Source organism: Ambystoma mexicanum, chromosome 1p (genome assembly GCF_040938575.1).
Source record: "Ambystoma mexicanum isolate Mex_15411 chromosome 1p, UKY_AmexF1_1, whole genome shotgun sequence".
In the NCBI taxonomy this organism is placed as follows: Eukaryota; Metazoa; Chordata; class Amphibia; order Caudata; family Ambystomatidae; genus Ambystoma; species Ambystoma mexicanum.
This window is the reverse complement of record NC_090921.1, coordinates 448,195,568-448,772,283: the sequence shown is the minus strand read 5'-3', so window position 1 is coordinate 448,772,283 and position 576,716 is coordinate 448,195,568. Positions and strand designations below refer to the sequence as shown.

The following is a 576,716-nucleotide window of genomic DNA, read 5'->3' as shown; positions in this document are numbered from 1 at the left end:
ATATCCACTGCTTCTCCCTTTCCCTCGCACCCTTTCGAGCCTACTCCCTTGCATGTTCTATTTCTGCGTCTTGTAATAGGGATTCCTCTTCCATGGTTTCCGTTGGGTCGCGCATTAGCCCAAATAACTCTGCTATTAGTTGTTTCCAAGCTATCAGGGTCTCAGCCTCCTCCTCCCCCCCGACATTACTTGCTTCTTGCCATACCGTAGTTTCTGCTTCAGCCCATTTCTGTAAGTCTTTCCACCATACTACTATTCGTGGTTTATAGCATGCCTTAGACCCCATAGCAATTCTCCTCTTTGCAAGTGCATACGCTAGGTCTTTTAGTATACTTACATGCTGGAATTTACGTGGTCTAGGGAACCCTCCTACCAAGCATGCCCAAACTGTGTCCACCACAATTTTGATTCCTTTTTCCACTAGCCTGTGTGCCACTTCACCCCAAAATCGCTCAATGACTGGGCATGACCAAAACATATGCACCATTCCAGCATTTTCTTCATCACATTTGGGACATGCTTGTCGTCCCGCATTTTTGAATTTGGCTATCCTCTGGGGCGTCATATATGCCCTATGTGTTATATATAATTGTATATGTTGTAGTCTAGCATTCCTTGACACTTTTTTGTGGTACCCTTGGGCTCGTTCCCACATCCCATCACTCATTGGGTCTCGCACTTCCTCTTCCTAGTCCTGTCTCAGTTGTGCCACTTCCTTCCCCACTTTGGACATCATCAGCTCATATATTCTATATATCTCATGTCCTCCCTCTGCTATGTCATATATTGTATCTATGGTGGTGTCTGGTTGTTCTTCTAGTACTACTTCGGACCATGTCTCCTTGATTCTCCGCACCACTCTACGGTATGTGATATACTGGCCCGCGTGTAACCCGGTTTCCTCCCCCAACACTTCAAAGTCCCTTATATTACCCTCCTGCCATATATCGCCCATTGTTGCTATCCCCACCGGTTCCCAGTGTCTCCTAATCATCATCCTTAGTTGCTTTTCTCTACCCGCCAGCGCCACTAGTGGTACCTGCGGGGAACACAGGAATGGATTCTCCATCAACTGGCAGCCCTGCGCCACATCCTCCACCCAAGTATCATCATCTTTGGACACCCTTCCATGTCTGGCTTAGGCAGCCACATCATTTCCTTTAGGAAGAATGGGGCACAGTCCTGTCGGAACAGCCTGGACTCCGAGGTTGACTCTTCAGAGAGCCATTTATCTACATATTGTAGCTGGCTTGCTATTTAATAAATTTCATAGTATGGCAGTTTTATACCCCCTTTCTCATGTGAGTTTTGTAATTTCCAAAGGGCCACTCTTGTCCTCGTCCCATGTCAATGGAATTCCCTTATCAGGTATGGGATGTTCCCAAAATAATGCAAGAGTCTTGGTAGGACCACCATTTTCAACATTTCCCCTCGCCCCATCATTGCGAAGGGTAGCTTCACCCAGAACTTTATGCAATGTTCAATTTTCTCGATCGCTTCCTCTGTATTATACTGGTGTTCCTCTTCCACCGTATGGTATATATCTATCCAAAATATCGAAACGTGCTAACCTCCCATGGTATCTGCAACACCGGAAGCTGTTCTAACGGGATCCCTTTGTACCTGCCCAGTTGAAATATACTGGATTTTTTGGGGGTTAACGGCTATACCAGACAGACTTGCATATCTCTGCATCACTTCCAGAATATATTGGAGGTTCTCTTCCGGGTATCGTAAATACAACATGTCATCCACATACAAAGAGATTAAGGGGGTAATTCATAGAATTCAGCGCACAAGTGGCGCACACGGCTGGCGCACAGTGTGCGCGTGCGAATCCCTGCGCCAGCCGCGTGCGCTAAAATCCATTTCCGCGCACAGCGTATTCATGGATTCCAGCCACCAAAACCAGCCGTGGCGCACAGTGGCGCAGCGACCCTGCAGCAGCGCCAGTTACGCCCCCAAGAACGCCTCTCGCGCAGGGAAAAGCCATCAATATACCCAATCCAGCGCAAAGGGCTGCGCTAACCCTGTACCAGCACGGCAAGCGGGCTATGTGTATCACTGGGGTGCGCGGGAAGTACCTCACGCGATTGGCCCCGTGCGAGCAGGTTACGCGTATTTCAGGGGTGCGCGGGAAGTTCCACATGCGATTTCCGCAGGGTACGCGTATCTCAGGGGTGCGCGGGAATTTCCACACGCGATTGGGCCCGTGCGAGCAGGGTACGTGTATCTCAGGGGTGCGCAGGAAGTGCCACACGCGATTTCAGCAGGGTATGTGTATTTCAGGGGTGCGCGGGAATTTCCACACGCGATTGGGGGTACGCGTATCTCAGGGGTGCGCGGGAAGTGCCACACGCGATTTCAGCAGGGCACGTGTATTTCAGGGGTGCGCGGGAAATTCCACACGCGATTTCATCATGGTACGTGTATTTTGGGGTGCGGGGGAAGTTTCACACGCGACATCAGCAGGGCACGTGTATTCCAGGGGTGCGGGAAGTTACACATGCGATTCCATCAGGGTACGTGTATTACAGGGGTGCACAGGGAGCAACACACGTGAATTGCACGTGTGGGTCCTCCCAGGTGTTCCCTCTACACCCTCCACGGCCCCTGCAGGTGGCTCACACCACAGGGGCCTACCCTGCACATGTCCTGCAGGCACACCATCTACCATGGCCATGACCCCCAGCCAACCCACATGTCAACTTGCACTACTGCCCACCAACGCATGTCCCCCTGCACCCCCAGTCAGCAGGGGCACCCTCCACCAGGCCCCCACCCATGTCTCCCACCACCCCCACCCCCCAGCAGTGCAGGGGCACCCACCACCAGGCCCCCACCCATGTCTCCCACCACCCCCACCCCCCAGCAGTGCAGGGGCAGCCTCCACCAGGCCCCCACCCATGTCTCCCACCACCCCCACCCCCCAGCCACCAGGGGCACCCACCACCAGGCCCCCACCCATGTCTCCCAGCACCCCCACCCCCCAGCAGTGCAGGGGCAGCCTCCACCAGGCCCCCACCCATGTCTCACACCACCCCCACCCCCCAGCCACCAGGGGCAGCCTCCACCAGGCCCCCACCCATGTCTCCCAGCACCCCCACCCCCCGCCACCAGGGGCAGCCTCCACCAGGCCCCCACCCATGTCTCCCACCACCCCCACCCCCCCAGCACTGTGGGGCACCCGCCACCAGGACCCCACCCACGTCTCCCAGCACCCCCACCCCCCAGCCACCAGGGGCAGCCTCCACCAGGCCCCCACCCATGTCTCCCACCACCCCCATCCCCCCAGCACTGTGGGGCACCCGCCACCAGGCCCCCACCCACGTCTCCCAGCACCCCCACCCCCAGCCACCAGGGGCAGCACCACCAGGCCCCCACCCATGTCTCCCACCACCCCCACCCCCACCCCCCAGCCACCAGGGGCAGCCTCCACCAGGCCCCCACCCATGTCTCCCAGCACCCACACCCCCCCACCACCAGGGGCAGCCTCCACCAGACCCCCACCCATGTCCAACTCATGTTCCCCACCACCCACACCCCCCAGCACTGTGGGGCACCTGTCAGCAGGCCCCCACCCATGTCTCCCAGCACCCCCACCCCCTAGCCACCAGGGGCAGCACCACCAGGCCCCCACCCATGTCTCCCACCACCCCCACCCCCCAGCCACCAGGGGCAGCCTCCACCAGGCCCCCACCCATGTCGGCCACCACCCCCACCCCCCCAGCACTGTGGGGCACCCGCCACCAGGCCCCCACCCACGTCTCCCAGCACCCCCACCACCCCAGCCACCAGGGGCAGCCTCCACCAGGCCCCCACCCATGTCTCCCACCACCCCCATCCCCCCAGCACTGTGGGGCACCCGCCACCAGGCCCCCACCCATGTCTCCCAGCACCCCCACCCCCCAGCCACCAGGGGCAGCACCACCAGGCCCCCACCCATGTCTCCCACCACCCCCACCCCCCAGCCACCAGGGGCAGCCTCCACCAGGCCCCCACCCATGTCTCCCAGCACCCCCGCCCCCCTGCCACCAGGGGCAGCCTCCACCAGACCCCCACCCATATCCAACTCATGTTCCCCACCACCCACACCCCCCAGCACTGTGGGGCACCTGCCAGCAGGCCCCCACCCATGTCTCCCAGCACCCCCACCCCCCAGCCACCAGGGGCAGCACCACCAGGCCCCCACCCATGTCTCCCACCACCCCCACCCCCCAGCCACCAGGGGCAGCCTCCACCAGGCCCCCACCCATGTCTCCCAGCACCCCCGCCACCAGGGGCAGCCTCCAACAGGCCCCCACCCATGTCTCCCACCACCCCCACCCCCCCAGTCACTAGGGGCAGCCTCCACCAGGCCCCCACCCATGTCTCCCACCACCCCCACCCCCCCAGCACTGTGGGGCACCCGCCACCAGGCCCCCACCCACGTCTCCCAGCACCCCCAGCCACCAGGGGCAGCCTCCACCAGGCCCCCACCCATGTCTCCCACCACCCCCATCCCCCCAGCACTGTGGGGCACCCGCCACCTGGCCCCCACCCACGTCTACCAGCACCCCCACCCCCAGCAGTGCAGGGGCAGCCTCCACCAGGCCCCCACCCATGTCTCCCAGAACCCCCACCCCCCAGCACTGTGGGGCACCTGCCAGCAGGCCCCCACCCATGTCCAACTCATGTTGCCCACCACCCCCACCCCCCAGCACTGTGGGGCACCTGCCAGCAGGCCCCCACCCATGTCCAACTCATGTCTCGCACCACCCCCACCCCCAGCACTGTGGGGCACCTGCCAGCAGGCCCCCACCCATGTCCAACTCATGTTCCCCACCACCCCCACCCCCCAGCACTGCGGGGCACCTGCCAGCAATCCCCCACCCATGTCCAACTCATGTTCCCCACCACCCCCACCCCCCAGCACTGTGGGGCACCTGCCAGCAGGCCCCCACCCATGTCCAACTCATGTCTCCCACCACCCCCACCCCCCAGCACTGTGGGGCACCTGCCAGCAGGCCCCCACCCATGTCCAACTCATGTTCGCCACCACCCCCACCCCCTAGCAGTGCAGGGGCACCCACCACCAGGCCCCCACCCATGTCTCCCAGCACCCCCACCCCCAGCACTGTGGGGCACCTGCCAGCAGGCCCCCACCCATGTCCAACTCATGTTCCCCACCACCCTCACCCCCCAGCACTGTGGGGCACCTCCCAGCAGGCCCCCACCCATGTCTCCCTGCACCCCCACCACCCAGCCACCAGGGGCAGCCTCCACCAGGCCCCCACCCATGTCTCCCACCACCCCCACCCCCCAGCAGTGCAGGGGCAGCCTCCACCAGGCCCCCACCCATGTCGACCATAACCCCCACCCCCAGCCACCAGGGGCAGCCTCCACCAGGCCCCCACCCATGTCTCCCACCACCCCCACACCCCAGCAGTGCAGGGGCACCCACCACCAGGCCCCCACCCATGTCTCCCACCACCCCCACCCCCCAGCCACTAGGGGAAGCCTCCACCAGGCCCCCACCCATGTCTCCCAGCACCCCCACCCCCCCCGCCACCAGGGGCAGCCTCCACCAGGCCCCCACCCATGTCTCCCACCACCCCCACCCCCCAGCAGTGCAGGGGCAGCCTCCACCAGGCCCCCACCCATGTCGACCACCACCCCCACCCCCCAGCCACCAGGGGCAGCCTCCACCAGGCCCCCACCCATGTCTCCCACCACCCCACCCATCCCAGTCACCAGGGGCAGCCTCCACCAGGCCCCCACCCATGTCTCCCACCACCCCCACCCCCCAGCAGTGCAGGGGCAGCCTCCACCAGGCCCCCACGCATGTCGACCACCACCCCCACCCCCCCAGCCACCAGGGGCAGCCTCCACCAGGCCCCCACCCATGTCTCCCACCACCCCCACCCCCCAGCAGTGTGGGGCACCTGCCAGCAGGCCCCCACCCATGTCCAACTTATGTCTCCCACCACCCCCATGCCCCAGCACTGTGGGGCACCTGCCAGCAGGCCCCCACCCATGTCCAACTCATGTTCCCCAACACCCCCACCCCCCAGCAGTGCAGGGGCACCCACCACGAGGCCCACACCCATGTCTCCCAGCACCCCCACCCCCAGCACTGTGGGGCACTTGCCAGCAGGCCCCCACCCATGTCCAACTCATGTTCCCCACCACCCCCACCCACCAGCACTGTGGGGCACCTCCCAGCAGGCCCCCACCCATGTCTCCCAGCACCCCCACCACCGAGCCACCAGGGGCAGCCTCCACCAGGCCCCCACCCATGTCTCCCACCACCCCCACCCCCCAGCAGTGCAGGGGCAGCCTCCACCAGGCCCCCACCCATGTCGACCATCACCCCCACCCCCAGCCACCAGGGGCAGCCTCTACCAGGCCCCCACCCATGTCTCCCACCACCCCCACCCCCCAGCAGTGCAGGGGCACCCACCACCAGGCCCCCACCCATGTCTCCCACCACCCCCACCCCCCAGCCACTAGGGGCAGCCTCCACCAGGCCCCCACCCATGTCTCCCAGCACCCCCACCCCCCGCCACCAGGGGCTGCCTCCACCAGGCCCCCACCCATGTCTCCCACCACCCCCACCCCCCAGCAGTGCAGGGGCAGCCTCCACCAGGCCCCCACCCATGTCGACCACCACCCCCACCCCCCAGCCACCAGGGGCAGCCTCCACCAGGCCCCCACCCATGTCTCCCACCACCCCCACCATCCCAGTCACCAGGGGCAGCCTCCACCAGGCCCCCACCCATGTCTCCCACCACCCCCACCCCCCAGCAGTGCAGGGGCAGCCTCCACCAGGCCCCCACCCATGTCTCCCACCACCCCCACCCCCCAGCACTGTGGGGCACCTGCCAGCAGGCCCCCACCCATGTCCAACTCATGTTCCCCACCACCCCCACCCCCCAGCACTGTGGGGCACCTGCCAGCAGGCCCCCACCCATGTCCAACTCATGTTCCCCACCACCCCCACCCCCCAACACTGTGGGGCACCTGCCAGCAGGCCCCCATCCATGTCCAACTCATGTTCCCCACCACCCCCGCCCCTCAGCACTGTGGGGCACCTCCCAGCAGGCCCCCACCCATGTCTCCCAGCACCCCCACCCCCAAGCCACCAGGGGCAGCCTCCACCAGGCCCCCACCCATGTCTCCCAGCACCCCCACCCCCCAGCAGTGCAGGGGCAGCCTCCACCAGGCCCCCACCCATGTCGACCACCACCCCACCCCCCAGCCACCAGGGGCAGCCTCCACCAGGCCCCCACCCATGTCTCCCACCACCCCACCCTCCAGCAGTGCAGGGGCACCCACCACCAGGCCCCCACCCATGTCTCCCAGCACCCCCACCCCCCAGCCACCAGGGGCAGCCTCCACCAGGCCCCCACCCATGTCTCCCACCACCCCCACCCCCCAGCAGTGCAGGGGCAGCCTCCACCAGGCCCCCACCCATGTCGACCACCACCCCCACCCCCCAGCCACCAGGGGCAGCCTCCACCAGGCCCCCACCCATGTCTCCCACCACCCCCACCCCCCAGCAGTGCAGGGGCAGCCTCCACCAGGCCCCCACCCATGTCGACCACCACCCCCACCCCCCAGCCACCAGGGGCAGCCTCCACCAGGCCCCCACCCATGTCTCCCACCACCCCCACCCCCCAGTAGTGCAGGGGCACCCACCACCAGGCCCCCACCCATGTCTCCCAGCACCCCCACCCCCCAACCACCAGGGGCAGCCTCCACCAGGCCCCCACCCATGTCTCCCAGCACCCCCACCCCCCCGCCACCAGGGGCAGCCTCCACCAGGCCCCCACCCATGTCTCCCACCACCCCCACCCCCCAGCCACTAGGGGCAGCCTCCACCAGGCCCCCACCCATGTCTCCCAGCACCCCCACCCCCCCGCCACAATGGGCTGCCTCCACCAGGCCCCCACCCATGTCTCCCACCACCCCCACCCCCCAGCAGTGCAGAGGCAGCCTCCACCAGGCCCCCACCCATGTCGACCACCACCCCCACCCCCCAGCCACCAGGGGCAGCCTCCACCAGGCCCCCACCCATGTCTCCCACCACCCCCACCATCCCAGTCACCAGGGGCAGCCTCCACCAGGCCACCACCCATGTCTCTCACCACCCCCACCCCCCAGCAGTGCAGGGGCAGCCTCCACCAGGCCCCCACCCATGTCTCCCACCACCCCCACCCCCCAGCACTGTGGGGCACCTGCCAGCAGGCCCCCACCCATGTCCAACTCATGTTCCCCACCACCCCCAGCCCCCAGCACTGTGGGTCACCTGCCAGCAGGCCCCCACCCATGTCCAACTCATGTTCCCCACCACCCCCACCCCCCAACACTGTGGGGCACCTGCCAGCAGGCCCCCACCCATGTCCAACTCATGTTCCCCACCGCCCCCACCCCTCAGCACTGTGGGGCACCTCCCAGCAGGCCCCCACCCATGTCTCCCAGCACCCCCACCCCCAAGCCACCAGGGGCAGCCTCCACCAGGCCCCCACCCATGTCTCCCAGCACCCCCACCCCCCAGCAGTGCAGGGGCAGTCTCCACCAGGCCCCCACCCATGTCGATCACCACCCACCCCCCAGCCACCAGGGGCAGCCTCCACCAGGCCCCCACCCATGTCTCCCACCACCCCACCCTCCAGCAGTGCAGGGGCACCCACCACCAGGCCCCCACCCATGTCTCCCAGCACCCCCACCCCCCAGCCACCAGGGGCAGCCTCCACCAGGCCCCCACCCATGTCTCCCACCACCCCCACCCCCCAGCAGTGCAGGGGCAGCCTCCACCAGGCCCCCACCCATGTCGACCACCACCCCCACCCCCCAGCCACCAGGGGCAGCCTCCACCAGGCCCCCACCCATGTCTCCCACCACCCCCACCCCTCAGCAGTGCAGGGGCAGCCTCCACCAGGCCCCCACCCATGTCGACCACCACCCCCACCCCCCAGCCACCAGGGGCAGCCTCCACCAGGCCCCCACCCATGTCTCCCACCACCCCCACCCCCCAGTAGTGCAGGGGCACCCACCACCAGGCCCCCACCCATGTCTCCCAGCACCCCCACCCCCCAACCACCAGGGGCAGCCTCCACCAGGCCCCCACCCATGTCTCCCAGCACCCCCACCCCCCCCCGGCACCAGGGGCAGCCTCCACCAGGTCCCCACCCATGTCTCCCACCACCCCCACCCCCCAGCAGTGCAGGGGCAGCCTCCACCAGGCCCCCACCCATGTCGACCACCACCCCCACCCCCCAGCCACCAGGGGCAGCCTCCACCAGGCCCCCACCCATGTCTCCCACCACCCCCACACCCCCAGTCACCAGGGTCAGCCTCCACCAGGCCCCCACCCATGTCTCCCACCACCCCCACCCCCCAGCACTGTGGGGCACCTGCCAGAAGGCCCCCACCCATGTCCAACTCACGTCTCCCACCACCCCCACCCCCCAGCACTGTGGGGCACCTGCCAGCAGGCCCCCACCCATGTCCAACTCATGTTCCCCACCACCCCCACACCCCAGCACTGTGGGGCACCTGCCAGCAGGCCCCCACCCATGTGCAATTTATGTTCCCCAGCCAACATGTCATCACAATCTAGATCCCTGGTCCCTATGGTCAGCCTCCAAATGCAAAACACCCACCCGAGTATTGCATCCACCCACTCATAATTTGCAATTACATCACAGAACACCAATTGCAAGTTCCGAAACAAACACATTTCCCTCACATACACCCAATTGGTGTCAGTGAATCTCAAAACACATATCATGAAATGCATGAAACCAATGAGATACCACACATTGATGTTCACCAAAAAAAATATGTATTAAAGGAAACATAAATAGAATAAAAAATGAAGAAACAGAAACGTGAATGTACAAAAATGAAAAGAAGCATGTCCGTTAAAAAAAGCAAAACCAAAAATAAAATTCCACAAAATAAAAAAGAAAGCCATTGCTAAATGGTTAAAAAGTGAAAAAAAAATACACTCCAACTGTGAACTATGTACATGGGAACAAGCCAGGGTCCATTATCCCAACAAAATAAAGGAAACCTATCTAACTACACTAACTAATAAAAAAAACTATATACAAAAATGTGGCCAATGTCCGAAAGGTCCAAATGAAATAAAAACAAAAATGAAACCTAACACTACCTACATAACTATGTACAAGGGCAGCGGGCTAGTTTCACGGCTCACTTGTGGATGTCCCGGGCCAGGGAATCATCGAACTCCTCCTCAATGTCCCGGAGGCGGTCCTCCTCCATGGCCCCGAGGGTCCGCAGGGCCGTCGACGTCTCCACCTCCAAACCCCTGCGGATTGCCTCGAGGCACTCGGCCCGCCTCAGGGCCCTCCGCATGGAGTTCTCCGCCCTGACCATTGTGAGCCGTGCCTCTTCCGCCCGCTGCTGCTCCACATCTATGGCGTGGCCCAACTGCTGCCACACGGAAGACACTCTCTGTCCTGGGTCCTCCTGCCCTCCGGCCGATGCCTGCCCCTCCGATGTTGAAGGCCCCGAGCCTTCATGGCTCCCACCACGTTGCTGCTGCTGCTGTGCCTCTGCCCGTGCACTGCCTCCTGCTGCCTGCACATCCTCCGCCGGCTGGTGTGCTGTCATAGATGTGGCCACCCCTGCTGGACGTCCGACTCCCGACTGTGGCAGGGATGCCTCCTCCACCAGCCTGGCCGCACCGTCAGAGGCAGCTCCACAGGGCACCCAGGTGACTGATGGGTGGGAAGATGGCACAGAGGACGACTGGCACGTAGGGGGTCCAGTTGAGGAGGGGGTCATAGCAAGCCCCATCAGACGGAGGAATCCGGCCTGGGTGACCTGTCCTAGCAGGCTGACGTGGTCAACGGGCCATTCGAGATGACGTGCAGTCTCTTCATGAAAAGACTGCAGGTCACCTCGCATGGCCCGTTGACGCAACGCCACACCAGCCAGGACAGCCTCAACCCGGACCTGGATAGCCACGTCTGCAGGCAGAGGAAGGCCAGTTGACGTGAGCTCATCCCCTGCCTGAAAACGGGTCTGGACGTAGGCATCCCTGCTGGTGCAAGATGATGCAGGGACAGGATCAGGGACAGGAATGCACACAGGCACCTCCGCGGCGGCCTGTGCTGCCTCCTGTCCCTGGTCCTGCACTGCACCACTAGCACCAGTGGGATCCCCACCTCCAGACCCCGTCTCTGGTGCTTGCACGGCCTCCTCCTCCACCAAACCCCCCACCAACCTGGATGACTCCGTGCCATCTTCCCCTGTTGGGCCCTGTGGGGTCCCAGCTGCCCCTTCTGCTGCTGAGGAGTCCAACTCCAACCTCCGCCTCTTGGACCTCCCCCCGGCAGCTGCGGCCTGGGACGCGGCACCGGACTCCTCACTCCCCGACGAGATGACAACATGGGAGGGGAGCCGGGCCTTGCGTCTCCGGCTGGCGGTGGGATCCCCGCCGCTGTGCTCCACAGCACCTTCTCCGCCCTCTTCATCAGTTGACGCTGCAGACAGGGAGAAACAAAACACAGGCATCAGGGCACTGTACAATGGACACATACACACATGACAGTTGTACATGAGTGGCATTGGCAAACCTCAGACATGTCATCACAATCTCCAACGCACATGTCATTACAACTCGCAGAGATGAGCCATACCACAGCCATATCACAACTGCCACCACCATCCATACACATACAACAGCATGAGCAGCCAAAGGTGAGCCAGACATCACATGCAACACAGGAAGTGCACCACACATGTACACACACCACCACACTTGCATGTATGTGTACACCTCTGCTAAGTGTCGCAGTATTCAGACGGGCATCCATGTCACATCTGCCAATCAGGCTTCCACATACCGCTGTCACATGCATCCATGTTGCATCACTGTTGCACACTTGTCAAATACACACACATGTAAACAGTGCTGATACATGCAGCCAAAAACAACATACATGCGTGACATCACGGACATGTCTACTCACATACACATTCATCCAAACATGTGTGCCCACACAACTGCATTTGGCATGCAAGCCTACACACACAAGCACCATCCATGTCTCACACATTACAGCCCTCGCATGTGTCAGCCCCACGGCCCTGTACACCCCCACCCATACTCTACCCCATACAAACAGATGTGCAACCTGCATACTACTGAATAATCACCACACGCACTGCTCACAATCAGGATGCATGTACACTCACCGCTCGACTCCAGACGGGTCTGCTTCTCAAGGACCTGGACGTGGAGCGCTGGGGATATGCGTTCCAGGACCCTCATCTGTTCTTCCGACAAGTGGCCCCGGTGCCCCTTGGCATCCGCTGCCTTTAAGAGGCGCCGGGCCTTGTTCAGGGTCCTGAACCTGAAGTCCTCCCAGCGCTTCTTGACATGTTGTAAGTCGCGGACTGCCACCCCCTCCGCGTTGATGGCAGTCACGATGTCAGTCCAGATCCGAGTCCGTCCTTCCTTGTCGGCGCGGGAACTTCCGAAGAGGGCATCATACTGCCCCAGGACTTGCTCCACCAGGACACCACTTCGTTGGCACTGAAGCTGGTGCACCTCTGCCTTTCTGGCCGGGGGTTGTCAGTGGTCACAGATGGTGTTTGCCCCGACATGACAACCCCAGAGGCAGGAGTGGGTGGGCAACTGGCTCCTGGGGCTGGGCTGTGGAGCGATGGAATCCCAGTCGGGAGTCTTTGGTTCCAGCAGGGGTGGTCACAGCAACAGCACCCCTGGCTGATGTGCAGGCAGCAAATGGCAGGGCACGTGGGCAGCAGGCAGTCAGGCAGCAGCAGATGGCAGGTGGGAGCGTGCTCGGGGCTCTGGGGGGCAGTAGTTCGGCCTTCTGGGCAGGAGCGTGGTCTTCCGTGTGCTTACGCGTGGCCAGCTTGATACGGAGTGATTTGGCACATGAAAAATCTGCACGCCAGCGTGTAATTCGAGGAAAGGCCCTTAGCGCGTAAGCGCGTCTGCACGCATACGCATTTTCATTGGACAGAAGGCCCCTCAAGCGCAAGCGCCCCTGTGACATGACAGACGTGCATGGGCATTTCAGCGCGCGTGAAAAACTGCACGTCCGCGTGTAATACGAGGAAAGGCCCTTAGCGCGTATGCACGGCAGCACGCATATGCGATTTCATTGGACCAAAGGCCCTTAGCGCGTGAGCGCGCGTGAAAAACTGCACGTCCGCATGTAATACGAGGAAAGGGCCCATGCGCGTAAGTGACGTGACGCGCGCGTGCGTTTCCCTCAGCACGGCTTAAAGGTGAGCGGGCCCAGCAGTTCGCTGTATGTGCCTTTCGTGGAGACCGACGTGTGTTGCTGCTTCCTGTTGTTTCGCGCGCCATCACAACTTCACAGCTATCAAGGACGTATCTCTTCTTTTGGCGGGGGTATTGGCTACGCGTGTTTTTCTGCATCGCGCTAGTCAGACGGTGAGTCGCACACGCTCTTTTTCCCACTGCGGGTGCCCCTGTGTATCGCACCCATTTTCGATGTCATAGTAGCCTGCGTGTCCCACGTGTACGTGTTGTTCGTATTACTGGGTGCCACCGCGTACTGTGGGAGGTTGAATCCACGCACGTAGGCTGCAGGGTTGCGTGCACGGTTTTACTGCAGTTTTGGGGTGCCTGAGCGTTGCGTGACCCGTCACCACATCACCGGGGTCACATACAGCCTTGCAGGTGCAGGGGGGCTGTTAACATCTTGCTTCCCACCACCTTCACCCCAATTGCCCAGGTCAATTGTGGTGTACACCTCCCATTGGCACCACTCCATCTGTGCCAGCACTACTACATCTGTGCCATGGTTGGGAGGCCACCAAAGGTGAGGGGCGCCTCAGCTGGGCGTACTCCTCGTGGCGGGCGTGGTCGGGGACGTGGCCGTGGTGACCAGGGAGTAGGGGGACTCCAGGGTGACCAGGGCAGCCAGAGAGGGGGAAGAGGCAGGGGTGCGCCACTTGAGCACAATGTTGTGCCATGTGTCGGTGCAGCCATGCCACCACCCCCTGTGGTTCCGGGGAATGCAGCTCCTGCATCTGGCACTGGCACCCATATGACCCGGCAGTCCGTTCCATCGACTGCCACGGGCCCAAGGGTAGTGGTAGCTGCAGGTGCAGCTGTGGACACCGCCACCCAGGCTCAGGGTCTGCCAGCGCAGGCTGCGTTGGCACTTGAAGAGCCCTTGGTAGATCTCCAACAGGCCAGGGGGGAAACCATAGGGGCAGGCCGGGCTGCTCAGACCAAGACACGTGTCCCTGGGGCAGTCATGTCATCTGCTGCCCCGAACAGCCGGGTGTTGGCAAGTGCAGGGGCAGATGCACCCAACAGCACCCCGGTTGTGAGTCTGCCAACCAGGACCGTTGCGGTCAATGACCCTGCCACAGCTGATGTTGCTGCGCAGGGTCCATTAGTGGGCACCCAGCTGCCACTGACACAAGTCAGGCCTTTGGTCATCCCTCCACCTGCCACTCCCTTGGCTCAATCCACCGAACCCACTGGCCATACTGGTCAGGGCGGCATTAGCCAGCCAGGGTCTGCGCCACAGTCCAAGAGGAGGAAGGTTGCACCTGCAGCACAGGCTGGGACCTCACACACAGCCATGACCTCCTGCACGTCGAGGAAGAAGCCTTTCTGTAAGCAGGAACTGGACTTCCTCGTGGACTACGTGCGGGGCCACAGCCGTGACATGCTAGTGGATGCCAATAGTCAGACTACGGCTGCCCAACGTGACACCCACTGGAAGCATGTTGCGGAACATGTCAGTTCATTCGGCCATGAGGTGCGCACGGCGCAGCAGTGCAAAAAGCGTTGGAATGACATCAAGCGCAGCACTAAGGCCAAGCGTGCCTCAAATTACAACTTGACTCTGGTGACTGGCGGTGGGCCTGCACCAGAGGAGGAAGAACTCACTCCGCATGAGGCTCTCGTTGCGGAGTTCATACCACCTGAATTGGTCGAAGGAGTGGGAGAGATGCTGGACTTTGATGCCCAGTCCAGTGAGTGTTGATGCGTGTTTGTTGAGTACGTGTGTGTTTCACTTGTGGGATGTGTTGTGCATGATTGCTGCTACATGTGACGTGTACATGGTTCTGATGTGTAAGTAATGCAATGCTACCGTCATGCATGTCTCCTCTGCCTGCATGCGGGACTCCATGTAGGCATGCTCCCTTGCCCCTCCTCCGCCACTCTGCACCCCAGTTCCAACTTTGCACTGGTCTGCTTCAATCTTGCCAATGTGTACTTTCTTGTTCATGTGACCTGTGTAGATGCTAACTTCCAGCGTAGAATCTGCCAGATATATGCCGTGTGGTACAGCCTTAGTACTCGATGCAGGGTATCTCACTTGTACTGTGCATGGGTCAGATGTCCCGCAGGGACATGAGTGCCCATTCATGCTCCATGTGCATTGCACGCATGCCCCTATGTGTCCTTGACTGGATGATCACTGTAATATAAGTCCTTGGTTACATACATTGCCTGCCATCTCATCAGCCTTCCCATGTCAACTGTGGCTCAGTCCTGCGTTGCACACATGTTTAGGCTCTGACAATCTGTGTGGCTCACAGGCCTCAGCCTGTTCAATGGCCAATGACTCTGTCCAACTCTTGTTGTGTCTTCTTCATACGTGGGCGGCCTCCGGAGTTTCCATCATGTGTCCTGCCCACTGTCCCAGCATCATTTGCAGTGTTGAAATTTGAATCACATTAAGCTGTTGATGCCAGTCAACACTGCCTGTTAATAACCAGGTGTATGGTCAGCCTTTTGATACCATGCTAGGCATCCCTGCTTTGGTACTGGGGTGGAGGGGTGCTTGGCTTCTAGACATGGTACACATTGAATGCACAATGCACGTGATGTCTGAATTTGACATTGCACTGCCTTCACATTTCCTGGCACACACCATGTAGTGCTTGCACATGTAGGTAGTGAGTGGCGTACACATTTTCTGCACTGCATAGACCCACTTCCATGGAAACTGCCACCTTTCAACAGGTCTGATCACAGAAGCTATTCAAAGTAGACCCAGCATGCATGCCAGGTCATATGTTGTGTGTCACATGTCTGCCGGATGCCTTTGCTGTCGGTGTGTGTGTGTGTCGTGTGCTTCTGACATGTGTATTGACCTTTTTCTCTCTATTTTTCAGGTGATGACGCAATGGAGGCGGAGGATGGTGTTGTCATGCCAGACACAGGGTTGGTAACACCACATCAACCCGGCACTAGTGGGGGTCGTGGGGTGGTAGGCCACGAAAACCCCCAAGTGCTGCAGTCCATCTTGTCTCTGGCTGCCTATGAGTCCAGCCTTGATGACGACTCTGACGTCCATGTTGAGTTGGATGAGCATCAAGTCCATGTGTCAGGGGTGAGTGATTCTGATGTGGACACTCCTCTGTCTGCGACACCTGCACTGAGGGATCAGACAGTCTTGGTTCCTCCGCCCGTGGTGGATCGGGACACAGGGTCACCCTCCACACCAGTCACTGATGTGCCTGGGACATCACGTCGACGGGGGCATGTAGTCGTGCAGCCGCAGGCGGTGCTAACACAGCGAGGACCCCTGGTCCTTGGGTCCCGCAGGGGTCAAGCCCAGCAACGCGGTTGCCGCGCGCAACCGCTGTATACTGAGTGGGAGCAAGACATGACTGCCAATTCTGAACGGCAGGGGGCAGCAATGGAGAACATCGCTGAGAGCATGGAGCGTGTGGCCCGATCTGTGCTCCCCCCTGCTAGGCAGGTGCTTCTCCAGCAGCAGGCGGCACGGTCCACGGCCCGCTCGCTCAGGCTGGGCATGGCGGCCTCAGACAGGGCACGCCAGGCTGAAATGTCGTCTCTGCGTCAAGCAATTGCTGCTCACGCAGAGGCGCACATGGATGCCCTGAGGGAGGAGTATGCTTCCCTCAGATCCACTCTGGGTGTCCTTATGATGTCCCAGAGGCAGCAGGCAGAGGAGAGGTTTGCACAGCTTGAGTGTATCATCTCGGCTGAGCTACAGGCTTGCCGGGAGGTGCAGCGGTTGTCCAGCCAGGCCTTGCAGGAGGAACTCCGTGTTACACATGCTACCTTGCAAGAGGAAGCACGTGTATCACGTGAGGTTCTGCATGCAGACCTACGTCACATCGCCACACAGAACCAGGCTCACCCATCCGGCAGACTTGCTGCCGACGAGGGGCAAGCTGCGGCTAGGCGTGGCCAGGCTACTGTGCCACGTCCTCCTTTCCAGGATGAGCCAGACTCGGACGACCATCTATCTCCCACATAGGTCGTGCTGTGCAGGCGTTGAGCCCATGGAGGATTTTTTTTTTGGCTCAGCATCATCGCATGTGGATGTTGAGCAGCACCCTGTACCTCCCCCCTCCTGGGTGCCTCCCCTCCCCCCCGGGTCGTATGTGGCCATTTTTGATTTTTCTTTTAGTTTAGTTAGTTAAGTTTATGTTTGATAGTTAGTTTAAATAGGTAATGTAGGTTTTCCATAGTTAGTGTAATTAGTTAATAGTTGAGTTAGTTTAAAATTGCTGGTCTATTGTGCTTTCATGTGATGGTGCGGTGCTTTGTGGCTTTTGAAGGCATCCACTGTCTGTTCCAGCTGGGCCCTTCATGGTTGTCTTGTGTATGTGTTTGCTGCTTCGGGTCCTTGACTCACATATGCCACTCCTGCCTCCCTTATCCATGGGCTCGCAAGGATGGTTCGGTGTTACAGCATTTTACACAAGGGCTTTGGACTGTCATATCTGTGGCATGTCTGGTGCTGTGTGACTTGTGTTGACACCCCTAATGGGGATGATTTAGGTGTCATTGTCCACTGTTCAGCTTTTGCTAGATGGGGTGTGTCATGATTAATGTGGACATTGATTGCTATGCATTGTGTAGTATGTTTCATATCTTTCCTGTACATGTGCTTGTTGCAATTCATGCTGTAGATAGTGTTCCACACTTTGGAGGTGAAAGACGGACTGATGGTGTGATTTGTGATGTGACTCTCTGACATGGTCAAGTAATGAGATGCCTGATGAGACACACACAGATGACTTTGAAGCATTAATCATGTGTTTCATGCCCTTTCTGCAGGTGGATGAGCCTCCAGAGCACCTTTGCCAGCAGACAAGGCCCATTGGACGACGGAATTCTGGACCTGTTTGTTGGTGCCCACATGCACATGTGTGCACAAGCAGATGCACAGTGATTGCAGACCCACATCCTAGAACTGCTGACATGTTCCAAGGAACTCCAGGCAAGGTGAGCATCACAGGGGGGCCACGACACAGCAAAGCTTGCACCAGGCGAGTTGCACATGCAGGCTTAGTCACAGCACTGAGGGTGAGCTTAGACGAATATTGGTGTTGAAGCACACAATGCAGCTCAGATGTGTTTGTGGACTGATGGCTGTTGATAGTAGGGTTGTCTGGGACACATGCAGGGGCAGTGGCACATATCCTCCGGTACACCAAGGTCCATTGAGGCACTTGTATCAACCATGTAGCCTTCCGAGACATGGAAAGGGGCAGCTCACAGGGACATACAGCAAGGGACATACTCGGGTGCAGTGCATGTCTTTTCCACGTACTTCATGATAAATGCACTGCCAACTTTGTTTCGGTCATGGTGGTACGCAACTTGCTCTGTACTCATGGCTTGCTATATGGGTCTGTCTGCTTACCCAGGGAACATTGCATGTTGTGTGAATTGTGACACATTGGTGTTCCATTTGCCACGCACCCACCAGCGGCTGACTTACTGCATTGACTGTGTATGACCCGTCACAGGGGTGATGTTATATATGGGTACGAAGCATCGACCACAGATTGTCTGTTTGTAGAGTAGTTTGTTGCTATGGGGCATGTTTGGTGTTGTGTTTTTGTGTAATTGGCACGTACAGCTTGTTGACTGTGGCTCTCTTTGCAGCATTGCAGTGCTCCTGTAACCGGACCTGAGAGTGCGCAGGCAGGAGGCCAGCACTCAAAACCAGAGCTAAGTGTCTTGTTGTTTTTCTTACGAACTGCTCTGCATAGGCTTGCTGGGGAGTGTACTGATGCATGGATGTATGTCTGGTTCAATTTGGTATGTTTTTTTCTCCCTAATCACCCGTGATCCTATGCAATTTTGAAACCTGTACCCTCTACCCGGTGTTCCTGCTTCCCGTGCCTATCCAAGCAACGTTCCCTGACCCTCTTTCCCCACTGGGGTTGCGGATGCCTGTGTAAGCCCCGAACTTGCAGGCGCCAAAACCCTAGAGGGGGTGGTTGGTTCGTACCACTCCTGAGCCTGGACTACAGAAGGCCATGACAATGATGTCCAAGTTTGTTTGGGTTGTGTATGTGTTCATGCAGGTTGTACATTTTCGTGCATTCCCTACTTTCATGTGTCATTCCTCCTCCCCTCTCCTGCCACTCATTCCAGTCATCCAGTGTGTCAACACCTGTCCCGACTGCATATCCCTGAACCTCATTCCCCACCAGGGTCTCAGGGGCCTGTGTGAGTTTGACCTTGCAGGCACCCGGGACATGGTGGGGGTGGTTGTTTTGTGACACTCCCTCGCCTGTACAGTGGACCTGTGACAGTACACATCCATTCATGGTGCATCATCCTATGTCATGTACCACACATGTCTCACATCCTGTCGTGACATTGTTTTGCTGTGCTACCTTGGTTGTTGCATCATTGTGGTAGTGCTTGGCCTTTGTGAGGTACGTTCTACGTCAAGTCATCTACTGGAGGGTGTTCGGGTTCGTTTTTATGCCTTGGATTTTGTGATTTTGGAAATGAGTGTGGATTCTGAGGGTTCAGGCATCTTTTTACACACAAGGTGGGAGATGGTGACGAAGGGTAAAGGTGATCCTGTGGCCAGGTGGAATTGGGGTTTGGAGGCTCCATGACCCAGGTGCAGTTGTTCAGTGGGTCATGGTCATTTGTGAGGGGGGGTTGTTGTTGATAGTTGCCTTGCCCTGCAGTGTGATGGGAACTCTGACATAGTAATGGTGGTATCCTATGTACATGTTGTGTTCTGCTGATCAATGCCTGTTCATGTGTTGTGTTTTCCTTTCAGGTGTGAGGGGATAGTTGTGGTTTGACATGCTGGGGTGTACACATGGTGGATGTTCACATGTGATGTGTAGGGAACACTGATGGTCACTTCAGTGCACATGCATATGTGGAGTGCATGTCCTTGCAGAACCACACACTTGCACTCTGATGCACTACATGTACTCCCACCCTTGCATATCCACGTGTACACTGTTTGCCTTCTGGTGCCCACTGTGTCCCGGCAGCACATGTTCTGTGACCGATCATGGATCCAGTACATGCCTAATTTGATGTTTGACGTGGTCTGTCACTTAGATGTGATGCTCAGGGTGTGCATCACACACAATGGCTGTTCACTGTGCTGTGCGCTGAGCAGTGTGATGCAGGAGTAGGACACTGCACACATGAGCTGCAGTGTTGATTTTGCAATGCATAATGTGCATGTAGACAGGCATTCATTGTGATGTTACGTCTACGACTGTTGTAATGCATTTGGAAATTACTTATTTTGGGTGGGAGATTTTGTTGGTCTGTCATTTCATCTGATTCTGAGTCAGGCAGCAGTGTCCGATGCCACTGTACATTTAGGACATGGCAATGTGTACCTTATCGTTACTGCATTGGTGTATGGGTATTGCTTGCCATGTCATGTTGATGTTTGGGAGGGTTTGAGTGACATGACAGTGATGGCCATGGCCTGTTTTGCAGGTGTGTGTGATGCACACCTTGCATGTCCGGGTCATCCGCTTCTCAGAGCAACTAGCTGGGGGTAGATTTCTCTCCGCAGCAGGGCCCTCCCCCTGGAACAGACTTCCGGCCTGACTTGAACTTGAGGGGAACCATCTCCAGTTCTCTAAGCACCTCAAGACCTTCCTCTTTGCTTCTGCTTACTCTCTGCCTCTCCCTTGCAGAATTGTCCACTGGAACTGCACAGGAGCTGCAACTGGGCCACTCTCACAGACTTCGGACCCTGTCCCAGCCACTCTCCACTTGCACTGCCTCCCTGGCAACCCCTGCACTGCAGTACTGTCTCTCTATCCCTACAGCCCTCCCTTCCCAGCACTTGTCTGCACTTACCTTTGTAGTTGCCACCAGGCGACCTATGTATTATTTTTTTGGGCTACTTCCCCTGTACTGGACTCCCCCCCACCCTTCCCCTTGCACTTTTCCAATTCCCCCTACCCCTGCACTTGCACGATCTCAATGACACCTGGCCTAGTAGTACCGTTCTCTGTGTTCCCTTGTTCCCCCCTCCCTGCCTCATTGCGCCTTGGAATACTTGTGTATGGCCCATATCATGTCATATGTCATATGTGTGCCTTTTGGTCACACAGGATAGCTTGTGTTTAAGTAGCTAGGGATGCAGACGATGTGGCACTTCCATGGCAACTATCTCAGGGTGGTAGGGTTGTGACAGTTGACTGTCTCTTTGTCATCATCGATTGTCACCTGGTATGTGCCAGGCCTGTGTGCACTCTGCAGGGGTGGGAGTTTAGGTGAAAAATGTGGCCACAAGCTGGGTCCGGGCTTCCTCGCCACATGCCCTGTCCCCTCCCATGGGCAGCGCCTGTGCCTGTGGTTGGGGATGTGGGGGCACCACCATGTCCACCGGGACGCCCTGCCGTGTTGCAACATTGTGCAGGACACATGCTGCCACAATGATCCTGCACACTACTGGTGGTGCATAGAGTAGTTGCCCACCAGAGCGGTCAAGGGAGCGGAAACGTGACTTGAGCACTCCGAATGTGCGCTCCACTATGCCCCTGGTTGCAATATGGGCGGCGTTGTATCTTACCTGGGGTGGTGTGGTGGGGTTCCGGATTGGCGTCATCATGTGGTTGCTCAGAGGGTAGGCATTGTCCCCTGGGGAGGTGATAATAGTTGAGATTATTAGGGTTTGGATATTTGTCTGTGTGTGACTTGCATGCATGTGCAAGGGCATTTGTACTGACCTAGGAGCCATGTGTTGCCATGCTGCCCAGCTTCCAGGGCCCGGCTCAGGGCGGACATTCTGTATATGAAACTGTCATGGGTGGAGCCAGGGTAGTTTGCATAGACAGAGGTGATGATTCCCTTTTCATCACATACCACCTGTACATTGATGGAATGCCAGTGCATGCGGTTTCGGTAGATGTGCTCAATGGCCCTTGGTGGACGTAGGGCCACATGGGTGCAATCTATGGCACCGAGCACTTTGGGGAAGTGTGCCACCCTGAAAAAATCCAGGACAACGGCCTGCCTTTCTGCGGGTGTTCTGGGCATGTATATGTGCCTGCAGACTGAGGGGCGCGCTGTCTTGATTGCCAGTACCTGGTGTAGGCAGCGTGACTGCGTGGCCTGTGAGACCCCCCCACTATGACAGTGGTCCGCTGAAATGACCCAGTGGACAAAAAATGCAGGACATTGAGCAGCTTCTCCAAGGGGCTCAATGCTTGGGAGCAAAGGGTGGGGGATGTGAGGTCATCTTCCCACTCCCTGACCAGGTCTAGGATGATATGGGGTGGAAACCTATACCTGCCGTAGACCTGGTCATCAGGCATCCCAAGAAGGCTTGTCCGTGGTGCGAAAATGCGTGCCCTGGCTATTCTCCTCCTCCTGCAGTGTCCCACGATCAGTGCAGCGACAAATGGGGCATTCATCGTAGCTGTATATACGTGTTTGTTGTTTGCGCGCACTTTTATGCTGTGCGCGGGGACGGCTCCGCCTGCCTTCGTGTGGGCGGACACGTTGACGCCTGTGCACGTCTTTTGCCGTGCGCGGGTTTCCCGTATTCGGATACGGTCCGAGTGTCATCGCGTGTGGCCTGGGTACGTGTGTTTCGGGGTGCGCGGGAAGTTCCACACGCGATTAGCCTGGGTACGTGTGTTCCGGGGTGCTGGGAACTTTCACACGCGATTGGTGGAAATCCACGTATGTTCTGTCATCACGTGCAATGAGGGAAACACCTGCGCGCATCACGTCACAGACGCGCTCACGCGCTAAGGGCCTTTGGTCCAATGAAATCGCATATGCGTGCAGCCGTGCATATGCGCTAAGGGCCTTTCCTCGTATTACACGCGGACGTGCAGTTTTCCACGCGCACTTACACGCATGGGCCCTTTCCTCGTATTACACGCGGACGTGCAGTTTTTCACGCGCGCTGAAATGCCCATGCACGTCTGTCACGTCACAGGGGCGCTTGCGCTTGAGGGGCCTTCTGTCCAATGAAAATGCGTATGCGTGCAGACGCGCTTACGCGCTAAGGGCTTTTCCTCGAATTACACGCTGACGTGCAGATTTTTCACATGCCAAATCACTCCGTATCAAGCTGGCCACGCGTAAGCACACGGAAGACCATGCTCCTGCCCAGAAGGCCGAACTACTGCCCCCCAGAGCCCCGAACACGCTCCCACCTGCCATCTGCTGCTGCCTGACTGCCTGCTGCCCACGTGCCCTGCCATTTGCTGCCTGCACATCAGCCAGGGGTGCTGTTGCTGTGACCACCCCTGCTGGAACCGAAGACTCCCGACTGGGATTCCATCGCTCCACAGCCCAGCCCCAGGACCCAGTTGCCCACCCACTCCTGCCTCTGGGGTTGTCATGTCGAGGCAAACACCATCTGTGACCACTGACAACCCCCGGCCAGAGAGGCAGAGGGGCACCAGCTTCAGTGCCACCGAAGTTGGTGTCCTGGTGGAGCAAGTCCTGGGGCAGTATGATGCCCTCTTCGGAAGTTCCCACGCCGACAAGGAAGGACGGACTCGGATCTGGACTGACATCGTGACTGCCATCAACGCGGAGGGGGTGGCAGTCCGCGATTTACAACATGTCAAGAAGCGCTGGGAGGACTTCAGGTCCAGGACCCTGAACAAGGCCCGGCGCCTCTTGAAGGCAGCGGATGCCAAGGGGCGCCGGGGCCACTTGTCAGAAGAACAGATGAGGGTCCTGGAACGCACATCCCCAGCGCTCCACGTCCAGGTCCTTGAGAAGCAGACCCGTCTGGAGTCGAGTGGTGAGTGTACATGCATCCTGATTGTGAGCAGTGCGTGTGGTGATTATTCAGTAGTGTGCAGGTTGCACATCTGTTTGTATGGGGTCGAGTATGGGTTGGGGTGTACAGGGCCGTTGGGCTGACACATGCGAGGGCTGTAATGTGTGAGACATGGATGGTGCTTGTGTGTGTAGGCTTGCATGCCAAATGCAGTTGTGTGGGCACACATGTTTGGATAAATGTGTATGTGAGTAGACATGTCCGTGATGTCACGCATGTATGTTGTTTTTGGCTGCATGTATCAGCACTGTGTACATGTGCATGTGTGTGTATTTGACAAGGGTGCAACAGTGATGCAACATGGATGCATGTGACAGCGGTATGTGGAAGCCTGATTGGCAGATGTGACATGGATGCCCGTCTGAACACTGCGACACTTGGCAGAGGTGTACACATGCATGCAATTGTGGTGGTGTGTGTACATGTGTGGTGCACTTCCTGTGTTGCATGTGATGTCTGGCTCACCTTTGGCTGCTCATGCTGTTGTATGTGTATGGATGGTGGTGGCAGTTGCGATATGGCTGTGGTATGGCTCATGTGTGCGAGTTGTAATGACATGTATGTTGGGGATTGTGATGACATGTCTGAGGTTTGCCAATGCCACTCATGTACAACTGTCATGTGTGTATGTGTCCATTGTACAGTGCCCTGATGCCTGTGTTTTGTTTCTCCCTGTCTGCAGTGTCAACTGATGAAGAGGGCGGAGAAGGTGCTGTGGAGCACAGCGGCGGGGATCCCACCGCCAGCCGGAGACGCAAGGCCCGGCTCCCCTCCCATGTTGTCATCTCGTCGGGGAGTGAGGAGTCCGGTGCCGCGTCCCAGGCCGCAGCTGCCGGGGGGAGGTCCAAGAGGCGGAGGTTGGAGTTGGACTCCTCGGCAGCAGAAGGGGCAGCTGGGACCCCACAGGGCTCAACAGGGGAAGATGGCACGGAGTCATCCAGGTTGGTGGGGGGTTTGGTGGAGGAGGAGGCCGTGCAAGCACCAGAGACGGGGTCTGGAGGTGGGGATCCCACTGGTGCTAGTGGTGCAGTGCAGGACCAGGGACAGGAGGCAGCACAGGCCTCCGCGGAGGTTCCGGTGTGCAATCCTGTCCCTGATCCTGTCCCTGCATCATCTTGCACCAGCAGGGATGCCTACGTCCAGACCCGTTTTCAGACAGGGGATGAGCTCACGTCAACTGGCCTTCCTCTGCCTGCGGACGTGGCTATCCAGGTCCGGGTTGAGCCTGTCCTGGCTGGTGTGGCGTTGCGTCAACGGGCCATGCGAGGTGACCTGCAGTCTTTTCATGAAGAGACTGCACGTCATCTCGAATGGCTCGTTGACCACGTCAGCCTGCTGGGACAGGCCACCCAGGCCGGATTCCTCCGTCTGATGGGGCTTGCTATGACCTCCTCCTCAACTGGACCCCCTACGCGCCAGTCGTCCTCTGTGCCATCCTCCCGCCCATCAGTCACCTGGGTGCCCTGTGGAGCTGCCTCTGACGGTGCGGCCAGGCTGGTGGAGGAGGCATCCCTGCCACAGTCGGGAGTCGGACGTCCAGCAGGGGTGGCCACATCTACGACAGCACCCCAGCCGGCAGAGGATGTGCAGGCAGCAGGAGGCAGTGCACAGGCAGAGGCACAGCAGCAGCAGCAACGTGGTGGGAGCCATGAAGGCTCAGGGCCTTCAACATCGGAGGGGCAGGCATCGGCCGGAGGGCAGGAGGACCCAGGACAGAGAGTGTCTTCCGTGTGGCAGCGGTTGGGCCACGCCATAGATGCGGAGCGGCAGCGGGCGGAAGAGGCACGGCTCACAATGGTCAGGGCGGAGAACTCCATGCGGAGGGCCCTGAGGCGGGCCGAGTGCCTCGAGGCAATCCGCAGGGGTTTGGAGGTGGAGACGTCGACGGCCCTGCGGACCCTCGGGGCCATGGAGGAGGACCGCCTCCGGGACATTGAGGAGGAGTTCGATGATGCCCTGGCCCGGGACATCCACAAGTGAGCCGTGAAACTAGCCCGCTGCCCTTGTACATAGTTATGTAGGTAGTGTTAGGTTTCATTTTTGTTTTTATTTTATTTGGACCTTTCGGACATTGGCCACATTTTTGTATATAGTTTTTTTTATTAGTTAGTGTAGTTAGATAGGTTTCCTTTATTTTGTTGGGATAATGGACCCTGGCTTGTTCCCATGTACATAGTTCACAGTTGGATTGTATTTTTTTTTCACTTTTTAACCATGGAGCAATGGCTTTCTTTTTTATTTCCCATTGGATTTTGTTTTGTGGACATTGACTTTGGACAACATTACTTTGGAATTTTATTTTTGGTTTTGCTTTTTTTAACGGACATGATTCTTTTCATTTTTGTACATTCACATTTCTGTTTCTTCATTTTTTATTCTATTTATGTTTCCTTTAATACATATTTTTTTTGGTGAACTTCAATGTGTGGTATCTCATTGGTTTCATGCATTTCATGATATGTGTTTTGAGATTCACTGACACCCATTGGGTGTGTCGGGGGGAAATTCTGCCGGGGTCGGCCGGGCCGTCCGTAGACCTCCGGGCAGGGAGGCCCCAACTCCTCCCGTATATCCCAAAAGAGATAGAGTATGAGACACACGCAAGAAGCAAGGTGATTCTGCTGTTTATTAGACAAAACTGCAGGGATGGGTCAAGGATCGTACGCGTCCGTCCTGACACACACACAATCGTGGGGCTCGCAGGCCCTTTTTACCTTAGTATGACGCGCTACTTGCGTCACCTTAGAAAGTTTAGCAAGAAACCTATTTCCACTCTGGATTGGTTACTCGAGTGGTAGGGTTAGTATAGCATACATATAGAGAACGGTGTTAGTGGTTGAGGGTTAGTCAGGTGATATACTTGGGCTGTCCCTTCAATTTGATACATGAAAATTGTTACATGAAGACCTCTGAGGATTGGTCAATGTTAATGGCGTCAGTGATAAGAGCCCCATGTTCTGATTGGTCCGCTCGCAAGCCTCCCAGTCTGGGACTATCACTGTTCCCAGCTCGCGGTGCACCTGTCATTTGCAACAATGTTTTACTATGGGTAGGTGTAAACAATGTGAGGATTTATTCATATGTTGGGAGGTCGACTACTCCCACTGCTGCAGATGTCCATTGAGTCTTTTAATTGTATCTGCCTGTGTCTTGAAACGTGGGATTCAGGCGTCTCCTTCCTCCTGGGCTTGGCATCCTGTCAGGTTTGGCTTTGTCACGTGAGGTGGGACCGCGTTTGAGGCAGAATTCAGCACAATTAATATTGTTTTTCCCACTGTGTGCCTGGTTTATCTTGCAGGTGCGAACTTGGCGTCGGCTTGCGGCGTGCGAGATAGCAACATCGTGCCCTTGGCTGTGTGCTTTCGCCGGGCTCATTCTGCAGGGTCAGCAACCAAGCTCTTGCTCATTCAATGTTCATGGAAGCTTTTGCTTGCGGCCTACTTGGGCCTGGTGCATAGGTGGGACCGTTTGATGCAGAGCGCTTTAGGTTACGGTATCATATTGCTCTATCCCCAGTATCGTGTCTCCGTTATATTCTTCATTATGGTACATGGTTCTTAGAAGAAGCGTGACCAAGCCTTTTTAGATAAGTTCATTATGCGTCTTGCGTTTCTGCATTTTGAGAGCCTATGTGGAAAATAATAAAGATGCACGTCCGTGGGTATGTCTGTCGACTACGTCATAGCACTGAGTATGTTCTTCGTGTGGATTGGTGTGGGAGTGTCCGGTGTGCATGTTTGCACAGGTGTGCTGACCGTTGGCTAGGTCGTCATGGCATCTCTAACGACATGTAGGTTTAGTCGAGTTGATCCATGACGCAGGTGTCGGCATGGGCAGGGCGGGCTGCTGGGCAGGTAGGTGGGCACATCCGTATGTTCCTGTACCAGGGTATTTGTTCGTCTGGTAGATAGGCAAACTCCTCTCATGGCGGGTGTCTAGGCCGTGATCCTCTAGGCCAAGCGCGAGAGGGGAAGGGCGGGAGCCTGTTCTTCCATTCTCTCACTTCAGGTGGATGTGAGGGAAATGTGTTTGTTTCGGAACTTGCAATTGGTGTTCTGTGATGTAATTGCAAATTATGAGTGGGTGGATGCAATACTCGGGTGGGTGTTTTGCATTTGGAGGCTGACCATAGGGACCAGGGATCTAGATTGTGATGACATGTTGGCTGGGGAACATGAGTTGCACATGGGTGGGGGCCTGCTGGCAGGTGCCCCACAGTGCTGGGAGGTGGGGGTGGTGGGGAACATGAGTTGGACATGGGTGGGGGCCTGCTGGCAGGTGCCCCACAGTGCTGGGGGGTGGGGGTGGTGGGAGACATGAGTTGGACATGGGTGGGGGCCTGCTGGCAGGTGCCCCACAGTGCTGGGGGGTGGGGGTGGTGGTCGACATGGGTGGGGGCCTGGTGGAGGCTGCCCCTGCACTGCTGGGGGGTGAGGGTGGTGGGAGACATGGGTGGGGGCCTGGTGGAGGCTGCCCCTGGTGGCTGGGTGGTGGGGGTGGTGGTCGACATGGGTGGGGGCCTGGTGGAGGCTGCCCCTGGTGGCTGGGGGTGGGGGTGGTGGGAGACATGGGTGGGGGCCTGGTGGAGGCTGCCCCTGGTGCCTGGGGGGTTGGGGGTGGTGGGAGACATGGGTGGGGGCCTGGTGGAGGCTGCCCCTGGTGGCTGGGGGGTGGGGGTAGTGGTCGACATGGGTGGGGGCCTGGTGGAGGCTGCCCCTGCACTGCTGGGGGTGGGGGTGGTGGGAGACATGGGTGGGGGCCTGGCGGAGGCTGCCCCTGGTGGTGGGAGTGTGGGGGTGCTGGGAGACATGAGTGGGGGCCTGGTGGTGGGTGCCCCTGCACTGCTGGGGGGTGGGGGTGGTGGGAGACATGGGTGGGGGCCTGGTGGAGGCTGCCCCTGGTGGCTGGGGGGTGGGGGTGTTGGTCGACATGGGTGGGGGCCTGGTGGAGGCTGCCCCTGCACTGCTGGGGTGTGGGGGTGGTGGGAGACATGGGTGGGGGCCTGGCGGAGGCTGCCCCTGGTGGTGGGGGTGTGGGGGTGCTGGGAGACATGGGTGGGGGCCTGGTGGTGGGTGCCCCTGCACTGCTGGGGGGTGGGGGTGGTGGGAGACATGGGTGGGGGCCTGGTGGAGGCTGCCCCTGGTGGCTGGGGGGTGGGGGTGTTGGTCGACATGGGTGCGGGCCTGGTGGAGGCTGCCCCTGCACTGCTGGGGGGTGGGGGTGGTGGGAGACATGGGTGGGGGCCTGGTGGAGGCTGCCCCTGGTGGCTGGGGGGTGGGGGTGGTGGTCGACATGGGTTGGGGCCTGGTGGAGGCTGCCCCTGCACTGCTGGGGGGTGGGGGTGGTGGGAGACATGGGTGGGGGCCTGGTGGAGGCTGTCCCTGGTGGCTGGGGGGTGGGGGTGCTGGGAGACATGGGTGGGGGCCTGCTGGGAGGTGCCCCACAGTGCTGGGGGGTGGGGTGGTGGGGAACATGAGTTGGACATGGGTGGGGGCCTGCTGGCAGGTGCCCCACAGTGCTGGGGGGTGGGGGTGGTGGGGAACATGAGTTGGACATGGGTGGGGGCCTGCTGGCAGGTGCCCCACAGTGCTGGGGGGTAGGGGTGGTGGGAGACATGAGTTGGACATGGGTGGGGGCCTGCTGGCAGGTGCCCCACAGTGTTGGGGGGTGGGGGTGGTGGGAGACATGGGTGGGGGCCTGGTGGAGGTTGCCCCTGGTGTCTGGGGGGGTGGGGTGGTGGGAGACATGGGTGGGGGCCTGGTGGAGGCTGCCCCTGGTGGCTGGGGGTGGAGTTGGTGGCCGACATGGGTGAGGGCCTGGTGGAGGCATCCCCTGCACTGCTGGGGGGTGGGGGTGGTGGGAGACATGGGTGGGGGCCTGGTGGAGGCTGCCCCTGGTGGCAGGGTGTGGGGGTGCTGGGAGACATGGGTGAGGGCCTGGTGGAGGCTGCCCCTGGTGTCTGGGGGGGTGGGGGTGGTGGGAGACATGGGTGGGGCCTGGTGGAGGCTGACCCTGGTGGCTGGGGGGTGGAGTTGGTGGTCGACATGGGTGAGGGCCTGGTGGAGGCATCCCCTGCACTGCTGGGGGGTGGGGGTGGTGGGAGACATGGGTGGGGGCCTGGTGGAGGCTGCCCCTGGTGGCAGGGGGGTGGGGGTGCTGGGAGACATGGGTGGGGGCCTGGTGGAGGCTGCCCCTGGTGGCTGGGGGGTGGGGTGCTGGGAGACATGGGTGGGGGCCTGGTGGTGGGTGCCCCTGCACTGCTGGGGGGTGGGGGTGGTGGGAGACATGGGTGGGGGCCTGGTGGAGGCTGCCCCTGGTGGCTGGGGGGTGGGGGTGGTGATCGACATGGGTGGGGGCCTGGTGGAGGCTGCCCCTGCACTGCTGGGGGGTGGGGGTGGTGGGAGACATGGGTGGGGCCTGGTGGAGGCTGCACCTGGTGGCTGGGGGGTGGGGGTGGTGGTTGACATGGGTGGGGGCCTGGTGGAGGCTGCCCCTGCACTGCTGGGGGGTGGGGGTGGTGGGAGACATGGGTGGGGGCCTGGTGGAGGCTGCCCCTGGTGGCTGGGGGGTGGGGGTGCTGGGAGACATGGGTGTGGGCCTGCTGGGAGGTGCCCCACAGTGCTGGGGGGTGGGGGTGGTGGGGAACATGAGTTGGACATGGGTGGGGGCCTGCTGGCAGGTGCCCCACAGTGCTGGGGGATGGGGGTGGTGGGGAACATGAGTTGGACATGGGTGGGGGCCTGCTGGCAGGTGCCCCACAGTGCTGGGGGGTGGGGTGGTGGGAGACATGGGTGGGGGCCTGGTGGAGGCTGCCCTTGCACTGCTGGGGGGTGGGGGTGGTGGGAGACATGGGTGGGGGCCTGGTGGAGGCTGCCCCTGGTGGCTGGGGGGTGGGGGTGGTGGGAGACATGGGGGGGGCCTGGTTGAGGCTGCCCTGGTGGCAGGGGGGTGGGGGTGCTGGGAGACATGGGTGAGGGCCTGGTGGAGGCTGCCCCTGGTGGCTGGACGATGGGGGTGCTGGGAGACATGGGTGCGGGCCTGGTGGTGGGTGCCCCTGCACTGCTGAGGGGTGGGGGTGGTGGGAGACATGGGTGGGGGCCTGGTGGAGGCTGCCCCTGGTGGCTGGGGGGTGGGGGTGCTGGGAGACATGGGTGGGGGCCTGGTGGAGGCTGCCCCTGCACTGCTGGGGGGTGGGGGTGGTGGGAGACATGGGTGGGGGCCTGGTGGAGACTGCCCCTGGTGACTGGGGGGTGGGGGTGCTGGGAGACATGGGTGGGGGCTTGCTGGGAGGTGCCCCACAGTGCTGGGGGGTGGGGCTGGTGGGGAACATGAGTTGGACATGGGTGGGGGCCTGCTGGCAGGTGCCCCACAGTGCTCGGGTGGGGGTGCTGGGAGACATGGGTGGGGGTCTGGTGGTGGGTGCCCCTGCACTGCTGGGGGGTGGGGGTGGTGGGGAACATGAGTTGGACATGGGTGGGGGCCTGCTGGCCGGTGCCCCACAGTGCTGGGGGGTGGGGTGGTGGGAGACATGGGTGGGGGCCTGGTGGTGGGTGCCCCTGCACTGCTGGGGGGTGGGGTGGTGGGAGACATGGGTGGGGGCCTGGTGGAGGCTGCCCCTGGTGGCTGGGGCACGGGGGTGGTGGTCGACATGGGTGGGGGCCTGGTGGAGGGTGCCCCTGCACTGCTGGGGGGTGTGGGTGGTGGGAGACATGGGTGGGGGCCTGGTGGAGGCTGCCCCTGGTGGCTGGGGGGTGGGGGTGGTGGTCGACATGGGTGGGGGCCTGGTGGAGGCTGCCCCTGCACTGCTGGGGGGTGGGGGTGGTGGGAGACATGGGTGGGGGCCTGGTGGAGGCTGCCCCTGGTGGCTGGGTGGTGGGGGTGGTGGTCGACATGGATGGGGGCCTGGTGGAGGCTGCCCCTGGTGGCTGGGGGGTGGGGGTGCTGGGATACATGGGTGGGGGCCTGGTGGAGGCTGCCCCTGGTGGCTGGGGGGTGGGGGTGGTGGTCGACATGGGTGGGGGCCTGGTGGAGGCTGCCCCTGCACTGCTGGGGGGTGGGGGTGGTGGGCGACATCGGTGGGGGCCTGGTGGAGGCTGTCCCTGGTGGCTGGGGGGTGGGGGTGCTGGGAGACATGGGTGGGGGCCTGCTGGGAGGTGCCCCACAGTGCTGGGGGGTGGGGTGGTGGGGAACATGAGTTGGACATGGGTGGGGGCCTGCTGGCAGGTGCCCCACAGTGCTGGGGGGTGGGGGTGGTGGGGAACATGAGTTGGACATGGGTGGGGGCCTGCTGGCAGGTGCCCCACAGTGCTGGGGGGTAGGGGTGGTGGGAGACATGAGTTGGACATGGGTGGGGGCCTGCTGGCAGGTGCCCCACAGTGTTGGGGGGTGGGGGTGGTGGGAGACATGGGTGGGGGCCTGGTGGAGGTTGCCCCTGGTGTCTGGGGGGGTGGGGTGGTGGGAGACATGGGTGGGGGCCTGGTGGAGGCTGCCCCTGGTGGCTGGGGGTGGAGTTGGTGGCCGACATGGGTGAGGGCCTGGTGGAGGCATCCCCTGCACTGCTGGGGGGTGGGGGTGGTGGGAGACATGGGTGGGGGCCTGGTGGAGGCTGCCCCTGGTGGCAGGGTGTGGGGGTGCTGGGAGACATGGGTGAGGGCCTGGTGGAGGCTGCCCCTGGTGTCTGGGGGGGTGGGGGTGGTGGGAGACATGGGTGGGGCCTGGTGGAGGCTGACCCTGGTGGCTGGGGGGTGGAGTTGGTGGTCGACATGGGTGAGGGCCTGGTGGAGGCATCCCCTGCACTGCTGGGGGGTGGGGGTGGTGGGAGACATGGGTGGGGGCCTGGTGGAGGCTGCCCCTGGTGGCAGGGGGGTGGGGGTGCTGGGAGACATGGGTGGGGGCCTGGTGGAGGCTGCCCCTGGTGGCTGGGGGGTGGGGTGCTGGGAGACATGGGTGGGGGCCTGGTGGTGGGTGCCCCTGCACTGCTGGGGGGTGGGGGTGGTGGGAGACATGGGTGGGGGCCTGGTGGAGGCTGCCCCTGGTGGCTGGGGGGTGGGGGTGGTGATCGACATGGGTGGGGGCCTGGTGGAGGCTGCCCCTGCACTGCTGGGGGGTGGGGGTGGTGGGAGACATGGGTGGGGCCTGGTGGAGGCTGCACCTGGTGGCTGGGGGGTGGGGGTGGTGGTTGACATGGGTGGGGGCCTGGTGGAGGCTGCCCCTGCACTGCTGGGGGGTGGGGGTGGTGGGAGACATGGGTGGGGGCCTGGTGGAGGCTGCCCCTGGTGGCTGGGGGGTGGGGGTGCTGGGAGACATGGGTGTGGGCCTGCTGGGAGGTGCCCCACAGTGCTGGGGGGTGGGGGTGGTGGGGAACATGAGTTGGACATGGGTGGGGGCCTGCTGGCAGGTGCCCCACAGTGCTGGGGGATGGGGGTGGTGGGGAACATGAGTTGGACATGGGTGGGGGCCTGCTGGCAGGTGCCCCACAGTGCTGGGGGGTGGGGTGGTGGGAGACATGGGTGGGGGCCTGGTGGAGGCTGCCCTTGCACTGCTGGGGGGTGGGGGTGGTGGGAGACATGGGTGGGGGCCTGGTGGAGGCTGCCCCTGGTGGCTGGGGGGTGGGGGTGGTGGGAGACATGGGGGGGGCCTGGTTGAGGCTGCCCTGGTGGCAGGGGGGTGGGGGTGCTGGGAGACATGGGTGAGGGCCTGGTGGAGGCTGCCCCTGGTGGCTGGACGATGGGGGTGCTGGGAGACATGGGTGCGGGCCTGGTGGTGGGTGCCCCTGCACTGCTGAGGGGTGGGGGTGGTGGGAGACATGGGTGGGGGCCTGGTGGAGGCTGCCCCTGGTGGCTGGGGGGTGGGGGTGCTGGGAGACATGGGTGGGGGCCTGGTGGAGGCTGCCCCTGCACTGCTGGGGGGTGGGGGTGGTGGGAGACATGGGTGGGGGCCTGGTGGAGACTGCCCCTGGTGACTGGGGGGTGGGGGTGCTGGGAGACATGGGTGGGGGCTTGCTGGGAGGTGCCCCACAGTGCTGGGGGGTGGGGCTGGTGGGGAACATGAGTTGGACATGGGTGGGGGCCTGCTGGCAGGTGCCCCACAGTGCTGGGGGTGGGGGTGCTGGGAGACATGGGTGGGGGTCTGGTGGTGGGTGCCCCTGCACTGCTGGGGGGTGGGGGTGGTGGGGAACATGAGTTGGACATGGGTGGGGGCCTGCTGGCCGGTGCCCCACAGTGCTGGGGGGTGGGGTGGTGGGAGACATGGGTGGGGGCCTGGTGGTGGGTGCCCCTGCACTGCTGGGGGGTGGGGTGGTGGGAGACATGGGTGGGGGCCTGGTGGAGGCTGCCCCTGGTGGCTGGGGCACGGGGGTGGTGGTCGACATGGGTGGGGGCCTGGTGGAGGGTGCCCCTGCACTGCTGGGGGGTGTGGGTGGTGGGAGACATGGGTGGGGGCCTGGTGGAGGCTGCCCCTGGTGGCTGGGGGGTGGGGGTGGTGGTCGACATGGGTGGGGGCCTGGTGGAGGCTGCCCCTGCACTGCTGGGGGGTGGGGGTGGTGGGAGACATGGGTGGGGGCCTGGTGGAGGCTGCCCCTGGTGGCTGGGTGGTGGGGGTGGTGGTCGACATGGATGGGGGCCTGGTGGAGGCTGCCCCTGGTGGCTGGGGGGTGGGGGTGCTGGGATACATGGGTGGGGGCCTGGTGGAGGCTGCCCCTGGTGGCTGGGGGGTGGGGGTGGTGGTCGACATGGGTGGGGGCCTGGTGGAGGCTGCCCCTGCACTGCTGGGGGGTGGGGGTGGTGGGCGACATCGGTGGGGGCCTGGTGGAGGCTGTCCCTGGTGGCTGGGGGGTGGGGGTGCTGGGAGACATGGGTGGGGGCCTGGTGGAGGCTGCCCCTGCACTGCTGGGGGGTGGGGGTGGTGGGAGACATGGGTGGGGGCCTGGTGGAGGCTGCCCCTGGTGGCTGGGTGGTGAGGGTGCTGGGAGACATGGGTGGGGGCCTGCTGGGAGGTGCCCCACAGTGCTGGGGGGTGGGGGTGGTGGGGAACATGAGTTGGACATGGGTGGGGGCCTGGTGGAGGCTGCCCCTGGTGGCTGGGGGGTGGGGGTGGTGGTCGACATGGGTGGGGGCCTGGTGGAGGCTGCCCCTGGGGGGCGGGGGGCGGGGGTGCTGGGAGACATGGGTGGGGGCCTGGTGGAGGCTGCCCCTGGTGGCTGGGGGGTGGGGGTGCTGGGAGACATGGGTGGGGGCCTGGTGGTGGGTGCCCCTGCACTGCTGGGGGTTGGGGGTGGTGGGAGACATGGGTGGGGGCCTGGTGGAGGCTGCCCCTGGTGGCTGGGGGGTGGGGGTGGTGGTCGACATGGGTGGGGGCCTGGTGGAGGCTGACCCTGCACTGCTGGGGGGTGGGGGTGGTGGGAGACATGGGTGGGGGCCTGGTGGAGGCTGCCCCTGGTGGCTGGGGGGTGGGGGTGCTGGGAGACATGGGTGGGGGCCTGCTGGGAGGTGCCCCACAGTGCTGGGGGGTGGGGGGGGGTGGGGAACATGAGTTGGACATGGGTGGGGGCCTGCTGGCAGGTGCCCCACAGTGCTGGGGGTGGGGGTGCTGGGAGACATGGGTGGGGGCCTGGTGGTGGGTGCCCCTGCACTGCTGGGGGGTGGGGGTGGTGGGGAACATGAGTTCGACATGGGTGGGGGCCTGCTGGCCAGTGCCCCACAGTGCCTGGGGGTGGGGGTGGTGGGGAACATGAGTTGGACATGGGTGGGGGCCTGCTGGCAGGTGCCCCACAGTGCTGGGGGGTGGGGGTGGTGGGGAACATGAGTTGGACATGGGTGGGGGCCTGCTGGCAGGTGCCCCACAGTGCTGGGGGTGGGGGTGGTGGGAGACATGAGTTGGATATGGGTGGGGGCCTGCTGGCAGGTGCCCCACAGTGCTGGGGGGTGGGGGTGGTGGGGAACATGAGTTGGACATGGGTGGGGGCCTGCTGGCAGGTACCCCACAGTGCTGGGGGGTGGGGGCGCTGGGGAACATGAGTTGGACATGGGTGGGGGCCTGCTGGCAGGTGCCCCACAGTGCTGGGGGTGGGGGTGGTGGGAGACATGAGTTGGACATGGGTGGGGGCCTGCTGGCAGGTGCCCCACAGTGCTGGGGGGTGGGTGTGGTGGGGAACATGAGTTGGACATGGGTGGGGGCCTGCTGGCAGGTACCCCACAGTGCTGGGGGGTGGGGGCGCTGGGAGACATGGGTGGGGGCCTGGTGGAGGCTGCCCCTGCACTGCCTGGGGGTGGGGGTGCTGGGAGACGTGGGTGGGGGCCTGGTGGCGGGTGCCCCAAAGTGCTGGGGGGGTGGGGGTGGTTGGAGACATGGGTGGGGGCCTGGTGGAGGCTGCCCCTGGTGGCTGGGGGGTGGGGGTGCTGGGAGACATCGGTGGGGGCCTGGTGGTGGGTGCCCCTGCACTGCTGGGGGGTGGGGGTGGTGGGAGACATGGGTGGGGGCCTGGTGGAGGCTGCCCCTGGTGGCTGGGGGGTGGGGGTGCTGGGAGACATGGGTGGGGGCCTGCTGGGAGGTGCCCCACAGTGCTAGGGGGTAGGGGTGGTGGGAGACATGGGTGGGGGCCTGGTGGAGGCTGCCCCTGGTGGTTGGAGGGTGGGGGTGGTGGGAGACATGGGTGGGGGCCTGGTGGAGGCTGCCAGTGGTGGCGTGGGGGTGGGGGTGCTGGGAGACATGGGTGGGGGCCTGGTGGAGGCTGCCACTGGTGGCTGGGGGGTGGGGGTGCTGGGAGACATGGGTGGGGGCCTGGTGGTGGGTGCCCCTGCACTGCTGGGGGGGACATGGGAGACATGGGTGGGGGCCTGGTGGAGGCTGCCCCTGGTGGCTGGGGGTGGGGGTGGTGGTCGACATGGGTGGGGGCCTGGTGGAGGCTGCCCCTGCACTGCTGGGGGTTGGGGGTGGTGGGAGACATGGGTGGGTGCCTGGTGGAGGCTGCCCCTGGTGGCTGGGGGGTGGGGGTGCTGGGAGACATGGGTGGGGGCCTGCTGGGAGGTGCCCCACAGTGCTGGGGGGTGGGGGTGGTGGGGAACATGAGTTGGACATGGGTGGAGGCCTGCTGGCAGGTGCCCCACAGTGCTGGGGGTGCTGGGAGACAGGGGTGGGGGCCTGGTGGTGGGTGCCCCTGCACTGCTGGGGGGTGGGGGTGGTGGGGAACATGAGTTGGACATGGGTGGGGGCCTGCTGGCAGGTGCCCCACAGTGCTGGGGGGTGGGGGTGGTGGGAGACATGAGTTGGACATGGGTGGGGGCCTGCTGGCAGGTGCCCCACAGTGCTTGGGGGTGGGGGTGGTGGGGAACATGAGTTGGACATGGGTGGGGGCCTGCTGGCAGGTGCCCCACAGTGCTGGGGGGTGGGGGTGGTGGGGAACATGAGTTGGACATGGGTGGGGGCCTGCTGGCAGGTGCCCCACAGTGCTGGGGGTGGGGGTGGTGGGAGACATGAGTTGGACATGGGTGGGGGCCTGCTGGCAGGTGCCCCACAGTGCTGGGGGGTGGGGGTGGTGGGGAACATGAGTTGGACATGGGTGGGGGCCTGCTGGCAGGTGCCCCACAGTGCTGGGGGGTGGGGGTGCTGGGAGACATGGGTGGGGGCCTGGTGGAGGCTGCCCCTGCACTTCTGGGGGGTGGGGGTGCTGGGAGACGTGGGTGGGGGCCTGGTGGCGGGTGCCCCACAGTGCTTGGGGGGGTGGGGGTGGTGGGAGACATGGGTGGGGGCCTGGTGGAGGCTGCCCCTGGTGGCTGGGGGGTGGGGGTGGTGGGAGACATGGGTGGGGGCCTGGTGGTGGGTGCCCCTGCACTGCTGGGGGTGGGGGTGGTGGGAGACATGGGTGGGGGCCTGGTGGAGGTTGCCCCTGGTGGCTGGGGGGTGGGGGTGGTGGTCGACATGGGTGGGGGCCTGGTGGAGGCTGCCCCTGCACTGCTGGGGGGTGAGGGTGGTGGGAGACATGGGTGGGGGCCTGGTGGAGGCTGCCACCAGGGTGGGGGCCTGGTGGGGGTGGGGGACATGGGTGGGGGCCTGCCGGGAGGTGCCCCACAGTGCTGGGGGGTGGGGGTGGTGGGGAACATGAGTTGGACATGGGTGGGGGCCTGCTGGCAGGTGCCCCACAGTGCTGGGGTGTGGGGGTGGTGGGGAACATGAGTTGGACATGGGTGGGGGCCTGCTGGCAGGTGCCCCACAGTGCTGGGGGTGGGGGTGGTGGGAGACATGAGTTGGACATGGGTGGGGGCCTGCTGGCAGGTGCCCCACAGTGCTGGGGGGTGGGGGTGGTGGGGAGCATGAGTTGGACATGGGTGGGGGCCTGCTGGCAAGTACCCCACAGTGCTGGGGGGTGGGGGCGCTGGGGAACATGAGTTGGACATGGGTGGGGGCCTGCTGGCAGGTGCCCCACAGTGCTGGGGGTGGGGGTGGTGGGAGACATGAGTTGGACATGGGTGGGGGCCTGCTGGCAGGTGCCCCACAGTGCTGGGGGGTGGTGGTGGTGGGGAACATGAGTTGGACATGGGTGGGGGCCTGCTGGCAGGTACCCCACAGTGCTGGGGGGTGGGGGCGCTGGGAGACATGGGTGGGGGCCTGGTGGAGGCTGCCCCTGCACTGCTGGGGGGTGGGGGTGCTGGGAGACGTGGGTGGGGGCCTGGTGGCGGGTGCCCCACAGTGCTTGGGGGGGTGGGGGTGGTGGGAGACACGGGCGGGGGCCTGGTGGAGGCTGCCCCTGGTGGCTGGGGGGTGGGGGTGCTGGGAGACATGGGTGGGGGCCTGGTGGTGGGTGCCCCACAGTGCTTGGGGGGGTGGGGGTGGTGGGAGACACGGGCGGGGGCCTGGTGGAGGCTGCCCCTGGTGGCTGGGGGGTGGGGGTGCTGGGAGACATGGGTGGGGGCCTGGTGGAGGATGCCCCTGCACTTCTGGGGGGTGGGGGTGCTGGGAGACGTGGGTGGGGGCCTGGTGGCGGGTGCCCCACAGTGCTTGGGGGGGTGGGGGTGGTGGGAGACACGGGCGGGGGCCTGGTGGAGGCTGCCCCTGGTGGCTGGGGGGTGGGGGTGCTGGGAGACATGGGTGGGGGCCTGGTGGTGGGTGCCCCTGCACTGCTGGGGGTGGGGGTGGTGGGAGACATGGGTGGGGGCCTGGTGGAGGCTGCCCCTGGTGGCTGGGGGGTGGGGGTGCTGGGAGACATGGGTGGGGGCCTGCTGGGAGGTGCCCCACAGTGCTAGGGGGTAGGGGTGGTGGGGAACATGAGTTGGACATGGGTGGGGGCCTGCTGGCAAGTGCCCCACAGTGCTGGGGGGTGGGGTGGTGGGGAACATGATTTGGACATGGGTGGGGGCCTGCTGGCAGGTGCCCCACAGTGCTGGGGGGTGGGGGTGGTGGTAGACATGGGTGGGGGCCTGGTGGAGGCTGCCCCTGCACAGCTGGGGGGTGGGGGTGGTGGGAGACATGGCTGGGGGCCTGGTGGAGGCTGCCCCTGGTGGTTGGAGGGTGGGGGTGGTGGGAGACATGGGTGGGGGCCTGGTGGAGGCTGCCCGTGGTGGCGGGGGGGTGGGGGTGCTTGGAGACATGGGTGGGGGCCTGGTGGAGGCTGCCCCTGGTGGCTGGGGGGTGGGGGTGCTGGGAGACATGGGTGGGGGCCTGGTGGTGGGTGCCCCTGCACTGCTGGGGAGTGGGGGTGGTGGGAGACATGGGTGGGGGCCTGGTGGAGGCTGCCCCTGGTGGCTGGGGGTGGGGGTGGTGGTCGACATGGGTGGGGGCCTGGTGGAGGCTGCCCCTGCACTGCTGGGGGTTGGGGGTGGTGGGAGACATGGGTGGGGGCCTGGTGGAGGCTGCCCCTGGTGGCTGGGGGGTGGGGGTGCTGGGAGACATGGGTGGGGGCCTGCTGGGAGGTGCCCCACAGTGCTGGGGGGTGGGGGAGGTGGGGAACATGAGTTGGACATGGGTGGGGGCCTGCTGGCAGGTGCCCCACAGTGCTGGGGGTGGTGGTGCTGGGAGACAAGGGTGGGGGCCTGGTGGTGGGTGCCCCTGCACTGCTGGGGGGTGGGGGTGGTGGGGAACATGAGTTGGACATGGGTGGGGGCCTGCTGGCAGGTGCCCCACAGTGCTGGGGGGTGGGGGTGGTGGGAGACATGAGTTGGACATGGGTGGGGGCCTGCTGGCAGGTGCCCCACAGTGCTTGGGGGTGGGGGTGGTGGGGAACATGAGTTGGACATGGGTGGGGGCCTGCTGGCAGGTGCCCCACAGTGCTGGGGGGTGGGGGTGGTGGGGAACATGAGTTGGACATGGGTGGGGGCCTGCTGGCAGGTGCCCCACAGTGCTGGGGGTGGGGGTGGTGGGAGGCATGAGTTGGACATGGGTGGGGGCCTGCTGGCAGGTGCCCCACAGTGCTGGGGGGTGGGGGTGGTGGGGAACATGAGTTGGACATGGGTGGGGGCCTGCTGGCAGGTGCCCCACAGTGCTGGGGGGTGGGGGTGCTGGGAGACATGGCTGTGGGCCTGGTAGAGGCTGCCCCTGCACTTCTGGGGGGTGGGGGTGCTGGGAGACGTGGGTGGGGGCCTGGTGGCGGGTGCCCCACAGTGCTTGGGGCGGTGGGGGTGGTGGGAGACACGGGTGGGGGCCTGGTGGAGGCTGCCCCTGGTGGCTGGGGGGTGGGGGTGCTGGGAGACATGGGTGGGGGCCTGGTGGTGGGTGCCCCTGCACTGCTGGGGGTGGGGGTGGTGGGAGACATGGGTGGGGGCCTGGTGGAGGCTGCCCCTGGTGGCTGGGGGGTGGGGGTGGTGGTCGACATGGGTGGGGGCCTGGTGGAGGCTGCCCCTGCACTGCTGGGGGGTGAGGGTGGTGGGAGACATGGGTGGGGGCCTGGTGGAGGCTGCCACCAGGGTGGGGGCCTGGTGGGGGTGGGGGACATGGGTGGGGGCCTGCCGGGAGGTGCCCCACAGTGCTGGGGGTGGGGGTGGTGGGGAACATGAGTTGGACATGGGTGGGGGCCTGCTGGCAGGTGCCCCACAGTGCTGGGGTGTGGGGGTGGTGGGGAACATGAGTTGGACATGGGTGGGGGCCTGGGTGGGGGCCTGGTGGGGGTGGGGGACATGGGTGGGGGCCTGGTGGAGGCTGCCCCTGCACTGCTGGGGGGTGAGGGTGGTGGGAGACATGGGTGGGGGCCTGGTGGAGGCTGCCCCTGGTGGCTGGGGGGTGGGGGTGCTGGGAGACATGGGTGGGGGCCTGCCGGGAGGTGCCCCACAGTGCTGGGGGGTGGGGGTGGTGGGGAACATGAGTTGGACATGGGTGGGCAGGTGACCCACAGTGCTGGGGGGTGGGGGTGGTGGGAGACATGGGTGGGGGCCTGGTGGAGGCTGCCCCTGCACTGCTGGGGCGTGGGGGTGGTGGGAGACATGGGTGGGGGCCTTGTGGAGGCTGCCCCTGGTGGCTGGGGGGGGTGGGGGTGGTGGGAGACATGGGTGGGGGCCTGGTGAAGGCTGCCCCTGGTGGCGGGGGGATGGGGGTGCTGGGAGACATGGGTGGGGGCCTGGTGGAGGCTGCCCCTGGTGGCTGGGGGGTGGGGGTGGTGGTCGACATGGGTGGGGGCCTGGTGGTGGGTGCCCCTGCACTGCTGGGGGGTGGGGGTGGTGGGAGACATGGGTGGGGGCCTGTTGGAGGCTGCCCCTGGTGGCTGGGGGGTGGGGGTGGTGGTCGACATGGGTGGGGGCCTGGTGGAGGCTGCCCCTGCACTGCTGGGGGGTGGGGGTGGTGGAGACATGGGTGGGGGCCTGGTGGCGGCTGCCCCTGCACTGCTGGGGGGTGGGGGTGGTCGGAGACATGGGTGGGGGCCTGGTGGATGCTGCCCCTGCACTGCTGGGGGGTGGGGGTGGTGGGAGACATGGGTGGGGGCCTGGTGGAGGCTGCCCCTGCACTGCTGGGGGTGGGGTGGTGGGAGACATGGGTGGGGGCCTGGTGGTGGGTGCCCTTGTTGGCTGGGGGTGCAGGGGGACATGCGTTGGTGGGCAGTAGTGCAAGTTGACATGTGGGTTGGCTGGTGGGCATGGCCATGGTGGATGGGGTGCCTGCAGGACATGTGCTGGGTAGGCCCCTGTGGGTGAGCCACCTGCAGGGGCCGTGGAGGGTGTAGAGGGAACACCTGGGAGGACCCACACGTGCAATTCACGTGTGCTGTTCCTGGCGCACCCCTGTAATACATGTACCCTGATGAGATCGCGTGTGGAACTTCCCGCGCACCCCTGGAATACACGTACCCCGCTCAATCGCGTGTGTAACTTCCCGCGCGCCCCCGAAATACACGTACCCCGCTCAATCACGTGTGTAACTTCCCACGCGCCCCCGAAATACACGTACCCCGCTCAATCGCGTGTGTGACTTCCCGCGCACCCCCAAAATACATGTACCCCGCTCAATCGCGTGTGTAACTTCCTCCGCGCCCCCGAAATACACGTACCCCGCTCAATCGCTTGTGTAACTTCCCGCGCACCCCCGAAATACACGTACCCCGCTCAATCGCGTGTGTAACTTCCCGCATGCCCCCAAAGTACACTACCCCGCTCGCACAGGCCCAATTGCTGTATGTTGCCACTTTTGTGATGCGCTGGGACTCTACCGCCTGCCTTCGTGTGGCGGATGTGTTTCAGCTTGTGCGTGTCTTTGGCTGTGCGTGGCTTTGCCCTATTCGATTCCATGAATACGTGTGGTTCGAGTGCGTGTGGGCGTTCCGTCTGCTTCCCTGCAGTACATCCCCAGTTACGTCCTTATTTTCGCGCGTTGTTCCTCACTCCGCGCGTTACGCCCTGTGTCCCGCCCACTTTCTGGTGTATGCGCCGAGGTTGTGCGCTTTCACTGTGCGCGTTGCGCCTGCCTTTCGGGATGTTGCAGTGACTTGTGCGCCATGCACGGGTTTGGCGCACATCCCGAGGTGTACACGCGCAGGGACTTCCATGAATCGTACGCGTGCGCGTGCGCCTGTTTTTTTCCGCTTGCGCCTGCTTGCGCCTGCTTGCGTGGAGATTTTCGGCGCACGTTTGTTCCATGAATCAGCCCCTAAATGCGGTTCCCCTCCTACGGCAATGCCTATCATGTCATACTGTTGCCTCAGGTATATTGCCAGGGGTTCTAGGGCTAGAATATACAGCATAGGAGACCACGGGAATCCCTGACTAGTGCCTCTACGAAGTTGCCACCTCTCTGATATCACTGCTCCTGTTTTAACTTTGGCCAGTGGCGCGCTATATAACATTTTAGCCCACTGAAGGTACCCGGGCCCTATCCCATAGCCAGCCAGGGCCGCCATCAGCCACGGCCATTTGACTGAGTCAAAGGCCTTTATTGCCTCTAACGATGCAATTGCCAATTCACCTTCGTCCTCATTTGCGTGCTCAACGACTCGATGGAGTCGCCTAAGATTATTGGATATGTTCCTGTTTGGGACATAGCCAGTCTGGTCGGGATGTATTAGTTTACCAATAACCCTCCTCATTCTGTTTTCCAAGGCAGCTGTCAATATTTTATTGTCCTGATTTAGCATTGATAGGGGTCTGTATGAGCCGCAGTTGTGACCAGGCTTCTTAGATTTGGGAAGCGGTATAATTATATATAATTATAATATAGGGACTCTGGTAGCCTTCCCACTTCATATACTTCATTCAGGATCTCTAAAAGCGGGGGGAGCACGTCGTCCTTATATGTTTTATAAAATTTGCTTGGGAGTCCGTCGGTGCCCGGTGTCTTGCTGGTGGGCAACTTCCTCACTACCTCTTCCAATTCCTCTAAAGTAATCGGGGCATCCAGCACCTCTCATTCCTCAGCGCTGATCTGCGGCAGTCCTATGTCCTCCAGTGTTTCTACTATTTCTTTACGATCCCTTTCCTCATCATCTCCATACAGGAGTCTGTAATACTCTGTGAATTCCTGGTTAACTCCTTCTTGGGTATCCACTATGCTCCCATCATCCCTCGTTATTGTTCTGATTGTGGGCCTGGGGGTCTCACTCTTGTATAACCATGCCAAGACCCTCCCTCCAACCTAATATGTAGATTTTGTGGAGCTGAATAGTGCGAATATTGTCTCTCCCGGGGGAGATTTGACCTCCATACATCCTCGAACCCGAAATCCTCCAGCAGTGTCTGCAGTGCTCTAGCAGCTGGGGTGGGTCTATCCATTTTTACCATCAGATCTATCTACCTTGGGGTTTAACATGCAATTAAAGTCTCCTCCCCAGATCACCGCCCCTCCCAGGCACGTGCTAAGTAGGTTACATAAGGTTCTAAAATATGCTGCCGTGTTTTGGTTCGGGGCGTACATGTTTATGATGCTTATCTCCCTGTTTTCCACCAGCCCTCTCATTATAATCATCCTCCCGTCTGCCTCAACTGTAGACTGTAGCAGCTGAAAGGGGACATGCAGCGCCACCCAGATGATCACCCCCCTAGCATAGGCCGAATATGATGCACCCACTACGGTCCCCCTCCATTTCTTCCGGATCATCTCCATCTTATCTTTCGTAAGGTGAGTCTCCTGCAGCAGGGCTATATCTATTTTCTGTCTGCGTAGATACAGCATGACCTTATTCCTCTTCAGATAGCTATTGAGCCCTCCGACGTTCCAAGTAATTATTTTAAGATCCCCCATGTCGTGTTTAGGGTCCCGCTCCTCCCACCACAAGTGCAGTCCATGACCAAATATATTTCCATTCTGTGTAGGCTCGTTTCCCAACTTGAACTTCCCCAAACTAAAAACACTTCAAATTTCCCAACCTCCCTCCCTCTATAAAACCCACCCGTCCCGAACTCCACTCTCAACACCCCTCCTACCACCTTGCCCCCCAACTGTTGCCCAGCTCCATCCCTGGATCTCAGGCTCCCCCACATCTAGCCCCTTTCTTGGCACTGCCTATACTCGGGTCTCAGTGGGGCGATGTCGCCCTATCGGCACACCTACTACTTCCACTAGTGGGGGTACAGCGCGTATGTCCTGTAGCTCCAATATATCTATAAAGTGCAGCGCTATGCTTCACATATCCAGATTCCTTATTACTATATTCCAGTCCACAGTGTTCACTTAGCACGCATATATATGGCAGGTGGCCTGTGCCCTGCTACCGTTCAACTCTAACTATCCATGCCCTTTGACTCTTGTACAATGTCACTCCCCCGCTTTGGCCCCCATGTCGCCGGATCACTTAGCCTCTCCATCCTGGTCCTGGACCCCCTCTGACTCCGGGTATCCGTGCATGTCCATCCAGCATGTCACTTCCTCCGGAGTCTCAAAGAAGTGGGCTGCTGTGCGTAATCTCCTCTTAACTGCCACATAGCTATATCGTTGCCTCTGCACCAGCATAGTATAGTCCGGGTAGGCCGTGATCGTTGCTGGCGCTCGGGTTATAGTACCACCTTTCCGGAATAATTCCAGGATCTTTTCTTGATCCCTGTAGTTTAGGATTTTTGCAATTATAGCTCTGGACAGCGCTCCTGGTTGTGGTCTTCTCGTTTGGGCCCGATGCGCTCGCTGCACTGCAAATCCTTGGGAGAATTTGCCAGTGTCTACTGCCTGGAGTAGCATATTCTCGTCATAGTCCGTGGGGTCCGTACCTTCTTCTCCTTCTGCGCTCTCAGCCTCCTGCACCGAACTGTGCTGGGGGGGTTGTGGGTTGCGGTCGGCTGCTTCCCTTTTCTTTTGAATCCCTTTTGGGCCATTTTGTCCAACGTTATGGGTGCTGTGGGTTGTGCAGGTTTCCGGCCTCCGCTTTGGTACATTTTACTTGCAATTTACGCTGTGCTCTCCACGTGTTGCACCGTGTGGGTCCCGCCGCCTGGGGCTGCCTTGCTTGCCTGGGCTGCTTGTTTGTGGGGGCTTCCAGATTCAGTTGTGTCGTAGAGGCACTGTCAACCCCACTGCAACTCCATGCATGGGGTTGTTTCTCCCCCCTCAGTGTGGCCGGTTTATGTCTGGCTACCTTTTTTCCCCTTTCGCCTCTATTTGCGCTTCCCGTATTCTGTGGCGGTGCACCACTTCACTCCGCTCACCAGATCCAGCACCTTGTGGCAGTGTGTGGGGGTGCCTGCAGCCCGCCGCTATACTGTCCACAATTTCCTCCACCATGCATCCTCTGTTCTGTGCATCTGCTCACTTGGAGTAGTCCTGCCTGCCCTTTTAATACAGTCTCAATTTTGCCAACTACTTGCCACGTGCTTCAGTGAATGTATATGCTGTGCACCCTTATGATGTCACGTATTATGATTGCTGAGGGTGTTTTGCACGGTTATCCCAGACAGCAGGCTTCCATTATTTGTCTCTGGTCAAAGCACATTAATAACAACGTGCTTCGCGCACCTTCCTCTTCTGGGCTCGCAGCCCGGATCATTTTGCCTGGATCTTGCTGCTAGTCCTGCTTCTGCCTGCCCCACGCAGCAGTACTCTCACACGGCCGCAGTCTGGTTTCCAATTACTGCGGGCTCCTGGTCATCTCGTCGCCACAGCCTCCCGCTCCATGTTGTGTGTGTGCCAGCAGCCTGCACTTCATATGTTGCTGCTTGCGGTGTCGGTTTCCGATGTGTTCCTCAAGGGCTCTTCTGCCCACTCGGAGCACTGGTAGAGATGCAGTCCGCGCTGCATATGGTAGCCGCGTCTACAGCAGCCCTCCGATTCGCTCCTTGGGGGCCCCCAGCCATTTCGAAAAGGCCGGGCCGTGCGCTCTGCGTTCTTTGCACAACCGTGGCTTCTTAGTGTGAACACTGGCCGCTGCTGAGCTGTCGGCAGTGCTTATTTTGATTATTATCCCAGGGTCCATCGGCTGCTCCCTCTTCAACGGCGGGGCTCCCAGCAGTTTCAAGGGTCTCCGAGGGTTCCTTTGTTCCCAGCCGCTGCCATCTTTATATTTGTTCCTCTCTCCGGGTATGAGATACAAAGTAGCTCAGCTATCACTACAATGCTCTGAGCGTTCCATCAGCAGGCTCCTTCGTTCTCCAGCATATTCATGTGCTTTTAGTGTGCTTTTGGGACTGGAATCAGCTGTAAAAAGACACGCGCTGCACGGATCAGGATTACGGATCTCGGAGCTCACAGGAACTGCAGCCTACTCCATGGCTGCCTAGCCACTCCCCCAACAACAAAATAAAACAATATGTTTTAATGTTTCTGTATTTTCATGCCCATTGCAGAATCTACATTCGGAATCAGGGGCTTATCCATATGATTTCAGAATTTGCCTTGTCGGCATGATGTTTAAACGGAATCTCATGAATTGAGATCTATACCATTCAGAAGGAAAATGTCATATGGCTTCATTTAATTTATCATGTGACTTTGACGATGATGAAACCCCCTTACCCTCTGAGTTTCGATCCAATCATCTTCCTTCAAAAGTTTCTTGACTTTCCCTGGGTTTAGTCTGAGAGTATCCAAACATGTACCCAAAAAATCAATCTTGGCTAAGGATATTTTCACCCATTGGCCTAACTGCTTATTGTTCCTCCATTTCTTGTCGTGTATTAGGATTGAATAAGGCACAGGTCTGGAGACCAGTATACATTTCTTGTATAGAGATATAGTCTTCCAGACCGTGTTGGCATACATAAATGTCAGCCCCAGCTTGTATCTAATCACTGCTATCGTGACACTTTGAGGCAATCTCAGAATATTCCTCGAATAGAAAGCTTCTAGATTGCCCCAAATCCTCCACAGAGTAAATGTATAACCACAACCGTGGATTTGTAAAAGGCCATGATCGGGAGGATGGAAAATCTACAGTATTTCTTGTTGGCCCTGGGCCGTTAGGGCTTTAACTTTTGTCTTTAACTCCAGCTGGTGAGGCATATCTACCCAACTCGAGTTTATCCGAATATACTACTGAGGCAACCTGGCTTTCTGCTTGCCCTTACTAGAGGAAAAGACTACAATGTTGATTTTGGCAACATTTATCTCTAAGCCATTCTTCTGCATGTATTTTTCGCAGATCTATAAGTGCTCTCTGAAGACCTATGGACCTGAGGACCTATGGGCTTTTGATCCAGGAGGACTACATCATCCGTCTATACAATGCATGATATTTTTTGCCCGTTGATCTTCTTCTTTAACTTGCGACATTAAATGTGGGCTTTGCGGCATGCATGTTACAGGCTGTCTTTGCCGGTGCCCTCGCCTGTGCCCACAGACCATCACTTCCCTTGGCCCTTGCTGTTTCGAGCAGCGCTCTCATCATCTTGTTGCCTTTTTACTCTGGTTTCCATTACATTAGCACCTTGCTGACAGAGAGAGCTTAATAGCTTTTCAGTGAACATTTGGTGCTGGCTGCGCCTCCCGTGATAATCTGCAGCTAATATCAGCCTCACTGCATTCCAATATCCCGCCATTCTAATCTATGCACCCCACAAGTACCTCAGACTGCTTATTCCTGTTGTAGGCAAGGAAGTCTCCAAACATCATTTTCAAATGGACCCACACTACCGCCAAAACATCTTCAGCCAGCCCTTCTCCCCCACAAAGTGCACTTTAAATAATAGCACAAAAGGACTAGAGCAGGAATGGTGTATCATTGATGAAAAATGCAGAATTCATGTGGCAAAGACAGGAAGGTGCTCCTCACCAAAACTGAAGGTTAAACTTGCACATGACTAACAGGTGGTTCTTTTAATCTGGCTTGTCTGAAACTCCAGTTTAAATAATGGCAAACATGGAGCAGCACAGTGATGCTAAAATAGATAATCAAAGCCATTGTGCAATGGTGGAAATGGGAACAATTTACTCTGGGAATTCCCTGCCCCGCCTTTGCTGGGGGGCTGAGGGGATTATGTGGACAGGGCACGGTGAGAAGCACCCTATGGGAACCACCAAAATGCGCCAAAACCAAAAAAGACTATCAACAGTAGAAGCCAGGCAGAACTGAGCCAAAAGTCGGTTCTAATCATTTCTATCTGCTTGCTAAGGAAGATTACATTTGTCCAACACTTTTTAGGCTTTACCACAACCACCCTATGGCATCATATGTGTTTCCCTTCTCCACAACATGATTCATTTGTCATATTCTTTGAGTTGTTGAGAATAGGGCAGCCAATGGGATAGCTTTGGATTCAGTCCACAACTTAAAGCGCAGGCTCCCATCTGCCTAAACGCCCAATTTAGTGCTGAAGGGACATGAGGGAAGAAGGGTGTGCCTTATATATTCTGCTAATATAATTGTTGATCTTGGAAGCACTCAACAACACTGCAGCATTCACATCAACTCCTTCCTAACTTATGTTATGAAAAACAAAATACTCCTCCTAAATGCACAGTCGACTCCCCTTACTCCAGGCTTACAACAACCCCAATGCAAGACGGTCTCCAAATCTAACTATAATCAGAAACACTTTACAGAACCTTGCTGTTATGAAGCAATGGACCCAATTCACTGCAGTTCCAGCACATCCAGCTGAGCCCATTGCTAGTGCACTTGTCACTAGATTTCCAACCAATGAAATGTTCTAATCAAGTTTGGTGATTGCCCCTCCATGAGACTCAGTAAAGAGCTACGTAAGTCTTTTTTTCTCATTGTTGGTGATGTGAGAGGGGATTTAACCAGGGGTGGGAGGACTACTAGGATTTTCACCAGAGCCAGTCCTGTCCCAAAAGTGGGATGTGTGATTTGGGAGGACCCATAACCCTGTCTTTTCTAGGTGTCTGATTGAATCAGTCAAGTACCAGGCTTTCTTGCCCTATACCTGTTATGCACAATGCTCGCCAGTTTCTTTTTGTTTGTCCCTTATGACATCACCCAGGAGGCCTAGTGGTGAGTACCCTAACCCAACCTAACTGGGAGAGAGCTAGCGAGGAACTGTAGGACGGACGTGCAAGCTACACCACAAACCGCCAATCTCGATGCTACACCCGACATGGGTATGCACTGGGGAATTAATACCATCTTCAGCAGAACCGAGGAACTCACACTGCATTCTTGATGCTCGGCGGGGTCATTTTGCGAAAGCTGAAGTGAACTGCGCATTTGACGAGCCAAAGGTAGGATACAACAACGGACTACGATCTCTGAAATGACCATATATTCAGCGGGCGCCATTACAAAAAGGCCAGCAGACCTGCATATTAAAAGGTGCTGTTCTAAAAGACCATTATGCTTTTTAATGCTCTAACCTGGCCCTTGTGGAAAGGAAGCCAGTGGTTGGCCCAGGAACCAGCAGATGAAGTGGGAGTACAAAGGGGCAGAAGCTTCATGGCAGTGCGGTTGTTCAGGTGAGGTCAAGGGAGAAGAAGGAGTACCAAAAGACCAAGTGGAGGAGGGACGGTGTAGAGAAGCGTGGAGACGGATTACTGAAAGAGTGTACAACGTGAGGTATTGGTTAGTGAGAGAAAGTAGTTAGTCCATACGTGTAAAAGTGGATAGGTGTTTTTTGTAAATGCATCACTGTCAGTGTGCAAACGTTTTTGGAAAATACATTTTCTGATTTGTTCTTTCCAGAATTGAGTAAAAGGTTGTTTTCCTTGCACTAAAAGTGCCCTTCCCTAATTGTGCGAGCATATATATTATTTTTGGTTGGTTATGTATGCCCTGTTCTGCTCTATCACTGATTCCTGCGGTTGCTCGTGCTTCTCTCAGTCGTGTATAATGCACACTGGCCGGTATACTTTGTACGTGATTTCATTTTAAGCGATACTGATTGCGTGCGTATACAGGGAAGGGGGAGCCCAGGTATTATATGAACCTATGTTCTTGATGCTGTGTGCTCCTACACAAGCAGAACACTGAAGCGATGCGTTCATATCTGTTAACTGAAATCAGAAGATGAGGCTCAATTATTCAAGCTGGAGCTCCACACACTGTTGCCATTCACAAAAGAAATAAACACGTAGTGGTGCTCTTCTACATTTATTTGCCTCTGTTTGTGTCCTGGTTAGGAGACTATATGAAAGTCAAGTCAACGTATTTTTTGAAGATTGATTAAAAAGTTAATGGTGTTTTTTCTTATTTCATTGAGATACACACAAGTATTGATTTTCCATAAAGTATTTGATTGGCCAAGTGCTTTAAAAAATGTCTGTTTTTCTGTAAACTGTTAACATTTCGCTTGAGACCTCAGCAAAGCAGTGACACAAGGACACTATATGCTTTGTACCTGCTTTAAAGACTAAATCCAAAAGATGCACGGGACGCAACTCACAGTACTGTGCTTCTGTTAAAATATGCCAGACAAAAGGCTGACTGCCCAAACCTTGTACAGTGCGAGCTAGGCCTGTGCTTCAAGCAATACAATAATAAATAAAATAGTGTCTGAAAGGCACCTATTCGTATTTGGTAACCTAGGTTAGGAAACACCTAGACTGCTAACTTAGGCAAATATTTATATAGGGGGTTTGCCCTTAGGCCATCTCTAGATAGTAGGGGTTACTTATTTCTAGAGACCATATTGGATTTGTGGGAAGCCTGGGCTAAGGGTGAGAACTGCCTGCTCTAGAGGTGAGGGCAGGACAGCCCTTAGCAGGCTTCTTTATGATTCTTCTATCAAGATCCCTTGAAGTGTCTTCGACAATTGGTGTGCTCTTGGGCCCATTTATGACAGAGATTACATTGCTTGATTGGTACAAGAGACAGAGACCTCCCCATCATCTGTCAAAACAGAGATTGATAAATTACACTGAATGTGGTGAAAACACCTCAAGCATTTTGGGAAACACATTGCTGGGCTACGCTGCATGCTGGACACAGGAATCAGAAAATCTAATGCATCCTGGGAAAGATATATTCGGCCTCATTATGAGAGTGGTGGTATCTCGCCAGTAAATCCACCGAGATACCACCAACATGTGTTACCATTACCGCCCACTTGGTCTGGCGGTGATAGCATTGGATTACAAGTGGCAGTAGGTGGTGTTATTTCCCATTAATTGAAGTCCATTGGACTCCACCGGGAATTTTGGTGGCATTACCACTGGTAGTAATTCTGCTGGCAGTAATACCTCCAAATTGGCCAATTGTGCGCAGTCAGGGGGAGGAAATACCTCCAGCTTCTTGCTGGAGGTTTCTCCTCCACCTTACAAACTCGTGTTAATGCAGCGGGGCATTTTACTGCACCACCCAACTTATAAGGAGGCCCATTGTTGGGTTACACTTAATGCTGTATACAGGAGTCAGAACTCCTCAAGCAGTTTGAAAAAGGGTCATTGAGACATTGAGAGATTATATTATCTGCTGGAAACAGATGTCAAATCCTCAAGCATCTTGGAAAAGAGACTTTGGGAGACAACATTCCATGATTGGGGCGGGGGCCAGGCAACTCCTCAGTCATCTGCAGAAAGCAAACAATGATCAATTAGAGGAGTCAGAACTCATCCAGCTTCTTACGAAAGAGACAGTGACACAAAAGGTCAGAATTCTGGAAACCAAATTCTAAAGAGACACATTTCCAGCCTGACAACCACATATACCCGATTTCTATTGGACTTTTACTTCACTGCTACGGTCTTTAATGTACCAGTGGCACAATCTAATTCTGATCGAAAATCGCTTTGCTCCATTCAATTTTCATGAAGCAGAAAATTGAAAAAAACCTAACATTTCTGTCAGGTAGTTTAATGAGTTAAGTGCTTTTGCCAGCATGTATGCTGCAGGTTACAAGCTTGAATAAAGGCAGGGCTGTTTCGCTGCTTGCAGGAAACTAAAACTACTTTTGAAATGCCCAAGTAAACAGAAAAAATAATACTTTAATTTGCCAATAGGATAGTCAGCTTCTGGCGTGAGCTGTGTAAACACCTATACCACAATACAGTAAAATGATTTTAATTGTTACAATATTTTAGTGAATCAACCGCCAGTTGCACCATAACACTTTTGCCCCCGTGCTGAGCCAGTGCATGTGAGGCCAGTTGAATAAAAGAAACCTAGCATTAACTTTGTGGTCAGTGTTTCTTAGCGAACTGGCTTTGTAGAGCAGTTCTTTTTAAAATGCTTCTACCTTAAGGGGCATTTTAAATACTTGCTCAATAGCATGGTACACGATCACTTTCCTGCAGTTTATCTCACCATGGAAAAATGAATAGCAGGAGCTTCATAGTAGCATTGATCCATTGTATCATGAATAATATAACATTCTCATGGGAACCACACGTGTGAAACGGCATGACGTGCCTGCCAATGTTGTGCATCAGCTCTGATAATGTTTCAATTCAGGTTGCATTTTCTTTGTGACATCTTTGAGCCACAACATGTATTAATACATTATAAGTAAATCATTGCCTTATATTCTATCAAAAATAATTGAGCTGTGACTTTTAAAGATACATTAAAGTGGATGAATCTTTGCCTTCCATTATAATGGCCACTGTGCCTTTTCCTTGTTTGTTACAAACCTAAGCTTCTGAATGTAATGAGCAGGTAACACATGCAGCTCTGCATTATTACACTGCATTTTACCTTACTGAACAACGTACCTACAAGATAATATAAGTATTTGAATTAAGACTCACAACCCTTTTGGATTAGTGGGCTGAGGCTACTGTCAATGCACCATAGTAAACGCTTTCCCACAGCACCACAAATTAATATTTATAGTACTATTTCAAAAATATTTCAATAGTAAGGTGTCCATGTGCATTCTCACACAACTGCGCAGCAGCTAAACTCTTTCCACTCAACCGTTTGTAGTTAATCCCGTTTATAAATAAATATAACATGAGGATTGACAGGAAGAAAGAAGCAATGTATAATGCAAACCACGGGGCTTTATGGGTATGCAAAAGAGGCCTGGTTGATTTCTGGAGCAGGGATCATAAATTCTGGTAATGTCAGTAATATAGATTAAGTACAAATTACACTGCAGAGCAGCCAGCAAGCTTGGAAATCTGACAGACATCATGAAGTGGAGTCATTGCAAATTCTTTCCACTGTCAAATCTATAATAACAGGCATTGACAAAAAAAACATTATGCCTGACTTTCCAAATGTAGCGGGAACATATATTTTCCTATGGAGTCTTCACAAATAAATCTTGCACTCTACATTTACAAAGCTTGACCGATTGGTATTGCAAATACTTGTTTTTTAGTAAGAAAATGGCAATTTTCCAGCTACAACGCTTCAGGGCGTTTATGCATTCGAATGAGGGCAGGAACCCCCTTGGTAAGTGGCCAAGGCTGGGGAGATAATGGAAGGGCGTCTGAGTCATGCAGGTTCGGAGGAGTATGAAGCATACATAGAGGCCGTGTATGATGAGTAGGTATTTAAGGCTGGGTGGGTGCAGAGGAATGGGGGCATTGCAGGGCTGCAGGGACATCTGAGTGCTGCTGTCACTCATCGCAAGAGAACTATTGAGGCTGAGTCTATATGAGGTTTGTGTTCTTCATCTTGATGGGAATGCCTGGCTTTGGGTCATCTTCGACTGAAGGTGGTATCTGCAAATAAGTGACAGGCAGGGCTGGGGTGCCTTCAGGTTGAGGGTGGATGCAGTGTTGGACATTTGAGGATGGCAGGCTCTTGAGGATTGCAGCCGTTAAGGGCCAGATGGCACCTAGGGATGGGGGCATCTGAAAAGTGGAGTTAATTATGACTGGTGGGCACCAGAGTATTGACTGCATGCATTTCCTGGAGGTCATGTAAGGTGAGAGGCAAGTTGGGCTGGACAGAATGTGAGCGAGTGAGTATCTGCACCCTTTTGTTATATGTGAGTTATAGTAGTTACAGACCAAAGTAAAAAGTGAAAATAAAGAGTCATTCCCTACATATAAAAAGTAAATGATCCTGAAAGGGTGGTGGCAAAACAAAAGCTGGGGACCCATTACGTATTTTGCCCCAGGCCTGCCAAATACCCTGGCAGAGCGGAGATATGTCGGCTCGCCCTTGCACAGTTAAGAGGAGAACGCTAGAGTGTGGGCGGGCACAGAGGCAATGTGAAAGGGAGGATGCGAATGGCTTTCATTGGGATCTTTCTCTCATATCACAGTCAATAAATGACGCTACATTGAGTCTCACCGGACTGTTGAGTTTGGGTACTTTTCATCAGATTGGAGATGTGCCAGTAATGAGGGCAGGACTATACCAGCACATTTAAAGCACTGGCTGGCCAACACACTAGTGGCACGGCAATAGTTTCAGCTGCTCCCGTCAACACCTGCCACCAGGGCCGTTTATGGGGGCAGATAAACTGGGCAATGGTCGGGACGTGGTTGAGGGAAGGGGCGGAGCAGGGACACTGTTAACGCTTCTTTATGTGGAGATACTAACACCGAAGACCTGTTTCTTCACATAACCCATTTTGAAACTCATCTCATATCAGAGGACAAGGCGAGACTATCCTAATGATAGCTCCAGCTGATCACAGAGTCTACCCTAAGGATGGACGCTAGGTCTGAAAAGCATCATCCTTAGATGCTGCCACCTAAGAAATCATTATGAAGATATGAAGAAGATATATATCAATAAAAGACGATGTCTATGAACATGAAGCATTCTGAATAGCTTATTACACCTGTTACCATAATTACCACAAGGGTGTTACCAATACCGGTGTGTATACCCTAGTTTATCATTACTGTTTGATTTCCTGAATACTGCAATTACGGCTTTAGTACTCACTACATACGTTTGAATACACTTTGTAAAATTGAAGTAAATTCTTTAAGTAATTGGTGGTGCCCACTTCAGCACTAGGTTGCTTGTAAAACAAATATAATCTCTTTGTGAAACTAAATATCCTTAAACTGCCCCACAACCCTGAAGAGTGTGATAATTGCTATATAGGGTTATTGACTATTTTGCAAGGTTTGGGGTGTATGGTGGACTAAAACGGCCTTTTGCTTTTTTTGCTGGCTTAATTAAAAGGGCCAGATATTTCCTGCAGGTGTAGGAGGTTAGGGAGGCTTGGCTGGAAGAATGGAAGAACTGGCATCCATTTTGGTCTTGTGGAAGGTGAGTAGGTGCTTTTTATTGTTTGTGCAATATTTTAAATTCATCAGATGAGTGACTCCATGGACAATCACTGCGGTTTCTTTTGAAAATCAATTGTTTTTCTTGTGGTAATCCAATTGAAACCAAAAAAGACGAACACTTCCAGAGTGCATTGATCACATGAAAGCCCCGGACTTGCGAACACGTGGTCACGTGACATGGAGTCACCTTGCCCAACTATGCTTTTTACTTGGAGGCAAAATAAATGTTCGAGTAAGCAGGAAAAAAGCAATATTGTTACACATTATATTTTTTGCTGACCTTTAAGTTTTAGGCAAAGGGGTGAGCAGTTGGAAAAATAGAAGGGTAATGATTTAAGGCAGAGAAAGGTTTGGAGTCTGAGTGGATTGCACTTAGAGGGACACATGCCTTTGTTTGAGGTTGTAACTGTTGCGGTGGTCCGGAAAGTTCCCAATGATGAATAGGTGTTCATGTTGCGTGCACCATATTTGTGATCGGGGGTGCGGCGAAGTTGGCACGATGTTGCGATTTTATATGTCATGAAGAACCCACTGTAAAGAAGAGACAGTTATTAAACATGTGCACAATGATATACAAATATAGGGAGTTTATAAATCGAAAATGAAGTGTGCTCTCATTATAAATCTATTAAAACTCTGCCGCCAGGAGTTCGCAGGGTGAATTCTGAGCTCTAGGAACAACTGGTTTTGTTGGGTTGGAGGGAAGGAGAAGTGACGATTAACCAATCAGATGGCGTTTATGACCTGGTAGTTTCGTAGAAGGCAGATGTAATCTTTTCTAAGTGCGTGGGAGCTTGTAAAGGGGTCAGGTCATTTGATTTGACCAACAATAAACGTGGGGTGAAGGGACCCTCAAGGCCAGAGTGACCGATACTCAGGGGTTTTTATTGTTTTCTCAGGATGTGCAGTGCATGTTGAAATTGTTGTTATTTAGCTTAGAATGTTCTGGAGACACCAGTAAAGCAGGGGTGGGTACGATGGTTATCGTCAGTTCAAAGGAAACCTGTTTGTTCTCCTTCTCTTCATGTCGCTTGAAGTATCTGTACAATCCATGTGCAATTACGTGAGGGTTAGAAGCTCTCAGGCCAGCTGTGACCTGTAATGAATTATGTTTGTATATGAATGTGTAACCATGTATTCATGTCACGTCCTACCGTGGATGAATCCGAAAAAGGGGCGTGTTGTGAATATGATCTGAAGATAGTAGTTAAGATAAATGCGACCAATGAGAATGGGAGAATTGGAGAAAGATTGGATTTCTTTTGTATTGGTCTTGTCCAATCACATGTGGGTAGTGGATTGTAATAAAATATATGGGAGTGTTTTAACTGTTGCAATAATGTATATAATGTGTCAATTTATGTGGTTCTGAGAGACTCGGGTTAGTTTGACTCTACAGCGCCACCTAGCTCTTCCCTCAACGATTGTTCAATAAACTTTACGTACAAAACATGCACTTGCTTCTTAAGTGGCGAGTCTGCTTGGATTAAGGTGATTGAAGGCCCATCTACACATCTGGAGTCCCTTGGTGGGCCCTAGGTTTTCTGGGACATTGGGGTCTCCTCTCCGCACAACTCAGCTGTGGGCTGCTCTGTGGGGACCAGTCTTCTGTGCACAGTGAAAAAGAGAGGTTTACAGGTGCCTTATTGGTAAAAGTCCTGTCTGTTCCCTGGATGTGTGGTACTGTGGTCTAGTTGTGCACAACGAATTGAAGGAGCACCTCTCCGGAGTGCTTTGGGTTCATGTGAGTGCACTTTTGGGGGGTAAAGCAAGAGGGTAAATAGGGGTAAATAGGGTTGTTTCTTTGAATGAAGGGGCTTGGCAAGGCTAGATTCAGAGTGCGTGTGTGAAGTCAGCCGATGTTTACAGTGAATGAGAGGGTGAAGGTTTTGCAGGAGTGAGTGAACTGCTTGACATTTTAAGTCTTTTTATATATTTTTACCTAATTTGTTATTTTGGAGGTGTGAGGTGGTATCCCATCCAGCAGGTCCATTGTGAGGTTTGTCCTGATACCCTTCAGTTTACTTTTGCGGTTGGCAGGAGCTTTCACCTATTATGGTAAGTCCACCCATAGATACCTTCCTAAAGTTTACCCTGTGCACCCTTTATTCTATATTACTGCGTGGGCAGAGTCCACGCCTCGCTTTTCTTGGTTGGTCAAAGTCGTGAAGAGTATCTTCCTGTGGTCAGGAAAAGTCAGTGTTGTAGAATATACAGTACTAGTGATGAAGAGAGTGAGCAGCAGTGTTGTAGTGGACAACATTGTCCTCCTTCTATGCTCGAGTGAAGGAGATATCTCAGAGATATTGGCTGGCGTGTGTTTTTTTTATAAAGGTGCTGTCCTTTGTGTAAGAGTGAGAAATAATTAAGGTAAATAGCTAAATGAGGTGATTGCAGTGAAAGCGAGTAAGGCGAATGAGTGTGGGGAACGACTAAGAAACTGTGAATGGGAAAGCAGGGGTTTCCTTGGGTGGAAGTTGTGTGCTGCAGGTTCGGCTCTGATGTTATTTTTTGTGGAATTGTTTTGGGTAAATTGGTTTGGAGTATGTAGACTCTGGTGAATTATTTTAGTCAAGTACTTCCTAGCTATAAGATAAAGATTCTAAAATATCATTGGGAATGGCTGCGGGAAACTAATGGTAAAATGCTCAATTCTTGTCCTACTGAGGGGACCTATGATAAACAGATATTGGAAAACGTGCATACATTTCCAACTACAAGGCACAAGGGCTCAAAGTTAGGGACGCAGGTGAACATCTTAGAGCTATGGAGGATGTATGAACAAGGTGGAAAGTCCCATAATGTTAAAGTCTCTGAGGAGGGGCAAAAAAAGGAGGGTGTGGGAATTCCTTCTGCACCGCCCCATATGGGTGCTATCCTTTATCGCCCACAAAAAGGGATACATACCCTGAGTTCAAAACCTCAATTTTCCCCAGCGACGACGCCAGTGTTTGCGAGACAGACACAGGTCACTTCTCCGCCAGCTACAATTCCTAGAAAATGGGATAGTGAGGAAAATGAAAGGATAACTCCTTCAATGGTTAGGGTTGTAGAAAAGTTGAGATCGGAGAGCGGGGTGGGAATACCTACTCCGACTGCTAGGTAAACTGAGAGATTAAGGGTGGAGGAACAAAAGACAGTGAGACTGGCAGCTAGGAGAGCAGATGAAGGGTTGAGACTGAGGGACAAAGAGAAGATTATGTTTTTTTTACTACGATAGAGGATAGGTTGCAAATGGCAGTAGAGGTACAGGAGTGGAAAACATTGAAAGAAGCACTGTGGCTAGCGGCACAAGAGGTAGTGCCGTTATGCAGCAGAGAAATGAAGAGCGGGAAGAAGTGAATAGACAGGCAAAGGACGTAGAGGAAGGAAGGTGGAGGCATGCACAAGTTCTTGTAAATTGGATACATCGATTATCAAAGAGGTCAATGTGGATCTGGAGACCAGAAGTATTGCTACATGTACAGAATTTGAGCAGGGCGAACGGGAGCCGGCACCCTATGGTAGTGCTGAGTATGCTGCCTGTAGAAGTGCCAGAGGAAGTGATAACAGAAGTAGGAAACAAGGATGAATGGGAGTCAGTTGTTGAGTAGGGCGAGCAGGGTGCAGCAGCCCCACCTCCTGCTCCAGGATTAGCTACGGAAAATACACCATGGAGACTTAGAATGTGCTGTGGTACTCACATGGTCACACTAAGTAGTAGGGCAAAGATGGGTGAAGCCCCAGTAAAAATGGGTACAACTCAGTTTATTGCTCCTGAAGGGTCTGAGAAAGGCATATTATGTCCCGTGGTCACACATGGACCAGATAAATTTGATGAAGACACTCCCTTATATCACTGCAGGGGTGGGGAAATTGATTTATGAATTGGAGAAACACACTGCCGATGTCATGTTGGCTATAGGGGATATGAAAAGCTTATTTAAGGCTCTAATGGGGGAACGGTCAGCCGAGCTTTGGAAGAGGATGGGAAAGCAGGAGATCAGTGGGATACAGATGCCCACAATGGAGCAGCTTTTAATAATTGCAGGGCACATGTATCCGGGGCCCTGCAAATATTTATCCCGATACGCTGGATATCAATTCTATTTTAGCAAAACCAATGAAGTTGAATGATGATCCTGCCTCACACATCCAGTCAGTTCAAGAGATGTGAAGGGCAGAGATAGAAGAAGCATAGGATAAGAATGTGGTGATTTTTTACCACATGCTAAAGAAGGAACGTCCAGAGGAAGTCCAGCACAATTTAGATAAAGTGGTAGGGATGAGGCCAAGAGTTGGCTGGAAATTCAGGCACACATTGTGCATTTTTGTTAAAGGAGGCAAGAGAAGGAAACGGAGAGTATGGAACAGACACAAAAGCCGAGGCCACGCTTGTTCAGAAAAAGCTAGCAAAAATCAGTTTTGAAGGGTCAGCGATTACCTGCTCCATAGAGGGCCAGCAGGGACAATTGGGACAACAGGGACATGGTGGATCACGTATGACACAAGGTTGAGTGGATGGGTATGCTCACCGTACAAGGCAAATGAGAGGGTTTCTGAGGTGTAGAGGAGGATTTTCACGAGTAAGTGGGTCATTTGGCAGGTTCGGAGGAATGGGGGCCTGCTTTAACGGGCCAATGGGAAATAACTATGGAGGGTTGTATGCGATTTGGTGTTGGTCGTGCAAAAGATGGGACATGTATCATGAGATTGTTGAGACTCGTCACAATATTTTCACATGGGAGTTCATCAAATGCAATCTCCATCCATGCCATATGCCCCAGGCTCTGTGCAATCACAGCAGGTATGGGTTGAGCAGAACCCAGTGACTGGGGCTACACAGACCTATGGGATTCCACTGACCATGCCACCACAGGCACTGGTACAGACATGGGTGAATAATCCTTTAACCCAAGGAACAGTCATTCATTACACTGGAGCAAGTGTTTTTGGAGGGTATCATTTTTTACTCCCTGGTGCTAATATGTACCAAGAGTAGGACAGCCCACAGGGATCTCTGATGTGGCCAGTCCTATCCATTACCATGGATCTGGAAGAGGAACCCTGGATAGGTGTGCAGGTAAGTGACCAAATATTTTCCTTTATAGTGGATATAGGAGCTACAAAGTCTTACTGCTTTATAGTGGATACAGAAGCTACAAAGTCTTACATCAAGGAAGGTGAGTTCCCTTTGTCAGGCAAAATGATGGACACACAGGAATTCTCTGGGGCTATCCCGTCAGTTCCTTATACTGAAGATCTATGTATTAAGGTAGGTACACAAAATGTATCTGCTCCTTAATTGTGTTGTACAGATACCCTGGTGAATCTGTTGGTCAGAGATCACTTAAGCAAGCTTGGTATGTCGATTGCTTTCACAGAGGAAGGTATAGTATTCTTGACTCCAGGTTTGGATCTGGTAAGAGAAGCAATGCGTTTACATGCCTACTGTAGTGACAAATCCATAAGGGGAGTGCCTGTATATTCAACTTAGTTTCGTTATGGGGTAATGGTTTTGTTGAGTTGAGTCCCAGGAATTAGAGATCATACATGGTCAGTACAGATTGAGTTCTTGTTTTGGCCTGCTGTGCTGCAGGAGGTAACACTAGGCACCATTGTTATGATTTTCCTAGAGGCAATAGGTATAAAGAAGAACAGGATGGTTCTCTCCATACCGATGATGAAGGCGGAGAATGGCTCACAGTTCTGTGCATCGATTCGACCTTGTTCATAAGGGACATGTCCGATGAGCAATTGATCGAAGACACTGAAGACACAGGAGAGATTGTTCAGGAGATTCAATAACGCTTGTCACCCTGCTTATGGAGAAGGGGTAGAAAGTGGATAAAGAAACACTGCAGTACTGCCAGACAGAGTATGTATATTTGAGGCAAGTGATATCATCCGGAGGAACAAAGGTGATGCCAGAGAGAGCCACCTCAGTTCAGAATATGCCTCAGCCAGTCAGAGTCAATCAAATGCAGCAGTTTATGGGACCCTGTAACTATTGTAGATCTTGGATCTTTGACTACTCTAGTTACATGATACCCTTACTTCAGGGACTTAAGGATTCACAGAAGGTGAAGTGTCCAATAGAATGGTCTGAAGAAAGGGTGACTTTCCTTCCGGGAACTCAAGGCTGTGATCAGCAATGCTCCAGTCTTGGCAAAACCGAATTACAAGAAACCACTTTATTTGTTTTCTCACTCAAACGGGCAGGTGATGACAGCGGTCCTGACTGAGCAAACATTGCAGGGCCATAAACCTTTACCATACTATAGTGGATTCCTAGACCCAGTGATGCAGGGACAGTTCCCTTGTGAGCAAGCTTTAGCGGCCACATTTTTTGCAATTCAAAAGTCTTCAAGCATTACCAGAGGTTGCCCGGTGACATTGAACATAGACCATGCAGTCTTTGCAATCTTGGAAAAGTCCAAGTCGACTTTGACGATTCAAAGAGTTTCGGGGTATGTGGTTATTTTATTGTATGCATCCGTATGGTGTCACCTAGCCAATATTGTGACATTTGTAGCTGAGCCAATGAAACCTGATGACATTGTCTATGATTGTATGACATAGGAGGGAGAAGAGGACGAGAGAACGAGTGTTAAGAAGGATACTTTGGGGGAGGGGAGGTGCTTTTTGTTGATGGGTCCGTGACAATGAATCAGCCTCTCGGCCACTTCGGGAACTCCATATAGATTTTGTTGATATGCTTGTGAAATTAAACGCCTTGAAGCACCTTTTGCTGTATAGGCACATTATAAACACCCAATAAATAAAATAGATAAAAATACTTACTGGTACCTTATTGTCATAGTTTGTCCATTCTCCCCGTGGCTTGAGGTTAGTCCCTGCGTACACCCTGATGCTATATCTACAGCAAAACATCTGGTGAGGCAAGTATTTCCACAGTGGGGAATTTTTGAGGTTTCGAAGTCTGACAATGGAACCCATTTTTAATGCCTGGTTCTCAGAAATTGCTTCACTCTTGGGAATCAAGCACAAGTTGTGTTCAGTGTACCACCGCAGGCTAACTGGATTGTGTAACATCTACATGGGGTTCTTAAGTTCCGTTTGGCTAAGATGTGTAACAATTTAAGGGAATCATGGTGCCACTGTCTGTCCTTAGTGCTATTTTATTTGAGGAATCAGCCAGGGGAAGAGCACCTCCTCAGCTCTCATGAGATTGTGATGGGGGTAGATTACATACACTGCTGTCACCTGCATGCACTGCATCAGATGTACATAAAACCGCAGAGGACCTGGGTGAGGAGTTTATGGAGTACCTTAGAGCTTTAACCAAAAAGGTCAGAATGATATCTTCACCGGTTGTGTCTACACAGGTTGTGTTTTCTCACCAACAACCTTCAGGAGAAGGCAGCAAGGAAACCAACGATCAGCACAAGCAACTAATACTCCCCGTAGACTGGATTTATAGCCAAACCTTCGTACAACTCTGGAATGAGCAGCATTTCATGGGCCATGTGATTTACGCAACTCTGACTGCTGTGAAGGTGGAGGTCATGAAGAGCTGGGTACACATCAGTGACATTCAAAGGATTACCACTCCGCCAGCACAGGAGCAGGAGCAGGCTTAAAGTTAAGTATGCCCTAAGGATTCGCAGTTCATTCCAGTGGAAAAGGGGGGTGGGGATAGAAAACCAGGAACTAAAAATGTTTTGAGAAGAAGAAGAAAACTTTGACTGTATAATGTATATTAGGATAATTGTTTATTTGTGTTTTTTGTTTCTCTTGTCATCATGTTCAAAGATGGCAACGGGTATGGATGTGAATTATTTAAATGTGCCTAGGTCTATGGAATTCAAGGACATATTGTTAATATCAAGAAGAAAAGTTGATACTGACTTTCTGAACAATGAGGATGATGAAAATGTTGACCCAATATGAGGTGCACATGGTTTTGCAACAGATAATGTATGGTATATCTATATGAGGAGAATTGGGAGAGCAAAATATGTCGGATTTTGCCACATTTGCTCTCTCATCCTGCATGCTTCTGGTGTACCTAGGATGGTTATCCTGGACGAATTAGAGTTAGCAGGGTCTGAGGTTCAGTTCCAAGGGCAATCAGTCACAGCATCCATGTTCCCTGTTGACAAACAATGTTCAGCTACATATCAGAAAGAACATAAGAAAGTTTTGTGTACTTAAAGAGTCCAAGTGATTGGAAAAGGGGCGATTATCATCAATAACCGATGGGAGCAAGGGGTGAAGAGTTGGAGAGCTGGATGGATGAAGGGATTCTCAGAAGAAGGGGTGGCTAGTGGGAATCAAGAATGTGGAAATGAGTGGCAGAATTCTTTACAAAACCTGGCATGGCACAAGGAACCAAAACATGTTAAAATACAGACACCAATTTATCTCTATGTTTTAAGGGTGATGGCAGGGTGCCTATTGGCACAAATGGGAACTGCAGCTGCACGCTACACATCGCTGACCGGGCTGGAGGTACAGTGTAGAGACAATTAGGTTAAGTACTGTGCTGGGAATATAGATGATATAAACACCAAATGTTCATATAAATCGATGCATTCAGTGCCCATCTAAGGTCATTTGTTATTGTATAACAATTTCTGAGTAGCATTTGAGCCTTATTAGCATCCTATTTCTGAGCCAACATTAAACCTGATGGTGGCACGAGCAAATGTTTCTCCCTATCTCAGACTTTATCTAGGCATTTACACAATTAGGAAGTTATTGTTAACATGCAAAGTCTGTGGTATTTGTTGCAGTTACTTTGACATTAATGTATAATTTACAACCTGTTTATTCACAATCTGTAACCATATTTCAAAGTATTTTCACGTTTTGCGCAGATTTTTATTTTATTTATACATTTTTTAAGCTTTCCTGAAATCACTTTATAGTCTCAGCAATTGTCTCAAGTATAGTTGCATCTGTTGAATGAACAAAGTCATTTTTATGTTGTAGTTATGCATTTTTTAGTGATCTGGTCAGATTTCAAAGGTAAAGTCCTTCATTTGAATGTCTCCCAAAGTATCTGGTTAGTAGACAAATTAGTATGTTCATCGTTGTTATGAATTTCGTAGAAGTCTGGTTAAATTTCATACACAGTTCTTAGACGTGGTAGTTGATTTTGTGGAAGATTGCAGTGCTCCACGAGTGTCTGGTTGGAGTTACAGCTGCAATTCTGGAAATGTATTAGACTTGCAGATCATACGCTTACAGGCAGTTTCCTCCAGCCTTGCGAGGTGTGTGCAGTTTTACCACGTTTCATGTTCCTGTCCTTGCCATTCCGGAGGAACACTTGATCCTTGCCCACCCAATGCTCCAAGCCACATCGGTGCCCCCTTTGTCCCCTGTGACACTTGTGTCCCCTTTATCATCACATTGGACATATCAATGACTCTAACTGACTATGGAAAGGAGAGATTATTATGGCTGACCAAGCGGTCAAATTATTTGTCAGCATAATCATCAAAAGCTGTAATGAACATTCCTGAACACTATCAGCTGTTTAGTCGCACAGAGACTTTTTTCTCGTCCCTCCTGGCCGCCGGCATCCGAGCCATGGCAAAGGCCAAGTGGCTCCAGGTGACCCAGTATGAACTTTTTCTGTTTGTCAATTGGTCTGAATGAGCTTTCAGTACCATCAAGCAACAGATGTGCGCCATGAGGCTTACAACCTTACAAATAGGTATTTCCGCAACCTCCTAACAGCTTTGGATGGAGGGACTGCCAGAAGATAGAGAGCATGTGCTGTGCGTTTGTGCTTTCCAATGATTAGGAGAATGGGGCTCTGACTCAGTCTGTTGCCGCCTTACATAAGCTCAGAGTGATCATGGAGAACGAGGCAGGAATTACAAATGTGGTCGGGTTCCTGGATGAGCCTAGCAGTGAGAATTCTGGTGCCTATTTTTGTCTTTTTTCTTACCATTTTTCTGCTCTTGTCAAATGCTCTTATAATGGTGTTCTGCCCAGGTACCAAAAACAGCTGGCATGATGACTGTGGCCCTGTCAAAAGCTATAATCACTACCATTTCATCTCACATGGGTATTCAGACTGAAGCTGTCTTGTGACCTCCACCAAGTTGGGATGATTGTGTGGAGAACCGGGTAGATTGTGGACAAGATGGGGAATGAGTTGGGTTTGTTAAAGAACAGGTATATGATTTATTAGTTAAAGTATTAACTAAAGGGGGGAATGTTGGGGAGGCCCATCATGTCCCCAATGATGAAGAGGGGTTCATGTTGCGCATGCCATATTTGTGACTGGGGGTGCATTGAGGTTGGCGCGATGTTGCAATTGTATATGTATCCAGTGTAGTTAAATGTGAATGGGATGTGTTCTTTGTGTTCAAGTTTAGATTTGTAAGGATTAGGGGTGATATAGTTATTGTTAGTTCAAAGGGAACCGGTTTATTCTCCTTCTCTTCATTATAATTGTAATTGGTTATTTATAACATGCTTAATACCCAGAGGTTTCCAAGCATGGGCCCGGGGATCAAACCTGTATTGCTCAATGTCGTCTTGCTTCCAAGGCAAGCACATTGTTCCTGAGCTATCCTCCTGAGACAGTCAATTTATTGTAATTGGTTAAATTTGCTTTCATGACATATGAGCTATCCGTGCAATCCATATGCAATTACGTGAGGGTTAGAAGGTCTCAGGACAGCTGTGACCTGTAATTAATTATATTTGTTTGTATATGAATGTGTAACCATGTGATGATGTTGCGACCTACTGTGGACGAATCCCGAAAAAAGGTGTGCTATTAATATGATCTGAAGATGGTAGTTAAGAATACTGTGAAGAATGAGAACGGGAGCATTTGAGAAAGATTGGATTTCAGACTTGAGCCGGATCTTCTTAAATTCTGGAAACCTCTCAAGTCTTTCCTGTTCTCCTCCTCCTTCCCTCTCCCCTCCCTTGTTAATATCCCCCTGTTGTTGTGACTGACACCTGGTCCCTTTGGTGCCTTACAGGGGCCAGGCCCTCCTCATCCAATCCTCCCCACTACCCCTTAACCAACACTTGCCCTTGGAAACCCTTCCCTGACTAGCCTGATCCTGGTCCCCCTGCCCTCGCACCCACTGACCCTTATCCCTATCTACCCTAGCACTCACCCTGCCCCTGTGCCCCATCCCTCCTGTACTTCTCCCCTCCCCTTTCACTTAGCCCAGCCCTTCTGCCCTGTCCATCCCCCATATCACGTTTTCACTGCACTTGTATTGCCACAATGACACAAGGCCTAGTAGGGCCATTTATTGTTTTTTCTCCCCCTGCCCTCCCCCTCCCCCCTTTTGCCTTGTGGTGCCTTGAAACACTTGTGTCTAGATGCCTTACAAAAGTACAATAAAATATAAGATAAACAAATACATTTCTTTTGTATAGGTCTTGTCCAATAACATGTGGGGGGTGGATTGTAATAAAATATATAGGAGCGTTTAAATTGTTGAAAAATGTATCAAATGTGTCAACTTGTGTGGTTCAGGGAGATTCTGGTTAGTTTGACTCTACAGTGTCATCTTGCTCCTACCGGGACGATTATACAATAAACTTGCTTTACGTACAAAACGTGCACTTGCTTCTTATGTGGTGGGCCTGCTTGGGTTAAGGTGATTAAAGGCACATAGGAATCAGCTTTCAGTGTGTGTTATTTACTGTGAAACAGTTGTATGTACAAATGTAGAAAACTAGTGTGGGGTGTAATAAAAGGCCCAAAACCAATGAAACTGAAAGGCCCACTGGGGAAATGACCTGCCAGCATTCAGAAACCTGCATGTTGAAAAGGGGTTTATATAGGCGTACTTAGTGGGTCTCTCTCTGCAGATGAGTAATCCAAGTGCAGATTTTCACTGAAACTGCCACTCATCAATAGGTGGTGCACTGTGTGATTCTGACCCACTTTTCAGCAGACAAATGAACAGCAGATAATTAAAAGTGAATTTTATTAATGACTGTAAGAAACCGCCCTGTACTTTCAGTGAAAAAGCAAAGTGAACCCTGATCAGTAAAACAAACCATGTCAATGAATCAAGGCTGATGTTAGAAAATGCAATATGTGAGCTCCTTTCGGCATGGACAACGGTGAGTCTGAGGGCAGCTCTGTGCAGGCTAAATGTTTTGGCCAGTGCGTAACTGGAATGTGGGGAGGGGGATCTGTGTGTTGGCGGATGCATCCCAGGTATTTGTGATCTGCAGCCTACACTTCAAACAACAAAGAAACTAATAAAAGAAAACTCTGGTCACAGGCTGGCTCAGAGTGGCAAATGACCAGAGAGCTACATTTTTCATAACATGATGATTTGCTATTAATTTAAAAGGAATATTATCATTGAGGCATTTTTCATCAGCACCCATAAGTTGTACTGCCTTCATTTTCATGTCATTTATCAGATAATTTTTTTGCGATTTTGCTGAAATACAATTCATCCTCCTGCTACTTAGGGAATTGTAATGGCCAGCTAAAAGGAGTTCATGGCTGCGCTGAACATGTCCAGAATTTGAGAACTGGCATGCTGGTGGAGGGCAAAATTAGGATTGTTGGTAGTAAATGACAAGTTCCTAACTGTCATGTTTCTTGTAAACATGGTGGAAAATTGCCAAACGCCGTGCAACATGTCCCATGACCAGCTGAAGGGGAATATATTTAATGACAGTTACTAGTAAATCATAATGTTTTTGACACATGACTAGATTTTTTCCAAACGTTGGCATGGCAACAAAAGGGGATTGCAAATGGGAATTGCCATATATCTGCTCTAGACTCCTAATCCAATCCTTAGAGAGAGGATGATATTAGGGAGAGAGAGAAGGGTAACTGCCAAATCCTTTTTGTAAGATCTCTTGCAGGGCACTGGCAAAGATTGTAAACTTGGTGGTGTGATCACTGGTATATAGCGTGGATGCCCTAGATGAGAGGAGAGAGCTGCTAAACTCAACATTGAGGACAGCTGCTGAAAATGTCCATTTTACAGTCACAAGGAAACACCAAAGCAGATTTCTGCTGAAATTGTATCTGGGTGGAGCTGTCTATTGCTGGGAAGGCCTAAAAGCTGACTGGCTTCTATGGTGGAGAGCTGGGGGCCATCCCTGAGAGTGGAGAAACCAGACCCCTGCCTTGTTGAACTGAATAACATCAGCCCTTTAAAATGAGGAGCAATTACCCTGGAGATGGATAGGGATGCAGATTTTATTCATACATCAATAATCAAAATGACTCAGTTAGTTGGTAAAAAGGAAAACTGTTTTATTTTCAATTGTCTAAAACAGGGAGCACAATGAGCATCAACAAATTCGCTCGATCCTCTTACTCAACGAGTTTCATAAAAAACTGAGCTTATATGTCAAAAATGTGTCATCCCTCATTACGATACTGGTGCTAAACCATGGCGCTATTAGCACCATGGTTGGTGCCGGTATCGTAACGAGTCTGCCAATGTTCAATGGGGAATTACCACCCCATTCCAAGGTTGGCGGGGGTGGTAATTCCCCATTGAAGATTGGCCCTTCCCCATTCCCATTTTTGCCCCATGGGGCTCAATGGGACTGGGGAAGGCGCTAAGTACGGTACCGCAAATTGCGGTACCGTACTTAGCACCAAGGTCCCTTTTGCGGGTCCCTACTTTAACGGCTGGTCTAGACCAGCCGTTCAGGTTGGGTCCCGCAAAGGGACCTCGTAGTAAGGCGCTAAGTGTTTAACGGCTCTGCAGCCTTTTACAGCGCCGTTAAACACTTAGCGCCAGGGTCCTAATGAGGGCCATAGGCTCTAAGTGAACCTCTAAGTATATGTTCTATACTGGTATGGGACAGTGAAGAAAAGTGATAGGTTTCTTAACATCAGGTGAGGCAACTAAGCCCTCCCCTCAAAATGGCCACTATGAATGTCACTAAATACACAACGTCTCATTGGCTACACAAACTATAGGACCCTTAATTACGCGGTCCCCTACAATTGGTTGGCACTCTAACCTTCGTCAGTACTTTTCCACTTAAGTCTAGAAGCACGCAGATTGGACCTCCAGGTGCTGGTGAGCTCGTCTTAACCCCAGCTTCCCACCAATTAGCAGATCAATCTATCATCACCTCAGTGGTCAGCGTAAACAATTAGCCTTTGAAGCTCGGCCTTGAGTTTGTTCTGTACTGTGGAGAATCAGGGGAGTAAAGGCACGCTCTGCCCTCATGCCCAGGTGTGATTATCTTGCTCGTTCAAATTCATCCTTCCACGTGAGTGACGACCATGATTTTAAGCTTTCACTGTCTTTAAAAATACTTTTTTTTAATAGACCTCTGAAGTCTTCCTTGCTTGTTCGTGTCTTTTGAACAGGAGTATTTTTCTGTCCCACGATTTACATCCAATGCTAGTTGACTTCAGCCTGATAAGACCTTGTCTTGCTTCATGGTTCATCCAACCTTGCCTTTTTGAGACTCACTTTTAATTCATGTGTTTTCTTACTGCGAGACACTGGGAAGAGGCCTTTCTTTTTTAGTCCAATTCTGCTATGACATGTAGTGGAAACATCCATCCTTTACTCTTTATGCATATATGTATATATTGGTGCATGCCGCAATCTATTCACTATTAAGCTAGCGTCAAGAATACTTCATCTGCTTGCGTTTCTTTTGCATCTGTACATGTGTAAACTAACTTGATATCTTCATCCATTTTATGGCATAAGATTCTTCACCTTGATCCCAAGTTTCCCTTATCCTTGATACGTTCTTGATGCCTTATAGAATATCTGCATTCTTTAGTCTGTGCATCATTTCTAGGCACGTCAGCTCTGCGTGATGTCACCATTCATCATGACCATTCATTTGCTCTGCTTCTTCCGGAATTTTATTCAAATGACCATCATATTTCCTTGTATGCAGGTATGGTTTTCTCAATGGGAACCTTGCCTCCAGGATTCTCCTAGATATCAGTATTTTCACTGGTACCACACGATTTTCACATCCGGGCTCCCAACATATAGGTAATATAGGTGAGGTGGTTAAGGTGGGGGTATTTGGCTCCTCCCATACACTCCCCCATTTGGGCAATTTATTGACCACTCTCTCATCATCCTTCATATCCAGACATCTTGGTCTAAAGAACAACTTCTTTGGGATCCATATCTATATGACTCCCTTCAGGCATCCTGCTGACTTCACATGCTCATCTTTGTTCCATGTCATGAGGCTGCACTGTCCATTGGGACTACAATAGATCCACCTTCCCACGTACTTCTTATGATTCTTTGGATACAGGAACTGTGTCCCCTCAGGTGCATGGATACTGGCTTTCACAAAGTCTCTGATTTCTACATCTGTCAAGTCTTTGGCCTTCCATCCTGGTTCAACATTGATCATGATCTTCATCCCTATGGATTTCTTGGCTGTTTTCTTGCATTGGGAGATTATTATCTTGATCACATAACATCCAAGCAATATCATTAGTATCAGAGCTCCAAGGAACTTAAAAATGCCTGCCATCCATTGTGGAATCCAAGAGAAGAGGGATCCAAACCAGCTGTCATCAGTAATGTCATCTACTTCATCGAGCATCTGGACATGGATTTTTGTCAGCATACCTATGGCCTCCGTCAAAGTTCCATTCTCCTCATCATGAGAAGGTATGAATGTGCAACATGATTCTCAATTTTTGCACAAACACCTTCATCCATAGCTGTGATCATGTCATCAGTCGTATGGCTCTCAACTCTTCTCTGATAGCATTGGATCACTTTATGGTAGTGTTGAGTGTCTGTAGCAACTCCCATCTGGTAATCTGCAGCCATTTGGTATTTGCTCCAACCTGGACACTTGGCAATGAAAACACGGAAGCTGTCTGGCTAAATAGTCTGTGCTCATAGGGAATAGCATCAAATGCCTCTATGGATTTTGCTGAGAGATAGTTCTCCCTCTTTATTCTTATCAGCTCCACGGATCTCTTCTTTCACAGGTGAACATCTGCTTTTGGAAAACTGTCAAGATTTAAGTCACTTTTCAGAATCATAAATGCCGGAACATGAATATTCACTAGTGAGCATCGTCCTCCCTAATCCTTGGGTAGCCTCATATAAATGCGTTGGATCCACAAGCCCAATAGTGATCCATGATTACTGCTGTTTCAAGTATCATTCCTGGTACATCAAAGATTCAACCACAATTCTGATTCTCTCCAACTTTTCTTGTGCCATTATTTCTGAAGCACAGCTCTGCACTCTACAAAGGCACTATCTGTAAGGCTCCTCCCGTGTCTTCAACCCAGGTAAGTAGTTTAGCAAGTCTTGGCCATAGTGGCTTACAACAATTCTGCACTATGTCAATGGCTGGTTTGTAGAAACCAATGACCACCCAGGCTCTGCAGATGAACCCTCCCTCTTCCCATCCATCTGGTGACAGCACTGATCCCCAGATCTGCATTTGACCTCTATTCTTCCATCCATGAATTTCTTCTGCAGGTTTTCCTGGGCTTTCCAAGCTTTTTGTTTACTTCCCATCTGATTCCAGCTCTTTTTACTCCAGGCTACTCGTATCTAATCACATGATCCATAGTGTGAGCTCTGTTTCTTGTCGTTTTGTTCTGGACATAGTCATCTTCATCTGGATCTGTCCATTCAGTTGCCCTTTTGAGATAAGCATCTCGGCCCATAAACTGGCCTCTTGTTCGGCAAAGTGCTAAGTGAGAAAGACAATGTGCTGTCTGGATGTCTATTTGAATATCTATGAAGATCTTAGACTTCCTCATACTATAAGGTAGGAGTGCACATACAAAGCATTCCTCCTTTGAGGTTCTTCTTCCCACTTCCCTCATATGTTGATACCTTATGTTGTTTCCCAAATGTGCTGTACTATCCTGGTAATCATTTAACTCAAAGTCATCTTCCCCAATATGCCTTTTAGGTCTAATTCTTCTCTTATGATCTGCCATGATTATCTCATACAACATTTCAGCATAACTCCTTCTAGCTGGACCAATCATAGCAATATGTCATTGGACTGGGTGTCTTTACATGAATTTTCTGTGTAGGTTCACCTTTCAACACCCATTTCTTTTGTTTCCCTTGTAAAGCCTGTCTCTGGTGTCCAAAAATAATCTTAAAGACACCTTTAGCATGTGACTGACTATTAGTGACATTTACCTGAGACTTAGGTGATCCCTCATCATTCTTTGGAACAGGGATAACTACATAGGGTCTTGTCTGCCTAGTAGTTGCTACGTTTCCACCTTCCTTCTGCTTAGGAAGATTCTCAGGAGTTTTCGCTCCATTTACATCTATCTAATAGGTTGTTCGCCCAGTGAGTGAAAGCAGTATTATTATAAACAGGATGCAAGCATAAATAACACAGAGATACGAAAGTGTACAGCATCGATTTTGTTACACAACATGGACATCTCTCTGCATCTGGCGTGATGATATTGCTACTAATGCTGCCCATTTTTATTGCCTAAGGAAGGAAAAATAAACCTTTAATATGGCACCATTATGTACTGCTTCTGAAAAATGCTGATCTCACTTGAAAAACCTTTTTGATCCACTGATTGCTTATTGGACAATGAACACGAATTCCCAGTGGACCCCTCGAATTGGCCTTTCACTAGACAACATGACCATTTTCATTCAGCATGAAACAAAGGTTCACTTTTTAGCCAGCAATCCCTCAATCTATCCATCGAAGTTAAGTCTCTCTCTGATCACAGAGTTCTCTCGGTATAAGCATTTACTTGTATTATAATGTCTTTCAAAATCTCATTCAATGATGGATTATTTCTCGGATCCCTTAGGAATGTACGGACATCTGTGTGTCTATTAACAAGCTGTGAACACTCTTCAATCAAGTAGTAAAATACCAAACTGACCAGTCTGTGTGCATTATCAGCTAATAGGGGCATTTGTACTTTCCCGACTGTACTCAGGAAGCTGCAAAACTTGCTCAATAATCGCTGTGAGCAATCTCCTTACGATTGAACCATTCTTAGGATCTTGCAGGAAAACGTGAAAGCTAGTAGTTCTCCTCACAATTGCAGGATATGTGTACAACACAAAAAGAAAAACTTCAAATATGATCCGTGAAACGTTGTCATTGGGTACCACCACGAGCAAATCCAAACAGGAACTCAGAGAGAAATGAATCAAGGTACTATGAGCTCTTCCAATTGTTGAAAACGAAGTCAAGATCTGGCATATTTTTCTTCTTATGAAGGCTTGAACATGCCTCAGTCCAATAGTTTTCAAGTGTTGAGCAAAGATTTATCCTCTTCTTTTTCAGTGACTAGGGTTATTGAGGAGATAAATGTATATAGAAACAATTTCACCACTAGCTTCCCACCTTCCCAACACATTGGCCATGGAATGACTACTCCATGAATGACAGTAACTTTCACTCAGCTGTGTATATCAACATCAATTCAGGTATCAGGAAACACATTTTAATAGGTTTACAGAATATTAAAAGCATGTATTGTAGCAAAACATGAACAAATCACAAAAAAGGGGGGCCTGCTAAAGGCCATTCATGCAATCAGCATTTTTGAAGAAACATAAGAGGAATATATTGCATAAATCACATGGAGATGGTTATGTCAGCCCCCATCAGTGGAGTAAATCAACATACAACCTTCTGCATTCAAAAGTGTGTGATGTTAGTAAGACTGGTGATTTAGGCAATCATGAATCAATTTCTATTTATCATGACACATCTACACTTAGTAGAGAAACAACTAGACGGATTTATTCTTGATGTTAGTGTGTTATCAGCCCCCGTATTCAGGACGCTATCAAATGTTAATACTAGGAACGATTTGGCGATCTGCACTGGATCAGGTGCACTGCCATTTCTACCTAGAAATAAAAATAAAAAAACAAATTTTAAAACCTGGATACCTGTATATTACTCATAGAAATTGTTACTATGGCACACAGCAAGGGAAGTAATCGTCAAACTGACCTGTACTCTTGCAGTTTCTTTCAATTGTGGGAGTGAGCAAAAACATTGCTATGCATAGAACCTATGCGTCCGAATAAATCCAGAGCTGAAAATCAAAGAGAAACTTATCTCTTCTAGTCTTCGTTTCAAAATGATCTATTTCATCGATAATTTTCATTTACACACGTCTTAACTGTCGGGTTTACCTTTTCAACTGGGTAAGGTGTCACTTTCTTGTTAGTATTTGTTCACCATTCATTGTTTGTAAACATCACATGCGGGACTGTGTTGCCCATAATCCCTCAGCATGTCATCTGCAATTAACAGCACATATGTAGGGGATATTTCAGTCTCTTGGGGAGATGGAATCACATTGTAAATTATTATTCAGGCGGGCCTCACTTACTTTATCAATCTGTTGTCTGTAAATGAATGTCTAAGTTACGGGTAATCCATCATACACTGAGGCGTGGAAAAACGGCTCAACGTGCAGAGTCCTAAAATGATTATTGCTTGTCTGTCCTCAGGATTAGCCCAGAGTCCTATGAAAGTTAATATGCACGAGTCTGTTAATGTGCATCTATTCTTTGCCGGTCCCAAGTGACCCATTATCCCAAAACGAGTTGACACTTACTTCTGTAGGTTCTAGGTTGCTTATCATGGAAAAGCTTCGTTCTGGTCGCTCTGTACGATTCACTGAATGTTCTAATCTCTCATGGATAAACTCACTTAGCGCTAGCTAGTGTGATCTAGGCGCTGACCTGATGCTCGCGTTTACCTATGTTTACGCGTAACCGCCCTCTTGTGTGAGTATATTTATCGCCATTCATTTTATATATATCAGAGTGCCTAGGTAAAGAATGAGTAACCTGGGCTCAGCTGTGGGTTAAAACTTTTTTTCACACGGAACAACTAGAAGAACCTTTATCATGTTTGGCCTTACTTTATATTGGGTGCCTGATCATTCAATGCCTTCTACAGGAGATTGCCAATTCATGTGTGCTTAATACAGTTCCATTTATAGTGTGTTCAGCTGTCAGATCGTGGATGTGTGACACTAAGTGCACCAGAGGTATAGAGATGAAGGATGGTATACTCAAAGCTTCTACCAGCTTGCATCCACTGATAGCTGGAGCATAAGGGCAGTTTGCAGCACTGCAGTTCAGTGGAAAAACAGATTCCACTCCACAGCGATGTTCAAACCTGCTTTCACGGTATTAGATCGTAAATCCATTTTTGCTCCAGCTTTTATAGAGCTAGGTCTCTGTCACCACTGTGAGCGTGTGCCCTTGATGTTTGGAGCACAAACCAATATAAGTCATTGTATGAAGGCTTTGCTTCCTGAAAGTGAGCAACCAAGGGTTTATCTGCAGTTTGATTTCTAATGGCAGAACAATGTTCACATATTCGTGTTTTCAATGATGATTTGGTTTTCCCAATATATAAGAGGCCACACGGGCATCTAATGCCATAAATCACCCATTTGGTCAGGCAGTTGGAAAAGGTGTTCAATTTCCATATACGTCCATTTAAGTCAATTTATTTAATGTTACTTGTTAAGTGACATACAGAACACTGGCCACATTTAAAGTGATCGCAGATGGATGGTAGGTGCCATAACTGGTTCTGATCAGATGTTGGATTTATATCAACTGGATATGTGTGCAACAACTTATCCCAGAGATTATGCATTCTCTTGAATGCAAATCTCAGGGTTTTAGGTTTAAAATCATGTGATGAATAATTTTTAGTATGATCTTTCTTAGGTTATTGCTCAGAGGAGAAAACGTGGAAATGCATGTCATTCAAACCTCCTGTGATTTCCTTTGTTTAGTTAGGCATATTTCTCGATTAGTGTTCCGTGCTCGTTTCATGGACCGTTTAATAATCTTGGAGGGATATTGATGATTTTGCAGTTTTTTACTAAGTTCATTAATATTGGTTTTGAAATAGTCTATCTCGCTGCAGTTGCAGCGGATCCTCAGGAACTGCCCATAGGGAAGATTTTCCCAGAGACTCAAAGTGTGAAAACTACCAAACAGTAGTAGTGTGTTTTTATCAGTGGGCTTCTTATATAGTGTGGTGCCCAAAAGATTATTAGATTTTTTAAAGATGACTAAATCCAAAAATGCCACTTTTTCCTTGTCAAATGACATTGTAAACTTAATAGTAGGGGCTTGTTGATTCAACCACATTAAGAAAGTCACCAGATCATCTTCCGATCCATTCCATAGCATAGAAATGTCATTGATATATCGATGCCAAGACATAATATGCCTCTGAAAGGGGTTGGTCACCGCATAAATGACACATTCCTCATAGTTGTCCATAAAGAGATTGGCCAGCTTGGGGGCAAATGTTGCCCCCATGCTTGTCCCATGGGTTTGTTGGTAGTAGGTCTTTTCACACAGGAAAACATTTTTTGTAAGAGCCAATCTAATACATTCCGTAATAAAGTCAGATGGCACTATATGGTCTTCTCCTTTTTCAAGTTATTGATGCATCACTTCTATACATTTAGTTTGTGGAATATTAGGATATAAAGATTCAACAACTACTGTTACGAGAATGTCATTTGGTCCCAGTGGCAGTTGGTCGGTGATATGGCTCATATCAGTGGTGTCTTGGATGTATGACCGCAAAGTGGCCACAAAAGGTCTCAGAAAGGAGTCAGCATAGGTGAAACACTGATTGCCTGAATGGCCTTCAGCAGGCCCCCCCTTTTTTGTGATTTGTTTATGTTTTGCTAGAGTACATGCTTTTTATATTCTGTATACCTATTAAAATATGTTTCCTGCCTCAGTCCAATGCCGCAAATCCCTGTGGCTCAAGAACAGATATCTTCCATTAACTCTTCCCCAAATGACTGAAAAGAGTATTGAAATAAGCCCCAGTCCAAATGAACTCTTTGTCTTTGCTCAACAGCTTCTGTGTCCTTCCTTGTCATAGACCTATTCTTCACGTGCTGAGATTCTTCCCCGATACTTGTTTACGAAGGGTGCAGGAGTGATCGGCTCTCTCCAACATAGATATTAACATCTCCTAGAAAAGTCCAATCATGCCTGCCCTGCACTCTGACTGTGTGACGTCTTCCATGATAGAAGGAACGTTGAAGCGGGGCTCATCCCACTTCTTTCTCGTATGGTTGCGGATTAGGATCGCATCTCTGGGGAACACTTTAGGAACACATCATTTTTGAAATCCACTTGTTGAAGCATCTCCTTCTGTGTTTTGTACTGCCCACACACTTTTTGCTGTAGCTGATTTGAAATGACAGAGATACTTTAGGTCATACAGGTAAAATAGTCATGTAACTCCATTCCTAACAGTTCTGATGGTGGCTGGGCATCACTTCTAACTCTGGATGGAGGTGCGAGGGGTGTCCTCATTTGCCTCCCTGTCACTATTTCTTGGGGGTAAGATGGTGGTCCAAACCTAGTTGGTTCCACAATGCATATAATGCTAGTGGCAGGCAATGCAACCACCCTTTCTTTAAGGTAAGCTTCAACTTGGCTATTCTTTCTTTAAGCAAGCCATTGAGCCAGTCATAGATCCCATTTCCTTGTGGATGATAAGCCGAAGAAACCTTGTGCTTTATATCAAGCAACAAGCTTATCTGCTCAAATACTGTGTTAACAAAATTGCGGGCCATCAATCTGATCTTAATACTTCACATATTCCCCATTGAGGAAATACTTCTTGCATTAAGAATTTTGCTGCACAGGTGGAATCTGTGTGTGTACAAAGACCAGTTTCAATCCATTGTGAAAAGGGACACACTACTACAATCATGTATCTATATCCATTACATACTTGCAGCATATCGAGATAGTCGATGTGCAAATGCTGAAAGGGGCCATTAGGTCTCGGGATAACTCCTCTAAATGTGCGCAGTGTGTGACCAGTGGTGAACTTTTGACACATCTTTCAATTCTCTACATAGAATGCAACCTTTTATAACAAATTTGGTACAAACCAATCTTCTACAATAGTTGCAGCGAGGTTTTCTCTAGTTGTGTGCTCAGGGTAGTATAGCTGTTCCAGCACCACCCTTAATAAGGCTACAGGCATTACTGGTTTACCAGTGCTGTCTTGTCACCACAATGCCTCAGAGGGGTTTAAAGACCAACCTCTTTGTGTCCATAGATCCTTCTCATGTTGAGGTGCTTCTCCCTGTACCCCTATTAATTGTGTCTTTGAAAGATTACTATAGGATTCAAACACACTCATCATCACCACCATTTTTTCATTTACATCAGGCGTATCAAATGACATGATATTTTCTGAACATGCAGCGCGTTTGGCTTCATTGTCTGCTGCTCGATTTCCATGCGAGTTAAATCTGCCTTTTTAGTATGCGCTGCACATTTAATAACTGAGATGACTACTGGCAGTTGTAGTGCCTTAATAAGCCTGTCCAATAAGGCAGCATGTTGCACTGGAGTGCCATCCACTCAGAGGTAGCACCTCCTTTTCCAACATACTAATCCTGCGTGCATAGTCGACGTGACATAGGTGGAGTCACTGTACACTGTTACTTCCTTGTCTGCATGATTCTTGACAGTGACTACCAGCACCACTAACTCTGCAGCCTGTGCTGAATAGTGAGATGGGAGTCATGCACTTACCAATGTTTGAAATTCCCCAATTGCTGTGTGTTTTACCACAGCAGCACCTGTATATCTCTGCCCATCATTTTGTTCAATCCTTGAAGAACCGTCAATAAAACCAATTTCTCCCCTGTCAAAGCATTTTCTTTTATCCTAGGGATTTTATCATAGAACTCTTCATAGTTCGAACAATCAAGGGCATGCACATCCTCTGCCAGTGGTTCACCTACAAACATGGCAGGATTCGCTAATTTGCATCAAACTATTTCAATCATCGGATTTTATATGATAACTTCATAGGCAGAAGCCCTTTGAGACATCAATGTTCCTTTTGGTTTCTCCAAGATGGCAAATAATGCATTCTTAACAAACAACGTCATAGAGCATCCCATCAATATACTTGCAGCCTTCTCAATGCTGAACGCGGCGGCTGCCAAAGATTGTTTGCACGGAAAATGACCCCTCATTGCTGGGTCTAAAATCCCACTGTGATATGCAAGGGGCTTGTACCCCAATGTGGTTCTCTGTGTAAGGACTGCTGTCATAACAGTACCATCTGTATGCAAAAACAAAAATAATTCCTCAGCATAATTGGGAATCCCCAAAACTGGAGTTGTACATATTGCCTGTTTCAATTCCTCCAACCCTTCTTCCATCTCCTCAGTCCAAACAATGTTCTCTTGCCTTGCCTGTTCTTTATTCAGAGCTTGTAATAAAGGCCTTGTATATGAACTGTAATCAAAGACCCATGCTTTGTCATAATTACATAATCAAAGAAATCTCTGCATGTGCTTTATCGTGTGTGGCTTCGCGTTTTTCAGGATAGCTTCAGCTCTCTCAGGAGTAACCTTTTTACCTTAATGCGAAATCAACTGACCGATGTACAACACTTCCTGTTGACAATACTGTAACTTCTCTTTGTCAACCTTCTATCCTTTTTCAGCGAGTGTAATCATCAACTGAATAGAATCACGTCTGCACCCTTCCTCTGAAGTGCTGCAAACTAAAATGTCATCTACGTATTGCAACACAACACTTTCCAGATCAATATTGCTTAAATCCATCTGGAGTACTCTATTGAAAATCAATGGAGACTCACAATACCCTTGAGGTAATCTCTTGCTTTTTAACTTAGTCTGTCTGAATGTAAATGACGTCAGATCCTGCAAGTCTTTGTGTAAGGGGATTGAGAAAACATATTTTTCAAATCAATCACAGTAATATATCGTGCTTCAAAGGGTATGTTACATAAGATTGTAGCAGCATTAGGAACTGGAGGGAACTCAGCCTCTACAATCTGGTTAATTGGGCATAAATCTTGAATTATGCTCCATGACCCCCACATAGATTTCTTGATAGGGTACACTGACGTATTACACAGTGACTCTGACATCACCAAGATGCCTTGATCCATCATGGAGGAAATCGTCTTAAAACTACTTTCATCTGCCTCTCGAGACATAGGATACTGTTGTGCTCGAGGCAAAATTGCTCCTGGCTTCAAGTTGATCTTTGCTTCTCCAACCCCCTTCAATAGGCCTACGTCATAAGGGCCTGTAGTCAATAATGAGACTTGCACATTTGCAATGTCTTCATCAAAATAATTGGGACGCTTTTGTGCTATCATCATTTTATGAGGAACCTCTTGTTTGATTGCCTTCACCCAATAAGTAATACTTGTCTCAAATATTACTTCATCATCTGATGGATGATCTCCAAACATGTCCTCATCAGTGACATCAGTCAATCTGTAACCCACACCAATGGCAATCACTGTGCACCATCATCTGTCATCATGTTCATTCCCATCAAGCAAAGCCATTTCCCCTCGCACTATGGCTGCTTGTAAATCTAAAGTAAAGATTCACCCTTCCTCTTCATCCATAGGTATCTTTGGTCTGAATAGAAACTCATCAGGTATTCCCATAGTTCTGCCTACTAGGTCTGGTAGCCATGTCAACAGAATGCGTACCCCATAATAAAAAATGTCAGGTTCCAACGTAACTGCTCTCACGGTAGCTTGTCCTGCAAACACCATAATGAATTTGCTCACGTTTAAATAATGCATTCCTGGTGTTCAACACACTATACCTTTATCAGTAAACAAAATTGTCATATTCAACTTAGTCGTTAGATCTCGACCTAATATATTGACAGGTGTCTGCCTTGAATACAGCAGTGGCACCGACATTTCACATTCTCCTATAGAGACTGCCAATTCTTCAGTAAAAGGAACTCTGCTTGTAGCTCCTGTGAACCCTTGAGTATTCATGGCATTGCCAGACATTGAACATTTTCCCTCTTTTAAACATGAGCATGTTGCACACAGTTCAACTAAAAATGAAAATCTTTTGCCTCCTATACTGACGTCTACATTCGGGTCCTCGTGAGGATTTGGCATCACGGATAGTATTGAACACACAAAGTCTCCCAGTGAGCTGTCCTATTGTGGGTGCAGCCTCATTCCTGTACTTGTAAAAGGATTCCCTCCCTTTACAGTGACACCTCCTACCTTAGGAGTCATTAACTGCCCCATACTTGTCCCCTTGCGGCGGATTCACTGCTGCTTGCTACGCTTGAAAATCTTGCAGCATTCTCAGTGCTTGTGCCTGTTGCACTGTTTGATTCATGCAAACCCATCTCCACTCTGCTGAGAATACGCAGGCGGGTTTAAAGTCCCCCCTCTTGAGAATTGACCATTCTGCACAAACCCTTGACTTCTACACATGCGAGCCAAAAGTACCTGTCATACCACATGTCCAACATATAGGTGGAGGTCACCCCATCTGTCCCCCCTACATGCCTTGATTATCATTCTGCATGTTCTGAAACCCACCTTGATTTTTCTGAAAGTACCCCTGATTATTCAGAAAACCTCTTCCTCTAAAACCTCCCCTTCCTCTTGGTATAAACCCATTATTACCTTGGTATAACTGCCTTTGATTATTCACCTGTGGCATGTTTGTTACCTGCTGTGTATTCGATCCGTCTCCACTAGTTATCATCGCCCCTTCAATAGCGTACTTCGATAACTTCTTTTTCACTAACTTGGCCTCTTCGCCTCTCCTGATATCATCTTTTTTGAGATTCTTTTCTTGCAAGAGTCTGCAATAATGTGCGAGGGTCAGCTGAATTTCTGACCATGGTCTTGCCTCCATACCCACTAACGTCTTGAGCTGCTTCTGTACCGAATCTGGCAGCCCTTGGCACAGTATATGATAGAACACAGGTATAGACTTTCCCCATGCTTCACGTGTCTCCAAGCTCCACTGCTCTTGAAAATTCTGAATGTAAACAAGCGGGTCTTCCCCTTCGTGTATCTTTTTCATCATTATAGCTCCCATATCGGACGTGTCTGGATACAGTACTCTAAGCGCATTCCAGACTGCCGATCTGCTGTTATTGAACGATGCTCCATCATGAGCCGTGTTCACAGTCAGTGTATTTCCTCCTGTCATCTTTTCTAATTCATGTATCCATTTCCCAGCACCAGAAGTTAAACTCTGGAGTTCACAACTTAAATTATCCTTGTCCCTCTGGGGACAAGGTATATACTGTAGTCTAGCGCCCCCTTTCTCTAGCAAGGGAAACTGTGAACCCAAAATACACTCTCATCTCCCATCATCTGTCTAGTCACTGCAGGGACAATATTTCTGCACCGCCTTCTTCCTGGCAATGACCTTAATCTGCTTACATAAGGTGGTGACTCCCCCCCCCCCTTGTCACCATGGGGTTGCCCTTTAGGTTGATCTGACTGCATCAATGATTTTGACGCCAGAGGTAGAAGCACATCTATATCTGACCATCTCACGTCCTTATCCATTGTAGAATAACCCTGAGGACCACATACGTGATCTCTCTCTTCTCCACAAAAGGTGTTTCTGTCTTCGCCTGACATTTCCTGTGCCCAACTCGTATAACTTCTCTCCTCCTCATCTCTGTCTAGAGTTAGTCTATCTAAAGACAACTCCTTGGGTCTCGTACTACATGAGGTCCCTCTATATCGTATAACGGTGTACTCTCAAGTCGATAAAGTTTTCTTATCTGTTTTAACTCTTTCAGGGCTCTCATGTCATGATAAACTTTATCAATCGCTTCCCCAATGATTCTAGAGTCAAACTCGTCCTCTAGATTTACTCTAGACGGGCCGGGTAGTGACTTGTATTCTGGGAATAACTCCTCTATGTCCTCCCGTGCTACTTCTGGATCGGGATTCCTTACCTACTTCTCCAGGCAATCGAGATTGCGAGTTCTTTGCCTTCTTTTTCATTCTATTTCATCATCAAGCTCTCTATGCTTTCTGCCTTCTTGCCTCCTCCCTCACCCTGTCTTCCTCCTTTTTCTTCATATCCCTTCTTTAGTTTGCTCTCCGTATCTCCTAATCCTTTTGTCTTTGCATTCTCTTCTGTTCCTCCTCTTCTATTCTTTTCCTTTCTAATCTTTTCCTCTCATCGATTGTCCTGTGTCTGTTATCTTGTTTTCTTTGTTCCTCTTTCCTGCTTCTTCAACTATTCATCTTGATATCACTGCTTGCCTATATTTCCTTTTCGTCTCTTCTTCTTTCGATCTTTCTTCCCTTTCTCTATCTGTTTTATCTTGCCCATCTAGATCTTCCCTTTGTCTTACATCCTCGATGCCTTTACCATCGAGTTTAAGCAAAATCTGAACACCCATCCATTTTTTCTGTAGAACTGCTAACACATTAGCTTTATCTCTTTCTCCCTTTCATCTCTTTTTTTCTCTTCCTTTATCTGAAGATGTGCTTGCTCGATCACTTCTCTCCTTGTCACATCTCTCCTTGTCCCTCGGGACCTTAGGAATCACATCTTTCTCTGTATTTCTCTCCGAGCCTTCGTCACTGCTATGCGCAGGCGACTCATAGGTCGGGTTACTATACCCTGTTGCTGCCTTAAGTTCCCTCAATGGGTATAACCCATCGTCTTTATTGTTTTGCTGTCTATTTACGGCAGGGCGAGGTGAGCAGAAGGCTCCTCACCCCCCTCTTTGCATATATTAAAGATCGAATCTATAGGAGGCAGCTCTTCTCTTCCTCCTGGTACATTTTCCAAAGTTCTAAGCTCGCTAGTGGCTTGTCTAACTTTTTTCCCGTACATGTTGGATGCAAATATGTCCTGATATGCTGCAGGATTACCTTCGATAGTGACCCTCCTTGTGGCCACGGCATAAACATTTTATCCGCGGTTCCCTTAACCCATTCCACACTATACTGTCTAAGCTTGGGTGCATGTTTCAGCAATTGCTTGCAGAGGTGCACAAGTGGAGTAACATCCTCCATTTTTGACTCGTCACTCTTGACTAGCAATACTCATTTGTCTTTGTCACAGATTTGAAAAAACAAAACGTTTCAGAAACATAATATAATATGAGCGTGCACCAATCGTCGCAGGCTCCAATCCCTTTAACCTTACTAAAAAAACACCATCAACATAAATTCAAACAACCAATTAAATTTTCCAACCTTGTGTTTCTCCTTTTTTCAACACTCCAACTATTACGTCATCACCAACACATAAATACATAAAACGAACAGACAAACAGACACACTCGACCATCACATATATCTCTTATCTCTTACAATCTTTTCTCTAAGACTCGTCTTGCCCTCTAAATCAATACTCCTACGAAGTTTAAATCAAGCTCTTCAAGTTACGTCTTTAACCAAACTTGTCGTCTAATGCTTCCGCTATGGGATTTTAGGTTAAGATTTCTTCTATATATTCTTTAAAATGCAGGCACAGGGCGTATTCTATTATCGTGGCACTCTCCTCACAATACCTCTTAATTGCTTGGCCTCACACAAGTCAATATCTATTCAATATTTAACACTCTTGTGCTCGAGTTATATTTATCCCGCCTCCCTCCGTTACACTTCTTTCCCTTATCACTTCTCATCACTTATTACCTATACACAGTTTTGCCAACTTGCTCAGTTTTTACTCACCATTCGCATGTTCGTATAACAACTCTCGGGATCGTATGCCTCTTTTACCGCCTCTCCAACTTCCCGTTCGCTCAGCTTCTCGTAGACCGTGGGAGGGGATTCCGTCTGAAACTGGAGGGACCCGTCACACCCTACTTGCATGATTTTAGCAATTTAACCTAAACCACTATCTACGGGGTGCTTCACGTCCTGTTAGCGGAATGGCAGAGGTCGTGCGATATTGCCAGGACTCCAAAGTTTACTTATGTCGATGGATTTTTAAACCATCCTCTGCTACCAAGTGAACTGAATAACCTCAGCCCTTAAGGATGAATAGCAATTACCCTGGAGATGGATGGGGATGCAGATTTTATTCATACATCAATAATCAAAATGACTCAATTAGTTGGTAAAAAGGAAAACTGTTTTATTTTCAATTATCTAAAACAGGGAGCACAACGAACATCAACGAATTCGCTCAATGCTCTTACTCAATGAGTTTCGTAAATAACTGAGCTTATATATCAAAAGCTCGTTATCATTGACGTTGACGTTGACCTACGTCATTACCAACGTCATCCTACGTGGCAAACTACAAAAACCTAATGGCAACTGTGATAGGCTCTTAGTGAACCTCTAGGTATATGTTCTATACTGGTTGGGGACAGTGAAGAAAAGTAATAGGTTTCATAACATCAGGTGAGGCAACTAAGCCCTCCCCTCAAAATGGCCACTATAAACGTCACTAAATACACAATGTCTCATTGGCTACACATACTATAGTACCCTTAATAATGTGGTCCCCTACAATTGGTTGGCACTCTAACCTTCATCAATACTTTTCCACCTACGTCTAGCAGTACGCAGAATGGACTTCCAGGTGCTAGTGAGCTCGTCTTAACCCCAGCTTCCCACCAATTAGCATATCAATCTATCATCAACTCAGTGGTCAGCGTAGTCAATTAGGCTTTGAAGCTCAGCCTTGAGTTTGTTCTGTACTGTGGAGAATCAGGGGAGTGAAGACATGCTCTGCCCTCATGCGTAGTTGTGAGCATCTTGCTCGTCCAACTTCATCCTTCCACGTGACTGCAGACCATGATTTTAAGATTTCGCTGTCTTTTAAAATACTATTTTTTAATACACCTCTGACGTCTTCCGTGCTTGTTCATGTCTTTTGAACAGGAGTTTTGTTCTTTCCCACAAATTGTATCCAATGCTAGTTGACTTCAGCCTGATAAGACCTTGGCTTCTTGGCTTTGCTACATGGTTCATCCAGCATCGCCTTTTTGAGATTCACTTTTAATTCCTGTGTTTTCTTACTGCGACACACTGGGAAGAGTCCTTTCTTTTTTAGTCCAATTCTGCTACGTAGTGGAAACATCTATCCTTTACTCTTAATACATATATGTATATATTGGCGCATGCGGCAATCTATTCGCTATTAAGCTAGCCTCAACAATACCTTGTCTGCTTGCTTTGCTTTTGCATCAGGGACATCATTTGGGGGTCGCCAGAGGTTGCAAGAGCGACCGCTGGCGATTGGCCAGCGACCCCTGACAATCTCTTGCGAACTCTGGCACGCTTGTCCAGGACCTCCATTTTGGCTGCATGCTTCTCCTCGAGTCGTGAAGCCTGCTCCTCGCAGTTTGTGTCCAGGCACTGCAGGCATCCACCACGGCAGGCGGCAGGCCAGTGACTACTTCGACCGTCGAGGTCGAGTCGAGTCGAGGCTCAGCTTAGGCAGGTGAGTGAGTTGACCGCCGCACCGTGGTCGAGGCCGGTCACGGCCGCTGCAGCGCCAAATTCATTTTTACTAAAGAAGTTACAAATGTGTGCCGCCGCCGGCAGCTTAACCATTTGCAAGCCGCTGGCGGCACATATTTGCAACGTCGTTAGTAAAATGAATTCGGTGCCACAGCCGACGGCAGCTACAGCACCAAATTCATTTTACTAACGTTGCAAATATGTGCCGGGCCGGCGGCAGCTTGTTAAGCTGGCGCCGGCGGCACATATTTGCAATGTTAGTAAAATTAATTTTATGCAGCAGCCGACGGCAGCTGCGCAGCACCAAATTCATTTTACTAACGTCGTTGCATTGAGTAATTCCACTCAAGCAGTGAAGTGGGATGGAGCAAACCCAATGTATGTAACATGGTGGAATCACTGTCACACCATTCGGCTACCTGGAGTACAAAGCTGGGTGCACTGGTTGGTAGAGTGGCCTACATATATGTCTGCAACTGTCCCCGTGGGCCTCTGCACAGTGACCCTCTATTGTGTGGCTACTCTTGACCTTTTATATTGATGCACAACACACACAATGATGATGTGGAAAAAGACAAAGGCCCTCATTACGACCCTGGCGGAAAGTGACTGACCGGACCGCCACAGCGTAAATAGCGTTTCCGCCATTACACGATGGAGCAAAGTGCGGCCCATTCCGACCCATCGGGCACGAGCACCACGGCATGGCGGAAGTGCAAAGTCCGCGATGGCGGAAATGACCCCAAAACGGCCCACACCGCCGCCGTACGGCGCCCTAGGTGCAATACCGCCACCCATCTTAGCGGACACCGCAGTGAGCGCCAACCGGAAAGTACGGTGACCGTAAATATACGGAAACGGAAGTAAAAACATGGGCCCGGAACGGGAAACATCCCGCCGTACACCTATAAAACCACAAAATCCACACAACCACTAAAAACACTACCCTGAAACACACCCCAACCCGTCATCCACCCTAGCGAAACCAAGAAAAATGGGAAAAGTAGCGAAGAAAGCGTGCGACCGCAAGCGGCAGGTCCACTTCTCCCGTGAGGAACTCACCGTGCTAACAGAGACCCTCCAGGAGAATGCTGCCGTCGTCTTCTCCACGCAAATGACCAGGACGGCACTTGCGAACAAGAAGGCCATATGGGCTCTGGTGGCACAGCGGGTAAGTGCGGTGGGGACCGCACCCCGCAACCCACAGCAATGCAGAAAGCGATGGGACGACCTGCGGATACGCGTCCGTAGCATACTTTCTGCCAACCGCAACATTGCCACAGCCACCGGGGGAGGATCGGAATCACCCATCAAGTTGACCCCCTGGGAAGAAATCTGTGCCTCCACCATTGGAATGGAGAGCATAGAGGGAGTCTGAGGGATGGAGAAAGGAGTGCAGACATCCGAAGAATCAGGTAGGTGGCCCAAATGAAACAAAGCTAAATCCACAATGTCCAATCATGTGAAGTACCATGTGTCCACATAGTGCAACAGAAACACATGTCCAGGAGAACGTCCACACACATTGGCCTGATAGCGCACTTTAAAACTCACAATAAATACATAAATAATTAAAAACCCCTAAAACACCCACTACACGTGCAGCAGGCACACCCTAACTGCAGGCTGCCAAACAACTGCACCCTCACTCCACACACAAATGAAAGCACCTCCAAGGCCCCGACCCAAATCACCCTCAGGTACCACCCCAATGCATGTGATACAATGCCATTCCAATTCCCACAGACCCATTAATAACCCTCGCCCTCCTTTACTCCACCACAGGGTCCGATCCAAACGACGAGCATCAGGACACCCCTACCAGCACACCTGCAAAGAGGGCCAAGACCAACGGCCAAAGACCCTCCACCTCAGCTGCACGCATCAAGACACGGCAGCAGCACAAATCAGGTGGCAGCACAGAGGAGGGAACATCAACAGGCACCCCAGCAGCCAGCATGCCCACAACACCACCACCACAGGTCCCCCCAATGGATGCCACAGAAGGCACTTCCTCTGGTGGCAGCAGCACCATAGGTGACACCCCATTGATGGCAGCATGCTCCGACACAGAAGACGGGGATGTCGAAGTCAGATCCATCCATGACCTGTCCCAATCCCCCTGTCTGTCCCATCCCGTACAACATGAGGATACCACGCAGGGGCACCCACAAGACGACGACTGGCCATCCCCCACAAGCCCTGTGGCAAGGCAACATGAGGTCACCAGCCCCTCTGTGACACCACCGCAAATGGCCATGGCCCAGCAGAGGCAACAGTCCCTCGACCAGTTAATCGTGCAACAGCAGCAACTGGCCACGCTCCTCAAGGACCATGCCGATGAATGTGGGGGCACTAAGGCAGACATAGAAACATCAACTGAGACACTTAGGGCAGAAATGGAGAGAAGTACAGAGACACTAAGGGCACAAATGGAGAGTAGCACCGAGTGCCTGAGAGTCCAAATGGAGAGTAGCACCGAGTGCCTGAGAGTCCAAATGGAGAGTAGCACCGAGAGCCTGAGAGTCCAAATGGAGAGAAGCACCGAGAGCCTGAGGGGGGAACTGCATGCGACGTCCAAAGACGTATGTGCCGAACTTGCCGCAGTGCGCCGTGTGCTCACTGAGCTCTCACAAACCCTTAGGGACATGCATGGACGTGAGCAGGCAGAGACATCATCCGTTGCAAGTTCCGTCCAGGGCAGCCCCCAACGTAGATCTGGGAGGAACCTGCGCTCCACAGGCAGGGGTGCCCCTGATACCCGCAGAGGGGGCTTGCAATAGCGACTGCCCACTGACAATGAGCATCTTTGGACACTGGTGTTCGGGGGGGAGGTAGGAGGGTGGAGGGGGTGTGTTGGGCTCACTTGGGTGGCGGGTCGATAGGGTGTTCAACATGATATCACATATGCCATAAACAATGCACGATCAACCAATGAGATGTGTGGACATTGATCTTTGTGTACTAGGCCATCATAGGCGTACAGTCCATATTGTGCATGTACCAGACACACACAGTGCCACGAGTACTGTGTCCATGTATCAGCCACCAGGCGTGAGTGCTAGAAGCATGCATCAATGAGATGCTGACGAATGTCACGGCCCTCCGGTGCCTCGCAGACTCCTTGAGGTGCTGCCACATCCCCACCCTCATCATGACCATCTTCAGGTGCTTGCAGTTCTGCGTCAGGGGGCATGGGCACATTTCTACGTACGCACATGTTGTGGAGCATGACACATGCCATGACCATCTTTGCAACCTTCTCATGGCGGTACAGGAGTGCCCCGCCAGACCTGCTGAGGCAGCGGAAACGAGTCTTCAGTAGGCCGAATGCCTGTTCAATGACTACACGGGTACGTGAGTGGGCATGGTTGTAGTCCTCCTCATGCTGGTCCCGTGGGTTCCGGACTGGTGTGAGGAGCCATCTCTTCAGTGGATATCCAGCATCACCTGTATGTGGACGATAAACGTATGATGTGGAATGCCATTGCTACGTACGCACACCCCCCCCCCTTCCTGCCAGGTCATTGCCGAATCACATACCCCACATCATCATGCATGAAATGAGACTCACCGAGTAGCCAGGATCTGTTCCCTGCGTGTCGCTCCATGTAGCGTGGTATTGTAGAGTTCCTCAAGACCATAGAATCATGGGTTGATCCAGGGAATCGACAATGTGTAATGATCCTGTTGGAGTCACACACCATTTGTACATTCAGGGAATGAAATTGTTTTCGGTTGCGGTACTGGGCCTCCATGGCATGTGGGACGACCAATTCCACATGGGTGCAGTCGATGGCACCAATGCAACCCGGTATGCCGGCAAGTGCATGGAATCCCACTTTGTGTTGGTAATTTCCTGCTCCGAGCGTGGTAGAGAGATGTAGTCGTCTGCGTGCTGCAGGAGGGCATCGAGCACTTGCAATAGTGTCCGTGAGAACAGTGGCTTAGAAATGCCATGCAACTGTCCGACTGTGTGCTGGTAGGTGCCTGTGGCCAGGAAGTGGAGTACAGACACCACCTTCAGTAGGGGTGGGATGGCGGTTGGGCTATCTATCATGCTGACAAGGTCAGCCTGTGTCATGTCCACAATGGCGGCTATGGTGTCCCGGTCCAAACGGTAGAGGGTGTGGATCTGCTCATCAGTGAGGTTGAACGGATGTGCTCGGAGGCGTGGGATTGCGGGCTGCCTGCGTGGTGGTAGTGGCTGTGCTGGCGGCCCTTGCTGGCCCTGCCTTGGCCTCCTCCTCCTCCTGCGTCTCCTCCGTGCGGCCGGTTGTAGTTGGTGTTCGTCTTCTTCTTGGAGTTGGAGTACTTGCAGTGCTATCAGGTCCCCCAGGGCCAACATCACGAGTCCTGCCGGTAGCATTTCGGAGTGGGTGTGGTTGTGGGAGGAGACTGGGTGTGCAATTTATGTGTTTTCAGGCTGTATGGCCTCCACCTGTGGTGATTCATTCCACCTGTGCAAGCTGCTCTCCCCTTTGGCCGAGCACGTCCCGCACACAACGCTGCAATTCGAGGAATGGCATCTTGCTATTGCAATCATGTATTTGTACCCGATGGCCGTGTAACATTGGTTGATATGTACATTCGGCTATGGTCCCATTGTTTCACATACAATCTTTGCAGTCGCGAACAGACTTGTGAAGGGTCAGTGGAACGTAGTACTCGAGTAACGGTGGGCCCTCATGCATCACTGTACCGAGTTGCACCGACGGGCGGGGCGTCCCATTTGTGGGTGAAGGCAGTTGCCATTTTCACACACAGCCGCACTAGATGGATTAATTTGTGATTTCAAACGGCCACAGATGCCTTTTCGACGTGATGTTGCAAATGAGGAATTCGAAGGGCGGCGCTTTCGGTTTTCAGCTAGCGGCGAGGAGATGCCCACAGGTCTGACTGCAAATATAACGTTCTATTGTTCAATGTCCTTGAGACAGGGGCCATGGCGAGGATGCAATGATTGATATGAATAGTTTGGGATGCGCAATAGCGACGTGGGCGATGAGGCCGGACGTTCCCAAATACATGTTACTTCACAACACTGGAATTACGGGCTGGGGCACTGTGGATTTTGCAGGCTGCATAACGCACAGACTCAATGGATATTTCTAATGTTATGTGAGTAAATATTCAGGTGTTTTTATACCGGGATGAGGGAATGATGAATGGATGCATGGGCAGATGATTTGATACAGAGTTTGCCATGTACAGGGCTTCTTGGAATCTGTCCGCCTCCCCTGCGCTATGTGATGCAGGGCTGCCATAGTGGGACCATCGTCTATCTGGCCTTGTTGAGCCCTCCCTGTCTCGACGCGCCTTCAGACACTTGTGTCCATGCACGTTAACATTCCCATCAGATGGATTCTGTTTTCACAGACGCATGCACAGGTACACTCGTTTGTGATGGTGTTTACACCTCGATATAGATGGTTATGAGTCGCAAGTGGTTTTGGGGTGGTGATGATCCTTTGGAGTGGGCTAGCATGCATATGGCTGTGGATTTAGTGTGATCATTGAAGTGAGTTGTTCGAATGTAGTTCTGATGGCCATTCTGTTCTTTTTCTTTTCTTTTGGTTGACAGGTATCTCCTCCCCTTTTGCCACTGCCATCTGTATGCCACTCCTGCAGATGGCTTTTACTCCCGACACCTGCTGCTTCGTGTTAATCAGTGGAGCAGCATTACGATCTTATGGGACGATCGCCAATGGGCCACATGCCCTTACGCAGTACTAGTGGCTCGGAGCAACATTTCGGCCTTTCAGCTGGACTAGTGCCTCCCCATTGGGACGGCCCTGCGGTTCTGTGCGCTTCCATGTTGCCTTTTCGTACGTGAATGTGGCTCTGTGTACCATGATGGAACAGGGCGTCACACAAGTAGTAGCTGGTCATTTCTTGCGGATGCAGCCCACAATGGTGAAATGTGTTTTGGAGTTCATGGCCTAATGGCTGTATGGGCTTGGTGATTTTGTTGTGCATTAAATTTCTATTCTGATATGGGCCGTGTAGCGTTCTTCTTTGCAAGTGATGTGGCATATTCCTATTTGGGGAGCGATGTATTGTGAGGAGATCTGCATTGGGTTCCAGCTTCGGAGTTTAGTTGCGTGGTACTGTGCTGGGCGCGTTTGCCTACGAAGCCCAGTGAGGTCAGGGATGGGGGCTGCCAATATGACTGTTTGAATGTTGTCATGCTCAGGGGCGGGGGATTGGGTTTTGTGTAACAGATGCCGGTCAGCCAGGTGGACTGGTGGAATGATGTGATTTTCAGAATATTGCTGGTCACAGGTGCCTGTGTTTGCGTGCGTTTCTTGGTGGGGGACTGTGGTCATGTCCATTGGAATGGCTTCTGTATTCGTGCCATCTGTGCCCTGCAGCTCCCATTGGCCCCTCTTGTGATTCTTTTGTTCGTTGGCATGCATGGGTGACTTGTACATTTCACTGGTTGCATTGTGACTTCATTGCACCTACGGGGAGTTGTACTTTGTGGGCAGGGAGCGGTGTACAGGCACTCAGTGGGGCCGTTTACGGTTGATTCGCGATGCCGTACTTCTCACCATGGCGGAATGGTACTTTCCGCCGTGCTTGATGGCGTTAGGTACATGTCCGCTAGGGTCGGAATTCGCGTACCCTTGTGCCATGGTGGTATTTACGGTTTGGCATGGCGCGCGCGCGCGTACTTGGTGCAGTTAGCGTTGGCGTTCACTACGGTGTCGCTAATGGCATCGTACTTTGCGGTGACGGGTCATAGTCGCACCGAGCGCTATTCGATGGCGGTATTGCATTTCCGCCATCGTTTTTCGATTTCCGCCAGGGTCGTAATGAGGCCCAAAATCATGTGCACCCTAAAGAGGCTGGAACGTGTATCCCTTTGTTTCTTGAAAATGGGAGATCGGAGGTGCTGACGTTACCTCTGAATGTGCACGCACAGCTGCTGGCATGCAGTGCATCCCACATGGGTGGGCAGAAGGAGTTGGCCACTCACCGACCACAGGGGCACGAACAGGAACTCCCTTTAAGGGCAGCCTTAGTAAGCCAATCCTGGGACAGGTCCAGGTCCAAAAGAGCCCATTCCTATCTCATCTGCCCTGTGGGTAGAGGGACACTTGGCAGGAAAGCTAGTGAAGGGCCTGCATGGAGGTTTCTATGAGGAGGGAGAAAAGGGTTTCATGATGTAATAATAATAATGTATCATGTATATAGCGCTACGAACCCTCAGGCATCTGAGCGCTGCTTGTTATTACCCAAAGGATGTGGTACTCATTTATCGACCTCGGATTGGGTCAGCAGGGTCTGCACAGATGTCTAAGCGAGCCCTCTACTCGCTGTGCTATGGGACCATCTGATGTAGGTTATCCACAGCTTTCAGAGGAAATGGGAACACGAATGCTAGCATGCAAGATAATCGTATGGCCTAAAGCAGTTATTGCTATTATATTATTTGAGCTCTTTCTGCAGTGCTAGTTTATTATGTGTGTGTACATACATGGGGGTCCCATCCGTTAAGGATTACATGAGCACATTGCTTAGGTAGCAAAAGCTTGCTAACTTATGCTACGTAATATGTCTATAAGGCAGCCTCTAGGCACAATAAAAGCTATCCACAAGAAAGTATACATTAAAATAGCTTTTTTAGAAAGCCAACAATATATTAACATGGACGCCAAACCTTTCATTGTTGGGTTTTGTTGGGTATGTCAGAGAGAAAGTACACTACAAACTAATTTGTAACATATGGGCAATGCTCTGGTGTGGTTGCCAGCCTAACCACTGGATCCAGAATATATGATCAGTGCACTGCACACATAACAGAACTTTAGTGGGTACTTCTTGAAGCCTGGATTACGTTTAACATTGCCCGTCTAAATGATAGCTCTCCATCTGAACCAGAGTTCCTGTAAAACCTGTTGACCATCTTTGGGTGCTACTGAGACCACACAAGTCAAGTCAATTTATCACAAAGTGTACTGTAAAATTCCCTATTTTAACCCCTCATTTACACACTTTTCTCAGGGGCTGAGGGGGGCAATCCCAGCTCGGTGGGTTTGCTCTTTCTCGCTACGCTCAGTAGCCCCTACGGATTCGGCAGTGGGCAGAACAAGCCCAGTTCCCTCTTCGGGCTGCCCTTAGGGTGAGCCCTACTACATTAGCCACAGGCCCCACTTGTTACACAATTTTGGATGGGCCCATGCCGAGTTGGGGTTAAAGTGAAAGATGCACCTAATGGGACAAAGCAAGGCATAAGAGCTATTCATCCTCCTGGGCACAATGGGTTTAATGACCCCACCACGAACAGCTTTCAAAACTGCTCTCCGGTCCCCCTAAAATGTTGTGGCTGACGCCGCCCCTGCTGCTCCCGTCCCTCTAAAATGTTGTGGCTGGCTCTGCCCCTGCCGCTCCAGTCCCCCTAAAATGTTGTGCTGGCAGTTTTTATGGGAGGGCAAAAGGGGCACTTGCCCCGGGGCCCCACTTGGAGGGGGACCCAGGAGGCTGCATGATCTAAAGAAGTAAGATTCCATTCTTGACCTAACTTAAATATCACACGTCAGGATATTTTATGATGTGCTGCTGAGGCTCTAAACCTATTGCCTGTCTGTACATTCTGCTTTGATCAATTCATTGTGTAATGCTTTCTGTGTTCACTGTCATTGTGTAATGCTTTGTGTTCACTGTGGTATCCATAGTTTGTGTATTCCTTATGGCACAACTCTTGTAACATGCTTTCCTTCCTGTGGGAATTATGTTGATCATGTGCAATAGCCAAAGTTGAAATGCATATTGATAACACCCTTCTATAATCTATTGCTTTTAAAAATGGTCATGTTTGGTAATGTGATTTGTGTACTTTCCAAGTCAGTTTTATAAAATTAGATTATTTAAGTTCATGGTAAGAACTGGAAAAGAAAGTGTTCAAATGCAGAGGTTTCAGAGTTGGCACACATCCCAGCTTCACCCCGTAACACATGTGCGATCCTGGGCATCTCATTTAATCTTGTATTGCCTAACCTCTCGAAATTGCCAGTCCGTAAACCTTTCAAAATTAGGGGGAGGAATGGGGCACAGCCAGATATTCTTGATCACTTAATTCCTTTGGTTTGGTGGAGGGGGGCCACAAAGATGTCTTTGCCGAGGGCTCCAAAAGTGCTTAAAATGCCCCTGGGTTTCACAGATACAGCTGCACGGGCCCCAGCTAAAAGGAAGGGTTGGGGTCATTGCTGTCTTCTGTTATGCTGGGGTCATGCACATGTCAGCACGGCAGGCATGTGTTTCATGAACGCCCTCGTTCTCCCTGGTTCAAGCCATCGGGCCCCACTCAGTGCACCACCCCCGAATGGCTCACTTCAGGGGCCTGGTGCGTCATCTCTGGGTCAGGAAGACAGCCCTGTCACGCCGGCCCCCTCCCCCAATCAAATCTGTAGGGTTGGCAAGTATGTTAGTATAATGAATTCAGTGCTGGCACGGTAGCGGCTTAACATTAGGGAAAGTAAGCAAGCCGCTGATGCCGGCAGCACCAAATTCGTTTTACTAACATTACATTTTGTCTTTTATAGATCATGTGGGTGAGGGATTGAAGGCATTTATATTTCCTGCTGTAAGATAAGTCCTCGCCGGTTCCATGTGCCCCCGACCCCAGCCAGTGTGTCCATATGCCCCTTGTAACTGTGTCCATGAGCACAGTGGCGAGGGGCAAGGGGCACATGTGCCCTCCTGAACCCAGCGTACAGCAACAGCTTATGCGAATTAAACTGCTTAAATTAACCACAGGCAGATGAAATCCAAGTCATTTGTGGCCTGCAGCCTGTACATTTTGCAATGCATTTAACTAGGATTTTACATTGTGACACATTATGTAAACTGCTCCTTGCCCGAGCCACACACTCAGCCTGGGCCTGCTGCGGCCTACAGAGCTAGTTCCTCGGGCAATGGTGCATAACATGCGTCCCTCTGAGTCACAGAAGGTTAATGATGAATTGTTGCCGGGCCTGAAGTCAGTCTCTAGGTCTGTCATGTGCAAAGCCTCTGTGGTCCAGTTTGTCTTTGCATGATGCGTGCACCCCAGAACTCTAAAACTCTATCTGGTGTTGCACAAATTAATTTTTCTGATATTTTGTTATTATTTTCAGACCTGCATCTTCGTGTGGGAGTTCCTTCCTTTCTGTGTTCTCAACGCCAGCAAACAGTACCACCATTGAGCAGCTGACATCCAGCCTCATCTGTGACCCATGTGAGAGGTAAATGAACGTGAAGCAACATATTGAAAATGTACAGCATATGTTAATTATCTGATCTGTTAGTCCTTATCTATTTATGCATTGCAGCCTTGTCCTAGTTGTTTCAACACTAAAGATGGCTGTTTCTATTCCATTTAATCAGAGAATACCACAAAATTAACTTCAAACTGTATGACACTGAACGTATGCTTCACAGTTTTTTTTGGGACCCACGGGTTTCCTTTTTTCTTAGGGGCAGAGTTTGAACAGTTTGTAACTGTTAATCTCTCAAATGTTAAGTATTACCCTGACAGATAAATACTTGAAATCACTGCTTAGGTATGTACTCAGTGCTCCAGATAAGATTTTGAAGTGGGACTATTGTATTCCCTATTTTGTAAACTTGGAAGTAAAATGATTTTTAGGGAGTAAAAGTGTAAATCTAGTTCCCCACGGCAGTATTTTGTAAGCAAGTAAAAATGTTTTAACTGAAAAACTGAAAGGTTTTTCTAATAATTATGTTGCACCTAGTTACTCATACACATTAAAAGATCATGTGCATGTCTACAGATCGGGCAGTAATAATAGTACTTTCTTCCTTTGGAACTACGTGCGCTACCTCATCAAACATCCATGGAGCTGTGTGCGTGAAAGCAGGGGCTCAGGGTCCACAGTGTTTGTTTCCTATTTTTTGTTGGGAGTATTTGTAATCTGTTTTTCTTTTTGGGGAGTACTCGCTTATTTTCAGGGAGTACAGTGATAAACTTGTAAGCCAAAGCAATACATTTCAGATTTGTCTCCTCTTTGGTATTCAGCGGAAGTGGTCCTCAAGCACAAAAGAAGTGGGGAGGACACTGAGGAATCCATCATTTGCTTGAATAATAGCTTCTGATTTAGCAGTACTAAAAGAATGAACATGTCTACACCTCCAGGAAAACCCAAGGATCCAAACCAGAGGTCAATCGTTGATATGTTTTCTACAAAAGCAAGAGGAGCTGGCCCTACTCCAGGCTCTGATTCAAGCAAGCGCAAGAGGTCTGATGATACCTCAAGTGGCAGTTCAAACACAGCTGCACATGTTGTCCAACCATCGGCCAGCACATCAGGTGCAGACAGTGCATCTACATGTGCTGCATGCAGACATTTTGGTTCTAATTCTGGAGAAGGGGGGCGTGCATGTGGCAATGTTCCATTTGTTGACATTGGCTTTGCTAAATGGGAAAAGACTCGTCGTTCTTTAAAGATGCACTCAGATTCTGATAAGCATAAGTCTTCGGTTGTAGCTTGGGCAGACTTTAAGCGTGTACAACAGACTACAGGCCCTCAACACTCAATTGTTTCAATGCTAGAGAAGGTTGGGGACCAAGAGATTGAAGAGAATCGTCAACATGTGCTGCAGTTACTAAAGGTTGTATATCTTTTGGGTCGTCAAGGACTTGCTTTCCGAGCCACAGTCGAAACGCAAGACTCCCACAATAAGGGAAACTTCATAGCAATATTGCGTTTGCTGTCTGATAATAATGAACTTCTTAAAGTAAAAATGGCTAGAAGATATGGGCACTACACATCTCCTGAGTATCAAAATGACATGATCTCAGTTGTGGCAAATCTTATACGTCAGAATATCGTTAGGAAAGTGAGAAAACACTTTGCAGTGTTGGTTGATGAAACCAAAGACATTTCACAGAAAGAACAGATGAGCTTTGTGATCCGGTTTGTAGATCAAGATGGGAACATTCAGGAAAAAGCCATGGGATGTTACCACATGGAGAAGTTGGATGCCTCCAGTTTAGCTGCAGCCATTGACAAATCTGTACGCAATGCTGGCGTTGACTGGAAGAACTGTGTGGCACAATGCTATGATGGGGCATCAGTTATGAGTGGCTGTTTCAATGGAGTGCAAGCGAAAATAAAAGAAATTGCTCCACAGGCAGTTTACATTCACTGTCATGCACATCGTCTAAACCTTGCGTTAGTGCAAACTATCACTAACATACAAACAGTGAAAGATTTTTTCTCAACTTTGCAGGCTGTGTATGTGTTCCTTTCACAAAGTTCTCCTCGACACAAACTCTTTGTAAAAGCTCAAACAGAAAGCGGTCTAGCAGTACAAGAATTAGAAAGACTTTGTGGCACTAGATGGTTTTATTGGTACACTTGTGTTAAAAAAAACAGGCTCGATTTGAAACCATTATAGTTGTTCTCAGTGTAATAAAATCATCGCAACAACGTGACAAGCAGGCTTGTTCAGAAGCCAGAGGACTTCTCAGAAATATGCAGTGCTTTGAGATTTTGCTAACTTTGTTAAGTATGGAATCAATTCTGAAAAAGATTAGTGTGTTATCTGATGAACTTCAGAGAAATAATCTTGATTTGCCAGATGCGAGTAACCTAATTCAAGTGACAAGAACTGCCCTTGTCAACCTTCGACAAGAATGTCATTGGGTGAAAATCGTCAATGATGCAACGGAATTGGCAGAAAAATGTGGTATTGAAACAGTTGAAGACCACGACCGCAGAGCTTTACCAGTAAGGAAGCACCAACTGAGCAGCAAACTAAAAGAATACCTTGTTGGTACTACTGTAGGGAAGAGGCCTGGACATTATGAGCACTCTGATGATCGAATGCCACAGACCGAACGGATAAAGCAAGAGGTGTTTTTCTCCACCTTGGATAGGTTTGAAAGAGAGTTGGATGCTCGTTTTATAGATAACATGGGGCTTATCAAGGCTGTCGGCATGTTCAATCCAAGGGCTAAACATTTGTTGGAGGACTCATCTGCAGATGTTCTTGCTCGCCACTACCTAGGGCCCCAAGCAAATTATGCTGGATTGCATTCAGGCCTTGACATTGCAATGAGCTATTTATCTGACAAGACTTTAGCAGGTATTCACTCTGTCAGGTACTATCTCAATGAATATTCAACAGGCTTTTCTGAGGTCCTAAACCTGTTGGATCTGGTTCTTGCATTGCCGATTACAACTGCAACAAATGAGAGGTTCTTCTCCTGTTTGAAAAGAGTCAAAAACTATTTGCGAAATAGATGTGGAGACAACAGACTTAGTGATTTGTTGGTAATGGCATGTGAACCTATGGAGGTTGAAGAGGTAAATTCAAGTGATGCCATTGACCGACTTGCTGACATGCGACACAGGAGGTATCCTCTGAAAAGATGAACCATTATATTCTTTGACACTGTTAGATTATAGCTCAATTTTCCAGTTAGGTCTTTTCAAGTCACGCAGACCTAATCAGCACCACATAGTCTTCAAAACCATCTGCTACTCTCCTACACTACCAGCCTCTTCATGAAGTCAGCCATGATACATCGCTCATGCACTACAACCAGTTTGTCTTATCTTCAAAACACTGCATGGTATGCTGTTGAATTTTGTCAACATCCTATTATTTACCAGTGAGCTAAGCAACAATGGACCATTACATCAGAAACAACATGTGTGTCTTTAAAATGGCAGCATCCGCCACACTGCCAGCATCCTACAGCTTTTCAGTCTAAGCAACAGCAAGACATTCAATTAGCATTTTCCTGTGAAGCCAGACAGGCACTACTAGTAGCACAGCCACAAGCATCTGTCAACCACCAGTCTCTTAGAATTTGAGTAGCCTCCATCAGCATCTTCTTGACAAGTCAGCCAGAAGCTGCAGCACAGCTGGAGTTTTGTGTCATGAAAACATTTGCTATCCAATTCCCGCCTGGCTCTTCTTTATTTCCAGTCAATGAAGCAATGATGAGCCATCTAAGCAGCAACTTCCTTTAAGCCAGTCACCAGCTGCCCCACAGCTACAGTTCTGTCTTCACAATGCCAGCACCGTATCCTTGATTTGTAGTCAACCAAGCAATGATGAGACACACCCAGTCAGAGTCCTCTGTTAAAACCAGCCCGGCACCATCGGCATCACAGCCAGTATTCTGTGACCTCAAAACAGCATCTGCCATACTTGCAGCCTCTTCTCTGCCAAACACCTGCAGCTCCACTACCAGAGTTCTGTCTTCTTGATCTGTTGCCATTCAACACTCACAGACCTCTCCTCTGGTTTCCGGTCACCTAAGCAACAACCTGCCTTCGAGTCAGAATCTTCACCTCACATGCCATTGAAACAACAGCACCGGCACGTCTGTCAAGCCACTGTTCTGCTCAATCTGGTAAGAAACTACATTTTAAGTCTTATGATCAGAGTGAAGGAAGAGCAACTGTCGGGCATTATCCCAAAATCTATATAATAGTACTAATTGTTGGAATGTGTACCATTGTGGAGAGGTGCGGGGTGTGGAGGACAATGAACATGTAGGAACAGAAACCTAGGCATATAAAGAGTGTTGGTGAGTGTGGGAGTAATGCAAAATGCAGCCAGGATTTTTTACCCCATAAAATATGGGAACAGGACTGATGAGGCTTTTGGTACTGAAGTTTGTATCACTCAGTAATGCACTGTATGCCTTGAACACATTTTGAATGCATCTTTTGGCAGCCAAAATAACACAAGGAGAAGAATCATTAAAAACTGAGGATGCCATACATGTTTTCTGGTGAAATATTTTCCCTCTCCCCTTTTAGCCTGGCTTTCCCCTATCCCCGTGCCCGCCTATCCATCCATGTCCCCCCAGAATGTGATTTCGCTCTGTAGTCTTTTTGAAATAACAGAGCAGATCCACATAAAGAAGGGATTGGGGTTCATACACTTCACGTGGCAACATGGACCTTGACACTGCTACATATGATGATTAATTCTTGTATGAAATGTCACAATACACTGATATCGTAACCATTTCTTTCTTAGTGCACTGAGGGATAATGCTTTATGAGGCCACTTCTGTGATGTCATGGTGGGGGCGTGGTCAAATGACATCACTTCCCATGGGGTGTGGTCTAATGACATCACTTCCTGTGTGGGTGTGGTCAAATGACATCACTTCATGTGATGTCACTCTTGGGGGCATGGCACTGTGATGTCACTTTCGCTACCCCTGGCATTTTGGTGAAATGACGTCCCTGTTTTGCATCTGTACATGTGTAAACTAACTTTATATCTTCATTCATCTTGTGGCATAAGCTTCTTCACCTTGATGCAAAGATGTCACTTATCCTTGATACTTTCTTGATGCCTTATAGAATATCTGCATTCTCTCTGCTCTGTGTGACGTCACCATTCGTCCTGACCATTCACTTGCTCTGCTTCTAACAGAATTTCATTGAAACGACCATCATATTTCCATGTATGCAGGTATGGTTTTCTCAATGGGAACCTTGCCTCCAGGATTGTCCTAGGTATCGGTATTTTCACTGGTACCACACGATTTTCACATCCGTGCTCCCAACATATAGGCAATATAGGTGAGGTGGTTTAGGTGGGGGTACTTGGTTCCTGCTCTACACTGTCCTTCCAGATGGTCCTTATATGCAGCTGTCTTTCCTGAACTTTAAACAGAGGGTTTTAATTTAATTGTGTGAAGGATTCCAATCGGGTGTCATACACCGGACCAGGACCCTTGGTTTTAGCCTAGGATGTATCGCTCAATGAGAATACTTTTTCTTTATTTTCTACGAAATCGAATTGAGCCGATACCCAACCCATCTCACACCCCCTTTTACAAATACCCCGGGTCACAATGGACCATGAACCAGGCCGGTGGGTGGTAACACAATATTTATTTATTTATTTTAAATTCAAAGAAAATCACACAATCTTTATATTGGGTGCACATTTGTGGAAGAGCAGTTCTGTAAGAGCAGTTGCAGCAGAAACGACTGACCTGAGGACTGCCTGCCTGCCGTTCATTACGAGGATTTATCTACCGTATGAACGCCACAAAAAGAGACAGGGACAGGAAAACAATTGGAGCTTTGAATTGCTTATCGCAGTAATAACAAACGCGACTGTTGATATTGTAAATCATCCAGCTTTTAACACTCACCCGAACGTAGAAAACATCAGAGCTGCACAGACATCTTACAAAAATGCCGGGGCTTTATACTCTGGTATCTGGAATGCCGCTCTCAAAAGATTTGTTTCAAGTGTTTACATCAGAGGTTACAACGCCATTACGCACAAGTCATAAAATTAAGTTGACTTGCAGCCTAAGCACCCCGCAACGTGATCATAAAACTGGGGGTGCTGCGGCTACCTCTGATATACAGTGATTTTATCCCCTTGAACCCATTGTATCAATGGCAACCCGACTCCCGAAGTAACTGCTGTGACTTCAACTCAAGATTCTATTCTTGAAGCAGGTTTTAATCTGAGTACAAGTGGTGCGGAAGGTCATTGGGAGAACAATGATATACCAGAGGGGCACAAGGGAGTCGTGGACTTAGCTGATGCTTTGACTTCTCAGCAGCCGCTAAGATTCTCCGCTTCTCACCATGATTTGTCACAATCACTGGTAATGTTTTCTGCCTCAGGGCAAAACTCCCCTGATCTCGCTCTTTCCTTTTCTGCCCCGACCCCATGAAGGGGAAATCTTCCTTCTCTTCAAGAACCTCCAGTCCAGCCATCAATAGAATGTATAGGTACAGAAAACATTTCACAGGCAATTAATACCTCACTATTCTCCCTAGCCAAATTCTATGAGAGCCTAGACTCTCGTCTCGCATTACAAGCGAATATGCGAAGTTCCTTGTTGAATCAGCAGAAGGTTTGGTATGGAAAGTCTGGGGAGAAGGAACATTTAAGTGATGCAGGGATACACTCTGGCATTTACAATACAGAATTGGCTAATAAGGACAATGATGTGATTTGTTTGGGTACCCAAGTGAAATCCAAGTTTGACCAGTCTTCAGGGGTGGGGGAAATATGTTCAAGCGCGAGAACTGATGAAAAAGAGACAAGGAAGGATGTTTCACTCTCTCCCAAGAACACAAATCAATTGAGATCCGAAATTGTGGGAGTGCCTAAAGTGGCGGAAACTAGTCATTCAACGGGTGATAAAGTGATTAATTCTGACGGAGCAGGTAGCTCATATGAGATGTTTAGCAAAGCTAAAGGGAAAAAAAGAATCTTATTGCACAATCTAAAAAAATATAAAAACAAGACAGCACCCCCAATCAGAAATCGAGCAAACATCCACCAATTTGTGAAAAAACTTAAGTCACAGAATTGGTGGCGAGAAGCTCGATAATTAACAAATATAACAAAATGACCAAGAAAAAAAAATGATGAGCAGAATGGCATTGCAAAACACATGCATGGGCAGATGGGGCAGACAACCTAACCTATCCACCCCTGGATAACTTAATTAGCAGCATGGAAAGGCCACTCAGATTTTGAAAAATAATTAATTATATGTGTGGTTAAATAATGAGGTACATCTGTTTCATCACAGTATCAGCGATGTAATATCACTAGCAACTCTAAAGCAATGTATCACAAAAGGCATACAGTTCAAAAGCAACTTGAAAGTGAGAACACAGTGCAGTGAAATCACACATGGAAAATTTGCAATTTACCCTTTTTTCAGCTTTAAATGTCAAAACGTTTTTTTTTTAAATGGGTAAAATAAACAGAATCGGAATGCGGTTTTTAGGCTGGGGAATAGATGCACATCACAGGGACCATATAGAAGTGAAAGAGTGACTCTAGCTAAATAATTGGATGAGATGTTCAAGGGGAAAGAAATTTGGTTTTGGTGAAATAAAGCAGTTACAAAGTGAAAATCGGTTTGGAAAGAAAGGGCAAGTTTTACTTAAAGTAGATTATCAAAAAGATAGCGCTGCCCATGAAAACAGGTTAAGCGGCCACATTAATCCCCTTCATGCCGCGTGTCTCTTTATGTGGAAATTAATTCCATTTTTCAAAATATTTCGAAGGATTTATTCAAGACAGAAATGAATGGAAGAATTGCGCTAACACTAGAAAATCAAGGACAGGGTGCACAGAGAGTTCTGACAGTTTTAAACAAGTTACCAAGGCATGTATAGGATTACTTAGAGAGTAGAACAAATACAAAGTATCAAGATGGGGTAGGCTACGTGTGGCTATGGGATGGGAAATACTCACAAACCGCACTTGAGTTTGCGATTTGGGTCAGCCAACCGGGTTCTGGATTCAAAGGGCTCTGGTCACAGGAGGGCGACTCTCCTAACAGCAAGCAGCTGGGCAAGTCTGGTCACTGGATGGCAAGGGTACAGCAGGCATGCAGGTAGCGGGCAAAAAGCCAGTCTGGTCACAGGATACTCCCAAATGGTACTGCAGCTTTCACCCCTTCTTAGTGGGATTTTAGTGGAGTTTCTGGATCAATGGCCTTGCTGGGATAGGGTCAGCTATGTTTTGACCTGGCAGTAGAGTCTGGAATCTTGAAAAGGTGGATCTGGAATGTCTGGATATGCAGGCGCTGGAAATTCAGGAGAGAGTGTCTTGTCCCAGTGAGCTCCCACCCCTTATATAACAGCATGTGACATTACCAGGTCTGTTGGTGGGCAGAACTAAGCTAGACCTACCCCCAAGAACCAGATAGGTCAGCCCATGGTGGTCGCCTCCTCCAGGAGGGGACTCAGTTTAGGGGGTTGTGTTTTATGAGGTGAAAAGCCATCCCATCGTCCTTTTTGCCAAATATCCATCTTAACATAAATCACACATTTATACAGTTGCAGCATTTTTGCAAATTACATAAGCAGATTACATATTTCATGCAGAGCATGACAGTCCAACTCTCCAGTTTGTTGGACTTTGTTTTGTCCATTTAATAGTTTTCCATCATTGTCAATGAAATTATTTTACCTAACATTCTATGACTTTATACATGTGTATAGATTATCATAGGGCATGCAAATATTAAATTTCAAAGTTGCATCATGTACACTTTCCTCAGAATATCCAATATGCTGCCATTTCTGTACCCAATATGTCAGTGAAGGCTACCACGTCTTAAATTAAAGCCACCAAAATTGCATCTAGATTGTGAACCTTTCACATTGCTGCATTGTCGAATTGCGGAGATAAAAAGTCTTGCAATTTATTAATAAAAATGCTTTTTTAGCCACATAGCCAGCATTGTCTTCCAGATAAGTGCATAGCTTACAAGGCTGCTGTGGAATTGAGTTTGAAGCGCCGCAGTAGAAGTTGAAGGGAGGTGATTTTCTAAAAGTCACACGTAAGTGTCACAGAATCTTTTGTCTAAACCTGGAGCACAGACAAAAGTCTGACGAGTGTGTGATATGTTGCCTCCTCGTCCATTCAAAGTTTCAAAGGCATAAGTAAAATGTAGGCATCCCAGAAATCCCTTGTGGCTTCTCTTAGGGGTAGAGCATTCCTGTTGTAAGCCCCCACATGTCCCTTTAGCCATAGTAGAAACCTTGTTTGGGATGATTTGCCAGTACATACACAACTTTTATTTCATTATTTTATTTTATTTTGTTCTGAATCAGAAGCAAGCCTGTTGAAATAAAACATCCCATATATGTTTCCCAGCAAACCCCCCTTTACATTGCTAGGCCAAGACAGGGCCTTATTCAACATTCCACTTTTAAAACAGGTATTTTTCCTTATTTACAAAAGCACATTTTAACACGTGGGGAAGTCTGCTGGTGTGTCCCTTTCAAAAGGTTTTCTCTTCCATCTGACTTCCCAACATTATTTTGCAGACCTAGTCAGTTATACAGCAATCTGTTTAAGACACAGGTCCACTGAAATTGACATATGCCCTTAGAGTTAGGGTTTCTTTTGAAGCATTGATTTTTGACATGTTGTAGCCCAAAAGCCAAGCGTTTTTCCGTGCGGCTGAAAGTAAAGCTTCTGTGGATTTCCCAGATCTGGCCTGACACAGCCTGTTATTCAGGGATAATGCTCTCTTCTGCTGGAGCACAATCTGAAAATGGATGGGCATGGCAGGGCCTCACTGATAAAAGCAGTGTGATGTTGAACAGTTGAACAAAGCATCAGAGCGGCATCATTTTAAATGTGAAATATATCCCTTTATCAATGGGAAACTTTGGGCTAGCAGCAAAGCAGCACTGCTTTTCACTTTGCTTCTTTAGCCAATACAAGCACACACCCTGGCAGCCTTTCTCTGTGTACTCCCTTCTCCAAATTGCCCCATAGGTGCTTGGCAAGACAGTGCAGCCATCGTTTTGTAGGTGCAAAATGCAGTTTTGATGCGGAGCACTGGTGCTCCAAGGAGCCAGCACAGCCATTTTGCTGTCAACTGCAGAAGTGCAGCTTGGTTATGGATGGTAATTCTGCTGAGTGGGTCAATGCATCCCACAATTGGAACTGAACACTTGGAAATCAAAAGGTGCGGAATCTGGGGCCCTTAAATCCTTTCCCTTTATAGCGGGCTGGTGGGGGTGCAAAACAGTGTAGATCGTTAGCTTATTGAACTAAAAATATTCATTTAATTCATTCCCCTTTGGTTGAACACCACAGGTTGATTTTTGTTCAAATTCTAAATTAACAAAGGTCATCCCCAATGTGCACTGAAAACTAAAGACTGTAATTTTATTGGGTAATCCTATGGGCCCAGCTTCCCCAACACAGCGTCCAGATACCTCTGGGTCAGGTGCGCTATGTAAATAAAATAAACAAACAAACAAACAGGCATTTAAGTGGAATGGGGTCTAAAATTCAAATTCACAATTCATCCCAATTTTTCCTCTCCAGCTTCCCCAACAGAGGCCTTCAAGTAGAGGGGGGTCTGAAATCCAAAATTCTTAAAATATCCCAATTTTTCTGTCTGACTTCCCCAACACAGTACAAAGTAGGGGGGGTCTGAAAAACCCACTGCTAAATAACCGTGCATTTATTTTAAGCAAAGGTGTGGGTGAAATAATAATTGCCATATGCATTTGTACAAATCCCATAACAAACTGCTAGACTTTTAAGCGCGTAGGAAAATTTTAATTGCCCAGCACCGCAAATGTAAAGCACTTTTATTCATTGACCAGTGTCAATGATTCCTTTGATTGAAATTTGTAGAAAGTAAAAGAATTTGATTTGTGTTATTCCCAACCAACTTGTGTAATTTATTTATGTAGAGATGCTTATTGTGCTCTGCCACGGATAAAGTGATCTGTGACATTTTAGTGCGATTTTCTTAACATCTGATTCAAATAAATATAAATCTATTTTCTGTACACAGGCCTGGGTCTTCTTTCATTGGTAAGATTATTAACCACCATGCACACCTGATTCACATTTGTATTTAAGTATATCGAAATAGAATTCAAAGTAATTAATTTGAAAAGGTAAATGTAATTAGAGGTGCAGGGGAGAAGTGCTCAGCCTTGGTATCTAGGCTGGTCAAATATACATAGAACAAATGGTTTCCTAATTTAGGAAACCCGCGTCCCCTGCACACAATCAACAAAGGCCTAGGCCTGTATGTAATTATAAGGTACTAAAAGTAACCTTTTCACAAGGGGTAATTATGAATTTAGTGATTGTGTTTGCCTTGCAATGGCAGGGATTTTTTTCTGAAATAATCCAATGAATGTTTAGCAATACATTTGTTTATCTAAAACAGATATTTATTCAAATTTTGACCAAAAAAACATTCAATTTATGGTCTGGCCCAACACGTTTCGAGCATTACTTTCACTCTTCATCAGGGACAAAGTGTTCTTTTTTTCTTATACAAAAGTTTTCTCTAAAGAGAAAGATTCAATATTAATAATACATTCCAATACATATTATTATTCATATGTGCATTTAAGGCAAAACATAACATCTTTATGACTAGGAACAAACACAAAATATTGTTTCTGTGTAGATCATTGCTACAATCTTTAAATTCAAGATCATTGATCATTGCTTAACAAAGAAAAAAGCATTGTAGCTATTGACTAATGCTAGGTGCCTACATAGGTAAATGACAAACATATATTTTTATGGATAGAACATGTTACAGTATATTGATTTGTAATCTGACAAGCTCAGTAGTTCTTACTGTTAGCAAATCTTTTGTGGTAGCTGTAGGAGTACTTACGTATAAAGAAATTACAAAAAGTGATTTCCACGGGTGGGAAGCCCCACTTCGAACTGGATAGCAGAGTTATGGGGGAATCCTAGTTCATCCTAACCTATGATAAATGATAGGATTAAGATAGTGCATAAGGTGGCCCGAATGTGAAGGACTACTAGGTGATCATACACTTACTTGTTAAAGTGATTTAAAGGCTCCACAGACAGGCATCAACTGCATCTCTGTACTTAAATACTAGGGATTCTCCCTCAGTCCTAATGGTTGGTTGCCCAGCACTAAAAATGAAACAATTTATTAAAATATTTCACCAGAGGAAAGGAGTGTGATCATTGGCTCTAAAGGCTAAAGGGCGCAATGTCTCTTAGTGGCAGGACAGAGTTATAGCGGCATAGCAGCTCTACTTAGAAGAAAAAGGTGGGGTCTTCCAGGAGGTATTAGTTGAGGCTGAGACAGGAAACACTCCATCCGCTTCCATTAGAAAAAGGAAATGGACCGATTTTATATGGTCGCAAGTGATGTCATCCGCGCGTACGCATGATGAGGTCACATCGCTGCCATTTAGTTTGTTTTTAGTCATTCGCGCATGCGTGAAAATGACTGAATGATGAGTAATGCGTCAGAATGATGCGGAATTCTTTATAGTCATTCGCGCATGCGTGAAAAAGGACTGAATGACGAGTAATGCGTCAGAATGATGTGGAATTCTTTAATAACTATATAGTGGGAGCAGGTGGGCAAAACAAGATTAAATATAATGCTTAATACCAGATATATGATTCTAAAAAAGTGTTGGCAAATGAATTGCGCACTCAGTGGAAATTATTCTGGGGAAGGGGTGAAGAAATAAATTGGATACAAAGTGGATAAATATCCAAATGGTAAAACACAGGTAAAAAATGAAAGGCGAATTAATAGATGAATAGATAGGTGGAATGGATAAAATGAATGAATAAGGCCATAATACTGTAATTTGTGTTATTTTTTGTAAAAATGCACGTAGGAAGCATAGGTAAAATACATAAAACGCTGTTTGTCATTAAGCCATAAGGCACCTGTACATTTAAAACAACATAGAATGCTGTATATATACAAACTGTACATAAACTGTATAGTTGAACCCTTAGCTGACCCACTAAGGGGTGTACATTCTTATCACCTGATCATGAGATAATTTTAATTTTTAGTTTTCGTCTACCCTCTTAAGTATAAAATGCAAGGGGTTATTTTTTGGGTTTAAATATTATCAATTTGAAGGAAAAAGTGTGATCTATTAACAAATCAGGTTTTACAAAAAGCATCGGGTTAACATTAGAAAAAGGGCATTCATAGACTATGCTCTGAGGTATGTCTACAGAAATGGACCAAAGTAGTACTCCTCATTCATCCCAAGAGGGAACATTGCATCCAGTTTTTGAAACCAGTAAAGTTCTCTTTGTGCTAAGAGCTTTGGTAGATCACCTCCTCTTGATAGGGGATGGACTACTTCTAAGAACACCATTCTCATTTGTGAGATGTTGTGTTTTTGGTCTCGGTAGTGTCTGTAGACAGGTGACTTGACATTCTTTGTTCTTATGCTGGACTTGTGTACTGTCCATCTTTCTTTCGCTTTCCGGTTGTTTTTTCCTACGTAGTACATCCCACAGGGACAGCGGATAGCATAAATAACATTTTTTGTATCGCGTGTAGCGTATTGTCTCAGAGATATTTTTTTGCCTGTGTTGGGATGTCTCACATGATCTCCTTTTATGATGTTATTGTAATGTTGGCAATGTTATTTTTGGTTTTTCCGCTCTAATAAGTTGATCTCTGATGTTTCTTCCCTGTTTGTATGCCATCATGGAGGGTCTGGAAAGAGTTATTTTAGGGTGTTGTCTGTTCTTATGAGGTCCCTGTTTTTGTAGATGATCCGTTTTACTTGGAATCTCTGACTTGAGTACTTTAACGTGTGCATAAAATTTGTAGTTTCTTTCTTAGTGTTCGCTCGGAGGAGCTCTTCTATTTCTTGTAAATTAGTCCTTACAATTGCTTTGTCCAGTGTTTCTGTTGGGTATCCTCTTTATAAGAATCTCTGTTTCATGATGTCATATTCATTCTGTAGTGTAGCTTGGTCTGATGTTATCCTCTTGAGTCTTAGTAATTGGCTATAAGGCAAGTTTTCTTTTAGCTGTTTTGGGTGAAAGCTGCTGTGATGAAGGCAACTATTTACATATGTTGGTTTTCTGTAGATCTTAGTTTTAAGTGCTGTCCCTGATCGTTCGATTGTTACATCCAGGAAATTGACATTCTGTCTACCAATCTCTATTGTAAAACCGATCCTATCGTTGTAACTGTTCAGGGTTTCCCAAAATTCCAGTAATTCACTTTCAGTGCCATACCAGATCCCGAAGATGTCATCTATGTAACGTCGCCAGCATTTCACTTTGTCTCTCCATTGTGGGTTTTCTAGTACAAATGTAGTCTGAAATTGGTGCATAAAAATATTTGCATAAGATGGGGCCACTGATGAGCCCATCGATGTTCCAGAGATTTTCAAATAGTATTGGCCATTGAATCTAAAATAGTTGTTATAGAGGATGATGTTGATTATTTCTATCTTGAAATGTATTTGTATCTGTACTTCTTGATTCAAGAGTAAAAACCATTCCATAGCTTCTATGCCTTCTTGGTGAGGTATTGAAGTGTACAGACTATTGACGTCCATGGTAAATAAAATGAGTTCTTCCTCTGTCAAGATTAGTGTGTTAATTGTGCTCAAAAAATGGGTTGTGTCCTTCAGGTAAGTATTGTTTTTTTTGCACAAAAGGCTGTAGCGCAGTATCAAGATAAATTGCTAGTGGTTGAAACACACTATCTGTTTCTGCAACAATTGGTCGAAAGGGAGGATCTTCTTTGTTTTTATGGATTTTGGGTAGTCTGTAAAAAACAGGGGTGACATGATGTTTGAGTGAGGAAATCTGCTGTTTTCTCACTGATCCAGTTCATATCTGTGGCTTTGTCTACTATGTTTTTGATTAGATTCTTGAGCCTAAAAATCGGGTCTCCATCTAGGGGTAGGTAAGTCCTGGTGTCGTTAAGGAGTTTCAAGCATCCCGTGTTGTATAGAGTGGTATCCATTAGTACCAGAGCTCCCCCTTTGTCTGCTTGTTTTAGGGTTAGGGTGTTGTCTTGATTGGTGAGGAAAGGAACTCCCTGTGTTGATGGTGGCCTCTCAATAAAGTGTTACAATAGCATTAACAAATAACCCTGCAGTAAGGATACTCCTGAGAATAAACAGAAGAGACATCATCAAGTCAACTTAACATAACTTAACAAATACAACCATTTTTAATTTTGTTTAATGGAAATGTTTTCTATATGTCTGCTGTAGGCATGCCCATGTACCTTCACTATGTGCGTAGTGTTGCAATTACGTGTCCATTGTGATTTGCCTACTGTGACAATCATGTTTCAAAATTACCCTCTTTTAATAGGTTTTGCCAGCATATGTTCACATACTCTCAAGATATAACAGGAATTGACATCATACATTAAGGTGATCACATAATTGCAAGATACCCCCACAAATTGTCAACCTTTACTTTCAGATAACAGCAACTCGCACCCGGGCTCCCACCATTTACTAGACATTTCATTCAATATGTTGACCTTATACAGGCATCAAATAATAATTTGATGATTTTTATAGCGCTTCATATAGATGGACCGCTTCTAAGCTATGTAATAATTAAGCAATATGACCCGAGCGGCGGGGGCATTACTAACTCAGGTAATGCCCCAGCCGCGAGGGTCATATTGCTATTAGTACCCCGGCCCGCATTATGTGTGTGACCGGGGCACTAAAAGCACGGCGTTTTGGGACAGAAAAAAAAAAAAAGAGCAAGAAAATGGCCGCCATGCAAAGGGAAAACGGAGTCCGTTTTCTCTTTCCATACCGGCCATCGGGAGCGGATGCGCTGGGAACAAGTGTTCCCAGCGCGTCCGCTCCCGCAAAAAAAAAGAAGCAGAAGGTAAGTAGGGTTGGGAGGGCGGTCGGCAGGGGAAGGTTGAAAAAAAAGAAAACACGTAACTGCGTCCCTGCTAGGGGACGATGTAAGCCTCCAGCCGTGTGTCTCCACACTGCTGAAGCCTGCAATCGTTCCCCAGCGGGGACGCAGCAACAAAAAGGTAAGTGGGGTGGGGAGAGCAGGGAGGAGGGAGAAAGGGAGGGTAGAAAAAAAAAAAAGCTTACCAGCGTCACCGGCGGGCGTGAAGGCAGCCTCTCAGCCGTGGGAAGGCTCCGAGTGGGGATGGCCCCGCTTCGAGCCTCCTCATTGGCTGAGAGGCTGCCACGCCCCCCCCGCCGGGGACAGAGGCCGTGGAATCCCGACAGATGGATTCCCCGCCTGGTAATGACTTGGCGAGGGCCAATCAGAATGGCTCTTGCATTCGGATTGCGCCCTCGCTGGGTACTAATAATGAATATAAACCTGGACTAATGGAAACGATTTTCTGTTTGTAATCTTGTTGTATAAGTTTTTTCCTAATTTTAAGTACAAGTCAATACAACGTTATTTAAGTTGCAATGATTTAATGATGTGGGCCAGGTAGTGCAACGTGCGGTAGCAGTGGAAGAGCAACGTGGGTGGGAGGCGTATCCTGGTGTTTCGCCTGCACCCAATGTTGTTTAGAAACTACCCTGCCTGCCACTCTACATAACTGCCAAACAGACCCATTTCCTCTGGTGGGCCAATAGGCAACTTCCCGGGGAGCACATCTAATAGCTCAGGGGGTTAGGGGGAAGCACCAGAAGGGGCCCACCCAGACTACTGTCTCTGAGCTCGCCTCTGGTAAAAAGTTAAGGATTCCTTTATTACAAACCTACGCATTCTTCCAAGAGAATTAACGTGCCTCACAGAAAAAGATTTAAACTATGTTCTTTATTTTCATGTATTTTTATTTGACACACCAAAACCTTTTATTTTGTCATATTACTTTTTAGTTACATATGGCGCAGACCTGGGAAGGTTAACTGTAATTTACTTGCTTAAGTATTCTAGTGGCTGCTTTGGGACATGGGCTAAATTCATCCGTTCAGCATTTTCATTTTCTCGATAAGAAAAATAGGGTACATTGTGTATCACCAATCAGACAACAGTCCATGGCAAATCAATGTAGTGATGTGGGCAGCAATGATTTGTGTGCTGCACAAGTCACCAACCTGTTGGTTAATGGTGCCTATGTGGTGCTCTTCTATGTAACAGTACATATGCCTGTTTTTGTCTGATGTGTCCCATGTTCATACAATAGCACACTGGAACGTTATGTGTATGTGGCTCTGATGAGTATGCCATACTGTGCCAACACCTAAAAACATAAGCCAATCAAAAAAGTTGCTTCAAATTGTACATCCACTAGGGCAAACACCCTTTCTACACTGCCACCCCATGATTTTTACTAGCTGCAGGCCAGCACTAATAAGAGATGCTAATGCCAGCTCTGTTAGATAAAGCTCAGACCTGCTCTTTTGCAGATATAACCCATGAGGCCTGCGTAATTGTAGTTGCTAAGGAACTGTGGACCATTTACCGTGCAGTGGAATCTGGTTTTGTTTAAAACGCGTCATCAGCTTATTATTGGTCAGGCTAATGTTTGTAAGAGGTACAATCCTTTCTGTGTGTACTTTCTGTGCATTGTTTTATTGGGTGTATCTTGTAGAGTATCCTTTCCTGTCTATAGATATAGTTCCCTAAAGATGTTTCTGAGTTGGGGGCTCAGCTAAAAACGTAAGCTGTTCGAATTGGTATGTATGATTCATGGTTACAACATTTTAATGTTAGAGTGTGTGTTGTGAATGGTGATGTGAGCACCAAGCCCTGTATCTGTTAGGCATTTAGAGATTCACACATACAGCCTGTTTATCACAGACTTGTTTATCGAATTTAGAGATCTCTGATCGCTGTTATATTCCTGAAGTGCTCTGTGATTTAATGCAAAGCAGACAGGACTGCTCATTGGTGCTATTTGTCCCCTTTCCCACTCTCATAGAGGTATTTTGAAAGAGTTCAATAGGAGTGTACCAGAATGTCCATCTTGGAATGATAACCTTCTATCGGAAAATAATATGGTTAGTCTAGTATTGCCCCTTACGAAATACAAGTGAGATGGAAGGAACAGATCACCTACAACACAGGGGCAGTGGTCATTGGGCCCTCAGACCAAGGCAGACTGGTTACACCTCATTGTGCCAGTATGGACAGATTGAAACTGCATTCAGGCAAGGCATTCCCTAAGAGCAGCTGACAGAAGAACGATTTACTTGGGCAGCAACAGCTGTGTTTTCATATTATAATTATAGTATTATTAATTAGATTTTTTCTGTAAAGTACATGAAGTTTTGTAAAGCACTTGAATTATAAGGTAATGAAACCAGCTTCATTTGTATAGCAATGATTTATTGGTACTGTGAAGGGGTTTTGTCAGGCGACACAGGTGTAGTTTGGGAGTGATGTGTGCCAGTCAGGGTGTTGGGGGGCGGGGAAGGGCACATTCTAGTATTTGGCCCTGGAAACCAAGTTGGTTAGAAACTGCCCTGCTGCCAAAAAACCTGAGGGAGAAAGTTGAACTTCTCTGCCCCTCCCCTGAACTGCTGCTCTGGCATATGCAAGCCTGCCCTGTCTAGTTCCTAAGTAGGGTTTCTTTTGGTCGCAAAAGAGAAGTAGCGCCGGTGCAACGCTTTTTTGGCTTCCTATTTGTTGCTACATCGCGGATGGGGGAGGAGGCCATGGGACGGGAAGTGCTGCGCTGCCTTCACCGCGTAGGCGCTTGTTAGAAGTTTGACAGCCACTCTGCTGCGGTCCCGAGAAGTGCGGCGTCTCCTGGGCAGCCCGCAGTGCCACGCATACATACACGAGGTAAGAACAGCCCACGACGTTGCCCTTCTTACTCTGTAGCTTCACTGTCTTTGAATGCATTCGGGAGACGGGCGCTGGGGTCTGAACATTGACTGCAGGGTTTGAGTGTTGGGGGCACGAGGCGGAGGAGGGGGCGCTCTTCTGAGACACCGATTTTCAGTAGTGGGGGGAGCACACTTGTAGGGACGGTGTCTGAGGGAAGACGAGCGAGGAAAACGTGTCTGGCGATTATGTCAGGGATGAGGGGGGGACAAGTAGAAGAGGAGGAAAGGGCAAGAAAGGAAAAAGGACAGGGAGGCGCAGAGAAAGGAGAGAGGAATAGAGGTGGGGCAAAAGGGTAGACGAAGACAGAAGAAAGCGGAGAAGAAGCCGCGTTCTGACTTGTGGGCGAAATCCCCAAACAGTATGGGCACAGACGAGTAACCCACCAGTGAGGTAGGCAAGACCAGTGATATTTTGAAATGCTCACCTGTGCCAACTGAAAAGGGCTAGCGCAAAATAAGCCACGAGACCGTGCTAACGTTTGTAGTTTACTCCGAAATATTTCTGGCGCAAATTATCGATTTAGAATGTTCCCGCATGACACCTTTGTGTAATTGTGCATTTTTTGAGCGAATCTCTAAATATGCGGGCATAAGGGGCGCAGGCTTTGGTGTTCCTGGGCAGGGGGGTGGGGGACCGGCGGCAGCAACAAAATCCCATTGTAAGCATAGGTGACTTTCACACAGATGGGCTTTCCCCTGGCTGGTACGTATTGTCAAAGAAAACGTGAGTTTTTACTGGTAACGAACTCAGAATGAGGACACGTTTGAAAAGTGGTGAACTGCGACTGCATACGGGCAAGAGAAATACACGAGAATAGAAAAAAAACAGGGGATTTACATTCCAATCGCAGCGTTTCTGCTGCACCATACTGTGTGACCCTGGGCAAGTCGCATTATATTATCTCCATTTGCCTCAAACGCCTTTTCTTAAATCACATGGACAATTTAACGATCTAGTTAAGGTATATCAGTGCATTTGAATATACTTCCAGTTCCGGCATGACATGCCTTCAAAACGGCCTTTGCTTTGAAAATGAAAGAGTGTAGGACTTCTGAAACAGGCCAAGCTGAAATGCGCGCTATTTTTTTGCTAAATGTGCAAAGGGAAAAGGGATGCTGTTGCACATCAGTGATTTCTTTTCCGATAGTCGCTTCGGGATAATAAAGTCATCCACCGGCCCCTTGCCCAGTGATGAACTCTTCCGTAGGGCTACTGGAGTGTATTTATCTCATAATCTCCAACGTTGTAACATTTGTGGGTTCTCCAGTGTTGATACTATTTCTAAAGATGTTATATATGTTTATAAAAATGTCGCTGCGTGTTACATTTTATGATAACTTTACACGTTTTCTGAACCTTAACTTCCCATTTCCAAACCTCTTACTTTCACGGGGTGCCGCTCCCTCCTCGTCACTGACCTCATGTACCTCCATTGCAACATCACTGGCCTGACACGCGTCGCAGGCCTCTCACTCATTCCTATGCCACTGCCTCATGTTTCGCATTGGGAGGGTGGTCTAGACATCCCCGTCACTGGCACAGCAGTCTGTAAAGAGGTCTACATTATATTCCCACATCACTGTACCCAGCCACTCTAATAGAGTCTCACACGCACCCAAATGACAGACTTCAAACATTTCAGTGGAGTCTCACTCAATGGTGTCTTACTCATTCCTGCATTCCTGACCTCATACACTGCAGTGGAGTCTCACTCAGTCCTACAGAACTGGCCATAAGAGTGTCACACATGCCTCTATCACTGACCATACACGCTTCAGTAGAGTGCCATTCATGCCCCATACTTCACAGTGAGTCTCGCGCGTGCCAAAATAAATGGTCTTCTGCAATAAAGTGGTGACACATTGATTTCCCATCTGTAACCTCACACACTGCCGCGGTGGCGCACTCATTTTCCATTGCAGGTCTCATGTAGTACAATGGGGTCCCACCCATTGCCGCAACGCTGGCCTCACACTCTGCAATGGAGTCTCCCCTTCATACATTACTACCCCAATGCACTTCAGTGGAAGCAACTTCGCCACCACTCCATTGGCCCCATATATTTCAATGAAGTCTCCCTCATCCCTCCATTACAAACCTCATGCACTGTCCTATATCTCTCTCTGAACTCGGAGCATTTAATGTAGCCTCTCGCTCTTCTACATGAAAGACCTCACACACTTCAGCGGGCACTGCCACCCATGAGGCGGCATCAATACCAGGGGGCGACTGGGGGGAGGGTGTTAGCCCCGGTTATTTTGGACTTAGCCCCGGATAGAAGTTAAGGGGCTACAACCAAAAGGCTAGCTAGCCCCGAGTCCCTACAGTCCCGGCGTTGGCCTGGCCCCAGATCTTTCGCAGACCTAGCACCCCCGCATCACGCTCTAGAACTTGCGCAGCGCCCGTTCTGTGTATGGGAGGACTCCGCACTGCTGCTCCCCGCGATGTTCTGCTTCGGGGCACGAGTGAAGAGTGCGCTGCCGCTGCAGTTCCTCCCCTGCATAAGTGGGAGCAGGCTGTCTGGCTGCTTGGCCTGCTTGACCTGCTTGCACATGAAGCTCTGTCGCTGACTGCTGGTGCATCTCTTCTGTGAGCGTGAGGGAGAATGCACTGCAGCCACTAGGTGGCCACTCTCTACAGGTGAGGCTGGGGGAGGGCGCCCGCCTGTTACTCCCCCCTGGTGCCCATCGCATGCCTGGTGCAACCCCCCCTCTCCCCCTAGCCTCCCTCTGGTCCATTATTATACCCCGTCCCCCCGCACCAAAAGATGCCTCTGCTACAGTTTTTGGCAGAGGCGTGCTTGGTGTCTCTGTGTCAGCGATGGGAGAGTAAGAGAGGTATAGCGCTGAACCTCTGTGCGAGGGGCAGGTGGGTTGCATGAGTTTGGAGTCTTTGTGCAGGGGTGGGAGAGCATTCATGTGGACAAGCCAAACATGGTGAGGGTTGGTGCTCCCTCCAAGGGAAGGAGCGTGCACTTACCTGAGCAACTTCACGTAACATGCTTCCCCCCATCCCCACTAGAAGACCGTTTGAATGTCCATTGTGGAGGCACTGATGTGAAGCAGTCTTGTTTTGTGGTGCTGGTGTTAGGGGCAGCAGGGAGCTGGCATTGGCATTTTCCCTGTTAGTATCTACATTAAGGACTCCATTGTTTACCTTCCCCAAGCTCTACGAGAAGGCCCACACTTAGGACATGATATGATATGATATGATTGTTTATTTATATAGCGCCTATACACAGAAGTGTTTCAAAGCGCTTCAAGGAGGGAGGGAACATGGGAAATACAGTACATTCAGTAAAGTCCTTGAGCAATATAGAATGTGGAAAAATAACTACCATAATAGGCCTGACGACATTTCTGATAGTGCAAGTGCCAAAAAACACGTAGGGTATGAGGGAATGGAGAAGGAGAACAAAGCAAGCAGTAACATTACTATGTCTGACGACAATTTACGCAGTGCAGGAGGAATACAAGAGGAGGAGGGTTGGGAGGGGGGGGCAGGGATAGAGGCGGTGAGGAGGAACGAGACAACTGCTGAGCCAAATTCATCAGGTAAATTTAGAAGCAGGGGGGGGAAGGAGTACAAAGGGTAGGAGGGGGGGGACAGACAAGCTGATAACATCGGTCAAGAACAGATGATAGGAGTAAGTGCAAGGAGGAAAGAACTCGAGGAAGAGTTTAAGTCCCAAGAGGAGGGGGGGAGATGCAAGCAAGTGAGAGTAGGAAGTAGAGGAGGGTGGAAGGGTCAGAGCAGGTGTACAGGGCACAGGTATGCAGAAGTAGGCAATCAAGGTGGGTTTAAACAGTTAAAAACAGTGAATGCAACACAGGAACATGCATAGATGATGGAGCAAGCAAATGCAGTGCGTTTGTTTAGAGGAAGGGGGAAACATGAATGAGGTTAGGGTAAGTCCCCTAAAGCAATGGACGGCAGATGTGTGGTAACAGAATTAGTGCAAAGATCACTACATGCAGTATGAACAGTGTTAAGATACAATATTCCACTGCGGTGGAATTAGAAAATGTAGAAGATGGCATGCAGATAAGATATCCCCACAACGCGAGTGATTGTAGTGGCACTGAGGGTAAGGGTCCACTGACAGGTAGAGAGGCCGAAACAAGAGTCAACTGGTGATGGAGGGCAGTGAAGAGTCACGTTCGTGCTGCAAAAGTCAAGATCACAGCGGTGCTGGGTTATTCGGTAGGTTCTGAGGAGGGAGGCGGAACAGGAACAGGAGGGGTAAGCGGAGGTGCTTGCACACCTTACCTTTGTGCCGAGACTCTGCAATATGGTGTTGCCAAGAACGCTGGGTGACCAGGGGGGTAGGTTGCAGGCAAGTCCATGGAAAGGACAGGGAAAAGACAGGAAGGAGCCCTTAAGCGCTGCCCTTAAATGCGCGGACCCGGCTTCGCCACACGGCTAGGTCGGGTCTCAGCATTTGAGGAGGGCAGGGGCCAATCAGGAGGCAGTAGAAGGGGACGTGCCTCCAGCACCGTCCTCGGTGCAGAAACGAACAAGGAAGCACGGCGGCCATCTTGGCATGGCCTCGTCGGATGCTGCCGAGAAGGTGAAAGCAGCATACCGGGTCCCACGGTGGTCGAGGGGGCCATCCTTCCAGGTGGAGGGCACAGGGAAAAAGACAGGAAGGAGCCCTTAAGCGCTGCCCTTAAATGCGCGGACCCGGCTTCGCCTCACGGCTAGGTCGGGTCTCAGCATTTGAGGAGGGCAGGGGCCAATCAGGAGGCAGTAGAAGGGGACGTGCCTCCAGCACCGTCCTCGGTGCAGAAACGAACAAGGAAGCACGGCGGCCATCTTGGCATGGCCTCGTCGGATGCTGCCGAGAAGGTGAAAGCAGCATACCGGGTCCCACGGTGGTCGAGGGGGCCATCCTTCCAGGTGGAGGGCACAGGGAAAAGACAGGAAGGAGCCCATCATGTTACAGAGCACCTGGCATGTAGTTGCTGAGAAGCGCTGGTATTATGGCCTAACTTAATGGTTGTCTTAACAACGTCAGAAGCAAATTGCATTAAACCCCTACAGGCGACCTGAGTCACAAAATATATTCGCACAGATGAGACGTATTTTGAGATAATGGCCTTTGCTGTCAAATGTGTAGTTTACCACTTTCAGAAAAGTGACATGTGCATCAATGTGGGCGGGTGCAGGTCACCCCCATGGTGATCTGGGCAGGTGCTGGTAAAGGTGGTGGCTTACACCCAGAAAATGTAATCATGTCACGGAGGAGGGGCCTGAGGCACTGCTCTATGGCCCAGTGTAAGAGTACATTTTATACAACTTGCTTGGTGGTGGAAATGCCACGCCTCCCCTGTCTACCTCTGCTGGACGCCTCTATTCCCTGCCCAGCCAACACAATGGAATATTACTACAAAAGTTAAGGTCTTTCAAAAAGTAAGCCTTTTCTATGAGTGCATATGCATGTGTGAGTTTTAAAATGCGTGCATGGGAATGTATGAATGTGAGTGAGTGTGTGTGTTTGTGTGGTAGCATGATGTGTGCATGCGTCTGACTGTGTGTTTGGTAGGAGTTGGTGCTGCATGCATGTGTGTGCAAGAGCGTTGGAATGAGTGCTATGCACACCGCACTGTGTGCATGTGTTAGGGAGAATTCTCATAAATATGCTAAACCCTCCCGCCTCAGAGCCCTCCAGATTTTTTGCTAAACTTTGGGACTTTGAACTTTTCAAATCAATGTGTTTTGTGTGTTTGTTTCTTTTTGAATTATGGAGTCTAAACAACTCCATAGGCATCATCTTTTCATTTGTGTCACACAGCACCCTCAGTGCAGTGGCACAGGGAATCCTTTCAGGCTTTCCCAAGGTTTGAATACCTTCTCTGGGATAAACTACTGTTGCCCAGAGTAAGTAAAGTGAAATTGACATTAATAGTCTTTTAAATTCCTAGACCCAGCACACCCTATCTTATAATAGAGTGCTGGAGGGGTTACTTAGTATCCTCTGTGTCTAGATACTCATGTAGCAGTCGAATGCTTCCCTTTCCTCTCAGAATGGCTGGTGGCAGTGGTTTTACTACCATGATTTTTCCCGACCGTGAACACCGGTAGCGTTAAATCGCAGGAGCCATGTTTTTCAAGATGGCGTCTGAGCCCCTCTGTAAAAACAGGTCCTTGACTTCTTTTTTCGCCATTTCTTTGTGGAAAGGTCCTTCTAGAGTTTTGCTATGCGCGCCAAACCCAGGTTTGGTCTCTTTGTTCATTCGCTTTTGGCAGGCTTCAGGAGGGAAGACCTAGGAGACCCAAATGCACTCTGTGGTGATTGGCTGGCTGACTGTCCGGCAGGGCACCCACCCTGCTGGGTGATTGACAGCTAGGCTGGAATGAATGGGGGAGAAATGAATAAAAGGCGAGTCTCTTGGCTTGGAAGGAAGAGTCGACCACTGGAACGAAAGAACCGAAGACGAGCTTGAAGAGGACGGCTGCTGCAACTCCTGGACCGTTGGTTTGCCGGTGAAGCCCTGCTGCAGGTCTGAATCGCCAAGTTCACCTCGACAGAGAAGCCCCTGCAAAGACGACTTCTCCCTTTGAGTTGATGGGACCAATCAACTCGACAGTAAGCCACCTGGATACCAATCTCGGAGCTGGTTGTATTTTCCTCAGAGTGCTGCAGGAATCCGTATAACCAGGGAGAGGGACACCAGTTTGTGTGCTTTACTCACAGCCACCGGAATTGAAGATTTGCCAGTGCCAGCTTTTTGACCAGTCCCAGTGCAGTGCAGGAGTCCCCCGATGCCTTCCCTCTTGTCCCCACGACCGAGGCCCAGGAACAGCGAGATCTGCAGGAACTGCCAGGAACAGAAGTCACCAGTTGCATCTTTTTCTTCATTGCAAGGTACTGTGGAAATAAGACTGAGAGTATTTACCTCTCGCGGTGAAAGTGCTTGAAACATTTGCAACTCGCAGGCCTAATCAGCTTGTGACCCAACATATGATTCTTATTTTTACAAACTACTTCTGAGAACTTTGGCAGAAACTTTACCATTTACCTACCAGGACCACTTTATCCTATCCAAGACTTTAGTCCATTGACTTTGGCCTAGCCTATTGAATTGAATTGACTCTTCTGGTGAACTCAAAGTATTTGCACTGTCTAAGAATAATTGTAACCTTTCATGTTCTAATAATCTTTGCCTTTTACTCCTCTTAAAAAGTATTCTGAAATAGTATTGAAGTATATTTGTGTGTGATTATATTGCCTCCTTCTTATGAATGTTTTACAACTGAAAGATACATAAATTAATAAGTATTTATCAAAGAAACCTTGAGTGTAAGAGTTTACTTGAGCACTTGTGATTGTAGACCTCCGTGTAACATCATTACTGCTCACATTTCGCTCTTGAGATAAGCCTGGCTGCTGAGCTCCGCTACCAAAACTGTGCAGTACAGACTTATACCAAAGGTTGGTTTTGCTTACACCTGTAGTGCTTGTTGTGTGTGGTCCCAAAGGGTACTGCATACAAACTTTTCCTAACAGCATGTATCTATTTATGTGTGTGCAATAATGTGTACTTTCAGTGATATGTGATAATATTGTGGACTGAGGACTCATGAGTATATGCTTCACAGTGTAATTCTAGCACAGATTGTGGGCACCATCAAAGTGTTTTACATTGGCAAACTGTCATATATTTACACAAAACCAGAATGCACAATTGTTCTATGGGGCTATGATGGCATGTATTGTGAACTGAGGTCTCATGAGCATGTGCTCCGCAGTGGAATGCTGGCATATATTTTGTGCTCCATCAAAGTGTTTTATAGTGGCAAACTGGCATATATTTTGGCACCGCCAGCATTATCAATTGTTCCACAGGATCATGCTGGAATGTATTGCAGACCGAGGCACCACACTGAATGTATTTTACAGTTGCAAACAGGCATATATTGGTTCACTGCCTGCAATGAAAAAGCATCGTTGGTGTCGTTGATCTGGCACCATCTATTGTTTTATTCAATTGTTACCTTATAGTACCGTTACAAATTGTAGGGCATTTTATCCCGTTTTTCTAAAAGGTGTGCTGTAAAACCCACCATTTCAACCCTTGATGTTAAAATTGTTCTTGATTGAATCCTCTGCCGAACCCTATGAAGGGGCTTTGGGATCACTCACACTAATTAGGGTCAATAACTCTGATGAGAAAATTCACCAGCTGGCACTGACCACAATAACACCCATTTATTCACCGTTCATCACACTCATTGATCCATCACTGCCTACTTATTCAATCAACCATTCATCCCTATATGTTTAATGCATGCATTCGTCCATGCATCATATGCCCTTAACTTTCATTCATTCATCTTCTGACTCTTTAATCCCTACAGCACCAGACCCTTACTCATTTATATTCATTCATGCGCCTCAACGCCAACCTCTGCCACTCTTGTCTACTTCCCCTGGACATATTCGCCATCTGCCTAAGTGTGTCTGTGTGCATGAACAGTAATAGCTATTGGCTTTGTCGATGCGTGTTTACTTTTTGCTTGGTGACATGGGATAGCATGCTACTGCAGTAGTATGTGTTTGCGTCGGGGTAATGTCTGGACTATGCATGACAATGAGAGAACTTGGTTATTTTCTCTGCTTTTCTTTTGTTCCTCTATTTCCTACATGCTAGAATTCATGGCTGACAATTGTTTTACAAAAGTGTGGGTCCCCTTCTACTGCAAACCTACATGGTTCAAATAACCTGTTGTTTGTGATATACACAATTTAGGAGGATCTACAGCTGCAAGGGTTTTCCTGATCTGACATGCTAGGCAATTCTCCTCTGAAGAAGAGTGTCATCGGCAAGCCCAGGTGTGTTTCGCCCTTATCGGGCCTTAACAATGAGGTGAAGCTGAGCCCCTCTAAGGCACAGTGAGCAAAGGGTCCACATTTGGATTGCCTTTAGTGACTTAGGGTAAAGTCCCAAGTTATCGCTGCGCAGCTTTTCAGAGTGCTCAAGATGGCACCCAGTCTTTCTGGCAGGATGTAGGCAGAGGGATTGGTGTTGTCCGCCCAGAGAGCTCTGTGTTTGAGAAAAGATCCTCAGAAGTTGCTCAGGATCCTCTGGAATAGCATGATGTGGCAATACATTGATTCAAAATGAAATTCCAGTCACATGGTGTGGTCACATGATCTTGTGAGAGCCAATTGAACACTCTCAAGCTGTCTTCCTGGCAGGTTGTAGGTCTCTCAGTCACTGCGACCCAATGGCTGCATCCGTCCTCTTGCACTTGCAAAAGCAGCGCATGAAGCAACAGTGACAGGCTGATGGTAAAATCACGTTGGCACTAAATATTGCAACACACTCCACAGAAATGTCACATTACTTGCACAGGTTTTGTTGGCAGTGCAAGGATTTCTGCTGCTCTCAAGCAACGAGAAATGTCAATTCAAGTCATTTGAGCTTTATTCAGCACAGCGGTTATCAGCTTATAATTTTAACATTATATTCCAAAACATAGCTAAAAGAACATGTTCAATCAAGTTACAAAAAAGTCAAAACTAAACATGTTTATCATCACAGTATAGCTAGAATGCACAGGTAAAGTGCCATGCTGCTTCAAAACAACCAAGGGGGGGGGGGGGGGTGATACTGAAATCAGCAATCCACATTCAAGCGTCTGACCAAATGGTTTCCTCGATTCCATGCTCGATAGGCGAATCTTGACACCTTAAATACAGTATTGCAATCAGTGGTTGTCTGGCACAGCTTTTAATGCTTCTGCTACTCTCCAGACACAGGCCTTCTTGAACAGAGGGATCAAATACATTGCCCTCAGATCCTAAAATGCGTCACAAAATAGCATAACATGCACGCTCGGTTCTGTGTCGATGCCACACAGCGGGCAAATATCAGAGTTGGTGCTCTCCATTTGCTCTTAAATTTGGCAACCTTGATGGAGTCTGTCCCGAACTCCATATAAAGTGCTCGGGCATATGTCATTTCATTCTCCCCTCCCTTTTCAGACTCGGAGTGGTGTGCCCTTGTGCTGATGCCCCCGTAAGTAGCTGTTTGTAATTGCCCTATGGTACCATCAGCGTGGCATGTTGGCTACCTTTCTGGAAGTCTGGCTAAATCACAGGTCATACAATAATGAATAGGACATTCCCTATATGTATATATACATATATATACGTGATCAAGCGGTTTGCATACCGCGAAAGGCTTCGTTTTTTATGGTTCCTTTTCCTGACGCATTTATACTAATAAAATAAACTGTGTTTCAAGAAATACAGAGGTGTTTTGTTTCCTCTTTATCGCCACAGGGATATTCCTCCCGTCGCAGCTGCTCCCTGGAGTGCATTCCACAAGTTGCCTTTCTCTCGAAAAGCTTCATTTTGCTATATACATATATATATATATATATATATATATACATGAATATTTGCTTAATGTAGCCCACGTGATATGTTGTGAGGTCAGTAGGCCCTACGATCACATTTATTAAACTGCTAAATTGCTTGGGCAGAGCCTCCATGCATCTGCCAAGTGCAAGACGTGACATGCAATGCTATTTTATGCATGATTGGGAAAGGTACTGGATTCTGAGTGGCCCGTGTCGACGTGCAGCCTCAGTCACACACACACACACACTGAGGAAAATGCATTTGAAATGACTTTTGCAGAACTGACAGCATTTGCTGCCGGCTGTTTTACTTCTTCTTCCTGTAGCAGGTTTCGCTCATGTTATGAGAGTGACTTTCCCCATTGTTCGTAATGGGGAATAACTCAGCAGGCAGAAAGTGGCACACGTTGACTCTTTTCAGGCAGGGCTGAACCTTCGGAATCAGGCGCCCCCCTCTAACCTGTATAAACCTGGCACCTGCCTTTGCTCATGCTGACTGAGGTCAGAAAGGAGCTCCCTGCCCCGTGCTGACTTTCTGTTGCAGCTTCTTGCTGGTCAGTTTCTACTAGCAAAGCACATCTCTCCAGGCACACTGTTATGCTATGTTATATTAAATGAATTTGAGTGCATATACGCCTGGAGGCATCTTGGCGCTGATTGCATACAGGGATTACCGTGTCTAAATGTAGCTAGAATAATAGTTTTCAATCGCCGATGGAAGGTAAGATGGTCCACCGTTCCGCAGAGGGCAAGAGGCAAATCATTCCAGGCTTTGGCAGCAGCCACAGAGAAAGCCCGTCCACCTGTTCATGAGAGCCTGGCCTGCAGTACTACCTTCAATTTTCTTTCTTTGCTCTGGCCTATCCGCTGTGAGCAGAAAAAAACGACTCATCAGCAGTGTCGTGGAGGGCCATTAATACATAAGTGTGGTATTCCCTTCTGCTGTCTCAAGGAGTTACCTCAAGCAGAGCAGATGCATAAGGTAATACTATCTAATGCCCCCTTTTTTTTGTTAAAACACAGTATTCCAAATTCTCTCAGGGAGTAGACACTTTTTAAAGTAGTTATTGCTTGAATTCGCTTTCCTTCAAGGTATTTCTTTTTGCAGCGATGGGACAGAGAGGGGGAGTTACTGCATGAAGACTACTGTGTGAAACCTGTTGATTTAGGGGGTGGAATCTTGCAGGACATATTCAGTGTGACATGCAACACTTAGAGCATTGACAGGATTACAACTTTTCCTAGATTGAACTAAAACCTTGTTTTGTGACATGACACATATTTGGGATTACATCTCTGCCCTTTGTAATGTTTTGTGGGTTTAAGGGACCTTTTTTGACAGGTTTATGGAGAAATGACAACAGCGTCAATTATTGGTTCAGTCTGACACATATGTGCAAAATATAAATGGGTGCAATTCCAACTTCTCTGAAGAAATAGACTAACTTACAAAATAAAACCTTTTTTCCAAAACGGAAAACTATCAGTTGCTGTAACTTACAGTAGATTTCTCTTTGGTGGGAATGCAATTTATATTCACATCATTCATATTAATTAGAGGCATTGCTGTTTGAAATACTAACCAAGAGCAGATGGTTTTGTTACACATACATGTGCAAAGCATATCATTTTGGTCCGTGTGATGTGCTCTGCGAGTCCTTCTTGTATGCTCTCATCAGATTGCATTCTGATACATATAAAACTACAAATACTGGACTAGAATACTTCACCATGTTACTCAAAAAGCAAGAGTTAGCTAAATATACATAGTCACGTGATCACAACACTATCAGGCGACGTGAGACGGGAGGCTGCTTGTTGCTGCCTCGTCCGCCCGCGATTCGTCTGCTGAATCTCTGAGAAATTGACATGCCATTTGAGCTGAGTGGAAGCGCGCAGGTTAGCGCATTGATCTAGGAAATGTTACACAGGCAAATTAGATTTTAAACCCATATGATATAGATGGAGTGACCTGCACCACTTTACATTTGCAGGGAACGAATTTAGTTTCTTTACTTGAGCGCCTTATACCAGCGCCCGGCAGCACAGCGAGACACATGTGAGTGCACCTTCTTTTTTTTAAATTAGCAGCTGCTTAATTCTCACGTTAAACATCAGTGTGATGATGCTTAAAACAATGCAATATCTCTTACGCCTTTAGGGAAATGACGAGAGAGTTGTCCTGAGAATTGATCCGTGATGTGATCAAATTCAGACGTTTACTGTAACATTCCAAACAGCACATCAAGCAAGTTAAGTTTGGTGGGTCCTCCCATTTTTATCAATCAAGCTAATGTTCACTACTACACAACCGTGAGGTCGCTAATGACATTAATTAGAATGATTAAACATAAGAACTATGTTCTTTTTATTTACAGATAATCACTGAGTCTATTGCACCTGAAGAAGAGTTTGTAACTCGAAACGTGTAGTGTTAGTTCTCCGCTCAACCTAATCACTCACCAGATTCCGATTAGGATTAACCAGTGAGGAGAATTTTAGATTGGACTCATATGAATGGAACACGCTTATTTGAATATGTTTAATCGAAAGACATGATAAAATGTCCATTTAACAAATTATGTGTGATTAACATACTTTGGATTATCGCTGAATGTGGTCTTCAAATACATTGGGCCTCATTACGGCTTTGGCGGTAGCCATGCCACTATTGGCGGCATGGCTGCCTCCAAAACCGGGTCCGGGTTCCCTGAATGGGGAATTACCAGGCCATTCCGAGTTAGGAGGGCCCGGTAATTCCTCCCTCAGGGAACCCGGGCCCGGACCTTCCCCATTCCCATTCGAGCCCCCATAGGGCTCCATGGGAATGGGTGCGGGAGCTAACAACGGGCTGATTACGGCCGGCCCGTTGTTAGCTCCCAGGTCCCCTCGCGGGACCCGGTAAGGACGCCTGGTTTTACCAGGCGTCCTTACCGGGCCCCGCGAGGGGACCTCGTATTCAGGCGGAATGGGAATAACAAGTCCGCATCCATTAGTGGACCCCGTTAACCCATTCCGCCTGACTCGTAATGAGGCCCATTGTGTTTAAAGTGAATATTACATTGTTATCTAAATGAATGTTGAATGTGGATTGAAATACCAATGCTTTTTGTTTACATGAAGTAAATTGATTTTAGGAGTACCATTTTTGAAAAAAGTGCTAAATTTGTACTAAGTCATTCCATGAGAGATTCTTTCTCCTTTATTGAGTGCACTGTTATTGATCTGATTAATTTCAGACACACAATTGTTTTTCTTGTTACTTTGTATCCCTTTGGCCAGGGATATCTTTAACATATGCACCTTGAAAGTAACTTAAACAACTAAACTAGCTGAACTATATATACTATTTTAGTGCACCCTTCAAAACATAATTTCATGTTCACCCTGTTTGAAGTTTACTCTATTAGTATGCTGAGTATGTTAATCATGGCCACAATTCTGCAGGGCTCAAAAAAAGGACAGGGCAGACCCATGGAGCCTTCAATAGTTAATTAGGCTGGCCATGGCCATGGCAGGAGGTAGGTTTTTCCCTCCCGCTTCTGAGAGGACATGGTGTACTCTTGGTTGTCATATCCCAACTAAATATGACAAAGGGGATGGCGTCTGTAACATGTGCCCACCCAGAGTAAACGGGTCTATGTGGATGTCGTGCAGTGAGCATAGGAAAATGTGTGCAGATTAGCCCCACACATTTTCTGGAAGCTGATCTAGCATCATTCAATTTCATATACAATTTTTAAAAAGCCAGGCGAGCACACACCCACCCTGCGGATGGTCTAATTCCACACACACACACACACACACACACACACACACACACACACACACACACACACTGCTAACTGTGCAAACAGAAAACATGTGCTCAGAGCAACACTTCCGTGTTTGACCAATCTATAAGATCCTGGGCAAATCGCTTAACATATCTTTTCTTTGGCTGCCACAATTGTGACCGCCTTCAAGGGATTCCTTGAAGTGTGAACTACACAAAAAGCATCACTCATGGTTTAATAGACTACAACGTTGCGCCATATATAATAATACTAATTATGATTTATATAGAGCACATCACATACAGAAATGTGTGTTAGCCTGATCATTGCTCGTGGCACCATCGCCTCTGAGCCATGGTACACTCCTAACAAAAAAGTAAAGTAATTTAGTACTACAATGTTGCTTGTGGATAGGGCTTGCCTGGGCCTTGACTCTGTGAGGAGTCTCCAAGCCGAAATTAATTTTAGAACTGCCCCCCATCAACATAGGAACAGTGGTCATGAGGTGTCCATGTGCTACTCAGTTTGTGAGTGGGGTGGTGGAAGAGAGACTCATTTTAGGCACAGGGGCTTCTTTGCTAATCCTGAGGCTTTCTATCTTCCACACTTTTCTTGACTTTTTCTTCCCTCTCTCCTGCCATCCAAGACATGTGGGTGCCATCTGCTGCTCGGCCGTTTATCTGCTTTGTGACTAGGAAAGCTCCCTTTTCTGTCCCCTCCCGGACAAGAGGGTATGAGCCGACTCAATGGTACTCATATCAGCCTAAAAACAATTAAATGATTTGATGATACATCTAGGATACAAACATGTTGCACACAGATTGCTGCAACAGGTGCATCAACCAACTGAGGTTGCTTACAAATTGAATTCAAATGATCGATACTTTGTGTTTAACATTTTGAGGCTAGGTGAACAGTAAGGTTGATGTGTGAGAAATGTAATTCTGGAGAAGAAAGTGGAGTAAAATCAAAAATTAATGCAATGTAAAGTAACTAGATTTTGTAGAATGACAGCTTCTATTTTGGAGGACATTTTGCACTGCAAAAGTGATGCGTGCATGGATTTGAATAAATCCTGACTACTATTATTGCTCTGGGTAGCCTTCCATGCCATCGTTTGTTATCCCATCTGCCTCATCACAGAAGAGGGGGCAGTCAATTGCAAACCAGTCCGGACCCTGCCACCAATGTGTGGCATGAATGGCTTTCCAGAGGAATGTTGTGGTAATGATTTATTTAAAACCTTCTAGCCATCACTTTTACGTTTGGATGGAAAGAAAACGGTCATTAAAAAACAAGGCCTAGCACGTGCTTTATCCACAGGCATGACCCTGTGATGTCACTTCCCATCACATCACCCGGGTCAAAGTTTGTGCCATAAGGTCAAGCCTCCCCGATAACTTTTAAAGTTGGCATCGTTTTCCCATGCATTGAACTATTTCCCCTTATCACAAGCTGTTGCTCTGTGTTTATCATTTCTTTCCCCTTTCACGTGATACCCACCCACTTAAGGACCTTACTGTTCTGGCACGTGCCCATGTACATCCATTCACCACACCTAAAGAGCTGCACCAGAGAGACATGTGGACTGGTGGAACAGTGCAGGCTAAACTCAGAAGTGTAGCAGGGGCTGTGGGCGTGGAAGCGAGCCAGGGACATCGTTTCACCATAATGCCAGGTGTAGTGGAGGTGACATCACATGACCCTTGACCTCTGATGGCATCACAGGACGTGATGTCATTTGACCCCACCCCAAAGTGACATCATGGGAAGCGATGGAACACAACCTTGCACCCCTTGACAAAACAGGACGTGGCATCACATAGCATTGTTCCTAAGTACACTACGATAAATATGGTTATGATATCACTGTAATGTGATATACATTTCATATAATAATGAACCATCGCATGCATTGTTAATATCAGTGTGTATAGGCTCATATCAATAAATTACTGTAAATGCAAGCAGAGGTCCAAGGCCAAATGATAATGATGTGTTATTATATAGCACTTATGCTTAAGCGCTTTATATAGAACAAATATACATACAATATCACCCAACTTGTGTTGGTACTCATTTATAGTTCAAAGGATGAAAGGCTGAGATGGCCTTGCTGGGATTTGAACCTGCAGATCACTCACACATCACAGCAGCAAGCACTCAACCCATTGAACTATCTTACAAGCTATAACTATCTGACCGTCTATAGTAAAATAAGAAATTACGTGTCTGAATGTTCTCAAAGTCAGAAAGCAAATTAAAGTCTGTAGTGTATACCAATAAACTGGTAACTGAGATTTAACAGTCGGCTAGTTCATCTGCAGGTCTGGTGCAAAGTTGGCCACATGTCAAGCCTGCGTGGATCTACTTTTCAGACTTCAGAGGTTGGCAAAATATATATCGTTGGAAGGGTTCTTAACTGTGTATTAAAGAATTTAGAGTAGCGCAGGGAAAGCAGCGCTCCCACACGGCATCCTGTACTCTGGGCACTCGTTACCTCATACATGCAAACAAACATCCTGAACAGCATGCCATGGATAAAGGAAAGATAGACACATTACAACAAAGCATTCATTGTGGCACAATGAAATCAAGGGCAACTTTATGTGCTATTCTCAAACATATCTGCACTGTACACACGCTTTTAGGCACAAGGATTTTGTCAAGTGTCCGAGGACACCGAGATGGAATGTCTTGTAATTATCGCAACAGAGACAACGGCAGAGGCAAAAAAAAAATGCTATAACGGCAACTTGGGAAAAGCAAAAGACATACAGGCCGATTCATGGAATTAATGTGCGCTGAATTTTTCAGCGCAAGCGTGCGACAGCGTGCGAATCGCAGTGCCAGTGCGAAAATCGCAGCAAAACCCACGCACAGCGATTCATGGAAGTCCGTGCGCGTGGAAATTCCAGGATGTGCGCCAAAATTCTGCGTGGCGCACGCTGGCGCACACGTCTACAAACAGCGTGCGCTACGCGCACAGCGAAATCGCACATAGCGCGGCGCACACAACAAAAGTAGGAGGAACAGGGGGTGTGACATGCGGAATGGGGAACAACTCGTGAAAATGTGGGCGTCATGGGGGAAGTACAGGAGGCAAGTGCACGGAACGCCCACACGCACGTTCAAAACACGTATTCATGGATTCGAACGGGGCTAAGGGAATCATCACCTCAGTATATGCCAACTATCCAGGGTCCACCCACGACAGTTTTATTTACAGAATGTCAACCCTAAACCGGGACCTAGAAGCTGGGCGGCATGGCGATACATGGCTGCTCGGTGAGTATAAATGCCACAGCACATGCATGCATGTCACTTACTGAGTAATTCACAACCCCACTAATGATACCCATCATCACCTCCCCAGGGGACAGTGCCTACCCTCTGAGCACCCACATGATGACGCCAATTCGGAACCCCACCACGCCACCCGAGGTAAGATACAACACAGCCCACATTGCAACCCGGGGCATAGTGGAGCGCACATTCGGAGTGCTCAAGTCACACTTTCGCTCCCTTGACCGTTCTGGCGGGCAGCTGTTATACGCTCCCCCAGTAGTGTGCAGGATCATAGTGGTAGCATGTGTCCTGCACAACGTTGCAACACTCCGGGGTCTGCCCGTGGACATGGTGGTGTCCCCACATCCCCAACCACATGCACGGCCGCTGCGCATGGGAGGGGAAAGGGCACGGGGTGAGGCAGCCCATATGCAGCTGGTGGCTAATTACTTTACCTAAAATCACACCCCTGTGGAGTGCACACAGCCCTGGCACATACCAGCTGACAATCAATGATGATGACATAAGGGACAGTCAACTGTCACAACCATACCAGCCTGAGATAGGTCACCTGGAAGTGTTACATTGTGTGCATCCCTACCTACACAAACACCACCAATGCTGTGCCATCAAAAGACACACTTCTGTGCTGCTAAAATCATTACCCCCTTGCAAAATACAACATGACAACAGTGACATGTCACCCAACCCCTCCCCAGCACCGCCACCCAACACACCATGGCATGTCATGCTATGTGAGAGCAAACAAAGAAATCCCCAAAACATGACACAAGTGTCAAAGTACAGTGTCCCTAATGGAAGCTGCCCACACACAATATGCTCCCAGTAATGTCGAACTAACAACAGACATGACCAAATACTTACCAACAATACAATGCAGCTACACAACCTCAAACATAGCATAGACATGACAGTACTAAGTTAAAGTAGTGGTAGTTTTACAACCTGATTATGCCAGCACATCGACCAACTCCAACTGTACAGTGCTGCTGCCACGCAAATGTCTAAGTGCACTGCTTACAACATGAACTCCATCTCCAAAGTAGACGGCCTTGTGAAGACATGAGGAATTAACCTGCAAATTAGGAGAAAGACATAGATGCACAAGCACATAGCAATACACCATGCAGTGTACAATTCAACAGCAATATCCACTAGGAATGGATACACAGTACTGACTACAGACTGCCCACACAGCTCATGGGAGTTCTACGTCACCGTGTAAGTCACTGTCACTTGGGCACACCCTTTGCAAGCCCATGGAAACGGGAAGCAGGAGGTGTGTGTGTCTCATGAACCCAAGCATCTAACCAAACTCAGGACAAGCCTGCATGTGCCCAGCCGGAATACAGTGGATGCCCACGGGAGCCACACAAGGCAACACACTGTAAAAAAAAAAATCAAAAATCAAAAATGGCCATGTGGGGGCCGGGGGGGGAGGCCACCCAGGAGGTCTGAGGACAGGGTGCGCACCAACAGCCACCTGTATGGATTTTGGGGAAAAAAAACACCTCCATGGGCTCATGGCCTGCACGGCTATGCCATTGTGGGAGAACTGCTGCTGTCGCTCTCATCACCCTCTGCTGCTGCCACAGGAGGTGGTGCTGCCATGCTGCCACAGGAGGAGGTGGTGCTATGGGAGGCAGCCCACGCAAAGCCATGGTATGGTCCTCCATGGCAGCAAGCATGCAGGTGTGGAAGGTCTCGTTCTGTAGGATTATAGTGCGGAGATCCCCATGCAGCACCTGACGTAATGCCCGGATCTCCTCCCGAGTTGCCTGCATCTCAGCTGAGAGCAAACGTGTGAGCCGCTCCAGCTGCTGTTCTATCCTCAAGTTAGTGGAAGCCTCAAGGGCAACAAGAGTCTCCCTGAGGTGATGGAGGTCTACCCTCAGGGCTTCCCTGTGGCCCTGGGACTCTATTGATATCGATTGGTGTAGAGTCTCCAGTGCCGCCCGTCTGTCCCTGTTGGACGCCAACATGTCCTCCCTGTGTGATTGGCAAATGGAGTCTGTTGCCTGCTGTAGTTGCTCCATCTGCCTTTCAGGGGGGACAATGGAAGTGGCCACCCTCTCCATTGCTTGAGCCATCATCTCAACAGATGCTGCCTGTTGGCTTGCCATACCATACATGGATTGTTCCCATACGGTATTGCCTGGTGGCGTACGGCCACCGTGTCGGCGGGCACCACACCTGTTTGGGGCAAGGCAATCTGCGCCTTGTGCTGCTGGCACTGCCTGAGGCTGCAGGACTGCATTCCCCCTCTGATCTGCTGGCCCAGGAACAGGATCAGATGTTGTGGAGTGTGATCCTGCATCCGTAACCGCCAAAGGCGGACTTACCAACACTGACATCCCCATAGAGGGTTCTACCCATGGTGCAGGTGGGTTGGACAGAACAGAATCCCTGCCAGAAACACTTATCTGCGACGGCACATAGGTCTCATCATCCGAATCAGCACCTAAATAGAGGCCTGGGGAGGTGCACCCAGAGGCACCCCTCGACAGAATGGTCTGCAGCAAGATTGGGTTCTCAGCCACCACCACACCACGTCCCCCACTGATGCCTGGTCGTGCCTGAGATTCCTCCTGGGTCTGCACCATCTCCTAAACCTCAACAACATCAAGTGCGTCATCCCCTGCAAAAACATGAAAGACAAAAAATGGAAACAGGCATTAGCACCATATCACACAAATAGGCCTGACAAGCTACAGAACCAGTACATGATTTACACATGTCCCAAATGACTATAACCCTCCCATGCATGCACTGTCACAGAGTTGGAAGGGGAGGCAAAATGCAGACACTGATGACACCAAGATGGAAGAGCAACACATTTGCTGCATGCTGGGTAGCACTGCCATCACACATTGGCCTGTGAGTGGCATGTCCAATACACATACATGACACATGCCATCACACAGATGGCATGTACCATAGCCAAGGTACATTCCACAAGTACATCCATATGTCAGTGAATGAATACTGTCAGCCATCCATGTGAGATGGACATGATGAAATGAAAAATGCTACATAGTGTGACAAAATAGGCATGTGCCACACAATGCAACACATCCAGTGTACAAAAATACAGTGATTGCAGGCTGATGTACACATCAATGGTTGTGCACTTCAACATGACAGGAAACAACTATCATGTTACACATTCAAACAGGCCCCAAAAATTCCTGTGAGCAGGCCAATACTCAATTAGCCTGAATGGTCAAATCATACAACTAACAAGGTAACACATGTGGGCCAATGTGGGGTTTTTCAATGACAGAAGCATGTCACAAATGTGACAATAGGGCTGAGGAATGCGTAGCAAAAGTGGGAGAATTGAAACAATCAGCCTGAACGAACACTGAAAAAGACAAAAAATGTTGTTGCAAGATGCCACTTCAAGGGCAACTGCCGTAATGTTGCGCTAAATTACTAATATGGGCAGTAGGGATACTGTCACACCCAAATCCAAGGCCGCTGAATGTTTTGGATGAAGCACATGGGTGACCCATACCACTCAGGCACACACACCCTCACCTGGCACTCAATCATAACCTGTCACCCAAACAACATACACATGCATTACACACACATGCATGGGCACTCACCGGTCAATGCATCATAATCAGGTAGTCCTCCCACACCTTGGATCTGTTCCTCTGTGACGAAGACCCCAGCAACAGACTCATGTTCAGTGAGTTTGTTGTCCTCTTGTGGAGACCCACCGCCAGTCACCAGAGTAGCGGCATGATTTGAGGCCAGCTTGTTCTTTGCTCTGCGTTTCAGGTCATTCGACCGCTTGTAGCAATCATCAGCTGTGCGCCTCACAAATCCAAGGGCACTTATGTGGTCGGCGATGGTCCGCCAGTGTGCCTTACGTTGACCAGGTGTCATCTTGCACCCTGCAGTCACCAGCATTTCGTGGCTATGTGCCGACACATAGCCCACAAGTGCATCAAGTTCCGGATCATTGAAGCAAGGCTTCCTTGAGGTGCCAGAGTGTGTATCCATGTCTGGGGACCCAGCCTGTCGTGCCAGAGCACCCTTCTTCCTCTTCTTTAAAGGTGGAGCAGAGCCAGAGTGGCTTACGCCGCTCTGGTCAGTAGGGGCAGAATCACCGGTGGACTGGGTTGTAGGAGTGTGGGAATGCACAATGACCATAGGTATTGATGCAGGCATTGGTTGCAGGGTAATGTTGGCAGGGGGAACGTCAGTTTGATGGACCGGGACTGACACTGTCCTGGCTGGGAGAGTCAGAGCTGGGGCGGATGGAGCTGCAGCTGCCCCTGCAGCCTTCCCACCCTGCATACTTGGGGCAGCAGATGACATAGCTGCCTCAGATCCACGTGGATTGGTGACAACAACTTGCACCGCCACACGTGGCCTAGACTTGCTGACCTGGAAGTCAGCCAGGGAGTCATCCTGTGCCAGGTCAGGTGCCACAATGAGCTGGTCCAACAGGGGCTGAGCTTGGATGGTGTCAGCCACGTTTCCCTCAACCATGGTGGGGGCATGGGTGTCCCTGATTGTTCCTCCACACATGGGGGCATAGGGGCACCCTACAAATCCCAGCCATGTCCCCTACCGCGCTCACCATGCCCACCTCTTAAGGGTCGGCCACCTTTGCCTCCCTTACCGCTTGGTCACCTCCCAACCATGGCACTGATGTTGTTGAGCGTATGGGAGTTGCAGTAAACTATTGTCGTGGTCAATTGGTGGTCAAAGGGGTAGGATACCAGATGGAATTCGTACCCTAGTGCTTTAACAAGGCTGTCTGTGACCCCTGGGGGAAGATGACGGGTCACACAACGCACAGGCAGCCCAAAATCAAAAATAAACATGCACGCAACCCCTCGTAGACCACATGCGTGAAAAAATGAACCCGCACTACGCTGTGGCACCCAGAAACACAAAAATAAGCGTACGCGCAATACACGCAGCCTACAATGACCTCGGAAGGGGAACGCGACACAGGGGGCAAGCACAGTTGCTAAGTACGTGCGGAACTCACCGTCTGCCTGGAAAAAGAACGTGAAAAATACGCACGTGTTCGCGTTGGCAACTCCCCCGCCAAAAGAACTGTATGCTGTCTGAGGAGACAGGACAAAAGGAGAAGTGAACTCTGTTTGAGGAAACAGGCCCAACAAAAAATCAGAAAAGAGCTATCAGAGGTAACAGGGAGTACGAACTAGAAACGCTGTGAAGTAATCGCGTGTGAACCGACAAGAAGTACAGATTTCACCCACTCGCTCTCCACGAAAACCACATACAAGGAAATGGCGTCCTACACATAGCTTTTAAACCGGCCCACACGTACACATCAGATACGCGTGTACGCGGGCGCTTTCCTCCAATTACACGCGATGACACTCGGACACGCAGTTTTTCCACGTGTGCTCTGTCGTCACGTGCTATGAGGGAAAAGCCCACGCTTGTAATGTAACTTATGCGCTAAGGGACTTTGGTCCAATGGAATCGCGTGCGTGTGCTGACGCACTTACGCGCTAAGGCCCTTTCCTCGAATTACACGCTGACGTGCAAGATTTTCACGTGCCAAATCACTCCGTATCAAGCTGGCCACGCGAAAACACACGGAAGACCACGCTCCTGCCCAGAAGGTCGAATTACTGCCCCCAGAGCCCCGAGCACGCTCCCGCCTGCCATCTGCTGATGCCTGACTGCTTGCTGCCCACGTGCCCTGCCATTTGCTTCCTGCACGCCAGCCAGGTGTGTAGTTGCTGTGACCACCCCTGCTAGAACCGAAGACTCCCGAATGGGATTCCATTGCTCCACAGCCCAGCCCCAGGACCCAGATGCCAGGATGAATGGCAGATGTGACATGCATGGCAATCTCTTCACTGAAACAGTTGCAGGAGATGTAGACATGCATGTAAGTGTGGTGGCGTGTGTGCATGTCTAGTCTGTGTTTCATGTGATGTCTGGCTCACCTTTGGCTGCTCATGCTGTTGTATGTGTATGGATGTTGCTGGCTGTTGTGATATGGCTGTGGAATAGCTTATGTGTGTGAGTTGAAATGACATGTGTGTTGGGGATTGCGATGCCATGTCTGAAGTTTGACACTGCCACTCATGTGGAACTGTCATGTGTGTATCAGTCCATTGTACAGTGCCCTGATGCCTGTCTCCTATCTCTCCCTGTCTGCAGCGTCAACTGATGAAGAGGGCGGAGAGTGTGCTGTGGAGCACAGCGGCAGGATCGCACCGCCAGCCGAGACGCAAGGCCCGACTCTCCTCCCAGGTTGGGATCTCGTCGGGGAGTGAGGAGTCCGGTGCCGCGTCCCAGGCCGCAGCTGCCGAGGGTAGGTCCAAGAGGCAGAGGTCGGAATTGGACTCCTCGGCAGCAGAAGGGGCAGCTGAGACCCCACAGGGTCAGACGGAGGAAGATGGCACAGAGTCATCCAGGTTGGTGGGGGCGTTTGGTGGAGGAGGAGGCCATGCAAGGGACCGACACGGGGTCTGGAGGTGGGGATTCCACTGGTGCTAGTGGTGCAGTGCAGGGACAGGAGGCAGCACAGGCCACCACGGAGGTGCCTGTGTGTAATCCTGTCCCCGATCCTGTGACTGCATCATCCCGCACCAGCAGGGATGCCTACGTCCAGACCCGTTTTCAGGGAGGGGATCCGCTTACAACAACTGGCCTTCCTCTCCCTGCAGACGTGGCCATCCGGGACCGGGTTGACCCTGTCCTGGGTGGGGTGGCTTTGCGTCAACGGGCCATGTGAGCTGACCTGCAGTCTTTTCATGAGGAGACTGCATGTCTTGTCGGATGGCTCGTTGACCGCGTTGACCTACTGGGACAGCTCACCAGGGCTGGATTCCTCCATTTTCTGGACCTTGTTCTGACCCCCTCCTCAACTGAACCCCCTATGCTCCAGTCGTCCTCCATGCAATCTTCCCACCCATGTATCACCTGGGTACCCTGTGGAGCTGCCTCTGACCCTGCGGCCAGGCTGGTGGAGGACACATCCCTGCCACAGTCGGGAATCGGACGTCCAGCAGGGGTGACCACCTCAACAACTGCACCCCAGCCGGAGGAGGATGTGCAGGCAGCAAGAGCCAGGGCACAGGCAGAGGCACAGCAGCAGCAGCAACAAGGCGGGAGCCATCAGGGCTCGGGGCCTTCGACATCGGAGGGGCAGGCATCGGCCAGAGGGCAGGAGGACCCAGGACTGAAGTGTCTTCCGTGTGGCAACGGTTAGGCCATGCTATAGATGCTGAGTGGCAGCGGGCAGAAGAGGCACGGCTCACGATGGTCAGGGCAGAGAACTCCATGCGGAGGGCCCTGAGGCGGGTCGAGTGCCTCGAGGCAATTCGCAGGGAGTTGGAGGAGAACATGTCGTCGTCCCTGCGAACCCTCGGGGCCATGGAAGAGGACCGCCTCCAGGACATTGAGCAGGAGTTCGATGATGCCCTGGCCCGGGACATCCAAAAGTGAGCCATCGGACTAGCCCGCTGCCCTTGTAAATAGTTTTTAGAGTTAGGTTTCCTTTATGTTTTCCTATTATTTGTGGTCAATGGACAATGCCACCCAAATTTGTATATAGTTATATTTTTAGGTAGTTAGGTAGGTAGGTTTCATTTGTTTGGTTGGGATCATGGACCCTTTACATCCTTGGACAATGGATTGTATATAGTTTAATCATGTAAAAAAAAAAGAATCCATTGCTTCATGTTCATAAAAAAAATAAAATAATAATCAATCCATAGTCCAACTATTTACAATCCATTGTCTGGGGAAAAAAATCCATTGCTCCATGTCCATAATGCAAAAAAAAAATAAGGAATACATGATGAAACTATATACAATCCATTGTCCAAGGATGTAAAGGGTCCATGATCCCAACCAAAAAAATGAAACCTGCCTACCAAACTACCTAAAAATATAACTATATACAAATTTGGGTGGCATTGTCCATTGACCACAAATAAAAGGAAAACGAAAAGGAAACCTAACTCTAAAAACTATTCACAAGGGCAGCGGGTTAGTCCGACGGCTCACTTTTGGATGTCCCGGGCCAGGGCATCATCGAACTCCTGCTCGATGTCCTGGAGGCGGTCCTCTTCCATGGCCCCGAGTGTTCGCAGGGACGACGACATGTTCTCCTCCAACTCCCTGCGAATTGCCTCGAGGCACTCGGCCCGCCTCAGGGCCCTCCACATGGAGTTCTCTGCCCTGACCATCGTGAGCCGTGCCTCTTCTGCCCGCTGCCGCTCTGCATCTATAGCATGGCCTAACCGCTGCCACACGGAAGACACTTCCAGTCCTGGGTCCTCCTGCCCTCTGGCCGATGCCTGCCCCTCCGATGTTGATGGTCCCGGGCCATCATTGCTCCCACCTAGAGCCTGCTCCTGCTGTCCATGTGCCATGTCTGATGGTGCCTGCACATCCTCCATCAGCTGGTCTCCAGTTGTGGTGTCCACCCCTGCTGGGCCGCCGACTCCCGACTGTGGCAGGGATGTGAGCTCCACCAAGCTGGCTGTGCTGGTCGGGCCAGGTCCACAGGGGGCCCTGGTGGAATCTGGGCCGGAAGACGGTGTGGAGAACGACTGGCGCATAGTCTCCACAGAGGAGCAGAGGTCTGCCAGAGTGCGCGACACATGTAGGGACCCACCAACCAGGACGGAGCCCATAGGTTCGTGGGACTCCTCGTCCGCTGGTAGTGGAGAGGCAGATGACATGGCACTCTCCCCTACCTGCAGACGGGCCTGGGACGGGGCCTCCCTGCTGGTGCATGGTGGTGCTGTCACAGGGTCAGGGACAGCGACATGCACAGGCCCCTCCGCGGTGACCTGTGCTGCCTCCTGACCCTGGCCCTGGACTGCACCACTTGCACCAGTGGTACTACCCCCACCAGACCCCATGTACGGCTCAGTAGCGGGCTCCTCCTCCTCTGTGGAGACCACCAACCTGGATTTCTCCACACCGTCTTCCGCCATCGGAAGCTCCTGTGGGGCCCACCCAGCCCTTCCGCCACAGCCGTTGTGGCAGACACAGCACCAGCCCCCTCGGTCCCCGATGATGGTAATTCCTGGGAGGGTGGCTGGGCCTTGCGTCGCCACCCAGTGGAGGCATCCCCGCCGCTTGGCTCCACAGCGTCGTCTCCGCCCTCTTCTTCACTTGACGCTTCGTAGAGAGAGACATAGAACACAAGCATCAGGGTACAGTACAAAATACCCTAAAGAGGAAGCAATAACACGAGTGGCCACAATGAGTGGCACTGTCAAATGTCACTTCCATCCTGTCATTCCACAACACATGGGTGAATGCACATAACACACATTCAGAAACAGTCCTGGTGCCTGCAATCAACATCAACATCCATGTAAAAGGGCCCCTCTAAACCAAGATGTTGCCTTCAAAGTCACATGAAGCCATGGCACTTCAAAGTCACACACACACACTTCTCTGGCACACACAAACACATGTGCACCATACAAGTACATGACATCAGCACCCATTCCTCACCCCTCCTTCATGTCCAGGAACAGAGACAGCCATGCTTTCATGTGTGCATTCCGCATATAGCTCCCCATGTTGCATTAAAACACATGCACCAACCATGTGGTTCACACATAACTGGTCTCACATGCATGACCATAATGTCCCTGCACACACACATCCATACATGGCCTGTGTCACACATACAGGCAAGCATCAGACTAGCAGCACACTGCAACATGCTCTGTCTCACACAGCAATGCTTGGCCACTTACCGCTCAACTCCGGACGGGTCTGCCTCCGAAGGATCTGGGCGTGGAGCGCTGGGCCCACGCGTTCCAGGACCCTCATCTGGATGTTACTCATGCGTGCCCGGCCCCCCTCCGCAAGGCGCCGGGCCTTGTGGAGGGTCCTGGACCTGAAGTCCTCCCAGCGCTTCTTGACGTGCTTGATGTCGCGGGTTGCCACCCCCTCCACGTTGATGGCAACCACTACGTCATCCCAGATCCTCTCCCGTCCTTCCTTGTTGGCGCGTGATGTTCCAAAGAGGGCATCATAATGCCCCAGGACATGCTCCACCAGGACACCAACTTCGGTGGTAGTGAAGCTGGTGGCCCTCTGCCTCTCTGGCTAGGGGTTGCCAGTGGTGCCAGATGGAGATGTGCCCGACATGGCAACCCTAGAGGCAGGAGTGGGTGGGCAACTGGGTCCTGGGGCTGGGCTGTGGAGCGATGGTATCCCAGTCGGGAGTCTTCTGTTCCAGCAGGTGTCGACACAGCAACTGGACCCCTGCAGATGGTTGATGTGCAGGCACCAAATAGCAGGGCACGTGGGCAGCAGAAAGTCAGGCAGCAGCAGATGGCAGGTGGGAGCGTGCTCGGGGCTCTGGGGGGCAGGAAAATGGCCTTCAGGGCAGGAGCGTGGTCTTCCGTGTGTGTATGCGTGGCCAGCTTGATACAGTGTGATTTGGCACGTGAAAAAATTTGCACGTCAGCGTGTTATTCGAGGAAAGGCCCTTAGCGCATAAGCTGGTCACCACATGTACGCAATTTCATTGGACCAAAGGCCCTTAGCGCGTAAGCGCGTCTGTGACGTATCACACATGGGTGTTGCCCTTTCGCATGTCAAAGTTCACATGAACCCCAGGAAAACACATACCCCACTCGCACAGGGCCCTTTCGCATGTCAAACTTCACGCGAACCCCAGGAATACACGTACCCCATTCGCACAGGGCCCTTTCGCATGTAAAACTTCACGCGAACCCCAGGAATACACGTACCCCACTCGCACAGGGCCCTTTCACATGTAAAACTTCACGCGAACACCAGTAATACACATACCCCACTAGCAAAGGCCCTTTCGCTTGTGAAACTTCCCACGCACCCCCGAAATACACGTACCCGGATCCAATCGCGTGTGTGACTTCCCGCGAACCCCCGTAATACACGTATCCTGCTGAAATCGCGTGTGAAACTTCCTGCGAACCCCAGTTATAAACGTACTCCACTCGCACAGGCCCTTTCGCGTGTGAAACTTCCAGTGAACCCCGTAATACACGTACCCTGCTGAAATCGCGTGTGAAACTTCCCGCAAACCCCAGTTATACACGTACCCCACTCGCACAGGCCCTTTCGCGTGTGAAACTTCCTGCGCACCCCTGAAATACACGTACCCGGATCCAATCGCGTGTGTGACTTCCAGCGAACCCCCGTAATACACATAAGCTGCTGAAATCGCGTGTGAAACTTCCCGCGAACCCCAGTTATACACTTACCCCACTCGCACAGGCCCTTTTGCGTGTGAAACTTCCCGCGAACCCCGTAATGCATGTACCCTGCTCCAATCGCGTGTGAATCTTCACACGAACCCCAGTTATACACATACCCCACTCGCACAGGCCCTTTCGCGTGTGAAACTTCCTGCAAACCCCGTAATACACGTACCCTGCTGAAATCGCGTGTGGAACTTCCCGCGAACCCCAGTTATGCACATACCCCACTTGCACAGGCCCTTTCGCATGTGAAACTTCCCGCAAACCCCCCCGAAATACACGTACCCGGATCCAATCGTGTGTGTGACTTCCTGCGAACCACCGTAATACACGTACCCTGCTGAAATCACGTGTGAAACTTCCGCGAACCCCAGTTATACACTTACCCCACTCGCACAGGCCCTTTTGCGTGTGAAACTTCCCGCGAACCCCGTAATGCATGTACCCTGCTCCAATCGCGTGTGAAACTTCACGGGAACCCCAGTTATACACGTACCCCACTCGCACAGGCCCTTTCGCGTGTGAAACTTCACGCGAACCCCAGTTATACACATACCCCACTCGCACAGGCCCTTTCGCGTGTGAAACTTCCTGCAAACCCCGTAATACACGTACCCTGCTGAAATCGCGTGTGGAACTTCCCGCGAACCCCAGTTATGCACATACCCCACTTGCACAGGCCCTTTCGCATGTGAAACTTCCCGCAAACCCCCCCGAAATACACGTACCCGGATCCAATCGTGTGTGTGACTTCCTGCGAACCACCGTAATACACGTACCCTGCTGAAATCACGTGTGAAACTTCCCGCGAACCCCAGTTATACACTTACCCCACTCGCACAGGCCCTTTTGCGTGTGAAACTTCCCGCGAACCCCGTAATGCATGTACCCTGCTCCAATCGCGTGTGAAACTTCACGGGAACCCCAGTTATACACGTACCCCACTCGCACAGGCCCTTTCGCGTGTGAAAATTCACGCGAACCCCAGTAATACACGTTCCCCGCTTGGCTTTGCTGTTTGGCAGCCCTGTAAACTGGTCCAGGGTTAGCCCAGCCTTTTGCACTGGATTGGGGATTTTGATGGCTTTTCCTTGCGCGGGCCATTCTTGGGGGCATAACTGGCGCTGCTGCAGGGTCGCTGCGCCACTCTGCGCCACGGCTGGTTTTGGAGGCTAAAATCCATGAATACGCTGAGCGCGGAAATCGATTTTAGCGCACGCGGCTGGCGCAGACATTCCCACGCGCACACTGTGAGCCAGCCGCGTGCGCCACTTTTGTGCGAAATTCTATGAATTACCCTTTAGTTTTTGTCTGCATTGTGAATTTGAGGTGTTTAAGAACAGATTAAGTCAGACTAAACTGGCGACTCACGCCCTAAAGTGTGCCTAAAATAAACCTTTAATGAGTCTAGCAATTATTGTATAGAATTCCAGAAAGGCTATCACTATTCTTTCTTATTTAGGATTCCTGCTCAAAGTGTTACACTTGTGCAACCCCCACTGTCTTTTTGTAAGTGGCCTGAACAAGAAAGCCCACCTCTGCAGAAATAAAGAGCCACATGGCACAATCCACAGACCAGGAGCTTCCATTAAAAATCTTTTTTGTAAACTTTTTCTTCTTTTTTATTTAATGGGTAGCAAGGGAGACCATAGGGGAAAGCAAGGGAGACCTCAGGGATAAGCGTTGCGACCCCCAAATTGGATTTGTCGATCGGTAGCCACAGTGCCTTATGTTTTCTTATGAGTTTTCTGTTCATTACATGCACCCGCCTGGGTGATTAACAGGTGTTCTTAACTGTTTTACAGACTCATAGCAATTTATTATGGGGTATTCGATGTGTGTAAACTACAGCAAAGATAACATTCAATGCTGGGATTCCATTGACATGTTTCCTGTAAAGGGAGGGGGTCCACCTTTTGTCTCTTTCCAAATTGTTGGTGGAGGAAAACCACGACTTCCTGTTAGAGAGCTATGCCCAAAGCCCTATGCCATACACCAAGTGTGGATATGCGACTCCAGTTACTGTTGCTAATCAGGTTCCACACCAAAATAATTGTTTCCGCGCACATCCTAGGAACAAAAGGGAGTACAGAAAAAAAACGTGTATTTTTATTTTGAGGCATTAAGCCTTTTTTTTTGCCATTTCTGTTGTCACAGATTTAAATAAATAATACATTTACGATACATAAGGCATCTATCCATTGGTTCTAAATATCGTACAGCATGTCGATCACTGAAGAAATATTTAACTACAATACAGTGAAATAATTTTACATTCAAAATCTAGCAAATTATTGAGTTGGTTATTTGGCCGCTCTGCTACTCTGCCCACTAGTCTTTTTAATGCCATTTGACAAAGACGATGTGCCACATTGCATGCACTGCACCACTTTGCCATACCATTTTTAGTTAGTGAAATGCTATCCTTATTTTTTTATTTTTTGCACAGCATAGTCTCTGATTTATTGTATTTTATGTGCTCAATATTTATGGATAATTTTCTTGTACTTTATTTATGGATATGGAATTGAAAGATGCATCAACATTAAATGGGAACATCCTAAATTAACTTTTATTTGTAGAATAAACCCATGTTAGCACTAGCTTGCATGGTCTGTTTGAAAGTATATTCATATAATAACTTTTGTTTTTACATGGTGCAAATAACTGAAGCTTTCCTGTTTTGCCAAGCAATAAAATAATGGGCGTTAACAGTATCAAAACCAATGTTAGTCATTTTATCAGTCTTAGATGAAATGTTGAGTTGGCACTGTTGTTGTACTTCCTAATTTAGTGCTTAACCTGTTGCCAGAGTTGCAACAGTTTGGCGACCCATCTGATCAGTCACACCTTTCTATCCACCTGCAATTTGCCTACTTTGCAAATAGCACTTTTAATATTCCTAATTATTATTATGGTATTTATTGAGCACAGACCTAGCTTTGAGAAGAAACAGAGCGCTTTACAGAGGTATACAACAATACAGATACATAACGGAGCACTTTTCAGAGGTAACAGAACAGATGAACAGCGGGGGGTAGGATACAGAGGGATACAGAGGAGGAGCACAGCTGTACCAGGTGGCGGGGAGGAGAGGGGCGGGTGGCGTCTAGCGAAACAGGTGGAGCGAGGGGTGACAAGATGGCCAAGGGGTTGAGGAGGAGAGAGTCCTTTAAGAGGTGGGCCTTGAGTTCTTTTCTGAATTGTAGGAGTGTGGGGGAAAGTCAGATGCTGACGGGCAGGAGATTCCATAGTCTTGGGGAGTAGGCAGAGAATGCTTGTTTTCTGCTACTTCCGTTTTTGCAGGAGCAAATTTCAAGTCTGCGTGTATCCTGGCTTCTGGTAGAGATGCTGAGTTTTGGTCGCGAGGTAGCTGGTTGACTTTAGGGCGACTGCCTTATAGATCATGCAGCAAGACTTGAAAGTGATTTGTGCATGCAGTGGGAGCCAGTAAAGGTCGAAAAGGGCTGGGGTGATGTGGTTGTATCTGCGTAGACCCTTGATGAAGCATGCAGCGGCCTGTAGGAAATTTCTCTGGGGCACAAGGGAGGACGATGGGAGGCCTTTGAGGAGTGCATTGGCCACAGCCAGGTGGGATAATACCAGTGCTTGATAGGACTAATGGACTACAAAGACATTCCACCCAACCTGCAAACCCTACCCTCCTAATGTTCTCCAGTAGGGAAATGCTGCTGCACACATGAGGTATTATCATAACATGGTAAATTATGTTATGCCTGGTGGAAACCACAATTGCAATGTCCATCTTGGCAACAGGATGATGCCCCCATGCCATTGGTGTGATACATATGTCGGCTGACTCAGCCCCTTTTGTGAATATTGTAAACGGGTAATAAGGTGTCACTGATGATTACAGTGCTATGAAACTGAAACATTATGTAATTAAGTGCTATTTAAACCACCAAATTGTTATCGCATCCCTTTGAACTATCATGTATTGACAATGCCAATATCTTTGCTATTGCCTTATTAATTAAATGTTTGTGTACCTTGAGCACACACATGCATTTGTGCTTATCTGTCTACGATTCTAATTGTTCAAGGTACTTATTAGAAAAGAATATAACACATACAGACACATGTATGCATGCACACATGCAGTTATGCACCCATATGCACACATGACATGAATTAGCCTTTTTTGCAGTTAAAACATGTCTTGAAGTTCCAACATTCTGCATTTGACCAGAAAGAAGTATACAGAATACCTGGGATGTTAGAATTGAGTAAAGCATATATATTGTATATTTTTGCATATATGTGTCATCTTACATGCATTTCAAATTAATGGATTAACAAGGCCCATTTTGAACACTAGGGTTAATATAGGTAGCACTTTGATGGTGCTGAGGAGTATTTAGAGCCTCGATGATTCATGCCGTATCTGCCAACATGTATAATTCAGGGTCCGAAATTTAGGGTATCTGAGAGCTGTTTAGCTCCAGCTTCTAGCACAGTAGAACCAGGAGCTACTTTTGGCTCTTAGGGCGAACTGGTGCCTTTAAAACATCTAAATATGACATTAACTTTGAGTAATTGAGAATAGTAATAAAGAATTAGAACACATCTAATATACATTTCAACTCAATGGTTCATACAAAATCTATAAAAAGTTAAAGGCACATCTCTGGTAGCTCCCGGTTCCCCTGCCGTAGCTCCTGCCTACGGGGTGATGCCCGACACCCAGGAACTGATTATAACCCGTGTCAGGGATCCTTCAAGGCAAGTAATGACGAACACCAAAGTAATCCAAAAAGTAGCATACACCAAGCTGGAAGTAACAACATTTATTGAGGCCCACAACTCAGCTGTGAAAGCACGGTTAAAACAACCATGTGGAACGGAACTGAAGTGAGCTGTCAACGCTACCAGAGTGGGCACCATTTATATAGACAAACGAAAAAATGTGCATACACACATTTGAAACGTTTTTTGAAACATCTTACAAAAGCTGATTGGTGGGACTACGTCAGTCCCCTATAGCCAAGCATACATTAAATGATCGTAATTGGCTCATCCCATCCTGGCCCCCATTGTCCAACACCACCCATCGTGATGTCTCAAACCTTTCCACACCACCCCACAATTACATTTCAATGCATTATGTGATTGTGCTGACCACCGGAACTTTGTTCATCTGCACAACCTTGCACAACCACAAGCTTGGCAAAAGGGAAACATTCACACGGCATCTGCCAAATGAGGGGCCATATGGACATCAGCAAGGACGCACAACACTGCTGCACCCTAGTGACACCGAAACCTCTCCTGGTGATTGGTTGCCCATCGCTTCTTCCCTCGCCCCAGAGCCCTCTTCCCAGGATCGTCTGTCCAGGGGCGATTTGAAATCGCATACCCCACCATGGTTAGATTTTATTTGACTGCATTTAATTTCTAATTCCCTACAAATTCCCAGCGAGCAGCCAGGTGGCCAGCTCACTGGCCTTGAAAGTATCTACTGGTCCCATTATACTGCAGCTTCATTCTCCTGGGAACTGTCAGCTTGCAACATTTCTCCAGCACACCAACTGAGGCTGATTCCTCGAGAAATCCCTGTCCACCGTATACATGGGGCCTTCAGCTTTGAAAAGAAAAGTGTTTTACTTGCTTGAGGTCTGTGCTAAATATGGCTATTGTATAGTTCACATCGTGCTACACTACCCCCTTATCCAGCACCCCTGTGTGTGCCCCTGTCCCCATGCCCCACTCCGTACTCCCAATACCACTCATCCCCACACACTTCTCCAGCTGCGCATAAGTTACACAGCACAGTGGTCAATGATGTCCTCACCCCTAGGAGCGCCCTCGACCCTTCCCCGCTGCGTGCTCCCATCAGTTAAGTAATTGATAGGTGCACCCCCTTGGTAAGCTCCTGCTCATTGAATCTTAATTTCGAACCCTGATAACTTCACTATAGCACTTAGAAGCAGAGTGCTTATTTTAATGTAATATATATATATATATATATATATATATATATATATATATATATATATATATATATATATATATATATATATATATATATTGGACTTATTATTTAGCCATTATCATTGTACAGTGAAAAGTCTAGGTTTGTATTACACTGCATGTATGATTGAATTCGGAAAGTCCCTTTTGGTGTATATTTCTCAGATCTCAGCTCGAAAGCAATGAGAACGAGCCAGAAAGAATAGACAACTTCAGCAAGTTGGACATGATGAAGATAAGTACACATGGATACAGTGAGACTGTGCATTACGTAAATCGGAATTAGGATACATTAATACAGGCCACACCAGAAAGCAGTGGCCTGTATCACACACTAGAATAAAGCGATGCCTGGTCTGTTAATATGTTTTAATAAACAATTGCAGCAAATTGTACATTGATAAGATAAAGAAGTGTATGTAAAGCGCACAAAATCTGTTTGAAAGAGCGGTTTAGAAAAAGCATAATCCTGCGGCATCTTGGTAGACGACGAGTTGTGCAGATAATGGAAGCAGGTTGGTGAAGAGAATCCAGGCAAAGATGATCGCAGAAAACTGAGTACCAGTCAGCCAAAGGATGGGTGCCAGCCACAATTGAATCAGTTTGCAATTATTTAAAGTGCCAACGTGCTAAGTAATGACCTTTACATTATTTAAAGAGACAACGAAGTGGCCTACATGTTTTATTTGATTATCCTGTAAACTGAATTAGAGCAGAGAATAAAGTTGAGGAGTTTTGAATATCATGGATTCGGGTTTTATCTGTGAGTTTAATTAGAATCGCTTGTGCAATATCGACAAACTGAAAGATTACAGGATGGTGTGCATATGTTGTGGTAAAAAGTTATTTTCCTGAACCAGGGGTTTACACAGGTCATTTGAAAGGACCATGGAACAACACAGCACATACTATTCTACACCCTTAATTAAATTATAGACAACCAACAAGGAGTAATATTTCCAAAATGAATTCAAGCAATAAAAAGTATAATTGCAAACATTTAACAGCCATTTTCTGTAAAGCATGTTTTTTTTGAAGGGTTGAGATCTGTGTTGAAGTATTCTGGACGCATTGTTTTATTCTGATGGTTGAAGAATACATGCATAAATGAATAAATAAAACACTTAGACATTCACACCAATTTCTTATTCTTACAATCTATTAAAAAGACCAGTAGCTGATTCAAAAAGTAAAATTAATATTCTCTTAGGCTATCAATAAATTGATACTTCCTACTTTCACAAAGAAGGAAGTGCCTCTAGATGTGGCATGATTAGACAATCACAGATTAATCACTGACTCACTGTGATATTTTGACAAATGGATTAGCAAAAAATGATGCTTAACCCTCGATGGACGTTTCATTGAGAAATGCTCTCAAGATGGACAAGATAGGATGAATGGTGGAATAGGAAGCCCTTGGTAAATGAGTATTTTTTGTAAACTTCGCTCTGAAGAACGTCCTTTCCTTCATAGCAAAAGGTCACATGGTCACCATGGTTAAAATACATGTCACACCCCCCCTCCTCTCTACATCCCATCCTCCCATCTCCCAGATTGCAGTGCTGTCTTTTTTTTGCTGACTCCTAACAAGACTGGAAAGTTCAGACCTGAGCATGGGTTTTCGTGCTGCCCTGTGGGAGTGGTAGGGGGGTTGAAACCCGGCAGGTCCACTTCGCTTTTCTTCATTCCAAGGGTGAAAAAGGGAGTACCATTGAGTTGGGTAACAATAAACATCTGTTATCTCTCCATAGTATAAATATGTACTTGTCAAATACAGCTGTTACATTATGGGGACACATTGGTGCGGTAGATGGAAATTTGCACGATCACCTGAGTTTTATACAGGGAGGAATGGCTGGAAATACATGTGCTGGTTTGTCATTCAATATAGCAGGATAGACTTGTACTGTAGAGACTTGGGTTGGCAGGGGTGCTGAATCAAGGGTGCATCACTCTCACCTGATCAGTAAAAGGCCAACCTTCTAACTGTTACGATGTACCCACCTCGCTGAACATTGTTTCAAACTCCCTGACCCCTTGAAAAACCCTACTAGCAATCTCGCTGACCCTATTGCACAATCATTGTGCTAACCTCTCAGTCTTTTTTTATGGTATCGATCTTACCAATCTCCATTGATCAGTCATTGCAAATGCAGAATATGTGTGTCCCAACTTCAAGCTTTCCATTTGTATAATCAGTGTGTGTATCACTTATTGTCCAGACAGTGTGTCCACCTAAAGGGCCCCTGCCCCACTTTTAATGTGTCTATTGACAACCATCCTGTAACTAAAGTGAGGAGGTGGCTAACACCAAAAATAGTGTATATGGGGTTTGGGCCAAAGCTACTTGTGGGGCCCTTACACATTCTCTCTCAGTAGATGTGGAAGAACTAGGTATACATATTCTACTGTACAGAACTTGAGGCCAGTAACATTGTTATCGACATAATGAGATTTACAAGCTGCTTAGTGGTTTTATGCCAATGAGTTTAGGACTCATTTGTGGGAAAGTGTACTTTCTTTGTGTCCGTTCATTCTGTACGCTATTTGTAATGTTCCTATACATGAAATAGTGTTTCAAGGTGCAACAAGGCAAAAGAGGGAGGGGTTGCAGCGAGGGGTACAGAGATGGGGGAAACAAAAAACGGCCCTACTAGTCCATGAGCCATTCAGATTGTGCAAGTTCTGTTACAAGAAGTACACAAATGGAGGAGAGGAGTAACAACAGAATATTAAAAAGGGTCCTACTAGTCAATGAGACATTCGGATCGTGCAAGTGCAATGCAACATTATGTCGGGTGCATACATGGGAATGCATCACCCACATGAACGGGGGGCTACATCAAATATGCAAGGTGACATAGGCAAAATTGAATGTTATGATGGGTGCATGAATGAGAAAGCCTCACCCACATGCACAAGGGGGGCTACATCAAATATACAAGGTGACAGAGGTAAGATTAATCAATATGTTGCACACGTGGGAAAGCAACACCACATGTGATTGTGGCAACAATAAATAGACGGGCGCAAATATGTGGTCCAGCGAAGGCTGATAGAGTTAATACGGCGGCAAAAGAGTTAAGCTAAGCAGGAAAAAGAATGACTGAAGTGACAATTCAGAGTTAAGAGGTGGCAAATGCTGCTCGGTCCCATCCCGGAAGGTGATTTACTGGATAGCAGGAGAACAAGTCAGGGGTTGCTGCTACCACATGAAGTGGGGCGAGTTCACGGTGTAAGAACAAGGCATGATAGCTTCACTGGGAGGGGCAGTGGTTCGAGGTAGGAGAGTGAGCACAAGGCATCTAGGTGCAGAGGGGAGAGAGAAGATTTGATATGAACGAGGCAATAGACTGGTAAGAGCAATCATGTGAAAGGAGGGTGGGCACCTTACCTGATGCCACGGAGATAGCAGAGAAAAACTTCGGGTGGGACAGGGATCTCGAGGAGCAAAAATTGTGATGTAGCTGACAAACGGGCACAAATGAGGAAGCACTGTGGCACCGGCCAGGCACGGACAGGGAGGGCAATGGCCCTTAAAGGTGGCCCTTTTACGGGGCTGGCATTGCCTACAGGCTCCTTGGCCCAGAGACAGGATATAGGAACCCCCAGCTGATCTGCAGTAAGCAGAGGCGGGCCCATTGCAAACAAAGGTGCTGGAGGTTCTCATGGTCGTGCGATAGCCATGATGCAGAGGCATTCTAATATAGAGATGAATGGAGCCCAGCACAGGCTCATGGGCTGAAGGTGATCTTCCTCCTTCCTTGGCAGTTGGATTGAACATGCCCATACAGGGAGGGCAATGGCCCTTAAAGGTGGTGATTGTTTAGGGACCAGTGCTTGAACATAGTGTGTGCCTCATCATCTGGGGTAGCTCTTTATACACTGATTGACCCCTAAATCAACTGTGTCCCAGGTTTGGATCCACTCCACCATTACTTTTAATGAGCTCAATAAATAGTATATTTGACTTATGTGGTATCTAACACCTGCAAGGCTTATTTCTTTATTGTTCTGATAAATCACCTACTTGTATTGAATCTGTTTTTATGTACTGACATTTTTCCTTGGTTGGCTTTTACAATACACAGCAGCAGTGCAAAGTTTATTATTAGTAATATATATATGTATTTTTTTATATAGCGCTGAAAATCCACAGTCATCAGGGCACACAATTACACAGGTTTACAGACACAGAATAACGGGACAAGGAGGAGAAGAAGGATAGAAGGCCCCAGCAGGTCCTGTTAGTAATAGGTTCACTTAAAAAGTAAAGTTTTTAGCGACCGACGAAACACCCTTTTGTTTGCTTTCTGTCGTAGGTTCAGAGGGAGCAAATTCCAGATCTTGGCTGAGCAGATGGAAAAAGGACCTGCCTAGACCGTTAGTATGTTTGAAACTAGGGCAGCTAACCTGCGCCAAATTTGATGAGCGAAGATTTCTGGTGGGCTTATAGAAGGACACCAGTGTTTTCAAGTATACTGGGGCTTTCCCATGAAGGCATCTGTGGACAAGTGTGACTACCTTGAACTGTATGCACACTGCACAGGAAGCCAGTGCAGAGCTGGTCTGATGGAGATATGTTCTCTCCTGGATATTCCTTTTATGATACTTATAGCATCATTCTGGATGATTTGAAGTTTCTGGACACGTGTTTTATTTGCACCAATCAGGAGGGCATTGCAGTAGTCCAGCCTCGACAATATAGTGACTCATGCTATAGTCACACAATTTGTCTTCGAGAGGAAAGGTCGGTTTACTGTTATGTGTTTATTCTTACTGTTTTTATTTTTTTATTTACCTTCTATTTTTTCAGTGCATATTGTTACTAGAGTCCTTATTTTTTGTTGTTTTTATGAGATGCAGATACCCTAAGATTTATTTCTGTTTTTACCATTGGAAAAATACATATCCCAGAATGCATATGGCACATTGGTGTGTAGTACATACAAGAAACACATCCTGAACTTGCTCGCATCATTTCTTGATGAACTCCCTCCGACAACACCAGTTATTCAGTGGAGCCTTCCTTCCGGCACCTCACCTCCCCGAACCCGTTCACACATGACTCAATGCTGAAAAACACATCATACAGTACCATTCTCTGTCCACCAGTTGCTTCATGTGGCCATCGTGGGGACTTGGCACCACAAGGGTAGCATAAATCACCGCCCTAAAAGGGTGAACCTCTTAAAACAGAAAATAGCATGCTACTATGAATGTGGCCCTTGAACCACCTATGTGCAAGAGGGAGAGTACCAAGAGATCTTCACCTGCTGAAAACGATATTTGTCAAGAACTGATCTGATTCAATGACACAGATCTCTAAATTGAAAGTATTACTTTCTACATTAAGCAGTTGGCCATACCATGAAAAAACGGTGCCTTCATTGATAAGCCAACGTTGAGGAGTCCTAACTCTGCCATGAACTGGAAAAAAACTCAGGAGTAATGAAATTGTAACGGTCCATGTACCAAACACCTAAAGCAGCCCGAGTTAGTTGCAGCAATTTGTAATTGCAAGCTTACTTTGTCCACTACTATTGCCATATGAAGGCTTTGAAACTGGGTAGGCATACTGTACAGCTCACCCCATTACAAGTGTCTCATTCAGTCCCTGTCGGCAATCTGACCTGTAACGATAAGCACTGTAACCAAATTCTTAAGAATAAGCGCCTAGATACCTCTGGGTTTAGTGCACTATATAAATAAAATATATAAAAGAAGAGTTTGATGCCACATGAGTGTACAGCACTGGCTGTTGCATTTTTCCCATTACAGGAACAGACCTTGTTGTTAAAGGTGTCTTGTTCCTTCTCGAGAATTGGAAGGGTTCAATACTCAACTGTTGTGGTTTTCGCATTTCTGAGATCTGAAGACATTAACACACAGTATGGTTCTTTTCTTTAGTGCAACACTTCTACAGGTGTTGGGCATCTCCCTGGATTGTCCATTGCCAATGAACGACACATTTGACTGAGAGAAAATGCAGGTGCCCGACCAACCAGCCTACAACTACAACACAGTGGAGCGGGGAAGAAAGCAGGGTTCAGGACGTACCATCAATCATGGCATTGGGGTGGTAGTGCAAAGAATGGGTTATGCCGGTGAAGTTCATAACACCCACAAAATCCCTCGCAGTTGAAGGACTGTTCACACAATCTGCACTCCTGGATGCATACCATTTAATCATAATTTAGCATTTGTGTCTATTAACTAACAATATGTGCCTGCTAAATAGGGCGCACATCCTGCATGTGTCAATGATAGAATAGATAAATATCTGCAATATCTGTTATGAATCAATACATACAAATAAAGAACACAAAAACTAAATGTTCAAATCTCTCTTCATACAGTGAATAATTGTAGTGCTTTGGAGACCTGTTGGGAAATGCAAAAAAAGTCACTTCCATTGACATTTATGCACTGGGTTTGATGAAGGCTATAGAATATATTGTTAGGGAACAGCACAGCCTCAGCAGGAAGAAGCCACACCCATCACCCCCAACCTTCCAAACTTGAGATCCAGCAAAGCCAACAACCTCGAATGGCACTGCCAGCTATGTTGGGGCTGCCACCCCCTAAACTCCTTTACCAAACATCATAGAATCCCCCCTCCCCCAGGCCTCCATTATCATCAATATCTTGCCCACCCGACCAGACTGTTGCCCCCTTGTTACACCACACAGTGCCAGCATCACAACATCTATGATATTGACAGCATTGCCCATTGCTGCTTGAGCCACTCAAACACAATCCTGTGTACTGGACGTATGCACTCCACTAGCTCCCTTCATGCTTGCAACGTTATAAATGCCATATCTTATAATATCAAAAGAGGATGGCGAGGCACGCACTCCAGTTCCCAGTCAATTGGTCCTGATACAAAAATTAACTAGGTTAAATCCCCAAAACAATTAAAAAAGTATTAACAGGGATGAATCCCAAAACATTGAAAAAGTATTAACTGGGTTGGATAACATCTGCTGTTTAAGTGCTCTGTTTTTGTTCTCCTCCTAGCGCTTTCCTGTCACAAACATTCATCAGGGAGTCTGTGCTGGTATGCTGTTGATTCCAATTAGAAGCTTTAATAGTCTCTAGGGAGCAATGTTGGAGTTCTAGTCTCTAGAGGCTGCAGCACCGGGGTTACTGTGCCCCACTTCAGAGAACCATATTAATGGTTTTCTCCCCTCTCCCAAATTTGGGAAAGACTTGTGTATTAGGAGGGGTGTCAGTTCCTGGTCACCTGATTGGCAACATGAGGCAACTACAGCTACCAGAATCCCTAGAGACTATTAGAGCTACTAATTGGAACCACCTACAATACAAATACAAATACACCTGCATACCAGCACAGCCTCCCTGATGAATGTTTGTGACAGGAACGCGCTAGGAGGAGAACAAAAACAGAACAACAGAATAGCAGAAGGGATCCAACCTTGTTAATACTTTTTCATTGTTTTGGGATTCAACCCTGTTAATACCTACTAAGTTGTTTTTGGGAACTAACCCAGTTATTACTTATCAGGTATAATTTGACTGGCAACTGGAGTGCGCGCATCGCCATCCTCATATAAAATCAACCTCTTGCCACGGTTTCTCCCTGTGGCGGCATAGATCACGAACCCTGACCCACACCCTGGTTCCGAGGCAAAAGCACACTGGTGCCCCTGCGTATGACCATGCATTGCCTGCCATTACTCTGAAGGATAAGCAGGTCATCATTAGTATTTGTTATTATTCCCCTAGGGAATGGCACACAGACAGTTCAAACACTCGAGGTCATTTGAACGGTATCAGTAATTGTGTAAATAAAAATCATCTTTGACAGCTCAGACAACAAGGCATCCTTGTTGCTTTTCATTCTCAGGACCACCATACTGATCTTTGTGTACACACTCTTTATGGTGGATCACACCAAGCTCACAAAGGTCACTATTAACACATGTCTGAAGATGCCGCTCTGTTGACATCCCGAAATATCTTTGTGCCCCTACTCATGCTCCCATTCTCCTGCTTCTCACCTTCTCCTTTAGCTAAGTGTCATTCACATCCAACTTGGACCAACTCACAACTGCCACCCCATACACACCAAAAATACCCCTACCAGGCAGAACCCCTCCTGATGAATGCAGATCCATTTCAGTATGTACGGTATGTCCTTATGTACTTGGCTCATTTATTTATTAAAATCTACAACTAATCAATATCCGCAAATAAAGAACACAAAAGCAAATGCATCCATTTCTGTCTGTACATGGTGATAAACGGCAATGGGGTAGAGACCTGTGAACAAATAAATACAAGCCACAACCATGGACTACATTAAATAGGGTTTAAGGTCCATCACCCTGGCATTCCATGACTTGTGACCCAGCACCCCACAACCGTCAAATGGCACAACTATTAGGGCTGCCCTCCTCCCACTCATTTGCCAATCACCACAGTACCCCTTTTCCGGTTGCCATTCTACCAACCTAACATGACTGTTGGACTCCCCTTGTGACAGCACTGAATGTCATTGGCAGCCTCAACCGTTTCTGCTTCATCTACAGCACTGCACAGTTCCCTACTGGATATAAGTAGTTCAACAACCACCATTCCTGCTTGCAACTCCCTGCGATGGCTGCACTCTGTGGTACCTCTGTGGAAGCATAGGTCCTGCAACCTTTTCTGTGGTTCAAAGGAAGGAGCGCTCTCGTGCCTCTTGGCTGAAAAACCCATCCCATGCCATTACTTCAGATGATGAGCATATCCTTTTTAGTATTTTCCGTCATTTCCCTAGTGAAATCGAATGCATACTGCAGATACACCTGTGGTTGGATATTTGAACAGTATTAAGAATGGAGTAAGAAAATTGAATGATGGCTCAGACAAAAAAGACATCCGTGCCTCTCATTCTGGGGGCCACCATATAGACCTTTCTGCATGCACCCTGCATGGTGGGTCCCACCCAGTTTATAAAGGACAAGACTATCACATTCTTGCGCATGGTCTGTGACCATTCCTACCAGGCTTTCCACCCCCAATCATGACCTCACTCACCCGCTTTTTACCTTCCCCTTAGTAAAGCAAGTGTCACTCATATCAACCTCAGACTAACACACAGCTACTCTCCCAGATACACCACAAAGGCCCCCAGATGAATGCAGACTCATTTCAGTATGTACTCTATGCCTTTATTTAGTTTATTTAATTACCAATCTCTGCAATATCTGCAATTAATCAATATCTGCAAATAAAATCTACATTTAAAAGAAAAAGAAACTCCCCATTTCTATCTGTGCATGTGGACAAACTGCAGTGGGGTAAGGTCAGTCACGGAAATGACAAATATGTCACAGTAACTGACTTATTAGACACAAACACATAAGCACAGCATTCTGAAACCTGGTGACCAACTACTGGCATTAGAGGCCAACACAATGACTCTTTCATGTGTCACTTCCACAATCCCCATGCCTCTGCTGTTGAAGACGCTCCGGTACAGATCCGGCGACATTGGTGAGCCAAACTATCTTCAAGAACCCTCCCTTTTCTGACCCTACCACCTGATATTAACCCCTCTGACGCTCTCAAATGCCCATGAAATGGCATGTGTGCTCTGTAAAAACCCATAACCATTACATTCCAAGAATGAAATCTAGTCCCTAGTATTATAAGAACAGCAGTGTATGAGATGTGCAACCTACACCAAACTTCAGGGAGTACCATAGTTTCCCTTGAACTGTTGCCCCCGTGCCCCCCATTTGCAGATGGCACGTATATCTCTGAATTATTTCTTTCAGGTGAAACAGCATCATTGGCTGCTTCTTATTCTTTGTTACTGGATAGCTACTCACTGATTGTTGCTCAACCCTCCCACAGCTACCACCCCCAAAATCATTTTGTCTTCCTTCTCCTTTGACCCGGGGACCATGCTCACCTGATCATCTTTCTCCCTGCATTTAAAACCTAGACATCCATTGTACTGGTGAAATACGACTCTTGTCTTTATCACCTCCCTAACCATGTCCGCATACCATAACATCCTGCATATCCGCAACATCCATCCTCATTCTCTGCTCAGCCAAAGTACTGTAAATAATATAGTTATTAGCCGACTACGTTTTTCTAATAGCTTTCTCATTGGACTTCCATTCAGCCTGACTCCGTGGCTCACACCCTGTTTAATCTCCAAAACTTCACTTCTACTACTGGTTCCAGTCCGTGGCTCTTTATCACTGGTACCAGTCTCGTCACAACCACACTACCACCGCTACCCTGCCCACCTGCATATGGCAATCTGTTTTGTTCTACTCTACTCTTTGATCCAACCTCTGCGTTCCTCAATTGTCAAATGCCAGCCATCCCTAATTTATCGCAATCAACTTTCAGAATCCAGTAATTCTCCCCAGTTTCTCTTCATCACAGCCCCACACCGTTCATTTGTGAGTGGAAGCCTTCCTTAACACCTTGTCAGAAGGGAAAGGTGGAAGGCTAGTGCTCCTGCCGATGAAGACGTTGCAGAGCACTGCACCAAACCTGGGATGCATGCGCAAATAACTCAGGATGCGGATTCCTCTTGTCTTGTGAAGTTGAATTCTCTGTCCCTCTCTAATGGCATCCCCTGGCTGATATAATGGTTCTGTGGATTACTTCCCAATGCTTTTATCTTTACAAATCAAATTACATTTTTTGTTTCTAAAGTACTCCTTGCTATTCCTGTCCTTCGGACTACTATGATCTATACCCTCCCAGCTGTACCCACCCTTGTAGCCACTCTCTGTGGTTTATCATTTTGGTTTTGTTTTTTAAAACAAAAATACATGTTTGATTTCAATGGAGATTTGCTCGGTATTTTTCATTTGTTTTAAGACATACCAGATATAAACACCTGTCTTCCCTCTTCCTTGGCACCATGGGGCAGGCTCAGACTGGGCCATTGGGCAACAGGGCAATGCTAAATGGCTGGCCAGCAGGCTAGTGCGGCCAGTGTGGACCGGTTTGATAAATGTGTGCACTGTGCAGTGAGACAAGAAGTTATTTCAGACTTTAGCTCCAACGAGAGGGTGTGCCGGTTGTTAGAGTGCAACTCCAAAGAGACTGCATGCCCCCACGGCCTGCCAGGCCACACACCATCCAGAATATTTAAGTTGGATTAAAAATCGAAAGTATTCTATGTTATATGTGTGTTATATATGTGATACACTTACAAACATGCGTTTACTTAGATTATTCTGATCATGAATTTCACTAACATTATTTGTAAAATCCTATTTCGCATGTATAAATCTTTCCCTTGCTCTCGGAGTGCCATCACATGTTCCACGACCTGGCACTCTTTTTACTCAGTCTCTTTTCCCCTTTCCCCCACCTCGCCCCCTTCGTTTTGATCTCTGAGCTCTCAAGAGTCTTTGCCAAGTCAACACTACAGTTCGTATGATGATGTCAAAATCAAATTATTATCTTTGTATGTAACTATGAAACTGCATTTTCTTATAATCCGCCCAGATACCTAAGGGTGAGGTGCGTACTATAAATAAATAAACTAAACTAAAACACACATTTGCTCATAGTATAATGTATCTGTTACTCTGATGAAAGCAACCAAGACCCTGCGAGTATTTCCATAAAGTGGGCAAACCAAGAACCCACATCTTCTAACACTGTACATTGAGGTCACCATAGGCTTCTTCACAGATTCAATCCCAACCAGCTGGATGTTTCGTTAACCATGTTTCTGCTTGGTCAAGGTACCTGAACTGGTGTGCACAGAGGCTGAATGACAACCCAATACTGCCCTAAACCAACTATGGGCGTGGTGGGTGTCCTGTTACAGGGAGACTTTCCTCCTGAGAGCACAGCTTGTGGACACAATAGTAAACCACCAGGCCGGGTGCTCAGATGAAAAGGCAGGAGAACAACAGACAGGGCTATAGTGGGAAGAAAAGAAAACAGGACACTGAATCAGTACAACAGAAGACAACACATAAATGACTCAATCAACTACTCTTATATGCCCAATTCTCATCCAGCCTGTGGGTTGCTATTGGAATGCAGGTGACATATATCAATTACACTTGGTCCTACACAAGATGTAGAATGTCCATAGGTTAGAAATACTGACAGACGCTGGTTGCAAACGAACACACAAGACACAGGGGGCGCATGTACCTTAACCCGTGCTGCACAATAACGCAAACTAAGGGATAGCTAATAGTAGTGGGATCCAAGAGTCAATTCCTTCCATACACAGATCTCAATTTTAGCACATCAGGCGAACAAACAAAGCAGGTGAGGGAGAATCCATGAGCCGTCCAGTATGAAATGCAAGGATCAAATACCAGTCTTTGCATTTCTAGTCCGAGAGGACAAAGCAAACAGGGGCTAATCCAATAGTCAATCCATACGGCAGTACGAGGTCAGCAAGAAACGAGATCTAGAACCAGAAATCCGTTTTATTCTGAAATGAGAAAATGCTGGAGCTACTCACAAGGATTCAAGAGCACAGTTGAGGAGCATGTGTCTCTTTTCCCCATTTATTTATGTTGTCGGCAAACAAGGGACACCTTTTCTGCGATGCATAGATAGATGTATGTGTGATGATGTCATACACTTGTGTACAGGGAACTATGGGGATTGCGGTGCCCTGCAAATGCTGCAGATCAGTCGGTGGGCCAGAGGACATGTATTGCAGATGCGGGACCTGGCAGCCTGCTGTGCCAATTGCCAAGGCAGCCATGTGCAGCACCAGGAAGTGATCAGTGGCCTGAGAAAGGAGGACCATGGAAGGGAGTCCTGACATCATTCAAGCTATCCATTCCTGGCATTATGACTGAACAAATGTGGACCCTACAATGGTACCAACCATTGGTCATTCAGACAAAGAATGAGTGAGGGTAAGACTCAAATTCAGAACTAGGCCTGGACCAATTGTCCAGCCAGAAGCTCCAAGGACTGACATTTTAAAAATGTTCTCCATAATTCTACGCAAAACAAAAGATCTCATGGCTGGAAGGTTTCCTCTGCCATTGGTAAACTCTGCAAGGTAACCTCTGCGATTGCTCTGGGCAACCCTCTAGACCATTGTTCTTTAGCCTGCCAAGCCATTACAGTAGGGGAAAGATCATATGCAAATCAGGATTGGTCCCACCCCAAAAGGGAAGTGCAGCCCAAACTGGTAGGTCAAATCCCTTCTGCACAAGACCACAAGCATCCCCAGACATGTACCAGCCTCGCCGGGCATCCAGAATTCTACAACATGGCTTAAAGGGGGACATGTGGGTTGAACTCCTTTTCAGTCTCAGGCAGGTTTAAGCAAAGCAGAAAGTTGTTTCTGGAGGCAGGCTTCAGAAATGTATGGAAACCACTTCTTCCTCAGCATCCCTCAGCATCCCTAAATCAGACAGGAGCTGTCTCACAATCCCTTTACAGGGTACTTTGTCGCATCTGCCCCCTCCTTCCACATGATGAGCATGCCCTGTTGCCCCTCCACTAGCCCTGCCTCTGTAAGGGATATCAGTTAGAGGTCCTGCCTCTACTGCACTTGTTGAGATTTCCACAAGAGGCCCTGCCTCACCTACATCCATGCTACTTGTTGGGCCCTCATCAGATGACCCTGCTTCCTCTTCCACTTCTTCACCTGAGACATCCTCAATGACCTAGGCTGCCCCATTTAATGAGAAGTTTCGTAAAGCTGTGTGGAACGGGGTCACATACCAGCACCAAAAAACACCACAAGGCCCCCCTGTTAATCTATCATGGGGGTATCCGGCTCTTCCTGTGAGGAGAAAGTCAGCCCCCATCCCACTTTCAAACACCTTCTTCCTCTCTCCCTCCCAGTGTCACCGGCATTGGATGACTAGAGAACCACAAATGTCAAAGATGAGAACCATATGAAATTGAGCACACCCTATAAACCCAAAAGTGTGAAACTAACCAACAAGCACACCCATTTCGTAAGAATAAGTGAATACAATCTTGATACTAATATGACTGCGACAATATACTACTACAAACGACACTACACAACAAACCAAAAGAGCAGACAGAGGGAAATGAAACAACAAACATGCATGAAGAAAGTAGAAAAAAAAATGTACATTTTTGGGGATAGGTTTAGGGACAGAAAACACTTTTTTCGCTTGTATCACTTTTTTAAAGGCGACACAAAAAATGGAAAAAGCATGAGAGCGAAAGGGAAATATTGTTTTCTCTTTGTATATGTAGGAAACTAACCACTGAAGAAACACGAAAACAAAAAGGTCAGAGAAAGGTTATACAAAAATCACATTAGAGCCTAATACATAGTAAAAAAATAACACAAAAGCCCTCAAAACACTGCTCAAATGCGCCCAAAACCTTCACTGACTGGACGAACTTAACAAATAACCTCAGGATAGTACCTATGATGTGAGACGTCACCTATATTATACCTGCAGTAACCAATACATTTTATGTACATTATTTGAGAGGAATGTTTTTTCCAAATGTATCCAGGTCTCCAGAAGGATTGGTCTCTAGTCGTTTCTGTATTATTTAACCGTTTTTCCATTCTACTGATTTGCAGACAGGTTTTCTGTTCCCACCTTTGCTGTACTTCGTATGATAATATTCCAGCATTGGAGTGCACGAGCGAGTGCTGTTCATGCTGGGAATCCCTCTTGCTTTGTGCTGACTGTTTATCTACGTGAGCAATTACATACTGTCAACCAGCCTTATACGCTGTTCTGATCCCTCTGCTGGATACAAGCTGGTATGAAAACTTGTAATCACCCTTTCCAGTATAGTGGCTTTCTAAGCCACGCCTACCTTTTCCTGACAACATAAATTGGAGACTAAGCGCGCAATGCCCGCGCGCAATGTGGGAGTGCACGAGCGAGTGCTGTTCGGCTGTTCATCTGTACAGCTGATCAACCGATCGGACTCGCCGCCACTCCCACGTACTTCCCTCGATACAAATATTCGTATAACGCTTGCTATTCTCCACCTCAATCACTCAGGCGAAGTTGCCCTACTATCAAAACATCAACGACTGTGGCAGGATGACACTTTATACTTTAAAAACTGCAATGCCAATAATCACACTTGTGTTATCTGAAAACATAAAACCTCTGCTGACTGAAAAAAGCACAGCGACATTGGTGCCCCTTTTACACAAAGACTGCACAGAGCCAAAACATGCAATAAAATGTGCAAAATCAATAACCATTGATATAAGAACCTTTTGTCAACCGAAGCTATCAAGCGTGACTGCCTCTCTGAACACCAAGGAATTTTCGAAGATTTCACTAACTCAATAACAATTGAAATCATTAGATTGCACTAAGCAAACTTAAATTTCTATTACAGATGCAGAACTCCTTGCCCAACCGACTGAGCTCGTTGCTGCCACTATTGAAGCCCTCCCCTTCCAGCAAAATGTATTTGTGGCCCCACCGCTCGAATCGCAATTTGTCTGCGAAGCACAAATAAACAACAATGCAAGTGCTAATTATCCCACCATATACACACAAATAGTACAAAAAAATGTGATGATAAGCATAGCTACACAAAAAAGCCAAGAACATATACTAATACCCAACTCTGATGAAAAGTGTCTAATACAAGATAACATGCATTCGAATGAAGTTTTGCTGAGACCAAACAAACGCCCCGAACTGGTTCCAGAAACTCAGTTACACCTAATTGATCAATGTGTAACCAACTTATCAAATTTGCCAACTCTATACCTGAACTCTCCAAATGTCTCCTCAGTTTCTTCAAATACCACTGGGGAGTCCTTTGCCAAACCAACAGCAAGACCATCCGTTGGCTTCAATCCACACCATCCAATATCCTTGGAAACGACCATACAAACTATGAGCAATTCCTTGCATATATTAACAAAGGTTTAAACAAAATTACAGCCAAAGAAAGCACACTTGGGCTACTGAATGACAAAATAGACTGGATCACAAATCAATTAATCACACTAACCAATAATAATACTAAAATTCCTATGATGAATAATCTGGCAAATATTGATGTTATAAATCACAAAGCAATGGAAGAAATTGAGATTGATCAAATAAATCACAACATGATAAATCCAAACCCAGACAATGATGTGATTTCCACCAATATATCTGAAGATGCTGACTCCCAATAATCAACATTGACTCCTTTCTATACCAGGAGCAAGTTTTCAAAGTATTTAAAACAACTAAACGAAAGGGGAAGAAACACAAAGGAACCCCATCTCTAAATAACTAAAAAAAAAAAAAAACGAATAGGAGGAAGAAAAAAAAAAGAGTAAATCAAAAAAGTTTATAGAAGCTTTAACAACTCCACTGCCACCAAATCAATCTTCTAACCGAATTACCTCGAAACAGAAAGTACGCAAGCCAGACCTGAATATTAGTGTATCGAACAAACTGAACACCACCATAGTTCAAGAGGAAAACTATAGCCCCAATGAAAGAAATGACTATCGGGGCATGGAAGACGCAGAACTTGTAAACCTAACAACCTACTCATATGCGTCTCCAACTATAAACCAGCAACTATTGGATGAAATTATATCCCTCTCCGTGCACTCACAATTCTCTTGAAAAGCCAATGACAATTTTGAAATAATGGAACATAAAAGAGACACACTTTTGAAATACTTGCAATCTGAAATAAGAATACCCAAACCCATTAATAGCACTCACCCAAATCGAGAATCAAGCGAAAGATGGCAAAAGACAAAACTCAAGTTCAAACCACAAACTGGGACTTACAGGAGCACGAACAAAAACATGAGAGAAATTAACCTACCACAAATTCGGACTTGACATTACCACAAGAAGCTTTGAAAAGCAATAAGATAATAGATGAACATCAGGTTTACATCCGTCGAGACGACACAATAACTATAGAAATGGAAAACAAAAAAAGACATGATCCTTATCCCAACAGGAGGAATTTTCTAACTATGCTCGCAAATATACCTAATCTAAAGCAAATTGATTCAAATGATATTCAATGTGTGTACATGGAAAGATCCAGAAACATGAACACATCGCATTTAATGATACAGTCACAATTGGTCAAGCAAGCAATATGGGCTGAGAAACAAAAGTTCACACTTTTTGAAAACCACAAACTCAAGAACCACAAGAAGAAAATATGACTGACCAATGACAAACATCAAAGAGAACACTAGAAATCGCCATCAAAGTGACAGTTATATCTCTACTAAAAATTCAGATGCTCTAATAATAAATTGCAAAGGCTCAACAGGGAAAATTACGAGATCTGTATATTTTGATAAATCAAACTCGCCGCCCCAGAAAACTACCTGGACTTGGCTTAAAGAAGCAATAAAACAAACCACTCATACTTCATATTATTAATGCCAGAGAGGAAACTTGACAAAATCAATAATTATCGCTACATGGAATACTAGAGGATTTAAACATTTATTACATCCTTCGACTAACTCTCATATCAACTTGTATGACATAATCATTTTACAAGAAACATGGATACTAAATCAACCTGTTTGGCAAAATTACAACCCCATAACTGTCCCTGTAATCAGACATTCCAAAGGTCGTCCTAGTGCACGTCTCTTACTCGGAATCAAAATTGAACTAAATGCTAGTCTAACCTCTTGGACAACACCAAATCCTTGCATCCAACTTGACCGACTAATATTACCTGACACCCTAGATTCAAAAACCTCCCATATTGCTATTTTAAATATCTATTGGAATTCTGCCTTAATAGAAACTGACCAATTTTTCAATCACATAATTAATATGTTAGATCTGGTCGCGAGCAAGCCAATACCCTACAAAGTTTTACTTGTAGGCGACCTCAATTTTGCATGTTTCAAGTGAAAAAATAAACAATTACAATACAGAGCCAAGAGATGGCTTGAATTAATGTAAGAAAGAAATGTAACCATTCTTAATGGGACCTTTGCAACAGACTGCCCACCTAAACCAACATGCAAGCAAAATGTATGTGTTTATCCTTTCTCTTTCTTCACCTCTCAATTCTCTAATGCTATAAAAAAAAAGCTCATTTTCAAAGTAAAAGTGAATTTGTAAAGTTGTATGTCAACTAAACCAAATAATAAAAAAATAAAAAATATACTTTTCTAATGCTATAACTAAGCATTGCTTCTCTTTGTGTCTATATGTGCATGTATGTATGTATGCAGGCAGGCATGCATGTATGCACATACAGGATTTATATAGCGGAGACCTAGCTAGAAAGCAACACAGTAAGTTTCAGAAAGGGTGAGAATACAGAGCATGAAGGACAGGTAGAGCTGGGGAGAAAGCAGGGAAATATGCTTTTCAGTGTGTAGAGGAGGTCCCAAATCCAGCCCGCACTCCAACCACCCTTTTCGAAGTACCAGGAATGTTCACACCGAAATATGTGACATATGATGAGCAGTATGGCTCTGTCCAGTACCTATCAGAAGAACAGCACCTATTGAAGTACCAGTACCAAGGAAACCATGGACAGTAAGGTATCCATTGAGGAAAGCTTATCAACAGATGAAACGAAGATAGTCTGAGTACAGTCCCTGAAGAAACTAAAAAGGTCTTAATGGAAGACGAATGGTGATGTCACGAGCACCCAGACTGACTCACATATAGAAGAAATGATGACTGGAGAATGACGCATTGAGACGAAACGTCATGAACAAAGACACCATGAACCTAAATTGAAAGGACGATGTCAAATGGAAGAAGCTTAAACTGTAAACATGGAAAAGATATTTGACCCGTTTACACCTGCACATATGCATGGAACTGCAAGAAAGCTAAGAAAATCATGCGCCTTGCTATGCTTAGTAGAAAGATATTGCGGCAAGCGCCACTATACATAATCTACCTCAAACAAAGTACGTTATATAAGTATAGGTCCACCTTGCACAAGAAGCAGAATAAATCCAAGGGTTACAAAAGGCCTCACGAAAGAAAGCTTTATGACACTGAGGATGTCTCCTGAAGTAGTGGGAATAGAGAACTATCCCTACATAGATTGGAAATAAGCAGGAACAAAGAGGATGCAAGAAGTTGCATGAGTTGGGGGCAGACAATGTCTGACACCGAAACAGAGGAGCAGTAGGAAAAGGAGGAAGTGAGGAGATACGAAAAATTATTCTCAAGGGGAAAAGGAATAAGATGGGTAGACCCTAGTGAATCTGCACCAAGGGCATCAGAGTCAGCCACACAGTCAGACCGACGCGAAGAAGTATCTCACAGTCAGAGGGGGTTGACTCCACCACCCTATGTTAGCCGGTTAATGACATTGCCAGGTAGGCGGCGATGCAGGAATATTATCCCTGCAATAGACAGAAGAACAATGAGAGAAGAGAGAGAGGGCTATGCATCCCAATTTCCGTTGCTCGAGAAAGGAGGGGCGAGACCACAGTATATTCCATGGCCACACATGGATCGAGAAAATTTGAAAAATAAGCTTACAATGTTGACATCGGGAGCTGGAAAATGGATACACGAGCTAGAATAAAATGATGGGAGGAAACACATTAGCGATCGGGGATATCAAAGGTCTCTTAATCGCCATACTTGGTGATAGAGCAGATGATGTGTGGACACGGGCGGGTTACCCTGGTGTGACCACAGTTAATACCGCACATGACGGAGCTCCATTTAACAATTGCAGAGCTGCAGTTGAAAGCACTACGAGTGCTATACCCAGATACTTCCGATATGGGATCTATAATGACACGAAAAATGAAGGAGTCGGAAGATCCGTTACTTTACATACAGAATTTTCAAGACGCTTGTGTACTCGAGACTCATGAATCTTGGGGGAAATCTATACCAATGTTCTACCATATATTGTGCCAAGAGCTGCCAGAACTGGTACAGAAACAGCTAAAAAAATTGGTAGGAATCGAGGCCAAGCCATGGTCAGAGATACAGTTGACCATCACACACTATTGCATGCTGCTGCAAGAAAAGAATAGCAAAAAAGAAGCTGCACGAAAGGGTGAGGAGGCAAAATTTGTGCAGAAGAAATTGTCAAAATATGCTCTTGAAGGAGTAATGATAACTAGCACAGCTGAATCGAGCACTCACAAATTAATAAACCACAGCAGAATAATCAGGGTAGCATGGGGATTTACCCAGGGGAAGAGGATTTAGAGGAAGAGGATGGCAGAGTAATCAGAGAGGTTTTCAAAATATGCAAAATGGCAATCAAGATATGTCAAATTGGCGAGTGATCCGACCACCGCAAGTATGTTGGTTGTGTGCGATGACAGGGCATTTAGCGCGCACGTGCACAAATCAAGGCATGATGCAAAACAGCCATGGAATAGGAGCAAGCATGGTGAATCCACCTGCTTTTTTACAGCAGGGAATTGCACAGAATCACACAGGGCAACAGCAAACAACAGGAGTACAGCAAAACTCCCAACCTCAGAATTTGATGAGTTTTCCACAAGGACAATCTCAACAGTCGCCTATGCAAGTATCACAGACAGTGAATGCAGGACAGGCTGCAAACCCTGGAATAAAGAATAATACTGGTGATGGGGGAAGTCCATTTGCACAAGGTGGGACAAAACTATATATGGACTAGGACAACTCACTGGGAACCCTGATGGGTTCTATCCTATCAGTGACACCAGACCCTCACCGGGAACCAAGGGTGGATGTCATTATAGGGAATAAAGAATATTTCTTCCTCATTGATACGGGTGCAACACGTTCGTGTATATGTGAAGGCAAGTTTTCCTTGTCCGGCGATGCCATAAATACTCAGAGTTTCACAGGAGCTACAAGTCGTGTTCCCTTTACAAACACACTTCCAGTCTCCATAGGAGAATGTGAAATGAATGTGCCTCTATTATAGTCATGACAAACCCCAGTAAATATTTTGGGTTGAGATCTAATGACAAAGTTAAATATGACAATCTCGTTCACAGAGGAAGGTATGGTATGTTCAACTCCAGGAATGCACTATTCAAACGTATGCGAAATGATTGGAGCATACGCAGGACACGCAGCTATGAGGGCTGTACCATTAGAGCCCGAAATATTCATGTATGGAATACGTGTGCTCATGGCAGGGCTGTCAGGCCTTGCAGATAAGATCATGAGGACTCCAGATGAATTTCTGTTCAGGCCAAGAATACCTATGCACAAGGAAAGGGGACACATATTTCCCTTGGTGATACACACAGCTGCAGTACGAGGGAAAATGGCTTTGATTGATGGTTATGATGATGAAGGCCGACAATGGTGCACAGTAATCGCTCATCGAAGAAGGATACCGATTGACTGATGTCACTGATGACGATCTGTTTGATAAACAAGCAGATATGGAACAGACAGTAGTTGAGGTGAAACTCACCTTTTGGGTGAGGATGATCAAAAGAGAAGTGCCTCAGAGAATGATGTTAGCACAGAAGTGTCTCGAATATTTTGATGACGACACGGCCCAGGTGCCTCTCTCAGTATGGACTACAGGCCCCTATGACGTAGGCTTATTGAAAGGAGTCGGAGAAGTGAAAATCAAACTGAAGCCAGGAGCAAATTCGACCAAAAGCATGGCAATATCCCATGTCCAGGGAGGCCGATGAAGGAATTTTTAAGACAATTTTGGCTATGATGGAGCAGGGCATCTTAGTGACGTCAGAGTCTTCATGCAATACTGCAGTTTACCCTATCAAAAAATCAAAGGGAGGGTCTTGGCTTTTAATTCAGGATTTACACCCAATAAATGATATTGTTGAAGATGAGTTCCCTTTAGTCCCTAACCCGGCTACAATTCTACGTAATATACCTGTTGAGGCAAAATATTTCACGGTGATTGATATGAAAAATGCATTTTTCTCAATCCGCTTGCACTGTGACTCACAAGATCTGACGTCATTCACGTTCAGACAGATGCGTCTGAAAAGAATGAGGCTACCCCAAGGGTACTGTGAGTCTCCTATCTTTAACAGAGTCCTGCAGATGGACCTAAGCAATATTGCATTAGAAAGCGTTGTCTTGCAATATGTGGATGACATCTTAATCTGAAGCAATACAGACACGATTCTGTTCAGCTATTGACTAGTTTGGCTGAGAAAGGATATAAGGTCGACAAAAAGAAGTTACAGTATTGTCAACAAGAAGTGCTCTACATAGGTCAGCTGATCTCACACGACGGGAAAATATTTACCCCAGAAAGAGCTGAAACCATACTAAACAAAGCCAAGCCACACACGGTAAAGCAGATGCAAAGTTTATTAGCCCTGTACAATTATGTCATGGCATGGGTCTTCGACTACAGCTCTTACACCAAGCCATTGCTTCAGGCCCTAAAGAAGGCACAAGTGACGAAAGAAAAGATTGAATGGTCTGAGGCCATGGAGGAAGGATTTGCTGAGCTAAAAAAAAAGCTATTTTCACAGCACCAGTTTTAGGAATCCCCAATTATGCAGGGGAATTTTTCCTGTTCTCACCCGAATGGCAGCATTATGACGGCAGTGCTCACACAGAGAACCACATTGGGGTACAAGCCCCTGGCATACTATAGTGGGAATTTGGACCAAGTGATGAGAGGCCATTTCCCGTGTGAACAAAGTTTAGCTGCCATAGCATTCGTCATTGAGAAGGCTACTACCATTGTAATGGGATGCTCCATGACATTATACATCAAGCACTCACTCTTTGCTATCCTAGAGAAACCGAAGGGCACACTAACATCTCAGAGAGCTTCTGCTTATGAAGTGATCATATCGAATCCCTCGATCAAAATAGTCTGATGCAAGATAGTGAACCCAGCTATGTTTATAGCCGAGCCAGTCACTGAAAGAGAGCCAATACATGACTGTGCAAATTATGAAGAATTGTATGATGAAATCCCCAAAGTGAAAGAAAATGCATTGGCTGAAGGAGAAATTGTCTTCATTGACGATTCTTCGAGAATCGATCAAAACGATGGGCAAAAATATACAGGCATGCTGTGATGAAACACACAACAAATGGAGAATTTCGAGTACTTATTAGTGCACGAATACCATCTCATTATTCAGCACAGGCTGCATAATTAGTGGTGCTAATACTCACCATTGAGAATCATGCAGACCAGGTAGTAACTGTGTACAGTGATCCACCTATGTGACGTCAACAGTGCATGCAGGTCTAGTGCGCTGGAAAAGGAGGGGCTACCTCCGAGCGGATGGCATGCCAGTGCAGCACGCAGCCTTATTAGACAGGCTGATCAAGGCACTACAGCTCTCGGTGGGCATAGCGGTCATGAAATGCGCCGCCCACACAAAGGGGACAGATTTTATCTCGAGGAAATCAAGCAGCAGACACAGAAGCCAAGCGTATGGCATCCAAGAGTGAGACGATCATAGAAGTGGAAGTCGCTCACACAAATGAGAAAATGATGGTTGCATGGATTGCACCTGAAAGCTACAATAATTTGGGGCAAATACAGTTGATGGAACTCCAAGGAGAGGCACCACAGGAGGAAAAAAACTAATGGAAACAGCAAGGGAGTTTTTTAAACCCCTCTGAAAGCTTGTGGCGACAAGACAGCACTGGTAAACCAGTAATGCCTATAGCCCTGTTAAAAATAACGCTGGAGCAGTTACACTATTCGACACACATAACAAAATAGAATCTAGCGGCAACGGTCGCGGAAGACTGGTTCATACTGAACTGTATAATCTGCCAACAATTCACAGCTGGGCACACATTAAAAGTAATGAGAGGAGCCATCCCAAGGCCAAATGGTCCTTTCCAGCAGTTGCATGTCGATTACGTCGGCATGATTCAAGTTTGTAACGGGTACAGATACCTAATTGTTGTGGTGGGTCCATTCTCTAGGAGGATAGAGGCAGGACCATGTACATACCCAGACACTACCTGTGCAGCCACATTTTTTGTGAGGGAGTCGTTTCCCAGGTGGGGGGTATGTGAAGTCATGAGATCAGATAACGGGACCCATTTTGAAAATGAAGTTTTGAAGCAGATTAGCTTGTTGCTTGTATAAAGCACAAGTTCTCACCGGCGTATCATCCGCAAGGTAACGGATTATGTGAGAAGCTCAAAGGCCTACTAAAGGAGAAGATAGCCAAGTTGAAGCTTACTCTAAGAAAGGGATGGTTGCACTGCCTTCCTTTGGCACTGTATGCACTCGGGAAAAACCCAGTTCCGACTATCATCTTACGCTGCACTAAAAAGCCACAGCAAGAAGAATGCACACTCCCCTGACACCCAGAGACAGAGCTAGATATGATGCCCAGTCGACAGAAGAAATCTTAGGGTCTGAAATCCAAAACTACTTGAATTGCATGACATCTTGCCTTACTGTAATTTCAGACCAGCTGCAGCGACAACGAAAAGGGTGCAGGGCAGCATAGAACACAGAAGGAGATACTACTACAGGTACAGCTCAAGGATTTTGTGTTCCATCCATTGTTCCTGGAGACACCATCCTGGTAAAGACCCATACGAGAAAAAAGGTGGGATGAACCAAGGTTTAACAGTCCCTTTATAGTGGAAGACTGCACTCCATCTGCAGTGAAACTACAAGGAAGGAGAGCTTTGATCTTTTTGGGTCACATCAAACCATACATCAGAGAAGGCCCCCTGCACCCCAGCACGAGGAGACTACAGATGACGGGGGAAGAACCACAGCACGTGCAGACGAGATCCATGACGAGGAAGAAGGACACATGAGCAGCAGCAAAGTAAAGAACAAGAATTTTTGCAAGATAGTTGTGGTTTCACTTTGGACATTCCTCTGAGCAAAAAGAGGATAAGGACATATAAAACAGACACTGTGCATCATAGTTGCAGGGTGAAGAAGAAAACTGCGTTTATAAACCATAACATAATCTGTTGACTTTGAACCTTCGACTGAGGCACACTGAAGCCTTGACTAGAAAATAATATGCCAAATTTTGATCGAGGACACATAAATTGGAAGAAAATACAGTACCCAGATTCCTTTCACACAGAGACTTTGTTCAGAATCACTTATGGTGTCCCACAGTAGTGACATCACCAAAGATGTGGTGACATACTTCGATCTAGTGCTAAGATCTTACCGTCATTAGTGGGGAGGCTCACCAGTGTCACTGACTTTCTTTAAGTTCCTGAAAACGAAAAGACTATGAAGAGATTGCTTACTGTGATTGCCAAGAAGTTCCTCCTACTTCCGGAGTACAGCGAGGAAAAACCAAATGTCCCAAACAGAGAAAGTAAATGAGCTTGTGAACGTAGTGTTCTTCCGTCTAATCGAAGACTGTCCAGAACTTGTCGGGAAAACAACAGACGTATTAACTTTTCTTCGAGATCCAGCAAACACAGAACGTCTGAGCATAATTCTAAACAGCATAGTGATTCAAGTTGCTCTCCACGCAAATGGAAAGTGCAGACTCTGTTCACAGTAAAGTGAAAGCCTACAGTCCTTAACCTCAGCAAGACAGGACAAATGTCCCTGTCACCAGAAGACAGTAGGTTGGCCAGCAATGTTTTCTTCGGTCTAATCACGGATTTTCCAGAGCTAGTGGGGAGACCTATAGATGTTGACATCCTCGCATTCATCAGAGAACCAGCTAATTCTACACAGATGGGCATGCTCTTGCATGGAATCCTGATGCAAGTGGAACTTTCTAACTATCAACAGAACTATTTGAGAAGATTCTAAACTTTCCGCCGAAGGACAGATCAAGAGAGCAGTGTCGGAGATCTTATGTCTTATTTTTCATATTGACAGAGACACAACATATCTTCGGGAATGAAGCAGATCAGGGGCACAGACTGGGAGTTAGTATATTTTGAACATGCACAATAGAGAGATTTGTTGGATTATTGCATGTTTTTGACACACACATAAATAAATAGAACTGTATACAGAAATAATAGGCAATCCAGTGTTCAGACAAGGAGAGACAATCTTTTAAGTTTGTGCAGTTCACAAACTGCACCAACAGAATCCAGAGACATAATCCTTTAGGCAATATTATTAAAAGTTAAACATTTCAACACATGATCGAGATGAGGATCCAGAGCAGCAACCTCGTCCTTCTGCAGGAGGAAAGACCTCCACACTTCTCTGGAAGTAAATGCTACCTCCTGACCTACAGGAGCATAATGTATTTATGTATTATATTCATCATTGTTTTTCTATCATTGACGATCTGAACTGCATTTTTTATTGGTGCACAAAGCGCTCGAATTCCAGTGCACCCATCTAATGATGCACACATGAAGCCTACGAAGGCACCCAGACCTTACATAATCACTCCAGTCCCTAGAAGATCTGATGGTGGAATGAATGAACTTGAGATGGATGTGATTAGCAATGATACACACACACACACACACTTGTGGTAACAAGCAAATCGAAAAGCCAGAGACAGGGTCGGCAGAGTATGAATGTGAAAAGGTTACTGACAACCACACGCATGCAAACATTGAATGCAGATATACCAGGCCTAGTGTCAACAACTGCAGAACCACAATCCAAAGCATGGGAAAAGAAAAGACTGTCTACTATGAGAAATCCCACTATAAATAAAGTAGAGACCCAAATGAAGAAAGCAGATGTCATGGAGAGATGAGAAGAGTCGGAAAGAAAGCCAACAGAAACCACAGAATTAGAAACTCTTGATCCAACACCAAGAAAGGCAAGAGCAAACCCGGAGAAGATCTCTGTACGAGCACAACTGATTGCAGATTCATTATGGCCGTTTATAGCCAGAGCAAGGAAAAGACAAGAGAAGTTGAAGAATAAACCCACAGAGACAACATTCCTGAGCATATATGTTCCAGTAAAAGGGACAAATACAAGTTCTACAATGCAGCCATATACTGGACCAATGCCAAAGTGTATGATAGGAGCATCTCTAACCAGAAGAAAAAAGATGCAAGAGGATAGAGACAGAATCACCAGAATTTTGTCCACCCAAATGGTACAGATGAGAAGACCTGCCCCATGGACCGGGATACCTTAGAAACCTTCAGCAAGAAGGAGCCATACAGATGCATTCAGGGATGTAGTTATAGCGAACTACATGAAAACCTTAAGAATCAAGAGAAGCATGCATGGGGACGACAGTGAACTAAACAATTACTTGGACAGCACAGCACATTTGGGAAACAACATTTGGTACCAGCATATGAAAGAAGTTGGAAGACGGAGTTCAGAAGGGGAATACTTTGTTCGTGCACTCCTACCATACAGCATGGGGACGTCCAAGATCTTCGTAGCTGTCGCAATTGATGTCCAGACAGCACACTGTCTTTCACATGTAGCCATGTGCAAAGCCAGAGGCCAGTTCATGGGTAGTGATGCCTCACTAAAATGGGCAACTGAAGCAACTGATCCGGATGAAGACGATTATGTCCAGGACATGAAGACAAGAAACAGTGGAAAGATAAAACACATTGTGATCAGATATGAGAAACCTGGAGTTAAAGGAGCAGAGATTAAAAGAGAAGCAAATCAGAAAATGAATGTCCAAGGAAAAACTCCAGAAGAGGCTCAAAATTGGAAAAATAGAGGCCAGATGCAGATTTGGAGAACAGTGCTTTCACTAGACGAATGGGAGAAAGGAGTAATGATTTGCAGGGCATGGATGGTCCTTGACGCCTGTAAGGAAGCAATTGAGAATCCGTAGAGGATATGCAAACCATTATGACCAAAGCTTGCAAAGCTGCTGACATGGGTCGAAGACAGAGGAGGACCCTTACAGATAGTACCACTGCAAAACTCAAAATTTTGCTTCAGGAATAATGGCACAAGAAAGATGGGAGAGAACCAGAACTGTGGCTGCATCTTTGACGCATCAGAAATTATGCATGTAACTGCAGTAATTATGGATCATTACTGGGCATGTGGATCCAAAGCATATATCAGACCGCCGAGAAACTGGGGATGTATATGCACAATAGTGAATGTCCACGTTCCACTGTTAGTGATCCCGAAAAGTGACTTGAATATTGACAGTTTCCTAAAAGCAGATTCTCACCTGGGAAAGAAGAGATCTGTGGAACTGCTGACTCGACTGAAGAGGGAGAATCACTTTTCTGCCAAATCTGAAGAAGCTTTTCACGCAATCCCATATGAACACAGGCTGTTCAGCCTCACTTCATCAGTGTTCACGACAATCTTTATGCCAAGATTCCAAGTTGGAGCAAATACTAAATGGTTGCAGATAACCAGATGGGATTTACTGCAGACCATCAACACAACCATAAAGGGATTCAAAGCAATCAAAGAAGAGTTGAGAGCCACCCGACTGGTGACTCTCCAGAACAGATATGTACTTGACATGATCACAGCTATGGATGGAGGAGTTTGTGCAAAAAATCGGAGAATCATGTTGCACATTTATACCTTCTGACAATGAGGAAAATGGAACTCTAACAGAAGCAATATGTATGTTGACAAAGCTGCAGAACTAGATGATTGATTAAACTGACGAAGTTGATGATGACATCTGGTTTGGATCACTATTCTCATGGGTGCCACAATGGATGGCAGACGCATTCAAGTTGCTGGGAGCCCTGCTAGTGATGTTAATGCTAGGATTCTGTGTTATCAAGATAATAATCTCCCAGTGCCAGAAAACTGCGAAGAAAGCCATAGGGATGAAGATCATGACTGATGTCAAGCCAGGATGGAAGCCCAAAGACCTGACTGACGAGAAGATAAGAGGTTTTGTAAAGGCCAGCATTCACGCACCAGAAGGAACACAGTTTCTCTATCCCAGGAAGCACAGAAATTATGTGGGAAGATGGGTTTACTGCAGCCCAAATGGACAATGAACAGCAGGAAGTTTGAAAGGAGTAATAAAGATATGGACCCCAAAGAGAAACTTCTTCAGATCATCATGTATAGATCCAGAAGATGAAGAAAGAATGAACCCAGTCGATGACATGAAGGTGAATACAGAGGAACCAAGGAAGACAGATCCAAACAAGGAGGAGAAAGTGGTCAATGAATCGCCCAGAGGGGGGAGTGTAGAGGTGGTCCCAAATCTAGCCCGTACTCCAACCGCCCTTTTCGAAGTACCAGGAACGTTCACACCGAAATATGTGCCGTATGATGAGCAAATAAACCAGAAGAGAGCTGCAGTAGAGCTCTGTCCAGTACCTATCACAAGAACAGCACCTATTGAAGTACCAATACCAAGGAAACCATGGACAGTAAGGTATCCATTGAGGAAACCCTACCAACAGATGAAACGAAATGAAGATCGTCTGAGTACAGTCCCTGAAGAAACTAAAAAGGTCTTAATGGAAGATGAATGGTGATGTCACGAGAACCCGGACTGACTCACATAAAGAAGAAATGACAACCAGAGAATGACGCAAAGAGACAAAACGCCATGAACAAAGACACCATGAACCTAAAGTCAAAGGATGATGTCAAATGGAAGAAGCTTAAACTGTAAGCATGGAAAAGATATTTGACCAGTTTTACACCAGTAGATATGCTTGGAACCGCAAGAAAGCTAAGAAAATAATGTGGCTTACTATGCTTAGTAGAAAGATAGTGCGGCAAGTGCCACTATACATAATCTACCTCAAACGATGTACGTTATATAAGTATATGTCCACCCTGCACAATAAGCAGAATGTATACAAGGGTTACTAAAGGCCACACAAAAGAAAGCTTCATATTCAGCAAAATCAAGAAGAGACGGCTGAAACGAAACTCAGCAGAGGCAACTCGTGCCAGAGAAGCCAAGGTCATATCAGTAGAAGAGACGAACAGTAGCTACATTTAATTGAAACTAAGAACAGAATATCCTGCCTCTGACAGTTCAAGATAGGAAGAGGAAGGCAGGTGGTGGGTGAAATTAGAATCAATTACACAAATTGATGGAAAAGAGTCAAATTCACGGTGTCTGAATCACGTGACCAGCCGAGCAAGAAGAAGCGAGAGATCACACCCACGCATGGCACCAGGCCAGACGAAGATATCAGAACTCTTTCCAGACAGAAGATGCAGTCTCGAGGCCAACAACAGTGAAATAATTGACACATGGCTACTAAAGTGATGATTGATTGTAACAATAATTGGAGGAAGGCCGGGTAACTGAGGGGCACCCCACACCTGGCCGACCATTCTGCGTGCTGCTAAGCAAAGTGGAAAAGTATGCATGGGGTTGGTGCCAGCCCAATCACAATGGACCAAATAATCTAGGGTCCTATACTTAGTAGAACCAATAGGACATCGTACTTTTAGTGACGTCTGCAGTAGTCATTTTTGAAGGAAGGGCTTAGATGCCCACCTGACGGTGTTTACCCAATCCCCTTACACCATTATCATATACAGATATAGTACCTATATTAATGTTACCTTTCCCTAACCAATAGAATTGCATGTCAACTTTTGAGTGTTACACGTCAATGATGACGAGTTTTTAGTATAAAAGTTGTGATTTTTATCAAGTTCGTTGGAGTTGAAACGAGAAGGAAGATCACGCCATTGATGATATTCATAACTCCAAGTTTTTTGTACTTGTCATTAAACGGACTCCCTTTACCAAACTGTTTAGTTGTCCTTATTAATTGGTGTTGAAGTATAAATCTGCACCCCCATCCATCTAACGGGTGCTGCTATCTTGTCTTAAAGTGCTCTGAGCAAACCCGACTCTATGGGCCGGTTGGGGGTCTCAGAGCACAAGTGTATTCTTGAATGGAAAAATGTCCTGCTCATTGCGCTGTTTTGAATGCTTCAGAAACATGCATATTACATTCATCGTGTGCCATTGCCATTCTTCTGGTCTACACGTACTGAGATTTTGGTATTTCTCATGGAGGATTCCTGATTTATTGCATTGTTTTGGTTACCTATCCTCCCTGGCCGGTCTTCAATCACTTAAAATCCCTCTGGGGAATGTGGGGTGCAGGAGCAAATGGCCTTTCCTCTGCCACAATACTCAAGATGTGGGGTTTCTTTTTATGATACAGTGCAATCTGGTACATTGGTCTTATCGATTTGTAGTGATGGGAATAAAAGAGACTTTTACATTATGAAGGCCTGCCACTTGTACCTGGAATCATCTGACATGATTTTATCATGTAAGTCTCACCCGGGAAGTGTGCAGGCATTTCCACCAGTGAAATGTATCTGGGTGCTAGTTTAAGGAAGCTGGAGACACTTATCTGTTTGGCACTTCTTCGAAGATTCATTTCCCTTTTAGTAATGGGTCTTTGAAAATTCCATATATGGACTCACGTTCACACTTCATCACTTCGCAGTCTTTACTGCTTATGTTGAAGGGTTGTCCCTCCCATTTTTTATTATATTTATAAAGTGAAACCGCCACCTGAAAGGCAACCTTGCTGTGAGAGAGAAAATTAATTAGTTATAACGGTCAATTAATTGTAGAGCGTTTCATTACAACCTCTGCCCGGTCATCATTACTTCACTAACATTTTTCTAACAATGTCTCACCATTAGACTCTACCTGACCATTAAGGGTTCAAATATTTTATTATTTTTTCAGAACGAAACAAGATACCATGCATATTCAAAAACGACATTTACTTTAAAAGTACGCTTTGTGCTCGGACATCGATTTACACAGCTGACAGAAGCAGTGCCCCCTCTGCTGCTTCCTGCTAGGTTAAGGATATGATATATTATACGTTATTTATAACACGCTTAATACCCAGAGGTTTGTAAGTGCGGACCCGGGGATCGAACTTGTGTTGCTCTGTGTCGTCTTGCTTCCAAGGCAAGCACGTTGACCTTTATTTATCCTCCCGAGACAAAAGGAGGAGTGGGAGAACCCACTGCAAAAGCAGCTCAAAGGCAAAATTATGCCCTCCCGAGACAAAAGGAGGGGTGGGAGAACCCACTGCAAAAGCAGCTCAAAGGCAAAATTATGCCAGGCTGAAGCAGTTGTCTGTCAGGTTTGCGGCACCACTGCAGTCAGGACTGAGGAAAGCCAGCTCATGAATGTCACGTGCAACCCCCAGAGGGCTACTTCCAGAGGGCGGTGGTGGTTCTACAGGTACTGGCACAAACCAGTTTCCTACACCCACCTCTAATTTGGGGCGGTAGAGCTTTCTGAAGCACATATGGTGCAATAGTCTGCAACCTGTGCCTCTCCAGATTTTTGAGACTACCATTCCCTTGATCCCTCAACATTAAATATGCTTGCTGAGGTTCTTTAGAGTTATAGTCCAAAAGTGGATGTTCCCACGAGTGTGGAAATCTGTACACAATCTCTGAAAACAGTACATTAAATTGTATGATGGTAGGCGGCCCCTCTAAAAATAATTCCCTTCAAATGAGAGTCTCAGAGCACACAGAGAGGGCCATGATTTTGCGCTCTCCCGCTATATATATATATATATATATATTCAATGAAAAAACTTTGTTAAGGGGTCGTTATGGTTAAGTTGCACTAATAAAATCCTTTGAAATTCACTGAAAAAACTTTGTTAAAGGGCCATTATGGTTATGTTGGACTAATAAAAAACAATGAAATTCAAAGAAAAATCTTTGTTAAAGGGACGTTATGGTTTCAAGTAAAATCGAAAACCCCCAGAAATTTGCCATTTATGGTAAGCTAAACAACCATAACTCGCGCCACCACCGTGCACTGCTAAGACTTACACCCAGGACATCACTGATGACATCACATGTGAAATACATTTTGATGAAAAGTCCCTACAAGGAGATGTGTTTATATTGTTGGTAACAAGATGTCAGGGGTGAACGGGATATCTATCACAAACTACTTAATCTATTAAAGATTGTACACATGTAATATCATTGTATTGGAGTGTTGTCATTAATACAGAAACCTAATCATATATGAACATAGGCAATGACTGCAGCATGCACTATAGAAGTACACTATTTATAATCTTGTAATTTTGGATAGTACAATAATGAATGCTACCGTATCAGAAATTTGAGTAATGCTAAACATGTAATAACTAGCTAACAATTCAAGACTTACAGCACTTGTGCTGGTAAAACAATACATATGAAGATGAATGGGGAAAAAACTTTGCTCACGCCTACAGCCCAAACTGCTGGACGGATTTTCACCAAATTTGTGGCAGGAGCAGCGGCTTGGTCCCAAAAGCGTGCTTTTGTAAATTTGTTGAAAAACCGTCCTGTAGTTATTTTTTTTTAAATCACCAAAATGTAGGTCACAAAATTAGTGATATCTATGTCTGCTCCGTGGACACACTTCCCTATTCGCTCCGTGGACAGGACACCGATTGGTTAATCGGTTTGCGTCATGTCCGCGGACATGCGATGGGTTCACTGATTGGATGGTGAAGAGCGTGGAGTGCGTCAGATTTTTGGAAACGCTGTCCGCGGACATCACAGTAAAAACATATTAAAAAACAAAATATTGCACTTGTCAAACTTATCAAATCATCTCTGGGGAGGTGAGGGGTGATGAGGGTGGGATGGGATATGGCTGCAAGAAGCAAAAAAACAGGTGTTTTTTGTCGCTCAAGTCCGCGAACAGTTCGGATGTTCGCAAACAGTCCTGTAAAGTTCGCTGACACCTCAGCATTACAGGGTTGGTAAAATGCAGTTCTTGGATGGCTTATAACTTTGGCACCACTTAATGGAACTGCATGGCATTTTGCATGTATATTTCTGAGCTGATTCTGAGAGAGTATGCAACGTTTGGAGGGTTTCTGTCATGAAGGGGCAAAATTAGAGGGGAGGGTCCCAAAATAATGTAAAGGCTTATACAAGAGGTGCCATTTGATGAATCTACACTTCATTTGGCAAACTGATAATAGATCTATATATACATGTTTTTGCGAAGTTTGGTCGGATTCTGTCAAGAGGTAGCAAAATTAGAGGGCGGGTCCCAAAATATTGTAAAGGCTTATAAATGTGGTGCCATTTGACAAATCTACACAAAGGTTTGCAAAAAGATTATAGATCTAGATATAGATGTTTTCGTAAAGTCTGAATGGATTTTGTAAAGTGGGGGCTAGGTTATATGATGATTGTATGTGCATACATTTGACACTTTTGAAAAAATAAAACATGGGTGGATTTCCAGCAAACTTGCTGTAACGCTCACCTGATTCCCGTAGAGGCGCCGGTCTTGACTGGGCGTATACCGTATCTTCAAAGGTGATGTGTAACACACGGCTGGCTCTTTGGGCTGGACCTCTGTGCACTGTATGTCTGACTCGAAGGGTAAGATGTCTGCAGATAGAAAATATGGGATTAATGAACTGGGTTATTGAATGTCTCTCTCTTCTTCCCTTTCTCTTCTCCTGTAGAACCCCAAAGGTTAACGCTCTCACCTTAGGTAAGTGAACGCCGTGCTCTCCATCTGCCTCGGGGCAGGGTGCTGTAACCAGTTTCTTCACTGGATAAGGGGAGCAGGCCTCTTGACTTCAGAGGACTGCTGTCTGTCGTTTACTGCACGAACGGTAAGTTTCGAGTAATTCTAATGTCTTTAAAAGTCTTTAGTAATGATGTCTCTTGTTTTGCAGGGTTCCGGCGATGGCGGATGACGGGCTGAAGTGAGTTGAAGATGGAGCCCGTTTGATGAATAGAAGCGCCTGGAAGCACGTAAGTAAGCGCTTGTTACCTGCTTCACGATGCGCTCTGACTGTCTTTTTATTTTGCAGGTACAAGTTCGGAGCGGCTGCAGGGTGCCGGAATACCCACTGGGTTAGATGTGGAAAGGAGTAATGGCACGTGAGTATTAAAGTTCCCCAATGTCTTTAAACGCACCTTGTTTTGTCTTTCAGATGCGGGATGCAGCGCCGAAGGCCTCCGGAGCGTGCGCAGAGTTGGTAAGCTTTTGTCTTTCAGATGCCGGAATGCAGTGCGAAGACCTCCGGAGCGCACGAAGAGTAGGTAAGCCTTTGTCTTTCAGATGCCGGAATGCAGCGCGAGGCGTTGGTGACAGCCGATGGACCAGGTAAGTGAAGCGCTGTCACTGAAGACCGTAATGCTAACCTGTTCTTTCTTGTCTTTATAGGTGTTGCTGAAGACTGGATTCAGGATGGTAAGCCTTTTTCCTTAGGCCCAGGATCAGATGCAGAAGACACGATGAGCGTTCTGCTGCAGAGGATGCAGAATAACGCAAAGCAAGATTCATCCATCGGGTGTGGTTTAAATAGCCTCCTGTAGTGCTTAGGTGTCTCCTTCCACAGCCACGCCTAGGTAAGAAAAGAGTTCCTGCTTTCCAGAAGAGTTCCAGTGTTCTGAACCTAGGGAGTGGCTCCTGCCCCACCCAACAGGAAAAGTAGTTCCAAACAGAAGAGGATCAGAGGCTCAACTGGCAGGCAAGTAAGCAGCATGGTCTGCTGCAGGTAAGTCCACCCAAGCATTATGAGCCCGGCGCTTCCAGCGCTGGGACTGGGCATATTTATGAGCCTTGTGCCACTGGCGCCAGGACTGGGTCCAAAAGGTCCCAATTGGGACTGGTTGGCACTCGGAACCTGGGTTATGGATCTGCTTCCAAGGGAGTTGGGAAAACCCTGACCTTTTGGAAGCAGAGATCATGACACTTGCGTAAGGAGCAATGGCAAGGACCTACAAGCATGGTTTTGCAAATGTGCCAGTGTTTTATTATTTGTCAAGTGTCATAATGTAGCTACAAAAAATAGCGGTATACCTTTAGTGACTGAGGGGTAGCCTGTGGCCATGGGCAGGGGCCAGATTGTCCGGGTCATGGAATAAAGTCATGATCCGGACAATCTGGCTACTGGCCATGACCACAAGGGACAAAACATAGGATTAAAGTGGCCATGTCCACCTGGGATTGGCTTTGTGGTAAAGTTATTCGAAATTAGGATAGATCAGAAAGGGAAGAAAAATGTGCTCATGGTAACATGGTCATAGGGTTCGCTTTTTGCCTTCTGCAGGCTGCCATAGACAGCAAAGAGAAGCCCTGTATGGAACGCTCGCCTTCCCTTTCCATGGTGGCCGTCTTGGAAAAGGATTTTCCTTCCTACACCGGGACGCTGTAGGCGTCCCGGTGTAGCAACACAAATCCTCTTTTTTAGCACCCCGGGTTCCCTCTTTGGGAACCTAAGTTGCTAATGGCCTTCATCCCCCATTTCAGGGGCTGGAATGGGGGGATAATGGTCCAGAGACCTCGTTATCCACCCTCGCTTTTCTTGGGCTGATAACTTGGGCTGCTGGGATGGTATCCACCATTCCAGTCCCTGAAAAGGAGGATGAACGCCACAGTATTTCCATTAGCATAACACAAAATGCAAATGGAAATGTTGGAAAATCTTATTGAGTCTATGTACTTTACAGAGAAATATAAAGTAGATGGAGTATATACATGTTTTTTTTAGTTCTATTTTTTAACTGTGAAAGGTGGTTCCTAAAGGAATATGTCTTTTGTTGTTTTTGGATGTATTTCTTTTGGCATTAGAGCTGAGAACGAAGGGTGGAGAGGGAAATGAGGGAAGAGGAACCAAACACTAATATGGAGGGGTAGGTGGTCAAGGGAAAATGTTGCGCGTGTGTTATTTCTAAGGTAGGGGGCAGTGTTTCTCATGCTCCTTGATTACAGCAGTGGTGGTGGCTATTGGGGAGGAGGCATGGCATTAGCTGATGCCATTTTAAGATAAATAGCAGTTTTGCTAAAAGTATGTACTGCGTACTAGATTGTTAATGGATAATGAGCAGGAATAGGTGTTGGAGGTGTCCAAGGGAAATTTTGAAGTTGAAAGTTCCTAGATCAGTAGAAAATGCAGTTCTGAACTGTCCGCAAAGCATAGATCTTATCGTGAAGTGAGGACGGGTTCTCGGACACGTCATCATGCCACGCGCCAGCGTATGGTCATGTGACACTGTCCTGAAGGTCCGCTATGAAGTCAGATGTTCGTAGACATCTACGGATGCAAAACCAGTTAAAATAGTTGCAAAAAGTGTATGGAAGTGTTAAAAATGATTCCAGAAGGTGGGAAATGGCAGAGTTTTAAGGTGACACTTTGTAAATGGCACACAAATATTGCTATATTGGGTAAGTATTATACTAGTAAGTTGTAGGAAAATAGCATGCACTGGTAAAAAAACTATGAAAATCACTGAAGAAATCTTGTGAAAGGGGCCTTATGGTTCAGTTGGACTAATAAAAACCTATGAAATTCAATGAAAAAACGTTGTAAAGGGGACATTATGGTTATGTTGGACTAATAAAAACCCATGAAATTCAAAGAACAAACGTTGTAAAGGGGACGTTATGGTTATGTTGGCTAATAGAAACCTATGAAATTCAAAGAAAAAACTTTGGTAAAGGGTCGTTATGGTTTCAAGTAAAATCGAAAAACCCAGAAATTCGCCAGTTATGGTAAGATAAACAATAATAACTCGCACCACCACCGTGCACTGCTAAGACTAACACCCAGGACATCAAAGCTGACATCACAAATGTCATTGATGACATCACTGATAACATCACATATCTGGGCCACTTGTTTTTGTTTATTGACATATATAGGCCAGGTGGTTTTGTTCACTGGCAGTCAGAATAATAAAATTGAAAAAGGTACTATATATGTAGACGTTAACCTTGTCATATGTTCTTTGAGTACTTTCCTTAGGGTTTGGTCTCAGCTCATGGTGCACATAAGTGGGGAAATGAGTAGGACTCAAACACACAATTCATTTGTATACATGAAGATAAACTTTAATGTCATTAACATTTTCTGATGATGCAGTTTCTTTCTTCTTTACTTTATTTTCCCTGTATGTGCCTCTGACTTGTATGCATTGTGGTTCTTCATTTGTATGGTTTGTACCAGCACAAGTGCTGTAAGTCTTGAATTGTTAGCTAGTTATTACATGTTTAACATTACTCAAAACTCTGATACGGTAGCATTCATTATTGTACTATGCAAAATTACAAGATTATAAATAGTGTACTTCTATGGTGCATGCTGCAGTCATTGCCTATGTTTATATATGATTAGGTTTCTGTATTAACAGCAACACTCCAATACAATGATATTAGATGAGTACAAAGTAGTTTGTGATAGATATCCCGATCACCCCTGACATCTTGTTACCAACAATATAAACACATCTCCTTGTAGGGACTTTTCATCAAAATGTATTTCACATGTGATGTCATCTGTGATGTCATCAATGACATTTGTGATGTCATCCTTGATGTCCTGGATGTTAGTCTTAGCAGTGCACGGTGGTGGCGCGAGTTATGGTTGTTTACCTTACCATAACTGGTGAATTTCTGGGGGTTTTCGATTTTCTTGAATATATATATACATATATTCAAGGAAAAACAACTTTACAGTGCAGTTACGTTGACTCAACATAACTCAACAAAACCCTTGAAATTCAGCCCATTGGGAAACTCAGGACCAGCTTAACTCAGCGCGTTCCTGTTGATATCCCCCATAATGCCAGAACCCCACTAATGTCATTTGTATAGCATTGTGAATCCATTCTCCTGTGATATGTATGTGCTCTTCGGCTTTGCAACGGGAACACGCTGTCTTAAGCTGATCCTGAGTTTCGCAATTGGCTGAATTTCAAGGATTGTGTTGCGTTATGTTTAGTCAACTGAACTGCATTTTAACTAAAGTGTTTTCCTTAAATTTCATTTTTTTTTGTTATACCATGGTATTTTTTGGCGCCACTGCACAGACTTCGCCCATGGCCACTGTATATTATTTTGATCCATTGGCCATGGATTTTTTTGTATTTGTTTTATTTGTAACATGCACCATTAGGCCCGTAGGCATCAGGGCGCAACTTGTGTGGAGTTACATACAGAGCATATAATATACAGCATTATGAACACAGGTCGAATGTACAAACATAGTAATCAACGAGTATATCAAAATACATAATTTACAGATCAAATATTTTACATGATGCATAGAGACAAAGTGTACCGCAGGCGATAAGTAGGCTGATGCTCAGTGGTGTGCAGAGCATGTTTCAATGCTGATTGAAAAGCCATGATTTCGTTTTAGACTTCAATACGTTGAAAGAGTCTTCAGATCTGATGTAGATGGGGAGGGCATTCCATAGTTTGGAGGCAAGGACAGGGAAGCTTGTGCCACCTGCTTTTTGAAGTTTGAACCTAGGGATCGATAAACAGTAGGTCTGGGTGGTTCTTTGAGGCCGGGTAGGTGCATGGCGGGATAGCCGACTGCAGAGATACGAGGGGGCCTTGTTGGCCAAACATTTGTGCGTGAGGGCTAGAGATTTCAGCGAGATTCTCTGTTTGACGGGTAGCGACTGTAGGTTGGTTTTAGATTCAGAGATGTGGTGGCCGCGAGGGATGTTTAAGGCAGCTCTGATAGCGTTATTCTGGGTGATTTGTAATTTATTCAGGTTCTCTTGGCTAGTTCCTAAGTAGAGGGCGCTGCCATAGTCAATTTTGAACATAATGAGGGTTCTGGCTAGTGTGACACTATTCGGGGTGGTCAGAAAAGGCCTACAGGCTGCGATGAGTTTGCAGGTGTATGCTGAAGCAGATCTGACTGCATTTGTTTTTCGGTTTAAGGATAGAGTGGGGTCAAGGTAAAAACCTAAGGTTTTTGTGTCTTTTGAAACGTGGATGGTATTACCATCAATGATGAACGACTGGTAGGACGGCTCAAGTTTGCTGAGGCGTTGTGTAGTGCCAGGATGAGGAGCTCCGTCTTGTCGTCATTGAGGCAAAGCTGGTGTTGTGCCATACAGGCTTGGATGACCAGGTAAACGTCATTCAAGGCCTTGCTGTCAGCTGAGTAGTCTCCAGTAATGGGAATGAGTATCTGGGTGTCATCGGCATAATTTGTGCCATTGCCTTTGGCCATGCTCACTGTATTATTTAAAACACTAACTGGCCACTGGCTATAAGAGGCTATATGTCTTCCCACTGCTCTGTGTCTGTTGCCGCATGTGTGACGACCACCCAGCGCCGCCTCATCGAAGAGCTGGAGCTCGGTGCGAAGTACAAGGGCAGGGGCTGATCCGGGTGCACTCTTGGTGTGGTAGCACAGCAGCCGACTGAGGTACGCTTCCTCCTTCACCAGAATGACCAAGATGGTTGTTGGATCCTGGCATCTCTCAAAATTTCCATGATCTCTTTGCCATTTTCTGCTACTTTTCTAATTGGTGAAAGCTCTTATAGGGTCTCACTTGACCTTCTGTGGTCTCGAACAGGGACATTACTTTTGCCAACCTCCTCCTCGTACACTGCTCATTGGCCTACGTTTGTCTTCTTCCTCAATTCCTTTTGTGTAACCTCATTCCACCACACTAGGTCCTCTCTGTGTTCTGACAGCATGGCAAATATCTCAGACCAATATTTGATGCCAAATACTTATATAATCTAGCTGTTATTGTCTCCACACAGTCGCTCCACTCCTCTCTCCCTAAACTCGGGATTGCCTCCATCAGTAATAAGGTAGATCGCCCCAACTGTGTCTTGTGTCAAGGTTTCATTATTGATTACATGAATAAGAGTTTCCTACTGCTTCATTCAGGCCCCGCTCATCAGCTGATAAGCTTCATGTAGGACCATTAGTAACTAATGTGGATTTTTTTTTTCATTAGGCATTTAGTTTATTTAAACTTTTGCCAAATTCTTTCATACAGTCCAACAACAGATCCAGTCGGTTCCATGTGATAATTCCGCTGCAAAAATATCGCCATACAAAAATATTGCCATATTTTTGCGGCGAAACTCACAATGGACACCCCCGCAACCCCTGCTCCCACATGATATCCCCAATAAAAATATCGCCTATGGCGAACCAAACGGCCATATCTACGGCGATATTTTTGTTGGGGATATTATTACCTGATACCGTCCAATCTAGCCGGTAAAAACATGAAAGTGCACAGTGTCCAATTTACAGCAAAATGGGAGGTTTAGAAAGAAGGAGTAAAAGAGAAGAAATACGATACATGGGAGAAGTCCAAAGAGGTAAACAGGGCGTGGGACCAAGTCACAATGCGGGAGCAAAAAACGAATATGTAGTAACGTATAGTGAAGGCAACTGATGCATCAAACTTCTGATTCGATCAATCTTTTCAGGGTGATTTCCATAAAAGGGCAAAATTAAGTTTGGTGTCCATCCCCTTGTACAAAACCTCCCATCAAGCCTCTGCATTCATCCCATATTGTCGTTTCTTTTGTTCAAACAGAATGACTGTTCTTGGAGTCCTCAATTTAGGACAAAAGAGGAGAAAATGTTTTAGGCTTTCCTGGCCAGTCTTCCACAGGTGACATCAATCGTCCTGCTCCATGTTACCGTATCTATGAACGGTTTCCTTCATACGCAAGATGTTTAGGCAACAGCTAAGAAGTAAGTCTCTGTTTCACGTTAGGAAATCTCTACAAGTACGGCAGTGTCACATACAGGGGAGCTACTAGTAATTCTGAAAGCATGTGTACTTTTGACTTTGATTTTCGTAGCTCGATTTCTCGCCAACCATCTCCCTTTTAGTATCTTTCTTACCACTAGAGGATTTCTGCACAACGCTTCTGTAGACCCTCACAAGTTTAATAAGATCGTTTGACATTGGTTCTGCCATGCGTTCAGTATTGGGTCTTGTCTTCCAGGTTGTTTTACAGTAGGTACTCCAAATTGTGGTGGGTAAGTTGGTAAATTCACCTCTCTGAATAATAGCCAGAGCACAATTCACCCTCACGTCCTCACCCGAGCATTCATCCTGCGCCCCTCCCAGGAGATTTGTAGGGACTATGGCTCTGGTAGGCACGTCACTTAAAGAGGCTGAGCTGTGAAGGGGCAGGGGTTCACACAATCAGGATGACCCTTTAGGGTCTGAGACTTGGGGCTGGAAGTTACCTTTAGACATTGGGAGCTCCACCTCCAGTTAACGTGAGGTAAAAACAGGTGCAGCCTCTGGCAATGCCAATGGTTATGATTTAGTCTAAACCTTCCAGCCATCACCTCTTTGTTTTTGCTTTGTAACCCCGAGTGGAACGGGTATGCCAAGACGTGGGTCCCGTGCCTGCTGGGCCTAGAGACCCAAGCTACTCCTCACTAATGAGGCCCAACAAGGCCGAGACATGTTTGGGGATGCTTGTGGTCTCGTGCAGAAGGGATGTGACCTAGCAGTTCTGGCGGGACTGCCCCTTTTGGGGTGTGGACCAAGCCTGATTTGCATATGGTCTTTCACCTTCTGTAATGGCTTGGCAGGCGAAGAATGATGGCCTGGAGGGTTGCCCAGAGCAATGCCAGAGGTTAACATTAATTCTAAACCTTCCAGCCATCACCTCTTTGTTTTTGCTTTGTCACCCCGAGTGGGTCGGGTATGGCCAGACGTGGGTCCCGTGCCTGCTAGGCCTAGAGACCCAAGCTACTCCTCACTGATGAGGCCTAACAAGTCCAAAACATGTTTGGGGATGCTTGTGGTCGCTTTCAGAAGGGATGTGACCTAGTAGTTCGGGCTGGACTGCCCCTTTTGGGGTGGGACCAAGACTGATTTGCATATGGTCTTTCCCATTCTGTAATGGCTTGGCAGGCGAAGAACGATGACCAATGCCCAGAGCAATGCCAGTAGTTAAGATTCAGTCTAAACCTTCCAAGCAATGCCAGTGGTTAAGATTCGGTCTAAACCTTCCAGCCATCACCTCTTTGTTTTTGCCTCTGATACCCAACCATCTGTAGCCGAGCTCGTAAGCGGGTCCCCTGCAGGCGTCCAGGATATGTAAGAGGCTCCATCAGCGAACACTCAGCCTACGCTCTGTGTATGGGTGGCTCTTATGAGTGTTTTCTTTCTTCAGAGAGCTCCACCATTAAGGTCACAATGGAGAGCAGACTGCACCCGGAGGACAGCAGGGATCAGAAGGCAAGCAAATAGATTCAGCCACACTCAGCCAACACTCTTGTGGATTGTCCCTGATATGTGGTTGAGTTTCCTTCCAAAATATTATCCTTTTTAGTGCAGTTGCATTTTCTGTTCCTCACGCTATTTTTTGGTAGCATCCTAATATATCACTCGTACTTACAGGGCTTTCGCCTCTAATGTCTTCAACACTCTAACCAATTTATCAAGCTCCTCCTTAATTCCTTCTTCCTCTTTCACTGTCAATTTCCCCCGTACTTTGTCATATCTTTCCACCAAAGAGTAACCTTTTTTCTTTTTCTTCAATAAGTCCTCTGCTATATCTACTTCATAATGTGTGCTTTCGTGACTAATTATGACTGGGGCTGCTACCACTTGCCCTTTTGCAGAGTTGGTGGCAGTTCCTTGCCCTTTTTCAAAATGAATTTGTTATCCCTCCTTCAGTGCCCGATGGGACACAACACTGACACATTTTTATTAGTATATTGTTCCGGGCTTTCCTACCAGAATCTCTCTAAATTGTTCTGCAACTCTGACATGTGTGCCTGTAACTCCTTGACATTCTCCGTCTATTCTGTATATGCTAGACTGCTCTGGCGAGTTTGGTAGTTTATAGCTGCAAGAACGTGGTGCATGCAGCCGGAATCTGTTTGTTGAGCTGAACTCAAAACCAATCCATGTGATAGAGCAGCCTTCGGTGAAATTTCGAAGGCTTCCCGCAGACTGGTCGTCAATCGTGCAGTTTTATTCTATTTTTGATACTTGGGTATCCCCAAGTGGAAGAGGTAATCCAAAATATTGTACAAAACATGGTATCTCTCTAAATGTTCCTATTTGAGTAAGCGCTATACCCCCCTCCTTGTCATTCTCCATCTTGCTCTACTCTTCCCCTAATGTACTTCGCACATTGCCTTAATTCCTCTACTCCTGAATTCACCTTTTTCTTATTGTGTCTTTTGCATATTGAGTCTTTCACTCAAGGCACCATGCCTTACAGGCGCACATTCCTTGTGAACAGAAGGGTGGCGCTACAATTAGAAGGTTCTTAATCATTCCCTGTCTACCACAGGGGCCTCTGGTACTAGGGGGCTGAAGCCATGAAGATTGTTATTCAGGATATAATGATATGATATGATGTGATGTGATAGGTTATTTATAACGCTCTTACTACCCAGAGGTTTATAAGCACGGACCTGGGGATCGAACCTGTGTCATATTGCTTCCAAGGTGAGCATGTTGCCCCTGAGCTATCCTGCCGAGACAAAATAAGGTATAGTTAAAGCTCAACTTTTGTCCTTTCAAAGTTGGGACCTCCGAATCATGGTTTGGGACATCCAAGTCAAGAACTTTAATTCACAAAGGGATGGAATATCCGAGTCGTAGCACCAGAGGTCAAGCTGGTTTTTCTGATTCACATAGCCCGCCAGAGGAAATCCTGGCTGCTCTTCCCTGAGGAGCGACAGACGCTGGAGATGGCGTAAAACAGCTGTAACGGAGGACACTGTCCCCTGAAACAGGAATCATCTACCCACTTGTACTCTGTCGCCTTTCTCCCAGCAACATCTAATGTGCAGATGGTGGCAGGATCGCCCCAATCCACCCTGAGCTCAGCCAATAATCATATATCCGGTAAAACAGCTCAGCGGGTTGAGCGCTCGCTGATACGATCTGTGTGTTATCTGCAGTTCGCAACTTTTATTCAGAAAACATAAAATACAAAACACAAAACAAGTTTTTTCAAACAAACATAAAAGTAGTGTGTAAAGCATGGCACAAATAATTTTGGGCAAACATGATGCCCAGAGCATCATTGCGGAATTTAAGTCCAGGGATGATGTGAATTGTTAGAGTGACTGAGATGAGTTACAGTGACAACACAATCACACCTGTAAAAGTATCAGATTATTTCCTTAATGGATCTCAAAATTGGCAAATGTTGAATCGTTGCTCTTTGTAAACCACAGTTCTCCTGTGTAACTGTTTAAAAGAACATCCATGCCCAGTTTAGAGCTATTAGTTAGGCCCTTGGTTCCCCTGTGGGTGGGAAGACACACATTTTTTTTTAACTCTTTATTGTTTTTCACAACACATAACAACCAAAAACACCAAAAAAACATCACACTACAACTGGCACTACATGTTGGATTCTGCACTGTGTCATCATGGCTTCTATGTGTTTGTCCTCAATGTTGTCTACCTCTTATTGTTCATATCCCTTGGATCAAGTCTCATCCGACTTGCCCACTGCCACTGTTTTCCATCCCCGCTGAGAGCCCCTCTCCCGCTATGCCGCCAGTTATTCAGTCTTCCTCTGGCCCACTGGGATCTGTTGTGCCGTGCCCTTCAGTGCTTTCGAACAGATCTTGTATGAGGGAGTTCCATGCAAGTATCTTGGTCCCACTTTCTCCCTCACCCCTCTGCAACGCTCTGGTCCACATTGACATTTCAGCTATCGTCCATTTCTTCAGATCAACCCACCACATTTCTATTGACGGCCCGGTACTGGTGTTCCATGCCATTTCTATGCAGCGCTTCACCAGTAGAGAAATTAAGTCTTTCATTTTTGCGGTATGTGTCCTCTGTTTACCGCCCCTCTGGAACAGCCCTAGTAGTTAAGGCTCCGGTGACCATGCCTACATTTGGATTCCTCCTGCTGCCGCCCTGTCTTTAACAGTGTCCCAGAAGTTAGTTATCACGGGCAGGACCAGAACATGTGTAGCATATCCGCCTTCTCTGCCGCACAGTGTGGGCAGTTACGGATTTGCTTGGTTCCCGTGATAGACATTCTCTTGGGTGTGAGGTATGCCCTGTGTATGAGATAGAGTTGCATTTACTTAAATCTCGCGTTCCTGGAGACTTTCTTTGCATATCGGAGTGTCCTGCACGATTCCTCATTAGTGAAGGTTTTTTGGAGTTCCTCCTCCCATCTGGCTCTCGCTTGCAACTCCCTCCTATTGTTGCTGCCCAGGAGCTGTTCATAGAGTCTGGATACTGTGTGTCCTCCTTTCGACACATCATACCACGCGTCCAACTCCCCTTCGTTATCTTACCCCTCAGGTAATGTCTTCCACCTCTTCTTGATCCTACGGACCATGCTGTTTTACAACAAAACTTGTCCTCTATGTATGTTCTGCTCTTCCGTTAGGGTCTGGCAGTCCACCCATTGTCCATCTTTCCATAAATCCCCAGTCTGGGCCACTCCCTTATCATCCCACTGTGCAGGATATGTATCTAGGGACTCCTTGCGGGTATCGACTAATCCCGCGAGGGGAATTGGCCTGGAGCAGGGGTCTTCTGTCCCTTGTGTTTTCCATGCCCTCCTCCATAGGTTCAGGCCCAGTTTGACCATGTTGGGGAGCACTTTGATTGAAGCTTCATCTATCCATAAGAACTCCCCCAGGTAATATTGTCGTATTGCCGGCTGAAAAAGCAATGTGTCTATGGATGTGTCATCTCCCAGCCACAGTACCACAAATTTGAGTTGTCCTGCCAGGTAGTAACATTCAAAGTCCGGCAGCCTGACCCCTACCCATTCATAATCCCTCTGTAAAGTGTTCAGTGCTATTCTGTTCCTCCCCCCACCCCACAGTAATTCCCTTGCCATTGTGTGGAGTTGTTTAAAGAAGGACCCAGGAATGTTGTATGGGATATTAGTGAAGTAATATAGTAGGTGGGGCAGCACTGTCATCTTCAGTAAGGTCGCTCTCCTTATCATCCCCAGTGGGAGCTTCTTCCAGAACTTCATTACTTTCCCTATTTTGTCTAGAGCCACCTGTGTGTTAGCTGTATGCATCGCTGTGGTGTTGTGGTATATGTCCACTCCTTAATAGCGGAAGGTGCCTGGCATCCATGTGAGTCCTAAGTTAGGCAACAGGTCAGGTGTAACCCTTCTCAAGTCCGCTAGGGTGAACAAAGAACATTTCTCCTTATTAATAGTGATTCCTGACAGTCTGGCAAATGCACCCAAGGCTTCTAGCAGGTCTGGCAAGTGTTCCCTCAGGCTCCCGAGATAAAGGAGCTTGTCATCTGCATATATCGAGATTTGGTGTACCACTCCGTCTGTCTCTTTTCCAGCATCCTTGTACTCTGCTTTGAGGAAAACCACGAATGGTTCCAGGGCCAATATGTATAGCATCAGGGATAGTGGGAATCCCTGCTTTGTGCCCCAATCAATTTTCCAAACCTCTGAAATGTGTCTACCCATTTTCACCCTTGCTCTAGGATCCCTGTAAAGGAGCTTTATCCAGCGGAGGTATCCCTCCCCTATCCCAAAATGGGCAGGTGCACTCAGGAGCCAGTTCCAATGAACTGAATCAAATGCCCTTATAGCATCAAGTAACACCACCGCGCATTCTCCCTGTCACTGATTCGTAGTCTACTACATGGTGGAGTCTACGCAGATTCCATGTTGTGTTCCTCCCCGGTACATATCCCATTTGATCTAGGTGCACCAGCGTAGGTATGACTCACTTGAGTCGATTCGCTAAGTCTGCAGTCAGGATTTTGGAGTCCTGGTTTATCATGGAGTTCGGTCTGTAGGAGCCACACTCAATAGGTTTTAATATGGGTATTATAACAGATTGCTACAGGCTCTGCGGTAACCGTCCTCTCTCATATGCCTCCTCATACATCTCTTATAAATCGTGGGGCCAGGGTGTCTTTGTATTTCTCATAAAATTCCCCAGGTAACCCATCAGGTCCCTGGGCGTTGCCTGTTGGGAGATCGGCTATTACGGCCGTCAGTTCCTCTACCGGGAGGGGTGCTTGCAGTATCTGCGCCTGCTCCTCCGTTAGCTTGGGAAGGTTAATCTCCTCCAGGTCATCGGCTATGTCTCCTGCCTCTGCCTCCTGGTTCCGGAAGTACAACCTTTCATAGAACCATGAAAATACCTCATTTATCTCTTCCTGGGTCCTCACTTCCTCCCCCTGCTCATCTTTAATAGTGTTTATTGGGTCATGTCTGCTCTACTGCCTGGTGAGCCAGGCTAAGAGCCTACTGGGTTTATCCCCTTCAATGTAGTCTCTGTATGTACTTCCCATAGTCCAGTCTCCCCAATTTCCCCCAAATTGCACTGCACTGCAGCCGCAGCGTGGTGAATTCCCCCGGTTCTTCCTCCATTCGTGCCCGCTCGTGCCTCTACTCATTCTATCTCCCTTTCTATTTCCCCCAGCTCTGCCAAGATGCTTTCCCTCAGTCCTCCTGCCTTCCCTATCGCCGCTCCCCTGACCACCAACTTGAAGGCTTTCCAGAACATTCTGGTGCTGTCCACGCTCCCCACATTATGGTCAAAATAGTCGTCTATTGTCTCTCTGATGTGCTCTTGGAAATCCCCATCCATTAGCACCTCCGCCCTCAGTCGCCATGTGGGTATGGGGGCCCCCCTGTATGTGTATGCCCATGCTGCAACCAGCAGGGCGTGGTCAGATAGCGTTCGTGTCTTGATATCTATCCCTGTGAATTCCTCCGAGAGATTCCCTGCCAGTGAGTAAGTAGTCTATTCAGGTGTATGTTCCGTGTGGAGCACTATAGTGTGTGTATCCCCTGGTGTCGGCATGTACCTTCCTCCAGATGTCGTCCAGTTCCAGCTGGTCTAGAATCTTCTGCAGAGCCCTGGCCGGTGGTGCTGGCTTTCTTTGCTTGGTGTCAGATCTGTCCACCTGCGGGTTCAATGTGCAGTTGAAGTCTCCTGCCCAGATGAATGCCGCTTCCCTGTATGGGGCCAGACGAGGTGTAATTGTCCCGAAGAACTCTGCTGCATCTTGATTCGGAGCGTACGTGTTTATCAGGCACACCTCTTTGTTCTCCAACATTCCGTGTACAATTATTATTTTTTTTTTTGGTATTCATATTAATAGGGAACCTTAAAAAACATTTATACAAAACAGTAGAAACATATGTCAATATACAGAATAAAACAAGAACGCATTAACAAGATCCTATTTTCCAATATCCCAAATTTCTATGAAATGAAAACAGCAACCAAATGCAATAATTAAAAAAAACAGTGTTGCTTCTCAAAATTCTTTGGAGAATAATTCATCAAAATAGAATTTAAGTCAAATTACATACTAAAATCATAATCAGCAAAATCCTTTTCTAGAAAAAATGTGTTTCCTTTATGCAAAAGTTTCAGTGGAGCATTCATAATCAGCGAGAAACATATCCAAAACAAAATCATTAGGTTAGTAACATTGCTGGTTGTGTCCCTTTTTCAGGGGGATATTCATAAGACCACATACATTATCTAAAAATGTAACAATTGCTCATTTTAGTGCAACATATTTTCCATGTAACATTTTCCACCAGATAAATTCAGAATAGAAACATTTGGGATTTGAAACAAATGAACCAAAAGCACTCAGCCGCTGTGGCTTAATTACCTCACAGTCCAGTAGTAAATGTCTCAGAGTTTCCCTCACAGAAGGACTTCTACAGAAACGACAAGGGATGTGTTTACCCCCCCTCTCTAATTTCCATGATATCACCTGTTAACAGAACATTAAAGCGAAACCTCAGATAGGCAATTTGATAACGATGATCCGGAAAGCTCAGCAGATAGGATTCTGGGTTTCCCATGAGTTTCCCATTAAGGACTACATGATAGTAGATAGGAGACTCACACGCCCTGACCATCGTTTTTGCTCAATTGTCATTTTGTAAGAGAGGTTTTACTCTGACAGGATTGACCATGAGGGCAGCATGAGACAAACCAATATTATCTAGTGCTTTTAAGCAGTCTGTTTGCAAAAGCAATAGCCATACAGACTCAGAGCAACCCAATTTTAGCTTGGCACCTATATCTGAGTATAAAGTATTTTCTTTAGCCAGTATCAGATTTCTGTACAGTCATTCTTTTCCATTGTACCATGCATTCCAATGATAGCAGGCCCAATTTGTAATGCAAGGCAGAAAATAGAACAGATTTCGGAAGATGAAACAGCACTTTTCACCATATTTTAGCTTCAATCTTCTGCAGACAAGCTGACGAATGGAATGGCAGTATTTGCAAGCCCTAGCTTAATTTTGGGATTACTTTTAGTTCGTTAAACCGAAGCAGAGGAGTCAATGAGTATTTACAGTATTTTTGGCCAATCTTTTTCATTTGTGATATCAAATAGACTGAACGCTCTACAATACAGTTCCAGTACAGATATTTCTTGCATGTGTCAAACACAGGAAAGCCTAGATACTGCATTGATCTTATTTTCACCAGTTTGTGATTATTTAAAATCCATCTAATGGAAGGGAGATTTTTACGGTTAGTAAAGCACATAGTAACAGTTTTCTTCTCATTTGTAAGTAGGCCATTTCCCTTAACATACACAGAGAATGCATTAATCTTATGCTGACGACCTATAGAAGTCCCGGCAATCAGTAAAAAGTTGTCGGCGTACGCACATCAAATTATTTTTTTTCCCTCCATTTTTGGCGAAATCAAGGACACAATATAGAGACACATTCCTGCGTCCGGCACGTACAAATTAAAAAGTGTAAGTGCAAATATGCAGCCCTGACGTAGTCTGTTCATGGTTTTGATTGGGCAAGATAGCTTGCCCTCAGTATTAAGCCTAACCTGGACAACAGAACCCTCATGTAAATGCATTAGAATAGTCAATAAGGAGTGAGGTATCCCTAAATATAGAAGTTTCATCCACAGTAAAACAGTAAAACTCTATCGACCTTGTCGAATGCTAAGGACAAGTCAATTGCAGCAATATAAATTGGGGTCACTTCCCTCCTACATGCCTTTTCTTGAAGTAACGTAATCACAAGTCCCCATATTGTCGTCCCCATAATCTTGCGAAATCCAAACTGTCTATTCGAGAGAATGCTATTCTGATCTGCTCATTCTACCAGCTGCTTCAGGACTAAACCTGCAAATATCTTTGATTCAGCGTCCATAAGTGCTATGGGGCAGTAATTTGTCGGCAGGCACCGATCCCCTTTTTTATATATGGGAATAATATTGGATATATTTCATGAATCAGGTATGATCCTCTTTGCCTGTATATCAGAAAACAGGAGTGAAAGGGCTTTGGCCCATACCTCCGGATTAGCCTTCAGACTAACATTAGCTGGTCCATTAGGACCACTGGCCCTTGACGAGCTTGAGGATTTAGCTTGAGGATTTAATTTGCCTCTCGATATCTGAAATCTCAAATTTGTATTTCCAGGGATGATTTCTAAGGTCCTCAAGTGCTTCAGGGTTAGCAAATTTACCAGCATATACAGTACTAAAGTAAGCAACCCATGTCTCCTCTATGATGCAGTTTGATTGAGCTGGTACCTGAGAGGACTCGATTTGACTTATCAGACACCAGAACTGGCGAACCAAGCCCTGTTTTAGAGCCTTCAGCATAGCCTCATTGTCACTTTGGAGCATATATGCCTTATGTCTCTTAAGCCAATTCTTCAATGCCTGCTTTGCTGAGTGGATTCTTCTCTTCAGTTCATAATCTAATATACTATTCATTATTTTTCTAATCAGTTTTCTGCACCAGTTTTTCTGTTGTCTCACTAAAGATTCATGGACATGCAGACAAGGAGGTATGCCCATTCTCACTCCCATGGGTTTGACAGAGCCGCGGATCAAAGAGTTTAGGTAGTCGGGAAAATTGGCAGTTGAAAATAATAGGCGTTTTTCATCACAGGAGTGCTTCTGATGGTCAGACACAAAGGTCACATTTAATTTTGCTACATTCCCATCATGCAATTTAATCTGGTTCCCTGCTGAATTCACCTCTAATCCTATCTTAAGCCTACACCGAACAGGCGCCAAAGAATTCACAGCCATATCTCCAGAATCTTATGATCGCTCAAATCGGAATTAGTGATCAGGAACTTTTCGCAAGCTCCAAACAAATGTGGTACATAGATGACATTCTGGTTCCACTAGACCATGTATATGCATTATTAATTGGATTTAATAGGGCATTAGCATGCGAAAGGCTCCAATTTTCAAATAGTTCATGCCATACGTGACCATGTATTATTTTTCTACGCATTCTCCAGGGGGCCCCTATAATTTGCAAATTCATGCCAGTATTGTGTGATATAATTGAGCCCACATTTTTGGACAAACCTGACCCATATTTTATCTCTGCCTTCAAGTCACTTACAATCCCCTCATGCAGCCCACTATATTTGATCATCATGGCGGCCAAACAATCATTTACTCTAGTAATAACGTCAGCTAAATCATGGAGCGGATTCCAATACATATTTATAACAAGTACATGTGAGGGAAGATAGTCAACACATAGCTCTAAGACCATAGCCATTGCCCCGGTTCCAATATCATTGGATTCTAAGATCTTAATACCCGCCTCATTTTTTACTGCAATAAAGAGACCGTCAAATGGCCTCCCTCTAGCGCCTCTTTTTGCCAGTTGGTGCTTATGCTCAAAAACATCAATTTGGAACTCTGAAGTCTTCCACGACTCTTGAATGCAGACAATCTTGCACCTATTAAACTTCTCACACAGAACATCAGAAGAGAGGAGATTTGAATGGCCGCTCGAATTCCAAGACATAATTACCCATTGTGATTGCTGATTATTTCGGATAAAGAACTTGACGCAAGGATTTTATTTGGAATATAGACTCCCTCAGGGATAGGGCCAGCCATCTCCAACCTTGTTCATCCTCTCTAGGTGGCAAAGATCTTTCACCGGGCATGCCAGTGTTATCCGTTTGGGTCACCCAAGACCGAGGTAACCCACCATCACCCTCCCTTTCATGGCCAGAACCTGTGCTGAATATCAGCATATCATTCGGTTGAACTGCTCGGCCTCCAAAAGGATAGCCTCAGAAATCTGTCTACTATAGAGGCACACCCTCACGTGACCATAGCGTGTCGGGTGAATGAAATCTACAATCTTTATATCAGCCGACGAGATCAGTCTAAGTGCTGGTATTTCATTAAGAAAAGCCAGAACTCGTGAGCGATGTAAAGATGTCGGCCCTCGTTCATCAAATAAATCATAGAGTAAGATGCTCTGGAACTCAGAGAATCTTGGTTTCCGCCATTGTACTCTTCTGAGATCTCTGTCGTTAATGTGATTTGGAAACGTCCCCCTCTTTTCAGAATCTGGTTGCCCCCCCCGAATGATTTCTCCAGTCTCTCATTTCCACCCGCATGTGTTTCCATTTTGGATTGTTCTGGACCTTTTATTAAACCTTCCCCGGTATTTATCATGGTAGTCACTATGTTCTCTGATTTGGTGATAGGAGCAGGTCATGCTACCACATGCTCTGAAGTTTCCTTCTTCCCTGGAGGGCCTATTATTGATTTCATAGCACTTGACATTGGCCATGACGGTAGGAGTTCCAGCACTGTTGTCTTTATCAAGCTCACCGGGGCTTTATTGTTTGGTGTATTTCCCTCATTTTGGAGCACTTCTTCTGTTGTTTTTGCCGTATTTCCCAAGGCACCTACTTGTAATCCTGGCGATACTTCCATATGTGAATCTTTCACACGCTGACACTCTTTATGAGCATATCCCTCCTCCAATGGCTCGTTAACTTCTACATTGCTCGTGCTAGACCCAGTCTGCAAGGCTCTTCCCTGAATCTTTTGCACGATTCGGGGGGTAAGAACAGTAGTAACACCTAGTGGTGTTCCCCTGCATAGACTCTGAGCTAGATTTTTTGTAGGTTTTTCTACTACTAGGTAGAAGGCTGATAATTGAGACTGTTTAAGTTCTTTGAATTCATTCGTACTCTTGTCATCTAGTAGGTTGGGTTCCATGTGTTAAAATCGTGCCAAAAATGGCTGTTTACACAAAAAATCGAGGCAAAACGGCTGTGGTTTTGCCGCTGCAATCCATGTAAAGGATGCAGGGGACACCCCACACAATGCCCAGGACCATTATACCATTTAAGGGGAGTAGGGGACACCCCCGCAATCCCCGCTCCCCTTAAGTGGTGTAATGGGGTACACTTTTACCGTGTCAAACCACAGCATTTTTGCAGCGATTTTTTGTAAAGGCGACATTTTTTCCATGATTTTATTACTGCATTCGGTAGGTTGGTAGACTCAATATTACCACAAGGTTCTTCAACCAGCTTATTTCCCAATTGGAAATCTTTGTTTACTTCGCTACAATCAGTTTTCCTTTCATTGTTTTTTATTATTTTTTGTTTATTATTCTTATTTATTTTTTATCTGCAATACCCGGAGAATCAGAAATAGTCTCGTGTAACTGTAAAGCCTTGTGACTCTCTTCATCCAACTGCTCAAGGTCAGATATATCAAGCGCTTTGGATGACAGCGCTAGATAAACATAATAAATACAAATAAATATAAATATAAAATATAACATCTTCATTTGAAGGATTTGATATATTTGATGTGTGCAGTTTATGACTGTTTAGGTTCTGAACAGGGATATTTTCCAGTTTTGTAATAATTTTTTTCTGTTGGTTTTTCTTCAGGGCCCTTTTTTTCCGGGCTCTTAAATTCAACCGTTTTTGTCTTTTACGTGGAAAGCGCCCAGAGGGGTCCCCCATCATTTGATCTGTTTCAGATTCAGAATGCATTTCAACTTCCCCCGCTTCTCTTTGCTTCTGATCTATCAAGTTCGTTAGAGGTGTTGGACTGTCGGGAGTTTCATTCAAAAGAATTTCCGGTCCCTCGACAGACTGATTAGCCTGGTAGTTAAGGGATATAGATATATTAGTGGTAAGTTCAGAGATACACTTTTCAAGTTTCATTATTTTTTCGGATATGCTCTCGATGTGTTTTAATAATTTGGAGAGCTCAATTTCTTTTGTCGGAGCATCTCTTGTTGAAGGTTCACTTACTACTTGTGCATATGATCACTTGTTCTGCAAATCCTGTTTTGGAAAAGAGTTCAATAGTACGTTGTTAGAACTTGGTAAGTGATCATTCGTTTGGGAACCTTGGGTTCTCAAAGATGTTGCAGGTCTTAGAGGTACCTTCAGAACTGTCCTAGCATAAACAGATGCCTCTCCACATATACATCCTTCTAGTTTATGTACCTTAGCAAAAATATCCGAGATGGGTATTTCTAGATGGGTTAACTCATACCCCTTGTCTAATATATTTGGAATTCGAGTACTTATAGGGTATGAGAGCACAATATTTTCATTGTCGGAAATCAGAGGCGAATTACTCGGAAATGGAATGTTTGAGGCGTCATGTGTGTTCAGAGGCGGCTGCTTTAATGGAACAGTGTTCGAGCAAGTTTTGGGGGGGACTGTGCTATCTTCAAGATCAGCATTCAGAGCTTTAGGCTCCTCAACGAAGGTACATTTAAACAGGGGTGCAAATGGAAATGGAATACTACTAGATCATGAATAAAAAATAGGAGAACTTTGTAGAAAACAAATGTAATGCTCTCGGGACAAAGAAGAACATGGAAAAACAATCTGCATAATAAGTGCAATACAAATGACCTTCCTCTGGCATAATGTATCATACATTGAACTACATAGAGATGACCATTAGAATGATTAATAAAACAATAAAACATTGTACGCATGTTAACTAACCCACGATGGAAATTGTTTAATTGCCCCAATGATAGCTTTGGTAGCACTCGCAAAACAAAACTGCTAATAAGGAGAATCACAACAATTACATGTTCTTCAACATTTCCATTGGACTCTCATGTTGTAGGTTGGGATGGAATTTATTGGCAAAAGATGTGCAACATTGGTTAACTTTCATGAACACAAGCAGACATCTGTAGTAGGGGCTTGTGTAGTCTAGAATTCTGAAGTGCTAGGTGCATAGGTAGTCTTTTAGCTGTTCCAGTAAAAGTTACCTCAACATACTTAATTCATTTTTGGCCTTACAGCATGACAATTACCCTATGTAATTGGAGACAACAGAATGAAAATGCAAAAGCATTTTAGTCAATCTATTTTAATAAGCAGGGAAAGTGTACAAATTACCTAACAAAATCGGATGTTGACACTATAAGAGTGTAAATGTATTGATTTCTTTTTACTCCAAAAGAATAGCTCCCCAGTTGGGGACACTGGTGTTCTCCATAAAGGGAATAGGGATTTATTTATAGGTGCTGTCAGAACATAACTTAACTCCTCAAGAAAACCCTCTTTGTTCACCCCCACCCAAGAGGGTCTGCTGTCCTGTGACTTGGGAAAGGTGCTAAATGTACTCTGCTCTGAGATGTATAACACAATAATGGAGTTGTTTGTAATGATAAATGCAGACGTGTCCCAGTTCAGACAAATGAAGCATATCTGACCACGTAGACATTGACATGAAGCTGTTGCCACTCTGGAGACCAGCTGCCACCAATGTGACGTTGTACTAGATGAATAATGCAACCATGGTAAGCAAAGACTAGCACCAGAATTAGTGACTGTTAACTCTTTCCTGCAGATAAGAGGGGTATTCACCATACATTCCGTGAAGGGTCAATGTGAGAAAATACGTGTTTGGGTTTAAAAACTGGACCAAAGCTTCCAGATTCCTGCCACACATGCGTCATCCACTTTCTTTTAGTAGGTGCTTGTTGAAGTAGGAGCCTCGCTTCACGAAGCAGAGGAGTGCTATACATAGTGGGGAATGAGGGTACAGTAAATGTGGGGGGGTCATTGTCAGGAATGCCAAATGTTACTGAAAGTGTGCGGTTAGGGGTTGTTCAAGGCTTTCAATGGATATTTAGAAAGGCAGAATTTCAAGGTAATCATTGCATAATTAAGAATGTATGCAAGTTATCATTAATGTAATTACCATAGCATGGTTGGCGTTGGTGAAATGTTTCATTCATTACAAGGAAGCTGGCTTGCCCAGTAGATGCTGCCTACAACAGCATGAATTTTACCTGTTTGAGGATTAGAGGGGTGTTGACGTCTGCTCTAATGTAGCCCTACGGTCCAGATTGGCAGAACTGGCAGAACTATAACATCATTCTTTTTTCCCCTATCTCAACGCAAATTACCACAGAGATGCCTAACCCATAGAACAACAGCAACTCCTGTTGCCATAAGCAAGACACTCCTTCTGTCCATGCAAGGATTCATCATGTCATCTCCTTTCCTTTCTCCTTTAGTCCTTATTGAACCCTTCCAACTTATCTTACCCTTTAATCCACTCTCAATGTGAAAACCCATAATTTATGACTTTCTCATCCTCTCCTCCTACGTTGTGCCACTGGAGAGCAGGCGCTGCAGATCAGGATACTGATTCAGCAGGCAACCAGTGTACACTATACTTTTGGCACGCAGCTTATTAAAGAGATACCTGCTTGGCAGATCAGCCTTTCTCCGATATAATTACCTGCATGAATTTATTAATTAATCAAAATAAAAAAGACCAGGGCTTCTACACCCTTGCCAGAAGCAAACGCTGGAACTGAAATGAAGAAAACACAGTAAGCAAGATAGCAGAATTACTTTCTTCCTCCACAGTAGAGGCTACCGCGTGGTAATCAGAAAAACCAAAGACTTTCATTTACTCTTTCATGCTAGCAAAGGCCCAAGATCCCTATTAGAATGTTTTCAATATCCTTCAGAATTCAGAAACTCCCTAGCCTGTTCAACATCCTCCCTGCACGATCTCCATGTGACATACTTTGAATGCATCCATATAGAACATATCATTCTAGATCAATGCGTTTTAGGCAACCTGGTCTTAACAACAAGCCACCCGTCCCACTCCCATCTTCCCCTACCTTCCTTCCCTCTAATCGTGTCCCCTTAAATTCCTTTCCACTTTCACAGACTTTCACTCCCTAATCTTAACCAGCTTCATTGTAGGTGAACCTTCAGGCTCGTGCCCTGCTCCTCAAATCTCTCTTGTGTTTCCCACAGTCTGTTTCTTATCAATGCATGCCTATCTTCAGGAATTTTCCCATAGTAGTTTAAGGAACATTAAGGCAACACTTTGCTAAATAAAACAGGACTAAACCATACCAATATGGAGAACTTCACAGCATTAGCAAAGTACAGATTCCTAGCAGAACTCATGGATAAAGCCACTACAAGCAACTCCTCAATTTCACTGAAGACAACAACCACTTTGACTTGAGGCAACTTGGTTTCAGACCATACTACAGCAGGGAATCAGATCTGCTCTCAATCTGGGGTGAGCTTTCAATCAACACAGTCTCTCTTCTCACGGGGCCCATCCTCAGAAGACCTTCAAAAGTGATAACATGCTCCACTTAGCTACCCTCAACTCTCGCTCTGCCGTCAAACACTACTCTAACATCTGCCACCTCCTTGAAAACCTCGACCTTGACATCCTCGCTCTCACCGAGACGTGGTTTGTTGCCAGCTCTGCCACGAGTTTTCACACTCTCCTCCCTGAGGGGTACAAAATCCTCTAAGCCCAAGCCTAACCAGCACGGGGGTGGAGTTGTTCTGATCTTCCGAAAGTGTATCCCTGCTACTACTCTACCCACTCAGGCCTACTTCTCTTTTGAATGCCTTGTCTGCAGGATTTGTGTCTGTACTGGCCTTTCTCTGACCCTGGCCACCATATACAGGCACCCTGACCAGGTCTCCTACTTCCTCTCAGAATGGGCTCTCTTTCTTCTCTGCATCTCTCCTGGCCTCCTCCTCCAAGCTCCTCCTTTGCAGACACTTCAATATTCTCCTCGACTCCTCTGATGCAGCCTCTGGGCTCTTCCACAACCTTTATGACTTTCCCTCACCATTCTTCCCTCTGGTCTGACAAACTCAGCTGGATACACCTTGGATGCTCTCATCTCTTCAGACATTCTCATCTCCAACCTTCTCATTACTCCTCTCACCTGGACCACCTAGCTCCCCCGGCTAAGCACCCGCCCACATGTCCAGCCTCCTTCTCCATCATTCGACCTATGAAGCGAGTGTCAGTGGCTGCTTTTGCTGCCACCTTAACTTGCCCTCCTACTCCTCCCACTGACACTCACTCTGACACTGTCCTTACTAACCTTCAAGTCTCCATCTCCAACACTCTGGACATCCTAGCCCCCGTCATGAGGAAACCTGCCTCCAAGTGCAACTCCTGGTATGACTTTGATTTGGCAGCTCTGAAATGCAAGTGCAGAGCAGCTGAGTGGAAGTTGCAGGCTTCCAGCACATCCTCTGACAAACTGGCCTGATGCCTGCTCCAAAGGCAATACAGACTCTCCATATGCTCTAAGAAGGGGCCTATATCCACGCCTGCATCTCTCACTAACAACACAGCTGAACTTTTAAAAACCTGCAAGGTTGCACAACAATACTGCAGTCTCCACTTCTCCCCTGCCTTCCCTGGCCCTCTGTACTTCCCTGGCCTCTCACTTCATTTTCAAAACTCAGGACATCTTGTCCTCACTCTCTTCTACTCCTCACCCTTCTCCCTCACCTGCTCTCAGGTCTCTCTTGGCCCCCCTCTCAGCTCCTCTCCTATTCTCCTCTTCTTCTTGTACCTGATGAGGTTTCTAGACAAGTCCGCTCTATGAAAATCTCATCCAAACAGGTGCTCCCTGCTCCAGAACTATCAAGGACAATATTGCCTCCCTTGCTCCAGCCTTGGGCGATTTCTGTAATCACTCCTTTGCCACTGGATCCTTCCCCTCACTCCTCAAGCACTCCGTTGGGCACCCTCTCCTCAAAAAGCCTTCTGCCGACCCTTCCTGTCCAGCAAACTACCGCCCCATCTCCATTACCCACTTCCTGGGCAAACTCTTGGAGAACCTGCCCATCTCCCAGCTTATCCACACACTGAATCTGTTGGTTGTCTTCACGACCACCAGTCTGGCTTCAGAGCTGCCAGAGGCACAGAAACTGCTCTCCTGAACACTCATGAAGACTTTCTCTCTAATCTTGACTCCAGCTCTCCTTCCGTTTTCATCCTTCTTGACCTTTTTTCTGCCTTTGATATGGTCCATCAGGCCACCCTGATTAATCGGCTCTGTGATACCCTTCGCATCACAGACCTGACTGCGGACTGGTTGAGCTCCTTCCTCTCTGACCGACCTTCCCAAGGTCAACTGGGCCCTTTTCTCTCCACCATCTAACTCTCCACCTGCGGTGTCCCTCAGGGCTCTATCCTCTCACCATAGCTTTTCAACATCTACCAGGTCCCTCTAGCCCACTTGTTCTCCACCTTCTCTCCTAACTTCCAGTGTTATGCGGATGACACACAGCTCTCCTTCAAGCTTCCCTCCTCTGCCTCCTCCTCTTCCTCTCTCAGTCATGACTGCCTGTCTTCTATGCAGGCATGGTGAACTGCTAATGATGTCTGCCTTAATGCCAGTAAGACAGAAATCCTTCTCATTGGGACCCCTGCTCCTTGCTTTCCTCCCACACTCTGGACCCGCTCCATGGGCCCCCTCCCCTCAACCTCTTGTGAGGCAAAAAACCCTGGTGTCATCTTCGACTCCTCTCTCTCCTTTTCTCCTCATATCATAGACCTTGCCAAGAAGGCCCACTTTCAGCTGCACCTCCTCAGAGGCATTCCTCACCTTCTCCCAGAAACTTAATGTTTCCAGAGCTCTGGTCTTCTCCAGGATGGTCTCTACAGCAGCCTTTTACTCAATCTGTTTGATTTCTCCCTTCGCCCCCTTCAACTATTCCAGAACAGGACTACAAGTCTTACCCTTGGCCTCAAGCCAGGGCCCGCATCTCTCCAGCCTTATAATGGCTCCACTGGCTCCTGGTTGCTGCGAGGATAAAGTTCAAGACTCTCTCAGGGTCGGATTGGCCCCTCGGCCTTTCGGCCCGTAGCCGGGCCAACACCGTCCCTGGGGAGTGGGGGCAGGGCTCTGGCCATGCCTGGGCCGGTTTTTCTTCAAAAAGCCTTTCATCCTTCTTAGGTCGATAAATGAGTACCAACACAGGTTGGGTGATATTGTATGCATATTTGTTCTATAAAAAAGTGCTATACAATAACATATTATCATTTGGCCTTGGAAGGCTGCTTGGATTCACAGGAATGTAGTGTACTTAGGAACAATGCTATTTGATGCCTGTTGTAATGTGGTTTCTCGGGGTGAATGTCATGGGCTGAGTATGGGTTTATGCTACATGGAATTATTCTCTGACCAAAGTTTCAGTGAGGTCAGAGCGTTTTTGTTTACTTATGTGTTCATGATATTCTAAAGTTGCCTGTTGATGTTGTATGCTGTTGCTTGTGGATCCCTGCCTGTGCTGGGGGGTCTTTATATCAAATAACTTAATGAAGAACCAAGAAACATTCACTGGAGTGCTTCACATCTTTTTAACAATGCCACTTCCCCGTTTTGTCAAGGTGTGAAAGGCCATGTTTCATCGCTTCCCGGGATGTCATTTTGGAGTGGGGTCAAATGACATCACTTCCGGTGATGTCATCAGAGGTCAAGGGTCATGAGGCGTGGGGTGGGCCACTTTTTTGAGGCGAAGGGTGGGCCACTTTTTTTGGGTGACCGGGCCTATTTCATGTCCCAGTCCGGCCCTCGACTCTCTGCATCATGCACAAGGACCTCTGGGTCCTGGGACCCCTCTACATCCAACTCTCTCTCCCTAAATCCCTCCCTGCTATTGCCCTTCAGTTGTCGAGCTCTAACTCTCTGCAGATCAGACGCTTTTCGAAGCAGAGAGTTGGGGGTAGATCTCTCGACTCCTCAGATGCCTCCCTCTGGAATGGCCTCCGTTCCCCTCTCAGACTTGAACCAGTTCTTTTTAAGTTCCGGAAGTTTCTCAAGACCTTCCTTTTCTCTTCTTCTTTCCCTCCCGCCCTCCCCTGCTAATGTTCCTGCCTGTCTCTTGACTGGCTACCTAGTTCCTTCAGAGTTTTACAGGGCAACAGGTCCCCCTAATTCCAGTTTGCCGCTGCACTTAGTCTGCCATTAACACCCCGCCCCACCATCTGCACTTGCCCGTCCGGGCCCCATGCCCCGCACTAGCCTGGATGGCATGCATCCAACCCCTTACCTCACACTTAGCTTGTGGACCTTACTTCCCCTGCACTTCGTGCTGTCCCCTGGCTGTGTCCACCTGGCCTCCCCTAGAACTAACTCTTTTATCTCTTGAGCCCTTCCTCCCTGACCAGCAATCCCCCCTTCCACTCTCCCCTGCACTTTTCTGCATTGCACTTGCACAATCTGAATGTCACAAGACCTAGTAGGATCGTTTTTGTTTTCGTTCTCCCCACCCTCTTGTCTTACTGCCCCTCGAATCACTTGTGTGTAGGCGCATTATAAATACCCAATAAATAAATAACAAATAAATACATCACTGCCCCTAATCCTGCGGCTATGGTCAAAACCTTAGCATCTGTATGGGGACTGACCTTTCAATGCGGCCCCAAAATAAAATAATTCACAAAATAAACTTCTGGCAACTCAGATCTCTAAAAATGATCCTGCCTTTTCTGCTAATATACAGGTCTATCCTGGCTATGACGCTATTCAGATGGGACTATTCAAACAATCTCAACATAGGGGCACCATTTATCAAGTTTCTTGACTTCGAAGGGTGCAAAATGGGCAGCCTGCATACTCACCAGAGTGGGTCGCAGAGAACACATCACTGCTGCACTTAATTCTGTCCATTAGCTAGAAGGGTGGTCCTAGAGTGGACTTGAAGTCTCTGCGTGTCGCATTTAAAGCGATTCAAGTAATTGGTCTCAAAATCTAAACCTAAGCTTCCACCAGGAAATGTTACATCACTGTCCCATCTGGCATAGAGCATTCCTCTCTATTAGAAAGGTCAAGTGAATGGAGTCAAGTGAATGGACCATCCGTCCCAGGACTATCCCCTCACTTTTTAAATAGGCCATCAAATCACGCCTCTTTCCATGCTCTACTCCCATCCCGAAATACTTTCATTGATGACCCACGGAAGTATGACTCCCTAGCGGCTCCCTACCCTTCTTCAGTACCCCTTGCTAATCAATCGTATCTAGCTACACACCTCCCCTCACGCCCTTATTCCCACCCATGCACCTTAAAATCAAGAATTCCCTGAGCCCTGCAGTTCATGGTTCAGAACAGCTTGCTTTTCGTACTCTCCATCCTAATCCGTCCCACAGGCCTTCCCAACATGCCTGCTGTGGTTACTATCCAGCTGTACCACTGCTCTTCACTTTGAGAGGGCACTTACCCGACATGCACCGTTTATGAGTTCTCCGTCACTCTCTCCCAGCTCACCCCATATTATAGCCACTAGTTGGGGCCTAGTTGGGGCCTCAAATCCCTAAACATTGATACGCGCCACCCCGTGCGTGCTGCCAAACACCAATCCAATTTAAAACCTGCTAAACACAAAGACGTACGTATTGTATATGGTGCCTGCAATGCTATTTATGTAATTGCTTTATAAACACGCATCATTTGTCATTTGTCTGGTATGTAGTTGAGATAAATGTTTTCAATGAATGTATTTATCATATTTTCGTTATATGTTCTCCGTTCTCTCGGCCAACATGAGTGCTCATATAAAAGTGTGACTGGCTAGTTAAGCAACATGCATGGAAAAGTTCACTAGTCACGTTAGTACAGTGACCTGTTTGCATGTCTTGTATCCCGAGCCTGCAGATGGCTTGAACGTTCACACAATTTGATTGGGGGTGGAGGGTTACAGTCACCCCGGCACTGAACTCAGCCATGGTTATGAGTCCGGCCACGTCTCTATATGTTGAAACGGGAAGGATGGTAGGCACTGGGCTACTGGGTGGCACCTGTTGTCTGCCTGTTTCTTTCCCCCAGGTCCTGATGCAACCCCCGTAATTGGAGACACGGAACATGTAGGTGCACTGATCAACCAACACTGCACCAGGCTGGTTTGGCACTCGTTTGTGGCAATAAAGATTACCCCTGCTAGCTGCGCAGGGAGTATTAATTCTATTAAAGAATAGGAGGCGAGCATTATGCTTCAACTTCTTTAATTTACCACTATTCAGCAGTTTCAACAAACTTAAAAACCAATACAAAACACTGAAAAACAGTCTGAACAGACTTCCCTTCTTCTTGAACTACAATCCCCATAGTCTCTGTAGTCCATCTCACTCCTTGCTCAGATATGACCACATCCTGTCCCTGAGCTCCTCCTCTCTTTTTCTCGCTCTGAAAGTCACACTGAGAACTCCACACTAAGTCCTGCAACCGGCAATGACTTGACCCACTCCAAACGAATGTCGAACTTCCTTGACCGAGGCGACTACCTCTGCTAGTCTCCTACTTCAATTATTCTTCTGCTCCTCTCCTAGGAATAACAGAAAGCAGAAAAATCAGGGTGGTGTCCATGTATTGACGACATCATCATATTATTATCACATACGATCATCCAATATTATGCTCAATACATCACTCGGGTGGGAATTTAATGCTCGGCTCCTAGTCTTTAATAGAATTAATACTCCCTGCGCAGCAGGCAGGGGTAATCTTTATTCTATGACAAGACTGGAGGCGAGCATTATGCTTGTTCAAAGCTTCCCAACACAGTGACCGCTAATCCTGCGGTCGGCTTGAAATAGAATTCCTTAAAAGTTCGATCATTCGACCAATCCGCTGCTAGCATAATCTCTCTAAGAGAAACTCCTGTCCTAAAAGCTTTAGACGCTATAGCTCCGCGCACTGAATGCGCTCCGTACTTCCCCATATCTATGCCTGCAGCCTGCATGATTTCTTTAACCCATCTGGTGATGGTCGCCGTGGATACCTCCTTGTAAGGCTTCCTGCGCGCTATAAGCAATTGCCTAGCATTCGCTGCTCTATATTCTGCCGTCCTACTCTCGTACTCCTTCACGCAGCTTGCCACACACCACTTAGGCCTACTCAGAAAATAAGGGTAGTGGACTAAGGGTGTCCCTGTCTTAGTTCTCCCCACTATTGTAAAGGTTACGCCCTCTGGTCCAAAATCCTTCCGATCTACCTCTAGGGCTCTCACGTCTGATACACGTTTACAAGAAACTAGACACAGTAGCATTGCTAACTTCCCCGACAGTTGCTTCAGCGATAAATATCTGTTGCTTGGCCAACTCTCCAACAGCTTAAGAACCGACATCACACCCCAGATCGTCTTATATCGAGGCTCGGGGGGTACTGTAAACTTGGCTCCCCTAATAAGCCGAACCACTTCCGGGTGCTCCCCGCCGGAACACCCTCGATGGGGAGATGCCCCGCGGATATGGCAGACCTGTACACTCCTATGGTGCGGAACGCTTTACCACCTTGCAGCAACTGAGCTAAAAAGTTCAAAATCATCACTACAGGTGCCGAAACGGGATGAACACCTCTCCCTCTGCACCAGGTAGTCCACTTGGCCCAAGCTGCGTCGTAGCTCCTTCTTGTAGACGGGGCTCAGGATTCAGCGATAAGCTGCGCAGCCTGAGCCGAAATGCCTGGCAACGCCCAGCGCCTCCTGATATCCTGCATGCAATGAGCGGGAGTGTCCCCTTCACTCTCAGAGGATGATACAACCCAGCTGGGTCAGTGAGCAGGTGCTCTCCTTCTGGGAGAATCCTCGGGTAATCCACTGCTAGCTCCATCAGCGTCGGGAACCACACTTGCGACTTCCAGCATGGTGCTACTAACAGCAACTCCGCTGCCTCCCTCCGACACTTCGCTAGCACTCTGCTCAGCATCATGAACGGAGGAAACGCGTAGTGCGGGCCTCCGCTCCACTCTTGCAAGAACGCATCTGTCCCTTGAGCCCCCGGGTCTAGCCTCCAGCTGAAATAGTCCGCTGTTTGGGCGTTCAACCGGGCAGCAAACAGGTCTATGTGCACTGGCCCCCATCTCTCGGTCATCCTCTGAAACACCGTGGATCTAGCCTCCAATCGCTGGAATCCGTGAGGTAACGCGAGTTCCAGTCTGCTATTACGTTCAGTGTCCCGGGGAGGTACTCCGCTGTGACCAACGTTCTGACTGTAGACAGAGGTGCCAAAAGTCCTTTGCTAGCTCCGCTAGCATTCTGGATTTGGTGCTGCCTAGGTGGTTTATGTATTGCACTGCCGAAATGTTGTCCATCTTCAGCAGGACACATGACCTCATCTTCCCTTTCGTGAAGGCTCTGATCGCAAAGGATCCTGCTAACAGCTCTAGACAATTTATGTGCAACTGGAGCTCCTCCTCGCTCCACTTCCCCCCTGTCTGCAGGTCTCCGCACCGAGCGCCCCAGCCCAGGCGGCTCACGTCGGATTCTATAATGAGATCTGGCTTGTCTCCAAAAATGGCACAGCCATTCCAGGCGTCCATATTCTTCAACCACCATTCCAGTTCTGTCTTGGATTCCTAACGGTACTAATTGATGGTATCTCAGGCCTTGCTGCAGATGTCTTATCTTCAACCTCTGCAGGGCTCGGTAATGTAACGGCCCTGGAAATATGGCCTGAATAGAAGCTGCTAACAGCCCCACAATCCTCGCTAGAGTTTGGAGGGACACGACCTGCTTTTGCAGGCATATTCTCAATTCTCTTTTGATGTCTCGGATCTTCCGGGTTGGAGCTCGAGCGTCGCTTTCCTGGTATCCAGTATAAAGCCTAGAAAATCCAGTCTCTGAGCTGGCTCGGTATTTGACTTTTCTATGTTCACCAGGATTCCTAGGGAAGCTAGTAATTCCTGGACCCAACGCGTCTGGTACTTGAGGGACTCTCGATCCTCGGCCAGGAGCAGAAGGTCGTCTAGATAGATGATCAGTCTTATTCCCTTCTCTCTTATCACTGCCGCTACCGGCTTCATTACCTTGGTAAAAGGCCCAGGGTGCCGAGGCAAGCCCGAAGGGCATAGTTCTGAACTGCCAAAGCTGTCCTTTCCAGCGAAAAGCTAGGAAAGGTCTGAATTCTTCTGCTATCGGTACCGTTAGGTAGGCATCCTTCAGATCCAGTCTCGTCAGCCAATCCTTTTCTCTGGGCGTCATTTCTCCATCTTGAAATGACGGTAAACTATCCAACCGTTCAGTTCTTTCAAGTTTATGACTGGGCGCACCTTCTCTTTTCTGTGTACCAGGAACATATTGCTTATAAATACGGGGTCCCCCCAGCACCTCTCTATGGCGTTCTTCGCTGCTAGTAGGCCTAGCTCCTGGTCTAGAAGCTTCTGCTCTGCGCGTCCCAGACGCTGCTGGTGAGGCCTGCGCCCTTGCAGGGGCGGGTGTATGAAATCTAAGCTCATACCCGTAACCGTTTGTAACACCCAGGCATCGCTGGAAAGCTTGCGCCATTTCCTCAAAAACATGCCAGTTCTCCCCCTACTGGAGGATAATATGCTGCTCTCACCTTGCATGAAACCTTGTCCACGACCGGATCCTCTCCCTCTGCGGCCCCTTGGGAAGCGTCCCCTGGACGGGAAGAAGGAGTCCTGCTGTCTATTCTCCCAGTATTGTGCTCTGGGATTCTGGAATCTTCTTCCTCCTCGATTGCGACCAGTCGAACGACCCCTGAAGAGACTGGTCCCTCCAAAAACTCGGTTGGGAAAGATCTTTCGGATGGAAGCTTGCGCCTTCTCTAGAGACGTGTAGGTGCCCACGAAGCGACCCATCTCCTTACCGAAGGTCTCACCAAAGAGGAGTCCTTGAGCTGCCTCTCTGGCCTCGTAAGAGGCTAAATCACTGAGCTTCTCGTCTATTTTCAATAGCAAGCCTCTCCGGCGCTTGGAAGCAATGGCACAATTTGCATTCCCCAAAAGGCATACGGCTCTCTGAGCCCAGCCTGCCAGGGCGTCAGGGTCAACCTCTTCTCCCGTATCCCTGGCTCTCTCTGCCAGGTCCATGATCTTTGCGAGTGGCCTGGCCAGGTCCAGCACCTTCTCCTGGCAGCTCCTCCAAGATCTATCAATACCCTTACGGGGGTCCTTGCTCGTCTTCGAAACAAAAGTCAGCATTTTGGGGTCTAACTCCGGCGTCTCGGCCACTTTCCCTGGGAGGTCTGGCCTCGGGCACTCCGCTTGAAGTCTCTGGCGGACCTCCTTGTCCAGCGCCTTTCTTAATCTCTTGGTCATATACTGCGCCACTCTCGGCGAGGGCTGCCAGTCTGACAACCTCGGATTCCGGATGCTGTCCGGATCAAACATCCCTTCCTCCTCTTCTTCGAGGTGTTTCTCCTTGCGGAGTCTCTTTCCTCCGCTGGGTTTGCACTCCTCTTCTTCTCTCAATTCATCCTCCTCTTGAGAAGGAGGCTCCCCATCTTCCGGCTCCTCTTCCGAGCCTGGGTCATCATCTCCATCATACTCTTCCCCTGGAGAGGGGGTCGTGAGGTCCGGCACTGTCTGGCGCCACAAATATGCTTCACGGAGCTTTGCGAAGGCGTCGACAACCTCCGGGGCCTTGTCTTTTGCCCCTTTCAAAGGGCCCCGGGGGTCGAGAGGTGCTCTCCTCTTACGGGCCTTGATACTCCACTGTGACCCTTTCTCTGAGGTCTCTGCGGGCGTACCATCAGTCCGTATGGTGCTGTCTATTGGCTGTTGCAGTCTCGCCTCTAAGGACTCCAGCCTATCTTTTAGAGGTTTAACCCCTATAGCCACTGCATCTATCAGTGAGTTTCCTAGCACCTCCTTGAAGCTGGCAGCTAGGTCTGAAGGCTGCTCCTCTTCACTCCACTCGAACTCCGACATCTTCGAGGATGCTGTGAGTGCCTGGAAAAGGTGTCGCAGCACGCCCCTTTCATTATAGATGCCCCTGATGGGACAGAGATAGTGTTACCTCTTTCTTCTTCCTCCCGTCTATTTTATAAAATTATTATTGATATTGTGGCTGCACCGGACTATAACGTTTCCTTGGTTGCCTGGGATGGGCGTGTGTCACTCAGCAGGCCCCCTGTGCTGGGCCCCGTGAATTAGGCAGCAGATCGCCTGCTCTAGTTCCCAGCTGCTCTCCTGCACTTCGCGTGCTGCAGCTGCTCTCGAGCGGACAGCGCGTGTATACGAGCGCTCCGCTAACGTTCTGCAATGGAGAAAACTCCTGAATTCCCCTGAACGTAGCACGTTCGCTTTCACCGCCGGGCCCGGCTCTCAAAACATGGACCGCTCCGTTCCGCGTCGCAAAGAAACAGCGACGCGGAAACGAGCGGAGATAAGGCCCTTCCTACCCAAAGGAGGGGGCCGGGAGACTCCTCTGCTCCCGAGAGCGGTAGGACACACCTCCGCAAGGGAGGGGGCCTGCTACTTTGTAGCAGCTCCGGCTGCTCCTACACTGCCGCCTCGGCGACCTCGAAGGGGGACGGCGGCTCCCTGCCAACGCAACTCGACGCGCTGCTGGCCCTCACAGCGGCAGCTCACAACCCCTGCGGTGCCGGTCATATGGCACGGGGTGTCTGCGCCGTGAGCAGTACTCGCCGCTAAGGCGATAGTAAAGACAATTCGCTCGAAAATGAAACGAAGTACGTTAGAATACCTACGCGCTCTGTAAACCTAAACTTCGCGATCTAAGCCAGCATTAATTTCACAATTGTAACACAAACTCCCTGCCCGCATTTGCGGTATCCTTCCTCAATCAAGAGCTTAATCCCTAATCAATATGTCTAATTACTACATTACAGTAGGGAGCTGAATAAAATGGTACTTATCTGCTTGAAGAGCAGTAAAAGAAGAGGAGGAGCTCAGGGACAGGATGTGGTCATATCTGAGCAAGGAGTGAGATGGACTACAGAGACTATGGCGATTGTAGTTCAAGAAGAAGGGAAGTCTGTTCAGACTGTTTTTCAGTGTTTTGTATTGTTTTTTAAGTTTGTTGTAACTGCTGAAGAGTGGTAAATTAAAGAAGTTGAAGCATAATGCTCGCCTCCAGTCTTGTCATAGAATTCCACACTCTCTTCTGTACATTTACCTTCCTTACACAGTCACTTTTCACTCAGAAGCAGCCTCAGCACAAAATGCTTGTGTGGGCCAGTTTTTTCTGGGTCAAAGTGGGGCCAGTTTTATGAATTACTTCACTATGCGGCTAATAGTTTTGACCCGTGTTGGTTGCTGGATAAATATTGTTTAAAATGTACGCTTTGAATCACATTTTTATTAAAAAACTCCCCCTTCAGTACTATTCAAACAGTGCCACAAAATAATGAATAGCCATTTGCCACTGTGGGCCACTTTTTCGTTGGTGTCAGCCCAGAGACAATATTATGCCCCAGTCCGACCCTGCTCAGAAGCCTTAAGAAGGCCAGGACCCTGCTCTGGGGATGTTTTTGAAGTCTTAAGCACATCAAAAGGAATCGGTCTTCAGATTATAGGTCTACTATGAGCACATTTTGAGCCCACCATGCAACCATACACAGAACCTTCTTTGTTCTAGAAACACCAACGAGGACAAGGTCTAAGGCAATAGGCACCGCTTCTGCTACCTCCAGTTTCTGCTCAAGCCAAGGAGCATGAAATGACACATGCTCATGTTGAAGGAACCACTATCTCCCGCGCCGCTCTACCCTTCATACCTAGCCCCACGCGCTGTGTCCTCTATTCCAAGCGCCCTCTCTATTCACCCACTCACTTTCTTACCACAGACCAAGGTTTGGAAGCCAAGGCATGAGCACCACATGCCAATGCTGGCTGGTCCATAATGGCCTTTGGGGCGAAGCCCGTTGTTATGATATAAAATAATCTCTGAAAAATAAATATGTGCTAAACAAGAACAGTGAATGCATGCTATGCGATATGGTGCAACTTTTACGCCTGCTCCAATTTCTCACCCCCCAACAAAAGCACAGTACCAAAAATAGTTGATGCGAACCAGCTATGGATTTTTCCTTCATGCTCTTTTGACGAACCACTTCTCTTGCACACTTTGCTTCCTGCACTTACTCTAGGATAGTCAGTGTCTCTGCAAAGCCATCAAGATGAGAAGCCCAATGGCTCATTAGTCATTGATGTGATAAAGTCTCCTGTCTGATTCTGGGGACTGGCAAGGTGGTGACTCAGGTGGTGTAAATGTCGGACGTGCGGTTGGTATGGGTAGGATGCCCTGGTTACCCCACCACAGTCCACATCACATGGCAGGGAAGAATCACAATGCCACGTCAGAAGCCGATTTTGGGATTCTAGATTCTCTCCACCCCACGAGCCCAGGAGGTCAGGCCAGCCATGACAGTGTTGGTCCTTTCTAATTGCCTACCTACCGCATCCCACGGAAGACACATTGGGGAAGGGGAAAGTCTCTGAGGAGGAAGAGAACCAATCCCATTTGGAGGAGAACCATCCTATTGTTTGTGTTTAAAAAGATCCCATTTTTGTTTGAGTTGCCCATTCTTGTGATATTCCCTCGGATAAAATGAGTGAACTAGACAACTAGACAACATATGGTCTTGGCATCCTTTTTGATCCCAGGTAGAAAAACCGTGTGACATTAAAGAGAGCTGTGAAGGAGGTTGTGAGGAGTGCGAGTGTCAAACAATCTTAATGTACTCTTCAGCTATTTTCCAGGGCAAAGAGAAAGGGCCTCATTACACGGACGGTGGTGGACCAAGGTGCTATTAGCACCTTGGTCCATGCCGGTAAAATACCAGCGCCGCCTTGGTGGAAAGGGGAATTACCGCCCTATTCCAAGGTTGGTGGGGCGGTAATTCTCCCTTCCCCCATTGCCCTTCCCCTTTCCCGTTTTTTCCCCATAGGGCATAATGGGAATGGGGATGGTGCTAATTACGGCACTGCAAATTGCGGTACCGTAATTAGCTCCCTGGTCCCTTTGCGAGTTGGTTTTTAACGCCTGCAAAAAGCAAAATACCTTACCGCCTACCGTGTAATGAGTCCCAAAGACTGTTAATCTATGTATTCTTAGAATAAAAGAAGAGCTGACTTCTCTATTGTTTTACTTCGATTGAGCACAAAAAAGCTAATGAGTCCTTGTTCTCACTCCCACCGGTCCATTATAATTCACAATTAAGTCCATAGGACTGTAGCGTTCACTGTAATTACCATATCGCCATATCATATCCTGAAAGAGTGCCAGGCGACCACTCCGGTGGTGATAGTGCACGGTACAAATATCCTTTAACATTAACATTAACAAGTAGAGGTGTGAAAGCAGAGTCACTGACTGTTCACTATTTAAACATTCATCGGAACCACAGAAATACCGGATTGAATGCGGTTACCGAGACGTGCCCGGGCGGCATTTGACTCAAGACTTTGTTGGTGTGATTATCTAAAAAGTTAGCATTTCTGCATAGACTCCAACAGTCCCTTTATTCATATATACTTCGGTGAACAAAAGAGGCTATGGAATTTTCCCATAATCATTTGAACAATGAGCCTTTGAAAGTGAGGCCGAGAAGTTGCAGCAATCAGGGAATCTCTCGGGAGGAAGCTGAGTCACAGGGGATTTTTAAAGCAGATTTAGGTGTACAGTCGTTGTCAGACCCAAGTAATCCGCAGGCCCATACAACCAGAAGGAGGAACTCTGACCTGTAGGGGTGCACAGGAGACAAGCCAAATTGCTGACAGGTTCTCTATGCTGCCCAGTGGACCACCACCTTATGAATACAATTGGCAGATCCAAGCAAGATCTATAGACGACAGTGCTTCCAGGTTCTGACAACCGTGGAAGTCCAGAGTGCGCCCACCTCCCCGGAAAGGCATTATTGTGGCAGAGTGCCACAAAGAACAAGCTGCCTATGCTGTCACAGTGCCATAGATGTGCAGGGAGTTAGGACCCCTGTCATAGATAGGCAAAGAGTAAGGCCTGCTGCTATAGATGGGCATGGAGTTAGGTCCGCTGCCATAAATGTGCTGTGACTTAGGCCTGCTGTCATAGAAGTACAGGGAGTTAGGACCCATGTCATAGATGTGCAGGGAGTTAGGCCAGCTGTCATAGATGGGCAGGGAGTTAGGCCTGCTTGCATAGATGGGCAGGGAGTGAGGTCCGCTGCCATGAAATGGGCAGGGAGTTAGGCCCGCTGCCATAGATGGGCAGAGAGTAAGGCATGCTGCTATAGTTGGTCAGAGAGTAAGGCATGCTGCTATAGATAGGCATGGAGTTAGGCCCGCTGCCATTGATGTGCATTGAGTTAGGTCCGCTGCCATAGGTGTTCAGGGAGTTAGTTCCGCTGCCATAGATGGCCAGGGAGTTAGGCCCACAGCCATGGATGTGCAGAGAGTTAGGTCCGCTGCCATAGATGTGCAGGGAGTTAGGCCCGCTGCCATAGATGGGCAGGGAGTTAGGCCAGCTGCCATAGATAGGCAGGGAGTTAGGCCCGCTACCATAGATGTGCAGGGAGTAAAGCCCGCTGCCATAGATGTGCAGGGAGTTAGGCCTGCTGCCATAGATGGGCAGGGAGTTAGGCCTGCTGCCATAGATGGACAGGGATATGTGTGCAGAGAGTTAGGCCCGCTGCCATAGATGGGCAGGGAGTTAGGCCCACTGCCATAGATGTGCAGGGGTTAGGTCCACTGCCATAGATGGGCAGTGATAGATGTGCAGGGAGTTAGGTCTGCTGTAATAGATGGGCACTGAGTTAGGCCTGCTGCCATAGATGGACAGGGATATGTGTGCAGAGAGTTAGGCCCGCTGCCATAGATGGGCAGGGAGTTAGGCCCGCTGCCATAGATGTGCAGGGAGTTAAGCCCGCTGCCATAGATAGGCAGGGAGTTGGGTCTGCTGCTATAGATGTGCAGGGAGTTAGGCCGACTGCCATACTGCTCTCTTACTGTTGCTACTCTCTACCAGCCCCCGGGTCAAATCACCTCTTTTTCTCTCTGAGTGGGCTGACCTCTCCTCCTCCCTCCTGGCCTGAACCACTCAACTCATCCTATTTGGTGACCTCAATATCCACCTCAATTCTCCCTGTCACTCATCTCTGCTCTTTCACAACCTCTGCGATTCCCACTCCCTCTCTATCCTCCCCTCTGGGCCGAAGCACTCAGCAGGTCACACACTTGATGTCTTGATCTCCTCTGGCCTCCCCCTGTCTATCCCTCTGACCACTCCTCTCTCCTGGAGTGATCACTGCCTTCTCTCCTCTCTCCCTCTCTTCCCCCCAAGACAAGCCCATCCCCACACTGCCACCTACCTTCTCAGACATCCGACCTATGAAGCGTGTGTCAGTTGAGGCTTTCGCTGCAACCTTCTCCCCCCCCCCCTCCTCTGCCTCTGGCTGAATCCCACTCAGACACAACCCTGTCCCTTCTCTATTTCCGATACTCTTGATGCTCTTGCCCCTGTCATGAGGATCCGCTTGGGGTCCAAAGCCAAGTGCAATTCCTGGTATGACTCTGACCTATCTACACTTAAACGTAAGTGTAGGGCGACTGAGAGGAAATGGAGGACCTCTTGTTCATCCTCTGACAAACTGGCCTGTCGCCTTCTCCAAAGGCAATACGACTCTCTGTCCGCACCAAGAAGCATCTAACAACTTGGCCAGACTCTTTAAAATTGTTTTTTATTGGGTTTTTAACATTAACAATTCTCGCAATACAGCAGAACAGAAAAAGGTTACATATGTAAGCACAAGAAAAACATATTAGTAACACGCTTTTTCACATCTCATGTCAACATCAGCAAATTGTGCTTACTACTAATAATGCCCAGACATTAAGCAGAACCTTTCTCATTCCTCACATATTTAAACATTACTCCCCCTCCCCTCACCCTCCCCCCCGGGAATGAGAGTCGTGTCGCGTAAAGGTCGAGGTGTCATGGTAAGGCGCTTATCTTCAGGGGCTGAGATTTATGTAGTAAGATGCATTCAAGGGGTCGTCATGGGGGGGACATATTTCGATCCCGTGAGTGGCGTCCCTGGCAATGAAGCGGAAAAAGGCCTGAGCCAGGTGGAGGGAGACCGAACACGGGAAACAGGGGGTCAAGTACGTCTCCCTCAAGGTGGGGGCACCTCATAGTCCAGTGGTGTGTGTTTGTTAGATGTGTGTGTATTTAAGAATTACGACCATAGGAGCTCACATTGTGTCGCCCTGCCATGTAGGGATGCAGTGATTTTCTCCATGGTGCATATATTCAGTACCACGTTAACCCACTCCTTCTTAGTCGGGGTCGTGGACGATTTCCATTTAGTCGCAATTAGAGCTCATGCTGCCAATAACAGATGGGGGGTTATGCTGCGGACCCTCGTCCATTCATCGTCTATTCTCTCGAGGCTAAACAGGACCAGATGTGGGTCGGCAGTTCTGTGTATCCCGTCCATGTGTCTGATCCACCCCAGGACCTCATCCCAGAAAATCTTAATCTTGGGGCATCCCCACCACATGTGCCAGTAGTCAGCTACCTGCCCACAGTCGCACCAACAGGTAGGGGCTGAGGATTGGTACATCTTAGATAATTTATACGGGTCATATTGCCAGCGGTGCAAAAGTTTGATGGAGTGAAGCTTATATTGGCATGATATGGAGGTACGTGTAGCCATAATACAGATTTTGTCCCACTCGTCATCCTCTATTTCTGTCCCCATATCGGTCTCCCAACGCCTTCTGAGTTTCTGCGTGGACCCACTACCTCCTTCGAGAATGAGTTTGTACATGAGGGAAATTAGGCCCTTCCTATCAGTCTTGGAGTCTAGCATTTTCTCGAAAGGGGTGAGCTCTCGACTCAATTTTTCAGTCCATGCTGTCTGTGTCAGTACCCCTTTGATTTGTAAGTAGTGGAAAGTGGACAGTACTCTGATGTTCAGAGCTTCGGTCAGTTCTGGGAGAGAAATAAAAGAGTCACTGCGGAGAAGCTGGCCCACCCTCTCCAGGCCCGCCTCATACCATGCCTGGAATCTGTCAACATTAGGGATGTGGGTGTTGATACCCGTGGACCATAGGTGACTCAACGGGGATGGCCATGTTGTGATTCCCTTCATTCCTGGACCCTCCCTCCATATATCCCATATAGTGGCAAAGAGTGGATGTTCCCTCATTTTCTTTAGCACTGTCTTCCTCGGAGCCCATATCCATTCCCCCAGTGTCGCTGGGTCTAAGTATTGATTGTCCATTGCTATCCACTGTGGCTCTTCGTGGCTGCGTAGGTGAGGGACAAACACTCGCAGCTGGGCTGCGGCATAGTATCCTTTGATGTCAGGGAGGCCCACCCCACCTTTATCTTTGGGCAGGGTCAACGTGGTATAGGCGATCCTGGCCTTTTTCCCTTGCCACAGGAATTTCAGAATCTCCCTCTTAACCTGTGTAAAGTATTGTTCAGGTATTTTGATAGGGAGCATCTGAAAGGGATAGAGAAACCTCGGGAGGCAGGTCATTTTTATCGCATTCAGCCTGCCAAGCCATGAGATTGTCAGTTTATCCCATCTGGCCAGATCCGCTCGAAGTCTGATGAGAAGCTGAGGGAAATTCGCTTCGTATAGGGAGTCTAATCGTTTTGTGATATGTATCCCCAGGTATTGCATAGTGTTATGCTCAATCGTCAGACCCAGAGAGGAGTATTTTGCGATATTTGCTTCTGCATCCCCCTGCAGGGGGAAGAGCGTGGATTTGGCGCGATTGATCTTAAACCCCGATAGTCGACCGTAGTTTTCTAAGAGGGAGATCGCTCGGGGGACAGATCTCTCAGGGTTGACCATGTGTAAGAGTATGTCGTCGGCATACAAGGCCAGCTTGTATTCTGTGGGTCCTAGGTGGATCCCTTCTATGCCAGCGTCCCTTCTGATATTGTGTGCCAACGGTTCAAGCAATAGGGCAAAGAGAATGGCTGACAGGGGGCATCCCTGTCTGGTGCCCCGTGCCAGTCGAAACCACCTCGAGTATTCCCCATTCACAAATACTGAGGCTGTAGGTGACGAGTAAATTGCTTAAATTCCTTTCCGAAGGTTTGGGCCCAATCCAAATTTCTGAAGAACCTCCAGTAGGAAGTCCCACTCTACCCTGTCGAACGCTTTTTCTGCGTCGATAGAAAACAGTGCAGGGGCAGTGTTTAGGCTGTGAGAGGCATGCACTAAGTGTAATGTTTTACGCATTGTGTCTGCACCCTGACGGCCAAGTATGAAGCACACTTGGTCGGGGTGGATAAGGCGGGGCAAAAAGGATTCAATCCTAGCCGCCAGGACCCCACAGTATATTTTGGCGTCTATGTTAATCAAAGAAATGGGGCGGTACGATCCACATTTTTTAGGGTCTTTTCCCTCTTTCGGAATGACCGCTATGAGTGCCTTGGCAAACGAGTCCAGGGGGTTCCCTGTTTCTAGAATTTGATTAAATAGATCGACAAGAAAGGGCGTGAGTTGTGGGGCGAATGTCTTGTAGAAACCTGCCGTATACCCATCTTCTCCCGGGGATTTGCCTACCGTGAGTCTCTTAATGGCTTCCAGGATCTCTTCCCCTGATCTAGGGGCATCTATGGTTTCTGATTCAGTGCGTGTCAGTGTGGGCATATCGATATCATCTAGATAGGATCGAATACCAGATATATCTGGGTCCTTCTCTGGAGTGTACAGAGCTTCATAATAGTCTGCAAAGACTTCCGGGATAGAAGATCGATTCGCTTCCGAGCCGGATCCTCTGCCGCATATTTCCTGCACCCTGCGTTCCGCCTGTTGGGCACGTAGTCTGGCCGCCAACAGCGCGTCCGCTTTGTCCCCCTTCTCGTAATATTTTTGCTTCAAGAGGAGGAGTTTGCGGGCTACTTGTTCATGCTCTAGAAGGCGCAACTCTTCCCTCTTTTTCTTGGCTTCCACAACTTTGTCGGGGTCAATAACATCCCCCTCCCTCACGCCTCTCTCCAGTTGGGTAATTTCCTTGCGGAGTTTGTTTTCAATTAAGGACCTCTCTCTTTTATTGTTGGCACCCTCTCTCATGAGAATTCCCCTCCACGTTGCCTTACCAGCTTCCCATACTCCCTGTTTGGAAACCTCCCCAGTGTCATTTAAACGAAAAAATTCCTCAATTTCAGTCTCCATCTCTAGCTTCAATGCGGGATCCTTCCATAAGGACTCATTACACCTCCACTGTCCGCATCTAACGGGCAGGGATCCCCAGTCTAAATCAACGATCACCATATCGTGGTCCGACCATGAGATCGTCGTGATCTCAGAATGTGAGGCTGTGTCATATAGGTCTCTTGAGGAATAGAGGTAATCAATGCAAGTGAGCGTGTTGTGCAGTGCCGAGTGAAAGGTGTACTCCCTCCCCATAGGGTGCATACATCGCATACATGTCAACCAGGCCATACAATTCCATCAGTGTTTTGAATTGGGCGTGATCTCCACCAAATTTGTCTCGCGTTTCAGGGTTACCAGGATGCCAATCTACCTCAGGGTTGGCCCACAAGTTGAAGTCTCCACCAAGGACGACATGCCCCGTCGCCTCTAGCATGATTTTGGGGATCGTCTTGGAAAGGAACCTGAGCTGCCCCACATTGGGGGAGTAAATCGTAGCTATGGTAATAGACACTTTCCCAATGGTCCCTGCAACCAGGAGGGCTCGCCCCTCCGCATCTGACCAGACCTTCGAGGCCTTAAAGTCTATCCCCTTTTTGATGAGTATTCCTACCCCTCCCTTCTTCAGTGGCCCAGAACCCCAGAACTCCAACCCGGATCGCTTTCCCAGAATTACTTTTTCCTCTCCTCTCATGTACTTGGTCTCTTGCAAAAAAAGTATATCCATTTTCGACCTCCGGAATTCTCTAAAGACAAGTGATCTCTTTGTGGGTGAATTAAGACCTTTAACATTCAACGTTCCCACCCTCATGGCACCCCTGCAGCATGAATCAGCGGTCATGGCAAAAGCTGTCTGTGTGCCCGTATGAACTCATTGACCATTTCAATCATTCCCCTTGATATTTAAACGACCATGCAACCACTTCCCCTCGTATGACTTTAAATTGTAACGTTAGTATGACACGTATCCCTGTCTCTCCTCCCCGCCCACCCCCTCCCCTCCCTCCCTGAGTTCGGTGGCGTCCGATTAGGCCCAGTTGAAAGCACTGGCCCGAAACCGAACCACCAATGGAGACCGTTACCTCACGGTCCCCTTACACATTAAACATCAATGAGTTACTAATGAGCCCCCTACAACCCCCCCCAGAGTGTGCGTATTGGTGCATTGTAAGCGGGAGAGATAAACACAATCCCCCAACATTCTCCCTATAACCCATCATATTAGCGTTCAATTCAATTGGATTATACCATTTCTATCCAGTGTAAACTGCCCCCTTCCGGGGAGCCATTTCCCCTACGGTATTTTCTCGAGCCCTTCACCTTCCTTCTTTTCAGGCCCTGTGTCTGCCACTCCCCTTCTTTCCTGGGGGGCTGGTCACGAGAACCCTCCTGGTCGTGCGAGCCTAGTAGATCTGCTATGCAAGCCTTTATGTCCTGTTCAGAGTTTAGTCTAATTTTCGTGCCTTCATGCTCAAAGGAAAGAGAGAAGGGATATCCACATCTGTAGCACGTGTCGCAAGATTTGAGCCATGTGGTAAGTGGTTTGCACATCTTTCTCAAGGCCAAGGTCAGGGAGGAAAGGTCCTGATAGATGGTTATTTGAGCTCCACACAAAGTGATGGTGCCTCCGCTCCTCGCCTTTTCCAACACTCTCATCCTGTCCTGATAACGGTGGAATCGTGCCAGGACAGACCGCGGGCCTCCAGGCGGTCCCCCCGCTCTGTGAATGCGCTCTGTCTTGGGTTCGTCAATATTGTCGTCGGCAACAAGGAGCTTGATAATGTCATGTAAGGTTGATTTCAGATCCTCTTCCGTTTCCCCGTCTTTCTCCAGGATCCCAAAAAAGCGCAAGTTGTTTCTCCTTTCCCGATTTTCCAAATCGTCCATCTTGAGTTTACACTCCTGCTCTCTCCGTTCCAGCTCAGTTATCCTGAGATTCAGCTGCGTTTCGAGAACGTCAATGGAAGCCTGGTTGTTCTCAACTCCCTCGACCCTGTCCTCTATACTGTCGAGGCGCTGCGTGAGTTTGTCAATTTTCCCCCCAATGTTGGCCCCCATGTCCCTTATTTCTGCAAGCAGTCCTGCAATGTCTCCTTTGGTAGCAGCTATATCGGTGTCGGTGGCAGGAGTTGGTGGGGTCGCCATGTTGGGGTTATCGCTGGGTCGGGGCGGGGAACCGTAAGCGTAGATGGCCAATTTCTGTTGGAGGTTAATCCGCTTTTTACCTTCTGCGCTAGGCCTTGACTACGGAGATATTCGTTGCCACAGAGGAGGCACACGCCCCTTCTCTTTATGATGCCTCTGTTCTGGTTTTCAAAGCGGGTGAAACCGCCTCAGGGGGCCCTACCCTCTGTTGTATAAGGCAGTCTTTTAATGGGGCCTAGTCGAGGTAGTCCAATCGGGCTGGCAGCTATGGGCCGTATAAGGGGCAGCTCCGGGCAGCTCTGGGCTATTACACGCCCATCTCTCCGTGGTGGCTCGCAGTTTGTGCGGAGAAAGTCACTTTTAGTGGAACCGGTGCTGTGAGGTTGTTATGGGGGAGATCAGAGTCCCCGTACACTTCCGGGGAACCAGGGCAGACTTCCAGACCTTTCGCGCAGCCCACACGTGGAACCGCTGATACTAGAAAATCCGGGAGGAGAGTATACTGTCACAAAGTTTGTACAGTGGGGGGGGGGCACACGCGTAACTGGGCTCGTGATTTTCGTGCGCTCTACCCAGGGGACCGCCGTAAGAGTGCAAGCAGCGGGAAGAGGGTCAATGGGAGGCACTTACTTCTACTAGTGTCTCTCAGGGGGGCGGTAGGGCCTCATCCATCGGCCACCAGGCCACATCTCTCCCCGGAACCGAGCCGCCAATTCCAAAGGGAACGTGTGGAAGGCTGCTTCCGGATCACGTTTCACGGAGCGCGGGCGCACCACCGATTCCGTTGAAGCCCGGGCAGGGCCGAGGCCAGCTCAGACTTTGATGATGGATATCTAGGGGAAGCCACGTCCGTTTTTCCTCGGGTTTTCTGCCACAGGTGGGGGCGACCTTCCCACGCCTCCTCCACACATTTCAACTCCGGGGGGGGTCCAAAAGCGGGGGCTCATTTCGCCTTTGGGGTCCTCGGGACGGGAGCTCACGCAGGAGAGGTCTTCATCTGCGCGCCCCCTGGTGGCCGGCCAAACTCTTTAAAATCTGCAAGGAACTGGCCAACCCTGCTGCAGTTTCTACCCCTCCTCTTGCCTCCCAGGCTCTGTGCAATGCCCTTGCCTATCATTTTATCTCAAAACCCCAGGATATCCTGCCCACTCTCTCTGCCCCTCCCCCTCCTATTCCCTTTCAGTCTGTGCTTGCTGACCCCCCTTTTACTACCTTCCCACCCTCCTTCTCTTTTCCTCTGTTCTGCCCTGATGAGGCCGCTAGACAAGTCCGATCTATGAAAGCCTTGTCAAAACAGGTTCATCCCTGTTCCTCTAAAACCATCAAGGACCACATTGACACCCTCTCTCCGGCCCTTGCCAATTTCTGCAACTACTCCTTTGCCTCAGGATCGTTCCCCTCCCCTCTGAAGCACTCCCTTGTGCATCCTCTCCTCAAGAAAACCACAGCTGATCCCTCCTGTCCGGCGAACTATCGCCCTATTTCCATTACTCCCTTCCTGGGCAAACTCCTGGAAAAGCTGGCCATCTCTCAGCTTAACCTTCATTCCGATTCTGTTGGCTGTCTCCATGACCACCAGTCTGACTTCAGCGTGGCCAGAAGCACGGAAACTGCTCTCCTGAACATCCGTGAAGATCTGCTCTCCAACCTTGACTCTAACATTCCCTCTGTCCTCCTCCTACTCGATCTCTCCTCTGCCTTCGACACGGTCAACCACTCCATCCTGCTCAACCGTCTCTGTGATAACCTGGGTATCACTGATCAGGCTCTGGCCTGGCTGACCTCTTTCCTCTCTGATCGATCCTCCCAGGTCCAACTTGGGTCCTTCCTATCATCTATCTTCCTCTCTACCTGTGGCGTTCCCCAGGGGTCTAACCTCTCACCCTGGCTTTTCAACCAATACCTGGCAACCCTCGCTCACTGCATTGCCACTTTCTGCTCCAATTTCCAGTGCTACACTGATGACACTCAACTCATTTTCAGGCTGCCCTCGGCCACCTCCTCTTCTTCTCTCATCTCTGAGTGTCTAACTGCCATTCAAGATTGGTGTGCCGCAAATGACCTCTGTCTGAATGCCAGCAAGATGGAGATCCTCCTCATAGACACACCTCCACCAACCTTTCCCCTCACTCACTGGCCGGCCTCTCTTGGCCCTCCGTCTACCCCCAGGTGCGAGGCTAAGAACCTTGGGGTCATCTTTGACTCCGCACTTTCCTTCTCCTCCCACATCTCTGAGGTCACTAAAAAGTCAAACTTCCCACTGCACCTCCTAGAGGTACTCTGCCTTTCCTCTCCTTTTCCCAGAAGCTCACTGTCTCCCAAGCTCTGGTTCTCTCTACGTTGGACTATTGTAACAGCCTCTTCCTAAATCTACCTGCCTCTACTCTCCGCCCTCTGCAACTAGTCCAGAACAGGACTGCGAGACTTGTCCTTGGCCTCAAGCCCTGGGATCGTATCTCTCCAGCTCTGAAATCTCTCCATTGGCTCCCAGTGGATGCAAGGATTAAATTAAAAAAACTCTGCATTGTCCACAAGGCTTTCTGGGGCCTGGGTCCAAAATACCTTCAGCTATCCCTCCGTAAACACCTCCCCTCTCGAGCTCTTCATTCCTCCACCTCTAACTCCCTCAGGGTCAGTCGTTTTTCAAAGAAACGAGCTGGGGGCTTCCTCTGGAATAGCCTCCCTGCCACTCTAAAACATAAGGAGAACCATTTCCGGTTTCGGATGCACCTCAAGACCTTACTCTTTGGTTCTGCCTTCGCTCTCCCTCTCCCCTGCTGATCTGCTCTCTCTTGGCACTGTGCACCTGGCCACCCTCTGTCCCCTGGACCCAGGTATCTGCTCACCCTGCCACCGTCCTGCACTGGCACCGGGCTACCCCTTGAAATGGGGACTGTATCTGTACCCATACAGTCCCCCACCTCCCCCCCTTTTCTGCACTTATTTAGACTTACCCAGTCTGCTGCCGTAAACACTGCACTTGTCACTTGCTGGCTGCACTACCACTGTTTATGGCCTCTATTATCTATTTATTTGTATTTATTATTATTTATCTTTTCTCTTCTGCTCCGCACTCTCCTCTCTCCCCCGTCCATGCACTTTCTCCCCTTTCCCTTTTCCCATGCACTGGCGCGTTCTCAATGTCACTGGACCTAGTAAGATCGTTGATGCGTTCCCCCCTGCTCCCCTCCCTTGCCTTGTCACGCTCTGAAACACTTGTGTATGAGCGCGATACAAATAAAATATATCATAGATGGGCAGGGATTTAAGCCTGCTGCCATAGATGGGCAGGGAGTTAGGCCCGCTACCATAGATGTGCAGGGAGTAAGGCCCGCTACCATAGATGGGCAGGGAGTTAGGCCAGCTGCCATAGATGGGCAGGGAGTTAGGCCCGCTACCATAGATGTGCAGGGAGTAAGGCCCGCTACCATAGATGGGCAGGGAGTTAGGCCAGCTGCCATAGATGGGCAGGGAGTTAGGCCCGCTGCCGTAGATGTGCAGGGAGTTAGGCCCGCTACCATAGATGTGCAGGGAGTAAGGCCCGCTACCATAGATGGGCAGGGAGTTAGGCCAGCTGCCATAGATGGGCAGGGAGTTAGGCCCGCTACCATAGATGTGCAGGGAGTAAGGCCCGCTACCATAGATGGGCAGGGAGTTAGGCCAGCTGCCATAGATGGGCAGGGAGTTAGGCCCGCTACCATAGATGTGCAGGGAGTAAGGCCCGCTGCCATAGATGTGCAGGGAGTTTGGTCCGCTGCCATAGATGTGCAGGGAGTTAGGTCCGCTGCCATAGATGTGCATAGATGCATCATGTTGGAAGAAATACGTCTACATTTTGCAATTCCTCGAGACACAGGAAATTTGACACTACAGATTGGGGAAGTGCAACTTGAATGTCTTGGTGTGCTCACATCATCACACCATTTGGGAAAGTCCAACTTTAGAAATTGTATTTACATTTGCGAAATTGCTTGCTTTTTAACTCGGGTACTTAAAACAAACTTTTCTTGATATCCCAATACTGTATAGATGATAAACTCTGGAAACGTGTGACCTAATGTAAGTTACAGCATAGTGTCATGAAACAGGGGACGTAGAATGTATAAGAAGCCGTACATGAATCATATTCGATACACACAAAATGACTAGCACTGAGCATGGTTCCCTAGCGCCATTAAGAAAGAGGGAGGGTGGGTGGGCACGCCTTTGCAATGATAACATTTGCTGGGAGTCAGGAGCTTTTATTTCATTTTATTTTATTTGGTGGGCTTTGTAGAACGCCCCAGTGCGAGGAATGTAAACATGCAACCTCTGGCCACCATTGTTCATGAAGGTCTCCCAAGATTCTACAGCCCCAGCACCAACGCGGGGGGGTGGGGGGGGGGTAATGGTTCGAAATTAAGCAATAGTATTTCAGCTGGCAGATGTTCCCGGGTAATAACGTCGTGTGGACCAAGGTAAGTATCCCGAGTTAAGCAATGGCTTTCAATGAGGTCCTATGTGCTATTGCAGCTTGAGAAAGATCGCGATTTAGGGGAGTATAACTAGAAGCACATTGGCTTAACATCTGGGGCGCTAATAGGGGCAGTTATTCTTTACTCGAGAAATGGTATGCAGAGAGGGCACAGGCTGTTTCTCCAGTAAAAAAAAAACCTCAATATGGCCACCATGAAAGACAATGTTAATGTTAAAGATCTTTTGTACCGTGCACTATCACCACCGGAGTGGTCCCCTGGCTCTCTGGTGTATCTGAAAGGTAAGAGTGTGGGGGTGGATTAGTAGGACATAGCGGGAAGAGGTAGAGTTAGAGTTGCGAAGTCCTGTCGACAGCTTCAGTTCAGTTTGCACCATTCACTGAGCTTTGGTGCGATTTACGGCTCAGTGGACTTCCATGTACTGTTGCGAAGGATGATGTGTGGTTGGTTTGTTGTTGCAGTGTCGTGAAGTGCATGTGGACTACTGTGCAGAGAGGAGGTTGCGTTTGTGCTGGAAAGATGTATGTAGAGCTTGACGTTTTAGGATTGGGCAAGTGGGGCTTTTTCTTACCTCATTGACTTGGACTTCTGTGCTCAGCGTCTCTGCCCGTGCTGTCTGATGGGCGTTTTGTAGTGGTTCATTCGGCGGTTCTGTGCAGGGTGGTGGTGTTTCTCTGTAATTATCTAGTGGTACATGGGGTGTGTGAGGCATGTGGTTGTGATGGCCTCCCCACACCCTTCTGTGGTGAAGGCTAGGTTGACGGCTGGGGTGGCCGTTATTGCATAGTGCTCCCTCCATCTGCAGCTAGGGTTCTTGTCCTTGGGTGATGTCTAGAGTGGGGTAGTGTAGGGAGTGGGTCTTTCCTGGTTCCCTCCCTGGTCTGATCCTTCCCTAGGGTGATGTTTAGAGTGGGGGTCTTGTTATAGTTGTAGTCATTTGAAGCGGAACAATTGTTAGGTAATTATGAGTACTGGTTCTTACGTACGACTGGTCTACTAAGACTGTAACTCAATGTTTGAACTTTACAATTCCTGTCATGTGCCACTAGAAACTACTGTCTGTAACCAGAACCTTGATGCCTTTGGGTTTAGTGGGCATGATAAATGCATAAATAAATGAACACACCTTCACCCAGGCAAAGGGTTGGGCATTTCTTGTGATATCATCTTTACACCCCTGAACACATCAGGAAGAGTGAACAGCCCCCAATGTAACAGCAAGTCAACAGAAAATCACCCTGGGTGAGGGGGTCTCTAGAGCCACCCTTTGAGAGCATGGCGGGTGGGCAGGGGGTGCTCTTTCACAGGACACGATAAGTGCTGTTTCTAGGTACTAGGACTGAAGTGCATGTTTATTCCCCCTGTGTGGAATGTACCGAGTCCCTTTTTCCTTTTCCATTGGCTGTTCCTCAGGCGGGAGTGGTGAGGGAGATGCCTGTTGAGCTGACGACTCTGGCTCCAGATATTAAAGTGTTGATGGTGAGGAAGATGGAGGTGGTGATGGGGGCTTGTGGGCGAACCACAGAGAGAAAGAGAGAGAATCGGGGGCCGGGTGGTGCGCCAAGGTGACCCATTGGCTGGGAATGTGGTCCATTACTAGTGGGCAATGCTCGCCTTTTCGAGGCCTCTGATTGACTGATGCACGCCACCTCCCAGATGATAATGCCTTTGACATTTTCTTCTATTTTCATGTAACCTCCCCTTTCCCCCCTTTCCCTTTACCACCCCTCCTCACCCTGTCCAATAAACGCCCTGATGCCTATGGGTTTGGCATGCTCTACAAATACAAACATACATTCATAAATAAATAAATGTCTCCTTGGCAACTAAAGAAAAATAGCAATCATTAATACCTTTAGTGTCATTGAGAATCGTTACCACCGCAGTGACTCCTGCAGCTGATGGAGCTTGGAGGTCTGGACCTGTGCCAATCTTGTAAGTGTTAGATTCTCCGCTGGTTACAGAGTTATGGTGTCACATCCAAAGGAAAATGTTGAGGTAATGGAAAGAGAGCCAGGAACGTTTAGTAGATAAAGATAAGCAATAGAATCAGGGAAAGGACAGCATCTCCGATACACGCATGAAATGTGTCTCTTTAGTCCTGATGTATAACTGTAGCTGGTGGGTGATCTTTGGAGGTTTTGCATGTTAGACTGCCACAAACAGGAGGAACCAGCAAGAGAGTTTTCAAGGCGCAAGCCGATCAATTAACCCAGGAGGTGTGCGAGGGGAAGAAGGCACTTTTGACAGAAAAGTCAGGTGTGGACTGGGGTGTGCGCAATCAACAAAAGTAGAAACCAGCAGGACAAGCAACACTGCAAGGCACTTTACAGGCTCTTCATTAAGATTTGGTAGCTGTGCTGATCCTATTACCCCCTAAATGTTTAGCATTTGAGCACTGAGACCATCTGCAATGGGATATAAACCGTTCATGTGTTTTGGTGGCCATCTTGCGATGGCGAATGTTCACGTTTAGGAACGTTACCTAGACTCTGTGGAAGAGGTTGGGACTGGGAATCAAAGGTACACTTATTGGGGTTACTGTGTGTACTGTTGATTAGACACTCTAAACTAAAGTATGGAGAGAAGCTGAAGTGTGAGTGTGATAAGGGCAAGTTGGAGTTGTTTCAGGGCGTTTGTGATCCAATAAATAGTAACTCCGTCTCATCGTCGTTTAGACATAGAGAATGTAGAGCCATCCGGGCCTGGATGGTTTGATAGATTTTGCCCAGTGAATCAGAGTCAGAGTTAGAAGTACCTGCTATGGGAGGGAGGATTTGAGTATCATCCACGGATTAAATTATAGGAGGTGCCTAAAGTGTCAAGGTGGTCAAAGATAGGCTTTGTGAAATTATTGTAAAGCATGTGAGAGACGCAGGAGCCTTGGGGAACTCCACAGTTGACTGGGGGTGGGGGGAGGGCTAATGCAGAAGTAGAGAAGACCCTCATTGTTCTATTTAATATAGGAAGAACAGGATCCAGGCTGTTGCTTTAGTGAAAAAATGGGCTGCAGAGGAAACAGGACAACATTGTGCAGTGCAGGCTTGGGGCGATCAACAGTGGTACGTATTGCAAGCATGAAGGCACATGAAGAAGGGACAGGGAATGGGGCACTCTCAACTCCTGCACCCGAACTATGGCACAGTACTGGCTCTGGGAATCTGGAGTAGGACTCCCAGCACAGGCTGGTACGGCTTTCCATCTCCTCTTGATAGGTTCAGGTCTCTAACCCTGTCCCAGTCCACCCTGACACTGGTAGCCAAAGTTTGGCAACTTGCGTTTTTCGTTCAGTTCACACAACCCAGATCACCTGGGACACAAACCCAAGGGATAGACAAAACCATAGGACGAATATTTGGCTCTGAAACAAGGAGGATCAGTATCAATCAAAAGAAGCTAAAGATCCTTCTCTGAACTTGCTCCATTCCCGCCTATTTACTTTAGTTCATCTTGTTTCATTGGAAATCCTTTTGATTCCCAGTGGCGTTCATCCAACCCAACCTTATGCTACAAAAAAAGTGATGGAATATTGAAATATACACTGCTCTCTTGCTCCCAGGCTCCGTCCCCATGAGTCGTGAATGTAAATCCAGCTGGCCAACATCCATTTCTGCATGGTCGAAAGCAAGCTGAGTAGTAATTGATTCGTGTGAGAACCATTGATCGTTATTGCTATCTTTGAATTGTCCAATTATTGGATGATAGAAATCAGCTGGATCTGATCACAAACACAGTCTTCTGATTCATGCATTGACGTGCCACCTCAGATTGTTATATGCCATGCGTTTTTTAAATCAAATTCACTGAGCATGTGTTATAGGCATCTTAGTCTGCTTCTGCTTTCTCTCCTCCTCTCCCCTGCAGAATCTTGGGCCAAGGTCCCTTCCCCCACCAGTTACACACCTGCACTTCCTCCCTGGCAACCCCCGCACTTGGGGACTGTTTTCTGTATCCCTACAGTCTCCCACCAGCTCTTGACACCTCCTGATGTCTGCACTTACCCTTGCACTTACCACCAACTGGCACTACTTCTCTTATTTATTCTATTACCCCATGTACTGCACTGTCCCTTTCCCACCTCCCACTCTGCACTTTTCCTCTTCCCCTTTCCCCTGCACTTGTGCGATCTGAATGACGCTGAGCCTAGTAGGATCGCTGTCTCTGTCTTCCCTCTGTTCCCCCTCCCTTGCCTCGTCGCGCCTTGAAACACTTGTGTATAGGCACGTTATAAATGCCCTATCATATTATATCATATCATATCACATCATATCATAATAAGTTATCCCCAAAGATCCCACATACCACCTTAACTTGGTTTTTTAATTTAGCCAAGGGTTTTGTGATGAATGCAATGACTCACAAATGATGACACAATCAGCCAAGATTCTGACATACACTGCATTCTCCTGCAGTTGCACTAGTGCAGATGTAAATTGATGAAATTGGGCTAACAGGTGATTCACAAAAGGCACATTTAAGGTGCACCTACATAGGTGCACCCACACATTAATAGAAATGCCAGCGCTGCCCAAATAGTCTTCTTGCCATCTGGCTCATGCTCTTTCAGTTCATTCACCCAAATGCCAGCTCACACCCCCAAGACACTATCTTCCTGTGTGACACAAAAATGCAGTCTTTTAAACACATATTGCCTTGCGTTGGCGAAATCTACTGACAGTCTGTGACGCCTAGCATCATGGCAGTCATCCCTGCCCGTTGTGCCGGGTGCAAATATCCCTGTATGGAAGTTAATGGACTGAACTGTACTGGCCGTTTTGACTGGATACTCGGGGAACCACTTACATACTTTTAATGATGCTGCTGGTCGTTTAGTAATATGCTACCTGCATTGTTCCTTTCCCTACCCACTAGATACCTGCTAGCCCTAGGCCCCTCTCTTACTCCATTAGCAAGGTATCGAAAAGCAGCCTATGGACTCACCCATCCAAGGCCTTGTCCACTCAGCTGTTTGCTTCTCCATGTTCCCTTTGTCTCTCTATCCTCCCTTGCTCAGGAACCAGAAAGCAGCTTCTAGGCTCTGGTATGAACACCCCTGTCCACCCACCTGTTTCCATCCCTTAATTCCCACTCTCTTTCATCCTTTAAAACGCAAACCAGAAAGTGGCCTCCTGGCTCTGCATGGATTGTAGCTTCCACCTACCCCAACCTCTTATAAAGCAAATGCATATTTGCAATTGTAGACTGTGAGAAAATGTTGAAGAATGAATGAATAATGACAACACACACCTTATTGTCATGTGCTTTAATTGCCACTCTATTGGCACTTTTATTTGTGCTGAGTCAGACTTGCAGTACATAAGAGTGCAAGCCACACATGGATCAACATACATGTGGATAATTACATCTACACAATTCAGAGTAATGTCAGAGCTTCATAGGGTGAGATAATATGTTTTTAAAGGCGCGGGCCTGAAAGAGTGGGAACATGACGAGGCCTATTTGAGATATATATGCTAAGGGACCACTAAATTAGGTTTTTGAATTCCATTACATCAGCGGGGGAGGAGTATGCTAGAGTAACATGTGTGGATACATGTCTGAGGTACCTATTCGCGCTTTACACATTAAAGAGATATGCATATTAGTTGCGGTAACAGTGGCACTACTAACTGCTAATATTATTGAAACAATAGAATCTGAGCAAAAGGGCCTTACCGGTCCCTTTGCCCTTTGTCTCTTTCCGGGTAATGCCCCAAGGGGCATTACCCGACCGCTATTGCCCCACAAGGATTCTATTGCTATTGGAACCCCGGCACGTTGTACCAGGGTATTAATAGCATTTTTACTGAAGTTGACAAACGACATGTAAACCGTTTGTCAACTAGAGCAAAAAAAGCAAACAAAATGTCCACCAGGTATCGGAGAGAAGGGACTACATGTAGTCCCTTCTCCCTTTCTATGTCAGCCATTAAAACGTATTAAAAAACAAGTAAACAAAGAACATGCCTTAGATCGGGGAGGAGAAGGCATGTAGTCTATGTATCCTCTGCTACGCACTTTCCACTCTCCCCCTTCCATGCACTTTTCCCCTTTCCCTTGAACTTGCGCGTTCTCAATATCAGTGCGCCTAGTAAGATCGTTGATTTTGTTCTCCCCTGTTCCCCTCCCTTGCCTTGTCGCGCTCTAAAACACTTGTGTAAGAGCGCGATATAAATAAATTATCATATCATATCATACACGTAACTGGTGCGTGGTAGGCGAAAACCCCATGACACCGCGTGTTTATCACAGTTGAAAAATAATCCACTCTCTTTTTCATGTTCACCCCTACCTGTACTTAAAGGTTCCGATCTGGAATAATGATAACCTGTAAATTGCAAACACTACGGTGCATTGGATGGAATGGGAGGCTTTGGGAATAAATAACATTCAGGATGTGTAGAATATCTCTACAAATTTGTGGAGTCCTTACAGGATCTTTTTAAAATGTATCGTCTTTCTGTGCATCATAATTGATCATATTAACAATATATACAATTGAAATGCTGACCTCAGATCTCTTTAAAGTAGTCAAAATACCCCCTTTCTCGCTTACCATTAATGGGGTTATTCACATAGCAAAAGAAAGGAAACAATTTTGTGGTTGCTTGTTATAATCTGTTTGTGCAGGAACTTCATGATAGCTCTATTTTGTTTGTGCTGAACAAATCATGGGAAAAAGGACTGTCCTGCAGTTTTACTGATGAACAATGTAAACAGATTCTGGTTAGGCATAACACGGGCACCATACTGTCTTCCCTAAAATGAAAACAAAAACCCAAGACATCTGCTGGAGGTGCAAACGAAAAGAAGCACCTATCATTCATGTAGTATGGTCAATGCAAAATATGAGCCATTTTTGGATGAGGTATGTTACAAAATGTTGAAAAATAAGGAATATTTTGGGCGTAAGTACTTCGGACCTGGTTCGAGCAAATATATTCCTAGGTGTCTGATATTGTAGGCATTGATGTAGGGGGTTGTGACAGCACTTATGGTTATTTGGGGCAGATCAACAATACTAACAATACATAAATGGCTAACTGCACCATCAAACATAGCCACATTCCACTTAATAAATTTCAGGCTACGAGATGAAGAAACTTTTCAGAGATATGGGATAATTGTATATGTAACTCGACATCATAAAATATATTAATTTTCAATTAGTATGTTTTATCACTTCTCTGACATGAATGCACCCTTGAATGGCAGAAAAGCAGCTATTTAATTGTGTAGTGACATTGCAGTTGTTTTTATATTTTGAGCACATTTTGTTTATTTCAAATATGTTTGTTATGTGATTTGAGTACCCTGTTACAAGACTTGTCAATCCATTGATAACATATGTTTTTATTTTCTCTCCCTTATCTACATAACACCTTGAAAAGCTAATAGTAAACTATGAAGATAAGCAACTGTAGATGTAGAATTAGTATTTACTATACCTATTTTGGTTGATTAGTAAGAGATGGACACTCATAGTAAAAGGAATAAGGTGGATTTTGATAGACATCAAAGTGATTGCACTTTGATTGAGTTTCTTATTGTTACATTGTATGTCATTTAATAAAAATAAAATACACATTTAAAAAAATGCAGGATCGTTTTAGAAATTCACTTATATACAAAATATGTTTGAGGATGAAACTAAGGGGATTTAGCAATTTGGGGATTTGCATTGGGGAGAAATGGCTAATTTGTTGGTTGTTAGGGAAAGAAAAGTGCACCACAGAAGCAAGAGTTGTGCTGATGCGTATTTTCATTAGCCCTTATTTTATTTGGACAAGCGTTGTTGCACCTCATTTAACTAGAAAGTTTGCGATCTTAATGGCTCGTCAACAATGAATATCATGATCACCTTGTAACAACCATATTCTGAGCTACATGTATAAAACAGCAATTTAAAATATATTGGATTAAGAGAATGGTAAGTAGTGGTTTGGGTCAAGCCATTTTGGAAACTGATACAACTGATACATAAAGGTGGAAAAAATACACACTGTTTTTCAAAGATCTCGATCCTCTTCTTGGTTCTTGGAACAGGCCAGTGAAGGTTGAGCTGCATGAGATCGGAATCCCAATCTTCATGTAAAATCCATACAGTGGAGGCAACAAGATGGCTGCCTGAGTCAACGGCTTCGTCCCCATCCATGGCCTTTGGCTGTGATATTGTGAAAAGCAGGCTTGTCTCTGCTCCTGAATTGATTTTGAATGCGTGGGAACCCGGGGCAGACCAGGGGGTCATGAAGCTAGGACCCAAAAATCGTTGGATTGCTCATAAAGGTGCTGGCTGGTGCCTCTCCCCCCCCTGCCGTGCCCCTGGCACAAGAACGAAAGTGAAGCCGCCGCACCGACAGCTCTGTGGGGGTGCCTGCATATTGGGGCTCACAGAGGAGATCCAGGTACATCACGGCACCCAGCAGCACCCAATGGAGTAGACACATAGCAAAGCACACCCCAAGAAGGGGAGAAGGCGAATACAACGGAGGCCAGGTGCTGACGCCCGTGGGGGGAGAATCAGGCTTACAACAGTTGCCAGGAACCCTTGCCGGACGACCAGGTGTCTGAGCTGTGGGTGTGATCAGGCCTTGCGGCAACAGAATGAGGTGCGTTTCATGGAAATGGAGCGTCGAGAGGAGGAGCTGCGCCTCAAGTTGGACGACACTGAGAACCGTGAGAGAAGGAACAACCTTCGCTTCTTCAGATTGGTGGAGGCAGAAGCCGAGACCCCGTTCAGCTTGGGAAACAAGGTGCGGGACATAAGAATGATTGTGAATGGTGCTGCCGCCGGGGAAGGGGTCATGATCGATAGAGTCCACCACACGGGCGGAAGAGTACTGGGGCCCTGAACAGTGCTGGCACGCATGCACTATTACGGCAACAAGGCGAGGATTCTTGAAAAGGCCAAAAGCCTAAGGGAGATGCAGTATGGAGACTCAAAAGTGGCCATCTTCCAGGACCTCTCGACCCACACACTGCTGAGAAGCAAAAAATGTGGGGGCCTCACCAGGGGGCTGCAGAAGAAGGGGATCCGGTAATGTTGGGGAAACCCGTTCGCACTGGTTTTTGAATGGGAGGGTGAGAGGCACCATCTGGTGGCTGAGGAGGACATCCAGAGGATCACGGAGGACTTGGCTGGCTCGGCCCTTCAACAGAGCATGGTGGGGGGTGGCTGGACCCCGCTCGGGGGCCCAGAGGCCCAGATTCGGCTATAGGAAGGCGGAGGGGAAAGGGGACTAGAAAGCTCCAGAAGCTGAACACTCCCCCGCCGCGGATGGGGGACACCTGAAGTGCAGAAGGGAGGAGTGTTAACGGAGCAGCGATTCCGCACTATATCAGAGTTGCCTCAGGCATGTTTGCAGACCCGGTGGGTCGAAGATGCCTATGAGATTCCCACTGTGGGACCGCTGGTCATTGGTATACAGGGGCCCAGAGCCACAGTGTTTGTGTGGTTTTCCTTTTTCTACAGTGCGCAATGTTCTGTGGTTTTCCTAGTTCAACTATATACAATGTTCTGAGGATTTGTTACATGTGGTGGAGCAGGGAGATAAGGGGTACCGGGGAGGGAGGATTTCAGGTCCTTCCTTGGTCGTGTCAGGGCTCTCTTGACCCTCCGTAATGACTCTGGGGCGCAGAAGCAACAGACTCACTTGTTAAGGGTGCCCGGGACAGTGGACAAATCCCTGGTGGTTCATTGACCATGCGCAGCCATGCTGGGAGTTGGAGACGGATGCCTCAACCTGGGGAAAGGGTGGATGGGAAGGGGGGAATGGGATTGGGCAGGGGGGATGAGTGGTGGGAAAGGGTGGGGGAGGACAGGGAATGCCATGGATTCTTGACGCAGGTAAGGCCGCGGGCCCAGAGGGCCGTAGGCGATGTCTTGGGCGAGGGGTGACTAGAGAATAGGGTTGAGATCCAAGTTGGTACGCTGAACATCAAGGGCTTGAATTCACTGAATAAATGATCCCTTACTAGCAATTTGTTCCGCAAACAGAAACTGGCACTTCTTTTTTTATAGGAGACAACAATCGACAAGGAGCAGAGTCACCAATAAAGGGCAATGGGATAGGAAGACATTTCTGGGCCTCCCACAAATCCTCAAAAAAAGAAGACGTGTGTATCCTCCTGGGCAAATCGCTTCACCTGATGGAGATTGAGACCAAGAGAGGCTTCTGGCATAGATTCCTGTGAATAAAAGGCACATGTGAGGGAATGCGGGTCACACTGACCATCCTTTATGCCCCCACCGTGGGTCAGGTGGGGTTTCTGCACCAGGTGTTCAGGGTGATGGATGGGTGGCGCTGAGGGCGCTATGATGCTGGGTAGAGACTTCAACTTGATTATGGACCCCACGCTGGACTGGTTGTCAGCGAAGACTGTGGGGACAAAAGGGGCTATGAAGGATAACCTGGCTCTGGGAGATCTCTTGCGGTAACACTTCTGGGTGGATGTTTAGTGCAGGTCATGGCCCGGTCCGGGGTGGTATACTTTCTTTTTTCTCCCACATCAATCGTATATGAGAATAGACCTCATGCTGGCATCTGAGGAGGGTGAGTGGGAGGTAGGGGCCCTGAGAGTCAAAGCCATCACATGGTCAGACAATGAACTTTGGTAACTGAGTGGAGGATTCCGAAGGACCCGCAAAGTTATAGATGGAGGTGCACATTCTGCTGAGGGATCAAGTGTTCAAGGAATCTTTGGGGAAGGAGATAAAAGCCTACTTAGAAACTAATGATAATGGAGAGACGGTATGGCAATGGTGTGGGATGGGGCCAAGGCCACTTTTCACGGCCTGCTTATTGCAGAGAGCTCCCATAGGAAGCATGAGAGAACATTGATTGAGAGTAAACTGCGTGAGGAATTGAAAGCCACGTGGGTGCAGCTAAACCAGAGAGGGGTAGACAGGGATAGGCTGCTGGGGGAAATGAGAGACAAAAGACAGGCACTCTACATGGTCCTAATAGGAGAGGTTGTCAAAAGGATGAGAAACACCAGGCAAAGGTACTACGAGAGGGAAAATAAGGTGGGGCCCCTCCTGGTGAGTAGCATGAGTGGTTGTAGGGTTTATAGGAGGGTAGATGGTATCCGAGACATAGGGAGATGGATGTGGAAGGGTGGCACGGACATAGTGGAACGCTTTGCAGATTTTGATAAAATACTATACACCAAGCAGAAGGAGGAGTCCGTGGAGGATATACAGACCTACCTGGCCAGGCAGAGCTTGCCTAAACTTTCACACGCAGAGAGAGAGGCCTTGGAGGGAGAGATAACCGGGGAAGAGGTTGTGGAAGCAATCAAGAGGTTGAAGATAGGGAAGGCCCTGGGGGGTGATGGCTTTATAGCCGACCGACTTCTATAAGTAATACCAAAGCCTGTTGGTGAAGCCCCTGGCCAAGCTGTTTAATCGGATAATGGGGCAGGAAACAATACCGCCCATGTTCCTTTAGGCCCTGATCATGGTGGTTCCGAAACCAGGGAAAGGCCCTGCAGAATGCGCCTTATACAGGCCCATTTCCCTTCTAAATGTGGACGCGAAGGTCTTTGCTAGGGTTCTAGCATCACGTTTGGAGATCTATCTCCCTAGACTGGTTCACCCGGACAAAGTGGGGTCGTATTAAACAGACAGGGTGCAGACAGTATGCGGAAGACTCTCCACATGCTGAACACACAGGCAGTCCGGGAAGAGGGTGCACTCCTACTGTCCCTAGATGCTGAGAAGGCGTTTGATCGGGTGAGTTGGGCCTTTATGAAGGAGGCTTTCTTGACACTGAGGATGGGCTCGAGGTGGATGGGATGGATATCAGGCCACCCCAATCGATTCCCGATGCCTGGAGTGCTATGGGAAATTATCAGGCTTCAAGGTTAACATTGGGGAAGTCTGTAGCGTTCATAGCAGGGGGATTATCAGCCGGAGAAGGCACATTTGTGGCTGGTCTCCCTTTTAAGGTACTGAGGGATGGTTTCGCTATTTGGGGAGTCAGATGACACAAAACCCAAGGGATCTCTTTGCGACCAATTTTCTCCCACTATGGACAGAAGTGAAGCGAGACATGGAGAGGTGGACAGGTGCTGGGCTGTCGTTGATGGCCTGCTTGAACTCCATAAAGATGGTGGTTCTCCCTAGGTCTTTGTTCCTATTCCAGATGCTACTGATGACAATCCCCAGCTCATTCTTAAAGGAGGTGAAGTGCTCTGTTCTGCGGTTGGGCGGCGAAGAAACACAGGATCTCCTATGAGACATCAACGAGACTGAAAGAGGAGGGGTGTATGGGACTCCCAGACCTAGCAACGTATTATAAGGCTTCCCAGTTGAGAGTCTTGGTGGATCACTTGAATCCAGGACCAGAGAAGCAATGGGTGGCAATAGACAATGAGGTGCTGGCCCCGGTAAAGTTGGACAAATGGTTTTGGGTTCCTCAAACCTGCATTCTAAGCATAGTTTGTACGCACCCGGTACTGGAAGTCTTGTGGACGATCTGGAGGCGGGAAAAGGTGGCTAACAACATGGCAGTCACCCTAGAGCTGTTTCTGGGTACCATCACTCTGGGACGGGATTGAGGAGCCTTTGGCGTTCCAACCCTGGTATGAAGCAGGGCTCAGCAGGGCGGGTCAGATGTTGGAAGGGGAAGCCTTTATATCGCTGAAGGGAATGGAGGGGGGCCTGGGTCTGAGTAAGTTGTTGCCCTTTTGATACTAGCAATTGAAGGGAGCCCTGACTGAGGAGAGATAGGCGGAAAACCTCACGAGGGGGTTAACCGATTTTTTGAGGTTTTTGATCACGCAGAGGGGATCCAAGGGATTGACAGCCGGGTTGTACAAATTGCTCCTTCTGGCGGCTCCCAGTGAACTCGCCCTGCCAGAGTGAGGTGGGAACAAGACCTAGGTAGGGATATTGAGGACATGATGTGGACACGCATGTGAAGGCAGGCTAATCGCTCAACTATATTGCTTCAGTATAGACATCAAGTCCTGAAACTACTACATAGGTGGCGCTACCCCCCAGTGAGGATAGCTCGGATGCAGCAGGGATATGACCCACACTGATGGAAGTGTCATAGAGAGAAGGGGGATTATATACACATGTGGTGGAAGTGCTCTGAGTTCCAGGCATATTGGAAAGAGGTCTTATCTTGGATAAAGGGAGTAGACGGGATCCAGAGGCACCTCTCACCGTGGCTTGTTCTTTTTGGGGTGAGTGTGGAGGGGGACAGGGAAGTGGCAGGGGCCACATGTTTGAAATTATGTTGGTGGCAGCAAGGTGTTGCTTGGTCCAGCGGTGGAAGAGCCCGCGAATGCCAGGGGAGAAAGAGTGGATCTCCAAAACTCATGCGATATATGAAATGGACCCCTCCTAGACCGAGTCCAGGTCCAACATAGAGGGAATGTGTCTTCCGTTCTTTGAGAAGTATGGATGCCTGGCTCAGTGAGGACAGGAGATGGTGGGAGGAGGATGTGAACGGAGAACTTTTCTGCATGGGATGCTGTGATTGATGGGCATATTGTTTAAAGTCGGGGATGCGGGTGGGGAGGAGTTCATGAGCCTGTAGTTGTAGCATATCCAGAAGGAATGCCCTTTTTTGGTGAAGAGATTTCCACGTGTGCCAAATTTCTGACAGTGATAAATGGAAAGGATCCACGGCTGGGGATGGTGGGGGGTTCAATGTTGGTGTTAAAGAGAACTGCATAACTGCTGTCTTATGTTGTTACAATTTAAACGGGAATAACATTTAATTTTCAAAAGAAAAATCCATATATCACATTCACATAATAAACGGCAATGTAAAGTTTGCTGCGGTAAATGGAATATGTAAGGAGGGTGAAAATGATATGAGAGGTATATTTTTGCAGGTAATGGTACTATAATTAGTGGGAAAAAAATCAGTATTTTATTTAACATCTTTATTGACATCAAGAGGACATGAATCTTTATATATATATATTACACAGCCACTGTAGTGAGCGTTTAGTTATGGTTAAGTTGCTGTTTCCATAGGCAGAGCACTTTTTGGGCGGCTTATAACTCCGCTCCCCCTCGACGAATCCTCACCAAACTTTGCAAAAAATGTATATGGGCCACTCTGAATTTTTCTGCAAAGTGTGGTGATGTTTGGTCCAGGGGGGAAAAGTTATAGGGGGGGTCCCAAAACGTCTTTTTTCCCATAGACTGAATGAGGGAAAAACTTTGCGCACGCTGTTAGGAAAGATTTCATAATTGAATGTCATTTTCCCTCCATGTGGCAACCCCCAAACTTTTTGCTGCTGTTTTACACCCTGATCTAAACTTTGCCAGAGAAGCGCAGCCCTCCGCCGCACTCTCCTGAGCTTTTGCTCAATTCTTATGGGGAAACTGACAAGCCCTTAAGACAGTCAGTACTGGGAGACTTAGTTTCCCTTAGTCCTTTCCTCATGTTGCAGCTTTTGGGCAACATGTAACAAGAGTGCAATGTAACTTCCTTTACCGCACTCTTTGATCTCTAGTCATTCAAAAGGCCCTAGAAACTCTCGCTGGACTTATCATGAACGGTGCAGGTGTGTCACGGACAGGACTGGTGGCAGCTATTGTTTATCTTATGTTTTGAACCCTTTTTTGCCATGTTATCTGCGCTTACCGCGTTTGGCACGAATAGGTGGCCTGGCTCCAAAATGGCCATGCCACGAGGTTCTTTGTCCTGTCCTTTGGCCATCTTGGCTCTTCACCTTCCCCACATCGAACCGACCCGGGTCAGTCCTTATTTGGTCATGCACTTTCCCGCGAAACCCAATGCTTTCGCGGGCTTCTGCATGCCTTGTGTGTGTGCCTCCAGGATGTGGGCAGGGATGTCTGTTCCCAATACACATCCTGGGTGCCAGAGAGTCTGGAGTGTCCTGAATGCCTGGGACCACCGTGGTCCGTGATTAGTCCACGTGTGGAGTGAGTGTTTGTGAGCAGATCTTCCATTGGGTCCTCTCCGTTTTGGCGCAAAGGGAACTTTGGATAAGAGGAGGCCGAAACACCACTGCCATGTTGATCTCCTGAGTTCACACCGAACAAGGGATAAGGAGCCAAGTATCCTGCAACAAGAAGCTGAGTCGAGGAACCGCTGGTGACCCGCTGGAAGGTTTGGCACCCTGAGCCCGCTGTCGTCCTGCGAGAACCCATTTGCATCTGATCGTCCTAGAAGGTCTGCGAAGGCGCTCCGACCCATTGGAATAGTGGGACCAACTATTCTCGGCACCTTCATCAAACACTGCAAGTAAGCCTCTTCGGAAGTGTCTCTGGGCCAACCAGTGGGCTGACCAGCTTACCCAGGACGTTTGCTCTGTCACCGCCGCCGTTTTGGGGAAGACCTCGAAACTTGGCCTACTGCTAACTCTGTGTCCACAGCAACCTCACACCGAATTTCGTACACTTGGCATTCCCAGGTCTGAAGTGAGACGAGTGCACCCGGACCAGAGTAAACGCTGTTGCCATGTAGCCCTGCTGTGGTAACGACCTGTGCACGTTTGCTGCAATTGTGACCCCCTCAACCCTGAATCCTGCTACCATGGAATCTATACGGTGTCGATACGTCCTGCTTGTCGCATCCGAACATGCCAGCAACGTGAACTGAACTGGTGAATCTGGGTCTGCCTGCATCGGGGAACGGTGAGTAGTCCATACCCCAACTGTTGGCAACTAGCGCAGGAACTGATTCCTTTTCTACCGCTGTTGCGAAATAGTGGATCCATCCCGCACTCTCACCTTGCCTCTGTCCGCAAGTGGAGGTCTTGCTTGAGTATTGGGGCTTTGCTCGTCATCGCTTCATCCACCTTCCCGAACTGTCAGAGACCCTTGAAGAGACCCTATTTTTTCCATTGGCACAGGCACGTGCATGTACTTTTGAGCACAAGGCTCCTCTCTTCGTAGGGCTTGGACTGCCTCCTAGTTAGGTGTATTTCTAATGTTGAACTGGGTCTAACGATTACTTGCACTGCCTGTTTTCCTCCCCATCTAGGTAGTCTACATATTTCGTGCTTCTAACTCCTTAGACCCCTCGGTCTTGTATATATATTGTATTGATTGTGATGTGTTGGTTTACTTTAATATTATTGTGGTTCTTTTGCTATGGTCGATGTTACAAAGGCTGTGTAATAACTGTGTCTATATTTTTAATATAACACCTGTCTGGAGTAATTTGTAAGTGTCCTTGCTTTGTGTGCTCATTGAGGTCTTTCAGTCACCCTCACCCCTCTTGAGACTTAGTCTTGACCGCCGCCATCGCTACCCTGATTGGTCTGGCTTGTCCAAAGGTTACCCTGTTCCAAGAAACTAGGCTGGCCTTCTGAACCTCTGTACCTCCAGGTCAGAGTTCATAAATCCATCTTAACACACCCCTACAGGCCAAACCGCTGGATGGATTTTCACCAAATTTGCGGCAGGGGCAAGGGCTTGGTACCAAAAGTGTGCTTTTGTAAATTTGGTGCCAATCCGTTCAGTAGTTTTCTTTAAAACGACCAAAAAGCAGGTCTAAAAAAATCAGTGATATCTATGTCCGCTCTGCGGTCACACTTCCCTGTTCGCTCCGCGGACAAGAAATCGATTGGCTAATCTGTAGCGTCATGTCCGCGGACATGTGGCGCTTTAACTGATTGGTTGTGGAACAGCGTGAAGTGCGTCAGATTTCTTTGCTGCCCCGCCATCTTTTGTTCATGTTTTGGTGTATGCGGACATCGGCGGTAACACATACAAAACAAAACACCAATGCACTTGTTATACTTATGAAATACTGTTTCCGAAGGTGAGCTTTAATTAGGCTGGGATGGAATGTGGCAGCGGAAACTAAGGGGTGGTTTTGTGTCGCCAAATTCATACGGTAAAGTGGAAGTTGGTGCTCAATGTACAGCGACCAATTACTGAGTCTGTGGTACAATGTATTTAGATTGATATTGTAGTCAGACTGGCGTCCGACGTTTTGAAATCTGAGGCCGCCACCTGGACTGTCTGATGGAAACAGCGGCCCTGGAGGTGTATGGGAGTCGCGGTTCTCATGATTGGATTCTCATATGTTGTTGCAAAGTGAGAATGTATTTGCCTTCTGAGTGAAGGTCACTTGCTTTGCTTTTTTGGTTGCGAGCTCAGTAGGCCCATGCATCCAAGTGAGTCCATAAGGGGCAATTGTTTTTTAACCATGAATGAAAGGGAAACTACAAACGCAATGCAAGGAATGAAAGCTTGGAATAAATACCATTTGATAAGGTTATGTTTTAAAAACGCTTGTAAGAAACATGAAACATCAGTTCACAAAGATTCTTTGGTCTGCACACATTGCTGTCTGACTTGGCCAAAAACAATGGAGGCAGTAAACATCATGTAAGTTTAATTTTGACGACTCTACACCGAAGCGTGTTTTAATTTTATATTACCGAAACACTAATTGTGACAATATAACTGAAGTATTATCTTTCTGCGCAGTTGTAATTTTCCTCCAATAACGTAGAGTGCTGATTCTCCACTTTTGGAGTCACCCTTGTTGACCGTTATTATTTCTTCTTTGAAATGTTATGCTTGCCCACATAGCTTGCCCACATAGCTTTGTGTATCACTTAGCACATTCTTTTGGTCTTGTTTAAAAAGAAGAGATGTAATTTTTTCTTGCTTGCCCATTCATTTTGGCTTCATAACTGAGTTAACATCTAACTGTGTACTTGCCCTTTTTTTTAAACCTCACGGCGAGTGCTGATTCTTGGCATTTGTAGGCTGTCTCTATATTTAGCCATGGTCAATGCTAATAATTCCTTAAAATGTCATGTTTGACCGCTTCCATTTGTGTTCTACTTTGCACAATCTTTGTGTCTTTTTTGAAATTTTTTGCTAAAGGTTGGGTATTGACACATATTTTCTCTTACGTTTTCCGCCTAGTTACATCTTGCCGTACTGTGCGTGCCATGGTTTCCAGATGCCGAGTGACGGCTTCTTGGGACGCCAGATGCAACTGCTCATGACCGTCCAATATAGTGTTGTGTTGTTATACATGCCTGTCCATTATAGTGTTGTGGGATAACCGGCCAGGCCCCCTTTGTCCCTATGCTGAACTAGCCATTAGGAGTAACCTAACATCATTTATGGTGGTGTAGGGCAAAGGTCATGGCGCCGTCTTGGAAATCACTGTGCAAACAAAGCGGGTGCTTTAACAGAAACGCATACTTTGTGTATGGGAAAATAACTATGACGTCCTTAGAACCATTGTTACAATTTCATTAAAAATGGGATTAGTCCGATGTTCTCTGACTGTTGTTTGTTAAATAAAACTACTTTACAAATTCTAAAATGTTAACGTTTTCTTTTAAAATCCAGTTTATCATTTGAAAATGTAAAGTACCACGTTGTACGTCGCTGTATGTTTGTTTACAGGTTCTGCGTCACGGCACGTACTTTGGCTTTTTGCAGGGTGTCATTGAAAGTGAAGTGTGGACATGTATGGAACAACCGCCTTCCCTTTCTATGGTGGCCATCTTGAAAAAGGATTTTATTTTGTAATCGCTGTATGTTTATTTACAGGTGCTGCATCACGGCACATACTTTTGCTTTTTGCAGGCTGCCATGGAAAGCGAAGAGGGGCCATGTATGGAACAACCGCCTTCCCTTTCTATGGTGGCCATCTTAAAAAAGGATTTTATTTTGTAATCCAGCCCGCCATTGGCGGGCCCGATTATAACCAGAAATCCTATTTTTCACTAACACACTTTATTGCTTTACAAATCTATACAATTACTGGCAAATCTTATTGCGTCTATGTCCTTTACTGAGAAATATAAAGTACATGGAGTGTATGCGATTATACTTACACTGTGAAAGGTGGTTCTTAACGGAACATTTACTTTGTTAACGGATGGCTTTCTTTTTCGGTAGGACAGCTAATAAGGTAATTTGCGAATGGAAATGAGGAAAGAGGCACCAAACAGTAATATGGGGGGGTAGGTGGACGGCGCAAAAATATTGTGCATTTGCAATTTGTAAGGTTGGAGTAGTGTTTGTCATGTTCCTTCATTACAGCAGTGCTGCTGTTTCTTGGGGAGGAGGGATGGCCTTAGCTGATGTCATTTTCAGATAACTAGAACTTTTGCTAAAAGTATGTAATGTGTACTACATTGTTAATGGCTCACTACCAATACGTGTTGGCGCTGTGCAAGGGAAATGTTGCAAGTGGACGTTCCTACATCAATATGAAATCTGTTTCCACACTGTCCACGAGGCATACATCTTACTGTTAAGTGTTTACGGATTCTAGGACACGTCACCGTGCTGTACACCAGCATATTGTCATGTGGTATTCTCCGCAAGGTGTGTAAATAAGTCAGAAGTTACTTTACGTTATGGTTACGTGCCACTACTATAAACCGATTATCTTTACCAAAAAAACTTTGTAAAAGGGACAGTATGGTTAAATTGCCCTACTAAAAACCCGTAAAATTCTCTAAAAAAAAATGTGTTAAGGGGGTGTTATGGTTAAGTTGCACTACTAAAAACCTATGAAATTCACTAAAAAAAAACTTTGCTAACGGAACATTATGGTTCAAAGTAATACCGAAAACCCCCTGAAATTCCCCAGTTATGGTAAGCTAAGCAACCATAACTCGCGCCACCACCATGCGTTGCTAAGACTAACACCCGTGACATCAAACATGACATCACAGAGGACATCACATGTCTGACTCGCTCTCTTTTCCTTTAGTGATATATCTTGGCCAGTAATAGTTAGGAACAAAAAAATCAAAAACTACTATATTTGTACACTTATACTTCAAATATTTTCTTACAATAATTCACTTAGGGTCCACTCACAGCATATGACACATATACATAAGGAAAATACACACTTGAAATGCAGTAATGCTTTCTGTGTATGAAGACAATCAGTAACGTTATCAACACTTTCTTTTTTTTAATTTGTTTATTTATAAAGATTTACACATAGGTAATCAATCAAACAAACAGAACAGTTAATACTCAGCAAAAATACACAGATTAACAGAATATTATATATATATCAGTAAATACTCAAAAAGTCATCCCACACCTTTCCGTATAAATTCAATTTCCCTTGCCTCTTGAACACCATCCTTTCCATGGATGCAAGGGCAGACATCCCCTCAACCCAATCATCAAGAGTAGGCGCATTCCGTGACTTCCAGCCCCTCAGGACCAACTTTTTGCCCAGACAAGCTCCACAGAGTAAAAACTTTTTCCGTGACACAGAGAGATCCTCCAGCAATTCTCCACCTCCCAAAATCATTGTCACAAAATCCAAATCAACATCCAAATGCAAAACACGCAGACAGGCACCACAAACATCATGCCAAAAACCCCGTACACGCACACATTCCCACAGTAGATGTTCTAGACTTCCCAGTCCATTCCCACAACACCAGCAATCATCCGAATCCATCAACCCCCTCTTAAACATTCGCTCCGGGCTCCAAAACACTCTATTGAGGATCTTTATCTGTCTAGATCGTTCCACCAGATCAATTGCACAAAGTTTAATGTTCACACACATATCCAACCACATCTCGGGTGAAATCTCACACCCCAATCTCCTTCCCCATTCATCTCTCAAATCAGAATTCTCCTTATAAGCAGACACAATACAATTGTATATCCTGCTAGCAATCGAGCCACCACCTGGCTCCCTTTCTCTAAGAAAGAGATTAACCATTGAGCTTCCCTGGTCCACCACATCACCTATGCATCTTTTTAATTTTCTGAAGTCTTCAGATCGGAAATTATCAATGTGAAATTTCGCTCGCAACTCACGCTCACCAATCCACTCACCATCCACCAACACATAATCAATCCAATGGACTCCACCTAGAAACCAATCAGGCCAGAATAAAGATTTACCTCCAACAGAAATCTGCGGGTTCAACCAAATGGAGGCATGAATAGTCTTAGAAGCGACCGATCCCAATAATTCATGAACCTGTCTCCACGTATCTCTCAGAAAGACTGTCAGAGATGATCTCTTACATAACTTGTTTGTTGCCGTGAGAATCGCCCTTGGGGGGAGTGGGCCCAACAAACTTGCCCCTGCAATTACCCAAGTATCAGCCTGTTCCATCAGAAAGGACACAATGAAATGACTTGAAAAAGCTAGATGATATGCCCTGAAATTCGGCACACCCAAACCTCCCTTTTCCACTGGCAGTTGAAGTTTCCATAACTTTAACCGCGGCGGCTTGTCATCCCATAAAAACGACTGCAACAAACCATCAATTTTCTTCCAAAAATGATTGCCAATTTTCATCGGAAGCATACCTATTACATAGTTAATTTTCGGGGCTGCATTCATTTTTATAGCATTCACTTTGCCCCATAGGGACAAGTCAAGTAAAGACCACCTCAAAATACTCATTTTCAGTTCTCTACAAGTCTCAGTCATGTTTACCACAACCATCTCATCCACCAATGGGGTCAACCATATACCCAGATATTTTAATTTTCTGTCACACCACCGAAACCCAAATCCAGAAACCAAGTTCCTATCATAACATCCAGAAACAGGTAAAACCTCAGCCTTAGTCCAGTTGACTTTAAATCCAGCCACCGCATGAAATCTGTCCAGAACACCCAACAAGGCCGGCAGGGACACCGTTAAATTCCGTAACAACAATAACAGATCATCCGCATAAAACCACAGCTTTTGATTGGCCCCATGAAAACTCAGACCCCGTATCCCTACATCACACCTCAATGTAATCGCCAGTGGTTCCATGGCCAAAACAAATATCAGGGGGGATAAAGGGCATCCCTGCCTTGTACCCCTGTGCAGTACAAAAGAGTCTGATAACTGCCCATTAGTTCTGACGGCAGCAGTCGGACAAGCATAAAGCAAGGCAGTCCATGAAATAAATTCCTCACCTAAATTCATAGCACGCAATACTGAAAAAGATAGTTCCAATCAACGCAATCAAACGCTTTCTCCGCGTCTAAGGAAAGCACCGCAATATCATCTTTCATATCCTGTGCATGTGTCATCAATAACAATAGATTCCTAATATTGCTAGATGTTCTCTGACCATGAACAAAGCCTGACTGATCGGTGTCACTAACTTCACAAGAAGATTCTGCAAACGAAGGGCCAATCATTTCGCAAGAATCTTATTATCAGTATTAATCAAACTGATCGGGCGGTAGTTTGAAGTCAAGCAGCCATCCTTATCCTTTTTTAGAAATACTGATATCATGGCATGACTAGTAGAAGCAGGAAGCAAACCTCCCACCCTGGATTCCATGAACATATCCTGCATAAGTTCTACCACCGAATCAGGTAAGATTTTATAAAATTCATCAGGCAGACCATCCGGACCCGGAGACTTGCCCGAGTTCAACTTCCCAATCGCAGTTTTCATTTCATCCACAGTCAAAGCCTCACCCAGCATAGCTTTCTCCAAATCATTCACTCTAGGTATCTCTAGTCCATTAAAAAAGGAATCATCTAATCCATTGACACCCAACTCACTTTGATAGAGCTTTGTATAATATTCCTTAAAAGTCTCATTAATCAGTTTCGGATCACAAGTCACCTGACCATTCTCATTTTTGATAGAAGTGATAGATCTTTCTGATTGTTGTTGTCTCAATCTATAGGCAAGCCAATGGTCGCATTTTTCACCATATTCAAAATATGAACATTTCAATTTGAACAAATCCTTCTCAGACCTTATTTTCAAAGTCTCATTCAATTCTCTCTGTAGCTCCCTCAATCTTCTCTTTTTCTCCATGTTCACAGAGTCATTTATCAATTCCTTTGAAAGTTGCTTAATACTTTGTTCCAAATCCATACTTTTGTTCACCATACATTTCCTCCTGCTGCTGGACAAACCCAGAATTAAGCCCCGCATTGTACATTTAAATGCCTCCCATACTGTCCCAACAGCAATACCATCTGTCCTGTTTTCCACAACAAAATGATCAGCCTCAGATCTGATTTTTTCCACAATCTTTTCATCTTGAAGAATTGAGGTGTTCATTCTCCAACAAAACGATCTGGAGTACTAAACTGTAAATCTACGTTCATAAACACAGGTGCATGGTCAGTGACAGCAATACAACCAATCTCACAGCTTTTCAAATTCCGGGTTGCTGAACCAGCAGTGAAAAACATATCTATACGAGAATGTGAACCATGAGAGCTAGAATAAAATGTATATTCCCTCAAATCATCATGAAGCAATCTCCAACAGTCTTCTAGTGCAAATTCAGAAATAAGTGAGTTAAAGGAACAAAAAGTCGGGTCTCTCCTGAAAGCAGTATTAGGTCCACTGCGATCTTTGACATTATCAATAACCAAATTAAAGTCACCTCCCAGAATAACATTCTGACATGCCAAATCCTGTAACAATTGAGCAACTGTTCCAAAAAATGTGCCGTCATCCACTGAAGGGGCATAAACATTGCAAAACATATACTGAACTCCCTGAACTTCCACCAAGAGCGCGATGACCCTACCCTCTTTATCAGTGCGAGATTTCAAGACCTTAATCGGGGAATTCTTCCGAATCAAAATAGCAACCCCCCTACTCCTGGATGAATAGCACGAGACAAAAAATTCCCCAATCCAACCTTTGCGCAGCATATTAGCATCCTCTAACAGTAAATGGGTCTCTTGGAGAAAATATACATCACTGTGCATATCTTTCAATTGATATTTAGACCATTGATATTCCACGAGGAAACAGACAACTGGTCACTAGCCTCAGATGGCATTGCAAGGAAAAAGAGAAGACAACAAAAAACCAAACAAAAAAATCTGTACTTATAAAAATCAAAAACCCACCCCCACCCCCACCTGCAGAAATATGAATCCAACGTCAACAGGAACTAACAAACCCCAAGCCACCCCCCGACACCCCTCCCAATCATATATAGATTTCCCCAACCAGAAAACACCAAAATTGAAAAGAGCCACATAGTCTCTAAGGAACCTAACAGCAACACAAAACCTGAATCCCAATTAACAGCATCCCAAACATCAAAGCAACAGGTAAAAAAGGATTACCAGCCCCCACTAAAATAAAAATCAATAAAAATCAAGAAAAAGAAAACATGTACGAAAACAGTGGCCTAATAAAATAGTAAAACAAGGTATAATGCAGCTAAACTTTTAATTTAAAATCATCTTACAATCTAGATACCAATCAAAGTCTAGCTTAATAGTATATTAGAAATCCATCCTGTCACTACAGCATGAATTGCGAACCACCAGGATGGACTAAACATTGATTACAAGGACATCCATATGACGCTGTCTCAAATTCTTTAACGTGTCCAATACCTTGTCCGGGATGCATAAGAATGCTGATGACAGTGCGCAGAGAATGTCAGTATCAACTTTAGGCCATAGCACAGTACCATAGTACAGCTCACCAGTATACATCCCAAAATCACATTACTGCAGAATCAGGAACACACGCTAGTCACTTAAAGAACCTTTTGCAAATTTTACATATGTATTTGCAAAAAGAGACGTTCTTTAGTGATTAAGTTTACCATAAGTTAGATAGTAGAACATTGAATCTTATTTGCATCTCCCCACAGAAATGTGTAATTGTCCTTTAATCCATGTAGTAAAGCGGTGAGATTACATTGATGTGTCTTATGAACACACTCTTCCGAGCACCTGTGTGTAAGCCTCTAATGCCTGGAACGGGAAGTGGCAACAGAGACCCAGTAGCCTTCCATCCCCCATTCAGAGGTGGGAGGTATGGGAGACTGGCTGTAAAGCCTGGCAAGTTTGAAAGGCTGTCCATATGACGGGAGAAAGGCCCACAACTGTTGCAGCACACATCCCAAAGTCGAGGCAGACCACAACCGCCATCTCCGGAGACACTGGGCTCTCTGACCATTTCATTGGCCATAATACTCATCCTTACAACAAAATGTTTTTGCAATGTAAGACACAAATAGCCATTATGATGAGAGGCCAGGCTGTTTCTGCACAGATAAATACCCAAACCAAGTTCCCGAACTCCCCGCAAAGCAAAAAAAACGCCATCCCTCTTATTAGCGTTATATTCTGTGCCCATGTTTATAAAGACAGAGAAAAGTCACCAACATGTAACAATGTCAAATCAATCAGCAATTGTGGCAGATTTATCCCTAAGAGCCTCCAGCCAAGACAAAGCTTCTTTTGGGTCAGAAGTTACCTTCTCACCTTCCGGCAACATCAAAGTCAAAGCACTATATTTGTTCAAAAAGGTTTTCACCTTCAGGGCTTTTGCCAAGTCTTTCACCCCCTTAAAGCTCTTCCTGACCACCATGACTTCTTTAGGGTGGTCCGGAAACACAAAAATAGGTTTTTCTCTGTAGTAGGCAGATCCTTTAGATCTAGCAGCAAGCAGCAGACCCTCTTTCTTCCTGGCCAAAACAAAAACCACCATTATGTGTCTAGGCCTAGACCCCGGCTGTTTACCAATCCTATAAATATGATCTATATCCTCTTCTTTCATTGATAGCAGGCCAAAGCAATCCTTGAAGATCCCAGTAACTACTGAAATCAGGGGCTCAGCTCCAGGATCTTCCTCCACTCCAACCAGCCTGACATTTCTCTCCCGCAGTTTAAAGTCCATTTCCAACCTCTGGTCTTTTTCAACATGAAGGTCCTTCTTCATATTGTTATAAGCCCTGTAGCTTCCTGCCATCTCCGAGGTCATTGAGTGTGATTTTCTTTCCAACTCCTCCACTCTGCCATCCAAATGACACACCTTAGAGTTCAATTCAGCCAAGGTAGTCTTCACTTCCACCATATCCAGGGACACTTGCTTCAGGAGTTTATAGATGTCCTGGCTGCTAGGATTATCCTCTTCCATCTCTATCAATTGTTTCTGTTTCTTGGAAGTAGGGTTTTCTGGTTCATGAATTTTCTTTTTAGAATTCATTATCAATCATGAAATAGCTTCAGGGAGGGGATCAGGAGCTGCAGGTTCAAGCTGCTGTCACCTTGGCCAACATTCCGGAATCCCTCTATCAACACTTTCTTATTGTTGTGCTGTTTTTTTATTACTGTACTTTCTCTAGATAGGCTCATATTTGTATGTGGATTACTTTCTTTAGGGTGCAGTCACATCATGTGATAGTTATACATAGGGAAGTAGTAGGTTTGAAGCAGAACAATCATTTCTGTGCATAAAGATAATCAGGTAAGTTATAAACACTTTCTGGTTCTACTGCTGCTTTTTTGCGTAGCTCACTTTCCCTTTATATACTCATATTTCTATGTTTTGTTTTGTCTTTGTGTTTTGTATGTAACAATGACATTATGTAGTACGTGGGTTTTATTAGCTACTTATTACATGCTGCACAGTACGAAAAACTGTTATAAGAAAGCATTTATTATTTCACTATTGAATATGGGAAGATTATGATTATTGAACTTCCATCATGTATGCTGCACACAATGCTTATGCTTATATATGAGTAGCTTACTATACTGTAAAGAACTTCATAATAGAATGCTATTTATATCAATGCTTTGCTTAATGCACTAATTAGCTTATGATATTTATTCCAATGATCCTTGACACTTTTTTGTCAAGATTATAATAAGAATCCCTTGTACAGACTTTTCATGAAAAGTAAATGCACATGTGATGTCATCAGTGATGGCATCAATGACATTTGTGATGTCATGTTTGATGTCCTGGGTGTTAGTCTTAGCAATGTACGGTTGTGGCGCGAGTTATTGTTGCTTAGCTTACCATAACGGGCGAATTTCAGGGGGTTTTCGGTTTTACTTTGAACCATAATGTTCCGTTAGCAAAGTTTTTTTTTAGTGAATTTCATAGGTTTTTAGTAGTGCAACTTAACCACTTTAGCAATTTCTTTTCGATAAGATAAAACCTCCCTTGTGCGACATAAGTTCAATCGAAATCGGAGAAATGAATTACTATATAACTGGCACGGAAATTCTACAAGAAAAGGATCTGGTTCGAATAAGCTTTTCATCTTGTAGTTTCCGAATTCAAAGTGTTGATGGCACATGCACTGTTGCCGAGTCAGAATCCAGTCATAGCGCCATAGTTTCTGTTTGGCGCGAACCGGGTTGGTTGTGAGGAGCAGGATTGAGATGTTCGCCACCTCCAATATTTCAACAAGATGTTGTTTCCAAAGTCTCATGAAGTGATCCTTGGTGGTGTTTACATAATACACCAGGGTGAACAGCAGTGAATCAGGGTCACGAGCCAGTAAACACTTTCTTAACAGACTACAAACTTTCAAAACATAGGAAATGCAACCCCAGCTCATGTCTGACTGTAGACATAGGTTGGCTAGCATGCAGGCAAAGCACCTCCTTCCAAAAAAGGCCTCCTAGTCTTAGCCAAGAGTCCATCTTTTTCCAAGCTCTGGTCTCAGCAGCATAGATGATAATTTGCACAACTTTCTGTCTGTAACATGAAATCAAAGGTAGAGAAGAATATTTACCGTACTTCCTGTGGAATATGCGAGCCTGAGCAACAGATGTCTGAACTTTCCTCCTTAACTCCAAACATTAATGTAAATCAGAATGATGGTGGTTAGTGTTAAGACCCAAATGTCGATATTCACTTACCACTTCTAGGCAAGTGCCATGCAGATGCCATTTATAGGAGCAGTGTCTAATCTGATGGGCGGTTGCACAAATCATAATCTTTTTTTTTTGGCAAGTTTATTGTTAACTGATTTACGTCAGCATATTCTCGTAGGGTTGTTAGTAATTTTTGGAGACCGTTCAGCGTCTTGGAAAGAAGCAAGTTTTGGGGGATCATAGACAATCTCAGTGAAATGGCGGTTCATGTCAGATTTGAAAAAGCTAAATAAAGCAGAGGCCAAAATGCACCCTTGCTTGAGACCTCTGAAGGTAGGAATCGGCACTGATAATCTTCTGTCCAAAGATAGACGGATTTGAACAGATGTATTGGAATGCAACTGCGAGACCAGAGTCTGGATATGAATAGGGCAAGCTGCTCTAGCCAGTGACCCCTGACCCACTTAACACAGTGCCCCATTTAGACCTTGAAGATTGCAATGTATGGGTAGTTCAACCTCGAATGCATGCCTTAGAAGCAGGGGTATAGTACCCACTGTTAATCATTAAAGGGACATATGGAGAGAGTAAAGAAATGAAAGTCCAACAAGATTTCCTGGAACCAAGAATCCCATCTCCTTCTTGTACTTCTATTTCCCTCCCATTGTTCCCTGTATGCTATAGCTAAAACATTATCTCTCACTCTCATCTTGCATTCCAAACATTCTTACTCACTAATGATATATAGTTACCCATCCTTTAAATTGTCAGAACTGTCTCATTAACGTATGTACATACCTGTAAAAGTAATTGGTTTCCATATCTTTCGTCTGACTATCATTGTCCTGGAAACCCACCTACTATCATTGCCCCTGAAACCCACCTACTTAGCTGCACAATGGGCCGCATTATGAGGTTGGCGGTATGGTGTGAACGGTGCCGGTAATGTACCGACACCATTCACACCATACCGCCAAATTAAGAGTTTTGCTCGCAGGTGCCTGACAGCCTGCCAGGTCTGACCTGGCGGGCTGTGCGGCACCCACGAGCAAAACTCGTAATTGCACCGGCACCGTTATCAACAGTGCCGGTGCACCCATGCTCCCCACCCCACTTCTGCCCTATGGGGCAGAATGGGGATGGGGAGCCCGGTAATACCGCCACCCGCGAGTGGGCAATTACCGGCCCATTCAACTCATAATGGGCCGGTAATTGCCCATTTGCGGGTGGCGGTGCCGGTAGCGAGTTTGTCGATAGCCGTGCCTGTAAAACAGGCATGGCTACTGCCAAACTCGTAATGCGCCCCAATGTGTAGTATCCTTCACTTCATTGTGGTTTTTTCCTTCTTATACGTTTTCCTGAAATTAATCCTCCATCTCTTGAATTCCAGATTGTTGATGACTTGGTTTCATTTTATTTACATTTACAAACTGTTAAGATATTTTATCAATGATTTTAAATGGGCCATTCCAGGTCATCATGACTTTTGCCTGTTTTGATATGTTCTTGACAAAATGTAATCGAAATATGTAGTCACCAGTCTTTTACAAATGCTTTCTTATCATAAAATGTCTTGGCACTGCCTTCTTGTCATGATCTCTGCTTCCAAAAGATCAGGACTTGCCCGACTCCCTTGGAAGCAGACCCATAACCCCGGTTCCGAGTGCCAGCCAGTCCCAATTGGGACCTTTTGGACCCTGTCCTGGCGCCAGTGGCACCAGGCTCATAAAGATGTCCAGTCCCAGCGCTGGAAGCGCCGGGCTCATAATGCTTGGGTGGACTTACCTGCAGCAGACCATGCTGCTTACTTACCTGCCAGTTGAACCCCTGATCCTCTTCTGTTTGGGACTACTTTTCCTGTTGGGTGGGGCAGGAGCCACTCCCTAGGTTCAGAACACTGGAACTCTTCTGGAAAGCAGGAACTCTTTTCTTAGGCGTGGCTGTGGAAGGAGACACCTAAGCACTACAGGAGGCTATTTAAACCACACCCGATGGATGAATCTTGCTTTGCGTTATTCTGCATTCTCTGCAGCAGAACGCTCATCGTGTCTTCTGCTTCTGATCCTGGGCCTAAGGGAACAAAGGCTTACCATCCTGGAATCCAGTCTTCAGCAGCACCTGTAAAGACAAAGAAAGAACAGGTTAGCACTACGGTCTTCAGTGGCAGCGCATCTCTTACCTGGTCCATCGGCTGTCACCAACGCCTCGCGCTGCATTCTGGCATCTGAAAGACAAAGGCTTACCTACTCTTCGCATGCTCCGGAGGTCTTCGCACTGCATTCCGGCATCTGAAAGACAAAAGCTTACCAGCTCTTCGCACGCTCCGGAGGCCTTCGGCGCTGCATCCTGCATCTGAAAGACAAAAGAAGGTGCGTTTAAAGACATTGGGCAACTTTATTACTCACGTGCCATTACTCCTTCCCACGCCGAATCCAGTGGGTATTCCAGCACCCTTCAGCTTCTCTAAAGCTCCGAACTTGTACCTGCAAGATAAAAGGGACAGTTAGTGCGCATCGTGAAGCAGGCTACAAGCGCTTACTTACGTGCTTCCAGGCGCTTCTATTCCTCACGCGAGTTCGATCCTCAACTCTCATCAGCCCACCATCCGCCATCGCCGGAACCCTGCAAAACAAGAGATTTCATTACAAAAGACTTTTAAGACATTTGAAGTGCCCAGAACTTACCGTTCGTGCAGTTAACGACGGACAGCAGTCCTTTGAGGTCAAGAGGCCTGCACCCTTATCCAGTGAAGAAACTGGTTACGGCACCCTGCCCCGAGGCAGATGGAGAGCTCGGCGTTCACTTACCTAAGGTGAGGGTGTTAACCTTTGGGGTTCTACAGGAGAAGAGAAAGGGAAGAGGAGAGAGGCACCCAATAACCCCAGTTCATTAATCCCATATTTTCTATCTGCAGACATCTTACTCTTCGAGTCAGACATACAGTGCACAGAGGTCCAGCCCAAAGAGCCAACCGTGTGTTACACATCACCTTTGAAGATACAGCATTCACCCAGTCAAGACCGGCGCCTCTGCGGGAATCAGGTGAGCGTTACACTTCTCCATATACCTTTGTGTAAATGCAAAAGCATGTAGGAGATGTGTCCTCAAATTATTCACATACTAATGAATAGTGGTGCGTTGATTAGGTTTTGTTCATGTGGTTTATATAATAAATGTTGTAGTGATACCATTTTCCTTCCAGGCATCAATTTGTGTGTACTTAGTTAGATTAGCAGCATTGGAAGGTTTTGCTCTGATAGGCAAGAGAACAAGTGGAAGTCACCAAAGCCCTCTAGGTCCTGCTCCAGCCACACATTTCTTCAAAATGCTGACAATGGTTTGATTTGTTCTTTTGATGTCCCCACTAGATGATGGTATGTAGGAAATGTGTAGTTTTCGCTTTACACCCCAGATTCCTGACATCTTTGTCATCACTGCACTAGTGAAATGGCTGCCTCAGTATGATTCAATCCTTTGGAGTAAACCAAATCTAGAGAAAATGTGATTTACCATCAGTATTGTGTCTCTTTCTGAGGAATAACCAGGAGCTGGCATGCATTCAACCCACCTGGCCATCATGCATACTACTGTTAGCATATATTTATTCCCACATGCAGATTTTTTCACAGGACCAAAAAAGTCGACTTGGAGGTCAATTCATGGCAATGGCAATCCTCTTTTTAGTGAAAGTGCTCTATGTGTCAGGTTGGAATTGGGCACATACTGAACATTCTCTAGTATACAAGGTGATATCTTGTGACATGGGTTGCTAATATGCAAATTCATTAAAATTCTCAAACATCTTTTGTGCCCCTGTATGTCCTACAGTAATAGTCTAATGTTCATGATGCATCACCAATTCTCTGAAAGATATGGGTACAACCCTCATGACTAAATCCTGATATGGACTCCGTACTAACAACCCATCTTGTAAATGAAATAATGTCTTTGTCTTCATTAATGCTCACAGTTCTTCTTTACCGGCACAATCTTCTTCCACAATTGGATTCCTCTCAGGATCTCCAACATAATCATAGAATATCCCTAATGTTGGAAACTCTCTTTGGGCCATTATTAAGTCTTTGGCTGGAGTTTCACAACTCCATTGAGCCACTGGGAGTTCCTTTTGGTTTTTAGTCTGTGCCGTTTAACATTTGATAACTGTCCTCTAAATGATAGGCAATTTCCATGTATTATTCTTTTAGAGCTTCTTCTTTTGCTAATTTATCAGCTAAATAATTCCCTTATTTGACAATGCCTAGTACTTTTGAATGTCTGTGAATATTCCTCCAAAATACAGTCATGCCATTCTCAGTGACCAACACATCAACTGCTTTAATTACTTTTCTTGTTGTATGTCAACATTGCCCAGGCCTGCCATGTTGGGAGATAATCTACAAAGCTCTTACTGGCACAGTCCGAATCAGTAATTATTACCAATTCTTTTAACTAATTCTTTGCTGCTGTATCTATGGCCTTCTAGATAGCGCCCAATTCAGCCACTTGACTACTTCGAGGACCAATTTTGTATCCGGCAGATCGACTCTGATCATTACTGACCCAGACGTTTATGATGGCTGCAACATATTTCTTTCTTGAGTCTTCATTTGTATGAAATGTGCAGCCATCTACCTAAATGACGGTTATGTTCTTGCAAATTTCTCCACCAAAGGATTTGTGGTTGGATCTCAGATAGTCCAATGTTATCATTGCATTCAGATTCTTCACAATCCCCATTTGTATACAATCATGCACTTCCGCCAATTCTTGATTGATTGGACTCTTTTTATTCTGCCCATAATTAAACTGTACTAGAAAGCCCTGCATTGATAAAAACCCAAGCCGTAGTCCTAGAATTGGACAGATTTCTTACTTTGATGATATTGTAATGGTTGGTGTGAAGTCTCAGTTATTACCCTTTCATCTTGAATAATTGGACGAAAGTGTAGGTAACGCCCATATGGTCGTCAAAAATGCATGTTCACATTCATTGAACTGGCACTCTATTTAGGATAGTGACTTACTGGCATATGCTATCACCTTCTTCTTTTTCTCATGTTCCTGATACAAGAGTGCAGTCATACATGTCTTAGAAAAACCAGCTTCCATGAAGAGTTCCTGTCTATTTTCTGGGTAAGTGAGGCATGGGTCTAGTGCTATGCCTTGCTTCAATTTAAGGACTGCCTCGTGTTGTCCACTTCCCCATTTCCAAGGAATGCTCTTTTTCAACAGTTTGCTGAGAGGTTCTCTCATTTTGGAATACTCAAGTATACATTTCCTGCTGTAATTGGTCATGCCCAACAGGCCCGTCAATTCTTTAAAGTTAATAAGATCCTTTAACCTCGGTCATGCTTCCATCTTCTTCTTTTGAGGACTAAGGGCCTCATTACGACCCTGGCGGTAAGTTACCGCCAGGGCCGTGACTTTACCGCCATGGTGCTAACTACGTTAACGCCATGGCGGTAAGGGGATTTACCGCCCCATTCCGACCTTGGCGGGGCGGTAAATCCCCAATCCCCATTTACCCTTCCCCATTCCCATTTTTGCCCCATAGGGCATAATGGGAGTGGGGAAGGCGTTAATTACGCCACCGTAAATTACGGTGGCGTAATTAACACCAAGTTCCCTTACCGCCATGGTTTTTTACACCCGCTAAAAGCAGGTGTAAAAACCGCCATGGCGGAAAGGGAACTCGTAATTGGCGGTAAGGGGTCGGCGCAGCTAACGCTGGCGCTAACCCCTTACCGCCAGGGTCGTAATGAGGCCCTAAGACATTTTTCATTAGCTTCATATAAATGCACCCTCTTCCTGCACCACTGGGCGTTCTGCAACAGAATCTTGGTTCCCGCAGTCTTTATTTGGTTCAGCACATGTTTTCTTCCTGAAAATGTTTGTTTAGTCCTTTACTCTTTAATTAGATATCATTAACATAAATTAGATTTCCTCGCTTCTCAGCATCCAGAATTGCCTTATGCAGGAAGATATCAATTTCACTCCTGTTCTTAATGTTTATTTGTTTATTTGGTAATGCGCACCAAACCAGTAGGTAACTGGGCGGAGCAGATAAGAATATTTAAGACTTAGTTACAACATGGCATCAATACAGTGCAAACTGGACAGATACAGCCGGATTGCATAGGGATACAGTAGGTTACATAGATTCATGTAGGAGTGGTACAGTAGAATAAGTACATTCATAGTCAGGTATAAGGCTAAGTACTACAAGGGGTCATATATGATTAGACCGCAGCCAGTTTATGCAGTTACGTCTGAGGCTAAAATAGGACTGATCAGTTCTGAGGCTTAGAGGGAGTGCATTCCAGTGTTGAGCAGCTTTCACTAGGAAACTAGGAAACTACCTTAAGATTTGGTTAACTTGAACCTAGGAATCTTTAGGCAGTGGGTGTTGGCTGCTCTGGACGTGCGAGTCAAGGTTTTTCTGGTCATTTCTCCATGAAGTATGGGGGAGCTGTGTTATTGAGGCATTTGAAGGTGAGTGATACGGTTTTAAGTAAGATACGGTTTTAAGTAAGATCCTATCACTTATTTTCAGCCAGTGGTGGCTTCTTCTGAGGTTAGAGATGTGTTCTCTGTTGGTAAGATTTAGGGCAGTTCTCAGGGCATTATTTTGAAGTGTTTGTAATTGGTTGAGGATATGTTTGCTGGCTCCTAGGTATAGGGCATTGCAATAATCCAGTTCAGACAATATTAGCGCATTGGTGAGGGTGATACAACTAGCTTCTGTTAGATATGGTCGGCAGGCCCTGATACGTTTGCCTGTGTAGGCAGTGGAGGAAGCCAACCTGTTTTCTTAATGATAAGGTGGAATCGAGATACAAACCTAGTGTTTTTACCTCGTTTACTACTTTGATTTTGTTCCCATCTAGGTTGAATGAAGCATAGTTGGGACTTAGTTTTTTTAGGTTGGCTTTGGAGCCAAGGATCAGGAGCTCTGTTTTATTGTCATTCAGGCAGAGGCCATGGGATGCCATCCAAACCTGAAAGGGGAGGTATATTTCATTCACCAAGGCCACATCCTGATCAAAATTGACCGAAAGGGGAATAAGGATCTGGGTATCATCTGCATAGTTAGTGCAGGTGATACCCAGTCTGTCTAATTTATTGAATAGGGGCTTGGTGAATATATTATACATAGTGGGCGAGACACAAGATCCTTGTGGGACAACGCAAGTGGTTTGAATCGGGTCAGTCGAGGCCGATGGAGAGAAGACTCTCATTGTTCTGTTTGCTAAAAAGGACTTGACCCAAGCTATTGCGTCGCTCGAGAAGTGGGACGCCGACGCTAGGTGTTTGCACAAGACTGCATGGTCCACCAGGTCGAAAGCCACCGACAGGTCGAGGAGGAGAAACATGGCAGTTTTGCCTTTGTCCTTCAGCTCGACTATTTGGGTCTTTAGGTCAATTAACGCTGTTTCAGTACCATGTTGTGGTCTGAATCCGGATTGGCGAGATCCTAGAAGGTGGTTGGTTTTAAGGTAGCCCTGAATTTGTAGGTATGCTACTCTGTCAATTATTTTAAGGAGAAAGGGTACTGTGGTGATGGGTCTGTAGTTGGTAGGGATAGATGGGTCAAGAGTCTGTTTCTTGAGGTGCGGTCTAACCCAAGACTCTTTTAGGTTAATTGGGACAGTGTTGGTTTTGAAGGAGGCATTGATTAGTTTTGAAATAAAAGGCGCTAGATCTCTCGCTGCATTTTTGACTTAGATGGTTTTAGTGATAGGATGATTTTTTCTGTTTCCTGTATGGAGATTTTGGTGAGGCTGAAGGGTGCTGGCATATTAGGGACTTCAGTGGGAGTGGAGACGTGTGGCTCAGTAGGCGGCAATGAGGCTTTTTTATAAGCAATTTTAGTTTGGGGGGAAGTTATTTTGCTAGATAGGGCATTCTGGATGCTCGTGCACCATTGTTTGTCCTTCGGTGTGTTGTCTAGAGGGGGTATGGGGTTTCTAGTTCGTGGAGGATCACAAAGAGCTCCTTGGTGTTGGAACTAGCTTTGGAGATTTTTTTGTTGAATGTGTCTTTTTTGGTACGGATTGTTTCTTTCTTGTATTTGTTTGCCAACTAGGTCAGCTGCAATTTGGTTTCCTCTGAGGGGGAATGACGCCAGAGGGATTGTAGTTTTCTTTTCTGAATTCTTATCTCTTTAAGATGGGGTCTGAACCAGGCGTTGAGGTGAGCCTTCTGTTTACTTCTGAGAAGTTTGGCTGGTGCAATGATATCTAAGACATTAGTCATTGTGTTGTTAAAGACCTCTACTAAGAGGTTTGGGTCGGAGTTGCTTGCTAGCGAGTTAAGAGATGGAAGGAGATGAGGTAATAGTTTGTCAGTTGTCATATTTTTTTTACATCTAGTGGGCAGAGGTGGTGCCATAGCAGTGGCTTTTGACATTTGTTTATCTATTGTCAGTGAAAAGTCTATCGGATGATGATCTGTCCAAGGTTGTGGGGTTATATTCATAATGGAGGTGGTGCAGTTCAGGTCAGCTACCCAGTCAAGGGTTCTACCTTTGTTGTGGGTGGGGGCGTGGACTCTTTGGGTAAGTCCATTCTCGTATAGGATGGGTGCTATAGATTGTGCCTGTTTATCCTCAGGGTCATTAAAGCCTAGGTTGAAGTCACCCAACATTAGTATCTGTGATGACTCTTTGGTGTTATTGGCCAGCAGGCTGGGTAGGTCGTCCTCGAAGGTGCTGATAGGTCCAGGGGTCTATGTAGCAGGTAAATGATATGATATGATATGATATGGCATTTGTAACGCGCCTATACACAAGTGTTTCAATGTCCAGTTGTTTCAACATGGTTAATGTCCAGTTGCTAGATATAGATAATTTGGCCGTAACATGTTTGCAAGATTTAAGTGATACTGTGTGCCAAGTCTTAGGGCAAGGCTAGTTTTGGCTATAATAGCTATGCCGCCCCTTCTGGCATTGGGTCTATCCATTCTGAGTATCTGGTGGTTGTTTGGGATAGCTAGCATAAGGGCAGGACCAGCTGCGTCATGTAGCCATGATTCAGTGACCGCCAGGAAGTCCAGGTTATCAGAAGATAGGAGGTCGGCTATTTCAGTGGCATGTGCCACTAGGGATCTTGTGTTGATCAGGTCTCCAGAGATGGTAGTCATATTTTTAGGTTCATGGGAACCGGTTCGGTAAAGGCTAGGTTGATTGGTTCTTAATTAATGTATGCAAAAGGAGTTCTTGTCCAACACAATTGTCTTAATTTAAACGAGAAGGCAAACATATGCTGAATAGTGGGGTGTAACTTCACTGTCCAATATCCAGCAGTTAAGTCCAAAGTGGTAAATAACATAGAGCCCTGGACCTGTGCAACTCTTTGTCAAAGAATAGTAGCAGCCATTTTGAAACTGGACCTCACTTGTTCAATTCTTGTAGATCTGCACACAATCTCCACTGACCATTAAGTTTGAGTACTCCTAGAATCAGGGTGTTATGCAGGTCGCACAACTCCTTTGGATTGAAATAGGACAAGAAAAGATCTGCGGGTACGATCTCAGATGGAGGGCACTGGCACCCTTAAAAGTATTTAGAGTGGGAGGCCGCATGTACCAAGAATCCCGTAGACCACCCGTAAAGGTCTACAGTATGTAACAGAAAATATGAAGGAAAAGGGGGTCTTAGTTGTCAGCGCTCAACCCTAATGAGTATTCTCAGAATCCAATTCTGAAAAGTTAAGTGTGATGTAAAATTGGTTTCAAATGAAATGCAGCTGTCCATACCTTTTCATACAATCAATGAATTTTAATAGTCCCATTAGTAGAGTTCTTCAACCGACATGTGTTTCGATCATGTCTGGGTCGTTCTCAAGGCGATTTGGTCAGTGGTCCATAACCTTGTCCTAACTACGCATGGAGCGAGTTAAGGTGCCTCAGGAATATGATTCTTAGCGAATACGCCAAACTGTTGGTCAAGGTTAGTAAAGGTCCGATCCAATAGCGTGTGTCTTTTACACTTGAGTTGGTAACATGGCTGTAGTAATGGAAAAACTTCAAGTCCGGGTTAAATCCCTGAGCAAGACACGTGTTTCGACCCTCTCTGGGTCATTCTCAAGGCTGTTAAACATGTATATTTAAAACCAAGATCACCATAAACATATTGTGTATATACAATGCACAGATATAACGACAAGGTCCAGAGGTTATGTAACAGATCCCACAGAATCATAAAATGTAATATTTGATATGCAAAAGAAAAATGATCAAAGTGCATACCCAATTACAAGTGATGGGAGAAGGGTACATGAGGAAGCGGGCCAAGGCAAAAAACAAGGGAAATAAATGTTGATTTTGTGCAGGCAACACTATAGTTGAAACATCACAAGGCAGTAAATCAACATAACACCACAGATCAAGGAAAGCAGTGTGGTTGTGATGTTTAAAAGTCAATGACACGATTATCTAGAAGGCTAGGTATAGTGTGCATCCGCCTCAAAAGCCAAACACTGTCCATAGCCCAAATGGTGAAAAACAATTTGGGTGTTGTATCTATGTTGCCGTAAATGAAGTAAAGCACAAGTGCAAGGGAAGTATTCATGCTGAAAAATGATGATAGTTACACCCTAATGTGGTGAGAGAATTGTAAGAATTATGTATTATTCAAGATACAGAGCCATAAACGTTCACCGATTTGGTCAGCGGTCCATCACCTAAAGCGGAGAATGGAATGCCTTTAATATGTTTCTGACTGTATTCTTAAAAATGCACAGCCAAATGAAATATGTATGGCGTACCTTGCCCCAACTATTCATGGAGCGAGTTAAGGTGCGTCAGGAATATGATTCTTAGCGAATGCCCCAAAGTGTTGGTCAAGGTCAGTAAAGGTCCGATCTGTATGAAAAATATAGATGGAGAACTGGATCATGATATGATCTTCACGAATGTCATGCTGTACCTGAATCTATTTAATTGAAGCACTCAGTGCAAAACATGCAATAATCTTACCCAATAGCGTGTGTCTTTTACACTTGAGTTGGTAACCTCGCTGTCTTGATGGAAAAACTCCAGGTCCGGGTTAAATGCCTACAGTAGTATTGAAGAACAGATCCGTAATTAAAAGTGTTTGTGTCACCTAACCTGCAGATCAGAATCTGTCATTTAAGAAATGTAAAACACTGCTCTGTTACAATCGCATACATGAGCGACCTGTCAGTATATTCTGTGTAGTATGGCGTTCCACGCGTAGACTACAGCACGAATGCCAGTGTTATCGAGATGATGTGCTGCGTCACGAACCCGCAACATCACACACACCACGTAATGGTGCGCGCGGCCTCACATGCCTCAACCATGACATCCACTATTGTCAAATAGTCGCGACGGTTTTTGTGTGTCCAATGAGGTCGATGAGATGCTAATAAGCGGATCGACACGTGTGTCCAAAAGCAAAGGAATGCACAGCCTTTAAATATAGAAATCTGAATGTAATTACCAAAAGAAAAAAAGGAAGTCTATTGCTGGGGTCATTAAACATGCAATGGCCATAATCTTTATACCTCGGTAATGAGAGTGCACAATAATGATAATCAAAATGGTGTCATAGGACAGATCAAACGTTACCAGAATTGCGGACGCCTATAGCATCCAAGTGTGGGCAATCAAATATTATTGGACAATTCTTAAATACCAATTATTAGTGCATCTAAGTATGGGCGATCAAATATTCTTGGAGATGCTTAAATACCAATTATTAGTGTGTTGGATTGAAGTGTATTCATAATTTCAGATATTGATGAACAAAAATGGGCCCAACATTGTCATCGTTGGGTAATGTAGTCATATGCAGATTTGCAGGCCCACAGTCACATGCATTTGGAGAGAAAACGTTTTTGAAAGACATAAATATCCATCTTAGTCGCTCTCTTTCTTCAGCATTAGAACACATATATGCCAGTTGAACCTGGTTTTCTACCAGTTTCTCAAATTGGAAAATCTTCTAATGGAGGGATTTCTGTGTTCTCGTCTAATCGAGTAGCAGTATCTTGTTGTGCAACACATATCTTTTTCTTTTCTTCAACACAGCATGCATTTTCATTATTCTATTGTCCTTGGTCATCACTGTCTAATTGGAAAAGTATAAACTCATCATTATTAATATATAATTGTTCTTTTATAATGTGCTTAATACCAGAGACCAGCTTCTAAGACCAGAGACCAGCTTCTAAGCACGAAACCAGGATTCAAACCTGTGTTGCTATGCCCTGTCTTGCTTCTAACACAAACGCGTTGCCCCTGATATATCCTACCGGTGAAGCATATTATCTCCTCAGCTTCATGTGGATATACTAACGTAACTGGAAATATTCCTTCTCGTTTTGTGTGAACCACTCCAGGTCTTTCTCCATTTCATTGGCACACACTTCAAATACATGTACAAGTATTGAATTGTTCAGTTCTGCGGTTTAGTAATCCTTGCTGATGGCAATTCCAATGAAACCCCCTTTCTAAAATCCAACCCCAGACACTCTTTGCTGTACCTGGGCTGCATTTTTGTGCAGTCCTCTTTGCTTGTCAATTAGTGGCTGTAAAGTGACACCGAAAACTATTCTACGAGCAAGGCATTTGAAACGCTTTAAACTTTAATTAAGTGCCACAGTAACACCTGGAATTCTCGCTTCTGGCTCAAGCAGAAGGCATTGTGACATCACAAGTAAAGAGTAGTAACTGATTATAGAGCATTTGTGATGTCATTTCTTTAATACAGGTCATTTATGATGTCATAACTAGCCTGTAATAAGACCATTATTTCCAAGCTTTTATACAGATATTGCAAGAAGTGCTGGGCACAATTGTGAAATTCCTTTTCGCCGTCTGCAGATGCCAAATCTGAAAGATTTGGAGTCGTTTTGCCGAAATGTGCTATTCCGCCACCCTTGTGAATTGAAAAGATTGGCACATGGTTTCTTGTGCTGTCTTGCAACCAGAAACAAGCCACATTTCTCATGCTGCTGCGCGTACCTACCACAAATCGAAAAAAGTGACATGATGTTTCTTGTGCCGCTGCACCAACCTAATGTGAATCTAACAAAAAGCTCTGCAAAGTTCCTTGTGCTGCTGCGTGAACCTACAGTAAATCGAAATGAGCGATACAAAGTTTCTAGTAGTGTTGTGTGAACGTACCACGATTTAAAATAAAAAAGCTGGGGGGACGATTTTCGTGCCGCTGGGCGATCTCAGCATGGATTAAAAAAAAATATGTAAAGTGTTGTGTGCTGCTGCGTGAACCTAGCATAGTTTGGAAAAAAACATGCAAAGATTCTTGTGCCGCCCGTGAACCTACCACAAATTGATCAAAGAAGCTGCGCAAAGTTTCTCATGCCACTGGACGGAACTAGCACGGATTGTGGAAAAGTGTGCAAAGTTTCTCGTGCTGCTGTGCGAACCTACCACGAATTGTACAAAAAAGATGTTCCAAGTTTCTCGTGCTAATGAACGAAACAATTACGGATTGAATAAAAGAGCCACACAAAGTTTCTTGTGTCACAAACCTAGCATAGATTGGTAAAACACGCTCACAAAGTTTCTTGTGTCGCTGCGTGCACCGATCATGAATACAAAATCTGGCAGACGTTTCTCAGGCTACTGCACAAAACTAGTACAGATAAAAAAAGACCTATCCACATTTATTTGTTGCGCAGCACAAAACTAACATGTGAAAAAAACACCACACAGACCATGCGAAACCGCAGGAAACTTGGTGGAATTTCGGTGCCGGCGGAAAAGTAATGCTGAGTACACGGATTAGGCGGAAGCAGAATCCAGTGCTCATTCTGCACTATTCACTTCACCAGCAAAAATGTTACTCACTGCTAATTGCAGGCTGCTATGTTTTATAATAATAAAACAAGAATACTTTAGTGAAGTCATCCGCTGCACATTTGTGTTCATTCTGTCTCCAGGACATTCTACATTTGTTTATATATTGTGTCTCTCCTGTTGACAGGCTGAAGACAAATGGTGCGCTTTCTCTGCTGCATCATGTGCTTCTCTAATTGATAAGACAGTTTCTTGCCACCTCCTCTCCTCTTCAAAGTCTTCATTTACCTTGCATACAGTGTGACATTGAGTTCCTGATTGTCTCTCAGTTTCCACCTCTCACACTGCTTGCAGATTCGCGCTTCTCTGGGTATCAAGCTTTATCTGTGACAAACTGTTCCCATTTCCAATTTTGGAGTAGCTCAGTTTATATTCGATGACCATTGATTTGTAGTTTACGTTTCTGAAAAGAATGTGGTATTCTGAAAATCGGAAATGTTGCAAATGTGATCTGCAACATTCAACATTCTAGTTCGTTGTATTGCCATGCTGATGCCTCATAGTATGCTGTGAAGTGATCTTCTAGGCACTGTCTTAGTTTTTCTGAGGCAATCCTTTTCTTGGTTTTATTCCGGCAGCTGTTGATTATGGGTAGACGCAGTGCTGCGCCATAGGCGTCTAATCAATCTTTGGTCGTCTTGGTTGTTTGGACCTGCAGCGTCTATCAGTTTAGGCAATTTAGTTCACTTTCCCTGCCAGACTTACTTTTCTCAAAATAAGTGTATTGGCTGTTCAAAGGACATGTCAAGGTTACATAAAATTCAATTGTATAAACTACAGAGGAACATTTACTTCAATACACCACACCCCTCCCACATCCCGCCTCCCACGGGATCTGCTGCTGGAGATGCCAATCCAAGGATACTCTGTGGTACAGTCTAATGCAAAGGTCTTCAATGTGTGGGGCGCGCCCTGCTTGGGGGGCGCGTCAACATGCCTGTGGGGCGCGTGATGTCTTCCAAAAGAAGAAAAGGAGTAACACTTCCTGCTGCAGTGAACTGAGCATGTGCAATGGGGAGCCACTGGCTCCCATGCACATGCTCAGCCAGTGCGATGTGGTGGGGGCGTGGCCATGAAACAGGAAATAAATGCAGCCTGGACGGGTACTTTCCTGCATTTGGATCACGCGTCCAGGCTGCGTTGTGGTTTCCTGTGTTCCCTGATGCTGCCGCCGACGCGTGTGAGAGTTAAGTCACCCCTGTATTTTTAACGCGGCTCCCCCGTGGCAATCTGCCATGGGGGAGACATGTTATTAATGCAGCACCAGTCCCCCCTGCGCCCCTCTCTCTCTGCAACCCCCACATTAGGGGGCATGGAGGAGAGGAGGCGAGCGGGGGACCGAAACTGCTCTGCCGATGTTGTTTACACGCGGCTCCCCCATGGCAGATTGCTGGAGCCCAGCAATCTGCCATCGGGGAGCTGGGTAATTAATGCTGCACCGGTCCTCCCTGCGCCCCTCTCCCTCTGCAACCCCCACATTAGAGGGCATGGAGGAGAGGAGGCGAGCGGGGGACCGAAACTGCTCTGCTGGTGTTGTTTACAACGCAGCTCCCCCATGGCAGATTGCTGGGCTCCAGCAATCTGCCATGGGGGAGCTGCGTTAATAATGCAGCACCGGTCCCCCCTGCACCCCTCTCCCTCTGCAACCCCCACATTAGGGGGCATGGAGGAGAGGAGGCGAGCAGGGGACCGAAACTGCTCTGCCGGTGTTGTGTTCACAATGCGGCTCCCCCATGGCAGATTTCTGGGCTCCAGCAATCTGCCATGGGGGACCTGCGTTATTAATACAGCACCGGTCCCCCCTGCGCCCCTCTCCATCTGCGACCCCCACATTAGGGGCCATGGAGAAGAGGAGTCAAGCAGTGGAGTAACTTTGCTGAAAATGTTGGGGGGGACATGACATCTGATGAAAAGTTGCCCCAGCTAAATGAATGTGGATAAAATGGTGTGCCATGAAAGTTGGGGGGGACAAACACCCCTGTCCCCCCTAAAATTATGCCCATGGACGCAAGCAGGGGTCTGAAACTGCTTTGCCGGTGTTGTGTTTACAACAGGGCTCCCCCATGGCAGATTGTGGGGCTCCAGCAATCTGCCATGGGGGAGCTGCATTATTAATATTGCACCGGTCCCCCTGCGCCCCTCTCCCTCTGCAACCCCCACATTAGGGGGCATGAAGGAGAGGAGGCAAGCAGTGGAGTAACTTTGCTGAAAATGTTGGGGGGTACATGACATCTGATGAAAAGGTGCCCCAGCTAAATGAATGGGGATAAAATGGTGTGCCATGAAAGTTGGGGGGACAAACACCCCTATCCCCCCTAAAATTACCTCCATGGAGGCAAGCGGGGGTCTGAAATTGCTCTGCCAGTGTTGTCCTTACAACGTGGCTCCCCCATGGCAGATTGCTGGGCTCCAGCAATCTGCCATGGGGAGCTGCGTTATTAATACAGCACCGGTCCCCCTGCGCCCCTCTCCCTCTGCGACCCCCACATTAGGGGGCATGGAGGAGAGGAGGAGAGCGGGGGACAGAACTGCTCTGCCGGTGTTGTTTACAACGCGGCTCTCCCATGGCAGATTGCTGGAGCCCAGCAATCTGCCATTGGGGAGCTGGGTAATTAATGCAGCACCGGTCCCCCCTGCGCCCCTTTCCCTCTGCAACCCCCACATTAGGGGGCATGGAGGAGAGGAGGCGAGCAGGGGACCGAAACTGCTCTGCCGGTGTTGTGTTCACAAAGCGGCTCCCCCATGGCAGATTGCTGGGCTCCAGCAATCTGCCATGGGGGAGCTGCGCTATTAATACAGCACCGGTCCCCCCTGCGCCCCTCTCCCTCTGCGACCCCCATATTAGGGGGCAGGGAGGAGAGGAGGCAAGCAGTGGAGTAACTTTGCTGAAAATGTTGGGGGGGACATGACATCTGATGAAGTTGCCCCAGCTAAATGAATGGGGATAAAATGGTGTGCCATGAAAGTTGGGGGGGACAAACACCCCTGTCCCCCCTAAGATTACGCCCATGGAGGCAAGCGGGGGTCTGAAACTGCTCTGCTGGTGTTGTGTTTACAACGCGGCTCCCCGATGGCAGATTGCTGGGCTCCAGCAATCTGCCATGGGGGAGCTGCATTATTAATACAGCACCGGTCCCCCTGCGCCCCTCTCCCTCTTCGACCCCCACATTAGGGGGAATGGAGGAGAGGAGGCAAGCAGTGGAGTAACTTTGCTGAAAATGTTGGGGGGTACATGACAAATCTGATGAAAAGGTGCCCCAGCTAAATGAATGGGGATAAAATGGTGTGCCATGAAAGTTGGGGGGGGACAAACACCCCTGTCCCCCCTAAAATTACCCTCATGGAGGCAAGCGGGGGTCTGAAACTGCTCTGCTGGTGTTGTCTTTACAATGCGGCTCCCCCATGGCAGATTGCTGGGCTCCAGCAATCAGCCATGGGGGAGCTGCATTATTAATACAGCACCGGTCCCCCTGCGCCCCTCTCTCTCTGCGACCCCCACATTAGGGGGCAGGGAGGAGAGGAGGCAAGCAGTGGAGTAACTTTGCTGAAAATGTTGGGGGGTACGTGACAAATGTGATGAAAAGGTGCCCAAGCTAAATGAATGGGGATAAAATGGTGTGCCATGAAAGTTGGGGGGGACAAACACCCCTGTCCCCCCTAAAATTACCCCCATGGAGGCAAGCAGGGGTCTGAAACTGCTCTGCCAGTGTTGTCTTTACAATGTGGCTCCTCCATGGCAGATTGCTGGGCTCCAGCAATCTGCCATGGGGGAGCTGCGTTATTAATACAGCACCGGTCCCCCTGCGCCCATCTCCCTCTGCGACCCCCACATTAGGGGGCATGGAGGAGAGGAGGCAAGCAGTGGAGTAACTTTGCTGAAAATGTTGGGGGGTACATGACATCAGATGAAAAGGTGACCCAGCTAAATGAATGGGGATAAAATGGTGTGCCATGAAAGTTGAGGGGGACAAACACCCCTGCCCCTCCAAAATTACACCAATGGAGGCAAGCGGGGGACTGAAACTGCTCTGCTCTCGCCTCTGCCTGTGTTACCCTCGCCTCTGCCTGTGTTACCCTCGCCTCTGCCTCAGTTACGAGCTGTATGTGACAGCCATTTAATTTTTAATATGTTGATGGCACGAGCCTGCGCTATAACCAGGGACCTTTTCATGTATTGCTCTGAGCTGAAATACTATTCCCAACTGGCCATTGCCCCTCTCTGCACAGCTGTCAATGGAAGCAGCACAGTGCTAGGTCTGCTTCTCACAGAAGCACCTTCACTGTCTTGCTACCAACATATACTGTTTACTAGTCACTCCTCGGATCTGCCAGTGTTGTGTTTGCATGTTGAAAGCCTGTCTTTAACAGTGATGCCTCCCCATCTCTGCTCTAACACCTTCTATCCTCCCCCCAGACCTGCAGCACTTGCGCCAGAAGACCTTCGCCTTCCCATACTTTGACGGATCTTTCCTGCTCGTCATCCGATCTTCGTATTTCCCTGGTAGTTGCCAGTGCCGTTTTAGAGTAGGTAGTCTGGGGGACAGGGGTGGCAGCGCCATGCGGGTAATATATTTGAATCAGGGATTTCAACCCTATCTATTTCTGGGGCTGTACCTATCTCTGATGCATTTTACCCAAGAGCTGGGTTTAGCTCCTGCTCATCTAATCCTAATTTGAAGTCTCAGGAAGACCCATATATCCGTGTCTAACTGTTCTGTTTTCATCACAGCAGCATTGCTCCATGTAACCTTGACTAACTGTTCTGTTTTCGTTTGTGTGAAAGAAATATCCAACACTATTTTTAGTCAAGTCCTCTGTATTATAGCAAAATAATCGAAATGCTTTGTTCACAAATATTTGTCCTCTTATCTGATTTGAATCATTGCAAGCGAGGATTTTGAAACAACGTGGTGTTTGGCATTCACTCCTTCGTTAGGGGCACCATTCTACTTCAGCGCGCGATAACCGTTCGCAACCGAGTACCATTTTGGAGTCCATGTGTATAGGGGGTGGGGGGCCTGGGCCAGAGAAATTTTTCTTACGGGGGCTCAGGGTCAAAAAGTTTGAAGACCACTGGTCTAATGTCAAAGAAATGGTTATCCCCTCCCAACCTTGCATCCATGGTCCTGAAAAAGGTTAAGTAATACTTACACCAAAAAATGAAGACACTTATTTGGCTTAATAAATCAGCCCCCTATATATGTCATATCTGGGCCATTACAAAAAGGGGGATATATCCCCAGTCCTCTGTGAGGTCCCCTTGTGCCTGATCTAATTGCACGACGTGGCATTCTATTTATATAGTGGGGGTGTCCAATGTTTTCTGAACATCTCCTTCATCCCACTCACTCATCTCATCTTTTGGATTATTTTTAAATCTGAATGTGGGCTATTTCTTTGATGTTTAACATCGAAAAAATTACTTTAAATGTAGGCTGGCAGCCACTTCGCATTTCTTACTCCCATAATTGATGACACAATCCCATCTGCCTGAGTTTAGTTTGACTGAATGGTGAGACATCAGTGTTGCTTAACAACCTAAAATAAAACAACCTCATCTCCGTGACTTGCGTAAGGAGAAAAGAAAAGCTGAGGCGCAGTGGAAAAGCTCACCTTCACTCGCCAATAAAAAATAACCTAACCACTGCCTCTTCTACATACAAACATGCCATACTTGAAGCCAAAAAAGATGTGTATAACAAGTGGATACTGCTTGCTCAATCCAATACCAAGGAACTCTTTAAAATCCTTAAAGAACTAGAGACTTCTATAGCACCATTAGACACCTGCATTCATGACACTGCCTAGTGCGCCAATATCCAAAAGGCGCTCCTAGACAAAATTGCTAAGCTCCAAGCTAAAATCAATTAAAAAAGAAACCTCCTCTCAGATTCAGTAGGCAACCTCCCTTCTTACAACATCCCCACACCCAAATTATCCTGCAAACCTTTCAGCTTCACACCTCTATCCATTGAGGAGGTTGAAAATGTTATAAAGAGACTCAAGCCATCTAACTGGCAAGGGGACGCTTGCCCCGCCAATATTATTAAGGAAGCTGCCTCTGACCTAGCACCTTTTATTACCACATCCATAAATGCCTCGTTTGAATCAGGTATGGTCCCAGACAACCTTAAGGATGCTTGGGTCATACCCTTAATTAGAAAACCTACACTTGACCCGAGTAACCCGGAAAATTATAGGCCCATTACCACAGTGCCTTATTTACTCAAAATTCTGGACAGGGCGGCTTACCTACAAATCCAGGACTACCTTGAAACCAACAACCTATTAGGCCTTAGACAATCAGGTTTCCTTCCAAGACACGGGACAGAGACAGCATTGATTGACCTGAAAACACAAATTGAGGATTTGAAAGACAAGGGCAAGCAAGCTCTCTTGCTTCTCCGTGATCTTTCAGCTGCATTTGACTTAGTTGACCACCAAATCCTTTGTCACCATCTCAAAATAGCGGCCCACTTTTCTGACGCAGCCACTTCCTGGATCAGATCCTTTCTCGCTAACAGAACCATGAAGATCTTTTCCCCGTCGCATCAGCTGAACCTGCGCATGTACCATGTGGAATCCCACAAGGCTCTTGTGTCTCTTCCATGCTGTACAATGTGTTTACCAAACCTCTCTTAGATATACTTGACTATCTGGGTGTCTACTACACTAACTATGCTGACGACACCCAGAAACTCATCCCTATCACTGGTGACTATGGCACTGATGCCAAAGCACTCAATACAGTCTATTCGGTCATCCAGGCTTGGATGGCACATCACGGATTCTGTCTCAATGATGAGAAAACAGAGTTGCTCATTTTAGGCTCCCCATCCAAACTGACCAAACTTGACCAGGATTACAAATCCTTTATGATTGATGGCAACAATATTAATGTGTCTAAAGTCACAAATACACTTGGCATCTACCTAGACTCTACACTGTCCCTCAACAGACAAACCAATGCAGTTGTATCGGCATCGGCTTACACCTGCAAACTCATCCAGCTTGCAGACCATTCCTGACAACTGACAACTGTATCATTCTCGCAAGAACTCTGATCATGTCACAAATCGACTACTGTAATGCCCCCTACCTAGGGACGAGCCAAATAAATCTTGACAAGCTACAGGTCTCCCAGAACAACGTCCCTAGGAGATCACACATCTTGGACACGAGACGCAATTTACACTGGCTCCCAGTCTCACAGCGAATATCTTTGAAAACCCTATCCCTAACTCACAAGGCCCTGAATAACTTGGCTCTTGACTACCTTTCCAACCACTTCATGGTCCACACCGCATCAAGACCCCTGAGATCTTCCCAAGTATACACAGTGAGCATCCCTCGCTTTAAGCTACAGACAGCGGAGGGTTCGAATTTCCAGGTCCTCGCAGCTTATATGTGGGACACACTCACCAACTCCCTTAGCGCATAACAGTCTGCCCAGACCTTCAAAAACAAAATCAAACTCTGGCTCAATGAACTTGATGCTGCCTCAGCTATCGCCTAATCTGAGTGGGACTACTCTTAGGAAGTAGCCTGTGTGTTACCTCTTCATGCATATCCTTATCGTCTTATGCAGGCAGTTTGCCTATGATGTACCCTTTTCCTGTGGAAAGTGATTCTGTATTAATGTTTAACTCTTGTAACTACGTGCTTCTAATCCAATCTGTAACCTGTAACCCTTGTAACCATTTGCTTGAAATGTATGCGCCCAGCTGCCCCAGGGCAAGGTGCGCAATACAAATAAACAAATACAAATACAAATACAAAAAACATTATATGATACAATTAAATTCCATACAATTAATCTATAAGTGACAGTGATTTAGCATGGCCCATTCCATGGTTTCATCTGCTGTGACTTACCTAAAAACTGCTACAGAAATATCTGAAATGTTGTTTTTTAAACAAATTCAATTTTATATTCGGTAGATTTTTTCAAATGCTTCTTTGTTAATTATTTGGTTTTCTCTTTCTTTGCTACTTTTCCCAATCTCGCTGTCGATTCGTTTTGATTGTTCATAAAACAGTTATCTTTTTTAAATGAATGTTATATTCTTTGACCTTGTGGACCCTGTTAACGTAATTGCAATGTTGCTGTGAAACCTGCATTGTACACTTTCTAAAATATATGGCCCCACATGGTGCTGCAGCATGTAATTTGATGGCAGGACCTGGTACGTTTGCACTCTGGTGTAGCCAGGTCGTGCTGTCAAATATTTGTCATTTGCACAGTGGAGTGCAAATTTGCAGGGCAAAAGGCAGTGTAAGCACGTGTTTGGCACTTTTTGCCCTGCATTTTTGCAGTCTGCCCTGCAAAGTGACTATTTACTTTTAATGGCAGGCAGCGTGCACAATTACAATTAAACGCTGCCTGACATGCTCTCATGTGAACACTGTTTTAAGCATTTAATTGTAATTGTACACGCTGCCTACCATGCAAGCATGACAGGCAGCATGTACAATGGATCCCCATGGGGTCCACATGCTTTATGCTGTAGCATAAAGCCGGCAGAACCCATGGTGAACTCCAGCATCTGCACCAACATACTCTGGAGCATCTGTATGGTGGAAAGGAAGGAAGGCAGCGGAAACGCTATTGCTCCACCATACAAATGATTGAAAATATGTTGTGGCGTGAATGAAAGCCTCACGCAAAACTTTTCCCCCTTTCATTCGCGCTACGTTACTTTAGAAAATGAGCTGCATGTTGAGCATTCAAATAAGGGAGCCTTAATTTAAGGCTGTCAGGGCTATACTGCCCGATCTCCAATAAGGGTGAAACCAGGTATGTAATTGTCCTGACAGCCTTGCAAATGTCTATCTTTGGTTGATTAAGCTGTGTGTAAAATATCACTGCTTTCTTAAACTAGCACAATTTCCTGGAGAAAAGGTTTGCATTCGGGATAATTTACATACCCACAATGCCCTGCTGTTGTGGCTCAGAAATGGAGGTGAACTTCCAGCGATGGCTGCTAGGGGATCTGTGGAGTGTGTGACTTGACCAAAATGGATTTTCCTACTTAGTTTAAATATGGTTCACAAATAAATTAGGTAGCCCACCTAAATATTTACCACTATTGACTTTATGCCTATGATGGAAAATTAAGCGTTTGAGCAGAATGTGTCTACGTGATTGTCGATTTGCATGGTAGCCATGGTTTCCTTCCCATGTATAAAACGTGTTGATACATTTTTTTTCTTGTTGATATCTTTCCAGGTAACATGAAGGCGATAGTAGCTCTGGTGTTTATTCTGTGCAACATACCATTGACAAGTGGGAATTGTTTCAATGACAATTTTAGTTGTCAGACTTCGAACTTAAGCAACATTCGAAATAACTGCAGTATATTGCACTGGTCAGAGTTTGACACTTGTAAAACAATCTCGAAACTGATTCTTAGCCATAATAACATCAAACAAATTGAAGAACATCCTGGATCTGGCAACACAAAGCTTTCGTATCTAGATTTGTCTTTTAATGAACTGCAACGTCTGCCGAAAGGATTTCTCTCGCAGGCTGGAGAACTGGAGGTACTCAACCTCGCGAACAACAAGCTCATCGAACTGCCAGGAGATTTTTTAGGTGCCTCAAACAAACTACAAATCTTAAATTTGGAAGACAATCCAATAACAAACGTCCCTTCTACGGTCATGAAGAGAAGCTTGGTGAAACTGACAGTAGATTGCAGGTGTGACATAGCATGGAACATTATGGACAAATATTCACAGGCACAGCTGAATGGTACATCTCATGAATACAGCAATAGTAGCTTCCGTTGTAAACATGAAAACAATTGGTTCGATATAAAGGACTTCTACAGTCAGAAATGTCAAAACTCTGCCCTTCTTGCAGTTTACATCTGTGTACCACTTGTTGTGGGGATAATTGCCGGGATAGCCATCTATTTTGGCGTAAGGAGGAATAGAATGGCAACAGATTTTCAGATGAAACCAGATTCCGACAAGTCTCCTACTCACACACAGCCAAGGTACACCAGCAGAAATATGGAAAGTCTTTCAAAGGAAGGCTCGAGTCAGTTTCAAAACCAGGCCATGCCATATGAGAATGTGTTTGTGGGCCCTCTGCATGCTTCGCCCGTAGGGCAATACGAATGCCTAGACAGAGCCCAAGATTTGAGAAGGTAAGAGACACGTATTATCATTACTATTATATTATTGTAAACCAACCCTTGGTGGGAACTGGCATTATTGTTAGTGTGCAGTTGAGTACTGAAACCCATCACATGCTTTGTGCCATGTGTGCACAGAAGTCAGTACTTTCTGTTATTAGGAATTGCAATGGTGTCCATTTTCTGTGATCAATTGGTCTTTGTCATACCATTTTTGATCCGTTGAAATGTGCTTTCTGAAGAAGCAACACACCTAAAACTAAGTAAGACAGGCCAAGATCTCTGCTCACTAAATCACTAAATATTAAAATAATTTCATGTTTTCAGGATGGTATAAATGAACATTTATGATGATGAATGCCAGTGGTGATTATTTTCGTATTTGCTGACCATTCTGAAAACCTAACACTTGTTGCTCCAAGGAGATGCGCTCTCACATCTGTTTAGTTAAAGAAACAGGTACAAAATTCAAATTATACAGTCTGTGTTTTAATCACAGTTGTTTAGCAATTTTGACCAAACTTTGCCAACACGTGTTTCGACCTCCTTAGGTCTTTTTCTAGGCAAGGCTTAGTAGATTAACAGTATTATGAATATGCATCACGCATTGGTGACAACAAAAAATATATATAAACAACCAATCATACAGTGGTATTGTATTACAGCGAAAAATGGGAGAGGTAATAAGAACCCATATCCCAAACAACATGACATTCATATCAATAATGGTGATACAAGTTGTAAAAAAGAGAGAAGAAATAATGAAAATGGAAGAAGAGAGAAAACAAAATAGAGACATACATAAAGGTTCCAATGAGCAAAAAAAGAGAAAAGGGAAAAAGGGGAAAAAAGGAAATCTGATTAATGATACATGTACCAATACTCGTAACATTCTCATTACAAAAAGAATAGCAAGTACCAAATCGCCAACGATAAAGTGCTCAGTTCCCATAACGATCCATGTGCGGAGAAAAATACTTATTTGAGAGGCATCAAATAGAATTCTGATTGGCACAAGTCGTAGAAAGTTCCAAAAGACGCAGAGGCATTTTGAACCATATTATCACAGACACTAATCATATCTCATGAGTTATTGGGGGTCATTAAGACCCAGGCGGTAACCATGGCGCTACTAGCGCCATGGTTGCCGCTGGTATTTTACCGATTGCGCCATGGTGAATGGCGGAATTACCGCCCCATTCCAAGGTTGGCGGGCGGTAATTCCCCATTCACCATTGGCCCTTCCCCATTCCCATTTTTGCCCCATAGAGCTCAATGGGAATGGGGAAGGCGGTAATTACGGTACCGCAAATTGCGGTACCGTAATTACCTCCAAGGTCCCTTTGCTGGTAAAAACCAGCCGTTAAGGTAGGGACCCGCAAAGGGACCTCGTAATTAGGCGGTAAGGGGTTAACGGAGCCGCCACCTTTTACGGCACAGTTAGCCCCTTACCGCCTGGATCGTAATGAGGCCCATTGTCTGTCTTCACTGCAAACGATGCCCTCTGCCAAATGTGACTGTTAATAGCAGTAAGGTCACTTGGTAGCACAAACAGAGGCCCCCTTATAGTGTGCGTGTTCTAAAGTTCTACTACGGATCACCATTTTGGCATGCATTGCATTGATTCATGTGACCCACCCTGGTGTGATAGGTATAGAAGAAATGGACTCAAACATACCTATCACGTTGGAGACGGTCATCTGATTGGGAAAAGTTGGAACCCAATTGATAAATAGCAATGAAGGGTGCTTTTTGTCATGCTTTGTACAGGATCATGTGATTTACGAAAGGTACCTTGATATAAATAAAACAGTATCCTCATAAACGGAGTTGCTGCGCTGGTTAGACTTCATGTGGAGTTAATGCTCTGAATGCAGTTGCCAAAGTTCTGCCACGTCAGCATTGGATGATTCTGTAAATAGAAGCCATCAAAAAGAATGTGTTCTATAGGTGTCCAAATAGAAGGACATTTCTATGGTATATTTGTAAGTACTTGGTCAGATTACTCATTTAATGAGTTACCGTATATATCATGGGATGCTGCATACAGTTCCGACCGTCGTATTCCCCAATGGAAATGAATGCTTCTACGTTCTTGTGTACAAAAGGTAAGTGTAGTTCGACGTCCTTTCTAGCTTATCGTGCATGGAAATGTCCTAAAAAGAACAAAGTAGGATTGGTGCTCCAAGTCAAATGGGTATACAAAGCTCGATCGTACGGAGCTAAATTTGAATATATTACCTGTAGTCCACCTCAATCCTATCACAGTTGCCAAGTCACATCTTCGGACAGGATACTAAACACGCGTTTCCACTGTTGTGATCAGACTCTCAAACCTCCTACCCGGGTTGCAAAATACAGTGCCGGGCCTCGTCATGTGATATGTGTCGGTCACATGACTTACACCTGTATGATGATTGGGTCCTAATGCGATGGTTCCTCTAGTTAATCAGGTGTGATCCACCTGATAGATGACATACTGGTATTGGTTCCCTTAAAGGGGCAGCGGCAATTGCATGTTATAAAATTTAGATTAGACAGAAATGAATTATTGCAGTAGTATATGTATATGTGTGGTACGGAAATGGTAAAAACAAGATTAAATTTGTATTTGTATTTTATTTATTTATAGCGCGCGTCAGGCCCAGAGGCATCAGGGCGCGAAAACATACAGAACACAGTTGCAGATACATACAGTAGAAAGTAAGCTTGGGTTAAACTGTTACACAGTTACAGGCACATACAGTAGGGAGTGAACTTGAATCAAAGAGTTACATTATCATACAAACTTGAGCCAATTATCATTAAGACATCATAAGTTAAATACAAGGCACAATTTACAATAAGACGGTAAGGCTGGTGATCTCTAGCTGGAAGCTGAGAACCCTAGGTCGTAGCAGAGATAGCAGGAAAGTAAATTAAGTTTGAGCAAAAAGCCATGATTTTATTTTGTGCTTGAAAGAGTGGAAGGAAGGCTCAGATCTGATGGCAGTGGGGAGAGAGTTCCAGAGCTTAGAAGCTAAGACAGGGAAGCTCACCCCCCCACTTTTTGAAGTTTGAATCTGGGCAAAGATAAGCTGTGTGTTTGGGCTGTTATCTGAGGCCGGGTAGATGTGTGGAGAGAAAGGCGGTTGGATAGGTAAAGGGGGGCCTTGTTGGCCAGGCACTTGTGTGTCAAGGCGAGAGTTTTCAATGAAATTCTCTGCTTGACAGGGAGCCAATGTAGATTGGTTCTGAAGTCAGAAATATGTTGGTTTCTGGGAATATTTAATGCCGCTCTGATGGCATTGTTCTGAGTAATTTGCATTTTGTTGAGGTTGGACTGACTAGTCCCCAAGTAAAGGGCACTACAACAATCTATCTTAGACATGATGAGAGTTCTGGCCAGAGTGATACTATTGGGGGTGGTCAGAAATGGTCTGCAAGCTGAAATAAGTTCACAGGTGTATGCCGACACTGACCTGACTGCGTTAGTTTGTCTCATCAAGGAAAGTGTAGAGTCGAGATAGATACCTAGTGTTTTAGTATCCTTGGAGACCTTAATGACATTGCCGTCAATGATGAAGAACTGATAGGAGTGGTCTAGTTTATTGAGGCATTGAGTGGAACCAAGGATAAGGAGCTCCGTCTTGTCATCATTGAGGCAAAGTTCATGTTGGGCCATCCAGGCCTGAATGACCAGATAGACGCTGTTCACTGCTTTGGTGTCAACTGTGTGGTCACCCGTGTTGGGGATGAGTATCTGGGTTTCATCCGCATAGTTAGTGTATGAGCCACCCAGATAGCCAAGAACGTCAAAGAGTGGTTTAGTAAACACATTGTAAAGTATAGGCGACACACAGGAGCCTTGAGGGACGCCACAGTCAATCGGAGCAGGGTCCGCAGCGGCTGAAGGCGAGAAAACCCTCATGGATCTATTACTTAGAAAGGAACTGATCCAAGCAGTGGCTGCGTCAGAGAAGTGTGCGGCAGATAAGAGTTGCTTGCACAGGATTTGGTGATTGACCAAATCAAAGGCAGCGGATAGGTGTAGAAGTAATACCAAGGCTAATTTCCCTTTATCTTTCAAGACTTCAATTTGTGTTTTAAGATCTATCATCAGATGGATGGCTTTCCACCAAGTTTCAGCACAACGCTTTGCTTTACGGAGCACTCTTAGCTGAGGTGTAAACCAGGAGTTAAGATACACGTGTGGTTTCGGCTTCCTGAGTTTAATAGGGGAGATTAAGTTTAAAGCTGAGAGCATGGCGTGATTATATGTGTCCGTTAGGATTGTAGGATCAGAGCAAGAGTGTGTAACTTTATTGATGGTGGGGAGGATAAGAGGGAGTATTTTCTCTCTAGTTATGTCCCTTTTATTTCTAGTGGGGAGGGCCGGTGCAATAGTTAGAGGAGGGCGAAGGGCTGCTTCAATGTTAAAGGTGATAATATGGTGGTCCGACCATCAGCAAGGTGCGTTAGAGAGTAAGCTAATGTTACAATTAGCGTCAGCTAACCAATCAAGTGTCCTCCTTTAAAATGGCTGGGTTCTTGGATGTGATGGGGAATCCTAGGTCTGTTAAAGTATTAGCAAGGTCAATTGCAGTGCGGTCATTTGGGTCTAGGTGTCCCAGGTTGAGGACCCCTAGGAGAATGATTTGCAAATTAGTTTTAGATTTATCTAGTAATAAGGAAGAGATCTCATCAGCAAAGGATGATGCCGGGCCGGGTGGTCTATAGATAAGGTGTAATGTGGCTGTTTGGTTGGGCGATAGTGGTAACTTGACCGAGAGTAATTCAGCAGACTCAATATTGACATTGGGTAAAGCTCTCAAGCCAAGTGAATTTTTATGAATGAAGGCAACTCAACCCTCATGTGCGGTGTTGCGATTGCATCGAGTGATGGAGTAATCTGGAGGTATAGCCAAGGACAGTGAGGGTCCAGAGCCTGCATGTAGCCATGTCTCAGATGTTGCAATGAAGTCAAGCTCTTGAGTCGTGATAAGGTCAGCAATGTCTAGTGCATGGGCAGAAAGAGATCTGGCGTTGATAAGAGCGCCCTTGATCCATGTAACTTTGCCTTTTGAGGCTGAGGTGTTGAGATTAGTGTTAGGAGTGGAAGTGCAAGGTACTTGGGGGCTAAGGCTAGGAGAGGGAGGTTTGGACATAGTGCGATAGTTATTATTAGTGTGACCGCTAAAGCAATACAATCTTGATCCTAATCTCTTGTGTCTGATGTGAAGGGAACAAGGTTGATTAGGTGTAGGTTTCTTTGCGAAATGTTCCAACCATAGGGCAGGAGCGTTAAGGTACCGGTAAGTTAACACCTAGCAGAGGGAGTCCCATGGTGTAGTCGTATGGATGCAGTAACTGATAGGGTGGAGGATTCGCAACAGAACTATAGGTAGGATGTGTCAGCATGAGAAGAGGCGTAATCGGTAGGAGTGAATAAGCAAATTGTGCTTGGGATGCATAGATAAGCAGCCAAGCAGTGATGGTGAGGAATGGGAGCATCGGTTGAAAATAGTGCAGTAGGTTCCACAAAAGCATGTTAAACAGTGATTGTGGAGTGTTAAGAGCCGGCTGGTGAGCCAATTGGAAGTGTACACAAGTAAGGAAGGCGAGCCGCTAGTTGGGTAGACACATGCAGATCAGCGAACTTAAAGGTGCTGTTAGGCACAATCAACCAGGAGAGCAAATTAGGCACACATAGTGTCCACTAACGTGCCGTTGGTGCAGTAAGTACCGGTGAGCAGGATGCAGTGAGATACAGTCTAGTAGAGGTGACTAAGTATACTGATATGCATCTATACATGTAGCATTCAACCAAATCAGAGCAGCTGAGGTTACTGTAGGTGCAAGCAGGATAATTACCACAGAAGCCGTTGGCCCCAGACAGATAGTGGTACTAGTGATGCTATTATATTAAAAGTGCGAACGAGACAGTGGGGGATTGGCACATTGAACAACATAGTGCCGGTACATCAGTGAAGGTACGGCGGCACGCAGAACTAGAAGGAGGGGGCAGTTTACTGCATATGGCTCAAAGCTTACAACTAGCTGATTTGCATGGGAGGTGCACTCCTATGAGGCGAGTAGCTAAGGTCGGACCAAAGGCAAGGTACAAATCGTAAACCACAGTCACACCAAACAGATGGAAGCACAACTTGCCAGCTGAGGTAGGGGCACCATTAACACTATGGGCTTCGGTACAAACAAAGTAAACAATATGCTAAGCAGTCCTGGGCCGAGAGTTAAGCACAGTGGGATTGATAAATAAAAAACTGCAGAGCAGGCGTAGTACAATAAGGAGGGCACAATAGGAGGTGATCACAAAACTACAATTAGAACACAAAAGAGTCCGTACACAAATGAAGATGGCAGTAACCAGACATGTGCAATGTTATGAACATTAAAGTGATCAAAGCACAATCAAGTCATTGGTGAAGTAGCAAGATAGTGCTGACCAGGCAGCTAAGTTTCTGGCATCAGAAGGTTACAAAGCCAAATGTTCACGACGCAAAATGCACAGAGTTCCTGGCCCTGGCCTCTGTCAGAAGGCTGCCTTGTTGGGTAGGCTTAATGGGTGGGCCACGTTCGCCTGCCGGTGAAGGGGATTGGTAGATGAAGATTCTGTGGGCCAATCACGGCTAGTCCAACCTGATGGGGGCAGTGAATTCAGAAATAAAATTACGGGCGGCCATCTTTAAGTTGCATCTGCCTCGTGGAGCCTAATGGAGGCAAAGATGCAAATGCGATTTCCACGGCAGCAGTTGTAATCTTTTTAAGAACTGTGTCTCATTGCAGCCTGTAGCGAATTAACGTGCACAAAGCAGAATTCAAATCTGCTTGTGGCGGAAAGCGTCCCAAAAAGGTGCGGCGGCCTGGGCATAGAGGGAATACATCCCTGTATTAAAGTTTCGGTTAGCGTTGCCCTGCCCTCCCTTGAAGGGGCAGCGGAAATTGCGTGTTATAAAAGTTAGGTTAAACAGGAGTGTATTATTGCAGTAGTATATGTATATGCCTGTTATAGAATTGGTAAAAACAAAATTAAAGTTTTGGTTAGAGTTGAAATCGCATATGCATGACAGATACCGTTCGGACCTAGCACATGTCTTTGTGTGCTTGGTTTGAGAAATGAAGCCAGGTGCGCTTATTGAGTGGGTAAACAACATGATATAGTATTTTTTTAAAAAATAAGTTCAATTGATCCATTTGTAACGAATACCTCACATTGCTGTCAGTGCATGTAATGTTGGGAAAAGGTTATAGTTAGCGTTAATGTAATAGAGAGTGAGCCTAAATCGCAAAGAGGGCATTGAATGTATTGAAGGCCAACATAAGCCTTCCCTCACTAAGATGCAAGTGTTAACACAGAATATTACCAACAAAGAAACTTGGTGATGAAGTTAACCTCTTCAGAAGGCTGAGTTGTTTTATGGCTGGTATGATCCAAGATGGATTCCCTCGTAAGCAGATTGGTCTTGTGTAGGGCCTTGTTAATAAAGTGGGAAGTGTAACTTCGTTTCTTAAACCTTTGCTTGATCAATTCACACTCCTCCTCATATGCTGCCTGCGTACTGCAGTTCCTTCGTGCACAGTGAAATTCCCTTGCTGGGATGTTTTGAACACCGGCTCTCTTGTGACAAATGCTAGCATGTAGCGTGGCGTTGACAGCTGTGATTTTCCTGAAGGTGTTGGTGTGTATAATGCTGTTAATAATATCAATCCTGAGATCAAGGAATTCAAGCATCTTATTGCTAGTATGGCCAGAAAATTCAATACTAAATGTATTGCTATTAAAATATTGAGTTAATGAGTTAAAACACTCAGAGGTTCCATTCCATATAATTAGAACATCATCTATATATCTCTTCCAAATCACAATCTCAGTCTCCTATTCATGTTGCCCAAAGATATAGGTGTGTTCAAACAAACCCATAAACAAAATTGCCAGGGATGGCGCATATTTAGCACCCATGACCACTCCCTTTGTTTGGAGATAATACTGTTAGTTGAAGCGAAATTGGTTATGGTTGAGAGTAAAAGCAAGAAAATCCTTGATCATGTTAATGTGTTTGCCAAAGGATGCAGAATGTTCCTGGAATGCAAAATCAATCATATCCAACGCCAGACTATGCTGTATGGATGTATACAGTGCTTTAACATCCAAGCTTGCTAACTGATACTGGGGTTGCCACTCAATGGATGGAAGAATTAACAATGTCTGGGTTCAATACTTTAAATACGCAGGAAGCAACGGGACAAGTTATTTTATTGTGGCGTCGATATACTGCGACAGGCCTTCGGTTGCCCATTCCAGTCCACTCATAATTGGATGTACATCTGGTAATGTCAAATAGGTTTTATAGATCTTAGAAAGAAAATACATGGTCAGAAAGACCGGGTGTAGTCTGGTCAAGATACTCTTTTTCATCGTCCGAGAGCATGCCCTGTGAGAACCAATCTAGAATAAGTGTTTTGAGATCTAGGACCATCTGTGTGGTAGGATCACCGGGGAGTCATTCATAGCATCCTGGAGTATTAAGATGATCATTGGCCATATGCAAATAGTCCAGTGTGTTGAGGAGGACAATGTTCCTGCTCTTGTCGGCCTCTTTAATGACAATGTTTTTGTCATTGGCTAAGTCAGATAGTGCAGCTCTCTCGGCTTCTGTCAAATTGTATTTATGACTAGAGTAACCTAGTTTGGAATGTTCAATATGCTAGTGAATCTCTTTAGTAACAGCCTGATACAATGTATCAATAACATTCTCATTAGTTGATGGTAGAACACATTTAGACCTATTCTTATGTTCTTGGATCTCCAAATTGCGTTGGTGTATTCCTAGCCCTTGCTGAATAGATATCGAAGTAGGTTGTGTATCTGTGGTCAAAGGCAAAAGTAATTGTGTGTTCTCAATGTCTGACATGGTCAAGGTACTCACAGGTTCATGTCTTTCCACTGGGTGGTAAGTATTAACCTGAATCTGAATCAATGTTTTGAGTTTAAGTTTCCTTACAAATGTATACAAATCTATCTGAAATTTAATTAAGTCAGACTGAGTACTGGGTGCAAATGAAAGACCTTTATTTAGAAGAGATAACTCAGACACAGAAAGTTTTCTATTAGACAAGTTACATTCTATGTTTTGAGAATTGGCATGGTCCTGCAATTCTTGGTTCTTGATCTTGTTAATCTTGTGTTTGTATTCCTGCCTATGTCTGGCCCTCGATCCTCTTCCTCTTCTTCCTCTGAAGATGTGGCTGTTGTTACAGTACTCCGTCCTAAAGGAACCTGAAAACTGACCTGTTTTGTGTATGGAATATTATAGTTGGATTGGTTACCCTTCTTATAGCGCTTTATTCCGCTAAAAATACCCTTCTCAGATGTGTTAAATTAGACGCTGCACTGCCTTCCCCCTTTTACATTTCAGTGGGATTTTCTTCCTTTGATTCAATCTCAAAGGATACTGGGGTAAGAGTCAGAGTTTTAACATCAGAGGTTATGTTATCATGGTCAAATTTTCCTTGAAAGATGTAGACCGTAGACCCTGTCATTGTTATAATCTTTCTCGACTCTAAAAAAATGTTTGAATTTTATGCTATTTAATTTCATCTTGGTATTCCTTCAGAATTTGGTACATTTTGGCATAGTTTTTATCCTTGGTGGTGGGCGGGTTACTCATGGAATCTATTTCCTTTTTAACTACCTCAATCTGTGAAATGGCTCGGTTATGCTCACGTTCTGCATGTTCTACAAGGAGTTTCAACATCAGAACTCAGTGTGAGATTTTCTTTCCATTGTTGGGCAAGGTCCTGGTCAACATTATGTGTAAAGTTGGGAAGAATCACAATTCTAAGGCTCCTTTGGACAATACTGTATTCCATATAGTTAAGTAATGAGGCTTTTTCCCAGTACTTATTGATTTCGCATTTCGAAAGATGCTCCAGTTTCAAAAATGTATTGGCTAGATTTTCAGTTTGGAGATTTCTGCTTGCAAAAGCATTACTAGTTCTGCCTTTAGGGGAAAATAGCACTGCTCTGTCTTCTTCTCTATTTAAGAGATATTCTGCCATTTTTAGAGAGGTTATGTACATTTCAGTTACCGGTTAATGGTTTCCCATTGAGTAGCTTCACACACTGAAATCTAAACATTGACGCTCCAAACATCCATTGCAAAACGAGGCAACTTGAGTGTGTGTCTTACTCTATGTGTACATGTTAATTCTCTTTTGTTCAGATTGTTTTGTTTGATTTCCCATTACAGCAGAACAATTGCTATGCTGATAGCTTCAAAGTGCTTGTACAATAACACAGCGGAACACCTAATTCATACAATAAGAACAGACTAAAACCATAAATGACAACCAGACTCAAATATATCCCCTCTGCACTCTGCTGTCCTCTTTTCACTGTGGAATCAAACTGATCAAAACTGCAGAACCAATTTGGGAGTATTACTGTTTTCACCTTAGAAGGCAGGCCTTACACCGCCTCTTAAAATTATTAACAAAGAAAGATTGCGATTAATGCTTGGCAAGGTATTCCTGAAATTAGTTCTGGTGGACCTTCAAAGATTGCCAACTTTCATGTTGGCTCGGATAGCTTGGAGATTCAAGTTTGGGATCAGTGCTGAAATATCCCTGTCATACAGCTATTGACAGATAACCGGGAGATAGTGTTTGTATCCAGTGGCTTAATGTTTGCCTTTCCTCATATAGGCACTGCTGTCACCTGCACACATTACAGATTCAGAGACCTAAATAAAATTCAATCATTAGAAAATTATACTGCATTGAGTGTGAAGGTCCATAAATACTAACATACTGCACCAGATGATCGTACATAGGTTCCCTAAATAATCATGATAAATGCACTTTATTGTGAATCTAGAACTTAATCGTACTCAATTGTGTTGGTATATTTCACATAGAATACATAATCCTTATATACAACTCATTGAGGTCATGAGCCACATTGTCACATGATGCCTCCTATATGATTCTGTCCCTATGCCCAATCACTGTTGTAATTCATCGTGGTCGATTTATTATATTGGAAACCTAGAGTTCCATTGAAATGAATCTTCATATACTGAAGATTATATTCTAAATTATGAGGACAATAAATATTTATATACATCTAACAAGATTTAATTTTTCTCCTTGAGTTATGCTAGATTTGCAATCCATATGTGTTACTGTATGCTGCACAATGCGACTCTGAACTGACCACAAATTGGGATATTGCAATGTTATTGAAACAAACAATGATTTGCTGTCCAATATAAGTCTCAGACACTTCCACATTGAAATCATGCAGTATATTTGAAAGTAATCGATCTTTGAACCATTTCAAAGCATTGAATAAATGTAGTATTCTAGAATTCTCAATATGTTGTTTTATCAATAATCATTGTTTCTGTAAAACCATGTAACATCTACAAAGGAATTGAAAAACAAAGGTTCCTTAACTAAAATGCGTTCTTTGCTATTCTGTGTAAGCATTTGCATTCTGGCAAGGTCTAATTACAAAATACAAAAGTGTCAACAACTTTACTAACTTGTTGAAATCACTGAAGAAAAACACATCCTCTGACTTACCAACTAGAAAATAAGAATCCAACAACTTCATCTTTCATTCTGAAACAAATAATTATGTGTTCACTCAATTAATTTCTTATGATGTTATACCCAATCATATACTAAATATATATCGATCTTCCTCCTATATTATCCCAGACACGCTGCCATTGGCAAGATGGGAAAACTGTTAAACATATGTTGTCTCATTACCCTGCCACAACTTTGCATTGCTGAAACTGGATTCTCCGCTTCAAGTGCCCAAAGATAATTTGATGTCCACCACCACTATTGCTGGAAACGATCTTACTTAAATTAAACAACTTAATTTCAATTGTTGCTTCACCTTTATATGCTTCAGTATTGGAAAATGATATCCAAAATAGATTTTCATTGGTATAAGTTAGTTTCAAAATCACCTTTTTGTTTTAGTTGTAACACTACTTCAAACATTTGAAAATAGCATGGCTTCCTTTAACAATATTTTATAGGTCGTCGGGCTCAATTGTATATCCCACAGCATGTATGCATTGGACCACATACTTTTCCTGACAATCTGTAAAGAGTTTTCACATGATTTGTACCCCTTTAGAAATGGCACTCATATTTTAAAACATGAAGAAAGACACACAGTTGTCACCTTCCATGTCCACCCACACCGATCTTTCCTCTCCTTCACCTTGTTTTGTCTTGGTTAGACAAGCCAAGACAAAATGTGCTGCGCATGACTTGCAATGAAGGCTCTTCACTTTGCGTATAGGAATGCTCACCTTCTCATCCCTCGCTTCTGACGTGTTTCCATTTTGGCATATGTAATCGTGTTTTAGGCTCCCGCTTTCTTTGGAAAAACAGCATTACTAGACAGATGTTATCATATTGCAAGCATTCTTGCCTGCCTCAGAGTATGTGTGAATCTTTAAGGAGTATATAACCTGCTTACCAGTGACACCCTCACACATTTGAAGACCACAGTACACAGTTCAATACCACTACTGAACTCTTCAAATGCCAGTGGAAAAGGTAGTAGTGTAATATAGGGAAAGAAACAGGAAAAAGACACACAAGACAATAGAGCAACTGTACGTAGGCTATGAGCATTGTACTTGTCTTGGCCCTTACATGCTCATAAGAAGTTCTATCATGCACATTTCTTCTTCTGTTTGACGTGCTGCCATGCTATGGGAGGGGGTCCCCATAAGAGCCTTGTTTCATACTCTCCAGGTAATGCATTGCTGTGTGCTTAGACACGTGTGCAGTACAGAGTACCCTTAATGACTGATGGCCAGAAAACTGTAACTCTCAGCACTCTTTCTCAGCAGTCTCCCTTGTGTGAACAAATACGGAAAGGGAGCTTAAGATGAGCAGCAATTTGGAAGCAGTTGTTCCCATCACCTTTCCGGCTTTGGGGGACGGGGGTTCACAGAGAAGGGCTTCTTTCCAGGCTTCCATTTTTCTCCAAAACTAGAACTATCCATGCATTGCTAAAAAATAAATAAGCTGGGATCCTGCAGATGGGCAATACTATACAGCGATATTTGGAATATACTGTAAGCTGAATGACATTCATACTACGATTAATATGAGATTTGCTACCAACAGAAAATGTATAGGCATTATACTGTATTTTAACAAACTCTTTAAACCATGTACCACACTAGCTTAGGCCTGAGCCAGTTCCACTCAGCTACTGATGCCCGGGCCTATTCAGTAGTTCAGCTTTTTTTCATAGCTACTGAATACGCATTCACTGGAATGGACACCATGTTTGTATTTGCATTTAAAGACGTGTTGGCCATGGCTTAATGCCACCCGAAAAACAGGTTTCAACGCTGACCCCAAGTGATTAAGGGTTTCACTGTTATATGGCCTATTTGTGAGATAACCAGTGCAGTGGGAAAGTGGGTGCCTAAATGCTTATGAGTCTGAATGGACCTTGTTATCATACCCTGTGCAGTATACTACCTGAACTGGGCCCTTAGACCCTCTAGGTAAAAGAGCTTAACTGCTTTCACCTTTAAGGTCTCCAGCGGACTGTGTAGTGACATTTCCACTGGAGTGGAACCACATGTTCATATAATGTTTACTTGCAGGGGTTAGTGGACGTAACGGTTACAGCGGATGGAACAGACGAAGTGAATGGAGTGCATGGAACGGAGACAGATGGAGCGCATGGAACTGATGGAGCGCATGGAACAGATGGAGTGCATGGAACAGATAGAGTGCATGGAACGGATAAAGTGCATGAAATGATAGGAACAAATGGAGTGGATGGAACAAATGGAGTGGATGGAACGGATGGAGTGGATGGAACGGATAGAGTGGATGGAACGGATGGAGTGGATGTTACGGCTAGAACGGATGGAGTGCATAAAATGAAGGGAGTTCATGGAACAGATGGAGTGCATGGAACAGACAAAGTACATAGAACAAATAAAGTGCATGGAATGGATGGAGTGCATAGAACCGACGGAGTGCATGGGGCAGATGGAGTGTATGGGACGGATGGGGTGCATGCGACGGATGAAGTAGATGGGACGTATAGAATGGATGAAAAGAGTGGAGTGCAGGAAACGGATAGAATGGATGGAGTGCATGGTACAGATAACGTGCATGAACTAATGGAGTTCATAGAACCGATGTAGTGCATGGGATAGATGGAGTGCATGGGACGGATGGGGTGCATGGGATGGATGGACGAGATGGAACGTATAGAATTAATGTAACAGGTGGAGTGGATGGAACAGATGAAGTCGATGGAACGAATGGAGTGAAGGAACAAATGGAGTGGAAGGAACAGATGGAGTGGATGGAACGAATCGAGATGGCTGAACGAATGGAGTGGATGGAACGGACGGAGTGGGCAGAATGGATAGAGTCTGCAGAATCGGATGGAGATGACGGAACAGTTTATATAGATGAACGATTGAATGATGGAATGAATGGAATGACTAGTAAACCAAATTAAGAACCAGACGAAATGTATGAACGGACAGAGTGAATAAAACGGATAGAATAAATGGTTCAGATGTGCGCTCGATCGCAAGCACCATACTGAAAACCACCATATCACATCACCATGCTCACTCTCTCCTATACACCACCACTCAACTAGAACATAGCGATATTATGACACATTCGGTATAGCTGTTCTCATACTAACACCCACCACATACTCCTCATCATCCTAATTAAACACAGCTGGCTCAGCACACCCGCTAGCCTATGCGTCTCTTCAGGCCTAACGCAGGCAGAAATCAGTCTGGGTATCACCCCACCAGAATGAACACATACTCCTGATCTCCCAACCACCACACCTACCGCTAAGAAGCAGCTATCATACAAGTGCCACACCAGCTGCACACATATCCGGTGCTCCCACGCACCTTATGACTCTCTCCCTCTCTCTCTCTACTGACTTGACCTACGGTTCCCAAGGGCCTTCAACCTACCAGCGCCTTGATATCATACCAATGATACATAAGGCGCTATATAAATGCAAAGTAACATAACATAACATAAAAGAAGTCTGTGTTTAGTTTTAGAAAACATAGTGCAAAACTGTTTGACATGTCTTTCTGTGGACAGGACCGGTACATTCACATTGGTTCATCCAATTGATATGGTTCACCAGGATAGAACCCTGATTCCTAGTTGATTGGAGGGTTTACCAGGCAAGCACTCTGGCTTCAGGTCCAGCAGCACATTGGGGTATAATGCACGCCAGAATGCTGCTGTGCTTGAACAACCCCTCCCCAGTGAATGTCAAAGTGTGTGGTGAAATGATAGACAGAATCTTGCAGCTGTCGCTGCCATGCATCACAGATAAATTCGGTCCTAAATAGTGGTGATATGCATTAGTGAGATGGCCGTTTTGAATGATAAAAAAGAGCGACGTGTACACATGTGCTTTCAAGTACAATACCACAGATAAAAACAAACGGTGGGGTGTAGAAGTAATCAGGCCCTCCCAGTAAAGAGAACTCTCCCCAAAAACAGGGTACAACCTGTTTTTATGACAGTGTTTTTACAAAGAGTTTTTGCCCACAAAAAAAACTCTTCTAAATCTTTTGGGGTGGGAAAGTGCAAATAAAGTGTTGGGGATGGGAGGGGGGTCAGGATTAAAAATAGGTAGGGGTGGTGGGTGTGGGGGAAAACCCAGCCAAAAATAATTACAACAAAATTCTTGTGAGTTTTTTTCGGCAAGAACTCTTTGTAAAACACCTGATGTAAAAATGGGGGTCAATGAAATGACATAGAACCAAAAACAGAAGGCTGAGTAAAAAATGCACAATTGACAGGGAGAAGATACAACAGCAGGCAGATGTGTAAACCACAAAAGGAATTATTTAGTACATTACCTTAGTCCACCTCCAATGTATACTAGCTACCTCTACAGAGGAGGCCCCCAACAGTCTTTAAAACCTGCTGGTGCTGGGTGGAAATGAGCATCCGGTCTCAAGCTCCAGCTGTTTGGCTTCAGGTAGTGAGAGAAGCATCCAGTATTAACATATGTTTAAAGGGACAGCCACCACATTTGATTGCTATTGGCTGGATTTATTAATTGTGTATTGGAGATTTGTAACATCACACTTAACAGTCCCTTCAGAGTGCCAGAAACAAAAGGAGGATGATGGAAAGTGACTGACAGCATAAGTGACCCGTCAAGTGAAAGAAAGCCAATTGGAACATTTCCCAGCTAAATATTGGGGCGGTATGCTAAGCCACACTTTTTTACTAGCAGCAGCTGGTGTCATTGCATTTATCTGTGGAAGGAACCATAGGGTAGCGTCATTAAAAAAAACGTAATGTCTATCTTTCAACCTACTGGCACTGAAGGGTTGACTAGTGAACAAGGCCAACTGAAAAGGAATGTGGTTGGTTAGGTTTTTGCCAGGCATCAGTAAGTCTTTCTTGGAACCATTCAGGCATAAACTGGTTCATCTATCAATTCTTGGATCTGGATGATGCAAGACAAGTAGTAAATCAATGTTGTCGCTTTCAAGGAATAATGACTGACTGCATGGGGCCAGGTCTTAAATTCCTGAAAGGCAGTAACCTAAGTGGCCACCGACAGACCTTCAGGCAAGTCAACATAATCCGCAATCCTTTCATGGAGGACAGAGTCAGTAGAGCAGGAGTGCCCCCACGCCACTGCTCATACCACTGTCCTAATGTCAATCAATGGGCACTTGAAAGATGGCATCAAGCTCCAAAGGAATGTTCGCTCTTGTGTTTTATGGCTGGGTCTCTGTATTCTCATCATATAAGTTAATTGACTCATCAATAAGCCCAATATAAAAATCCAATTCAAAAGTCTCCCTCATCTAAATCGGTCACATGTCTGTATTGTCCATTGGAATAAACAGGCTCATCGAGGAACTAGCAGTCAAGCAGCAAGTGAAAGGGTTCGCTGTTGCAGTGTTAACATATTTGTTTTTCCCATATAGCTTAATAGGCCCTGAAAGGAGCCAGGGATCAAGCTCCTCCGTACAGGTCTGGACCATGCCAAGTGGTCACATCTCTGTATTTCTCCTATGTGTATTTATTTACTTTCAAGGAGCAGGGGGTTCAACTACTAACTATAAATCTCTCTTGTGCAAAATGGAAATATTTCTGTATTGCTCTTATTTTAATTGGACACATCGCTGCAATCCGCTAATATAAATCAATGGCCGCAGCAAAGAGAATTCGATCCTGTGCCAAGTCAAAGGCCTCCCTTGAATAAATGAATACATTGTAAAGTCTCTGTACGTCTATTATAATGTTTGGGTTGCTTATGCCCACAAATAACCACCTCCACAATTCCCCCAGCTAAACAAATTATTTACAAAAAGAAATTCAGAACAATGAAGAGGGAATGAGATCCAACAAAAAAGAAAGAAAATCCCTCTACTTGTTTTACTGCAGGCAGGTAGCAGAAGAGGTCAATTCGAGCCTCAGTCTGGCTGTGATTTCTCTCTCAGTAGAGAACAATTAGTTCAATAGGAAAACTAAATACAAAACTAAATGCCTAAAACAAGCAAATCAGGAAAGAAAGGCAAAAGGATAATAAAAGCTGCACCGGAAAAAAGAAAGAAATCCCCAAAAATTCCACAACTAAACTGTAAAAGAAAATTCATCAAAAGGAACACAGTTCGCAAAGAAAATAACCTGTATTATAATTTCTTATTATCTTTCTCTTGGCAGGCACAGTCTTTTTCTCTCTTCCTCTGTGTCTTTCTCTCTTTTTCTCCCAACAAGTGTGTATCCGCAGTTTCTCACATTGGCGCAGCCCCGCTAGTCCCACACGAAAACTGAGTGCTTTTTTTAGAAGCCCAAACTCTCACCTGAACTTTCAAATCCTGGGATAGACTTTTCCACAGAGTTTGAGTGGCCTGATTGCTTCGCATATCAACTTTGCAGACACAGGCTCCCAAATAGTTGGCTCAAGTTCGGGCGTGGGGGAGTCTTGCAAATTTCCATTGGAGAAGCCGGCTATCTTGATTAGCTCACAGGCTTGCCAATTGTGCTTGAACCTTAAAAGGGCCTCATGGATCACCTGCAATCCAATTTTTGATAATTTAACACCTCCACTAAAAAAATCACCCCTAGGGTACAACAGATAATTTTTCACCTCTTTGGTTTCAAGTCTCTGTGACTCATGTAGATTTTTTCCAATGTCACTCATTACAACAGCAAGAGGTTGAGCAGACTTTCTCTGAGGCTCTTACTGCACGCACATGTGCATGTTATGATTTTTTTCAGCCTTCGCTAACTCATTAATGTATTTTGCAAATGATCAGCCTCCTTATGACTACGGCGGTGCAGTAAAAAAATACCGCTCCATTACCTCTGCATTACCGAAACGGCATACTACGAGTTTAGCAGCGAGTTGGATGATTCCCCTCAGCTAAGAGCTGGAGGCAATAACTCTGCCAAAATCCGCATGTAGTCTCCAATTAAAGGGGATTAACACCGCCTACCACCACTTTTAATCCAGCAGTAATTCCGCCAGACCAAGTGACGGTAACAGTAATTCAGTTTGGTAGTATCTTGGCGGATTTGCCACTGAGATACCACCAAACTAATAATCAGGCCTAATGGCTGATATCCTGATAAGATCACAGGATTTTCCTCAGTGTTTTGGCCTTTTTAGTACTGGATTAACAATATTCTGTTCAGATATGAATTAGAAAAATGTTAGGGCTATGAAAGTGCTGTGAAATTTGCTTTAGGAACAAGCACCCACCATTATGAGCAGATGCTTCCTGTTGGGCTGAATTATATGCAGTACCCTTTGGGAACACCACACACAATTAAGACTACAAGTGACAGTACAAATTCACCTTTGGTACAAGCCTGTACTACACAGTAAAGTGGTAGCGATGGCTGAGCAGCCAGACTTATCTCAAGAGTAAGTGAGCAGTATCAATAGTTACACAAAGGACAGCAATTACTATGATTCAAACAAACACTGACTCAGGTTTCTGAGTAAAAGAATATACATTTATTTACACAACAGTTGTAAAACATTTCACTAAAGTAAAGCAGTTTAAAAATCACACTCTTAATACACTACACCACACCCAATAGATTCTGGACAAGTTAGGCTCAAAATGAAGTGTGAGCAAAATGGCACTCCAGCAATTTAAAAGGGAGGGAAATACAAAGTTAGACAAGAATTGAGCAGCACCAACAAGTAAGTAAGCAGGGCAATCTAGAAAAAGGAACTACAGTGAGGAAATCAGATTCAAGGGGCCTGGCCCAAAGTTAATGGACCAAAATCTTTGCTCAAGACCACACAGTTCAGGGTAGTTCGCGGTTAAGTCTTTGCCAAGAGGTCAGGACGAAGTTTGTTGGCAGAAAAGTTAGTTTAAAGAATGGAGAAGGACAAGCCCTCGGATTGGCAAAAGGTTTCACACGCTTTCACCGCGGCTGGACGAAACGAACAAACAGATTTGAACAGTACCTTAAATGGAGAAGAAGGCTGTATCTGAAGCAGACGTTCCTGGCAGGTCCTGCAGGCTCACGGGTCCTGAAGCGACTGTCGGAATGACATGAAGAAGGAAGACTGGAGGGTCCTGCACTGCCCAGGGAAGAAACCAGCAGCAGAGCAAAGCAACAAATAAAAGGTGCGTTCCTTAAAACGCAAGCAGGGTCCGTTCCTCCTTGCTATCCGGTTCACTGTAGCTCTGTACAGCAAATTCGACCAGAGAAGGGAGGCCTGGCGAGCAGTTTGGTAAACTGGTTGTTCCCACCAGCTCAAGGGGAGAGGATTCCTTGCAGATCTTCCCTGTTGTTGGAGTATGACGATTCGGACCTGCAGCAGGGCTTCACCGGGCGGTTCAGTCGTGGTAGGGGTCCTCTTCTGTCAGCTCCTCGTCGGTTCTCTCGTTCCAGTGGCGACTCTGCCTTTCCAACCCCAGAGACCTGCTTTCTATGCAGTTTTCCCCCATTCACACAGCCTGGCTGTCAATCACACAGCAGGGTTGCTGTTCCGCCGGGACAGTCACCACAGCCAATCAGATCAGAGTGCGACATGGGTCTCCAAGGAGACCCTGTGCAGGGAGTCATAAATCCCTCCCTCACATCCTGTCCCACCCAGACATACAGGCGTCTAAGGAGGGCTTCTGTGCAGAAGCCCACGAAAGGATGGCAAACAAAGGAACCAAACCTTGTTTGGCGCACAGAGTAAAACACGAGAAAGACTTTTACAAAAAGAAATGGAGAATAAACCCAGCCTGAACCGTATAAAAACGTATATGGGCTAGCAGGTTTAAGTTCGAGGCTACCAAGATAGCCTAAAACAATACCAGGGCAATTTAAGATAACTGCGGTAGGAAAAATAGGGTAGTTACCACGGCCACCAGCCAAGTCTTAATGAAAAAGGAAGTGAAAAAATGCTCCAAGAGAAACAGACAAAAAGGGATAAGTATTAACGCTTTCCAGAACTCTATTTAAGATAGTTTGTACTGGGTCTGTGAGTTGTAAAAGAGACTAATAAAGTCAATGGCAACTTTACATGTTCTGGGAGACAGTAGTCAGCCCCAGAAAATGGAGTCGGAGTTGGGAAGTCGAAAAGACAACCCTGTATCACTGCACTGAAGGTGCTGTGTAACACACAGTAAAAAGATGATGCCTATGGAGTAGGTGAGGCTCCACCGTCTATGAACACAATAAAATGTTAAACACACACAGCAAAACACATGTAAGAGTGGGAAAAAAGGCTCACGCTCTTACCAGGTGAAAAAAATAAATCCCAGAAATCCTGCAAAGCTGCTGAGGGACTCAATAGGTAAGGGACATTAGCCATTCTGGGGAATTCTCCCTAACACACCCTCCACCCCCAGACTAAGGGACAGGAGGATTTAATCCACTCCTGGGTGAATCTCTACCTCTAGTCGGTTAGAAAACATCCTAGAGAAACCATCAGCATTTTGGTGGTGACATCCTCCTATGTGCTCAATGGTGAAATCAAACCCTTGCAGGCAGATTGACCATGTCAGAGGTTTTGGGTTCTCCCCTTTCATTTGCATTAACCATCTCAAGGGTTGGTGGTCTGTCTGAATCACAAAAGTAGATCCATACAAGTATGGCCTAAACTTCTTCAGAGACCAGACAATGGCAAAACATTCACACTCTATGGTTGCCCACCTTGCTTCTGGTTCATTCAGTTTCCTATTGATGAAGAAAATGGGGTGCTCCCTACCTTTCTCATCCAGTTGACTAAGGACTGCACCTATAAATGTATTGGATGCATCTGTCTGCACAATGAAGGGTTGGTGATAATCAGGAGCTCTTAGGACTGGAGCTTGACAAAGGGCTTTCTTCAGGTTCTCAAAGGCTTGAGTGCACTCCTCATTCCATCTAACCTTTTTAGGGAATGTTGGAGAGGAGATCACTTTCAAGGGAGAAGCTTTTGTCCCATAGTTCGTTATGAAATTCCTGTAGTAACCAGTGAGACCTAGGAAAGCTCTCACTTGGGTTTGAGTAGTGGGGGTGGCCCAGTTTTATACAGCTTGTACTTTGCTAGGCAATGGCCTTATTTCACCTCCTCCTACCTCATGACCAAGGCAGACCACTTTGCTCTGACCAATTTGACATTTGCTTGCCTTTATGGACAGATGGCTCGGCTCAAGAGCCTGCAAAACATATACTAAGTGATCAATATGTTCTTTCCATGTAGGGCTGAACACTGCAATGTCATCCAAGTATGCCATGCAGAAGTCCTCCATCTCATTCAGAACTTGATTGACCATCCTTTGGAATGCAGCAGGTGCATTCTTTAGTCCAAAAGGCATACCCTTAAAGTGGTAGAGGCCTGCTGGGGTTGGGAACGCACTTTTCTCCTTGGCATGGTCTGTCAGCGCTATTTGCCAATAGCCTGATGTCAGATCAAATGTAATTAGGTACTTGGCTGAACCAAGTCTATCCACCAGTTCATCTGTCCTTGGCAAAGGATGGGCATCAGTCATTTAGAGAACTATAGTCCACACATAATCTCAACTCCTTGGATCCTGACTTTGGTACTAGAACAACTGGACTAGACCATGGACTTGTAGAGGGCTCTATAACCCCGAGATCAAGCATCTTATTGACCTCTCCTTTGATGTGGGATCTCACATGTTCTGAAATTCTATAACCTCTGCTTTTCACAGGTAGACAGTCACCAGTGAGAATATCATGCTGGCCCCAAGGGGTCAGGCCTTGTGAAAGTGAAAACAGGGAGGAAAATTGATTTACCAGAACTTTGCACTCTTCCTGTTGTTCAGATGTCAGTTGAGAAAAGAGATTGACTCCTTTTATTTTCTCTTCCAAAGGTTGGCCTCTGAGGAGGTCAGGTAGAGGTTCACTCTCCTCCTCCTCTTGAGCTGAAGCTAGAAGCAAATCTCCCACTTCTGGTCTTGAGACATATGCCTTCAAACGGTTGGTGTGAAAGACTCTAGGAGCCTCCTTAGGTCTGCCTAAGTCCACCAAATAGTTCACCTCTCCAAGTTTGCCCACAACCTTGATGGGTCCTATCCATTTGTCCTGCAAGACCCTCTGCCTTGTTGGCACCATAACTAATACAAGCTGGTCTTGAGTAAACTCAACCTTGCTGGCCTTCTGGTCATGCCAATGTTTGACCAGAGCCTAACCTGCTTTTAAGTTATCACTAGCTTCTGCCATCATGTGTGACATTCTCCTCCGGAGACCTATCACATAGTCAGTCACTCTGACTGGCTTGGGGGAAGGAGCACTCTCCAACCCCTCCTTAATCATGGCCAATGGACCTCTGACTGTATGGCCATAAAGAAGTTCAAAGGGACTGTATCCAACTCCCTCCTGAGGGACTTCTCTATAAGCAAAGAGAAGGCATGGCAGTAGAAGGTCCCACTTTCTTTTAAGGGGTTCCTCTAAAGCACCTATCATGCTCTTCAAAGTTCGATTAAACCTCTCTACCAATCCATTTGTCTGTGGATGGTAGGCTGTAGAGAACCTGTAAGTGACACCACAGTTTTTCCACATGGCTTGCATGTAGTGGGACATAAAATTGGATCCCCTGTCGGATATCATTTCCTTAGGAAACCCTACTCTGGTAGAAAAAGCAAGTAGAGCCTTAGCCACAGCCTGAGCCATAACAGTCCTCATAGCTATTGTTCTGGGTATCTTGTAGCATGGTCTACTACAACCAGGATAAACATGTTCCCTGAAGATGTGGGGGGGTCAAAGGGACCAACAAAGTCAATGCTCACCCTCTCAAAAGGAACTCCCACCACTGGGAGAGGCACCAGGGGTGCCACATTCTCGGCTACACTCTTGCCAGAGGTTTGGCAAGTGTGATAGCTCCTGCAAAATTTGTCAACTTCTGAACCCATCTTCGGCCAGTAGAAGTATAAAGAGAGCCTTTCCTTGGTCTTTTTGAAACTCAAATGACCAGCCAAAGGTATCTCATGGGCCAACTGTAGGAACTGGAGCCTGTCTGTTGGCAAGGGGCACTACAATTATTTTGCAGTCCCCTGGGATAGACTCAGTCGGTTCACTGTAGAAAAGGCCATCTTCCTAGCTTAACCTATGCTTTCCAACTTCTTGCCCATCAAGTTGGTTAGCAGACTGTTGTCGAAGACCTTCGAGAGTAGGACACTCGCTTTGTCCTCTACTGAAGTCTGCCCTGTTGGGTCTACCTTCTGCCAGTAAAGACTGCAGCTCAGGATGTTCAACAGGGTCAAGATCTCCAACTAAACAGTGTCTTCCTCCAGATCTGACTCTTCAGAAACTGGATCAACCACACATGGTTGTACCTCACACTCTGCCTTAGCAGGTGGAGGAGTCCCACATGTGACCTTGGACAATCTTGGGGATGTCCTTGTTGGTAGCACAGGGGTGCGGTCTGACTTTTTCCTTGAGGTCTTGGGTTTCCCCTTTGCCTCTTTCTTTCCAGAAATATCAGTCAGCAACTCCTGTGGAGTGGGAGTGATAGTTTCCTCTATCAACTCCTCTGGAGAGCCTCTTAAGGTCCTCTCTCTTGCAGGCCTAGTGAGCTCCTGTCTTCTCTTACTGGGAGGCCCGGGGGTACTGGACACAACTCCAAAGGTTTTCTAGTCATTACCCAACAGAACGCATCCTGGTACCTCACTCTGTATGCTGACAGGTATCTTCACAGTCATGTCGTTACACTGGATGAGAACTGGTAATTGGGGAAGCATCTGCACAGGCCCTCCAGCTAACTTGGTGAGGCGTTTGGGTGCCTTAGCAACATCCTCAGCCTGAAAAAACGATTTATCCACCACAGTTATGCTGGCCCCAGTGTCCCTAATGGCAGGAGTCTCCTGACCATTCACCTGGACACTGTCCTTATAATACTCTTTAGTATTATCGGGGATAGAATTATAGACATCTAAATTCTGTTGTTCCCACAACCCCAGAGATACTAAAGAAACGCTGGCTGAGACTCCAATGGGTTCATCAGCTAGCAGTAGAAAGTTTCCACTTGCCATTTGGACTTCCTCCTCTGGAGTGAAGGCTAAGGAGACAAGCTGGACCCCAGAAGGTTTACCCTTACATCTGGGATCTCCTTTCACGTGGTCAGTCCAGCCACAAACAAAGCATTTACCGAATGCTTTCTGGAATGGTGGCTTGTTCTGGCCTCCTTCCGGTTTGGCACCAGAAGACACACTATTCTGCTGTGGTTTTCCCGGTGGCTTACCCTTCTGGTTTTGTTTGGGGCCCTCTTTGGAATTTGAGTTATTTGAATTCTCTTTTGAGTCTTTCTTAGGCTGTTTTCCCTCATCCTTTTTCTGAGTTGCCCCAGAATCCTTATGAGTAGCCCTGTTGGCAACCCACAAGTCAGCAGCCTTAGCTAGGTTCCTGGAATCCAATTCCTTCTAATCAGCCAAGTGCTGTCTGAGCTCGGGAGAACAGGCATCAAAAATCGACTCCAACATAAAAAGATTCTTCATACCCTCATAAGTGTTCACTTTGTAACCCTTAATCCATCCCTCTAAGTTTTCCAACCCTTCACTCACCCAGGTAGCCCAAGGGGTACCATCATGCTTTTTGAGGGTTCTAAACCTCTTAAGATACTGGGAAGGGGTTTTCCCGAATCTAGCTATCAAAGCCAGTTTCACACTTTCGTAATCCTTCTTATCCGCCTCCCCCAACTCCATTACCACATCAGTCGCAACAGGGGGTAGCCTAGAGAACAACCAGGGAAGCAAATCATTCCCGGTGATGTCCTGGAGCCCATGATTGTACTCAAACAGTTTTAACCAATCCAACACATCCAATCTCGGTTCATACATACCCACTAATTCCTTCGGCATCCGGGGTCTTTTGGGACTGGAGCTTCTAGAGGAACCAGAGGAGAGAGAAGCATTTTCCACAGACAACTTTTTCATCTCTAACTCGTGATTAAGTTCTATTTCTCTGAGTCTTAACTCAGCTTGCTTCTGCTCAGCCTGGGCATTCATCCCTCTGAACTCGAGCTCTTGGTTTCTTTCAGATTGAGCCAAGAACGTTTGTATTCTAATTCGAGCTTCATTTTTTCAAGTTCAAAATAAGCAGGGTTACATGTGGGACCTGGTATGGGCCCTGCAGGTACAGTAGGTAAGGCAGACAGAGGCTCAGAGTGGCTAACTTCATTAGGTTCACTTTCCTCTTCTGACTCATTATCAAGACTTTGATTCAGATCAATACCATTACTGTTTTCTACATTCGCTGGAGAAGTTGGTTCCTCTGAACCAGTACCCAGACTTTGGTGTTCCAGCAATCTTGCTATCAGTTCCACTTTCTTGCCTTTTACAGAAAGATTCTCTTGTCTACAGAGGGCTCGTAAGCTCTCAGTATTTTCACCTGACAAGGATTCTTGACTGTAAACTTCCATAGTAGACATGTTTTTTTAGAAGTTTGCTTTTTAGTGGTAAGCTTTGTGGTGAGTTATCCTAAAGTGTTGAAAAGCACTCTAAACTGTATACTCGATACAAATCCCACCGCTGTACACCAGTGTTAGGTGGAAACCTGTGCAGTTCCCTCTGGGACCACTGCAAAAGATTTAGGACTACAGGTGTTTGGCAGTAAACCCACTTGGTAGCAGTCTGTACCACACAGATTCACTTGGTAGCTGTGGCTGAGCAGTCAGACTTCCCTCAAGAAGAGTTAGGAGTATGTGGAGTATACAACCTAGGGCAATTTACACAGTAGAACAAGCAAACACGGAACAAGGCTCCGGTGTAAAGATATAAAGGTATTTATTTATAACAACACATCTATGGAAAACACTCTGGCACTAATACGGCAAACAACTTCAATCACAATTACTATATAAGAAGAAAAAGATCAATCCCCCTAACAATAGTTCGACAAGTCTAGGTTCAACGGCATCACTTATTTGCAGACAGAGGTGTATGCTTTAACCTAGATGGCACTCTAGTATTCGTTAGGTCGGGAGAGAAAAATAAGGCTGGTTATGAAATCAACTCGGTACCAATACTTTACGGACAAATGCAAGGCAAGTAAGGCAGGGTCTACTGCAGATCACAAAGTTCAGAGGCCAGGCCCACTTGGAGAGAGGCAAGGCGATATGTCCCAAAAAGTGTCTCAGTGGAAATGCGCTTCGAGTCTTTTTCGCAAATTGTTATAGAAAGATTGGACCAGTTCAGAACAGAAAGTTAAGAAAGCTTGGAGGCGACCCAATGGAAAGGCGAGGATTAAGACACCTCACTCTATCCGGCAGAAAGGGAAGCCAGGCGGACACGGTACCTTGTTTGTGGAAAGACAGCTCCGGCGGGGGCAGTTGTTCCTGGTGGTGGATGCACGTCGGGTCTTTGCCAAGAGAAGAGATGATCTTGTCGTCGAAGGAAAGTTGAAGATCGTTGCACCACCAGGGAAGAGACCAGCCGCGGAGTGCTCCGTCACAAGGCACCACCTTTTGGTCGCGGTACAGGGGTAGTGGCTATCCGGTTGCCAAGGTGCTCTGCACGGGCAATTCGACCACTGCGTCCTGGAGCGAAGAAAAAGCAAAGGCGACTGGTTGTTCCCACCAGTCAGGGGAAGAGACTCTCCGGCGGGGAGATCTCCTCTGTCATCGGGAAGTGGTGAGTCGGTTCAGCAGGGCTCCACCGGCGGTGTCGTCGTTGCAGATCGGCTCAGCTTTACCCTCGTTGGATTCTTAGGTCCTGTGGCGACTTCTGAAGATCCAGTCCCAAAAGCCCTGCTTTTATGCAGAAAACCCCCATTCATTCAGCCTAGCTGTCACTCAAAACATGCTAAGTGGTGAGCGGGGAGGCTCACCACTTGGGCCAATCACACCAGAGTGCGACAGGAGTTGGCAAGGCAACTCAGTCCAGGGTGCCTAAACCCCCTCCCACACCCCTGTGGTAACCCAGACAGAATGGCACCACTTTGGAGGGCCTCTGTACAGAACCCCGCCAAAAGTGGAACAAAGGGCTCAACCTTTGGTTTAGGAGTCACAGAGACGAACACAGACGCCATTTTAAAAACCGAGTTCTGGCTGAAAATACCATCTCATAGACTTATTTAAAATAAGTAAACCGTTGGTATGTTAGAGATTAACGAGAAAAAGTATCAATCTCCAACAATGGGAAGAATCCCATAGGGTTATATTCGGGGTCGAATATAACAAGTAGTTTCCACTGCCACCAGCCAAAACTCGACGAGGGGGGACGGGACAGTGCCCCCTCGAATAACAGACCCAGGAGTAATCGAATTACCCCTACTAGTATGTCCACAATAGGATGGTTTGTACTAGTTCTGTTAGTAAATTTAGGTCTAGTAAAGCCAATGGTGACTTTACATGCCCGGGGAGACAGTAGTCAGTCCCCGGGTATGGAGTCTATGATGGAGGTCCACTAGGACGCCCCAGTGCTACGGCACGGAGGGTGCGGTGTAACACACATAGAAAAACATATGAGACCCTATGGAGTAAAAGACCCCATAGCCCATAGAACACATTGACATTCAAAGGAATTACACACATTCATGTCCAAGAGTGGGAGAAAAAGAGTCTCACTCTTGGCAGGATGGAAAAAAATAAACTCCAGAAATCCAGCAAAGCTGCTTGGGGACTCACTAGGTTAGACAATTCAGCCTAAACAGAGAATTCTCCCTAACACACGCCTGCAGGGCCTGGCCACACCTGGCACAAGGCCGCTTGCGGTCTGTGCACTGTTGGAACACTTTATCTGCAAAGGCAAACTCTGTTTGTGTGGAATGATCAACTAGAAACCACTAAAACTGGTGTGGCAGCTCTCTGGGTTAATGCACTCCCTGCAAAGACCTGAGTATATTTTACATGCTGATCCTTGTAAGGCTCATTGATAGAGTGCTGTTGGGGGGGCGGGGTGTCAAGAACCAGGCACCTCTATCATTACAGGAACTGCACATCAATGAGGTTAAGGGCTATGCCAAAAACAAAGAATTAAGCCTCCACCACAGGAACACCCGAGGGAGGGGCTCATGCAGCCTTCGAGCCCCTCTCCCAGCAGGCAGCAGTCAGGACCCATTCAGAGACAACCCCCCCCTCCAACAAAGGGGCTCAGGGGAGGGGATCAGTAAAGGTAGGTTAGATGCCAAGTGCCTGACATTGTAAACACACTGGAGAAGCGCTCGCTGAATCTTGAATTGCAGCACAGATAGCGTGCAAGCAAGGCAGGCCAGTAATTGAACGTAAATACACACACTAAATTGCAAATTATGGTGTATATTCTGCAGCACCTCACAGCTGTACATGCAACCTCCCATCATCACAGAGAGATACATTGAATTTTATTAGAGCACCAACACCTCACCTTCTGACTATGTGTCACAGTCGCTGGGCCTGCCTTTGGACAAAGAAGAAGAAGTTAACTCTGCAGGCAGCCGATTGCAGCATTCGCATTTGACTCAGCCAGAGTCAGGACAGTCTAGGGGCAGTGGCACGTGCAGGGCTCCGTTCATGTTACGCATTGCCAATGCGCCAGTGCCATCGCTTGAGCGAGTGCTGCCATACCCATGCCCACACTCATGACCCTCAACCGACCCCAATCATTTCACGATGTCCTTGGTGCCATACTCCCTTGCCTGCTGCTACTGCAGCCAGCGTCAGCCTGCATAGAGTGAGGGGTGGTGCTATCACAGGCAAGGCAGTTTGTATTATACAATTAGAGTGGAGTCGTTAAAGCAGCATTTTGCCGCTCTAATATTTCCACATTTAGGCAAGCGCCTAACCTTGCCTTGTCATAGCACCGGCCCTGGCCAAGTGCTGTCTGAGCTCAGAAGAGCAGGCATCATGAATTGACTCCAACATAACAAGATTTCTCACACCTTCATAAGTGTTTAACCCTTAACCCTCTGTAACCCTTAACCCAGCCATCTAAGTTTTTCAAACTTAACCCAGGTAGCGCCAAAGGGGAACCATCATGCTTTTTGAGGGTTCTAATTCTCTTAAGGTACTGGAAAGAGGTCTTCCCAAATCTAGCAATTGAAGCTAGCTTCACACACTCATAATCCATCCTATCCACCTCCCCCAACTCCATCACAACACCAGATGCAACAGTGGGTAGCCTAGAGAAGAGACAGGGAAGCAACTGATTCCCTGTAAAACCTTGAATCCCATGGTTATATTCAAACATTGCCAACCAATCTAAAATATCTAGCTTAACGTCATACATACCCACAATTTCTTTTGGTATACGGGGTCTCTTAGGACTGGAAGACCTAGGAGACTCTGGGAGAGAAGCATTTTCAATAGACAACCTTTTCATTTCTAAGGCATGGTTCATCTCCATTTCTCTGGGCTTAAGTTCTTGATGCTTTTGTTCAGTTTGAGCATTTAAACGTTTAAATTCCAATGCAAGCCTCATCTTTTCTAGTGCAATGAATTCAGGACTGAGTGTAGGACCTGTAGGGGTCCCAGTGAACAAAGGTTGAGGTTGCTGAGCAGGTAAGGGAGCAGTGAGGCCCACATTATGAGACACATCTACTTCCTCTAACTCATCGATAACAGACACATTATCATCCTCATTATTTTCCACATTTGCTGAGGGGTAAGGTATTTCAGACCTACCCTCCAGACTTTGTTTCTCTAACAACCTTTCAATCAATTCAGACCTTTCCTCCTGGCCTTTGGCAGAGAGATTCCTGTCTCTACACAGATTTGTCATATAATCCACAGTGTAACTAAAGAGGGTCTCATGACTGTAGCTTTCCATATCAGACATGATTAATATTGCTTTTTAGTGATGTTTAGCCTTGTGGTTAGTTGATCCAAGGTAATAGCAGCACTCTAAGTGTAATCACTATACTTGATCCTCACCGCTGAACACCAGTGTTAGGCAGAATTATATGCAGTACCCTTTGGGAACACCACACACAATTAAGACTACAAGTGGCAGTATAAATTCACCTTTGGTACAAGCCTGTACTACACAGTAAAGTGGTAGCGATGGCTGAGCAGCCAGACTTATCTCAAGAGTAAGTGAGCAGTATCAATAGTCACACAAAGGACAGCAATTACTATGATTTAAACAAACACTGACTCAAGGTTTCTGAGTAAAAGAATATACATTTATTTACACATCATTTGTAAAACATTTCACTAAAGTAAAGCAGTTTAAAAATCATACTCTTAATACACTACACCACACCCAATAGATTCTGGACAAGTTAGGCTCAAAATGAAGTGTGAGCAAAATGGCACTCCAGCAATTTAAAAGGGAGGGAAAGACAAAGTTAGACACGAATTGAGCAGCACCAACAAGTAAGTAATCAGGGCAATCTAGAAAAGGAACTACAGTGAGGAAATCAGATTCAAGGGGCCTGGCCCAAAGTCAATGGACCAAAGTCTTTGCTCAAGATCACACAGGTCAGGGTAGTTCGCGGTTAAGTCTTTGCCAAGAATTCAGGACGAAGTTGGTTGGCAGAAAGGTTAGTTTAAAGAATGGAGAAGGGCAAGCCCTCGGATTGGCATAAGGTTTCACACGCTTTCACGGCGGCTGAACGAAACGAACAACCGGATTTGAACAGTACCTTAAATGGAGAAGAAGGCTGTAGATGAGGCGGACGTTCCTGGAGGTCCTTCAGGCTCACGGTTCCTGAAGCGCCTGTCGGACTTACACGAAGTACGAAGACTGGAGGGTCCTGCACTTCCCAGGGAAGAAACCAGCAGCAGAGCAAAGCAACGAATAAAAGGTGCGCTCCTTAAAACGCAAGCAGGGTCTGTTCCTCCTGGCTATCCGGTTCACTGTAGCTCTGTACAGCAAAACTCGACCAGGGAAGGGAGGCCTGGCGAGCAGTTTGGTAAACTGGTTGTTCCCACCAGCTCAAGGGGAGAAGATTCCTTGCAGATCTTTCCTGTTGTTGGAGTATGAAGATTCAGACCTGCAGCAGGGCTTCACTGGGTGGTTCAGTCATGGTAGGGTCCTCTTCTGTCAGCTCCTCGTCAGTTCTCTCGTTCCAGTGGTGACTCTGCCTTTCCAGCCCCAGAGACCTGTTTTTTATGCAGTTTTCCCCCATTCACACAGCCTGGCTTTCAATCATACAGCAGGGTGGCTGTCCCGCCGGGACAGTCACCACAGCCAATCAGATCAGAGTGCGACATGGGTCTCCTAGGAGACCCTGTGCAGAGAGTCCTAAACCCCTCCCTCACATCCTGTCCCCTCCAGACATACAGGTACCTAAGGAGGGCTTCTGTGCAGAAGCCTGCGAAAGAACGACGAACAAAGGAACCAAACCTGGTTTAGCACGCAGAGTAAAACACGAGAAAGACTTTCAGAAATGTAAATGGCGAATAAACCCAGCCTGAACTGTATAAAAACGTATATGGTCTAGCGGGTTTAAGTTTGAGGCTACCAAGATAGCCTAAAACAATACCAGGGCTATTTTAAGATAACCTCGGTAGGAAAAATGGGGTAGTTACCACTGCCACCAGCCAAGTCTTAATGAAAAGGGAGCAAAATAATGCTCCAAGAGAAACAGACAAGGGATAAGTATTAACCCTTTCCAGAACTCTATTTAAGATAGTTTGTACTGGGTCTGTGAGTTTTAAAAGAGACTAATAAAGTCAATGGCAACTTTACATGTTCTGGGAGACAGTAGTCAGCCCCAGAAAATGGAGTCGGAGTTGGGAAGTCGAAAAGACAACCCTGTGTCACTGCACTGAAGGTGCTGTGTAACACACAGTAAAAAGATGATGGCTATAGAGTAGGTGAGGCTCCACAGTCTATGAACACAAGAAAATGTTGAACACACACAACAAAACAAATGTAAGAATGGGAAAAAAAGGCTCACACTCTTACCAGGTGAAAAATAAAATTCCAGGAATCCAGCAAAGCTGCTAAGGGACTCTATAGGTAAGGGAAATGAGCCATTCTGGAGAATTCTCCCTAACACTTCGAAACCTCGCCGGGGCATTTTTTGGTGTGTAGGATTTCCCTGCAGATAAATTAGGAAGTAATCATAAAGGCAACCTTTCCCTGCTGCTCTGAAAGTTGTCAGCTTTGAAAGTTAATTCATGATGTTTCCCAGGCTAACATAAAGACCGGGATGATTTATTTTTTTTCCATGAAACTGCGATCTGGTGGATTTGCACAGTGCACATACTGGATGTCCCTTTACTTGTTGAAAAGCACAGTGAATAGGCCAAACACTTGATTCTTAGGTCTGTTTACATCACCTTTAAAGGTAATCTATGCAGAGGGCATCATTATGAGTATGGTGTATGGTGATAACGGTAAAACATTATTTGTCTGCCTATTTACAAATTACCACTTGAATATGAGTTTTTATAGCAAGACATATCTATGGTCCTGGGCATATAGAAAGTAATGCACATATTAAATATGGTGTGCTCGATGCAATCGTTTTTATGTATCCCATACTGTAAATATCCCATATGGTAAACGCTTTCCCATATTTATTCCACGCATTGGTTTTTATGTACCTCATATCATAAATATCCTATATGATTCCAAAACGTAACTAGGTTGTTGAGTAATTGAAAACGCCACATGTTATGCCATAGTGAAGACCTATATGGATGATACACCCCACACAGTACTTTTAATTTATTTAATGCTCTAAGTATCACAGGTGATACAAACTCATAATAAGGTGGTAATTTAAAAATAGGATTTACTATACCAATGCTTTTACTGTTACCCCACACTCAAGAAGATGCCCTTCCATTTTCTCGCTTCCATCATTTTTTTTTTCAGGTTTTTCTCAATGGCAGAGATTTCAAATCAGCACATTGTCTGCTTACAATCCCAATGTCGATATGCTTTTTTGAATTTATCTTATTACTGTGATCTGTTAAGGGATCCCTTAAATCTGACCATCCTCTGAAGTATAGCCTTTTATATGCCACTTTTTCAGGTACTCCTAATACATTTGATCCTAATTTCCTACTAAATTAGGCACCTATTATCAGGTTTATCATGCTCTATTGTATTTGTGTTTATTAGGACACAGGTCCCTTCTTGATATTTATGCAAAAAAATGTTCTCGCATTTACAAGTAAAACCACTAAACTGCATATTGGTAAATTTGCTTCAGCAGAGTCGTGGTAAAAGGTACTGCAGTTACGGTAGGAGTTGGTGGATTAAGAATGTTTTTCAATCATAGGTGTATTTATGTGTCAATGGTTTCCCACCAGCATCGTGAGCAGTTCTCTAGGGGGTGTAGCCCTGATCTTCCCCAATTGGATTCCTGCCTCTATCATTCCTACTCCGGCCTACTCCTCTTTTGAATGCCTCGTCTGCAGGCTTTCTCTCTCTCCTAGCCATTCCCTTGCTGGGGCTACTATCTATCGGCCACCTGGTCAGATCTCCTCTTTCCACTCTGAGTGGGCGGACCTTTCCTCTTACCTCCTAGTCTCGACCACTCAACTCCTCCTTCTTGGAGACTTCAACATCCACCTGTATGCTTCCTGTCCTTCCTCTGGACTCTTTCCCGACCTTTGTGAATCTCTCTCACTCTCTATTCCCCCCTCTGGCCCGACGGGCACACTCTGGATGTTTTGATCTCCTCAGACCTTCCCCTTTCCATCCCTCTCACCACTCCTCTCTCCTGGAGTGATCACTTTCTCCTTTCCTCCCAGCTCACCCTCTCTACCCCTCAGGCCAAGAAAACTCCATCACTGCCTCCCATCTTCTCGGTCATCCGACCCATGAAGGACGTGTCAGTTGAGGCTTTAGCCTCCACCTTCTCTCATCCCCTTACCCCTTTGGCACTCTCACACCCTAACACAGCCCTCTCCTTGCTGCACTCTGCTATATCTGATACTCTCAATGTTCTTGCCCCTGTCATGAGGATCTGCCTGAAGCCCAAAGCTAAGTGCAACTCCTGGTACGACTCAGACCTCGTCAACCTTAAATGCAAGTGCAGGGTGGCTGAGAGGAAATGGTGTGCTTCATGTACATCCTCTGATAAACTGGCCTGCCGCCTGCTCCAAAGGCAATACCGGCTCTCTGTCTTCACCAACAAGAGAGCTCACATCCAAGCCCGCATCACTGCGGCATCTAACAACCCACCCAAACTCTTTAAAAACTGCAAGAAATTGGCCAATCCTGCCGCAGTCTCTACCACTTCTATCCCTTCCCAGGCCCTCTGCACGGCATTGGCTTCTCATTTCATCTCTCAAACTCAGAACATCCTGTCCTCTCTCTCCTCCTCTCCCCTTCCTCCCTCTACTCCCTGCTCCTTCCTCTGGTCCTTCTGCGGCCACCTCTCCTCCCTCCTTCTCTGCCGTTCCCCTGTTCTCCCCTGATGAGGAAGTCCGATCTATGAAAGTCTCGTCAAAGCAGGTTCATCCCTGTTCCTCCAAAACCATCAAGGACCACATTGACTCCCTGGCTCCTGCCCTGGCTGACTTCTGCAACCACTCCTTCGCCACTGGGGTCTTCCCTTCTCCCCTGAAGTACTCCCTTGTCCACCCTCTTTTTAGGAAACCCTCTGCCGACCCGTCCTGCCTGGCTAACTATCACCCAATCTCTATCACTCCTTTCCTGGGCAAACTCTTGAAAAAGCTGGCCATCTCCCAGCTCAATCTTCACACTGAATCTGTTGGTTGTCTCCATGATCATCAGTCTGGCTTCAAAGCTGCCACGAGCACGGAAACTGCTCTCCTGAACATCTGTGAAGACCTGCTCTCCAACCTTGATTCCAACACTCCTTGTGTCCTTATCTTACTGGATCTCTCTTCTGCCTTTGACACGGTCAACCATGCCATCTTGCTCAACCATCTCTGTGATAACCTGGGGATCACCGGTCAGGCCCTGGTGTGGCTGTCTTCTTTCCTCTCTGAACGACCCTCCGAGGCTCAACTTGGGTCCTTCCTCTCCTCTATTTTTATCTCTACTTGTGGTGTCCCCCAGGGGTCTAACTTCTCTACCTGGCTGTTCAACCAATACCTGGCACTTCTCGCCCACTGCACTGCCACACTCTGTCCCAACTTCCAGTGCTATGCGGATGACACTCAGCTCATTTTCAGGCTACCCTCAGCCACCTCCTCTCCCTCTCGCATCTCTGTCGGTCTGTTATCCAGGAGTGGTGTGCCGCCAATGATCTTTACCTTAATTCCAGTAAGACCGAGATTCTCCTCATCGGCACACTTGCTCCCTCCTTTCATGTCACTCTCTGGCCGGCCTCTCTTGGCCCTCTCCCTGCTCCAACCTGTGAGGCTAAAAACCTTGGGGTCATCTTCGACTCCACACTCTCCTTCTCTCCTCATATCACTGAGGTCTCTAAGAAATCACACTACCAGCTGCACCGCCTCAGAGGTATTCTTCCCTTCCTCTCCTTCCCCCAGAAGCTCACTGTCTTCAGAGCTCAGGTTCTTTCTAGGCTGGAGTATTGCAACAGCCTCTTTCTAAATATGCCTGCTTCTACTCTCCGCCCTCTGCAACTCATCCGGAACAGGACTGCGAGACTTGTCCTTGGCCTCAAGCCCAGGGATCGAATCTCTCCTGGACTGAAATCTCTGCATTGGCACCCAGTGGCTGCGAGGATTAAATTCAAAACCCTCTGCATTGTCCACAAGGTCTTATGGGGCCTGGGGCCTCAATACCTGCAACTTTCTCTTCCCAAATATCTTCCTTCTCGAGCTCTTCGTTCATCCACCTCCAACTCTCTCAGGCGCAGTCGCTTCACCAAGCAACGAGTTGGTGGTAGATCTCTTTCTTCAGCTGGGGCATTCCCCTGGAACAGCCTCACTGAAACTTGAGGAGAATCATCTCTGGTTCCGGAAACACCTCAAAATCTTTCTCTGTGCTTCTGCTTTTTCTCCTCCTCTCCCCTGTTGACCTCCTGGCTGAAACTGAAACTGGACTGTTTACCTGGCCACCCTCTGATCCCGGGCCCAGGTCCCCTCCCCCACCAGTAACACACCTGCACTGCCTTCCTGGCAACCCCCTCTCTTGGGGACTGTTTTCTGCATCCCTACAGTCCCACTACCAGCACTTACACTGATGTCTGCACTTACCTTTGCACTTGCCACCTGCTGGTCGTACTTCTATTTATTGTTATTTATTCTTTTTTCCCATGTACTGCACTGTCTGCCCTCCCCCAACCACCCCCACTTCTCCTTTCCCTCTTCCGATGCACTTGCGCGATCTGAATGATACCTGGCCTAGTAGGATTGTTGTCTGTCCTCTCCCTGCGCCCCCTCCCTTGCCTCGTCACGCCTTGAAACACTTGTGTATAGGCGCGTTATAAATGCCATATCATATCATATCATATTCTACAGCACTTTGAGACCAGCTAAAGAGACACCATCCTCAGAACTATGATACACCAACCAAGCATGTTTAAGTTAATCTCCCCTGCACTGTATACAACTATTCTATGCTCTGATTCATATCTGTAAGCACTCCAAATAAACAGTACCATCAACCCACCATTTCCCAGCCATGCTTTATTCTGGTTCGTATTTGCCCTGGCTTTACCTGCCAGACCTGTGAGTAGGCTACAATGCATACATAAATATGTGTGAATACTTCTGTGTAACACAGCGACGATGGTACTGTGGTATAGAGTATCTTTCTAAAAATGAATCGATTAATACATGAAATGAAGATCTGCTTGGCAGTGGCAAAATCAGTCTGTATGGCACTGATCGCTTTATGAGGACCTCAATTGCTTCCAAGCAATCCTGGCTTTAGACACATGATGCATCCGGCAGTTGCTAACCCCCCTTGGAGTCTCAACCCCACTTGTGGCCAACATTCCTTTGTACCCCAAGACCATTTAATGGATGGTTTAGTTCTTGATGAGGCTTGGACACCATAATCCTCGCGTATCCAGTGATTATACCGAATAACAAATAGACAATGAAATGTAAACAAATAAAAAATAAATAAAAAATACCGAATTATTTAAAAACAATATATGGGGTGCGGGGTAAGGGTTGAAATATGGTGGGGAGGGGTTTGGGGTGGGTTTTTTAAACATGGGGAAACGGGGGGGCTTGGCGAGGGCCCCCCAAAAAAACAAAATAAACTGATATGTTTTCTTTGTTCATGTTTCATTAAAATGTCATTCTCCATGGCTGTATTGGAGACCTGCAATGTGTCTCTCAAATTTAGATATTGCTATTCCCATGATGAGTGGTGGGGCACCTTTGCTGTAAATGATTGATTACCATACTCGGCACCCCCTAAAAATTGCACTCATAGCATAGAGCCTTCAGGCATTACCTCAGTGATTCGACACAAACAACACAATAATTTGTCGTTACTATTTATAGTGGTTTATGTATGTATTAACAGCACATCTCTTGAACATTTAACCATCTGTCTGTTTCCCCCCTTTGTACAATAGATCACAAAATGGGGAGGAAGACTATTATATGCAGAGCGATAACAACGATGGAGAGCACCCCATTTACGGCAATACCGATCAAATGTATTACAATTACAGTCAGGCGGCAAACAGGGAAGATGACGATGTCTACATCATGCCCGACACCTAATCACATCAAATCTCTTGCACTCATGCTCCGAAAGATTGGACACTCCTGTTGGTCTTTGATCTTCCCTCACCTGCTGTATGCCAAAAGCATGGGAGAACTCCAATGGATAGCGTCCTGTTCTTTTATCTTACAATGGACATAAGATCAAAGAGTATTTCAATAGCTAGGATCTCTTTATTAGTTTGTTACCAGCTGGTGATGCAACCATCATGCTGCCCTCATAATGCAGGTAATTTAATTCAACCACTTTTGTGATAACGCAAATTATAAAAAAAGAAGACAGAGAACTTGGAATTAATTTTTTTGATTGGAGAAGATGAATCTTGGTAGGGCCGGGCAGTCAGATGGTAGCAGCGGGCACTGCGATGGACCAGTGTTTTAAGACTAGAGCTCATATTGAGGCCCGCTGTCCCTACACTTAGTGTGTGTGTGCATGTGATCTTGCCAGAACCAATTCTCCTCTGTACACATGAGTGTCTCATTGTTTGGGAACAGTCTGCGATCAAGTAAAGTTAGTTCTTGTAATGTATTATTATTGAACAAACTATATTTATACATATAGAACCATTTCTCAATAAATAACATGCTTGACATCCAAAGCTAAAAGTTCATATAAAACACGTTCACTCTCTCTATGTAACAAAGCGCGGCTGGACGACAAGTCTGCATTTGGTTAAGACTCTTATAGTTTTTAGTATCTTGTGACACAGCTGTGACTTGTTTCAGTACCTCAGTGGAAAACTGATCTAGCGCAAAACAATCCCCTGCGCCGATGCTCAGAGGGCCCTCTGCCTCAGGAAATTACAGGGGCACTCCAGTGTTGCATAGTGGTGCACTCCACAGGCTGCATACATCCACCTGCATATGAGGACATGGAGGCTTTTAATGGTTTCATAGAACTGTCAATCAGAGTGTTCATCATGAGTATCAATGCAGCCATGTAGACCATCTACTCTGACATTTTGCTATCTGGTTAAGTTATCGGATATCTAAACCTTTGTTTTCTGGCATCACCGCATCACCACACTTTGTGATCTGGCATAATCACTGTATCTGCCACAGGTCGCTGATCTGCCAAAATTGCCAGTCCTTCAAACCATTGCAAAGAACTTGGTATTTTCATTGAGCAACATGCTGCCTATTCTGGGTCAGAAAATATGTTTGTAGAAAAGTTGTTCTGTCTAGAGACTTAAGCCATGCCCCAGGCGGCCCTGTAATCTAACCGTTAAGGTTTTGACTTACATCTCAAAAGCAGTGGATGTCTATTCTGCTGTAATTGTTTTGATGTATTTTAGAGATAAACCCAGCGTAAAACTTAACTCTTTACTTTCTCTATAAAATCCTTCAGGGTGTCCCGGAGATCTCAGGTGATCCCATGCCAGGTGCCAGGTGGGGGCAGCTTATTTAGTGCTATTTTTCCCTTAGATTCTGCTACAGGAATTATAATGAAACAATAAAAAAAAACTGAAGGTATCAGATTAAAAGAAAGGCAGGACTGAACGATCTATTCATCCGGGACCAGAGACAACTTGACTGTGTCCTGGATGCTATGATGACCTGTTATAAACACCCCACAACCTGCACCGCTTTTGACAGCATTATCTGCTGCAACTTTGAAGGCGAACATCTTCCTTTTATGTAGTTTATGTACTTGGTGGGGACATTTCGGGGGACATTTCCTTTCCCGCTCTTGCAGCTCCTTGATGTTTCAAATTTTGTCTGTTGCTTAATGATTCTCTGAAGAGAGCTTACCATTCAAGTTCAAACCCTTATGGCTGGGAGAAATCCTGTGTAGTTATGGGGCCGTAGATGAAATCTAAACAGTTGTGGCGATGCTGGGCAGTTGGGTCTGGGGGCGACAGTCCTTGTCCAATGAGACCCCCTGCAGATCACAACGTAGTGAAATAGTATTGGCCAGTCCATGCTTGATTTGTTTTTATGTTTTATTTTGAAAATTTGAATTTGTCTTTTGATGCCTAAAGCCCTGATGAAGACAAGTGATAATTAGATTTAAACACGTGTTGGCAATGGCTAAAATGAATGACGAGTAATCATCAAAGAACGTCTACTGAGACTAAGAAAAATTATTGTACCTGACTTATTGTTCAGATTTTGTAAAATTGGTTATATGTTATAGTTTAATAGATGCATTGCACGCAATGTAGATACTTTATGTCTTCTAGTCCTATAGACATCCGGTTTGGCACTACTGTTTTGAGGTTGGAAGTGTTTTTGTGCATTGAGACATCTCAATATCTTCAAGTCTAATGTGCAGCAGCACTGTTGCCATGTGTTCTCTGTCACATACAGTAGCTCAAATTCTGACTATTAAAGCACAGAAAGGTCAGAACATAAACAGGATACAGGCAAATGTAATGACTTTCTGAGAATTCACCCCACAAATGATTTGTAGATCTCTTCTTAGTTGACTTATTCAAATGTGTTGTTGTGAACTATCCCAAGCAGCGGGACTACACATGAAGAGGAGATGTTTAAATATAAAAGTGGGCAAATGGACAGGCTAGCAGACTAGCTTTCTCTTAATGTGCTTTAACCCATAATGTTTTCTTTGAGTTCTGTTACATTTACTCTTGGATGTATAATGGGGAAAAGTAAAGCTACTGGAATTGATGAGCACACATACTACCTTCAGTACTTTGGGACCGGGTGGCAGAGTTAGGAGACAATTTGCCATCTACCAACTCATTCTATTGAATGGAATTCATTGTGGAAGCCATAGACACTTATTTAATTGGGTAGAAGCCACCCAATCAAAAAGCAGAGGTCGTCCAGTGAAGAAGGATTTCACCCAATTAGGAAGCAGAAATGATCGACATGCTCCAATGGGCTAGCACTCCATCCAATGAGAGTCTGCGACCTGCATGATCACTGGTCATTAGAGAAAAAAACACAAGTCCTCAAACCTTAGATACATCTATTGACTTCCAGTATAATACCAAATCTACTTGAGAGTAAGGGACCTAAACCACAGAGTCATTTGGAACTCTGATCCCAAATGCCTGAACTGCGTATCCTCTTTAAAAGTTCCAGCAAGAAAACTGTGTTCAACCAGCAAGAGTCTCATCCAAAGGGAAATCTCCAAGAAGACCTGGACTGGCAGCAGACTATTGTCATCAATAGCACACACGTTAGGGAACAAACTTCCAGAGAGCAAAACCTGAAATTGAGACGACTATTCAAGACCAGCTTGTTTATTCAGCACCTCCAGCATTTCCTAAACTAATAACCCCCAGCCCCCTGGTGCTGCCTACTTCCTGGTTGGCAACCCCATCTGCCTCTGGCTGGGTACCACCTTTACATCCCACTTATCTGAAGGGACTATGACCATTCTTAGAGACAGGGATGGTTGCTCTCCACGTAGGGCCACTCGAACGTCCATATTTCCTGCTTAATGTTGTGTTTAAATGTGTTACCGTCCCATGCACTATGAACTAAGGTCTCCATGAATGAGATTACTGTTTAGCTATGATTGTTAACCCTTTCCATGCTACCCTCTTGTCCTCTCTGTGCTCTCAAGTGTTCTTGCATGTGACACATCATAAACAACCAGTTGCTCCCGCCAAAACAATAGAATCCCCACCCCCCTGATTGGCTCAAATGTTCTCCGACCATGCAGGCTTATGTGATAGGAGAGTACAGGAAGTGCTTCAACTAGGGCTGATTTTGGGCATACTACTGCAGATACTCACAACTGAAATGCCGCAATTCGGGATCTCTATTTTGATTTGTTGTCACTGTTATATTTTTCATTTCCAATCTCCCAGGTAGTGGGACATTTGCAACCACAAAAGTAATTTCAAAACAGTTCCTTTGGAAAATGTCACTCTTCACTTATTGCTTGCGGAACACTCTTCCCCATGCAAAACCAAGTCCTTCGTATCTTAGGTCTCCCCTGGTCGTGGTGCAGTTGGCGGACTGCGCGGTTCACCCACTAGAGGTTGCACTATTCAGGTGTCTAACTTTACTCTTAATTTATACACAGTTGTTAGGGGGGATCTCTTCTGGCCTCCTGTATCAGCCTCCTGCCTAGGGGCCACCCTTATGCTTCTCAACACTCTTGGTTCACGCGCAATGTCTTTTACTATTAATGTTTCACAGTTTTGCTCTTAATGTAATTTTCATGTTTTCATAGTTTTGCAATTGCTTCCATTTTCTTCCACCTCACCTTCTGACGAGGAACTCTATTTAGCTCAGTTTTCAGTTGTGCACAGCTCCCCTGCCGTCACAGCGTTTTCCTTTACTTTCACAGAGACTTTCAAATGCGTATATTCTAATATGTGACCATTCTGTGATACTGTTTCCTTCCAAAAAGCTTTTACCACTGTCCCCTTGTTAGCAGTATCTTTTTTCACATTGCTCATTTGTTAAACTGGCTACTGGTGACGTTCAGTAACGAGTGTTTTCACTCCCAGTCACTCCGATGCAATGTATACTGTTTTGTGTTTACCGGCAAATAAATTAACAGCCTCCTTCAGATTTCCTTCCTTAACCGTCCTTATATTTGAGATCAGGGTCTCCGCACCTGCCCCTCAGACCATCCTGGGTTCTTATTCTTACCCTGGTGAACAAGCATGGACTTGGAAGCATGCAACACGGGATAAGCACTCCCCTCGGCTTCCTCCTGCAGACACCTCTGGCTCCCTGGAGACATGCTTCCTCCCATGCTTTCCTCGGCTTCACATGACAGCCCCTCAGCGTTTCAGCATCCTGTTCTCCTTTGCTTGGTTCCTGGTTCTGCTGTGATCTGCCCTCCAGTTCGCTCTCCAAATCGTGTTCCAACTGGTTCTCCAACCTGTACTCTAACTTGCTCTCCTTGCCAAGTATATGTGTTCCTTTTATATTCATCTAAATAGTTAACAGGCTGCAGGTGGGCATAGTTGAAGTCAATTGCCTGACCCTGCCTGGCCTTGTTAGTGGGACATGTCTATTGGGGAAGTTGGTGTGCTTTGATCTGCATCTTCCCCATCCCAGTATCATAGTGGTAGTGGTGTTTCTCATGGGAAATCTGTACTGTCCTTGATGTCCTCTTCTTCGTCTCAGTATTTGAATAGTGTTTAGGGAAAGGAGGAATGTGTTCTTGAATGTACCTCATACAGGCTGAGGGGGCTTGGAAAGGACACTACCAGGAAGGGGGGGTACCATATCTCACCGTCAGGTATTCCCTCCCTAATCAATCCCTAAGGACCCTCTACCCAGACGATCCTCCCCCGCTTGTCCATCCACAGGGTCGGGATACAAATCCAATGGCCTGCCCCTGGCCATCTGCGTAGATCACCAGGGAGTGGTTGGGAAAGACCTTTAGGTTTTTCACACCACTTAAGCCACACTTTGTTCTTTTGTGAAGTGTTTTGATCAGGAAGGAGCAAGGATGGCAAGTTGTTGATGTAGAAGGTCTGGCATGATGGTAGGTGATACACGTGCTGAAGTGTTGCTCTAACAAAGGCAACTATGGTAAATGTGACATTGAAAGAATAATTATGTAAACCTGCTTTGGAGGGGTTACATTTCTTCAGAAATCAAAGTTTGTGGCAAATCATCCCGACAAGGAAAATTGTTGTTGTATTCCTGGAGAAAACAAAATGTGAAACTTGTTCTTACTCCTTTTGGTACATTATTGAGACAACAGAACTTTTTGTTATCAAGTTTGAATCCACAAGAACTGTGTTGGAACTTTGTGGCAAGCAGGATTCCCTTATTTCTTTTGACCTGTGGAGCATTACCTTGCTCAGACCTGGGAAATGGGAATTCACTCAGGTCATGAGCAGAGGCAGTGGTCATATTGTGAATGTGATTATATCTTTATATATATGAAATTGAAAGGTAAACACAGACCACGAGGTCGAGTTCCTTTGGAAGCTGCACTCCCTTTAATTAACAAAATCCATCAATATTCAGCAACAAGTGCACGCCGAAAAATAAATCACTGCACTGCCAAAAATGTGCTTTTAAAAGGTTTCAAGTTTTAATAAAAACAATATATAATTTGCAGTAGAAAAACGGCTTCCCAGTAGCATATATATAAAAATATATATATTTGTTGAATTGAACTGCCATGCGTTTCTTATTGCTTTATTGAATGTACAAGTGTGAGGGACAGACATCCTTTTATTACAGAGTTTCATTTAGTTTATTTTAGGCAGGGAAATCCTCATCAAGGTAGGGATAGTGAGGCGTTTATCCAACCTTTTGATTTAATAAAATGGCTAATCTTGAAAAATCTTTACAAAGTTGTCTGTGTCATATTTCTAGACCCTCACACATCTCAGACCCAAAGCCTGTTGATCACTCACATCTAAAAGGCACAGGACAACGAAATGCTACAGCATTGGCTGCATCTTTCCCTGCATTTTCAATGTCTGATATCTTAATGGGCTTGCTCTGCTGTCAACTGAGCACATGAGATTCAACAGGGGGGCGTGCAGGCTCATGAGGAACATCCAATCTTTGCTTCCTCAGTTTATGGTCGTGGGGCTGCTGACACTGTCTTTAATCCAAATTGTCTTTTTCTTTAAAATGAGGGATCCCATCCTCGTCACCAATGTAATGTGGATTGTGTTCCCTTCACGACCCATTGAACAGAGAATGAAACACACAGAGCCAGGAGGTGTAGAAAACTGATTTTTATTCAATCCGTGCCGGGAACTGCCTGTGCATAGGGACACATACAGTGTGCATGCGCACCACTAGAGGAGCCAGTTGGCTGCCTTGCCATGACACGGCAGCTGCTTGGGATGTGCTCACACCAACATTAACTATGCCATGCTTGAGACATGAAGACATGAATGAAGACCATGGCATCAAAGAGCTAGTTACATGACAAAAGGCTGCCTACCACTAGGGAGTTTTACAACAGAAAGTCTTTGAAATAACAGGCTGAGTAGGGAACAGAGTAAGTAGAGCCAGATAGCACAGGTCAGTTGGAAGAAGGGTTCTTCCATTTTACATTCTGTGTGCTTTTCTCTCCTTCATTCCCCCTCTATTACGGGACTCTGGGTATGACCTCAGAAGGCAAGGGGCATCTGCCTCAAAGATGGATAGGGATTGAACTCCTTAAAGAAGTCTTGCTTTCCACCAATCCCCTTTGGTCCTTTACATATAAAGGAGGCAGTCTTTTACTCCATTGTTGATTCATTTTCGGACCATCCAGGACATGAGAAAGAATTAATTTGTCCCACTTTTGATAGAGTATAATTTCTCCAAACTCCTCGGCCATTGACATGAATAAGGATTGCTTCAAGACAGAGGAAAGCTCCGCTCCCTGCCCAATCCCAGGGCACATTGGGTGTGACTCCTGATGAGGATCAGGCTATGCCACTCTGCTTCTAAACCTCCCTAGACTAGAAGAGCAAAACTTGAAGGTCTCACCCTGTCCTAGAGTCTCTGCACCAAGTCTCAGAACATCTTAGGGTCCAGAAAAGGTAGGATCCCTGTTCTACTGAGTCAAACCGGTCAAACCACACTCAAGCCGTGTTCATATCGCTCAAACCAGAGGTAACCAACCGCCAGTACTGCATTTGACACTCAATCAAATTTTGAACCACCATTGTTTTGTATTTGCTTATCAATGCTACATCATGCCAAGCAGAGCACATCACCTGGTTGGTTCAAGTAACAGGCTCTCCACTGCGGGCAAACTCATACTGCCATCACTTCCAACCTTGCATCAGATCATCAAGGTCAACACTTCTAACTGCTGGAACTTAACTCAAACCGCTGGAGCATCATGTGACTCGTCAAAATGAACCAGCAGTTAAAACAGGCTTGACACTTGAGCCAAACCTGCTGACCCAACCAAACTGCACATTCTTAATGCCACACATGAACCACACTGATCCGCTGCTTCACACAGCGATCCCGCTTGAACCAACTAGATGCCAGCTCACAGCTTTTACCCTCACTGCATTACAGTACAGCTTGAAGCCTGCTTCAATGCCGTCAAACCTGCAAACATTTGAATAAGGTACTTTTAGAGGTCTTGTCTCTGTGGTCCTCATTTAGAACCCTTGAGACTAATAATCCACATTTGTCTTACTGTTTCTTCAACAACATATCCTTTTTCAACCACTGATGTATTTCTTGCGTGCACGCCACTGAACAAAGTATTCAGAGTGTGTCTACAGTCTTGTTCGGCATTTCTTTGTCTTCTTTTGCAGGGCTGGGTTTTTATAGTGTTTTTAATTGTAATTTGTAAAATTAATTTGTTTATTCAAGTATATATTTTTGTAGAACCGTGACTAGAAATTCTTTCATTTTTGAACTGTGTATTGTATCTATTTGGGTTGCTCTTGGATCACATTCACACTCCTTCTGAGACCATAGCCTTCCCTCTGCCCTTTTTTACCCACCCATTTTGGTTTGTAGAAGTGTAACGGCTTAGTAGGCGCTTTAGCCACTATTCATCCTTATGCTTCTGTAGAGCTGAAGTCATTTGGTCACACTGATACCCTTCTGTCCAGGTGTTCCTGAGAATAGGTTTTCCCTGTTCTTTTTTTCATTGGGGGCAGACTCCATGCTTCTTTGAGGGCGTGACCAGGATTATTTCCCGGGTGACCTACTTTGTATGCTTGTACTTTACTTAGAGTGAGACCATAACCTATTCTGAACTCAACCGATTCAATTGTAGATGAAACAACGTGCTGCTGAACCCAAAACCAGCTGTACTATTAGGTTCTACACTTGGATTTGAGAATACTTGGGCTTGTGAAACAGATCCCATCCCCCACCTATGACCTTGTGATGGCATTACCTGGATTGAACTGTGGAATGGATAGACCTACAACCTTTTCATAAGTATTTCAATCCGGCGATACACCCTGGTTTCAGCCTAGTTTGCAGCGCACAACTGAAATGCTTATTTTGTCATATTTGTAGGTTCAATATTTGGGAGATACACTACTCATATCACACCCCTATTTCAAATACCCTGGGTCACGGTGGACCAGGAACCAGGCTGGTTGGTAAAGGTAATATTTATTTATTTATTTATTTAAAATTCAAGAAAATCATACAATTTTTAATACATAGGGCAGCAATAACCAATGTGGTGACAATAACAATAGGAATGCAGGCAATGCACTTAAATTAACCCTTTAGCAACACAGATAGATAACACCAGAGAATAGAGACACTTTCAAATTTTTTTTAAATATAGCACTCAAGTTAGGATTTCCCGCTGCAATATTCCTCAACCCACAAATAATCAATTCTAAATAGATATAAGGAAGCAGCAGGTCATCAGGAATGAGGACTAAGAAACACAATTCGAATTCAAACTTCCCTTCCCAAACAAGAGAGAAAAACCTATTTGAAACTCTTGCAATGTTAAAATGACACTCGGAAATAGCTGAATAAAACTATGAATGTGTGCAAAAATCCTTAAATAAGTACAATTGCCTACGGGAGCAACACTGGAAAGTTACAAGCAATCATAAGCAATAGATTGAGCAAAAGCATACAATTCGAAAATGAATGGAAGGTTCAAAACAATTGATAGTAAAAATAACACGTGTAAAACTTTGCAAAAATGCTCTTTCCCGCCTGAAATTAACCAAACGTTTTTTGATAAAAACGGGTGAAATTGATTTGAGTGTGGTTTTCTGGTTGCTGTGTAGCTATGGTACACTCAGGAGGTGAAATGAAGTCTCTAGCTATTAACTTGAGGGAGATATGCAATGTAGAATAAGAGGCATTTTTAGAAAAATCGGGTAGTGAAAACAGAAAATAAATTCAGTTTGGACAAGAATAGTTTTACTCGATACTAGAGCGTTCAGGCTAGAATACCACAGAGAGACACAGTAAGCTCCAGGGTTGATTCATGAGTTCAACCCTAGTTCCCCAGCACCCGCCCTGGTGGAACCAGTCCGATCACTCGAAATAGGATTGAGAGCTTAGGATTTAAATAACAAGAATGACTAAATAGATATCGCTTGCACTAGTAATCAATGACAGGGTTGCAATAAGGATTCTGACAATGTTACAAGTTATTAAGGTAAGGATAGGATGGTTTAGAGATTGGGATAGGACAAAGAAAGGCAAGGTATGCTATGGTTTTCTATGGTTCCTATTGATACCCGCAGTCAACTTTTGGTTTGGATTTTGGACAGCCAGCGCTCAGTCACCACACGGATCTGGTCTAACAAAGGACAGCTGGGCAAACACAGCGGGACAGATCAGCTGGGCAATTCTGGTCACTGGACTGCACTGGACTGGCACTTCTGGTTACTGAATACTACAGATCAGCGGGATGGCAGGTTTGCAGCAGGCATACATGTAGTGGCAGCAAGCCAAGCTAGTTTAGGAAGCTTCCCACAATTTGGGTAATGGGATTTTAGAATGGAGGTTTCAGATTGAGGCCTTGCTGGGAATGGGGTCAGCAATGCATAGGCCTTGGCTTTGCAAAGAAAATATGGAATCAGGATCAAAACAGGATGAAGGAAACAGGAACTGTATGCCACGCAGAAATTCAGGAAGAGAGTCAGGAATCAGTGTGTCCTCAGTGCTAGTCAGGGGCCCTTATTTATTATGCCAGATGATATCATTACCGGATGGATTTACCAGCTCGAAACCCTGGATAAGAACAAGGGGCTTAATGAGGAGACACCAACTCAATACTTTTAGGGTTAGACCTTACAACTGTTCAGTAATACCCTGTTAAGCAGTACCAGTTGCAATTTCACATCACGCCACTATTCATCTCTAGCGCCAGAGAGCATACCTGGGACTATACTTGCCTGCTCTCTAATGCCGTTCTAAGTTTCTATGACTAAGGCTTACTCCTCGCGGCTGCTACACCCGCGGCTCTGCAGGTCAAGAAGCTACTCAACGTACGGTGCTTTACTGGTAAGGCAACATGAGCTTTTACAAACTGCTCATGTCTACATGCCAGTTTCTGTTATGACACTGAGGCTGTGCCACACACTGTGCAATATTTACATGCTACGATGTACATCTTTATTCAGATGGGAGCATTTTCGCACCTGCAGCGCCACGCCACCATCTAAGCTGCAAAACAGACATGCTGCATTTTGACCAGGCTAACTGTGAACATAGATCTCCAACACCAGCTGCAGCGTCATTCCTTGACACTTTTCTTTACCAGATGTGAAAGGTAGGCTTCCAGTCCTTCTGGCGCTTTTACCTTTTACCTTACTTGCATACATGCACACGCTATTTTATTTTGGTGCCATTTTCGCTAGCTTTACACTCGCACCCCTAATACTCTGTTTATTTTATACAGAGGTGCACTTGTGCACACGAGTACAGAGCAGTACTCCCTCTATTTAATAGCGTGTGTCCCCAAGACTGTAGTCAGCTCCAGAGATGATCTCTGCATCTATCTGACCTGCTTCTGTAAGTGTTTTTTAAGCCACGCATGGGGTTGATACAACTGCATGACACATGTCTTGGTCTCCCCGGTTGGGGCTAACCGCACGGGCCTTAAGGGATAAGGGCTTGTCCCTGGCTATAATGCATTTCGCTTTAGCTCTCCATGTATTCCCCTAAGGGGGTAGTGATTTATTCACATATCATGGCTGACACCTTGGTTTTGTTTTGTGCACATTTTCAAAAATTCTTCTTTGAAAATGTTCCCCCTGAACTGTCTTTTTGTTTGTTTCATGGTCTATTTCTTATTGACACTCCACTATCAGCACAATCACCTGTGATGTTTTTGCTTGGCCACAGGGTTTGTTTTACTCTAGAGATAGGGCGGACATTTTGACTTAACATCCCTACGCATGCCCTACCGGTCACTATGGCTTTCCCTCTTCTTGTAAACTAAGTATGTGCTACATTAGTGTGTCTGTGTATCACATAAGTCTTTTTCCTTTTACCCCAGAGGTCACATCCATTCCCGGTCCTGAGGAAGGTGGGAAATATTTTCTCTCTGCCGAAACGTAGATCAGCCGTACGTTTTGATCTAGTCCTGTACGTCTGCAGAACTGAACAGGATTTTTCCCGGTGCTACACGTAGACCCCTAATCCAGATTCTTTTTGGACTCTAAATCTGAACCTATCGAAACTGGAATATAGATGCATTTCAACAACACTACCTAGCCATTATTAAAGTGACGACAAATCCAGGTCCTCTGTGTATCTTGTGACATCAATTTTCATGAGTTACTATTATAAGAACGGTTTAGAAATCATTGGGATACATTAAATCTCTTTTTTGTCATTTTCATTTTGTATTTTGATTGTATGATGTAAAACATTTGTAGGATTTGTATATGTGAACTATTTGCGAGATCTTTTTCATTTCTGTTTTCAAATTGTATATAGCATGTTTGTTGCACTTTATTTAATGTTTACACTATATGTATGGTTAATTTGAACTTTACAAACCTTATTTATTAATAATTTTATTCCAAGGGACTTACATCAAGATATAGAGAGATGTGTTATTGCAACACACATATTTAGAAGCTCCTTATTTTCTTTAATAGGGAGTTACTGTTAGGACACCCCACTAGTTGTGAAATACACACTCCTCCTGGGACTTGTTCGCATCACTACACTGCAGAGACAACCGAAACTAACGTGAATAGGGATCGCACAGTGTAGCTTTTTGCCTATCCGGACACACCCCCTTTATGTATATGGTTACCTTGATATCCCAGTCCTGGGTAGAGTAGGGATTCACCCTTCAGTATATTATCATTACACTATATGACAGGGGCAGGATTCACTATGCCCGCCTCTAATAACCGGATTGGGCAAGGGTGGAAGTCTCCGCCTAGCTCTTCGATGATTGGATTTCAGGAAAAGGATGTCATGTTTATGAGGTGATTTTTTTTACTGTATCTAGAAACTCCCATATTTACTTTACCGAAAATCTGATTTTGCCAAAAACAGATATTTATGCAGTTGCCACCTCTTAGTAAATCAGATACACCGGTTACATATTTTTTGCAGCACAGATTAGTCCAAACCTCCAGTCTGTGCGACTGTGTTTCACCTTTCTGATACATTTTGGTAATTTTACAAATTAAAGATTTGGCCCACAATTCACCAATTTTACACATATATGTGAATTGTCCCCAGGGATGTATGTACAACATTTGACATTTGCAACATGGATGCTTTTCTGGTAATACAACATATATCACCATTTCTGTCCAGAGTGTGTCAAGACATTCTACCAAGTTTTCAAACACAGCCCACAATTCCACTTTTACGCTGTGAAAATTCCACATTTTTACCAATTGTGACAGCTGAGATATAAGTATTTTTAAAGTTCTTTATGAGATAGTCTTAATACAAATGGAAGTCATTGTCTGTCATTGTTTTCTTCCCTGCTAAAACCAACCAGCAGTTTCTTCCAAGCAGGATGGGGGGGGCCTCTCTCTTAATTGAAGGTTTTATTGCCCTTCACACTTGACAGGTGAGTGTCCCAAGACTGCTCTTGCCCCATCCTGGAGCACAGATGAATGTCTGATGAGCTTGTGAACTCCCATTGTCCTGTCCCATACAAAGTGTTTCAAGCTGGCAATTAGTACTTTTGGTGTCCTGGAAGTTTATGGTGTACCTCAATTCCTAAAGGAAGTTACAGGGCTGGAACATGAACAACTGAAAGACCAGTTTATTTTGTAGAGCTTGTTAACTCAGCTCAGTTGATTTAAAAGTCTTTATTTCCTGGTTTCTGAGTCTTGATTTAACAAAACAGTGGAATAAAAATAGCCTATGCATGTATTATCACCAGCCACATAATCCCGTTACATTGCTGAGTAAGCACGCCTTCACTCCACAATTTACTTTGAAATAGGCCATTTTTCTTCAGTCAGCAAAGTCCATTTTACCACATGTGTTTAAAAACTGCTAACATATCTTTCTTCTAATTTCGATTTTCATCTCCAGCAAACTCACACACTGCCATGCAGCTATGGTTATTCTCTTGAATGCTGGAGTTGTTCTGCAGCATGGATACATTTAAACAGGCATAGCTCAGCTATTTAGAGTCTTTCTCTGAACAGCTGATTTGTAGATACTTTTGCAAAGCAAATAGAGGCGTTTCCCGTGCAAACTGAAAACAAAGCCCTTGGTTGATTTCTTTCCAAGCTAAGATGACTGGGCCTATCATTTAGGAACTAGACATGGTTTTGCCAATGCACAATGACTTCTCCTGGGCATGGCCGGGCCTTTTCAATCACAGCAGTTTCATAGTACATGGATGGATTTAGCCTTAAAAAGCATTTCTAAAGGGTGCAAAAGGTGTCATTTTAAAGAGAGATTTGGGGTTTTCAGCAAGGCAATTTTGCCTATTTCACTTAATTCAATGTTAAACATTGCAGAGCACACTAGCACACTCCTGCGTTGTATACTCTGTTCCTCCCCGGCTGAAATGTATGTGGCAGGGTGATGCAGCCATTTTCTTGGTGGGTGTAAAAACACAATTTTGAGATCCTGGCGCACACAGGAGTTAGCACAGTCATTTTGCTGTTTCTTGCACCAATGCAGCAAAGTGATATGGTAAAGCACATCAGAGTGGGTCAATATATCCCACACATCCCCCCCACCGACTTCTTCTAGACTTCCAGTTGTGGGGGAGTCCGGCAAGTGGGATTAATTTATTGAAGAAGCAGGTTCAGTCGGGTATGAGTCCTTCTTCCATCAGCGAACGATGTGGCAAGCTCCCCTCGCTGCCTCTGGTTGGAACGTGGAACGATACCCCCAGCCTTCTCTCAGGTCTTTCTTTTCTGGTTTGGAGTGATGTCCCAGATTTCCTTGGGTTTCTCCTTCCGGGTCCCTGAGGAGGTCCTCCTTGGTAATGACGGTGCAATCAGTGCAAATCCATAAATGAAGCACAAACAGGTTATTGCAATTTTCCCACTAACTGACCCAATCGGGGTGACAGCAGTGGGGGACGCATGCATTCTATGACAATTGAAATATTCCAATGTTTTAGATGTATCCCCCATTGGGTTTTCAGTAGGCTTCTCTATTTGTCGCAAATTGTTCCTGGGGGGCAACTCTTTAACTGATTGATGTGAACCCAATTCTCATCTGTCAAGTCACCTTTGGGGATGCAGATTCTGTAGACGAGGCCTGGGATGGTGACCTCTCCTCCATTTCTGAACTTCAATTTCCTACCGTAGCACTGGGGCTGACCGGAAGGCTTTCTTTAGGATTGCCAGGGCCCTGAGATTTACTCTCCAGTTGGGACCGGGCTTGGCAATAACTGGGATCCAAATTAATCTCAAGCCAGTTGAGGATGTGACTGCCCATATAAAAGGTGGAAGGAACACCTCGCATGACCCAACAATTGTGCTCTATGCTTTTGTCACCTCTAGAAGTTTTGATCATACAACTGCTAAGCAGAAGATGTTTGGAACACGGAATTTCCAGGCCCCATACTCATTGATAAACTGACTCTACAGCGGGTGGGGTCTGGTCTTTTGGGAGTTTCTCGAATAATACTTCGCTGATGAAGCTTTCTTTGTTATTCAAGTCAATTCGGTCGAGGACAGACTCCTTCCTGTCATTTAACTGAATCGGAAAGAAGAGCTGTTCGCCCTTCTTCTGAATGCCAGCTACACTTTGTGCTGTTGGTTTTCAGTTTTGGCTATAGAATTGGGATTTTCAGATGGTGGATTGGGATAAAATGTCAAGGTATTTTCTCCCAGTGTAGAATGACACTTGAGACTGGAAGGAAGGTTGATTTTCAGAAATGGAGAGGAGTTCCCATCACCAGTTTGTTGTCCCACAGCAATTATTGTAACGTCTGGTATTTCATTATTCTGAAGATGAAACTTAATTTGATCTGGTTTTTGTTCAAACATGTGGCATGTGCCATTTAGACTAACATGGTTGACACTCTGTTTTAATTTGATTGGCCTGTGAGTCTGGGTCCAGAGTACCTTATTCTCATAGTCTATTAGGGGAGAAATCCTATGGAAGATGTTATTCCCTAATAGACATGGGGTTCCTCTGGAGCCACAACTATGACCGGGTGCTTCATCTTGTGTCCACCTATTTTCATTTCCAGCTCTGCAGACCCCTCGACAGGAATTTACTTCCTGTCGAAGTTCTGGAGTTGTCCAGGAAGAATTGTGAGATGGATCTGGTATTTCTCCCCCTTCCTGAATTTAGCTGCTCAAAGGCCCTCTTTGACAGAAGAGTGGCTTGGGATCCAGTGTCCACCAGTGCTGGAATTGCACATTGCCATTGCACTTGGACGGAGGATTAGAATCTACCTTCTTTCTCCTCCAATGGACAAAGGTAATGGGCATTCTGGGCAAGTTGTGTAGTCAATTTCCTTATTTTTGACTCTGATGCAGGGATAGTTTGGTCATGATTCGGTGTTGGAGTTGGGGAATCCGACAGAACATTTTGACACAGTGCTTTTGGGGAGTTTGGGGCTCCCTTCTTTCTGATTCTGGGCTGCCACCCCTTTTTGGAGGCAGTCGACAGAAGTGGTTGGTGAAGTTTGGGGTTTCTCTTGTGCTGGTTCTGGCCTGTCCCCCCACCCCCCTTCTAGGAGGCAGTCCCCAGACTGGAGTGGGAAGAAAAGAAGATTTCACACTCAGGGATTCAAGGAGTCTCTAGCTCCTCCTTTTCTGATTCTGGGCTGCCACCCCCCCCCCTTTTGGAGACAGTCACCATAATGGCTTTAGAGAGCTGGGGAATCCCCTTTTTCTGATTCTGGGCAGCCCCCTTTTTTGGAGGCAATCCCCAGACTTGGTTTGGACAATTTGGTTTCCTTAATTATCATTCTGGGGTGTAATGATGAACGGTTCTAACTCAGTCCCCACCTTCACCCAGTCTATATTTGGATCTCTTGGGACCCATTTTTCTTTGGGAGGAGTTCCCCCGTCCCTGAAGGAGAAGATTTTTTCCCCAGAATGCTCTGAGGATTCCTCTCCTTCAAATTGGAGGACACTAACCTCCTGCACAAAATTGGTCTTTTGGGGTTCTTTATTTGTCCTACCTGCCCTCTGTTCCTTGGGTGGCAGGTTAAACTGGCATGGCTCAGCTATTTAGAGTCTTTCTCTGAACAGCTGATTTTTAGATACTTTTGCAAACTGAAAACAAAGCCCCTGGTTATTTCTTTCCAAGCTAAGATGACTGGGCCTGTCATTCAGGAGCCAGACATGGTTTTGCTAATGCACAATGACTTCTCCTGGGCACGGCCAGGCCTTTTCAATCACAGCAGTTTCATAGTACATAGATGGAATTAGCCTCAAAACAGCATTTTTAAAGGTTGGGAAAGGTGTTATTTTAAAGGGAATTTTGGGGTTTTCAGCAAGGCAACGTTGCCTATTTCACTTTATTCAATTTTAAGCGTTGCAGTGTACACTGGCACACTTCTGCGGTGTGTACTCTGTTCCTCCCCGGCTGAAATGTGTGTGTCAGGGTGATGCAGCCATTTTCTTTGGTGGTTGTAAAAATGCAATTTTGAGATCCTGGCTCTCAGAGAAGTTAGCACAGCTGTTTGCTGTTTCTTGCACCAATGCAGAAAAGTGATGTGGAAAAAGCACATCTGAGTGGGTCCATATATCCCACACTTTTTTAGGAGATTCACAACAGTGAGGAGATTTAGTAAACTGTTGAGGCTGACCCGCGGGGGGCCTTAAAGCCAAGATCTGCTTGTGAAGCTAGTCTACAATCACTAACCACCTTCTGGTATGACTGAGGACCTAATTTGTTGGAGGGGGTTCATGTGTAAGAGGTTACAACACAAAGGCCAAACCAAAATGTCTTTATGAATCCCCACTTTTGAGGCATCCTCTCCAGTGGGGTCCACGAAATTCTCAGTAACCACTATCTGTACAACCACTGGAAGTTCAGGAACTCTGTAAAATATTCACTGTAGACAGCTTCCTTTCAGATAATCTGCTTTTCTTTCCAGAGGTAGCGTGGATGATCCATTGCTGGACATCTCTAGCTGGAAAGTTAAAAACCTGGGGCATCCAGTGTAGCAGTTGGAGATCCATTAGTACGCTCCTCGAACAGGGAAGAGTGATGGCTGGAAGGCCATAATGATTAATAAGATTGGCTGTACAGGGGACCTGGCCTAGCAGTTCTGGCTAGGCTGCTACCATTGGTGGCAACACCTGACTGATTTGCACATGGCTGGACCCCTTTTGCAATGGCGCAGACAGGCTAAAAAACGGTGGTGTAGAAAGTTGCCTAGAGCAACGCCAGTGGTTCAGATTTAGTCAAAACCTTCCACCCATCTATTTTTTGGTTGTAGGATATAGGTAGCACTACTGCACATATTTCAATAGGACGTAAAATGTCTGAAGTATGCATGAGGTAACTCTTTTCCCTGAAGCCAAAGCAAAAATGCAACATTTTATCTTGGACCTTGGTGCCTCCATTGTATTCCTAAATCAATCCCACATGCATGGCATGTGCAAAGCTCTCAAGGTGCTCCATATCAGATGCAGGCAACTCATCCTTTCTTGATTCTCTGTTTTAACACTGGGTAAATTATGAATAAATCACTAAAAGTCCCTGCATGCAAAGATTAAAACAGGACTAAATGAGGTAACTCATTCTGCAACGAACAATTTGGGAACTCTGCTTAAGAACAATCTGCTCATTCAACCCTTTCAACTGCACCTCCTCTAACCAAATACCCCACCATATGCCTTATCATGCCTTTAGGGTAAACATAAAAATACCAAAATACCAAAAAGCCACATAGGATGGCTACATAGCAATATCTGGCAAAACTAAAAAGGAGCAAAGAGTGAACTACAAAGCAATCATATCACATGAAAAAGTTTTCAATGTTTTCAAAGATTGTTCTTCTCATATCTCCAAATTCAGGCTGCACGCATTAGCCAGGGTCAAGTAATTATCAAGAAGTAGCTTTCTCACTGTTGCTCAGGGCTTCTTCCCCATAGTAATTGGTTGCAATGTAGGCCCATTCCCGTTCCATTCCTAACATCTGCCTTGGTAGCCAGATGCCACAGACTGAGGCTCATGGGTTTACATTGAATGTCTTATTATCTTCCCTATCTCTTCCCTGTCACCCTTCACACTACAGCCTTTGATATCTTGACCCAAAGGACACGGTCGTCAGGCTTGCGCTAAACCTGGTTTCTCCCTATGCACTCACTGCCTCACAATCTCCACTTACTCCCTTGCAACTCTCCTCCGCCTTTTCCTCCCTTGTGCTAAAAAGCCGTTCTCTGTGCATGTTTTACTTGTAGAAATCACTCGAATAAATAACTAAATAAATAAATAACATCACCTTAACAATCTCCCCAAAATCTTCTAACTTATAGCATTAGTCCAATTCGGCATTCGAATATCACAGCTGCATTAGCAAGGCATGATTGGAATATGAGTGAAGCAGTCACTCAGCACATTCATTGGAGCGTAGTATCTGTTCACCAAAGTAGGCGCAGTGCTGCACAGCCTTCTGGGAAATTGACAGATTAGTTGCGCCAGATAGTTCTACTTTGGCTGCAATGTCATTATTTCTTACATAACTGAGAACTCCGCACACTTTTACCAACCTACATCATTTACTTTATCAAAGATGACCGAAATAGCCAACAGCTAAGACAGATCAAGACGCATAGTTCGAGTGATGAGATCATTAGAGATGCGGTGGTTTATAATTGCTCTTTCATAAGCGAGTTGCTGGATCGGCATTCGAACCTGTGCTGCACTGCGTTGTCTTGATTCCAAGACAAACGCGTTGCCACTGAGCTATCCTTCCTCACTGATATGTGCTTGACATTGGACTAAACAAAGTGGATGCAAAACGATAGCTGGGCAATTTTCTGATGTTAGTAAGACATCATTTAGCTTTGAACATGTGACTATATACCTTTAAACGGTTTATAGTGATGGCATCGAATGACAAAGCATCTAAGTCAAAGCAATGAAAAAAAAGCATCAAATGTATTTTGTTTTCATTTTTTTTCAATGGGGGTCCCCCCCCAACCCCTGTATTTGTACCCCTTAAAACCCATTACAAATAAAATGAAACCTTTACCCTTGAAAAAAATGCATTTAATGCTTTTTTTCTATGCTTTTGTCATTCAATGCTTTGTATTCGAGGCATTGGGGGTCATTATGACCCGGGCGCAAAGGGATGCCGGGCACCGGTAAGGACACCGGTGCCGGTAATCCCTTTGCGCCCTATTCCGAGGTCCCTTTGCGGGTCCTTCCCTTAACACCTGGTTTTAGCAGGCGATAAGGATGGGACCCGCAAAGGGATACCGGGGTCAATAACGGTACCGTAATTTACAGTACCGTTATTGTCGCCTTCCCCCTTCCCATTGAGCCCTATGGGGGCTCAAATGGGAATGGGGATTGACATTTTAAATGGGGACTTACCGGTCCCGCAAATGTCGGACTAGACCGGTAATTTCCCATTGAACAAGGGCGGATACGGTACCGGCAATGGTGCTAGTCATGGCGCTACTAGCACCAGCCTCGGAATGAGGCCCATTGACTGGATACGTTGAAACATGTGTCCAATACAGCAGAGTGTGCTTTGAAAACAACATTCGATAATCAAAAATCAATCTTCTAATCAGCCTCTGCCGCTTATGTGTCCTCTGCGCAGTGTGCACTGAACTCCAGGAGGTGCCAGGAAAGTGTGCATGGAACTGCAAAAGTTGGGGGTGGGGAGCTGACACGTGACACTTCTCCCATGGACTGCCTGAAACTTACTTCTCTTTCTTACCAAACAGAAACTGGGCTCAACTGCAGACCGAACACAGGGAGCCATTTCCCTATTGGTCTGAAAGATGCGTGAGCACAAATATCATCAGAGGGAAATGGCCAACTCCAAAAGTGGTATTTCTGGAAACCTGGTCAAATGTGAGATTACACCTGGCATGACGGTAATGGCAGTGATACTGCTGGAATAGCACCAGTGGTATTCCAGCAAAACCATAACATTTTGAAATCCATTTCCATCATGATATGATATGATATGGCATTTGTAACACGCCTATAAACAAGTGTTTCAAGGCGCAAGGCAAGGGAGGGGTAACAAAGGGAAGACAGACAGCGATCCTACTAGGCCAGTTGTCATTCAGATCACGCAATGTTGATGGTGAATATGGATGATGTACAGTGGTGACACATACTGCACATTTAATTTAATGCAGAAAAGGGCAACTTCTGACCCTTTTTTGCATTACCTGGGTAAAGGGTGACAGGGTGGAAGACTCTGAGGTGAAGGTATAAATTGGTGGATTTTAATCTTAAAAATGCGACTCCTAAGACATCCGTCCATGTTATATTGGAAAACAGACAGAGGTACTTCCATACTCATCTCGAATGGTCGTGCAGTAAAATGTAAAAATAGCGGTAGCACGGCAGGAACATTACCAGCAAAAACATTTTCATTGAACTATCAGCAGCGGGCAGTGGTGGGATCCGATGTGGGGACGAAACAATGCCAACGTCTGGCATAATTGTCTTCGAAGGGTGGTTTGGGGGTTGTTTTACTGAAGCAGGAGAAGCATGGGGTGGGGCAAGGGAACTAGGTTGCTGCAGGGCGGCTGGGGCTTCTGAAGAAGGGGGGCACAGTGTGTTACCTAAAGTTGCTGGTGGTGGAAATGAAAGTGCCTGGCAAAGTGCGCGCTACGGTACCTGGTGCACGTAGGGGGCAGCAGTCGGTTGGGGTATCGCAATGGGCGGGAGTGGTCGGGAGCAGTGCTCCTCTACTTCTTTTAATTACGTTTTACCATTCCTATACATTTATTTTAAAAAGAAACCGTCCCGAAATGGTTTCGTTTTAAAATAAAAGTGTAGGAAGCAGTTGAAACTTGCACTTTCAGTGCACTGCACTGAACATTCCCTTAAACTGCAGGCACATGCGTTTGGGGGTTTATATTGTGCATGGGAGTGGGTGTGGCGATGGGGTTTGCAAGGAGTAGTGCAGACCAGTAGGGAACTTAGCTCTGCTACTTCTTTTCATACACATCGACCACTGATCGCTGAGTGAGCACTGGGCAGGAATGGCATAGGGGTGAAAATATACATGGGTAAGGGGCAGGGACGTCATTTCACCAAAATGCCAGGGGTAGCGGAAGTGACATCACACGACCCTTGATCCCTGGTGACATCACAGGAAGTGATGTCATTTGACCCCATCCCCGAAGTGATATCGCGTGAAGCGATGGAACACAGCCTTTCACCCGTTGACAAAACAGAAAGTGGCATTACATAGCATTGTACACTACGAAAAATATGGTTACAATATCACTATAATGTGATGTACATTTCATACTACAATGGATCACCATACGTATCATTAAATCAGTGTGTATACCCCCATATTACCAAATGACTGTGAATGCAAGCAGACGTCCATGATCAAATGATGATGTTTTATTATAGAGCACGTATCCTTAAGCGCTTCATATCGAAAAAAATATACACCCAATATCACCCAAACTGTGTTAGTACTCATTTATCGACCTCAGAAGGATGAAAGGCTGAGTTGAGGCATTTAAAACAGACTAAATCAGTCACTCACCCCCGGAAGGGTGCCTGAAATAAACCTTTAATGAGTCTAGCAATTATTGTATAGAATTCCAGAAAGAAACATTTGGTATCCCTATTCTTTCTTATTTAAAGTCAGTGCTGAACGTGTTACACTTGTGGCGCTCCTGTTCTTATTTTATTTTTATTTTTCTAAGGGGCCTGAACAAGAAAGTCAGCCACTCCAGAGGTAAAGAGCCACATGGTGCTGGCCACAGCCCAGGAGTTTGCATTATAAAAAAAAAAAAGTTAAAAAAATTGGGTTTTTTTTGCTATTTTTTTTAGAGGTCGCATGGGAGACCTCAGAGGTCGCAGTTGCGACCTCTGGTGACCCCTAAATGACGTCCCTGGTAAGGGGAATTGGGGAGCTGGCCACAGTGGCTCAGGTAAGTGAATTTGTGGAGGGGCGATTCGGAGCCCCGTTCATTACCAGAATGCAAATTGTCAAGGAAGAGGGACGAAAAGGATGTTGCAGGGAAGTCAACAAAACATAATTTTGGGGGCTTAGTGATCTTTAATGAGGTTTAGAGATCTTTAATGAGGGTGCCCGTGGATAAGGTTCAGATGGGGGTGATGCAGAAGGTGCGTGGGATGGCACCAGGGTACAGAAGGGGCAAGAGCAGCGGCACCCCAGTTGGTATGCAAGAGGAGCATTGGTGGGGTGCGCCGAAAGCAGGGTACCAGGTTGGACGATGCACAGTCGACATCCTGTAAAGAGGAGGGATGTGGAGGGCTGCTTGAGTTAGCGGAATGTGCACATTTAAGTGTATGAGCAGAGTGTGCACGGATCCATCCTTTCTTGCTTCTCTGCTTTAACACTGGGTCAATTGTAAATAAATCACTAAAAGTCCCAGAATGCAAAGAATAAAACAGGACTGAATGAGATAACTCATCCTACACCGAACAATTTGGGAACTCTGCACGTGCACAAGACTCTATGAAAATAAGCATGCAAGGCTAGAATTGTTAGCATGCTTACAATGGATGTCTGTGGTTTCACCGAATTTACTGCACCTAAAGGGGAAATCTTTGAATTTATTTTTCTTCCAATTATTTGTTATTATGCGGGTGGGAGCCCCGGCTCCCACCCCCTATCTTATCCTATACCCTTAACCCACCCCCATCAATGTTTTAAAATGTACCCAATTACCCAACCAAATGCAAAGAATTCTTGTTTCGAAGATTTCACTTTAGGTGAAAATGGATTAGGTGAATTGGACGGATACTGCTTATAATACCTTATTCAAACTTTGTGAAAAGAGCACATGTATATTTATCCATTAATTGACAAATTTTCCTCCTCACACACACCGCTGTGAATGCCTATCCATTAAAGAGGTACGTGGCAAATAATGTTACTGTCTAACTCTGACTCAACCCTCAAATCAGGGTCTTTCAATATCTATATCTTTGTTTTTGCCTCATGTTAACATTTTGTTTGGGTAAGATTCTTTTTTACAATCATAAATACAGTTAACACTTTTTTATCTGTTAGCCTTATTTGATCAAAGGTGCTGGATAGCAAAATATTCTGGATAACAGAGTGGCTGTTTTCTGGATGGCGGGGAATCAGGAAATAGTGCTTTTGCCCTATTTCTAAAAACATTGGGACATATTAGAAAACCATTGCACCATGACAAGTGAAGTTTGGCATAGTATAAGCACATGTTCCCTGCATTTGTGCACCTGGGCAACGTTTACCCTAGTGCTAATCAGGATTGTTATCAGCACTAGGGCAAACTGCACTCCTGTAAAGAATCATACAAAATGTATCTTTTTTTGCACTATGGCAATTTTTGCCCTGGTGTCTTATAACATGGCAAACTTTGTCATGGTGCAATGCTTTTCTTAAATGTCCGAGTTGTCGGGGGGAAATTCTGCCGGGGTCGGCCGGGCCGTCCGTAGACCTCCGGGCAGGGAGGCCGCAACTCCTCCCATATATCCCAAAAGAGATAGAGTATGAGACACACGCAAGAAGCAAGGTGACTCTGCTGTTTATTAGACAAACGGCAGGGATGGGTCAAGGATCGTACGCGTCCGTCCTGACACACACACAATCGTGGGGCTCGCAGGCCCTTTTTACCTTAGTATGACGCGCTACTTGCGTCACCTTAGAAAGTTTAGCAAAAAACCTTTTTCCACTCTGGATTGGTTACTCGAGTGGTAGGGTTAGTATAGCATACATATAGAGAACGGTGTTAGTGGTTGAGGGTTAGTCAGGTGATATACTTGGGCTGTCCCTTCAATTTGATACATAAAAATTGTTACATGAAGACCTCTGAGGATTGGTCAATGTTAATGGCGTCAGTGATAAGAGCCCCATGTTCTGATTGGTCCGCTCGCGAGCCTCCCAGTCTGGGACTATCGCTGTTCCCAGCTCGCGGTGCACCTGTCATTTGCAACAATGTTTTACTATGGGTAGGTGTAAACAATGTGAGGATTTATTCATATGTTGGGAGGTCGACTACTCCCACTGCTGCAGATGTCCAATGAGTCTTTTAATTGTATCTGCCTGTGTCTTGAAACGTGGGATTCAGGCGTCTCCTTCCTCCTGGGCTTGGCCTCCTGTCAGGTTTGGCTTTGTCACGTGAGGTGGGACCGTGTTTGAGGCAGAATTCAGCACAATTAATATTGTTTTTTCCCACTGTGTGCCTGGTTTATCTTGCAGGTGCGACCTTGGCGTTGGCTTGCGGCGTGCAAGATTGCAACATCGTGCCCTTGGCTGTGTGCTTTCGCCGGGCTCATTCTGCAGGGTCAGCAACCGAGCTCTTGCTCATTCAATGTTCATGGAAGCTTTTGCTTGCGGCCTACTTGGGCCTGGTGCATAGGTGGAACCGTTTGATGCAGAGCGCTTTAGGTTACGGTATCATATTGCTCTATCCTCAGTATCGTGTCTCCGTTATATTCTTCATTATGGTACATGGTTCTTAGAAGAAGCGTGAGCAAGCCTTTTTAGATAAGTTCATTATGCGTCTTGCGTTTCTGCATTTTGAGAGCCTATGTGGAAAATAATAAAGATGCACGTCCGTGGGTATGTCTGTCGCCTACGTCATAGCACTGAGTATGTTCTTCGTGTGGATTGGTGTGGGAGTGTCCGGTGTGCATGTTTGCACAGGTGTGCTGACCGTTGGCTAGGTCGTCATGGCATCTCTAACGACGTGTAGGTTTAGTCGAGTTGATCCATGCCGCAGGTGTCGGCATGGGCAGGGCGGGCTGCTGGGCAGGTAGGTGGGCACATCCGTATGTTCCTGTACCAGGGTATTTGGTCGTCTGGTAGATAGGCAAAGTCCTCTCGTGGCGGGTGTCTAGGCCGTGATCCTCTAGGCCAAGCGCGAGAGTGGAAGGGCGGGAGCCTGTTCTTCCATTCTCCCACTTCAGTCCCCCCTCTGGTCGACTTGTCGACCACAAACATATCCTTTTCTTTATCTCCTCTTACTCTCCATATTTTAGTTATTCCTCCCAAATGTCCATAGTGGTTAACATGGTCTTCAAATGACCAATACATATATGCACAGGTTCCTCCAGGAGTGCAGTATAGCCATTTCCCTATGTAGCTCCTTGGGTTTCTTGGGTTTTCGAGCTTCACAGATGGTGGGTCCAGGTGGTTGGTGATGATCTGGTTGCACAACTTCTCTCTCTCTTTTATGATTGTGCCTGTGTGTTGGCCGTCATCTGTTGGCATCAAGACGTGCATGCCAACCATTTCGATCATCTCGTCTGTGGTGCGTGCCTTCCGGGCCTTCCAAAATCTTATTATGATCAGTGTAGCTCCAGCCAAAATAGTACATCCAACTATAATCTTCAGTCCATCTGACAGCCAAGATGGCATCCATGACCAGAATATTGAAAACCAGCTCTCATCCTTTTTCACACCTTTACTTTCATCCATCATTTTTGAGTGCATCTGGGCCAATTGTAAAACTGCTTCTGTCAGTGTACCATTGTCAGCATCATTGGCAGGAATGAATGTGCAGCATGATTGTCCTATCTTAGCGCAAACTCCTCCTTCCATTGCTGTGAGGAGGTCCAGTACATATCTGTTCTGAAGTGCTACCATCCTCACAGCTCGCAGTTCCTCTTTTATTGCGTTGAATCCATTTACTGTAGAATTAATAGTCATCATTAGTTCCCATCGAGTTATCTGGAGCCATTTTGCATTTGCATAAGCCTGTAGTCCTGGATGTATTATTGAGGAGAAGAACATTGCTGCTCTGCTGAATAGTCTGTGTTCTGGTGGGATTGAAGTGAGTGCTGTTTCCGAACTTCCCCATAGGTAATTTCCTGTCAGAGGTTCTCCTTGTCTTTTCTTTCTATTCAGGACAGTATTATTGCCGTCGGTTTTGCTCTCTGGCCCCTTCTGAGGTTGTACAGATCTCTTCTTCCTCTTGTTCCCTTCATCCATTTTGGGGAAGTTCGCCATCTTGACATGTTTCTGGGGTACCACTAGTGATGGTACATTAACGTGCACCATTGTGCATATACCATTCCACAGAGGGGGCAGTGTGTGGTATGCTTTTTCTCCACAGGCCCAGTAATGGTCCATTACTACTGCTGTTCCGGCTCCCCCCTCAGGTAACTCCATCACACTTTCACAGTTGGTGTTGTATCCTACGTCCAGCTCCCCTTTATGTTGGTAGCATACCTTAGGCGCAGTTAGCAACAGTATTGTTATTGGGTCTTCATCCTTCTCCATCCACGTGAGCATGGGTACGTATTTGACCCAAGTCGTCCAACATCTATGGTTGTGTCCATCAATAGTTGAAATATTTTCTCTTGTCACCATGTTGCTGCCAACCACTCCTATGTCCCATTTGTTGTTCACCGGCCCACACCCCCCCTTTATGATGTTAATTCATAGCATAAATAGAGACAGCTCACCACACATAAGGACAGACAGATTCAATCACTATCCTGATGCTGGTGGAGCACCCTGCTGCTGAACTCTACATCTTCCTTGCTCCAGACTCCAGAAGCTTGGCAAAAGCAAAAGGCCACTGCATAGCTGAACCATTCTCAGCTAAGCCTCAAATCCTAGAACAGAACCCCACAAGCCTAAGGGGAAGCATCATAATACAGCCGGGCTGTGCTGTACTGCTTGCCTGAATTGAAACATCCTCAGAACCAAGAAGGGCAGATCATGTCCAGTCCTATGCGTGCTGTGACCAGAGCACCTTGTAGATCCTGTCCAGTCCGATGTGCCAAGCCATCTTTCCTAAATCAGATCCAATTCCCTGACCAGAACTGACGGCCCCATTTAAAAATGTATCCAGTGAGTATAAATAGGAAGAATTGTGTCACTAGCATATGTACTTTGCATAGATCCACCTTAGATCCATCATATCTTGTATTCAGAACCTGTATTGTTAGGAGTATTTTTGCATTGTCTGAACCCTCTTCCCAACCCATCCTATCTTTCCTCCAGAACTGGTATTGTTAAAACTATCTCTGCGCTGATCCTTTTCTCAACTGAATAAGGTGAGTTTCCTTAGCAGGCAGTCACCCTAATCAAGTGACTGTGTTCGTGTTTGGTATTCGTTTTGTTCATAGTCATCCTATAGTGTAAGCAACCCATTTGTCATTTTAAAAACGCTGCTGTTTTCCATTCTTGCACCTAACCCGACAAAACGACCTCTACTAAAACGTCTGTAACATCCATATCTATCCATCGCACCTAAAACCGCATTCCAAATGAATGTGATTGTCCTGTTATCGCGAATATCGCGAGTGAAAGGTTTGCTGCGGATTTTCGTTTTGGGACATTTTTACACGTGTAAAACAGCTTTTAATTGCGTCCGACTTGAATTTTAGGATTTCAAATTGTTTTCTTTGGATTAAATCATTGCTTGTGTTTGTGTGCAAGTATCCAAAGCGGCTCTCATAAGAATGTATAACAATTTCAGCAATTTTGACCATATTTGGTGTTTTTGGACAGTCCATCCTAAAAATAACTTTAAAAGCCATTCTGACAGCTTGACAGTCAATTCTGTTTTCTCTTGTGTTTGAAAGGGGAAAGTGGGAATGATTTCTGTGTAAATTCTGCCATTCCTGAATTCCTGCTCTCTCCTCCTATCTTTTTACATTGCCTATTGGTGGTTGAGGTGTGTGCAGTGGGAACTTCCAACCACAGTGCTATCTGATCTGAACCTACACAAAAGTATTTCTGTGCTGAATTTTTTGCTCACTACTAACTCCTCGTGTATTAAAGAGATTGCTCAGTGTTACCTCACCCCATTGGTGATTGTTGTGTATCGCTTAAGACATATTGTGATTCATTTTTAAATACATAAATAAATATTTACCTTTGCAAACCAGCCTGATTCTGGTTCAGTGTGATCTGGGGGGTTCCAGGAGAAGGGCGTGATATGAGTGGTATATCGTTCAGAATAAAGAACCTTTAGAAAAAAATAAATACGATTTCAGTTGTGCACTACATGCTAGGCGTTGACTTGGGTGTGTGCCCGATTGAAATCACTTACACTGTCATGCACACATGTTGTTGTTTTTTTGTGTTATTCGGGATTAATTTCTGAAAAACCCTTTAAATGTCTGGTTTCAAACAACTGTTGCATAGGCTGAAAACGTCTTTTGTACAAGTTTCATTGAACTGAGCCTTCTTTGTGTGCTGCAGTATTGTCATTTGAATGTATTTATTGTGTATTATTCAGCATCCATACCATTCATGTGATTTTTGGATGTACACATGTACTTTTCCAGACAAGATTAAATGATGTTATATTGATCTGTGCACTTTTTGCAGTTTTTTACACATGTTGCCTAGTATTTTAAAACCTTTCTATATATGATTTTTGTCTTTTGAGTTAGCCTTGATACTGCTTTCTGAAGCAGAGGCCCTCTATCCTTTCCTTACACATTTAAAATATGGCGGCAAGGGGAAGAGTTTCCTGCGGCAGTTTCTTCCTAAACGACGACAACAGACACCCTCCTACGGTTCAAAGACAAATGGCCTCTTCATTTGTGAAGTTGTGAAACTCCCAATGAGCTACCAGCTTGCACAAACGAGTCGCAAAGGCATCCATGGATTCCCCTGTTACTTGGCAGACACTGTTGCAGGGGTGTCGCTAATTATCATTGTTATGTTGTGGGTCAAAATATACATTTAGGCCTTCTTTTAGCCCTGTGTAGGAGTCAATTTGATCCAGTGAGAAAGTGGGAATAGGATCCTCCACTTCTTCTTCTAGTAAGTTAATCAGAAGCCTTTTTATGAAGTTCTCGGACACATTCTCATTGTAGGCTGCCAGATAGTTCTCACAGACAAATGGATAGATTTGGGAATACCTTTGTTTTTTAGTGGCCAGGATGGAAAAATACATATCTTGCCACAACTCCAGAGTGGGTAAGCTCCCTAATGAAGATAACCCCATGCTTGCCCTCACTTCTACAAAGTGATAGGGTGTGTGCCATTTGGGCAACTTAACAGTTTTCAAAGCAAAGTCAATGTGAACATGGAGCTCTTGCACAGATCCATCCACAAGTTCAAGACAGAAAGGTCCACAGGTTCCTAGGATTGGCAACATTCACAAGGGTACCTTTCCCTATCTGGATTCACTTCTTCACAGGGTCCCACAGGCTCCCCTTGTCTTGAGCTTAGACCCTCCTGCTTATCCTTCAAAGTGCCAATGTTCAAGGTTACTTTGTTTTCAAACACAAAATTATAATTCACAACAGTTCCTTCAGAAAATATCACTGTTCACTTATTGCTTGTGGACCTCCCTTTGCCTATACAAAACCAAGTCGTCTGTCCTTCAACTTCATTATCTCAAACACGTCCTTCTTAACATTGTTTTCAAACACAAAAGTAATTTCACAACAGTTCCTTTGGAAAATGTCACTCTTCACTTATTGCTTGCGGAACACTCTTCCCCATGCAAAACCAAGTCCTTCGTATCTTAGGTCTCCCCTGGTCGTGGTGCAGTTGGCGGACTGCGCGGTTCACCCACTAGAGGTTGCACTATTCAGGTGTCTAACTTTACTCTTAATTTACACACAGTTGTTAGGGGGGATCTCTTCTGGCCTCCTGTATCAGCCTCCTGCCTAGGGGCCACCCTTATGCTTCTCAACACTCTTGGTTCACGCGTAATGTATTTTACTATTAATGTTTCACAGTTTTGCTCTTAATGCAATTTTCATGTTTTCATAGTTTTGCAATTGCTTCCATTTTCTTCCACCTCACCTTCTGACGAGGAACTCTATTTAGCTCAGTTTTCAGTTGTGCACAGCTCCCCTGCCGTCACAGCGTTTTCCTTTACTTTCACAGAGACTTTCAAATGCGTGTATTCTAATATGTGACCATTCTGTGATACTGTTTCCTTCCAAAAAGCTTTTACCACTGTCCCCTTGTTAGCAGTATCTTTTTTCACATTGCTCATTTGTTAAACTGGCTACTGGTGACGTTCAGTAACAAGTGTTTTCACTCCCAGTCACTCCGATGCAATGTATACTGTTTTGTGTTTACCGGCAAACAAATTAACAGCCTCCTTCAGATTTCCTTCCTTAACCGTCCTTATATTTGAGATCAGGGTCTCCGCACCTGCCCCTCAGACCATCCTGGGTTCTTATTGTTACCCTGGTGAACAAGCATGGACTGGGAAGCATGCAACACGGGATAAGCACTCCCCTCGGCTTCCTCCTGCAGACACCTCTGGCTCCATGGAGACATGCTTCCTCCCATGCTTTCCTCGGCTTCACATGACAGCCCCTCAGCGTTTCAGCATCCTGTTCTCCTTTGCTTGGTTCCTGGTTCTGCTGTGATCTGCCCTCCAGTTCGCTCTCCAAATCGTGTTCCAACTGGTTCTCCAACCTGTACTCTAACTTGCTCTCCTTGCCAAGTATATGTGTTCCTTTTATATTCATCTACATAGTTAACAGGATGCAGGTGGGCATAGTTGAAGTCAATTGCCTGACCCTGCCTGGCCTTGTTAGTGGGACATGTCTATTGGGGAAGTTGGTGTGCTTTGATCTGCATCTTCCCCATCCCAGTATCATAGTGGTAGTGGTGTTTCTCATGGGAAATCTGTACTGTCCTTGATGTCCTCTTCTTCGTCTCAGTATTTGAATAGTGTTTAGGGAAAGGAGGAATGTGTTCTTGAATGTACCTTATACAGGCTGAGGGGGGTTGGAAAGGACACTACCAGGAAGGGGGGGTACCATATCTCACCGTCAGGTATTCCCTCCCTAATCAATCCCTAAGGACCCTCTACCCAGACGATCCTCTCCCGCTTGTCCATCCACAGGGTCGGGATACAAATCCAATGGCCTGCCCCTGGCCATCTGCGTAGATTACCGGGGAGTGGTTGGGAAAGACCTTTAGGTTTTTCACACCACTTAAGCCACACTTTGTTCTTTTGTGAAGTGTTTTGATCAGGAAGGAGCAAGGATGGCAAGTTGTTGATGTAGAAGGTCTGGCATGATGGTAGGTGATACACGTGCTGAAGTGTTGCTCTAACAAAGGCAACTATGGTAAATGTGACATTGAAAGAATAATTATGTAAACCTGCTGTGGAGGAGTTACATTTCTTAAGAAATCAAAGTTTGTGGCAAATCATCCCGACAAGGAAAATTGTGAAGAAAACAAAATGTGAAACTTGTTCTTACTCCTTTTGGTACATTATTGAGACAACAGAACTTTTTGTTATCAAGTTTGAATCCACAAGAACTGTGTTGGAACTTTGTGGCAAGCAGGATTCCCTTATTTCTTTTGACCTGTGGAGCATTACCTTGCTCAGACCTGAGCAGAGGCAGTGGTCATATTGTGAATGTGATTATATCTTTATATATATGAAATTGAAAGGTAAACACAGACCACGAGGTTGAGTTCCTTTGGAAGCTGCACTCCCTTTAATTAACGAAATCCATCAATATTCAGCAACAAGTGCACGTCAAAAAATAAATCACTGCACTGCCAAAAATTTGCTTTTAAAAGGTTTCAAGTTTTAATAAAAAAAATATATAATTTGCAGTAGAAAAACGGCTTCCCAGTAGCATATATATATAAATATATATATATATATTTGTTGAATTGAACTGCCATGCGTTTCTTATTGCTTTATTGAATGTACAAGTGTGAGGGACAGACATCCTTTTATTACAGAGTTTCATTTAGTTTATTTTAGGCAGGGAAATCCTCATCAAGGTAGGGATAGTGAGGCGTTTATCCAACCTTTTGATTTAATAAAATGGCTAATCTTGAAAAATCTTTACAAAGTTGTCTGTGTCATATTTCTAGACCCTCACACATCTCAGACCCAAAGCCTGTTGATCACTCACATCAAAAGGCACAGGACAACGAAATGCTACAGCATTGGCTGCATCTTTCCCTGCATTTTCAATGTCTGATATCTTAATGGGCTTGCTCTGCTGTCAACTGAGCACATGAGATTCAACAGGGGGGTGTGCAGGCTCATGAGGAACATCCAATCTTTGCTTCCTCAGTTTATGGTCGTGGGGCTGCTGACACTGTCTTTAATCCAAATTGTCTTTTTCTTTAAAATGAGGGATCCCATCCTCGTCACTAATGTAATGTGGATTGTGTTCCCTTCACGACCCAGTGAACAGAGATTGAAACACACAGAGCCAGGAGGTGTAGAAAACTGATTTTTATTCAATCCGTGCCGGGAACTGCCTGTGCATGGGGACACATACAGTGTGCATGCGCACCACTAGAGGAGCCAGTTGGCTGCCTTGCCATGACACGGCAGCTGCTTGGGATGTGCTCACACCAACATTAACTATGCCATGCTTGAGACATGAAGACATGAATGAAGACCATGGCATCAAAGAGCTAGTTACATGACAAAAGGCTGCCTACCACTAGGGAGTTTTACAACAGAAAGTCTTTGAAATAACAGGCTGAGTAGGGAACAGAGTAAGTAGAGCCAGATAGCACAGGTCAGTTGGAAGAAGGGTTCTTCCATTTTACATTCTGTGTGCTTTTCTCTCCTTCATGCCCCCTCTATTACGGGACTCTGGGTATGACCTCAGAAGGCAAGGGGCATCTGCCTCAAAGATGGATAGGGATTGAACTCCTTAAAGAAGTCTTGCTTTCCACCAATCTCCTTTGGTCCTTTACATATAAAGGAGGCAGTCTTTTACTCCTTTGTTGATTCATTTTTGGACCATCCAGGACATGAGAAAGAATTCATTTGTCCCACTTTTGATAGAGTATAATTTCTCCAAACTCCTCGGCCATTGACATGAATAAGGATTGCTTCAAGACAGAGGAAAGCTCCGCTCCCTGCCCAATCCCAGGGCACATTGGGTGTGACTCCTGATGAGGATCAGGCTATGCCACTCTGCTTCTAAACCTCCCTAGACTAGAAGAGCAAAACTTGAAGGTCTCACCCTGTCCTAGAGTCTCTGCACCAAGTCTCAGAACATTTTAGGGTCCAGAAAAGGTAGGATCCCTGTTCTACTGAGTCAAACCGGTCAAACCACACTCAAGCCGTGTTCATATCGCTCAAACCAGAGGTAACCAACCGCCAGTACTGCATTTGACACTCAATCAAATTTTGAACCACCATTGTTTTGGATTTGCTTGTCAATGCTACATCATGCCAAGCAGAGCACATCACCTGGTTGGTTCAAGTAACAGGCTCTCCACTGCGGGCAAACTCATACTGCCATCACTTCCAACCTTGCATCAGATCATCAAGGTCAACACTTCTAACTGCTGGAACTTAACTCAAACCGCTGGAGCATCATGTGACTCGTCAAAATGAACCAGCAGTTAAAACAGGCTTGACACTTGAGCCAAACCTGCTGACCCAACCAAACTGCACATTCTTAATGCCACACATGAACCACACTGATCCGCTGCTTCACACAGCGATCCCGCTTGAACCAACTAGATGCCAGCTCACAGCTTTTACCCTCACTGCATTACAGTACAGCTTGAAGCCTGCTTCAATGCCGTCAAACCTGCAAACATTTGAATAAGGTACTTTTAGAGGTCTTGTCTCTGTGGTCCGCATTTAGAACCCTTGAGACTAATAATCCACATTTGTCTTACTGTTTCTTCAACAACATATCCTTTTTCAACAACTGATGTATTTCTTGCGTGAACGCCACTGAACTGTAAGAGGATTCATTTCAACACTACAGCTAAGTCAACGCCTAGTCTATAATACTGAATGAAAACCCTTATTGATATATCTTTATGTCCAGTTCATGCGTTCTGGATGACTACCCCTATATAACACCCCTCTCTTGGAATCCCCCTGACCCCACTGAGCCAAGAAGTAGTTCTGTTTTGCAAATTAAAAGGTTTATTTGATAATTTAAACAATATATATTATATCACGCTTTATAATAAATTAATAATTGAATATCACACTTAATCTGATATGATAAAGATTAACAACGGAGAATCTGGCACTAACACGCTTCTCTATAATCAATAAGGAGTTGACATGAAATGGATAAGGTAGCACAGTGGTAAATAGGTACAGAAGTATAATGTGGTAGAGAATGCTTTACAGGGTTCAAGGAAATGCAAGGTTGAATGAATGAAATGCAGTATAGAAAATACTCAATATGATTTCAACAAAACAATGTAATCACTTTTCTCTGGCAATCCCCTCCCCCCCTTGATACAATGCAAGGAAATGGAAGGAAGCACACAGTTCTCAGTTCACTGTAATTCAGTTCACCCCAGCAAGCTTAGACTACAGAAGTTTGAAAACACAGGCCCAAATTGCTTTGATATGTGCTGGCAATGAATTAAAAAAATATGCTAAAATGCTTTTAATTCCCTTTCAGAGGTTCAGGGTGAATGGTATCTAGTTAATATTAGCTCAGGCTCACTCTTGCAATGATTCAGAATGATTAGCAGGTTAAACGAATTTCTGGCAAATGGAAGGCAAGCAGCAGCTGTTTTTACACGAGGAGAAATTTGCAAATCGTGATAAAATTCGCGGATGCGTGTTCCGCGATTGCGGTAAAACTATAGGGGGTAGGAATGCGGTTCTAGGAAAGCCATGATTCTAGGCTTTCAGATGAAAGTTATTGCAAGTCTCTAAGACAAACGGTCGCGGAGATATGAGCGATTTTGTGAAGGTCGTTTTTCAGATTTGAAATTTTAAAAGCTCAAAATGACAAGTGACAGATTTTACTAGAAATGACAGGTGACAGATTTGGAGCTATCAGGCAGTTCTACTTAGGTTAAATAGATTGAATTAGATGAATTTAAACTAAGAGCTTGGTTCTGCACAGTTTTCTAGGTACTCACACTATATTCTTGAGTGAAATGGGCCACGCCACGGATCTGGTCAGGTTTTAGACTCGCCTCTGGTCTCTGCACTTCACAGTGATCTGGGTCTGCTCTCTCTCTGGATTCTGAAGATTGAGGGATTTAAAGTCTGGATCTTTCTGCACAGCTTTCTCTGGAGATTGATGGAGGTAAAGTATGGATTTTCCCGGCAGAGCTTCCAGCTGCAAATGGATTTGAAGGTCCCTATCTGTCCTGTCTGTCTGCTTTTATGTGTTTAGAATGTGGGTGTGTTCTAGCATCACTGACCCTACCTCTCTCTCAGCTTCTAATTGGTCAAACTTCCATTTCTCATTTGATTGGGGGAGCTAAGTTGTGTCAGAGTGATGTCAGCCATTTATGATCTCTTGAAAAACCTCCCCTGTCATCTGTGCACCCAAATCTATATATGATCAAAATCCATATTTCACAGTTACACAGTTGTTTGAAATTACATATACATGGTGTGGCTGAATTTAGCCATGTCTCTGTCCAAATCTGCTGTTTCTAAGAGCTTGCATTCAGAAATGGCAGATAATTGACTTTTTAACTGATTTTTCAATTTCTGACATTGACCCAACTTTACATACATGTGCGCAGGGAGTATGGACATTAACTGATGAAGTTTCAGATTTTTAACATGCATACATTTAGAGTAATATCCACTTTTCCGCTAACACCCCCCTGAACATACCACCGGTTCTAAAAACCTCTTAAACTGTGGGCAGAAAAATCACAAGAATTATGGTATCATTTATAAAATTTTCACATGTCCGCACCATGAGTTATTCATCTTTTTCTAAACAATATTCTGGCTACAAAGGGGTGTGGTTTCCCAGGTCACATGGTGGAAATACTGGTTTATCCAGTTCTGCCAAGCCAGCTTGCTCTCACAGGCAGTGCCCCTCTCAGCTTCTGCCAAGAGGAAGCTACATTTTACGACCGCTGTAATAAAACCTTTGCCTGAGTCAAGACAGGCTTTGTTCAGAGCTCCTGTAGAGCACAGGTAATTCAATTATCAGATAGATGGCATATCCTTAGTGTGGCCAGCAAAAGGCAGATAGGCCTGGGAACACAGTTGTGACTCAAGTTTCACTCCTGATGGGGGTAGCTGTCAAGCAAAATCAAGTTCCTTAAGCCAGACTTTCAGCTAACTGTCATGTTTTTTTGTTGCTTTTTAAATTAACTTGCAATTTTACACATGCAGCTAGAATGCTGATTCTAAGTGTAAACTATGACATTTAAACAATTGCAAAGGCATGTGACACCAAACATAGGTCACTCATTTAATCTAAACATTTTCGATTTTAGTGTCTTTAAATCCAGTGCAACTTAAACTGCTGACTCCATAGCAGTTTTGTTATAAGCATTGTTTTGGGCTCTTCATTTCCCAGATTTTGTAAGCACACAAAACTCCATTCTGCCAAATGTCTGCTGGTGTTCAGTGAATATTTTGCACATGTTGCAATGTTTGAAAATAGGCATTTTGAGCCTGCCTTCAGAGAAACACAGGGTGATTTTAAAACGCCGGCTTTTGGATAGTGGTGAGTACTGGTACTGCACCCATTTTTGGGATTTAAGAAATGAATTCCCCACAATTCTAGGTTGCATTTGGCAATCAGCATTGCCATTCCCAATGGTTTCAGACTACTGTGCGGGTAGTCCAATGGTGGTTTTAAAGCGCTTTGAAGCTAACCGGCGCTACTGTTTTTCCTTTGGCAACCCATTTCCCTCATGGCAACCCGGCCTTTCATTCTCGCACTGGTGGGTGGCAAGTGAGGCAACCATTTTGGTGTGCGCACAAACTGCGCAGCTTTCCTGGATTTCGGCGCACATGTGGGTTTTCCGCCATCTTGAATTTTCTAAGCCCACAGCACCAATTGTTGTAGCATGATAGCTTAAACGTGGGTCAGGACACCCAACAGAACAAAGTATTCAGAGTGTGTCTACAGTCTTGTTCGGCATTTCTTTGTCTTCTTTTGCAGGGCTGGGTTTTTATAGTGTTTTTAATTGTAATTTGTAAAATTAATTTGTTTATTCAAGTATATATTTTTGTAGACCCGTGACTAGAAATTCTTTCATTTTTGAACTGTGTATTGTATCTATTTGGGTTGCTCTTGGATCACATTCACACTCCTTCTGAGACCATAGCCTTCCCTCTGCCCTTTTTTACCCACCCATTTTGGTTTGTAGAAGTGTAACGGCTTAGTAGGCGCTTTAGCCACTATTCATCCTTATGCTTCTGTAGGGCTGAAGTCATTTGGTCACACTGATATCCTTCTGTCCAGGTGTTCCTGAGAATAGGTTTTCCCTGTTCTTTTTTTCATTGGGGGCAGACTCCATGCTTCCTTGAGGGCGTGACCAGGATTATTTCCCGGGTGACCTACTCTGTATGCTTGTACTTTACTTAGAGTGAGACCATAACCTATTCTGAACTCAACTGATTCAATTGTAGATGAAACAACGTGCTGCTGAACCCAAAACCAGCTGTACTATTAGGTTCTACACTTGGATTTGAGAATACTTGGGCTTGTGAAACAGATCCCATCCCCCACCTATGACCTTGTGATGGCATTACCTGGATTGAACTGTGGAATGGATAGACCTACAACCTTTTCATAAGTATTTCAATCCGGCGATACACCCTGGTCTCAGCCTAGTTTGCAGCGCACAACTGAAATGCTTATTTTGTTATATTTGTAGGTTCAATATTTGGGAGATACACTACTCATATCACACCCCTATTTCAAATACCCTGGGTCACGGTGGACCAGGAACCAGGCTGGTTGGTAAAGGTAATATTTATTTATTTATTTATTTATTTAAAATTCAAGAAAATCATACAATTTTTAATACATAGGGCAGCAATAACCAATGTGGTGACAATAACAATAGGAATGCAGGCAATGCACTTAAATTAACCCTTTAGCAACACAGATAGATAACACCAGAGAATAGAGACACTTTCGATTTTTTTTTTAAATATAGCACTCAAGTTAGGATTTCCCGCTGCAATATTCCTCAACCCACAAATAATCAATTCTAAATAGATATAAGGAAGCAGCAGGTCATCAGGAATGAGGACTAAGAAACACAATTCGAATTCAAACTTCCCTTCCCAAACAAGAGAGAAAAACCTATTTGAAACTCTTGCAATGTTAAAATGACACTCGGAAATAGCTGAATAAAACTATGAATGTGTGCAAAAATCCTTAAATAAGTACAATTGCCTACGGGAGCAACACTGGAAAGTTACAGGCAATCATAAGCAATAGATTAAGCAAAAGCATACAATTCGAAAATGAATGGAAGGTTCAAAACAATTGATAGTAAAAATAACACGCGTAAAACTTTGCAAAAATGCTCTTTCCCGCCTGAAATTAACCAAACGTTTTTTGATAAAAACGGGTGAAATTGATTTGAGTGCGGTTTTTTGGTTGCTGTGTAGCTATAGATCTTAGGTACAATCAGGAGGTGAAATGAAGTCTCTAGCTATTAACTTGAGGGAGATATGCAATGTAGAATAAGAGGCATTTTTAGAAAAATCGGGTAGTGAAAACAGAAAATAAATTCAGTTTGGACAAGAATAGTTTTACTCGATACTAGAGCATTCAGGCTAGAATACCACAGAGAGACACAGTAAGCTCCAGGGTTGATTCATGAGTTCAACCCTAGTTCCCCAGCACCCGCCCTGGTGGAACCAGTCCGATCACTCGAAATAGGATTGAGAGCTTAGGATTTAAATAACAAGAATGACTAAATAGATATCGCTTGCACTAGTAATCAATGACAGGGTTGCAATAAGGATTCTGACAATGTTACAAGTTATTAAGGTAAGGATAGGATGGTTTAGAGATTGGGATAGGACAAAGCAAGGCAAGGTATGCTATGGTTTTCTATGGTTCCTATTGATACCCGCAGTCAACTTTTGGTTTGGATTTTGGACAGCCAGCGCTCAGTCACCACACGGATCTGGTCTAACAAAGGACAGCTGGGCAAACACAGCGGGACAGATCAGCTGGGCAATTCTGGTCACTGGACTGCACTGGACTGGCACTTCTGGTTACTGAATACTACAGATCAGCGGGATGGCAGGTTTGCAGCAGGCATACATGTAGTGGCAGCAAGCCAAGCTAGTTTAGGAAGCTTCCCACAATTTGGGTAATGGGATTTTAGAATGGAGGTTTCAGATTGAGGCCTTGCTGGGAATGGGGTCAGCAATGCATAGGCCTTGGCTTTGCAAAGAAAATATGGAATCAGGATCAAAACAGGATGAAGGAAACAGGAACCGTATGCCACGCAGAAATTCAGGAAGAGAGTCAGGAATCAGTGTGTCCTCAGTGCTAGTCAGGGGCCCTTATTTATTATGCCAGATGATATCATTACCGGATGGATTTACCAGCTCGAAACCCTGGATAAGAACAAGGGGCTTAATGAGGAGACACCAACTCAATACTTTTAGGGTTAGACCTTACAACTTTTCAGTAATACCCTGTTAAGCAGTACCAGTTGCAATTTCACATCACGCCACTATTCATCTCTAGCGCCAGAGAGCATACCTGGGACTATACTTGCCTGCTCTCTAATGCCGTTCTAAGTTTCTATGACTAAGGCTTACTCCTCGCGGCTGCTACACCCGCGGCTCTGCAGGTCAAGAAGCTACTCAACGTACGGTGCTTTACTGGTAAGGCAACATGAGCTTTTACAAACTGCTCATGTCTACATGCCAGTTTCTGTTATGACACTGAGGCTGTGCCACACACTGTGCAATATTTACATGCTACGATGTACATCTTTATTCAGATGGGAGCATTTTCGCACCCGCAGCGCCACGCCACCATATAAGCTGCAAAACAGACATGCTGCATTTTGACCAGGCTAACTGTGAACATAGATCTCCAACACCAGCTGCAGTGTCATTCCTTGACACTTTTCTTTACCAGATGTGAAAGGTAGGCTTCCAGTCCTTCTGGCGCTTTTACCTTTTACCTTACTTGCATACATGCACACGCTATTTTATTTTGGTGCCATTTTCGCTAGCTTTACACTCGCACCCCTAATACTCTGTTTATTTTATACAGAGGTGCACTTGTGCACACGAGTACAGAGCAGTACTCCCTCTATTTAATAGCGTGTGTCCCCGAGACTGTAGTCAGCTCCAGAGATGATCTCTGCATCTATCTGACCTGCTTCTGTAAGTGTTTTTTAAGCCACGCATGGGGTTGATACAACTGCATGACACATGTCTTGGTCTCCCCGGTTGGGGCTAACCGCACGGGCCTTAAGGGATAAGGGCTTGTCCCTGGCTATAATGCATTTCGCTTTAGCTCTCCATGTATTCCCCTAAGGGGGTAGTGATTTATTCACATATCATGGCTGACACCTTGGTTTTGTTTTGTGCACATTTTCAAAAATTCTTCTTTGAAAATGTTCCCCCTGAACTGTCTTTTTGTTTGTTTCATGGTCTATTTCTTATTGACACTCCACTATCAGCACAATCACCTGTGATGTTTTTGCTTGGCCACAGGGTTTGTTTTACTCTAGAGATAGGGCGGACATTTTGACTTAACATCCCTACGCATGCCCTACCGGTCACTATGGCTTTCCCTCTTCTTGTAAACTAATTATGTGCTACATTAGTGTGTCTGTGTATCACATAAGTCTTTTTCCTTTTACCCCAGAGGTCACATCCATTCCCGGTCCTGAGGAAGGTGGGAAATATTTTCTCTCTGCCGAAACGTAGATCAGCCGTACGTTTTGATCTAGTCCTGTACGTCTGCAGAACTGAACAGGATTTTTCCCGGTGCTACACGTAGACCCCTAATCCAGATTCTTTTTGGACTCTAAATCTGAACCTATCGAAACTGGAATATAGATGCATTTCAACAACACTACCTAGCCATTATTAAAGTGACGACAAATCCAGGTCCTCTGTGTATCTTGTGACATCAATTTTCATGAGTTACTATTATAAGAACGGTTTAGAAATCATTGGGATACATTAAATCTCTTTTTTGTCATTTTCATTTTGTATTTTGATTGTATGATGTAAAACATTTGTAGGATTTGTATATGTGAACTATTTGCGAGATCTTTTTCATTTCTGTTTTCAAATTGTATATAGCATGTTTGTTGCACTTTATTTAATGTTTACACTATATGTATGGTTAATTTGAACTTTACAAACCTTATTTATTAATAATTTTATTCCAAGGGACTTACATCAAGATATAGAGAGATGTGTTATTGCAACACACATATTTAGAAGCTCCTTATTTTCTTTAATAGGGAGCTACTGTTAGGACACCCCACTAGTTGTGAAATACACACTCCTCCTGGGACTTGTTCGCATCACTACACTGCAGAGACAACCGAAACTAACGTGAATAGGGATCGCACAGTGTAGTTTTTTGCCTATCAGGACACACCCCCTTTATGTATATGGTTACCTTGATATCCCAGTCCTGGGTAGAGTAGGGATTCACCCTTCAGTATATTATCATTACACTATATGACAGGGGCAGGATTCACTATGCCCGCCTCTAATAACCGGATTGGGCAAGGGTGGAAGTCTCCGCCTAGCTCTTCGATGGTTGGATTTCAGGAAAAGGATGTCATGTTTATGAGGTGATTTTTTTTACTGTATCTAGAAACTCCCATATTTACTTTACCGAAAATCTGATTTTGCCAAAAACAGATATTTATGCAGTTGCCACCTCTTAGTAAATCAGATACACCGGTTACATATTTTTTGCAGCACAGATTAGTCCAAACCTCCAGTCTGTGCGACTGTGTTTCACCTTTCTGATACATTTTGGTAATTTTACAAATTAAAGATTTGGCCCACAATTCACCAATTTTATACATATATGTGAATTGTCCCCAGGGATGTATATACAACATTTGACATTTGCAACATGGATGCTTTTCTGGTAATACAACATATATCACCATTTCTGTCCAGAGTGTGTCAAGACATTCTACCAAGTTTTCAAACACAGCCCACAATTCCACTTTTACGCTGTGAAAATTCCACATTTTTACCAATTGTGACAGCTGAGATATAAGTATTTTTAAAGTTCTTTATGAGATAGTCTTAATACAAATGGAAGTCATTGTCTGTCATTGTTTTCTTCCCAGCTAAAACCAACCAGCAGTTTCTTCCAAGCAGGATGGGGGGGCCTCTTTCTTAATTGAAGGTTTTATTGCCCTTCACACTTGACAGGTGAGTGTCCCAAGACTGCTCTTGCCCCATCCTGGAGCACAGATGAATGTCTGATGAGCTTGTGAACTCCCATTGTCCTGTCCCATACAAAGTGTTTCAAGCTGGCAATTAGTACTTTTGGTGTCCTGGAAGTTTATGGTGTACCTCAATTCCTAAAGGAAGTTACAGGGCTGGAACATGAACAACTGAAAGACCAGTTTTTTTTGTAGAGCTTGTTAACTCAGCTCAGTTGATTTAAAAGTCTTTATTTCCTGGTTTCTGAGTCTTGATTTAACAAAACAGTGGAATAAAAATAGCCTATGCATGTATTATCACCAGCCACATAATCCCGTTACATTGCTGAGTAAGCACGCCTTCACTCCACAATTTACTTTGAAATAGGCCATTTTTCTTCAGTCAGCAAAGTCCATTTTACCACATGTGTTTAAAAACTGCTAACATATCTTTCTTCTAATTTCGATTTTCATCTCCAGCAAACTCACACACTGCCATGCAGCTATGGTTATTCTCTTGAATGCTGGAGTTGTTCTGCAGCATGGATACATTTAAACAGGCATAGCTCAGCTATTTAGAGTCTTTCTCTGAACAGCTGATTTGTAGATACTTTTGCAAAGCAAATAGAGGCGTTTCCCGTGCAAACTGAAAACAAAGCCCTTGGTTGATTTCTTTCCAAGCTAAGATGACTGGGCCTATCATTTAGGAACTAGACATGGTTTTGCCAATGCACAATGACTTCTCCTGGGCATGGCCGGGCCTTTTCAATCACAGCAGTTTCATAGTACATGGATGGATTTAGCCTTAAAAAGCATTTCTAAAGGGTGCAAAAGGTGTCATTTTAAAGAGAGATTTGGGGTTTTCAGCAAGGCAATTTAGCCTATTTCACTTAATTCAATGTTAAACATTGCAGAGCACACTAGCACACTCCTGTGTTGTATACTCTGTTCCTCCCCGGCTGAAATGTATGTGGCAGGGTGATGCAGCCATTTTCTTGGTGGGTGTAAAAACACAATTTTGAGATCCTGGCGCACACAGGAGTTAGCACAGTCATTTTGCTGTTTCTTGCACCAATGCAGCAAAGTGATATGGTAAAGCACATCAGAGTGGGTCAATATATCCCACACATCCCCCCCACCGACTTCTTCTAGACTTCCAGTTGTGGGGGAGTCCGGCAAGTGGGATTCATTTATTGAAGAAGCAGGTTCAGTCGGGTATGAGTCCTTCTTCCATCAGCGAACGATGTGGCACGCTCCCCTCGCTGCCTCTGGTTGGAACGTGGAACGATACCCCCAGCCTTCTCTCAGGTCTTTCTTTTCTGGTTTGGAGTGATGTCCCAGATTTCCTTGGGTTTCTCCTTCCGGGTCCCTGAGGAGGTCCTCTTTGGTAATGACGGTGCAATCAGTGCAAATCCATAAATGAAGCACAAACAGGTTATTGCAATTTTCCTACTAACTGACCCAATCGGGGTGACAGCAGTGGGGGACGCATGCATTCTATGACAATTGAAATATTCCAATGTTTTAGATGTATCCCCCATTGGGTTTTCAGTAGGCTTCTCTATTTGTCGCAAATTGTTCCTGGGGGGCAACTCTTTAACTGATTGATGTGAACCCAATTCTCATCTGTCAAGTCACCTTTGGGGATGCAGATTCTGTAGACGAGGCCTGGGATGGTGACCTCTCCTCCATTTCTGAACTTCAATTTCCTACCGTAGCACTGGGGCTGACCGGAAGGCTTTCTTTAGGATTGCCAGGGCCCTGAGATTTACTCTCCAGTTGGGACCGGGCTTGGCAATAACTGGGATCCAAATTAATCTCAAGCCAGTTGAGGATGTGACTGCCCATATAAAAGGTGGAAGGAACACCTCGCATGACCCAACAATTGTGCTCTATGCTTTTGTCACCTCTAGAAGTTTTGATCATACAACTGCTAAGCAGAAGATGTTTGGAACAGGGAATTTCCAGGCCCCATACTCATTGATAAACTGACTCTACAGCGGGTGGGGTCTGGTCTTTTGGGAGTTTCTCGAATAATACTTTGCTGATGAAGCTTTCTTTGTTATTCAAGTCAATTCGGTCGAGGACAGACTCCTTCCTGTCATTTAACTGAATCGGAAAGAAGAGCTGTTCGCCCTTCTTCTGAATGCCAGCTACACTTTGTGCTGTTGGTTTTCAGTTTTGGCTATAGAATTGGGATTTTCAGATGGTGGATTGGGATAAAATGTCAAGGTATTTTCTCCCAGTGTAGAATGACACTTGAGACTGGAAGGAAGGTTGATTTTCAGAAATGGAGAGGAGTTCCCATCACCAGTTTGTTGTCCCACAGCAATTATTGTAACGTCTGGTATTTCATTATTCTGAAGATGAAACTTAATTTGATCTGGTTTTTGTTCAAACATGTGGCATGTGCCATTTAGACTAACATGGTTGACACTCTGTTTTAATTTGATTGGCCTGTGAGTCTGGGTCCAGAGTACCTTATTCTCATAGTCTATTAGGGGAGAAATCCTATGGAAGATGTTATTCCCTAATAGACATGGGGTTCCTCTGGAGCCACAACTATGACCGGGTGCTTCATCTTGTGTCCACCTATTTTCATTTCCAGCTCTGCAGACCCCTCGACAGGAATTTACTTCCTGTCGAAGTTCTGGAGTTGTCCAGGAAGAATTGTGAGATGGATCTGGTATTTCTCCCCCTTCCTGAATTTAGCTGCTCAAAGGCCCTCTTTGACAGAAGAGTGGCTTGGGATCCAGTGTCACATTGCCATTGCACTTGGACGGAGGATTAGAATCTACCTTCTTTCTCCTCCAATGGACAAAGGTAATGGGCATTCTGGGCAAGTTGTGTAGTCAATTTCCTTATTTTGACTCTGATGCAGGGATAGTTTGGTCATGATTCGGTGTTGGAGTTGGGGAATCCGACAGAACATTTTGACACAGTGCTTTTGGGGAGTTTGGGGCTCCCTTCTTTCTGATTCTGGGCTGCCCCCCCTTTTTGGAGGCAGTCGACAGAAGTGGTTGGTGAAGTTTGGGGTTTCTCTTGTGCTGGTTATGGCCTGTCCCCCCCCACCCCCCTTCTAGGAGGCAGTCCCCAGACTGGAGTGGGAACAAAAGAAGATTTCACACTCAGGGATTCGAGGAGTCTCTGGCTCCTCCTTTTCTGATTCTGGGCTGCCACCCCCCCCTTTTGGAGACAGTCACCATAATGGCTTTAGAGAGCTGGGGAATCCCCTTTTTCTGATTCTGGGCAGCCCCCTTTTTTGGAGGCAATCCCCAGACTTGGTTTGGACAATTTGGTTTCCTTAATTATCATTCTGGGGTGCAATGATGAACGGTTCTAACTCAGTCCCCACCTTCACCCAGTCTATATTTGGATCTCTTGGGACCCATTTTTCTTTGCGAGGAGTTCCCCCGTCCCTGAAGGAGAAGATTTTTTCCCCAGAATGCTCTGAGGATTCCTCTCCTTCAAATTGGAGGACACTAACCTCCTGCACAAAATTGGTCTTTTGGGGTTCTTTATTTGTCCTACCTGCCCTCTGTTCCTTGGGTGGCAGGTTAAACTGGCATGGCTCAGCTATTTAGAGTCTTTCTCTGAACAGCTGATTTTTAGATACTTTTGCAAACTGAAAACAAAGCCCCTGGTTATTTCTTTCCAAGCTAAGATGACTGGGCCTGTCATTCAGGAACCAGACATGGTTTTGCTAATGCACAATGACTTCTCCTGGGCACGGCCAGGCCTTTTCAATCACAGCAGTTTCATAGTACATAGATGGATTTAGCCTCAAAACAGCATTTTTAAAGGTTGGGAAAGGTGTTATTTTAAAGGGAATTTTTGGGGTTTTCAGCAAGGCAACGTTGCCTATTTCACTTTATTCAATTTTAAGCGTTGCAGTGTACACTGGCACACTACTGCGGTGTGTACTCTGTTCCTCCCCGGCTGAAATGTGTGTGTCAGGGTGATGCAGCCATTTTCTTTGGTGGTTGTAAAAATGCAATTTTGAGATCCTGGCTCTCAGAGAAGTTAGCACAGCTGTTTGCTGTTTCTTGCACCAATGCAGAAAAGTGATGTGGAAAAAGCACATCTGAGTGGGTCCATATATCCCACACTTTTTTAGGAGATTCACAACAGTGAGGAGATTTAGTAAACTGTTGAGGCTGACCCGCGGGGGGCCTTAAAGCCAAGATCTGCTTGTGAAGCTAGTCTACAATCACTAACCACCTTCTCGTATGACTGAGGACCTAATTTGTTGGAGGGGGTTCATGTGTAAGAGGTTACAACACAAAGGCCAAACCAAAATGTCTTTATGAATCCCCACTTTTGAGGCATCCTCTCCAGTGGGGTCCACGAAATTCTCAGTAACCACTATCTGTACAACCACTGGAAGTTCAGGAACTCTGTAAAATATTCACTGTAGACAGCTTCCTTTCAGATAATCTGCTATTCTTTCCAGAGGTAGCGTGGATGATCCATTGCTGGACATCTCTAGCTGGAAAGTTAAAAACCTGGGGCATCCAGTGTAGCAGTTGGAGATCCATTAGTACGCTCCTCGAACAGGGAAGAGTGATGGCTGGAAGGCCATAATGATTAATAAGATTGGCTGTACAGGGGACCTGGCCTAGCAGTTCTGGCTAGGCTGCTACCATTGGTGGCAACACCTGACTGATTTGCACATGGCTGGACCCCTTTTGCAATGGCGCAGACAGGCTAAAAACCGGTGGTGTAGAAAGTTGCCTAGAGCAACGCCAGTGGTTCAGATTTAGTCAAAACCTTCCACCCATCTATTTTTTGGTTGTAGGATATAGGTAGCACTACTGCACATATTTCAATAGGACGTAAAATGTCTGAAGTATGCATGAGGTAACTCTTTTCCCTGAAGCCAAAGCAAAAATGCAACATTTTATCTTGGACCTTGGTGCCTCCATTGTATTCCTAAATCAATCCCACATGCATGGCATGTGCAAAGCTCTCAAGGTGCTCCATATCAGATGCAGGCAACTCATCCTTTCTTGATTCTCTGTTTTAACACTGGGTAAATTATGAATAAATCACTGAAAGTCCCTGCATGCAAAGATTAAAACAGGACTAAATGAGGTAACTCATTCTGCAACGAACAATTTGGGAACTCTGCACTTGCACAACTTGCTATGAAAATAAGCATGCAAGGCTAGAAGTGTTTGCATGTTTACAATACCTTTTTCAATCTTTGTCAAAAGAGCATAATCCAGTTTCACATGCATTTGTATTTATAAGTAAACACATTTTCTTCCATCCACACCACTGTGAATGTTTATCTACTGAAGTCCTACCCAAGAAAAAGAAAGCCACCCCACCGATTGCTCACATGCCTGTTCCACAGGGTAATGGAAAATGACCTGATGCAGCCAGGCAGCCCTTAATCAGCAGGAGTCAGCCCCGGAAGCATTGATGCTTCAGGACAGTCCACTCAGCTTAAAGAACAATCTGCTCATTCAACCCTTTCAACTGCACCTCCTCTAACCAAATACCCCACCATATGCCTTATCATGCCTTTAGGGTAAACATAAAAATACCAAAATACCAAAAAGCCACATAGGATGGCTACATAGCAATATCTGGCAAAACTAAAAAGGAGCAAAGAGTGAACTACAAAGCAATCATATCACATGAAAAAGTTTTCAATGTTTTCAAAGATTGTTCTTCTCATATCTCCAAATTCAGGCTGCACGCATTAGCCAGGGTCAAGTAATTATCAAGAAGTAGCTTTCTCACTGTTGCTCAGGGCTTCTTCCCCATAGTAATTGGTTGCAATGTAGGCCCATTCCCGTTCCATTCCTAACGTCTGCCTTGGTAGCCAGATGCCACAGACTGAGGCTCATGGGTTTACATTGAATGTCTTATTATCTTCCCTATCTCTTCCCTGTCACCCTTCAGACTACAGCCTTTGATATCTTGACCCAAAGGACACGGTCGTCAGGCTTGCGCTAAACCTGGTTTCTCCCTATGCACTCACTGCCTCACAATCTCCACTTACTCCCTTGCAACTCTCCTCCGCCTTTTCCTCCCTTGTGCTAAAAAGCCGTTCTCTGTGCATGTTTTAATTGTAGAAATCACTCGAATAAATAACTAAATAAATAAATAACATCACCTTAACAATCTCCCCAAAATCTTCTAACTTATAGCATTAGTCCAATTCGGCATTCGAATATCACAGCTGCATTAGCAAGGCATGATTGGAATATGAGTGAAGCAGTCACTCAGCACATTCATTGGAGCGTAGTATCTGTTCACCAAAGTAGGCGCAGTGCTGCACAGCCTTCTGGGAAATTGACAGATTAGATGCGCCAGATAGTTCTACTTTGGCTGCAATGTCATTATTTCTTACATAACTGAGAACTCCGCACACTTTGACCAACCTACATCATTTACTTTATCAAAGATGACCGAAATAGCCAGCAGCTAAAACAGATCAAGGCGCATAGTTCGAGTGATGAGGTCATTAGAGATGCGGTGGTTTATAATTGCTCTTTCATAAGCGAGTTGCTGGATCGGCATTCGAACCTGTGCTGCACTGCGTTGTCTTGATTCCAAGACAAACGCGTTGCCACTGAGCTATCCTTCCTCACTGATATGTGCTTGACATTGCACTAAACAAAGTGGATGCAAAACGATAGCTGGGCAATTTTCTGATGTTAGTAAGACATCATTTAGCTTTGAACATGTGACTATATACCTTTAAACGGTTTATAGTGATGGCATCGAATGACAAAGCATCTAAGTCAAAGCAATGAAAAAAAAGCATCAAATGTATTTTGTTTTCATTTTTTTTCAATGGGGGTCCCCCCCCAACCCCTGTATTTGTACCCCTTAAAACCCATTACAAATAAAATGAAACCTTTACCCTTGAAAAAAATGCATTTAATGCTTTTTTTCTATGCTTTTGTCATTCAATGCTTTGTATTCGAGGCATTGGGGGTCATTATGACCCGGGCGCAAAGGGATGCCGGGCACCGGTAAGGACACTGGTGCCGGTAATCCCTTTGCGCCCTATTCCGAGGTCCCTTTGCGGGTCCTTCCCTTAACGCCTGGTTTTAGCAGGCGATAAGGATGGGACCCGCAAAGGGATACCGGGGTCAATAACGGTACCGTAATTTACCGTACCGTTATTGTCGCCTTCCCCCTTCCCATTGAGCCCTATGGGGGCTCAAATGGGAATGGGGATTGACATTTTAAATGGGGACTTACCGGTCCCGCAAATGTCGGACTAGACCGGTAATTCCCCATTGAACAAGGGCGGACAGGGTACCGGCAATGGTGCTAGTCATGGCGCTACTAGCACCAACCTCGGAATGAGGCCCATTGACTGGATACGTTGAAACATGTGTCCAATACAGCAGAGTGTGCTTTGAAAACAACATTCGATAATCAAAAATCAATCTTCTAATCAGCCTCTGCCGCTTATGTGTCCTCTGCGCAGTGTGCACTGAACTCCAGGAGGTGCCAGGAAAGTGTGCATGGAACTGCAAAAGCTGGGGGTGGGGAGCTGACACGTGACACTTCTCCCATGGACTGCCTGAAACTTACTTCTCTTTCTTACCAAACAGAAATTGGGCTCAACTGCAGACCGAACACAGGGAGCCATTTCCCTATTGGTCTGAAAGATGCGTGAGCACAAATATCATCAGAGGGAAATGGCCAACTCCAAAAGTGGTATTTCTGGAAACCTGGTCAAATGTGAGATTACACCTGGCATGACGGTAATGGCAGTGATACTGCTGGAATAGCACCAGTGGTATTCCAGCAAAACCATAACATTTTGAAATCCATTTCCATCATGATATGATATGATATGGCATTTGTAACACGCCTATAAACAAGTGTTTCAAGGCGCAAGGCAAGGGAGGGGTAACAAAGGGAAGACAGACAGCGATCCGACTAGGCCAGTTGTCATTCAGATCACGCAATGTTGATGGTGAATATGGATGATGTACAGTGGTGACACATACTGCACATTTAATTTAATGCAGAAAAGGGCAACTTCTGACCCTTTTTTGCATTACCTGGGTAAAGGGTGACAGGGTGGAAGACTCTGAGGTGAAGGTATAAATTGGTGGATTTTAATCTTAAAAATGCGACTCCTAAGACATCCGTCCATGTTATATTGGAAAACAGACGGAGGTACTTCCATACTCATCTCGAATGGTCGTGCAGTAAAATGTAAAAATAGCGGTAGCACGGCAGGAACATTACCAGCAAAAACATTTTCATTGAACTATCAGCAGCGGGCAGTGGTGGGATCCGATGTGGGGACGAAACAATGCCAACGTCTGGCATAATTGTCTTCGAAGGGTGGTTTGGGGGTTGTTTTACTGAAGCAGGAGAAGCATGGGGTGGGGCAAGGGAACTAGGTTGCTGCAGGGCGGCTGGGGCTTCTGAAGAAGGGGGGCACAGTGTGTTACCTGAAGTTGCTGGTGGTGGAAATGAAAGTGCCTGGCAAAGTGCGCGCTACGGTACCTGGTGCACGTAGGGGGCAGCAGTCGGTTGGGGTATCGCAATGGGCGGGAGCGGTCGGGAGCAGTGCTCCTCTACTTCTTTTAATTACGTTTTACCATTCCTATACATTTATTTTAAAAAGAAATGGTTTCGTTTTAAAATAAAAGTGTAGGAAGCAGTTGAAACTTGCACTTTCAGTGCACTGCACTGAACATTCCCTTAAACTGCAGGCACATGCGTTTGGGGGTTTATATTGTGCATGGGAGTGGGTGTGGCGATGGGGTTTGCAAGGAGTAGTGCAGACCAGTAGGGAACTTAGCTCTGCTACTTCTTTTCATACACATCGACCACTGATCGCTGAGTGAGCACTGGGCAGGAATGGCATAGGGGTGAAAATATACATGGGTAAGGGGCAGGGACGTCATTTCACCAAAATGCCAGGGGTAGCGGAAGTGACATCACACGACCCTTGATCCCTGGTGACATCACAGGAAGTGATGTCATTTGACCCCATCCCCGAAGTGATATCGCGTGAAGCGATGGAACACAGCCTTTCACCCGTTGACAAAACAGAAAGTGGCATCACATAGCATTGTACACTACGAAAAATATGGTTACAATATCACTATAATGTGATGTACATTTCATACTACAATGGATCACCATACGTATCATTAAATCAGTGTGTATACCCCCATATTACCAAATGACTGTGAATGCAAGCAGACGTCCATGATCAAATGATGATGTTTTATTATAGAGCACTTATCCTTAAGCGCTTCATATCGAAAAAAATATACACCCAATATCACCCAAACTGTGTTAGTACTCATTTATCGACCTCAGAAGGATGAAAGGCTGAGTTGAGGCATTTAAAACAGACTAAATCAGTCACTCACCCCCGGAAGGGTGCCTGAAATAAACCTTTAATGAGTCTAGCAATTATTGTATAGAATTCCAGAAAGAAACATTTGGTATCCCTATTCTTTCTTATTTAAAGTCAGTGCTGAACGTGTTACACTTGTGGCGCTCCTGTTCTTATTTTATTTTTATTTTTTCTAAGGGGCCTGAACAAGAAAGTCAGCCACTCCAGAGGTAAAGAGCCACATGGTGCTGGCCACAGCCCAGGAGTTTGCATTATAAAAAAAAAAAAGTTAAAAAAATTGGGTTTATTTTGCTATTTTTTTTAGAGGTCGCATGGGAGACCTCAGAGGTCGCAGTTGCGACCTCTGGTGACCCCTAAATGACGTCCCTGGTAAGGGGAATTGGGGAGCTGGCCACAGTGGCTCAGGTAAGTGAATTTGTGGAGGGGCGATTCGGAGCCCCGTTCATTACCAGAATGCAAATTGTCAAGGAAGAGGGACGAAAAGGATGTTGCAGGGAAGTCAACAAAACATAATTTTGGGGGCTTAGTGATCTTTAATGAGGTTTAGAGATCTTTAATGAGGGTGCCCGTGGATAAGGTTCAGATGGGGGTGATGCAGAAGGTGCGCGGGATGGCACCAGGGTACAGAAGGGGCAAGAGCAGCGGCACCCCAGTTGGTATGCAAGAGGAGCATTGGTGGGGTGCGCCGAAAGCAGGGTACCAGGTTGGACGATGCACAGTCGACATCCTGTGAAGAGGAGGGATGTGGAGGGCTGCTTGAGTTAGCGGAATGTGCACATTTAAGTGTATGAGCAGAGTGTGCACGGATCCATCCTTTCTTGCTTCTCTGCTTTAACACTGGGCCAATTGTAAATAAATCACTAAAAGTCCCAGAATGCAAAGAATAAAACAGGACTGAATGAGATAACTCATCCTACACCGAACAATTTGGGAACTCTGCACGTGCACAAGACTCTATGAAAATAAGCATGCAAGGCTAGAATTGTTAGCATGCTTACAATGGATGTCTGTGGTTTCACCGAATTTACTGCACCTAAAGGGGAAATCTTTGAATTTATTTTGCTTCCAATTTTTTGTTATTATGCGGAGGGGGGGGGGGGGTGGCGGAGGGGGGGGCTCCCACCCCCTATCTTATCCTATACCCTTAACCCACCCCCATCAATGTTTTAAAATGTACCCAATTACCCAACCAAATGCAAAGAATTCTTGTTTCGAAGATTTCACTTTAGGTGAAAATGGATTAGGTGAATTGGACGGATACTGCTTATAATACCTTATTCAAACTTTGTGAAAAGAGCACATGTATATTTATCCATTAATTGACAAATTTTCCTCCTCACACACACCGCTGTGAATGCCTATCCATTAAAGAGGTACGTGGCAAATAATGTTACTGTCTAACTCTGACTCAACCCTCAAATCAGGGTCTTTCAATATCTATATCTTTGTTTTTGCCTCATGTTAACATTTTGTTTGGGTAAGATTCTTTTTTACAATCATAAATACAGTTAACACTTTTTTATCTGTTAGCCTTATTTGATCAAAGGTGCTGGATAGCAAAATATTCTGGATAACAGAGTGGCTGTTTTCTGGATGGCGGGGAGCCAGGAAATAGTTCTTTTGCCCTATTTCTAAAAACATTGGGACATATTAGAAAACCATTGCACCATGACAAATGAAGTTTGGCATAGTATAAGCACATGTTCCCTGCATTTGTGCACCTGGGCAATGTTTACCCTAGTGCTAATCAGGATTGTTATCAGCACTAGGGCAAACTGCACTCCTGTAAAGAATCATACAAAATGTATCTTTTTTTGCACTATGGCAATTTTTGCCCTGGTGTCTTATAACATGGCAAACTTTGTCATGGTGCAATGCTTTTCTTAAATGTCCGAGTTGTCGAGGGGAAATTCTGCCGGGGTCGGCCGGGCCGTCCGTAGACCTCCGGGCAGGGAGGCCCCAACTCCTCCCGTATATCCCAAAAGAGATAGAGTATGAGACACACGCAAGAAGCAAGGTGACTCTGCTGTTTATTAGACAAACGGCAGGGATGGGTCAAGGATCGTACGCGTCCGTCCTGACACACACACAATCGTGGGGCTCGCAGGCCCTTTTTACCTTAGTATGACGCGCTACTTGCGTCACCTTAGAAAGTTTAGCAAAAAACCTATTTCCACTCTGGATTGGTTACTCGAGTGGTAGGGTTAGTATAGCATACATATAGAGAACGGTGTTAGTGGTTGAGGGTTAGTCAGGTGATATACTTGGGCTGTCCCTTCAATTTGATACATAAAAATTGTTACATGAAGACCTCTGAGGATTGGTCAATGTTAATGGCGTCAGTGATAAGAGCCCCATGTTCTGATTGGTCCGCTCGCGAGCCTCCCAGTCTGGGACTATCGCTGTTCCCAGCTCGCGGTGCACCTGTCATTTGCAACAATGTTTTACTATGGGTAGGTGTAAACAATGTGAGGATTTATTCATATGTTGGGAGGTCGACTACTCCCACTGCTGCAGATGTCCAATGAGTCTTTTAATTGTATCTGCCTGTGTCTTGAAACGTGGGATTCAGGCGTCTCCTTCCTCCTGGGCTTGGCATCCTGTCAGGTTTGGCTTTGTCACGTGAGGTGGGACCGTGTTTGAGGCAGAATTCAGCACAATTAATATTGTTTTTTCCCACTGTGTGCCTGGTTTATCTTGCAGGTGCGACCTTGGCGTTGGCTTGCGGCGTGCGAGATTGCAACATCGTGCCCTTGGCTGTGTGCTTTCGCCGGGCTCATTCTGCAGGGTCAGCAACCGAGCTCTTGCTCATTCAATGTTCATGGAAGCTTTTGCTTGCGGCCTACTTGGGCCTGGTGCATAGGTGGAACCGTTTGATGCAGAGCGCTTTAGGTTACGGTATCATATTGCTCTATCCTCAGTATCGTGTCTACGTTATATTCTTCATTATGGTACATGGTTCTTAGAAGAAGCGTGAGCAAGCCTTTTTAGATAAGTTCATTATGCGTCTTGCGTTTCTGCATTTTGAGAGCCTATGTGGAAAATAATAAAGATGCACGTCCGTGGGTATGTCTGTCGCCTACGTCATAGCACTGAGTATGTTCTTCTCTTCGTGTGGATTGGTGTGGGAGTGTCCGGTGTGCATGTTTGCACAGGTGTGCTGACCGTTGGCTAGGTCGTCATGGCATCTCTAACGACGTGTAGGTTTAGTCGAGTTGATCCATGCCGCAGGTGTCGGCATGGGCAGGGCGGGCTGCTGGGCAGGTAGGTGGGCACATCCGTATGTTCCTGTACCAGGGTATTTGGTCGTCTGGTAGATAGGCAAAGTCCTCTCGTGGCGGGTGTCTAGGCCGTGATCCTCTAGGCCAAGCGCGAGAGGGGAAGGGCGGGAGCCTGTTCTTCCATTCTCCCACTTCAGTCCCCCCTCTGGTCGACTTGTCGACCACAAACATATCCTTTTCTTTATCTCCTCTTACTCTCCATATTTTAGTTATTCCTCCCAAATGTCCATAGTGGTTAACATGGTCTTCAAATGACCAATACATATATGCACAGGTTCCTCCAGGAGTGCAGTATACCCATTTCCCTATGTAGCTCCTTGGGTTTCTTGGGTTTTCGAGCTTCACAGATGGTGGGTCCAGGTGGTTGGTGATGATCTGGTTGCGCAACTTCTCTCTCTCTTTTATGATTGTGCCTGTGTGTTGGCCGTCATCTGTTGGCATCAAGACGTGCATGCCAACCATTTCGATCATCTCGTCTGTGGTGCGTGCCTTCCGGGCCTTCCAAAATCTTATTATGATCAGTGTAGCTCCAGCCAAAATAGTACATCCAACTATAATCTTCAGTCCATCTGACAGCCAAGATGGGATCCATGACCAGAATATTGAAAACCAGCTCTCATCCTTTTTCACACCTTTACTTTCATCCATCATTTTTGAGTGCATCTGAGCCAATTGTAAAACTGCTTCTGTCAGTGTACCATTGTCAGCATCGTTGGCAGGAATGAATGTGCAGCATGATTGTCCTATCTTAGCGCAAACTCCTCCTTCCATTGCTGTGAGGAGTTCCAGTACATATCTGTTCTGAAGTGCTACCATCCTCACAGCTCGCAGTTCCTCTTTTATTGCGTTGAATCCATTTACTGTAGAATTAATAGTCATCATTAGTTCCCATCGAGTTATCTGGAGCCATTTTGCATTTGCGTAAGCCTGTAGTCCTGGATGTATTATTGAGGAGAAGAACATTGCTGCTCTGCTGAATAGTCTGTGTTCTGGTGGGATTGAAGTGAGTGCTGTTTCCGACCTTCCCCATAGGTAATTTCCTGTCAGAGGTTCTCTTTGTCTTTTCTTTCTATTCAGGACAGTATTATTGCCGTCGGTTTTGCTCTCTGGCCCCTTCTGAGGTTGTACAGATCTCTTCTTCCTCTTGTTCCCTTCATCCATTTTGGGGAAGTTCGCCATCTTGACATGTTTCTGGGGTACCACTAGTGATGGTACATTAACGTGCACCATTGTGCATATACCATTCCACAGAGGGGGCAGTGTGTGGTATGCTTTTTCTCCACAGGCCCAGTAATGGTCCATTACTACTGCTGTTCCGGCTCCCCCCTCAGGTAACTCCATCACACTTTCACAGTTGGTGTTGTATCCTACGTCCAGCTCCCCTTTATGTTGGTAGCATACCTTAGGCGCAGTTAGCGGCAGTATTGTTATTGGGTCTTCATCCTTCTCCATCCACGTGAGCATGGGTACGTATTTGACCCAAGTCATCCAACATCTATGGTTGTGTCCATCAATAGTTGAAATATTTTCTCTTGTCACCATGTTGCTGCCAACCACTCCTATGTCCCATTTGTTGTTCATGTACACCTTCCCTGTTATTATCACCAGTGGTCTTTCCCAACATCCGTTTTTACCTGGGACTTCAGTGGCGTACCAATCACATGGTAGGTACTGTAGTGTTACTTTCTTTGTTTCTCCTTTTTCAGGACCACTTGTTATGTATCTGAATCCTTCAGCATGTAAACTGCTCTTGTGGTAACTCAAATAAGTATTGAGGAAGTTGTTTTCATATGGATATGTATCTCGTGTCTTCCACACCAGTTGCACCACTGTCCCTTGAAATCTTCCTTTCGTCTGGAACAGTGCCAGGTATATTATACGTCGTGCTATTTTTTCATCTATCTCCGTGGCAACAAATGTTCGAGAAGCGCTCATGGCGTATGGGATTAATGAGCAAACGTAGCAGCTGTCTTGTGTTGTCTGCTTACCTATGTGGGTCATGTGTTGGTACCAAATGTTGTTTGAGATGTGTGCTGAATCTTGTATGTAGTTGTCAATACCTTTATTATCGGAGTATGTGCTGCGTTTAACTCTATTTTCCTTGTGTGGAATTTTACTAGTACCACCTGACGTAACACCTGTTGCAGCTGGGGGTGGGGGTGTATTAGGTTTGGGAACAGCAATAATATTGATAGCATAGCTGTACTGCCATATAGAAGTAGCCAAGAATCTGGTGATCATTAAAATCCCTATCAATTTTATTACAGATGCTAATTTCACCGGCATTTTGCTCTTACCTTGCTGCAGTCCGGCAGCTTATTCTTGCGACGTTACAGTTGCCCGCCTGAAAATTCTTAATATGCTTGTTATTAGTGTTAGTTGTCGTTTTTAAGCTCTCCCTATCAAGTAGTCATTCAGTGCCCAGGCGAAGAGCTGTTCCCACGCCAATCTAAGCGATCTATCTCTTAGGGCAGGCAAGTATGGTTGGAGGTGGGGCATTGAATGTTCTATGGCCAAGAGGAATGCTATGTAGTAGACACGTACCCTCCTTCTTTTCAGGTACGTTGGCCTTTTTATTTCATATACAAATTGGTGTGACAATTCTTCCGGGTAATTATCGTCTGAGGGTACCATCTACTCCTGGGCAGTGAATTTGTTAGTTATCTACTTTCTTAGTAGTACAATAATACGCTGTACCTGCATGTGCGAGAGAAAAGAAAGAGAACATTCAGGTGTTTACATGTGTATATGTGCAAGACAATGTCCTTCAATTCAGTTATTACTGCAGTGGGTAGGGGGTCAATGGGCAGATGGTTTGGGGCTCAACTGGCGGAAGTCTCTTTACTCTTTAATCGTGTAACCATGGGGTGGGCGGTATGGGGATCACCCCTTTCTTTTCTAGTAGTTGTCTCTGGGGAATCTGAGGGGTGGCAGGGTATGGGGACAATTAGGCCGTTAGTTGTGGTAGAAGTATCTTTCTCCGTTGGTGACGCTGTTGTTGTTTTTCCAGTGGCCCTGTCGGTGGCGCTGGGGCGGGTCTGGAGTTTGTAGATCTTTACGTCGTGTAGGTGGTTCCAGGCACGTTTGTCCTGTAGCTTTACTGCTCTCGTTGATACCTCCTCTACCAGATGGGGGCCAGTGAAGCGTGGGCTGTTCCACTTTCTGTTGAAATTGCGAAGTAGTACATGGTCACCTTTAGCAACTTTGCACAGTCTTTCCTTTTCCAATTCTTTATCCGCGTCTTCTTGTTGATCGCTGTTAGACCCGCCCCGTGTGCGCTCGAGCTGTTGAGACACAAACACTACACTAGTAATCAAAGAAGACACATATTGGTACATTTCATCACCAAGGACATTTGCAGTACTCTCGTGGTCGGTGAATGCTCTTGATGTTGGCGTTAGGGGAAGGCGCATTTGACGTCCGGTAACCACCTCGTGAGGGGTGAGGTGGTGGTCGGAACCTGGTTTATTCCTTAGCTCAAATAGGGCTAGTGGAAGGCAATACAACCAACTCTTCTTTGTTGTTTGCTGTATTTTTGCAATTGCCTCCTTTAATAGGCCATTCAGGCGTTCACATATACCGTTGGCCTGTGGGTGGTATGCACATGCAAATTTATGCTTGATGTTCAGTAAGGATGTGATGTGCTGGAACATTTCGTTTGCGAAATGTGGGCAATTATCTGACCGCAGTACCTCGCACACTCCCCACCTGGGGAAGACCTCCCTCACTAGGAATTTAGCTGCTCTGAATGCATCTGGGTGTGAACAGGGCCCTGCTTCAATCCACCTCGAGAATGGGCATACTACTACAATCATATACCTATTTCCTTGACATACGTTGATCATATCAACATAGTCAATATGGAGATGTCGGAAGGGTCCCTTTGGCCGGGGTATAGTACCTCTTATCACCTTCAGAGTGTGACCGGCCGTAAACTGTTGACATGTGAGACAATTGCTGATAAAATTTGACACATGAGAATTTAACTCGGGCAGAACCAGTCTTCCCTAATTCGTGCTGCAATTACTTCCTTGCCTGTGTGGGCTGGGTGGTGTAGTTGGCTCAGGGCGGTGTTCAATAGTGCCAGTGGTATTACAATCTTTCCAGTGTCACCCTGGCGCCATAGTGCGTCAGTTGGTGACATTGTGCATCCTCTTTTTACCCATATTTCTTTTTCTGCCATTGGTGCAGCCGCTTGTAGCTCCATTATCTGTGTGGCTGGGAGATGGGTGTACCCTTCTCTTATCAACATCTCCTTAGCCATTCCCCTCCCTCTCCCTCTCTTTGACTCTGGGGGGTTCCATATCTCACCAAAATATGCAGCATACTTCGCATGTGCGTCTGCTGCTGCATTCCCTTTTGAAATGTGGTCTTCACCATTGGTGTGTGCGGTGCATTTGACAAAAGCTAATTCTTGGGGGTCATTTATTGCTTCAATTAGTTCAGCCAATAGGAGGGCATGTTGCACTGGAGTGCCATCAGCTCTCCTAAACCCTCTTCTTCTCCATTTCGACAGCCCTGAATGGACAGTGGACGTAACATATGCGCTGTCGGAATATATGGTCACTCGTTTGTCAAAGCTTTCCTTCAACGCCAAGATTAGTGCAATTAATTCTGCTGCTTGAAATGCAGTGGTAGTTGTACACATTTCATTGCCACACACACCGGTACCTCCATCATTTTTACCACTGCTGCCCCAGTCCTCCTTATACCATCCCTTTGGTCGATAGTTGATGACCCATCAATGAACAGGAGCTCACCTCCCTCTAGTGCGTTCTCTTCAATCTTTCTAGTACATGAGTACATTTCAGTTATTTGCGTACAATCGTGGGCATAATCTCCTTCCTCAATTACTTCTGCTAGGAACCTTGCAGGGTTGACCGTGCTGCATCTAACAATTGATAGTTCAGCTCTGGATAAGATGATCTCATAACTTGATGCCCTTTGCGTGGTTAGGGTGGACTTAGGTTTATTCAATATTGCAAATAGTGCATGTTCCACAAACAGTGTAGTTGGGCACCCCATGGTGGTTGCTGATGCTTTCTCTACCGCAAAAGCAGCTGCGGCGAGACCTTGTTCGCAAGGGAAATGACCTAACATCACAGGATCTAAGTGGCCGCTGTAAAATGCTACTGGTTTGTAGCCCATGCTTGTTTTTTGAGCCAACACTGCTTTCATTACTGCTGAGTCGCAATGTGAAAATATAAAGAATTGTCGCTCATAGTCTGGGGTTGCCAGTACCGGAGCAGTTGATATCGCATCTTTCAGTTCATCAAAAGCCTCTTTCATTTCCATTGTCCACCCCAACTTTTTCTCCCCTTTATTAGCTTCCTTTAACCCCTCAAGCAGGGGTCCTATGTATGAGCTGTAATCAAATACCCATGCTCTACAGTAGTTGCACAGACCCAGGAACTGCTGCAGTTCCCTCACTGTTTGTGGTACTGGCGTTTTTGAAATGGCCTGTGCTCTTTGTGGTGTAATCTTTCTTCCATGTTGGGATATGAGCTGACCAATGTAAAGTACCTGTTCTTGACAGTACTGTAACTTTTCCAAGTCTACCTTGTAACCTTTTTCAGCCAATATTGTCAGCATCTTTAATGAGTCCTCTCTGCATGTTCTTTCGTTTGTACTGCAAATTATTATGTCGTCGACATACTGCAACACTGTGCTCTCCACTTCAATGTTACCCAAATCCATCTGTATTATTCTGTTGAAGATTGAGGGTGATTCGCAGTACCCTTGTGGCAATCTGGTGTGTTTCCACTTTGTGTTTCTGTAAGTGAAGATTGTCAGATCTTGTGAGTCTGGGTGCAATGGTATTGAGAAAAAAGCATTTTTAAGGTCGATCACTGTAAATCGTGATGCTTCTGCTGGAATGCCACACAATATTGTGGCCGGGTTTGCGGCTATGGGGTATACTGCTTCTACTATGTTGTTCAAGGGCCTGAGATCCTGTATGAAGCGCCAAGACCCCCCTCTAGCCTTGCGCACTGGGTATACAGCCGTGTTACATGGTGATTCTGAGGGGACCAATATGCCATTATCTATAAGGGCCGTTATGGTTTCATATATGCCCTCATCTGCCTCTTTTGATAGTGGGTACTGTTTCACTCTGGGGAGTATTGCACCTTTTTTCAATTTTATCCTTACTCCCCCTATACTTTTTATGCACCCCACGTCATAGGGGCTAGTAGTCCATAATGATGTGGGTACTTTTGTCATATCCTCCTCAAAGAAGGGAACTGGGGTGGATGTGGGTGCCTCAAGTGCCATTGCAATTTTCTGTGCCACTTGTTTGTACGCCACTCTTAGCCATATTTCCACACTCATCATAAACACCATTTCACCTTCCTCCTTTTCTTCTGAGAACAGCTCCTCATCTGACACCTGGGTGAGTCTACATCCTTCTGCTAGTGCTATCACTGCCCTCCATGCTCTTCCTTCTCTGTCTTGGGCATGTACCGCAATGTAATCAGCTGTTGCTATAATACTCTCAATGTCCACTGGAACCACCTTTCCCTCTGGTTCATTGGCTGGTGTTTCTGGTCTGAACAAATAGGCTGCTGGCCTCCTCCATACTTTTCCCTCTATCCCTGGCATCCATGCAAATGCCATGTCTGTCCCGTACTGGAATAGTTTGCCATCTACTGGCTCAGCCCTAATCGCTGTCTGTCCGCAGTATGCTTGCATAATCTGTCGTGCTGTGAGCCTGTTAATTCCTGGAGTAGAGCAAATTATGCCGTCCTCCGTAAAGGAGATCGTCATATTCAACCTGTTCATGATGTCTCTCCCCAGTATATTTACTGGTGAGGCACTATAATATAAAAGTGGGACTGACATGTCATAGTCTCCTATAGATAAGGGAATGTTATCAGTAAAGGGAACCAACCCTCTGACATCTTAAATTTACCTTCCCTTATGCAAGACCGGGTCGCCCCAGTGTCAACAAGGAATGATAATTTTTTGTCACCTATCGTTACCTCTATGCGTGGTTCCTCCGCACTATTAGGTGTTACTGACAGCATGGGACACACCAAGGCCGTCTGTGGGCTGTCCTATTGAGGGTACAACGATTGACCATTTCCTGTGTAAGGGTTGTGTCCCAGGACCGTCACCCTACCCAGTTGTGTTTGTTGTGCTTGGGGTTGTTGTGTTATCGCTACCTGTTGTTGTGGCAGTGAATATGTCTGTGCCTGTTGTTGTGTTATTAGTTGTTGCTGTTCATTTCCCTGTTGCAACGTCTGCTGTTGCTGTATGCCCTGCTGTCCCTGTGTGGGCCAGAGTTGTCCCTGTTTGCTCCATGATGGTGTTCCTGGTCTTACTCTACACGTGCGTGACATGTGCCCTACTAATCCACAACTCCAACACACCGGTGGTTCCCTACTCTGCCATGGAAAGCTTCCTGTGTTGTCCTGGTATACTGGTTGCCCGGTGGGGTAGCAATTTCTAAGTCCTCCCACCTGCTGTTGTGTGTTATATCCGTATCCTCTCCCTCTCATAATTCCTCCTCTTCCCCTGTTATAATTATAATACCCAGCTCCTGGCATTGAGTATCCTCCTCCCATGTTGGTCGTGTATGGTTGGAGTGGCGGCACCTGTTGTGTTATAGTCTGTGAGGGTGGTATTTGGGAGGGATCTTGTGCAGCCACTACTTGTGTGGGGCTTTGGGTCATTGTTGTAGGTGTAGTTATTAGTGCCCCTTCCATTGTGTATTTAGTAAGTTTTTTCTGTGCTAGTTTAGCCTCTTCCGTTTTCCTGTCCTCTTCGTTTTGTTTCATTTTTCCTTGCCATGTCCTGCAATGATGCACTATTGTCAGTTGTATTTCTGGCCATGCTTTTGCTTCCATTCCCACTACTTTCTTCAGCTGTTTCTGAACTCCTTCTGGGAGCCCTTGTACTAGTATATGATAAAATATTGCTGGTGTTTTGTCCCATTGTTCTCTAGTTTCCATGTGCCACTTCTCTTGGATTTCCTGGATATAATCAACAGGATCTTCGTCCTCACGCATCTTGCGTGAGGTAATTGCTCCTATGTCTAATGTGTCTGGGTACTGTACCCTCAGTGCCAGCCATAGTGCATGTCTGCAGTTTGCGAATGGTGCCCCATCGTGCGATGTGTTTGCTATTGTTACCCCAGTGAATCCCGCTCTCTTCCAAATGTCATCCGCTGCATCCCCTAATATCGATATTAGAAGGCCCTTTACATCTCCTACTGCCAGTTTCTGTCCTGCGGTGTGTTTTTCCATTTCATATATCCATTTACCCGCACCTCCACTTAATGATGGGAGCCTGCACTTTATATTTTCTTTGTCTGTATGCTTCCAAGGGACGTATTGTGGTCTAACCCCTCCCCTCTCCAGAAGTGCCATTAAGTTGTGTCTCGTTTTACCCCTTGGGTTCCATAAAATCGAGTCCTCACACCCCTCCTCTTCTTCCCTCTCTCCTACATCGTCAATTTCATTCGTAACTCTTTCTTCTCCATCTTTTCCCCTTCTTACATCATTTCCTGTATTTAATGTGGGCATGTGTATTCGTCCTTCCTGCCTGCGTCTAGGGAGGTCTCTAAGCCGACATGCATAGGGTGTCAGTTCGTTTGTGAAGGGCGCGAGTTTGATTGTACGTAATGAGCGTGAGGTGGTTGAGCATGTAGGGTGGGATGGGAGAGGGTGTAATGGTGACGGTGTGACTTCATGTGTCTGTCATTCCGCTATTCCTTGCTCTTCCTCCTCACTTCTCTCCAGTTCATCCTTTCTCCTACAGATCCATGGTGAGTCTGTATTGGTCCGGGTGGTGTATAGTTTATCTAGGCTTTCCCTTTCACTGTTTCTTCCTTCCTTCTCCATTCCTTCTTCTTCCTCACTACAAAAGTCATTCACAAACGGCAGCCCCCACTCTGTCTTTTTCCCCTTGATTGTTACTGTTTTTAAGTCTATTAGGTCCGGTTCTCCCTTTTCTCCTTTACCAACCGCTCCCCTTTGCGCTGATGTTGTTGCTACTTCTGTGTCTCTATACACATACCCCCTTACTTCACTCTCCCCTCTCCTATCTTCTCTTTCCCCTTCATTTCTCTCCTCCATCTCTCTACCAATTTCCTCCCTTTTCCTTTTTAATTCCTCCATTACTTCACTACTCATCTTTTCCAATATCCTTTCATCCTCTTTCTTCCTTTCCCATCTCACCCTCTCCCTTTCTAATATACTCTCTATCACCCTCCCTTCTTCGTATTTCTTAGTCGTTTCTGATAGTAATCTTTTCTTCCACATTGCCATTTCTTTTTCTTTCTCTTCCCTCACTTTTTCCTTTCTCGTAATACTGCTCTTGATACCCTTTCTGCTGCTGCTTTTACCCTTTCAGCTTCTCTCCTTTGCTCCTCAGTTCGTTCCCTTATTTTTTCCAATTCGTTCTTACCTTCTTTCCTTCCCCTCGCTCTCTCTCTTTCCTCCCTCTCGAGCTGTTTGATCAGTTCATTCTGCTCATCCCTTAACTCTGCTAGTCGTTCCTCCAAAATCTCTTCCTTTTGTCGTAACAGCTCTTCCCCTCTCATTCCACTCTCCCTGGTATTATCCTCGTCTATTTTCCTCACTACCTCCTTCTCGTCTCCTGTTAATGAACCTCGTAATTTTAATAGTATCTGCGCAGCTACCCACTCATCATGTCCTATTTCCACAGTTTGTTCTTCTCCAGTCCTCCCCTCCCCTGCTGGCATCTTCGTATGAGCCACATATGGTGGCGGGCTGTATGCCGGGTTCGAGTACCCCTCAGCCGCCCTTAACTGTCCTCTTTCTATTTCTCCTAATTCTCTTAAAGGGTACAACCCCCCTCCCTCTGTTTTCACTACCTTTGCTAGGGGTATATCGTTGCTCTGTTCCTTTTTTATTTCATTTTCTTTTGAGTTAGTATTCTTTTCTCCTCCCTCTTATCCGTTCCCCGTGTTCTTTGGGTCCTCACTCCCCTTTTCCCCATTCTCTCCTTCCTCCTTAATCTCTTTTTCTTCCGGTATTTCCCCCACAGTGAACATTCCATTTGGTCCTGGTCGGGACCCTTGGAACATCCTCCATAAGTTAAACACCTCCACGTGGTGTGTCAACTTCTTCCCTTTGTATGTATTATGCAGATGGTTTAATAGTGGATGTTGGGTATATGGATCGAAGCTACCATTAGGCGGCCATGGTGTTATCATTTTGTTGTCCGTCCCCTGTGTCCATTCTATGCTATACTTGATCAGTTTCTCCCTATGGGTGACAGTGTTGTACATATGTGTTGTAGTGGGGTAGTGAAGGTGTTCCCCCACCCTCCCGATCCTGTCCCGAATGACATATTAGCGCTTCACTTGTTATCCTTCCCCTATTTGGTAGCTATTATCTTACTAACACTTACAATACACAGCCTTATACCATTACCTGGCCCCGTAAATTTGGGGACTTGCGATAGTCCGCTAAGGAAAATTATTAAAATATATTATTTACATTTATATATTTTCTTCTTTCTTTCTTCCTTTACACAACACCCTTACGGCCCCCTGCGGCCGAGGCGCACGTAGCCCCCTGCGGCTGCGTACCCCTTGTGACGTTCTTATACAGTCGTCCTATTTTCATTTGCTCCTCCTCCTTCTTCTGCACTTGCCGTGGCCGGCGTTCTCCGTGCGCAGCCACGTCCCCCGTTTCGCCTTTCCCCGATCAACTCATTACCGTTTATCTCCGTTTCCGCTCCCTTACCACAGTTCTCTTCCCCACCACTCTCAGAAAGAAAGATGCCTTGTGCTCGGGATATCCTATGAAAGCCCTACTGGTGACGTCACCGATCTCTTCGAACTACTGGTAAGTTCTTCATATATTCTTTAAGTCCAAAATACACTTGCAATCTACCCCCGTTAACCTCACAGCTGTCTTCCTGTCACTCCTGGAACAAGGTAATCAATAATATAATCGGACTGCGCACGCTGCGTCGCCTCGCGTGTGATACGCCCCTCGACAGGAGGGCTTAACCAGCCAATTATCTTCCGTATTGGGCAACTAACTAGCTACCGCCTACAGGGAAACGTCATCTACCTATCGAGTTTCTTGCTCGAACAATAGGGATCCTCATCTACTCATTGATCAATAAATGCCAAATCGTAGGAAACCACACACACACACCCTTACACGTAGTCGCGACCTAGGCCAATCAGTGTCTACGAGCGGCCGCACGTGATGTTTTCGTGCTCCACCTCCCTCTCTCGCGTAACGTAGCCGACTGCTCTCGCACTCGTTCGGCTACCATTCATTTCATTGCCAACACTAAATTGTCAAACCTTCGCCGCGCACCTGTGCAACACCTCCCACCTCCCGTATTTAATTCCTCCCCCCTCCCTCACAATTTCACATTGCTTGTTGTGCGTGGCATGCTCACCAAGTTCTCTTGATGCGGGGCCGCTCGACTGCGTGCACCCCTCCAAGCGGCTCGCCACCTCCCCTCGTCTGGACCACGTCTGGACACTCGCCAACCGCGGGCGGGATACTTCTCAACCGGCTCCCGAAGGCCAATATCCGGATTGCGCTGTCCGGTCTTCTCGCAGTTCTGCGATGGTCCTGTAGTCCTCAGAAGGGGGCAACGGCAGAGGGGGCCGCGCCGCCGGGCCTCCTCGCAACGGGAGTACCTGGAAAAATAAAAATAAAAAAGCAGATCTTAAACAGATCTCAGCAGTGCCTCCAACTTGTCGGGGGAAAATTCTGCTGGGGTCGGCCGGGCCGTCCGTAGACCTCCGGGCAGGGAGGCCCCAACTCCTCCCGTATATCCCAAAAGAGATAGAGTATGAGACACACGCAAGAAGCAAGGTGACTCTGCTGTTTATTAGACAAACGGCAGGGATGGGTCAAGGATCGTACGCGTCCGTCCTGACACACACACAATCGTGGGGCTCGCAGGCCCTTTTTACCTTAGTATGACGTGCTACTTGTGTCACCTTAGAAAGTTTAGCAAAAAACCTATTTCCACTCTGGATTGGTTACTCGAGTGGTAGGGTTAGTATAGCATACATATAGAGAACGGTGTTAGTGGTTGAGGGTTAGTCAGGTGATATACTTGGGCTGTCCCTTCAATTTGATACATAAAAATTGTTACATGAAGACCTCTGAGGATTGGTCAATGTTAATGGCGTCAGTGATAAGAGCCCCATGTTCTGATTGGTCCGCTCGCGAGCCTCCCAGTCTGGGACTATCGCTGTTCCCAGCTCGCGGTGCACCTGTCATTTGCAACAATGTTTTACTATGGGTAGGTGTAAACAATGTGAGGATTTATTCATATGTTGGGAGGTCGACTACTCCCACTGCTGCAGATGTCCAATGAGTCTTTTAATTGTATCTGCCTGTGTCTTGAAACGTGGGATTCAGGCGTCTCCTTCCTCCTGGGCTTGGCATCCTGTCAGGTTTGGCTTTGTCACGTGAGGTGGGACCGTGTTTGAGGCAGAATTCAGCACAATTAATATTGTTTTTTCCCACTGTGTGCCTGGTTTATCTTGCAGGTGCGACCTTGGCGTTGGCTTGCGGCGTGCGAGATTGCAACATCGTGCCCTTGGCTGTGTGCTTTCGCCGGGCTCATTCTGCAGGGTCAGCAACCGAGCTCTTGCTCATTCAATGTTCATGGAAGCTTTTGCTTGCGGCCTACTTGGGCCTGGTGCATAGGTGGAACCATTTGATGCAGAGCGCTTTAGGTTACGGTATCATATTGCTCTATCCTCAGTATCGTGTCTCCGTTATATTCTTCATTATGGTACATGGTTCTTAGAAGAAGCGTGAGCAAGCCTTTTTAGATAAGTTCATAATGCGTCTTGCGTTTCTGCATTTTGAGAGCCTATGTGGAAAATAATAAAGATGCACGTCCGTGGGTATGTCTGTCGCCTACGTCATAGCACTGAGTATGTTCTTCGTGTGGATTGGTGTGGGAGTGTCCGGTGTGCATGTTTGCACAGGTGTGCTGACCGTTGGCTAGGTCGTCATGGCATCTCTAACGACATGTAGGTTTAGTCGAGTTGATCCATGCCGCAGGTGTCGGCATGGGCAGGGCGGGCTGCTGGGCAGGTAGGTGGGCACATCCGTATGTTCCTGTACCAGGGTATTTGGTCGTCTGGTAGATTGGCAAAGTCCTCTCGTGGCGGGTGTCTAGGCCGTGATCCTCTAGGCCAAGCGCGAGAGGGGAAGGGCGGGAGCCTGTTCTTCCATTCTCCCACTTCAGAGTGTTTTTAGAAATAGGGCAAAGTTTGTCGTAGTGATAATAGCGGGCAACTTTGCACTTGCGCCTGTGCAGAGTTTCTGTAATCTGGCCCATGAAGACTAAAGTTCAATAGTAAAGGTACAGAGTGCAGGACTCTCCTGCTCCCTTACATTTTTTCCTGGTGACTACACATCTTTGCCATGCTTGGCTGCATCCGTGGAAGTCAAAGCGGGTTGAACCCACATGCTCTTACGAGATATTTAACGTCAGGTCCGAGAACCAGAGAGAAGATTGGCAGGGTAGGGCCTGAGTGGGCAAGGTCCACCCAAAATCTGCAAATGCCCACTGAGCAGTGCAGTGTGGGCATTTACAGATGTTAAGTTCACTGCGGTGGGCCCAACCACATGAGCTTCAGGCCCCACTTGTTAGAGAAAGCTTGGCATGTTTTCTTCAACAGGTTTCAATCATCGTGGTTTGAATATTGCACGTTCCATCTTTTAAGAAACGAACAGATCTCTCAGAAATGTATGTTGCATATCGTGTATATATGAATCAGTTTAACAATGGTTGCAAACTTAAATACAATTTCATTTAGGCATTTGTTGTTCTTAGCAAATGCCTTTCCTCCCTGACTGTGGAACACAATGTATTTTTAAATTATTTTTTTTATTTCTATATTAATCAAATTAGATTTTTACAAAAGAGTTTGCAAGTTGATTATTCAATCTCTAAACTCTTTAGCATCGTAAAAGGTAGATCTTGGGAAAATTGAAAAAGGAACATAATTTTTGAATTTTGAGCAAATTGTTCTAAACGCCTGCTATTCAGTGGACGGCAGCCTATCTGCTCTTCGACAGCCTGTGAAGACTTACTACAGTCTTATCACCACATCCTGTCTCCTATTGCTTCTGCTAAACACTTCCCTAAATTCTGCTGCAAAGGGGAACCCTTATCAAGACAAATGACATGCACCAAGAAGCAATTGCCAGACATGTAGGAAGCTAGCTATGCATGTCAGCAAACGTGAACATACCGAAGTAACCCGAGCTCTAACAACACCCAGCCAGCCTCGTAGCAGAGCACTCTATGTAATGTATGTTTGCAAGGTGTGTATGTGACGCAAGCATAGCAAGGGAGCAGCACATGCCCTGCAACAGTTTAGTGAACACAGAGGTGGTCAGGGCGTAGGTAGCCACGCTGTGGGTGTGGTGGCACTGCTTGACCGGTGTAATGTAGTGCACAGCGCGTGGTCTTCAGTTCTTGCCTGAACTTCAGGTGTGATTGTGCCATGCAGGCTTGCTTTGGGATGGTATGCCGGCGTGCGGAAGCATATGTGTTTGTTTCCAGTTTCACGATTAGGCGTGGGCTACATTCTGCAAGCCCATTTAGCGAAAATTATCTAAAAATCCGTGAGAAATTCACCGGTTTGCCCCGATTTCACTGTACCCCAAAGCGTATCTTTTTCGTGTAAAACGAGGCTAATTTCATGACTTTGCAATTTTGTTGTAATGTAGCAGCTAAAATTCCAAATTGCAGCAGTTTCTGCTGCGAGAAACAATAATGTTTAGGATTTGCATTAGCACAGTTTGCCAGGCAACATAATTGATTTTTTTCCCACCAAAAATGAAATATAGTGAGAAATTTGAAAATGTGGCTTTGGTGGCCGAGATGTCACCTACCCCTACCAAGGTTGCAGCTTCTGGAATTGTTCTGGGCTCCAGAGTTGACCAGTTTTAGCCAGCTATGTATGGAGACACCTGGGTTGCCACATCCCGGCGTGTGATGCAGGTCAACTTTAAGAATACTGGAGCTTGAATGAGTAGACAGCGTGGTTGCCCCGGGTTGGGAGATATGTTCTGGAATTATTTCATGCTGATGATAAGTCAGGCTGCAAGGCATGTACCGATTTGAGGGGGGCAAAGATTGTAATGGAGCTACTAGTAGAGTTACTAGAGAGGAGTGTGGTCCCTCTGTTCAGGCGTGAGAAAACTAGGAATGGTACTGCAGCCCTGAAGTCAGTGGGCCTCATTACGAGTCCGGCGGTAACCCTGCCGGTGCTACTGGCTGGTTTCCGCAAGACTCGGAATAATTTACTGGTGTTTGACCTCCCGGTGCCACTGGGCTATTCCAAGTGCGGCGGCCGGGCAGTCAGGCGCCGGTAAAAAGTTGTTCCCCATTCCCATAGAGTCCCATAGGAATCTATGGGAGTGGGGACACAGGAGCACCGGCACCGTTAGCATCGGTGCCGGTGCTCCTGTGAAAAGTCAGCCCACCGTGACCGCTGCACCCGGCAGGATCAGACCTGTCGGGCACAGCGGTCCTGGTAGGCAGACTTGCCGGTCCGGAAACAAGGGTGCCAGTGAGCTTACCGGCACCCTTGTTTCCGGAGTGGCACACTTATAATGAGGCCCAGTGTGTGTCAAGAAATCCTTGACTTTGCAGAGTAACGTTAATGGGTACCAGGCCATCAATGTGTTTTATTTTGACAATCTGTGTGAAGGTTAGGTTGCAATTGATAGTGAAGTCTGGTGATTTGGCTCTAGCTTTAGTGTGAATCCTTATCCCTAGGGGTTCATGTTTGTTATCCATGATTGGATGAGTGCTAGACTGGCCAGACTTCAACAGATCACAAACTAGGAATGAATTTGCCAAAAACAAGTTTTATTCAGAAATATTCATATAGGCAATACAAAACACAATGGCCCTCATTACGACCCTGGCGGAAAGGGGTTTACGCCGGCGTAACCCATGGCGTACCTTTCCGCCCGACTACGAGTTCCCGTAGCGCCATGGTGATTTTTACGCCTGCTTTTTGCAGGCGGAAAAATCCATGGCGCTACGGGACTTGTCGTTAATTACGCCACCGTAAATTACGGTGGCGTAATTAACGCCTTCCCCACTCCCATTATACCCTATGGGGCAAAAATGGGAATGGGGAAGGGTAAATGGGGATTGGGGACTTACCGCCCCGCCAACCTCGGAATGGGGCGGTAAGTCCGCCAACCCCCATGGCGGAGTTGGCAGCTTTGCGCCATGGACCATGGTGCAAATTGCACCATGGTTCTCCGCCAGGGTCGTAATGAGGCCCAATATATATATTAAAATCTGGTCAATACCAAATAAATAATAATGAGGGCATTAAAACACAAAACAACCATCACACCTCACATATATACATGCATTGTACAACAAGCTTACAGTACATAAAATGGTCTCAACTAAAATATCTAGCTATGTGAATTTCTCTTACAAGAGTGCATGAGTGTGAGGCAACTTATTAGCCTTGGAATATTTCCAACACAGCTGAATTTTAGGTATAGCTGTCTATCACCTGTGTACCAATGCAAGGATAGGCCATGTTCATTAAGTACCGCTCTTAGAGGCTCCATGTAGAGACTAAAGATGAGTGGTGATAAGATGGAGCCTTTAGCGGGACGATGCAGATGACTACATGGTACAGTAATCAGTGGCTCCCTATGTTGCTTAGTTGGTTACTGTAGGGCGGGTAGAAGGGAACCAAGCCTTTGCAGAGTCAGCAAAGCCACTTTGTGTAGTGAGTGGTGTTAGAGGAGTCACATGGTCCACACTGGGAACATCTGTTGAGTGGGTAAGCAGTGCCATGATTTCCATCAAGCCCTACATCTCAGAGCCTAACCTCCACCCCAAAGGTGGTCTAAATGCCCACCTGGGGTTGTGGCAGGTTTATGGGCAGTGAATACACCTGTACCTTATGCAAGGCTCTACAAAGAGTTGGATCTCTGCACTTATTGCAAGAGTAACTACTACCCCTGATCATTTCACAGGCTCAAGTGTCTTGGTGCTGATGCGTAGTACTCTTTTGCATATCATTAACATTAGATGCTGTCAATATCATCCCTACACAGTTTTATCAATAAACAAGTATTTGCACTTGCAATATAGTGTCTTTTATACTCATGAACAGAAACATATTAAGAATGTTCAGACCCTCTTGTTTAGCATTAATGGATATTTATTCTCTTGTCAGGATACTATATCAGCCTAAAAATCAGTATTGTGAAACAATAAACTGTTCCTAATATTAGCAATAAAGTGGTTGAGTAGATACTCAACATACTACTCTTCTATTCACTTATAACATGTTCAAACTATCTACAACCAATGAACAATGTCTGTGTAGCCACTGTGGCACATTAAAGCATAAAATCAAACAATCATGATGCTGTATGATTTGGTAAGCCAGGGGACAGGCGGGGATATATCCACCACCCCCTGAATAGGCCATTAGGTGGATACGGTTAAAAAACAACTTTGAAATGTCTTGGGCATCTAACAGTATTTAAGTAATAAAAACAACGTAAGAGCAAGCTAAAACCATGGATAAAACATTGCAGGTAAGGCATTTGAAATCCCCCTGAAATTATTCCTCTTGCCCTTTTAATTATTATTGCTATTAGGGTATGTATGAAGCACCCACCAAGCTTGAAGAGCAAAATAACACTTTACAGTCATAGGAGGAAGTCATAGCCCTTCCTCTGTGCTTTGATGAATCCAATTATCCTGGCTAAAGATGTACAAGTGGCAGCACATGCACTAAGCTGAAACGCAGTACCACGCTAAACCCAGCGTGCCAAAAGCACAAGGGAAAGTTGCAAGGCTTGCCAGAAAATTACATGTTGCAAAAATGGGTAAGCATGGCTTAGGTCAGCTTCCCAGAAATTCACAGTCAAACATTGGAATTTTGAAAAATTGGCATTGTGCCTTTGTTTAGTGCCAAGAGCAGCTTACTGTCTCAGGCTAAAGGCACATAAAAGCCGTTTGCTTCTTGTTCCAAAAGCAGTTCAGCTCTGTAATTTGCCACCGAATTACTGAAGCAAGCAATCAAAATCAGAATTCGGAAAAGTCCTCAAAGAGCCAATTTCTAAGTCCATAAACTAGAACTACAGTTATGCCAGAGCCACTATATCGGCTGCTTGCTCTCTTACCAGGCAGTCAAGTCTTGTGGGATCAGCTGTGCCCTCTAAGCTTGACGTGGAGTAATCTAGCCTAAGGCTTTTTCTGAAACGTAGGATACTTGCTTTCTTGTACAGCGGCTTTATTAAGAATGATGCCCTCCTCTTCAGATCATTTGTTTCCCTATTAGCCAATCCAGTCCATACAAGTGTGTGTCATTCATTCAATCAGCTGCACTAGTCTGCCTGTTACTTTCCATTGAATGGCTGCCAGTTTTAATTTGACAGAAAAACACAATTCAATATGGTGCGTAGCCCAGAAAATTAGGCGCAAATGCCTTCCGACTTAGGACCCACGACCAGTGCCGCACCTTTCAGTCTCAACTGTTCTTGATAAAGTGAAGCAATTGGCATTTTCTCTGCGCATTGAAAACACATTTGTGGCTGCTTCAGCTCATATGACAAATTGTCTGTGCTGTTTAGTTTAATTTCTCATTCACTGACAAGCAAGTCCCACATATGTTTACGTAAACACGTCAGATTAGGCCATGTACTGCTCCTAACTATATTTGCAGCCAATCTGTCACTCATAACTGACGAGGGAGCGTTTTCTCTTTTCATGATGTCACATTTCAATATGGCAGATTTCTCTGTTTTTGTGAAACATGGATCTTGTAAAAGTACACATTATTTAAATGGGCCTATTTACAATTTACAAAGCTGTGATATGCGTGCAAATGTAAATATATTTCCATTACATTACAGTATTTAACTAGACATTCTGCCAAGTTTGTAAAAGGCTGTGCTCTTCTTTGTGGTTTCATAATAAATCAGGACAAATGACATAGGGCCTCATTACACGGTAGGCGGTAAGGGTTTACCGGTACTGGTATTTTACCGGTACCGGTAAATCCTTACCGCCTTACTACGAGGTCCCTTTGCGGGTTGGGGAATTTAACTCCTGCTTTTTGCAGGCGTTAAAAACCAACCCGCAAAGGGACCAGTGGAGCTAATTACGGTACCGCAATTTGCGGTACCGTAATTAGCGCCTTCCCCATTCCCATAGAGCCCTATGGGGCAAAAATGGGAAGGGGGAAGGGCAATGGTGGAAGGGGGAATTACCGCCCCGCCAACCTTGGAATAGGGCGGTAATTCCCCTTTCCACCAAGGCAGAGCTGGTATTTTACCGGCATGAACCATGGCGCTAATAGCGCCATGGTTTTCCGCCTACCGTGTAATGAGGCCCAAATACTTTTCTACATGTGCTAATTGTGTCATAGCTCGAAGCACTGGTTTGACAAAATGATTTATATTCAAATACAAGTATTTGTAGTTTATCTCTTATACTTTCCACATAGAAAAAAAATACTTAAAAGCGTTTCTGGCTTTATCAGAACTCTTCCTGTCACTTGCAGTGAACATATGTTAACGCTATCATGACATTTTAAATAGTTCAATAATGGACTGTGGGCCTCATTACGACCCTGGCGCTAAGTGCTTAACGGTGCCGTAAAAGGCTGCGGCGCCGTTAACCACTTAGCGCCTTACTACGAGGTCCCTTTGCGGGACCCGACCTGAACGGCTGGTCTAGACCAGCCGTTAAAGTAGGGACCTGCAAAGGGACTCTCGAGGTAAGTACGGTACCGCAATTTGCGGTACCGTACTTACCGCCTTCCCCAGTCCCATTGAGCCTTATGGGGCAAAAATGGGAATGGGGAAGGGCCAATGTTCAATGGGGAATTACCGCCCGCCACCCTTGGAATGGGGTGGTAATTCCCCATTGAACATTGGCGGACTCATTACAATACCGGCACCAACCATGGTGCTAATAGCGCCATGGTTTAGCGCCGGTGTTGTAATGAGGGCCATATTTTCACTAGTGCTTGAAAAGAGAAGCCTATCATAGCCACTAGGAAAGTTCCAGTCATGTGTGGATTGCCTGAGTTTGAGAGCTGCTCAAATCACTGATATATATATGCAGTTTATGCCAACCCCACTTGAGCAGTAAAACACTCTAAGGTAAGTTATGACTCCCCTGCACATGTGCAAATTGAGAGTACGCATTAGGAGGGAAAAAGAGGAACTGATTTGTGGCAAAATCTTGGAGATTTGACATCACCTACTGAGAAAAACATTCTGCAGTGTCTCTCTGTGGGCCTCCTTACAGGAATGTCTCAGTAGAAACAGTAGAAACAGTGCTTTTTGTCCTTACAAAACAAGATTACAAAAAGTTCTTGGTTTTATGATACTGATGAGTAGAACTCACAATGTGGCTACCCCATCCATCTCTTGTTTAGGTGGTCCTGATAATTTCTCCGTATAAAACTCCAAGGACATTCAATATGGCCAATAGATCTTGTTCACAACGCTGGTGCTGATCCATGTCCAGAGTCATATATCTGTAGATAGGTGGCAAGTAGGAGAACGCCATATCTCAGGAGCCAAGGGATGAGGATGGCTATGACTGTTCATCACCCAGTATTGCCACATGTGTACATGATGAAGAACTGCTGCCATTTCCTTGTAGAGACATTGTTCCTCAGTCTGTGTCCCGGCCTGTGCTGCAGTGTCTTCTTTGCAGCAGTTTAGTCCAATGGTTTGCAATCAGCGATATGCACTCTCAGAATTGTGTTCTGCAGGAGGAAATGGTAATGTGTTGCAGGTGCAACGATGAGTAGTTGTGGTGCTTCTTGGATCTTCTCATTCAGATTATGGATTTCTGGATATTTCTTAATTGTGCTGGTGATGAGAAAAGATTAGTTGGTTCTCACTTGTAACTTGCAGCAGTGTGTACCAATTTTTGCTCAGCCCAGTTGGAGTTTAGGAATTTTCAGCCCGTACTCAATGTAGTTTGTTTCAGTGCGTACAGCAGGATGCAATTTCCAGAGTTTTTGGAAATATAGCTCACCTTAAGCAGCATTGCTTTGTAGCTTTTCAGTACTGCTCACCAATGAAGATTTTAGAAGTCACGCTTTCTGTTGCTTTCCGCTCTTAAAGAGAAAGATGAGGACAACCAGCATTACTCCAGCTGCAATTATATAAAACAAAGGTGAAATGCCAGTGCCCAGTCTTGACAGGAAGTCTAGAATGTCTGCTTCTTTATTGAAGACAGAGTGTGTGACCCAATATGTGGCTGTTCCTAGAACTGAAGTGATTCCATACTAGGTAGAGCATGACATCTGACCAGGTTTGAGTGTCCTCTATGGCGGTGAATTACCTTACTTTTTCAGCTGCTTCTTCTGCAATTGCTATCTTGAAACTGGGGAAACTGGGGAAACTTGGGAAGCCTGCGTTTCACTTTAGGCCATTACAGTTGTTCGGGTTCAGCATGTATTGGCGTTTGGAGAATGGTTCTACAGCAATTGATCACACATTAAGGTCACCCACCAATTGAAATGCAATGACAAAAAGAGTTGCACAACTAGGAATGCCTGAAATAAGCACTTCTGAGGACAGACAAAGGAAGTCAGTCAATGTCATGGATGATAGAGCATAACTTTGTTTACTCAACCATTGCCTGGCATAGCTAGACTGCAAGAATGCTGTGTGAAGTCGAAGGTCTGTAAAAACCAACACTGAATCCAAAGTGACTTTGATCGCACTGATTGGATTGAATTCCCCATGATGCTAACACACCTGAAGCATATGTGATATGGTGTCCTTAATTTTATTTTCATGCCAGAACATTCCCTTCTTAGTTTCCCATGCTGGATTAACCAATATGTTATTTTTTCTGCAGGTTGTCTGAAAATGGGTATAATTTCAAAAATGCATGAGATGAGGAAAGCTACATGGTAGGTCTTAAGTGTCATCTCTATGCACTTGGCAAGAATCAGGCCACCACCCATGCTGCATTCAGATTGATTCTTCAGTCATGTTAGCATAACACATTATATCATCTAGTACAGTGTCTGTAGACAAAAAGAAGGGGCCATCATTTGGTGGTGCAATTAAACTATATGCTTTGTTCTAATTGCATATGCCCTTTTGATGAGGTTACAGTGTTATATAGGGACACTGTGATTTACATTCAGGAGGTGATTCTGCAAAAGGAATGGCACCTGTGTGGAAGCCCTATGAAAAAGGGCTGTTCTGGGGCTGTTTCCATGAGAAATTATTACAGACTTACTATGGTGTTGATTTTGTGAAAAATGTTCCAAGTGCGATTGAACCTGCCCACTCTTCCCACAATCCCATTTTAACAACAGCGCTCGTGCCTTTGCGTGCGCGCCTGTGTGCAAGCCCTGTGAGAAAGGGCTGTTCTGTGGCTGTTCAGTGCTGGGTAGGGCAGCTAGCAGCGAATCAAGTGTATTTCTTTACGCATGTGGAAGACATCTTGTACCACCTTTTATACTCTGAAAACCAGCATGCCTTCTAAACTAGAAACACTTAAGATAATAGAGCGGTTGAAACATACGCTGTGCAAAGATCAACAACCTTTGCACCCCCACAAGGACTCTACATCTAAATTGAAATTTAGAGCATATTCGGCATCCGCCGATATACACTCTTTCTACACAAATGGACTTAACAAAAACGACAGGACTGTTGAGATTTCAAACGCGGACTTCAATCAAGTCATGTTAGTGCCTGAAGACTCGTGCAATAATCATCTTAGCGTTGATGCTAGTGATCGCACAACGGCACGTTTAACTACTCTAACTAACATTGGGAATTCAATTATTTCAGTAATGGAGAGTGAACATCACGGCACTACCATATTCAACATTTCTAAAACGACTGATGACGTCGTGCCACTTGAACCAGGATTACTACCACCTAATACCAGTGACTTACTACATCTAAATACGCCTGTGCGCAATTGCTCTAATCAGAATGTTTTCAACTATTCTGTATTACAAGCAATAGAATCAGTTCCTTTTTCTAAATTGCAGCATAGCTTTCCCAACATACCTCATTTAATAACGGAACACAGCGAATCACCAATTGCTCAACCGACACAACAATGTGCTTCACTTCACGAAGCTGAGAACATCGGAACCAACGAGCGAGAATTATCTCAACACATCTCGCTATCGCAATCTTCAATCATGTTTGCAACGGCAGCTTCTAATTCTTCGCCCCTTTCGATTGTATTTTCAGAGCGTTCGTTCCGAGGAGAACCTGCTTCTAATAGACCTCTGCTGAAATCCCAGAGAACGAATTTGCTGTTCCAGCTACGTTAATGTCTATGAATCGTGCCCTAACGACCATCATTAAACTCTATGAGACTGTAGATAGAAGACAGAACACACATTGGAACTTATAAACAAAATTTTAATGCAACAGTCTGAGACAAATTTAATTTTACTCAAACTGGAGTCCCATCACGACATTTATCGGCAACAGAGGTCAAGAGCGCCTGTCAAGATAGCCGAACCAAGGCCTGTTTGCATGTAGTGACCCAGTCTACTGTATCTTCTGGAGCAACAATGTTTCACGATTTAATTTATATCACAGAAAGTCAACCGTGTGTAAATGAATCTTTACTACTTGTTGGAGTTACAGAGCCTATAGAGAAGAGCTCAGTTGACCTTAAAACGACCAAGACACAAAGTTTAAATTGCTCAGAATCCAGAGTGGACTTCGATATGTTTCCCAAACCAACATCAGTGCCTTCCAAAAAGGCGAAATCCTTGCCCCAGATTAAAAAACCAAAAACATCAAAGTAGTTTCTACAACATCGAGGACTGCTTCCAAACAATTTATAAAGAATTTGACTAGACCAAACAAACAGAAACTAGATGCTAGTGAAGCAATAACTAACAAATACAAAAATATTATGAGAAAAAATAATAAGTCGAAGGAACCAATACAACATGCTACCCTGCAAGCATCATTACATGAACCACTAGATGACATAATAGATGCACTCGATCATTATAAACAAAACTCAAACAAGCCCACTAATGAAGATGTTTTAAAAGAGGACCAACAGAGCCTAACCAGCAAAACCACTATCTGGATGTAGATAAATCCAAGATACTGGATCAGAGATTAACAGACATAGAGAAATGAATACAACATTTTCTCTCTGCAAAGCCCTCTGATGCCCCTCCTCAAAACCAAACAATTAGTGTCAAGGAGAAACTAGGACAACACCATCAACAGCTGGAGTCAATAGTCCAACTGACTTGTGAGCTTATTACAAAAACTGCTCTACGTCTGTACAGACCTAATGCTACACACTTTCACACCAGAACCGATCTTCAATACTAAACATCTTCGCTGAAATACCAGCACTAGAATATCTATCGTTTCTTGACATAGATCTAGTAGAATTTCTCCACGAAACTGACCTAACTAGTGCCAGATTATGGATACGATCGGGTGCCATCTTGAACTTAATCTGGCATACAGGCACTCTAATTTTTTTTAACTGGGTTTCATACTCAATTATGAGTTATTTGAGCAGTATAACACTATCTCGTCTGCATCTGGCTCTTTCACTAGAATCTCCCATCCCGTTGTTTTGCAAAACTTTATTCCTACTGAAAAATTTGCAAATCCGGCCAACAAACATTCTGGTCATGAATCAAATCAAAGTCATACTCGATTGCAAACATGATGTCTGCCTAAATTATAACCACCAACGCTCCCTAAAGATCCAACCTTAAGACTTGCATCCTGGAATACCTGTGGTCATTCCCATCTCTTCAATAAAAAATTTAACAATCTCATTAATTTCAACATTATAATCCTACAGGAAACCTGGCTAACCTTGACTCCTGTTTGGGATGACCACACTGTAACAATGATTCCCGCTGTGACTCAAACCAAAGGGAGACCAATTGCGGGTCTTCTAGTTGCTACAAAAAAATTCTAAAGGAATAACCTTGCACGATTGGGCACAACCAAAGAACTACATAAACACACTGAACACAAACCGCACGTAATACTGTGGAAGAGATTTATAGATGATATATTTATGATATGGTCTGGCACAACTGCACAATTAGATCAATTCCTAACATACATTAACAACAACTCCTTTGGAATTCATTTTACAGGGCAACACAGTAAAGAACAAATAGATTTTCTTGATCTTACGATCTACATTGAGGATGGTATAATCAATACCAAAACATATCGAAAACCATCAGAGGTGAATTCGACTCTTTATTCTACCAGTTGCCACTGTTCATCTACTATACAGAATATACCAATGGGTGAATTTTATAGGGCCCGTAGAAATTGTAATAAAGAACAGGATTTTCGCAAGGAATGTGACTTATTATCCAGCAGATTTTTACAAAGAGGTTATTCGATGCAATCTATTCAGAAAGGTCTAAATAGATATTGTAACATGGATAGACCTGATACATTGAAACCGCAAACTAACAGATCAAATCAACTAGAAACTGTTAATGTCATCACCAAAAATTCCGGAGATTCAAGGCTTTTGTATAAACTATTATACAAACATTGGGATTTACTTTTATTAGATAAGGATATTGCACCATATCTAACTAATAAACCCAGACTCATATTTACCAAATCAGTCACAATTGGAGACAGTGTGAGTCCATCTTTTTTTCGAGAATCTCTGAAGCATAATACTACTTGGTTGTCCCCTCCAACAGGCTTTCACAAATGTGGCAATTGTTCCATGTGCAAATTTGCTCAGTCCAATATCACACATTTCATGTTATCAATTGCCACACAACACATGTTCTATATGCAATTAGATGTGTTTGTGCCAAAATGTACATTGGCTCTACCATTAGACAACTGCGCATCAGAATACGAGAACACATTTCAAGTTTGGGTAGTCAAGATCCCAAACTGCCTCTTGCCATCCATTGGCAAACCACACATCAGACAGACAATAAGGAAGATATTCGCTTTGCGGTCTTAATAAAGGCCAGTTTGGGGAGAAGTGGTGGTGATCTGTCATTGAAACTAAGACAACTGGAGGCAAAATGTATTTGTTTATTTCGCTGTACAAAAGAAGGTCTCAACACAGATAATTAGATGTTTGTATTCTTATAATTAGAGAACTGCATGCATTTTATTGTTTGAACAAGTATATACTACATTGCTTTCTATGCAGATTTACTTCAGCTGGGGGCGTGCAATTTCAATCAACATTGTGCCATGCTTGATATTACATTAATCAAAATTGTCAGTAGATGCAATTAATTATCAACACTTCATTTTGCGTCGTTTTTGAAGAAATTGAGTATTCTCAGATTGATATAATACCGCACTACAAACCATTACTAATGATATTTCTATCAAATCGAGATAGCATGTATAATAAACTGTCTTGATGCGGCTTGGTCACTGCGCATGCGCGATACACGGACACTTCTCATTTGTGTCCACGCATGTGCTGGAGATCACTTCTCTCCAACCTGCGCATGCGCAATAAGTACGTTTAGTCAGGACCAATTGCATAGCGTCGTGACTGCCCACATATAATGAGCATTAGAGAGCGCCCGCAAATTTGAGATTTACTTCGGACAATCCAGGGATCGAGCCCTTTTATTTAGGTAAGCACATTGAATGTGATCAAACCTATCAGACAATGTTTCACCGTATAGGTTGGTGACAACACCTTTTCCTTGCATTTAACAGAAAACCTTATGGATATTTGTGACCATTGGAGGACACTCACCTCGACATGCACGTTCCATCCTTAATTATATTTATACGACTATTGGTGAGATATATTTTCTGTTTCTCTTTATACACATTTGATTTTTGACCTGCAGAATATTTCTCTACATTACAAATATTCATCCTATTATAACTAATTTGTCATGTCTCTTTCAAGTATGGCCGAATACTTTTTTCAGAGTCAGCAACACATATATCTGAACAGGTTTGCACTCAATTATTAAAATCTCTGCATTAACAAGAAAATAGCTATGCTTTGACATACTACAATCAGAGACTAATTCAGCTTGGTTGCAAGATATCTTAAACATATGACTCATTTACAAAACTTAATGAGTATGGTAATCACCACGGTTTCTACCACAATCTGTTTTTATTATTTCACGCCCTTTGCTGGAACTTGTAAATTCAGGTGTGGTATCAATTATTTTCCATACCATGTTGAACATATTGTATAATCAGTTTTTCTTTGTTGTTATTCTCTGTTTGCTTCTGACCTGTCCCTCTTCTACAATCAACTTAACCTCTACCTGGGTATGTGACTTACAATATGTTCTTTATTTTTAATGTTTGCTTTTCATGTTTATAATAACCAATGTAAATATACTTGTTATTTATCGCTCAACTTGAACTATCAAGCTTTCTGTGTCATTATTATGTAAGCCTTGAGAACGACCTATGGTCGAAACACGTGTCAGCTGACTTTGTGTGGAAATTTCCATTAAATAATTTATATTATCTAAATCATGGATCAAATGTATCATTCTAAAGAATTCTAATTTAGGGTAGAGCGCGTATCTATGTGTCATCTTTCTACAATTACTAATTTACCAGGCATTTAGTGGGTTCCTGGCTTAGACACGTGTAACGTAGCTCAACGATACCCACTAATTACCGTGTGCATTGCGCACCCTCAAGCCTTCACCCACTTCACCTTTTTTAGTGTAAAGAACTACATCCAACAAGTTAAAATAGTAATGCACCAACATTGCATGCTACTAATCAATTTGTACTGGAACCATCTTGCTAACAACAACAATGACTTCCTGAACGACATGGAAGCAACGTTGGACTTAATTGTGGCTGTCCAAGATGTCTCAACCATCATTATAGGGGGTGATTTGAACCTACACAGTCTTTTTGACATCAAGCAGCCTCAAACGACTAGTGCATATAGGTGGTCTAATTTAATGAAGAACCGACAAATGATAATGTTAAACGACGCGGTTGAGGGTGACCTGCCAGTCAGACCAACATGGCGCTGTTGAAATCAACAAGGCATAACTGATTACATTTACATGGATCACAATTTGTTCTCACAGGTTTCTACCTTTTCTGTTATGAATCAAAATCAAAGCGATCTCGATAAACTTGTTGTTTCATGGTCATGGCCAGTTCAAGAAATAAATACCACACCACAATGCCTTAGTGGTCAACTGGAGGTGAGCAATGGCCGCAATCGTTTTTTGTGGAATCCAGGACGATTACATGATCTGCATGAATTGCTGAAATCCGGCTTTGAAAACATCAAGGATCATTCACACTCTGGAAAGGACTACTCATCGATTTAACATCTATTTCTGGAAGAGAGAAACTCATCCCATAAGCCTTTATATAAGCACAAGCATAGTTATGATTTTGAACTCAAACAGAAAAAAAAGCAACTTTGGAAAAGTGTCAATGGGTGATAATGACAGGGTCAGCATGATAACAGCTCTTAAGTGCAAATATAAAAATTGGGTAACCTCCAGGAGAGCCCTTCTGTATCAGCGAGATGGGGAAACTATGCTTCAAGCCCTAGTTTTTAAAAATTCTGGGGCTATGTTGCACTTACTTAACATCACCTCACTAACCTCACAAGCTTCATTACAGATGAATGCTGTCGCAGTACATAACTGAATAGACCACTTTACACAACTCTATTCGAGTGAAGACAAGAATGTCAGACCAATTGAAAACCCTGTACCTTTACATCTGACAATTATGTTTGCCATCAAGGATATAGAGATGTATAATACCAGACTGAGCCGTTCAAGAGCTGATGGCATGTCCAATCGAGATTTTAAAATTAACCCGAAGTTTTGGGTGGAAATACTATATTCATTCTTTTAAAAGGTAATGATAACTCAACATATACCTGAGAGCTGGCAAAAATCAATAGTAGTTACCATTTTTAAGAAAGGGAACTGCCAAAATACTGTGAGCTATCGTCCGATAGCATTACTTGATGCCCCGGGCAAGCTATTCTCCAGGTTAACTTTGCGAGATCTATCACTCTGGATCAATCAAAACAAACTCTTTGACTCGCATCAGACGGGCTTCATTCCGGGCATGGGCACATTCATCAATCTTTTAACCATAACTGCCATTCAACGACAGATCATTAAGTCCAATCAATCAATATTCATGGCATATGTCGAATTCAAATCAGCATTTGATTCGATCTGTAGGCATCTTATGTATCAAAAGTTACTAACAGATTGAACTTGATCATTCAACTTCATACACAAACATCCATACGTGTAAGGCTAACTTCAGATGGCAAGCTCTCTGCATCGATTGAAACTAAACGTGATTTGAAACAAGGATGTGTCCCTGCTTCGATAATATTTAACTTCTTCATTGCTGAAATGGGCCACCTTTTCTCATCTATAATATCTGATCCCCCACGAATAGGCCAACATCCAGTGGCTTGGCTCTTTTTTGCGGATGATTTGCTTTTGCTGTCAAAAATACAAATTGGCCTTCAAAGACTACTAACTGGACTGGAGAATTACACAAATGCCAATCATCTGGAAATTAATGTCGAAAAAACTAAGATTCTGACAAACATCCCAGCTAAACAAGCCCAGTCATGTAATTATAAATGGAGACTCAATGGGAATGAGCTTCATGTTGTCCAACAATATAAATACTTGGGAATCAATGTAAGTAATCAGAATACGGATGTTTTGTATCTAGAAGACCTTGAAACAAAAATGCAAACAGCCATATCACAAGCATTGATACTTACATAGAAATTAGGCAAGTTCTCGTATTCATCCATCATCTCCTTCTACTCTCAGAAAGTCACTGCAATAATCTTATATGGATCAGACACCAAACTTCCAAAGACACAGCACTTCTGGACAAGATTAGAGGGTACATTCTGGAAGATTATCCTAGTCATTCCACAAAGTACACCTATCTCTATAGTGAGATATGAATTAGGACTTTCCTCTTTACATGCATTGTATTGGTGAAAGGTGCTGAGCCTATATAGAAAGCTAATTATGGCCCCGCAATCTGACCTCCTTATAGATGAACTTGCCTTGTATATGCTCACATCTGATCATGCTTTTCCCTGTAAGTGGCGTCTCCTTGTGACCAATGTAATGGATGAGGTGAAGATAACAGCAGAGATACTCACTTCCAATCCTGGAAAAGCCAAAAACAAATTGTGGTGTATAGACTGGATCTGGACTTTAGATCAATGGAAGCAGCTCAATAACTATGAAGAAATCAAATATATAGGCAAGAAATTACGAGCAACAGAGCAATATTTATTAACATTTCCAGCTCCATGCTATCTGAGATTCTGACTTAATCTAGTAAAAACAAAATAAATAATAGAACTACGCCACCAAATAAAAGAAGTAGAGAACTGCTGTCGTTTTTCCCTTATACCAACGTGCATGGAGAACCTACAACATTTACTCACTGAGTGTACTAGTCTATTGTCCAAGCAAATTTTTCTATTCAAATCTCATTTTGATCATCTTACAATTTCAGCAGCGCAGGACTTGTGGGATTGACTGTATCATTAAAAAGAAATGGCGATCCAGATAGCCATAGCCACATTTATTGCGAAGCTTGGAATAGAGGTTTGGACATAACAAAATTAATGGACAGTAATTTGTAATCCTGATAAGTTATTGATTGCTGAAATGTTCTGATTACTTACCGGTAATCTTCATTACTCCTAGTCCTACTCTTCCTCGTCACAGTACTTACCTCATGAGGCACCCGCCTCCGACACAGGACCTTCTTCTATTTCTTCTTATTTCTATAACTCCTCCCCCACACCCACGTCACTTAGTTTCATATTACCAAGCCGTAGCATGGGACCTTCCCCGCAGGGAGGGTGAGGAGGGTTGTCAGTACTGTGACGAGGAAGAGTAGGACTAGGAGTAATGAAGATTACCGATAAGTAATCAGAACATTACCTCCACGTCTACTCTTCCTCGTCCCAGTACTTACCTCATGAGGTATACCAAAGTAACAAACGGGGAAAAAGGTCCCAATGAGACACAGAGTCAAAACAGTGCAGAAACACACACCTTTAATAACTCCAAATTTACATCCCCACAGACAAAACTCCAACCCCGAAGGAACCAACCCCCGAGTGGGAGACATTCAACCTATAGTGGTTGATGAAGGTGCTCTGATCAGCCCAAGTGGCAGCTCTACATATCTCCTGTAGAGAAACCCCCCTTGCATCGGCCCATGAGGCCGCCAAACCTCTGGTGGACCGCCCCTGGACGTGCGCAGGCAAAGGCAGGCCAGAAGCCACATAGGCCATTGAGACCACAACACAGATCCATCGGCTAATGGACACTACAGAATCCTTACGCCCAGCCCCAGCCGGGCCAAAAGTAATCAGAAGACTTTCAGAGTGGGGGAAAGGGGCAGTTCTAGCCAAGTACTCCAACACCGCCCTCCGCACATCAATGTTATGCCAAGCCACTTCCTCTGGCGTTTGCGGATCTTGAAAAAAGGCAGGGAGAACCAGATCCTGAGAGGTGTGAAAACGAGAAACAACTTTAGGGAGAAACTTTGGATCACACCTCAGCACCACCGAGTCCGGCAGAACCCTCAGTGAAGGGGGGGTGAAATAACAGAGCCCCAATCTCCCCAATCCTACGGGCAGAAGTTATGGCAATCCGAAAGGCAGTCTTCAGCGTCAGATGTTTTATATCAATTTCGGAAATGGGCTTAAAGGGAGGCCCTTGAAGAAACTTTAAGACAAGAGGGAGATCCCAAGGAGGAAACCCCTTATAAGTACAAGGACGGGAAGAAGAAAAACCCCTGAGCAACTTCCCCACCAACACCTCCCCATCCAAGTGCCCATCAGTGTCCCCCAAAAGGAATTTTATGGAGGCCCACTGAGAGCGAAGCGTGGAAACCGCCAGACCCTTGTCAAACCCATCCCGGAGGAATTGAAGGATAGCAGGGAGGCCAGAACGCAGGGGAGGTATCCCAGACCGCCCACACCAATCCCGGAAATGGCTCCAATGTCTGCCGTAAGCCTTCAGAGTGGAGGGTCTAAGAGCATTCATTATGGAATCTACCACAGGACCAGAAAACCCCTGAGATATCAGCCTAGCCCGTGCAATATCCACACTGCCCATTGTATCTTGCGGACCCCCAACCGCAGCTCCCCCAGAAGGGGACAAGGCCACTTCGGAACCAGCCAAGGCTCCTGGCACCGAAGCTCCAACAGAGAGGGGAACTAACTCTGGCAGGGCCAGTACGGAGCCAACAACAAAACAGTCACCCTGGACACTCTGATGCGCTGAACCACCCGGGGCAGAAGAGGAATAGGTGGAAAAGCATAAAGGAGACCCTGAGGCCACTGCACAGAGAGGGCGTCCACCCCCCACTCACCCTCTGCCTGAAAACGAGAGCAGAAGAGGGGAACTTTTGCTGAGGCTGGAGACGCAAACAGGTCCAGAATAGGGGTCCTGAACCTGACACAGATCTCTGCAAAAATCTGGGTCGACAGGACCAGTTCCACCGAGGAGGGAAAATGGCGGCTGAGTAGATCCGCCCGAACATTGTTCACCCCCCTGATATGCGAAGCCACCAGGGACACCAGATGTGATTCCCCCCATGCACCTATCTGAGCTGCCAGGGCATTCAAGGAGCGGCCGGAACCCCCTTGGCGGTTGACGTAAGCCAAAGCTGTCGTATTGTCCGTCCGGACCAAAACTGCCCGGCCCAACAGCAACCTCCTGAAGTACACCAGAGCCCGGAGAATGGCACACAACTCTCGCCAATTGGATGTCCAATGGCTCTCTTCCAGATCCCACAACCCCTGAGCAGAGAGGACCCCCAACGTAGCTCCCTAGCCCCTTCCAGTGGCGTCGGTAGTAAGTGTGGTCACAGGAGGAATGATCAGGGACACCTCAGCCCGTAGTTTCGGAACCCCCAACCACCACTGCAGGGAGACCCGCAGCGCTGGGGACACCGGAATCAAAGCCTCGAAAGCTTGAGATGAAGGGAGCCAGTGGGAGAGAAGGTAGGACACCAGGGGGCGTAGATGAACACGGGCCCAGGGAACTAGAAACACGCAAGAAGCCATGTGCCCCTGCAATTTCAGCAATAGGCGGGCCGGACATACTGCCTCCTGAGAACCTTGCCCAGAACAGCCAGTAAGCGACAGACCCTCTCCAGGGACAGGAACACCTTCCCCATCCTGGTGCAAACCTGTGCACCAATGAAGAATAGATCCTGAGAAGCCTCCAGTTGAGACTTCTGCCAGTTCACCAGGAAACCCCAGTCCTGCAATGCCTGGCAGACCAATCGGAGATGAGAAATGACAGTCTGCCGGCAGGACGCTTTGATCAACCAATCGGCCAGGTAGGGAAATATCTGAATGCCCCACAGATGTAAGTGCGCCACAAGGGGAGGCACCAGCTTGGTGAAAACTCTGGGGGCAGATCGCAGTCTGAACGGGAGCACCCTGAACTGGAAAGTCGGGATCCCACTGCAAAGCGGAAGAACTGCATGTGCCAGGGACGGAGAGACACATGGTAATAAGCGTCCTGGAGATCCAGAGATGTCATCCAATCCCCCTTTAATAACATTGGAAGAATGTTCTGTAAAGTCTCCATCTTGAGGTGTTCCTTTTGGACGAAGCAGTTCAGGGCTTTGAGGTCCAGAATTAGACGGTACTTCCCCGAAGGTTTGGGGACCAGGAACACCCGTGAGTAGAACCCCTGACCCTGCACAGGGAGAGGAACGGGCATGATGGCCGCCTTCAACACTAATTCGGAGAGAGCAGCGTCCAAGGTCAACCTCTTGAGCCGCGACCTGGGAACTACAGTCCGAGCCATGCAATGCTGGCCAGGAGGAGACAGGAAATGCACTCAATACCCCCATTGCACTGTGTCCAGAACCCATGAGTCGGAACACCACCTTTCCCATACTGGAAAAAACTGCCGGAGCCGCCCGCCCACCGGCAATTCCAAACCGTCAGGACTTAGGTGCCGGCCCAGGATGTGAAGAGCGTGGAGGACCCCGACCCCCCCTAGCTCTCCGAAAAGAATGTGATGAGGAGCCAAGAAAAGACCTGCTGGTCACTGGAACAGCCCCAGAGAAAGACTTCTTGGCCGTTGAAGGAGGCTTGCGTCGAAGTTTGTCAGCATGTTTGTCCGCCCTAAAAACTTTGTGCACCTTATCCTCAAGGCAATCACCAAAAAGCCTGGACCCAGTGAAAGGAAGTTTGAGGGCAGCCGCCTTCTGAGACCCATCAGTCTTCCAGTCCCTTATGTGCAAATGCCTCCGGGCAGATACACCAGCCCCCATGGCCATAGCTGAACCACGCACCCCATCAAAAGCCAGATCGGCCAAAAACTCAACTTGTCTCTGCATGTCTGTAAGCAAAGGGGCACAATCAGAGCCTTCGTTGACATCCTTTTTCAACCCCCTGAAACCATTCAACACTGTTTCAGCTGTGTAGGAACCATAGATATTTGCTCGAAGGGCAACACTGCTTGCAGCACCAGAGGAGGAGCCCACCCCCCTCCGGAGCACGTGGACCAAACAAGAAAAAGGAGCCGCCAATCCGTGCACAGCCGCCCATGCAGCATGGCCATGCAACAGGAAAACATGCCCCCTACTCCTTACCTTAACCCGGGTCCGTTCTCCAAGAACCCGGGCCACGATGCCCTGCGCTGGCCAAAGCCCAGCAGAAACCAGGCAAGGCAGCCTGACTCGACCGGGTCCCAAGCCCCGCAGGGAACCCAGGAGTCTTGCCACACCTGAGGGAGCAGAAGGCCCCGCCACACAGCCCCACCAGGGGGCCAGCATTCGGAGCTCCCCAGCGCCTCGCACCGGGAAGTAAACAAGCCCAACCTGCCGGAGGCAGGAAAAATTAAAAACTAAGTGATGTGGGTGTGAGGGAGGAGTTATAGAAATATGAAGAAATAGAAGAAGGTCCTGTGTCGGAGGCAGGTGCCTCATGAGGTAAGTACTGTGACGAGGAAGAGTGGACGTGGAGGTAATGATAGATAGCATGATGAAGTTTATAACTTTAAACTGTTGTTTCTCAATCAATTTGTAACATCTATATCAATTTGATTAATAATGTTATGATTGTAATACTAGCATTTCATGAATGTAACATCAGTCTTATGGGTTTTCATTTTCTTTTTTCTTTTAACACCTTCTCTTTTGCCCTATTTAGAAACCAAGACGAATGACACAGAAAGCATTTGCTTTTATCTGCAAGTGTGAAATCATTTTTGAACACTGATGTAAAACACATGGAAATGTAAATGTGAGATCTTTCTTATTTTTTATCTTTCTAATTGAAAAGTTGACTGTCAACTGAATCAATTAAACACATTTTATTTTTTTTTTTAAATTAAAAAATATGGCACAATGTTCCCAGTAGGTCTTGTTAAAACACTGTACTGGGAAATGTCTGTAAAACAAAAATGTGTCAAAATATCTATCGAAACAGACATGCTCAACCATGTCCTGCAACATGTCTGTGTAATCTTCATGGTTTAATAGAGCTGCTTGCTTAAACATCTTAAGTCTTGCTTTAATATACCTCTATACATTTCTAAAACAGGGACACTCAGAGAAAACATTCTTGATCCATCCATCACGGATAGTGTGTGTACCTGCATTTATATAGTATGCCCACTAGATATTCTGTATGATTTTAACCAGAACTGACCCAAAGGAAGTGGATCAATGCTTATGGTTGCATGGACTCAATCTTGCACAACTGTCATTTGCAGGGAATGTGGGTAGGCTGATTGCAAATTAACTAGACTGCTAGCAGGGTGTGTTGCTGCAGGTGATAAACAAGTTCCAGTGGTTAAAAAAGGTATATGTTATTTAGGCTCATCCAGAGCAAACAAATATTTCCTTCCGTCCTTAGGTCTGGAAAAGTCTCTCTTAGAGTGTCAGACAGCCATGATTGGATGATTCTTCTTTCTCACCATCAACATCAATTCTTCCCAACCATCACTTGCCTGCTGTTCAGGCTGTTGAAGGGGAAATGTGTTCTCCCTTGGGTACAGGGGAGTAACCATCCAGAGCTGTTTTCAGTGATCACTTAAAAGCTGATATGTTCCTTTTTTGGGGTCAGGGATGGTAGGACTGGTGTTCTTGTAACCACACGCTTTATGAACTGCACTGCTTGCCTATGCTTAGGACTAAACGTGTATGTGTCATGCAGCTTCTCAACAACCTCAAAAGAAGCCATAGCCTGGATCCAATCATTTTTGGCCAATTGAACTATGAGGGTCTTCTCCACTCTAGCCTCAGCAGACCCCATCAAAATAACTTGCGGTGTACCCCAGGGCTCCTGCGTCTCTCCCACCCTCTACAACATCTTTACCAAGCCCCTATTTGACAAGTTGGACAGATTGGGTGTCTCATACACTAATTATGCAGATGACACCCAGATCCTCATACCCCTTTCGGGCAACTTCGACTCAGATACGGCCTTGGTAAACAAAATATATCTCATCATTCAGTCATGGATGGCCACACACGGCTTATGCCTGAATGATGAGAAAACTGAAATCCTGCTCCTCGGATCCAACACTAATCTAAAAAAACTCAGCTCCAATTATAAGGCGTTCAACATCGATGGCAACACCATCACAGTTGCCAAAACAGTGAAAACACTAGGCTTTCACCTTGACGCAACCATGTCACTAAAAAGACAAGCCAGCTCACTAGCTTCCTCTACCACCTAAACATGCAGGCTAATCAGGGCAAGCAGAGCCTTCCTCACCCAAGCTAGCTGCATCATCATCGCCAATGCCCTAATACTATGCAGACTTGACTATTGTAATGCCATGTACCTAGGAGCCAACAAATACATAACCAACAAACTACAGACATTACAAAATAACGCTCTCAGAACAGCCCTTGACCTACCCTCCAAGGAACACATCTCCAACAAAAGGAGAGAAAGCAAATGGCTCAAAATCTCTGACCGCATCTCTCTCAAAACGGCATCACTCACTTTCAAATGTTTAAACAATGCAGCCCCCCCTATCTCGCAACCAGAATGAAGAAAAAAACCTCCACCCGCCCCACCTGATCGATTAACTCTTACTGCCTGAAGGTACCCAAATTCAGACAAAAGAAAACAGGTGGCAGTAGCTTCCCTGTCTTGGCAGCCCAACACTGGAACGCCCTCCCACTCAACATTAGGACAGACCAATCCTACTATAGCTTCAGGCGAAACACTATCACCTGGTTACGGTCCAATGATCCCCATGACTAACCCTGCCCTCCCACCTGCTCATGCCTCGCTCTAACCTGACAGCTAGGCCCACAGCATTAATTACACAAATATGTATGTTCAACCAAACTGTCTCAATGCACAGCATAATATATGTAAATATGTAAGCAATTTATTAACTATATGTATATATGCACTTTCCACGAAATGTAATGCTATGCCTCTTCTTCATGTGTGCCTTATCCTGTAACCAAGTTTTTATGTAATCTTACCTTCCTGCTCTCTGTTGCTCCCTGTTACCTCTGGGTTTTGCGCGCCATACTAAATGAATAAACAAACAAACAAACAAACAAACAAACAAACAAACCTTAGGCACCCTCCTTAATACTGATCTTTTCAGCAGGGGTCAAGTCCTAACAATTAAAGTGGGGGACTGATCAACAAACGCAATGGGATGTGATTTCGCCAGCAATTAACATATCAGGTGAAATATGCACCTTTCATTAAATTGGCTTTGCATAACCACCCATATTGCACAGGAAAAATGGCATTTGCCTTTCATAAATCAACACACACACACAAAACCAAGAGTGGCTACTTTCTTCTAATAAAGTTTCCGAAAACATTAAAAGGTGTGCATGTTTTAAACTCCAAGAACCACTACACATGTTTTACCTGGAACTTGCACTACCAAAATGAGACATTTCACATTTAGGTATTTGTTATTTTTGTTCAGGTATATAGTGCAGTGGTGAAGTGTCCTGTCTGCAAGCCTGGCGACTGTGATTTGATCCCTGAGGTCAGCATAAATTCAAAAAGGACATTCAATGTTTCTCATTTTTGCTGGGGGGACTGAGTCCACCCTCTGTAAAAAGTGGGTGAACTGCGTCCACCCGCGTGCATCCTTGACTTGAGCTTTGCATGAAAAGGCTAGCCCATGGTTGCGTTGGAGTACTTTAGTTTCAATCATAGCTACTACATTTTACACATCTTTTATGGCTTCCTTACAGTCAGCTTTCGTCTGGGGAATGATCCATGTGAGTCTAATGCATGAGTTTATTACAACTAACAAGTATTTGTTATTTTCTAACTGCTACCAAGATACCAATGTGAATAAGTAGAGGTTGGCCCAAAGGCTGTAACTGCTGAGCCAACACTGTACAAAACTATTGCAAACATCTAGAGCGGAATCTTTGGTACTGCTGCAACTGCTTCTGTTTGTAATGACCACTGATTAGTAGCCCTTTGAATGCATCTGTGTAGTTACTTAGCGTTCATGATGTTGCTGCTTCCAGTTGAACTAGTGGAGTATTCAAGTGCATGGTTTAGTTGACTGTTGGAGCCCTTTCTTTCTGTACTACAACCTGTGATAATGTTAAAATCTTCACTTCTGGGGTGAGCATTTATAATGGTATTTTGTAAACATGTGAACGATATGCTATTGGTTTGGTCACACCGGAGTTACAAACTCTGCATTTTGGCAGGATCAGGGGCTTGACCCTGCCACCGGATGCAAAACGATAGCTGGGCAATTTTCTGATGTTAGTAAGACATCATTTAGCTTTGAACATGTGACTATATACCTTTAAACGGTTTATAGTGATGGCATCGAATGACAAAGCATCTAAGTCAAAGCAATGAAAAAAAAGCATCAAATGTATTTTGTTTTCATTTTTTTTCAATGGGGTTCTCCCCCAAACCCTGTATTTGTACCCCTTAAAACCCATTACAATTAAAATGAAACCTTTACCCTTGAAAACAATGCATTTAATGCTTTTTTTCTATGCTTTTGTCATTCAATGCTTTGTATTCGAGCCATTGAGGATCATTATGACCCGGGCGCAAAGGGATGCCAGGCCCCGGAAAGGACACCGGTGCCGGTAATCCCTTTGCACCCTATTTCGAGGTCCCTTTGCGGGTCCTTCCTTTAACGCCTGGTTTTAGCAGGCGATAAGGACGGGACCCGCAAAGGGATACCGGGGTCAATAACGGTACCGTAATTTACGGTACCGTTATTGTCGCCTTCCCCCTTCCCATTGAGCCCTATGGGGTCTCAAATGGGAATGGGGATTGACATTTTAAATGGGGATTTACCGGTCCCGCAAAGGTAGGACTAAACCGGTAAGTCCCCATTGAACAAGGGCGGACACGGTACCGGTAATGGTGCTAATCATGGCGCTGCTAGCACCAACCTCGGAATGAGGCCCATTGACTGGATACGTTAAAACATGTGTCCAATACAGCAGAGTGTGCTTTGAAAACAACATTCGATAATCAAAAATCAATCTTCGAATCAGCTTCTGCCCCTTATGTATCGTCTGCGCAGTGTGCACTGAACTCCAGGAGATGCCAGGAAAGTGTGCATGGAACTGCAAAAGCTGGGGCTGGGGAGCTGACACGTGACACTTCTCCCATGGACTGCCTGAAACTTACTTCTCTTTCTTACCAAACAGAAACTGGGCTCAACTGCAGACCGGACACAGGGAGCCATTTCCCCATTGGTCTGAAAGATGCGTGAGCACAAATATCATCAGAGGGAAATGGCCAACTCCAAAAGTGGTATTTCTGGAAACCTGGTCAAATGTGAGATTACACCTGGCGTGACGGTAATGGCAGTGATACTGCTGGAATAGCACCAGTGGTATTCCAGCAAAACCATAACATTTTGAAATCCATTTCCATCATGATATGATATGGCATTTGTAACGCGCCTATAAACAAGTGTTTCAAGGCGCGACGAGGCGGGGAGGGGGGAACAAAGGGAAGACAGACAGCGATCCTACTAGGCCAGTTGTCATTCAGATCACGCAATGTTGATGGTGAATATGGATGATGTACAGTGGTGACACATACTGCACATTTAATTTAATGCAGAAAAGAGCAACTTCTGACCCTTTTTTGCATTACCTGGGTACAGGGTGACAGGGCGGAGGACTCTGAGGTAGGTATAAATTGGTGGATTTTAATCTTAAAAATGCGACTGCTAAGACATCCGTCCATGTTATATTGGAAAACAGACGGAGGTACTTCGATACTCATCTCGAATGGTCGTGCAGTAAAATGTAAAAATAGCGGTAGCACGGCAGGAACATTACCAGCAAAACATTTTTAATTAAACAATCAGCAGCAGGCAGTGGTGGGATCCGATGTGGGGACGAAACAATGCCAACGTTTGGGATAATTGTCTTCGAAGGGTGGTTTGGGGGTTGTTTTACTGAAGCAGGAGAAGCATGGTGTGGGGCAAGGGATCTAGGTTGCTGCAGGGCGGCTGGGGCTTCTGAAGAAGGGGGGCACAGTTACCTGAAGTTGCTGGTGGTGGAAATGAAAGTGCCTGGCAAAGTGCGAGCTACGGCACCTGGTGCACGTAGGGGGCAGCAGTTGGTTGGGGTATCGCAATGGGCGGGAGCGGTGGGGATCAGTGCTCCTCTACTTCTTTTAATTACATTTTACCATTCCTATACATTTATTTTAAAAAGAAACTGTTCCGAAATGGTTTCGTTTTAAAATAAAAGTGTAGGAAGCAGTTGAAACTTGCACTTTGAGTGCACTGCACTGAACATTCCCTTAAACTGCAGGCGCATGCGTTTGGGGGTTTATATTGTGCATGGGAGGGGGTGTGGCGATGGGGTTTGCAAGGAGTAGTGCAGACCAGTACGGAACATAGCTCTGCTACTTCTTTTCGTACACATCGACCACTGATCGATTGCAAGAGTGAGCACTGGGCAGGAATGGCATAGGGCTGAAAATATACATGGGTAAGGGGCAGGGACGTCATTTCACCAAAATGCCAGGGGTAGCGGAAGTGACATCACACGACCCTTCATCCCTGGTGACATCACAGGAAGTGATGTCATTTGACCCCATCGCCCGAAGTGATATCGCGTGAAGCGATGGAACATAGCCTTTCACCCGTTGACAAAACAGAAAGTGGCATCACATAGCATTGTACACTATGAAAAATATGGTTACAATATCACTATAATGTGATGTACATTTCATACTACAATGGACCACCATATGTATCGATAAGATCAGTGTGTATAGGCCCATATTACCAAATGACTGTGAATGCAAGCAGACGTCCATGACCAAATAATGATGTTTATTATATAGCACTTATGCTTAAGCGCTTTATATCGAAAAAATATACACCCAATATCACCCAAACTGTGTTAGTACTCATTTATCGACCTCAGAAGGATGAAAGGCTGAGTTGAGGCGTTTAAAATAGACTAAATCAGTGACTCACCCCCGGAGTGTGCCTGAAATAAACCTTTAATGAGTCTAGCAATTATTGTATAGAATTCCAGAAAGAAACATTTGGTATTCCTATTCTTTCTTATTTAAAGTCAGTGCTGAACGTGTTACACTTGTGGCGCTCCTGTTCTTATTTTATTTTTATTTTTCTAAGGGGCCTGAACAAGAAAGTCAGCCACTCCAGAGTTAAAGAGCCACATGGTGCTGGCCACAGCCCAGGAGTTTGCATTATAAAACAAATAAAAAAGTTTTTAAAAAAAGGGTTTTTTTTGCTATTTTTTTAGATGTCGCAAGGGAGACCTCAGAGGTGGCAGTTGCGACCTCTGGTGACCCCTAAATGACGTCCCTGGTAAGGGGAATTGGGGAGCTGGCCACAGTGGCTCAGGTAAGTAAATTTGTGGAGGGGCGATTCGGAGCCGCGTTCATTACCAGAATGCGAATTGTCAAGGAAGAGGGACGAAAAGGATGTTGCAGGGAAGTCAACAAAACATAATTTTGGGGGCGTAGTGATCTTTAATGAGGTTTGGAGATCTTTAATGAGGGTGCACGTGGATAAGGTTCAGATGGGGGTGATGCAGAAGGTGCGCGGGATGCCACCAGGGTACAGAAGGGGCAAGAGCAGCGGCACCCCAGTTGGTATGCAAGAGGAGAATTGGTGGGGTGCGCCGAAAGCAGGGTACCAGGTTGGTCGATGCACAGTCGACATCCTGTAAAGAGGAGGGATGTGGAGGGCTGCTTGAGTTAGCGGAATGTGCACATTTAAGTGTATGAGCAGAGGGTACACGGATCCATCCTTTCTTGCTTCTCTGCTTTAACACTGGGTCAATTGTAAATAAATCACTAAAAGTCCCAGAATGCAAAGAATAAAACAGGACTGAATGAGATAACTCATCCTACACCGAACAATTTGGGAACTCTGCACGTGCACAAGACTCTATGAAAATAAGCATGCAAGGCTAGAATTGTTAGCATGCTTACAATGGATGTCTGTGGTTTCACCGAATTTACTGCACCTAAAGGGGAAATCTTTGAATTTATTTTTCTTCCAATTATTTGTTATTATGCGGAGGGGGGGCAGGCTCCCACCCCTATGCGGAGGGGGGGGGGCGGGCTCCCACCCCCTATCTTATCCTATACCCCCTATCTTATCCTATACCCTTAACCCACCCCCATCAATGTTTTAAAATGTACCCAATTACCCAACCAAATGCAAATAATTCTTATTTCGAAGATTTCACTTTAGGTGAAAATGGATTAGGTGAATTGGATGGATACTGCTTATAATACCTTATTCAAACTTTGTGAAAAGAGCACATGTATATTTATCCATAAATTGACAAATTTTCCTCCTCACACACACCGCTGTGAATGCCTATCCATTAAAGAGGTACGTGGCAAATAATGTTACTGTCTAACTCTGACTCAACCCTCAAATCAGGGTCTTTCAATATCTATATCTTTGTTTTTGCCTCAAGTTAACATTTTGTTTGGGTAAGATTCTTTTTTACAATCATAAATACAGTTAACACTTTTTTATCTGTTAGCCTTATTTGATCAAAGGTGCTGGATAGCAAAATATTCTGGATAACAGAGTGGCTGTTTTCTGGATGGCGGGGAACCAGGAAATAGTGCTTTTGCCCTATTTCTAAAAACATTGGGACATATTAGAAAACCATTGCACCATGACAAGTGAAGTTTGCCATAGTATAAGCACATGTTCCCTGCATTTGTGCACCTGGGCAAAGTTTACCCTAGTGCTAATCAGGATTGTTATCAGCACTAGGGCAAACTGCACTCGTGTAAAGAAGCATACAAAATGTATCTTTTTTTGCACTAGGGCAATTTTTGCCCTGGTGTCTTATAACATGGCAAACTTTGTCATGGTGCAATGCTTTTCTTAAATGTCCGAGTGTTTTTAGAAATAGGGCAAACTTTGTCGTAGTGATAATAGCGGGCAACTTTGCACTTGCGCCTGTGCAGAGTTTCTGTAATCTGGCCCATGAAGACTAAAGTTCAATAGTAAAGGTACAGAGTGCAGGACTCTCCTGCTCCCTTACATTTTTTACTGGTGAGTACACATCTTTGCCATGCTTGGCTGCATCCGTGGAAGTCAAAGCGGGTTGAACCCACATGCTCTTACAGGTATTTAACGTCGGGTCCGAGAACCAGAGAGAAGATTGGCAGGGTAGGGCCTGAGTGGGCAAGGTCCACCCAAAATCTGCAAATGCCCACTGAGCAGTGCAGTGTGGGCATTTACAGATGTTAAGTTCACTGCGGTGGGCCCAACCACATGAGCTTCAGGCCCCACTTGTTATAGAAAGCTTGGCATGTTTTCTTCAACAAGTTTCAATCATCGTGGTTTGAATATTGCACGTTCCATCTTTTAAGAAACAAACAGATCTCTCAGAAATGTATGTTGCATATCGTGTATATATGAATCAGCTTAACAATGGTTGCAAACTTAAATACAATTTCATTTAGGCATTTGTTGTTCTTAGCAAATGCCTTTCCTCCCTGACTGTGGAACACAATTTATTTATTTTTTATTTTTTTATTTGTATATTAATCAAATTAGATTTTTACAAAAGAGTTTGCAAGTTGATTATTCAATCTCTAAACTCTTTAGCATCGTAAAAAGTAGATCTTGGGAAAAAATGAAAAAGGAACATAATTTTTGAATTTTGAGCAAATTGTGCTAAACGCGTGCTATTCAGTGGACGGCAGCCTATCTGCTCTTCGACAGCCTGTGAAGACTTACTACAGTCTTATCACCACATCCTGTCTCCTATTGCTTCTGCTAAACACTTCCCTAAATTCTGCTCCAAAGGGGAACCCTTATCAAGACAAACGACATGCACCACGAAGCAATTGCCAGACATGTAGGAAGCTAGCTATGCATGTCAGCAAACGTGAACATACCGAAGTACCCCGAGCTCTAACAACACCCAGCCAGCCTCGTAGCAGAGCACTCTATGTAATGTATGTTTGCAAGGTGTCTATGTGACGCAAGCATAGCAAGGGAGCAGCACATGCCCTGCAACAGTTTAGTGAACACAGAGGTGGTCAGGGCGTAGGTAGCCACGCTGTGGGTGTGGTGGCACTGCTTGACCGGTGTAATGTAGTGCACAGCGCGTGGTCTTCAGTTCTTGCCTGAACTTCAGGTGTGATTGTGCCATGCAGGCTTGCTTTGGGATGGTATGCCGGCGTGCGGAAGCATATGTGTTTGTTTCCAGTTTCACGATTAGGCGTGGGCTACATTCTGCAAGCCCATTTAGCGAAAATTATCTAAAAATCCGTGAGAAATTCACCGGTTTGCCCCGATTTCACTGTACCCCAAAGCGTATCTTTTCCGTGTAAAACGAGGCTAATTTCATGACTTTGCAATTTTGTTGTAATGTAGCAGCTAAAATTCCAAATTGCAGCAGTTTCTGCTGCGAGAAACAATAATGTTTAGGATTTGCATTAGCACAGTTTGCCAGGCAACATAATTGATTTTTTTCCCACCAAAAATGAAATATAGTGAGAAATTTGAAAATGTGGCTTTGGTGGCCGAGATGTCACCTACCCCTACCAAGGTTGCAGCTTCTGGAATTGTTCTGGGCTCCAGAGTTGACCAGTTTTAGCCAGCTATGTATGGTGACACCTGGGTTGCCACATCCCGGCGTGTGATGCAGGTCAACTTTAAGAATACTGGAGCTTGAATGAGTAGACAGCGTGGTTGCCCCGGGTTGGGAGATATGTTCTGGAATTATTTCATGCTGATGATAAGTCAGGCTGCAAGGCATGTACCGATTTGAGGGGGGCAAAGATTGTAATGGAGCTACTAGTAGAGTTACTAGAGAGGAGTGTGGTCCCTCTGTTCAGGCGTGAGAAAACTAGGAATGGTACTGCAGCCCTGAAGTCAGTGGGCCTCATTACGAGTCCGGCGGTAACCCTGCCGGTGCTACTGGCTGGTTTCCGCAAGACTCGGAATAATTTACTGGTGTTTGACCTCCCGGTGCCACTGGGCTATTCCAAGTGCGGCGGCCGGGCAGTCAGGCGCCGGTAAAATGTTGTTCCCCATTCCCATAGAGTCCCATAGGAATCTATGGGAGTGGGGACACAGGAGCACCGGCACCGTTAGCATCGGTGCCGGTGCTCCTGTGAAAAGTCAGCCCACCGTGACCGCTGCACCCGGCAGGATCAGACCTGTCGGGCACAGCGGTCCTGGTAGGCAGACTTGCCGGTCCGGAAACAAGGGTGCCAGTGAGCTTACCGGCACCCTTGTTTCCGGAGTGGCACACTTATAATGAGGCCCAGTGTGTGTCAAGAAATCCTTGACTTTGCAGAGTAACGTTAATGGGTACCAGGCCGTCAATGTGTTTTATTTTGACAATCTGTGTGAAGGTTAGGTTGCAATTGATAGTGAAGTCTGGTGATTTGGCTCTAGCTTTAGTGTGAATCCTTATCCCTAGGGGTTCATGTTTGTTATCCATGATTGGATGAGTGCTAGACTGGCCAGACTTCAACAGATCACAAACTAGGAATGAATTTGCCAAAAACAAGTTTTATTCAGAAATATTCATATAGGCAATACAAAACACAATGGCCCTCATTACGACCCTGGCGGAAAGGGGTTTACGCCGGCGTAACCCATGGCGTACCTTTCCGCCCGACTACGAGTTCCCGTAGCGCCATGGTGATTTTTACGCCTGCTTTTTGCAGGCGGAAAAATCCATGGCGCTACGGGACTTGTCGTTAATTACGCCACCGTAAATTACCCTATGGGGCAAAAATGGGAATGGGGAAGGGTAAATGGGGATTGGGGACTTACCGCCCCGCCAACCTCGGAATGGGGCGGTAAGTCCGCCAACCCTCATGGCAGAGTTGGCAGCTTTGCGCCATGGACCATGGTGCAAATTGCACCATGGTTCTCCGCCAGGGTCGTAATGAGGCCCAATATATATATTAAAATCTGGTCAATACCAAATAAATAATAATGAGGGCATTAAAACACAAAACAACCATCACACCTCACATATATACATGCATTGTACAACAAGCTTACAGTACATAAAATGGTCTCAACTAAAATATCTAGCTATGTGAATTTCTCTTACAAGAGTGCATGAGTGTGAGGCAACTTATTAGCCTTGGAATATTTCCAACACAGCTGAATTTTAGGTATAGCTGTCTATCACCTGTGTACCAATGCAAGGATAGGCCATGTTCATTAAGTACCGCTCTTAGAGGCTCCATGTAGAGACTAAAGATGAGTGGTGATAAGATGGAGCCTTTAGCGGGACGATGCAGATGACTACAAGGTACAGTAATTAGTGGCTCCCTATGTTGCTTAGTTGGTTACTGTAGGGCGGGTAGAAGGGAACCAAGCCTTTGCAGAGTCAGCAAAGCCACTTTGTGTAGTGAGTGGTGTTAGAGGAGTCACATGGTCCACACTGGGAACATCTGTTGAGTGGGTAAGCAGTGCCATGATTTCCATCAAGCCCTACATCTCAGAGCCTAACCTCCACCCCAAAGGTGGTCTAAATGCCCACCTGGGGTTGTGGCAGGTTTATGGGCAGTGAATACACCTGTACCTTATGCAAGGCTCTACAAAGAGTTGGATCTCTGCACTTATTGCAAGAGTAACTACTACCCCTGATCATTTCACAGGCTCAAGTGTCTTGGTGCTGATGCGTAGTACCCTTTTGCATATCATTAACATTAGATGCTGTCAATATCATCCCTACACAGTTTTATCAATAAACAAGTATTTGCACTTGCAATATAGTGTATTTTATACTCATGAACAGAAACATATTAAGAATGTTCAGACCCTCTTGTTTAGCATTAATGGATATTTATTCTCTTGTCAGGATACTATATCAGCCTTAAAATCAGTATTGTGAAACAATAAACTGTTCCTAATATTAGCAATAAAGTGGTTGAGTAGATACTCAACATCCTACTCTTCTATTCACTTATAACATGTTCAAACTATCTACAACCAATGAACAATGTCTGTGTAGCCACTGTGGCACATTAAAGCATAAAATCAAACAATCATGATGCTGTATGATTTGGTAAGCCAGGGGACAGGCGGGGATATATCCACCACCCCCTGAATAGGCCATTAGGTGGATACGGTTAAAAAACAACTTTGAAATGTCTTGGGCATCTAACAGTATTTAAGTAATAAAAACAACGTAAGAGCAAGCTAAAACCATGGATAAAACATTGCAGGTAAGGCATTTGAAATCCCCCTGAAATGATTCCTCTTGCCCTTTTAATTATTATTGCTATTAGGGTATGTATGAAGCACCCACCAAGCTTGAAGAGCAAAATAACACTTTGCAGTCATAGGAGGAAGTCATAGCCCTTCCTCTGTGCTTTGATGAATCCAATTATCCTGGCTAAAGATGTACAAGTGGCAGCACATGCACTAAACTGAAACGCAGTACCACGCTAAACCCAGCGTGCCAAAAGCACAAGGGAAAGTTGCAAGGCTTGCCAGAAAATTACATGTTGCAAAAATGGGTAAGCATGGCTTAGGTCAGCTTCCCAGAAATTCACAGTCAAACATTGGAATTTTGAAAAATTGGCATTGTGCCTTTGTTTAGTGCCAAGAGCAGCTTACTGTCTCAGGCTTAAGGCACATAAAAGCCGTTTGCTTCTTGTTCCAAAAGCAGTTCAGCTCTGTAATTTGCCACCGAATTACTGAAGCAAGCAATCAAAATCAGAATTTGGAAAAGTCCCCAAAGAGCCAATTTCTAAGTCCATAAACTAGAACTACAGTTATGCCCGAGCCACTATATCGGCTGCTTGCTCTCTTACCAGGCAGTCAAGTCACAAGGCAGGCAGTGGGATCAGCTGTGTCCTCTAAGCTTGACGTGGAGTAATCTAGCCTAAGGCTTTTTCTGAAACGTAGGATACTTGCTTTCTTGTACAGCGGCTTTATTAAGAATGATGCCCTCCTCTTCAGATCATTTGTTTCCCTATTAGCCAATCCAGTCCATACAAGTGTGTGTCATTCATTCAATCAGCTGCACTAGTCTGCCTGTTACTTTCCATTGAATGGCTGCCAGTTTTAATTTGACAGAAAAACACAATTCAATATGGTGCGTACCCCAGAAAATTAGGCGCAAATGCCTTCCGACTTAGGACCCACGACCAGTGCTGCACCTTTCAGTCTCAACTGTTCTTGATAAAGTGAAGCAATTGGCATTTTCTCTGCGCATTGAAAACACATTTGTGGCTGCTTCAGCTCATATGACAAATTGTCTGTGCTGTTTAGTTTAATTTCTCATTCACTGACAAGCAAGTCCCACATATGTTTACGTAAACACGTCAGATTAGGCCATGTACTGCTCCTAACTATATTTGCAGCCAATCTGCCACTCATAACGGACGAGGGAGCGTTTTCTCTTTGCATGATGTCACATTTCAATATGGCAGATTTCTCTGTTTTTGTGAAACATGGATCTTGTAAAAGTACACATTATTTAAATGGGCCTATTTACAATTTACAAAGCTGTGATATGCGTGCAAATGTAAATATATTTCCATTACATTACAGTATTTAACTAGACATTCTGCCAAGTTTGTAAAAGGCTGTGCTCTTCTTTGTGGTTTCATAATAAATCAGGACAAATGACATAGGGCCTCATTACACGGTAGGCGGTAAGGGTTTACCGGTACTGGTATTTTACCGGTACCGGTAAATCCTTACCGCCTTACTACGAGGTCCCTTTGCGGGTTGGGGAATTTAACTCCTGCTTTTTGCAGGCGTTAAAAACCAACCCGCAAAGGGACCAGTGGAGCTAATTACGGTACCGCAATTTGCGGTACCGTAATTAGCGCCTTCCCCATTCCCATAGAGCCCTATGGGGCAAAAATGGGAATGGGGAAGGGCAATGGTGGAAGGGGGAATTACCGCCCCGCCAACCTTGGAATAGGGCGGTAATTCCCCTTTCCACCAAGGCGGAGCTGGTATTTTACCGGCATGAACCATGGCGCTAATAGCGCCATGGTTTTCCGCCTACCGTGTAATGAGGCCCAAATACTTTTCTACATGTGCTAATTGTGTCATAGCTCGAAGCACTGGTTTGACAAAATGATTTATATTCAAATACAAGTATTTGTAGTTTATCTCTTATACTTTCCACATAGAAATAAAATACTTAAAAGCGTTTCTGGCTTTATCAGAACTCTTCCTGTCACTTGCAGTGAACATATGTTAACGCTATCATGACATTTTAAATAGTTCAATAATGGACTGTGGGCCTCATTACGACCCTGGCGCTAAGTGCTTAACGGTGCCGTAAAAGGCTGCGGCGCCGTTAACCACTTAGCGCCTTACTACGAGGTCCCTTTGCGGGACCCGACCTGAACGGCTGGTCTAGACCAGCCGTTAAAGTAGGGACCTGCAAAGGGACTCTCGAGGAAAGTACGGTACCGCAATTTGCGGTACCGTACTTACCGCCTTCCCCAGTCCCATTGAGCCCTATGGGGCAAAAATGGGAATGGGGAAGGGCCAATGTTCAATGGGGAATTACCGCCCCGCCACCCTTGGAATGGGGTGGTAATTCCCCATTGAACATTGGCGGACTCGTTACAATACCGGCACCAACCATGGTGCTAATAGCGCCATGGTTTAGCGCCAGTGTTGCAATGAGTGCCATATTTTCACTAGTGCTTGAAAAGAGAAGCCTATCATAGCCACTAGGAAAGTTCCAGTCATGTGTGGATTGCCTGAGTTTGAGAGCTGCTCAAATCACTGATATATATATGCAGTTTATGCCAACCCCACTTGAGCAGTAAAACACTCTAAGGTAAGTTATGACTCCCCTGCACACGTGCAAATTGAGAGTACGCATTGGGAGGGAAAAAGAGGAACTGATTTGTGGCAAAATCTTGGACATTTGACATCACCTACTGAGAAAAACATTCTGCAGTGTCTCTCTGTGGGCCTCCTTACAGGAATGTCTCAGTAGAAACAGTAGAAACAGTGCTTTTTGTCCTTACAAAACAAGATTACAAAAAGTTCTTGGTTTTATGATACTGATGAGTAGAACTCACAATGTGGCTACCCCATCCATCTCTTGTTTAGGTGGTCCTGATAATTTCTCCGTATAAAACTCCAAGGACATTCAATATGGCCAATAGATCTTGTTCACAACGCTGGTGCTGATCCATGTCCAGAGTCATATATCTGTAGATAGGTGGCAAGTAGGAGAACGCCATATCTCAGGAGCCAAGGGATGAGGATGGCTATGACTGTTCATCACCCAGTATTGCCACATGTGTACATGATGAAGAACTGCTGCCATTTCCTTGTAGAGACATTGTTCCTCAGTCTGTGTCCCGGCCTGTGCTGCAGTGTCTTCTTTGCAGCAGTTTAGTCCAATGGTTTGCAATCAGCGATATGCACTCTCAGAATTGTGTTCTGCAGGAGGAAATGGTAATGTGTTGCAGGTGCAACGATGAGTAGTTGTGGTGCTTCTTGGATCTTCTCATTCAGATTATGGATTTCTGGATATTTCTTAATTGTGCTGGTGATGAGAAAAGATTAGTTGGTTCTCACTTGTAACTTGCAGCAGTGTGTACCAATTTTTGCTCAGCCCAGTTGGAGTTTAGGAATTTTCAGCCCGTACTCAATGTAGTTTGTTTCAGTGCGTACAGCAGGATGCAATTTCCAGAGTTTTTGGAAATATAGCTCACCTTAAGCAGCATTGCTTTGTAGCTTTTCAGTACTGCTCACCAATGAAGATTTTAGAAGTCACGCTTTCTGTTGCTTTCCGCTCTTAAAGAGAAAGATGAGGACAACCAGCATTACTCCAGCTGCAATTATATAAAACAAAGGTGAAATGCCAGTGCCCAGTCTTGACAGGAAGTCTAGAATGTCTGCTTCTTTATTGAAGACAGAGTGTGTGACCCAATATGTGGCTGTTCCTAGAACTGAAGTGATTCCATACTAGGTAGAGCATGACATCTGACCAGGTTTGAGTGTCCTCTATGGCGGTGAATTACCTTACTTTTTCAGCTGCTTCTTCTGCAATTGCTATCTTGAAACTGGGGAAACTGGGGAAACTTGGGAAGCCTGCGTTTCACTTTAGGCCATTACAGTTGTTCGGGTTCAGCATGTATTGGCGTTTGGAGAATGGTTCTACAGCAATTGATCACACATTAAGGTCACCCACCAATTGAAATGCAATGACAAAAAGAGTTGCACAACTAGGAATGCCTGAAATAAGCACTTCTGAGGACAGACAAAGGAAGTCAGTCAATGTCATGGATGATAGAGCATAACTTTGTTTACTCAACCATTGCCTGGCATAGCTAGACTGCAAGAATGCTGTGTGAAGTCGAAGGTCTGTAAAAACCAACACTGAATCCAAAGTGACTTTGATCGCACTGATTGGATTGAATTCCCCATGATGCTAACACACCTGAAGCATATGTGATATGGTGTCCTTAATTTTATTTTCATGCCAGAACATTCCCTTCTTAGTTTCCCATGCTGGATTAACCAATATGTTATTTTTTCTGCAGGTTGTCTGAAAATGGGTATAATTTCAAAAATGCATGAGATGAGGAAAGCTACATGGTAGGTCTTAAGTGTCATCTCTATGCACTTGGCAAGAATCAGGCCACCACCCATGCTGCATTCAGATTGATTCTTCAGTCATGTTAGCATAACACATTATATCATCTAGTACAGTGTCTGTAGACAAAAAGAAGGGGCCATCATTTGGTGGTGCAATTAAACTATATGCTTTGTTCTAATTGCATATGCCCTTTTGATGAGGTTACAGTGTTATATAGGGACACTGTGATTTACATTCAGGAGGTGATTCTGCAAAAGGAATGGCACCTGTGTGGAAGCCCTATGAAAAAGGGCTGTTCTGGGGCTGTTTCCATGAGAAATTATTACAGACTTACTATGGTGTTGATTTTGTGAAAAATGTTCCAAGTGCGATTGAACCTGCCCACTCTTCCCACAATCCCATTTTAACAACAGCGCTCGTGCCTTTGCGTGCGCGCCTGTGTGCAAGCCCTGTGAGAAAGGGCTGTTCTGTGGCTGTTCAGTGCTGGGTAGGGCAGCTAGCAGCGAATCAAGTGTATTTCTTTACGCATGTGGAAGACATCTTGTACCACCTTTTATACTCTGAAAACCAGCATGCCTTCTAAACTAGAAACACTTAAGATAATAGAGCGGTTGAAACATACGCTGTGCAAAGATCAACAACCTTTGCACCCCCACAAGGACTCTACATCTAAATTGAAATTTAGAGCATATTCGGCATCCGCCGATATACACTCTTTCTACACAAATGGACTTAACAAAAACGACAGGACTGTTGAGATTTCAAACGCGGACTTCAATCAAGTCATGTTAGTGCCTGAAGACTCGTGCAATAATCATCTTAGCGTTGATGCTAGTGATCGCACAACGGCACGTTTAACTACTCTAACTAACATTGGGAATTCAATTATTTCAGTAATGGAGAGTGAACATCACGGCACTACCATATTCAACATTTCTAAAACGACTGATGACGTCGTGCCACTTGAACCAGGATTACTACCACCTAATACCAGTGACTTACTACATCTAAATACGCCTGTGCGCAATTGCTCTAATCAGAATGTTTTCAACTATTCTGTATTACAAGCAATAGAATCAGTTCCTTTTTCTAAATTGCAGCATAGCTTTCCCAACATACCTCATTTAATAACGGAACACAGCGAATCACCAATTGCTCAACCGACACAACAATGTGCTTCACTTCACGAAGCTGAGAACATCGGAACCAACGAGCGAGAATTATCTCAACACATCTCGCTATCGCAATCTTCAATCATGTTTGCAACGGCAGCTTCTAATTCTTCGCCCCTTTCGATTGTATTTTCAGAGCGTTCGTTCCGAGGAGAACCTGCTTCTAATAGACCTCTGCTGAAATCCCAGAGAACGAATTTGCTGTTCCAGCTACGTTAATGTCTATGAATCGTGCCCTAACGACCATCATTAAACTCTATGAGACTGTAGATAGAAGACAGAACACACATTGGAACTTATAAACAAAATTTTAATGCAACAGTCTGAGACAAATTTAATTTTACTCAAACTGGAGTCCCATCACGACATTTATCGGCAACAGAGGTCAAGAGCGCCTGTCAAGATAGCCGAACCAAGGCCTGTTTGCATGTAGTGACCCAGTCTACTGTATCTTCTGGAGCAACAATGTTTCACGATTTAATTTATATCACAGAAAGTCAACCGTGTGTAAATGAATCTTTACTACTTGTTGGAGTTACAGAGCCTATAGAGAAGAGCTCAGTTGACCTTAAAACGACCAAGACACAAAGTTTAAATTGCTCAGAATCCAGAGTGGACTTCGATATGTTTCCCAAACCAACATCAGTGCCTTCCAAAAAGGCGAAATCCTTGCCCCAGATTAAAAAACCAAAAACATCAAAGTAGTTTCTACAACATCGAGGACTGCTTCCAAACAATTTATAAAGAATTTGACTAGACCAAACAAACAGAAACTAGATGCTAGTGAAGCAATAACTAACAAATACAAAAATATTATGAGAAAAAATAATAAGTCGAAGGAACCAATACAACATGCTACCCTGCAAGCATCATTACATGAACCACTAGATGACATAATAGATGCACTCGATCATTATAAACAAAACTCAAACAAGCCCACTAATGAAGATGTTTTAAAAGAGGACCAACAGAGCCTAACCAGCAAAACCACTATCTGGATGTAGATAAATCCAAGATACTGGATCAGAGATTAACAGACATAGAGAAATGAATACAACATTTTCTCTCTGCAAAGCCCTCTGATGCCCCTCCTCAAAACCAAACAATTAGTGTCAAGGAGAAACTAGGACAACACCATCAACAGCTGGAGTCAATAGTCCAACTGACTTGTGAGCTTATTACAAAAACTGCTCTACGTCTGTACAGACCTAATGCTACACACTTTCACACCAGAACCGATCTTCAATACTAAACATCTTCGCTGAAATACCAGCACTAGAATATCTATCGTTTCTTGACATAGATCTAGTAGAATTTCTCCACGAAACTGACCTAACTAGTGCCAGATTATGGATACGATCGGGTGCCATCTTGAACTTAATCTGGCATACAGGCACTCTAATTTTTTTTAACTGGGTTTCATACTCAATTATGAGTTATTTGAGCAGTATAACACTATCTCGTCTGCATCTGGCTCTTTCACTAGAATCTCCCATCCCGTTGTTTTGCAAAACTTTATTCCTACTGAAAAATTTGCAAATCCGGCCAACAAACATTCTGGTCATGAATCAAATCAAAGTCATACTCGATTGCAAACATGATGTCTGCCTAAATTATAACCACCAACGCTCCCTAAAGATCCAACCTTAAGACTTGCATCCTGGAATACCTGTGGTCATTCCCATCTCTTCAATAAAAAATTTAACAATCTCATTAATTTCAACATTATAATCCTACAGGAAACCTGGCTAACCTTGACTCCTGTTTGGGATGACCACACTGTAACAATGATTCCCGCTGTGACTCAAACCAAAGGGAGACCAATTGCGGGTCTTCTAGTTGCTACAAAAAAATTCTAAAGGAATAACCTTGCACGATTGGGCACAACCAAAGAACTACATAAACACACTGAACACAAACCGCACGTAATACTGTGGAAGAGATTTATAGATGATATATTTATGATATGGTCTGGCACAACTGCACAATTAGATCAATTCCTAACATACATTAACAACAACTCCTTTGGAATTCATTTTACAGGGCAACACAGTAAAGAACAAATAGATTTTCTTGATCTTACGATCTACATTGAGGATGGTATAATCAATACCAAAACATATCGAAAACCATCAGAGGTGAATTCGACTCTTTATTCTACCAGTTGCCACTGTTCATCTACTATACAGAATATACCAATGGGTGAATTTTATAGGGCCCGTAGAAATTGTAATAAAGAACAGGATTTTCGCAAGGAATGTGACTTATTATCCAGCAGATTTTTACAAAGAGGTTATTCGATGCAATCTATTCAGAAAGGTCTAAATAGATATTGTAACATGGATAGACCTGATACATTGAAACCGCAAACTAACAGATCAAATCAACTAGAAACTGTTAATGTCATCACCAAAAATTCCGGAGATTCAAGGCTTTTGTATAAACTATTATACAAACATTGGGATTTACTTTTATTAGATAAGGATATTGCACCATATCTAACTAATAAACCCAGACTCATATTTACCAAATCAGTCACAATTGGAGACAGTGTGAGTCCATCTTTTTTTCGAGAATCTCTGAAGCATAATACTACTTGGTTGTCCCCTCCAACAGGCTTTCACAAATGTGGCAATTGTTCCATGTGCAAATTTGCTCAGTCCAATATCACACATTTCATGTTATCAATTGCCACACAACACATGTTCTATATGCAATTAGATGTGTTTGTGCCAAAATGTACATTGGCTCTACCATTAGACAACTGCGCATCAGAATACGAGAACACATTTCAAGTTTGGGTAGTCAAGATCCCAAACTGCCTCTTGCCATCCATTGGCAAACCACACATCAGACAGACAATAAGGAAGATATTCGCTTTGCGGTCTTAATAAAGGCCAGTTTGGGGAGAAGTGGTGGTGATCTGTCATTGAAACTAAGACAACTGGAGGCAAAATGTATTTGTTTATTTCGCTGTACAAAAGAAGGTCTCAACACAGATAATTAGATGTTTGTATTCTTATAATTAGAGAACTGCATGCATTTTATTGTTTGAACAAGTATATACTACATTGCTTTCTATGCAGATTTACTTCAGCTGGGGGCGTGCAATTTCAATCAACATTGTGCCATGCTTGATATTACATTAATCAAAATTGTCAGTAGATGCAATTAATTATCAACACTTCATTTTGCGTCGTTTTTGAAGAAATTGAGTATTCTCAGATTGATATAATACCGCACTACAAACCATTACTAATGATATTTCTATCAAATCGAGATAGCATGTATAATAAACTGTCTTGATGCGGCTTGGTCACTGCGCATGCGCGATACACGGACACTTCTCATTTGTGTCCACGCATGTGCTGGAGATCACTTCTCTCCAACCTGCGCATGCGCAATAAGTACGTTTAGTCAGGACCAATTGCATAGCGTCGTGACTGCCCACATATAATGAGCATTAGAGAGCGCCCGCAAATTTGAGATTTACTTCGGACAATCCAGGGATCGAGCCCTTTTATTTAGGTAAGCACATTGAATGTGATCAAACCTATCAGACAATGTTTCACCGTATAGGTTGGTGACAACACCTTTTCCTTGCATTTAACAGAAAACCTTATGGATATTTGTGACCATTGGAGGACACTCACCTCGACATGCACGTTCCATCCTTAATTATATTTATACGACTATTGGTGAGATATATTTTCTGTTTCTCTTTATACACATTTGATTTTTGACCTGCAGAATATTTCTCTACATTACAAATATTCATCCTATTATAACTAATTTGTCATGTCTCTTTCAAGTATGGCCGAATACTTTTTTCAGAGTCAGCAACACATATATCTGAACAGGTTTGCACTCAATTATTAAAATCTCTGCATTAACAAGAAAATAGCTATGCTTTGACATACTACAATCAGAGACTAATTCAGCTTGGTTGCAAGATATCTTAAACATATGACTCATTTACAAAACTTAATGAGTATGGTAATCACCACGGTTTCTACCACAATCTGTTTTTATTATTTCACGCCCTTTGCTGGAACTTGTAAATTCAGGTGTGGTATCAATTATTTTCCATACCATGTTGAACATATTGTATAATCAGTTTTTCTTTGTTGTTATTCTCTGTTTGCTTCTGACCTGTCCCTCTTCTACAATCAACTTAACCTCTACCTGGGTATGTGACTTACAATATGTTCTTTATTTTTAATGTTTGCTTTTCATGTTTATAATAACCAATGTAAATATACTTGTTATTTATCGCTCAACTTGAACTATCAAGCTTTCTGTGTCATTATTATGTAAGCCTTGAGAACGACCTATGGTCGAAACACGTGTCAGCTGACTTTGTGTGGAAATTTCCATTAAATAATTTATATTATCTAAATCATGGATCAAATGTATCATTCTAAAGAATTCTAATTTAGGGTAGAGCGCGTATCTATGTGTCATCTTTCTACAATTACTAATTTACCAGGCATTTAGTGGGTTCCTGGCTTAGACACGTGTAACGTAGCTCAACGATACCCACTAATTACCGTGTGCATTGCGCACCCTCAAGCCTTCACCCACTTCACCTTTTTTAGTGTAAAGAACTACATCCAACAAGTTAAAATAGTAATGCACCAACATTGCATGCTACTAATCAATTTGTACTGGAACCATCTTGCTAACAACAACAATGACTTCCTGAACGACATGGAAGCAACGTTGGACTTAATTGTGGCTGTCCAAGATGTCTCAACCATCATTATAGGGGGTGATTTGAACCTACACAGTCTTTTTGACATCAAGCAGCCTCAAACGACTAGTGCATATAGGTGGTCTAATTTAATGAAGAACCGACAAATGATAATGTTAAACGACGCGGTTGAGGGTGACCTGCCAGTCAGACCAACATGGCGCTGTTGAAATCAACAAGGCATAACTGATTACATTTACATGGATCACAATTTGTTCTCACAGGTTTCTACCTTTTCTGTTATGAATCAAAATCAAAGCGATCTCGATAAACTTGTTGTTTCATGGTCATGGCCAGTTCAAGAAATAAATACCACACCACAATGCCTTAGTGGTCAACTGGAGGTGAGCAATGGCCGCAATCGTTTTTTGTGGAATCCAGGACGATTACATGATCTGCATGAATTGCTGAAATCCGGCTTTGAAAACATCAAGGATCATTCACACTCTGGAAAGGACTACTCATCGATTTAACATCTATTTCTGGAAGAGAGAAACTCATCCCATAAGCCTTTATATAAGCACAAGCATAGTTATGATTTTGAACTCAAACAGAAAAAAAAGCAACTTTGGAAAAGTGTCAATGGGTGATAATGACAGGGTCAGCATGATAACAGCTCTTAAGTGCAAATATAAAAATTGGGTAACCTCCAGGAGAGCCCTTCTGTATCAGCGAGATGGGGAAACTATGCTTCAAGCCCTAGTTTTTAAAAATTCTGGGGCTATGTTGCACTTACTTAACATCACCTCACTAACCTCACAAGCTTCATTACAGATGAATGCTGTCGCAGTACATAACTGAATAGACCACTTTACACAACTCTATTCGAGTGAAGACAAGAATGTCAGACCAATTGAAAACCCTGTACCTTTACATCTGACAATTATGTTTGCCATCAAGGATATAGAGATGTATAATACCAGACTGAGCCGTTCAAGAGCTGATGGCATGTCCAATCGAGATTTTAAAATTAACCCGAAGTTTTGGGTGGAAATACTATATTCATTCTTTTAAAAGGTAATGATAACTCAACATATACCTGAGAGCTGGCAAAAATCAATAGTAGTTACCATTTTTAAGAAAGGGAACTGCCAAAATACTGTGAGCTATCGTCCGATAGCATTACTTGATGCCCCGGGCAAGCTATTCTCCAGGTTAACTTTGCGAGATCTATCACTCTGGATCAATCAAAACAAACTCTTTGACTCGCATCAGACGGGCTTCATTCCGGGCATGGGCACATTCATCAATCTTTTAACCATAACTGCCATTCAACGACAGATCATTAAGTCCAATCAATCAATATTCATGGCATATGTCGAATTCAAATCAGCATTTGATTCGATCTGTAGGCATCTTATGTATCAAAAGTTACTAACAGATTGAACTTGATCATTCAACTTCATACACAAACATCCATACGTGTAAGGCTAACTTCAGATGGCAAGCTCTCTGCATCGATTGAAACTAAACGTGATTTGAAACAAGGATGTGTCCCTGCTTCGATAATATTTAACTTCTTCATTGCTGAAATGGGCCACCTTTTCTCATCTATAATATCTGATCCCCCACGAATAGGCCAACATCCAGTGGCTTGGCTCTTTTTTGCGGATGATTTGCTTTTGCTGTCAAAAATACAAATTGGCCTTCAAAGACTACTAACTGGACTGGAGAATTACACAAATGCCAATCATCTGGAAATTAATGTCGAAAAAACTAAGATTCTGACAAACATCCCAGCTAAACAAGCCCAGTCATGTAATTATAAATGGAGACTCAATGGGAATGAGCTTCATGTTGTCCAACAATATAAATACTTGGGAATCAATGTAAGTAATCAGAATACGGATGTTTTGTATCTAGAAGACCTTGAAACAAAAATGCAAACAGCCATATCACAAGCATTGATACTTACATAGAAATTAGGCAAGTTCTCGTATTCATCCATCATCTCCTTCTACTCTCAGAAAGTCACTGCAATAATCTTATATGGATCAGACACCAAACTTCCAAAGACACAGCACTTCTGGACAAGATTAGAGGGTACATTCTGGAAGATTATCCTAGTCATTCCACAAAGTACACCTATCTCTATAGTGAGATATGAATTAGGACTTTCCTCTTTACATGCATTGTATTGGTGAAAGGTGCTGAGCCTATATAGAAAGCTAATTATGGCCCCGCAATCTGACCTCCTTATAGATGAACTTGCCTTGTATATGCTCACATCTGATCATGCTTTTCCCTGTAAGTGGCGTCTCCTTGTGACCAATGTAATGGATGAGGTGAAGATAACAGCAGAGATACTCACTTCCAATCCTGGAAAAGCCAAAAACAAATTGTGGTGTATAGACTGGATCTGGACTTTAGATCAATGGAAGCAGCTCAATAACTATGAAGAAATCAAATATATAGGCAAGAAATTACGAGCAACAGAGCAATATTTATTAACATTTCCAGCTCCATGCTATCTGAGATTCTGACTTAATCTAGTAAAAACAAAATAAATAATAGAACTACGCCACCAAATAAAAGAAGTAGAGAACTGCTGTCGTTTTTCCCTTATACCAACGTGCATGGAGAACCTACAACATTTACTCACTGAGTGTACTAGTCTATTGTCCAAGCAAATTTTTCTATTCAAATCTCATTTTGATCATCTTACAATTTCAGCAGCGCAGGACTTGTGGGATTGACTGTATCATTAAAAAGAAATGGCGATCCAGATAGCCATAGCCACATTTATTGCGAAGCTTGGAATAGAGGTTTGGACATAACAAAATTAATGGACAGTAATTTGTAATCCTGATAAGTTATTGATTGCTGAAATGTTCTGATTACTTACCGGTAATCTTCATTACTCCTAGTCCTACTCTTCCTCGTCACAGTACTTACCTCATGAGGCACCCGCCTCCGACACAGGACCTTCTTCTATTTCTTCTTATTTCTATAACTCCTCCCCCACACCCACGTCACTTAGTTTCATATTACCAAGCCGTAGCATGGGACCTTCCCCGCAGGGAGGGTGAGGAGGGTTGTCAGTACTGTGACGAGGAAGAGTAGGACTAGGAGTAATGAAGATTACCGATAAGTAATCAGAACATTACCTCCACGTCTACTCTTCCTCGTCCCAGTACTTACCTCATGAGGTATACCAAAGTAACAAACGGGGAAAAAGGTCCCAATGAGACACAGAGTCAAAACAGTGCAGAAACACACACCTTTAATAACTCCAAATTTACATCCCCACAGACAAAACTCCAACCCCGAAGGAACCAACCCCCGAGTGGGAGACATTCAACCTATAGTGGTTGATGAAGGTGCTCTGATCAGCCCAAGTGGCAGCTCTACATATCTCCTGTAGAGAAACCCCCCTTGCATCGGCCCATGAGGCCGCCAAACCTCTGGTGGACCGCCCCTGGACGTGCGCAGGCAAAGGCAGGCCAGAAGCCACATAGGCCATTGAGACCACAACACAGATCCATCGGCTAATGGACACTACAGAATCCTTACGCCCAGCCCCAGCCGGGCCAAAAGTAATCAGAAGACTTTCAGAGTGGGGGAAAGGGGCAGTTCTAGCCAAGTACTCCAACACCGCCCTCCGCACATCAATGTTATGCCAAGCCACTTCCTCTGGCGTTTGCGGATCTTGAAAAAAGGCAGGGAGAACCAGATCCTGAGAGGTGTGAAAACGAGAAACAACTTTAGGGAGAAACTTTGGATCACACCTCAGCACCACCGAGTCCGGCAGAACCCTCAGTGAAGGGGGGGTGAAATAACAGAGCCCCAATCTCCCCAATCCTACGGGCAGAAGTTATGGCAATCCGAAAGGCAGTCTTCAGCGTCAGATGTTTTATATCAATTTCGGAAATGGGCTTAAAGGGAGGCCCTTGAAGAAACTTTAAGACAAGAGGGAGATCCCAAGGAGGAAACCCCTTATAAGTACAAGGACGGGAAGAAGAAAAACCCCTGAGCAACTTCCCCACCAACACCTCCCCATCCAAGTGCCCATCAGTGTCCCCCAAAAGGAATTTTATGGAGGCCCACTGAGAGCGAAGCGTGGAAACCGCCAGACCCTTGTCAAACCCATCCCGGAGGAATTGAAGGATAGCAGGGAGGCCAGAACGCAGGGGAGGTATCCCAGACCGCCCACACCAATCCCGGAAATGGCTCCAATGTCTGCCGTAAGCCTTCAGAGTGGAGGGTCTAAGAGCATTCATTATGGAATCTACCACAGGACCAGAAAACCCCTGAGATATCAGCCTAGCCCGTGCAATATCCACACTGCCCATTGTATCTTGCGGACCCCCAACCGCAGCTCCCCCAGAAGGGGACAAGGCCACTTCGGAACCAGCCAAGGCTCCTGGCACCGAAGCTCCAACAGAGAGGGGAACTAACTCTGGCAGGGCCAGTACGGAGCCAACAACAAAACAGTCACCCTGGACACTCTGATGCGCTGAACCACCCGGGGCAGAAGAGGAATAGGTGGAAAAGCATAAAGGAGACCCTGAGGCCACTGCACAGAGAGGGCGTCCACCCCCCACTCACCCTCTGCCTGAAAACGAGAGCAGAAGAGGGGAACTTTTGCTGAGGCTGGAGACGCAAACAGGTCCAGAATAGGGGTCCTGAACCTGACACAGATCTCTGCAAAAATCTGGGTCGACAGGACCAGTTCCACCGAGGAGGGAAAATGGCGGCTGAGTAGATCCGCCCGAACATTGTTCACCCCCCTGATATGCGAAGCCACCAGGGACACCAGATGTGATTCCCCCCATGCACCTATCTGAGCTGCCAGGGCATTCAAGGAGCGGCCGGAACCCCCTTGGCGGTTGACGTAAGCCAAAGCTGTCGTATTGTCCGTCCGGACCAAAACTGCCCGGCCCAACAGCAACCTCCTGAAGTACACCAGAGCCCGGAGAATGGCACACAACTCTCGCCAATTGGATGTCCAATGGCTCTCTTCCAGATCCCACAACCCCTGAGCAGAGAGGACCCCCAACGTAGCTCCCTAGCCCCTTCCAGTGGCGTCGGTAGTAAGTGTGGTCACAGGAGGAATGATCAGGGACACCTCAGCCCGTAGTTTCGGAACCCCCAACCACCACTGCAGGGAGACCCGCAGCGCTGGGGACACCGGAATCAAAGCCTCGAAAGCTTGAGATGAAGGGAGCCAGTGGGAGAGAAGGTAGGACACCAGGGGGCGTAGATGAACACGGGCCCAGGGAACTAGAAACACGCAAGAAGCCATGTGCCCCTGCAATTTCAGCAATAGGCGGGCCGGACATACTGCCTCCTGAGAACCTTGCCCAGAACAGCCAGTAAGCGACAGACCCTCTCCAGGGACAGGAACACCTTCCCCATCCTGGTGCAAACCTGTGCACCAATGAAGAATAGATCCTGAGAAGCCTCCAGTTGAGACTTCTGCCAGTTCACCAGGAAACCCCAGTCCTGCAATGCCTGGCAGACCAATCGGAGATGAGAAATGACAGTCTGCCGGCAGGACGCTTTGATCAACCAATCGGCCAGGTAGGGAAATATCTGAATGCCCCACAGATGTAAGTGCGCCACAAGGGGAGGCACCAGCTTGGTGAAAACTCTGGGGGCAGATCGCAGTCTGAACGGGAGCACCCTGAACTGGAAAGTCGGGATCCCACTGCAAAGCGGAAGAACTGCATGTGCCAGGGACGGAGAGACACATGGTAATAAGCGTCCTGGAGATCCAGAGATGTCATCCAATCCCCCTTTAATAACATTGGAAGAATGTTCTGTAAAGTCTCCATCTTGAGGTGTTCCTTTTGGACGAAGCAGTTCAGGGCTTTGAGGTCCAGAATTAGACGGTACTTCCCCGAAGGTTTGGGGACCAGGAACACCCGTGAGTAGAACCCCTGACCCTGCACAGGGAGAGGAACGGGCATGATGGCCGCCTTCAACACTAATTCGGAGAGAGCAGCGTCCAAGGTCAACCTCTTGAGCCGCGACCTGGGAACTACAGTCCGAGCCATGCAATGCTGGCCAGGAGGAGACAGGAAATGCACTCAATACCCCCATTGCACTGTGTCCAGAACCCATGAGTCGGAACACCACCTTTCCCATACTGGAAAAAACTGCCGGAGCCGCCCGCCCACCGGCAATTCCAAACCGTCAGGACTTAGGTGCCGGCCCAGGATGTGAAGAGCGTGGAGGACCCCGACCCCCCCTAGCTCTCCGAAAAGAATGTGATGAGGAGCCAAGAAAAGACCTGCTGGTCACTGGAACAGCCCCAGAGAAAGACTTCTTGGCCGTTGAAGGAGGCTTGCGTCGAAGTTTGTCAGCATGTTTGTCCGCCCTAAAAACTTTGTGCACCTTATCCTCAAGGCAATCACCAAAAAGCCTGGACCCAGTGAAAGGAAGTTTGAGGGCAGCCGCCTTCTGAGACCCATCAGTCTTCCAGTCCCTTATGTGCAAATGCCTCCGGGCAGATACACCAGCCCCCATGGCCATAGCTGAACCACGCACCCCATCAAAAGCCAGATCGGCCAAAAACTCAACTTGTCTCTGCATGTCTGTAAGCAAAGGGGCACAATCAGAGCCTTCGTTGACATCCTTTTTCAACCCCCTGAAACCATTCAACACTGTTTCAGCTGTGTAGGAACCATAGATATTTGCTCGAAGGGCAACACTGCTTGCAGCACCAGAGGAGGAGCCCACCCCCCTCCGGAGCACGTGGACCAAACAAGAAAAAGGAGCCGCCAATCCGTGCACAGCCGCCCATGCAGCATGGCCATGCAACAGGAAAACATGCCCCCTACTCCTTACCTTAACCCGGGTCCGTTCTCCAAGAACCCGGGCCACGATGCCCTGCGCTGGCCAAAGCCCAGCAGAAACCAGGCAAGGCAGCCTGACTCGACCGGGTCCCAAGCCCCGCAGGGAACCCAGGAGTCTTGCCACACCTGAGGGAGCAGAAGGCCCCGCCACACAGCCCCACCAGGGGGCCAGCATTCGGAGCTCCCCAGCGCCTCGCACCGGGAAGTAAACAAGCCCAACCTGCCGGAGGCAGGAAAAATTAAAAACTAAGTGATGTGGGTGTGAGGGAGGAGTTATAGAAATATGAAGAAATAGAAGAAGGTCCTGTGTCGGAGGCAGGTGCCTCATGAGGTAAGTACTGTGACGAGGAAGAGTGGACGTGGAGGTAATGATAGATAGCATGATGAAGTTTATAACTTTAAACTGTTGTTTCTCAATCAATTTGTAACATCTATATCAATTTGATTAATAATGTTATGATTGTAATACTAGCATTTCATGAATGTAACATCAGTCTTATGGGTTTTCATTTTCTTTTTTCTTTTAACACCTTCTCTTTTGCCCTATTTAGAAACCAAGACGAATGACACAGAAAGCATTTGCTTTTATCTGCAAGTGTGAAATCATTTTTGAACACTGATGTAAAACACATGGAAATGTAAATGTGAGATCTTTCTTATTTTTTATCTTTCTAATTGAAAAGTTGACTGTCAACTGAATCAATTAAACACATTTTATTTTTTTTTTTAAATTAAAAAATATGGCACAATGTTCCCAGTAGGTCTTGTTAAAACACTGTACTGGGAAATGTCTGTAAAACAAAAATGTGTCAAAATATCTATCGAAACAGACATGCTCAACCATGTCCTGCAACATGTCTGTGTAATCTTCATGGTTTAATAGAGCTGCTTGCTTAAACATCTTAAGTCTTGCTTTAATATACCTCTATACATTTCTAAAACAGGGACACTCAGAGAAAACATTCTTGATCCATCCATCACGGATAGTGTGTGTACCTGCATTTATATAGTATGCCCACTAGATATTCTGTATGATTTTAACCAGAACTGACCCAAAGGAAGTGGATCAATGCTTATGGTTGCATGGACTCAATCTTGCACAACTGTCATTTGCAGGGAATGTGGGTAGGCTGATTGCAAATTAACTAGACTGCTAGCAGGGTGTGTTGCTGCAGGTGATAAACAAGTTCCAGTGGTTAAAAAAGGTATATGTTATTTAGGCTCATCCAGAGCAAACAAATATTTCCTTCCGTCCTTAGGTCTGGAAAAGTCTCTCTTAGAGTGTCAGACAGCCATGATTGGATGATTCTTCTTTCTCACCATCAACATCAATTCTTCCCAACCATCACTTGCCTGCTGTTCAGGCTGTTGAAGGGGAAATGTGTTCTCCCTTGGGTACAGGGGAGTAACCATCCAGAGCTGTTTTCAGTGATCACTTAAAAGCTGATATGTTCCTTTTTTGGGGTCAGGGATGGTAGGACTGGTGTTCTTGTAACCACACGCTTTATGAACTGCACTGCTTGCCTATGCTTAGGACTAAACGTGTATGTGTCATGCAGCTTCTCAACAACCTCAAAAGAAGCCATAGCCTGGATCCAATCATTTTTGGCCAATTGAACTATGAGGGTCTTCTCCACTCTAGCCTCAGCAGACCCCATCAAAATAACTTGCGGTGTACCCCAGGGCTCCTGCGTCTCTCCCACCCTCTACAACATCTTTACCAAGCCCCTATTTGACAAGTTGGACAGATTGGGTGTCTCATACACTAATTATGCAGATGACACCCAGATCCTCATACCCCTTTCGGGCAACTTCGACTCAGATACGGCCTTGGTAAACAAAATATATCTCATCATTCAGTCATGGATGGCCACACACGGCTTATGCCTGAATGATGAGAAAACTGAAATCCTGCTCCTCGGATCCAACACTAATCTAAAAAAACTCAGCTCCAATTATAAGGCGTTCAACATCGATGGCAACACCATCACAGTTGCCAAAACAGTGAAAACACTAGGCTTTCACCTTGACGCAACCATGTCACTAAAAAGACAAGCCAGCTCACTAGCTTCCTCTACCACCTAAACATGCAGGCTAATCAGGGCAAGCAGAGCCTTCCTCACCCAAGCTAGCTGCATCATCATCGCCAATGCCCTAATACTATGCAGACTTGACTATTGTAATGCCATGTACCTAGGAGCCAACAAATACATAACCAACAAACTACAGACATTACAAAATAACGCTCTCAGAACAGCCCTTGACCTACCCTCCAAGGAACACATCTCCAACAAAAGGAGAGAAAGCAAATGGCTCAAAATCTCTGACCGCATCTCTCTCAAAACGGCATCACTCACTTTCAAATGTTTAAACAATGCAGCCCCCCCTATCTCGCAACCAGAATGAAGAAAAAAACCTCCACCCGCCCCACCTGATCGATTAACTCTTACTGCCTGAAGGTACCCAAATTCAGACAAAAGAAAACAGGTGGCAGTAGCTTCCCTGTCTTGGCAGCCCAACACTGGAACGCCCTCCCACTCAACATTAGGACAGACCAATCCTACTATAGCTTCAGGCGAAACACTATCACCTGGTTACGGTCCAATGATCCCCATGACTAACCCTGCCCTCCCACCTGCTCATGCCTCGCTCTAACCTGACAGCTAGGCCCACAGCATTAATTACACAAATATGTATGTTCAACCAAACTGTCTCAATGCACAGCATAATATATGTAAATATGTAAGCAATTTATTAACTATATGTATATATGCACTTTCCACGAAATGTAATGCTATGCCTCTTCTTCATGTGTGCCTTATCCTGTAACCAAGTTTTTATGTAATCTTACCTTCCTGCTCTCTGTTGCTCCCTGTTACCTCTGGGTTTTGCGCGCCATACTAAATGAATAAACAAACAAACAAACAAACAAACAAACAAACAAACCTTAGGCACCCTCCTTAATACTGATCTTTTCAGCAGGGGTCAAGTCCTAACAATTAAAGTGGGGGACTGATCAACAAACGCAATGGGATGTGATTTCGCCAGCAATTAACATATCAGGTGAAATATGCACCTTTCATTAAATTGGCTTTGCATAACCACCCATATTGCACAGGAAAAATGGCATTTGCCTTTCATAAATCAACACACACACACAAAACCAAGAGTGGCTACTTTCTTCTAATAAAGTTTCCGAAAACATTAAAAGGTGTGCATGTTTTAAACTCCAAGAACCACTACACATGTTTTACCTGGAACTTGCACTACCAAAATGAGACATTTCACATTTAGGTATTTGTTATTTTTGTTCAGGTATATAGTGCAGTGGTGAAGTGTCCTGTCTGCAAGCCTGGCGACTGTGATTTGATCCCTGAGGTCAGCATAAATTCAAAAAGGACATTCAATGTTTCTCATTTTTGCTGGGGGGACTGAGTCCACCCTCTGTAAAAAGTGGGTGAACTGCGTCCACCCGCGTGCATCCTTGACTTGAGCTTTGCATGAAAAGGCTAGCCCATGGTTGCGTTGGAGTACTTTAGTTTCAATCATAGCTACTACATTTTACACATCTTTTATGGCTTCCTTACAGTCAGCTTTCGTCTGGGGAATGATCCATGTGAGTCTAATGCATGAGTTTATTACAACTAACAAGTATTTGTTATTTTCTAACTGCTACCAAGATACCAATGTGAATAAGTAGAGGTTGGCCCAAAGGCTGTAACTGCTGAGCCAACACTGTACAAAACTATTGCAAACATCTAGAGCGGAATCTTTGGTACTGCTGCAACTGCTTCTGTTTGTAATGACCACTGATTAGTAGCCCTTTGAATGCATCTGTGTAGTTACTTAGCGTTCATGATGTTGCTGCTTCCAGTTGAACTAGTGGAGTATTCAAGTGCATGGTTTAGTTGACTGTTGGAGCCCTTTCTTTCTGTACTACAACCTGTGATAATGTTAAAATCTTCACTTCTGGGGTGAGCATTTATAATGGTATTTTGTAAACATGTGAACGATATGCTATTGGTTTGGTCACACCGGAGTTACAAACTCTGCATTTTGGCAGGATCAGGGGCTTGACCCTGCCACCGGATGCAAAACGATAGCTGGGCAATTTTCTGATGTTAGTAAGACATCATTTAGCTTTGAACATGTGACTATATACCTTTAAACGGTTTATAGTGATGGCATCGAATGACAAAGCATCTAAGTCAAAGCAATGAAAAAAAAGCATCAAATGTATTTTGTTTTCATTTTTTTTCAATGGGGTTCTCCCCCAAACCCTGTATTTGTACCCCTTAAAACCCATTACAATTAAAATGAAACCTTTACCCTTGAAAACAATGCATTTAATGCTTTTTTTCTATGCTTTTGTCATTCAATGCTTTGTATTCGAGCCATTGAGGATCATTATGACCCGGGCGCAAAGGGATGCCAGGCCCCGGAAAGGACACCGGTGCCGGTAATCCCTTTGCACCCTATTTCGAGGTCCCTTTGCGGGTCCTTCCTTTAACGCCTGGTTTTAGCAGGCGATAAGGACGGGACCCGCAAAGGGATACCGGGGTCAATAACGGTACCGTAATTTACGGTACCGTTATTGTCGCCTTCCCCCTTCCCATTGAGCCCTATGGGGTCTCAAATGGGAATGGGGATTGACATTTTAAATGGGGATTTACCGGTCCCGCAAAGGTAGGACTAAACCGGTAAGTCCCCATTGAACAAGGGCGGACACGGTACCGGTAATGGTGCTAATCATGGCGCTGCTAGCACCAACCTCGGAATGAGGCCCATTGACTGGATACGTTAAAACATGTGTCCAATACAGCAGAGTGTGCTTTGAAAACAACATTCGATAATCAAAAATCAATCTTCGAATCAGCTTCTGCCCCTTATGTATCGTCTGCGCAGTGTGCACTGAACTCCAGGAGATGCCAGGAAAGTGTGCATGGAACTGCAAAAGCTGGGGCTGGGGAGCTGACACGTGACACTTCTCCCATGGACTGCCTGAAACTTACTTCTCTTTCTTACCAAACAGAAACTGGGCTCAACTGCAGACCGGACACAGGGAGCCATTTCCCCATTGGTCTGAAAGATGCGTGAGCACAAATATCATCAGAGGGAAATGGCCAACTCCAAAAGTGGTATTTCTGGAAACCTGGTCAAATGTGAGATTACACCTGGCGTGACGGTAATGGCAGTGATACTGCTGGAATAGCACCAGTGGTATTCCAGCAAAACCATAACATTTTGAAATCCATTTCCATCATGATATGATATGGCATTTGTAACGCGCCTATAAACAAGTGTTTCAAGGCGCGACGAGGCGGGGAGGGGGGAACAAAGGGAAGACAGACAGCGATCCTACTAGGCCAGTTGTCATTCAGATCACGCAATGTTGATGGTGAATATGGATGATGTACAGTGGTGACACATACTGCACATTTAATTTAATGCAGAAAAGAGCAACTTCTGACCCTTTTTTGCATTACCTGGGTACAGGGTGACAGGGCGGAGGACTCTGAGGTAGGTATAAATTGGTGGATTTTAATCTTAAAAATGCGACTGCTAAGACATCCGTCCATGTTATATTGGAAAACAGACGGAGGTACTTCGATACTCATCTCGAATGGTCGTGCAGTAAAATGTAAAAATAGCGGTAGCACGGCAGGAACATTACCAGCAAAACATTTTTAATTAAACAATCAGCAGCAGGCAGTGGTGGGATCCGATGTGGGGACGAAACAATGCCAACGTTTGGGATAATTGTCTTCGAAGGGTGGTTTGGGGGTTGTTTTACTGAAGCAGGAGAAGCATGGTGTGGGGCAAGGGATCTAGGTTGCTGCAGGGCGGCTGGGGCTTCTGAAGAAGGGGGGCACAGTTACCTGAAGTTGCTGGTGGTGGAAATGAAAGTGCCTGGCAAAGTGCGAGCTACGGCACCTGGTGCACGTAGGGGGCAGCAGTTGGTTGGGGTATCGCAATGGGCGGGAGCGGTGGGGATCAGTGCTCCTCTACTTCTTTTAATTACATTTTACCATTCCTATACATTTATTTTAAAAAGAAACTGTTCCGAAATGGTTTCGTTTTAAAATAAAAGTGTAGGAAGCAGTTGAAACTTGCACTTTGAGTGCACTGCACTGAACATTCCCTTAAACTGCAGGCGCATGCGTTTGGGGGTTTATATTGTGCATGGGAGGGGGTGTGGCGATGGGGTTTGCAAGGAGTAGTGCAGACCAGTACGGAACATAGCTCTGCTACTTCTTTTCGTACACATCGACCACTGATCGATTGCAAGAGTGAGCACTGGGCAGGAATGGCATAGGGCTGAAAATATACATGGGTAAGGGGCAGGGACGTCATTTCACCAAAATGCCAGGGGTAGCGGAAGTGACATCACACGACCCTTCATCCCTGGTGACATCACAGGAAGTGATGTCATTTGACCCCATCGCCCGAAGTGATATCGCGTGAAGCGATGGAACATAGCCTTTCACCCGTTGACAAAACAGAAAGTGGCATCACATAGCATTGTACACTATGAAAAATATGGTTACAATATCACTATAATGTGATGTACATTTCATACTACAATGGACCACCATATGTATCGATAAGATCAGTGTGTATAGGCCCATATTACCAAATGACTGTGAATGCAAGCAGACGTCCATGACCAAATAATGATGTTTATTATATAGCACTTATGCTTAAGCGCTTTATATCGAAAAAATATACACCCAATATCACCCAAACTGTGTTAGTACTCATTTATCGACCTCAGAAGGATGAAAGGCTGAGTTGAGGCGTTTAAAATAGACTAAATCAGTGACTCACCCCCGGAGTGTGCCTGAAATAAACCTTTAATGAGTCTAGCAATTATTGTATAGAATTCCAGAAAGAAACATTTGGTATTCCTATTCTTTCTTATTTAAAGTCAGTGCTGAACGTGTTACACTTGTGGCGCTCCTGTTCTTATTTTATTTTTATTTTTCTAAGGGGCCTGAACAAGAAAGTCAGCCACTCCAGAGTTAAAGAGCCACATGGTGCTGGCCACAGCCCAGGAGTTTGCATTATAAAACAAATAAAAAAGTTTTTAAAAAAAGGGTTTTTTTTGCTATTTTTTTAGATGTCGCAAGGGAGACCTCAGAGGTGGCAGTTGCGACCTCTGGTGACCCCTAAATGACGTCCCTGGTAAGGGGAATTGGGGAGCTGGCCACAGTGGCTCAGGTAAGTAAATTTGTGGAGGGGCGATTCGGAGCCGCGTTCATTACCAGAATGCGAATTGTCAAGGAAGAGGGACGAAAAGGATGTTGCAGGGAAGTCAACAAAACATAATTTTGGGGGCGTAGTGATCTTTAATGAGGTTTGGAGATCTTTAATGAGGGTGCACGTGGATAAGGTTCAGATGGGGGTGATGCAGAAGGTGCGCGGGATGCCACCAGGGTACAGAAGGGGCAAGAGCAGCGGCACCCCAGTTGGTATGCAAGAGGAGAATTGGTGGGGTGCGCCGAAAGCAGGGTACCAGGTTGGTCGATGCACAGTCGACATCCTGTAAAGAGGAGGGATGTGGAGGGCTGCTTGAGTTAGCGGAATGTGCACATTTAAGTGTATGAGCAGAGGGTACACGGATCCATCCTTTCTTGCTTCTCTGCTTTAACACTGGGTCAATTGTAAATAAATCACTAAAAGTCCCAGAATGCAAAGAATAAAACAGGACTGAATGAGATAACTCATCCTACACCGAACAATTTGGGAACTCTGCACGTGCACAAGACTCTATGAAAATAAGCATGCAAGGCTAGAATTGTTAGCATGCTTACAATGGATGTCTGTGGTTTCACCGAATTTACTGCACCTAAAGGGGAAATCTTTGAATTTATTTTTCTTCCAATTATTTGTTATTATGCGGAGGGGGGGCAGGCTCCCACCCCTATGCGGAGGGGGGGGGGCGGGCTCCCACCCCCTATCTTATCCTATACCCCCTATCTTATCCTATACCCTTAACCCACCCCCATCAATGTTTTAAAATGTACCCAATTACCCAACCAAATGCAAATAATTCTTATTTCGAAGATTTCACTTTAGGTGAAAATGGATTAGGTGAATTGGATGGATACTGCTTATAATACCTTATTCAAACTTTGTGAAAAGAGCACATGTATATTTATCCATAAATTGACAAATTTTCCTCCTCACACACACCGCTGTGAATGCCTATCCATTAAAGAGGTACGTGGCAAATAATGTTACTGTCTAACTCTGACTCAACCCTCAAATCAGGGTCTTTCAATATCTATATCTTTGTTTTTGCCTCAAGTTAACATTTTGTTTGGGTAAGATTCTTTTTTACAATCATAAATACAGTTAACACTTTTTTATCTGTTAGCCTTATTTGATCAAAGGTGCTGGATAGCAAAATATTCTGGATAACAGAGTGGCTGTTTTCTGGATGGCGGGGAACCAGGAAATAGTGCTTTTGCCCTATTTCTAAAAACATTGGGACATATTAGAAAACCATTGCACCATGACAAGTGAAGTTTGCCATAGTATAAGCACATGTTCCCTGCATTTGTGCACCTGGGCAAAGTTTACCCTAGTGCTAATCAGGATTGTTATCAGCACTAGGGCAAACTGCACTCGTGTAAAGAAGCATACAAAATGTATCTTTTTTTGCACTAGGGCAATTTTTGCCCTGGTGTCTTATAACATGGCAAACTTTGTCATGGTGCAATGCTTTTCTTAAATGTCCGAGTGTTTTTAGAAATAGGGCAAACTTTGTCGTAGTGATAATAGCGGGCAACTTTGCACTTGCGCCTGTGCAGAGTTTCTGTAATCTGGCCCATGAAGACTAAAGTTCAATAGTAAAGGTACAGAGTGCAGGACTCTCCTGCTCCCTTACATTTTTTACTGGTGAGTACACATCTTTGCCATGCTTGGCTGCATCCGTGGAAGTCAAAGCGGGTTGAACCCACATGCTCTTACAGGTATTTAACGTCGGGTCCGAGAACCAGAGAGAAGATTGGCAGGGTAGGGCCTGAGTGGGCAAGGTCCACCCAAAATCTGCAAATGCCCACTGAGCAGTGCAGTGTGGGCATTTACAGATGTTAAGTTCACTGCGGTGGGCCCAACCACATGAGCTTCAGGCCCCACTTGTTATAGAAAGCTTGGCATGTTTTCTTCAACAAGTTTCAATCATCGTGGTTTGAATATTGCACGTTCCATCTTTTAAGAAACAAACAGATCTCTCAGAAATGTATGTTGCATATCGTGTATATATGAATCAGCTTAACAATGGTTGCAAACTTAAATACAATTTCATTTAGGCATTTGTTGTTCTTAGCAAATGCCTTTCCTCCCTGACTGTGGAACACAATTTATTTATTTTTTATTTTTTTATTTGTATATTAATCAAATTAGATTTTTACAAAAGAGTTTGCAAGTTGATTATTCAATCTCTAAACTCTTTAGCATCGTAAAAAGTAGATCTTGGGAAAAAATGAAAAAGGAACATAATTTTTGAATTTTGAGCAAATTGTGCTAAACGCGTGCTATTCAGTGGACGGCAGCCTATCTGCTCTTCGACAGCCTGTGAAGACTTACTACAGTCTTATCACCACATCCTGTCTCCTATTGCTTCTGCTAAACACTTCCCTAAATTCTGCTCCAAAGGGGAACCCTTATCAAGACAAACGACATGCACCACGAAGCAATTGCCAGACATGTAGGAAGCTAGCTATGCATGTCAGCAAACGTGAACATACCGAAGTACCCCGAGCTCTAACAACACCCAGCCAGCCTCGTAGCAGAGCACTCTATGTAATGTATGTTTGCAAGGTGTCTATGTGACGCAAGCATAGCAAGGGAGCAGCACATGCCCTGCAACAGTTTAGTGAACACAGAGGTGGTCAGGGCGTAGGTAGCCACGCTGTGGGTGTGGTGGCACTGCTTGACCGGTGTAATGTAGTGCACAGCGCGTGGTCTTCAGTTCTTGCCTGAACTTCAGGTGTGATTGTGCCATGCAGGCTTGCTTTGGGATGGTATGCCGGCGTGCGGAAGCATATGTGTTTGTTTCCAGTTTCACGATTAGGCGTGGGCTACATTCTGCAAGCCCATTTAGCGAAAATTATCTAAAAATCCGTGAGAAATTCACCGGTTTGCCCCGATTTCACTGTACCCCAAAGCGTATCTTTTCCGTGTAAAACGAGGCTAATTTCATGACTTTGCAATTTTGTTGTAATGTAGCAGCTAAAATTCCAAATTGCAGCAGTTTCTGCTGCGAGAAACAATAATGTTTAGGATTTGCATTAGCACAGTTTGCCAGGCAACATAATTGATTTTTTTCCCACCAAAAATGAAATATAGTGAGAAATTTGAAAATGTGGCTTTGGTGGCCGAGATGTCACCTACCCCTACCAAGGTTGCAGCTTCTGGAATTGTTCTGGGCTCCAGAGTTGACCAGTTTTAGCCAGCTATGTATGGTGACACCTGGGTTGCCACATCCCGGCGTGTGATGCAGGTCAACTTTAAGAATACTGGAGCTTGAATGAGTAGACAGCGTGGTTGCCCCGGGTTGGGAGATATGTTCTGGAATTATTTCATGCTGATGATAAGTCAGGCTGCAAGGCATGTACCGATTTGAGGGGGGCAAAGATTGTAATGGAGCTACTAGTAGAGTTACTAGAGAGGAGTGTGGTCCCTCTGTTCAGGCGTGAGAAAACTAGGAATGGTACTGCAGCCCTGAAGTCAGTGGGCCTCATTACGAGTCCGGCGGTAACCCTGCCGGTGCTACTGGCTGGTTTCCGCAAGACTCGGAATAATTTACTGGTGTTTGACCTCCCGGTGCCACTGGGCTATTCCAAGTGCGGCGGCCGGGCAGTCAGGCGCCGGTAAAATGTTGTTCCCCATTCCCATAGAGTCCCATAGGAATCTATGGGAGTGGGGACACAGGAGCACCGGCACCGTTAGCATCGGTGCCGGTGCTCCTGTGAAAAGTCAGCCCACCGTGACCGCTGCACCCGGCAGGATCAGACCTGTCGGGCACAGCGGTCCTGGTAGGCAGACTTGCCGGTCCGGAAACAAGGGTGCCAGTGAGCTTACCGGCACCCTTGTTTCCGGAGTGGCACACTTATAATGAGGCCCAGTGTGTGTCAAGAAATCCTTGACTTTGCAGAGTAACGTTAATGGGTACCAGGCCGTCAATGTGTTTTATTTTGACAATCTGTGTGAAGGTTAGGTTGCAATTGATAGTGAAGTCTGGTGATTTGGCTCTAGCTTTAGTGTGAATCCTTATCCCTAGGGGTTCATGTTTGTTATCCATGATTGGATGAGTGCTAGACTGGCCAGACTTCAACAGATCACAAACTAGGAATGAATTTGCCAAAAACAAGTTTTATTCAGAAATATTCATATAGGCAATACAAAACACAATGGCCCTCATTACGACCCTGGCGGAAAGGGGTTTACGCCGGCGTAACCCATGGCGTACCTTTCCGCCCGACTACGAGTTCCCGTAGCGCCATGGTGATTTTTACGCCTGCTTTTTGCAGGCGGAAAAATCCATGGCGCTACGGGACTTGTCGTTAATTACGCCACCGTAAATTACCCTATGGGGCAAAAATGGGAATGGGGAAGGGTAAATGGGGATTGGGGACTTACCGCCCCGCCAACCTCGGAATGGGGCGGTAAGTCCGCCAACCCTCATGGCAGAGTTGGCAGCTTTGCGCCATGGACCATGGTGCAAATTGCACCATGGTTCTCCGCCAGGGTCGTAATGAGGCCCAATATATATATTAAAATCTGGTCAATACCAAATAAATAATAATGAGGGCATTAAAACACAAAACAACCATCACACCTCACATATATACATGCATTGTACAACAAGCTTACAGTACATAAAATGGTCTCAACTAAAATATCTAGCTATGTGAATTTCTCTTACAAGAGTGCATGAGTGTGAGGCAACTTATTAGCCTTGGAATATTTCCAACACAGCTGAATTTTAGGTATAGCTGTCTATCACCTGTGTACCAATGCAAGGATAGGCCATGTTCATTAAGTACCGCTCTTAGAGGCTCCATGTAGAGACTAAAGATGAGTGGTGATAAGATGGAGCCTTTAGCGGGACGATGCAGATGACTACAAGGTACAGTAATTAGTGGCTCCCTATGTTGCTTAGTTGGTTACTGTAGGGCGGGTAGAAGGGAACCAAGCCTTTGCAGAGTCAGCAAAGCCACTTTGTGTAGTGAGTGGTGTTAGAGGAGTCACATGGTCCACACTGGGAACATCTGTTGAGTGGGTAAGCAGTGCCATGATTTCCATCAAGCCCTACATCTCAGAGCCTAACCTCCACCCCAAAGGTGGTCTAAATGCCCACCTGGGGTTGTGGCAGGTTTATGGGCAGTGAATACACCTGTACCTTATGCAAGGCTCTACAAAGAGTTGGATCTCTGCACTTATTGCAAGAGTAACTACTACCCCTGATCATTTCACAGGCTCAAGTGTCTTGGTGCTGATGCGTAGTACCCTTTTGCATATCATTAACATTAGATGCTGTCAATATCATCCCTACACAGTTTTATCAATAAACAAGTATTTGCACTTGCAATATAGTGTATTTTATACTCATGAACAGAAACATATTAAGAATGTTCAGACCCTCTTGTTTAGCATTAATGGATATTTATTCTCTTGTCAGGATACTATATCAGCCTTAAAATCAGTATTGTGAAACAATAAACTGTTCCTAATATTAGCAATAAAGTGGTTGAGTAGATACTCAACATCCTACTCTTCTATTCACTTATAACATGTTCAAACTATCTACAACCAATGAACAATGTCTGTGTAGCCACTGTGGCACATTAAAGCATAAAATCAAACAATCATGATGCTGTATGATTTGGTAAGCCAGGGGACAGGCGGGGATATATCCACCACCCCCTGAATAGGCCATTAGGTGGATACGGTTAAAAAACAACTTTGAAATGTCTTGGGCATCTAACAGTATTTAAGTAATAAAAACAACGTAAGAGCAAGCTAAAACCATGGATAAAACATTGCAGGTAAGGCATTTGAAATCCCCCTGAAATGATTCCTCTTGCCCTTTTAATTATTATTGCTATTAGGGTATGTATGAAGCACCCACCAAGCTTGAAGAGCAAAATAACACTTTGCAGTCATAGGAGGAAGTCATAGCCCTTCCTCTGTGCTTTGATGAATCCAATTATCCTGGCTAAAGATGTACAAGTGGCAGCACATGCACTAAACTGAAACGCAGTACCACGCTAAACCCAGCGTGCCAAAAGCACAAGGGAAAGTTGCAAGGCTTGCCAGAAAATTACATGTTGCAAAAATGGGTAAGCATGGCTTAGGTCAGCTTCCCAGAAATTCACAGTCAAACATTGGAATTTTGAAAAATTGGCATTGTGCCTTTGTTTAGTGCCAAGAGCAGCTTACTGTCTCAGGCTTAAGGCACATAAAAGCCGTTTGCTTCTTGTTCCAAAAGCAGTTCAGCTCTGTAATTTGCCACCGAATTACTGAAGCAAGCAATCAAAATCAGAATTTGGAAAAGTCCCCAAAGAGCCAATTTCTAAGTCCATAAACTAGAACTACAGTTATGCCCGAGCCACTATATCGGCTGCTTGCTCTCTTACCAGGCAGTCAAGTCACAAGGCAGGCAGTGGGATCAGCTGTGTCCTCTAAGCTTGACGTGGAGTAATCTAGCCTAAGGCTTTTTCTGAAACGTAGGATACTTGCTTTCTTGTACAGCGGCTTTATTAAGAATGATGCCCTCCTCTTCAGATCATTTGTTTCCCTATTAGCCAATCCAGTCCATACAAGTGTGTGTCATTCATTCAATCAGCTGCACTAGTCTGCCTGTTACTTTCCATTGAATGGCTGCCAGTTTTAATTTGACAGAAAAACACAATTCAATATGGTGCGTACCCCAGAAAATTAGGCGCAAATGCCTTCCGACTTAGGACCCACGACCAGTGCTGCACCTTTCAGTCTCAACTGTTCTTGATAAAGTGAAGCAATTGGCATTTTCTCTGCGCATTGAAAACACATTTGTGGCTGCTTCAGCTCATATGACAAATTGTCTGTGCTGTTTAGTTTAATTTCTCATTCACTGACAAGCAAGTCCCACATATGTTTACGTAAACACGTCAGATTAGGCCATGTACTGCTCCTAACTATATTTGCAGCCAATCTGCCACTCATAACGGACGAGGGAGCGTTTTCTCTTTGCATGATGTCACATTTCAATATGGCAGATTTCTCTGTTTTTGTGAAACATGGATCTTGTAAAAGTACACATTATTTAAATGGGCCTATTTACAATTTACAAAGCTGTGATATGCGTGCAAATGTAAATATATTTCCATTACATTACAGTATTTAACTAGACATTCTGCCAAGTTTGTAAAAGGCTGTGCTCTTCTTTGTGGTTTCATAATAAATCAGGACAAATGACATAGGGCCTCATTACACGGTAGGCGGTAAGGGTTTACCGGTACTGGTATTTTACCGGTACCGGTAAATCCTTACCGCCTTACTACGAGGTCCCTTTGCGGGTTGGGGAATTTAACTCCTGCTTTTTGCAGGCGTTAAAAACCAACCCGCAAAGGGACCAGTGGAGCTAATTACGGTACCGCAATTTGCGGTACCGTAATTAGCGCCTTCCCCATTCCCATAGAGCCCTATGGGGCAAAAATGGGAATGGGGAAGGGCAATGGTGGAAGGGGGAATTACCGCCCCGCCAACCTTGGAATAGGGCGGTAATTCCCCTTTCCACCAAGGCGGAGCTGGTATTTTACCGGCATGAACCATGGCGCTAATAGCGCCATGGTTTTCCGCCTACCGTGTAATGAGGCCCAAATACTTTTCTACATGTGCTAATTGTGTCATAGCTCGAAGCACTGGTTTGACAAAATGATTTATATTCAAATACAAGTATTTGTAGTTTATCTCTTATACTTTCCACATAGAAATAAAATACTTAAAAGCGTTTCTGGCTTTATCAGAACTCTTCCTGTCACTTGCAGTGAACATATGTTAACGCTATCATGACATTTTAAATAGTTCAATAATGGACTGTGGGCCTCATTACGACCCTGGCGCTAAGTGCTTAACGGTGCCGTAAAAGGCTGCGGCGCCGTTAACCACTTAGCGCCTTACTACGAGGTCCCTTTGCGGGACCCGACCTGAACGGCTGGTCTAGACCAGCCGTTAAAGTAGGGACCTGCAAAGGGACTCTCGAGGAAAGTACGGTACCGCAATTTGCGGTACCGTACTTACCGCCTTCCCCAGTCCCATTGAGCCCTATGGGGCAAAAATGGGAATGGGGAAGGGCCAATGTTCAATGGGGAATTACCGCCCCGCCACCCTTGGAATGGGGTGGTAATTCCCCATTGAACATTGGCGGACTCGTTACAATACCGGCACCAACCATGGTGCTAATAGCGCCATGGTTTAGCGCCAGTGTTGCAATGAGTGCCATATTTTCACTAGTGCTTGAAAAGAGAAGCCTATCATAGCCACTAGGAAAGTTCCAGTCATGTGTGGATTGCCTGAGTTTGAGAGCTGCTCAAATCACTGATATATATATGCAGTTTATGCCAACCCCACTTGAGCAGTAAAACACTCTAAGGTAAGTTATGACTCCCCTGCACATGTGCAAATTGAGAGTACGCATTGGGAGGGAAAAAGAGGAACTGATTTGTGGCAAAATCTTGGACATTTGACATCACCTACTGAGAAAAACATTCTGCAGTGTCTCTCTGTGGGCCTCCTTACAGGAATGTCTCAGTAGAAACAGTAGAAACAGTGCTTTTTGTCCTTACAAAACAAGATTACAAAAAGTTCTTGGTTTTATGATACTGATGAGTAGAACTCACAATGTGGCTACCCCATCCATCTCTTGTTTAGGTGGTCCTGATAATTTCTCCGTATAAAACTCCAAGGACATTCAATATGGCCAATAGATCTTGTTCACAACGCTGGTGCTGATCCATGTCCAGAGTCATATATCTGTAGATAGGTGGCAAGTAGGAGAACGCCATATCTCAGGAGCCAAGGGATGAGGATGGCTATGACTGTTCATCACCCAGTATTGCCACATGTGTACATGATGAAGAACTGCTGCCATTTCCTTGTAGAGACATTGTTCCTCAGTCTGTGTCCCGGCCTGTGCTGCAGTGTCTTCTTTGCAGCAGTTTAGTCCAATGGTTTGCAATCAGCGATATGCACTCTCAGAATTGTGTTCTGCAGGAGGAAATGGTAATGTGTTGCAGGTGCAACGATGAGTAGTTTTGGTGCTTCTTGGATCTTCTCATTCAGATTATGGATTTCTGGATCTTTCTTAATTGTGTTGGTGATGAGAAAAGATTAGTTGGTTCTCACTTGTAACTTGCAGCAGTGTGTACCAATTTTTGCTCAGCCCAGTTGGAGTTTAGGAATTTTCAGCCCGTACTCAATGTAGTTTGTTGTAGTGAGTACAGCAGGATGCAATTTCCAGAGTTTTTGGAAATATAGCTCACCTTAAGCAGCATTGCTTTGTTGCTTTTCAGTTCTGCTCACCAATGAAGATTTTAGAAGTCACACATTCTGTTGCTTTCCGCTCTTAAAGAGAAAAATGAGGACAACCAGGATTACTCCAGCTGCAATTATATAAAACAAAGGTGAAATGCCAGTGCCCAGTCTTGACAGGAAGTCTAGAATGTCTGCTTCTTTATTGAAGACAGAGTGTGTGACCCAATCTGTGGCTGTTCCTAGAACTGAAGTGATTCCATACTAGGTAGAGCATGACATCTGACCAGGTTTGAGTGTCCTCTATGGCGGTGAATTACCTTACTTTTTCAGCTGCTTCTTCTGCAATTGCTATCTTGAAACTGGGGAAACTGGGGAAACTTGGGATGCCTGTGTTTCACTTTAGGCCATTACAGTTGTTCGGGTTCAGCATGTATTGGCGATAGGAGAATGGTTCTACAGCAATTGATCACACATTAAGGTCACCCACCAATTGAAATGCAATGACAAAAATAGTTGCACAACTAGGAATGCCTGAAATAAGCACTTCTAAGGACAGACAAAGGAAGTCAGTCAATGTCATGGATGATAGAGCATAACTTTGTTTACTCAACCATTGCCTGGCAAAGCTTCCCAACTTAGACTGCAAGAATGCTGTGTGAAGTCCAAGGTCTGTAAAAACCAACACTGAATCCAAAGTGCCCTTGATCACACTGATTGGGTTGAATGCCCCATGATGCTAACACACCTGAAGCATATGTGATATGGTGTCCTTAATTTTATTTTCATGCCAGAACATTCCCTTCTTAGTTTCCCATGCTGGATTAACCAATATGTTATTTTTTCTGCAAGTTGTCTGAAAATGGGTATAATTTCAAAAATGCATGAGATGAGGAAACCTACATGGTAGGTCTTAAGTGTCATCTCTATGCACTTGGCAAGAATCAGGCCACCACCCATGCTGCATTCAGATTGATTCTTCAGTCATGTTAGCATAACACATTATATTATATCATCTAGTACAGTGTCTGTAGACAAAAAGAAGGGGCCATCATTTGGTGGTGCAATAAAACTATATGCTTTGTTATAATTGCATATGCCCTTTTGATGAGGTTACAGTGTTATATAGGGACACTGTGATTAAATTCAGGAGGTGATTCTGCAAAAGGAATGGCACCTGTGTGGAAGGCCTATGAAAAAGGGCTGTTCTGAGGCTGTTTCCATAAGAAAATATTACAGACTTACTATGGTGTTGATTTTGTGAAAAATGTTCCAAGTGCGATTGAACCTGCCCACTCTTCCCACAATCCCATTTTAACAACAGCGCTCGCGCCTTTGCGTGTGCGCCTGTCTGCAAGCCCTGTGAGAAGGGCTGTTCTGTGGCAGTGCTGGTCAAGGCAGCTAGCAGCGAATCAAGTGTATTTCTTTATGCATGTGGAAGACATCTTGTACCACCTTTCATACTCTGAAAACCAGAATGCCTTCTAAACTAGAAACACTTAAGCTAATAGAGCGGTTGAAACGTACGCCGTGCAAAGATCAACAACCTTTGCACCCCCACAAGGACTCTACATCTAAATTGAAATTTAGAGCATATTCGGCATCCGCCGATATACACTCTTTCTACACAAATGGACTTAACAAAAATGACAGGACTGTTGAGATTTCAAACGCGGACTTCAATCAAGTCATGTTAGTGCCTGAAGACTCGTGCAATAATCATCTTAGCATTGATGCTAGTGATCGCACAACGGCACGTTTAACTACTCTAACATTGGGAATTCACTTATTTCAGTAATGGAGAGTGAACATCACCGCACTACCATATTCAACATTTCTAAAACGACTGATGACGTCGTGCCACTTGAACCAGGATTACTACCACCTAATACCAGTGACTTACTACATCTAAATACGCCTGTGAGCAATTGCTCTAATCAGAATGTTTTCAACTATTCTGTATTACAAGCGATAGAGTCGGTTCCTTTTTCTAACTTGCAGCATAGCTTTTCCAACATACCTCATTTAATAACGGAATTTAGCGAATCACCAATTGCTCAACCGACACAACAATGTGCTTCACTTCACGAAGCTGAGAACATCGGAACCAACAAGCAAGAATTATCTCAACACATCTCGCTATCTCAATCTCCAATCATGTTTGCAACGGCAGCTTCTAATTCTTCGCCCCTTTCGATTGTATTTTCAGAGCGTTCGTTCCGAGGAGAACCTGCTTCTAATAGACCTCCGCTGAAATCCCCGAGAACAAATTTGCTGTTCCAGCTACTTTAATGTCATGAATCTGGCCCTAATGAACATGATTAAACTCTATGAGTCTGTAGATAGAAGACAGAACACACACTTTGGAACTTATAAACAAATTTTAATGCAACAGTCTGAGACAAATTTAATTTTACTCAAACTGGAGTCCCATCACAACATTTATCGGCAACAGAGGTCAACGAGCGCCTGTCAAGATAGCCGAACCAAGGCCTGTTTGCATGTAGCGACCCAGACTACCGTACCTTCTGGAGCAACGATGTTTCCCGATTTAATTTATATCACAGAAAGTCAACCGTGTGTAAATGAATCTTTACTACTTGTTGGAGTTACAGAGCCTATAGAGAAGAGCTCAGTTGACCATAAAACGACCAAGACACAAAGTTTAAATTGCTCAGAATCCAGAGTGGACTTCGATATTTTTCCCAAACCAACATCAGTGTCTTCCAAAAAGGCGAAATCCATGCCCCAGATGAAAAAACCAAAAACATCAAAGTAGTTTCTACAACATTGAGGACTGCTTCCAATTTATAAAGAATTTGACTAGACAAAACAAACAGAAACTAGATGGTAGTGAAGCAATAACTAACAAATACAAAAATATTATGAGAAAAAATAATAAGTCGAAGGAACCAATACAACATGCTACCCTGCAAGCATCATTACATGAACCACTAGATGACATAATAGATGCACTCGATCATTATAAACAAAACTCAAGCCCACCTAATGAAGATGTTTTAAAAGAGGACCAACAGAGCCTAACAAGCAAAACCACTACCTGTATGTAGATAAATCCAAGATACTGGATCAGAGATTAACATACATAGAGAAATGAATACAACATTTTCTCTCTGCAAAGCCCTCTGATGCCCCTCCTCAAAACCAAACAATTAGTGTCAAGGAGAAACTAGGACAACACCATCAACAGCTGGAGTCAATCGCCCAACTGACTCGTGAGCTTATTACAAAAACCGCTCTACGTCTGTACAGACCTAATGATACACACTTTCACACCAGAACCGATCTTCAATACTAAACATCTTCGCTGAAATACCAGCCCTAGAAGAGCTATTGTTTCTTGACATAGATCTAGTAGAATTTCTCCACGAAACTGACCTAACTAGTGCCAGATTATGGATACGATCGGGTGCCATCTTGAACTTAATCTGGCATACAAGCACTCTAATTTTTTAACTGGGTTTCACACTCAATTATGAGTTATTTGAGCAGTATAACACTATCTCGTCTGTATCTGGCTCTTTCACTAGAATCACCCATCCCGTTGTTTTGCGAAACTTTATTCCTACTGAAAAATTTGCAAATCCGGCCAACAAACATTCTGGTCATGAATCAAATCAAAGTCATACTCGATTGCAAACATGATGTCTGCCTAAATTATAACCACCAAAGCTCCCTAAAGATCCAACCTTAAGACTTGCATCCTGGAATACCCGTGGTCATTCCCATCTCTTCAATAAAAAATGTAACAATCTCATTAATTTCGACATTATAATCCTACAGGAAACCTGGCTAACCTTGACTCCTGTTTGGGATGACCACACTGTAACAATGATTCCCGCTGTGACTCAAACCAAAGGGAGACCAATTGCCGGTCTTCTAGTTGCTACAAAAAAATTCTAAAGGACTAACCCTGCACGATTGGGTACAACCAAAGAACTACATAAACACACTGAACACAAACCGCACATAATACTGTGCAAGAGATTTATAGATGATATATTTATGATATGGTCTGGCACAACAACACAATTAGATCAATTCCTAACATGCATTAACAACAACTCCTTTAGAATTCAGTTTACAGGGCAACACAGTAAAGAACAAATAGATTTTCTTGATCTTAGGATCTACATTGAGGATGGTATAATCAATACCAAAACATATCGAAAACCATCAGAGGTGAATTTGACTCTTTATTCCACCAGTTGCCACCGTTCATCTACTATACAGAATATACAAATGGGTGAATTTTATAGGGCCCGTAGAAATTGTAATAAAGATCAGGATTTTCGCAAGGAATGTGACTTATTATCCAGTAGATTTTTACAAAGAGGTTATTCGATGCAATCTAGTCAGAAAGGTCTAAATAGATGTTGTAACATGGATAGAGCTGATACATTGAAACCGCAAACTAAGAGATCAAATCAACTAGAAACTGTTAATGTCATCACCAAATATTCCGGAGATTCAAGGCTTTTGTATAAACTATTATACAAACATTGGGATTTACTTTTATTAGATAAGGATATTGCACCATATCTAACTAATAAACCCAGACTCATACCACATCAGTCACAATTGGAGACAGTGTGAGTCCATCTTTTTTTCGAGAATCTCTGAAGCATAATACTACTTGGTTGTCCCCTCCAACAGGGTTTCACAAGTGTGGCAATTGCTCCATGTGCAAATTTGCTCAATCCAATATCACACATTTCATGTTATCAATTGCCACACAACACATGTTGTATATGCAATTAGATGTGTTTGTGCCAAAATTTACATTGGCTCTACCATTAGACAACTGCGCATTAGAATACGAGAACACATTTCAAGTTTGGGTAGTCAAGATCCCAAACTGCCTCTTGCCATCCATTGGCAAACCACACATCAGCCAGACAATAAGGAAGATATTCGCTTTGCAGGCTTAATAAAGGCCATTTTGGAGAGAAGAGGTGGTGATCTGTCATTTAAACTAAGACAACTGGAGGCAAAATGTATTTGTTTATTTCGCTGTACAAAAGAAGGTCTCAACACAGATAATTAGATGTTTGCATTTTTATAATTAGAGAACTGCATGAATTTTATTGTTTGAACAAGTATATACTACATATGCTTTCTATGCAGATTTACTTCAGCTGGGGGCGTGCAATTTCAATCAACATTGTGCCATGCTTGATATTACATTAATCAAAATTGTCAGTAGATGCAATTAATTATCAACACTTCATTTTGCGTCGTTTTTGAAGAAATTGAGTATTCTCAGATCGATATAATACTGCACTACAAACCATTACTAATGATATTTCTATCAAATCGAGATAGCATGTATAATAAACTACTATCAATGACAGGCATCGCGCATGTGCACTGTCAGAGCCGTACTTTCAGTGCGGCTTGGACGCTGCGCATGCGCGATACACGGACATGTCTCATTTGTGTCCACGCATGTGCTGGAGATCACTTCTCTCCAACCTGCGCATGCGCAATAAATACGTTTAGTCAGGACCAATGGCATAGCGCCACGATCGTGACTGCCCACATATAATGAGCATTAGAGAGCACCCGCGAATTTGAGATTTACTTCGGACAATCCAGGGATCGAGCTCTTTTATTTAGGTAAGCACATTGAATGTGATCAAACCTATCAGACAATGTTTCACCGTATAGGTTGGTGACAACACCTTTTCCTTGCATTTAACAGAAAACCTTATGGATATTTGTGACCATTGGAGGACACTCACCTCGACATGCACGTTCCATCCTTAATTATATTTATACGACTATTGGTGAGAGCTATTTTCTGTTTCTCTTTATACACATTTGATTTTTGACCTGCAGAATATTTCTCTTCATTACGAATATTCATCCTATTATAACTAATTGTTCATGTCTCTTTCAAGTATGGCCGAATACTTTTTTCAGAGTCAGCAACACATATATCTGAACAGGTTTGCACTCAATTATTAAAATCTCTGCATTAACAAGAAAATAGCTATGCTTTGACATACTACAATCAGAGACTAATTCAGCTTGGTTGCAAGATATCTTAAACATATGACTCATTCACAATACTTAATGAGTATGGTAATCACCACGGTTTCTACCACAATGTGTTTTTATTATTTCACGCCCTTTGCTGGAACTTGTAAATTCAGGTGTGGTATCAATTATTTTCCATACCATGTTGAACATATTGTATAATCAGTTTTTCTTTGTTGTTATTCTCTGTTTGCTTCGGACCTGTCCCTCTTCTACAATCAACTTAACCAATACCTGGGTATGTGACTTACAATAAGTTCTTTATTTTTAATGTTTGCTTTTCATGTTTATAATACACCAATGTAAATTTTCTTGTTATTTATCTCTCAACTTGAACTATCATGCTTTCGGTATCATTATTATGTCAGCCTTGAGACCGACCTATGGTCGAAACACGTGTTGGCTGACTTTGTGTGGACATTCCCATTAAATAATTTATATTATCTAAATCATGGATCAAATGTATCATTCTAAAGGATTATAATTTAGGGTAGAGCGCGTATCTATGTGTCATCTTTCTACAATTACTAATTTACCAGGCATTTAGTGGGTACCTGGCTTAGACACGTGTAACGCAGCTCAACGATACCCACTAATTACCGTGTGCATAGCGCACCCTCAAGCCTTCACCCACTTCACCTTTTTTAGTGTAAAGAACAACATCCAACAAGTTAAAATAGTAATGCACCAACATTGCATAGTACTAATCAATTTGTACTGGAACCATCTTGCTATCAACAACAATGACTTCCTGAACGACATGGAATCAACGTCGGACTTAATTGTGGCTGTCCAAGATGTCTCAACCATCATTATAGGGGGTAATTTGAACCTATACAGTCTTTTCGACATCAAGCAGCCTCAAACGACTAGTGCATATAAATGGTCTAATTTAATAAATAACCGACAAATGATAATGTTAAACGGCGCGGTTGAGGGTGACCTGCCAGTCAGACCAACATAGCGCTGTTGAAATCAACAAGCCATAATTGATTACATTTACATGGATCACAATTTGTTCTCACAGGTTTCTACCTTTTCTGTTATGAATCAAAATCAAAGCGATCTCGATAAACTTGTTGTTTCATGGTCATGGCCAGTTCAAGAAATAAATACTAAACCACAATGCCTTGGTGGTCAACTGGAGGTGAGCAATGGCTGCAATCGTTTTTTGTGGAATCCAGGACGATTACATGATCTGCATTAATTGCTGAAATCCGGCTTTGAAAACATCAAGGATCATTCACACTCTGGAAAGGACTACTCATCGATTTAACATCTATTTCTGGAAGAGAGCAACTCATCCCATAAGCCTTTATATAAGCACAAGCATAGTTATGATTTTGAACTCAAACAGAAAAAAACACAACTTTGGAAAAGTGTCAATGGGTGATAATGACAGGGTCAGCATGATAAAAGCTCTTAAGTGCAAATATAAAAATTGGGTAACCTCCAGGAGAGCCCTTCTGTATCAGCGGGATGGGGAATCTATGCTTCGAGCCCTAGTTTCTAAAAAATCTGGGGCTATGTGGCACTTACTTAACATCACCTCACTAACCTCGCAAGCTTCATTACAGATGAATGCTGTCGCAGAACATAACTGAATAGACCACTTTACACAGCTCTATTCGAGTGAAGACAAGAATGTCCGACCAATTGAAAACCCTGTACCTTTACATCTGACAATTATGTTTGCCATCAAGGATATAGAGATGTATAATACCAGACTGAGCCGTTCAAGAGCTGATGGCATGTCCAATCGAGATTTTAAAACTAACCCGAAGTTTTGGGCGGAAATACTCTATTCAATCTTTTAAAAGGTAATGATAACTCAACATATACCTGAGAGCTGGCAAAAATCAATAGTAGTTACCATTTTTAAGAAAGGGAACTGCCAAAATACTGTGAGCTATCGTCCGATAGCATTACATGATGCCCCGGGCAAGCTATTCTCCAGGTTAACTTTGCGAGATCTATCACTCTGGATCAATCAAAACAAACTCTTTGACTCGCATCAGACGGGCTTCATTCCGGGCATGGGCACATCCATCAATCTTTTAACCATAACTGCCATTCAACGACAGATCATTAAGTCCAAACAATCAATATTCATGGCATATGTCGAATTCAAATCAGCATTTGATTCGATCTGTAGGCATCTTATGTATCAAAAGTTACTAACAGATTGAACTTGATCATTCAACTTCATACACAAACATCCATACGTGTAAGGCTAACTTCAGATGGCAAGCTCTCTGCATCGATTGAAACTGAACGTGATTTGAAACAAGGATGTGTCCTTGCTTCGATAATATTTAACTTCTTCATTGCTGAAATGGGCCACCTTTTCTCATCTATAATATCTGATCCCCCACAAATAGGCCAACATCCAGTGGCTTGGCTCTTTTTTGCAGATGATTTGCTTTTGCTGTCAAAAATACAAATTGGCCTTCAAAGACTACTAACTGGACTGGAGAATTACGCAAATGCCAATCATCTGGAAATTAATGTCGAAAAAACTAAGATTCTGACAAACATCCCAGCTAAACAAGCCCAGTCATGTAATTATAAATGGAGACTCAATGGGAATGAGCTTCATGTTGTCCAACAATATAAATACTTGGGAATCAATGTAAGTAATCAGAATACGGATGTTTTGTATCTAGAAGACCTTGAAACAAAAATGCAAACAGCCATATTACAAGCATTGATGCTTAAATAGAAATTAGGCAAGTTCTCGTATTCATCCATCATCTCCTTCTACTCTCAGAAAGTCACTGCAATAATCTTATATGGATCTTATATGGATCAGACACCAAACCTCCAAAGACACAGCACTTCTGGACAAGATTAGAGGGAACATTCTGGAAGATTATCCTAGTCATTCCACAAAGTACACCCATCTCTATAGTGAGATATGAATTAGGACTTTCCTCTTTATATGCATTGTATTGGTGAAAGGTGCTGAGCCTATATAGAAAGCTAATTATGGCCCCGCAATCTGACCTCCTTATAGATGAACTTGCCTTGTATATGCTCACATCTGATCATGCTTTTCCCTGTAAGTGGCGTCTCCTTGTGACCAATGTAATGGATGAGGTGAAGATAACAGCAGAGATACTCACTTCCAATCCTGGAAAAGCCAAAAACAAATTGTGGTGTATAGACTGGATCTGGACTTTAGATCAATGGAAGCAGCTCAATAACTATGAAGAAATCAAATATATAGGCAAGAAATTACGAGCAACAGAGCAATATTTATTAACATTTCCAGCTCCATGCTATCTGAGATTCTGACTTAATCTAGTAAAAACAAAATAAATAATAGAACTACGCCACCAAATAAAAGAAGTAGAGAACTGCTGTCGTTTTTGCCTTATACCAACGTGCATGGAGAACCTACATTTACTCACTGAGTGTACTAGTCTATTGTCCATGCAAATTTTGCTATTGAAATCTCATTTTGATCATCTTACAATTTCAACAGCGCAGGACTTGTGGGATAGACTGTATCATTAAAAAGAAATGGCGATCCAGATAGCCATAGCCAAATTTATTGCGAAGCTTGGAATAGAGGTTTGGACATAACAAAATTCATGGACAGTAATTTGTAATCCCGATAAGTTATTGATTGCTGAAATGATAGATAGCATGATGAAGTTTATAACTTTAAACTGTTGTTTCTCAATCAATTTGTAACATCTATATCAATTTGATTAATAATGTTATGATTGTAATACTAGCATTTCATGAATGTAACATCAGTCTTATGGGTTTTCATTTTCTTTTTTCTTTTAACACCTTCTCTTTTGCCCTATTTAGAAACCAAGACGAATGACACAGAAAGCATTTGCTTTTATCTGCAAGTGTGAAATCATTTTTGAACACTGATGTAAAACACATGGAAATGGAAATGTGAGATCTTTCTTATTTTGTATCTTTCTAATTGAAAAGTTGACTGTCAACTGAATCAATTAAATACATTTTTTTTTAAATTAAAAAAATGGCACAATGTTCCCAGTAGGTCTTGTTAAAACACTGTACTGGGAAATGTCTGTAAAACAAAAATGTGTCAAAATATCTATCGAAACAGACATGCTCAACCATGTCCTGCAACATGTCCGTGTAATCTTCATGGTTTAATAGAGCTGCTTGCTTAAACATCTTAAGTCTTGCTTTAATATACCTCTATACATTTCTAAAACAGGGACACTCGGAGAAAACATTCTTGATCCATCCATCACGGATAGTGTGTGTACCTGCATTTATATAGTATGCCCACTAGATATTCTGTATGATTTTAACCAGAACTGACCCAAAGGAAGTGGATCAATGCTTATGGTTGCATGGACTCTATCTTGCACAACTGTCTTTTGCAGGGAATGTGGGTAGGCTGGTTGCAAATTAACTAGACTGCTAGCAGGGTGTGTTGCTGCAGGTGATAAACATGTTCCAGTTGTCAAAAAAGGGTATATGTTATTTAGGCTCATCCAGAGCAAACAAATATTTCCTTCCGTCCTTAGGTCTGGAAAAGTCTCTCTTAGAGTGTCAGACAGCCATGATTGGATGATTCTTCTTTCTCACCATCAACATCAATTCTTCCCAACCATCACTTGCCTGCTGTTCAGGCTGTTGAAGGGGAAATGTGTTCTCCCTTGGGTACAGGGGAGTAACCATCCAGAGCTGGTTTCAGTGATCACTTAAAAGCTGATATGTTCCTTTTTTGGGGTCAGGGATGGTAGGACTGGTGTTCTTGTAACCACACGCTTTATGAACTGCACTGCTTGCCTATGCTTAGGACTAAACGTGTATGTGTCATGCAGCTTCTCAACAACCTCAAAAGAAGCCATAGCCTGGATCCAATCATTTTTTGCCAATCAAACTATGAGGGTCTTCTCCACTCTAGCCTCAGCAGACCCCATCAAAATAACTTGTGGGGTACCCCAGGGCTCCTGCGTCTCTCCCACCCTCTACAACATCTTTACCAAGCCCCTATTTCACAAGTTGGACAGACTGGGTGTCTTATACACCAATTATGCAGATGACACCCAGATCCTCATGCCCCTTTCGGGCAACTTCGACTCAGATACGGCCTTGGTAAACAAAATATATCTCATCATTCAGGCATGGATGGCTACACACGGCTTATGCCTGAATGATGAGAAAACCGAAATCCTGCTCCTCGGATCCAGCACTGATCTAAAAAAACTCAGCTCCAACTATAAGGCGTTCAACATCGATGGCAACACCATCACAGTTGCCAAAACAGTGAAAACACTAGGCTTTCACCTTGACGCAACCATGTCACTAAAAAAACAAGCCAGCTCACTAGCTTCCTCCACCGCCTACACATGCAGGCTAATCAGGGCAAGCAGAGCCTTCCTCACCCAAGCTAGCTGCATCATCATCGCCAATGCCCTAATACTATCCAGACTTGACTATTGTAATGCCATGTACCTAGGAGCTAACAAATACATAACCAACAAACTACAGACATTACAAAATAACGCTCTCAGAACAGCCCTTGACCTACCCTCCAAGGAACACATCTCCAACAAAAGGAGAGAAAGCAAATGGCTCAAAATCTCTGACCGCATCTCTCTCAAAACGGCATCACTCACTTTCAAATGTTTAAACAATGCAGCCCCCCTATCTCGCAACCAGAATGAAGAAAAAAACCTCCACCCGCCCCACCAGATCGATTAACTCTTACTGCCTGCAGATACCCAAATTCAGACAAAAGAAAACAGGTGGCAGTAGTTTCCCTGTCTTGGCAGCCCAACACTGGAACGCCCTCCCACTCAACATTAGGACAGACCAATCCTACTATAGCTTCAGGCGAAACACCATCACCTGGTTACGGTCCAATGATCCCCATGACTAACCCTGCCCTCCCACCTGCCCATGCCTCGCTCTAACCTGACGGCTAGGCACACAGCATTAATTACACAAATATGTATGTTCAACCAAACTGTCTCTATGCACAGCATAATATATGTAAATATGTAAGCAATTTATTAACTATATGTATATATGCACTTTCCACGAAAGGCAATGCTATGCCTCTTCTTCATGTGTGCCTTATCCTGTAACCAAGTTTTTATGTAATCTTACCTTCCTGCTCTCTGTTGTTCCCTGTTACCTCTGGGTTTTGCGCGCCATACTAAATGAATAAACAAACAAACAAACAAACAAACAAACAAACCTTAGGCACCCTCCTTAATACTGTTCTTTTCAGCAGGGGTCAAGTCCTAACAATTAAAGTGGGGGACTGATCAACAAACGCAATGGGATGTGATGTCGCCAGCAATTAACATATCAGGTGAAATATGCACCTTTCATTAAATTGGCTTTGCATAACCACCCATATTGCACAGGAAAAATGGCATTTGCCTTTCATAAATCAACACACACACACAAAACCAAGAGTGGCTATTTTCTTCTAATAAAGTTTCCGAAAACATTAAAAGGTGTGCATGTTTTAAACTCCAAGAACCACTACACATGTTTTACCTGGAACTTGCACTACCAAAATGAGACATTTCACATTTAGGTATTTGTTATTTTTGTTCAGGTATATAGTGCAGTGGTGAAGGGTCTTGCCTGCAAGCCTGGCGACTGTGATTTGATCCCTGAGGTCAGCATAAATTCAAAAAGGACATTCAATGTTTCTCATTTTAGCTGGGGGGGACTGAGTCCACCCTCTGAAAAAAGTGGGTGGACTGCGTCCACCCGCGTGCATACTCGACTTGAGCTTTGCATGAAAAGGCTAGCCCATGGTTACCTTGGAGTACTTTAGTTTCAATCATAGCTACTACATTTTACACATCTTTTATGGCTTCCTTACAGTCAGCTTTCGTCTGGGGAATGATCCATGTGAGTCTAATGCATGAGTTTATTACAACTAACAAGTATTTGTTATTTTCTAACTGCTACCAAGATACCAATGTGAATAAGTAGAGGTTGGCCCAAAGGCTGTAACTGCTGAGCCAACACTGTACAAAACTATTGCAAACATCTAGAGCAGAATCTTTGGTACTGCTGCAACTGCTTCTGTTTGTAATGACCACTGATTAGTAGCCCTTTGAATGCATCTGTGTAGTTACTTAGCGTTCATGATGTTGCTGCTTCCAGTTGAACTAGCGAAGTATTCAAGTGCATGGTTTAGTTGACTGTTGGAGCCCTTTCTTTCTGTACTACAACCTGTGATAATGTTAAAATCTTCTCTTCTGGGGTGAGCATTTATTATGGTATTTTGTAAACATGTGAACGATATGCTATTGGTTTGGTCTCACCGGAGTTACAAACTCTGCATTTTGGCAGGATCAGGGGCTTGACCCTGCCAACGGGGAGAGGCAACACCTCCCAAACCAGGGTATGTGGCCTACCAGGGCATGCAACAGAGACATTTCTACCCCAGAGCAGGGGTGAAATGTCTGCTCTGTGAGATCCCAGTCCCTAACCCCCTTCAAAGTGCCTTGTGCAGAAACTTATACCAATGTCTGTTGTACCATACACATTTGACAGCTCTTTGGCCGAGTTGATTTTCCTCTGTTTCAGGAATACGATATCCAGCAACTATAAGTTAAAACTGAAATACCAGCTAAGAGAAAGGTGATGGGAAAGTTAAATGTGAAGGGGAGGAAGAGGTTGCCAGGAGGGATAAGTGTATAAGAACTGGAACCTCACAGAAGAGCGATAGGTGTTTAGGTGAGGTAAGGTGGAGAGTTGGTGGACCAATAGACTTGACGGAGAGCAGGAGGTGGAGCAGGTTGCTGTGGAGTCCCTGGAGGTGTTGGATGTGGGTGCATGTGATGTATTGTGTGTGAGAAAGAGTAGTACCCAGTTTGAGAGATTGGTGTGGCTGTTTTGTGTGAGTCTGATAGTGTGTAAGAAGTGAGGGGAGTGAGGAACAGGAGAATGTAGAGGGTGCAGGTAGATAGTGGAAGATGAGATTGGTATCGAGACAGAGAGAGAGAGGGAGAGAGAGAGAGAAAGAGAAAAAGAGAGAGAGAGACAGAGAGACAGAGAGACAGAGATAGAGAGAGAGAGAGAGAGAGAGAGAGAGAGAGAGATGAGGGTGACAGAATATATACATAGGGTAAGTAGTAAGAGGAAGTAGTAAAGGGAAGAAGGAGAGTGACGATGGAGTGTGAGCAAATTGGAGAAAGAGCGAGAGAAAAACAGACAGAGAGAGAAAGAAAGAAAGACTGGAGGCAATAGTTGTAGAAAAGGCAAGAGAGGAAGAAGGAGGGGAAGAGTACATAAAGAGAGATTGAGTGGAGATAGCGAGGAGAGCAAGGAGATAGAGAGGAGAGAGGGAGAGGAAGAGAGAGAGGGAGAGAGACAGAGAGAGGTAGAGAGAGAGGGAGAGAGAGAACGAGCCTTGTAAGGTCAAGAAGAGAGAAGGGGCTAGACAAGAAGGCATCCCAGAGTGGGAATAAAGGCAGAGAACCTAGTAAGGCTGAGGAGAGAGGGGGTGAGAAAGGAAGGTGAGATAGAGGGAGAAAAGATGGGCGGAGAACCAAGAACATGCGAGAGACAAAGATCAAGTAAATGAGAGAGAGAGAAAGAGAGAGAGTGGGGGAATCGATAGTGAAGGCAGCATTGTCACATCACATCAGTTGGAGTCCTTATAATGTGCTTAAGGAGTAACATAGATAAGGCTGCAGCCTTTAGGTCATCACCTACACCCCAGAATAGAAGTCATTAATGGGTGTTGCCTATCTCTGGTTTTCATACAATCCTGCTGGGGTTTTGAGACTCCTGGGCTCGAGTGTTGGGAGCCCCCTCTAGGCCGTGGGTAAAACAAGAGAACCCCGTTAGTATGGCCATCCTACACTCAACCATCAAGCCGTTGAAACTTTACATAAAATACCTATACTCCACATACAGTGCCTCATGCTATTGAAGCCACCTCTGACAGCAAGTAAAATCCTTTTAACCAGGATGCATTATTACTTCTAAATCTTTATTATCATTCCAGTCTTGAAGAGAAGAGATTTGATTGGAAATGTGTTGCAGAATTTTTGTTAGTTCTGCTTTTCAATCAGGTGTACAGAAATACAGTTTTGCTAATGCTTAAAGTGGTTTTACTAATGATGCATAGATAGGCAAAGTTAGGCATGTAATCTTGCCCATAATTTAGAAAACCCAGTAATGCTTGAGAGGATTCTGCATGTGTGCACATTTTTCTAGACATTGTGAAGATAGTCACTTCCCCTCATCTGACAATTAAAAGCACATAAATGCCACCTCTCTGTAAAATTTAGATTTTTTAAAATTTAAAATATTGCCTTTTGTGAACCACAGTTTCTAGGTGGGTGTTGTGGTGAATCTGTTGATGTCATCACTCCTTTCCCAGAGGTAGCCTCTACTCATGTGGCCAGGGCACGGTAGCCGCTACCTGATCCTGACACTGGCAGCGGATATTTGAGAGAGGATCACATCGGGGGAGGCAATCCTTGCGAGGATGACATGAGCTCATCAGGTGAGACATGGTATCCCCCCTTTAGGGATATTCCCTCTATTTCTCATGCCTTGGTTGCATACTGACCAAATCCCCTTTAACAACTTGCGAAGTCTACTGACAGTACTCTTCAATATCAGATAACAGACAAAGTGACTAGAACTGAGATGAGAAAGAGGCAAGTACCAATAATGATTACTCCCAATGAGAATCAACACCAACAGTCTAGTAGCTGGAATAATCCAATTGGCCCCACATGGTTTAAAGCCATGCAGGGAAGAGAAGTTTTGAAGTTCGACTACTTCTTCATCTTGGTGAAAATCGAGGACGCCAAGAGAATGGGAGAAGCGACCGGCTAGGTGTTGCCAGGGAGCCCAAGCTGTCACGTTGACAGGTGATCGGAGAAACAGGGAGGGCAGCGACTGGTGCCAGTGCAGTAGACGGGGCATCCAGATGGAGTGAGAAGGCAGCATGGTGAGCGACGTACTCAGGGAAGCTCTGCAGAGGCTGTGGCAAAGCAGGAGGAAGCAAGCCGTGCTTCCTGACTGCCAAGTCACTAAGGACCGAACGCCTGCTGGAGGTGCCTGCAGGGTCCGAGAGAGCCGCGAGAGCCCAAGAATCACCGATTCGTACTCGGGAACACAGAGAGACTGCAGAAAAAGACTTGGTGAGCCCAGGGAAAGGGTTGGGACATTGAAGCGCTTTTGAGCAAAGTATCGGAAGCCCTAGACAGTGGGACTGGGGTCTGGGACCCACAGTACACACTTGGGGAAGACCAAGAAGGGAAAACCAGAGGGACATTGTGTATAAAGGCCTGGCAGGAGAGTATATCAGGTATTTTGTGTGTATCAAATTGAATAAACAAATTGAATGAACTCGGCACATGCTGTGTAAAGAAACTGCATGTGAGAAGTCCTGACAAGAGAATATATCAGGCCCCCTATGAGGCTGGAACTCACACCCATGAGTTAGAATTGAAAGTTCTGGCAGGAGAGTACACCAGGCAAACCCAAGTGTGTGAAGTCAATTGCATAAAAGGGTCTGGCAAGAGAGTTTACCAGGCCAACCCAAGTGTGGGGAATGAAATGCATAAGAAAATCCCAAGGAAGACTAAATCCTCTAGGATTTTGAAATACATTGAATGTGAAATAGAACCTGGCAGGGAAGTATACCAGGTGTTCTGCAAGTCTGGGACCTGCACCCAAGTTGTGGTATTGTGCAGAGCGAATCCCAAGGAAGACACATGCCCTTAGGATTGTGAATGACATTGAAGGAGGAAAGAGACCTGGGGAAGGGAGTCATTTCTCGGGAGTGGACTGGTACCATTGTCTGTTACACCGTGCCTGCTTGCCAGCTTTTTGGTCTGAGTTGTTTTTCCTCTGTTTCAGGACTACGGTATCGAGCAACCAATGTTAAAACTGAAATGAAAGCTCAGAGACAGGTGATAGGAAAGATCAATGTGAAGGGGAGGTTGCCAGGAGGGATATGTATATAAGAACTAGAACCACACACCAAGAGGAGGGAACTATCCTCTTGGTTTACAAATAACTTTATTTTGTTCTTTATCTTTTGTTTTGGTGGATCAAAACCTGGGGAAGGGAGTCATTCCCTGGAACAGTGGATATTAACCAGTTGAGACTTTTGTTGGATTTATACCTTTTTGTTGGATTTGACATTTTTGTGCACTTTCAAGGCCAAAGACAATATCCTTAACACCTTAGAGTTACTTTTAGAATGTGAGGGCTAGGATAGGATTTTGGACAGAGGTCATTTTTGCTTTGGACATCTTGACACAGGACAGACCCTTAGTTTTGACTGAGGTAGGGAAATACCTCCTAGATTAAGGATAGTGAGACATTTTCCAACCCCTTTATTATTTAATAAAAGTCCTCGTCTTTTAGGCAAGGTTTGTACGCAGTACCCTCTGGGACCACTAAACACAACTAGGGCTAGAGGTGTAAGCAAAATCAACCTTTGGTATAAGTCTGTACCACACAGATTTTGTTAGCGAGCTGAGCAGCCAGGCTTATCTCAAGAGGGAATGTGAGCTTGTAAGGGTGTTACACAGAGGTCTACAATAACAAGTATGCAGATAGACACTTATACTCAAGGTTTCTTGGTAAAACAATTATTAATTTATTACACAATCATTTAGAAAGCATTTACTAAAGGAGACAACCAATATCACACACAAATTATACTACAATACTGATTACTAAGCAGTTGAGCTCCTTTGAAGTCAGACCAAAATAGCATTGAAGTAGGAGCAAAAAGTCATGAGTTGATGAAACGAATATTACAGTTACTTTAAAACAGTGCAAATTGTTTGAGTTCACCAGAGGAGTTGATTCAATGCAATAGGTAGGCCAAAGTCAATGGGCTTGTGTCTTACCCAAGTAAAAACGGTTCCGGTATTCAAAACGGAAAATTTTTGCCACGGTTCTTAGAAGTAGTTCACGGAAGAAATGTTTGTATGTCGGGTCACAAGCTGACTAGGGTTGCAAGTTGCCAAAGTTCCACAAACCTTCAAGGTGAGAGGTAAGTTCTCTCGGTTGGGGTTTCACAGTACCTTATATTGAAGAAAAAGATGCAGCTGAAGACATCTGTTACTAGCAATTCCTGCAGATCTTGCTGTTCCTGAGCCTCAGTCGTGGGGACAAGAGGGAGGACGTCGGGGGACTCCTGCACTGCACAGGGATGGATCACAAAGCTGGCAAATTTGCAAATCTTCGAATCCGGTTGCTGTTCTTCAAGCAAACAAGCTGGCGTCCTTCTCCCTGGTTAATCCTAACCATCTCCGAGATTGGTATCCAGGTGGCTTACAAGTTGATTGGTCCCACCAACTCAAAAGAAGAAGTTGTTCTTGAAGGGGCTTCTCTGTTGAGGTGAACTTGGCGATTCGGACCTGCAGCAGGGCTCCACCGGGCAAACCAACGGTCCAGTAGTTGCAGCAGCCATCCTCTTCAAGCTCGTCTTTGGTTATTTCGTTCCAGTGGTCGACTCTGCCTTTCAGTCCAAGAGACTCGCCATTTAAACAGTTTTCTCCCATTCATTTCAGCCTAGCTGCCATTCACCCAGCAGGGTGGCTGTCCTTGCAGGACAGTCAGCCAGCCAATCACCCCGGAGTGGATTTGAGTCTCCTAGGAGACTAAGCACGGGGAGTTTTGGGCACCTCCCTTACTTCCTGCCCACCCCAGACACTCGGGCACCACAGGTGGTTTTCAGTCCTGAAGCCCGCCAAAGGTGTAGAAAAAAAGGGACCAAATGCAGTTTGGCGTGCAGAGACAAACTCTAGAAGGACCTTTCCAAAAAGAAATGGCGAAAAAAGAAGACCGGACCTGTTTAAACAAAGTGGGCTCAGGAAAAATCATGGTAGTTTGTTGTAAAACCACTGCCACCAGCCATTTCGATAGGAAAGGGTAGCATTTGACTGCTACATTAATTTCTAGACATAGGGGATACTAGGTAACCCCTCTCAGGACTCTATTGTAAGATAGTGTGTGCTGGGTCTAGGAATTTAAAAAGACTAGTAAAGTAAATTTAACTTTAAATTCTCTGGGAAACAGTAGTTTATCCCAGAAAAGGTATTTAAACCTTGGGACAGCCTAAAAGGCTTCCCTGTGTCACTGCACCGAGGGTGCCGTGTAACATACCTGAAAAGATGATGCCTATGTAGTTGTCTAAAACTCCATAACATAAAGGAATTAAACACAGAAAACAAACAGAATTAAAAAGTTTAAAGTCCCAAAGTTTAGCAAAAGAGCTGGAGGGCTCTAAGGTAGAATGAATTAGCATATTTATGAGAATTCTCCCTAACAGCATTTCATTCCTGGCTCCTCATATAAGGTATTGGAAGTGGGATACTGACTCAGCTGATACAAACTGGGGAACTTATCAGAATCCTTCACTTATATCTTGATTCATTTCCCCGAGGGGTGCATCACAGGATTTTGTTAATTAAATATGTGCAGCGAGAGGAGTTCACAATTGAAGTGGCCTTGTATGAGACAATCTTTAACATCAAACAAATAATAGTGGATAGATATCAGATTCCCATTGAGTGTCAGTGGCTCCTCTTTTAAGGACGTCTTTTGTCAAATGCTTTGAGATTATAAGATTACGCTATAAAACGTAATAGTAAAATAAATCTCTTTGTGAAAGCTAGTGGAGACATCCCACCAATAAGTTCTGCAGGGATTAAACACAGTCTCAAGAGACCCACTAAAATCTCGATAGAGAAAGGTATTACCCAGTCACTAGTTAAGTGGGGAAATTCTGAGGTTCTGTCAGAAGGGCCTTTGAGACCCCTCAACCACTAGACAAGGATAATGGCTCAGGAGGATAGCCCAGGGGCAACGTGCTCGCCTTGGAAGCAAGGCAACACAGAGCAATACAGGTTCGATCCCCGGATACGTGCTTAGAAACCTCTGGGTATTAAGCGCATTATAAATAACCAATCAATGTGTTCCCCTATTATTTGGTTAAACTGAAGACCATAGCAGCAAAGTGGATTTTCATAGCATTAAGTGAGACATTGGGCCTCATTACAAGTACTCCGGTCCGGAATTAACACGGCACCGTTTCCATGTCTGCCCAATCATGACCCTTGGCCCCGGTAATAGCACCACCCTCAACCGCCACCGTGGAAATAGGGGTCCCGTTAAGTCCATCTGCACGGAAACCCCTCCGTTACCGTCAACAGGAAACACCGTGAGCATCACAACTAGTGCGGACACAGAAATACCGGCAAAAAAATGGCGTAAATACCGTGATCACGGTGGCGGAACCGCCGCCACCGCGAACATGGCGTTATACACTGCCTGCTGAACTTAATCAGGGCACAGGTGCACCAAATCAGCCCAGCTGGACCTAGCAGGCCACTGGGAGCCTACAAAAGGGCCACACCCAGCCCAACACAACACAGAACCATGCAGGCAGCAGGTCTAGTAGCACTGGGACTGGGCCTACTCAACCAACAGGCAGCACTGCACATGGTGGCAGTAATGGCGCAGAGGAGGAGGCGTAGGCGGAGGAGGGGCAGGCGGTAACCAGCCAACCCTGCAGCTATGGCAAACCCCATTGCCCAGCCAGCCCGACCCCGCCGCCAGCCAGCAATACCACGCATCAGGGCCTCACCCTGGAACCTCACCCCAGGACAGATCCACACACTATACCGGCTGGACCGTGCAACAATCCTGCACATCACCGCCATGATTGATGACAACATCAGCAGCCTATTTGACACCCCCACCGCCATCCCCCCCTCTTGAAGGTTGTCTCAGTACTGCATTTCCTTGGCACTGGCACCTATCAACACACGGTTGGTGAGCTGCACGGCATATCACAACCCTGTTTCTCCAGAATCCTGGTACAGGTACTGTATGCCCTGTTGCGCCATGTGTCGGAACACATAGCCCTACCCCGCACCCTCCCCGAGGTCATTGCCACCAAGTTGGCCTTCCATGCCATAGCAGGCATGCCAAATTGCATAGGCGCAGTTGACTGCACCCACGTTGAGCTGACAGTACCACGTGCAATTGAGGCAGTGTTCCGCAATAGGAAACAGTATCACTCTTTGAATGTCCAGACGGTTTGTGATGCCATGCAACTGATTACACACTGCTGCGCACGTTTCCCAGGCTCATCACATGACTCAATGGTACTGCGGAATTCCACGTTGCCACGGTACATGGAACGCTATGCCGGACAAAGCACATGGCTATTGGGTGAGTACAGCTGACGATGCTACAATCCTGTCGAAGTGGTGTGTGTGTGTCCAGGCCAATGAGCATTGTGAGTGTGCCGCTGTGACCGCACATGCATCACCCCCCTTCCATCTACCAAATACACAGCGGATGCCAAACATCATGAAGGAAGACATGACAGGGCACCACAATGTGCTCGTGCACACGCTGGCACAGCCAATCCCGTCACTGCCCCATTAACCTTGTGCCACTGCAGACACCCACCCTCAATTGAAACACTGCCTCAAAAGGCACGAGAGGCGTGTAAATGAGACGACGTGTATTTACTACTTCCGTACAGTGGAGTCACTCTGCCATATGTGGACAGCACTGCACCGTGACATGCACACAATCAAATGTCATCCGCAGGGCACAGTAAACATGCAAGTTAATGTGTAGGCCCATATCCAGTTAGCGACATACATTGTGATGCCCAAAACATACCTCCATACACTGCATGGTACATATGCATGAATGAATGATGATACAAGAATGCACAGCAGCAGATGAGGACATGCTGCCACAAACACTGACATGTTCCCCCATCTACATCCCATGTAGGTGATGCGGGATATGCACTCACGCCATGGATGATGACACCTGTACGGAGACCAAGGAACAGGCATGAAGAGGCATACAATAGGGCACATATCCGCACATGTGGAATGATTGAGAGGACATTTGGACTGCTGGAGGCCCGTTTCCGCTGTCTGAGCAGATCTGGCGGATCACTGCTGTACAGCCCAGTGAAGATGGGTAAAATCACGCTCGTATGTGCCATGCTGCACAATATATGCCTGCGCAGGAACATCCCAATGCCACCAGACGCAGATGAGGAAGATGGGGATGGGGATGGGGATGGGGATGGAGATGGGGATGGGGATGGAAATGGGGATGGGATGGCACCGCCTCCCCCTGGGGGTCCACATGATGGCCAGAGAGCACGGGATGCCCTGAATCGCATTTACTTTTGAGTCACAGCACATTCACAGAAATGCACGAACATGGTGACGACAATGAATTAATAGTTGCACTGCAAAATAAATGATCAATGTCCACACATGTATGTCTTGATTCGAAATGGTGATGTATTGATGTAATAACAACAGGGAAGGAGGTGCATTGGTTAGGGAAGCTGTACACCCGGGTCCACCCACCACCCAAAAGTGCCCACCCCCACCCAGACCCCATTGTTCAAACCCCCAAAACTACCTACCCCACCACCCAAACGTGCCCACCCCTCGCACACCCTTGTAGTCCACATGTGTCCTGCACTGCCCCACACACATGCCATCACTTCAGTGTGCGCTTCTGTGCCTGTGCAACCTTGCCCGAGGGACCCGTTAGCCTACTCGAGCGCCTCCTTGGACTGGCAGTAGTGGAGCTGGATGGGGTGGTTGTGTTTGATTGCGCAGAATCTGGGATTGAGGGCATCCGTGCCAGATTTGCCTGTTGGCCAACCAACATGGCCTCTACAAGCCTGGAGGTGTGGTCGTTGCCCTCCCGCACATGGCGTGCAAGGGTCACTATAGTGCTCGCAAAGCGTCCGATGAACCTCGACAGGCGACGCACTGAGGCGCTGTAGCTCTCCCTCTGCAGCCTGGATTCCTCTAGCTGCCTCTCCAGCAGCTGGGTGAGGGTAGCCTGCTGGTCCTCCATCCGCTGCATGCGGGCATTCAGTTCGGCCATGGATGGGGTGGGCGACCTCATGGGACTCCCCAGTGATGTGGGGCTGAACTCCAGCTCATGGAAGGAGCCCAGGTCTTCCAATGTGGGCATCTCCCCCTGTGGCCCCATTTCCGAGTGCTCTTGCGGGGCACTGTTATCACTGCAGGCCGCCCCCTCTGCAGTGCTGCTGCCTTCGGTGTTGTGTTGGGTGGCCATGATAGGTTCCCGTGGCACCTGTCTAGACTCAGGCAGTGTGGAGATGGTGGGGATGTCGGTGGTGGTGGTGGGCCGCACATCTGTAGTGGCTGGTAATGTGGCCAGAGGTGCAGAACTGCCGGCAGCATCCTCCGGTGTGGTGGCGGTGGCTTGTGTACTTGCCGGTGCAGATTGGCTGGCCTGTTGTGCAGTATCACTGTCACTTGAAACGGCTGTGGGGACACAAAGGGCATGCAATTAGTGTTGTTGTGGTGGCAGATGGGTGCATCACATGCGTCATTAAGATTGTACATTGAATAGAGTTAGTCACATGCATCTGATTGCTGGTGTATGCATTCTGTGATATTGGTTGCCATACGGATCATGATGGGTCCTTTGGCCCACACATGCACTGCCTGGGGAGGGGGGTTGTTAATGGGTCCTTTGGCCCACACATGCACTGTCTGGGGGGGGGTTGTTAATGGGTCCTTTGGCCCACACATGCACTGCCTGGGGGGGGGTTGTTAATGGGTCCTTTGGCCCACACATGTACTGCCTGGGGGTGGGGGGGGGTTGTTAATGGGTCCTTGGGCCCAGTACTCACAACTGCATATTTTCATGTGGCATTCATGTTTGGGCACTTACCGGCATCTGCAGGTGGGCTCACTCCTGCCTCAGCCTCCCCGATCCCATGGATTCCCTCTAGGTGGAGGACGCTGCTGCAACGCTCCTCCCATGCTTGCAGCCTCAGTGGGGAAGGGGGTCCTCCGCCTGTCCCACTGCTGCGTTGGCGGTGCGTGGAAATGAGGTTGCGTACCCTCAGCCTCAGGTCGTCCCACCGCTTGTGGCAGTCCTTCACGCTCCTCGCTGTCACGCCCACAGCGGTGCACTTGCGTGCAGCTTCGGCCTACACCTCCTTCCTCCGCTGCTGTGTGGCACGCCGTTGGTCGGCGCTGAACAGCATCTCTGCATTGTCCACAATGTGCTCCACCAAGACGGTTAGCTCCGCCTCGCTGAAGCGCTGTTTGCGCTGCCTCTGAGCAGGAATCCTGGCAGACATGCTGGTGGTCCCTTTTGGCTTCTCAGAGTTAGGATTGTGCTTGTGCTGGCTCTGGATGGCAATGGATTGTGCTTTTATATGATGGCCGCCTCTCTGTTTCGTGTTTTGGCGATCATGGTATTTCCGGTTCCGTGTCTGTGGCGGCGGAGGCGGACATGGGTTTTGCGCCACTTGTGGCTGCGTTATTTCCATTTCCGTGGGGTTTTCCGTGACGGCGGTAACAACGTTTCCGAGTCCGTGTGGTGCGCGCGACCGACAGCGTGTAATCGGACGGTTTTTTCGCAACCTTGCGGACACGGAAACGTTTTTACCGCTGTCACGGATTTCCCACGGTCCCGGACTGGCAGGTTGTAATGAGGCCCATTGTCTTCTCCAACAGTGAGCCCATTAATTCTCGAACCACCACTGAGGTTTGCTTGATCAACCCTTTCTTGGATATCAAAATGGCCACCTTAGAAACTCTTTTAGCACAACTAACAGCCCATCAAATTCAATCTGACATACGATTTCAGGCTTGACTGGACCAAATCGTTGCTTCCCAACAAAGACCCACACTACCCCATGGAGTTTTATAACCCAATGGAGGGGAACAATTTAAAAATCTGTTCTTTAGGCCCCCTATTAATAGGGGAGTTACAGAATTAATATCAACTTTTGAATCCCCTAGGATCATTAAAAGGGTTGGTCAAACAGACAATTTCTACAAACAAAAATTACGGGAGAACAGGGTAAATCCTGTGGAGACATCTATAGAATGTGTTGCCCAAGTGCAAAGCACTGTTTCATTATGTCTGGGAAAGAAAACTCTACCAGAAGTGATAGAAACCTTAACTCTAGAACAGCTTTTGAATTCCTTACCACCCTTCTTGCAGAATGCCTTCCTTCAATTAAATATATCCACCATGACAATGGGTATTGAAGCAGTCCAACACTATGCAGAAGTCATCCAGCAATTAGGAACTACCCACCGAAGTGAGGAGATAAAAAAAGATCCTAAAAGTTTTTCCCATCCTCTGTGTCCCACAGGAGAAATAAGAAATATGAGAGGTAGGAATTAAGATATCTCAAACAAATCAGGGATGGAAGGCCCGGAAAGGGAGATAGAAGGGACACACAAGTAGAGGAATGGAGAATCTTTAAACGACTCCTGATCGTATGCTTTTCCTGTGGCCAATTGGGACACTTGGCTAGACAATGTCCATTAAACAAAAAGGAAGAACCAATGGAAACTGGCTATAGAGCTGGGAAAGAGTGGAAGTAATTAAACTTCCCTGAGGAGGATTTACTAAAGACCAGAAGTAATTACTTATGTGGTGTTACTCTTTTGAAAACCCATGCATCTGCAATAGTAAATGGGTACCAGTTAGAGCCTTAATTGATTCTGGTAGTGGCCAAACAGCAGTGAGAGCTGACTTCGTTCCAGCTGGGGGAATAGGGAAAAGAAATCCTGTGAAAATCACATGTGTTCATGGAGAAGAGGAAGTGCATCATCAAACCCCAGTGACCATACAGGGTCAGGGTGAAACAACTCAGATTAACTCTTCTGTTATTTCTGGGCTACCAGAAGAAACTATAATTGGTACTGATTTTCCATAATTTGAAACCCTTTTGAAAAATGTTAACAACTCTTCCCTTTCTTATTCCCCTTTCGATTTTTGGGAAGAGGAGGGGTTTGTGCCAGGAAGCCCTGCCTGGAAGTAGGAGACCAAATTTGAGGAAGAAACTCCTTTTCCAGAAGAAACCCTGAATCAAAGCAAAGAAAGGAACCCCTGGGTGGGAAGCCAGAGCATTAGGGCAAGGGTATGAGATTAATCTGATGATGTCATCACTCTTTTCCCTGAGGTGGCCAGGGGACTGCAGCTGCTACTTGATCCTGACCCTGGGGGTGGCTATTTGAGGGAGGCGACCATCGGGGGGATGACATGACATCATCATGTGAGACATGGTATCCCCCGTTCCCTTTTAGGAATATTCCCTCCATTCCTCATGCCTGGATGGCATACTGCCATAATCCCCTTTAACACCTTGTCAAGTCTACTGACAGTACTCTTCAATATCAGATAACAAAGTGACAAAAGCTGAGATGAGGAACAGGCAAGGATCCATGATGATTACTCCCAATGAGACCCAACACCAGCAATCTAGTATCTGGAAGAATCCGATTGGCCCGACACAGTTTAAAACCATTCCAGGAAGAGAAGTATGGAGTTTGTCTTCTTCTTCATCCTGGTGCAGTTCGGGGACGCTGCGAGAAACGGAGATCCGACCGGCTAGGTATTGCCGGGAAACACAAGTTGTCACATTGACATGCGAGCGGAGAATGGGGAGTGCAGCGACCTGTGGCAGTGCAGAAGGTGGGGCAGCCAGATGGATCAAGATGGCAGCTCGGTTAGCGGTGTGCTCAGGGTAGCTCCACCGAAGCTGTAGCAAAGCATGAGGAAGCAAGCCATGCTTCTTGACAGCTAAAGGAGCTGGGATGCCGACACAGGACCAAACACTTGCCGAACGTGCCTGCAGAGTCAGAAAGAGCCGCAATAGTTGAAGAAGCACGTGATTTGAAGTTGGGAACTCAGAGGGACTTCAGGAAAAAATCCAGTGAGCCCAGGGAAAGGGTTTTGACACAGAAGCACTGTCGGGCAAAGTATCGGAAGGCGTAGACAGTGGAGCAGGGGTCTGGGACCCACAGATTGAACTTGGGGAAGACCAAGAAGGGAAACCCAGAGAGACATTGTGCATTAAGACTTAGCAAGGGAGTATACCAGGTATTTTTGTGTATCAAAGTGAATGTAAAGAAACTGCATGTTAGAAGTCCTGACAAGAGTATATGTCAGGCACACTATGAGATTGGAACTCGCACCCATGAGTTTAAATTGAAAGTCCTGTCAGGAGAGTATACCAGGTAAAGCCAAATGTATGATGTAAACTGCATAAGAAAGTTGTGGCAGGAAAGTATACCAGGGCAAAGCCAAGTATGTGAAATAAACTGCATAAGAAAGTCCTGGCAGGAGAGTTTACCAAGCAAAGCCAAGTGTAAGAAGTAAACTAACTAAGAAGGTCCTAGTAGGTGAGTATACAGGCAAAGCCAAGTGTGTGAAGTGAATTGCATAAAAGGGCCTGGCAGGAGAGTATGCCAGGCAACCCCAAGTTTGGGAAATGAACTGCATAAATAAATCACAAGGAAGACTCATGACTTTAGGATTTTGAAATACATTGAATGTGGAAGAGAACCTGGCAGGGGAGCATAGCAGCTGTTCTGTGAGTCTGGGACCAGCACCCAAGTTGTGGTATTGTGAATAGCGCAACCCATGGAAGACACATGCCCTTAGGATTGTGAATTACATTGAAGGATGAAAGAAACCTGGGGAATGGAGTCATTTCACTAGGAGTTACTTTTAGAATGTGAAGGCTAGGATAGAATGTCAGACACAGCACATTTTTGCTTAGGACCTCTTGGCACAGGACAGTCCCTTAGTTTTGGTGGAAGTAGGGAAATACCTCCTAGATGAGGGATAGTGAGGCATTTCCCAAATCCTTTATTATTTAAAGTCTATAACCCAAAATGATGAGTCCTGTGTTTCAACACGTCATTCCTGGCTCCTCACAGTGTTTAACGCCTCATCTGGACAATAGATGTCATCTACATACTGTCGACAATTAGGACAGCCTTCTATTAGGCTCTGTATTCTACTTGAGAATATGCCTGGGCTACATTTGTAGTCTGGAGGAATTCTTTAACAACAGTTGTGCTTCCCTTGGAAGGTGAATGCAGCATATTAGAAACTCTCTAGGTCTATGGCTTGTGTGATGAACACATTTCCCAATTCAATGTTTTATATTTGAACCTCTGGATGTTGCTCAACAATTGAGATCTGGCCATATTTTGAACTACCTCAGCACGTGTGGCGATTTGAGTTTTCTATAGTCCAAAGCCAAACGATAAGTACCATCTGGTTTGGCCACTGCACTAATTGGAGCATTGTATGGGTGTGCTTGTTTTCTTATAACTTCTTGATCTAATAATCAGTCTATTACCACGGTTATGTATGGAAAGCTTGCGCTTCAATGGGTTATTGCTATTGAGGCCTAGGTGTTGAGTACACCAGTATTTTGTGTGTTCATCAACTCAACTAATTTAGAAAAAACTGGTTTAATAAACGTGTCTCCACTAGGAATCTCATAATGTATAGTCGGGCCAGGCTATAGCTGCCAAAAGACTATCTTGTTTTTAATGTAGATTGGGACAGAAAGTGCCTCATTCTCTTTTATTTGCTCCCCATCAATCAATTTGTTTTCTACCACTTGTGATGTGGTAGTAATTATCCATTCCTGATCTGGTCGTTGTTGTTTTGTCTAGATCCTGCACTTGTTATCTCCTCAGGTGGGTTGCTTCCAGTCTTGTTGACTAGTTTAAACCAGATGTTGCTGCTTATTTGGGGTGAGTGGTGCCCCCCAAACCCCAGCACAAGAACTAGTGCAGAAACAGTGTGCTGCTGTCTGCATAAAGGAAAAAGTCTAGCAAATATGCAGTGTTGCTGGCTGAAATGTTTATTAAAATAAATAAATAAATATTGTTGCATGGCTGAAACTAACTAAAGAGAGACATCATCACACATGCAGAGGGGCGTGTCCCATTTCATGCGGGTTTTGAATATAATACGGCATGGAGCTCATAGGGCTCCGCACAGTTAGCATAATCCTAGATGTTAGGAGGCTGGCAAAAAGCGCAGTGTGTCAGTATCTGAATCTCCATAGTAGCACACAGTATGTAGAATTGTTTTCATTGGCTGTTTGTCAGCCAATGAAAAGTTGGTAGGCTGTGTGTGTGGGTGGGGTCATGTGACCTTCTCATTTATTCAGTCTCAGAAGGATAGCTCAGCGGCAGCGTGCTCGCCATGGAAGCAGCACAACATGGAGCAACACAGGTTCGATCCCTGGGTGCACGCTTAGAAACCTCTGGGTATTAAGTGCATTTTAAATATCATATCATTGAAGATACCCGTGAACCAGGGCGGGGTAGCAGCATCAATCAGCAGACTCAAGCCCCACATGCCCACGCGGCCTGCTAAACTCCCTACCTTTGGACCAGTAAGTTTCTATATTACATTTATTTATACTACATAAATATGTGTCCCAGCACCCCAGTCTGTACCGCGGCCTACTTGTCCATTCAAATCTCAGATTGATCATCCCCGTAGTTCAGGTCTGCCGCAGTACAGGCATCCATTGAGTGCTTTCCAAATTTCCAATCCATGTTTTCCGCCGGATCACTCTAGCTGTGCGTGTCATTGCCTTAGCTCAAAGTACAAGATCTTTGTTGCATGCAATGCCTTTAAAGCACTGCTCGATGCACCAGCATCTTTGCAGATGATATTCGTGGCCAGTCAAACCAATATTGGCGGACCATTAAGTCCTGATCCGCGAATAGTGAATGCAACTCTTTGCATGGGACTGCATAACCAGTATCCAGCCTCTTTGAAATTGCTGTCAGACGTATCCTGGGTGCCCTCACGGTCCACAGCCCCTCAAATCTTCCTCAAATCAATCCTGTAAGAACTGCACATCCTTTCATCAGCATCTTCACAATCGAACCACTGGTCAAATCGAACCTGATTGCCCACACAATCCACATTTCTTCAAGCATCACATTTGAAATGGAGCAAACTCCTGTGGAATGCTTGCTCGACACGGCTCCCCGTCTAAAAGAACACAACCACTGCACACAAACCCAGTTTAAGTTACCTCTAATCCCTTTTTGCACCTGAACATATCTTTTTTACACACATTATGGTTTTTACTTGCCTTAGACCCCTTATTCATTAACCATATTGCTGTTTGTGTTGCTACTGAATCACATTTGTACCCCTCTTGAGAGTGAAGCCTTCCTTTGTCCCATGTTACCACAAAAGGTGAAGGAGGTATATCTCTTAACTCTGCCTTTTGTATCTTTATGATTGAGATCACTCTTGGTTTGCAGCAGTATGAGGGTGGATTAGGCTCTATAGTCACTACTCATCCTTCTACTCCTGCGAGGAATAAGTAATTTTGCCACGGCAACCCGTTGGACGCTGAGCTTTGTGACTTGCTTTTCTGAAAGTGGTATAATCTTCATGTGCTTGCCTGAGTTATGTTCTGTCACTGAGATTATATGTAATTGTGATTGCACCTTCATTTTTACCCCCTGATCCCTTTTTGCAAGTTGATCATCCTTTAGGGCTAAAGACTTCACTTTAAGAGGAGATTGCTCTCTTACGGTTGGTGCCAGGAACTCTATAATATTACACTGCTATAATGTATAAAATAGCACTGTGCTGCCTTTCCCCCATTGCCCGTTCCCTTGATTCGAGAAGGTAGTTCTGGCTTTGTCAAATTTACCAGGGGCGGTCTTCCCTTTTTCTTGCTTTTGGTCTTTTGGCTCCGTTCTAGATCCATCTTCTGGATGTCTAGCCAATTATGGAATTGCTGCCATTTTTACAGCTCCAGAAAATCCTGAGTTTGGTGTTGAAGTGGAGGATTTACCTCCAACTAGAGCTGCAGGTAAATCCTGCACTCTAAAGCCAAGAATTGGCAGAAGTATTTTTTGGAATTTCCGCTTGTGGAAATTCTGGCAAAAACCTCATGGAGTCCCATGGAGACTAACACCGGTGGCGGTAACAGAAAATGATTTTGGTGGTAATCTGGTGGAATTACCACTGAATTACTGTTAAACTGAGAATGAGGCAAATTGGAGGTTCCTTTCTTGTTTATTAGGAAGTACAGCCACCTTTCTTGCCACATCTAGTCCGGCCGATTCTCCATTAGGGAGTGGCATTGTTGTACCTTTGTGTGGCATTGTTGCTAGTTACCCCCACCTTTGGCGTATCCTAAAGTTATTGCTGTGGTTGCCCTTTGGGTGCATATTATTTCCCATAAGGTATTCATTAATGATCTGATTGATGGAGTGCCCATTACCTCCAAATATAGCCAGATAAAAACTAAAACCCACCTATCACATTCTTCCAAAGGTGGACTGTATCCTGCTGGCATGATCATGCCTAGTGATCTATGTTTTAGTTGTGCAGTGAACTGAGGAAATTCTGCCCTGAGTTGACTCAATTTACTGCAGACATCTGGGTATTTCCTCCTACTTTATTGGGTATGAAGCCATCACAGCGTTGATGATATGGAATGAAAGCCTCCCTTCTTCACTCGCTTAAATATGACCAGGTGTGTGTGCAACTCCTATAGCTGCCTCCATAGCAAGGGCTCTGATTGTGTCAAAGTGTCTCCTTAAAATTATATATAGTTCTCTATTGTACGACTCAGTATGCTTTCTGTTTTTGTTAAATGTGACTAGTGTTAATCCTTCGGATCTGAAGGGAAGATTTGCAGGATATCTTAATTCTCCCCCAAACCAATTTTGATGGTCTATGATTTCTCTGGGGAATCCAAAATACCAGAGAGGTGCATATGCTATTTGGTCTATGTGCTTCTTTTTGCAATGGGTTTCAAAAAACCCCCTTGCTCTTGCGGCATTTGTGTTTTTATGAATGTGAAAAGTGTCTACCTAGGAAAACCTCCTGGTTGTGCCACTACCGTGTAGCACTCTCGCAAACCTGGACACCGTACCTGTCCCTTTTTTCTATGGTGCTAATAGCATTTTAGTCATGCATAGCGGCTATTCTGGCATAGTAGTGGCCATGCCCTCTTTAGTCGCCTTTGCTTGCCTGGGCCTGGAACTTCTGCTTTCCAGTCCTTACCATCCGGTACAATCCACAGATGTGGGCTATGCCGCTATACTACAGACTCCAGTGGCAGCAGTACAAAAGGCAATTGTCAGAAAGTATTGTGCATTGTGTAAAAGAGGGGTTAGTGATGTTGGAAACTACTAAACTCTCTTTCCTTGCATGCCTTTCCTTTGTTGTTGCAAGCACGCATTCAAAAGATGTGTGACAGGATGCAACCTACGTGCAGGCAATTGCAAGAGTTTTGATTTGACACACAATGATTCTGATCAATCTTCATCAGAAAGTGAGCTCTCGTAATCAGGCTCACTTCCATAATGTTCCATGCTGAAAGGTATTCACCCTGATTCATCTAATTATTTGCCTGAAAAATGCAGATTTGCGCACCTTTCTGCCCGAAAATTCCCATACTTCAAACAGGGATTTTCGGGCAGAAAGGCGCACAAATCTGTGTTTTTCACGCAAATAATTCCATGAATCAGGCTATTGCTGATAACTTTGCTGAGACTGTCTACTGACTCCCCTAGCAGATGCCCTGTAGTTTGGCACCATAGCGTTTATACAGCAACAAGTGCATTCCTACAAACAGCCTGCTGGAAACAAAGGTTCCAACATCAAGGGGATACCCTTAACCATAGTAAATCTTGATCCACATTATATATAACTGTACATCCCCAAGGCCTGTTTGCACATTAATAAATTACAATAAGGCATATAAGGTTTGATATGGTGACATTTGGGTATATATATAGTTATACTGGCCAAAACCCTTTTGATATAATTTTTTTGTCAACCTGATTTCTTGTGTCTTATTCAACAGAAGGAGTTGTATGTACCACTGCCTGGGGCTGGGTTTAACCCCAAACAGACAATTGAGTGCAGTCCTGGAAGCTCCCTTTCTTCTCTGCTGGGAAAGCTTGTCACCTTCCCAATAGAATAGGCTATACCACAATGGAGTAAGGTGGTGGCTAGTGTTCCAAAGGAAAGACCTGTCAGTACAATTGAGAGGTCACACTAGGGCTGCGATTTTGATGTAAGCCAGCCACAGAGAGGGAGGAGTTCAAATAGCCCAAAGGGGAGTTTTAGCCAGAAGAGGGGTCCCACTGTCTTGGAATCTCTTAAGCCACTCACAGTTCTTGAACCCCTACCTGCATGCAAAGCACTTGGGGACTACATCAGCAGGCAAAGACCCATGTCACAGTAACCAGGATTGAAGCCTTACAGAAGACTTGAAATAGACCAATCCGCAGTGGCAAAAATGACTATATAAGTTGGTGAGATCCCTCTCCCCTTCGATTGAATCATGTTTGGATCACAATAAAATGGTTTTACCTGAAACTTTATTGGGGCACAGTCTACCTGAGGACATCTGCTATAGAAGTTAACATAAAGGCTTTCAAGCATGGAGTAAGACCCACCCTCCCTTCATCCACTTCAGCGGTGCATCTGAAGTGACCTGCTCTTTCACAGAGCCTATCTGCTGTGCTGCCAGAACACTGGTAATTGGGACTTTACCTACTGGAAGTAGCAGCCCCTGAAAATGCTCTCTGGAAACCTTCCTGGCTGAGAAGGGCTGAATAAGGGCTTACATATTCCTTGAGACCCAGCGTCCTCCAACAACCAAAAAGCAAATTAACCGCCCTGTGCTATGTTTCCTACCTCAAACCGCGTTTTTGCTGACTTGACCACTTTCAATCCACTTCCAAACATCTGAAAGACCTTCATAGCTGCCTTTGACACACACTGCTTTCAGAACTGCTTCGAGCCATTGAGCCACTGACTCAACCTTTGCCCGCCTTTGCTCTAGCTGTCTTCAAACTGATCGCCACTGCCAAACTGCCTAACACCATTGGACCTCCTTGAACCGACCTGACCATTTCAAGCCGCCAATTGAACAATTGCCTGACTGTTCTTCAGCTAATTCACCACTACAGAACCACATCACCTTTCTGGGCTGTGTCAAAATGACGCAACCATATCGGCGCAGACTCGATCCATTGGGAGCACGTGCCTCGACCAACTCAAAGCTTGAATTGACCCATTGGAAAGTACTAAGTGACCCGCCTTGGCACCGTTAAGCCCTCCAAGAAAAAGATAACGGTACTCACAGTGGTTTTGTCCAACGGGCCCTAATATAAGTGTCCGAACAACAATTTAAAAGCCCACTTCATACCTTTTTAAAGCGCATCATTGATCTTGACCATTGCCTGTCTACCCCTATCTTCAGACCTTGGGGGCCACTTTAAACACAATGCATATTCTGTATCTTCCTTTACAGGGCTGGGGTACTAGTTTTATTAGTGTGTCTGTATTTTTAGTTTAAGTGAAGACTCCTTTGTCATAGGACCTTGATTCGACATTTTCGTTATTTTGGTATCACAGCACTATGGTTGTTTGGATTCTTCTTGGCTAGGTCACGTCCCTCTGGAAGAGTATAGCCTGCCCTCCAGCCATGCTACCTTAAAGAGGCAAAGGAGATGTACCATTCAGGTTATACCTGGTTCACCTTTGTGAAGTAATGTCATGCAATGTAAGTGGTCTTGTGTAGCAGCCTTCTGCCACTATTGGTGGCTTTGCTGCATGTGGCTCTGTAAGAAGAAAAGAATGCACAGTGGGATTCATTAGTGGAACAGTGGGCAATGCAGTCTGGAAACCTGTGCTATGGAGGGTTGCAGGTCAGAAGTACCCAGGTACTGAGTGTAAATCTCCTTTGTATGGTTTTGTCTGAGCAACTTGGGAGATTGTTATTCATAGGGATGAGTCCAAGATCTGATAGACTGCAGCACTTTCGGTTTGGTTAGCGGCTGATGTAGGATAGTGTGATTGGGCCAGAGAAGAGAGCTTGGTCGTAGCTCGGGTAGTGTTGATGTGCTAATAATTAGACCTGTGGTGTGCGTCTCTGGGTTGTGTGTCTAGTGTAAGATAATAGAAGGTCTTAGAAGAGTTTTGGTTAGTCATTGGAAGGGGAGAAGTTGGTCTTATTAGGCAAAACATCGTGGAACCCTGCACTCATTCCCCTGGGCATTTGCACACGGGGTCCATTTTTCTAGCTCGCAATGCCACTTTCCAATTCCACTATCTGTCTCTTGCGTTATCTCTCTCTCGCCCTTTCTCTCTCTCTCTTTTTTTTCTCTCACTCTCTTTTTATATTTCTCTGTCTCAAATAGATAAATTGTATCCCATGCAATCACTGCTTGTTTAGTAGTAGTGTGAAGTTGAGTAGGAGTCTGAAAACCACTACTCATCCATAACAGTAGTCACCTTGTCACAGGCATATTCCATGCACACTAGATCGATTGAAGAAGATGTTGTAGGTTCACTATCTTCAGTGTTAATTTCTCGTTTTCAACCTTGATCTTTCAAAATAGCTATAGTGCAGCCACACGTGTACTCTTTAGCATTGATGCAGCAAATTAACTCTCCTTCCAATATCATTATAAACATCATACGTTACGAAGGCCCCTCCATTTAACAATGTTCAAATGTGGTCCCATAATGACTAGACACCCCTCACGAAATACATCATTTTCCTGTATGAATGAAGCCACAGATATTTAACTTGACAGTCTAAGCAGTACCGTAAACCATCAGCAGAGGGCTCTGTTTCCCAATAATTACACATTCAGCAGCCATTATTTCGAAACCTCGCTGTTTATTATTTTTGAATGGCGAATAAAATGCCATTCGCAATGCGAATAAGGATAACTTAGAGCCCTACAGGTTCTTCGTTTTATGCTTACATAATCGTGTGATTATAAAGTCATTCCTTAATGCAGATATGTAATATTTTCTGGGTTTCTTTGAATGTAACTAGAAAGACCTATGCCCTTGTAGGTAGAGAAACACTGTGGGCCTGATGACAAGTTTGCCAATATATCCTCAGTCAATAACGCCAAATAGAGTTCCTACTGCTGCATGGGGTAAGCAAGCAGCAACTTTAAGTGTCCGCATTGTTTTGACCCTCCAGCCATTCCCTATAGTGCGGCCCTAAAAGAACTCGCAAATGCCATATTATTTGACGTGGGATTACCGCAGGCCGTCATGCTTTTTTGTCAGTAATTAGGCCATACAAAGCTTATATGAAGATTATACAAGCATTCTTTACTTCCAGATATGTAATATTGTGTGGGTTGCTTGTCTGTATGTAACTAGAAACACCTATACTCTTGTGGGTGAAGAGAAGTGCACGTTTGGCAAGATGTCCTCTGGCAATGCCGCCAAATAGAGTTCCAATTGATGCATGGGGTAAGCACTCAGTAACTTTAAAGGTCAGCATGAAAATTAGTAATGCAGTCTCTTCAGTTACTCGCCATTTTGGAGCCCCAAAGGGCTCCCCGGGGAAATGTTATGTTATGTTAGTCTATACCGTGCACCGCTGCCATTTGCATGGTCTCGAGGCGCTCATATGGCTCTGTAAGAAAAATGGGTGGGGTTGGTTAGTGAGGAAGAGAGTGATAGGATAGAGGTTATGCTCATCTTGATGCATGCAGAGCCAGGAGAAACTGACATCTATGCGTGTGAGCTGTCTAAGTGTGCTTTGCTCTCCGCACTGGACTTGTGTCTGGAAGTGTGGCGTCCAATGTCTGAATTGCAGGTATTAGGTGTGCAGCATTATTAGAGAGGGGTGTGTGGTGTGCGTGTTTTTGGTGGATTGTTTCCATGGCCTCTGGACGTGTGTAGTGCATGAGAGGTGTGAGGATGTGGAAAAGAGAAGGGGGGAGTTTAGTTGGTTTCTGGTGATCTCTGGGCATTGAGGAGTTTTATTGTTGGTTCTTCATTCTGTATTGCTTACTATTTGCTTGGTCCGGGACTTCAGGTGCAAGGTTTTTAGAGGCACTCAACTATGTTTATCTCTGTGAGTTGAACAGCCAGGTTTCTAGTCATTTCCTGAATGTTAGGTGGTCTTCTGCCGTTCTTATTTCCTTCGGTATAGAGTTGCAGAGTTTGGCTATCAGATAGTAGATGGCAGTTCCACCAAATTTATTTTTCTTGTAGTGTCTTGTTTCTACTTGGAGATCATTGCTCGACCTTATGTCTCTGCTTGGTTGTTAATGGGTGATTTCAGCCTGGAGGAATTTGGCTCCTTGTCTGTGTGGTGATTTATGGGCAATCCAGACAGCTTTGAAGTTTATGCATTTCATTACTGGTAGCCAGTATAGACCTCTTGTGGCCGGTGTGATGTGCTCTCTTCTATTTACTCTCAGGAGTAGTCTGATGCAGTATGTTGGATGCATGCACTGTAGTTTTTTGGTGAGGTGTTCTAACATTCCAAGGTAGAGACTATTTGCGAAGTCAATTCTTGATAATACCAATAAGATGATCGCAAGGGTTCTGTGTGGGAAATTGAGGTAAGGGTGGATCACTCTTATTAATTACTGGAGATACAAACTTTTTTTGTGATTGTGTTGACTACTTGTTCAAAAGAAGGGCCGTTGTCCATGTGGATTACCAGATTTTATATCGCTGTCAATGCTTCCGGTTGGGTTCCCTTGCTCGGTGGCCAGGTCAATTATGCCTGTGGTACATTGTCTTCCAGTGGGGAGGTCATTATTTCTGTTTTGGTTGGATTAAGCTTGAGATTGTTGTCTGTCATCCAGGTGTTCTTAACGGTGAGGCATTTGTTGATGGTGTTGTCTTGGTTGGAAGTTATTTTGTAGATGAGTTGGGTGTCGTCTGCGTAGTTGTAGGCTGTCAGTCCATAGGTTTGAATACATTTCTGTAGGGGGGAAATTTAGATGTTGAAGTGAAATGAGAGAAGCTTGATCCTTGTGGTACATGCATGATATTTGTAGTGTTTTATGTAAATGGCAGTAGGAGTATTCTTTCCATCCGGTTGGTGAGGAAATATTTCGACCAATGTAGTGCAGAGCGTTTAATGACACATTCCTCCAGTCTCTTTACTAGAGTTGTGTGTCTGATTGTCTCAAAGGAGGCAGATAGGTCCAGTTTTATGAAGGAAGATTGGGTGCTGTTGCACATGTTTATTTTTAGGCTGTCCCTTACGGAGCAGAGTGCTGGTTCAATTGCTCTCATGGGTTAGAAGCAGGCTTGGGATTGGTCAACTATTCCATTGATTTCTACATGATTGAGTAGTTCTTTGTAGACATGGCTCTCAATGATGTGGTTGCTGAGTACAGTAAGTTTCCAGCATTGGTGTGACCCTCATAGGACTCCATCTTGCCATCTGGGTTGCCCCTGTGGCCCCAGACCATCTCTGTGCACCGTGCTAATTTCCTGGCTCCCATTTCCTCCTCCACACTTCCCTCCTGCCCACCATCACTGATTGGCCATTCTCCCAGTGTGTTTACAATCTAGTGACCCACTTGTACACGGTGCAGGCTCACTGCTCCTGCTGAGTATGGTAAGCTTCCAGCATTGGTGCGACCCTCCTGGGCCTCCATCTTGCCATCTGGGTTGCCCCTGAGGCTCCAGACCATCTCTGTGCACCGCGCTTAGTTCCCGGCACCCATTTCCTCCTCCATGCTTCCCTCCTGCCTCCCAAAATTGCCCATCATCCCTGATTGGACATTCCCCCAGTATGTTTACAATCTAGCGACCCGCTTATACACAGTACAGGCTCACTGCTGCTGATGAGTACGGTAAACTTCCAGCATTAGTGCAACCCTCCTGGGCCTCCATCTTGCCATCTGGGTTGCTCCTGAGGCCCCAGACCATCTCAGTGCACCGCGCTAATTTCCAGGCTCCCATTTCCTCCTCCACGCTTCCCGCCCGCCTCCCTGCCCGTCCACCATCCCTGATTGGCCATTCCCTTACTCTGTGCTAACTCCATCCGATTCCTGATTGGAGTGCGAGACCCCTGCCCGGCAGCCTCTGCGGCTGAGGACCCCAAGGCAAAGGGCGACTCCAACAGAGGCGGCTCCAGAAGGTGTCCGCAGGTGTCAGCAGGTGAAGCCAGTGAAGCCAGCCATCAACAGACACCAACAAAAATGTAAGTGTGGCATGGGTGGTGAGTAAAGCAATCCCTCTACTCCAGAAAGCCCTGCGATTCTACCTTACTTATCCAAAACATAGACCACCAGACGAACAGCAATTACACCACTCATACTTAAATAGATTTGTGACCATCAGCCTGAGTCTATTCGTGACAGGATTATAAAGGTTGCCTTGCATCGCATAGAGACCTATTTGTGAAAATTAGCAAGTTCCACACTTAGATAATATTGTGAAGGTTAGCAAGTGCCACACATAGATGGAATTTCAAACACTAGCCTGCGTCGCATGTAGATAGCATTGTGAATGTTAGCAAATGCCACACTTAGATGGAATTGTGAATGTTAGCATGTGCCACACTCAGACGAAATTGTGAACATTAGCCTGTATCACATCTAAATAGGATTGTGAATGTTAGCATGTGCCACCCTTAGTTCGAATTGTGAACATTAGCCTGCGTCGCATTTAGATAGGATTATGAATGATAGCAAATGCCACACATAGATAGAATTGTGAATGTTAGCATGTGCTACACTTAGATGGAGCCGTGGACATTAGCATGCGTCGCATCTAGATAGGATTATGAATGTTAGCAAATGCCACACATAGATAGAATTGTGAATGTTAGCATGTGCCACACTTAGATGGAAGTGTGAAAATTAGCCTGTGTCGCATCTAGATAGGATTATGAATGTGAGCAAGTGCCACACTTAGAACCTTGAATATTAGCACTTGCCACACTTAGTTGGAATAGTGAACATTAGCCTGTGTCGCATCTAGATAGGATTATGAATGTTAGCAAATGGCACACTTAAAGGGAATTGTGAATGTTAGCATGTGCCACACTTAGATGTAATCGTGGACATTAGCCTGCATTGCATCTAGATAGAATTGTGAATGTTAGCATGTGCCACACTTAGATGGAAGTGTGAACATTAGCCTGTGTCGCATTTAGATAGGTTTAAGAAGGTTAGAAAGTGCGACACTTAGATGGAATTGTGAATGTTAGCATGTGCCACACTAAGATGTAATCGTGGACATTAGCCTGGATCGCATCTAGATAGGACTGTGAATGTTAGCAGTTGCCACACTTACTTAGCATGTGAACATTAGAGTCTGAGTCACATCTAGATAGGATTATGAATGTTAGCAAGTGCCACACTTAGAACCGTGAATATTAGCACTTGCCACATTTAGATTGAACTGCTAACATTAGACTGCGTTAGAATTATAAATGTTTACCAAATGCCACACTTAGATAGAATTATGAAGGTTAGCTAGCACCACAATTACATAGAATTGTGAACATTAGCCCGCACCAGAACCAGACAGAATTGTGAATGATAGCAAGTGCCACACTTAGATATAATTGTGAACAATAGCCTGCGCCACAACTAGATAGGATTGTGAATGTCAGCCAGTACCACACCTAGATGAAATAGCGATTATTTCAAAAAAGGTAGCAGGCGCTCCTCTCCAGAAAGAACATGGCATGATAACCTGTTCTGAGATGAGAGTTTGCAACACAAAATGTGTAACACATGCTTTTTGCACACTGTACCTTTCAAAGATGGGAAATATCCATTTGCATATCAGTCTTTGTCCCGCCCACATGGGCAGTCCAGCACCGAAATGCTATGGCAATTCCTCTTTGAACAAGAGTAACAACAGCAACCCCATACACATGTTTCAGCCTTGTTGGGCCTCATCAGTGAGGTGAAGCTGTGCCTCTCTCAGCACAGTGAGCAGGGAGTCCACATCTGGTTGCCCCCAGGTAATTTAGGCTGACCAACCCCAAGCTCCTTGCAAATATTTCAAAAAAGGTAGCAGGCGCTCCTCTCCTCTCAAACTCTAACCAAACACAGTCACAACCCTAAAGCACAACAAACCGCACAAACATCACTACACTGCAACAACAAAACAAACCACACATAGCCTCGCACAACAGCACACGATGGCTACCGTCCAGAAAGCACCCCAAGCTCAGCAAATGGTGATAACCGAACTGAAGCTGCCATCAGCACATCAATGCTCTCTTGCACTTTTCCCGCTTGTTTCTACTAACTCACCCCCAACCCCTCCCTTTTCTGATCCATCAGAGCACCATAGGGACCACTCCGGTGGTGATAGTGCACGGTGTAAAAATCCTTTAACATTAACATTAACATGTTTGCTGGGTGTGGTATATTTGGTTACATGTGATTTTAACAAATTAAAATATACCAAAAACGTTTCAACTAAACAGTTTTACCGAAAAAAAATACTGCTTTATTAAAACAATTTGTGGGGGTACCCCCACACTCCCCATTTACCTTGGTTTCTAATCCCACCCCAACCCTCACCCAACCCATTTTAACCCCTTACCCCGCATTTTAATGATTTTGGTACCATTCCTGTGTTTAGGGATTAGATTCATTATTAGTCAGAAGTATAAGGCTGGTGTTTTATGGTTGAGAGGTTTTTTGTAGCTACCCGCTGGTCATGGGTCAGTGGGAGATCCGGTGATGTGGGTCTCTTTTATTAGTTTGTCAAAAACCTTCCTCGATTATAGGTGCGAATCGATTGCAAATCGATTGTATGTTGTAGCGGTTGATGGAGTGCTGGTTTCTGGGAGGGTGTGTGTAGTACTGCAGGTTGCATTTTTGTCCATTGTATTGCTTCTATTTGTGCTCTTAGATGGGTCATGATGTTGTCACATAGTGTTTGGGATGGTACTAAGCTGCTGTTGCAAAAAGTGGGTTTTTAATGAGTGTTGTAGCAGTTGCATACACCATTTAACTAATCAAGCCTTTCGGAGTACTGCCACATTGTCAACTTTTATGCAACTGTCCAAGTATATAGTTAGTGAACAAACAAGTGGCAACATCACTAGCAATCGTTATTTGAGATATTTTGGGACAATCAGAGCACATAAGCCTCAGAAGAAGAGCAGTGGCTCGAAACACGTGTTATGTTGACCTCCAGCTCATTAAATCATATGAAACAGATCCATGGACTTTCTGCATTTGTGCGCAGACTGACTATTTTGGTTGTAGTAGTTCTCTATACCTGTGGAGTACCTGGCTATGTACCCACGTTTTACACTCACCTGCAGCCATCTCCTTGACTAACTTAGGCGCAAGCGCTTGGGTCTCTATTTATTCTTCGCCACAATTTTTGGATCTTAGATGATTGTTAACTGGATTGATCGATGTGGGGCTACACAGAGTGGTAGGTGCCCCACTGTGGTTGTAGGTTTTTGGTGGCTTGCTTTGTCACAGAGGTCTCAGATGTGTCATTTGTTCCAGGGGTGAAAGCCCTCCTGTCATTACTTCTTTCTTGGTCTCAGCAATTGTTCAATGTGGGGCTACACAGAGTGGTAGGTGCCCCACTGTGGTTGTAGGTTTGTGGTGGCTTGCTTTGTCATGGAGATCTCAGATGTGACATTTGTTCCAGGGGTGAAACCCCTCCTGGGGTGACTTGTGTTTTGCTCTCAGGAGGTCTCAAGGGTTTGTGGTGATAGACGTCAGGTGGTTAGTTTGTGGCGAGCGAGATTGGGTTAACGGGGGCAGAGGTGCTTCATGTGGCCTGTTTTGAGGTTAATAATCCTTATGGTGGGGAATTTCTCAGAGATTTGTGGTGGGGAGGTATTGAAATAGTCAATATATTGGGGAGCTCTCAGGGGTGGACCAATCCCTGTGGAGCTTGTCTCGTGGTTAGAATATTTTCTTGGGTTGGGGTCTAGGGATTTCGGTGTGGGTGGGGTTTAGTAGAGAAATTCAGGTGGTTAGAATTCAAAGTGGCAAAAATCAGAGTGCTTTGGTTCTATGAAGTATACAGGTCAGAATGTGAACGTTCGGGCTGGTATTCACAAAGCAGTGGGGTTCAGAGGTGACAGAGAGTTAGCATACACAAGGACTTAGGTTCCATGTTGTTACAGCAGATGTCAGGATTCGAAATGGCAAGTTTGGAAGATTCCAGGTGATCAGGTTTGAGAAGAGTAGATTTCAGATGGTTGAAATTAAGAGCAGCAAAGCATGGTTGGATTTTCAGAGCGTAGGAGTTCAAGGTCGAACACGTTCAGAATGAACAAAAGGTTGAGGGGTATTGAGAACAAATCAGTACAGTTTGAAGCAGCTAATTTCAAAATAGCAGAAATCAAGACTGACAGTAATTGGCTAGGATCAGGGTAGTATGAGTTTAGATAGAAGAGATTAAAGTGCAGTAGGAATGAAGTAGGTGGAGTTTTAAAGTGGTTAGGTTTAGGAGCAGTGTGTTCCAAAAGGCAAACTTTAGGGTAGCAGGGACAAGTCAGTGCTGATATTAGAGTGGATTAGAGTGGCTGGATTTCAGAAGCAGTACAAACCAAGCCAGGACGGATTTTGAGTGGGTAAATTCAACAGTCGCTAAATTCTAAGCGATATTTATTCAAAGTGAAATGCCATATTATTGAATTTGGGATTATCACATGCACTAATACTTTTAATTCAATAATTAAGGTTGTCACTCTGCATGCTCTCTTGCTATGCAGAATAATACGTGGTCTGGTCCTTTTTGAAGTAGCTTGTTGTATTTGAGACAGTGGACTGAGCAGTTCAATAAGAGCTTTGCTCTGATTAAAATCTGCGGGGCGGTGCGAGTATTTTGCTGACCTTGGGAACATGTAACATTTTGGCCTTATCCCCGGCTTCTTTCTTTCCAGCACCAAAACAATGTTTGCTGTTTCCAGGGAGAATCTGGAGCCCGTTCTGCTGGTGACGCCTTAGGGAAGGGATCTGTAAACTTTTCTGATCCATGTCATACTTAAATTGTCACTACACATTTGCAGTACACACCCGGGTATACAAAATAGATATACATATTAACTCCATATAGGAAAGAGATGCTCACAGTTCTTGCCGCAACCCAAACAAACCTGCCCGCTTCCTGTTTTTCAAAGGTTGTTAATGTTCACAGGCCAGGGTTTAACAGACACATAGTGGAAAATGGTAGAAACATCGAAATGGACTCCTCAGAAATGATTGGATCTTCTTTTTTTACTTAAAACTAAAAAACATCATCGTTCTCTCATCTTCAGACGAAGTCGTTTTATAGAGACTTCAGCAGATGACGAAATCAATCATAGCCATCAGTCGCAGTTCTCCTGAATCATGATTGAATAGTTCACACTCCTTGTAAAACCTTATATTTGCTGAATTTCTTTCCACTTTCTGTTCCCCAACTAAAGCATTTTAATTGGCCCATGCCCCATTTCCTCATGCCACGAAGGCTACTTTCATTGGAACCTTGCACCTTGCGGTTTAATTTATGTAGGTGTTCAAAATTGGTTCTATGTCCTTTCATCGACGACACCCATTTTAATGACGGGTGTTTTGCTGCAGGGTTTTTAAAATTATTTTTGGAGGGGGGGTTGCTTCCCAAACGCCCCTTCATTTAACTATTTTTTGTATTCTTGACCCCTCCCCCCAACCAGAGAGTATAATGAACATATTTGATATGATTAATAAAAAGTGTCAGAGAATTCTGTAATTTCTTCGTGGAGTTCCAACAGTCTTGATAAAACAGTTCCTCGTACAGCCAGTAATTACGAGAATTTGGAGCTTTTGATTTTTAACAACTCAAAAATGATGATAACTCAACCCAGTACTGGTGGGAATTTGTCTGGCAAACTCGTGGCTATGTGTTCTTCACAGTGAAATAAACAATGAGAAAATGGAGCTGCTTCCTTTGGTTTCTAACATTTAAGCTGAAACCTTTGATACTTTCAGACATCTGTAGATCTTACATTTAATACCTTGGTTTTGCAGGAATTCATGTGCATATGGAAAAAGGTTTATAGTCATAATGTCGACAACAAAAATATCGACAGTCAAAATGTCGAAAAAATAATGTCGAAAAAAAAAATGTCGACTTTTTTTTTCAATGCATTTTTTTTTTAAATGGGGGGGTTCCCCCCCAAACCCCCTTTTTTAATTTCTTTTTAAATTTTTCCCTTTTTTAAACTCCCGAACCCCTAAAATAAATATATAATTAAAAAAAAACGAAAGTCGACATTTTTTTTTTCGACATTTTTTTGTCGACATTTTTGTCTGTCGACATTTTTTTTTCGACATTATGACTGACCACCATGGAAAAATTGCTCTGCTAGTTGTTTGCTCAATTAATTCTTTTACCGAAAAAAGAAAATGTTCTTTCATGCAGGCCTCCTCAACAAAACTCATAATAGGTATTAGTTCTGCTTGTGTTCCGTCTTGATTCATGAGACAGACAAGGGAGACAACAAAGAAATGTCATCCAACACATCAACTCCTAACTATCCTGGGTCTAACAGACAAACCAGGGCTCCATGCTCACATCATTCCACATGACATCATGTGGCCCGTGTTTCACTCAACCGTTCCCACAGACAGTGAATGAGACTCTCACATTGCCCCACTAACACGCTCTGAAAACCTTTGTGTCCCAGGAGGGGCGGTTGGTTTGGGGTGAATTGGTGCTGGTGGCATTCCGAATGCCATTGTTTCTTCACTTGTGGTTTCTGCTTTGGTTGCACCGTTGCCATTGGTGATATTACTTGTGAGCCTGAAATAGTGCATTTTTAAAAGGTTGCATTTTTCTGTGGGGGAAAGGAGTTTTCTAATCTTATTTGAGTGACTGGCCTGCTTTTGCTCCTGCATTTGGCGCGTTGTATGCAGCCTGGCCTTGGAGTCAGGGCCGTGGCTGTGAATTGTTCATATAGCATGGACAAATAGTGTTTATTAGCATGTTTATCTTACATCATAAAATGTCCTTCATTATCTGCTCCTATGCAAATATTTGCTACTTGGACAACAAGAGTGTAGATCACTGCACATGACTGCAACCAGTTGCTCGGATTCATCAATGGCTAAGCTCAGGGTTTTTATGTGTGGCAGTATGTTGCTCTTTGTTTCCCATTTACTTCCTCTGAATGAACGAAATTAGGTTGCGGGTTGACATTCTAAATGACCCATTTCAACTGGTTTAGCTATTTAATTAGGAGGATTAATTATGCTAATGAGGCATCCTTCTGATTTATTTTATAATATATTGCATTTGGTGCTTTCTAACCCCATAGTGTGGTGTGGTCTTTGTCATGTATGTATGTGTGTCCATAACAGTTTTTCTCTAGCACAAACATCTGGAAAGCAATGGAGGACCCTACAACAAGAGCAGAAGGGAACACAGTTAAAGCACGGGAGGGTAAGCGAGGCAGACCTGGCAACGGGAGGATAGCTCAGGGGCAGCGTGCTCGCCTTGGAAGCAAGAAGACACGGAGCACCACAGGTTTGATCCCCGGGTCCGGGCTTAGAAACCTCTGGATATTAAGTGCATTATAAATAACATCATATCATGTCCAGTACACCCATGACGCTGCGATCATCAGATGAAGAGACGGTATTTGAAGAGTAGGTTCTTACTTCCTCTCTGAAACGTGTGAGGGAAAGAGCCACCCAGATGCACGCTGGTGTCTTGTTCCACACTATTGGTGCGCAGCATGAGAATGCTTGTTTTAATAGATTTCTCGTTCTTGCAAGGCCTTGGCTGCTTGTTCTGCTGGAGTGGTTGAATTTATTGGAATCTTTAAAGGATGGAACACCTGGCTGGAAGATGTCACCATTGTGCCTTTGGGGAGGAAGGAAGTTCTGCCCAACAGTTCTAAGTCTGGAATGAAGGGATTGATATTGAGCATAAGAGTGAGCGGGTACCAGGCCATCAGGGTCTTCTTGAAGATGTAAATCTTCATGCATAGTTCATAATTGTTGAGCAATCCAAGTGGCTTAGTGCTGGCAGTTGGCCATGCAATGAATCAGCCGAGTTTAGTTTCATTCAGCTAGTTTTAAGCTTGGATGAGCTTGGTGGAGTTTCTGACTAGAATGAACTCTGTCTTTGCAGGGTTCACCTTTAAGTAAGCACTTGACATCCGTGACTGTACAGGAGAAGGGTAAACCCTCAGTCTCAGTCTTTGGATGCCATTAACACAGTAAACCTTTGGAAGAGTTGCATATTGTCAGTATTTGGAGGTCACAGTCTGCCAGGACGTCCGCCAGTGGCTTGAGATAGACAATGAAGATGACAGGTGGTAGGATGGATTCCTGTAGCGCTCTATAGGCAATGGTGTGATGGGGAGGTCTGCTGGTGCACATCTGCATATGTTTGTCTCAGCTGGCAAGATGGGAACTGAACCAACATAAAATAGTTTAATCAAATCCAGTCCTGGATTGTGGTTTATTGAGTAATGACTTTTGGTTAACCACTTCAATGGCAGCAGAGAGGTGGAGTAACATTTACAGGCCTGAACTATATTGTCTAGGAGAGGTGTGTGCAACCTTCGACTCTCCAGATGTTTTCGACTACAATTCCCATCAGTCCTAGGCAGTAAAGCCAATGCTGCGGGATCATGGGAGTCAAAGTCCAAAACATCTGGAGAGCCAAAGGTTGCAGGCCCCCTGGTCTAGGAAGTATAGAGTGTCATCGATGACTTGGATGATGTCAGTTTTGGTTCTCTATCTTCGACATATACCACATCCCGTATTGGTATCCATGTTCAAAGGTCATGGGGGGGCAACAGTTTTCTCAACAATTATTCTAAGCAAGGGTTGGTGTGTGACTGGTCATTATTTAGTTTTACACTTTTTAATGATCAGTAGCATTTTGGTCATTTTTCAGCTGTGTGACCAAAGGTGTAAGGTTCACGGCAGGGCACCTGTGGTACTGGGTCGTAGGATCGGCCTGTGGCTGTGCTTCATTGATAGTGGTTTTTGGCATCTGTGGCCATGCATTGCAGATAGAAAGAGGCTATTTGGAAACCTAAAGATGTTTGAGGTTTTTCTAATTCTTGTTTCCGTGTTTTTTTCCTAAGGATTCATTGATCCAGTACAATGGCTATGTCTGGTATGTACTCCTCCCATCATTAACCAGCAGTGTGCACTTGACTGGCTACTGGTGGGGATGCCTTTACATTGCAACTCTTCTGCTTCCTTGTGTGTCTCCTGCTCCTTGAATTCAGACGCTTTAGCTCAATTTTAGACGTGCACAAATGCAAAATTGTCTCAGGGTCTTTTAAGGACATTAGGTGAATCACCACTGTCGAAAACTAGTTTCTGAAAACACCATGGCCCTCATTACAACACTGGCGCTAAACCATGGCGCTATTAGCACCATGGTTGGTGCCGGTGTTTTAACGGGTCCGCCATGGTTCAATGGGGAATTACCACCCCATTCCAAGGTTGGTGGGGCGGTAATTCCCCATTGAACCACGGCCCTTCCCCATTCCCATTTTCGCCCCATAGGGCTCTATGGGAATGGGGAAGGCGCTAAGTACGGTACCGCAAATTGGAATTCGACATTCATTAGTTGATGTTTGTCCTCTAATATGCAGTATCTCGTTTGTTTTCATTATATTAAGTCGTGCTCGTAAGATTAAATTTTGCGCCTTTTTGTTTGGAAATTGGTTTATGAAGCCTTGCAGTTCGTTTCGTTTCAATATGTTATGTGGTAAGTGAGCCGTGAGTTGCGATCTTGTTGTAATGTCGATCGTCATTGCCCAGTCTGCATCTTTAATTTTTTGTAGGACTTTACTTGGATTTTCAATCAGTTCTTGTTCATCCGATGCTATGTCACATAGTACACCTAGGTTTTCCTCTTGCCATGCTGTTAGCATATGGCAATTTCTGGCATCCATTTCGCATTTGATCATGTTGAAGATCTTATTGCTGGTGTCCATTCTGCTTTTCCTAAAAAGCATTGTGGTGTTGCACACCACTGTGCATTTTAGGGATTGCAAGCTGAGTTCTCGGCGTATGGCCACCCCTGATGTCGATTGGGGTAATTTCAATACCTTTCGCCAAAATCGGGCCTCCAGTTTTGCCCATATGTGCTTTGGCATCATGGGCATCGCTTCCATCCCATATGTCACGGTAGGTACGACCTTCATTTTGTAAAAATTTAAAACTGGGACAAGTGAATACTTCCCAAATTTTCCATCGATAGCTTTTGCTTGGGCTGCTAGTTTGTCTATCTTTCCGAACAGTTCCGTTTGCATTGTATTTTCTTGGCGTTAGCTGTCTAAGAATACTCCAAGATATTTAAATGATGTAACAGACTCGATTTCGGTCTGGCCTAGCCGCCATCTGAAGTTGATGTTTTTTTGCTCACTATTTTGAAAGATCATGACTTTTGTTTTGCTTGTATTTATTTCCAGGTGGTTGCTTGTTGCGCATTGCTGTAGGGCACTTAACTTCCTTTGCAGACCTATTTGTGTTTGATCAAAAAAAGTGAGATCATCCGCGTATAGGAGATGGCCAATTTCTGTGGCTCCGATTTTTGGCGGGAATACCCTTATTGTTTTCCCAATGTCTTGAATATCGTCAATGTAGGTGATGAACAGCGCTGAGGCCAACGGGCATCCCTGCTTTACTCCTCGGGTGCTTTTGACTTCATTTGACAGGTCCCCTTCTCGGCTGAGACGTACTCGCATTTTGGTTTCATGATGCAGAGCCTGTATCGGGGCTAATATGTCTTCAGGGCAATTCCACTCTTTTAGTTTTCTCCATAGGAGCGGTCTTTCAATGCGATCGAAAGCTTGAGTGAAGTCAATGAAGACTACGAAAAGACGCTGTTTGTGTTGCAATGCTTTGCTTTTTAGAATGTTACACGCCAGAATGTTACACGTGGTTCCTGCATTTTTTTTTAAACCAGCTTGATATTCATCGTTGCATTTTGCTGCTGCCGCCCATATTTGAAATCTTTTCATTAGTAACGTTGCGTATACCTTGCCTATCACGTCCAATAACGCAATAGGTCGAAAATTCGTTGGATCCGTTAAGTTCCCTTTTTTGTAAACCGGAACTATTATGGCTTTTGTCCATGATTCAGGTATGGACTTTAGTTCTGTGCAGCGTCGAAATATGGCACTTATGAAGCTGGCCCATTCATTTGAATATTTTTTTAGTTCGGCGTTGGTAATGCCGTCTGGGCCAGGTGCTCTGGAGTTCTTTAAGTTCTTGATTATATCCAGGATGTCTTCTTTATTTTCTACATTGACCCAATTTATTGCTTTCGATTGTGGCTCAATGCTGGTTTCTGTTAATTCTGCTTTGAAAACTGTTTCAAAGTGTTTTTCCCACGCGTGTTGACTAATGTTATTCAAGATTTGTCTCTCAAGGGTGTGCTTTGTATCTCTTAATAGGGTCCAGAAATTTCTGCTGTTGTTTGTAATAAGAGCCTTGGTAATTTGTTCCGCATCAGCTTGATACAATTTATATCTATGTGCTCTCACCCATGATTTGTATCTTGATTTAATATTCCTGATATTTGCAGGTACTTCATTGATGGGCTTTTTGAGTGCTTTACGTAGCGCTTTTCTGTACTCACGTCTTTTTGCAGTAAGTTCTTTATTATATGCATGTTTTGTATCAGTTTTCATCATGTGTCCTCTTCTTTTTGTCGGACATATATGCAGAATTAGCAGAGGTTGATAATCGATATCGGGCGCTGTTGATGTCAGTGCGTCTGCTTCGTATTTTACTGTCGCTTTAATGATCTCATTTGCACTTATTTTTATTCGTGTTCCTTGTGCATTAGGTTCGACTTGCAAATTCTGACAGCTTTTGTTGTTCTCTGCATGCCATGATTTTACCAACATATTGTGATCACTCATAGACGTGCGTCGCACATTGAACTCTTTGATGTGATGCAGTAGTGATTGTGATACAAAGATGTAATCGATCGTGGTTGCCAAAGGCGCACGCTCCCAGGTTGGTGTTCTATTTATTGCTGGGAAAGCCTCGTCTACATTGTGAAGTCCATGCATGCCGGTGAATTTGAGCCATTCTTTGCCGCGTTGTTCCGCGGCTTGCTGTGCTATAGTTTTGCTTGCCTTTTTTGTTGTTTTACAGCTGGCATTTAGGTCTCCGCACACGAGTATTGTTGTTACTTGATACTCGCGCATGGCTACCTCTATTGCATCATCACACATTGCATTGAGGTTTTTTGCACTTGTTGTTGCTGGGTTCCAATAAGTATTAATTATAATAACTTTTTTGTTTTTCACTTTTTGTTTACTTTCCTCTCTCCAGGCGAATATTACTGTTAGGATTGAATGGTTGGAGGTTAATATTGTTTCCATTGATGCTCCACATCCATTTCGGCATGCTATCATCAGTCCTGAGGTTGGATGTCCTTTCATTCCCCTTGCTGCAGGTGCCAGGATGATCTGATAGCCTTCCATCGTTGGAGTTTGTTGCAGCCATGTCTCTTGGAGACATATGATATCAAATTCTCCAAGATTGGGGTCTCCTAGTGTGGTTAAGTGGGAATGTCCTCTCGTATTCCATGAGCATAACTTTACAGTTTCGCCCCGCTCGTTGTTCTGGTCGCTTGTTGCCGTCTTATCTTGCCAGAATGGCTATTTATTGTGTCGGCGAGACAATGCTTTCGGTAGCCAACCCCATAGTCCTGTTTTGATGTTCTGTGGAGCTTCTTTTTTCTGTGTGGTCGGACTTTTATCTTCTCTTTGTGTCCCCGATCTTATTATCACCTTCTCGTCGGATTGACTTCTTTGTACCTTTGTCGTATGGTTTTGCTCGCCTGTTCTACTTTGCGTTGGGGCATGTTTGTTCATTTCGCTTTCCCTGTTCTGTATTCTGTTATTCCTCATGCGTTGGCTTTGAGCCACTTTATAGGCCTGTGTTCTTTTGTGTTCTTTTTGCAAGTTCTCCACTCTTTGTTGGTCGGTGAACATATTATTGCTTGATTCGATTTTCTTATTTTCTCTTTTGATTTCCGATTTGTTCGTCTGTGCTTCTGTATTTGCTTGATGTTTATTTATTGTGATTTCTTCTGTGTGATATCCATGGTTATAGAAATCATCGTGATGTTTCCCAATCATTCGGCATATCGTGCTGGAGTTGAGATATAATATTGCTGCTGCCCCCTTTCTGGTATGCCAAGGTTCCACAATTTGTATGTCTTCTGATATTATGCTTCGTAGGTCGTGCATTTGATGTAATATGGCCAAAATTGTTCTTCTATTTAGAATGACCTCTTCTTTGTTGCAACTCCTTTGTGTTATTTTGATCATCCATCTGCACTCCCTTTTATTGTTTATTTTGACATTTTCGATGTCCTTGTCTATTCTTCTCCCCTGCCTTATATTACGGGCAGTCGAGCCTTGGATTGCCGTGGATCTTTTCTCTGGTTGGTTTCGCCTTTTATCATGATTACTGTTTGCTTTCGTTGTTGTTCCTCTCTCATAAGTGACTCTTTGTTGTTCTCTTTTTGATTCTTGTCGCTGATACTGCGGTTTGTTCTGTGTGTGTATGAATTCCAATTTCCCTTCTAGGCTCACACTTCTTTTTCGCATTTGCTCAAGATGTTTATTTGCTTCTTTATCACTACTTTTGTTTTGATTGTACAGTTCTGATTTTGTTTTTTCATTGCTCACAGAGTTTTGTTTTTTCATGTCCGTTTTTTTTCGCTCACTATTTTGTACATGGTAGATCAAACGATTTCGTTTCTCTTCAAGGGTTTCAAAGTCTTGCTCCTTGTCCGCCTTGTTATGAACTTTTTTTGTTTTTGGAGACGACTCAAATACTGAACGATGACTTGTCTTTGTCAATTGATCTGTGTATCCTGGCGTTATAGGTGGATTTTCGACGTCGTCTGTATACACACTAAAATTCATTAGTGTGTCATCAGGCTCTGATGTTCCTTCTTGGTTTATTGTCGCCACCGACTCTTCTGCTACTTGCTTGCCGCAGTTCTTATTTTCTTTGTCTGACATCTGGTTTTGCCGATTTCTCTGCAATTTCATGTCTTTTGGCGCTGCCATTGCTGTCTTCAAATTTTTCACTCTCGCCGCTGTGTCTACATGCTCCTCATCATTCTTGTCTATTGGTGGATCCTTGTTGTTGTCTACACGAGTTCTTGTGTTTCCCGTATTGACTTTGTTATTCGCGTTTGGTTTGTCGAACATTTTGTATGTTGTTGCTACACCATCCTCTTGTTGTCCATTAGGTGAGGGGGTTTTGTTCAATATTAGGACCACTTTTGGTGTGTGCTTTGTGTTACTTTTGGGTTGCTTATCGCTAATGCTCCTTTTTTCCATTTTGTCTTTCATTTGAGTCTTGACTCCTACACTTTTAGTTATTTTCTGTTCCGTCGTTAGATCGATAACCATTTCAGTTTGAGATTCAGCTTCTTTCAGCTTGGTTTCCTTGTCTTTGGCTTCATGCAGCGCCCCATTCCTGTCACTATGATATTGCTCATCGGATTTGGTTGTTTGATCAATATGTTCCTTATTTTCATGACTGCTTTTATTGGCTGTTATATATCCTTCCAGAAAGAGGACTTTCGTCAGAACCATAGCTAAAGTGACCTGTTGATCCTTTACTGTGTCGTTTAGTGTCTCATACAGTTTGCAAAAGGGGTTTAGTACAATTGTAATAGATGACATAATACTTAGTAGATCCGTTTTCTTTGTCGTGGTCTCATGCGAAGTGCTCAGTGATTGAAACGCAGTGTTCCTACTGTGCACATGTGGAAAGTCACTATATCTTCTTCTTGGCGTTTGAGACCCACCGCTAGAGTTCTGTGTTCTCGATGGTGATGCATTGTTCTCTGAATCTGTACGCTGTGTTTTAATTTTCTGCTGCTTAACTTGGTCTTCTTGCTCCTCGATGTCCTGCTGGGCACTTGGTCCTGATGTGGATCTGGAGGATGGGCTCGTTGTCACTTTCTTTTGCACCGGGCTGTTCATTATTTCTATCTCGCTTCCCCCTATTGTTATGGGCTGAGATATTGCTGATTTTTCTTGTGGTATAGTCCTTACAAGTGCTTCCTTGTGATCAGGTTCTAACCTCTTCTCTACCGCTGGTTCTTTGTCTAGTTCTTGTAATCCACCCTGTCCCTCCTTCAATGTTGGTACATACTCAGGCATTATCACTTCTCTGTTTGTTTTGTGAGCATCTCTTACTTCAGTGAGCGTGATGATTTGTGCTTTTGCTATTGTCATGGGACTTATGACTGTTTCTTTGTTCTTTACCGCCTTTTCCTCATTTGCCTTGTCTCTGATTACTGCTGGTTCATCCCCTATATCTGGCGTTTGTTCGTCTGCTGCTACTTCATAATCTTGCCCACTTCCTGTTGTGGGTTTCATTTTGCGCTGTTTTGCTAGTGGCATGATGTCGTTTACTGCTGCTAGTATTTCTGCATCAGATAGTTCACTGCATCTCTTGGATTTGGCTAGCAGCTGATTCTCAAAGAAGTCGGTCAGCAATTTCATTGAAGTTTTTCTTGTTGTTGTGATGCCTGTGTTTTTACATAGTCCATCTTTGCTGCTTTGCAAGCTTTTACGATTAACAGTATTTTTTGTTTGCAATTGTCCCTTTTTGTTCTTCTGATGTTTCATGTTATTTCGCGTGGTTGTCCTCCATGTTGTATTTTTCTTTGATTCTCTTGGTCTCTTCTTATGATTTTCTGCCGTTGATAGGAGGGGCTCCGTGGGCTCATCTCCCATTGTGATGTTGTCGATTTGTGTTGCTCCCGCTGGGTTTCGCACCTCTTCTTCTGTGTAGACTGCGTGCACCTGAGCACTGATGCTCACGGTTGCAACTATAGGTATAGCGTGCCTCAGCCGTTGATCGACCTGATTTGTTTTCTGGGCGTCTAGCTCCTGTTCACCGCCTCGGTACTCCTCCTCTCGATTTCCCGACTCTCTCACTTGAACTGGGGCCGTCATCTCCGTCTGCTTTGCTTTGCAATCGTTCTCGGCATCTTCAACACACGCCATTGCGCTACCTCCATGAGCATCAGCGCTCCGGGGGGCTGTAGCGATAACAGCATGCCTGTGCTCGGCGGTGCGGCGCTCTGCGTATGTTCTTCTCTGTTGGATGTCTTTTTCGGAGGTTCCGGCACTTTCGGCGCCTCCTCTTCTATGACGTCTGGTGAGTTTGTTGCATTAGGTATTCTGCGTGCATTGCCATTTTGTTTGTTACGGTTGTAACTGTTGTCTGTTCGCACGTTGAACATGGTTGGGATTTGAATGGGTTGCACCAGACCTTTCGATTTTCTCGTGGATTCTAGCGCGTTAGCCCCGCCCCCTTTCTTCGAGCTTCGAAGGCAGCGACTATCTGCTTCTTCCATATCTTTACGGCTCTGGGGACTGGGGTGAAACCAGGAGTGAAGTCAAGACTGGGTTATGTGGCTGATAGTTACGACCACAGGTGCACAGGTACACAGTGCTGTGATCACTTGCTGCTTTTTGTTGCGGTTAATGTTTGCACAGATTTAATGTCTTGCCGTGCTTACCTGCGAATTCTGCCGCAGTTTCCTGGGGATTCACCTCGTACCAGCACTGTACCAGCGCCAGACACGGCAGACCGCTTCTACTCCTGTGCTCGAGGGCTCGAGGGCAATCCAGCACAGGGGCTGCCAAGCTGGAGCTGATGGAGGCTGATGGAGGCTCCTCTCTCGTCACCCACCCCTTCAGCTCACAGCTCAACGCTCGCAGTGCTCGCAGCGTCTCCGCTTGTCTCGTCTCGTGTTAGTCCCTCCTTCTCCGTGCACAGGATTTCCATTTAAACATGGCCTGTGTTTTCATTTGCTATAAATCATTGCACACAAACTGCAGTGAATGAAAGAAATAAGGCAGTGTTTCTTTTTGTCATGTCAATTATAAGAAAATGCTTGATAGTATATCTCTCTGTGTCCAGAAACTGACCATATTTGCATCACTGGTGTCAGACAGGGACCAGGCAGAACTGCATTCTCAGCCAGAGTCAGAAAGTGAAGGACTCAGGCTTCCAGTATGTCCCCTTCGTTGTGTAGTACTTGAAAAAGCATCTCGCATGCAGAGTTCCACAATCATATTTAGTCTTGCAGAAGCACCTCAAGAATCCCCTGTTCTACCATAATGCAACCTTGTAGAACTCATGTTTTAATGAAACGGTGACATCATAATTATCTACTCTACTTCGTTCTTATTATGTTGCAAAGTTTGTTAACAGCGCCTTAATGCCTACTGGTTTAGCGTGCTTTATTATTGAATAAATAAATAAATAAATAAATAAATAAATAAATAAATAAATAAGTAGCATTAATCAATGACAGAATATGTTCATTACAGATCAAAGTTTGACAGCAGAGAAAATGTAAATTTGAGCATATAATGGACCGTATTCACCCACTCAAGAAGTGTTTCAGTCACTGATGTGCTTTTCTTGTTAAATGTGTGTGTTCTCGTTCTGTCTGTGCCAGGGGTTAGACATGCAGAAATAAAAAAAAAAGGTAACTTCTAAACATCATCTGGCCCCATCCATCCAGCTTCCCACTGTTGACAGTGGCCTAATGACTACGCATGGAAGGATGCCGTGCAGGTACAGCCTTACCTCCTACATGTATTCAGTGCCTGGATCAGTTTTCTGGGATGATTGTCCATGGGCTGAGACTGGGTGCAGCTAGCCACAGGACAAGTAGACAATCTCATCAAGCACTGCAGGCTGCTGGGCTGTCTACATTATGGAATGTATAGCCCTAATACATCACATGATAAAGGTAAACGTGCTCCCGATCATAGGTGTGCTGTTGGCTGTAGACTCAAAAGGAAAATCAAATATATAAATAAATCAGCATTGGCCATCTAGGGCTTCTTAATCAGGGATACTGGGATTGGCCACCTGAATCCCCCATGTGCGAAGAAAGATTCCTTCCGCTGCCAAGCTGCTTTCCCAAAAAATAAAACAGAACAGTTCAGTGTTCGTACTTTGACTTAACTATTGGCCATTTTAGGTGATTAATAAATGACATTAAGTGTGAGAGTCAAACTCCACTCTAACCTACTAATGCTGTGATTATGAAGCCTGCACAAGCGTGCACACGTTTAAGCACAGTATGCCACCCTAAATCACCATACACACAGGGGCATCTTAGGGATGCCATGCAGTGCCTTCTCCACAGGACAGTGGATAATGGGACACGTTGTGTATGGCCAACACCTTGTGCATTACAGTGTGGTTTGCTTGTAGCACCACACTGTGGCGAAAGCTGAGGGTTGCAGTTAGTTGGTGTTTAGTCCTAGTGGTGTTAGAGAAAAAAGAGATCAATCTGTCAGAGTTTGGTCTCCAAGCCGATGGGTCTTGTAATAAGGCAAAAGGTGCACTGCATGTTGGCTGATATTCCAAATGTCAATGACAAGTGCTGTACATGGGTCGAACAAAGACAAAGCAATTCTGGTGTCTCTGGTTCTGATGGCTTGGATATGGGTCTGTAAGTCCAAATCAACCCCGTGTTTTCAGGATAGCCACATACAGTATGTTTGATTGCAGTGAATCTAAATGGGAATTCTAATTGAATGATCATCCTGAAAACCAGGTATGAGTGGGGCTCCCCATGAATAGATTTGGTGCCACCTGACTTAGTGTACCGAAACACTTGTCTACAGGCGCGTTATAAATGCTGTATCATATCCTATCATATCATGGTCAACATATTGGATAGAACCATTTTCTCAATCAATCACTGTGTACTGAAAAGATTTTTATTTTGAAGTTAACCTTGAGTATCTAATTTTCCATTGGTATTCAGGTTTTGCAGTTGGGGAAATAGAAATCCAACATAAACTCACCCTCTCTTGCTATTATTATATGGACTTCTTTTTGTGAGGCCAATTGTTGTCTGATGCTGGAATTGGTTTCCAGGAGGTGGACACAGGGATTCGGAGAGCAATTGGTTTTGCATATGCCTCATTAGAACAGTCTCGGTATTGTTAGGATCTGTCATACTGTGGCAGCAGGTATTTCAACACATTGATGGTGTGTGGGCAGCATTTTCGCATTTGGGCATGGGGATCAGCTTCTCATCATTGGGGATAATGAGTCATTTGGGACAGCGAGATTTCCCCGCTATTCAGCGCCATCAGGAATAGCACGGTAGGGTATCCCCTTCTTATGCTGACAACAGTTTCTCAAAGTAATTTTCTCCTAAGAAATTACTTCGACAAAACTCATCAAAATATATAGGGTGGGAAGTGCAAGGGATTAAAAGGGGCAGAGATGGTGTTGCGTTAGGGGGTATAGTATAGGGACGGGGTTTGAGGGGAGTGCGACGCTACAGCCTTATGGACTCTTTTGCATGGAAGATTCAGCTACAGTCGTCGTGGTGCGCTAAATGCAAGTCATTTCCTCTTTCAACAGTTTCTAAGAAGTTACATTGAATGTTAGTTTAGGAAAAAAACACGTGATTCTTTTTCTAGTACACAGAATTATGTGGCGCGGGTCAACCTTTTCCTCCACCTTTTTCTTGAGATTGCGTCAGGATGAGTCGCTCTGTGTATTCTGTTGGCGCAAGCTTTCTTACGGCACATTCCCTTAACTTAGGTGTCTTGTAAATGTGCGCCATCGAGCAAGTGTTAGTCGAGCCAATGATGTTCGATTGTCACCTGAACTCTCAAGGCCTTGTTGGCCCAGTTCTACAATACACACTATACAATTCTTCTTTGATGTGTTTGTGTTCACTAGTGCTCTTGCACTGAATTCACGCATTGAAAGTCAGTGATTTACTCATCTTTGTCGGTGCTCCTGCACTAGGTTTTTAGAACAGTTGCACCCCAACTCCCAATTGGCAGTGGATCTATTTTTCACTTGTTTTTGTCAGCGTCGCCACTTGGGATCTTTGGAATGATTGAGCCACAGCTCTAACTAAACAATATGTCTTTGGTTCCCTTGACTTTGTCAAAGCCTCTGCGCAGATCTGTGGGCTAGCGTTGCAACAATTCTCAAATAGCAATGGCTCTCTGATTCACTTATCTATGTCAGCATCGCGATGCTGGTTCCTTGGAAAACTTGTACCACAATTACCAATTAACATAAATCACTCTATGATTCGCTTGATTTTGCAGCACCTCTGCACTAGGTCTGTGGAATAGATACACCACAATTCACAACAGGCAATGCCGCTCTGGTTTACTGTTCGTTATCAGCTTCTCTATACTGGATTTATGGGAACAGATGGATAAGACCTAATAAATAACCTTTTTTCGGATTCACTTAATACTCTCGATATCTTTGCACTTGTTCATTGGGCAATGTTACTCACTACTCCCACAAAGCAATTGCCCTCCATTTTACACAGCCTTGCCGGCACTGGCACTCTCAGTGTTTGGAGTGTTTGCCTCAGAATTCCCACAAGTCAACTCGGTGGTTCACTTGCGTTTGCCAGTGCGTCTTCCCCTGGTCTTTAGAGTATTTGAATCACATTTCTCGTTTTAAATATTTTTTTTATTGAGGTTCGTGAGCATATAAGGCTTATACAATAAATACAATAACAAGTAGAATGTAAATATATAATATGATAAGTAATTAATCTTAAACAGACTTAAATGGCATAAAAGCCTAATATGATATTAAATAAATGCTATATCCTAATGCATAAAAATGCAATTCAAAATAAACAATCTAATGAAGAGCCATTTTAATTAGATCAGACATGTGATTGGCCAGTTACAGAAAGCAGGAGCCAAAATATCATTGCAGAAAGCACAATGGTGTAAAAAGAAAGTGAATTTCTAAAGTCATAAGGTGACTCGGCATGGGTTGAATCCACAAAAGAAAAAGGTGTAGGCAATACAGAAGTTAAAAGATCATACCAGCTTCAATCCTTAACCAAATTACTGAAGCAGTGTGTACCCCGGAAGTGGGAAAAGGAGCAATGTGTAAGTGTCATGAAACTCTGATACTGTCCCTCTGGGCGACTTGGTTTCTCCGGCGCCGAATCACGGCAACCTGCCGGACCCCTCAACATGGCGGATACTGTGTGGGAACTGCAGTCTAGTTCCCAGGACTTTCCTTCGTTTCCTTAATAAACGCCACGCCCCCACGGGTTGCTGCATCTCAACACTCAGTAGTTTCCGTGCTCTGTGCATCTTGGAATTCACTAACGACATATATAATAAATGTAACAGATACAGACACACAGGACTAACATAAACAGAAGGAGGGGAGGGGATAATGTTCTCCAAAGTGTGTTATGATAACAGATTAATATTTTCACTATCAACTAGAAGTTTCTATTTCTAAGTATTCAACAAAAGATTGCCATTTCAATTCCTGCTTGAACTGTAAAAATGGGGACGAAGCATAACATTTTTCCATTCTGTGAATGTTACACACAGAGTTCCACCATATTTTAAAATGTAGATGCGTAAGATCTTTTCAATTGTAAGTGATAGTTTGCATAGCTATTGCAATCAAGAGGTCAAACAGATTGCATTTATTTCTGTCAATGGCAGGCTGAACAGTTGTACTGCCAAGGGGTTCCAAAGTTTCGAATACCAAAGTTTCGAAATAAAATGCATCGAAAAAATGAATTATTTTTTTTAATATGGGGTTCCTCCCCAAACCCTGTTTTTTTACCCCTTAACACCCATTTTTGTAAAAAAAAAACCTTTACCTACAAATAAAATGATTTTTTTTTATGCATTTTTTTTTAAACTTTGGCATTCAAAACCCTGCCAAGGTATTGAAAGGAAAGGCAGAACTCATGTTGTAAATGAAAAATTGATTTGAGTGTTCTCCAAACCTTTTCCCAGAACATTTTTAACATGGATACATTCAAAAACAATAAGAGCCTCGAGTACAAAGACAGCTCCAACAGTTTTCATTTTGCGAGAATCTGCCTTTGAAGAGAATTAGTGGAGTGATAAAGGCCATGTGGTGGAAGAGATACAATGTTTGCAGCAGACTTGCCGAAACAATAGCTTTAGATATGTTCTTCCAGACAGATGGCCACATTTGTTGAGCATCAGTTAGGGAGCAATATTGTTTCCATGCCATTTGACATTTCCATGGATTTATATCTACTGACATGGATAAACAAATCTTGCATAATTCAAATTTAAATATTGGCTCATAAAAATCCTTGGTATATGGTATTTGGTCACCATCTCATTAAATGTGAGTGGAGTACCTTGAACGAGGAGTTGGCCAACATATTTAACACCAGCAGAGAGCCATGGCTTCCAACATATGATTCTTCTATTGACATTTATCAGGGGATTCATCCAAATATATTGAGATACGAACTGGTACATTTTAGAAGTAGATGGGAATAAATAGGATCTAAGATATACAACAGAGATATTAATACTATTACTGGTAAAGAATCTGTTGTTTCCTTTAATGAGGGAGAACCATTACTCTCTTTAAAAGAAGCCAATTAGGTGGGTTTGGATTAGTGGGAATACACGACAATTGGGCTTGACGTAATACAAACGTCATATGATATTTTTTGAAATCTGGAAAGCCAACTCCACTGTTCATTCTAGGAGCTTTAAGTTTACATAATGAGATTCTATGTTTCTTTTTACCCCAGAGAAATTTAAAAATATTGTTTAATCACTGCAATCTTGCCTTTATCCCTTTTCAGTTTAAGATAAGAAGCTAGTGATTTGCTAGATTTATTAGAGAGCTGATACATTTTTGATTTGTACTTTAGATGATTGGCACATGAATACTGTGTAGCCAAGTTATTATACTGTATTCTACATTTAGATATTTTTGAAAGAATTAAGGCAGAATTGGTGCGTATGTATTCAGATTCTAGAGATGTAATTGTTCTAAGAATATCTTCTGTTTCTTGTTTAAGTTTTTTCCTTTTAATAGCATTATAAGATATGATGTGACCTCTTAATACAGCTTTATAGCAGTCCCAGTTGTTATTAATGGATGTATCAGCATTAAGATTTTCAGAGAAGAAATGGGTATGTTGTTGCTGAATAAATCTAGTAAATTGTTCATCTTTCAAGAGTGTTGAGTAAAATCTCCATCTGTTATGTTGATGTATATTTGTTGATTAGATAGCTGGATGTGTACAGGAGCATGGTGTGACAGGGTTATCAATTTTATTTTAGCATCTAGCAAACAGTTAGTCATGAATTTGGAAATAAAAACATAATCAATTCTTGAAAAGGAGTTGTGAGGAGAGGGGAGTAGAAGGTGTATTCCATATCTGAAGGATGAGCCAAACACCATGTATCAGTAAGGCCTATTTGGGAAGCAAAGTTGATGAATTGCATGTGAGAATTAGATTTTCTAAAACGTACATTTGATTTCTTATCAAGAAGTGGATCTATGATCTCATTACAGTCACCACACACAATGAGGTTATTAGGGCTAGATCTAAAAATATAATTGTTAATCCAATCCAAAAAGTAGAGTCTGCATTGGTTGGACCATACACATTTAAGATATATTCAGTAGAATCAATAAGGAGCTTAACAAGAACCCATATTCCCACATCGTCTGATTGTGTGGAGATAACCTTATATTTGAGATGTTTATTGATAAGGGTAATGACTCAATTTTTCTTCCCAAATACTGCACTTGAAAAGACTTGTCCTACCCATACAGGTTTCAGTTTAGCGGCTTCTGCTTGAGAGAGGTGAGATTCTTGTAGGCACGCTAAGGATGGTTTGGCCCTGTTGAGATGGCAAAGAATTTTCTGGTGTTTGATAGGATTATGCAGTCCTTTAACGTTCCATGAAGTTATGTTAAATGACATAGGTGACCATCAGAATGATATATGCAAGTTTATAGTCCAAATTATCTGAATGTTGCCTGAATAGACAAACAGGGTGGAAACATTAGGAATAGGAGAAGACAAACAAAGTCAACATGGAATTTTGTAATTTACATGAAAACCAAATGATGATGAGCATAGTGGCTAATTGGAAACATCCACTCCAAACCATGTCAGAGTTGGAGCAGAACATATTATGGGTGGAGAGCCAGATCCAAAAGGGCTCACCCAATGCCCTCTCCGGTGAGGACTTCATGAAATAACAAACAAATTCCAGTATGGATTCCATTTCATGTAGATTGTCTTCATGCGCCATTTATTCTCTTATTTGGCTCTGAATAAGGTTGCGCAGGTCAGCCGGATTCTGAAATGTCTAGATATGGCCATTCAGGGTAACCTTTAAATAGGTTGGATGGATGATTCCATATCTGGAATTTAGTTGCCTTAAAGCTGGCCTGAATGTAAAAGGTTATTTTCTTCTTGCTGCAGTGGCGTTAGAGACATCTTGAGATATAGAAATCTTGGCACCTTCCCATACAAGTTGCTTTTTTTGCTTTGCTTTGTCCATGATGAGAAAGACATGGGTATAATCAAGTACGGCAAAGATTAGGGTTCTTGGAGCGTTACGAGATGGGATTCTGGGACCTACATGATGAGCCCTTTGGATGTTAAATTGCAAGAGTGTAGGAAGATCTAGAATCAGAGGAAGCATATAATATATGAATTGAATGGTATTGTAATTTTCCATGTCCTCCGGAAGACCCACAATACGTAGATTGTTCCTCCTATTCCTATTTTCTAGATTTTCTGTTTGCTTCTGGAGAGACATAACCATATTTTCTAGAGTTGCACCTCTTCCTATAACATCTTCCGCAATGCTGACCCTTCTTTCAACTTTGTTTATTCTTCACTCAAACAAGGACTATTTGTCGTCCAGCATTTGCACTTTGACAGTTATAGTATCCATGAAAGGTTTCAGGCCTCTGATCTCAGCCAAAATGGCTTGCATAAGAGGATCTTGTAGGTCATCTTTGTGAGTGGGATAGTCACTTTTCTGTCCCTTAGGAGCATTGTTAGTTGATATTGAGGCCAAATCCTTGGGTTGTACTTTTTTTGAGGTCATGTTGATGCTGGGTATACAGTCCTCAATTTGCACAAACTTTCCACCTCAAATTTAGTTGATGAATCCGAAGTCACATAGATGATGCAACTTATTGTGGATTATGTCACATGATATGAACTGCCGGTATCTTGTAGAATGAGCTTGCTATCTCAAGTTTGTAGTGTCAGCAGATATTAAGGCAACCACGTATTAGAGGAGTTTATACCTTATGTAGCAGAACTAAAGACACCTTAATGTGCTTTTGCCCTGACACAGTGGCTATTCACTATTAAATTCCGGGCAGTCATGCACTAAAAGTACCTTTTTGTTTTGTTTCACCTCACCAATGCAATTTCAAGTAGCCGAGTGCCTCAAGTATTTCACTGTTTTATATTGTTATATAAGAGTTCATGGGCACAGCGCTTGTATCATGACATAACAGCACATTACACAAGAAATTTCAAGCTACCATGTGTTCATAGTATTTTTCTCTTGAGAACTTCAAATTTGGAAGTAATTGGAAGATAACAACATTCTGGGCCTCAGGCAATCCGACTTCTGCCCAAGACATGGGACAGAAACAGCCCCTTTCAGATTTACAAGTCCAAATGGATGACATGAAAGATAAAGGGAAGCTCGCCCTGCTCCTCCAACTCGATCTCTCAGCTGCCTTTGATTTGGTGGACCATAGTATCCTATGCAACCACCTCAGCACAGCCGCACAATTCTCACCCAACACCATCCTATGGATAAAGTCCTTCCTCTCTGACAGAACGGCGAGGGTCTTTTCACCCAAGGCAGAGGCACCACCCACTCTGTCACCTGTGGAATACCTCAAGGCTCTTGCGTGTCTCCCACTTTGTATAACATATTTACAAAGCCCTTGTTTGACCATATTGATGGCCTGGGTGTCACCTACAACAAATATGCAGATAACACCCAGGTCCTCATACCCATCATAGGTGCCCACTCGCTGACACCCTCACACTCAACGCCATTTATCATACCATACAGGCATGGAATGCACACCAAGGGTTGTGTCTCAATGACGACAAGACCGAGCTGCTCCTCATGGGATCTCAACTTAGGCTTGCCAAACTCAGCACTGCATTTCAATCCTTTAACATCAATGGCAACAATATCACAGTTTCCAACCAGGTGAAAACAATGGGGTTCTACTTAGACGCCTCCTTCACCTTAGCGAAACAAGTGAACGCCACTCCCTCAGCCACCTCATACACATATAAACCTATCAACTCCTACAGACCTTTTCTCTCTCTCAACAGCTGCATCACGCTGGCTAGAGCCCTGGTCCTAACCCATTTAGACTACTGCAATGCTTTATACACCAGCACCTCGGCTTACAACATACATGCACTCCAAATGCTTCAAAACAACACCATCAGAGCTGCGTTGAACATTCCCAGATCCACACACATTTCAGGAACTAGACTGACACTTCACTGGCTTCCCATCCAAGTATGGATTTGGTTTAAAATGCTCACGCTGACTGACAGATCTATTCAACAGGTGGCCTCAGCCTACCTGGCAGACAGAATTTCCAAATCTCAGTCCACCAGACCCACAAGAGCAGCCTGCAGGCACCGCCTCGTCACCCCCAAATTCAAGCTTCAAAAGCAGAGGGTAGCAGCTTCCCTGCAATGGCCAGAAAACTCTGAAACGCCCTAGCAATCCTTCTGGATTTTCCGTAAACAGCTCAAAACTCACCTCTTCACACATAAACTGCGCATCTGACGTACATACCGTTCCAACTCTTGTACCTGATTCCATCTGTACTTATCTGTATATTACATACTTGTATATTATAGAATGTGAAACTTTATAAAACTGCAAAAATTGTATAATTTCATTCAAACTGTACTTATCTGTATATTACATACGTGTATATTATAGAATGTGAAACTTTATAAAACTGCAAAAATTGTATAATTGTAAATATGTCTGTTCCCCCGTAACCTCCGCAACAAATGTAAGATCTTTTATAAACGTATGCGCGCAGATGCCCTTGGGCTTGGCCCGCTATATAAGAAACAAAAATAAACTTATGTTAGAAGGTTATTGCCATTTATGTGCAAAATTCCATCTGGTGATGTGCCAGAAAAATACCTTTCCTCAGACTGCGTAAACTGATAAATCATCCAAAATGCTTCAATGGTGCCAAATAAACATTCTACAGTCAAAATATTAGTGCCGTGTGTTTAAAATATATTGGTTCCTTAAGGTTGTGCTTTAACATTACTCATGAGCCCTTGTTGTGAAGAAAAGACGCTTCCCCACAATGCCATGCCCTCTGCCTCACGTCAGCTGCACCAGCTGACAGGACGCGTCTGCTCCTTTGCTATGCTTTGCTTTGCTATGCAATGTCGCTGCTTTTGGCTGCACCCACCATCTTGGATATACTGGGCCTCATTACACGGATGGCGGTAATGGTTTACCAGTGCCGGTATTTTACTGGTACCGGTAAATCCTTACCGCCTTACTACGAGGTCTCTTTGCGGGTTGGGGAATTTAACGCCTGCTTTTTGCAGGCGTTAAAAACCAACCCGCAAAGGGACCCAGGGAGCTAATTACGGTACCGCAATTTGCGGTACCGTAATTAGCGCCTTCCCCATTCCCATTATGCCCTATGGGGCAAAAATGGGAATGGGGAAGGGCAAAGGTGGAAGGGGGAATTACCTCCCGCCAACCTTGGAATGGGGCGGTAATTCCCCTTTCCACCAAGGTGGTGCCAGTATTTTACTGGCATGAACCATGGCGCTAGTAGCGCCATGGTTCTCCGCCATCCGTGGAATGAGGCCCACTGTCTGCGTTTCACTCTACAGCCGGAGCCTGCACGCAATGGACCACGCCGCTCTCCATAGACGAGCCACAGGCAAGTGTTTAAAAGCTTCTTGCATGCCACAAAACGTCAACAAATGATCGTACTTAATTTGTCGGCGCGGGAGCAATACATCAGGCGGCCATCCATAATGCCGCTTAGCCACACCCCCCTTGAATCACATTTCTATGTAGTCATTCTGCTGTGGTTTCCTTTGAGTTCATAAATGACTCTGCATTTGGTATTTGGAGTAGTTGAACCACAACATCAACAAGACAGTTGGCCTCTGGTGCACATGAGGCTGTCAACATGGCTCTGTTTGTTTTTTTGAGGCATGGTACACACAACACTTTCAGAGCAATTGTGTTTTGCTGCGAGCTTTCTCCATTCAGTCTTTGGAGGGTTTACCTCACAACTCCTCGAAAGCAATGTTTCTTTTCTTTACCTTGTCACTGATTAATGCTTCGTCCTTCCAGTGTTTGAAAAGGTACTCCCTGAATACACTTTTTCTTTGGTTCACTTGACCTTGCCAGTGCCATTGCCACTTGCTTGGTCATGGGACTATATTATTATATAATTCTTATGCGCATGCCTAATTGATATATTCTGCATATTCTACTTTGTGATCTGTTCTCCATTCTGACCAGAGCCTCACCTCCACGACTTCTCTCCCAAATCTGACAGCCTCTCTTCCCTCTCTCACTGTTTCTCCCTAGCAGTGTATTCAGGGCTTTCCACTTTGCTCACTTCTTCTGTGTCAGAGGCTTTCAAGGAATGGCTTCTCCCTCACTCTTCCAGTTCTCTTCACTTCCATTTTACACACGGTTGTTTGAGAGCTCATGCTCACTTCTCCACCTTCCGGGATTCAAAAAGCATTTCTGGAATCTCTTGAGGATGACACATCCTCTTCAGGCTGCCTTTGCCTTCCACCAAGGTACTTCTAGCAGCTTCCAGCACGGCACTTGCTTCTCACCCTCTTTCAAACATACTCTCATGAACTACCACCTCCTCCTCGTTCTTCAACCAGTGGCTTCACTTGCCTTGTCAGCTTCCAATAAGCACATAAGAAAGACTCAGGAATCTGGATACATTTCTCCAATTTGTCACACTTCTAAGATGTTTACCCTGTTTTCCTGGTTCATGTTCATGGAGTTATTTAATGGTCAGTGTACTCTGTAGCGTTTCATGCACATCCCGTCATTAACTGTAAATTCGTTTTTAAGCCACAAGTAATGGGACAAGTTGTGTTGTAGCTCTTCCTCATCCATTGTGATGCTGTCACTCAACGCTTCTGGCCACACAGATGACTCCCTGCTCAAGTGATTTGTATCCTAATTGTTGGGTAGGCATGAGCTAGTTCAGGTGGGAATCTTAAGACCCTAGGCCATCCTGTCATAGGCAGAGTTCTCCCACTGCTCCATCCTGATACCAATGACATTTCGCAACAAACATGCTTGAGCAAAATAAAAAATATTCCTGATACATTCTGATTTCAGGACCGACTTTTAGTTCTTGGTACTATTACACATGGATGTGGAGAATGCACTCTCGGCGGTATTTAACCCATAACTGCAACAGAACTCAAAGCAGTGCATCACAGCCCAGCGAGACTGTTGAATGTATCATAAAATGTAACCATATCTTTTCCATCCTAAGGGAGCTACACTCACTACTAATACCAGCTCCAAACACTGTTCCCTATGTGCAAAGCAAGCTCAATTGAGGTGCTGCCATAACTAGCGGAAACACTTGTCATATCTGGAGGCCAGTGCAATTCCAGAAGCTGCAACATTGTGAGACCAGAATCAGAAAAAGAAAATAAAGCAGGAAAGGGCTTTCTCCTGCTATGCACCTGCATTATGGAACACCAAAACATCACTGATGAACACAGTTCCTTCACTATTGCCATTAGGAAAGAACTGGAGCACTTGTTCAAGAAGTTCTGCATTTAGCAAGATGAACCAGAAAGCACATGGTAAGTGTACCGCAAACACCCGCCATGCAGCCAAAACCTTGGATTTCCCTCATTTAATCCACCTCTGTTGTACAGCTCTCTGCTGGTTCCTAGCTAGGTCTGTGCTTTATAAATACTGCACACAAATAAAAGTGCATACATATTCTGCCTGAGAATCCTCAAACCGTTTGCTGTGAACTTCATATTAAGGAAAGACTTTCCCCGTGACAATGTGGGGGGGAGGGTGTGATGAATCAATGAAGCCATTACAGATTGCCCTGCGGTAACCTTCTCCCATGTAGCCAGGGGAAAGCAGCAGCTACCTTCTCCTGACCCTGGGGGTGGCTATATGAGGGAGCATCATATAGGAGGAGACAGCCTCCGGGGAGATGTCATGGCTTCATTGGATGAGACATGGTATCCCCATTTGCCCATGAGGAAGACCTCTTGATACCCAATACCTCCCTTTAGGGAAAATAGAGAAACCTTTTCCCAAGACTGTTTAGGCCAAACTTACATATGTGGTCTAAAAGGTAAAATCTTCAAGTCTACCTCTTCCAGTTCTAGTTATCCTCCATGTAGAACTGGATCATCATTTGGAACCATTAAAAGTGATTGCCCAAGTAATCCACATCAGTTAAAAACAATGGACTACATCTCACACAATTACCAAAGTACTGGGATGAGTTAACGATGCAGGGCAGCAGGAGCCTCAAGCTCAATGAGCATTGTAGTTGTTTTCAAAATGCACATGTGCGCCAGACATTTAAAGATTGAAAACAAACTGTAAGCGGCTGCTGCTGTTTGGAAGAAGTTGTTGCACCTCTCCACCAGGCTTGTGGAATTGGGAAGCATGAAGCAGAGTGGCAGAGCCAAGAGGCTTGCCAGCAGGGAAGCATAGCAATGCTGTGCGAGCAGTTTGTGCCACAGACATGCCAGGAGGTAAGGGAAGATTCCTGGTTGTTCGGTAACCGGAGAAAGCAGCGTTTCACCAAACGGCACCTGAAGCAAGACAGGCATGCTGTAGAGAATCCGTGAGAGAAACTGTAACAACCTGATTTATTTATTTAATTTGTAAAGCACACAAACAACCTGAGGCATTGAGGCACTGTAGCATGTACAAGTCACAGAAACATACTTTGTCATACAGTTCACAGATTACGTTAGACATAATATCAGTGAACAGTTACACAGAAGAGTAATATCACTCCAGAGTGGAAAGCAGGTGACAAAGTCTTGCTGCGGAAGCACAAAAGTGACAGAAGACTGGGCCAACTACGAACTGAAAGCATTAACGCTGCAGACACAGAGACATTAATGAGACTGATTGCATACAAAGCAGTAATATTGAAAATAAAGACCCCAGCCATATAGGAGTGCATGGAATGCAAATATGGGTGGAACCCGAGCGAATGTTGAATCAACCAGATGTACAATACTCAAGATGATATATGTAATGATGGAAGTAAAAGAGCAACTGTGATCTGTGAACATACGAAATCCTGGCAGGCAAGTAAACAAGGCTGTTGCACGTGCATGAGAAGTTCTGGCAGGGAAGTATACCAGGCAGTCACAAGTGCATAAAAAATCCTAGCCGGGAGTATACCAGGCAGTTGTAAATCTACAGGAAATCCCAAGAACGGATATAAAACTATGTTTGCTGAACAAGGAGGACCCTTTGAAAGAAGGAACTACAATGCTAAGTTGCTTTGTAACTAACAGGATTGTTGTGAGCCAAGGAAGACGCAAAGAACTGTTACACCAAGAATCATTGGCATTGAGGAAGAATCCAGGGGAAGGGAATCACCCTCTGGAACCAAGATTCTTTTGCCTTGGAGAACATTCATGTTGGAACTGTTCAATTTTTCCTTTATGAACTCTTTTTGCAATCACCAGGTTAAAGACATTTCCCTTTTCACCTAATAGTTTTGATTTGGGGTCAGGATAGAATGTTTGAACACAAGGACAGTTTTGATTTTGACATCCTGACACAGATAGCTCCTTAGTTTTTGTTTTAGGTAGGGATATTCCTCTTAGAGCAGGGTCAGAGAGGTCTTTTCCAGACCTGTTTGTGTTAATAAACGTCTTCAACCAAAAACATGCCAACTTTATGATATGATATGATTTGGTATTTGTAACACGCCTCTTCACACGTGTTTCTAGGTGCCACAAGACAAGGGAGAGGAAACAGAGGAATGACAAGACAAATGATCTTAGTAGGCATTGCGATATTCAGATCATGCATGTGCAAACGAGAAGTGCAGAGGAGAGGGTGCAGGGGAAAGTGCAGGGAAGGGATAAGGGGGAAGTGCAGTCAGGGCAGTAGGGCTCTGAGTAAGTGCTGAGGTGACAAGGACTACACCGGTGCAGTCCCATCCTGAGGAGTGCTGTGTAGGCAAAAAGACAGTGCAGGGTGACTGATCGACGGGGATGGTGCATGGTACCCTGTGTGACTCTGAGGGCAAAACGCGACCAGTCACAAGCAGTCACATAGATTAGCAGGGGAGAGGGGGAGTGAAGGAAGAGTAGAAAAGGAAGTCATTGAGCATATTCCGGAACTTCAGGTGGCCTGGATCAAGTCTGAGTGCGGCAGGGAGGCCATTTTCAGAGGGGGCACCTGCATTGGAGAGATATCTACTCCCACTCTCTGCTTGGAGAAGCGTCTGACCCACAGAGAGTTGGAGGTAGCTGACTGGAGGGCTCTAGAACAAAGGTATTTAGGAAGATAGAGCTGGATGTAGTGAGGGCCACGGCCCCAGAAAGCCTTGTGATGATGCAGAGATTCTTGAACTTGATTCTCCCAGCCACCAGGAGCCAGTGGAGAGATTTCAGAGCTTTAGAAATGCAAAGAGTAGAGTTAGGAAGATTGAGAAAGAGGGTATTGCAATAAACCAGCCTGGAGAGAACCAGAGATCTGTAGACAGTGAGTTTCTGAGGGTAGTTGAGGAAAAGTAGAATACCTCTGAGGAGGTGCAGATGGAAGCAGGACTTCTTGGCAAGGTCTGTTATGTGAGGGGGGAAGGAGAAAGAGGAGTCAAAGATTACAGCAAGGTTTCTGGCCTCAAAGGAGTGTGAGGGGAGGGGTCCAAGGAGCATAACCAGAGAGAGAGAGAGGGAAAGCTGGAGCAGGGGTTGCAATGAGAAGAATCTCTGTCTTACTGGCCTTAAGACAGAGATTGTTAGAGGAGCACCCTCCCTGAATAGCGAATAGACAGTCAGGTATAAGCGAGGAGGGGGAGGAGGCTGAGAGTAGCCTGAAAGAAAGCTGTGTGTCATCCATGTAGTCGTGGGCCTTCAGCTCCACCACTTTATCCAAATTAGGCCTGCCTCTACAATTAGTAAGTGCACCTTTGTCCATAAAGCAAGTTTATTGTACAATGGCCGGGAGGGTTCTTAGAAGACATCTAACAGTCAAACTAAACCTGGTCTCCCTGAACCACACAAAGAACACATATTATATTGCATTCAGCCCGGATTTGAAAAAGGCGTCAAAGAAACGCCGAAACACGTGTCATCCATATGGGCAAAATATATATCAAATAAATTAAGAAAATATGCTTGAAGAAACTTGACTACGTACTTTGATTCATTCAGATCAGAAATTTGGCGCAAAGAGGTGTAGGCACAAACAAACTACTGCTTACTTTACAAACGGAGCTGAGGGACTCTATGTCTCCGTGTTGACCTACACCCTTGTGACACAAGAATAAAATAAAACAACCATTGCTAACCTTAATAGCACTGACATACGGGTCGCGAGAGTACACCTTATGAGATCCCCACTCAAGAAGTTCCTCACTCAGCTGATTGTCACTAGGGGATACAGTACCGCGCAGACCAATTTGGGAAAACGAATTCAAAAAAATGGCAGAATATATGGAGAATAGAGAAGAAGAAGCAAACAAACTTTTTTCTGCCAAAGGGAATAACACCCATGCTTTTACTTCAAGTTTTCCGAAAAGAGAGGACCTCAGATATAAATTTGTAAAACTAGAGAGGGCCTCTCGCAAAGAAATTGACAAGTAATGGGAAATAATCTCTCTGAAAAACTATGTATCAAAGGACCAGATCCCAAGAGGACTTCGCATTTTGATCTTTCCAGATTTCAGTAAAGACGATGATAAAGATTTGGCTAACAATTGGGAAATAAACCTCAATCAATGTTCAAAACACATGTTAGAAATGCTAATAGAGCATGCACAGAGAGAACACAGACGAATAACTGATCAAATTGAAAATATAAAAAAGGAAATTAAAGAGGCAAAAGCCTTAGAAGTGACTAAAGAAAAGAACTTTTTGAAAATGTATGAAATTCTCAAAGAATATCAAGACGAGATAAAATTGAGAAAATTGAGGAAATTCTATCGTGATGACAGAGATTACCAAGATGATACAGTATACACTTTCCAAGAGAAATATAACAAAATCAAACCAACATCAAGAGAGACTACTCCCAACACTTCACCGTCCAGTTCAGAGGCAGAGGAAGAACCCGAAAATGAGAATGACGTGGAAACAGTATTAAGAAGTGCAAAACCGAAGGGACAAGGATTTTTAAATCAAATCAAAAGATACAAACAAGGAAATAGAAACACTCAGACGAAACAAGTCCGTTTTCAGATCAGCAAAGCACCAGACACCTCACAGAAACGAGTCGGAGAAGAGGTAAGAGAGGATCAGGAGGACCCAGAAAATCCAGACGGCTTAGACGCCTATCGACGATTAACACGGGCGGCTTCGAAAGAAGCTGCCAAAAAACAACAGAAATAAATAACTTGGTGATGAACATATCAAACCAAATACTAACTGAAGATGAAATTAATGTACTGAATAAAGGCTTATCATTCGCCCCGACAACTGAGTTTGAACCCATAGAAATACATGTGGATCTTTTCAAATTTGTTCGGAAATTAAAACTTAAAAAATTTTTTGCGACTCAAGTTGAAAAAAGGAAAAAAACATCTGAAGCCATAACTAGAAGTGATATAACCATAGAAGAACTAAGCGGTATTCACCTATTACGATCCCTACAAGAACCAGGAGACTATCCAATACATCAAACCATTCATGAGTTAGAAATACAGCCAACTCCTTTTTCTAAGAAAGAATTGAAACCCAAATCCAGGTTCACACCCCAGCTATCACCAGACAACATGGTGGACGCATTTTACAGAGCCGTCACACAAGATTTATACCATTTAAGAAAAAGACTACCAATAAAAAACAAGACTAATCTCAAAAATCTTACAGCAAATGAAATTCTTGTCATAAGAAAATTACAATCAAATCAGCAATTGGTTATCAAGGAAGCGGACAAGGGTGGCAACATTATAATAATGAATAGAGTGGATTACATAAAGATGGCTATGAACCACTTGGAAAATCCAGAATGTTATGAGAAATTAATAGGAAATCCAATACCAAAAATAATACAAGATTTGACAAGCCTTATTAATGCTTGGCACCAGCAGGGACTAATAACTGATGAAGAGCAGACACACCTACGGGTAAATAAACCTACAATTCCGACCATATATTTTCTTCCGAAAGTTCACAAGAAATATGACACTATCCCCGAAGGAAGGCCTATTGTAAGTGGCATAGGTTGGGCTACAGAACCTATAGCAGAATATATCGACAATATAATAAGACCTGAAGTACCCAAAATACAGGCATATCTGAAAGACACAACAGATGCTATCAAAATTGTAGAAGAAATTGAGTGGCAAGATACATACTTACTAGCAACATGGGACGTTAAGGCTCTATATACATCTATTAAATATGAACTGGCCCTGGAAGCAATGGACTATACTTTCAAAAATAGATCTGCGTCATTTTTCAACTCTGCATGCATGCTTAAAGAAATGCTCATGACAACTTTAGAGAACAATGTTTTCATTTTCAATAATCAGTTTTTTCGACAAATACGTGGAGTTGCAATGGGCGTTAAATATGCCCCAGCCCTTGCCAACATTGTAATGGGAATGTTTGAAGACCTACACATATACCAATTACTAGAGTTCAAGAATAAAATAATCAAATGGCTAAGGTACATCGATGATGTACTAATTATTTGGAACGGTACACCAGAAGAACTGGAGTCTCTATTAAACCAAGCAAATAACAATGAATTTGGCCTAGAATTTACTGGGCAAAGCAGCAAAACGGAAATTAACTTTTTGGATCTAACCATTTTTGTATCCACAGGACAATTACACACAAAAACATTCAGAAAAGAGACGGAAGTCAATTCAACATTGTATGCGACTAGCTGCCACCATAAACCGGTTATCTATAACATTCCAAAAGGAGAGTTCATTAGAGCACGACGTAATTGCACAGAATTATCAGATTTTGAGAGTGAATGTCAACTGTTATCAGACAGATTTAAGGTTAGAGGATACTCACAAAAATCAATTAAAACTGCAAAAATGAAGGCCAAAAACATGACCAGACAATCAACATTATCTCAAAGCAGCAAAGGTATACAACCAGACGATACTATTCATTTTATTACGGCATATTGTGCAAACAACAAAGAAATTAAAAAAGTCCTAAAAAAGAACTGGTATCTATTAAAATTAGACCCACATATCGAGAAACACATACAAGATTATCCAACAATAACTTATAGAAAAGCCAGAACTTTGAAAAACATGTTGAGTTCTTCTATGTTGTCCGAAGAGGAGAAAGAAGAAACAAGATCACAAACATGGTTACAACAACCACAGTCAGGTTTTAGGAAATGTGGCTTCTGTTCGATGTGCCACTATGCAGTACAAGAAACAGTTACTTTTACGAACCAAGAAGGTGTCAGAACAAAGATCAGGGAACAAATTAATTGTAGATCTAAACATGTGGTCTACGCAGTGATATGTGTCTGTAATCTGCTCTACATTGGGAGCACCATTCGGGAGTTAAGAACTAGAATTAGAGAACATATTTCAGCTATAGGAAGTCATGACAAAAAACTTCCGTTATCTGTTCATTGGCAAAACCAACATCAAATGCAAAATAAAAAAGACATTAGATTTATTGGACTGAAAAGAATCAAAATGGGCAAACGAGGAGGAAATCAAGAACTTTGCTTAAGGCAAGAAGAAGCCAGATTAATCTGCCATTTTCAAACATTGGAACATGGATTAAATTCAGATAATGAAATGATTCATTTTTTGTGATGCTGGAGAAGTAGCAGAGAAATAGCAGAAACAAAACCAAAAAAATGATAATATACAGGCCTCTTGTTCTGAATATTGCAAATGTTTTCATTAATCACAAACATGTTTTTTCCTGGTTTCCATTTTGTTCGATTATAACTTGTTGCAAAGAAAAATATTATTGAATAGTGCAATGTTAAATCATATGCTTTAGATATACACATGGGGAGATCCTATATGGGCGAAACCGCTAATCAGATGAAAGTTAAACAGATGAGAGAGGTGAATTTTATATCAAACCACAGGTAACACAATGCACCATTCTGAAATTGTGAGAAGAATGTGCACTGCTAAATTATATGCTTTAGATATACACATGGGGAGATCCTATATGGGCGAAACCGCTATTCAGATGAAAGTTAAACAGATGAGAGAGGCGAAAGTAACATCAAACCATAGGTACCACAATGCACCATTCTGAAATTGTGAAAAGAATGCTAATAAAATATAGTGAAAAAATAATGGTCAATGAAGAAAACTAAAGTTACCATAACGCATCATTCCCAACAGGAAACTGTCTCAGGTATACATAATATAAAGAGATTGCGTAAAAAATACTAATAAACATAGTGTAAAACTAGTTACTCTTTTAATTTTAATTTTTGTATAATTTGGACATAATAATAAGTAACAGATCAGCCGGCAAGTTAAATACGGAAGTTTAAATCCAAACCAATGTTACACTAAACACAAATGCAACAGACCATTTTAAACACCAAAAAGGAAAAAAGGACTTACGTACTAAAACTCAGCCCGAAGTATGGCCGCTGAATTTTGCAAACGAACAAAAGGAAAGAGGGACTAACAATCTGTAACTCTTTATGAACAAGGATTTGTCAGAATCACAACGGGACCCCCGACGCTTGAGGCATGAGCAGGTGAATTTGTAGGTAAGCGCTTTTAAGGGGTGGAAAGACCACCGCTACAAGCATGCTCAATGTAGAAACCAGCATGCTTGATGCCGAGTGGCATAAATAAAATACATTTTTGTTGGGATTTCAAACTCACGCGACAGGGTGTTTTGTTAAACACAAATGGGGAGCAAATCGATTACTAGTCGTTGTAACTGAAAAAGTAATTCCTAGTGACCGCTAGAGTAACAGAATGCATGAGACCAAGGATATGTAATGCAATTGGAGGATTGCAAATATGAATAACACTTTTTATATAAATTCAATGAGAAAGATGTTACTAGTCATGCTTACCAGAGTTTAAAATGTGTCTAAATATATGCAAGGGAATCATGCACAAAGATGCACAAAGAATCAATTCGATAGAAGGTTAAAAGGCTAATGTTAGCATAATAGAATAATCAAATTTGTTTTAGGTGGGATTTAACCCTGGAACTACCGTGATATACTTCAACTAAAAACTAATTCCCGGAAAGAAAGAAAGGGAGATTCGTATTATATTCAATAAGGGTAAGAAAACAAATTTACATGTTTTTCTGACAGCCAAAAATTGTTAGATCCATGCCATCCCATACTTACTTCTTTTTCAGATTGCACATATTTAATTTTAAAAACTGACATAGTCACTGTAATGGATTTATTTTTAACCATTTGAGGTAACTAAGAGGTGCTGCACTTTCAGGTGTTCATGTAATTTGAGAATGCTCAAAGGATATACTACACAGCCTAAGTCACTTTTTTAATTACTAAATGTGTTACAAAATATGCTAAAATGCTATTTCATATGTTATATTTTGTGTTTTGTTTTATTACATGTTACGTTTGCATTCAGCCCGGATTTGAAAAAGGCGTCAAAGAAACGCCGAAACACGTGTCATCCATATGGGCAAAATATATATCAAATAAATTAAGAAAATATGCTTGAAGAAACTTGACTACGTACTTTGATTCATTCAGATCAGAAATTTGGCGCAAAGAGGTGTAGGCACAAACAAACTACTGCGCACATATTATATACAGTTTGCAACAGTCAATACACTACCCCAGATACTGTTACAAAAGCATCCCCCAAACATGATTGGTTGCCCTGTACAGAGAAATCTAAAACTCACACAGTTCATTGGACACAGACATTATAACACAATCCCCTAAAACCTATGCATTGCCCAAACCTGTCCGTTGTCCGATTTCTATGACTTTTAACCCTTCTTATTCACATGACTACCGCTCACTCTCTGACAACACACTTGCTCTGCTTAAATGTATTACTACTGATCTCCGTAAGTGTCCTGGGTGGAGCAATCTGTTCAAACAAACTCAGAGGTTTCATAAATGCCTATCCCTCACAACAATTAACTCTCCTGTTTATCAGAGATCACATCTTCCCTTTGCCCTCCAGCACTTGAGTCTTCTGCAAACTGACTGCAAACTACCCCATTAACAAGCTTACAAAACCTGTTCCCTGACAGCTGACGGGCCATTGCCATGATTGCAAAAACACCCCTCGATACAGAGAGCAACCACACCTCATATATTTAATATCTTTTTCCAAATTTGAAAAATACTTCCCATGCACGTATACCATCATATGTGCATTTTATACCTATTATGATCTCCTCTCATGACCGTGATTCATACAGCTAAACTCCACGTGCACATATTGATCGTCTGCTTCACCTGAGTGTGGAGGGGCCCTCTGTGTGACAATGTTTCAATGTTATGTTTTGGTGCGCATGCAAATCTACAAATGTATCGTCTCTACACAAAATAACAGAAAGTAACCTAAATGTAACGATTTGCAAAAGTGACAGGAATTACGATGATGAAGTATCCAGCCCCAGTCAGTGGTATGGCACACGAAGTTCAAACTTTTCCAATTTCCCAACATTTGCCCTTTAGTTAATCCATCAATTAACAAATCAATTTCCAAATAATCTCACTATTTTTATGGAACAAATCTTCACAACCGTTTTTCCCATAATACCCCACTAGACAACCCCAATTTGACTCATCATTATTTCCACAATCTACCCATTGTTCTACACATTCACTCCAACCTGGGGAAGGATGGAACCCCTCCCCTTCAAGCATTCCAAAATCAGTTTGAGTGCCCATGTGAAGACAATTAGTCCTATAGCCGTCCTTAGATGGGGTTACAAGAAACATGGTAGTACGCCTAAGTATCTGAGTTGAGCAGCATCAACAACATAACTCACAAGAACAAAAAAGTGCTAGAGAAAAAAATCAAAACAGATGAAAGTACTTTTAAGATCATGATCATCCATTAAGGCATCCAAGAGAAAAGAGAGTCCACAAAAGTATTGTCAGTAATTCCGCCTCCCTCTCCATGGCCCCCTTCAGATTTTGCAGTTCAGTAATTCATTAAGCCAAAGTTCTATTATCCAAGTCATTAGAAGGCACGTATGTGCAGCAAGTTTTGCCCAATTTAGGGCACACCCCACCCTCCATAGCTGTTAGCAGGTCTAAGCTGTATCGATTCTGCAGGGCTACAAGACGCAAATACCTAAGTTCTTCTTTGATGGCACACAACTCTAACACTGAGAAATTGACAAATAATAGCAACTCGTAACAGGTTATCTGAATCCATTTTGCATTGACAGAGGATTGCATGCCTGGGGCCAATAGAGAGGAGAAAAGTTTCATACGGCTAAACAGCCAAAAACAATCAGGAATGTTCCTCAGAGACTCAGAAGATGCTGCTGACAAAAAGTCTGTTTCTCCAGAGTCCTGTAAAGTTTGTAGACTGTCCATGTCCAATGACATAAGGGATGCAGGGGGCAGGGGGGATAAAGTAGGCACACATGTGGATTCAGACAGTGTCAGATGGCTCTGCGGAACTACGAGGATGGGCACGTGCAAAGTGGTGATGCTGCATACACCTCTTCAGACTGGTGGTAATTGTTTGTACGAAAAGGGCCCACATGACCAGAATAAATCGAGAATCGCTGCCGTACCTCCAGTCAAATCAAGAATATGCAGAGTGGTGCCACAGTTTTGATTTATGCCCACATGCACCATCCCATCACCCGTAAAACACAGAAACAATTGTGTACATAACCAGAACTTACAGGTTTCTCGGGCTCCTTGAGCATGTCATGAAATTCACATATTTTTTCCAAACTTTTCCACATGCCAAATTAGTTTGTGCCACCCGTTCTTCAGACAGTCCCACCATCCCTCCAGCCTTATTTGTTGTTCATGATTATCAGACCCACAAGGTTAATCTGCACTCATTGTGTACAAAAAAACATCTTTGCAACCTTCCCCAGTTGAAATTGGACATTCTTTGTTGATTGCAAGGACAGAAGCTGATACAGATTGCCCCTGAAACTTCCCTCAAACCCGGCATAGGGCTAGGTGCACCAGACAATGTGCATCTGCCCCTTCTACCTCATCAGGAATAAATAAGGGACACCAAAGGCATGGGAAATGAGGGAGAAAATGTAACATGACTCAGTTACTCTCTCACTTCCCATTCTCTTCATTGCTGGTACAATATATTATCAGCTGCAAATCTGTGTGTGTCATTTACTGTTTCTAAAGTCCCATCAGAATCATTAGCTTCAAAATCAATTTAGAATCTTGCTTGCATTTCTGATAGTGTGTTCATTATACCCAAATGTCCCATTGTTTCCTCCTCTTGTACACATTTTTTGTCCAACACACATTACCCAAAAAGAAAAAAGAAAAGAACCGCTGAACACATTGTCCTTCTACAACCAATTTCTACTACAACAATTCTAAATGTTAAGACAATCTTGTAAACCAATTATCAGGTTGTGTATGCTCTCCTCCACCCTGTCAGCTGGAACAAAATGGGATTCCTTAGATTCCACTTATCTTAATTATTATTTGACTCCTGTTCCTTAGGTGTCAGTGCTGGCGTACCGTTGTCCCTCCGAACATCATGGAGATGTACCCAAGCTTTAATGCCTTCCTCTCTCACAGCATAGGAGTAGAGAAGATGACCTTATGGGGTCAGTGGAATCGATGGTCGTTCCAGTGACGGTCAAAATATCGAATGAAGACCCTCTCCCCGGGGAGTAACAATGGATGCTGTTGTTTGTTTGGTCACATGCCGCCATTGATCTTGTTTTGCTGATGAGATGCAGTAACCTTTGAGGACACAATCCTGACACTCTTGGTTAAAGCCTTAATAAATTCCCCCAATTCGTTTCCCAGCATTTTTGCTGACTTATGTGCATTGGTACCTATGCATGTGGGTTAGAGAGGTGTAAATATTCTAAGACACGTCACCACCTCATGAGGACTATGGTGGTGATCATTTCCAGGCTTATTCCGCAAGCAACACAGTGCCAATGGAAGGCAACATAACTATGACTTATGCAAATCAGAACACATTTTTGACAATAGAGTTTTCAACAAGCCATTGAGACACTCCACAATTCCATTGACCCGAGGGTGGTAAACTGAGTACAACCTGTGCTGTATCCCCAAAAGTGAAGTAATTTCAGTCAACAAAGCATTAAAGAAATGAGTCCCATTATCTGACCTTAACACTTCACAAATACCCCCGCTCCCGTGGAAACATCTCCCTCACCAAGAATCTGCCTGCTGATTTGGCATCAGGGTATGTGCAGGGTCCAGCTTCAAGCCATCGGGAAAATGGAAACACAACCACAATTAAATAATGCTAGGTGCCGCACCTTTGTACCATATCAATGAAATCAACATGTAATTCCTTAAAAGGACCTGTCAGCGCCCTCATAGTATATCCTGTATTGAATTCCTTACAGAGTGTGCAATTATCAGTAAACCTACTCACCTGATCACAGAGGTTGGGCACAAACGAATCCTCAAGAAGTTCCGCTGCAGTTTGTCACCGAGCAGTATGTGCTCCCACCTCCACAACAAATCTGTGGGTGAGAGTGTATACCCCCTCTTCGCCCAAAGGTCCTTTTCCTCATGTGGTGCTTTTCCCTGTAGTTCAACAATTAGTAACAAGGGGCAGTATACGGGACCAGCAACTGAGCTGGTTAGGACATCATTTCAATTTGTGGGATATCTGGGAGGGGCAAATAAGCTGCAGCCTTTGCCGATCGGTGTGCAGCATTGTTACTAAGTGCTACAAAATCAGTTTTGCTAGTATGCACAGCACATTTAACAACCCCTACCGCCACAGGGAATGTTAACATGTAAATTAATCGTGAAAGCAGCACAACATGCTGGACAGGGGTCCCATCAGATCTTCTAAACCCTCTTCTCTGACATCTAGATAACCCAGAATGAATTGTTGTGGTAACATATGCATAGTCGGAGTAGATAGTGACTGCCTTCCCTTTACTCATTTCCAGAACCACAATAAGCACCACCAACTCAGTTGCATGCGTAGAGTGACGTGACAGCAATTGCTTCTCCACCCCCACCTGGCACTCACCACCGACCAGACATAAAACTGCTGTCTCTCACCAGTGTCCTGATCAATCATTGATGATCCATCAACAAAAAGTGTTCCTCCTGCCTCCAAAGCAACTTCTTTAATACTTGTATTTTTTCCCTCATCTACCTCATAGGTAATACAATCATGAACATCATCACCAGGCTGCACTAGGTCAGCAATAAATGCTGCTTGGTTTACTACATGACACCTCACTGGTCGTGCAGAAGCATTTGATAAAATAACCTCTTATCCAGAAACTCTCTGAGTAGTCAAAGTGGATTTCCATAAACTGTATACTCCATGTACAGTGTCACTGGTCAGCCCATAGTAATGGCTTTGTATTGCAAAGGATGCTGCCGCAAGAGATTGCTCACATGAAAACTGACCCTGTATAACTGAGTCTAACAACCCACTATACAAAGGTCTATGACCTAATGATGTTTTTTGTGTTAGGGCCACTGTCATTAATAGCCCATCTTTAGGCAAAAAAGAAAAAATGGCTTTTGGTAATCTTTAGTCGCCCAAACTGGAGCATTACTGAAAACAATTTCTCATTTCATCTAACCACTCAATCAGACTCTTCTCTTTCTGTGCTTCCTTGAGAGTTTTCAGCAGGGGCCTCGTGTAACTAGAGTAATTAAGACCGAGACCTACAATAGTTACAGAGCCCCAAAAACTGTTGCATCTGCTTTACCGTAGTTGGTTAAAGCTTGTTCTGGACTGTGGTTGCTCTCTCATGGTTTACCCTTCTCCCTGTGGATTCTAATACTTGACCTAAAGAGACTACTTATGTTTGACAATATTGCAGTTTTTCTTTGTCCACGTTGTACCCCTTCTCCGCAAGCAGGGTGAGGAGCCTGACTGAGTCTCCTCTACACTGTTCTTCTGAAGCGCTACAAACAAGTAAATCGTCCACCTACTGAATTACAGTGCTGGACATTTGTAAATTCCCCAAATCCACCTGAAAACCTCTGTTAAAAACACCTGGAGATTCACAGAGCCCCTGGGGTAACCTTGTGTGTTCAAATCTCTGTCCATGATACCGCAATGCTATGAGGTACTGGGAATCGGGGTACAAAGGAACTAGGAAAAAGGCATTTTTCAAATCAATAACTGTGAAGTGGGTCGACCCAGTAAGGATGTTACAGAGAATGGTAGCAGGATTTGGTACCACTGGAAATTCTGCTTCAACAATAGTCTTCAGAGGCTGCAAATCCTGAGCCATCCTTCAACTAGACCCCTTTGTCTTCTTCACAGGGTAAATGGCCATGTTACATACATGTTACATAGGGACACGGAAGGCTGTATATTTCCTTGCTTCAACAACGCCATAATGGTCTCAAAAATCCCTTTGTCTGCCTCCTTAGACATGAGGTACTGCCTAACACTTGGCAAAATTGCTCCTTGTTTTAATGTTCTTTGCACTTCCCCTACACCTTTCAGTAACCACACATCATGGGGATTGCTGGTCCATAAGTGGTCTGGCACTTTCTCCAAATCCTCCTTCCAGTATGGCGATGTTTTACTCATGATGAGCATAGTCTGTGGTACCTTCCTTTGCTCCACCATTACCTGACAAAGCACCCCAATCTCAAAAACCATTTCACCTGCGTCTTCCGCATCCTCGAACAATTGCTCAGCGGATACATCTCTTAATGATGAGGTTGGATCAATACACAACACTGTGCACCATTCGCCTCCTTCCTCATCGGTGCCTGAAAGAACCACCCTGTCCTTCTTCACAACCACAGCTTCTAGAAGACTGGTAACAGTTATCTTCTGTGACTCAACAGACCAGCACAAAAAATCTAGGGGTATCCACCATGTCCAATCTCTTATTCCAGGTACCCAACTTAATACTTCCATTACCCCATACAAGAATAATGTTGAATGTACTGGCACCCCCTAATCAAGCTGTCACTGTAATAAACGGGGAAAAGCACTGCTTCTCTTAATGGGTACAATCCTGGAATTGAGCACACTATGCCGTCCTTTGAAAACATGATTGACATATTAGGCTTGCTCAAGAGCTTCTTTTCCAAAAGGTTCGCTGAAGTATCTTTGCAGTATAATAAGGGCGCAGATAAAGTTTGATTACCTACATTGATATGCAAATCTTCAGTGTAAGGAACCGAAAGGACAGCCCCAGAAAATGCCTGCATGTCCATTGCTTTGCCTGATAGGGGAAATCCACCTTCTTTAATACAGGAGTTTGTGGCCCCTGTTTCGACCATGAAAGAGAATGTCTGTTTACCTACCTTTCCACCTTTCCGGGGTTCCTCTTCCAGACCTGTAGTAACCAATAGAACAGGACAAGTCACCTGTGGACTGGCCTATTCCTGATACCTTTGAGCACACGGATGCAAAAAAGGGTTTCCTCCGAGTACACTTGCTCCAATGTAATGGGTAACTGGCCCATTCAGTAGAGGATTCTTCTCCCAAGTCTGTACTGGCAGCTGGGCTGATGTGATCGGGGCATGAGCCTGTGTCATTCCAGTTCCCAGGTTCTGATCAACCTGGACTTGCTGCAATGGCCCAGAGTTTGGGGCATAGGATGATATTTGGGTATTCGTCCGGAGGGGACCTGCGTTAAAATACTGTGGTTGACTTCAACAATCCTGTGACGCATGCCCCATTCTTCAACACACCCAACACTGCACTCCATACATTCGTCCATACCCCGTCTCCCATAGGCTCATTGAACCAATGCCCCATTCTTCCAAATCACCGAATGACCCGACGCCTCGCAAAGATCCTCCCCTACCAAGTGGAAATCCTCCCATCGGTCTTGGTCGAGGTACATATCCGTCTTTCCTTACTCGTTCCATTCCAGAGTCTATTTGTCCTTGTTGTCCAAACTGTCCCTGCTGTCCCTCTATGGGGCTGGTTATCATTGCCCCCTCTAAACAAATCTTCACTAATTTGTTCAGGACCAGCTTATCCTCAACCTTTTCTGCCTGGGCTGTACTCTCCTTTTCCTTTTCCTGTCGCTCTTACAAAAATGCACAATGTGCACCTGTAACTCCTGCCAACTCCTCGCCTCCATACCTACGACCTTGTCTGGGTCATGCTGTACTTCTTTAGGAAGTAACTTTTTCAACATGTGATAAAAAAGTCACATTTTTCCCTCATGCTTCTCCCACCTCTGCTCTCCGCATCTCCTGAATCAACTTAATTATTGAAAGCCGTTCTATCATGGGTATTTGTGTGTAATTGAATTCCCCAATTCCCCATTTTCTTCCACAACTCGTCTGCCCATTCTCCCATCAAGGCTGTGAAAAGGTTTTTCATGTCCCCGATTGCCAACATGACAATGGCAATTTTTTTTGTAGAACATCAATCTACTTCCCTGCAGTGAGCGAAGGAAGCATCTTCATTCAGTTATTCTGTTCCATGTGTGGCCATGGGACATAATACGCCATCCCCTGACCCTTCTAGAGTAGTGGGTATTGAGTCACTTTTGCTGTTACAATCTGCCCTTGCCCTCTCCCTATGACCATGGAGGCTCCACAGTGCATCTGAAGACCCCATGGCATACTTTGCAGAGTCCTTACTAGAGTGGGAGGCATAGCCTCTGCTTCCTGTCCACCTTGCTCATTGTCTTCCTGTTATTCTCCTCTTCCTCCTCTCTGCCTTCTATCGCATCTGATCCTTTTGTGGAGACATTTACACCCTCTGAACTACAGTAACAGGCCATCTCTCTTCCCCTTCATTCTAACTCTGCATTTATAGCGGTGCTTTCATTTTCTATGTCCATGCTTACTCTCTTTATGACAGATTTATCAAGCCATATGAGAATTTGACCATGTCTCCATCTTCCTTCCTCTGCTTCCTGTGTTTCCCTGTTCTCGTCTTCCTGCTTTTTTCTCTTATCCTGTTGTACCCATGCCACTCCAATCTCTACTAACCTTGCTACTTCTTCCTGATTCTGCTGTTCTAGCCTTTCCACTTCTTTCCGTAATGTATCCTCTATCCTTGAACCGGGGTGAATTCTCCCCTCGCTGACTCTTCTTCACGCCTGCTCCTTACAACCATTTCTCACTCTGGCTCCTCTGTTTCCAATGTTAATGTTGATTTACCCTTAAAATAGACTTTTCTTCCTTCCTCTTCCCTTTGGGGCCCACCAAAAACCTTTACTAAAGAAGGTGTTACCCTTCTGTTGACCTCATATTGTTGTCTCTCGAAAATTGGTGCAGACAGAGGTGTTACCCCTGATGGTCTCGTAACCGCCCGAGTTGTCACTGGAGAATATAAAGGTCAAGCTCTGCATTTGTATACCCTTCTGCGGGCAACAAAGGATAGCACCCATAAAGGGGTGGTACAGAAAAAATGTCTACGCCTTCCTTCCTTGTCCTTTCTTCCATAGTCATGACCTCCTGAGCCTTCCCACCCTTCTCGTATAACCTACATAGCTCCAAGATATTTACTCTATTGTCCAATTTTGACCCTTTGTGTTTGGTCCCTAAGAAGGTGCACAGTTTTTCCAATATATCCTGGTCATAGGACCCGTCACCAGGCCACGGTTTAGACATCTTGCCCTTCGTTTCCTTCAACCATTCCCAATGATTTTTCAAAATATGTATTTTATGTCCGGGGAACACATGACAGAAATGAGTCAATGGAGTTTCCATATTTCAACAAAAATCCCCAAAAATGCTGATATTATTAAAGAAAACCCCAACCCTGCAATACAAAAATGACTACCCAAAAATTCCTTTTCTGTCTCTTAAAGGATTTTCCTCACACTCACCCTCCACGCTCGCTGCTTTATCATAACCACCTCAATAACTATGTATTCCTCAAACGCGAAAAAAAGACAACATCTTATCAAAACACGCCGGCCAAAATTCTTCCATTCCTTTGAGATTTCACCTTCACTCCGCATAGGAGCACAATGTTTTCCCCTACAACACCACTGCATCTCTTCCTATTTTAACGAGTATGGCCTTTCTACTACAGAGCCATCTTTCCCGAAACTACCAGATGGGGACCCACACTACATTCACTAACTACATTAGACTAACTAAGAAACCCGAGGTGCTGGGTCCACCTACATAATTAGGCCAAGTAAGGCCTTAACTGGATATGCCTCAGAAAGGTATCTATGGGTGGTTTTACCATAAAATACCACTTCACTCTAAAATGAGGACTCCAGTGAACCAGGCAAGCAACCTGAAGGGTACCAATCCTTTCCCCCTGAGTAATACACTGCGCTGAAAGACTGCACTTCTAAAATAACAAACTAGATCAAACTTTTTTTAACAACATAAAATGATTCATACACATTGTAAACACATTCACTCTTCAACCAGCTTAATACCTTCTAATCCCAGAAACACATTTCTTGTCCTATGTAAAAACCCTGTGTCCATTTTCTCCCACTTGGTTTACCTGACAATGTTCACTTAGATGGATGTCGAAACCTCAAAGCGCTCTGAACTGCTGCTTCCCCAATCGGTTCTGCTTCACAGCCGGGCTGTGGAACTACCACTTCGGGGACCAGATAGGCCTCTTGGTGCCTGAAAACTGCTTCTTTTTCATGCACGGGTTGGTCCCTACAGTGAAGTGAAGGACCACTATCGAGCCAAATTGTAGGTGTGGACCTACTGCTCTGCCCCTTTACCCAAATTAGGCCCACCTCTAAAATTAGTAAGTGTGCCTTTTGTCCATAAAGCATGATTATTGTACAATGGCTGGGAGGGGGCTTAGATGACATCTAACAGTCAAACAAATAACACTTGGTGTCCGACTTTCATGTCTGACTCCTCACATATGGTGGCAGGTGTTGACACAAGCTGGGGCACCCACATGAGTAGAGTAAACAGTAGCCCCACAGTTGTTACACCTGGGAAAGAGTGGATTAACATCACCTCTCCTAGCAGTGGATCAATTACCCACGAAAGCAAGATAGGTTCCAGTTCCCTAACACTTGTACCGGGGGAAAGCTCTAGACAGCTTCTTTTTCTACTTGTGGACTGAGTCCTATAGAAAGATAAACGAGAATCCTTTCATTATTTGGGCCAAAGAGTAGGTGTCGAGTTTCTCCCGTTGACCCCCCAATTCATTTTTCCCAGTAGGATAAATGGGGAGGTTCATGCTTATAACCTTGTCTTTCCCCACAAATACCACATTCCCAGTAGGGACAAAATGATTGTCTACCTAGAGCTTAATGTAGAAAATCCTGCCAGCTCAGTTATTTATCTTATGCCCCTGGATGAAACTAGATGAAAGGGGAGATTAAAGCTGTTGCCTTCCTTGTCCAGTGAGAAAGAAATTAAAATGGCCTTCTTGAATTTACAATCTGATACAAATTAACAGGGGTAAGCTGGTAGGACTCCCTGTTCCAACTGAATTATTGGAAAGGAGATGGAAAAAACCCAGAGACACCATGGAGTGGGAGGTGGGACCAAGAATTATTTTTGTATGGCAAGAAGATGGAGGCTTGAGAGAAACTCTGACTCTATTTACGGTCAGACTGAGTCAAGACTACTAGGGGAAGAGGTACAACCTCTGGATACCCCAATATTATGGGGAATCCCTAACTCCTTGAAAACAGAAAATTGTGACGCTCCCAAAACTATGGTTACTCCGTTATCTTTCTCAAAGAACAAGGAGCCTAAAACCTTAATGTCCTCTCACAGGGGTGACAATATTAAGGGATTTGGAGAAGATGAGAATACCTCTATATGCTCTGAGAAGGCTAGAACCTCTAAACAGCCAGTAGAGTCAAATTTAATCAAGGAAAATAACAACTTTCCTGATTCCCCACCAACTGCAAAAGTTTACTGTCCTTCAGAAGCAGAGGACTGCGAAGTTCCTGAGACCCCAGAGGTTCTCTCCCACATCCAGGGTAACAATCCGGCAACTTCAGCGAGGGAGAGGGAAAATAGTCTTTCCCCTAAGAAAGATACTCTTTTAGAGTTTTCTGTTCCCGCGGGTGAACCAGAAACCCTCGAATTTGGAGGAGAAGATGGGGAGACATCATTCTCTAGGTCCTCATCACCTATAGGAGACAAACTAGATCCCTCATGGGATGAAGATGGATTCCTTTTGAGGTACTATGTGTTACAACAGGGGGAGCAAAAACCTAAGATCCCAGGGATACGCCTCTATGAGTTATAGAGTTTAGAGACATCCGAGTCACTCAAGGACTCAAAAACATCTGTTACGCGGTAAACCATATCCTAATAGAGCCTACTGGAGATTTGATAATACCATCCCCGATTCCATCCCGGATCTGCTATTCCTGTGGAGAGTATGGCCACTTGATAAGTTATTGCCCTTTGAATGGGATTGACCGCCCTACCATACAATCGGTAAAGCCATGCAACACGGATAAACAAAGTAGGGAAGTGAAAGCTGAATCATCTTATGCCGACATCCTCTACACCCAACCTAGCGAGACAATGACCAGTCGGTAGAAGAATCCAGAGAGATGTCTCCATAAAGGGAAGAAAAGTAGGAACAATAAAAGATCTACAGGCTGATTCATGGAATCATTAGCGCGGCGCAAGTGGCCAAAAACGTGAGATTCGCAGTGGAATAGGGAAAATCGCAGCGCAAGTGCGAAAATCGCACGAAAAGCAGCGCACATCGATTCATGGAAGGCCGTGCGCGAGAAAACCATCGGATGTGCGCTAAAAAAGTGCGCGGCGCACGTTGGCGCACAGGCCATCTAACGGCGTGCGCCAGGTCACAGCGTAAATCGCACAGGCCACAGCGAAAATCGCACATAGCGCAGCGCACACAACAAAAGTAGGCGGAACACGAGGCGTAACACTCGGAATGGGGAACAACTTGCCAAAATGTGGGCGTCACGGGGGAAGTACAGGGTGCAAGTGCGCAGAACGCCCACACGCTCGCCTACAACCCGTATTCATGGAATCGAATAGGGCAAAAAGCGCACGGTCAAACCAGCGCACAGGCACAAACACGACCGCCACAAGAAAGCAGGCGGTAGCATCTCTGCGCCTGTAATAAATGTGCGCCAAAAGGTGTGCCAACAAATAGCACCTATATACAGCCATGATGAATGTCCTATACTGTGGCCCTCCAGGACAAATGACGTGCAAAGGGGTACCCACAAACACGGACACCCGCTGACTGAAAAATAACATGTGCGTGTATTCCGGGGTGCGCGGGAAGTCTCACACGCGATTTGGCAGGGTACGTGGATTTCAGGGGTGCGCGGGAAGTTCCACACGCGATTTGGCTGGGTACGTGCGCGGGAATTTCCACACGCGATTTGTCTGGGTACGTGGATCTCAGGGGTGCGCGGGAAGTCACACACGCGATTTGGCATGGTACGTGGATTTCAGGGGTGCGCAGGAAGTTCCACACGCGATTTGGCGGGGTATGTGCGCGGGAATTTCCACACGCGATTTGTCTGGGTACGTGGATCTCAGGGGTGCGCGGGAAGTCTCACACGTGATTTGGCAGGGTACGTGGATTTCAGGGGTGCGCGGGAAGTTCCACACGCGATTTGGCCGGGTACGTGCACGGGAATTTCCACACGCGATTTGTCTGGGTACGTGGATCTCAGGGGTGCGCGGGAAGTCTCACACGCGATTTGGCAGGGTACGTGGATTTCAGGGGTGCGCGGGAAGTTCCACACGCGATTTGGCTGGGTACGTGCGTGGGAATTTCCACACGCGATTTGTCTGGGTACGTGGATCTCAGGGGTGCCCGGGAAGTCTCACACGCGATTTGGCAGGGTACGTGGATTTCAGGGGTGCGTGGGAAGTCTTACATGTGATTTGGCAGGGTAGGTGGATTTCAGGGGTGCGCAGGAAGTACCACATGCGATTTGGCCGGGTACGTGCGCGGGAATTTCCACACGCGACTTGGCTGGGTACGTGGATCTCAGGGGTGCGCGGGAAGTCCCACACGCGATTTGGCAGGGTACGTGCGCGTGAATTTCCACACGTGATTGGGCTGGGTACGTGTATGACAGGGGTACGTGGGAAATTCTACACGCGATTTGGCTGTGTGCTCCCAGGTATTCCCTGTACACCCTCCATGGCCCCTGCAGGCAGCCGACACCACAGGGGACTACCCTGCACACCTGCTCATGTCACCCAGCACCCCCACACCCCAGCATCCAGGGGCACCCTCCACCAGGCCCCCACTCATGGCCCCCTGCACCCCCCCCAGCAGTGCAGGGGCACCCTCCACCAGGCCCCCACTCATGTCTCCCACCGCCCCCACCCCCCCAGCAGTGTGGGGCACCCTCCACCAGGCCCCCACTCATGTCTCCCACCACCCCCAGCCCCCAGCATCCAGGGGCAGCCTCCACCAGGCCCCCACTCATGTCTCCCACCACCCCCACCCCCCAGCAGTGCAGGGGCAGCCTCCACCAGGCCCCCACTCATGTCCAACTCATGTCTCCCACCACCCCCACCCCCAGCAGTGCAGGGGCACCCTCCACCAGGCCCCCACTCATGTCTCCCACCACCCCCACCCCCCAGCATCCAGGGGCACCCTCCACCAGGCCCCCACTCATGTCTCCCACCACCCCCACCCCCCAGCAGTGCAGGGGCACCCTCCACCAGGCCCCCACTCATGTCCCCCTGCACCCCCACCCCCTAGCAGTGCAGGGGCACCCTCCACCAGGCCCCCACTCATGTCTCCCACCACCCCCACCCCCCCAGCAGTGTGGGGCACCCTCCACCAGGCCCCCACTCATGTCTCCCACCACCCCCACCCCCCAGCATCCAGGGGCACCCTCCAGCAGGCCCCCACTCATGTCTCCCACCACCCCACCCCCCAGCAGTGCAGGGGCAGCCTCCACCAGGCCCCCACTCATGTCTCCCACCACCCCCACCCCCCAGCAGTGCAGGGGCACCCTCCACCAGGCCCCCACTCATGTCTCCCACCACCCCCACCGCCCAGCAGTGCAGGGGCAGCCTCCACCAGGCCCCCACTCATGTCTCCCACCACCCCCACCCCCCAGCAGTGCAGGGGCACCCTCCACCAGGCCCCCACCCATGTCTCCCACCACCCCCACCCCCCACCCACCATGGGCAGCCTCCGCCAGGCCCCCACTCATGTCTCCCACCACCCCACCCCCCAGCAGTGCAGGGGCAGCCTCCACCAGGCCCCCACTCATGTCTCCCACCACCCCCACCCCCCAGCAGTGCAGGGGCACCCTCCACCAGGCCCCCACTCATGTCTCCCACCACCCCCACCGCCCAGCAGTGCAGGGGCAGCCTCCACCAGGCCCCCACTCATGTCTCCCACCACCCCCACCCCCCAGCAGTGCAGGGGCACCCTCCACCAGGCCCCCACCCATGTCTCCCACCACCCCCACCCCCCACCCACCATGGGCAGCCTCCGCCAGGCCCCCACTCATGTCTCCCACCACCCCCATCCCCCAGCATCCAGGGACGCCCTCCACCAGGCCCCCACTCATGTCTCCCACCACCCCCACCCCCCCCAGCAGTGTGGGGCACCCTCCACCAGGCACCCACTCATGTCCAACTCATGTCTCCCACCACCCCCACCCCCCAGCCACCAGGGGCAGCCTCCACCAGGCCCCCACCCATGTCTCCCACCACCCCGACCTCCCACCCACCATGGGCAGCCTTCACCAGGCCCCCACTCATGTCTCCCACCACCCCCACCCCCCCCCAGCAGTGTGGGGCACCCTCCACCAGGCCCCCACTCATATCTCCCACCACCCCCACCCCCCAGCATCCAGGGGCACCCTCCACCGGGCCCCCACTCATGTCCAACTCATGTCTCCCACCACCCCCACCCCCCAGCATCCAAGGGCACCCTCCACCAGGCCCCCACTCATGTCTCCCACCACCCCAACCCCCCAGCAGTGCAGGGGCAGCCTCCACCAGGCCCCCACTCATGTCTCCCACCACCCCCACCCCCCACCCACCATGGGCAGCCTCCACCAGGCCCCCACTCATGTCTCCCACCCACCCCCACCCCCCCAGCAGTGTGGGGCAGCCTCCACCAGGCTCCCACCCATGTCTACCACCATCCCCACCCCCCAGCCACCATGGGCAGCCCCCACCAGGCCCCCACTCATGTCCAACTCATGTCTTCCACCACCCCCACCCCCCAGCAGTGCAGGGGCAGCCTCCACCAGGCCCCCACTCATGTCTCCCACCACCCCCACCCCCCAGAAGTGCAGGGGCAGCCTCCACCAGGACCCCACTCATGTCTCCCACCACCCTCACCCCCCCAGCAGTGTGGGGCACCCTCCACCAGGCCCCCACTCATGTCTCCCACCACCCCCACCCCCCAGCATCCAGGGGCACCCTCCACCAGGCCCTCACTCATGTCTCCCACCACCACCACGCTCCAGCAGTGCAGGGGCAGCCTCCACCAGGCCCCCACTCATGTCTCCCACCACCCCCACCCCCCAGCAGTGCAGGGGCACCCTCCACCAGGCCCCCACTCATGTCTCCCACCCACCCCCACTCCCCCAGCAGTGTGGGGCAGCCTCCACCAGGCTCCCACCCATGTCTACCACCATCCCCACCCCCCAGCCACCATGGGCAGCCCCCACCAGGCCCCCACTCATGTCCAACTCATGTCTTCCACCACCCCCACCCCCCTGCAGTGCAGGGGCAGCCTCCACCAGGCCCCAACTCATGTCTCCCACCACCCCCACCCCCCAGCAGTGCAGGGGCAGCCTCCACCAGGCCCCCACTCATGTCTCCCACCACCCCCACCCCCCAGCAGTGCAGGGGCACCCTCCACCAGGCCCCCACCAATGTCTCCCACCACCCCCACCCCCCACCCACCATGGGCAGCCTCCGCCAGGCCCCCACTCATGTCTCCCACCACCCCCACCCCCCAGCATCCAGGGGCACCCTCCACCAGGCCCCCACTCATGTCTCCCACCACCCCCACCCCCCAGCAGTGTGGGGCACCCTCCACCAGGCCCCCACTCATGTCCAACTCATGTCTCCCACCACCCCCACCCCCCAGCCACCAGGGGCAGCCTCCACCAGGCCCCCGTCCATGTCTCCCACCACCCCCACCCCCCAACCACCATGGGCAGCCTCCACCAGGCCCCCACTCATGTCTCCCACCACCCTCACCCCCCAGCAGTGTGGGGCACCCTCCACCAGGCCCCCACTCATGTCTCCCACCACCCCCACCCCCCCAGCATCCAGGGGCACCCTCCACCAGGCCCCCACTCATGTCTAACTCATGTCTCCCACCACCCCCACCCCCCAGCATCCAGGGGCACCCTCCACCAGGCCCCCACTCATGTCTCCCACCACCCCCACCCCCCAGCAGTGTGGGGCACCCTCCACCAGGCCCCCACTCATGTCTCCCACCACCCCCACCGCCCAGCATCCAGGGGCACCCTCCACCAGGCCCCCACTCATGTCTCCCACCACCCCCACCCCCTAGCAGTGCAGGGGCAGCCTCCACCAGGCCCCCGCTCATGTCTCCCACCACCCCCACCCCCCAGCAGTGCAGGGGCACCCTCCACCAGGCTCCCACTCATGTCTCCCACCCACCCCCAGCCCCCCCAGCAGTGTGGAGCAGCCTCCACCAGGCTCCCACCCATGTCTACCACCATCCCCACCCCCCAGCCACCATGGGCAGCCCCCACCAGGCCCCCACTCATGTCCAACTCATGTCTTCCACCACCCCCACCTCCCAGCAGTGCAGGGGCAGCCTCCACCAGGCCCCCACTCATGTCTCCCACCACCCCCACCCCCCAGCAGTGCAGGGGCAGCCTCCACCAGGCCCCCACTCATGTCTCCCACCAACCCCACCCCCCAGCCACCATGGACAGCCCCCACCAGGCCCCCACTCATGTCTCCCACCACCCCCACCCCCCAGCATCCAGGGGCACCCTCCACCAGGCCCCCACTCATGTCTCCCACCACCCCACCCCCCCAGCAGTGTGGGGCACCCTCCACCAGGCCCCCACTCATGTCCAACTCAGTCTCCCACCACCCCCACCCCCCAGCCACCAGGGGCAGCCTCCACCAGGCCCCCGTCCATGTCTCCCACCACCCCCACCCCCCACCCACCATGGGCAGCCTCCACCGGGCCCCCACTCATGTCTCCCACCACCCCCACCCCCCAGCAGTGTGGGGCACCCTCCACCAGGCCCCCACTCATGTCTCCCACCACCCCCACCCCCCCAGCATCCAGGGGCACCCTCCACCAGGCCCCCACTCATGTCTAACTCATGTCTCCCACCACCCCCACCCCCCAGCATCCAGGGGCACCCTCCACCAGGCCCCCACTCATGTCTCCCACCACCCCCACCCCCCAGCAGTGTGGGGCACCCTCCACCAGGCCCCCACTCATGTCTCCCACCACCCCCACCCCCCCAGCATCCAGGGGCACCCTCCACCAGGCCCCCACTCATGTCTAACTCATGTCTCCCACCACCCCCACCCCCCAGCATCCAGGGGCACCCTCCACCAGGCCCCCACTCATGTCTCCCACCACCCCCACCCCCCAGCAGTGTGGGGCACCCTCCACCAGGCCCCCACTCATGTCTCCCACCACCCCCACCGCCCAGCATCCAGGGGCACCCTCCACCAGGCCCCCACTCATGTCTCCCACCACCCCCACCCCCCAGCAGTGCAGGGGCACCCTCCACCAGGCTCCCACTCATGTCTCCCACCCACCCCCACCCCCCCAGCAGTGTGGAGCAGCCTCCACCAGGCTCCCACCCATGTCTACCACCATCCCCACCCCCCAGCCACCATGGGCAGCCCCCACCAGGCCGCCACTCATGTCCAACTCATGTCTTCCACCACCCCCACCTCCCAGCAGTGCAGGGGCAGCCTCCACCAGGCCCCCACTCATGTCTCCCACCACCCCCACCCCCCAGCAGTGCAGGGGCAGCCTCCACCAGGCCCCCACTCATGTCTCCCACCAACCCCACCCCCCAGCCACCATGGGCAGCCCCCACCAGGCCCCCACTCATGTCCAACTCATGTCTTCCACCACCCCCACCTCCCAGCAGTGCAGGGGCAGCCTCCACCAGGCCCCCACTCATGTCTCCCACCACCCCCACCCCCCAGCATCCAGGGGCACCCTCCACCAGGCCCCCACTCATGTCTCCCACCACCCCACCCCCCCAGCAGTGTGGGGCACCCTCCACCAGGCCCCCACTCATGTCCAACTCAGTCTCCCACCACCCCCACCCCCCACCCACCATGGGCAGCCTCCACCAGGCCCCCACTCATGTCTCCCACCACCCCCACCCCCCAGCAGTGTGGGGCACCCTCCACCAGGCCCCCACTCATGTCTCCCACCACCCCCACCCCCCCAGCATCCAGGGGCACCCTCCACCAGGCCCCCACTCATGTCTAACTCATGTCTCCCACCACCCCCACCCCCCAGCATCCAGGGGCACCCTCCACCAGGCCCCCACTCATGTCTCCCACCACCCCCACCCCCCAGCAGTGTGGGGCACCCTCCACCAGGCCCCCACTCAAGTCTCCCACCACCCCCACCGCCCAGCATCCAGGGGCACCCTCCACCAGGCCCCCACTCATGTCTCCCACCACCCCCACCCCCCAGCAGTGCAGGGGCAGCCTCCACCAGGCCCCTGCTCATGTCTCCCACCACCTCCACCCCCCAGCAGTGCAGGGGCACCCTCCACCAGGCTCCCACTCATGTCTCCCACCCACCCCCACCCCCCCAGCAGTGTGGAGCAGCCTCCACCAGGCTCCCACCCATGTCTACCACCATCCCCACCCCCCAGCCACCATGGGCAGCCCCCACCAGGCCCCCACTCATGTCCAACTCATGTCTTCCACCACCCCCACCTCCCAGCAGTGCAGGGCAGCCTCCACCAGGCTCCCACTCATGTCTCCCACCACCCCCACCCCCCAGCAGTGCAGGGGCAGCCTCCACCAGGCCCCCACTCATGTCTCCCACCAACCCCACCCCCCAGCCACCATGGGCAGCCCCCACCAGGCCCCCACTCATGTCTCCCACCACCCCCACCCCCCAGCATCCAGGGGCAGCCTCCACTAGGCCCCCACTCATGTCTCCCACCACCCCCACCCCCCAGCAGTGCAGGGGCACCCTCCACCAGGCCCCCACTCATGTCCCCCTGCACCCAGGTCCTCACAATCCCCAATCATGTGCGTTATGGTCAGCCTCCACAGCCAAAAGGCCCTACCAAGTAACCCATTCACCCACATGGAAATGGAAATTACATGTCACACCCCCATTGTTCATAAAGCAAATGAACCCATGTCCGTCACACACAATGGTTGCAATTGAATGGGAAAACACCCAACATGACATGCATGAAACCAATCAGATGATACCACACAGTGAAGTATGAAAACAAAAATTTGTATTAAAAAAAAATTGAATGCAAATGAAATGAAACAAACTACAATGGCAATGAAAAAAAGATAAGCTGCATGTCCGTCCAAAAAAATAAAAAATACAAATCCAAATCCAAAAAAATGTTGTCCAAAGTCACATTAAAAATAAAATCAATCAGACAGAGAAAAATAAATGCAAAGACAATTGCTCCATGGTGAATAAATAAAAAAAAAAATAATCAAACAATCCAATGAAGAACTATGTACAAAACATCCAAGGGTCCATGAGCCCAACTGAACAAAGGAAACCTACAAAAAACCCTAACTAAAATGCAACTATATACAAAAAGTGAATCAGTGTCCGTCGACTCCAAATCATAAGAAGAAACAAAGGAAACCTAAAACTAAAGAACTATATACAAAGGCGGCGGGCAAGTCCAGCGGCTCACTCTGTGGTGTTCCGGGCCAGGGCATCATCAAACTCCTCGTCTATGTCCCGGAGGCGGTCCTGTTCCATGGCCCCGAGGGTCTGCAGGGACGACGCCATCTGCTCCTCCAACCCCCTGCGGATTGCCTCGAGGCACTCGGCCCGCCTCAGGGCCCTCCGCATGGAGTTCTCCGCCCTGACCATTGAGAGCCGCGCCTCTTCCGCCCGCCGCCGCTCCGCACCTATCTGCTGGCCCAACCGCAGCCACACAGAAGACACTTCCTGTCCAGGGTCCTCCTGCTCTCCGGCCGATGCCTGCCCCTCCGATGTTGATGGCCCCGAGCCATGATGCCTCCCACGTTGACTCTGCTACTGCCTCCGACGCAACTTCCTCTACCAGCACGACGGCATCCAGGCTGATGGAATCCACCGACGCCGTTGTGCACGTGCCCTGCCTGATGATGCCGGCACATCCTCCATCTGCTGGGGTACAGTTGCTGTGGTGTCCACCCCTGCTGGACCTCCGACTCCTGACTGTGGCAGGGATGGGATCCCCCCAGAGCTGGCTGCATTGGTCAGGGCAGGTCCACAGGGGGCCCTGGTGGCATCTGGGCCGGAAGACGGCAAGGAGAACGACCGGCATATAGCCTCCACAGAGGAGGAGAGGGCCGCCAGATTGGCCGACACATGCAGGAAACCCCCGAACATGGAAGATCCCAATTGGGCCACGTCGGCACGGTGCTCTTCGTGATGACGTGCGTGCTCCTTCCAGGAAGCACGCACGTCATCACGAATTGCACCCGCGCGCCTCGCAACCCCAATCAGGACCTTCTCCATACGGCCACGGGTCCCCTCGTCCGCAGGTGGAGGGGAGTCAGGTGACATGGACATCCCCTCTACCTGCGGACGGGCCTGGGACGGGGCATCCCTGCTGGTGCATGGTGGTGCACTCACAGGGTCAGGGACAGCGACATGCACAGGCCCCTCCACGGAGACCTGTGCTGCCTCCTGCCCCTGCCCCTGGACTGCACCACTTGCACCAGCAGGGATGCCCCCACCAGGCCCCATGTGTGCCTCAGTGGCGGCCTCCTACTCCTCTGTGGAAACCACCAACCTGGATGGCTCCTCACCGTCTTCTGCCGTAGCAGGCCCCTGTGGGGGCTCACGCACCCCTTCCGCTGCAGCCGTGGGGGCATCCCCGCCGCCTTGCTCCACAGCGCCTTCTCCGCCCTCTTCTTCACTAGCCGCTGCGTAGAGGGAGACATAGAACACAAGCATCAGGGTACTGTTCAATGGTCCCATAGACAGGAATCAATAGCAGATGAGTACCACTGTCAAAGTACACTTCCATCATGTCCCTCCACAACACATGGGTCAGTCCAGGCAAAACACACACAGTAACAGGCATGGTGCATGCCATGGACATTTCCATACATGTCCAATGGACTCTTGAAACATACAATGATATGGAACTCACATGCATCATGGGTCATGCCTATCACATGCACACAGTACACCTCAGTCACATCAATCTGGCCTCATACACCCCAAACACAGCGGATAAAAGGATAACTAGGCTGCATCAGTGAATCTGTGCATTGTCACACACATGTGTCATGCATCCATGGCATTCATAAGTCACAGACACGCAGGTCAGGCACACAGACATGGCTACCATATATGTACCTGGCATCAGCACCCATCCCTCACCCTCACCCATGTCCAGGAACAGAGACTGGCATGCCCTCATGTGTAAAATCTGCATCGGACTCCCCATGTCGCATTTAAACACATGCAACAACCATGTGGTTCACACATCACTAGTCGCACATGCATTACCATGATGTCCCTGCACACATACATGCATACATGGCCTATGTCACACATACAGGCAAGTATCAGACAACCATCACACCGCAACATGCCCTGTCTCACACAGCAATGCTTGGCCACTTACCGCTCAACTCCAGACGGGTCTCCCTCTCAAGGATCTGGGCATTGAGCGCTGGGCGTACGCGTTCCAGGACCCTCATCTGGATGGAACTCATGCGGCCCCGGCCCCCCTCCACGAGGCGCTGGGCCTTCATGAGGGTCCTGGACCTCAAGTCCTCCCAGCGCTTCTTGATCTTCTGGATGTCGCGGGTTGCCACCCCGTCCGCGTTGATGGCAACCACACAGTCGGCCCAGATCCTCTCCCGTCCTTCCTTGCTGGCGCGGGACGATCCAAAGAGGGCATCATACTGCCCCAGGACATGCTCCACCAGGACACCAACTTCGGTGGCAGTGAAGCTGGTGCCCCTCTGCCCCTCTGGCCTGGGGTTGCCACTGGTGCCAGATGTGGAAGTGCCCGACATGGCAACCCCAGAGGCAGGAGTGGGTGGGCAACTGGGTCCTGGGGCTGGGCTGTGGAGCGATGTTAAACCAGTCGGGAGTCTTCAGTTCCAGCAGGGGTGGACACAGCAACTGGACCCCTGCAGATGGCTGATGTGCAGGCACCAAATGGCAGGGCAAGGTGGCAGCAGGCAGCCAGGCAGGCAGCAGCAGCAGATGGCACGTGGGAGGCTGCTCGGGGCACTGGGGGGCAGTAATTCGGCCTTCTGGGCAGGAGCGTGGTCTTCCGTGTGTTTTCGCGTGGCCAGCTTGATACGGAGTGATTTGGCACGTGAAAATCCTGCACGTCAGCGTGAAATTCGAGGAAAGGCCCTTAGCACGTAAGCGCGTCAGCACGCATACGCGATTCTATTGGACCAAAGGCCCTCAGCGCGTAAGCGCGTCTGTGACGTGACCCGCACGGGTGTTTCCCTCATAGCACGTGATGACGGAGCATACGTGGAAAGACTGCACGTCAGAGTGTCATCGCGTGTAATTGGACAAAAGTGCGCGTACACGCGATTGGCCTATGTACGTGTATTTCAGGGGTGCGCGGGCATTTACACACGCGAGTACATCAGCGCACGTGTATTCCGGGGTGCGCGGAAATTTCCACACGCTATTGGCCTGGGTACTGGATTTCAGGGGTGCGCGGGAAGTTTCACACGCGAGTACATCAGCGCACGTGTATTCCGGGGTGAGCAGGAATTTCCACACGCTATTGGCCTGGGTACTGGATTTCAGGGGTGCGCGGGAAGTTTCACACGCAAGTACATCAGCGCACGTGTATTCCGGGGTGCGCGGGAATTTCCACACGCTATTGGCCTGGGTACTGGATTTCAGGGGTGCGCGGGAAGTTTCACACGCGAGTACATCAGCGCACATGTATTCCGGGGTGCGCGGGAAGTTTCACACGCTCGCCTACAACATGCGCAAAGAAACAAGTACGCCAGTAGGAAGCAGGCATACGTCGACCCGCGACGCATAAATTTGCGCGCAAAAAAAAAAAACAATCTGCCTGAATGAACAGCGAAAAATTAGCAACAATGTTGGTGCAAGGTGACACTTCAAGGGCAACTGGCATGCTGTTGGGCTATATGTCTACTGTTGGCAGAAGGGATACTGCTATGGCCAAATGCTGCTGCGCAGAATGTATTGCATGAAGCACATGGGTGACCCAAACGACTCAGGCGTACACACCCTCACCTGGCACACAAACAGAAGCCCTCACACACACACCCTGCACATGGATGACACACACATGCATGTGCACTCACCGGACAATGCCTCATAATCAGGCAGATCTCCCACGCCTTGGATCTGTTCCTCCGTGACGTAGGTCCCAGCGACTAACTCATGTGGAGTGAGTTCCATGTCTTCTACTGGAGACCCACCTCTAGTCACTAGAGTTGCGGCATGACTTGAGGCCAGCTTATTCTTTGCCCTGCGCTTTAGGTCATTCCAGCGCTTATAGCAATCATTGGCTGTGCGCCTCACGATTCCAAGGGCACTTACGATGTCCGCAACGGTCTGCCAGTGTGCCTGGCGTTGTGCAGGTGTGGTCTTGGATCCAGCAACAATGACCATCTCGTTATCATGTGCGGACACATACTCGACAAGTGCATTCAGTTCGGCATCCGTGAAGCTGGGCTTCCTCGACGGGCCGGACTGTGTAGCCATGTCTGGGGCATCAGCCTGTGCCGGACGAGCACTCTTCCTCTTCCGCTTGGAAGGTGGTGGTGATCCTGAGTGTCCTACGCCGCTCTGGACACTAAGGGCAGGAGCCCTGGTGGACTCTGTATCAGGAGTGTGGGATTGCACACTCAGCATGGGAGTTGGTGCAGGCATTGGCTCAAGTGTAATGGAGTCAGGGGGAATGTCAGCAGGATGGATTAGGACCGACACTGTCCTGGCTGGGTGTGTGAGAGCTGGGGTGGATGGAGCCGCAGCTGCCCCTGCAGCCTCTCCACCCTGCCTACTTGGGGCAGCAGATGACCTTGCTGCCCCTGATCCATGTGGCCTGATGACATCAACGTGCACCGGCGCACGTGTCATAGGCCTGCTGACCTGGAAGTCAGCCATGGAGTCAGCCAGGTCTGGTGCCACAATGGGTTGGTCCAACAAGGGCTGAGCATGGATGGTGTCAGCCACATCAGCCTCAACCAGGGGGGGGGATTATGGGTGCCCTTGACTGGTCCTCCACACATGGGGGGACAGGGTCACCCTGCAAGTAACGACCACGTCCCCTACCGGATCCACCACGGTTACCACTTGTGGCTCGTCCACCTTTGCCACCCTTACGGATTCCTCGCCTCCCAACCATGGCACTGATGTTAATGTGCGTATGGGAGTGGCTGTAAACTATTGTCCTGGGCAATTGGGGGTCAAAGGGGTTGGGTACCAGATGGTAATTGTACCCTAGTGCTCTAGCAAGGCTGAATGTGACCCCTGGGGAAAGATGACGGGTCACGCAACGCACAGGAAGCCCAAAAAAGGGAGATGATGTGCACGCAACCCCTCCTTGACCACGTGTGCGAAAAAAAAAAACCTGCACTACGCTGTGGCACCCAGTAACACAAGAATGAACGTATCCGTGTCACACGCAGCCTAGAATGACCTCTGAAGGGGTAGGCTACACACGGGGCAAGCACAGATGTTAGATACGTGCGTGACTCACCGTCTGACTGGAAAAAGAGCGTGAAAAAGAAGCCCGTTTGGTTGGCAACACCCCCGCCAAAAGAAGATTTGTACGCTGTCTGAGGAGACAGGACAACAGTAGAAGGGAAAACTGTTTGAGGGAACAGGCCCAGGAAAACCAGAAAAAGAGAAAAAAGAGAAAAAGCTGTCAGAGGTAACAGGGAGTACGAACTTGAAACGCCGTGAAGTAAATCGCGTGTGAAACGACAAGAAGTACAGAATTCACCCACTCGCTCTCCACGAAAAGCACGTACAAGGAAATGGTGTTCTACACGTACCTTTTATGCAGGCCCACACGTGCAGCGTCACTTACGTGCCGTGTACGCGCTAGGGCCATTTCCACCAATTACACGCTTTCTCACTTCTGCGTGTAGGGCCATTTCCACCAATTACACGCTTTGTCACTGCCGCGTGTACGTGCTAAGGCCATTTCCACCAATTACACGCTTTGTCACTTCTGCGTGTAGGGCCATTTCCACCAATTACACGCTTTGTCACTGCCGCTTGTACGCGCTAAGGCCATTTCCACCAATTGCACGCTTTGTCACTTCTGCGTGTAGGGCCATTTCCACCAATTACACGCTTTGTCACTTCCGCGTGTACGCACTAAGGCCATTTCCACCAATTACACGCTTTGACACTCGAACGTGTCTTTCATTTTTTTAACACGCAACATTTCCAATGTGTGCCCTATTCAACGTGCACGTGACTTCATAGACGCGCATACGCTGGTGACGCGTTTACGCGCTAAGGGCCTTTCCTCGAATTACACGCAGACGTGTTGGATTTTCATGTGCAAAATCACTCCGTATCAAGCTGGCCACGCGTTCACACACGGAAGACCAGGCTCCTGCCCAGAAGGCCAAATTACTGCCCCCCAGAGCCCTGAGCACGCTCCCACCTGACATCTGCTGCTGCCTGACTGCCTGCTGCCCACGTGCCCTGCCATTTGCTGCCTGCACATCAGCCAGGGGTGCTGTTGCTGTGACCACCCCTGCTGGAACCGAAGACTCCCGACTGCTTTTCCATCGCCCCACAGCCCAGCCCCAGGACCCAGTTGCCCACCCACTCCTGCCTCTGGGGTTGCCATGTCGGGCACTGCAACATCTGGCACCAGTGGCAACCCCCGGCCAAGGAGGCAGAGGGGCACCAGCTTCACTGCCACCGAAGTTGGTGTCCTGGTGGAGCATGTCCTGGGGCAGTATGATGCCCTCTTCGGAAGGTTGCGCGCCGACAAGGAAGGACGGACTCAGATCTGGATGGACATCGTGACTGCCATCAACGCGGAGGAGGTGGCAGTCCGCGACTACGAACGTGTCAGGAAGCGCTGGGAGGACTTCAGGTCCAGGACCCTCAACGAGGCCCGGCGCCTCCTGAAGGCAGCGGATGCTAAGGGGCGCCGGGGCGACTTGTCGGAAGATCAGATGAGGGTCCTGGAACGCATATTCTCAGCGCTCCACATCCAGGTCCTTGAGAAGCAGACCCGTCTGGAGTCGAGCGGTAAGTGTACATGCATACTGATTGTAAGATGTGCGTGTGGTGGTGTGCCAGGAGTGTGCAGGTTGAACATGTATTTTTATGTGGCCAAGTAGGGGGGGTGTACAGGGCCGTGAGGGTGACACATGCGAGGGGTCTCATGTGTGACACATGGATGGTGCTTGTGTGTGTGGGCTTGCATGGCACAGGATGTGGAGGAATGATTGTCAGGTCTGACATGGATGTCGATCAAAACACTGCGACAGTTGGCGGAGGTGTACACATGCATGCAAGTTTGGTGTTGTGTGTGCATGTGTAGTGTACTCCCTATGTTGCATGTGATGTGTGGATGACCTTTGGCTGCTCATGCTGTTGTATGTGAATGGATGGTGCTGGCTGTTGCAATATGGCTGTGGTATGGCTCATGTGTGCAAGTTGAAATGACATGTGTGTTGGGGATTGTGATGCCATGTCTGAGGTTTACCAATGCCACTCATGTATGACTGTCATGTGTGTATGAGTCCATTTTACAGTGCCCTGATGCCTGTGTTTTCTTTCTCCCTGTCTGCAGCGTCAACTGATGAAGAGGGCGGAGAAGGTGCTGTGGAGCACAGCGGCAGGGGTCGCACCACCAGCCGGAGACGCAAGGCCCGGATCCCCTCCCAGGTTGTGATCTCGTCGGGGAGTGAGGAGTCCGGTGCCGCGTCCCAGGCCGCAGCTGCCGAGGGGAGGTCCAAGAGGCGGAGGTTGGAGTTGGACTCCTCGGCAGCAGAAGGGGCAGCTGGGACCCCACAGGGCCCAACGGAGGAAGATGGCACGGAGTCATCCAGGTTGGTGGGGTGTTTGGTGGAGGAGGAGGCCGTGCAAGCGACAGTGGCGGGGTCTGGAGGTGGGGATTCCACTGGTGCTAGTGGTGCAGTGCAGGATCAGAGACAGGAGGCAGCACAGGCCGCCGCGGAGGTGCCTGTGTGCAATCCTGTCCCTGCTCCTGTCACTGCATCATCTTGCACCAGCGGGGATGCCTACCTCCAGACCCGTTCTCAGGGAGAGGATTGGCTTACAACACCTGGCCTTCCTCTCCCTGCGGATGTGGCTATCCTGCACCAGGTTGAGCCTGTCCAGGGTGGGGTGGCGTTGCGTCAACGGGCCATGCGAGCTGACCTGCAGTCTTTTCATGATGAGTCTGCACGTCTTCTCGCATGGCTCGTTGACCGCGTTGACCCACTGGGACAGCTCACCAGGGCTGGATTCCTCCATTTCCTGGACCTTGTTCCGACCCCCTTCTCCACAGAACCCCCTATGCCCCAGTCGTCCTCCATGCCATCTTCCCACCCATGTGTCACCTGGGTTCCCTGTGGAGCTGCCTCCGACCGTGCGGCCAGGCTGGTGGACAACAGATCCCTGCCACAGTCGGGAGTCGGACGTCCAGCAGGTGTGGCCACATCAACGACTGCACCCCAGCTAGAGGAGGATGTGCAGGCACCATCGGACAGGGCACATGGACAGCAGCAGCTGCAGCAGCAGGAGGCTGTAGGTGGGAGCCACGATAGCTCAGGGCCTTCAACATCGGAGGGGCAGACATCGGCCAGAGGGCAGGAGGACCCTGGACAGGAAGTTTCTTCCGTGTGGCAGCGGTTGGGCTACGCCATAGATGCGGAGCGACGGCAGGCGGAAGAAGCGCGGCTCACGATGGTCAGGGCGGAGAACTCCATGCGGAGGGCCCTGAGGCGGGCCGAGTGCCTCGAGGCAATCCGCAGGGAGTTGGAAGTGAACATGTCGGCACCCCTGCGGACCCTCGGGGCCATGGAACAGGACCGCCTCCGGGACATAGACGAGGAGTTCGATGATGCCCTGGCCCGGAACACCACTAAGTGAGCCGCTGGACTGGCCCGCCGCCATTGTATATAGTTATTTAGTGATAGGTTTCCTTTGTAGTTTATTTTTATTTGGAGTCGACGGACACTGCTCCACCTTTTGTATATAGTTCCATTTTAGATGTTTTTGGTAGGTTTCATTTCTTCTCTTGGGATGATGGACCCTGAATACTTTGGACATAGTTGGACTTTGGATTTGGATATTTTTTTTACTATGAATATTTTTTCCCATGGAGCAATGGTTTTCTATTTCTTTTTTCCCTTCATTTCCTTTTCATGGACTTGAACTTTGGAAGATATTTTTTTGGATTATCATTTATTGATTTTAATTTGAAAAGGGACAGCCAGCTTAATTTTGTTATTTTTTTACTTGTGTATTTTGGTTAATTTTGATTGCCATTGCTGTTGTTTTTAATACATTATTTGGACTTTTTCATTCTTCAATGTGTGGTTTCATCTCATTGTTTTCATGCATGTCATGATATGGGTTTTCAGGTTCACTTGCAACCATTGTGTGTGTGTGAGACACATGTGTTGATTTACATTGTTTCCATTGGAGTAGTATCATGGGCAGATGTAATACTTGGTTGTGTCTTTGGGCTGTGGTGGCTGGCCATGAGGCACATGCTTGAGGATTGTTAGGGCCTGTGGGCAGGGGGACATGAGTGGGGGCCTGGTGGAGGCTGCCCCTGGATGCTGGGGGGTGGGGGTGGTGGGAGACATGAGTGGGGGCCTGGTGGAGGCTGCCCCTGCACTGCGGGGTGTGGGGGTGATAGGGGACATGAGTGGGTGCCTGGTGGAGGGTGCCCCTGCACTGCTGGGGGGTGGGGGTGGTGGGAGACATGAGTGGGGGCCTGGCGGAGGCTGCCCATGGTGGATGGGGGATGGGGGTGGTGGGAGACATGGGTGGGGGCCTGGTGGAGGGTGCCCCTGCACTGCTGGGGGTGGGGGTGGTGGGAGACATGAGTGGGGGCCTGGTGGAGGCTGCCCCTGGATGCTGGGGGGTGGGGGTGGTGGGAGACATGAGTGGGGGCCTGGTGGAGGGTGCCCCTGCACTGCAGGGGGGTGGGGGTGGTGGAAGACATGACTTGGACATGAGTGGGGGCCTGGTGGGGGCTGCCCATGGTGGCTGGGGGGTGGGGATGGTGGTAGACATGGGTGGGAGCCTGGTGGAGGCTGCCCCACATTGCTGGGGGGGTGGGGGTGGGTGGGAGACATGAGTGGGTGCCTGGTGGAGGTTGCCCCTGGTGGCTGGGGGGTGGGGGTGGTGGGAGACATGAGTGGCAGCCTGGTGGAGGCTGCTCCTGGATGCTGGGGGTGGGGGTGGTTGGAGACATGAGTGGGGGTCTGGTGGAGGCTGCCCCTGCACTGCTGGGGGGTGGGGATGGTGGGAGACATGAGTGGGGGCCTGGTGGAGGGTGCCCCTGGATGCTGGGGGGTGGGGGTGGTGGGAGACATGAGTAGGGGCCTGGTGGAGGCTGCCCCTGGTGGCTGGGGGTAGGGATGGTGGTAGACATGGGTGGGAGCCTGGTGGAGGCTTCCCCACACTGCTCGGGGGGGTCGGGGTGGATGGGAGACATGAGTGGGGGCCTGGTGGAGGCTGCCCCTGGTGGCTGGGGGGTGGGGGTGGTGGGAGACATGAGTGGGGGCCAGGTGGAGGCTGCCCCTGGATGCTGGGGAGTGGGGGTGGTGGGAGACATGAGTGGGGGCCTGGTGGAGGCTGCCCCTGCACTGCTGGGGGGTGGGGGTGGTGGGAGACATGAGTGGGGGCCTGGTGGAGGGTGCTCCTGGATGCTGGGGGGTGGGGGTGGTGGGAGACATGAGTGGGGGCCTGGTGGAGGCTGCCCCTGGTGGCTGGGGGGTGGGGATGGTGGTAGACATGGGTGGGAGCCTGGTGGAGGCTGCCCCACACTGCTGGGGGGGGTGGGGGTGGGTGGGAGACATGAGTGGGGGCCTGGTGGAGGCTGCCCCTGGTGGCTGGGGGTGGGGGTGGTGGGAGACATGAGTGGGGGCCTGGTGGAGGCTGCCCCTGGATGCTGGGGGGTGGAGGTGGTGGGAGACATGAGTGGGGGCCTGGTGGAGGCTGCCCCTGGTGGCTGGGGGGTGGGGGCGGTGGGAGACATGAGTTGGGGCCTGGTGGAGGCTGCCCCTGGATGCTGGGGGGTGGGGGTGGTGGGAGACATGGGTGGGGGCCTGGTGGAGGGTGCCCCTGCACTGCTGGGGGGTGGGGGTGGTGGGAGACATGAGTGGGGGCCTGGTGGAGGCTGCCCCTGGATGCTGGGGGGTGGGGGTGGTGGGAGACATGAGTGGGGGCCTGGTGGAGGGTGCCCCTGCACTGCTGGGGGGTGGGGGTGGTGGAAGACATGAGTTGGACATGAGTGGGGGCCTGGTGGGGGCTGCCCATGGTGGCTGGGGGGTGGGGATGGTGGTAGACATGGGTGGGAGCCTGATGGAGGCAGCCCCACACTGCTGGGGGGGTGGGGGTGGGTGGGAGACATGAGTGGGGGCCTGGTGGAGGCTGCCCCTGGTGGCTGGGGGGTGGGGGTGGTGGGAGACATGAGTGGGGGCCTGGTGGAGGCTGCCCCTGGATGCTGGGGGGTGGGGGTGGTGGGAGACATGAGTGGGGGCCTGGCGGAGGCTGCCCATGGAGGGTGGGGGGTGGGGGTGGTGGGAGACATGGGTGGGGGCCTGGTGGAGGGTGCCCCTGTACTGCTGGGGGGTGGGGGTGGTGGGAGACATGAGTGGGGGCCTGGTGGAGGCTGCCCCTGGATGCTGGGGGGTGGGGGTGGTGGGAGACATGAGTGGGGGCCTGGTGGAGGCTGCCCCTGCACTGCTGGGGGGTGGGGGTGGTGGAAGACATGAGTTGGACATGAGTGGGGGCCTGGTGGGGGCTGCCCATGGTGGCTGGGGGGTGGGGATGGTGGTAGACATGGGTGGGAGCCTGGTGGAGGCTCCCCCACACTGCTGGGGGGTGGGGGTGGGTGGGAGACATGAGTGGGGGCCTGGTGGAGGCTGCCCCTGGTGGCTGTGGGGTGGGGGTGGTGGGAGACATGAGTGGGGGCCTGGTGGAGGGTGCCCCTGGATGCTGGGGGGTGGGGGTGGTGGGAGACATGAGTGGGGGCCTGGTGGAGGCTGCCCCTGATGGCTGGGGGTGGGGATGGTGGTAGACATGGGTGGGAGCCTGGTGGAGGCTGCCCCACACTGCTCGGGGGGTGGGGGTGGGTGGGAGACATGAGTGGGGGCCTGGTGGAGGCTGCCCCTGGTGGCTGGGGGGTGGGGGTGGTGGGAGACATGAGTGGGGGCCTGGTGGAGGCTGCGGGGTGGGGGTGGTGGGAGACATGAGTGGGGGCCTGGTCGAGGCTGCCCCTGCACTGCTGGGGGGTGGGGGTGGTGGGAGACATGAGTGGGGGCCTGGTGGAGGGTGCCCGTGGATGCTGGGGGGTGGGGGTGGTGGGAGACATGAGTGGGGGCCTGGTGGAGGCTGCCCCTGGTGGCTGGGGGGTGGGGATGGTGGTAGACATGGGTGGGAGCCTGGTGGAGGCTGCCCCACACTGCCGGGGGGGTGGGGGTGGGTGGGAGACATGAGTGGGGGCCTGGTGGAGGCTGCCCCTGGTGGCTGGGGGGTGGGGGTGGTGGGAGACATGAGTGGGGGCCTGGTGGAGGCTGCCCCTGGATGCTGGGGGGTGGGGGTGGTGGGAGACATGAGTGGGGGCCTGGTGGAGGCTGCCCCTGGTGGCTGGGGGGTGGGGGTGGTGGGAGACATGAGTGGGGGCCTGGTGGAGGCTGCCCCTGGATGCTGGGGGGTGGGGGTGGTGGGAGACATGAGTGGGGGCCTGGTGGAGGGTGCCCCTGGTTGCTGGGGGGTGGGGGTGGTGGGAGACATGAGTGGGGGCCTGGTGGAGGGTGCCCATGGTGGGTGGGGGGTGGGGGTGGTGGGAGACATGGGTGGGGGCCTGGTGGAGGGTGCCCCTGCACTGCTGGGGTGGTGGGGGTGGGTGGGAGACATGAGTGAGGGCCTGGTGGAGGCTGCCCCTGGTGGCTGGGGGGTGGGGGTGGTGGGAGACATGAGTGGGGCCCTGGTGGAGGGTGCCCCTGGATTCTGGGCGGTGGGGGTGGTGGGAGACATGAGTGGGGCCCTGGTGGAGGCTGCCCCTGCACTGCTGGGGGGTGGGGGTGGTGGGAGACATGAGTGGGGTCCTGGTGGAGGGTGCCCGTGGATGCTGGGGGGTGGGGGTGGTGGGAGACATGAGTGGGGGCCTGGTGGAGGCTGCCCCTGGTGGCTGGGGGGTGGGGGTGCTGGGATACATGAGTGGGGGCCTGGTGGAGGCTGCCCCTGGTGGCTGGGGGGTGGGGGTGGTGGGAGACATGAGTGGGGGCCTGGTGGAGGCTGCCCCTGGTGGCTGGGGGGTGGAGGTGGTGGGAGGCATGAGTGGGGGCCTGGTGGAGGGTGCCCCTGCACTGCTGGGGGGTGGGGGTGGTGGGAGACATGAGTGGGGGCCTGGTGGAGGCTGCCCCTGGTGGCTGGGGGGTGGGGGTGGTGGGAGACATGAGTGGGGGCCTGGTGGAGGCTGCCCCTGGTGGCTGGGGGGTGGGGGTGGTGGGAGACATGAGTGGGGGCCTGGTGGAGGGTGCCCCTGCACTGCTGGGGGGTGGGGGTGGTGGGAGACATGGGTGGGGGCCTGGCAGAGGCTGCCCATGGTGGGTGGGGGGTGGGGGTGGTGGGAGACATGGGTGGGGGCCTGGTGGAGGGTGCCCCTGCACTGCTGGGGGGTAGTGATGCAGGGGGACATGAGTGGGTGCCTGGTGGAGGGTGCCCCTGGATGCTGGGGGGTGGGGGTGGTGGGAGACATGGGTGGGGGCCTGGCAGAGGCTGCCCATGGTGGGTGGGGGGTGGGGGTGGTGGGAGACATGGGTGGGGGCCTGGTGGAGGGTGCCCCTGTACTGCTGGGGGGTGGGGTGGTGGGAGACATGAGTGGGGGCCTGGTGGAGGCTGCCCCTGGATGCTGGGGGTGGGGGTGGTGGGAGACATGAGTGGGGGCCTGGTGGAGGCTGCCCCTGCACTGCTGGGGGGTGGGGGTGGTGGAATACATGAGTTGGACATGAGTGGGGGCCTGGTGGGGGCTGCCCATGGTGGCTGGGGGTGGGGATGGTGGTAGACATGGGTGGGAGCCTGGTGGAGGCTGCCCCACACTGCTCGGGGGGTGGGGGTGGGTGGGAGACATGAGTGGGGGCCTGGTGGAGGCTGCCCCTGGTGGCTGGGGGTGGGGGTGGTGGGAGACATGAGTGGGGGCCTGGTGGAGGCTGCCCCTGGATGCTGGGGGGTGGGGGTGGTGGGAGACATGAGTGGGGGCCTGGTCGAGGCTGCCCCTGCACTGCTGGGGGGTGGGGGTGGTGGGAGACATGAGTGGGGGCCTGGTGGAGGCTGCCCCTGCACTGCTGGGGGGTGGGGGTGGTGGGAGACATGAGTGGGGGCCTGGTGGAGGGTGCCCGTGGATGCTGGGGGGTGGGGGTGGTGGGAGACATGAGTGGGGGCCTGGTGGAGGCTGCCCCTGGTGGCTGGGGGGTGGGGGTGGTGGGAGACATGAGTGGGGGCCTGGTGGAGGCTGCCCCTGGTGGCTGGGGGGTGGGGGTGGGTGGGAGACATGAGTGGGGGCCTGGTGGAGGCTGCCCCTGGTGGCTGGGGGGTGGGGGTGGTGGGAGACATGAGTGGGGGCCTGGTGGAGGCTGCCCCTGGATGCTGGGGGGTGGGGGTGGTGGGAGACATGAGTGGGGGCCTGGTGGATGCTGCCCCTGGTGGCTGGGGGGTGGGGGTGGTGGGAGACATGAGTGGGGGCCTGGTGGAGGCTGCCCCTGGATGCTGGGGGGTGGGGGTGGTGGGAGACATGAGTGGGGGCCTGGTGGAGGGTGCCCCTGGTTGCTGGGGGGTGGGGGTGGTGGGAGACATGAGTGGGGGCCTGGTGGAGGGTGCCCATGGTGGGTGGGGGGTGGGGGTGGTGGGAGACATGGGTGGGGGCCTGGTGGAGGGTGCCCCTGCACTGCTGGGGTGGTGGGGGTGGGTGGGAGACATGAGTGAGGGCCTGGTGGAGGCTGCCCCTGGTGGCTGGGGGGTGGGGGTGGTGGGAGACATGAGTGGGGCCCTGGTGGAGGGTGCCCCTGGATGCTGGGCGGTGGGGGTGGTGGGAGACATGAGTGGGGCCCTGGTGGAGGCTGCCCCTGCACTGCTGGGGGGTGGGGGTGGTGGGAGACATGAGTGGGGTCCTGGTGGAGGGTGCCCCTGGATGCTGGGGGGTGGGGGTGGTGGGAGACATGAGTGGGGGCCTGGTGGAGGCTGCCCCTGGTGGCTGGGGGGTGGGGGTGCTCGGAGACATGAGTGGGGGCCTGGTGGAGGCTGCCCCTGGTGGCTGGGGGGTGAGGGTGGTGGGAGACATGAGTGGGGGCCTGGTGGAGGCTGCCCCTGGTGGCTGGGGGGTGGAGGTGGTGGGAGGCATGAGTGGGGGCCTGGTGGAGGGTGCCCCTGCACTTGTGGGGGGTGGGGGTGGTGGGAGACATGAGTGGGGGCCTGGTGGAGGCTGCCCCTGGTGGCTGGGGGGTGGGGGTGGTGGGAGACATGAGTGGGGCCTGGTGGAGGCTGCCCCTGGTGGCTGGGGGGTGGGGGTGGTGGGAGACATGAGTGGGGGCCTGGTGGAGGGTGCCCCTGCACTGCTGGGGGGTGGGGGTGCAGGGGGACATAAGTGGGGGCCTGGTGGAGGGTGCCCCTGCACTGCTGGGGGGTGGTGATGCAGGGGGACATGAGTGGGTGCCTGGTGGAGGGTGCCCCTGGATGCTGGGGGGTGGGGGTGGTGGGAGACATGGGTGGGGGCCTGGCAGAGGCTGCCCATGGTGGGTGGGGGGTGGGGTTGGTGGGAGACATGGGTGGGGGCCTGGTGGAGGGTGCCCCTGCACTGCTGGGGGGTGGGGGTGGTGGGAGACATGAGTGGGGGCCTGGTGGAGGGTGCCCCTGGATGCTGGGGGGTGGGGGTGGTGGGAGACATGAGTGGGGGCCTGGTGGAGGGTGCCCCTACACTGCTGGGGGTGGGGGTGGTGGAAGACATGAGTTGGACATGAGTGGGGGCCTGGTGGGGGCTGCTCATGGTGGCTGGGGGATGGGGATGGTGGTAGACATGGGTGGGAGCCTGGTGGAGGGTGCCACCGTAACCGCTGGGTGGTGGGGGTGCAGGGGGACATCAGTGGGTGCCTGGTGGAGGGTGCCCCTGGATGCTGGGGGGTGGGGGTGTTGGGAGACATGGGTGGGGGCCTGGCAGAGGCTGCCCATGGTGGGTGGGGGGTGGGGGTGGTGGGAGACATGGGTGGGGGCCTGGTGGAGGGTGCCCCTGCACTGCTGGGGTGGTGGGGGTCGGTGGGAGACATGAGTGAGGGCCTGGTGGAGGCTGCCCCTGGTGGCTGGGGGGTGGGGGTGGTGGGAGACATGAGTGGGGCCCTGGTGGAGGGTGCCCCTGGATGCTGGGGGGTGGGGGTGGTGGGAGACATGAGTTGGGGCCTGGTGGAGGGTGCCCCTGCACTGCTGGGGGGTGGGGGTGGTGGGAGACATGAGTGGGGGCCTGGTGGAGGCTGCCCCTGGATGCTGGGGGTGGGGGTGGTGGGAGACATGAGTGGGGGCCTGGTGGAGGCTGCCCCTGCACTGCTGGGGGGTGGGGGTGGTGGAATACATGAGTTGGACATGAGTGGGGGCCTGGTGGGGGCTGCCCATGGTGGGTGGGGATGGTGGTAGACATGGGTGGGAGCCTGGTGGAGGCTGCCCCACACTGCTCGGGGGGTGGGGGTGGGTGGGAGACATGAGTGGGGGCCTGGTGGAGGCTGCCCCTGGTGGCTGGGGGGTGGGGGTGGTGGGAGACATGAGTGGGGGCCTGGTGGAGGCTGCCCCTGGATGCTGGGGGGTGGGGGTTGTGGGAGACATGAGTGGGGGCCTGGTCGAGGCTGCCCCTGCACTGCTGGGGGGTGGGGGTGGTGGGAGACATGAGTGGGGGCCTGGTGGAGGCTGCCCCTGCACTGCTGGGGGGTGGGGGTGGTGGGAGACATGAGTGGGGCCTGGTGGAGGGTGCCCGTGGATGCTGGGGGGTGGGGGTGGTGGGAGACATGAGTGGGGGCCTGGTGGAGGCTGCCCCTGGTGGCTGGGGGGTGGGGGTGGTGGGAGACATGAGTGGGGGCCTGGTGGAGGCTGCCCCTGGTGGCTGGGGGGTTGGGGGTGGGTGGGAGACATGAGTGGGGGCCTGGTGGAGGCTGCCCCTGGTGGCTGGGGGGTGGGGGTGGTGGGAGACATGAGTGGGGGCCTGGTGGAGGCTGCCCCTGGATGCTGGGGGGTGGGGGTGGTGGGAGACATGAGTGGGGGCCTGGTGGATGCTGCCCTGGTGGCTGGGGGGTGGGGGTGGTGGGAGACATGAGTGGGGGCCTGGTGGAGGCTGCCCCTGGATGCTGGGGGGTGGGGGTGGTGGGAGACATGAGTGGGGGCCTGGTGGAGGGTGCCCCTGGTTGCTGGGGGGTGGGGGTGGTGGGAGACATGAGTGGGGGCCTGGTGGAGGGTGCCCATGGTGGGTGGGGGGTGGGGGTGGTGGGAGACATGGGTGGGGGCCTGGTGGAGGGTGCCCTGCACTGCTGGGGTGGTGGGGGTGGGTGGGAGACATGAGTGAGGGCCTGGTGGAGGCTGCCCCTGGTGGCTGGGGGGTGGGGGTGGTGGGAGACATGAGTGGGGCCCTGGTGGAGGGTGCCCCTGGATGCTGGGCGGTGGGGGTGGTGGGAGACATGAGTGGGGCCCTGGTGGAGGCTGCCCCTGCACTGCTGGGGGGTGGGGGTGGTGGGAGACATGAGTGGGGTCCTGGTGGAGGGTGCCCCTGGATGCTGGGGGGTGGGGTGGTGGGAGACATGAGTGGGGGCCTGGTGGAGGCTGCCCCTGGTGGCTGGGGGTTGGGGGTGCTCGGAGACATGAGTTGGGGCCTGGTGGAGGCTGCCCCTGGTGGCTGGGGGGTGGGGGTGGTGGGAGACATGAGTGGGGGCCCTGGTGGAGGCTGCCCCTGGTGGCTGGGGGGTGGAGGTGGTGGGAGGCATGAGTGGGGGCCTGGTGGAGGGTGCCCCTGCACTGCTGGGGGGTGGGGGTGGTGGGAGACATGAGTGGGGGCCTGGTGGAGGCTGCCCCTGGTGGCTGGGGGGTGGGGGTGGTGGGAGACATGAGTGGGGCCTGGTGGAGGCTGCCCTGGTGGCTGGGGGGTGGGGGTGGTGGG

At 46.5% G+C, this 576,716-nt stretch overlaps 1 protein-coding gene across 2 annotated transcripts; it reads left to right on the top strand.

Annotated features, from left to right (window-relative positions):
* Positions 1 to 116,056: 116,056 nt before the first annotated feature.
* Positions 116,057 to 415,433, top strand: LRRC25 (leucine rich repeat containing 25). Of its 2 annotated transcripts, none has more exons than XM_069649272.1 (3): positions 116,057 to 116,216; positions 285,620 to 286,544; positions 415,307 to 415,433. In XM_069649272.1, exons 2-3 carry the CDS (start codon positions 285,625 to 285,627, stop codon positions 415,320 to 415,322), a joined length of 936 nt encoding a protein of 311 aa, XP_069505373.1. In that variant the 5' UTR covers positions 116,057 to 116,216; positions 285,620 to 285,624; the 3' UTR covers positions 415,323 to 415,433. The 2 variants fall into 2 exon arrangements, with proteins under 2 accessions (XP_069505373.1, XP_069505372.1); XM_069649271.1 differs by lacking the exon at positions 415,307 to 415,433 and adding an exon at positions 324,369 to 330,767 and having other exon boundaries at positions 116,060 to 116,216.
* Positions 415,434 to 576,716: the final 161,283 nt, after the last annotated feature.

Bases quoted from the DNA above. Each gene is read 5' to 3' on its own strand.
- LRRC25 (XM_069649271.1), top strand. From the start codon at position 285,625: ATGAAGGCGATAGTAGCTCTGGTGTTTATTCTGTGCAACATACCATTG. The intron at 286,545-324,368 runs GTAAGAGACACG...TTTGTACAATAG, and splicing joins AGAGCCCAAGATTTGAGAAG to ATCACAAAATGGGGAGGAAG.